A 576,716-nucleotide genomic window follows, 5' to 3' on the forward strand; every position below is an offset into this window, starting at 1 on the left:
CACTTTGCTTATTCCACTTTTTGCATGCCTTCTTAAAATCTAATCCTGTCTTCTTTTCAATGAGCTTCTAGGGGACCCTTTTTTTTCCCCACCAGTATGTGGAGCCTGGTGATCCTCCAAAAATAATCCTTCTAGCATTAGGTTTTTAGGACCTTTGGGGGACTGTTTGACTGGTTTGCTATTATTTTTTCCCATGGCGAACGGTGGGATATCAATGGAAAATGACTCGACCCCTGCTTAACCTCGTTCCACCTAACGTCCGCTCCTATTCCTGGATTACAGCTTCAGGTGACTTTGTGTTTTTTTTTTTTTCCACCTGAGCAACCTGTTGAAACAGGAGTATGACCAGACAGCCAGTGAGAAACTCACCCTCCCGGTACTTCTTAGGCACACAATCTCTAAATACGCCCTTTCACCCCCGTTCCTCTATTCATAGGAGCGTGCCACTCGCCCCTTTCTATGCCGCTTCACAAGGGGTGACTAGCTAACATTCACACTGTGCCGTATTCCAGAAGGTCCAAAAGTCACTATCCCTGAGTCCCTAGAACCCTGCCAGGAGCTTGATACAGTATTTTCTTATTCTTTCTTTTTCAAATGCTTTCTATTCTTTTTTATTTCTATATTCGTCTTACTTCCAGCACACCAGTCAAACTTTAACGGGAATCCCCCAATCTACTCACCACGACTTTCACTTGCCCTGAAAATCCCGTCCAGTCGCTTTTCGCTTCGGTCAGGAGGAGGTCAGGAGAACTCCCCATGCAGGAGACGCCCAGGACAGGCCAGTCCTAACTTTTGCCGGAGCTGGTCCTTTCTGACCCAGCCGGTGTCGGTCCGCTTGCGGTTCACTGGACGATTCCTGCCCAGGGAGTCGTCTGTCTGTCTCGAGCCCCACGTTGGGCGCCAGAAAACTGTGGGTGATTAAATGCAACTTGACAGCAAGCGAAAGTTATCTTTTCTTTCAGTACTTGATTTATTAAGAGTCGTGGAAAGCAGAGAGGTACAGACACTGCCACAGCCGGCTAATCTGCACTCTGATCTACAGATGGGGGGAGTTTTTATACCCCTTTATCTCATGATTTATAAGACAGGAAATATCCTAGCAGTCACATTTTAAAAGTTAAGCAATATCTAAGCTAAACAAATTTTATTTATATTCCCAAGTCAGACACCTTACGTCTATACATTGTAGCCATTATGACCTTTTCACCACAAGCCATTTACTTTGAGGAACTTAACAGAAAAACAGCTTAGGACATCATTATGTGGCACCATATTTTTGTTAGTTCATAAATCAAAATCTCTCTACTAGCAAAGTTAAAAGTATTGCTTATGAAACTCATTTAGGGCACAAGGCACCAAGGAGAACATTCTTCTTTTACACCCAGCAATTTTCACTCATGTAAACTGGTGAGATCAGCAACGGCAGTCCACAAGTCTGACAAACTCTACAACTAGAGCTTTACTTGCTTATCTGACCATTGAGAGATTGCTACTCTCTGGCACAATGATAAATGAGATTGCTTAAAAATGCATAACTTCATTGTCTGTAATAGAAAACACAAGTCGGTTGACCTGTTTCATTCCTTACCTGCTAGTTACAGTATGTTCCCAGTTTCTGAAATGTTTTAGGATAAAACCCCTAAGCAGTAAAACTACAGTAAGTAGATCATTGTGTAACAATTTTTAAATTTACCAGAATGGCTCGCTTCTTCTCTTGAATCTGTTCAATTGTTTAATTATCAATATTAGTATAGCCGTACATTAAATAAGAGGCACCGTGGTGAGTTCCATTTCTTTATCATTTGTCTTTGATAATATGGGCTGCTGTGAAGGTGAGGAAAAGGGAAGTGTATAGAGAGTCTTAAAAGTAAATATTACTAGCAAAAATTAATATTTTTTGGGTAATGCAATGGAGTGGTGGAGAGAACAAACTGAAATCAATATATATGAAATGCTTTAATTTTTCAATTTTTTGATTTGATATCGTAAACCAAACCAAAATCCATAAGATGTCAGAATTCATAAAAAAATTGTCACCTAATTAACCCTCATGTTTACTTTTTATAAGAGAAGTCTTAATAAGTCTTAGTTTGGAAGATCCAAAGTTAGAATAACTTTTAAAGTGCAACATAATGATATCATACTCTGTGTCATTGTCAAGTGACATGATGAGCAACAGGCATTGTTTCCAAAAACAATATGGTGACACCTGTGAAAGCAACACACAAAGTTGATATAACTGCCAAAAATCATTGAATCATTCTCTCTGTTTTGTGGTTTGAATGTGGTGACAGAATATATTTCAACGCATTTCAAAAACATGCTTGCTGTAATAAACTAAGTAAAAAAGTTTAGAGTTAGAGGAGTTGGATATTTGCTGGTACTGTAAATTCAGATGGGCGGCACGGTGGCTCAGTGGGTAGCGCTGCTGCCTCGCAGTTAGGAGGCCTGGGTTTGCTTCCCGGGTCCTCCCTGCGTGGAGTTTGCATGTTCTCCCCGTGTCTGCATGGGTGCTCCAGTTTCCTCCCACAGTCCAAAGATATGCAGGTTAGATGCATTGGTGATCCTAAATTGTCCCTAGTGTGTGTGTGTGTGCCCTGTGGTGGGCTGGCACCCTGCCCAGGGTTTGTTTCCTGCCTTGCGCCCTGTGTTGGCTGGGATTGGCTCCAGCAGACCCCTGTGACCCTGTAGTTAGGATATGGCAGGTTGGATAATGGATGGATGTACATTCAGACAAAGAACAATAGACAAGTAGTACAAATGTACATCTATGTTAGTATTGTGCTCTTTCTCTCCAAGAAAATACAATTCACTCATTACTGCCTTTTAATCACTTTTGTAAAATTTCTAGTCTGTTGGCTTGTTAAATAGCTAATTCTTTATCCAATTGCAAATGTATAAATGCCTGTTTCCTCTTTTAGCTGTTGATGATTCTCTTCTTTGCAGTTCACTATGAATATGTACTGTATCTGCATTATGTTTTGTAGCTGCTGCTGTGAATTAATGGATGGATTTTACTTTCACAAGTCTCACATTTTATGAAAATTTTCAAGAACTTATACAATATAGAGATTTATTTTTAACACAGATTATTACTTTCAGTTACAGTAATGCCGATAACAAGAAATACACATGCAAATATGTTTGTTTTGGATCTAAATCTATAAAGCAGCAATACTTATTGTTTGTCATGTTGTGGAAATAGAATGCAGAAACAGATTCAAGAGTTGGGTCATCCTGTTTTAGACTTTATAATAAACATTCAAGGATGCATTGGTGATCCTAAATTGTCCCTAGTGTGTGTGTGTGTGTGTGTGTGCCCTGTGGTGGGCTGGCACCCTTCCCAGGGTTTGTTTCCTGCCTTGTGCCCTGTGTTGGCTGGGATTGGCTCCAACAGACCCCTGTGACCCTGTGTTCGGATTCAGCAGGTTGGAAAATGAATGGATGGATGGTTGCCTCATAGATTGCACAACTTCTTTCTCCTCCGATTTATGATCATCATGTGACAAGCACTTCCTCTGTGTGGCCAGGATACTGCAAATGGCTGTTTGCCCAGAAGGGGCAGGTATATGAGAGAGAAGTGGGAGTCGGATTAAGTATCCTCCGAGTTGGATCCCTTGGGATTGTGGGTAGTTGGTGACATGAGGAGGCACTACTCTCCTTGACAGGACCCTGAAGGTGCCCCATAAGCATGCATGTGTGAGACTTGAATAATTGTTTCGCATACGTGGGAATAACAGTCTGATAACTGACATTTTTAATACATCAGGAACCGCATCATTCAATTATGAACTACCAGTAATGCTAAGAGTCGGTGCTACAAGCATATATATTGAGCTTTTCACTAGTTGTGATTGGGACTGTGTCTGGGGAACAAGTAGTAGATATCATTTTAGTAGTTAAAGTTATGACTTCCTGTTCTTTTATTAAATTACAATCACTAAAGTGGTGTGCACAAGAACAGACAAGGGTTTACAATGCCAAGTTTAGTTTATGAGGTGACACTGAAATTTGGGTTCTTATATAGTTGATTTTGTCCGTACAGAAGTTCTTAAAATCTGCATTGCTAATGGAATGGGTCAGCAATTCTCAGACTTTCATATCTCGTAAGATCCTTAACCCCACCCCACCCCACCCCCCTTTTCTACCTGGAATAATTCTGCGCCCCTGCTTAATATAAGATAGATGAGAATAACCTTTGATACAACTAACAGAGGTATGATACTCGTGCAGTGTCGCGGTATCCTATCGTTTTTACAAGATTTGCATGTGTTCGACTAACTACGATGAAATATTTGCATTTTTTTTAAAAGTGCTTTAATAACTGTTAAAATGCTTTGTATGGTTTTTGGTAGTAATTCTAATTCCAAACACAAAGAATAAATTATTTATTCCTATTTAATTATTTTTTTATCTAAAGAAAAGATTAAATATGTTTTAATTTTTAAAAATCTCGTAAACGAGGATATCAATGAAGTCAATCTGCGCGAGATGAACGTATTTTCGTCTGACAAATATGATACCACTGTTAGTTGTATCATGAAAATAACCCAATATGCAGTAAATTATTTAACTCAATTTGGCAATATTGGCTACGCTGCCAATGTGGTGCAGTCGCACCGCATTATCACCTGATCTACTGTTACCCGAATGTTCGCGACAGATACCGATATGTCTCAAATTTTCTGGATTGAAAATATGCGACTATAAAAGCAGCAGAAGCGGCGCCGCTCGTCATAGAAACAAACTTCAAATAGAAAAGGAGCTCAGAGTGTCAATCTCAAATATTAAACCAAACCTGGACAGGCTGTGTACTTTAAAGCAGGCACATATTAGTCATTAGATCTATGCCTTAGAAATGTTTTATTTTAATTTTAGTTATAATGCATTTGTTGTGATTATATGCTTGCAAATTTAAATTTGAAATAAAAATGTAAAAAATTAATTTTGATGTCTTGTTCATTTATTCGACACCCTCTTGTATAGCTTCAGCGCCCCTCCCAGGAGGGTGCGCCCCACGGTTTGAGAACCGCTGGTTTAGATATTTGGCATTGCAGTTCAGAATTCACATTTCTTAGATTAGCAACTGTTGTAAACACTTCAAAAATATTATTTTGATTGTCATCTGCTAATCTCTGTGGTGGGATTGCGGCCCTGTCCGGGGTTTGTTACTTGCCTTGAGCCCTGTATGGCTGGGATTGGCTCCAGCAGACCCCCATGACCCTGTAGTTAGGATATTGCAGGTTGGATAATGGATGGATCTACTAATCTAGAATAGTAGTTGGAGCAGGCCATAGAGAGAGAGACTTTTGTATAACTTTATACCAATGTCTATCAATGCAGCTCAGAGGACCTGTAGTTTTTCTGTTTTCTTTCTACACTCCACTTTTTGAATCTCTAATTTAAGGCCTGAAGTATTTTCATTAATCCAGGGTGAGTTTCCATGCACTTAAATCACTTTTGTTTTAAGATGAGCTACAGTATCCAAGGCCTCTTTCAAAGAAACATTAAAATTAGACGTTCCTGCAACAGGCAAATGAAAGCAGCAACAGGCAAATGAAAGGCTGCGACAGGAGCTGCAACTGGAGTTGCGACAGGTGCTGGGTAAAATTGAAGAGCACATTCAGGAAAACTCGATTAAACTGAGCACGCTTACTGATCTGATCAACTGGAGGATCTCAAGGAGACATTCACGACTCAGATTGAAATAGCCGAAAATTTAGCTGCCAGTGCCGAAGAAAAAGCAGTAAGTGTCAGCTCCGAATGCAAAAAACTCGGAGACAGACTGGCTGCTTTGGAAGATGGAAGCAGAAGGAATAATCTCAGAATTGAAGGTCTGCTTGAGAATAGAGAAAGTCCAAACCCTGTGAAATTCGCAGCGGAACTTTTTTCTAAAATAATCGGGGAGGACTTTAAAGCAGATTCTGGGATAGCAGCGGCTTACCGCATACGCGGATCAAATACCGTTCGACCTAGATCTTTTATTACTTGCTTTGAAATATTATCATTTAAGCTAGAGGTGATGGCACTCCTCAGAAACAAGCAAGAGATTATATATGAAAATAACCACATTTGTATCTTCCCTGACTTCTCTCCAGCAACAGCTACTAAACGCGCAGCCTTCTACAACATTAAACAGCGGTTACGGCAAGCCAACGTCAAATACAGCCTCTTGTATACAGCCAAACTGAAAGTGGAATTGCAGGGTCAATTCTATGTCTTCGCTAGCAAGGAAGAAGCAGAAAAGGAATTAAGAAAGCTGATCCCGGGACTATTCTGATACATAATAGCGAGTCATGGCCGTTAATGATATGGCAAGGATTAATAACCTACTGTCTGATCTATTTGTTTAAAATATGTTTTTTTTCATCATATATTCTCACTATTACTTATTATTACTAGGGCGGTATCTGTTTATGTTTTATTGTGCTTAATTACTTTTTCTTTTTTTTATTATTAACTAATTATTTTCTCTCTATCGTAAACGAGACTGTTCAACATCATACTCTTGGTTTATTGTTATTGCTATTATTGCATTAAGACTTATTATGCTTATTCTGGACAAACTTCTAACATCATTCCCCGGGTTTATTATCTGGGTGTATTATCTTAATGCACTAAGATTGCTGAAGATTATATATATTTTAAGTGCACAATTTTTTTAGACTATATTGGTAATAGATATCTCTATTTTTTAACCCTAAAACGCCGCTGCATGGGGGCTTGTTTTGCTTTGGACATGCTCTGTCTCTGGATATGTCAGAGGACCGGGACTGTGTGAGTGGGGTCTAGCCTCACGTGGGGAGGCTAAAAGGGAAGGTGGGGGGTTAAGGGGGGGGAGAGAAAGAGAGCAGGCTTGATCTATACCTAATCTATCCTTTTAATCTTTATAATTATAACCACCAACATGCAATTGTCATTGAACCACTGGCAATACATTGTTGAAATACTGATCAGATAAAGGGGATTATCAGAGAAGGACTGGAACAGAAAATCTCATTATATGCAGATGACATGGTACTGTATATTTCGGACCCAGAAAATTCTGTGCCTGCAGTCTTAACAGCACTCACAGAATTTCAAAAGATCTCTGGTCTCAGAATTAATCTGAATAAAAGTGTACTCTTTCCAGTGAACTCTCAAGCATATAATATTAGATTAGATACCCTACCTTTTATCATTGCAGAACAGTTTAAATACCTCGGGGTAAACATCACAAGTAAACATAAAGCTCTTTATCAACAAAATTTCGCCGTCTGCATGGAAAAAATTAAGCAAGACTTGCATAGATGGTCAACCCTTCATCTCACACTAGTTGGAAGAATTAACACTGTTAAGATGAATATTCTTCCTAAGCTCCTTTTTTATTTCAACACATTCCAATATATATTAATAAATCATTCTATAAGCAATTAGATTCAACAATAACCTCATTTATTTGGAATTCAAAACATCCACGCATCCAAAGAGCGACCCTACAAAGACAAAAGGCAGAAGGCTGCCTGGCTCTACCTAACTTCCAGTTTTATTACTGGGCGGCAAATATACAGGCGATAAGAACCTGGACACAAATAGAAGAACATACACAGGCATGGACCGCAATAGAAGTAAAATCCTGCAGTACTTCTTTGTATTCCTTGATCTCTGCTCCAATAAACACACGTTATCGGCAATATACTAATAACCCAATTGTGCTCCACTCACTTAGAATCTGGAACCAATGTAGAAAGCATTTTAAGACGGAGAAGCTTCTATCTGTGGCACCTCTGCAAGAGAACCACCTCTTTCAACCTTCACAAACATATGCAGTTTTAATATCTGGAAAAATTTGGAATTAGCTTGCTTAGAGATCTTTATATAGACAACGTCTTTGCATCCTATGAACAATTACATTCCAAATTTAACATTCCAGCTACACATTTCTTTCACTATCTTCAAATCAGGAACTTTGTTAAACAGAACCTTCCAGATTTTCCTCATCTTGCACCCTCATCCATGCTGGAAAAACTATTGCTCAATTCAAGGACTTAGACCATCTCTACAATATATAAAATCATTTTACAATCCCTCCCTTTCAAAGATCCAAGAGGACACTGGGAAAAAGATCTCTCAATTAATATATCAGAAAAGGAGTGGAAAGTAGCAATGCAGAGAATTCACTCGAGCTCCATATGCGCAAAGCATACAATTATACAACTCAAAATTATATATCGAGCACATCTGTCTCGACTAAAACTCTCCAAAATGTTTCCAGGGCATGATCCAACCTGCGAACGTTGCAACCAAGCCCCAGCCTCACTAGGTCACATGTTCTGGGCCTGCACCAAATTAACATTATTCTGGACAAACATTTTTAATTACCTTCAGACAGTCTTGGACTCACAATCCCTCCTAACCCATTAACAGCTGTGTTTGGGGTTCTTCCAGATGGGTTTAAAGTGGAGAAAGACAAACAAATTGTGATTGCATTCACTACACTGTTGGCACGCAGACTTATTCTGATAAACTGGAAGAACCCAAACTCTCCTCTTTTAAGTCAGTGGGAAACCGATGTGTTATACTATTTGAAATTGGAAAAATCAAATACTCAGTTAGAGGATCCGTACAGACTTTTTTCAAAACATGGCAGGATCTAATCAGTAATATTTTAAAATAAGCTCATAAAGCACAGAGAATGTATTCATTTAGGTATGTTTACAAGTCTTAAATTTCGATTTGTCCTTAACTCAATTTTTCTTTTTGTAAAAACTTGATTGATTTGTTTGTATTGCAATAAAATTAAGAAAAAAAAAATAAAAAAATTAGATGTTACTTAATTATGTTTGAGGTTTTCAAAATCAAATGTAATTGAGTAGTGATCAGAGAGAACTTTATTTAGTGGTGAAATGGTTACATTTTGAATCTCAGCTCTGTAAATAACAATTATAAATAATGTGTGATTATGACAGTGAGTTGGGCCATTTACCATCAGGCAAAAGCCTACTGTATTTAATAGATAGATAAGTAAAACCTTTGTTAAAAGTGTCCGTTTTTACATCAATGTACATATTATAATCCACAATACATGATCATAATTTATAGATAAATCAGATAAATCAGGTCAAATTCAGTCATGAACAATGAATATGCCTCCAGTGGTCTGCAGACTAACACTACAATTGAGCTGGAATCTTTAATCATTAATATCTAATAAATGTCTCAAAGGATCTAAATTTGACTATATTTGTGATAGTCAGTTAAAATATGGTAAAGCAAAGAGAGTATTGTTTTGATTAAAGATTTAATTTACAGGATATACTATTACAAGATAATGTAAATTAACCTGATAACTTTACTGGCTCTATTTAAAGTCTGTCTACTAAGAAATGTTTCTGTTTCAGGCTGAACCCTTGAGAATATATTTATTTATTCTGTGGTGGTTTCCTGATATTTTTAAATGTCCTTTCTTTTTCCAATGTGTTATCTAATTTTTCATTGTGCTCTTATTTTCACTACACCTTAAAATATGTGTGGGGTTTATAGATGTCAGACAAACAAAGCAAGGCCTATTGAGAAAGAAAAACCCACTAGAGAGTTGGAGTCTGAGGTGATCTTAAAATCTGCCATTCTTATGTGTGTTCTCTTTTGATGTGCTAATTCATCTAATGAGAAAGACAGGATGATGCATACATAGCAGCATCCACAAACATTTGAATTTGCTAATTTGTCTTTTATTCAATATATTAATTATGAATTTTAGAGCTTTAATTAAATTACTGCTAACTAAACAAATTAAACAAGGTTAGTAAAGCATCCATTTGTTCCCAGGGAAACAAGCATTAGTCAAAACCAATTTACAAAAATAAATTATTGTAGTTATTTTAGTCAGTGATGTAAAAATAGTAATGACAGTATTATATATGAATTATTATAAATTTAAAATAGTGATAATAATATGGTTTCTTGAAGCCAACATATATGAGCTTTGAATAAAATATTAATAACAACAATTACCGTATTTTTCGCTCCATGAGATGTACCTAGGTTTAGAGGAGGAAAACAAAAAAAATATTCTGAACCAAATGGTGTACTAATATATTTAATAAAATATAGCAGAATAATATTTCAACCATGTCAAATCAACAGCGGTATTAAGAACCATCATCACTGTCATTAACAAATGAGGAGAGGCTTTAAGGTTCAAGCACTCTTCTAGTTTTCTAGAAACCCCAAGAACTCCTCATCACTAGTGTCAGAATTTATGAAGCTCAGTTTCTCACAATCACTTTGCAGGAGCACGTACCTATCATGTGGCATAACCTGTGCAAAGCCACCAGGGGACAAAGCACATTTGGACCAATCCTCCCTGAAGTTATATCACCAGTCTAGTCCCATCTCTATTTGTAATGCCACAAAGCCCATTATCTCATCTTTTGTTGTGGGTTTCCACTTTGAAAAACGAGAATGCGGTGCAAGAGCAGCCCACGATTCAAAAAAATTGCTCTGCATACCTGTGTCTCGTCTGACAGTAACTGAAAGGCATCCTCAGGAAAGAACAGCCTGAAGTAGTCCAGCGGCTGGTAATCTATCGTGTCCAACAGCAAGCCATGCCGTCTTGCGAAGTCCGGTAGCCAGTTTGGCTCCCATGGATCAATGTCTGAGTATCCCTCCCACACAAACCTTGCTGTAGGTGCATCGGCTGCATGAATACGCTCAGCTGGGGTGGCATCGGCTAGTGTCCGATCAGCTGATGCCAGTTCCTCTCTCTCTCTTGCTTGATCCCCCGATCACTCTGAACAAAATCAGATTCTAAAAAGTCAGAGTCCGACTCAGCAATAATGTGCGAAACATTGTCTGTTGAGTATTTTGTTTTCTGCACTCCCTCGTGAGATGTCGATGCCATCTTGCCTTTGTTTACATTTATTTACATTTCGTAAGTCACACACACTCAAGGATTATATGCTGAGTCAATGAGTCTAACATTCCTTCAAGCAGAGAGTCGGAATGCCTGTAATATAACGGTGCGTTTTGTCACCATTAACAGCTGATTGTCGCCCTCTACCCCTGGATATCGACTTTTGTCAGGTAATACACATCACTGTCTGTGACACAATATTTGCTCCATAAGATGCACAGACATTTCAACCCACTTTTGGGGGGAAAAAAGTGTGTCTTATGGAGCAAAAAATACGGTATATGCTCAATTGCAAGCACCTTCAATAAATAATGTGTAGCCTGAATATTTGACCTCTCACCTTTTTCATATCATTTTAAGTGTCATTATTTAATTCCTAACTAGGTATAGATTAATCAAGAGCAAGATAATTTGATTCTCAATTCATCCTTTCATTTCCTAAGCTCAGTTTTTACATTAATGGACCACTTGTTGTTAGTGAACACCCCGGGACATTGAACATAAGGCAGAAGGAGACATTTCCGAAAAAGGTGACGACTCATTGCAGAGTACACTAAAGTCACACTCACTCATAACGGGCCAACATGGGTAGGCACTGACCCAGAAATGTTTAACATGGACAGAGAAAATTGTAAAGTAACAATAACAAAAACAGTACAATTAAACATGTGGAGAAAGTATAAACTCCACAAAGTCACTGATTGCTGTGAGCAATTTAAACATTTCTATTCCTCTAGTAGTGGTAGTAGAAGTAGTACTAGTATTGCCACAGATACAACTACCTACCCAACTCACTCTTCAGTGAATCTGTCCACATACAGAAATCTCCTAATTCATTTATATGGTCACTTTCAGCAAGAGTCTGAACCTGGATAAGCTATGAGCTCATCTAATGGACTCCCTCTCTCATATTTATTCAGCATTACTTTTTGGTTTCACCCCTTTGAAGAAACAAATCTAAACTAATTAGAGCATATCTGCTAAAAAGTGTGCCTAACTTCATCCTTTTTATGAATATATTTTTACTAGTGTAGAATCATAGACAGAAACGTTATAGGAAAGGCAGAACTAACATTGGAGCAACAGTATATTTGCAAATTATAATCAGTAATGACGCCATTCTCCATGGATTCGGTAAATGTAATTTTTTTCCTTGTTTTCCTCTCCACCATATTTAAATTCAATTCTATCAAGCATTTTCAATCTGTTACTTTCAAAGATGGATTTTGCATAAGCATGGTCATGGGTACGGAAAACTGGCATGTGGAAGCTGATGCCTAATGAATGCTGTTAGCCTCATTTTCCCGAGATCAGTGACTGGAGTGCTCACAAATAACTTGACAGACACAATTTTCTTTTTGAATGAACACCAATGATGACCATAAAGAAATGTGAGGTCACAAGAGTGGGCAGAGGCAACTTGGGCAGGGGTTTCAGCAGGTACAGTACAAGTAGATGTAGGTATATTTAAGTTTGGGATAGATGTTTCACACAAATGCAAAGCTGTTCTCAAATTCATTAATCAGATCAACTGGTAGAATTTTTAGAAAAATAGTACACTGAAATGGTCTGAATTGGCTGCAGCTATCTTGTCCCTCTTAAACCCAGGACAATCAATAGTCATGTACCAAAATGAGCAAGAGTAATGAGGACACATAACAGGCAAGAATATGGTGCAAATAGTGCTTTTATTTATTAAAACAGTGTCCATCAATAATTAAAGTGCAGTGCAAATCTTAATAAATAAATAATCCATGAAAAAACAGACATTCTTCAGTGGAGATTAAACCAATAATAAATAAGTTAAAATTCCAAGTATAAAACCGTCCAGACATTGGGTTCATATCTGTTCAGCTCAGCGTGCCTTTCTCTGCCCATCTACTTAGCTCACTCTACGGGTCCTGCAACCGGCGGAGATGTCAGCAGCTGTGGTTCCTCTCCCTGGCTCTCGTTATTCCTCCATCAGTGTCTGATGTGATGCTTGGAGAGGGACATTCATCTTCCTCTACACACCCTTGGCATGTACTGAATCCCTGGGAGGCTTCCCCAGGCTGTTTTAGCAGTGGACAATCCACCTCTCTTGGCTACTGACTGCTCTGCCTCCTCTCCACTGAACTGGCTCTCACTCCTGATTCTACCCTTCTTTTGGTTCATTTTCCGCTCTTCTCTCCACACTGTTCTGCACAGGCTCCTTTTAAACAAATAGAGATGCAGGTGCTCTAATCATTGATAACAGTGTGGCTGTCACACATAAATGCCTGGCCAGTCAACTGCCTAACACTACCCTGGAGCTGCTCCTCCACGCTACCAGTTGCACCTACAGCCCTCTGAGCCTGGGCACACTGTTCTTATTAAAAAAAAATAATAATAATAAAACACCACGGACCCTAACGTGCTTACTAGCAATTATAGAGCACAAGCCCTGAGTTATTGTGGATTACTAAAGCATGATCTGAAAGGCTTGGCCCTTTGCTATTGCCTTCAAGTGCTGAAATCCTGGTATGTATTTCTCATTTTACCAAACACATTTATGGCAATCAAAGTTTTAAAAATTAAAATGTGTATGCTTAGATTAATAAAAATCGCACAATGATCAAACTGTTTATTTTAAACCAAAAGAGCATGTCTTGTGTAAGAAAAGTTAGTGTTTATTTCACTGTGCTAAAGCTAGACAATATTTTACCAGCTTTTTAAATCAAATGTTATTTGAAATATTCAGTACAACAATTGATATTCACTTTATCATGGCACCAGGTAAAGTTGGCATACTGTATGTTGATTGGGCATGCATGTAAGAACTTTACTGTACTCGATACATGAGGCAATTCTACTGATGCCTTTATTGACAGGAGCATTTTAACAATCTTTTTAAGTGACTGGCAGAATAAGAGCCAGTGTCATTTTATATACTGGAGACAGATATGGGCAGATTTGTTGGTACGCTTCCACAATAAAAGAACACACAGTTGTCTCTGAAATGCCTTGTTTATTCCATATTTAACAAACATTTGGATTCAACAGAATATTTCAAGTAATAACACAAATGAAAATGGCATGGACAAATATGATGGGACCCTTAACCTAATACTTTGAAATCACTGCCAATGAGCGATTCCCTGAGCTGTCACTGAGACTTCTGCACCTATCCACGGGTAGTCTGGCCCTCTTATCCTAAGACTTGAAGTGCACATTTCAGTTCTTTCTGTAGATGTCTGATAGGATTCAAATCAGGGCTCATAGAAGACCACTTCAGAATTGCCCAATGTTTTATTGTTGCTTTTAGCTATGTGATTTGGGTCATTATCCTGTTGGAGGGTCCATGACCCGTGGCTGAAACAGAGCTTTCTGACACTGGGTAGTAAACTTCACTGAGCCCACTGTCATTCAGAAAGTGACAGATGGAGCAACCAGACACTGATGGACCGTGACCTTAAAGTTCAGCTTATACCTCTTTGGAAGCTGTCCTTGGATTTTAGTTTACCATTTTCATTATTCTTCTGCCCATTCTGTGGTTGATTATCCTCTAGCAGGAAGGTCCATGGAGGTTGGCTACTGTCCCATGGACCTTAAACATCTTAATATTTGAAACTGTTGTCACATGAACACCAAGCTGGTTGGACAAAAATTCTGTTGAATCAACACTCTAAAGCAAATCATGATTTTTGTTAAATACAGAATAAACTATGATGAATTCTAAATACTTTTATCGGTTTCAAATTATTTCATAGACAATAGTGGGTACCAACAAATGTATCCATGTCTGTAATATGAGTGAAATCTGCATGTAAATCATTGTCCAAGGATGTGGATATTCTCAAAACCTTGATTTACGGGCAACATTTCCTGACCTATTATTTATTTCATGTATTGGCTTAGACAAAAGATTGTCTTGATTGTTTCATTTTGACTCTTTGCTAGTTTACTGATTACGCTTCTTCTCCTAATCCATCCTGCTTTGCAGCAGTCTGCTTCAAAAATGTCTGTCTGAGACACCAACGTTGTTTAAGCTTAGAAGCCTTTATCTCAGATGCTGCACTGGATGCTGTGGGTGTTTAAAACACATAGCCTGGGTGATGTGGTATATAGCGCCTTCTTGGTGTAAAGCCCTAGCAACAGTGCATCACATCTTGACATACTGCCATTACACATCAAAGCTTCCAAAAAAACAGGGTCCACTGCAAATTAAATGCAATAATAGCATTCTATATACATTATGTTAAATTATTACAGCAAAACGCTCATATATTAACATTCTCTAATATTGAATGGCTCTGATGTAATGGACTGAAAAATAAAGTAAGCAAACTGATGTAATATGGGAGTTTTCCAAAAAATTTGTAGTTTCTATACTTCAGTCAAAACTACCATAAAATATCTGTAATTTTTTCTGCAGTTAATGTGAACAGTCCTACATGCTGATGCAGCGCAATCCAGGTGAGGTGATGCGTGTTTGAAAAATAAGGCTGTTATTGACTTTGTTGTGGCAAGAGGATCTGTAATGAGAATTTACAGGCAGTTAAAAAGAGCCCTTTTCTCCAAAATCGGACCCACAAAGATTCCATCTGTTGGATAAAGTTATTGAGCACTTGGTGCCACTGCTCTACTGCCTATGGAAAAGTCATCTAACTTAAAGGAAATCTGGAATCATCAGGGTAGAATGGTCTGATTGGCCAGCCCATTACTGACTCAGCTGTAGAATGGCGTGTTGGTCGAACTCTCCAGGACTCTGACTGGGTCCGACTTGTCTGACTACGTTTCTACATTCTGGACAGGGTTCTACAATTAATTGAGGGACAGATATTGTTGTTTTTCATTTAAGTTAATTATTTTCTTCTTTGATTTTGATGTATCAAGAATGAGAATTTGTATCCTCATATGTGATAGTTTTCTGTATTTAGTGAGTGGTGTAATCTATTCTTGCATTTTGCATTGAGAGTTGTCGCCACGCATACTGTTGTATTGTATTTCTGAGGTGGCCATGAGAGATTGGCCATCTAGCTCTGTGAAGAGGATTAATTGTGTTAAGTTTTGTGTGTTGTATTTACCCAGTTTTCTGATACCTTTTGCATGACCAACCCACCTGGGAAGGGGTCTCTCTCTGATGTGCCCTTCCCAAGATTTCTTCTGTTTTTTTTCAGTACAAGTTTTTTTTTTGGTCATTTTTTTTCTTGTCTTTTTGGAGAATAAAGGCTGGGGAGGCTGTAAAAAAACAGAGCATGTTAAACCACATTGAGGCCTTCCTTGTTTGATTTTGAGCTATACAAGAAATAAATTGTTGTTGTTGAAACCTCATGGGCAACTTTTCTTCACAGTATTAGGTTTCAGTTGAAGATGACACTCAGTATGAAAATTCTGAAATAATGTAGGAAAATCAGATCATCACAAATCTTTTTGACAGAAGACGTACCATTTAATTTCATATATAAAAATTTGCTTTATATTAATAATTTTACTCATTTGTTTATAGCAGTGCTTCTCAATTATTTTCTGTCATGCCCCCTCTAGGAAGAAGAAAACATCTCGCTCCCCCCGCGCGACTATTAATAGTATCATTTGTCTATAAAATTGTTATAAGTACACCTCTGCATAACACTGTATCCTTATTAACGTATAAGAGAATAAAAAAAGAAAGAAATATGGACCAATTTACAACAAAGAATAGCTTTATTAAATGTAACAGAAAAGATTTAAAGTGCATTCTAAATTCAAAAAAAATTTAAAAGAAAAATAAAAAAGCATGTTCCCCGAGGTCAAACGCGCCCCCCTTGACGGAGCCCCACTATTTGAGAAACGCTGGTTTATAGTACTCCACAATTTGCATTATATTGGGGGTGGCAAAAATGTATTACCAATTAAGAACACATCTTTCAGTGATTTTAAAAATTAGCTATATGGATCTTTTGATTAATAAAATGTGTTCTGCCCCACATGCTGTTAGCTGTTATTTGTAGAGCTGTGCTCCCCCTTTGTCTTGCCATTTATTACCACACCTGTCAGTCACGTCCCACACTCACAGTGGTGTCATGAATGTCTATGAAACTCACGTAAGGCATATAGGTCCCATAATAAACATTTAAATACAATACACCCCATGTGTCTCACGTAGCCACCCCTTTATCTCTTGTTTCGATCACGTCTGAAGCATATATTTAAGGTATATGAACCCCTGGGTCTGGTTAGTTGTGGTACGCAGAAATTTGAACCTCTGTCTACGCGCTTCTCTTTGTCTTGATCCAACCGTGGAAATCACTCACCTTGTAAGTGTCTTTTAAAGCTTTATTGTTTAATGTATACTGTATGCTATGTATTGCTTTGTAAATCATTATTGTCTTTGGTTGTACACCTGTTTAGACCTGTATATTTCTTTTGTATATATTTCAGTTAACAACGAGGTATGTCCAGTAAAATCCTTCAAGAAAGCTCACCCTTGTCATTTTTATGTGGAAGCTCTCTGTGGCCACGTTGCAAGGACAGCGCGGAGTGAGGCAGAAAACCATGTACAAGGTTAAAATGTTTTCTTGATTACCCATAACCAACACAGGAAAAATATGCATATATAGTAAATATTGAAGATTTAAAAATTATAGATATAATTATATTATGTTCTGTTTGGGTGTTTTATTGAAAGTATGCTTATGGTTTCCAATTTTGTTTCTTATGTGATATGGAAGATAAGAGAAAATCTGTATCGAAAAATTAATTTTTGTCTCTCTTGATAGGACAGAGCAATGATGAATTTTTCTCGATGAACAATAAATATAATCCCGTTACAAAAAAAAAAGCAAATTCTAACCCTAAGATGGAAACCTGATTAGCAGCTTACTGGTGTCATATGAAGTACCCAACGGCCATACCCCAGTAACGGTAGATATCTTCTTAGAAGGTGACTCAAGTAAAAGTCAATTATTTGCCCATGAAAAAACTACTCAGGGACAAGAGTTAAAGTATCTGATATTAAGTATCAAAAGGATAAATATAAAACCTCTCTCTATTTCATTTATAGTCAAAAACGTTCTTACAAACTTGAAATAATTCAGGCTACATTCATTTAATGAGTGAGCCACATTACAACCACTAAAGCAGGGGTTCTTAACCTGAGGTCCATGGACCCCTAGGGGGTCCATGAATGAGTTTCAGGGAGTCTGTGAGGGTCAGATAAAAATTAACATTTATATTTACTATGCAGCCCGGTACTATTGATTTAGAGTAGATGTAGTAGTAGTTGTAGTAATGGTAGTATATAATGTAGTAGTACTAGATCTGTTTTAATGTGCACAAGAGGATTATATTTCATAATTATAATGAGTGGTCATTACTTTTTGCATAAAAAAGGAGTGTTTTTTTAGATTGTTTACTTTAAAGTTGAATAATACTTTGTGTATGTCATATATGTATGAGACAATCAAATCTCGATAAATAAAGTACATTATATTCATTGCATGCAAAGTTGTGTTTATGTGAATATTTCTGGGGATGGGGGTCCATCGCTTACATCAGATTCTTAAAGGGGTCCGTAGCTCAAAAAAGGTTAGGAATCACTGCACTACAGTATTAGCATATACTAGCCAACCCGCGACGCAGCATATGCCGCATAATCAGGCCGCTTTTTAAATGATTTTTAAGCACAGAGGAAAAAATAAAATTTGAAAAATCTGTAATTTAATAAACCACCAAGTCACCCGACCATGGGGGGCTTTACAAAGGGCAGGGACATAATCAGTGCGAGCTTATGACCCGCACGTACTGGGAATTTCTCGTTCGTGGGGAACAATTGGAAGCCACGGTCTCCATCATGAATGGGGTTCAACGGCCTCCCCACACCGGGTAGACACACGTTGATCCATTCAGTGTAGCACGCATGCAGTACCGGACATACAAGTGCATCACAGACCTGTTAATGCTCAATCTCAAAGCCACTTGTCCCTCTAAGAATTTGGACGCCGACCGTTGTTGGGTTGTGTAACTATTTAGCAGGCGTAAGTCTCTTTCGTTTTCGGAAATAACCAGCCAAATCGCTCCACCAACTAAGAACTGCCATGCACCACCACCCACAGAATCGAGAAAGAGCTATCAATCTGTCAATCCTGTCCGTGTCCGGGCCGGGTGAGGTTTCCTGCGTTGAGTCAAATGAAGGGAAAGGCTCCACACCTGGTGGTGCCCTTCCGTCAATTCCTTTAAGTTTCAGCTTTGTAACCATACTCCCCCCTGAACCCAAAGACTTTGGTTACCCGGTTGGCTGCCCGGCGGGTCATGGGAATGAAACAGGTGAGACGGTAATGAAACAGAGGCACAGGGCTTATTGGTTTTTAAAGACTGCTTCCTTCATTGGGTTTTAACGAATGCACGGAACGAACCAACACACAATCGTGCGTGCGGCACTCAGGGTGGAATGGGAGGAGAGGAGAAGGACATCCACTCCGCTCCCTCCGTCATGCTAGTCTGCTGGTTTCTCGTTCAGTATACACTGCTTGGTCATGCTCATTGTCACTCGAGTTTTTGTACAGTCCAGATGCACCTGTGACTCACGTAGACTTTTCATTGCTCAGTGCGGTTTTGGCTGTCTTTCTATATATAATCCACCAAGACACCTGACCACGGTGGGAGGGGGGTGTGTACAAAGTGCAGGAGTATCTAAGAAGACGCATGTTTGTCGCGGATGCGAATTGCTGTATGTAGCGTGTAAAACAGTTTGCTATAATGCACGCGGTCGTGCGTCGTAACCAAAAACTCGTTTTTTAAAGACTTCATTGTGTTTTAACCTCAGTTGTAAAGGAACGTTTTAAGGATCCCATGGGATACCCCTCGCAAACAGCTTGACACGCCGCATATGGCGATTCACCTCCACGAGAAACATGCCTCTATTAACAGTCAACGTGGGTCGGAGCTGCATGTGACCTCTACGACAGACGAATATAAATGACGCCGGTTTTTCTGTGTCGTCGCGTCCGAGTTGGTGGGCGTGGCTCTGTGAGTTGTCGTCGTATCCAATGGTCTTGGAGTTGGTGGGCGTGGCTCCTTCCTGCGTGCGCCATAGGTGTCTCACTTGTCGGCGGTTTAGTGAATCCACACCCCTTTCGGCGTGCTTTCCATGGTTGTCTTGCCTTAGTGAATTATATATATAGATAAGTAAAGTATGAGATATAAGTAAGTGCAATCTGAAGTTGCTACATTTGGCAAGAGCAAACATCTCCATGATTTCATCCTAATTCTGTGAGGTAGGTGCAGATAAGAGAGCCATACAGGTTTTCCTCCACTTCAAGATGGACCTGATCCATTCCTGAAAACCTCTTTTTAGTGTTTTTGGTAACATGAACACCTGATTACAATTAATTTAAAATGGAAAACACTTTAAATGCATTCCATGGTCTCAAAAGTGACACTCATTTTTGTTCCTGTACAGTATAGCAAAAAGTCATTTAAGCATACTATAGAAATTCAATGTTTCTTTTTAACAATATTTATTGAAAATTCAACAACATGTATGTTATTAATAAGACTCTTCACATGTACATCAACAGTGTCACAAAGATTTTCATTTCATTACTTTCAGCAAGAAATGTAAGAAACACTAAAAAATGCATGAATGTGTCCACAATTACAATAGAAAGTGCACATTACTTGGTCACAATCATAGTCAGATATTGTTAAACAGAAACAATAATAACATATTAATTTATTCATATTTATATGAACTGCCTCACAACAGTTTGGAAAGAAAGCAAAACAAAAAACAAGGTTTTACTTGTCATAAGGCAGATTTCATATGCACACAGTTAGGCTCAATTACTGAAAAAGTAAAGGAATTCTATAGGTCAAATATTTGCCACAAAAGCCGAACAGAAGACATTATCACAACACTGTTATCAAACGTTTCTACAGAAAAATCAAACAAAACATCAATAATATATACTCACCAGTATAAAAATATGTTACAGCCCATTAAGTACAACTACAAAAACGGTGAGAACTGCATTCAGTTGCAACGGAATTGTACCGAAGTTCAGCATGGAAACTATATATAAATTACTCAAGAAGCATTTAACAGCCTCAATTCAATTGCAGTTTGAAATTGAAAAATATACAGGAGAGTGCAAAGATTTCAGATTGTCACTTGCAACCTTGCAACATTCAATAATTTACATCTCACAAAAAACAAAGGAAAAATGTACATATAAAAACTGAAAGCAAACTCCCTCTCCACCCCCTCCCCCTACAATATAATAACAGTTAAAAAAATAAAAATAAAAGCAGCAGCAATCACAGAGATACCGTACCTGTAGAATAGAGATGGCTTCACTGTGATATGTCTTGCATTTCCTGGATATGCGTCTAAAGCTGTCACAGTAAAGTTTATTCAGGGGCTCCAGAAGCCAGTGGTGGGTGCCTTGCTTACTTTAAGGTAGCACGTCTCTCTTAAATTCCATGTTCAGAGCATTGAGAGGCTGAAATCGAAATGCTTCAGCAAATTTAGACACTTTGGACCCTACAGAGAACTGATCATTTAAAGTTCGATGAACAAAATCGTATTTTTATACATTTTGTCATCCTTTATTCTGATATTTATTTGTCTTTGTGTGGATGGGTGTATGTATGTTATATACTTTATGAATCAAGAATAACAATATGTTTAGTAGGAATTAAATATCTGGGTAAACACAGTACAATTAGTAATGTATCTATCTACATGTAGGTATGTGTGTGTGTGTGTGTATATATGTGCAGCATATATACTGGGTATATATATATATAGTAATGGTAGGAAAGTTGAATTAAAACTTCAACAGCCGGGGGGGTTAATGGCAGCAGACTGGAGAAAGAGTAACAGTGAGGTGAATTAGAGAGGGATTTGGGCCACCTAACACTGTCTTTTGAAGGAGGATGTGTGGGACAGCCATCCCACCTGAGAGACAGGTAACCGTTTGTTTAGGAATCCTCTTGGGGTCAGGTCAACCGCTTGTTTAAGTTTGGGCAGTAAATATTTTGTTTGTCATTCTTGTAGTTCATACTGTAAAATATCATTATAGTAATCCATATCTTATACTTTTATTATTATTTTTAAATAGTGTGAACCTAAAGCATTTCAAATTAATACACATAAGCTAAAGACAATCAGTAAAAACTACAGGCAAGTGATTCCCTGCAGTGTAAAAATAAAAATAAATGAAAACAAAACTACCCAATGTATTTTAGGTGCCTGGACCCAAAACATGACCACCATCTCTTTCATTAATGCCCATTCAGTCACAACATGCTAAACAGACACCCCAAGGTACTCAGACTGCCTGTTCCTAAAAATGCATCCCCTTGTGCTGTTGTTCAGAATGTCTGCTACAGTGATGTTTTCTCAATTGTCTTAAAACTCACCTCGCTCTAAATACACAATGAAAAATTCCATGCTTTAACCCTTTAAGACCTACAGCCATATTTGTAACCCCAGCAATTATATAAATCCATCCATCCATCCATCCATTATCCAACCCGCTATATCCTAATTACAGGGTCACGGGGGTCTGCTGGAGCCAATCCCAGCCAACACAGGGCACAAGGCAGGAAACAAACCCCGGGCAGGGCGCCAGCCCACCGCAGTAAGTTATATAGAATATAAAACAAACTGTTGTGGATTATCTAAACTTGATGTCAATTGTGATTGGATTTCAGCTAGCATACACTAAGACCAAGCACTGGCATAAAAATGGACCAAGAACACCAAGGCAACTACAGTTCGATCCTGTCTCTGAGTGAATAGCCAGCCTGTTACTTTAGATATGGTAAGGTGCTCTACATAGAATACCTGCATGTTTCATCTTCTCGTAATATTTTGTGCATTTGCTAAAGATATTTATACCCTTTCAATTTAAACAAATAACATAAGAAAGAAAAACCTGCTTAATATAATTAAGGGTCGTGGGGCCAGAGTCTATTTAGCAGCATCAGGGCAGCAACCACCCACACTCATACTCATAAAGGGGAGATTTTCAATTTCCAATTCATCAAACATTCAGGCCTTTAGCATTTTTTAATATTCAGGAGATCTTCCTGTAAAATCTGCGAATAATGACTAAAATGTTATAAGTAGTTTTCCTTCAGATATGTACTTCTAAAAGAGAGATATAATATAATATATATTGATAAAAAAAAGACAAAACAGAGAAATATTATTATCAGAATACTTTGGTGTGGAATTCCCAAAACTGGTTTTAGCTATAATTCAGTATTCTGCACCCAGTGTAACAATGTTGTCATATTAATAAAACATATCAAGATTGTGGCAAAATTTATTTGATGTTTTATCATATATTTTGGAAATTACATTTCACTTAATAAAACTGTCCTTATTATTATAATAGAGGAAAAATATAAACTTTTCTATACCTCTCATATGGGTTTGTTTAGCCTTCTTCAATGTGTGTATAATTGGTAAGAATAACAAAACTCACAACTGCTAATGTGTTAGCACAGTGCCATATATTTAAAAGAGAGCTACACGACTGCAGATTTTTTCCCTAGGCCATGTCAAATTACACGACTGAACATCGCTGGGCATGACAAACTTAGCGACTGTGGGCTGACCTGCTACTCCCCTTTCCGCACAGTGCAGTATGAAGGGTTGACAGGTAAAGAGTTTTGCCACAGTCTCTGCCCTTTTTCTCTTGTTTCCATGCTATTGTTGTACATAAAACATTAGACATTAGACAGATGAGAGGCTTCTCTTCTCTTTGTAAGATCCAGAACAGGTCCAAAACACCTGTCCTTTATTCCTCATTGCTGCATTAAATGCAATTTACCTACAGATAAGCATTCATTGGTTGTCAGCCCTCATGCACATAAGGCCCAATCAAACGACTAAAGACAAAATCAAAATGTTGGGGCGACTTGTGAAGTAGTTGGAGTGAGTCATTAGGTATGTCAGAATACACGCTGCTGACTACCTCCGACTCACTAAAATTATGTAAATGACGTCTTATACTGTCTAATGTCACGTGGCCTTAAGAGAAACAAAAGCAGCAAAAGGAACAATAAGCACTGCAGCCATATCAGAAATATTTTTCATGGGGCAAACATGCAAATATAAGATGTTTCATATCACTGATGTACAAGCAATAGGGTCTGTGCTTAAAAGATACCTGGGACCAGTCTGGCCTTGGCTCCTGTTTCTAATTCCAAAGGGGTTCAAAATATTGGGAAAAAGAAGCATACGAGTAAGTAGTCAATTTAAATCACAGGCTTGTTGAAGAGGAGATGCTGCAAAAAAACTGAAAAGCGCCACAAGTAATATATATTTGGTACAAATTCTTACCATTTTGTGTCCATTTTCTACATACTAATTCAGTATTTCATAAGATTTGTAACCACTGTGCTCAATTACTTGCATATATAAACACTTTGCATATTGTGATTATCAAAACAGCTTTCCAAAAAGGCTTAGTCCTGTTATATGTTTAATATTCTAACCTTATAACCTCATGTTTAATATTCAACCTTCTAAAACCTACTCATCATTTAACTTATGGAAAATGCTAGTGATCTTTGAAATCTTCATATGAATAATTACATCCCAAATATAACTTTCCAGTAAGACATTTTTTTCCCCAATAAACTAATTATACATTTTGCTAAAAGAAATGTACCCAACTTTCCACATCTCATACACATACAGTATGTATTCCAGAGGCAATACATGGTTAATCTTGATGAAGACTCAGACTGCATTTCAACGATATACAATATATAAAAAAAAAATCAAAGAGTCTACCGTTCAATGATTCTGGAGAGGGGTGGGACCTTTCAACTAGCATCTCAGAAAAGGAGCCATACCCAGAATCCTCTGTAGAACTCTGTGTGCCAAACATTCCATAATTCAGCAAAAGATCTTTCTTATCTTGTATAAAACAGACCACAATGAACCCTGGGCAAGATCCAACCTGTACACAATGCCATCAAGCTGCAGCATCACTAGGCCGTATGATTTTGGTATTGCACTACATTAATATCATTTTGTACAAAACTCTACTCCTTGGTCAGCCTTGGCGTCACAATCACTCCTAATCCATGAACAGCGATATTTTGTGTAATCCCAGATGGCATTAAAGTGCATACTGTGAAATCGACTGCAACAGCCTATAGCACCCTGCTACCACGTGGGTAGGCGCCATGCTGTATGTTCTCAAACTAGAAAAAGTCAGTCTCTTTTTAAAGAATATGTCCAAACCTTTATTTAAAAAAATAGCAAGAATTCATTATTATTTTAGAATAAACAAGCCGGGCCTGTGATCGACTCTTTTATGCTATTAATTGTTCTGTTATATTTTAAAAAATTAGATGGTGTTTTTCTGCTTGTATCTCCCTTCTTTTTTCTCTTTCTTTATCTGCTTGTTTTTTTTTTTCTTTCTGTTTCTATGTTTTTCTGTATTGATTCTGAAGTAAACTGCTGTACCTGTTATGTTACTTTCATTTGTTCAATTGAGTATTATGCAACTGTAATGTTCTGCTTTTTGAAAATGAAATAAAGATTTATGTCAAAATAAATTCTAAACTTTACCATTTGAGTAAACTTACAAAGATGTCCACCTTTATATTTCAGTGGCCACAGTTTTGTGCGTCTTCACATTGCTCTGCCACTCCCCCACCTTGTAAGCCATTGTGCTGTGCAGGAAAGTGCAAAGAAGAACGATGTGGTCAAAAGACAATAATGGGTTGAATACCAGGAGAACAAGAATTACAGCAGTCAACACCAAAACATGAGAGCACTATCACAGTTGAAAAAAAAGAAAACTAAGGTATTGAGCCAGCAAAGCATTAACTGTGGTGAAAGGAAGAACTTGTTTTTCTGATTCTATGAACTCGGCTCTGGATATGACTTTGACGGTTCACAACTTCCGAGGACACGTCCCCAAAACAGGGGCTCAAAACACAACAGCGGAAACATTTCAGATCATTCCACAAAAATAAAAGCTAAGCCGGAAGGCAGAAAATACATGTCATCACCAAAATCTCTGGAATAAAAAAACCCAAAACTGATTGCAAATTTTTACGAGAAGTTCCAGGAAGGGTTGGAACAACTGAAGTAAGATAAAGTAGCCAACCTAACACCTAATAGATGGCAGAGTGACATGAGGATTAGTGCTGCTGCCGGATAGCTCCAGTAGAGGTTGAATCTCAGCCTGGTCAATGAGTGTGGAGTTGCTATAAGTTTATTCTCCAGTTATTCCAAAGATATTAATTTGCCTGACATGAACAAATGTTACAGTGGGCACTGCAATGGACTGCTCTACTTTTTAAGGATGGCTCTTGCCTTATGCCCAGCATTGCCACCACAGGTTTACTACAGAAGGTTCAGAAAGTAGATGGATTGGTGCAAGTTTGCATAATATTTCATTGCTAATCAAAATACAGGTTTCTTATTTTGAAGACTTTTAGGTTGGAGATGTTTGGTTAATTTGGGGGAATGAACTGTGGGAAAAAGTTATTAGACACCATTGCTGATAAGAGTTTAAAAAGACAGATGGTTTCATAATAGGAAACGATGGGTAGTGGGGGCATAGCTGCCTGAAGCCACAGCAAAGCTGTCCCTTTGGCCATTATAAGCTCTAAGAGACTCCCCCTTCCAACCAAAAAAGAATGACTGTAATTGTGATTAATTAGTTACGGGACCGAGAAGCAAACCCCTAACGTTGTGTTTCAGGATGATTCCCCTTTGTGGTGGTAAAATGTTTACAAGGACTTGTCTTTGACTTGGCTGGTTACTGCAAGAGTCTCTCCTGGGAAATGTGAGCCTCTCCTCAGACAGAATTATCAAAGATTATAATGAGACGTGCGACTTACAGACAGAGACAGCCACTGTTGACATCTGAGTACAAACCACGTTAAATATGTGTGACTTTTGCTATGGCTTTCACATTTTTTGAAATGGCACTTACACAGAAATACAAATTTAGAGAATTAAATAACAATACAATAGAGTTTAGGCTGAGGTGTCTGTTGTGCATGGTTTGCATGATTTTTTTCCAATGTTCAGATGAGTTTCCTCCATGTACCATGATTTGCTCCATCATTTTAAAGACGCCACTGAAAAAATAGACAGTTCTAAAGTTTAGTAATGGACATTTGGGTGTAGACCCTGTGATGATACAGACAACTTTGGTCTGTTGACTGTGGGAGAAAACCCAACATAGTGCGACTCTGAAACCGATAAGCAAGACAGAAAACTGCTGGATTTGACAACAGTCCTGATACTGACCGTACATGTGAAACGGCATTCAAATGTGTCTACACGCATCTCCTGAAATATATGCTGTACATACATCTTTAAATAAACAAGTATCACTGAACGTAATTAAACAATTCAAAGTTCTGGTATGCTGTCCGTAGTACAATGGTTAGTACCGAAAATGATCTCTCCTTCATGATGCTCACTCATTTTACCAACATATTTACTCCGGGACAAGGGTTAAATGTCATAAATGATATGTGTTTTTGAAATATTGCACTTTATTTGCCTCTGCTCACTTTCACCTCTCATATGCTTGTTGCTTTGCTTTTTTTTTATTACACTTTTCAGTATTTTCAAGGCACCACCTCAGTGTTTAAAATAAATGTGTCCATATTGGAAAACTCTGCTGAAATGTATTTCCAAAATATCACCATAATGTAAATGATTATGAAGAAAATGGACTATACCGTGAGAGTCAGAGTAAACATATCTTTAGCATTTATGAATGAAAAAAATCAGAGCTACTAATAATCACCATTCATTAACATGTCTGCCTTTGCTGCAGTATTATCACTAATTGATACAACATAAGTTCTATCAATGACCTTTAATTCAAACAAATTTTCTCCAAACCTCTTTAAAAACTGAGTGCTTCTTTCTTTCTTTCTTTCTTTCTTTCTTTCTTTCTTTCTTTCTTTCTTTCTTTCTTTCTTTCTTTCTAATATTGAATATTAAATTCAACAGTACATGTGCTGGAAAAGCTACCATATGAGAAATAGTGGCCCTTAAAGGGTTAAGTAAAAGATTGATTTTCACATAGTTGGTCCCACATTATCACTACTGTACAATAACGCAATAAAACACTGTTATATAAAAAGTTTCATTATCCAGTTAAAGGTCTAAGAAAACAGTCAGTAGCACCCTGCAATAATATTGCATGTCCATATCAGATCATTTCATAATTCACATTATCATTTAAATTCTTATCCCATTCACCTAAGACAAGAAAAAAATCAATCCGGACAATAGAACAAATAATAAAAAGTACAGCAATCAAAACAAAAGTCCATTGCATTTGTTAATTTTTTTTTTTTTTTGAATCAGTTTGATTTGCCGATAAATGATAGTTCAAGCAAGTAACTCCGTAAGCGGTGAGGTACCTTGAGAAATACCAGAGGTCAATGATTCAAAGCAGCCAGTGTTCTTCGACACTGCAGAGGAAGGGGGCGCTTGGGTGTAAGGTCAACATTATTTCTATGGCAGCCAAAAAAAGGGGTTTTCATAAGCAGATACAGTGCAATGAAGAGGCATCGAGAAAAATAAGCCAAATTCCCTTCACAGGAAGCCGTCTTTGCTTCATGTGGTGCTGTCCAGAGGTCATTGGGATCAGTTTTGCTGTAAGATCAGGTTTTCAAGTTCATCAGCGGAGCGAAGGAGAAATGCAGCTGACTCTCTGTAGCCAGCAATAAGCTGCCTGACTGCATTGATTTCAGTGACATTCAGCTGAGGTCTGGAACTTGAACTGCTGGAGGGGCCTGAATTCTGTGCCGTTGTTCTCTTCATACTTAGATCAGTAGGCCCTATGAGTAGCAAAAAAGAAAAAAAAACATGTCAAAAGGTACAAATTGAATCTAATTACTTCCACATAGTAACTGTATATCCATTAATCTAAGTTCTGAACCCACTTATTTCATTTCAGGAATGTTGAGAGCTTGAGTCTATCCTAGAAAACATGTGATGGTAATACATGGGGGATGCTCACACTCACTTATACCTGGTTAATTTAGATTTAACAATCAATTCAATCTGCACATCTCTGAATATCCAGATAATATGGAGAGAATATGAAAACTCAGACAGCGACCACAACAGAATTCCACCCATGGCCCCCGAAGCTGAGAGGTAGGCATGCCAATCGCTGTGCCAACCTGCTTCCCCACTGACTCACGCAGGGTTAATTTGCACTTGCTGCATGTCCTTCTCAGAGATGTGGAAGGAAATGAGAAAAAGAAACAGAGAAACCCCACATTATGGCATTGCACACTGAAGCCTCACTCCTACACTAACTAGAAAATAGAAAACATTTATGTTGCAAGGAAGGCAATGTCCTGAAGTTTTGTATCACCACATTTAATATCATCACAGAAAACACGGTGGAACTGGAGCATCCACATACCAGTCAATGTATCTTATTATTAAATATACTGGAATATAACATCTCAGGGTAAATACTATCCCAAATTGCTAAATGTTACTGGTGTCATGCATATTTCTGTGTTGGCATGTTACATGGCATAGACTACCAGTCAAAAGTCTAGGCACATCAAGAAAATTTCACGTTTTAGGTAGAAATTGATACCTTTTTCATTAAGATACCACTGATTTAAAAATATAGCCAAGATACTATTAGCATTGCTAATGTTACTGTTTGAACTGACTGATTTTTATTTTATTATTCATTTTCAGTGGCTATGCCATCAGTGTCCTAATGGTAAGCTCTCTTAGCCTATCCTTAATTAGCCGTTTTAAATCCTAATTTGTTATAGTGTAACCTTTGTCATTTACATTAGTATCACATCACTGAAACCTGTTATTCTGTTCACTTGAGTTGCAAGGTATTGGCATTCCTGAAGTTCAGTTCTGTGTTCAAAAATGACCAAATTTAAACAGCCTTCTAAAGAAACATGCCAGTCTATAGTTTTGCTTTTTTTTGCAGCATGAGAGAAAAGGGCAAAATGGCCAGGACAAAAATGCAGGGACGGCTCTGATGCACAACTGCACAAGAGGAAGAGGACATCAGAGTCTTTAGTGTGAGAAACAAACACCTTACAGCTATCTCAGTTGGCTTCTTTCTTAACTAAACACCAAATACCAGTGTTGTCTGCAACAGTTGAAAAAATGATTCCAGAATGCTGGCCTTAGACACAGAGTCTCAAAGAAAAAGCCATATAAGAAACTGGCACACAACAAGAAAATGGGAATGGGCAAAAGACATTGGATGCCTGGAAGGGTGTATTATGGTCAGCATCCTAGAGTCATCTGTTTATTTAAGGACAAAGCCATATGAGGAGCTGTAAGACATGTGTTTCTCAAACTCTGATGTCCTTCTCCTCTTATGCAGTTGTATATCTTGGCCTTCCCCTTCTTTTTCTTTCTTGGTTAGATTCAGTTTGCCCTCTTCACTCAATAATAGATTTATTCATTTTTTAATTAAATCTTCAGTTTGACCTTTGCAATAACCTTCATTTTGCAATAAAAAAAGACTTTTCTGTTTCCAGAGAAAGCTGTTTCACTTTGGGCATTTTTGATCCCAGAACTGACCTTTAGGAATGGCACTACCATGCAATCCAAGAAAACAGAATGGCAGGTTTCAGCAGTGCTAATGCAATTACACAGGTTTCTCTAATAACCAACTAGCATTTATGCATGAATAATTAAGGACAAGCTAAGGGGGTTGAGAATTAGGACACTGAAGGAATGGCTGCTGAAAATTGGAAATAAAAAATTAAAAACTGATAATTTTGAACAGTAACAGTCATTACCAACACTAGTAATGTCTTGGCTGCATTTTAAAATCAATTTAATTGTATTTTGTAAAAAATGTATAAACTTTTAAAGCATGAATATTTTCTGGGTATGTCCAGACATTTGACTGGTAATGTACATGGGTAGCTGTTTTGACCAATGACCATTTTCATGGGAACACAAGCTCCTAAACAATTCCACTTGACATGTGGAATACAAATCACTGGTTTTATGGCATGCTAACCAGTGCTTGATACCATACAGTTTGGTGCATTGTCCATAAGACAGACTGAAATTAAAATGTTCTATCTTCAGATTTAAAAAATAAGCAGGAATACACACATCATTTATATTCTTGACCATGCATACAATACTCTCAATACAGACAGGAAAAATCCACCAGGAACAAGATCAGAAAAACTAAAAGACTTGCATGAGCTGGTGCCATATTTTGTTCACAGACAGACAGAAGTGGACCTTTGCAGTACATGGATTCTTTTACTTTGTCATTCACTTGACTTCTGCATTGTTTGCTGTTGCATTATTGAAAAGTAACATTCTTTGTTTTAACGGCATAATTATCTATCCCTGTGAATTAGAATGAACATGGCCATGAAAAAAAATAAGCACTCTCTCAGCCAGTCTTTAATTCTTTAACTTCTGTAACCTGTTGGAAATCTGATGGTGTGCGCCTTTGTTAGCAGAGCTTATTATATAGCGATGAAAGTTGTGAGAAAAAAGGTTTACTTTAGCATATTTAAATAAATTATTCAGAACAAATTTTCAAAATAATTAATTTTAATTGCTTTTCTACTCACTGAAGCATTATGATATATTTTTGATTGTTGCTCTTTTGCCAAAAATACCTGTGAAAACTTTGAAGATGAGGTTTAAACATTTCAGGGCAGACTATTGTTCATTGACTTTCAAAAACTAAACAACAGCTTTTCATCTAGCATGGGCAAAGCAGAGAAGAGAGATTAAAAGTTATAAGTAGCAAAAATAACTAATCTTTCTTTCTTTCTTTCTTTCTTACACAATGAGAGTGATAACAATGTAGAACAAGTAATGAAGAACCAAATTCAAAGTTAAGCACACTAAATTGTGGTACCACAATTAGACCCTATGAAAGATAAAAAACTAGAATTCAAACAATAATAACGTTGCTTGATGAATACCTAAGTCCACATAAATTCATATATTCTGAAGGACAGCAGAGGAGAATAAAGTCTAAGCGGTCTAAGCTCTCCTACACGTTGTTCCTCAAAATCCAGACTACCTTGTAGCACAGATACAATCCTTACTATCTTGTTCCTGTCTTATTATCTCCAGAACCATACGTAACACTAGGCTATCATATCCAGCGCACCAAAGACTGCTGAGTAACACATACATGTGTGTTGTTAAATACAAAGGACAACACATTTATTCCTAAAAATCATTGGTGATTATGATAGAGAGTTTTAAGATGGACACCAATATAATTTCAGAATGACTATATCATGTAGGAATTTGGAGAAACATGAAATTCACTTTTACAGAATTCAGTGTATGTAATCGCTTAATGAAGCTCATACCTTGCATCAGTGCAGCTGAGCTAAAAATATTTGCTGCTGATTTTCATTTTTACTCTGCATCTGATGCTTCTTGTTTCAAGGAAGAAGTCCAAGTGTGAACATAGAAAATTAATCTTTAGTAACATGTTGCATTTCATGGTTTAGTATACTTGAAGCATGTTGTCCACCATCTGGATATAGTTTAGTGCTCTGTAGTTGCCAAGAAAATTCTTAACAACATCCTCTAATGCATTCTGTGAGATTTCCTCCAGCCCCACTAACAGATCTTTGAACCAGCTGACATTAATGACATGTCTGATTTGGGGACCAACAAAAAATCCTTCTCGAATTTTGTTAACAGTTATTAGTATAAATATCGGTCTCAAAAATTGAAACCCTTCACCTTCCTTATTAATCATTTTTGTGAAATTTTTCATTAGTCCAAATTTAACGTGAAGAAGAAAAAATATCTTTGTTGGGTGAATAGGTGGTTTTTGTGCCACACTTTTCTGCCCTAAATGTTTATGGAGCGGCCATTTCTTTTTAATTTAATGAGACGCTTTAGCATGACAGTCCCAATTACAAATGAAACAACAGGACTCAATATAATTGGGCTGTAGTCCTAGTACAAGTAGCTGTCACTACTTTGCGATCTCCACAGATATTCCAGTTATAATTGTTGTACTGTATATGTACAGTGTGCATATAATATGAAAGGAAATTACAAAAATAGGTGATTGCAATAAAACCGTATGGGATTGGAAAATGTAAAGGTGATTTTTGTGATTATCAGGCCAAAATCAATATGATACTTCCGAATGTGTTCAGAATGCAGGCTCTTTGATGTTCAGTGATACCAGACACAAAATACAAAAACAAAATAAAAGCAGGCAACAATGAGGGTACAAATATAAAGAAACTCTACTCTTATTTAATTGTCAGTTTCTGCACCAAGGTTATTTTAGTTTCATTTTATAAATGAGTTCTTGTTTATTATACTATTTTCACAATTCAGTTCATGTTCAATTTAGTTTCAGCTTAGTTGAAGAACTTTTGACCATTTCTATTTAAGTTTTATTTTTGGAAACTTACCTCAATTAGTTTTTACATTGTACAGTTTAAGGGGATTGTAGAAACATTCTGATATGGCTATGAATGACTCAAAGTTATCTTATGAACATTTTATAAAAATCTCACTCACATTGTTGCAACATTTGTCTGTTCAAGGAGCAAGCTGCTCCATACTTCTCATTACCTTGGGAAGCAAGGTAATTCACAAATGCTCTAATGACATTCAATTAATTTATGTACCTGTTTTGTGCCTCAGTCAACTGATGGTAGTTTGTTGACCAACATAACCTGTCAATTCATCTTCTTTGGTAGGTTTGTGTTTTTAATCAGCATGTCATGGACCTCAACCTTTTTATAGATGTCTTTATGAGTGCATTTTAAGGTGTTTTTAAGTCCACCTTTTTTACCCTTTAACTGAATTGTACAAACCTGCCCGCTGCATCATCAATTCCGCATTTGCTCTTGTTACTGTCTATGCCATTCTTGAAGTATTTCCACACAGGGCCTTTCCATTCAACAGCAATTGTTTTTCGTGTGTCTATGTTCAAATGCAAGCTCTGTCTAGGCATACGATTAATAGTATATAGCATACTGTACATCTGGATTATTAAAAGGTCATTCAAACCTGAATTAAAATTATTAAAAAATCACAACCGTGTGCATGCATCAGAGTCTAAAAGCAGAGTTTCATACTAAAAACATTATTTCATTTTTTAACAAATAATTTTTCCATTGATCCATTCATCCCTGAATGAAGTTGCCTCATTCACCAGGCTCTAATCCAACAACATCAGGTGCAAGGCAGAAATCAAAACGGATGGGGGTGTTTGAGAAATGGTACACCATCAAGCAAAAGCATTCATCCACCTTCAAATCAGCTAACGACTGACAGCAAGTATAAGAAAATGTGTAGAATTACAGTTAAAAGAACTTGATGAGTGAGCACTGAGTTAAACACACCGAAGTTTATCTCCATACCATAATCCAGTGAGCTCCACAGTTCACTTTTTGTAACACATCAGTATGTATTTTTGTTTGCATATTTTAAAGAAATTACTTTTCCTGCTATACTCTTATACTCCGAATATTTCTGCAAATACAAAACATGATTTTGTTTAAATATTCTAATTGTTATTAATTGTGTCAACGTGGTGGTTGACCTGATTCCTCCTAAACTGCCATTTTAAAGCCTCAGATCAGACATTACGGTTTGGTTGAAATATTTCGTGATTGAGCTTTGCTTCACTACGTTAAAGTTACTTCAAAGTGAATAACCACACAAAGTTTGCAGAAAGAAAGTTCACAATAGATCACTTTAATGACAACGTTTAAAGGATTTACCTAAAGGCTTTCCATGTTAAGTTCTAACCTGATTGCTGAGTGGAGTGTTGCTGCGCTGTTCCTCATTTGTCAACTTTTGTTGCAGGATTTCCTAATTCAAAGTGTTCTACTGGAAAACGTTGTGCGCTGAACCATAAATTAGGTGTGGCTGCAAATGCACACAAACACACACACACATGCACATGCATCAGAGAGAACACCATTCAGCAGTAGACTATCGACTATTTAAAAAAAAATCAAATTTAAAAAAATTTAAAAAAGACCTATTTCATTTGTATCCATTTTAATTTTATTTCAGTTAGCTTTCAAGTATGTGGTTTTAATTAAAGTTTAGTTTTTCATTTAACTTTTTATATTGTTTAACAGGGTCCTTTTTTAGTTGTTTTAGTTGCATATTTTGATAATGATAATAACATACATTACTCTGCACAGAATTATGAGGATGATCTCAACAGTATGAGGTACTCCGTTTTGTTCCTGAAGGGCCATGCATTGTTTTAATGATTGGCAGGTTTACAAGTTTCTGCACCTCCTTGTTTTATTACAAATAGTTGAAATGCCTGAAGAAAGCTAAGTTTAGGAACGTTAGTTATCTGCACATTAACACTTTGAATGCGATCTACGAGTTAACTCGTATCCCATTGTGCCTGTCAAGACGTGACAAACCAGAGAACTCTTACTTCAGTATACAACCACTATAGATGCAGCCACCATGCTGGTGAGCTTTGCTGCCATGTGACAGTTACCTATTATAGTGCGGCCATCTAGTGGATAGCCATAGAATGTTTGTTTTTTGTGTGGCAAAAGCTTGTGGTATAAAGCCGTTGAAGTTTTGAAACGACTAAATTTATTGCAAGTTGAGTATTTTGATGATAATGACTGTGATGGGGGTAACGACAATCAATTGCATGGTATGGAACCTATAGGATCCGATACTAATTTTCTTAATGATACTAAGTTTCTTAATGACAAGGCATGGAACTTGTCAAAAATGCCTGGACAGCACACAAGGTACTGCTGCCCACTGAATTCAAACTGTGCCAAATGTGTTGTGTGCAACAAGCACATGTTATATCTGTGGCATATGTGCTTCTAAGCCTATACTCTGCCAGGTGCCATGCTTCTAGGACTCTCATTCAAATGCAGACTTTTAGTCATGTTACTGGTGAAAATAAAGTAATACTTTCTTGACATGTTTGGCAGAGTTACTGTTGTTAATAAAACCATTGCTGTTAAATACATTACTTTATATTTTTATTAGTTTTGATAGTTTGTTATCTATCATATATGCATAGAACTGTACTGTAGTAATAAATGGTCCGCAGTCATTGAGTTAAGGATCCTACATGCATTTAAGTGGACCAGTGCCAGTTCAAACTACCACTTTTAGTCCTCTAAAGAATGTGTACAAATTATCAGTCACAGCTGCATATTGCTGAACAGTTCTATAAAGTAAAGTATTAATAAACAAGGACCCATCCTGGGCTTGTTCTTAGTATGGGCTTAATGCTTCCTAGACTGGCTCAACTTGCTACAACAATGTACATCACAATAACTGGATACTAAAAAAAAAGAATACAAATACTTAAAATGAAATGGCTGAGTACTAAGACTTAGCAAAAGGTAAAATTAACAAATTGCATTTTCACAGTCTGCAAAAAGAGGTGGTGGGTGTCTGCAGGAGCAAAGTATAATCACTGTATGACAATACTATCCTGTGCAAACCTGTCAACCACAGCAGCCATATGCAGATACACAGCAATAATATGGCCTTTTCATACTTCAGGATATGTCTGGTTGCATCGATCATCTGTTCTGGTTTCTCTTCGGCAGTCCTTTCTCTACCACTATGATAGCAGGTTCACGCAGTGGAATATGTTGGCTTATTTTACCACAAATAAGATGCTCTATAGCCACGACTAAATGTATAATGCTTGGAATTTCTATTCCGGGTAAACCTGGCATAGATTTTCCCAAGAAGACTAGTAGTGTAATGTAAGTAGTAAGATCACAGATACAAGGATCCTAAACAATGTTCTTGCACAGGACTTCCCATTATTCATGGTAGAATGAGGATTCCTTCACTACAAGAAGACTGCATGATAAAATTGATTCTTCAGATTGAGAGGAGTTAGTTGGGGTGCTTTGGGCATGAATAGGGCACCTCCTATAGGGGGTCTACAAGGTATACAAGGCCCCCTCATCTTAAAGCAGACATAAGGGCAAACCAAGAAGACTACGGAAAAACTGGGTCTCTTGGGTATTTTCATAGAAAGTTTTGTCAAAGACTTGCATTGCTATGTCATATTCAGTGTGTTGCCATCACAGTCTTAGCCAGGAAAAATGGATCACAAATGAAATGAAGTGTAGCATTGAGTCTAGGCTCAGCAATAAGGGGCAGTATATTGCTTTCCATTCCAATCTGATACAACATTTATCTGTTGTTCATCTTTGATTTTTTTCTTTTTAGTCTGGCTGTTAACCTGTAATAGTCTATGATATTCTTGTTTACTTTATTATCCATCCATTTTCCAACTCGTTGAATCCGAACACATAGTCACGGGGGTCTGGTGGAGCCAATCCCAGCCAACACAGGGCGCAGGGCAGGAAAAAAATCCCTGGGCAGGGCGCCAGCCAACCGCAAGGCACACACACCCACACACCAAGCACACACCAGGGACAATTTAGGATCGCCAATGCACCTAACCTGCATGTCTTTGGACTGAGGGAGTCCAGTTACATTACTACATTATTGTATGGACAGGAAATAAACTGTAAAATTAATCCTTAAATGACAGCTTAGCTGGTGGTTGCCATTACTGTGAACCCATGCAAGCTATGATGTCTTACAGTGAAACATCTTAGTCTAAAGTGTCTGAGGTGTCACCATAACATGCTAGTAATTAATGTTCTGAGTTTGATGATTATAGTTAATAAAGGAATGCCATTAAATATTGGCTCTAAAGCAATAATGGCAAATACTTTATATGAATTATTTTCTATTACTGTATATTTTATGGACATCTTTACCTAAGTACATTTTTACAGTTTATATATCATATTTTATACTTGCTGCCAATACAAGTTAAATGATCTACTTGGTGTTAAAATGAGACATAGTTCAAAACTGAACCAGTGATTGTATAATTTAATGTTTGGCCACTGTGCCACCTTCACTGCCTGTGACTATGAGACGCAGTTAAATATTGATTTTCTTTTAGGATGCAATGAGTTTGGTATTTATATCAATGATTTAGTAGAACAGACTTTCATTAACAATGGACTCTGCATCAATATTGTGATTGAATGAACAGAAGATAGTGACCATAAAATGAAAAGTCAAAAGAAGCAGGTGTTTTGAATTGAAGACACAAACATGGTGAAAAGAAGTTGGAGGCCTCCAAAACTTTCCAAAAAGCAGACCATGACCTTCACTGGCCAGAGCAGAACAAGCTTACTTGAGACCAGCTTGGTCCTGACAACTACAGATGTGTCCCAACCTAGCAGACCCCAAAATGGGAAGAAGGCTTTGAAAATTCAAAAAGACTTTACAGTTCTTGGAATATCAGAAAATGCCATAGAAACTCAGACTAGTAAAAACAAGAATATTTACAAAGGAAAATTTTGATGTATTACAAAAATACAATATAAAAAATGCTCAAAAGACTAGAAAGGAAATTTTAACGTAAACAAGTGCTGATATGAAATCCATGGGCGAAATCTAAAAACAGAAGCATAAATTCAGAACCGGAAAGTATCATAAGAAAATAATACTTACAGAACTCTAACAACTCTTAATGATCCACTGGCTGGGTCTCTCACTCTAACCTCTTGATAAAGGTAAAGGGAAGACCCAGCAGCAGTGGGGACATGACAGTGGCCCCACCCCCTGGGGTTCCACCCACAAAGTGCACAGAATGGGAGGAAGTTCAACAACATAGTACATAAATATTAAATAAACCAACACAATAGAAATTTCATAAAATATGAAAACAATTATTTAAAAATAAACAAAAAATCACATTGCAACTGCAGATAAATACAAGCCAGAGGATAAAACACTGGCTATAATACAACAGTAGGCAGACTTCTTGTAAAGATGTCTTCTTGTACGTGACAGACAACAGATGTAATGATTGCAAACAATATGGCCACAGACATGCAATGACACTCACAAAATTGCAGTGGCCACCAAAAAAAACACAAGACAAAATAACTCAAACAGAAACTCAGAATAATGATAAAATAATCTGAAAATTACAAAAACAAAGTGCAAGAGTACAGAAAAATTTTAAATTGAGAAAATAAAATTCCTAAACCAAACTTACAACACTCTGTTTGTATGGTTAAAAATACAGTACTTTCTGAATGTCATGTCCCAGGTTGAACTGTGCTTTTAATCATGCCTTCTATTTACAGTTGCTTACAGTTGCTAATAACAATTATTCACACATTGCAGGAACAGGTATCAGCTGTAATTATCCTTTTATGTAATGAGAATCCTTCAAATCTGGCAGACCTTGACTTTAAGACATGATCCTAGCTTCTTCTTGTCCTGTTTCATCTAGCGTTTCTCTCCTGGCTGGCATCCAAAGTCATTTTTTCTTGTCTATTCTGCCATTTATTTAAGTTAATGTTTCCTTATTTATTATGGGCATTACGGTTTATTTTTGCCTGTGACTATAAAATGCCTGGGTTATATCCCGTGTGCTTTGTGGGAATGGAATATTCCACATGCGGCCACCTGCAAATCACTGCTAGGAACTTCTCTCTTCCCTATGAATCCAGTCAGCTCATTCTGAATGTGCTAGGGAGTGGAGTGTTGTACTTGTGTTTCTATTGTGCTTATTGTGATTTCCTGGATTTCTGAACCTGTGCTCTGTTTTCGACTTCACCTTGGGATTCTGTATTGGGACTGTGTTTGCGGTGTATTGCCTTGTCTTCTTAGGGCATTTCCTTTTGTGCTTTAAGGAGCTTCTTGTGCTACAGAGCATTTTTGTGAAAAAAGAAAAAACATTTTATTTTAAAGAGATTCTTCAAGGCTGCTTTTGTATCTAGTCGGGGCTTTAATGGCAGTCCCCCCTAGAGGGCAATTTTGGAATTTGGGACTTATTTGCTTTTGGGACTCCCGGCTCACACCACTTGCATGCTTTGCATTATTGATCATGTCATAATTTGGACAATTTTTGGATGGAGTTCTGGACAGTGATTGTTACCTTCTTGCCTTTGCTCTACTTTAATGGGGTGCTCAGGCTACAACATAATCATCTCTCACAGTCAAGTGTTTTGAATCCCATTTCACCCAGTGGGAGAAGTAATTGGTTTTCACCAAAAAAATGTCTGCATTCTCCAGCTGTCCAATATTCCAACTTAAATCCAAAGTTAAATCGATACCATTGCTGCTCATCTTTATCTTAATATGGTTGTACAGTATGTCATACAGTGTCAGCCTCATAACAGGAGTTTTCTCCTGAGGACAATGGCAGAAGATTCTAGCTTTAATAACGTTTGCAATGTGACACACTAGAAACTGACCGTTGACTAATACGGTAAGTAATGCATTCTGCTGTCATTTCTTCAGGTGTAGATGGCATTAACACATAAAGAGAAGATGGAAATACAATCTCCTGGTGTGTATGTTTATATCAGTATAGATTTTTTAACTGCATAATATTGCTATCATCATTTAGGGTTGATCGGTCCCTCTGACATAAAAAAATGTGTTAATCAGGTTAATTAGCAGCTCTAAAATGGCATTCAGCATATTAGTGTGTATCTGTGCATATAAAGAACAAGCACCACTTCCACAAAATCACTCCCACCTTGCATCCAATGGGGCCAGGGTAGTATTTTATTTTTTTATAGATAGGCACCAGCTATTCACTGAAGAAATTAGTCTAACTGTCCTAATGAAAGCACTCACTGGGGCAAGTTCAAAGTCAAATTTTAAATTTTCATTTGCATTTTATTCATGGGTGTATTCTCCAAAAGAGACAAAAAAAAAGAGAAAAGCTTATAGCAAATGGTTTATTCATGAAAAGTTTGGCAAGGCACATTTATGGGGTTTGAACAGATATACTGAACAATCAAGTAGTCTCCGTCCAATATAGCATCCTTCATTAGAGAAGGGGGCTTCTACATGTGTAGTACTGGTTCACATTTATTAAGTTAGACGGAAGGCAAGCAAACCAGTGAAATTCTTAGAGATGCAGTAATTTGGGGAAAAAGAAATTGAACCTGCAGCCTTGTGTCTCTAATTCAAGTTCATTAGTCACTGCGCCACTTTGTCAAAGCCCGTCAGCAGTCCAAGCTGACATCTACTAGATCTCTACTTAAAGGAAGGCATTAGACTTTGAACTGAAACATGTTAGGATTTGTGGCTGCTCACTTATGATAATGCACTTTGAAATACATCAAATGATTTCAGTTGTATTTATCTTGAGAGTCAAAAAGACATGTATATTTCACATAAAAGGAACTTGTGTTACGCTCATTTACGGGTTAATACGCTGGTGACAATCTCCAAATCTTAGATCTATTTGATCTTAACAAAATAATTCGAGTGTTCATCTTTAACATGTCACGCTCTGCTTCTTTTTGTGCAGGCTGACTGTTTCAAAGCAGTTTATAGATGTCTGACAAAATGCTGAACTTGATACGGCACATATGACCTTAATGATTTTTTTTAAACTAAAACCTCAGACATTTAATTTTAAAACACGTGTTTAAAAAATCTGCTGAACAACGCTGCAAGTATTCAAAAATAAAGTGTCCCTGGGAATCTCTCCAAACACACATTAATGCTACGTAGTTGAAACATTTATCACTAGAACTGTTATTTAATAAAGTAAAAGCACAAGTAAGGGATGTTTACAGAGAGAACTCAAAGTAAAAAAGCAATGCTTTTCTCATGACAATCCAGTGGGGTGGCTTTCCCACTTCCTTACCTCCTAAGACTTTGTTAAATGGTGCGACTCAAACCACCTACATCTGAACACAAGCAAAACCAAGGAGCTGGTGGTGGATTTTAGGAGGACCAGGCCCCTCATGGACCCCGTAATCATTAGAGGTGACTGTGCAGAGGGTACAGACCTATAAATACCTGGGAGTGCAGCTGGATGATAAATTGGACTGGACTGCCAATACTGATGCTCTGTGTAAGAAAGGACAGAGCCAACTATACTTCCTTTGAAAGCTGGCATCCTTCAACATTTGCAATAAGATGCTGCAGATGTTCTATCAGATGGTTGTGGTGAGTGCCCTCTTCTATGCGGTGGTGTGCAGGGATGGCAGTATAAAGAAGAGGGACGCCTCATGCCTGGACAAACTGGTGAGGAAGGCAGGCTCTATTGTAGGCACGGAGCTGGACAGTTTGACATCCGTGGCAGAGCGACGGGCACTGAGCAGGCTCCTGTCAATCATGGAGAATCCACTGCATCCACTGAACAAGATCATCTCCAGACAGAGGAGCAGCTTCAGCAACAGACTGCTGTCACCATCCTGCTCCACTGACAGACTGAGGAGATCGTTCCTCTTCCACACTATTGCGACTCTTCAATTCCACCCCGGGGGGTTAACGTTAACATTATACAAAGTTATTGTCTGTTATACCTGCATTTTTATCACTCTTTAATTTAATATTGTTCTTATCAGTATGCTGCTGTTGCAGTATGTGAATTTCCCCTTGGGATTAATAAAGTATCTATCTATCTATCTATCTATCTATCTATCTATCTATCTAAAACACCACAAAGGAATCCTCATCGCCGCAAGTTATTTCCTGACTGGACTCCTGCATCTGTTCTCCATCTTCCTGCCAATAGGCCAAACTGTCCCTAGCACCAAATTCAGATGATTTATAAAATGCTTTCCAGGGTTATTTGCCATTTAGGCCACAGAATTCGAATAGAGTCCTGCTCTACTGTTGGACATCTTACTCACACCGGCGTCTAGTGTCCCCTGAGGCAAGTACACTCTGCTGCAGTCTTTAAAGCCTCCGGGTCAGCAAGACTGTTTAGAACTTCATGGTATCCCCTAACCTTATCAGGGCAAGTTGTCTGGCACAAGACAGCTTAATGGAGGTGCGCAGGTGTCCTGCCAGTCTTGTTACTCCCCTCTCTTAACTCTTAACTTTTCCGAGAGTTCACTTCCAGAACTCACCCTACTTCATGATCACATCTTAGTTCTCCCTGTGTTATGATTCTGTACATTGGCTCATTTTGTATGTTTACTTAAGGATGGTGACTTCCCAATAGGGGCTTTTAAGGTGCTGATTCTAATTTTTGTATTTTTTTATCATAGAAATTGTTATCAGTTATTAGAAATTATTTGGCTGCATTTTCGCCACCATTTTTTGTGTCACCATCATCAAGATGCGACACTGGTTGCTGTGATATGCGCTTCTATAAGTTACACAGTTGACATCATCAGTGTGCTGCGTCAAGAGCTGGTGGTTCAGACATTAGTTTGTGGATTTAAAGAAACACCTGTTTGTGCTTCTGTGACTTTTGCTTGGATTTCTCTAGGTGTAGATTTGGGTACTGACGCTCCATAGGACGGATCTTTGATTTTGATGTTTTGCTTATTTACATTGCCTGTCCTGGTCACCCCTTTAAACTTAGTAGCCCTTCCAGTGCAAGGATAACATCCTGGCAGTCTGTGCCTTCTAAACTGTAGTGCAAGGAATTCTACCCATCAGTGTGTTTATTACTTGGACCGTCCTCTGCCCTGTGCTATCCTGGTAGCTTTGCTAATATTAATACCTTACAGTGTTTTTAAATGTACCATCCATTGGTGCCACTTTGGATACATTATTAACACTCAAGTCTTGGAAGCAAATAACATTCGTGATTCATAGAACATGCATGTATGGAATACATAAAACGTAAAACAGAACTTGCTTAATACATACATTTACTTGACAAAAGTTTTCTGAGGTTTTTCGGGTAAGGAAGAAAGAAGGTTTGAAGTAAAGTAGTTCTACTTTCTAATCAAGGTGCCCGAGAGTGGTGACGTGTTAAAGTCTGTACATGTCAAAGTAATGATCCTATCATTGTAATAAGAATGAGTGGCTATCATCGATTTTATAGATTATTAACCACTGCCCATCAGAACATGTTCACTAGGCCTGCCATGTCTGCAACAATAATCATATTTGACCATCTGTCTGGAAAAGCCATGTAAGTGGGCAATGGAGCAGAAGGTGACTGTACTTTAATCTTACGTCTGAGTTTATGGCAAAACTTTTATATACTAAACCATGTACCTTGCAAATTATGTATGCATTTGGTGGCTTTCCTTATAGTTCAGACTCATCACCATCCTTTGCCTTGGTTGCACTTCTCTCTGTTTGGAAACGTGTGTCATTTATCTCTGCCCTCTGATCTGCTGTTGGTTTACCATTAATTGCCTTTTAAAGTCTCTTTCTTTGGATACTTATGTGATCAGAGGATAACTCAATGGTCCTGACAGCATTGGGGTATTAGTCTAGTTAGTCTGATGCCTTCTCACGGTTATCCCATTAATAACATTTGCTGGAGGAATTTTTTCTGAATTCTCTTCCTCCATGAGAGCAGGTAGATCTTATTTGGGATTTATCGTCAACGTTACATTAATCGGCTGTACCGCATATTATAGTTTTAACAGAATAATTCTGAAGAATGTCTATTTTTTGTTGTTCTTCAATTTATTCCACTTATTTTGATACTGCAATTAAATATAAATCAATTTCACCGTTTCTTTCCACAACAGTAGAGTATAGGAAGTAAAATCAAGAAACTGTCTATTAAACTTATGATCTGTGCAATGTGAATCCTCACAAGATTTTTTTCATCAATGAAGATGCCCAAATATGACAGTATTCTTTTATTAATCATTCATTCTAATAAACTGGAGCTAACAGATAATCTGAAAACTAAAATTGCTGTTTCAGTGAAGCTAAACATCTATCATTCCTAAAGCACAGTTCAGTCAGCATTGTTGATTGACTGGAATTATCCCTAACAATGGACTAAACAAACTTCCACCCACTTATTATCTTATCGTGACTAATACAATGCTATCCACTGCACCAAAAAGACAACTGACAATATAAACACTATAAGTCTACAGTATGTGTGTGTATGAACATGTTACTAGGAACATTATGTTAATGCTGGGTAGGCTCCCCTTTGCTCTCATAACAGCCTCAATTCTTCATGTCACGGATACCACAAAATGTTGGAAAGATTCCTTTGAGAGTCTAGTCGATGTGGACATGATTGCATCACATAGTTTCTGTAGATTTCTCAGCTACACATTCATGCCCATCCCATCCCAACCCATTCTTCCACATAACAAAGGTGTTCTACTGGATTCAGATCTGGTGATTAGGGAGACCACTGAAGAACACTGTACTCAGTGTCATGTTCATGAAACCAGTCTCAGATGGCTTTACTTTGTGACGTGATGCATTATCATGCTGGAAGCAGCCATTAGAAGACGGGCCAATTGTGGCCATGAAGGGATGCACATGGTCAGTAACAAACAGATTGTGGTATTCACGATGATTGATTGGTATTAATGGGACCAAAGTGTGCCAAGAAAACTTTCCACCTACCATTACACCACCACCACTAGCCTAGACGGTTGACAAAAGGCAGATTGGGTAGCAGGTCACATATTCAAAAATAACATGCCAAGTATTTGCATATGCTGTATTTGTTAAAAGCAGGGGTCCTCAATCATGGTCCTGAAGGGCCGCAGTGGCTACAGGTTTTCATTCCAGCCAGTTTCCTAATTAGGACTCGGTCCTTTCTGATAATGAAACTTGGTGTGTAACTCTATGTCTTGTTGGCCCTTTCATTCATCAAAGACAAACTTTAGTTACAGTGTAGATCAGAGGTCCTCAATTACAGTCCCATAGGTCCGCAGTGGCTGCCAGTTTTAAATTCAACCAATTCTTAATTAGAACATATTAATTTACTACTACAGCAATACATTTTGGGCTTAATTTACAATTCAGAACCCTTAATTGCCTATTTTAGTTTTTATTAGCTGCATTTAAGTTTTAATTGTTGCCGGTTTTCTTAACCAGACATCCATCCATCCACCCATTATCCAACCCGCTATATCCTAACTACAGGGTCACAGGGGTCTGCTGGAGCCAATCCCAGTCAATATAGGGCACAAGGCAGAAAACAAACCCCGGGCAGGGTGACAGCCCACCGCATTTAACGAGATATTGGTTAATAATACAATGCACATAACCAATAAACCAGCAGCTCTCCAGCTAACGTGCTTCCTTTTAAACCTTTGCGCAGGCACCATGAAGTATCTGTGTTAAAAAACATTCAGAAATAAATGAGAGGGGAATTGGAAGGACTGTTAAATGTAAATCTGTTCTGGTCCACAAAACATATGGATAATGTTCTCTGAGAAGGAAACTCTATATTTCAATCTTGAAGGAATGAAAGCACTAACAAGACAAACAGTTAAATACCAAGTTTCATTACCAGCAAGGACCGTCTTAATTATGAAACTAGTTGGAAGGAAAATCTGCAGCCACTGTGGCCCTCCAGGACTGTGATTGAGGACCCCTGATCTAAAGCATTCATAAAAGCAAATGAAGAATAATTTAAAGAGTCTGTTTAAGGCAAGTCACGACAGCAATCGTTCCCAAGGTCAGTCATGGGGGACCCCGGTGGTTGAAGGATTTTGCTTTTACTTCTGATTTTCACTGGAATACTAACTTAATCAAGCATGCTGTTATTTCCTAATAACTATATTTAACTGTCAATAAAGAAATTATGAAACTACACCAAATAAATAATAAACACTTCATCACGTCTCTGAAATATTAGGCAGAAATCCATACAACAAAGCAATGAACACCTTCCACTTTAAAGTGATACATTTAGGGTAATTTAGTAATTCAATGTCTTGATATTTCCACTCCCTCTGAGTTATGGTCGCTGCATTCATAGTGAACTTTCTCTGACTCACAATAGTTACTCTGAAATACGGCTGATGTCTCCTGAGGTTCGTAAAAACAGAAAATTTACAACAGCTACACATGCATTTTTTTCTCCTTTCCCAACTTTTATAGTCAGAGGTAGTTTAATATAGCACCTGCATATCCGCATACTGTAAAGGAGGTGATTTCCTAATGGACACAACTTTGAGTTTGAATTTATTTTTATTCTATTTGCCTTTCCCATTAGTAAAAGGTCCTCCATGCTCTACCCAATGTTGGAGCAGAAGCAAAGAAAACATCTGCAGCCGTCCATCAAGTTTCAGTACAATTGAGTTTGTAAGGTTGTGTTAACAGTGTGTGAGGCAGTTTTCCATCAAATTATCTTAAGCTTTTAAGGAGCTCATTATATTTTGAAAATGAATATACTTTTGTTCTAAGTACAAACTGTGAAAGTCTCTGGCTATTCAGAGTCAGTGCTAATTTCACTTCCTTTAACTTTTTAAGTTCATCTTTAAACCATTATCCAAGTTAGGTCTTGATGTATGACAGATATATTAGAGTTGAATCTGCACATATTTATTATTATTATTATGCTTGTATATCTGAACTATTTGAGTCAGGAATTACAGCAATTTCAGGCAGCAGAAAAGTGCAATAAAAGACTATGTAAGTGTGGAATATAACTCAAAAAAGGTTACTGCTCATATTCGACATTGCATTAGTGAAATGGCATTTATTCTGTGCAATCAAGGTTATTACCTTCCAAAAAAGATACACTGCAAAAGCACAAAAAAAAGCCTTAATAGAAACATTCAAAGAGGTATTCATTGCTCTGAGAGGTTTGGAAGCTTCATTTTTTCATTTAGGAACTTTTCTGAAATCTGCTAGAGGTGCTTAAAATGCCAGTTGGCTAGCAGTTTAGTCATGTGGCTATCTGGGTAGACTATAAAGGTTCAATGTTCCTCATTGTAACACTATGAAAGACACTTTACAACACAGGAATCATTTTATGATGATCTGGTATTCAGTCAACTGAATGGTCACTTGCCTTATTCTTCCAATTTCTCCAGAATAACATTACGTCAGGTTTTGAAGGTCTCTAAAGCCTCACTGTCTGCCACACTATTTGGTAACTTATTCCAAATATCCATAGTTGACCGTGTAAAAAAAAACTTTCAAGTGTTTGTATCAGTGCTTTACCTGCCAGTAGTTAAGTTTTATAAATCTACATTATAATACGTAGGCAGCTGCCCTCCAGGTATCAAACACAAAGCTTACACTGATCAGTTAAAATACTGATCATTAAAAACAAGTGGCTTCTAAGGTAAAGCAGGGATGTTAAATGCTGGTCTTACTGGATCAAAATGTTGGCAAGTTTCTGTTGGAACCAATTTCTTAATTGCAGCCTGGTGTGAGCCTTTTGTTAATTTTCAAATAGAATTCACTTTCCTATAACAAGTTTTTAGCAAAATGCTCCTGATATACAGGTGGATCTGCACAAAACCAGCCAGGTTTATGAGATTTTCTTAATAGAACTTTAAGGACTCTAACTGTATGTAGGCAGCTTCTAGAAAGTGGTCTAATTTCATATGACCAGCTCAGGTTTAGGGTACTGCGATTGGTTAGTCCTGGGTATGAGCCCTGGGGTCAGACATTGCCTGTGCTGAGTCTGCATTCTTGCCCGCTATCTCAATGGATTCTCCTCCTGGTATTCAGGCTTTCTGTCCACATCCCAAGTAAAAGTGAGGGCAGCTGCACCTTGTGTTGGAATGGTGCCATGTAAAGGGTCACCTCTCACCTTAGGCACTATGCAGCAAACATAGGTATTAGCTCTTGATGAGCACAACCTGAATAAGATGGTTAGGAAATAGATAACTGAACAGTGCACATGTAAATTACACTTTACTGTCCATTAGTGTTACAATTATGTTCTGTGATAATTGGGGCTGCTCTAGTTCATTAAAAATGCCTGCTCAGTTAATGGCACTCTGTAACAAATGTCCAAAAATGGGCCAGAAGCTTAAATTCAGAGAACAATTACTGGGTGAGTGAAGAAATACGTTATTGTTGCAAGTGTTATTACCCAAAGGGTCTTTAGAGGTGCGTCTGTCAAAATGAACACTACGTCTATCTTTTCTTTAAATCCAAAGTTTGGATGTCAGTTCACGTGCGCTGTCATCTTTTATAATGGTGGAGTCCTATTTTCAGTATCACTTTAGATTGGGTTTCCTTAATTATGCTCTACTTACTGTGGTATTACCTGTATAATTACAGTGTAACTAAGTGTTATTATCTTGTATTTACTATGTAATACAGTGTAATGCTATAAGTAAGTACCCAATAGTACCGGTAGTTGTTATTCCACAATTTTTATAAGAACATACAGTATGTATATAAATTGTGGAATAACAATCACAACTGAGTGGTTAACTATAGCATCACAGGTAATTACACGGTAAGTACAGCGTAATTAAGGACACCTAATCTAAAGTGATACCCATGTTTTTTGCCCAAAAGGCAGCAAAAGGGCAATGTTGCCAACAATGAAAGTAATACCTACAACAGAAAACACAAGTGATGATGTCATTAAAAAATAACAGTAAAAATAAATAACAATAAGAGCAGCAATAATAAAACATGCGAAACGAAAAGGATTCAAGACGATGCCAATTGAGGTCCTAATAAATTCTTTGTTGAGTTTCATATACGCCAAAATTGTCCAGAGTTCAAGTCAAGGGAGGCTATTCTTAAAATCCATAAAGCACCAGTGAAACCACATCTGCAATTAATGAAGGTTTTTTTTTTTTGCTTTACATGCTGCAAAAACAATACAGGAGTGTTAGCAGAAGTGTAAAGAAGGATGGCATGATACAAGCTTTGAGAAAAAAGCTGAAAGAATTGAATCCTTTCTTCTAAAATAACTATAACAAGATGTCATGACTATACATCACAAGTGAGTTGTGGTTTCTGATTTAGCAACTTATTAGGAGACTGTTGCCAGTTTAAGTTAAATCATCTTGACAAAGAAGATAGTAGTAGCCAGCAGGGCTGGATTAAGACCTTTAGAGGCCCTAAGCACTTAAAATATTTTGGTGCCCTCATATATATGAGCAATACTCACTCTCAGCGGATGACTGAGCGGAACAACCAAGACAAGAATGATCATGTGTGCTTTGGTGATCAGTGTAGCAGTTACCAGATTTTAATTTTGTTGTGTTCCCAATATTAATATATATACAGTATAATTAACCTCTATTATTATTATTATTATTATTATTGTATATACTGTATATCTATGTAATTTTTTTTATTTAAGTCGGGAGCCCCTTTTTGTGGAACCTGGTTCAGCTGTACCATTTGCAGTTTTGCACTATAAAGTTCATGATAAATCCGGCAATGGAAAATTTCTGTGGTGCCCCCCCTTCCCTTGATGCCCTAAACAGATTCTTATTTTGCTTAATGGTTATTCCAGCCCTGGTAGGCAGTTTGTGCTTGCTATTGGAGGACTCCACTACACATATTTGGAAAAGTGCATGAAACAATTTGGAATTCCTTCATGAGTGCAAAAGAAAAAATAATAAAGTAGGAGAATAAACAAAATGTTTAAAAAGTATGAGATATCATTCAACAATTTTGAATCAAGACTGAGTAAAATTCAAATGAATAACACTTCATAAAATAGTCATGTCATTTTCTAACCCGCTTATTACAAACACGGGTTGCATAGGCAGGGTTTTGTGCTGGAGCCTATCCCAGCTAGCATAGGGTGCAGGGCAGGAACAAACCCTGGACATGGCACTGGTTTGTCACAGTGTGAACACACACACACACACACTAGGGCCAATTTAGCATCACCAATCCACCTAACCTGAATGTCTTTAGAAAGTGGGAGGAAACCAGAGGACACGCAGGAAATCCACGCAGACATGGAGAGAACATGCAAACTCCACGCAGGGAGGACCTGGAACGCAAGCCTCTTTACTGCAAGGCAGCAGTGCTACCACTGCGCCACTGTGCCTTCCTTCAATTAGTGCCCTGATGTTAGGGCTGGGCGATATGACCTCAAATGAATATCATGATCATTTAAGCCATTTAAATCAATTATTATAAATTTTCAAACATTTTTAACAATCCTAGTTCTTAAATGTCACATTGTTAACAGTGTTTACTTGTAATAGTATCTACACTGGTGTATCACATTATAAGATTAAATATTAATGCTTTAAAATTATGCTTCGTTTCATTGTCATTTTATGGAAAATTGTAGCATTTTTCACAAAACATATTTAAACTTTTGAATATTTGTGAAATGCAAACCAGTTCAATGTTTATATGTTGTGAGGGATGACTAGGATGCCTCCATATTAGAAGGACTGGGTGAGAGAACATGCATACGGCATTGCCTCCCTTGGAGCACTAGATGGCAGCCCCATGGTTTCCCACTGGGCTTCATGGGAAATGGAGTTTTGTGATTCAGCCCTCTTGGGTGCCATGGGTGCTGCGGGGTCTTGGGAGCCCTATTTCGTGGGGCTCCAGCCTTACCTGGCAGTGCTGCCAGGCCAAGCCTTTGGGACTCCGGAAGGACAGTATTTCCGGGGATCACTTAAAAGGAGCTGCCTGCCAATACTCAGGGAGCCAGACCCAAGAGGAAGAGGGTCAAAGTTTGCTTGAGGAGGAGTGGAGGCGGAAGGAGACAGACACAGAAAAAGACAAAGAGAAGAAGTAGAAAGAAAGTGTTGTGTGCTTTATTATTGTACTGTGTTGTGAAGGTGGGAAATAGTTTGGAAAGAGTTTCCCACACCTGAATAAAAGCCTATGTGTTGCTTAACTTGTGTCTGCATCTGTCTGTGTCGGGTTTGGGGAGCTAGTCAAATTCTTACTTGTGTGTGTATGTTAAAAAAAAATAAAAATTAAATCTAAGCCTTTTCTTTTTACACTTTTTTACTTTCCTCTAAACCCTCCCAGGAGATCTCTTTAAAATATAAATCAATACAGAGCCAACCATTATAATTTGTATTTTTTTTATCCTATATTTCACATAACCTTGTTATGCATATATCCTTAAATTGTTCTGTATTAATTTGCTATTTTTTATGATACTAATCTCACATCTTTACATTTTTAACAAAACTATATTAGAAATAATACATATTTTGTAAAAAAGATAGTTTCAGAATTGTTTTACTGTTAAAGTAAACCTCAAGTTTACTGATTTACTATCAAAAAATGGAAAATTAAATGTTTTACTTCCCTTGTGAATTTTCTATTACTCAGTAAGTAATAGCTTTAGTTATGTCGTTCCATCTGCATGAATCTCCTGCATATTGATTTTTGTTAGCGAATGCTTGTATTAAAGACTGCTGCTTTGGGAAATCACTTCAGCCATGACTGAACTTATTAGTTTCTCTTTTTTTGCCATGCACTCTACATATTCCACATAACTATCGTACTGTTTTAAAACAAGCTGCTTGTGTTATTTATAGTCACAGCAATGGTTTTTTCATCAGGGTTTACATTTGACTTCAATGTCCTGTTTCATGAAGCCAAGATAACACCCAATGAAGGATACTCTTCTTATTCAGACAGAAGCTCTTCTTTCTTTCTATCCAACCCAACCCTGCCAGTGTGGGTTCAGCAAAAGCGCTCACGTTGTCTCAGGCCAGGTACAGTGCTTTAATTTTAAACTAGCTGTTGTTACCAGGCTTCACCCAGAAATTAATGAAGTCAATGGGCCTCAGTTACAGTGCCATTGGTTTATAAGATGTGTCAGAAGTATTCTGTAATTAAATAAGTATTTTCTGTATAGAATATTTGTATTTATTTTACCAGGGGCTAATATTATTAGTTATCTTGAGCTGCTTACTGTTAAACATGCAACACACAGTCCTTGGTGGTGTTGGTGTGAAAGAAACTGCAGAAGACCTCTGTATTAATGCGTCATTCTGTAATGTTATTACAAAGGTGATTTAAAAGTGATTCACATAAATCTAAAACTCCTAAACATCTTGACTTTCCATTAACAACAAATTCTAAATTAGTACTGCCTCAGTATAAAGTAGATTTGAATAAATGTCTACCAACAAAATATTATAAAAGTTACTAGTTACCTTAACTCACTTATTACATTCTGAAAAACAGCATCACCATCAGCTACAGAAAAAACTGCACTTCATTCTATTCAATTGTGGTTTGGTTCCACTGAATAAACTGCCATATTCTTGTTGTTGTTTTTTGTACATTGATTGGTATTGTAAACTTAATGGTGATATGCAGGTGGAAACGCTATGCACTGATAAAAAATTGACTGTAAATCTTGTTATCTCAGATTTATTGTCACATGTGATACACCCCGAGATCGAATGAGATGAATGGCAACACTGTGTGATATTTTTCTCATTTCTAACTGCATCTGTTTATTCACGGTGACACCCTGCCACTCTCTTCCAATTAGGGTTAGTTTGATTCATGAAGGGGTTTTACTCAAACTGTCTGTGGATTGTCAGGTAAAACTGTCAGGTAAAAGGTTGGAAAACACTATAATCCAACAAGCCAATGAAGTTTTTACCCAAAATTAGCTGAAGGAAAAAAAAAATGAAACGCTCCCTTTAATGAGATGGCACTTTTATCGATGCTCTTACTTAAACCTTGTTGCAGGTCTGCTTTAGGTTAGATTAGATAAAATTTATTGATCCCAGTTCTTTGAATATTAAAGAATAATAAAACCTGTTGGAAGACAAATGCTTAGCTTTCCAACACCCAGGCTCTGATGTAACTACCAATACTGTCCAAGTCCCATCGTTCTCCACATTTCAATCAAAATTAAAAGCTCAGTATTTTCGTACAGCATACACTTATTTTGATATTGTCAAGAGAGGATATTTTGCTTTGTCATATTGCCTTTGAATTAATTTTTACTTACTCTGTTACCCTTTCTTTCCTTTATTAAAAAGTCAATGCATTTATGGTGGCACTTGGTCTGCTATGGAGTGGACATGGACGTATTTTCAAATGTTGTGTTCTCAATTCTCATCACTAGTCTGCAGTCTGATGTGTTTCAAAATGTAGATGGCCTACAAGCACTATACTCTAACCAAAAACAAGACACACACACACACACACAAATTTTGTACCTACATGTAGGCATTGTATTTCCCCTTGTATTTACATTACATGATGGTTTACTGTGTTAAACATAAGCTTTTATTTTATATATTTAGAATCACATATTTGTAATAATTGTATAGAACACAAGGCTATAATAAGTGTTCCTAATAATCATAAATTAAATTGAATAAGAATTAAGGGTTTTAGTAGGAATTCAATGTTGCTTTCCAAAATGCACAATAATGTTGTAGGAGTGAGACAGTTACTGGCAGCCATATATTTAGCTTGTTCATTTACTGTACCTCACTGATGTAGCTCTAATATTTTCATTTTGCTTTACTTAGGTTCTAATATATTTTCTAATTTCACAAGAGCTTTGTAGTACTAAGATTAAAAATGCCCTTTTTAATTATAAATGCCCGCCACACGCAGATATCTCTTAGCATGCTAACATCCCCCCTCCCGTCTCCCCACAAACCACTACTGACCTGCCTGCTGTCCTCATGACAGATATTCCTGCACAAATAATGGTGATTAACATTTAATCTCCAATTAAAACTGAGTAGCGTGCATTAAAAAGTGATGATTTGCAAGATAAACTGTCATTTTAGCACTAGATTAGTTGCGTTGCTTGCAAAAGAGAAAAAAAAATCCCTGCAGTCCTCTGATCCATTTTAGCAAATTTAGCTTGGTTACTGATGCCTCAACACCTGAGGTGTAAAGTTCATGTGAGGCAGTCAGGTTCTGCATTGAGCTAAAATCGAACTCACCACTGCTAGATGCTTCATTGAGGTTCAGCAGTCCTCCCCCTAACCCGCCGTAACTATGGCAACTGTAGGTTCCATTACCATTGATGTACAACACCTCCTGCGCAGAAGAAACAGCTGATACCGGGAAAGTGACCTCGCCTGGTTCTTGTTTATACTGTTTCTCAGTAGAAGCAGATTCATCCTGAGGAGAGAGAATACAAACATTTTGTAAAAAGACGTGTTGCATGTTGAATAGCACATAAAAGTAAGAATTTCACTGTACTCTGTACCTGTGACAGTAATGAGCCTACAAACTATACAAATGCACTCTACTTTTACTGGTAACATTTTGTAGATCATTCACTTCCACACATAACGCTTTAATTGCTAGGTCACTATAAATTACTTTCCAAAACTAAGAACAAGTTGTGCAACTTCATGAAAGTCATCCTATTTCTGTGACAGCTTCTTATCTTATTATCAAGTGTTTCAACTCTTGTTGCAAGAAGATGGCTTAGTAAATCATGTGACAATTTTCTTTAGCATCTATAAATATTTAAGAATTTTGGGAATAAGAAGACATATGGCGATTGATTTTTACAGTTTGGATGTTGCCTGTTCAATTATGTTTTCTTCTAGTGTGTACTTCATTTTTGCCGCTTGAAGCCTAATATCTGTATCGATCTACAGATTGCATTTTTATTGCTCAATCTTTCTGGTCATGACAAGTTGAGACTATAAAATATATTTTTATAGTTAAGCAAGCATAAAGCTAAAAAATGAACAACATAAAATACTTACATTATGTTCTCAACAAAAATGATGATTACCAAAATACACTGATTGTCACGCTCAGGGTTATAACTCAACATAACGCAACTCATTCAACTGTTCACCTCATTCATACATTTTAGGCAATTGGGGCTTTGACCAACACTGAGCATGAATGTTGCAAAACGTCAGTCAAATCCAAATACAGAGTTGAATCCAGTGGACTATAAGCTTACAGGTTTACAGGAAAACTACAGTCATCTTAAGATTGACAACTGGATGACAATACAAATTGACTTTCCTAATTGTAATAGCTTGAAATAAATTTAATATAGGTTTGAGTTCCCACTTATGGAGCTAATAATAAAAGACAGAGGGAGAGTGAGGGGAAAAAAGCAACAGTTTGCTCCGACCTTACAACACACGGAGACTTATTTACATTATTAGGATAGGAGCAAAATATATGGTGGGTCATTCAAAAGCATATTGTGCCTATTCGAGCAATGCCCTTTCTCTTCTTCACTTGGACAAATAAATAAGCTTCCAAACCAAGACTATACAATAGGTACATATTCAGACTCCTGCACTTTTTTGATATTATACTTTGTTGCAACCTTGTGCTAAAATCATTTAAATTAATTTTTTCATCAAATCAAGCCTCAGTACCTCAGAATAACATATTAGTCAAATAGTAGTTTAGGAATTTTTGCAAATTTATTAAATATAAAAACACTTATCACATTGATACAAATATTGAGATGTTTTGCTGTGACCCTTGAAATCTGGCTTAAGTGTATCCCATTCTTTTGATCATCATCATTGAGATGTTCCTAAACCTTGATTGGAGTCCACCTATGGTCAATTCAACTGACCATAATTAGGAAAGGTGCTCACCTGTCTATAGAAGGTCTAACAGTTGTCAGAGCTGTCTGCAGAGCTTAGAGACAGCATAGATCTGGGGAAGGATACAAACAAATCCTTGCAGCACTGAAGGTTCCCAAGATCTCAATTAAACTCAAAGTTCTTAAAAGGAAGAAGTTTGAAATGACTATGACTGTTCCTAGAGCTGGCCACCTGGCCAAATTGAGCAACAGTGAGAGAAGGGTCTTGGTAAAAGAGATGACCAATAACCTGATGGTTACTCTAGATGAGCTCCAAAGAATCTGTTTTTGAAGTAGGAGAAACTTCCAGAAGGACAACCACCACTGCAACAATTTGGGCTTTATGATATGGGAGCCCATTTGGAGTTGGTAAAAAGGCACCTAAAGGACTCTCAGAGTGCGAGAAACAAGATTCTCTGGTCTGATGACACCAAGATTGGTGCAATGTCTGGAGGAAACCAGGCACCGTTCATCACCAGTACCATACCATTCCAACGGTGGAGCATGGTCATGGCAGCATCATGCTGTAGGGATGTGGGAATGCTAAACAGAGATATGCTTTTTATGAAAAACTGCTGCAGAACGCTCTGGTCCTTAGACTAGGCTGAAAGATTCACCTTCCAAAACAACAATGACACTAAGTACAAAGCAAGTAAACACAGGAGTGGCTAATGGACAACTCTGGAAGTATTCTTGAGTTGCTCAGCAAAACAAGACGTGAATCCAATCAAACATCTCTGCAGAGATCTGAAAATAGTAATGTAATAAATGCAAACCCACAGCCTAACACAGTTTGAGGAGACTTGCAGACAAGAATGGCAGAAAATCCCCAAATCCTGGTGTACAAAGCTTCTTGTGTTATACTCATGATGACTCCAGGCGATAAACGCTGCCAAAAGTACTTCAACAATGTACTCAGTAAAACATCTGAATACCTGTGTCAATGTCATATTTCAGTTTTTTCATTTTTAATAAATTTGCAATCATTTCTAATATCTTTTTTCACTTTTCCATTCTGGAGTATTGAGTGTTGCTTGATGAGGGAAAAATTAATTTAAACGATTTTAGTTCAAGGCTGCAATGTAACAAAATGTGAAAAAGTGAAGGGTCTGACTAATTTCCTGGTTCAATGAAATTAAATATTATACCCAAATTATGAGACATGCAAACAGGCCCCAGTCCTTACCCTTATTTTATATTCTATAGATGTCAGAATAGATCTGCATCCACTTACAGCCTATTCTGGAGTCATAGCAGATCAAATTCATTTATCCAAAGCTCAGTCTAACACAAGGATATTTCACACACTGATTGAACGGTGTCTAATTTTGTGTATTTCCATGCTGCTGAGATTAGACCGTAAAATTAAATTAAAAAGGTTTAGTAAATGGATGGATAGAAAAATGCTAATGTCACCTCTTATATCATATTGCCTTGGGGATATGCTCTCCAACTAAAAAATGGAAATGTGAAATTGATGAGAATGGGGTAACTCAGCTATTGTATCAAATTTGGCAAACATTGAGATGCAATTTTTACAATGGGAGTTTGAGTAAAGCTTCACTATTTTTTTAGGTTATTATATACGATTACAAGAGAGTAGTATGTTGAAAATTCAGGATTTGATTACATTTTAAGCATGTAATAATATTAAAATACGGTAATGTACAAGATAGAGGTGTTGTGCTTTACTATAATGGTATCATAACATTCTGTAAAGATATATGAAAACAGAAATACACCCTTTGAGTTTGGCTTGAAGAGTCCACATAAACAGAAACAACATCTATTATGGCAGTAATTTGCCAAGTCCATGATGGGTTCAACAGCTTGGATGAATTCTTTTATTCTGGGGACATCACTGTCCGTCAAAAGCAAGAAAGTAACCAAGCCCAAGGAATCATTGTTCCAATACTTTGAAATGGTACAAAAATTTTAGTAATGATGTGAAAATAATTATTTTCATTTGAATGATTCTGCACGAGAAATTCCATTTTCAGTTTTTATTAATCAAACTATTATATGCAAAAAAAAAAAAACCTTGGAAGTAGGTAACAAGTCATTCTCACTCAAAGGGGCATATTAACAGGGCTCTTTATAACAAGAATAGAAACTAATAATTATTGAAATTTTAAGAAAACAAACATATTACAATACTTTTATTTGACAAAGACAAAAATCCTAAAGGTAAAAAGGGAGAATCCTTTATCACCCAACCTCTCCAGTTCAAGGTTGTAAATTGCCTCTCCCAGCAACACAATGCACGGCTGGGAATCTACAGGGGATGTGGTATCAGACATGATCAGGGTAAAAAGTGAGGAGCAATTTATGTAAAATACTGAAAATGTAATATATATTTTTTTTAAATAGAGGATTTTTAAGGAAAACTATCTCAAGTTTTCCATACTATTTATCTTTCCTCCCTCCATTTTTTTAACCTGCTCAATCCAATTCTGGATTGTTGGAGATGGTGCCTACACCTAAAACTTTTAAAATAATTACAAGTTGAAGATATCTTTATGTAAACAATGCTTATAATATCTGGACCAATGATTTTTATATCAATGTGTGATTAGAAAAATAAACAATACAAATATGTCATACAGCAATAAGTTGCTATGTACTCTTATGCTGTTTTGGAATATCCCACCAATTGGAATGGAGAAGGCTTTAAAATTGACTTGCACAAAATGAGAAGATGGACATGGCGATACTTGCTGTAAATACATATTAATATGCAAATAAAAAACAAAAAAGGGCTCATTTATGAGAGGCCCTTTGCTATCACAGTTAGAAATTTAATTTATATTTATTTTAGTTAAGCTGTGCAAACTTCTTTCTCACACCTGAAAATCATGCAAATGTGCACAGTCCATAAAATGACATTCAAAGCTGCCTCCTGCCGTTTGGAAGACATCCCACTGAAATCGAGGATAACAGTTAATGAACACTCCAAATGCCCCTTCAAATAGCAGCGCTTCAAGCCTCGTAAAACACTAATGAGAATCCAGAGAACACTCACAGCGCATTTGTCCTAATGAACGCTAAAAGCACAGCAAGTGGGCTTGAGTCCTCATCCACACAGAGCTTCGGCCAGCTCATCTCAATAAACAACTGCTTTAGTCAAGGAGCACTAATGCCTGGTGTCTGGTGCTAGGAAACCTGCTGAAGACAATGCCAGACCAATAAATACAATACCTGAAGTTATCGTAATATTAAATAGTAAATAGTATTGCTCAAGAAAAAAAAAACATCTGAAGTACTTGTAGCAGTAGCATGCAACATGTCACCAGATTTATTTAATTTAATAGAAGACCAAGAACTCAAAATGCATGGTCTCATGTTAATGAATGTGCTTATCATACCTGGAACCACAGGATTGCAACGGCTAACCCTACAGGAGCAGGAACTAAAAAAGAATATGCACAAGCACCAATAAAATGAAGGAATTTCAGTTGATGGGCCAGCTGGTCCTCTAGCACAATGCTAAACAATGATGGAGAAAGTATGCAGGTATACTTAAAAGGCAGGATTTGAAACTGAGGAAACACAAATTAAGGGTCTGTTGTGATCAGGTCATTGCAACTATAGGCCAGACAAAATGACAAGCAGCTTCAAAGTGTAATTCTATGAAAGAATGTACAGTCTGCAGGTATGAGCTTTCTATTATATAATGCCTTACATTATCTATCAGAACTTTACATAAGCTCGAGAAACAGAAATATATAAATCTACTCTATATATATAAAATGCTAAGCCTGAAAGTGCAATGATTTTGTGCACCAATTTTATGTAATGTTTTTATGTCATGCTTTAAATTGGTCTTATTTTAAAACCTACATATACATGTTTGGTATCATTCTTTTTAGAATTTATCAAACTTTAATGTGATGTTGTTAGAACAACAGCCACAGTCCAATCACTTTTTATTCGTGTGAATGCTGTTGTCAGACAGTTCCTGCACTCTCAGATCCAAGCAGGGTCGAAAATAAAAGACAAAGAGTAGAAGACAAAGTGGAATGTCCTAAATGCAGAGCAGGTTAGAGATTATGAAAGTACTAAAATTCGAAAGTCTCAAAAAACTGATAGTAAAGATCACATTAGCGCTAACACATGGAAATAATGGAACAGCGAAAAGAGATTGAATATATGGACATAGGTGATATGACAGAAGTATGTAGATATTATTTGGCTTTAAGCTTTAAGTTGGAGATTTATAGAATGTCTAATTCGTGTTGAGATCATGTAAAAGTAGTGTTTCTTCCCAATGAATTAAAAGATTGGTCATTTGGTGAAAGTGAAATCCACATACGCGAGCAGCAGAGACACAAAGTGGCTGGCGCGAAGCACAGGCCAGGGAGGTTGGCGAATGAAGTAAGCAGGGGGTGAAGCCCCCTAGTAATATATGAATAATAAACAAACAACTCACTAAACACATATTAGAACTTCTGGATTGGAGACCGGAGAACTGCTGCAATCAATAACAGAACTATAGGTGGCAGTGAGATGGTCAGATGAGTCCAGATGTTTATTTGAAGACGTTAACATTTGAATAAAGAAGAGTCAGCTTGTTTTGTCTGAAAAAATAACATGCCATCAGATATTGGTTCAGAATTACTACAGGATGATGCAACCGCTCCTAGGCAGTAACATGGACAAATGTAGTCAGCTTTTATTGTGATGTGCTCACATCTACTTCATAAGACTCTGGACCACTTTGTCTGATCAAATTAGATGAAAGCTGTCCTGCATTAACTAGCATCCAAAATACGCCTAAGCTGGTTCTCCTCAATAACCAAACGTCACAGTATCAGGAACAGTCCGTGACTTGCCATAACACGTAAAAGCTCATCCAACTTATTTAAAAATGATTGAAAATTCCACATTTATGGAGACAGGCCAATTCTGAGTCCTTTCCACTTTACTTTTATCCTTGCTGTGTTTTCTTTCCATCTTTGGTGGAGCTGCTTCTGTGATATGGTGCAATACTCAGCAGTGATCGCAGAGCTACCAGATGAGTAGGGGAACATTTAATATTTCCTTCTTTACGTGCCCAGAGTCTCCTACATTCTCCAATGTTATAGACAATTGTTCAAAATAAACTAGATCCATTAGCATTAAAACTTAAGGAGGAAGTAAAGAATTTAGGTGTAATCATGGACTCTGACCTAAACGTTAAATTGCCCATAATACTAGGACTGTATTTTTATAGAGAGTTCATGATGAATACCCACAAGCTGGATAGGGAACTGATGATTTCTTTGTCACTTGCATCTTACTGCTGATAAGGAGCAATTAAAAACAGTAAATGCAGCTGTTCAAGACTAAAATAAGCAATTAAGGGTGGGAAATCTTCAGGATCAAGGCAACTAAAATGAAGTGTCATACTTTTCTGCTGTCTAATCAAATGCTTACAGAGTGCCCAGTTCTTTTTAACACAATGAAATCCTTAGCGCGGCTCTCCCAGTTACAAATAAAACAGCAGAACTCAGTATATCAGAGCTGAATTCCTAGTCACAGTGCCACTACCTTTGGATCAGGACAGATGTTCCAGTTGTAGTTGTTGGATTTTTTTATGTGTACTAATATGAGAGGAAATCACAAAAATAGGTGATTGCAATAAAGTAATACAAGGTAGGAAAATTTAAAAGTGATTACTGTGATGAGCAGGCCAAAATCCATAAGCTACACTGAAAAGTGTTCAGGAAACAAAATCTTCATTGTTCAAAGTCAAAAAATGCTGAATTTCCCTCAAATGGTGGGGACAAAATAACATGCAAATATTTTACTGTCTTTGCAACTTCCCAAATCTAGGATTTTAGGAGGGAAGGAAGAAATAACAAATCACAATTTAGTTAGATCAATGTGAAAAAAAAATGAATGAAATATTAATGAACAAATTCATATATGTTGTAAATGCTGACATTCATACCTCAGGGGTGCAAAAAACTACAAATGTTTCTTTGAAATTGCATAGATATTTCAAAGATTTTGAACTGAAAGGGTAAATATAAGAAAACTTCCACATATACAGTATAAGATAAAAATGAAAAAAAATAAAAGAGATTGAATTATGTATTTATCTTATGAGCTAACTTATTCCTGTTGGGTTTTATTCAATGTAGATGCTAGTTTCTTTTTTTGTTATTTACTTTTATTTTGTTTTGGGAGCTGGAGCTTATCCAAGCAGAAAATGGTCAAAGCAGAACAGAGAAAAAGAAAAAAAATACACACACTTGAGTAAAATAAACATCCAGAAGGGAACAGAAATAAATATACATCTCTGAATTGATGGATGAGTTTGGAGTATTCTGAACAGAGATTCAAAATCATTTATACTACCAGATTATTACAATGTTATGCTGTACCTGTACCTTCTGTGGACGCAACAAGCTGGACCTGCTGTATCCAAACGTTAATTCATTTAAATGCAAATCTGTGCTACAACTGGACAGGTCTGACCGTCTTACTGCCACGTACAAAGTCTGTTATCCAAGCCAGACATTCTAATGAGTTATATTATATTTTTTTCCTTTCCCTTGAGCTTTTGTAAAGCTGTAATTTCCCTTTGGGGACAAATAAAGTCAGTCAGTCAATCAGTCCGTCTGTACGTCTTTCTGTCTGTCTGTCTGTTCAGCACTACATCTGCTTCTTTAACATCTTCTGTTATTGGGACATGGCAATGATTTCAGTGATGTTTAAGATTAACAACTCCTTTTGTGATTTACTAAATTGATTGTATTTAGACTAAATTATTGCAGTGTGTGCTTGATTGTTGTATTTCTTGTAATTTCTGTTACAAAGGGCTGGGATTACTTTTTAGATCTATTTGGTACCTGTTATTCCTTTTCTGTACTATCCAATAACACATGTAATATTTTTAAACTTTAGCTTCCTTAAAGAGTTCAGGACAAATCCTAGTGTAGCTCTTAGCTTTGTATTTATTCATCATCTCTCTTAAATTGGCCATGATCCTTACTGCCATGGGAGTTCAACTTTAAGAAAACTATGAACCCAGTGAAAGAAAGGGATTGCTATAAAATACTTGGGAAGTGTGACGATGGAAAATAAAAAGTGTATTCTGACCTATCAGGGACATCTGTCCTTAAATTTGCAGGTGGATGAAGGAACACAATTCAAATGAATTAATATTCTGAGTGTGCAATCTATCGAAAATCATTGTACTGATTAGCTCTATGGATCATAATATGTTTTTTAAAAAAATAAAGTGTAGAAATCAAACTTGAGAGAATATTGATTTAGGTTGAGTTATACTAAATCAATTAAATGTACACTCTTAAGGTGTACACTGTGTTTAACTGGAAGTTCATTTGTAATGAAAAACTGGGCAGGTGGAGAAGCCATCTTATATATGAGAGATCAGTACCTGTCATGGACACCGACTTGTCATTAACAATGGGAGAACAAAACATCACAGAGTAGGCTACAACAGGATTAATAATAATGATATCTTGCTTCATTCAGTAGCCTAACCTTGACAATATGTATTACTTCAGTTTAAATGCTGATCATCCATCCATCCATCCATTATCCAACCTGCTATATCCTAACTACAGGATCACGGGGGTCCGCGGGAGCCAATCCCAGCCAAGTCAAGTCAGGAAACAAACCCTGGGCAGGGCGTCAGCCCACCGCAGATGCTGATCATTTATATTGAAAGATTCAGAGCAGAGGATTATAGTAATACCTTTATGAACATAATGCACCTTCTCTCTCGCTGTCATGATTTGGCTTTTTGTTCTTTATTTTTTTTAGCTTTTCTCTAATAATTGAAACTTTCTTCTGGCTGTTTTAGAGATCACATTTGTTTCTCAATTTGATGAAGTTTTAATATTGTTATATTTAAATCATACTTTTCCACAATGCCATTGGAAACATTTGTTTTAATAGTTGCTTGCCGTTGTTAGGCAGGACGGCCTCGAGTATGCGGTACGTGAAGTCATCACTGCGCCAGAATAAAAAGTTAAGATCATGCAGTTCCTAGTTAGTCCAAGTTTGTTTGGGTTCAACTTAGAAAAATCTTCAGTGCTATTTCTTGTGCATCATTTTGATCCCTGGTTACAAAATCTTTAAAGTCTTTCGGCTTTTGTTTTGCTTCAGTTTACGTGCAAATCCTAGTTTTCAACTCTTAGCAGGCTTTATTCTTTATAGAACTTAGTTTTACTATTTGTTACTCATTTTTGGACTTATTATTGAATCGCATGGCTGTGATTTACAATTTGTGTGACTTTTTTTTTCAGTGGAAGCCACCACTTTGAGTATCTGTTGCGACAGCTCGTTGTTAGGCCCCATCATTACTGCAACCATTTAAGCTGGCACCATGTAGGTAAGCTTTGTCTAAATTTGTTTCGTTTTGGCTTAGTTATATTTTTTGACTTCTGTTTCTAAGTGTGCCTTCTGTTTCAACTTTATTTTTTAAATCTGTCATCTCTTGGCCCTTTCTCTTTCCAAACATATCTGCCATTGTTTTAGCTGTGGCGAAGCACACGTTTGAGAAGCCTGGTCTTTAATATACAATGGAACGAAAGTTTGCAATACTTGCAGAAAGGCCTTATAGGCTGCTTTGGTGTTTTTAGTGACCCAGTGGTTCCCCATGGATAGCATATTATTTATCTTATCTGTTTATTTTATTATTTGTTCGTTCTTTTTGTTTGTCACTATTCATTTTCATGCCAGTAATAAATTCCCTTTTTTTATATAGTGTTGCTTCCTCTGCACTTGTCTGGATAGAAAAGTCGCTATGAGAGCACACTGTCTTCTTCACAGTCTCTTATCTTTTCATTTTTTGGCAATTTTCTTATATTACTTTACTTTTAGTGTTTATATGCTTTTAAGAGGTAAGATGCCAGTTTCACACAAAGCAAAAAAATACTTGTATCAGACCAAATTTAAAATCATCAATCAACATAGAAAAGATTCATTTTCCTTCAGACGTGACGCCCACTAAAGAGACAAACACTAGCAGATAGCTAATTTAAATCTTAATCTAAGGCTGAATAAAGCTCGAAAATGTAGCATTAAACTGAATAAATAGTATAGATAAAGTGTCTAATTAGACAAAAATGATGTTCCACTTTATTATAGGGCTAATTAGCTATTGAACCTACAGCATTAGACCTCCTGAATTAACTGATGACCTATGGAGCTACAGCCGAAAATGACAGATGGCAGCCACTGACTAATAGCACAGCCGACTTGGCAAATGCAAATGGCCGCTTTTTGGAGTACATCTACAGTGTTTTTGTGAAATCTATTAATTTAAACTGAGAGTTACCATTTTTAGTGATTACCAATAAAGCTTTTTGGTTTATTATAGTAATACTGTCATGTATCAAAATATTATACAGTATATGCAGATCAAAACTTTACATTATCTTCTATGGTTATACTGTTTGTAAATATTTTGATGTCTTGTACTTAGATATACAACAGTCTAGATTTAATTGTCCTAAATAATTTAACCAGCTATTATTTTTTAAAACTGCTTAATCTGATTTTAGTATTGCAGGGGGCTTATCCTGAAAGTGTGTACCAAAGTACATGCACACTAAACACAATATGCGTAACACAGCAAAGCTTTGAAATACAAAGGGAAACTGTACTGCCAGACATGCGAAATCCATTCAGGTGCCAACCAAACCAGATTTAATACTCCACAACCATGAGGCTGCTTCACTATACAGTAATACTCTGCCACTTCCAAATTTATTTTAGAATCTGTGTATGGCTCAGAAAAACAAATGGATGGGAGAATAACATAGGCAGTCAAAAACTGAGCAAGGCAGTATACCATCCAACAGTCTGCAGTGGGCCAAAACAGGACCCCCTAATGAACAGATGGGCCTGCTTTGCTGTTAACCACCAGATGCCTAAGTGTTGTCTTCCCTTTCACCTCAAATTATAAAGGTTTTTTTTTTTTTTCTGTGGCTGTTTCCTTTTTGTAAGGGAACATTTGCCTTTTACCTTGATGGCTATGAGGAATTCAATGTTTTAATTTCCTGCACAAAGTCTCGAGTTTGGGTGCTAAATTAGCCATATGATGTGCCCTTACAGTGGCCTCAGCCTAACATACTCACGCCACTTAATACAGTATTTACCTGAGCTTTTGAGCATTTCAGAAATAACTGTGCAGGTGGCAGGGTTGGCAAGTAGCTGCCCTAATAGTCTGGGGTAAAGGATCTCAATTTCATTAATTAGGTATCCACACTCACGAAACACTTAATCAGGAAAGCACATTGCCATTTATTCTATTTAAAAAGGGGTCTGCAGGTACTCTCTATCTATCTTTCTATCTATTTATCTATCGATCTATCATACAGTGCCTTTCACTCTATCTATCTATCTTTCATATAGTGCCTTTCACTCTATCTATCTATCTATCTATCTATCATTTAGTGCCTTTCACTCTATCTATCTATCTATCATATAGTGCCTTTCACTCTATCTATCTATCTATCTATCTATCATATAGTGCCTTTCACTCTATCTATCTATCTATCTATCTATCATATAGTGCCTTTCATTCTATCTATCTATCTATCTATCTATCTATCTATCAATCATATAGTGCCTTTCACTCACTCTATCTATCATATAGTGCCTTTCTATCTATCTATCTATCTATCTATCTATCTATCTATCTATCTATCTATCATATAGTGCCTTTCATTCTATCTATCTATCTATCTATCTATCTATCTATCTATCTATCTATCTATCTATCTATCTATCACTTTTATACTTTGTTTTAGTTAACTCACTTATTCATTTTTATTTTCTAAAGTATACAGTGATGACTACCACTGTTTGCATTTGCATTTCTGTCAATAGGAGCACCAAAAGGTCAAGTGAAGTGCACAAGCAGTCAATAGCACTTTCAATAGTCAAAGATCCACACTTATATAATTCTTTATTTAATGTATTTTTAGTTCTAACTAATTTGCCAGAGGAAACAACCGCTGTGCATATTGTTATGGGTATTGTGCAAAGTAAATGCCCCTAAACTTGACCTTTGCCTTGAGTGCATAATCGCCAGCTCATGGAGCTTGAACCCTCTTTCAGATCCCAGTTGTGCTTTATCTGTAGAGTTTGATATTCTGCTTATGTACTGTATGTGTGGCTTTCCTCCATTCCACAAGGTTTTTTTTGCCACAGTTTGAAGACATACAGTCTGCTACACAGCAAATCTACATTCACTCAGTGTGAATATGCATGAATGTCTGCTGGGACAAAACAGAGTTCCAGCCTAGAATAGTATGCCATTACTTCTGGGATATGCAGAGTGGCCGCTTCAATAGGTATCCCATAAATGCCAAAGGGCACTCTGCTCTGTTGGGCCCTTGAGCAAGGCCCTTAACCTGCAATTGCTGAGTGCATTGAGTAGTGGGAAAAGCGCTATATAAATGCAAAGAATTATTATTATTATTATTACATCTGCCCTTCCAATGTAAGTGACTGCTGAGTCAATGAGAAGTTGAAGGTGCAAAAAATGATTTATGAAAATTAGCCGGGTAAGTATCAAAAGAAAGTGCGTGTGTACACTTTAGAGGAAGAATATGCATGACTAAAGATTTAAATGGCTTCAAGAAAGGGAACCAATGGAGGGCAGGCATGTTAGCATGAATCCACCACAAACAGTCACCTTGTTGATATTTCAAGAATATAAAAAAATGGTAAATGGCCTGTATTTGATATAGCGCCTAACTAGAGTTCAAGAACCCCCCTAGGCGCTTTACAACACAACAGTCATTCACCCATTCACACACACATTCATACGCTGGTGATGATAAGCTACTATGTAGCCACAGCTGCCCTGGGGCACACTGACAGAAGTGAGGCTGCCGAACACTGGCGCCACCAATCCTTCCGACCACCACCAGCAGGCAAGGTAGGTTAAGTGTCTTACACCACTAAAAAAAAATATCCATCCAATGGCATCTGTGTGGTTGAAAACAAACTACTAGAAAAAAAGTTGCCCAAGGAGATTGGCACGATGAGTTACAGTCTCTCACCTTAGACTCGGGTACAATAGTTGGTGCAACTAGGGGTGCATCAGAACATTCAACTTGTCATGGATGCCAAAGTCCACATGCAGATGAAAAAAAAAATCAAGACACTCCAGTTACAGTGAACTATGGAACACAAACATTGGGCATTATAAGAGTGGATGAACCTCACTTTCAGCTAATTTAGATTGATGGGAGGACCCGAATCCATAGAAAAATCCATGAATCCATAATTGCATTCTGTAAAATATCAACAAAGAAGACTTAAGGTTGTGTAATGGTGTGGAGAGTACATTCATTACTCATTTTAGACTCCATGACACTAGCAAAACAATATCTGAATGCCTATCTGGCAGCAGTGAAGAAGATTTTTCAGTGGAATCATTTGCTGCGTTACAACTGTAGAAAAGTACTGGAATCAGTGACGAGTGAAGTGATCTGTGGATAATTGAATTCACAGTGAAACTCTGTGTTTTGCTTCCCAAAATAATTTGCAAAATAAATTGTGTTTCACTTCCAGTGAAATGTGTGCCATTCACACATTGAGAAAGATATTAAGTTCCTTTCTGGAAGCATTTCTATCCTTAATTTTGCTTCCATCTACTTGCAGGTTCATTTTTAAATGAAACTTTCCAGTAATAATATTAAACAAAAGGTTAAAGGAAGAGTGCATATCGTCAACTAGAATTAGGTACTTGTTAGGTTTTTGCAGTGGCGTCTTTCCGTGTAGTGAGTTTTCCAGTGGAGCAAACAGAATAATGTTCAAAGAGTGAATTTTGGTGTGTTTTTATGTGAACAATATGAAGACTCTCACATTTTAAAAAACACACTGCACTCCTCTAAAGTGATGTGAAGGACAGGCATAATTAGAAGTAATTTCAGCAGTCTGGTATGGATTACGTGCATTACACAGTTGCAGAAAGGAACACAGTTAAAGATGGAAATGGAAATGAGGCTTTAGGAAGTAGCATTCCTTGTTTTCACCAAAAAATAACCTTTAAACCCACTCAGAAATCTTTAGTGAGTTTCACTTTTCACAATAGCAAAATCATCTAAGAAACAAATTTTAGTGTCAGTTTCACAAAACTGTATGTAGGTCAAAACTCCCCTTTTCCCCCAACATTAAGTGGAATGTCCTTGAAATATGAGACTGAATTCAACTTAAAAATATTAATTTCCGATCACCAAATCTCCATCTAATCAAACATCTGTGAAACAGAATGAAATATGTGGAGTAAAGATCCACCACTACCTTATCTTATCTGCAACAAATATGGGATACACGGAAATTGACATGGATTCGCATTCTTCTGCTACACTGTCAACACCTTGTACAGTCCGTACCTTGATAAATGTAGGCCATTTTAAGGGCAAATGAAAGACCAACATGTCTTAGGTACAGGGTACCTAATAAATTGGCCACTCTGCTGCCCTAAAAGCCTGTCTGCAAGAATGTAGTTAAAAACAGAAAATATTATTATGACCCTTCAACTATAATAAAAGCATTTCAAACCTAATTCAGGGCGGCACAGTGACGCAGTGGGCAGCGTTGCTGCCTCACAGTTAGGAGACCCAGGTTCACGTCCCGGGTCCTCCCTGCGTGGAGTTTGCAAGTTCTCCCCGTGTCTGCCTGGGTTTCCTCCCACAGTCCAAAGACATGCAAGTTAGGTGTATTGGTGATCCTAAATTGTCTGTTTCTAATGTGTATAAATCATACATGTATCAGAAACCAAATATTGGCCAGCTGAAACTGGGAAAAAACAGTTAAATAATTAATGCATAGGTGAGAAAACATACAGTATATAAAACTGAGTTTAGTTGAATGCAAATGAAACACAAATCATAAATACGTATTACACCTTTAGAACTGTGAATTCATTGAATTTAAATAGAAATATTCTGGCATGATAGAACAGGCCTATCCCAAGGTGCGATTATGACTAAGTAGAGCTCCTTCTCTAGCTACTTCAAAAACCAAGGACAGAACCTGAAGAAACTCCTGCTTCACTGATCCATCAAGATACAAGCATAAGGAGGAGAGATCACAATCACCAGCAGGAGCACACACTTGCCTTGGGATGCCAAAAACCTTCCAATAAAACCATACTAGCCTACCCAGTGATTTATCATTGGAGACACAACACATGCAGAATAAGCAAATTGAACGTGTTTTTTTGTTACCACAAAGAATGAGAAGATCCAATAGCCAAGTGTTACAAGCTGTGTACTCTGTTAGAGTATGTTACATGGAAGGACACTGTGGCCCACCCTATTTAATCAAAGGCTACCCAATTTAAGAGTCCTGGTGCCACTACTGGTACACAACAAAACCATCTTTCCCTGACCTGAAACATGCCAACATAGAGTGCACCAACCAGCAACCGGCTCAATTAAGATACATATGTCATTTTGGTCTTTCTCTATGTTTTGTCCTTATCCTAATAAGAAGCCACATTTTAACTGTACAATGGGTGGGGACAATAAGGTCTGCTATGCAAAATTATCATTATAATCCCTGACCTTCCTGGTCCCCTCTGTACACTGTCAAAGTGCACGATGATGTAGTGTCAGTTTCACAGCAACATAATCCAATGTGCATATATAAAGATGACATGTGGTTAATGAGTTGGACATGATGGGTAAAGGCCCCACTGCTTATTTTCTCAGAATGTGGCCCTGACCAAGTCATTTCACCTGCATATGCTATCATTTTTATTTGATCTCCATAAAATATATGTTGCACTATCCCTATAAAGCACTTAGTAGTGCGGTGTACCTCGACAGGCACAATATAAAATAAAGATGGACTGCAAATCCATTTTGAATAGTTTCTGTTACATATCATTAAATTGGTAACAAATTCAGCTTGTCAGGACTGTGTCACCGGAGCTCATTTACAGTATGTGCAGTAAGAATTCAGAACAGAACACATTCATGAAATTCCAACTTTTATTAATATAATTTTATAGAAGCTACCCAAGTTCAATTGTCATTCACGCCAGACCAAGCATTTGGAAGCAGGCAGATTATTTTAACTTGATACTATTGTGAGTGACCTTTATGGTGGAGGAGTCCATGTTAACATGACAGTCCACTGACTACATAATACATTACTTTTCCCTGAGCTAAGCGGTGTCGACATAAGTGTCCATTAGATCATTAAGCAATATAGTATTTCTCCTCCGGAACTGAAGTTTTGCGTGTCAGAGTTGAATGTGGTTGGTGCCAAAAATAATTAAGTGAGCTGTGCAAAACGTCATAGTGACTGTGAATAGCTGAGAGACAAGGGTGCTGTCAATTAAGGCTTTAATGCTGGATTGCCACATTCACTCCTGAAAGCAGCCAAATCCTATTTGTCTGAACCGATTCACATCCTGCAGCCCACCACAGTTTTTTTCACACCAAGGAACGGAAACAGGTGCTTCTTATCAGTGTCAACAACACTCTGTTTGCAAGAGGTTCAAGAACAGGCGCACAGAGTTACCAGGTAACTGCAGGGCAAATGGACGTTAACACAGAACTGTGAGTTTATGCCACATCAAAAAACAAGCTCATAGAAATGACTTGCACAGGAAATCGTCAGACTATAGAAATGGACTCCTTTTAGTAAGTTAAGTTATTCAACATTGGACAAAAGCACTAAAGCTTCATTTTCTGTCAACAGGAGATACAAACATCACGTCTAGCCTTTTGAGGCTGCTGCTATGACAACTGAACAGAGGCAATTGTCAGGTCAGCTTTCACCATATATGTCTGGGACATAATTGCGTTGTCAAAGACCTAATAGCCTTTTACCTCTATGCCTTAAATCGCTAAAAGCAGATGTACTCAGCTTAATAAACACATTTCCACTTGTCTGGGAAAGAACTATTGTACAATGATTTCTTCTATTTGACCATATATGGCGTGTCATCCAAAACACAATTTTGTTAGTTGAAAGGACAAGTAATCTTCTGTAAAACATTTTGTAAAGACTCCTTAACAAATGAGTTTCATTTTTGTTTATGACAAACTGTATGTCATGCGTCATTCAATTATCTATCTACTGATTGTCAAAGAGTGATACTTCACATGTGCCTACCAGGACTAAGCACTGGGATTCACAAGAAAGGGATGTAGAAGATTTCAGAGAATTTACGTATCTGTCTATATTTTCCACAGCTTTGCATTTGGCCACCTGAAAAAATATCTATGAGCCATAGCAAATTCTATCTACCCCTATCGGAAAGTTCAAGTATCAGTTTACTTACAGGACCAATAGATTAAATGAAGATGCTATCATCCTTTCTCTCCACACTGCCTTGGAATATCAGGGTATGCCAAACATAAATGTCAGGGCACTTTTCGTTGTCTTCAGCTCAGCCTTTAATACAGCCATTCCCAATGCACTGCAGTCCAAATTTGATAGCTAGCCTGGGATTAAGCCCAACAATCTGTAGCTGGACATTCTGCCCCCAGAATGACAGGTTTGGAAAGTGTACATCATCCACTCTCATCCTGAACAGTGGTTTCCCACAGGATTGTGTACTGAGCCCTTTACTCCATGATCTCTACATCCATGACTGTCTGCCTCCTCACCCAACAAACACCACGGTGAGGTCTGCAGATGACACAATGGTAATTGTTTTGATTACCAATAACAATGAGCTGGCATACAAAGGTGAGGTAAGGAACTTGACAATCCGGTGCTCTGCCAACAATCCCATCCTTAACACCTAGAGAGACTGAGGTGAACTTCAAGAAGAAAAAAAGAACTGACACTGGTCCCCTGCTCATAAATGGTGAATTTGTTGAGTGGGTCTCCAGTTTCAAATTTCTGGGGCCCACAAATTACAGAGGACTTCTCTTGGGCCAAACACGCCACAATTACCATCAAGAAGGCACAGACCTTAGAAGACTGAAGAGAATGAGGCTCCACTAGGATCTTCTTGTGAACTTCAATTGATGTATAGTGGAAAGTGTACTGACACATTGCATCACAGCATGGTATGCTGGTTGCACGAAGGAAGAAAAGTAGTCTCTGCATGGGTCATCAGAACTTCCCAAAAAACATCGTTACACAGTTGCCAGCAGTCAAAGTGTCAAAGCATGTTCTCCAACATCATTGAAAGCCTCACCCACTCAGAACATCATATCTTTAAACTGCTCCCTTCTGGGAAAGAATACAGGAGTATCCATGTACGTACTGCAAGACTGAAAAACAGCTTCTTTCTCAGGGCTGTTAAACTACTGAATGCTGTGTCACACTAATTAACTTCCCTTATGTGCAATATTATATTGTATTATATGGGCAATATATTTTAAGTTGAATCGACCGTAGGGTGTTAGCCACTGATTATGCTACAACTCTTGTGCACTTTGTTTTTATTATACATAAAGTCACAAGATAACTTTTACCAGTCCAGGTTGAGAGGGGGCACTGGCACTATGTCCTCCTGTGTTCTTGCCGCAGTACCAAGAAGATGTTTGGTGAGGGCATTTGCCTCTTCCAGTCCCCCACCTATATATATCCCAAGGCAACCGGAAGGAGGCGTCAAACTGTGAAAATAACACACTGCAGGACAGAGCTCCTACCTATTGACTGACGACAAACCCTTTACAAAGTCCGATGGCTCTTTTGTTTAATTTTTTGGAGTATTCACGTTCCATTTTTGCACCCTGAGCACCAACTTTTATTTTCATTTGATTAAATGGGGATGATTGGGTTGGTGCACCAAACATTTCTTCATTGCTGTTTCATTCCTCAACCAAAATATATATATATTTTACCACTAAAAAATTTGTTTAGTTAAATATTTATTATGTATGGTTTTTAAAGAAAACTCAGGGAATCTTGTTGTTTGTTCTCCTTCAGTGATACAATGACAATAAAGTCTTCCTATCTTCTTATCTTATCTTATAGCCCTTCTAAGTAGTAGCTACCAATGGGTGAACCCGAAGATTACTTTTGCTACCTGAGCTGCCTGAGTTATAACATTACCCTTATCTCTCATTTCATGTAATTACACAAATTAAAAAAAAAATCAACTCAACCAGAAATTGAATTTTGTGTCAGTATTACTATTGGGAACATGTGATTTTCATCTCATGCATTTCATTTGCTTTCATTAAAAAATGAGACCAAATCTTGAATTACTTTTTGCATGAATTCAGCAGCAAATTAACAGCAATCTCACATTTCTTCCAAATTTGCAACTGGAAGCAAATATAAACAGAATAAAGTGGGAAGGTACAACTCCACAAATGATAACTCCAAATACTCTTGTAACTGAAGAATTCAGCATATATACCAACGTCATCTATTTTGTGAGTCAAATTTAATCAATTGTAACCTAGTTTTCTTTGCTTAGGTTGTGCTCCCCTTGCAGTGCATCCCAACTGGGCTAATGGCTTGTAAATGTAGCCCTTCACCCCACGGCGATTGTGGAAATAAAACCACTTCACCAGTCAAAATGATGGGTAACTGCTCATGCTTAACTGATTGATTGGGTTTCTGACTACTAGAATTTTTTTGGAAATGGGTTAATTCTAACTCAAACCTGTTACACTCCCCCTTGTCACGGCAATGTGTTTTTGTGACGCTGCATCCTCCGCCTTGGTGAATCTGGGCTATGGCACCAATGGAACCAGGTTCTCTTTGCTGGGATGGTGATCCGTTCACAGTACATTCCCACTAGGCTTGTTGAATGCCACAGTGGGTCACCTATCTGCATTGAGTTCTGTAAGCAACTACCTAAGCCAATTGAACCAAAAGAAAACTCTTCCTGTCCAAGTTACTAATTGGGCTTCTGACTGCAAGGGTGTGTCTTCTTGAAAGTGGGCTTGTCCAAGTCGAACCTATCTACAGAGTATATGGCCTCATGGAGCTACAGTAGAGCCTCTACAAACAGCACTGAAGGCAGCAGGCACTCTCAGCCACACCCACAATCACTCATGTACTGGGCCAGCTTCAAATCATTTGCTATTTTAGCATTCCCACTTTTGAGTGGAGGGAGGAAGGTGGAATACTCTAAAGAAACAGTTCAGGTGAGGTCGGGTTGGCAAGCATGCAATGAAACAGTGCACTGCCACACTCACAACACGACGAAACACCTCAGTATCCTAGTTGGCAACCTCCTCCAAACAGACACGTGGCCCAGTCCCACCCTCTGGAAATGACCCTCTATCTGTTGCAGCCAGGTGTTATATGGGTGTCCCCTTGGCCTGGTCCAGCCACTCGGATTCTCAACAGTGAGGATCCTGCAAGCTGGATCATCCTCGGTGAATTGTGCCACATGGCTGTAGTCCCGTATCTGACACTCTCTCACAATGCAGGTAATGTGCCTCATTCAGGACTCCATAAGCAACTGCTCGTTCGACACAAAGTCAAACCAGCCGTACCCAAGGATTCTCCAAAGAAACACAGAACCAAAGGAGTCCAGTGTTCATCTCAGGTCACTGGATAGCGTCCATGTCTCACAACCATATAGCAAAACAATAAGCACCAGGACTCTAAAGACTTGGACCTTTGTCCTTTTGCAGAAATATCAGGGGCGCCACACACTCTTTTGCAGTGACCTCATGACCCCCCATGCTCTTCCAATCCATCTACTGACTTCATAGGCTGAGTCACCAGAGACAAGAATGTCACTGCCAAGGTAAGGAAACCTCTCAACAAGGTCAACACTCTCTCCGCAAACAGACACACTGCTGATGGCTGCGCCCAAGAGATCATGAAAGGCCTGGATTTTCATTTTTATCCAGGACACACACAAGCCCAGACACTCAAGATTCCTCGCTCACTCTCTCAAAAGCCCCGATTAAAGCCTCCATTGACTTTGCGAAAATCACAGCATCGTCAGCAAAGTCAACATCAGTGAACCTTTCTTCACACACAGATGCCCCGCAGCCGCTGGACCCCATGACCTTGCCCAACACCCAATCCATGCACGCACTGAACAGAGTAGGAGAAAGCATACACCCCTGACGAACCCCAGAATCAACTGGGAAAAACGCAGAGGTCCTGCCTCCACCCTGCACAGCACTTACAGTACTAGTGTACAGGACAGCCATGATATCCAGCAACTTTGAAGGGATCCCGCAAAGTCTGAGGATGTCCCACAGGGCAGCTCAATCAACTGAGTCAAACACTTTATGAAAATTGGCAAAGGATGCAAAGAAACTGCTGATATTTGCGTTTGCGCTCCATGAGAACCCTCAGTGCCAGAATGCAGTTGATAGTAGACTTCTTAGGCATCAAGGCAGACTGCTCTGGTTGCTGGTAGGTGAGCAAGTGATCACAGATCCTATCGAAGATGACCCTAGCATGGATCTTACCCGGCACCAAGAGCAGTGTTATCCCCCTATAGTTGCCGCAATCCAGGTGATCACCGTTTCTTTTTGCAGATAGGGACGAGGAGTCCTGTTTTCCAGTGAGTTGGGATTGCAGACTCTGAAATAAAGTGTGATCCTCACAAAGATCATGACCAAGTCAGGAATGAGTGAAGATCTCTTAAGCTGTGAGTCAGAGGTACTAGACACCACACAAACCTGCAACTACATTTTATAATAATATGATAGACTATTTCATTTTATATTTAAACTACCATTTAGAGAGCAGGCATTTTCTTGAACTCTGCACTCTTTCAAAAGTTGGTGGAAAACTGCAGACTCTTCCAGGCTGTTTTCTAAAAACACTTTAAAGTGAGCTGAAGGGTAATCCCATTTGTTCATTTGAAACTAAATCAAACACATCATGGATTCTTGAGTTTTAACTGACTGAATAATACAAATATGACTCTTCTTCATTATGAAGAAAACACAGGATTCTCTGTTGCAAGTACCATAAATAATAAAGAAGCAGCAGACTTGTTTCTCATCCAGAAAAGTTGCCTTTTAGATTTTTTTGCACCGTCTTCTACAAATCAGAACTGTCTTGATTTTTTATGAGTGTAAGAAATTTCTGACAGAATCAAATATGTGATTTCAACAGATGTATTTTTCATTGCCCTCTGGTTTAATTCCCTCAGATCTGTTCCTTCTTTTAGAATAACACACTGTCAGCTCCATTCTGGTTTCTTCAGCATCTGACCAACACACTTACGGCATTGCTGTTTGCCTGCTTAGGTTAATCATATAAAATGCAAACACTTTCAAGAATAATGATATCACTGCTTCTCAAACACAAGGCTCTTATATAGTATGTGTGTGTGTGTGTGTAAAGTATATATATACCTCAAGACATTTATGAAATTGCAGTTGAACAGAATTATTAAAAGGATACAGTGGCAACCCTCCTTTCCAATGGCAAATACATCTTGCTTTTATGGGGTATGTACATATTTATTTTATTACAACAGACTACTGGCACCAGAACCAACCCTGCAGCCTGTGCCTGCTTGGGGCCTCGGCCTTCAGCTTGGGCTCTCAGCTGTCTGGTGCTCAGTCTGAGACTCTTTCTCAATGAATACAACCAGCTACTGTATAACGACCTCAAGAATGGTCCTTATCCTGACTTTTTAATTGCTTTCTACTCTCATGTGTAAGTGAGTGTAAGTGTGTCTAGTAAAGAACTTCAATACCTTGAAGGGTTAGAGCCTGAGGTCTACCCAAATCTGTCCAAATATTCTCAAAAGACCCTGAAATTGACAAATGAATGAAAAGTGTCATACAGAGCCTTCAAAAAGTATTCAGCTCCCTTTACTTTTTTATTTTTGTATGTTGTAGCAGTACAATTAAATTGTTTAAAGTAATTTTTCCTCCATCAAAGAACACTCAATACCCCAGAATAGCAAAGCAAAAACAAGAATTTAGGATTTCTTGCAAATTTATTAAAAATAAAAAAAATATCACATTGCCACAAGTGTTCAGGCCCTTGAATTTGACTCAGGTGCACTTGTTTATGGTCCACTTTTGGTAAATTTATTTAATTGCACATAATTAGGAAAGGTAATCGCCTGTCTATATAAGGCCGCACATTTCAGCAAAAACCAAGCCATGAGGTCAAATAAATTGTGTCGAGAGACAGGTCTGGGGAAGGCCACAAAAAAAACTGTGTGCCATTGAAGGACAGCCACAACTGTTCCTAGAGTTGGCTGCCTGGCCAAACTGAGCAATTAGGGGGTGGGGAAGGAGAGCCTCGGTAAAAGAGGTGACCAACAATCTGATGTGGTCACTCTGGCTAAGAACATGCGTGGAGATGGAAGAGGCCTTTACAAGAACAAACACCACTGCAACATTCCACTAAGCTGTGCTCTATGGACGAGTGGCCAAATGACACATGAAAGCCCATCAGGAGTTTGCACCTAAAGGACTCTCTGAATGTGAGAAATAAGACACTCTGGTCTGATGAAACCAAAATTGAACTGTGTAGTCTCAATTGTAAGGGTCGTGTCTAAAGTTCAATACCATTCCAATGGTAAAGCTTGATGGTGGCAGCTTTATGCTGTGGAGTGTTTTGTAAGCAGCAATGACTGCAAGACTAGACAGGGTTGAGTGAAAGATGAACAAATAAAAGTTTATACTTAGAAAGGAAAAAAGAACTGCTCCAGAGAGATCTGGACCTCATATTGTGCTGAAGGTTCACCTTCCAAAAGGACAAAGCTAAGGTGACAGGAGTGGCTTAAGGTCAACTCTGTGAATGTCCTTGGGTATCCCAGTTAGAGCCTGGACTTGAACCCAATCAAACAACTCTGAAGAAACCTGAAAATAACTATCCACTGATGATCTTCATCCAACCTGACAGAGCTTGAAAGGATCTGCAGAGAAGAATGGCGGAGAATCCCCAAATCTATGTGTGTGAAGCTTGTCGTATCAGATCCAAGAAGACCCTTTAATTGCTGTCAAAGGTGCTTCAATGGAGTACTGAGTAAAACATCTGAGTAATGGTGTCAATGTAATATTTAAGTTTATAGTGTGAATACATTTGCAAAAATTTCTAAAATCTTATTTCTGCTTTGTCATTCTGGAGTATTGAGTGCTGCTTGATGACAGAAACATGAATTTGCAACATAACCAATTGTGTGAAAAGTGAAGGGGTCGGAATACATTCTGAAGTTACCGTAAACAGTCTTTGAACCAAATGCTACATTTCTAATAGTAATAATCATCATAATACATTTTAATCACTGTGAACTTCTTAGATAAAATGGATTTTCAAACTACTGCAGTCTGTATAATGTAGATTATATTGTATGCACACCCACAATAACACCTCTGAAAAAATACAGACAGAAATATAATGGGGAAAATGAACAAAAATAATAATCAGCTTACCGGGACAGATACAGTACCTGTAAATTAGCATGAAGAATACAAGGCAGTCTGTTCCATTTCAAGATTCAAAGTTGAGTTACTTTATTTTTAGTTTTCAGGTAGCGGTTTGCCTGTCAGCTAGCTCACAGTTTAAAGTTGTACTGTCATCAGCACCTGATTTGTTGGTACCTGTCATTGTCATTTCATTGTGTCATGTTTATTTTTCACTACGCCTAGACATTATTATTTTTTTTAGTGATATTTCGGGTCCTATGTCTCATGCATAAATAAAAGACGCTTTTGGAGTCCAGAAGTGGAACTGCTATGATAACATATTACAATATAAGATCAAATAAGATCGGAAATCTTCAAACAGGCCTTGGCCTACAAATAAGGTAGAGGAGGACCATCAAACCCCTGAGCAAAAATGTCAAACCTTAATGATAAATTTCATTTAGTCTGATTAATTAATTAAATCCAGAAATCTCTGAGAAAACAAAAATAGTCAAAGCTATTCAATATTCAAAAGAAACCAAAAAAGAACTCCAAGAACTAAATATAAAAAGAATTTTGTATTGTCTCAGAAGAAAAAAGGTGAGAGCTTTTAAGCAAAGGAAATAAGACATTGGCAAAAACATGCTAAGATTGTAAGCAAAAATCAAAGTCAAAGTGGTACTAGCAGAAGTTGTTAACAAAATGGAGACCAGAAATTTAGAAAATGCTAAATAGTCTTAATGGATATATCAACAAGCTCAGAGAGAAAATGGCAAAAAAAATTACCCTTTTAATCGTTCTTTGTAATCAGCATTGAGGTTGTGACCTGTGTGGCCACTTCCACAACATAGCAATTAAGTCACAAAATGGTGTGAAAACATGCTATAAATATACACATTACAAAATAAATTTCAAAATGTTAAACAGAAGCCAAAAATAAATAATAACCACAGAAAAATACTCCTGGTAGTCTAAAACAGAAAAGAATGAAACCATCTCACAACAAAATAAATAAAAAATATAAACTCTCTAAGACCAAATGGGTCTAAAATGCAAAATTCAAAATCCTCGATATAAAAGCATCCATCCATCCATTATCCAACCCGTTATATCCTAACTACAGGTTCACGGGGGTCTTCTGGAGCCAATCCCAGCCAACACAGGGCGCAAGGCAGGAAACAAACCCCGGGCAGGGCGCCAGCCTACCGCAGGACACACACTAGGGACAATTTAGAATCGCCAATGCACCTAACCTGCATGTCTTTGGACTGTGGGAGGAAACCGGAGTACCGATACAAAAGCAATTAGATGAAAAAACAAAAAAAATTTTAAAAATCAAATATGAACACAAAACTGGAAAACAATGGAAGATACAAAGAAGGAAGTAATGAGTACAAGCAAAGAGCTGAGACAATTAAATGGTATATGTAGGGCTGGTTAGTTCACACCTGAAGGACATAAGCACCTTATTGTAGATGAAGGGCTGGGGCAAAATTACAAGAAATACAAAAAGTGAACAAAGAGAAAAATTACAGAGTTCACAAAAAGTGCAAAATCTCCCAAAGAAAGAAATACTTGGAACAGAAGCACAGTATTGAATTAAAATGAAAGAATTTCCCAGGAAAATTCCAGGATCATTTGATTGTTTAGGGAAACCCCTTTTTAAGTAAAATTTACTTCCTAGTTTGTCAGACCTCACTGTCTACAAGTATTCCTAGTCCAAGCTACAGTGCCAATTTGTGAGTCAACTCCCTGAAAAGAACACTTTTATTAAACTTATTTTGTGGCCTTTGAGGGTGCCTATACTGCCCTTATAGAATGTTTGTGATTATGCAATTAGTAAATTTGGCTACTTCAAACAAATTCTTGACATATTTGGATGTATTGTAATCTCCTTTGTCTATGCTCTCGATTGCCAAAGTGTTTGCCAAATCATATGCAGTTCAATTCTGATAATGACAACCTGTTTTGTGTTGAAAGGCAATAGGAAACACTCAGTGATCATGCAAGGTTTGCTTTAGTTAACTTAATTAGAACATTTCACCAGTAATGCAATGCTGATAGATTTATAAAAATTGTTGATTTTTTTTGTACTGCTATATATTATATAATCTTTAAGTTTGCTTTTGGTTTTGGTTTTATGTCATCTTTTTTGTCAGTTTTAACACTGCTTACTCCCTATTGGGATTGTTTCAGAAAAACACAAAATGATCTGAAACCGTACACCACAGATGCCCAGCACACATCATTTTTTTTCTAAATGCAGCTGCCCACCTTCTTCCCCAAACCGCTCATCCCTAGCTTTCTACTGATATGACGTTTTATGAAGTTGACTTGGAGATGCACATTCACTTCACAAACGGATTTAGAAATAAACTCCAACACAAAAGATGAACTTTTCAGAGTACAAAAGCAGCAAACTGATCATAGTCAGAATAGACTTGTAAATGTTGTTGTGACAGTGCGGGTCCTGCTCTATACTCCCTCTTCCAGATTTGGGAGCCCTCGAACCCAACACTGTCATAATGTAACTGGATGAACTGGTCTGACGGGTACAAATCAAACTGAACAAGGGGCTAGTGCAAAAGGTGCAATACTCAGACAAACAAAACTGTGTCCAAAGTGCAGTGCTTCAAAAACAGTACATAAATAAATAATCCGTAAAAACAGGGTGAATAAAAGTAGAAGTTAAAATAATCCAGATAAATAAATCCTGTAAAACGAGGTTAAAAACTACAGGCTGGAAACAGTCCCTTTTTAAAAACCTGGTGCCTTCTTCCTTCTACTTGGTGGCTTCCCTGCTTCTCCCATCAGGCTTTGCAACAAAGGAGTTGCCCTAAATAAAGCTGCAGCTGACGTTCTCTAACTGGTCCAGTAGCCTTCCGTCCCCTGGCTCCATACAGCTCCCACCGGACCGAGACTTTGGTTTCCCAGCAACCAGGTCGCACACACTGGGTCTCACTCTCCCAAGCCTTCCTCACTCCCACTGCCTTCTGTGGCGAGCTAATCACCTTCTGGGACACTCCAGCTCCCGAGATCGCTCAGCTGCAGCCACCACTTCGTACTGCCCCCACCGAGTGTCGGCCTAACACTCCTCTCCTCCCAGCTGCCTGCACTTATCAGCGAGTCTAATCGCTCGCTCACTCCTGCACCAGCTCTTACAACTTCCAGCCTTCCTCTTCTTTCCACCAACCTCAGTTCTCTTTCCTTCTTTCTCCCCTCCATACTCTCGCTCCTGATACTTATAATGGGGATGTGGCACAGGTGTGGCGATTAGCAGCTCCCGGCATCAATTACGGACACGGGTGATCCCACACCTGTACACTTCAGTGCGGAAATGCCCCACCCACATCGTGCTCTTGAACCGCTATGGCCACACAACCATGCCTCCTCCTTAAGCTGGGAGTGCGGCCATTTATTTATTTTAAAAACTTCCATTTCATTTAGAACCGTGGACCTGCTATACCACAGTTGTTCAGCAAGAAATATCAAAACCATGGAATACTAAACTTTCAAAGAGCACTAAGTTGAATCCATATCTCAGACAAAGCCTCCTAATTTATCAGCTCAGGAACAACTGTTTTGAAAATGTGATCATTTTTTTTTTACTTTATTTTTTATTTACTTTACAATGTAGTAACTTATCACATTTCTTGCAACAGTGATATTCAAAACTAAGAATGATAATATGATGTTAATTACATACATAATTTTTAACAAGCTTTTACAACATCATCTATTTTAAAGCTGATCCCAAAGAGCTTTGTGGTGTCTCAAATGGCTTTTATAAGCAGTAGATTCTGAATCAAGTGAAGTAAAAAACACATTTTCTTGCAGTATTATTAGTTGTTAGTTGTGGAAAATCTATTACTAACAGTAGTTCGAATCTTTGTAATCAAAACATTAAGAGCTACCCACCAGGAAGTTACTATGTTGAAGCTTTCTGCTAAAACTGTTGGCTGCTTTGGACTGTGAAGGATATTACGTGGTTGTGGCAGCTTGGCGCTAAACTACAGTGTAAGAAAAATCATCTTCTGCAGATTATGCAGCAGTGAGGTTGATTTATAGTATGTGTAACATAAATACTAAGTACTTGAATATAAACTATATGCAAAATCCAGCCATATTTCAGGTAAGTTCTGTTTTTTACTTGTTTTACTTTTATGGTCACAGAGATTTGTTTCATTTACTCGCTGTGATTTTAAGCAGCAGGAGAAGTGACCTGGTGTGAATGCGGTTCGCTCAAGTCACTTGTGCTGCTCCTACAGAGAGCACCAGGCTGCCACTGCCACTCATGCGACTCTGCTGGTGTTTTTTACGGTTTGCACTGAAGAGAGACAGTCAGATGAGTAAAAGATGAAAATATACAGAAGTTGAAGTTGCCTCTCTCATGATAATTTAAAACAGTAGACTAATCCATAATTAAAGTTGTTAAGAAATTTTCTCTGTTTTAAGATAGTCAAGTTAGAAAATTCACCAATGCTTTGCAATTTAAGTTTTCCAAATTTACAAATATCTGCACACTATACACTCTCTGAGATAACTCAAAAAACCAACAAATATCATTGAAAATACATGTAAAATTTCAATAAAAAAATCAGTCCCATTGAGCCAAGTTGTTTCAGACAGACAGACAAGACAGACATGACGATGTCAGAAGGTATTTTTCACATTAGATGCAAGCGTACCTAAAAAGAGCAGAAAAAAGGGGCCAGATGAATTTATATATAGAACAACTAAAGTGAGTCTGGACAGATTTTTAAATTCTTTATTCTAGACCACTATTTTTGGAGTTGGGGAGTCTTCCCTAAAACAAAGTTCAGACAAGTGGGCATTTGGCATAATCAGTGTTTAAGATCAAAGAAGTAAATATATAACTACAACTGCTGAAGTAATAGGGTTGGCAGAGTGGTAGCACTGCTACCTCACACCAAGGAGACCTGGGTTCATGTCTCAGGTTCTCCCTGCATGGAGTTTGCATGGTCTCCTCGTATCTGTGTGGGTTTCCTCCCACAGTCCAAAAACATGCAGGTTATGTGAATTGGTGATCCTAAATTGGCCCTTAGTGTGGTGTGTGTGTGTGTGTGTTTACCCTATGATGGACTGGCAGCCTGTCCAGGGTTTGTTACTGCCTTGCGCCCTAATGCTTGCTGGGATAGACTCCAATAGATCCCCAAAATTAAGCAGGTTAGAAAATGACTGACTGTACAAGTAATTAACAGAAGTAGAACTTATTTTAGACATATTCTGGAATATGACACTGAGAATCATGGTAAAAAAATATAAATAGATCTGATTTGAGATAAGGAATGAGGCATGAATAATAGAACTGAAGACAAAGCTAATGCTATTGATATTGCACCTCCTTGTGTCCTGATGCTGGACCGAAATCCACAACTCGTTATTGTCAAGCAGCAAAACTTACAGGGAGATTGAAGTGCACTAATTTGATAACAATGTCATATTTTCCACACATATTAGGATGGGACCCATCCAACTTCTGTTTTGACTTCCGACTTCTGACATCTATATCTGTTGCTCAACAATACTAATCATACTGAATGGGAGAGAAAAAGCGAACTAAAAAGGAAGCCTGGCTAGACCCGTTCACTCTGTCATTGTGTGTCATGTCACCGAGATAAGCCACAAGTCGAGTTTACTCCGCACTTCCTTGATTTAGCCTTTTGGCCTGGTCGCTTCCTTTATTCTAGCATTTTGATGCCTTTGGCTCCCTTATGACTTCTGGCCTCTGCTTGTTTTAACCTTGTGTTTGGATTTGCAGACATTAATACATTTTTCTTTGTTATATAATTGTATATCATGGCTTCTGTTCTGCTTGGTGACCAGGTATTGCTCATCTCTTTTGGTAGCTGCTCTTCACAGGTCATGCTGATTTAGTGACCATGGCTAAGCACTAACACTCTGCAGCTTTTGAAATTGCTTATTTAATGCTTTCATAAGACAACATACTATATGTATTAATGACAGAGCACAATGTTAACACCTGCAGTGTTACATTTCGTTCTTGTGTTTGGTTCACACTGTTTACAAAGAAGGTTTATAAAGACCTGGTCCATTATTACATTTTTTACATTACATTCTCTGATTTTTCATCTAGATAAGAATGTGCAGAATTTGGAAAATCATTTTAGGAACCATTGTGACAATCTCATTCATTCAAGCTCATTCTTTGTGTCAATACAAAAATTACCCAAACGCTAGAAACACTCCAGAGGTGTAGGAGAAGGTTCTCTTCTTTATCAAGTTATGATATACAAATGATGTACAGTATAATAAATACCAGCATAACTCTTCCAATTGTACGAAAAGGGGGAGAGTAGTTTTGCTTTCTTAGATGATCTCTGAAGTAGAAGAATCAGCAGTATATTTCTGTATGCTTTTGAGAAATATTTAAGTAACAAACTGTACATGAAACCTGTATCTGAGTTTCTTATGGAATACTCAATATATGACTTAAGGGTTAATTGCATATCTCAGTATTACCAATTTAAGTACGGTTAGAGTCGGAACAAAAGCTACAACACGGAAAACATTTTACCAGTGAGAAACCAGGATCAGACAGATACCTGTGGTCTTTCGAGACGCATCCTCTTTGCGGCATTTCTGCTTTCACTCTCGCAAGCTGAGGCCAAAATGTTCTCTGCTGCCGCTGAAGTGAGGTGTGAAGGAATAGGTCGGGACTAGGGTGGAAAACAACAATTTAAGATGGTTAATAATCAGTGCAGTCATTTTCTCATTACACTCATGCAAAAATATACACTAATGTACCACAAACTAAACATAAAGTGAGCATGCAATGAAATGATTTTTTCACTCCTGTCCATTTCAAATAGCAAAACACTATAATGGCAAACTCAAAATGAAGACTGACTTACCAAGGTAAATAAGGATAGATATGAAAAGAAAAATTTGAAATTTTACAGAACCCCCACCCCCAGCTCTATATGCAGCAATTAGTACTTACAGAGTCACTGGAAAAGACTCTTTTGCACCCTAAATTCATGACACTTTTCATTAATTTTCAGAAATGGTGTAAACTACTATTCAAACTGAGGCCCTACATATTGTTCACAACCAATTGATAGTCTAAAGTTTAGATTAAAAGGTTTCACAACATACTGTAAAGCTCCATTTATTCTAGATGACAATTCATCAAGTGTCATGCTGCCCATACTTTGCAGACACCCAACACAATTGAACCCTTGTTACATTATCCAACTTTATAGAGGCTTTAGACTGCCTCAATGCCATCATCTTTCTGAGTTATAACTATTTAACATTTAATATTCAACCAAGACAAAAGTATTCAGTATCCGGGGCTTCATGCAGCGCATATGACATCAAATTTGATGATATACTAGGATATTCCAAACAAAAGAAAAGAGGCAGGTAAAAAAACATACAAAACACTGAACATTGATTGTAATATGGTGTTCATCTCCCAGACTTTTCAAAAAGAAAAAATGATAAAAATATTCTGAACCGCATAATCTGCAGAGCACTCGAAGCGATTTCACATTACTGTATATCTGCCAGATGACAAGGCATCACAATTTAGAATTCAGTCTGCTACAAGAAACTGGAAGAAAAAGTAATACACATCATGGCCTCTTCAGGTCCCATAACTCACCAACAGCTGACTACACTTAACAAAGTTATCATTCAGAGAATGTCACTCATAAAACATGTTATTACTTCTCTACTTCGCTGTCTCGTTTACTGATGGCTCAGTTGTGGTAAACCTGATCTCTAACAACAATGAGCAGGCTTACCTGGATGAAGTGGATAGCCTGTCATACAGGTGTCAGGACAAGAGTCTTCTCCTGAATGACAGCAAGACAAAGGAGAGGAAACAGCAGAGGCACAATCACCTCCTTCAGAATTAACAGCACTCCGGTGGACAGTTTCAGATACCTCAGTGTCCACATCACATGGCTCCTGACCTGATACAAACATATTGGCACCTCGGTGGAGAAGGCACAGCAATGTCTTTATGACCACACGTATCCTCCCAGATACTAAAGAATTACTAGAAATCCATCGCTGAAAGTATCCTGACAGAAAGTATTACCCCCGGTTTGGAAACAGGACACAGCAGAGAGTGGCGCGGTCAGCTGAATGTGTGTTCTCTAACTTTCAAGGCATCTATACCAAGCAATGCTGGACCCTGGCAAAGAAAACAAAATCATCAGAGATACCAGCCAACCCAACAATGGCCTCTTCTCTGTGCTGCAGTCGACGAATGCTACCACTGCCTGAAGACCAGTTTGGAGAACCTGAGGAGGCGCTTCTTTCCATAGTCCAGTCAGTGCCAAGAACTTATCGTTAATTCTCTTATTTAGTTTCTAATATATTTTTATGATATATAAAATATATAGAATAATATAATATGTATATCATATATTTACTTGTTATCTATATCTAGTATTTATTATATTACATATTTATTGATTATATTGGTGTATCTAGATTGCATAATACCATACATTGCATCAATATTGATACTGCTTACTATACGTCAATATTGCTGCTACTTCCTTGTCTTGTCTTTGCACAATGTCTTGTCTTGTTTGTGTTTTAATTTTAAAATTAATTTTAACTTTAAATTTTAATTTTAATTCTAATTTTAATTTTATTTAAATTTTTTTATTTGCACTTCATGATGTTACACTGTGGACGCTGAGCTTTGCAATTTCTTCTATCTGTATATTTGTATATGGTTGAGATGACAATAAAGTTTGCTTTGACTTTGACTAATATTAATATAATGGTTTAATTGAACTTATTGATATTTACTGATAGTTATAGAGCTGAGAATTTATTGTGTTCTTCTTCTAATACACAGTCCTGGAATTCAGCAAGAAAGCATTTCACCACATATTGTACTGTGAATAATTGAATGTAACAAATAAAATTTGACTTGACTTGTTTTGTCCAACCAGTTTCCTAACCTGCTTTGTCTGCTTTTGTCTCAAGAAGTGCTGCAGCCTACATTGGCAACCGTGGCTGCCAGATGTCATTTCATTCAACAGCAACGTGCCTGAATAGAGCAAACTGCACAAAAAGTCGGGATCAGATCTTGGTCCTAGGAAATGTGAAGCGACTGCTCCACCATGCCATCTGGAGTAAATTAACACTGCATTCTGCACTTTGTTCAAGCCAATTTGACAATAATTATAAGGTGAGGTAATACAAAAATAACGAAATAACAGAAACACACGACAGAACATCCAAACATTTTAGCACCATTAGCCTCATAATTTAAAATTTAGAAATTAAATTCTCTTTAATCAGTACATCAATACATCAAGCACCTGCACGATTGTTTAAAAATTATATGAATTGTTAATAATTTAAAATATGTTTTTCTACTGAAACCTCATTGTGGTGTATGTCTGATTAAACTGAATTAAAGAGTTTATATACATAGAAGGAATCCGGGTTAAGTGTACATCTGCTGCATTGTCTGGGTGGCCTGCAGCCTCCTATTTAAAGCAGCCTGTACTGACCCACTGTTGAAGGGGCATACTATGGTTCAGTGAAATAATACAAATAATTTTAACAGTCAGTTCTGTAGGGGGCAGCCATGATTTCACAAAGAGGATTCTCAGACTTCGGAGCAAATATGGAGTAGTAAGCGAAACAAGTGTTTTCAAGAGTGTCAAATTTATCACATGATTGAAAGGGAAAATAATGGCTGCCAATTATTTCTGCACATCAAGCAAAATACAGTACAGTATATGCTCAACAAGAATCATTCTGTCATCATCCCAATGACTGGGTCGCAAAAAAAATACTTCAGGAATATTTCAGCAGGTCAAGAAAGTAATTTTTTCACATAAAATAATTGTTTCCCAGTGTAAGTAATTTGACAGCAGGCAACTTACTAAGCTCCTCTGGCTATAAGAAAAAATAACTACCTTCCTGCATTTCTAGAGATCTGCAAACAACTGCTCAAAAAAAAAGAGTAATAAATGGAATTAACTGTTTCTGTGACAAATGCCAAGTCCGCTGGAAAACCTGTCATGTGACAGAACTAATGACCAAGCAACAAAAAACTCCCTATATTTCCAGGTTTAACTTACAACTGGCAGCCAGTGTATAATTAAAAAGAGCCCATGCTTGCAGCGCCATTTATGTAAGTTGGATCAGAATGTAGACAGGCGGGCCAAGCCATTTCCTGTTAACTATGACTTAAATGGTGGGCGAACACTGAGGAAATGAAATGGCCAACATCTGCCGTTGGAGCCGGCTGCCATGAGACAAGGTCAACGTAACGTCTGCTAGATTGTTGCTTACCGCAGCAAATTGTGAAGCTCCTTCTGAAGACTCTGATTCCAGACATTGCAGGTGACCTTTCTCACTTAGCTTGGATCTGTCTAATCATTAATTGTCTTTCTTGTCTTTTCTGGAGCCCATAAATAAATTTGTTGTTTTTGAAAATCCTTTCTGATGTGCATTTCAGTTCTTTTCCATCATAGTCTTAAATAAAATGCATACTCAGTTACACATTTTTTAAGGCCAGTAAGGTTAAGGAGGCGAATCTTTCGCAAAATCATCCACCCATTCCGCAAATTTATGAGAATGTTTTCCTGTACAAGGTTAAGGAAAAATCAGAAGCTATTCTGACAGCAACATGAGCAAAGAAAGAACCAGCCCTGGACTAAACACCAGAATGGAAGACAACATTATATGAGACCAATGGAGATTTTGCCAATTGACCTAACTTTAGCTCTTTAAATTCTAAAAGGCAAGCAGGGTCTTTAAAGAAAAAATCATATGAACACAGATTGAACAAGGAGACAACACTCAGAAAGTACATAATCATTGAATGAAACAATGTCCCAAAAACCTTTCAATTCAGGGTAATGCAAATAAATAAAGACTGGGGTAGAGGCATTGGCAGAAAAAGATGTTTATTTGTCGCCACATTAACATATTTAATTATTTTACCATAGCATGTATGTGATATTGGAATACATGGGGAAGCAGTAGTTAGCTTTGTTGTTTCACAGCCCCAGAAATTACTAATTATGTGTCAGGGAACAGCAAGATAGATAGATAGATAGATAGATAGATAGATAGATAGATAGATAGATAGATAGATAGATAGAGTGAAAGGCACTATATAATAGATAGATAGATAGATAGATAGATAGATAGATAGATAGATAGATAGATAGATAGAGTGAAAGGCACTATATGAAAGATAGATAGAGTGAAAGGCACTATTTAATTTACAGATGAAGCTTGCTCCAGAATTTGTAGTACCCTTAGCAACAATGGTCTTTATTGTTCATTATTTTGATCATACTCTGAAATTATGAATGATAAACTTATTTAAATTAATAAATAGACCTTCAAAAATATACACTTTTTTCTCAAAATGCACATGGCCCTGAGCATTTTGTTTTTCAGGATCAAGGAGATGGAAGAACACATATATAGTCAACTGAGTCCATTCCTCCAAAATTCAGAATCTCTCAAGATCCTTTAGAGTCCTTGGACCTTTCTTGCAGAAAGCTTGCCTTTTGAGTTTGGGCTAGGCTGCCTGGTGTAAGGCCTACCTTGGAGTTCAGGCCTATAAAAAAGATAACTCTGTTCTTTGGTGTCTTTTTGACCTACCCCCATTTGTATAAGGCAGGGTCACTACAGTAGCCATCACTAATATTGTGATGGCTGCTTTTCAAAGCAACAGTCATATTATTTATAGCAACAGCCTGTGACATGTGAACTCATTGTGTCCCACCATTTAAGATGTAAACTGAGAACAGCACAACCAAAACTGTGTGGAAAAGAAAAAGAGAAGAAAATGGAGGCCTCAAGAAATGAAGGAAATGGGCTTTTAATATTCAATGGGAAGTCAATTTTATAGCTTATGTTTATTTTTGTGTGCACTGCATTGGTTGGCTATGAAAATGTGTCAGCTTAGTCATACTCTTGCTAAACTAGGACATCCGAAAGAGCTGAGAAGTTGTGAGGGAGTAGTGTAACCTGTCATCCCCTGTGATTCCTAGTTATGTAATCTGACATTAGAAAGGCAACAAGATCCAGTAACCTAAAGTCCTGTAGTGTGATTCTTAAAATTGGTCATTCAGCTCCGGGTTACGACGAACTGAAGCCAATCCACACAGCACTGGGTGCAAGACAGGAAAATAATAATGGACAAGGTGACATCCTATCACAGCATTGTATGCCAAATGTCACAAACCAGATTGATTTATTGTGACATAAAAATAGTTCTGCTCAAAATACCACTAACTGAGGGCAAACCCATGCACACTGAAGATTTTAATGTACTTCTGTTTCACATTATTTATTATTCGATTAGCTCTTTAAGTGGCACTTAGTTTAATTATCTTTGGTGTACCTTTTGGTTCTTTTCCCCCCACACCGCATGCAATTTTATTTAACAAATCACTGTGGTTTTATGAACTATATTTAGAACTACAATCCTGCAAAATGCCATGAGGTATCTTTAAGTGCAGAAAGTTAGATTGCTGGGTGATAATTGCACTTCCCACAGTTCACACTGAATGGATGATCATAGAGAAGTGTTCATCTTAGGGCTACACAGAAATATGTCATGAATCTTAGCCTGGCTTTCTCAACACTAACTCCTGAAATTCCTGGCTTTACAGAGATTTAAATTTCATTAGTTAATTATGTGTCTGCTATCTGCATGAGGTTAGAGTGTTTTATTTTATTTCATGCTAATGATCGGCTCATATTAAAAGCTGCCTGACATTAACAATACTGAAAAATCAGTGTCATGACTGCCTGATGGATTAAAAGGCAGTCGTATTTTTATTTTCTTCATCAGTCTGCTGATAACAGGATGCATTGAGTGCATAGCAGCTACTGTGTTTCACATCGAGTGTCTCTATAAAGGGCGGGATGGAAATGGTAATTATCAGACATGAAGGAAACAAGGCCTCAGGGTCTGCCTTAGCAACCATTTAGTTTGTTCATAAAAAACTCAAAGACAGAATAGACAGCATTCTATTGAAGATGAATTACAAAGTAAAAAGCCTTATTCAAGGTAAACTTAATAACGTGCATGCATGGAGATCCATTTAATTTACATTTGTAATTAAATTGTAACAATGAAAGCACTTCTAAGAGTAACATATACATGCAGTAAACTCACTTGCACATATATATGTTGTGACTGCTTACAAAAGCCCTGTGATACCCCAGTGCCCATAGCCATTGGCAGCAACCCCTGCCAGGACATTTTGTAATCATGAACTGAGATGGACCAGGGCAAGTGAGAAGACAGACAAGACTTTCTTTTCTCAAAAGTGCAGAAAAAGTTTACTGAAGTGACAAAGTGCAATGGTGCTTCAATTAAATTAATAAATTATTCTTAGGGCTGTGCGATATGGACGATTTTCGATTTTAATCATTTTTTTTTTTACAGAACTCAAAAATAGTTTCCTTTATTTTGAAACTATATGGAAACAACAATAACAAAAAAACTACACTAAAGGGGTGCTATAAAAATTAAATATAAAGTAAACATTAAATAATAAATATAAAAAAAAACAGAAAATGCAGAAAAATAATTTAACAAATAAACTGAAATACATTTACATAAAATAAGGCACCATGGGCAGGCAATAACAACATAAATTATAAATAACAAATTAGAAAGGTCTTCGGTGAGTTTTCCCCCCAACATCGTGTAGCAGTGCAACAATAACACAATGTGAAACACTCTTCAATCATTAAAGTGCAGAAGAAAAACAAGAACAGCACCAAATGACTAGCAAATGTCTGAGGCTGTGTTTGATTCAAACAAAATAATGCTATACAATATGTGAAACAGCGATACAATGAATTACCTGTTGTTTTTTGTCTCCGATTTATTTAATGTTTCAATTTTTTTGCCAGGAAGCCAGAGTCTATCTACAGACTCTGGCTTCAGGCATGCCCCTCTGGCATGTTACAATGTTGCCACCTGCACTAAAGACCCTCTCAGAAGGGACACTTGTTGCAGGGATCGATAAGGACTTCCTAGACAAATTACTGGGCCTTGCAGAGTAAAACAATGCTTTTTCCAAGTGCATGGTGATTTCCCCCCATGTTTCATTGTACAAACGGGGCAATGCCACCTCCGCAAGATATTTACGGCTCGGTATTCTATACTTGGGGTCCACTACATTTAGCATTCTAACAAACCCAGGTTTTTTTACCGTATAAACAGGCACCATGTCTTTACCAATATAAAATGCCACAGCATCTGTAATGTCCTTCCATCTCTGCCCAGTCTTGTCATACGGTGTGACACTGCCCAGTGTGATCAAACGATGTACACCACTGACAGAACACACTGAAGCTGGTTTAAGTTTTGGATCTGTGATCTTAGATGCTGCATTTAATGCAACGGAGGACTATGAAATGTAGCATCAGTGACGTGGCATACCATACCTTCTGGGAGTGACAAAGCTTAAAAAAAATAAAATGGTGGCACAGCAAACTCAAAAAATAATAATAATAAAACAATATTTACTTGTAGTTAAATAATGCGAAACACAAATTTAACAGTTTTCCTTGATGTTTAAAGTCTCTTCACAATACGGTAGCAAATAAAGATTTAGTTAAAGAAAAAAATAAGCTGGTCCAGTTCGTAGCACTATGGTGGACATGTGAGCTGCGGTTGTCCCAGCCCTTTAAAAGGGAGCTGGGAACCACAGGTGCATGGACAACTGGGGCTACTGGGGGGAGTGTCGAGACATTTTTCATCCCTGAAGTAGATATCAGGTCTTCCTCAGAAAGCATTCTTGCCTGTGGCCTTAAAGCCTTTTCCAATGGCAAGAGAGGTGGTCTTTGAACTGGGAGGATTCTCGCTCATATGGTTGGCGGAAGAGATGCCAGAATGAGAGGCAAAGACAAAGTGTGTGTGCCTAAGAAATAGACTGCGAAAGTGGACCAGTCAGCATACCAAGGAGATCATTTATAGTTTATATATCTCCATTAATGCTATGTCACATTATGCAAGTTTTTCAGTTATTTTCAGTTGCAGACTTCATTTACATACTCTTAGAGGCAGTTGACGGCATATTCCCAAGAAACCCGCCACATAATGTGACACACTCCAATAACATCATGCAGGTTTATTTTGTCTTATGTTTTAGGGGTGGGTTGTGTGTGAATGAGAGCTCACAACCAATGAATGCTCACTTGGAAGTACAATTTAAATAATGCAGTAATGGGGAACAAGGAATACAGGGGTTTTTGATATGACAAACAAAAGAGAAGCTCGTCTGTCTGATGTCTCACGTTTTACAGTCCACAACAGAATAGAAAAAGAGAAAAAAAGGGCTGAGACTGAAATTAAACTCCCTGTGCCTTTTAACTCTTTGTATAGCACTGGTTCTATCAGGCTACACGTTACTGGCTGTCACAAAACAGGGCAAGCATGACTGCACTGGACGGCGGCACTCTGCTGATAGAGTAGACATTCCCAGTGTTTTTCAGTTATTTAAACCGATATGGCCCAGCGACGAGAACAGCAACATGCGGACATACTCAACCACTAGAAATCGCATAATGTGACATTGTTTTTATGTAAGGACAGAGGGAATTTAGGCTCTGTTATGTTCGCTTTACTCTGATTTATAATAGCCCTGCACTCTGTTGATTTTTATTGTTTGTTATAATAAATCCTTTCTTTTATCATAATTTGGCCTCATTGGTATTATATAGGTTTGGGGTCTGCTCATAAATGCTTCTACTATTCCTTGATTCATTTCCTTAATTGAAAAATAGACTTCAGCCCAACTTCACCTGAGATCTTATAATTAGATGGCACCATTTCAGACAATTTAAAGAGTTAAAGGGAGCCACAGATGGAAATCCCAAACCGTACAGCCAAAGCATACATCCAAATATTTGAAAGTGTCAGTTCCATCTGCCAATCCTCGCTGTGTACCTAAGATAGTGATTTGTGGTGCTAGGAGCGATGTTCTTATTGAAAACAATTTTATAAACCAGTACCCACAGAATATTATTTAACATGCTATGCAAAATCAACAGATCTCCTCTGAGTGCAAAGCTTCCCTGTTGCCTTGAGGCGAACACCACTCAGTTACTCTGTTAGAAGAGTTACCAGGATTACACATGACAAATAACTGACAGCTGCGAGCCTCAGGCATGTTTCATATGCTTTAGCCCTGTGGATTTCACTCTCATTAAAGAATTCACGTACATATTCTCCCCTTCGTCGCACCACAGGGCACGTTTTATCAGTGTTGTTAAGTGAGCAAATGGAGGACTGATAATATCTCAATATCTATCACATTGAAACCTGATTGTTTTCAAATGAGCTTATATTTTTGGAGGCAGATTTCGTTACAATTAAGCTGAAGCATCCTTACCTAGACCCTTGACTTAATTGCATCTTACCCATGCGGCTGATTGAATGAGGCAGTCAGCACTGCTGACAAATCAGAGAGAACTAAAGATTGACCCATCTGACCTGCTATCGACCCAAGAGAATCTTTTCATCTCTGCCTGTCTGTCTGCCTGCTTGTCAGTCAGTCATTAACGACATTGCACAGTTTATGACTTTTAGTATAAGTCTGTAATCATTAATTCATGGGATATGTACCACAGAGCCAATGTTACATAATTATGTTAAAAGGAAACACAGAATTTTATAGTGGAAGATGGGCACCCCCCCCACACCTCAACTTCATTTAATAAAACAAATTACACCAGGAGAGATCATGCAGCATGTGCCTATGTTAAAATATTATTTGCACTATTTAAGTATACTTTTCACCCCTGTGTCCATTATTTGAGTTCTGTTATGAGTTCAAAAAAGGTAAACATGCAAACATGAATATCAAGATAGACAGATACTTTATTGATCCCAAGAGGAAATTCACAAGAATAAATGAATAGTCCTCCTGCTCATTTTAAGATCCACATAGTGGGTAGGTACAACAAGCACATATTCAAGACATATTTCACTTTTCTTATGATGACTGCCTCAGGGCTAGAACAGGCTGAATTACACTGGATATTCACTTCTCCTCTTACTCTCTATTTACAGGGGAAGTTCACCCTCTTTTGGGACAACAACAACAATTTCTTTCTTATGTAGTCCAAAATAACACAAGGAATGCCTGAATGGGATTTAAAGGGCCCTGTTTTTTTTTTTTGTTGACAAACCCCCAACCTTGATTGCCTAAGAAGACAAGAACAATTTCCCAAAAAAACCCTTGTAGGGATATAATTGAAAAGATCTTAGAAAGGCAATTCAGAGAGAGACATCCCCTTCCTGGTTGGTAAGGTGTGAAATGGGTGTCAAAAACTGCAGTAAATACATAACACAAAACAGGACACAGGCAGCCATCTTCACAGAGTTAAAGGCCAATCAAGCATTGCCACTTCAGAAATACAATACAACAGTACAAACTACAAGGCAAAATGCAAGAATAGATTACGCTACTCACTAAATACAGAACAGTCACATAGGAGGATGCAGATTTGTTCAAATTTGTCAAAACAAAGTAGAAACTAATTAACATAAATGAAAAACAACAATATCTGTCCGTCAACTAATGGCAGAACCACAGCCAAACTGTAGAAATGGAGTCAGACAAGACAGACAGCATTGGGGTCCTGGAGGTGTGGACCTCAAACTATTTTAATATCTGTTACTTCATAGCTTTTATATATGCTGCATGTTCTGCAGTGAATTAAGATATCTTTGTCAATCTTTTCATCTATACCAAGCACAAGCTTGGAGTTTCAATGGAAATTTAGGGATTTTTCAAATCCACCACTAATTCAAATGTAATATAATGCAAATTAAGTCTTTTGCAAAATCAATATGAAATTCCTTCTACAGATCAATATACGAATATCAGTGATACTTGTATGGGAACAACAAAAAGTACAATAACACATTCTGCATTTTTGAAAGCGAATGTATTTTGGCCATAAAAATATTATAGCTGGAAATGACACTACAAATTCTATGCTACAGTGACCTCCACCTAGTTTGATGGCAGTTCAAGATCATAAAACAACAAGAACAAGACATCACCTTGTGTTAAATGATGTTTGGAGGAAAATGAATCAGTCATGGGTGGCACAGTGGCGCAGTGGTAGCGTTGCTGCCTCGCAGTAAGAACGCCAGGGTTTGTGACTTGGGTCCTCCCTGAGTGGAGTTTGCATATTTGCCCCATGTCTGCATGGGTGCTCCTGTCTCCTCTCACAGTCCAAAAACATGCAGTTCAGGGGATCCTAAATTGGCCCTAGTGTGTGGCTGGACTGTGTTTGCTTGCCCTGCGACAAACTAGCACCCTGTCCAGGGTTTGTTTTTGTCTTGTGCCCTGTGTTAGCTAGGATGGGCTCAAGCAGACCCCTGAAACCTTGTTCAGGACTAAGTGGGTTGACTGATTGACTGAGTGAATGAATCAGTTACCTACACAACACTGACATATGGCCAAGAATAAATGTTCAGCCAGTCCCCAGTTATAATCACATGAATGCATCTCAAAAATGCAGGATAAAATGAGAATATAACTGTTCATTTCAAAGCTTTGTATTTTATTAACAGGACCTCACATTGGAAAATAAAGCAACATTATTGTAGCTGAGGAACTTCTAGAATCCTAACTGCCATCTACACCCTGAACGAATTTCCCCGACAATGATGTCATACCTGTGGTCTCTCGCTCCTCTCCACTCTCTGGACTTTGTGTGTCTGCTGATGATGCGAGGAGAGAGAGCTGAGAAAACTCTGCATAAACAAAGCTTCGGGGTCAGACAGAATCAGCCTCAGGGTGCTGAAAACATTTGTTAACCAGCTCTTTGTTGTCCTACAACACCTGGTCTCCATCCATCTATGCATCCATTATCCAACCCACTATATCCTAACTACAGAGTCACGGAGGTCTGCTGGAGCGAATCCCAGCCAACACAGGGTGCAAGGCAGGAAACAAACCCTGGGCTGGGCGACAGCCGACCGCAGGGCGTGCACACACACAAACACAGACACCCACACACCAAGAACAAACTAGGGACAATTTAGGATAGCCAATGCACCCATGCAGACACAGAGAGAACATGCAAACTCCACGCAGGTAGGATCCGGGAAGCGAACCTAGGTCTCCTAACTGCGAGGCAGCAGCACTACCCACTGCGTCACTGTGCCGCCCACACCTAGTCTCCCTTTCCCTGAAATTGCAGAAGGTTCCTCAGCTGTGGAAAACATCCAATGTGGTCCCAGTGCCAAAGAAAGGTCATTCCAGTGATCCCAAGGAATTCAGACCAGTTACTCTTACTTCATTCATCATGAAAACCTTTAAGAGGCTGGTCCTAAAACAGTTCTGACCCCTGGTCTCAGAACATCTGGATCCTCTGCAGTTTGCCTATCAGACAAATACAGATGTGGAAGATGCTCTTATCTATATTTGCCACAGAGCCTACACCCACTTGGACAAAGCTGGCACCACAATCAGGATCATTTTCTTTGACTTTGTCAGTGCTTTTAACACCATTCTGCCTCAGCGACTTTGAGGAAAGCTTAAGACTTTGCATCTCAATGCCCCAATAATCTCCTGTATCATGGATTACCTGATCAGCAGACAACAGTTTGTGAGGCTGAAGGACCGTGTGTCAGAGATGTGTATTACTGGAGCACCTCAGGGAACTGTCCTGTCTCTCTCCCTGCACACCCTCTACACAACAGATCTCCAGCATAATACAAGCACTGCAATCTAGAGAAATTTTCAAATGGCTTATTCATCATAGGCTACAATAATAATGGAGATGAGATAGAGTACAGGAAGGTTGTGGACTTTGTCTTGTGGTGCAGAGACAACAACTTGCAACACAACATCAGCAAGATAAAAGAGCTGGTGGCAGACTTTAGGTGTGCCAAGGAGCCTATGAGAACTCTCACCATCCAGGGTGAGGATGTAGAACTGGTTCTTAGCTACAAGTACCAGAGGTCCACATAAACAACATACTGGACTGCTCTGAAAACACATTGACATTATATAAGAAGGGCCAGAGCAGACTGCACAAGCTTAGGAGATTCAGGTCGTTTGATGTGTGCAGCAAACTGCTGAAAATGTTCTGTCAGTCCATAGTAGTTAATGTGATGTTCTATGCTGTGGTCTCCTGGGCAAACAACTTGAGCTCCAGAAGCACAATGCCTGAATAAACTTATCAGGAAATCTTGCTCCATCACAAGGTGAACCGTGGGCACACTGGAAGCTGTTGTAGAAAAGAGGATGGTGGCAAGGAGGGGCTCTCTTGTAGCCACAGGCTCCTCATTCCACCATGGTATGCTCAGAAGTGCCATTGGGGGGGTCTTTTCTGCCCACTGCTATCTGGCATTTCAATGCTTCCTCCCATGGCTCTTGTTGAGTTTATTTTAAAAGACCATTTTGAAATATCAGAACAATGAACATGTATTTATTTATTTATTATGACATATCAATGGATTGACTGGTTGTATTATGTGTGTTGTGGGTCTGTATCCTTGTTTTTATGTTTCTGCTGCTGTGTGCATGTGAGTTTCCCTATAGGATTAATAAAGCTTTACCTAATCTAATGCAGTAGCAATGGCATGGGGCAGTGGTAAGCACTGCAATGGACATTGTGAACTGAGTTCCACCTCAGCAAATTGTTATTTCAGTGTACTACCTGGCAGTCCTTGGTGGGTGGGAAATTGTTACTGTGAGAGCTTTGATGTCTTTTACATGAGCCACAATCTTCCCAATGGTCATCAGAGCTTTATGCTGCTACCATAGCTGCCAGTCATATCCATAAGCTAACATTTGCCATGATATATCAGGCTGATTTCATAAAGCGTAACCTTTTAACCCAACTAAGCCATTCACACAAATGATAAACTCATTACCTAATCATTCTGGCTATAGTGAAGTAGAAGTATCTGTCCACTTGTTTCCTTTTAATGTTATGTGTGATAAGTGACGCTCTAGCTGCCATAATAAATTCAAGATAAAGTTTAATGTGTGTACAATATAATCTAAGTATTACTTGCATGTCTTCTACACACTGGTGACTGCAGTATAGTACAATTATAATAACAGACAATAAAAAACTATATGAATGTATATATTTTTATATACATCGTAGTTCCAAGAAGGCAAGACAGGCATCCTGGTTGGGATAAAGGAAGGATACGTACCCGGCCATAATAGATGGACCGGATGAAAGGGTTTACCAGGAGCAGTTCATTCCCCCACACAACAGATGGCAGTGTTCCTCAAAGATGGAGATAATTAAGACACCTGCAGGGTTACATGGGAGTTGGGATCTAGAAACGCAGCCCTCGGGTTTTGACAGTAACTTCCCTGTCTTCTGCACAAACTGGAAATGCTATGACTTGGACAGGAGACCAGAGGTGGTTCCCAGGCATAGTTTAAAAGAAAGCTTGCTGCCTCATTTTAATTGAATCAGAGTCAGAGGGCGGTGGACAGCACTATTATGGAGGAGGAAGGAGAAATTGGTTTATATTGCTGATACTTGTATGAAGAAGGCATTTTCTCAAATTAAAAATCGTTTATTTGAATCTGGAATTGTGTTGGGCATTGCTGTGTCTGTGGTCTGGGGTGTAGTGGTGGCCCCCTAGTGGTTACAACAGGTATGTGTGCAGTTATCGAAACGAGTGGCTGTTGAGTAACCATAAGACTGTTGGATAAAAACTGTTCCTAAATCTATAAGACTGCTGATGATCGTGAACTGTTATTATGAGGGTAAGATAAAAGTGACTGTGAACGACTGCAGAGGTTCTTAATAATACTGTTTGCTTTACTAATGCAGGGTGTGTTGTAAATGTCTTGGATGGAAAGAAGCTGTGTGCCAGTAATATTAATCTTATGTCATGAGGTGAACAGGTGCTGCCAGTGAGAGCCTGCTCCATTGTGCACATGCACGTGTTGGAGAGAACAGATGGAAGCATCCAGGTTTATGTTAGAAATCTGATGAAGTAAATCGTTTGTCAAGACAAGTTTAAAACTGCTGACCATTTTCACACTATCTCCTCCAATGCAGCGATACAGTATGTGGTCTGCATCTGACGAAATCCATGGTTTTGCTGGCATTAAGGAAGAGACTGCTGTCCTAGAAACAGTGTGTTTTAAAGTCAAATCTCTCCTCTGTAACCCATCTCTTAACAACTGGTGATCAGGCCTGCCATCAAGTTGTAAATTAAATGATGGATTTGCAGCCGCATAGTGATAGGTCAACAAACAAAGGCAGCTGTGTTTAACACACATAGAAAATAAATTACTGGCACCTCACAATGCCGATTATCCACATGTGTTAAATGCAAGCCGGACCATTCCTTCCGGGTTTAGCCTTTTTTTGTCACAGAGTGTCAATCATTGCTTCCCAGCTTTCCCCTTAAGATTTTCCGAGAATAACCTCAAAATAAAGATTGATGCACTTATTCCTTCCTGATCAAAATTAGGATTACATGTAACTATTTTTTTTTACCTGATCCATGATTCTTTTTTCTATCACTCTCTAACACTCCACCTGGTCTTCATCTGTCCATCCAGTTATCTTCCTGCCCTTGGGTCCAATTTAGGATGGGCCTCAAATGTCTAAATCTTAACACCAACACTCTTATCACTCTTATAGACTGTAAGTGTATGTGCACACATGAACTAAAATGAGTTTAAAACATGTAGAAAATGGAAAAGGGATATCTGCAATCTGGAATACTATCAACCCATTCTGCATAAAACATGACATTAATTGCTTGTGATTCACAATGCTAATCTACCCAGTGAGCATCAGTTGCTGTGCAAGTGGCACTTGCAGTGTTGCAGTACTGATGGCAGAAAATGGTGCCACACATTTACTGTGAAAGAATTTATCAAGTGAGTCACATGCTGTTGAAATATGCAAGCCCCCATGGGAAAGCTTAGCACAAGCCGCATAAAAGGGAAACAATCTTGTATTTTATTCTTTATAGAAGACTATATTCTATAAAATACAAGTGTAGGCATTGTGGCCTGATACATACATTTTATTGTACACTAAAACTAAACTAATGGCAGTTCAGTCCCTTCCACTTACTCACTAAGGAACGATGGTCAACTCTATTAACATCTCAAGAAAATCATTATGTATGAAAATACACTTAAAACTTGGACCAATGCCCCCAACTAATTAAAAACAAAATACAATTTTCTTTAGTCCATTGAAAGAACATATCCACCCTATTGTGTCCATGCCTGATTAAACAGGTCCGGGTCATGGTGGGCAAACTCATCAGCGAAAAGCACAAATCAGACACCTGCCTCAGGAGAGTCACCCAACATTATGGAATGCAGAACATATTTAGTCAAAGAGAAGTTCTGTTGTGCTTCATCTGTTAGTTGCAGAAAACAGCTAGTAGGTCAGGGAGTCACAATTTAAAGTTGAGGCGTTAAATGCTACAACCCCATATGGTGTACTTTATATGGCTGAAACATCATTTTTGGCTGCCTAAGGCAAGAAGCGAAGAAGAGCCTCAAAGCTCCTTCTTATTCACAGTGAGCGAGTGCAGAATACAACATGTAGCATTTTTAAGCCCATTAGGGGACAATTTAAAAATAAGAAAATATTTTACAAAGTTTTCAAAAACTTAACTTTTTATTAATCTTTGAGTTGGCAGTTATATTTATATTACTTGACTTTCTAATAGTACATTGAAGTGAAAACCTTGACTAAAAACTTTCAACAAGTATCTGGATGAGTTAAAATTTAGAATTTACAGTAGCTAATAACAACAACAACATTTATTTATATAGCACATTTCATACAAAAAAATGTATGTTCAGTAATGGACTGAATGATCGCCTCTTGTTTTTCAAACTTCTTACAATGTAAAGCAAGTATCATTTACTGAACATAGGATACTATTCTGAAAACTACTTGAGCTCACTATTGCATATCGAAACATAAAATTAAGTTAGTCATCAGTAGTGATTAAATAATAGAAAAATGTGATGGGGTGTATAGCTGGCAGATATCTCCAGAGGCCTACATTAGGTTCCAGGCTTAGTTAATATCAACGTGAAGTTTGCATTCTTTCACTTTATTTGATTGGCTTTTTCTTCATGTTTTTCAGGCATAGCTTCTCCATTTAAAAAATTTCAAGATTAAGGCTGATTGGCAACTCAGAACTTGCATATTGTGAGTGAGTTGTGTGGCCCTGCAGAAGCCTTCTCCCTGATGCTACTGGACAGGATGTAACACTAAGTAATGTTGGTAAAACTAGACTTGGAAAATGATGGAGGTCATTGAATTCTTTGGTATAAAATGTGTGTCAGTAGTACCTGTTTCACATAGTAGTATGGCATCCATCTATGGTCCAGTTTAAAAAATTGCTTTTGATCACAATATTACATAGTATATTTGAACAAGGTCTGCTAGCAACTGAGAAAAGACTAAGAAGTATGTCAAAAACAAATACGTAATCAATTAACCATTCGTTCCATAGTGTTGCAGCAATAAACAAAGACATTTTCTATCTTAAATGTACTGTAATTAACAATAAACTAATTCATAAACGATAACTCCACTTTTCAAAGGTTTGATAAAAAATCCTGAAATAATCAAATGAGAATTGGGTATGTTACAAGGTTTTTGGTCCATCTAAAATACCTACAGGGAAGGTCTTGAGCTTAACACAAGCTGTAATGAAATTTTTGTTTATCCTAGAATGGAGAAGAATTGTCTTGGGGACTACTGAAGTCACTTCATGTCTCAGATTGTCATCCCCACCTCTTCCGCTTCCTCTAGTACAAAAATCAGTGGCACTAGAAATCCATTGTCACATTGATCCAGACCTCTGACCAGCAAGGATTCATTCTGGAATGAAGTCACCTCTAAAATGGCAGTGAAGAGCCATTACGTCACTGGCAATGGAATTTCTTTTTTCAAAGCTTTACCTGTTTCTGTTGTATTTTATATATATTTATAAATACATATATATATATTATATACTGTATATACATATATATATATATAAATAAATACATACATATATAAAGGAATGACAATCTAATGACTGTCTAGTTCTCATGAAATAACAGGCCAAAAAATACAACGAAAGGTAAAATTGTTGTTTTTTCACTTTAATACCTTAATGTAGGCATTACATAAATTCGGCATCTTGTTTTAACCCCATTTGCTGAGTTACTAGATGTGCCAGAGCTGCAGCCTCTTCTTTTGATGTCTGACTAGTGCGCTGTTTGCAATGAAGTTCTTTGTAAATGTTTCAGTTGTTCATCAACGCTGGCACATTGTTCTTGTCACTTGAGCTCGGGATGAGCTGGGACTTCTGGGCTGCACTCACTCTGATTGACCCTAATCCTCTGGTACTATTAGGTATTACTCTGATGTCAGTATTACAGCTTTGAACATCTCCAGCTATAACTGGTAAAAATCCAATGTCTGTATTACAGCTTTGAACATCTCCAGCTATAACTGATAAAAATCCTTTAACTTTCACCAAAGGTGGGTAACGCACAAACATAGCAAAGGAAATCATTTATCTTGACTTTGTTATTTTAAAAAGCCTATAAGATGTGTAAAGATAAATTCATGTTTTCCACATTTTTCATTGCTTATACTACTACTAGTGACGGTTTCTATCCAAGGTAACATACACATGACAAGTGCACAATACAATCGTTTCTAAATCTCTACACTACCTTAGAGTAGCCATAGTTAAATAGGCTGTACCCACAAAATGAATCTGTCTTGAGACCACATTGCTAATATTATAGAAGTTGCACTTACTTTGTTAATAGAAGTGAAAGTAAAATACCAAAAATTCCCTATAACCCCACAAACAAGTAAGTGAGAAAAGAAATCAACTTTTAAGCCTCAAGAGTTTCAATTGTCTACCATATCCAACCTACAACTCAACATGATGCCTATTCAAATTCATTGATGCAGAGATTTAAGGCTTTTATATGGCATAATTCTAATTTTATTCTCCATCTCATATTGCTAAAACTCATAATTTTAAATCTAAATGGCAAAAATCATACAGAAATTAACTATTCATCCTTATGGAAATAAACTGCTTCTGATTTAACTAGCATGTGGCAGCAGTCTAATTAGTTTCCTGCCACATCCTGCATTCTTATCTGTTGAAATATAAACTTTATCTTTGGAAAATTTTAGTGCACATGGTCTATAAAATGATCAAAGAAGAAAACAGATCAATTGTACCAACTCAGAGTGAGACAGCAAGTTTTAATGATTGTGATCAAAAGATGAAATGAGCCAAAGTCAAATGCAAAAGTCATCTGTCATCAAGCTTTAATCACTTACCAAAATTCAAGGCACCTAACAACAAGAGCAAAGTTTTAAAGCCAGGAAATAAATCACAAAAAAATTGCCATGCTAACACAGATATTTATCAGCAAACTCAGAAGAGAAATGTCCACCAGTGTCGACCTTCCAAGCTATTGCATTGATTGAGTCGGTTACCGTGACCTCCACAATCGTGCTACCCACTAACTGGGTGCCGTGTCTTAAAGATGAGACTCATGAAATAGCGGTACCCAAATAGAACATAAACATGGCGTCATGCATAACGATAAAATAATTCCAGATTTTCCGAAACATCTTGTAGGCAAAAATAAAAGTTTTTTTTTTATCAGATTCCAAAACCCCCATATAGAAGAATACTTTTAATAAAATCAGATCAGGGGAACCCACAAAAGAAAAACTCTGATTATAACAAATGTATTATAACTCCCAAGAGAGACAGTGTAGTATAAGGCAATAATTAATTAGTATAAAATACAGTGGAACCTCGGTTTGCGAGTAACTTGGTTTACGAGTGTTTTGCAAGACGAGCTAAATTTTTTAATAAATTTTGACTTGATAAACGATCGATGTCTTGCAATACGAGTAGTATGGATACACTTTGTCTGCTGAGCGTCATTTGATCACAACTGAGCTGATGGTTCTTCTCTCTCTCGCGCGTATCTCTCGCTCGCGCACGCACGCGTGTCTCTCTCTCTCTCTCCTTATCTCTCTCGCTCGTGCACGTGCATGTCTCTCTCTCTCTCTCTTCTCTTCTCTTGAGGGCAATCGTCTCCTATTCTCTGTCTGCATGTCTGCGATTATTTTTGGATACGCTTATACGGCGAACTGCTACAGCACTGGGAGACTGCGGTTGCTTCAGGGCGCTCTTCCGCGTGTCGTCCTGTTGGGTGGAATTCCACAAGAGTTTAGAAACTCACTCACACCAGCCATGATTCTTTTTAAAGGTAAAGTGCAGGTTAATTTGTTTTATGTATTTTTACTTTATATTTTGTATTACTCATTTTTATATGAATAGTTTTGGGTTGTGGCATGAATCATCTGAGTTTCCATTATTTCTTATGGGGAAATTCACTTTGATATACGAGTGCTTTGGACTGCGAGCATGTTTCCGGAACGAATTATGCTCGCAAACCGAGGTTCCACTGTATATACTAATTCTTTTTTCATTCTAAATAATTAATCTTGCATTTTACTTTCAGTGCAAGTGTCTCACTGCTCATGAATTTATTCAGGGTGCCGCCTCCCTTGTAAACCACACATCCCCTCTGAGACAGCGGGAGAAGACGCATGTCAGGCCACTGGGTCTTTTTCTGCCACTGTGCTGTACCCAATGGCCAATCAGGTTTTTGACTACGAGTGGCTTCCTACATAATAGCAGTCTCTGCTGTGCTTACCACCCCCAAACCCCTGCTTTCAGTCCCCTCTTCCTTCTCAGCTGCCCATCCTTCCTTAGAGGGCAGCAGCAGGATGTGAACTTGGTGTCTTTGCGTTAACCCAGCAGCCTGCTTTACCATTATGTCAAAGGAGTTCTCTCTGTGAGTGAATGTCCCTTGGGGTGGACTGGAATCCTGGCCAAAAATGAGTCCTGCCTTGCACGTTCTGTTGATGGAACAGATTCTAAAGCCTTGCAGCTCTGAAGGGGATTGAGTGGGTTCAGGTAAAGGATGGACTTGATTCACTTATTAAAAATGTCTCACAGTGTGGTGCAATTGTTATAATACCATCCATTTATTTTAAAATCTGCAATAGCTAACACTGTGGTCACAGGGGCTAAACGCAGCACACGGCAGGAATGAGCCACGACCGTAGCACCAGAAAGTTTATAATACCAAGATTTAATTTATATTTATAGCTAGTGAGCGCTAAGGGAATGTTCTGATTGCTCTGATGGGTAACAGACACAACGAATAAATAAAACTGCTTATTCATATAAGTTGTAAACTCATTTCCCTAATGAGCTAATATTACTAGGATGCACAAAAAAAAGGTGTTCAGAGCAGCGTGTTGTGTGAATTCTTTGCTCTTTTCAGTCTGGTGATAAAAAGAGAAAGCAAAATGAAACCAAAAACGAAAATAAACTTTCACAGATCTAACCGTACAGCTTCTTTTTTCAGCATAAAGCGATTTGCAAAACCAAAAAGAAAATAAAAAGTCTGTTCAGCATGAAAAAAGCCTGGCATGGATTTGCTTCTTAAAGGCTTTATTTACTTGTAATAATGGTTTCCCAGTGAAGTTTTCTTTCTTGTCATCTTGTTGTTATTCATGCCTTTCTCATAACTGTAGTCCTCAAATTTTTTAATAGTGTGGAGTCGCTTTCCTAAAAAAAGTAACCTCCATACTCTCTTTATTTCACAATGAAACACCTTGAGCTACACATTGTTAAACATAGAATTCAAAGACTTTAGGGCCCTTCAGCATTAAATTTATAAAGAAAATCCCACCTGGCAGTAGAAATTTAACCCCTGCTTCCTTCTCTGCAAGATCTAATAGCATTAATTAAAAAGGCCAGAAAGAAAAAGTGGGAGCAGGGGATGACAATAAAACCGATATCAAAAGTAAAACACTCAAGTAATATTGAATGATCACTAACTCTCAATGGAAGAGAAGTAGGAAAAACAGGATAAAAAAGAATAATGCAAGGGGAAACAAAACATTTATACCTTGAACAATAAAACAAATCATGAGGCTGCTTGAGCTTCACCCTGGATCAACACAATCGTCTACCCTTTTAACTTTTTAATTTACTGAGTTGCCTTCAGTATTACTCCTGTCAGTATCTTTGATCCCACAATTTTTACTATGTGTCTCTACTTATTTTTCATCTGCTCAATGGATTTAATTAGAACTCAAGTAGGATGTTACTGAGTTGATCTTCATTGTCTCATTGGACATTAACTAAACTTTACACAAGATTTACATACATTCAGTCTGGGTGTGTGCATGTGCTCTTTTACATAGAAGTATGCCGGCAGTAGCACAAGAACAACTGATGCCATATCATTCATTTCAGTTACTTAGTAAGGTTTTCCCTGGGCAACTAGCTTCGATTTTCTGAAAACTGAACCTGAGAGAAGGATGCTGGCTAACCTGTAGGATATCATGAATGGTGACTCCAGCATTATGGATGAAATCTTGGTCAACCTAAGGAGCACCTTCAACAAACGGTTGAGTCTAGAAGTGCCACAGAGATCCATCAGAAGTCGTTCTTCATTACCAGGCAGCTTGAGTCGGCTCCGTATTTGATTATTTGTAGTAGGCGTTAAAGGACAACTGGACTCACAGATTACTGTGTCCATAAAAGTTACTAAAACTAGTAAAAATGCAATGTTTGAATAACTGAAATGGTTTTCTTTTTAAAAAAAGCTGTGAATCTATCTATCTTATAAACTAACAAATTTTAATGAGCTCCAAATATACAGTACTGTATACATAAACAGATAAATTGACTTCATATAAAAAAATATGTGAAAGTTCAGAAGGTACATAATTATAATTACATATATTGTGCCATGAAAAAATATTGACTCTGTCACTGAAAATTTCTGACACTGAATGTTTTCAGGTCTTTGAACAAATCTAATATTAGGTAAAGCTTAGCCAAGAAAACAAAAGACACATTTTTCAAAATATTTTTTTCATTTATCCATTTAATGCAGTTACTCAACACTACCTGGAACAGTGTTAAAAAGATGTTTCCCCTTAGTTAAATCAACCCAGTTAAAGGGCTAATTAGAATCAGTGATTTGACACAAGCAGGCTTGATTATAGACAGACCTGCTTAATAAAAATGTCACTTATTTTGACCCTTACTGTCAAGCTACTAGCACAAACAATCGCCAAGAACATAATGGCAGAGTCAAAAATTCCTAACAGGATCATGGAAAAAAAAAAGTGCTCAACATTACTTAATCTGTAAAGGGCTACAAAGACAATTCTAAGGCTCTGGGTCTCCACAATAATATAGTGGGAGTTATAATCCCAGAATATAAAATTGAGTAAAAATGTGTTTCATTGTACACCATTAATGTGGAAATCTTTGTTAACAAAAATAATATAAATATTCATCTGGCACTTGCCAAAAATCATATGAATGATCCCCAAGACTTTTCAGAGAATGTTCTATAGACACAAAAGTGGGACAAAAGTGTGACTTTCTGAATATCATGGTTGCCATCATATCTGTTATAAAGCAAGCGTAACATACCACAGTAATAACATCAGGCCAACAGTCAGACATGGTGGTGACAGCATGATGGTGTAGGGACACCTTGCTGCCACAGGATCTGGGCTACTTGACATTAAAGGAACCATGAATTCTGCTCTACAGGAGTCCCTTCTTGATGACAGTCACAGAAGCTGAAGCCTAGTTGGAACACACAGCTAGAAAATGATACAAAACTTTAAAACAAGTCTATATGAGACTGGTTGGAAAGAAGAAAAAATGTTATTGTGACCTGGCCTAGTCAACGTCCAGACCTAAACCCTATAGACATCTGTGGAAGGACCTCATGATGAGAAACCTTAACATAAGTTCTATATTAAAGTGGTTCTTCCAGGAATAGTACTTCAAATTTCCCCCACAGCATTACAAAAGTCAGATGGTGAACTTTAATAAGTATTTTTGAAATAATTGCAGCTAAAGGTAAATTAATTATTAACTGTAACATTGAAATTACTTTTTCACATGGTGCCAGTTGGCCTTGGTTAGCTTTGGTCATTCAACAAAAAATACTTCTTCACTAAGGTGCTTTTTATTTAAATTTAGATTCTGGTTAAAGACCTAAAACATTTAGCATTAACATTTTGCAATAGCAGAGAATATTGAGAAGTGGGCAGATACGTGTATACATTTTACCTTAACCAAATTCAATTTATTCCACAATAACAAGGTCAGAATGCTTATATATCTAAAGTAAAATTCATAATGTGATAACAATAAATTGCTAAACCAAAATGCATTTATATACCTAAATTTACAAAGGAAATTAAATACAGTGTAAAAACAGCAGTGAATCTCAATAAAAACAATGATGACAATTTAATCATATTAATTACCATACAGACAGTTGACAACAGAAAAAATCAAAAGAAAAGCCCCAAGTAGCAGCTTTCCATGAGAAACTAAACGTCTGGGGCTCAGGGGTGGAGGAGAACGGGCCAAGCCACAGTTCTGCTGACCTTAAACTATTTGTGAGCAGACTGAGATAAGGCGTGTGCCACTTTAAGAGTTTTACATATCTAAAATATAATTGTTCAGCATATTATGTAATATACATGCTTAGTTAGATATCTGGGAGTCACGACAACTAAACACTACTTAAAAAGAATAAAGTGGCATTTGGGAATCTGGGTTGTTAAAAAATGTCCATTTATTTACCATTATCAATCTAAATGTGCTAAATTATTACAATATTAATATGATGTTATATGGCCCAGCCCTACGTCACTGCCACAAAAAGCAAGCTCAATATTGTGTCACACATGACAAAATTCAATAGAAAAATGTCACTGCAGTAATGTTACCAAAAGATTGCTAGAAATTCCTAACAAAGACAAAAAACATTCACCGAAAATAGAAAACAGATGTACCCAAACATGATCACAACATTTATAACTAACCAATATGGACTAAGATTTCTGGATCACCCGTTTTCCTGCTTGTTCACGTGATTATTTGACCCTTGACTTTAACAAGAATACAGTTTCTGTTAACTGTTTTCAAATCTTTGCCACCAGTAAAGCAAATAACTAGCAATTTAGTTATTTTTTTCTTCACTTTTTTCTTACACATTACATTACACATTACATTAATGTAATACAGCAAACTAACTATCAAATTTTTCACTGTCGGTGTCAAAGCACCATCCAAATTAGTAACCTTCAAACAATCACAGCTGTACACACTGCTTATTGTACTGCAGGTTTAATTGTATGCACTTTATGTTTCCAGTCAACCCCACAGGTATTTCTAAAAATAAAGGGACACACACAAACAATTTGCACAGGTGTCCCAACTTCTGTTGATTACTTAAAAACCTTCTTACTGCAGAGTTGGAACAGACTGTGTTACTACACACTCTGAAATACTACTTGGACAATATTCGAGTGATAATGGTAAGAAAATCGCAATTAACAAATGAAATAACACAGAGCATTATTAACCTTAAAAGTGCAGGCCTTTCATTTAGAGAAGCTGAGTCCAGTGGTGTCCTACACAATCCAAAGGCAATTGAGAACAGGGAAAAACTCTGACAGGAAGAGATCTGGCAGACCCAAAGTCACAACCCTATTAGAAGACAAGTTGCTGAGGGTCACCAGATTCAAAATATGAAATCTTCTAGGGTTCATCACACAAGGTGTTTGTATGCTGTTGAGTTGGTGAAATGATGGTTCCGTATTGTGTGACACCAACTGTCAAATATGGAGGAGGAAGTGTGATTGTCTGGGGTGATTTTGTTGGATTCTGAGTTGGTGATTCAATAGGCTTACCACAATTTGGCTGTTAAATCAGCAAAAGGTGCAGGCTACTTTGATGAATCAAAAATCTGAATATAATTTTGTATACTTAATGATTCCTTGACTTATTTTTTTATTTGCCATTGTTTATTTGTTCTGTGCCTTGATTTCATGAAACATTAAGACATTAAACATTTCCATAAAAAGTAAAAAAAACTAAGATGTTGCAAAACATTTGACCAGTAGTGTATATATACAATCGTAGGTCTGATCACAATCTGTTTATTTGAGGGGCTACCTACCAGGTAACGGTTGTGATTGGTCAGCCAGTCAGCAAACATCTGCCACACCCTCTCAGTTGCAAGAAGGTGATCATAGACATGTTATATACGTGTGTATATAGATATATACACACACACGCACACAGAAAAATACACCTAAATATTTCCAAAGCATTATATTTAAAGATTCTCACATTTTGGGTTTAATATATACAGTACATAATTTACACACACATAGAGCATATAGCAAGCATGAGAGGCTTAATTATTTTAGAAATAACATAAAAACAACTCCAATTAGTGATAATTAAAACTATTACTGGCAGAATTTCAAAGAAGCCAAGGGTTGCATTGGCATGGGGGTCACTGGAGGCGCATGTAAGTCTTTGTCAAATGTGCTTTGTATCTGAAAATGGGGCTTGCAAGGCTGTTAAATTATCAAGAGACAATACATATTTTCCTCACTGTTCTGAATTCAGAGTACTGTCTTTCCAGCCCACACTTTTGGTGCTCACGTGCGGACTACGCAAACACACCAAATTGCTTACTTAGGAAGTGAAGCCCAGAATGCAAAGAACCAACATGCCAATAAAAAGTAGTGATTAGCTTTGAATTGTGAGAAGCAAATAAAGAGATAAACATCAAACCCAATAAAATAATTACATTTTGACAAAACAGATAAAAGAAATCACTTCAAGCATCAGGCCTTTACACTCAGGTTTATTCTCTCCTAAACAGAGTGAAGCTTTACGATTTTTTAAGAGAAATAAAACCATATCCTTACAAGCTGGGACTCTTCAGTTTTTATTCCGGGATTGGATTTCCACCCGTTAAAAGCTCATAGCACTAACTTTGCATAGCTTCCAGTGAAAAGGTTAACAGAGCTTATTCCCGGATCATCCAGGACAGAACACAACATTGTTCAGCCCCTCCATTCACGCTATCAACCGTAAAAGTAAACCAAGGACAGAAAACAAGTCTTTAAAAGCCAAATATAACATGAATGCATTGCTCAGTTTCTATTGGTAGCAGCACCTCTCCTATAAGCATTTTGTGTGTAAACTCCTATGAATATAGGCATTGTGCACAAACTTTTTTCCTGGACATAGCAACAAGCACGTGAGACGATGCTTAAAAGTAGGTCTGTGCCACCAGATTCTGACACACTGTAGATAGCAGGAGAATCAAAGGCTTTCAAATTCTTTCAAAAATAAAGACACCGAGCAGCACAAGTTGTCGAGTTTCAAAGCACAATGGGCTCTGCAGACAGTTTCCTTTAGTGTCTCTGATCTCACGAAATGAATCACACAGAGATGACCTAGGATATCATTCACTTGATGTGTGATAAAAGCAATGAAAACATAGTTTGCCCTCTGAAGAATTTCAGATGAAATGTTAATGATCTTGCTAAATACAGCTTTCATTTTTACAGTAGATACAGTAGCAAAGGTCTGGCGCATCACTGCACTGTCACATAAGTGAACCATAAAAGAAACCAGAAGGAAACTATTCCACAACTGACACAGAAAGTTTCCTCAGTTATTAGTGTATTTTCTAATAAAATTATAAGACCGCCCACCTATTTATACCCCACAACATCCATGCTATTAATATATGGGGAAAAAAAATTAAAAATTAAAAAAAAAAAAAAACTACATGTATCATATTCAAAGTTTGCCCAGATCAAACTCAGCATGCACCAAAAAGCAGTGGCATTGAACTGAATCCTCATTCCAGTGGCAGGACAAAATGGCATGAATGGAAGGGTATATGTTGAAAAATAAATAAATAAATACATACATCAATAACATTGAAGACCATCAGGATAATCAAAAAAAAAAAAAAGGAAGTCATTGGTGCATGGCAGGATTTGGATGCAGGCTAGGGCTGGGTTCATATGCAAAAACTCACCGCGTCAAAACCATTTCTTTTCATCCTCCTGCAGGACTTCAGGTAAGTGCGAATACGTTTCCGGGCGCGTTCCTGATACTCAGGGAATTGTCGCCTACATGAGTCAATGATAGCCTGGATCTTTTCTTTGGGCTGCTTAGATATTGGGACCATGCGGTCCAAGTTTTCATCTACAAACAGCCTGACAAACATCTGTTGGCAAGAGGAAGACAGAGGAGAAGGAATTGGAGGGCTGCTTTCATCTACTGCCACTTTAATCGATTTAATAAGGCAGAAGCTGTCACTACGAAGGGAAAAGCCAAAAAACTCAGCTGAGGTACCCCAAAACTCTGCTGTTGTAATAAAGGCTGCATTTATAGGGATTAAAGAACCATACTTCAAGGCAGGGAGGCGAAACACAGATGCATAAAATGACCAAGGCGATTAACACAGAATTGAACACATTATTACCGTACAAAAGGGCATATTCTGTCAGCAAAAAAGATTAATAGAAGCAAATATTCACAGAAATATTAGAAATAGATGTGTCAATGAAGTTGAACAGACAAGAATAAACTTTGGATTGCGTTAGGGATTCCGTTTCTAATCATTGTGTTGACCAGACATTTAGTTGTTATTTGGTATTTCATTCCACAACCAAACATAATGCAAACCAATCAGATTATCAGGCTACAATTGTACTCGATTCTCGGGTGTGATGGCTGTCATGATGTCTAACTACCCAAGTACATTTTTTGAAGAATCTTATACTTAAAACAAGTGCTCACCCATAAAAAATATATATACTGTATACATATATATTAACATAGTCATAGTCATTTTTTTTAAATTAGAGGCAATAATAAATTCAGTAGGGCACTATAGAAACAATTAAAAAAAACACTTTCGCTAAAAGGAGAAAACAGGAATGGAGCACTTTAATCAGTCTGACAGAAAAAAGCAACAATGTTAAGTCTTCCTTTTATTTTCGGCACATTTTCAAACAAGTTGATTGTACTTAACTAGGTGCACACTGTCAGAAAGTCAATCATTGTCTAACACACTTATCCTGAACAGGGCCACAGGGGTCTGCTGGAGCCTATCCCAGCTAGCATAGGGCGCAAGGCAGGAGCAAACCCTGGACAGGGCATCAGTCCATCGTTACTACAAACTCACACACACACACACCCACCCCAAGCAGACACTAGGGCCAATTTAGAATCACCAATTCACCAAACCAGCATGTCTGTGGACATGTAGACACTGGGAGAACATGCAAACTCCACACAGAGAGGGTCTGGGACACAAACCCTGGTCTCCTTACTGCTAGGCAGCAGCACAAACACAGCGCCAGTGTGCCACCCTGTGTAACCATATATTACAGTTTGCATTCATCAAAGCACAGAATAAAAGTAAAGATCACCATCATTTGCTTGTTTCAGTTAAACAGAGACTCACTAGACTGCTCATATCTTGACTTGTTTGGTTAATCAATTTTAGATTTTTTAAAAATATTGATGAGAAAATAATGTTTTTAACACATGAAAAAAAATTCATAACACGCCTTCACATACAGGTTCTACCCTGGCTTTTTAAAAAGAATACAATGTTTTGTTATAATATTAGCACTGTAATAAACAGATAGTAAAATTATTTATAAATTCAAAGCAACCCTGATGTTCGCACTGTGCCTACATGGTGATAAAGTGTGTCCATCCAAAGGTCTGATCAGCACTGCCAATATTCAATAAATTCAGTCCACCTGAATCATTGCATACATTATTGAATTGTCTTTACCAATATGTAAATTATAATTTTAAACTGAGCTCCTTTGAAAATAATTATAAAACAGAAAATAACTGATTGCTTAAGTATTTATGAAATGCTAGAAATACTTTTTCAGGAATCTAAGCTTTTCATTTGTGATCTGATTTGGAGGGCATGTTTTTGTGCTCACTTTTTATTAAAGGGTTGTTTTGGCCTTCCTTGTTCATTTCATATTAAGCCAGTTAGTTCCATTTATGTGATAATAACAATGTGATGATGACAATATTTTATGAAGTAAATGTTACATTGTCATGAAACAAACATTTTCTTTAGGTGTGTGGTACACAATAACTATTTTCTATAAAGGTATGGGGTCGATAAGCCTGCTGGCAACAATTTATTCTACAGAAATTCAACTATGTTATCTTCTTCAGTCTTAACACATTTTTACGGTGATGATGCACAAAAGCATATCGATGGGATGATGGTGCTACTACCTTGCTAAATGGCATCAACTACACCAAACAGAGTTCTTAATACTCAGGTGAAAAAGGTCAGCTTTGGTCTTTTCAGATTTAGAATTTTATTGCTTTTCTCATTTTCTCATGAAACAATTGACTTTGTGTGCACCACTTCTCCTTTCTCACCAGAATCACAGTTACATTATATTTGCTCTGTTTCCTGTCAATGGACCTTACTGTGCTTTGTTAGATGTCATATGTTTAAGCATTTCTTTGACTCATGTTTTAAAAGCACTAAGTTTTAATTATTGGATTTTTAAGCAGCTCTATTAATAAACTGTTGTTACAATGCAGATGAAGTTAAGAACAATTTTCTATTTTGCATAACTTGTTTCTGGAATATCCATTTTTTAAAATTTAGAGTTTTGAAGTATCAGAAATCATTTTGGTATAATTACTTTGGCCACATAAGGTTTCTGAAGCTATGTAAATATTATTACTAATGTTATGTTTTTGTTTTACCATGACAGGATTGTGTATTTTTTTCATGGGCACCGCCATTTTGTAGAACCATTATCATAATGCATTGCTTAGTTTCTAGGGTCAGGTTCTGGAAGGCGCACTGCGTAATTTCACTGTCAGGTTGCTTTTAATAGAATAAGAATTCTTTGTAATCATTTAATGACTATGCACATTGTTTCGGTTTTTGGTGTCAAAGATTGTTTGATTTTGCAGTATTTACATTTCAGGGTTCATCTTCCGATCCATCTAATAAATAATACCCTTCCATGTGACAGGTGGAACAACTGTGAGTTTTATCAGAGAGGCTATCAAGATTTTTGGAGGAAATCAGTTTATTTTCAGGACATTTCCAATATATATTGCGATATATAAAGGTGGAATCCTGTTGTAACAAAATTCATGGGACCATAAAAATATTCTGAATATGCGTGATGTTTAGAACAATTAACACCGAGCTTTGACCTGTTCTTCCTTGCACTTTCCTTGTCTGCCACAGTGACGTTTCCGAGCTGCGGGTGTTGCAATGCATATCTTGCGTGCTTGAGCGCTGAAGCAACAGTGTAGGCACAGTATCAAGTATTTTTTGCATCGCATTATTATTTTTGGTGGCCATTTTTGGTTGATGAAATGTTTGTTGTACTGAAATTTACAATTCATTAAAACAAAATCCATTAAACATGATGTTGCATGAACGTTTGTCCGGGCCAACAAAAAGTATTCATTATTCTGAAAATGTTGCTACTTCGGTATTTGCTATAACAGGAAATGACTTCTATCTATCTATCTATCTATCTATCTATCTATCTATCTATCTATCTATCTATATGCCTTTCAGAATGTGAATGCATATGGGTAGCAATTTTATAAATTCAAGATCCAAGCACTGCACACTCACACAAAAATAAAATAAAGAAGAATTCACGTCAACTAAGTATGTGACTTCTGAAACTAAGCAGTTAGCCCAGAGCCTATTTAAATATGTCATAGCCATATACATACAAAACAAGGATTGCCAAGTTTCTGCTTTTTTTTTAACAATATATGAAGAAAGATTGGGAGGGCTTTCCTTTTGCTTTGGCATAACAATGTTTGTATGGTTAAATCAATAGCAGACTTAAGCATATAGAATAATATGTGAGAGTGGCAGAATGGAAACAAATACATTTTAGAATAAGGCCCTCTGTTAATAAAATCTTAATTTTATAGAGATCCCTTGCGGGACTTGTGTCCGCTCCAGCCTTCAGCCTCCCATTTCCGTAGAACTAGCTTGCCTTGGGTGAGATCTGTTCTGTGGGCCTTTTTGAGGTCTCACTCCTTCACTGTTTTGTGAAGACAGATTTATAACATCATTGTCTTGGAGGTATTCAGACATTTTTTGGTGTTATGTAGGCCTGAATCACAACAAAAATAGATGAAGTGTATTAAGAAAATAGTTGGAATGGATACATTTTGTTGTTGGAAACTGGAGATTATCCTGAGAGCAACTAATAAAACGGATATTAATAATGTACACACACACACAGATAAACACACACACAAAGCAAACTAATTTTCCATGCATAGCCTGTCTTTGTTTTCAATAACTTTTCGTTACACTGGTTACTTCCGCTGAAACATTCATTATTTTAAACATATTGCATACATTTATCACCTGACAAACATGAAATAACAAAAGAAGAAGCAGTTTAAGAGACTTAAGGAATACCAGAGACAAAATAAGAGCTCATCTAAAGTTCTTTAAAGTAAGAGTGTGGTGGTATTTAGAAGACCTCAAAAGAAAATCATGAAGTTTTGAAACAGGAAGGGTTTGTTATGTCAAAGCATGAGCACCTCAAGAGAAGACTAACTGCAGAGCATTTCATTTATTTTTCCTGATTATAACATAAACTTTCCTTGAGATATTTTTATTCATTGGTTTAGGAAAGAATGTCATACATAAAAAAACAGGGTTACTCTGAGATTATATATAATTTTGAAAATAATCATAGAATTAGGAGTTAACTCAACCACTTTTGCAATAACTGGTCAAATGGTTTGTTTCCTTGATTTATTCTCTTTGTTTAAATACTACTGCAAAAGATTACACAACCAACTTTAAAGTTTAAATATGATACCGTACAAACACTTATCTACATAAATTAATACACATGTACAGAAATAGCCATTCAAAATGTGAAAAGAATGAGGAGGCTTTTGCGGTGAATAGTCAAAAGCAGACTGCACAAGATCACATGATTTCAGAGATTTCCTGTAATGTGACTGCATTAGTCTGTAAAGTCACCAGGTGGAGCAGTGAAAGCTTGAAATGAGGTATGGAGCATTTGAACTACAACCAGTAAACATACGGGTTCTTTTTCAATTTCTAACTGCTTTATACTGAACAGGTCACAGTTTTTCTGACAAATTCTGACGGACTTCAAAATGCTCTCATTGATATTAGAAATGTAGAATAATGTGCACTGTGCTGGAAGAACAATTAACCATTGACCTTTCCACCTATGAAAACATTTGGATATGTAGTATGTTTTATTAAAGGTGAAAACAGAAAAACGAAGGTGATAGTTTTACAATTTTAAGAGAGGTTTTGACCAAACAGTGACAAAAAGCCCACATAAAATACAATTTCAAAATGCAAGCAGATTGAAATGAATAAATGTTATTAATATATGTATGTTATTACAAAATATCAAATTTGTTGTTAAAGTTCAGTTTTGTCAGTCTTTTAACATCCCTTTGTATTGTTAATATACTCAATAAAATTTTATTTTAAGGCTAAAAATTTTAAATGTAGTGTTCTTGTTATTAAAAAAACCCACTTTAATTAATAAATTAATTATTTTTTTTTATTTTTTTATTTATTTATTAATTTTATTACAATCAATACATAGCAATCAAGTTTTTACAAAAAAAGAATTATGCTAAGAACAGATCGATCCCCACCCTTGAGAGAGAGAGCAAGCCAAACGGTGTAAAATTTAAGGCTTTTAAAAATACCTAAATCAACAAATTCTCTGTGCTTTATAAAATCATTTCAAAATATTACTGATTAGATCCTGCCATGTTTTGAAAAAAGTCTGCACAGATCCTCTAACTGAGTATTTGATTTTTTCCAATTTCAAATAGTATAACACATCGGTTTCCCACTGACTTAAAAGAGGAGAGTTTGGGTTCTTCCAGTTTATCAGAATAAGTCTGCGTGCCAACAGTGTAGTGAATGCAATCACAATTTGTTTGTCTTTCTCCACCTTAAGACCCTCTGGAAGAACCCCAAACACAGCTGTTAATGGGTCAGGAGGGATTGTGAGTCCAAGGCTGTCTGACAGGTAATTAAAAAATTTTGTCCAGAATAATGTTAATTTGGTGCAGGCCCAGAACATGTGACCTAGTGAGGCTGGGGCTTGGTTGCAACGTTCGCAGGTTGGATCATGCCCTGGAAACATTTTGGAGAGTTTTAGTCGAGACAGATGTGCTCGATATATAATTTTGAGTTGTATAATTGTATGCTTTGCGCATATGGAGCTTGAGTGATTTTCCTGCTTTTTTATTAAAATATAACGCTTACTTGTTATGGAAAAATAAACACACTGCACTAGATTCAAACCCCATTTACTATTTGTGTTAGTTACCACTACGTCATCACCGCAGTTGCTTACTAAAACTCTAAAGTCAAAAGTGAACAAAAAAGTTTATGCAGATGTTCACAAAGTAGTAATAAGAATGTCTGTAAAAGCATTACATAAACATATTATTCACACTATTTAATTTTTTCTAGATGTGAATTTCTTTGTCTCATACAGCATTTTCTTTTAAGTAATTTCTAAAAATTATATATTTTCACTTTCGTAATAAGTACACGTATTTAGAGAAGAGTCTGAAAGACTAACTTCTTATTAAGTATATAAACGTATTATAGTCAAAATAAGGGTGGGACAACTTTTCCAAAATAATCACAGCAAACAGCAGAGTAGTTGTAAAATTCCACATTAAGTAGATTTAAATGTGCATAGTAAAGAGATTAAATGAAGCAATTGTAGCACTAGCAATTGATGCATCACAAGCTCCACCTGTTGGTCAATCTGGCTAGTCAAGCATGTAACACAGTAGCTCACTCATTAATTACTACATTTTAAATGGCTACATCTGTATATATTTTACAGTTAGAGATTTAAACATACATACAGTTTTTATATACATGCACGAGTCAACTGCACAACTATACCTGTATTTTTCAAATTATATTCATTATGCAGTTTTGCTGTGCTTTTCAGTCTGTAGGAGTGCCATTATACAGAGCCAAAACTGTTAAATTGTCACTTAATACTGCTTTTATACAGGGAAAGATTTACTTTAGCATTATAAGGGTTCATTTAATATTGTGATTTTGCTGTGTAGTAAAAATCTGAGCCTGGTTGGTCATGCATAAGATACATATTTGTCAGTTATACAACCCTATTATTCTTCTTTGCGACACTCCTAGAAAGTGTAATATTTTTATCACAAGTCATCATACTATTGTTTTAAAATACACACTGCTGTTCTGCGTAATTTAAACGGTGGTTTAACTGAAAATGTACAGTAAAAAATCAATGACTTTCCACCATATTCTTTTCCAGATAGCTTGGGGATTTGGTCTTACACACCACCTGTTGGGCGGCACAGTGGTGCAGTGGTAGTGCTGCTGCCTCACAGTAAGGAGGCCTGGGTTCACTTCCCGGGTCCTTCCTGCGTGGAGTTTGCATGTTCTCCCTGTGTCTACATGGGTTTCCTCCTGGTGCTCCGATTTCCTACCACAGTCCCAAGACATGCAGGTTAGGTGGACTGGTGATCCTAAACTGTCCTTAGCGTATGTGTGTGTCCTGTGGTGGGCTGGAGCCCTGCCTGGGGTTAGTTTCCTGCCTTGCTCCCTGTGTTGGCTGGGATTGGCTCCAGCAGACCCCTGTGACACTGTGTTAGGATATAGCGGGTTGGATAATGACTGACTGACACCACCTGTCTATGGCATGTTCAGATCTCTGGGCCTTTAGCTTTTTAAATAAATGTACAGTTCATCTTCTCAAACAATACATAAAATGTGTGTATACAGCTAGGAAAGTGGAAATACTATCTATGGCTTAGTGTATAATGTATTGAATGTTTATTGCTTTTATAAAGGTTGTGATATATGGCTGGCAGTTTATCCCGGTCAATACCCAAAAGCTGCCAGATGGAGCTGTCCCTGCCACATGGAGGTGGTCCGAATTCCAGCGGGATATCCTGGTCAATGAAGATCAACTTCACAGCCCTGCTGGATACCATGGGTGTCACCAGGGGATGTTGCAGGGAGACATGAAAGTTTTTATTATAGTCCAGAAGTACTCCCTAATCATGGGGACGGAAGGAATGAAGTACTTCCGGGCTGAAGAAAAGAACAAGATTTCATCTGACCCAAAGAGTCAAAGAGTATAAAAGGACTGTGGGAGATCCAGCAGAGGGCCGAGTTGAGAGGAAGGGTGACGGAGCTGCTGGGAGGAGAGGAGGATTTATTGTGATTGATTATTGTGATTTATTATTATTATTATTGTATTATTGAGTATAGTGGAGGTGAAGGTGCTTTGTGCACATTATTGAAATAATAAATTCATTATTGGGACTTTTTATCTGGTGTCTGAACGTGTTGTATGACAGTTCAGGGGTCAACAGCGCCCCATATCTGTCACAAAGTCTACCAAAAACGGCAACAGTTTAAAAGTACTACGCCATGTTTCTTAATGAAAGACCAACTGAAATGTGTTTATCATAGACTTTCAGAAAATTTTAGTATGTGTCTCATATAACCTGAAAAGCATTATGATATGAAAAATACAGCTACAGTTGCATAGTGAATACAGCAAATTCTTATCCATGTAACATAGCCTATTCACATTACAATATGAATACAAATTTGGATAAAATGTCTTTTTAGTACCCTTTGAGAATAATTAAAAGTATAAAGGAAGAAAAAAACTCACACTCAGTACAACAGTCATGAATAAATAGACCTGTTCACATTCACAGAGATGATATTCGTTTAACCATCATTTAGTATCAAAACCTAGGCTTTGACACAGCTAGAAAAATCCATTTGTGTAAAACTTGTGAGTTTTAATCATGGCTTGCAATTTCTCTACATACTTAGTTCCTGCTGTTTGTATCAAAAATAATTTCAGAACAAACTGCTGTATGTATTTTCACTGAAAAGGAAAGTATTAGTTTGGCAATACTCCAGAGCTGAAAAATAATTAAACTGGAAAATAACAAATATATGCACTCTGCCAAACCCCCAAGGATTCTGTTGGGCTGCTATTTAGCTTGTGAAAACATTTGACTGATGAACTTGGATTATTTGTTTTTTGTTTCAAATAACACGTTAAAAATTCCCATAGGGACCGTTCATAAAAAACTACTGCATATGAGTAGCGGTTTAGAGGGAAGTTCAGAATATTTTAAATGGTTACAACAATCCTCCTCTATGAAAAGCAAACTGTATTATCATCACTATTGCTAAAAAGTTATATTAATTATGCAAAACAACAAAATGCACTAGAATAATGTTATATATTTCTCAGCAGAGTTAATTATTTAACATTTTAAAGTTGATAAAAATGTATAAACATATATATTATGCACTGATGAGTTTAAATGGATGAATACATTGGTGGTAAGTTAAGAACAGCATTTATAAAATGTCAAGATGAGAATTAGTGATGATAAGGTTACGGCTGTATTCATTCTCAGTATAGTGATCAACTTCAATGATATCATATTTCTCATACAAGTGTAAAACAGTTTTGTTTGTAATCACTGCTGAGACTTTACATGTCGATGGAAGAGACTTTGACTGGTAATAGAGTAGGCAACGAAATGCACTTAAGACTGAGAAACTGGAGTGGAGACTGCGCTGCTCATGAGCGTGACATGTTGAGCCATTCAAACACTGCATATACTGTATGAAGTTTTATTCATTTTTAACGTGGAGATATCTTAGAATGACTAAAAAAGAAACTTATTTTTGACAACTGATGTTTCCTAAAGTTAGAACAAGCATGTAATATATTTCCTTAAAAAAAAACCTTGTTTAATTTAGTACATATAAATACTTTTAGCAGTATTAATTAATCCACCTAAAAAGACTACAAAAATAGCTGTCTGTGTGTCTGTATATGTGTGTCGGTCCAGTTGCAATGTCTCAGCAGAAATAAAAAGCATTGCATTTGTCATTCCAAAGATGGCACATCACAAACATTTGTACTAAAGCATTTTATTACTACAAAAGTTTCTGATGTGCCACCTGTTGGAATGAAAAATGCAATGCTTTTTATTACTACATGCATTACAAAATTCACTCCAATAGATGGTGCACTGCCAATGTTAATGCTGAGGTCTGGGTTGATTACTTAGATTTCAACCCATCTTAGAAGGGTAGTACAGCTAGTTTTGCAATAAAACCATAAAAATGGAAAGTACTAGATTTTAGGTTTTCAGCAACATTTTTAGTTGTACGCCTTGTGATCTGAGTCCAACTCATCTATTAAGAACATCTGATGTTTCAGACTTCTTATGGTGCCTGTTCAGTGCTTACTCACCCATTCATATGATGTTCAGTTTCACTGTTTATTGAATCATCTTTCAGTTGAGATTAAATATGTGTGGCATTTTCTTGTCTGACTTCCAGATACTTTTAGTAAAATGTGAGCATTTACTAAACATTGGCAGTGTGTCAGTTTTACCCTTGCTGTATAAAGCCTATAATATTTGATTGATTTTTGCACAAAATACTCCTTCAAAGAAATACAAAAATCCTTCCTTCAGTACAAATCTCATTCATAGACCCATGGAAACTCCTTAAGGACCGTACCTTTTTAACATCACCATCATCTGAAACTGTAGCAGTAAGTTAAATGGTGTCAAATATACTGTTACACAATACTCTTCCATATCAAGCTTCAGAGCACAAGACTGCTCTAAGGATGTTGTTTTTCATTCTTTACTAATGATTATTCTGAATGAATCAGAACAAGTAAAGACAATTTATTGTGTAAAACATTTCAAAAATATGGTGCTAAGGAGATCATGCCTATTATGCTGTTAATTAGGACTATCAGTGTCTCTCTAGTTGATTGTACTACGGAGAGGGGAGAGGTTGGGGGCATGTGCTGATAGCGTATTGTCGCACCCACCACACAATGAACCACCTGGATTGGGACCTGAGTGCAGCGGGTGACACCTCAGCACCCCACTGGAGAAGTGTGAGGGGTTTTACTGGGGTTGGAGTGCCAATCCTGCCACCAATCCCCAAGTTTTCCTGTACGTTGGAGGACCTGCTTGTACTAAGCCTATATTGTAAAGTCAAGGTGTATGAATGTCAGTGTCATGTCTAAGTTGCACTGTCAGTAAAAGGATGAAGGTATATCATTTTCATTTTTTTATTTGATATACTTTGTTATTTCCTAATGGGAAATCATCTTTTCACTTGACCTTGTGAGGTCAGCACAGGGCCGGACATTGTACTGTACACTGACCCTGGAGCAATCTTCACGTTAAGGGCCTTGTTCCTAGGATCCCTTCTGGCATTAACATGATTTGAACCGTCAATATTCCAGATACCAGCCACAGAGCCACAACTCCACCATAATTTCTGGAATAATCTTAACATGAAATGGAGAAAACTTTACTGGTCATTCAGATTTGTCTGTTAAGAATTAGACACAGAAGAACAAGTGAAGTAAGCAAAAACCATTCAGGACATGTAATAGCTTAGTAAAAGCATTCCCTGTAGATGACAGAAAGCTTGTGCAACAAAGTGTGATGTTTTTAGGGAGGGAAAGAAAGGGATTATACTAAATAATACTAGCCAAATTTTATTCTATACTTGTATCAAAATGTATTGTCTGTACTGTTTGGTTTATTTTAATAAATTAAATTCGTAGTCTTAGAAAGCATGTGACAGGGAATGCCATATACTACAGAAAAAAAGTCTTCTACATATTTATGATCGTATTGAAATTTCTAAAAGTAGCTACTTACATGTAATGTTAGCTAAGTTAAAATGAAGATAAAAAGTAAAATCTCCTGTATGTTCAGCATATTCACTACACCATAGTGAAACTATTATACCGAGTAAGTCTTAAATCACTGGAAAATGTTTTGCCACTGCTTACATGAATATTCTTTTTTTAAATTCTATTGATCTGTTCTTTTAAATGTGTTTTTTTTTGTCTTTTACATGTTCAGCGTGACTTCCTTTGCTAGTCATTGCAATCATTATGGTTAATGATTATACTTTTCTGAGGTTGAACAATTTTTTTTCTTAAATTTCACATCTGAAAGCAAATTTATCCTGATGACTCACATTAAACGCTTTAAGCCGTTCCGCCTCTACTCCCTCGACTTCCATTGCCTTCTCGGAGTCTTCGTCGTCATCATCGCCACGAGTCAGAGACAGGTCTTCTGCTCCACCCCCTACACTCTCGTTCTTGCCTGAGTCACAACTGGAGTAACTGTGTGCTGGTGACTAAAAGAAACAGAGAGAATTAAGGCTCAATACAAGTACAGCATAATCAAGCTTTTCATACCTGTTTGTGGAATACTACAATATAACATGAAAATTTTACGTCTTGACTAAATATTGTCTACAAAATACTACTCAGAGAAATTCACAAGTACTATTAGTGGTTGTTTGAAATTAGAGGAATTTTCAAATTTTATTTCATGCCAAACATGTATTAAAAATTATAGCAGTTTGAGGAAAACACTCATTTGCAATGCAGCCTGGTATAACAAATTAAAAAAAATAAAAACAAAAAGAGAAATCAAAAATAAAAATAATGACATTAATAACAACGAAACAAAGTATAAAACAATCTCAGACTTTAGAAACTGATTTGAAATAAAAAATTTAAGCAGTCCAATTAATATAAAAGAGCTGAGGTGTAAAGTAGATTTATCCAAGTCCAGTAATAATTTGTGGAACCTGAGGATAATCCGGTCTTTGGAGCGAGTGGCAAAGGACTAATAAATGTTTAATAAACCTCGACAATTCTCTTCCTAATATGTATAGGGAAGCAAGTTCTGTTTCTATTATGAAAACTGATAATTTGCTAACTAAACTACTTACATGACATTTAAAGGTAAATGGACGTTAAGGTTATTTTCGTGACCTTGGATAACTGGGAAATCCAAATTTTGAGCCACACTTCTGAAAGCAGAGCAGGGAGCAGGCGCTAAATATTACATACTAAGGTGACTAACAGCTTCAAGTCATCAAGGACTTGAAATATTTATATTCTGTAGCAGAGGATGAAGTTCCTTTAAAGGGCTAACCAAGAGAGTTGTGCAAGAATAGACAGACATCTGAAACACTAGTAAGATCTAACACATAGCAGATCAAAACAAAAAAACAAGAGTAGTAGTCCAAAATAACAAAGCTAAGGTTTAAAAACTAGAATTCCTAACAACTAGCCTGTAAATGATTTCTTTTGTTTAATAGTTACCCAAACCGTGACTATTTTCTAATGAGTGTTACTATCTTTTACAAGAATAATGTATTAAAAATAATGGGTGGAAAAGTACCAGATCATGTGGATTAGCATCTTGTTTTGTTTAGCACCATAATAAGAGCATCCATGAAATAAATAAACTGATGTTAAAAATAGAAATCATAATAAAAAGAAAAAAAACAAAAATACATCACAAATGAAGATATGAAATTACATTGCCTTGAATAGACAATTGTCACTTCCTCATGTTCTCGTCTTCAGTGCTAAACTTTATTTATAATGCTTTATTTTTTTGTTAATCATTTTCCTAGATGCTAATAATTTAATTCAAAGTCTGGGTTTGTGTTAATATGAAAAATATAAAGACCTTTTTATGCCTCCATAAAAATATATGAGACTATAAAATTATTTAACCTTCTGAAAGAGTGAACTCTCGGTTTCAACATATGCACCGTCCCCCAGCCATATGGTTTACTCTGCCTATATATAGAATCTACCCTCAACTAAACACAGACCTTTGTGTCCATATCTTAATTTATTCCCTAGGCAGAATGTCCCCTACTATAAATAAAAATAATGCACACTTATCACCAGCCTCTAATTGGCTTTCGAAAACTCTTATCAGGTCTGCTGCTCCTTATGCAAACCTCTAGTCTCAGCATTGTAAACCATAATGATGCTACAGATCTTACTTAATGTGAAAAGGGGAAATAATTCATAATAGCTTTCATATCTTGTTATTCTTGATGTCACCAAAATTTGCAATTTATAGGGCATGTCTATTTGTGTACCTAGTGGACTGTTTCTGTGTTTTAACTACACATATAACTCTAAGTGCACTGTACTCAGCACTTCAGTAGTTCAAAACTCTAAGCACCCAATTCTCCTCGAGACAGTATTTAACATATAGCAATTCTGTACATTCTGCATACAACTGTCAAAGACCAAGTGAACAACCCACTCTGATTTCAAATGAAGTATCGAAATTATACTATACAGGGTGGTCCAGATCTAATTATGCAGATCCAGATCGTCTGGATGACTTTGATTTATGCGGGGACGATTCCAGTTCGGCACGAAGACGATGTCGTCAGTTCGCACACTTCTCGATGGTCCGGGATTTTTCGGGTGATTTTCTATGTAATAAACTTAATAAGTTATAGCGTATTGTCAATTGCATAATTAGATCTGGACCACCCTATACAGTACTGAGCTTTATTCAACAGTTCCTCAAAGTTAACATTATGACATTATTTGAATTTTGGACAATGTGCAAAAGTATGCCACTCAAAGTTGCAGATCCAAGGTGAAAATCTGTAGATGCAATCAAGTTACGGTAATAAGTAAATTGGAATCGGCATACCAGACAAATCCATATGGGTCAAAGCACTGAACCTCCTAGTCATCACACTGACACAATGCTAAAGTCATGCGCTCAACATTTTGTGATGTCTCCTTCATTCCATTCTAAGCAGCTTGTCCTACCCCTAGTGAACCAGGGAAATTCAAGCAGGACACTGATGGCTAACACAGGCTAGTGCGTTCTGACCAGCTGAAGTTATCCAGGAGCATTGTTGCCCAGATGAGCTTCAAGTACCAAACCCAGGCAAACAAGGTGGCCATCCATGTCCCCAGAAAGTGTCTGGACTTCACTACCCAATTATCTAGTATGCCATATTAAAACACAAATGGACAGACAACCTTCAAACTGCTCTGGATTTCGCAAGTCAAGGACTGATGAGCAAACTGAAATATTTGCCTGTCGGATGTGCTTTGATTACCTGCCACAATTACATCCTCAACCTGGTCATTACAGTCACTTATACTTTAAAGAATTTTGCTTTATTACATATTACTTCAATTTCTCCATGACCTCAGTTAGGTGTGACATCTCAAGTTATTTTTGTTTCATGTAAATTATAGACATTTGTAAAGTGCTCTTAAAAATGACAAGAGTGACTTGTTAAACTCCACAATTTAATGTAGCTTTAAGCTGGTCAGTATGGAGGATATGAAGGCGCTTAGCAGCAGATGTGGTGATATTTATTTAAACTTAATAGTCTGTATTACAGTTTTATTAAAAACCTTTTGCAGCTTTGAGTCAAAATCTTGCAGATGTAGTTAATCATGGCTGAATTTTTAGTTTGAAATTCTTCAGTAAGAGGCATAGAATGCAGGCTCTGTTTATTCCTGTGAAACAAACATTTCTTGATAGTCCAGAATTAGTAACTGTTGGATCAGGACGGCATTGTTGTTGTGGTGAAGAGAATACAGCACAGTGCCACTGGGCACACCATGCTGGGTCCCCTCAGAGGTTTGGTGAAGAAAACTACCTTTAATATAGTAAGCCAAAATCTAAATCGAATTTTATTTTACACTGTAGTGCTTAGGTATGTGCCAATAGGTGATAGTAAATTTATGTTTCTTTAGCAGAAAGATACACATCTGATTATATTTACCCTCACAAAATATAAATTAGCAGTCTGCAATCCTCTTGTTGTATTCAGCTAGGTAGGTAGATTATTTCGTGTGCTCTACATTCTTCCTGAAAATATAGGGCAATAGCAGTAACCACTGACAACTTACTATTAAGAGAAGTGTGGCTCACCATTGTGACAAATTTGTGGGGTAAGCCCCCATACCTGAATGGATTTAGTAGAATTTCAGAATAGTATGTTATGCACTTACTGTATAACGTTAAACTCATTCAACATGAGGCTTTTTACTTATAAAGAAAATCAAGAATTGTCAAGTATCATAAGGCATCCATTCACACATTTTAAATGCACCAAAAGAAACATTTCTTCATTTTACGCTTTGCAGACTTCTAACAAAATTACAAGACTGAATCCGTTCCCACATTTTCAAGTCCACTTAATCTTCATCAAAGTATGCCCTTGCTATATTTGGTTTAACATAGAAATCAAACCTATAATGGGCACCAGGTCCAGCACATGGCACTCTGGGTCACTTTAGGGCAGCTAATTATTCTCATAAGTATGTCTTGGTGTGAATGTGCAAAGGCCACACTGTCAGTCAGTGAATGGGACGCAATTCTAACTGAGCCTCCACAGAAGTGCTAAGCAAGGCTCTGCTGTGCTCCAGGTAATTATTTCAACAACTTTTTTTTTGACATTATTTTCATTACCTGTGTTCTTTTAAATCTTACGGTGGATTTACAGCATTTTATTTTAGCCCCCAGGCAATGCCTAATAATTTCTAATTGTGGCCATTCACAACTTCCATCCCCTTTCAGACATATTTATTTCTATTGTCTCTCATTCACAAACGTGGAGTGTTCTACTTTTGTAAAACAACAGGTTACAATTAGAGGAAAAATACATCTGATCAGGACAAAATTGCTTCTGCTTTTGACTGCACTATTCTCCGTCTCAAAGAAGTATTCAGGGCAATTTATTACAGTCTGTAACTGAAATTGTGCACAGACGCTTCACCCTAGTTCATTGTGCATAATGTTTAGTAATTAGTTTTACAATTTTTAAATCAACAACATCTGTTATAGCTGTCAAATTATATGAGCTGATCTACAAACCATAATTGCTTTGCAGCATGTTTCTACGATTATTAGACAGTGAATTCTAAGCGATTTTCCTCTGTCAAAATATTGCTTTTATTCACACAAAATTGGGCATACTATCACAATGTTTAGTCTTTGAGGAAGAAATACAAAAAATTAGTTCAGGTTTCATTCACATTTGTTTAACAGCTCCCTGTAAACAGTTTAGGACATGGTGTATGAAGAAGAAAAAGATGATGAAGAAGAAATAAGTGACCTTTTTAAGTTCTAGTTGGCACAGACAATGTCACATTGTCTCAAAAGAAGTATATACCACTAGCAGCAGTAACTAACTGCTGTATACTGATGTTATTTCCATGAGGATTTTGGCTATGCAAGCATAAATGAACAATGACAAAGGAGTAAATCAGGTGAGCTGATTTGTGTTTTCTATTAAACCAGTAAACCCCCGATTCTCTAAAGAATCGCAAATCCAAGAATGGAAATCACTTTCTGTTTCCTCCGAACTTTGGAGGGATGGAAAATGATGGAGGGTGGGAGCGTCCTGGGAAAATTTTCATTTAATTAAATAAATATATTTGTACTAAAATTAACCAATTTATTAAAACTAAAATTGAAATGTAATTGTTATATCATTTAAGTCCAAAATGTCTTTGAGTTGCTACACTTATAAGTAAAACAAATATTGGAGTGCAAAGGTTTAAATGAAGTAAATTGGAAACAAAAAATTCATAAAATGGTAAATTCAAAATAGTTCATCAAAAATTTTCCTATAAACAACATTTTTGGTAAAGATGGTTTCCTGTCCTTGAATTAGCTCTCCCTGGTATGGAGTAGTTAAAACCTTCACTTTAACGACACACGAAGGCCGGACTCTTGAAAAGGCAACATAAAGTTGTCCATGTCCAAATACAGGCTCAGATAGGTAAATCCCTACTTTGTCCATGAGATTTGTTGATCGTCATGGCACATGCAGCCTTAATGGGAAATTGGCGTTGTTTAAGTTTAAAAGGTAATTTTGTCCCTACTTTAAGGTTAAGATTGTGTTGTGGTAATCTGGCCGGGCTAATTGTGTTTAAATATTCTAATGGGAAATTAAGACACTCAGTTTAGTGTTCAGAATCAACACTGTCAGTACTTAGAAAGACGTGGCTTTGTCCAGGAAGCAATCCAATCACTTGGTTATTTATCTGGTCAACGTCAATAGGTTGTATATGCGGTGGTGTGCGCGTTCGCGTTTGGGCAGCGGTTGTATTGTGCATGTCTTTCTTCTGGCCTCTGATTTCGGCTTGGAGATCTACATTACTAAACGAAGGTTGTATATGCGGTGGTGTGCACATTCGCGTTCGGGCGGTGGTTGTATTGTGACCTGAAGTTTAGTTTACAGGTTGTGTTGTTTGGGCGCCACCTACTGACTCTGGGAAGCCGCTGGGTTTGACTCTGGGACGCTGAGGCGGTGAGGTTCTGTGCGCGTGTGCTTTTGGGGCTGCTGGCCTCTGGCATCCGTGCATATATACAACTTTCATTTAGTAATATAGATAAAATAAAGCTATGCATTTAAACATTCTTGGTTCTTCTGGTGCCGCTGAACCTCTACGTGTTGCATGTTGGTCAGATGTAAAAGTAAGAATTTCACTGAACTCTTGGCACATGACAATACTACTACTATTAAAACATAGTCTCTAGGAAATTAAACAAAAGAAAGGGTGTAATTTGTATGTGTATAGAAATGCATCACAGAAACCAATTATTTATGCTCTACTGACAAAAAGAGGGGAGACATGGTGGCACAATTCACTCTGGACCTGTGAGGCACCAAGTACACCGTCCACCAAACATTCTTATACATTTAGTTTTCAAAAGTCTAAAAGTTGAAAGCACAGCAAAGGCAAGTGTGTGAAGCCTATGCTTATGTGTTTGGCAGTTTGTCGTTGTCTAGCACTTCAGCGTGCTTTCCACCCCCTACATTAGCTTTCTTTTCACATCCTAAAGATAAGCCAGTTAAGTTAATGGTGACTTGAAGCTGGCACAGAGTGAATTCACCGTATGCTTGAATGATACCCGGTCCAAGATTTGACCCTTCCTTATACTCGTTGCTAGGAAGACAGGTTCAAAAATGGCTGGATGGACGGTTTTCCTCATAGCACAGAAAGGTTTGGAAAGACAAAAAAACATTACATGGTACAGCTGCCAAGCTTCAAAATTATACGTTTAAAGCCAATATTTAGTACAAATAAAAGCATTACTTAGTGAGTAAAAAAAAAATTAATATAGCACCTATATGTAGAGTCATCTGTATGTGATTTTCAACTATGTAACTACATACAAAACAGTAACATTGAATGCTCTGATTGTTAATTGCTCTGTCTGACACGTTGTATGTTTATCTAGTATATTTTATTCTTTTCTATCTTGTTGCACATTATTAATATTTAATGATTTTTATGGCTGCGATTTTATTTATTGATTTGTGTAAGCTATGTTGTCCAATGGGACAAGCAACAAAAACAATAACAACAACAACATTTATTTCTATAGCACATTTTCACAAAACTAATAGCTCAAAGTGCTTTAACACACAAAATAAAACAACACATTATAAATAAATATGTATATGAAAGAATAAATGAAATACCCAAAACAGTAAATAACAATAAATCAATGCACGTTGAATTTCAAATAATTTTTTAAGTTTCTCACAATTATATTGGTAAGTGCAAAGCTATGGTCAGATGGTCAGGGAGGACAGATGCGTGGGGGTTGCAAAGCCAAAAGACCACCCAGCAGCCACCTAACATAAATATACAGTACTTAAGTTGTTCTTTTATTGTTTTTAGGCCGTATCCTAGGAGGTTTTATGCAATGGATATCTTCGATAGTTTGAGCAGCCGCATTCAGTACTTTGGTCAGATGGGTACTTTTTATTGCACTGTAAGATATTACAGGCACAGAATAACATCAGTATTGGATTTTAATTGATGTCAAAATTATTTTTGATATGTGAGATCAATATGATGACACATTGCGTAAAACGTTGGCCATACAGTGATTTTTCACCATGAATACCAGCAACAACAAAAGAGCGATAAACCACATTTATTGTGTTTGAATGGAATAAAATAAAAAATAAAATCTAAATTGAATCATTAATCCAAATGTGTCATATGCAGAGGAATGGACTGCATATCTCAAAGCTGAGGAGAAATCCTGCTTTTGGTGTGCCACAGACTGTGCCTGAAAATAAAACTCATTACTTTCTCAATAACACAGCAGTCCACTATGTCTACATATAAAACAACAAAGATGTCAGACAAAAAGAGTCAGAGTGTATGGTGCTTTCATTTATCTTACGCCTGAGGCCATTCTAAGTGTTAATGGTCAGACTTTTTAAAAATATTCACTTCATTCCACTAGTCTGTGCTCATTTACTTCAGTTTATACATAAACCTTTTTATATTTGTGTAAAAACAAAATGTAGAATTTGCATTTCAAAGCACATGAGATATGAAGATGATATTGGATTGATTCAGAAGCAGACAAAGAAAAGATTGTTTTTAATGAAATAATATGCAGTCAAAAATCCAGGCTAATGTCGTTACCAAAATCTAACCAATCTGCCCTCAAATTGAAAGCGCTAATCTAAAACCAAAGACCTTAAAGCCAAAACCAAGTTCCTTAACCAGGGGAAGTTTTTTTTAGCAAGGATCACCTACCATCACTGCTTTTGTCCGAATCTCAGATACCCAAAAAATGCTCAGGCTGACCCATATATCACTCCAATGATGTCTCACATTTCTGGTGTCATAATGTATATTTAACGCAAATTTTCCTGGATTCTTTGTGTGCTTTAAAATTATGTTATACATATTTAGGGGTTTCTATACACTGAGAATCTATTTCTGACCTTAATTTTTGGATCTAAAACAAATAACTTTCTTACATCAGTCTTTGCCAATGGCCATTGTTATGTTGTGGTTTTTTTGTGCTCATTTCCAAGGAAATCAATCCCATAATGTACTGGGACAACATTGCACTTATTTCACTGGCAGGCTGGTATAAAGTTCACCGAGCCGATCCTTGATGGGCAAAGTTAAATAAAAATTACTATTTCTTGCAGGCGATCTTTATGTCACGTTTATTACTCGACTTCTGCAATTTTCTTTTTTAACTTTCATTTCTGGTTTCTGTTTCTGACTTCCAGTTCTGACATGATTACCATCAGTCATTGCAACCAGAGTATTCTGGGTAGATTGCAATAGTAATTGATAATGTTAATGTCTAAAATGGCAGCACCCATAACTAAACAAAATGGCTTCATGGCAGAACAGTCAAATTACTCAACTTATTCAGGAACCCTGTAGCTGAAAACAATGGCAAGAACTGAATTCTTCAGGAAAAAAAACAGACACAGACTTTGCACAAAACACTTCATGAAATTCCATAACATTTTAATGGAAAACACCAATAACATATATATTAAACTCAATTGATATGCCATAGACACACATAAAAAGATACAGTCAGGTTCAGCATGCTTGGTGCCCCATACGCTAAAATACCACATCACTCCTCTCCTGTCCATATTAGTCTCTCTCCTCTCTCTCTCTCTCTCTCGGTGGCTCTGTTTCCAAATGTTAAACATGCAGTACTGTGAGTTCCATCTCCACTTTCTGTTAAGACAATAAGGACCATTCCTAAAAGACTTCCCATGCCATCATTCCTTTACTCAATGGAGTTTCTCGGTAATATCCCAATGTGCAGACACCCCTTCAATGTGAATTTACAAGGCAATCTACATCTCAAAGGTTCTTAGCAAAAATAATAATCCATGTCACAGTCATGTACTATGAAAATCACTAGTCATAAACGTCCTCTGCAAGCATTCCATGAAGTCCTGCATGCCAGAAGAACACAACTTAAAGACATAAGCAGAAACACGTTATTTATAAGAAAGTAACAGCCAATATAAATACAAAAATGATCTCTTTAGATCTTGGAGGAGTCTACCTGTGACTTACTCAAAACAAATACTATGCACACGCTCCTGGAAGTTTCAAAACACAAATGCACACCCATTGATACGTCTCCTGGGTGAATGCAGTTGTATCGGATGCAAGGTTCTGTGTGCTCAACATCAGATGCCATCAGGCTTACCTCTCAAATATTTAGTTTAGCTTGTGCATGGTGTGTAGTTGAGAATACAAAAGACCTCCCTTATAAGCAACTATTTCGTTTCTCAAAAAATCGCCATGTGTTCTTAAAATGACTGTGTGCTAATTTTAGTTTGAATTTATAGCCACCATTCTTCCTCCTCTCCAAGCTACGTTACTGTCATGTATTTTAAAAAACAAAAAGCCAGCTCTCACCATTTTGTTGGTTTAATACGCTTGGCAGTAGTAGAACTATTTAATCAGGTTTGCTTTTCATTCAGGTTATTTGATACTAACCAAGGCCTTTCAATGGTTAGGTTTGGTCTTCTGGGCTCCTACTGATAATTCTACCTGTCTACTTTTCTGAAAGTTCTTTTTAATCTCCTGTGTTGAATAGCTTCTACAGTAAATAGAAAGAATAACATATTGTTTATCACTTCTTTGCAACTGATGGTGTTTCAAAGTGCTCATGCCATATGATGAAACAGTTAGAATTTTTGCTAAATTTAGTAGTCACGAATAACTTTAATAAAATTCACAGTATATATGAGGGTTACTAGAGTATTAGAATTAGCTGCTGAAAGCGTTTGGCGGCTCAGCTGCCAGGTTAGGTCAAAGCTCGTGGAGCATCAGGCTAAAGGCCTCCCAGTTTCTACATTTACTCAAGTGCATTTTCCTTTCTTTGTTAATGTGCTAAATGAGGTACTATCATAAAATGTATCAGTTTTTATACCTTGGTAGTGAAGTTTCCATAGTAACACAAATTCAAATTTCATTTGTAAAATGTGTTTACCATCCTTTTCTATTAAGATTACTAAGATACCTTAAGGAAGAGAAAATGTACATTTAAAAAAAGATCTTAACTAAATTTCAACATTAAATGTTTGGAAGATTAAAACTGTTAGTATTATTAATACTAAAAAATGCTGTATGTTCCTATTGCAGTAGCTGTTAATAATGTACACCTGCTAAACATCCAATTCAATATTATTAAATAAAACTGAGGCAAAATTTGCTTGTAGGAATGTTAAGCACGTTGCTATTATTATATGCCATAAAATGCACTATTATTTTACTTATGCCAGCCCTGACTCGCTCTTCAGTGCCATATAGTCTGTCTCTTCTCTGTACTCCTATGGATTTTCAACTCTATGATTGTTTCTTGATGCCAGAACATTTACAGAATCTTACAAGTTTCTGTATGGTTCATTCATTTATTCGTTCATTTTAGGAAGCTTTGTCTTATAGATGCATCGCCTCTACAATTATAATATGAAAAGAGAAATTCTGAATTATTAAAAATAAGAAATAGGGGTATCCTGGATTGGGACTGCAAACTCACAACTAGTTTATACATTCTCAGGTGTTCATGTGGGTTGTCCTTCTGGGAGCAACTGAATGTTCTGAATCTAAGAGCAATGTCTGCCATTGTTGACTATTTGACAATAAATTGTTGATATGTTAAATTCTGGTTTTGACTACTCACAAATATACTACAGCGCCTATATCAAAATGGATTCTTTGGTCTTTACATGGCTCTTTTAGGTGGTTTGCTATCCTTAAAATGGCCGCTCCCCTGCAGCTGGCTCTGATTCCCCTTATTTACATGATGGAATGCCAGTTGATAGTGGTAGCAACTCAACCTCAGGTTGATGCAACTTGTCAGCACCATTACATAGGTCCTCAGAGACCACTTCCAACTTCTTGAAACACCACACAAACTGTTCGAAACAGCAGAGATTGTCTTTATGTCTGTTGAGGTTGTGTGGCTAGTGATAAGGATACCTCGGCAGGGGTCTTGTGCACATCATTGTCAGGTGGCACAGCAGGGATGTTGAGTGCTGTGCTGTCATGGAGTGCAGCAGAGGTGTTAAAACACTGAATTTCTATATAATGATCTGTCCTTTACATGTGGAGCTGCAGAGGTACCTGTGCCTTGCCTGTCTTGCTTCACTGAACTGATGCTGCAAATGACGTTCCAATTCTGGGTTTCCACTTTATGACATTATTTCTCAACAGTTGCTCTGTAACACCTCTACAATCAATCTTGTGCTTTCCCTGAGCAGTCTTACCAATGTCCCTGCTTTAAGACTGCTCATCCAGGGTCAATAGCAACTCAATCTGCCACCCTTTTTATTAGCTTTTTGAGTCCAAAGCTTCATCAGCGATCTTTCACCCAGCCAATGGAACTTGAGAGATGTAGAAGTCGTGGTGGAACTGCAGACGTTACACAGTCGTCTTCCTTCCTGTACAGATTATGCAAAAAGCATTCCAGATCCCAGATCTCAACTTTGAGACTCCATTTTGGGTCTCATGAGCACTAGATGCTTTACCAAATTGGAATGTAAGTCTTCTCCTAATGCCACAGCTAACACCAATTTAGCACTGGAGGCCGGATTTTTCACTCATTACATGGCTCTTTTAGGTGTCTCACTATCCTAAAAAGAGCCGCTCACTATTGTAGCACTACTTGGAATTCTTCTGTTACTTTCCACGTCTGCCTTTATTTTTAGGAACCTCTGCAGCTCATTTACATGATGAAATCCCAGTTCACTGTATTGACTCATTCTCAGGTCGATGCAGCTTGTCAGTGCTGTTACAATATTTTTGAAAGCTCAAATTCTGACAAATAAAACATTTACATTTAGGATCATCAGAAAATAATTACAACTGGTCAGAGTAGCCATATAATGTTTTAATTGCAAGCCATAGTATTTGGTCTGCAAATTATAAAAATGAAGGAACCTGATGGGCAAACATATTTTGGTCACATCATCTATGATCAATCTCTCAAGACCTGGTTTACAAGATCATTCAGACATTCATTTCCTCGAGTTGCAAAAGGAAACCTAGACAAGGAAGGGACATACACACCCACAATTCGGCAGAAAGCGACAGAATGTTTTTGGACTATAGGAAACACGCAAGCTCCACATTGAAGGCACACCAGGTGTAGTCCAGGCCCCAGTCAGCAACCAGCTGCATGATCTTCTAATTCTGCTTACAAGATCAAATATTGCAGTTGATCATTCATGGCAACTACAGGGAAACACAAATCTGCAACCCCTAGGCATTTTTGTATAACAGTGACAGATGCAGTGCCAATACTGGGCTTGGGTAGGCCCATATTCACCCTAATTTGTTATTTAGCTTTTTATTTCTTAATGAAAAATTAGCCTATATTGCATTTGCGTTTTTAATATAAATCTTCCAAGATCAAAAAAATCAATTAATTATATACCTACATAGGAGAATCGGCAGTGCTAATTTTAACTAGTATGGAAAGAGGTAACTTATGCCAGTAATCATATAGGTTAATAATTAATATTCATTATGCAATTTAGAATCAATTAACTGTGCCCCATGTGGGGACACCTTATGTACACTGTTGCCAAGATGGGCTTTGGCCCTTTGAACTTGAATTCGATTAAGATTTGATATATCAAGGGTTTTTAAATTCAGTCCTGGAGAGTAGTGCAGGTTTTTGTTCCAGCCCGGTTACATCATTTGAAGAAATTATGTTTGCTGCTGTAGCAGTTATGGCTCAAGCATCATTTTTACTTAACTTGCTTATTAAAATTTCCAACCCTCAATTGCTCTGCTTTAATTTTTTCTTGCTTTCCTAATCAGCTACCAATTAACAAAGAGATGCAGAAGAGAAAGGAACAAGCAGCATATTTACAGCTGTGAGTGCTCATTAAGCAGTTTTCATTCTAATAAAGTATATGAAAAAGCTGGAAGAAAAGCTGGAGAAAAAGATGAAGGACTGAGAACTGTCAACATGCTCTGGGCTACACATTATTTGGATGATATCTATTAAAAGGAAAAACCTACAATACAAAAATGACCTGGGGCCTCATTTTATCAAGCTTTGCATGGATTTGATCGAGAAAACATATGCAGGTCAAAAAAATATAGGAAAATGCGTATGCTGAGAAAAAAAATGTAATTTATAAAACCTGCCATTGTGACGGTAGTAGAACCGTCACCGGGTCTTTTGTTGGTCAGGGGAGCCGGAATAACCAGCAGCAGCTGCTATTTAGCCAAATATAACACAGCAAAGAGTTGACAGGTGCAGGGCTCAAAGATTTGTAAAGTTAAACAAATTCCCATAAGACACTTAATGTTAGCGCATCATTTTGGTAAATATCAGATTGTTGATTTTAGATAATGCCTTCATTTACCGGCTTGACAGAGTCCTCTTCTTGAGCAGACTAGTCGTGTTAGTGGTCAGTTGACAGGCAGATTTCATTCTACGCATGCGAGGACGCGTACTCCCTTTATGCTGCTAAAAGCCGGCAAGCAGCTGATTTCACAATAGTCAGGAGGAACGAAATGGGAAAGGAGGAAATCAGTCTCAGTGCGGGGATGGTAGTAGCTTTACTCCACTTGTTCATGTATTTTGTGTCTTGTTGTTGTGTAAGAGTTTAGATGTAATCTCCGGGGATGTGTGAGATGTAGGTAAGATAGTGCATGTTTAGGAATAAAGTGAGGATAAGGAGGAGTACCACCCCTCTGTCTGAATGGTAGGAGCCCATTGCCTTTAGGCGAGTGGGTACTTTAAGCGAGTGGGTAGGAAATACTTAAAAGGCCTCAGTGCCATTAGTAGGGAGGTGAGTGTTGAGGATAGATGTTGTTGTTGTGCGTATTGCAAAGGTTCATTTTTTCTTCATATTTTAGGATGTCTTAAAGGTATTTTTTCAACTTTTTTAAGCCACTGAGTCTCCTAGATTTCGGAGAGAGCCTCAGCACTTGCAGACAGCTAGGTTTTGGCTGCTACAGAGCCACTGGACTAGTTATTCAACTTTTTCTTTCTACCATTTTTCTTTTTGGCGGCTTTGGACTATGTGCATTGTATGAGCCCATGTCTATAATTACTATGCATGAATATTTTCAGTAATTTATTGAATTCGTCCTGTTTGTTGGATGTGATTACTTTGTTTCACTGGTTTGTTACATTTTTTTGTTTTGGATTGTTTATTCCTCTATGATTTTTTTTGTGGATTTGTGTCATTTATCTCACCCACAAATGCTGGTTTATGATTTTTCTTGCAATAAAGATTTGATTTCAAGAGACTTTGTACTTTATCCGGATTTTGGGGGACCTTGAGCGCCGTCCGACTATGAACTACTAGTGAACACTGACCAAAGACAGTGTATCTTGACAGCCATACACACATTTTAAGCAATATACCTTTATAAATCACAATCATCTTGTAATTGTGCTTCGTTAATGTGCCTCAAAGCTAACTGAGCATGCAAGATCATGTCTGGTATTACAGCGCTTCTCCTCTGTGTCCTGGGGGAGTAAGGTGCCAATGTCTGAGCAGATAGACATTATCACCTGACACACGTAATCATAAATGGCATGACTGCTGATACAATGAACAGTATAAAATATATGAAAACCTATTGGTTCAGATATTTTACCAACAATCCAGCCTCTGAGTAAAGTACTGTCACGTCTGCCAAAGCAGGTTTGCCTCAAAATAAATGAATGGTGGGTTGACCTACAGTAGGACACCGAGACATGTTGTTTGTCAGCCTCATCTTTTCATTACATATGACGTGAGTTAATGGAATGTAAAAGCTTACAGTGAACAAAAGAACCTCCACTCTCACTAGATGCCCTCATTGCAATATGAGTGCAATAAAGTGATCCAATCACATTAGGAGACCTGGACAATGTTGCAAATTACCTTTATATGTTCACAAAAATGTGTTATGTTTTATGAAAACAGAATGTAGCGCTTCCTCAGTCAGTGGTCATGATGAAGTGAAGCTTGGATGCGATATTCCTGACCTGTTGCTCAGTTCCATGAGAAGTGACAGTAGGTAGGCTACATAAACTGTCAAGTTTTTCAGTGCACTTACTCAGCATTGGCCCTCTTAAAAAAGAACTGAAATAGAGTCTGTACATCATATTCGACACTTTTGAGATTTAATATGTTTGTCATGTCAACACACATTATAATAACGACTCGGTGATTTAGCTGGTCTGGATGCATTTCTCTTCTTGATCAAGGGTGTCATGATTTCCCCGATGCTGCATATGAATGTGTCAGATTTGCTGAAAATATATGCAAGCTTTTGCATCAAGTTTTCTTTTATTAATCGAAAATATTGCTTTAATTTTATTAATAATGTTTGCGTAGGAAGTTTCCATACACACATTTCGAGCCTCTTTTTGTGCATACACAAGAATTTACAAATGAGGCCCCTGATGTGGGAGAATGAAAGTACAAACAAGATATAAATTTAGACAACAAGTTCCATTATCTGTAAGGGTAATTGGACAATTGGTCTGGAGCAAAAATCTGTAACCATTGAGGCCATTTTGATAGATGGATATTTAAAAGAAACAAGGAGCTGCTTCATTTATCATTATCTCTGCTGACCCAAAAAGAAAACAAAAATAAATGGCATACCAGAGAAGATGTAAAATTTTACATAACAAGTGTAAAATGTTATAATTGAATGACGTTTTATAAAACAATAAAGTCCACAGTCTGACCTAAGAAAATTCTGATGATGATGAAGTAATATAGGGCAGTCTGGTGGTTAAAATGATGAGAAGAAGCAGCAAGATATATAAATTCCATTCATTTATCTAAACACCACTTTAGTCCCTCATTCATTAATATAAGAGAATCCAATTTAGTATTGATTTTATGTGTTTTGAGTTAAAAAAATAAATAGATAAAGGAGTCCAAAGATGAAATGAAAATGAGTTAAAAGCATGAAAAATAACAGCCCACATCAAAAATAATAATTAATTTTGCACTTCTTAATTGGTGTCACGTGGAAGTGGCTGCTTTATGAAGTGTTCAGCTCCTTATTAAAAGATGAATAAAGGAAAAGGCTGTTTTTACTACAGAAAAAATTAACTAACGTTTGAGGTGGAAGCAATTCAGGAAATGATGCCTTAAAAAACGACAACTTGGGGGTTTGGAAATTACCAGAGTGCAAGCAAATTGGTAGCACTGACTGCTTATTGCTATTTGAGCAGCTTGAAAATTTGTATTGCCATAAAAGAATGATTTTTGCACAAGTAAGTTGTAAAACAATACTAAAGTGTTGTGTAATGTGAAGATTTTAGAGCTGAACGCTTTTGAAATCTGTATACAAAATGAAGAATGCACTATTACTGTAGCACCTAACAGAATGCCATGGACAACTGTTGCTATGACAAAAATGGTGTCAAACGAAGAAAAGAATATTCAAGTTTTTATCAGTTGTCTTACAAGATGATGCTGTTAGAGCTGTTAGTGTGAGAGACTGGCAACGTGAACTGGCAGCACATCCAAGAGTACAGAACTTGTGGTTTATTCCTTCTCCTATGAATAAACAAAACCAAGCTTTCCTGTGCAATGGCTGTTTCAAACTACGTTTTTAAATAGCTTGAGCAGTTTATGGTGCATGGATGCATATTCAGCGGTAAAAAAGCAGATGTCATCTTAGTATTGTTCAAGAGTCTATGCAAAATTGACTGCCACTACAAATACAAAGCTATTGTAGTTAATTTGTTAATAAAGTGTTAAAACTGTTCACACTCTATTACTATGTGCAGTATGTTAACTGTTAATATGTACAGTCTCAGGGCCTCAAGCTTACTATTCTCTATTTTTATATTTCTTCCACATCCAGAGAAACTAACAAATGAAAATGCAGAGTGAAATCACAATGAGATTAAATAGTTATGTGCCTGTAATTACAAAGCATCTCAGAGAAAGAAAATAATCTTAACTTCACTCAAAAATAAGACACAAATTTGGTCCCACTTTTAGGAATAGGAGTAAAAGACTTTTAGCAGTTTTTCTAATTTAGGAATCGACTTCTACCTTGGGCGGCACAGTGGCACAGTGGTTAGCGCTGCTGCCTCGCAGTTAGGAGACCCGGGTTCACTTCGTGGATCCTCCCTGCGTGGAGTTTGCATGTTCTCCCCGTGACTGTGTGGGTTTCCTCCGGGTGCTCCGGTTTCCTCCCACATGCAGGTTAGGTGCATTGGCGATTTTAAATTGTCCCTAGTGTGTGCTATGTGTGTGTGCGTTCCCTGCGGTGGACTGGTGCTTGGCTGGGATTGGCTCCAGCAGACCCCTGTGACCCTGTAGTTAGGATAGACTTCTACCTTCAACAGGGTTTAGGATTTCGTTCTTGAGCTTTGCTAGCTTGCTAAGGGCTGCCAGAAGATCAGCACACACATCCTAGGAAACGCTGGATAACAATGAACTTGTAACAAGATATCAACTTGACAGATAACAACTCTTGTGCATTACTTAATCGATAGATCTATGTGGAGAAACCATGAAATGAAAGTGTTGATAATGTTACTATTTTGGCCACAGGGAAAATGGAGGTTTGTAATAGAAATGATTTGGGTGTGTCATAACCAACCATTTTTTGTATCCCTTTCAACGCATGAGGCAATACACACTTTTAAACATTTCCTCATGACTACACAAGAGGTAATGTTACATCAAGCTGCATTAATACACATAAAGATCACTGCCCCAAGTGTGGATGAGCAGGCATATGTGAATTGTCCGAGATATCACAGCATCAACACACAGGTGGTCATGGATGCAAACTGAACTGTAGCAGCCAGCATATTACCCTGAAGACAAGAGGGCTGAATGGGTGATCAGCAGTGAAACTTCACACAGATACTATGCTGAGCTCTGTATTCCACAAACCCCTGCAACATTTGTGTTATACTTTACAAGTCCGGAAAAGTTCAAGAAGGCAGGCAGAGACTCTCAGGGCATTAGATATATAAAGCCTCATAGGGGGAATCACGGTTTAGCGAAAGAGCATATGACTCTGGAAGACAATTGGGAACACTGGAAGACTGAACGTAACTTATAGTTGTGGCTAGTTACAGTAGCTGTTACTTTACAATGGATTTCCCATGGCCAAAACAGCGGGAAAGAAAAAAAATGAAATGGACCAAGACAGTAAGAACCTCAAACGTAAAGATAAAACAATAAGCATAGTTAAAAAACAAAAAAAAAATCAAAACACCTGAAAGCCAGAGCCCCAAAATGTTTTTCTAAAATCAAAGTCAAAGATATGCAACGTTCTAACACCCTGAAAGGATTTCACTAGCTAGCGCCATAATAGTTTTTTTGTACATGAATCCAAAGCCTTGGACACTCACGGCAATACACCAATATGTTAAGTACTCTCTGGGTAATGTTGTCATATGACGTTACTTTCAGGTATCATGTGGCAGTAATGAGGAAGCGTTGTCATGTGGTAGCAGTATTATCCAGAAGACGGTACGGTTCTGCCGCTCGCATATGGGGATGCAGATGTACAATTTAAACAGATTGTTATTTTCATGGGAATTGTTACATATGCACAATAGAACTATTTTACATTACAGCGAGTAATTAACCATATCAAAAAATAGTAAAATGTAATAATTTGAAAGTAAAATATGTTTCATGATGCATTACAGTTATTTGTTGCATAATACGAGTTTGTTCTGTTTGGCTTTGAAATTAACGCGCAAATATTTTTTACTGTAAAACTAAGTAAAAACAATTTTTGAATTCAATTTTCGTCAATGTCGCATTGAATTTTGATTCTGTGTTTGGACTTTCATCGTGACAATGCAACACATAACTCCCCGTGATTGAATTTCGTTTCTTTCTCTCTAATAGATAAACTACTTTTTCAAATTTTTGGCTCTGAGACTTGTTAATTGTCTTTGCATAAGCTATCCTAACGGGAAACTGTTAACATTTAATACGAATGGCATATCAAGATCTCCTTTGTTGTCTAATGTGATCTGCAGAAGATGTACTACATTACCTTTCTTGGATACATCCTTCTTTCTACAGTAATTCGTGCAGTGGAAGACTGGACAGTGTTAACGGTTTCTTCGGGAAATTGTAAATTGATGTTTTCATCTTTCGCACGAACACCACCAATTGTTTCAGCATAGTCTATTGATACGCATTTAGCCAATTTGCTGTGTAACCTATCAACATTTTTGGCATTAATTTATTTGACTTCATCGTTTCTCTGTGCTAGGGTTTCCCGTGTACTCATTTTTTCTCTTGATAACCCTTCATGATGAAATTCTTCAATAAGATTTGGACATAATATGTCTTCTTTAATTGGGAACTTAAAGTAAGGAAAACGTTAAAATTTATAAGATTTGAGAGAACAGGAACTGTGTCTGTCAAAAGCATTCACACGAATCAGAGGCGAGAGAACCATGTACGTGGTTGAATATGGTTGAGAGGAGGGTGTAACTTGAAAAAATCTAATGGCCAAAGTCTCATATTGCGGGACGTGAAAAAATCTCTTGAAAAAAGTCTTGTCTCGTCCCAGGATATCAGGATATATTTATATAATAGAGAAATAAGAACAAAAATGATCTGCACACAATTCACTGATATGCAGTTCATTGATTGCTAGCTAGCTAGTTTGTTATTTGTCATAAGGGAAAAATTTCAAGCTCAAGAAATACAGGTTGCAGCAGAAATAACTCCCACATTTCGAAAAATGTGTGGTCTGTTCCGTTAGGTACGGTACATAATAAAGTTTTCAGTCGTCACCATACAGTGGTTGGGTGAGCATCGAGGCTTTGTAGTAGAGAGGTTTTTTTCAAAAATGGCGAATCTATAGCTGCAACGCAGAGGGTGTTTCGCACGCGGTTCGGTTAACGTGCTAATGAAAGTGTTCCAGACCTGAAAACAATCTTGCTGTGGGTTTAAAGAGTAAGGGCAACAGGAGGTTTTCAAACATCGTCCTCGGTCCTTGGACCAACTAAAGGAGACTATTCAAGAAGAAATTGAAGGAATTTCGCCCGACATGCTAGTGAGGGTGATGGAAAACTTCCAAGAACGGCTCCAAATGTGTATCAGCCGTCAAGGCCACCATTTGGAAGATATAATTTTTAAAACTTAAAGTAAAAAAACTTTTTTATATCTACATTTGGGAAATAAAAAGTTTTTGGTGATACCTCGCAGCATTTGTTTTCAATCCCCCTTTGAAATGTGGGAGTTATTTCTGCCGCAGCCTGGTATTATAATAAACAAGAAAAACCCATTCACAAACAAACAACAATTATAAAATGAAGAAAACATCTGACTTGACTAAAGATAAAAGAGCAGTCATAGTGAGGCATCATAAATGTGTATTGCTGGTGTAGCCTAAGTAGTACTTCTTGCTACACTTCTGCTGAATACATCGTTTTGCTGTAAATACTCAGTGTTAGTATGTCAGAGAGAGGATGTGCAGCATTGTTCATAATGCAGAGAATGGAGTTTTGTTTCCATTGTCCCATCCGTTCCCACCTCCAGTGGGTTAAAAGTGCATCCCGTAACTAAGCCTGCCCTTTTAATTAGTTTGTCAACTCAGTGGGCCCCCCTTGAAGCAGAAAGGAGACTTTGTGGTGCTACATCAGGGACATAGCCCTTGTACATGCCAGCCTGATAGTCCATTATCCAGCACACCAGAGGCTCATCCAACCACATATCTCTGGATTTACCTTTTAACAGGAATGGCTGAATGGTATTGAAGGCACTGGAGAAATCAAGAAATGCAATACTTTAGTGCAGTCAGATTTGTCCAGAAGGGAATAAGCCTTGGGGAGCAGATACATAATTGTGTAACCACTGAATCATAACAGTATGAACAACAAGACCAATTAATGTAAAGGGTAAAGAAAGAAGAACTCGAATGCTCAACGTAACACTGAGCAGCTAAGCAAGCATTCACTTCTATTCACATTGAGGTAGGCAAGCAAAGTAGGCCATTATGGGGCTTGCCCATAGAACCTTTGTCACTAGTTCTGTTCCCAGCTAGCTGTTATTGACCTTTTCTTTGGTTTGCTTGCCTGTCACTGTCAAAATTTTTTCCTGTCTTGGCGTATACTAAAATGTAATTTAATAAAGAGATACAAACATAAAAAACAGGGTAGCATGCAATGTAAAAATAATATCTTTCTGTGCTCGGACTGTCCCTGAATTGTCTTTAATGTCTACTTGTGAACACGTTTTCTTCAGAAATATATGCCGCCAGGCTGATTGGTAATAATAAAATAAGAGCAAAACAATGTCTGGTTAAAGCCTACATACTATCTTACATCTATTACTTAAATAAATCATAATAAATTGATATATTTTAGGGTTGCCTCAAACACATGCCTTCTCAAAAGTCAATGAATGAGCATTACATGTCAGGACACTGAAGGGAACAAACAAACTCAGCAAATCAGATTATTTTTGCAGCACATAAAACAACAAGTACAAATGCCTTGCATCTCATTTAACTGTATTATATGCTAACAAACTAAAATAAAACAGGGCATCACGAACATGGTAGAACAAATCCTTATTCTGAATGAATGGTTTTCAGTGCACAAGGAGAAACAGTGACAAAGTGTCACCAACAATGTGTCAAAGTGGCTAATCCCTACTTCCAAATCATCCAAACGAGACCAGAGCATGTCATGGAAACTGCCAAAGCTCAAACTGTAAAATGTTTTTGCAAATGATTGCACTTTGGAGTGTTTTGGAAACATGTTCCCTATAAAAAGATTACTTGATTTTTTAAAACTTGCTACTGGTGACGGTGAAATTAAACTCAAAAGGCATAAAGTGAGGAGTACCTCAAGCATGTAACACAAGTATACACACTCACTATGTAAATTAGCATTATAGCATTACTCCAAAATACAATGTCTGAATAGTACCTTACACGTATTGGCACATTCCGATTATTCTGTGAAAAATTATGTCAATCCGAGGCCTTGAACATAATCCTTGCAAGAGAGAACAGATAAAATACAAAATGAGAGACACTGTCCTATAGGAAGCAATCTCCGAAAAAGACTTAGGGGTTTACGTTGATACATCGTTCTCATCGTCCAAGCAATATGCTGAAGTGATTAAAAGGGAAAACAAAATGGTTATATTGTACAAACTGTTGAATATAATTTGAAGGTCATGATGTTCAGACTATATAATGCACTAGTGAAACCACAGCCGCACATATTGAGGTCTGTCTGTAAGATAGTCCACAATCCATGCCACCAGGTGTGAGTCTACTCCCATCTCAGTCAGCTTGTCTCTAAGGAGCAGAGGTTGGATGGTGTTGAAGGCGCTAGAGAAGTCCAAAAACATAATTCTTACAGCACCACTGCCTCTGTCCAGGTGGGAGAGGGATCGGTGAAGCATATAGATGATGGCATCCTCCGCTCCCACCTTCTCCTGGTATGCGAACTGCAGAGGGTCGAGGGCGTGGCGGACCTGTGGCCTCAGGTGGTGAAGCAGCAGCCGCTCCATGGTCTTCATCAGATGTGACGTTGATTCAGTACAAGTACAGTTTCCCAGGCTGGTTTTATGAGAGGATACACAGTCGCAAGTTCCATATGGTGCATTTGGTACACCTCGTGGGTAGTTACGTATGTATGACAATGATGAGATGTTCTTGCAACGACTTTGTCTGCAAAAAACATTCAACAACTGAAGTGAAATGTGATACATGTGCAAATTCTGCAGTGGATGAAAGTGTGAATGATGATGAATGAGCACTGGAAAAGTGGATCAGGTTTATTTTCAGATAGTCCTAGACTGTGTCATACTATTCAGTAAAATGGTATTAAATTACATTAAAAAGATGTACAATTTAAAATAATTTTAAATTTTATTTTGCAACCTCACAGCATGCACATCAAGAGCCATTTTTAACACTGGGACATAAAGTACACCATGCAAGTAATTGAAATGAGAAATGGTCCAAGTAGTTAAGGGTTAAAGACAGTTTTTTAAATTTTGTTTTTATGAATCTTCTACTTATTTGTTTTAACCTCCACTATGAACACTTCGTTTTATTGTATTATTTATTTATTATGAATTTTGCACTGCATAGGTTAATTTGCTTATTTTAAAATAAATTCATCTACCTGGCTCATCCGGTTATGTTATCGATGGCATCGGATTCAAGAGGCTCCCACAACAGAAGTGTCACAAATTTAAAGAATAATTTGAGTGTGTAATGAGTGTGCAATGCCTGTAGGGACATTTGTATGGTTGCCTTGTAAGGAAATGAGTGCAGAGGGCCTAATCAAAGCCCATGGGGTTGCCAAAAGATTTCTGGCAAAGGTAAAGAGACAGTCAAAAATAAAATGTGTGAAAACTCTTTGGACTTTTTGTCTTCTTCTATATCACTTACTACCAACTCCACTAAGAATTGAAAGGATTTGAAACGTTTCACAAAATAATGAAGAATGGTTTCTCTTCAAACTGTATTGAATTGCTGGAATGCAAACAGACAATGGAAAAAATTATATTTAGAGAACACCTAGCAGACTTATCTACTCTCTATATATAAAATCCGAAATTGTGCAACAATTTTTTGTGACTTTTTTGTCACGCTTTAAATCAACTTATTTTAAAACCTATATATGTTTGGTATCATTCTTGTCAGAATTTATTGAACTTTAATGTGATGTTGCTAGATTTTCAGATTCTTATTCCGTTTTTAAATTATAACCTAAAATATGGACCTCAGTTTAACGGGAATACTCCAGTCGGTAAGAGAGTAAATATTTTATTCTCATTTCATGATTTTTACTCTGTTAAATAATACTTCATTTTTCTTTTACATATTTATAGAATTTTGTGATTTTGACTCCAAAAAATAATCATTTTTCTTTTTGTACATTTACAGATTTTACTCAAATTCTGGCTGCAACTGGGGGTTAGGTGCCGATATAAAGGGAACATGTTATAAGGAAAAATGGATGGAAATGTAACTCATAGTGGCTGAATGGAGCCTTTACAAAAGTACTGGAGTGCACAGGAACATTTCATAACCAGTCAATTAACTACTTCGGCGCATAAATCCAGTTATAAAGTAAAAATGTAGGAGTCATTACTATAAACAATGCAAGATAGTGGTGTGCGTTAAATCTTTAGATCCACAGCATTAAAACGCTTGAATAACTCTTATTAAGGGAAAAGAAAACGGACTAGACTTAGGAACATTCTTTGTTTAATACTGATTGGATTTTGGTACTTGGCTTTACAGAATACACCACCGTCTGTTCTTTTTTAGCCAAGATCTCTGGATTTTTTTGAAAGAAATCTCAGCTTCCAGTAGACCGATTTTATTGAATTACAGTATGTTACACTTGTTCTTCTACGAAACTTGTCAGGAAAAGTTCAACTTTTGTTTAAATACCATAAATAAAGTGTGATGTAAAACAGGGGCTCCTAATTGGAGATATGCGGCAAAATGGGGCAAACATTAAATGGAGGGACAAAATCATAATATTGTATTTGTAAATATTAAGCTGTTTGTCTGGTTGACCTTGGATGTTTAGTAAAATTCTGATTACTCTCCTCACAATGTTTTGCCAGAGTGCTTTCCGCTTACACCTAGTAATAAAGAGGATTTTCAAATGTTAGACATATATTGGGTTAACATTGGCCACGTTAATGTGCATTGAACTGTGCAGGGATAATGCAGGTTACAGCAGGATAATGTAGTATGCAAAAAAAGACACAAAATTATGGATCATGTTTTAAAAAGGAAAAATTCTGAAAAACAACAAGGTTGTATTTCTGCTTTAAAGTGCATCTTCTAAAAGTAAACTCTCTTACAGATAGTTAAAACATTTCCAACGGCTTGGTGCAAACATCTAAAGACCCGAGTCTCCTTAGCAAGTCCAATCTGCTCTGGCCCTTCTTGTACAGCCCCACTGTGTTGTCAGACCAGTCCAGTGTGCTGTTTATGTGAACACAGGTACCTGTAGCTCTGCATCACTTCCACATCCTACCCTTGAATGATGGCTGCCCTCAGAGGCTCTATGGCACCCTGGAAGTTTACCACCAACTCTTTTGTCTTGCTGATGTTGAGCTGCAGGTAGTTCTCCCTGCAACACAACACAAAATCCACCACCAGCCTCATCTCCATTATGAATGCAGCTTATGATGGAGGAGTCATCTGAAAATATCTGTAAATGGGAAGCACTGGTGTTATACTGGAAGTCTACTGTGTAGAAGGTAAACAGGAAGTGAGACCGGACAGTTCCCTGAGGTATTCCAGTATTATGCTCCACCATTTCTGACACACAATTCTTGAGCCTCACAAATTGCTGTCTTTTGGTCGGGTAGTCCAGGAGATTGAGGAGGCATCAAGAGGCATACTCCTGAGCATTTCCCCCAGTCGATGAGGCAGAATGGTGTTAAAACAGAAGAAAAATCAAAGAACATGATCCTGATTGTGGTGCCAGCTTTGTCCAAGTGGGAGTAGGGTCTGTGGAAAATATAGATGAGAGCATCGTCCACATCTGTATGTGTCCATTAGGCAAACTGCAGAGAATCCAAATGTTGTGAGAATTGGGGGTCAGATCTGTTTTAGGACCAGCCTCTCAAAGGTTTTCATGATGAATAAAGTAACAGTAACTGGTCTAAAGCCTGGGATCACTGGAATGACCTTTTTTGGCACTGGGACCACAAAGGTTGTTTTCCACAGCTGAGGAACCTTAAGCAACTTCAGAGAAAAGGAGACCAGGTGTTGTAGGACCCCACAGAACTGGTTAGCAAATGTTTTCAGCACCCTGGGGCTGATTCTATCTGGCCCCAAAGCTTTGTTTATGCAGAGTTTTCTCAGCTCTCTCTCCTCATGTCATCAGCAGACACACAAAGTCCAGAGAGTGGAGAGGAGCGAGAGACCACAGGTATGACGTTATTGTCGGGGAAGGTCGTGCAGGATGCAGATGGCAGTTGTGATTCTAGAACTTCCTCAGCTACTACACTTTTGCTTTATTTTCCAGTTTTAGGTACTGTTAATGAAATGCAAACCTTTGGAATGAACAGTTATATTCCCATTTTATCCTGTATTTTTGAGATGCATTCATGTGATTATAACTGGGGACTGGATGAACGTTTATTCTTGGCCATACAGTATGTCAGTGTTGTGTAAGTATCTGATTCATTCACTCAGTCAGTCATTGTCTAGCCCACTTAGTCCTGAACAAGGTGGCATGGGTCTGGTGGAGCCCATCCCAAATAGCCATAGGACACAAGACAAAAACAAACCCTGGACATGGTGCCAGTTTGTCACAGGGCAAACACACACAGTCCAGCCACACACTAGGGCCAATTTAGGATCACCTGAACTGCATGTTTTTGGACCGTGAGAGGAGACCGGAGCACCCATGCAGGAAGGACCAGGTTCACAAACACTGGCGTTCTTACTGCGAGGCAGCAGGGCTACCACTGCACAACCATGCCACCCGTGACTGATTCATTTATCTCCAAACATCATTTAACACAAGCTGATGTCTTGTTCTTGTTGTTTTATGATCATAAACTACCATCAAACAAGGTGGAGGTCAATGTAGCATAGAATTTGTAGTGTCATTTCTAGCTATAATATTTTCATGGCCAAAATACATTAGTATTCAAAAATGCAGAATGTGTTATTGTCTTTTTTGTTGTTCCCATCAGAGCATCCTCCACACCTCTATGTGTCTGATAGGCAAACAGCAGAGGATCAGGATGTTCTGAAACCAGGGGTGAGAGCTGGTTTAAGACCAGACTCTTAAAGGTTTCAGCTAAGTGAACTAAGGAAAACTTCCTTAAAATTTAGTTACCCTACTTAAAATGTTCTTTTGCCATACATATTGCAAACAGGTAGATGGTGAGTAAAGTGAATAAAACATGAAGCTAGAAAACACAAGAAGCCCATCCAAGCATGACTTTACAGTTTGAAAAAAATCCTCTAACACCTTATTACCCTGCCCTTCTGCTGATAGTATTCCACAAAAAAAAAAAAAAACAAAAACAAGATAAAATTCAGAATTGACTTGAAAAAGGAGGGCAGTCATCAGGCCAATAAAGAAAAAAGCCATTTTAAAGAACACAGTATAACAAAATCCAGTAGGGTGGATAATTTGATTTTCGATTCAACCTAACAACAAAAAATCTTTTTATTGTTTGGTTTTATTCTCCTTGATAGTCCTCTGCATGTAAGTAAGTCACAGCAGAAAGTGAAATGAACTTTATCATTTGTTAACATTTTGTTACTGATTGAGATAAAACCTTGATAAACTGTACATTTATAATTCTGGAGCTCGTGTCTCTGTCTTTCCCTGCTTCTTATAACAAGGGTTGCAGGGACCTAACCTTCCAGTCCAGGTCTAAACTAAAATGGCCAAAACTATATCATGGCTTTGAAAACTGACTCCTATTAAAAACTCTTAAGATAAAAGACACAGCCAGCACGTCAATTACTCATCTGTTGATTCTTGTTAGACAAAGAAGGAAAACAAGTGATTCAGAATGAAAGAGTGAAGACCCAACAAGTCAGATGCAGCGTTGCTTTGGGTTGTCAGGGTAACCAGAATGCATCCTCATCTGGGGCTTGTTACCCAATTAAGAAGGAGTCTGTTAATGGGGGTAAAACACTCCCAGGGCAATGTAAGTGAGCTGGAGAGTTAACTGAGCAGTTGGCGCGTCTCAGGAGGCTAACTTATTTGTTTCTCATCAATTAAAATATCTATTGAATGCATATTTGTGTTTATTGTCTACTGGGTATATTATGTGTATCAGACCTGAGTAAAATCCCTTTGTATAAGCAGCATTATATTAAGAGATGCTGCACTGGAACAAAGAATTTAATGTGGATTAAAAAAAAAAAACAGTAAATCTGCTTTTGACTAGTTTCCCTCCTTAATAAACTTCTATCTATCTATCTATCTATCTATCTATCTATCTATCCAACACAGTCTCATATGAAAACAAAAGATACTAGTTACTGTGAGACAGCAGTCTGTACCATTCTTGGCCATGCACAGTAAATTAGCAGACAAAGACAGGCCATGAAGTCCCATTGAAGAGTTAAATTTTGACACACTTACAGAAGCATTACAAATGTTATCATAAGTCATATCATAAGTGGTCATTTTTTTTTTAACAGGAATCTTTATCATTTCAATGTTTGAGTGTATTTTGCCAGGTAAATCCAGCTTAGCCTGTTGTCCACAGATATGATCTTCAATTACCAAGCTGAAATGCATTGCTGAAGTTGAGTGCACACTCTGTGACGCAGTCATTTACTGTGATATTATCTGTCTTAACAGTTGTAGCTACTGAGTCACAATAAGCAAGTATAGAAACTGATGGATGCAATGAACACACACAAAATAACTAAATAAATAATAACACTGATCATAATAACATAGCTTTCTTAGAGTAGATTAATCCAAACCAAAGTTGTAGGGGTCTGTGTTTATCCTATCAGCACAGTGCACAAGGCAGGAATGAACCCTCAATGGAAAACCAGTTGGTCAACAGAAATTTAATTAAATACCATAATTCTCCTTAGCTATGTTAACAGCTCCCTGGATTATTGCTAAATTCAACGCGATGGTTAAAATCAATGTGCAAGTGGAATTGCTTTACAACTGATATAGCAAAACCAAGGCTGGCTTAATTGGTGTTTACATATTGAAGACATTGGCCATGGCCTCCACAAGCTTCTTCTCTTCCTTATATAGTTTATGGTAGATGCAGTCACAAAATCCACTGGCTCTTTCCAGCTTTATTAATATGTCTTTGAACCTTTTTTTACCTTTCATGCCCCTTTGAAAGCATAAAAGCTTTTGGTGTGTGTCACTTTGTGTGGAAAATTCCCCTGGCAGATTCATCTCCCAGCTTCAGCAAAGGCAGCTTCTGAATGGCCCATTCTCTGAAGACAAGTGAAATCAATGGGATACCAGAGTGGAGGCTGCTACTGACCTGCTCCCTGATGTGTGCTCCCCAGCAGCAAGCTGACCTTTACATTACCTTCAAAATCTTTTTGTAGAGTGTTCATGAAAGAGGCGAGGTGCATGATGACTTCTGACTGAATATATTTTAGTTCACTTATTTACATTTGTCTAAATAACTGGGATGATGTTCTTTACTAATCTATTTTATACTTCTTATGAACAACAATACTATTATGAAAATAACATTCTAAGTGGTAACTAGCATGGATTTAAGATGGAGAGATCCTATTAAACCAGCCTTTTAAATCGGCAGTATTACCAATAGGCAAAACAGGTAAAGCTAAGCATATGACCATTTCTTGAGATTTAATGTCATTCCTTATAAAATATTAATCCTGAAGCTATAAAACTTATAATAGGTGATCTAAATATTTTTATACTGTGATGAGTGTACTTAAATCACAGGAAGCAAAAAGAAAATCTCAGATGGACTGCTCTTCACCATTCACCCTGTAGATATATACTGTATATATATTGTCACATGTGTGTATGGGAGGCAGCCAAAAGGCTCAAATGAGAGTAATTCCACGCCAGACCAGGGGGTGGCAGAGTGCATTTAGCCTTTCTCTGTTTCCTCTGCAGACCAGTTATGGGAAATTCTGCCTGGCCCTGATGATGTCACTTCCGGTTCCGGGCCGGATGACCTCACTTCCTATGCCTAACCATAAAACCACCATATTGTTTCATCGAGTCAGTTCTGTTTTGGACTTGAATCTGTAAACAACTCGCACTTAATTGCCTACTTTCAGCCTGATTTCAAGTATGTGGGTGGCTGCCCCAAACTTTTTTTGTGGCATTTGTCTGTTTATTTCACAATATATATATATATATATATATATAGTCACGCACAAATGCATGGGGAGCAGCTGAAGGACCCGATGCGCATCGCAACAACCTGCGCCAGGGGACAAAGCCAGGGCACTAACCTCTCTCTCTCTTCTCCCATAGAAAGGACGAAACGCCACTGCCATGTTCCATCCCGCATACAGAAAAAACCAACGGCATCACTTCCAGGTTCCTTTCTCTCCTCTGATCCCTCGTTGATGACATCCACTAACCATCCACCACCACAACTTCCCAGCATTCCACATCGCTAATTTCCTGTCCGTCTCTTTATAATGTCCGTGTAACCATCCCCGATTGTCTGATGTAATTTTCTGTTTAGATATTCTGAAGACCTTTCATTTGTTACAGTATACGGGGCCTAAAAACCCCAAAACTTTATGATCTGTTTGTGTGCTTATTACAATATATATAATAATATATATATATATATATATATATATATATATATATATATATATATATATATATATATATATATATATATATATATAGGGAGTGAGACAATAGACCTATTCCATAATAAAATTTGTATTGCAATTCAGGCTTCCCAATACAATATGTCTATGATATGAAATCTTCATAAAATCTTCATAAAAGAAATGTACTGTAATATTTAGGGTTACTTATTATTAGACATTAATAAATCAAAAATTTAAAAATAAATAAAGTCAGTGTGCAAATACACAGATTTAATGTATGTTTTTGAAAATGATTCATGTTGTATTAAAATAAAATAATCTTAAATCTTGTAATGAACATCAAGACTGAGGCACACACCAAATGACAGTTAAGTCAAAGATCTGGTGCATTTAACAATGAAAGATAATGTTCTGAGAAGTATTACTTTCCTGATGATATGGCCAAAGGAACCACCTCAGAGAACAGCAAAAAAACAAGTGACAGCTGGGTACAGCTACTATTGTTATTATGTTGAGTTATTCCTTCAGCATGCCTGATTGTCTTCTACAGTAAAGAAAAATATCTATATATACTGTATATGTCAGTCAGTCATTCATTTTCCAACCCGCTATATCCTAACACCAGCCAATCCCAGCCAGCACAGGGTGTAAGGCAGGAACAAATCCTGGGAAGGGCACCAGCCCACCGCAGGGCACACACACACACACACACATACCAAGCACACACTAAGGTCAATTTAGGATCACCAATGCACCTAATCTGCATGTCTTTGGACTGTGGGAGGAAACCCATGGCAAGCAGACACAGGGAGAACATGCAGATTCCACGCAGGGAGGACCCAGGAAGCAAACCCAGGTCTCCTTACTGCAAGGCAGCAGAGCTACCCCTGCGCCGCTCCTATACTGTATATATACATATATATATATATATATATATATATATATATATATATATATATATTATTTTTATTGATTTTAATTAGAAACTGGAAGAAGTCTGACAACACTTCTAGATTAAGAGATTCAAACCCCACCTCTTCTGCCCATTCTCTCTGTATACTTCACAACCTACATGGAAGTCAGTGCTCAGTTTGGGACGAGCTTCTTAGGTACACAAAGCTCTCCCATCAAGAAGCCTAGAATAGCTTATGGAAAGCTGTGAAGAACTGGCAATGAGTGCCAGAACCACTGTACTTCTTTTGATTTCCTTTTTGTCATTTTATCCAGACAATAAATGGGGTGTCCTTTGGATCCTCAATCCTTCAACTGTTTATCTGGGTTTCCCTTTAATATATATTGTGATATAATCAGCTCGGACACAAACAGACTGACACCAGCAGTTCTCAAAAACACACAATTACAACTGTCCCTAAAGTCCAAATCCCACACACACACAGTTATTCCAGCATCAAACACCCTTACACGGGCCTTTTAATGTCTGTGGGCCGCCTTTCTTCATCTTGTTGCTGCTCCTGACTCTAGCTCCCCAACTGTATGAAGGCGGCCCCCTTTATAGTCACCCGAATGTTCTTCCGGTGGCACCTCCTGGTGTGGCGGAAGTGCTGCATGAGCACCCGGAAGCACAATGGGTGTCGCTGGAAGGTCCTTCCTCCACCTTCCCAGGTGTACCGGAAGTGTCTATCTCCCGGGCTTTATGAGGCTTGGGGCACCCCCTGGCAGTAGCCACAGGCCACAGGCCCCCACGGGTTTGAGCCTCCCTGCTGCTTCCCCGTGGTACCCTTGCTATCCAGGGTGGTTGCCCCCTTGTGGCCTGGGGACGTATCGATCTCCTTCCAGGCGTCCCAGCTGGGTCTGCCCCCCAGCCTCCTGCCACTATAAATATATATATATATACTGTATATATACAGTATATATATATATATATACTGTATCTATATATACAGGTATATATATATATATATATATATATATATATATATATATATATATATATATATATATATATATATATACACAGTATATATAAATCCTGCATTATAAATACATATGGAACACAATCAAGTTAAGTGACTGGCTCAGTGTGACACAGGTAGTGAATATGCAAAATTAGGGTTTAAGGTCTATACCAATAATCCAGGCAATAATTTCTCAAATATTTAAATTATATGCAAGAACTTTTAAATCTATCATTGACAACGTAATCAGTTTTAGAATAAAGTAAACATAGTATTAAATTAAAAGTCCAATACATTTTAACACAAATACCTAGGGAACTGTCCTGCTATTTTTCAATTTAAACTGAAGGGAAAAAAAACCTTTCTGAATATACAATCTGTAAACAAGCTGAACATTTAACTTAATTACATTTCCTACTGATGCAATTAAAAAACAGAAAGTAATGCCAACAGATTCATTCCTAATCAGGCACGGTTACTGTATTGATGTGATGAACGCCTGTGTGGATTCATCTATAAAACCATTCTGCACTTCTTGGTCATGTACATCTGTATGTACACTCAGTCTCCAAGATAAGCTACAGTGAACTCAAAAGCACTACACTCCGACTCATTACAATTAATAAACAACACTGTCGATAGTATTTTAATTGTTACTAGCGTTTCAATAAAAAAACTGCAAACAAGATGTGCTATCAGAACTGAGGTTGAAGGCCGCTGACACAGAATTCACACTTGATTAGTTTGTCCGATTTCCACTGAACTAAGCATAGCTCATTTAACTTTAAAAAAATACAACAGCTTATTGTAAATGTATCTGGTACTCTGTTTTAAACTGAAAAATCATAATAGCTACAAAAATGTAAGAAAACCAAAAATAAAAATGACAAAAGTGTCATCCATCGATCCATTATCCAACCCGCTATATCCTAACTACAGGGTCACGGGGGTCTGCTGAAGCCAATCCTGGCCAACACAGGGTGCAGGGCAGGAAACAAACCCCGGGCAGGGTGCCAGCCCACCGCAGACAAAGTGTCATTTTACATTTTTTTCTTTCAGCAATTTTCTGGTGAGAACAGTTTTGAAAAAGGTAGTTTGATTTGCCAGCAATGGATATTAGCAAATCTCAACACCAGAGATGTAGCAAGAAATATGTGGTTTCACAGATGAATTTCTTTAAAATGTTATAAACTAAAAAAAAAAATCTGAAGAAAACTATTTACTATGAAAAAAATAATAAAAAGACCCAAAATTAAAAAAAAAATCTCTACAAGTAACAAGATTCTTTACAAGGCATAAATGACATTCCTTATGATGTACCACAAATCAAATTACAGTGGGTACGGAAAGTATTCAGACCCCCTTCAATTTTTCACTCTTTGTTATATTGCAGCCATTTGCTAAAATAATTTAAATTAATTGTTTTCCTCATTAATGTACACACAGCACCCCATATTGAAAGACAAAAAAAAAGATTTTTTTAAATTGTTGCAGATTTATTAAAAAAAAAACTGAAATATCACCTGGTCCCAAGTATTCAGACCCTTTGCTCAGTATTTAGTAGAAGCACCCTTTTGAGCTAATACAGCCATGAGTCTTCTTGGATTTGGGGATCCTCTGCCATTCCTCCTTGCAGATCCTCTCCAGTTCTGTCAGGTTGGATGGTAAGCGTTGGTGGACAGCCATTTTTAGGTCTCTCCAGAGATGCTCAATTGGGTTTAAGTCAGGGCTCTGGCTGGGCCATTCAAGAACAGTCACAGAGTTGTTGTGAAGCCACTCCTTCGTTATTTTAGCTGTGTGCTTAGGGTCATTGTCTTGTTGGAAGGTAAACCTTCGGCCCAGTCTGAGGTCCTTAGTACTCTGGAGAAGGTTTTTGTCCAGGATATCCCTGTACTTGGCCGCATTCATCTTTCCCTCGATTGCAACCAGTCGTCCTGTCCCTGCAGCTTAAAAACACCCCCACAGCATGATGCTGCCACTGCCATGCTTCACTGTGGGGACTGTATTGGACAAGTGATGAGCAGTGCCTGGTTGTGTCCACACATACCGCTTAGAATTAAGGCCAAAAAGTTGTATCTTGGTCTCATCAGACCAGAGAATGTTATTTCTCACCATCTCAGAGTCCTTCAGGTGCCTTTTAGCAAACTCCAAGATAGAACCTTTTGGCCTTAATTCGGTGCTGTGTGTACATTAATGAGGGAAAAAATTAATTTAAATGATTTTAGCAAATGGCTGCAATATAAACAAAGAGTGAAAAATTGAAGGGGGTCTGAATACTTTCCGTACCCACTGTATAATAAATATGTTTAAAAGTTGGGCAGGTAGATGAATGAATGTACATTATTCAAATAAAAAAATGTTATGAACTGAACAAAATTAAAAGTTAATCAGTCAACATAAATTAATAAATACAACAAAACACATAATGCAATATGAGTGAGAGGATATGTTGCACTTTAAGGACCAGAGAGCTGCTGAATATGAAAATCTACTGGCTAACTGACAATGCTGCACTTGTCCATGGTGAGTGTAAATCGTATCAAAGTGAGTGTGCTCTGGTGTGCTCTAGAATCTGGCCCAAGACCCTGCCGCTGGTTGAGCAAGTCATGTAACATGAAAAACAAAAAAGTTAATGATTTCATTGGTTTTGTGCAGTGCTTTAGCACAGAGTTTACTATAGAAAGGTACTGTGCAAATTAACAAATGCTTTTAATTAATTATTGGAAACAACTAGGTCTCCTCCTTGAACCGTCACCTTATCGTGGTGGAGGGGATTGCGTGTCCCAATGATCCTAGGAGCTATGTTGTCCGGGGCTTTATGCCTGGTAGAACCACCAAGGCAAACTGGTCCTAGGTGAGGGATGAGACAAAGAGCGGTTCAATAAACCTCCAATGAAAATAAAAACTGGACAACGTTTTCCCTTGCCGGGCTGGTCACGGGCCCCCTCTGGAGCCAGGCCTGGAGGTGGGGCTCGATGGCGGCGCCTGGTGGCGGGCCTGCACCCATGGGGCTCGGCGGGCACAGCCGAAGAGGTAGCGTGGGTCCTCCTCCCCATGGGCTCACCACCTATGGGAGGGGCCAAGGAGGTTGGGTGCAATGTGAGTTGGGTGGTGGCCGAAGGCGGGAACCTTGGTGGTCTGATCCTCGGCTACAGAAACTGGCTCTTGGGGCGTGGAATGTCACCTCTCTGAAGGGAAGGAGCCTGAGCTAGTGCGAGGTCGAGAGGTTCGGCTAGATATAGTGGACTCACCTCGGCGCACAGCTTGGACTCTGGAACCAATCTCCTTGAGAGGGGCTGGACTCTCTACCACTCTGGAGTTGCCCCGGTGAGAGGCCGAGCAGGTGTGGGCATACTTGCCCCCGACTGGAGCCTGTGCATTGGGGTTTACCCGGTGGGCGAGAGGGTGGCCTCCCTCCGCCGGGTGGGGAAGGGTCCTGACTGTTGTTTGTGCGTATGCCCGAACAGCAGTTTGGAGTATCCACCCTTTTGGAGTCTCTGGAGGGTTGCTAGAGGGCATACCTTCTGGGGATTCCCTCGTTTTGCTGGGAGACTTCAATGCTCCGTGGGCAATGACAGTGAGACCTGGAAGGCGTGATTGGGAGGAATGGCCCCGATCTGAACCCGGCGGTGTTTTGTTATTGGACTTCTGTGCTCACGGATTGTCCATAACGAACACCATGTTCAAGCATAAGGGTGTTCATATGTGCACTTGGCACCAGGACACCCTAGGCCTCAGGTCGATGATCGACTTTGTGGTCGTGTCGTGGACTTGCGGCCGTATGTCTTGGACACTCGGGTGAAGAGAGGGGCGGAGCTGTCAACTGATCACCACCTGGTGGTGAGTTGGCTTCGATGGTGGGGAAGATGCGGTCAGACCTGGTAGGCCCAAGCGTGTTGTGAGGGTCTGCTGGGAGCGGCTGGCAGAGTCCCCTGTCAGAAGTAGCTTCAACTCCCACCTCCGGCAGAACTTCAACCCGTCCCGAGGGAGGTGGGGACATTGAGTCGAATGGGCCATGTTCCGTGCCTCTATTGTTGAGGCGGCTGACGGAGCTGTGGCGCAAGGTGGTGGTGCCTGTCGTGGCGGCAATCCCGAACCCGTTGGTGGACACGGCGGTGAGGGATGCCGTCAAGCTGAAGAAGGAGTCCTATAGGACTTTTTTGTCCTGTGGGTCTCTGGAGGCAGCTGATAGGTACCGGCAGGCCAAGCGAACGCGGCGGTTGTTGCTGAGGCAAAACTTCGGGCATGGGAGGAGTTTGGAGAGCCATGGAGAGCGACTTTGGACGGCCGAGGAGATTCTGGTCCACCGTCCGGCGTCTCAGGAGGGAAGCAGTGCAGTGTCAACACCGTATATGGTGGGGATGGTGCGCTGCTGACCTCGACTTCGGGCGTTGTGGTGGTGGGAGGAGTACTTGAAGACCTCCTCAATCCCACTAACATGCCTTCCAATGAGGAAGCAGAGCCTGGGGACTCTGAGGTGGGCTCTCCCATCTCTGGGACTGAAGTCACCGAGGTGGTCAAAAACTCCTTGGTGGCAGGGCCCGGGGTGGATGAGATCGCCGGAGTTCCTTAAGGCTCTGGATGTTGTAGGACTGTCTTGGTTGACCGTCTCTGCAACATCGCATGGACATCGAGGACAGTGCCTCTGGATTGGCAGACCGGGGTGGTGGTCCCCTCTTTAAAAGGGGACGGAGGGTGTGTTCCAACTATAGAGGGATCACACTCCTCAGCCTCCCTGGAAAAGTCTATTGGGGTTCTGGAGAGGAGGGTCCGTCGGATAGTGAACCTCGGATTCAGGAGGAACAGTGTGGTTTTCGTCCTGGTCGCGGAACAGTGGACCAGCTCTTCACCCTTAGCAGAGTCCTGGAGGGTGCATGGGAGTTTGCCCGACCGGTCTACATGTGTTTTGTGGACTTGGAAAGGCATTCGACCGTGTCCCTCGGGAATCCTGTGGGGGTGCTCGGGAGTATGGGGTACGGACCCCTGATAAGAGCTGTTGGTCTCTGTACAACGGTGTCAGAGCTTGGTCCGCATTGCGGCAGTAAGTCGAGCCCGTTTCCAGTGAGAGTTGGACTCCGCCAGGGCTGCCCTTTGTCACCGATTCTGTTCATAACTTTTATGGACAGAATTTCTAAGCGCAACCAGGGTGTTGAAGGGGTCGGTTTGGTGGACTCAGGATTGGGTCACTGCTTTTGCAGATGATGTTGTCCTGTTTGCTTCATCAGGCCGTGATCTTCAGCTCTCTCTGGATCGGTTCGCAGCTGAGTGTGAAGCGGCTGGGATGAGAATCAGCACCTCCAAATCCGAGAGCATGGTCCTCAGCCGGAAAAGGGTGGAGTGCCCTCTCAGGGTTGGGGGAGAGATCCTGCCCCAAGTGGAGGAGTTCAAGTATCTCGGGGTCTTGTTCACGAGTGAGGGAAGAATGGAGCGTGAGATCGACAGGCGGATCGGTGCGGCATCTGCAGTGATGCGGGCTCTGCATCGGTCTGTCGTGGTGAAAAAGGAGCTGAGCCGTAAGGCAAAGCTCTCAATTTACCAGTCGATCTACGCTCCTACCCTCACCTATGGTCATGAGCTATGGGTAGTGACCGAAAGAACGAGATCGCGAATACAAGCGGCTGAAATGAGTTTCCTCCGCAGGGTGTCTGGGCTTTCCCTTAAAGATAGGGTGAGAAGCTCAGTCATCCGGGAGGGCTCAGAGTAGAGCCGCTGCTCCTCCGCGAGAGGAGTCAGATGAGGTGGCTCGGGCATCTGATCAGGATGCCTCCTGGGCGCCTCCCTGGTGAGGTGTTCGGGCACGTCCAACGGGAGGAGGCCCCGGGGAAGACCCAGGACACGCTGGAGGGACTATGTCTCCCGGCTGGCCTGGGAGCATGGGATTCTCCGGAAGAGCTGGAAGAAGTGGCGGGAGAGGGAAGTCTGGGCCTCTCTGCTTAAGCTGCTGCCCCCGCAACCCGACCTCGGATAAGCGGAAGAGAATGGATGGATGGATGGAAAGAACTATACACATTAACAATAAAGGTAAAGAGAATGGCGGTAACCAAGCTCAATGGCCTGAGGTTTGAGTAAGTAGAGTAAGGTCACTGTCCATGGTGCAAGTCACACAAACTAAATAAAGGAGTGTGGATTCATGGTGAGCATCTGGTGGTTAAAATGTCTGCTCAAATACCCTTAAGATTTCAGGGCAAACAGCTAACCTCGGTGGTCCAGAAAAAAACAGACATTAAACTGTCAGACCTAAACTAAAAAAGAACACAATCAGCTGTAGGAAAAATGTGTTGCCCTCAGAAATCAAACCAAATAATCAGCTGGAACTTTTACACAGCAATGCTGCTTGGGGACACAAAAACTGTTTTTCTGGTGCAGAGAAATTAAGGATACAAATGGCATAGGATTATAAGAAACTACTAAAAAGTAAAGAGAAAAGTGCAAAATAATCAGGCTAAACTTTAGTTAAAAACAAACAAACAAAGCAAAAAAACAACTAAGAGTGACCCTCCAGAAAGATAAAAACAAAAGGTGGGTTTGAATTATTGAGAGATCAATCATTAATTGATGGAACCTGTTAAACAGAAAATTCTACTGCAATTGTTCTGAGATGTGTTGTTTTTGCACTTTCTGTCAGGTTAGCATGGTAAAGCTCCTCATTCTCTTTTAATCTATCGGCCAAACCTGCATTTTACAAAAAGAACTGACATTCATCTACTCGATTTACCACGTGTGGATGTTATGACACACAACCTCTAGGGATTATTGTGAGAAGACACAAAGGAAAGAGAGTAAACGTGAACCAGAAATTGCAGAGATTAAGCCAAAAACCAGGAGATCACAAGAGAGCAGAGGAAACCAAACAACAATGATGAGCCAAAAATCAAAGGAATGGCAAAAATGGATTAAAAAACCATACAACAAACCTATTATCATAATCATCACTAAGTGATTGGTTTATTTTTGTTATCCAATCAAGGGATTTGGCCATATTTATACCAGATGTCCGACGAAGTCAGAAGCGCAACAACCTCAGTCAACGGACATGCAACACCCAATCACAAGTTGCGTCACTCACAGTCACGTCATGAGCTGATTGCATAACAAAAATAAATACAACAAAAACTTCCAAACATAACAATTCAATTCCAAACTGCTGAAAACCTTAAAAAACAAACAAAGAAATAAATAATAACTATGTAGTTATAACAGTGGAAAGCATCAAATAATCGATTTCTAACATTAGTGTTACATGTATCCTTAATAAAATCCATTCAAAAACAAAAGAAAAATCAGAACACGAGATTAGAAAAACGAACACAGGAGAACAGCAACAGCCTTTGGCAAAAAAGTGGAAATCCTTCCTTGAAGGGAAAGGATCAAGAAAGAAAGTTGCAAGTAAAATCATCATCACAAAAGATAATTGTGAAATTTTCTACCTTGGAAATACAAATATTTTAAAACTGACACAGCCTTCTGCTCAATTAAGTTGTGCGTTTTAAAGCATAGTATGCCCCTATTTGATTTCTTGCATTATTGCATGTTTTTTGCATTGAACGTTATAAGTTCTTCAATTAAAAGCAAATACTAGATAAAAGTGGTCCTTAAAATAATAAAAACAGTGTTGATTATTTATTTAAAAAAAATATGTAATATTTAACACACAATATAACACTTTGGACTAAATGTTAGTACAGCTACACATTTCTTGTAGTTATCGATCGTCTCTCACAGCTCCATGGAGGAATTTCAGTCACCTTCTCTTACAGGTAAACTTTTGTCAACTTTTGTGTTTTTTTCAAACGATGAAGAACTGAGTTGGATTTACCTCAGGCATTTGTCAAGAATAACACAAAACTCAAAATGTTATTTTATACCATGCTACAATTTCAGGCGAGATTCACCCACGTGTTGGTGTGTGATGTCACTGGTTCTGTATAAAACTCCTTGATCTCATCAGTTCTCTCTCTCAGCTTTGTATTAACTAAGTGTAAGGAAATCTCTGCCACCTTTCAGAGATGAATGACAAAAAAAAATTTTGCTAGAATTTTATTAAACCCTTTTGACTTTTTATATGAAATTTAAAAAGTTTTCAGTTCTTAAATTCAGAATGTCCCTTGATGTTTGGACTGTATAGAAACAATCTGTAAATCTGTAAATGTAAATTTAGATAAGTTCTGTATGACAGTTCACTCCAGCTCCAGCTTGCTTTTTGTCTTTCTCACGAGGGGACTGAAAGTCAGCCCAGGAAGACCACAGCCTCAGAGGGTTGAGAAAACAACTGGCACGCTCTGTGAAATTTGGGAAAGAAGTTTCTGGAATATTCCAGGCATATTATCAGGAAAACTAAGATAAAAGTGGGGATGTAAAGAGGCCCACACAGTCCACATATAAAATCTGATATTGCTGATGCCACTAGAATTTAACCATTCTGTCACTTATAATATATAAGAATTTCTTTTTACAAGTTGAAGATACAGGTAAAATTCCATTACAACGAATATCTTTACAGTGAAATTTTCATTACAACAAAGTATTTTTATGGTCCCGACAGCTTCCCCATATGACACGAGTCTATAGAAATCTCATTACTACGAAGTACATTCAGCAGATACTTTCATTACAACGAAGTACACAAAAGACCTTGAAAAGCCTGAATGAATCATCCGCAGAGCAGTTAGTTCTGTGTCCTCAGCTCATTTGTGCACAACGATCCCCAAACAGAAACACTGTCATTTTTTTTCTTTCTTCGAACTTTCCTTGTACTGTTTTTTTTTTTGCCTTTTTTGTTTCCTGCGGTTTTCAGTGATACCCTTTGCTTATTGCTCATCAACATTTGAAAAACGTCCATTGGAATTTAACTCATTGTCACCCTCCTATAGAAACGGCAGACACAAAAAAAACTTTACATTTTTATAGCTCTCGATTGCGGCAAAAAGAAAAAACACGTTGCCAGTGAATTCGGAATATCGCCATCGACACTGTCAACTTTCTTGAAAGATTGAGCAAAAAAAGAAGAAAAATCTCGGGTTGTAAGCGTATGTGAACAGCTGCATTTGAAGACATTGAAAAAAAACATTTTTATGTGGTTCAGTGATGCTCGTTCAAGAAACATTCCTATTAATGCGGCACTCATTCAAGAAAATGTGAGGTTTGTAAACTCTCTTGGGACCTCCCCTAACTAGATAGCACACCGAAGAGCATCCCGAATTGCGATCACCGTGTCTTTGGAAGACAGTTTATCAGTTGCCAAGGCAACAGCAGGCACACAGCTATGCTGCATCTCTCCAGCAAAGCAAACAGAAAAGATCTCGATGGGTGGTGCAAATAATATTGTAAATGCAGGGAACAGGATCACTCTACAATAAATAACTATGCCATTCCTATTTCAAGCTGAATAAAAATGGTTTTGCTAAAGTACTGAGACTCAGCCTTATGTTTTGGGGTGCAAGACAGGGACTTATAGAGCGATCCCGATCTTTTATGATTTGCTTCTGTTGTTCACTGAAGCACTGTAAGCATTCTGTTGCCCTGCCCAAGCAACTGCCAAAAAATCTTCCACAGACGCTGCAATCACGTTTCGGGATGCACTTCAGCGTGTCGTTCCCATTGGGTGGGGAGTGGGGGAGATCCCAAAAGTGTTCAGAAACCTCGCAATATGAAGAAGAAGAAAAGAATGATTCGGCTTCTGATTAATAACTGTGATGCACACAACATGCTTCCACATTTAGATAATGTTTGCGTTGAATTCCTCCCATCCAATTGCACAGCAGTGCTTCAGCCATTGGATTTGGACATCATTCACACCCTGAAATTGTATTATCGCAAGGAAATGCTGAAAAAAATTCTCGTCAGCATAACTTGTAGACAGGAGAAGATTAAAATTAGCTTAAAAGAAGCTACTGAAATGATTGCAAACGACTGGATACAAGTTAAAGAAAGCACTATAGTAGCAAATACAGAATCTCATTACAACAAAATATTTTTTAGGTCCCTGAGAGTTCGTTATAACAAAATTTTACCTGAATATATATATAAAGTAATTACGCTCATAGACAACACAGAGATTTTGATTACTGTTTGTTCTGTATTTCTAGCTGCATTACCCTGCATGCATACGTCATTGAACCCTGCACTTTCATCACCCTGGCCATCGGACCTTACTCTTATTCTATGTTAATTAATGTTGACTTATGTTTATCTTTTATTGTGTCTTCTATTTCTCTATTCATTTTGTAAAGCACTTTGAGCTACATTTTTTTGTATGAATATGTGCTATATAAATAAATGTTGATTGATTGATTGATTGATTGATTGATTGATTACTTTAAAATATTTTAAAGCAATTAAAAGTAAAATATAGCTATTTATTCACCCAAGTCATTTAATAACTACACAGCAGCAACCACCACAAGGGGAGTGCTCCACTACACACTATTCATGTGTCATATTATTTACTGTATGAGAAAACACAAAGTACATATTTTAATAAAGATATTTCAAAAAACCTGTGTCAGCAATTTTGCACTTTAGTTTTGACATTCTTCTGCTGACATAGATAGCATGTTGATATAAACATTTCCTGACTTCATTTTACCATGCAATATGTTTATGATTTTTGTGACATGTGGATTAGAAACTGAGTAATCTTTGCTCCAAGCGTATTTCATGGTAAATACCAGCAGGTCGTGTCCTGATGAAGGAGATATAGCCAAAGCTCTAGCAATTAGCTCAAGCGGCACTGTTCATTTTCTTTTTTGCTTTGTGTGTCACTTCACATATGACTTTAGAAAAACGCAGGCACATGGTTCTACTGAATATACAAGGATAATTCGCACAAATATATAATACTAGCTAGTTTAAGTACCTGGTATGGCCTTGCTATATTTGTACAAAGAGTTAAGATAAGAAAACAAACAATTATTCACTTTAAATGTTGACTCTTATGTTATTGCTGGCTGTCCTATCCACAATCTGCGTTACCTCTTTATGAATTTCTCTGCTCTCATTAGTCAAGAATTTGTTATTTTGCTGTATGATTGGATCCGACAATTGCGGTAAGTTCTTGCTAGGTTGGAATCATGAACACTTCTTCTTTGCATTTCCTGGTTTAGTGTGGTTTCACAAAAAGATGTTTAATCACACATTAATAAACTGGATGGCTTGTTGAATGATTGCACCACTAACGCAGCAAAAAGGTTGAGCACACCTACTGCCTCTTGTGGTGTTCTCACTATTGATGATTAAACTTTTAAACTTCATACGTACTTTAAGTTGGGTTAACGCAGTTGGTTTTGACTAATGTGTTGTTTTTGTGGTGTTGGCCCTCCCAATACAACTCACCAATGAAATTCTTGAAGCTCCCATATTTTTAACTGCATTAACTACACTGTAAATACAGATGAAATTCCATTACAACGAATATTGTTACAATTAAATTTTCATTACAGCAAAGTATTTTTACGGCCCCAAAAGTTTCTCCATATGATACGAGTCTATAGAAATCTTGTTACTACGAAATACATTCAGCAAATACTTTCATTACAGCGAAATGCCCAAAAGACCTTGATATGTCTGAATGAATCATCCACAGAGCAGTTAGTTCTGTGGTCACAGCTCAGTTGTGCACAACGATCCCCGAACACAAACATTGTACATTTTTCTCTTTCTTCAAACTGTTCTCAAACTGTTTTTTTGCTGTGTTTGTTTTCTGTGGTTTTCAGTGATATCTTCTGCTTCTTGCTCATCAACATTTGAAAAACATCCATTAGAATTTAATTAATTGTCACCCTCCCATAGAATGGCAGATGCTCGTTCAAGAAGCATTCCTATTAGTGCGCCACTCATTCAAGAAAAAGCAATGTCATTGTTGTGAGGTTTCTAAACTCTTTTTGGACATCCCTCAATGGGACGCCAAGCCGAAGAGCATCCCAAAGTGCGATCACCGCGTCTGGGGAAGACTGTTTATCTGTTCCCAGGGCAACAACAGGCTCACAGCGCTGCAGCGCTCACCACCGATGCAACTCGATGGTTGATGCAAGGAACATTATAAATGCAGGGAACAGGATTACTTGGCCACTAACTTGGCTTAGTGCGTGACTGCAATGTTTTTGGGTTTTCTTCCGCGGTGCTCTGCTGCAGCACTGTCAGCCTGCGGTTGCTCTGCCCCAGCAACAGACAAACAATCTTCCACAGATGCAGCAATCGCGCTTCAGAAACTTCACAATATGAAGAAAAAGAAAAGAAAGATTCTGCTTCTGATTGATAACTGTGCTGCCCGCAACATGCTTCCACATTTAGACAATGTTCGCGTTGAAGTCCCCCCACCAATTGCACCGCAGTGCTTCAGCAGTTGGATTTGGGCATCATTCGCACTCTGAAAGTGTGTTATCTCAAAGAAATGCTGAGAAAAATTCTCACCTGCATAACTTGTTGACAGGAGGAGTTAAAAACTAATGTGAAAGAAGCTATTGAAATGATTGCAAACGCCTGGACACAAGTTAAATCAAGCACTATAGCGACAAATACAGAATCCATACATCCATCCATTATCCAACTCGCTATATTCTAACTACAGGGTCACGGGGGTCTGCTGGAGCCATTACAATGAATTTTTTTAGGTCCCTGGCACTTCATTGTAACAGAATTTGACTTGTACAACACTTCATAAAAGCAGACATAGCTATTTTTGAGTGATATAAGACTTTTGTGTTCGTTCTCCATCACACTACACCCACCTTCCGCCTTTGTTTCCATTGCATCACTGACACGAAATGAAGCCTTCACTGTAAGTTGGACCAAACCTCAATAACATGCTAAATTCATTAAGAAAAGTCATTAACTTCAGCTCAGCTGTTTTGGAGTGATGTACTTCTTGTCCCCTCCATTACAAGCACCCTTCCCAATTAAATTTTTTAATTGCCATGTAGCCTGAATTATAATTAAGTTCAGCTTTATTACACATGCAATATTTCATAAAGATTATCTCATCTGTTTAGAATAATGCACAGTTTTGGGGTTGCCAACCCCCATTAAAGCCCTAACTGTGATTCAATTTTTAAACCACCATCTAGGCAACTTACATGCAAAATTTTGTGAAAATTTGTTTAGTGCAAAGAAACGGACAAAGATGCGATTTGAGGATTGAAATGAGGTCCTTAGTGTGCAAATTAGTTAAATAACATTAAGCTAAGACAAAAAATTCAAAAGACGGGCCAAAGGTATTAAGATTTTACTCACATAGATCGCAGTCATTGTATACATAAGCATTATATAATCTTTAATATACAACATGTTATAAAACAATCAAAGCTGAATTTCCAATTGTGGTCACACATGCAGTTCATGTGTGTTTTTGCTATTTGGTTTTTAATCCTTCATCTTTTTTTGTTAACTCATTCATTTTCAATTATTCCCCTCTAATTTCCAAGTTTACACAGATAAGTTATGACATATGTAAAACCAGAACTTCTTCTTGAAACCACAGTTTCGTTGTCAGTAACGGATGTAGCAATTTCTGCCTCTACTTTTCTGCTGCCTGTCATTTGTTTCTCATTCATAAGCTACTGTGAGCAGTATGGTGACATTGTGGTTAGTAAAATGAAGACCAGGTCAGAATCAATTTGACAAGTAATTTCTAATGTGCCAGGCATCCATTGACAAAAGATCATCATTTTCATCCTTTATTTGGCCATTCATAGCAACCAGTGTGTAAGGTGAAGAATTCATCTTTGCAAGTGAATAAGAAATGCAACCCGTGGCCGTATTTAACATTGCTTTTATTATATCCATTGTGGCCTGCTGGGACTGCAAAGCTCCCCAAACTCAACACATACAGACGCAGGACACAAGTTCAGCACACACATTTTTTTTTTTTTTTGGGAAACGCTTAGCACAGCTCAGAAAAACAATACACAGAACTCTTTTCCTTCTTTCAACCGCTACTTCTCCCGGCAAGCTTCATTTCTCTTCCTCCCGGCTCTGGTTCCCTGAATGGTGAGGTGGATCCTTTTATAGAGCACCTAGTAGTGATCCAGGTGTCCCGTGTTCTCCTTTCAGCAGCACTTCTTGGTGTGGTGGCATTCCAGCCATGAAGGGCCCTACCGTTCTCCATGCACCCCTTGGCAGTGACCACAGGTCCCCAACCAGGCTAAGCTTCTGAGCTCCAAACCCATGGCACCATCCTAAGCCAGGAGGACTGCCAACCAATGTTCCTGTGCAGGCCATCTACCCCTGTCCTTGCCGATTGAGGGCGTCCCAGCCGGGCCAGACTCCTGGCCCGTCCCTCACACCATTTTGCTGTGGTTTTCCCAAACAATTTAATACAATACAAGGCTGTGAAGTGCCAGAGATTTTCTCAGCAACACTGGACATGACACAAGAAATTATCCTGGAAGGACTGCTAGTAGATTTCTGGGCTCACTTATTCTTCCCCTGCAGCAGTCAACCTCAACTCTCTGTCTTTTGGTTGTTGGGGTAACCCAGAGTACCCATAAACATAAGTGAGCACAACCAGAACAACAAAAGCTCACACAGACAGTGCTCAGATTGTGACTAAAGCACATAACCTCTGGAGCTATAAAGCTGCACTGTGTTGCCTTAGCCTAAAGAAAGCACATTGTTATATAAAATGGCATCACGCAAATTTACTTGGAATTTTCTAGCTAGGTCTGATACTTCTCGGAAGACAGCACTTCCACTCTGTGAATAAAACAGCATGTGCATGGAGAGATCTGGCCAAATGTAGCTCTAATTAAGTGAACTGTAATAAAGAATGTCATACAGTATGTGTGCATCCAGCTCAATGAGCCATATTTGCTGTTTGTCACGTGATACTCCTATCCTTATAAGTAAGTAGGAAATCTGTAACTGTGCTCTGTTCTTCAACTGTATTAATGGCAATTTTGGCAGAACCCATGAGGCTAGTTTAAAAAAAAAGCAAATATAATTAAAAGATACCTGACTTATCACCTGCACTTCAAAACCCACATCTGCCTTCTTGCAGGTCTTCATTAAACTTGGGAATGTTGTGGGTTTTCCTCCAATTCAGACACATTTGAAAGTTGGATTCATGACAACAATAAATGCTGACACCATTAACTGAGGTAAAGAAAGAACAAGGTATAGAAATGTGACCAGCGCTGAGTATTCTATGCATGATCTTGAATTAAATTATTATTACTGTATCTGCACCAATATATATATATATATATATATATATATATAAATAATTATAAGATGTTATGTGAGATTGTTACTGCAGTCTGTGGAGTTGCATCTTACATAAATAATTGCCTATAGATCAATAGTGAAATTTTAAGGTCTCAAAGTGGCTACTTTCAGCAAAACTGTAAATACACTATCAATGTCAGCTTTCTATTGTGCTTTTATTTTCTTGCTGAAGATCTTACTTCAAAGTAACAGTTTGCCTCCAAGATATTGTTTCTTTTCATAATTTGAAATAAATAAGAAAAAGGGCAGAATCGTGGCACAATAACAGGTACTGCTGATTCATAGACTACTACACTCAGTCATTGTCTAGGTAGAGTTTGAACATTGCACGGGTTCTAAAGTTTCCTCCAAAAATACATACAGTTTAGTTTAACTGGCATTTCTAAACTGGCCCTGTGTGGGCGCAGGCATGAGTGGGCACTGTGACCAAGTGGTGCTCCTTCTAGAGATTGTTCATGCCTTGCATTTAATGCTGTGATATCTCAAGGCCCTGAATGGGATTGAGTGGGCTGGAAATGGCAAAAAGGTTTGAAAATGCTGTATTATCTAGGGAAGAGAAAAAGAAGAACATTTTGTACAAGAACAACCTAGACTATCCATCATTGCTGTTGAAGGCTGTCAAATGTCTGTGTCTGAAAAATATTATAAACGAAAGGTGCCCATTGTGTGGCTTTAACCGCACCAGTAAAAATTTTCTACAAAGTGGTCCCAGCTCTTAAAGTCCACCAGAAAATGTGTCATTGCATCTAATACTTTACCTTTTAATGTATAAAGCATTATTTTTCAAAATTAAGGTAAAGTTACTACTACTGTCCGTTGTAAGAACATGTGAGCTAACGTAAAAGACAGCAGGGGAACACCAAATGCTAACCATCTCTCTTTGTCCTCTCAAGTTGGGAAGCATTCACTGGTACAGTGCATTGGCACACCCACTACACGGCGAAACAACCCAGGCAAACACGCGGTCCAGTCCCATCCTCTGGAAATGACCCTCTATCTGCCGCAGCCAGGTGTTACATGGCCGACCCCTTGGCCTGGTTCAGCCACTCGGGTCCCCAACAATGAGGATCTTATGAGCCGGATCACCATCGGGGAAACACACCACATGGCCATAGTGCCGTAACTGACACTCCCTCATAATGCAGGTAGTGTGCCTCATTCTAGACTCCATAAGCAACCGCTCATTCGACACAAAGTCAAACCAATGGTACCCAAGGATTTTCCGGAGTGACACAGTATCGAAGGAGTCCAGTCTTCATCTCAGGTCACTGGATAGCGTCTATGTCTTGCAACCATATAGCAAGACAGGAAGCACCAGGACTCTATAAGACTTGGACCTTCGTCCTTTTGCATAGATATCGGGAGCACCACACACACCTTTCCAGCGACCTCATGACCCCCATGCTCTCCCAATCCGTCTACTGACTTCACAGGAAGAGTCACCAGAGACATGAATGTCACTGCCAAGGTAAGTAAACCTCTCAACAAGGTCAACACTCTCTGACACACTGCTAATGGCTGTGCCAAAGAGATCATTAAAGGCCTGGATCTTGGTTTTTATCCAGGACACTCGCAAGCCCAGACACTCAGACTCCTCACTCAGTCTCTCGAGCGCCCCAATCAGAGCCTCCATTGACTCCGCGAAGCATCATCAGCAAAGTCAAGATCCGTGAATCTTTCTTCACCAACAGATGCCCCACAGCCGCTGGACCCCACGACCTTGCCCAACACCCAGTCCATACAAGCATTGAACAGAGTAGGAGCAAAAACACACCCGTGAAGAACCCCAGAATCAACTGGGAAAAACACAGAGGTCCTACCTCCACTCTGCACAGCACTGCAGTGTACAGGCCAGCCATGATATCCAGCAACCTCGAGGGGAACCCGCGAACCCTCAGGATGTCCTACAGGGCAGTTCGATCAACTGAGTTGAATGCTTTGCGAAAATCGACAAAGGCTGCATAGAAACTCTGCCAATACACGAGTTTGTGCTCCATGTGAACCCTCAGTGCCAGGATGCGGTCGATAGTAGACTTCTTAGGCATAAAACCAGACTGTTCTGGTCACTGGTAGGTGAGCAAATGATCACGGATCCTATTGAGGATGACCCTAGCAAGGACCTCACCCAGCACCGAGAGTAGTGTTATCCCCATGTAGTTGCTGCAATCCAGGCGATCACCCTTCCCTTTCCAGATAGGGACGACAAATCCCGTTTTCCAGTCAGTTGGGATGATGCCAGTCTCCCAAATGGAAGCAAAGATTGCTTGCAATGCCAGGAGGACAGCCTTACCACCAGCCTGGAGAAGTTCACCCCGGATACCACAGATCCCTGCAGCCTTACTCCCCCTCAGCTGGTTCACCACCTGTGCAATCTTAATAAGATTGGATGGTTCACAGCTAATTGGAGGATCAGCATCAAGAACTGTGGACCCAGAGATATCCAACGTCCTAGCCGGAGGATCAGCTTTGAACAACTACTCAAAGTAGCCAGCCTAGTGGGTCACAACTGCAGTGTCATCCGTAAGGACCGTTCCATCGGCCGCCCTGACTGTGACTCTCTGAGGAACAGATTCAGATGTGCGTAATGCTTTGATTCCTCTGTAACCAGGATGTGGGGCGCTAGACCACAGATGGTGTGCCACTTGCTCACAGATTCCTCTAACAAACGCCTCTTTATCTGCCCTCATAGCCCTCGTAGCCGTCCCTCTCAGTTCCTTGAGCCATGTGCTGCGACTCGTCTCGATGATATCCAGGGTGCCCTGCGAGATGAAACACCTCCTTCTGGGAACACCGGTAACACCAACACAATCCTCAGCAACCTTTAGGGTCTTGTCAAGGAAGGTCTCTCACATCACATTATGGATCGGCAGTCGTACCTAAATCTGAAAGTTCCTCACACAAAATGTGTGCAAACGCATTAGAAACATTAGAAAGCATTCCTATTTGTGATGACCCAGGAGAATTTCTCTGAGCCCTGTTCATGCACCCTGGTAACTTCACCTCTTCCACAGACAATAACACCCTGGAGAATTTCCACCACAGTAAGTGACAGAGGCACAGAGATGTAGCTGAAGCACAAGCTCATCAATGTACTTTTAGTTTCCTTTTCTTTCTTGTTTTTCTCAATCAGTTTTGAGAATTGGGCGGCCTGACTATCAACATTTTATGTTGCCCTCTGAATAATTTGTTTAGTTTTATAGTTTTTTTTTTAATTACATGTATTAGATTTAATTGTATTTCTTTGTTTGAAAGGCTTTTTAATGAATTTTTAGTTTAGTTCTAACTGTCACATCCTCATACTGAAAAGCACTGCAAGAAACCTATGAGTTGCTATGGAACCTTGTCTGGTTTTATTGGAACCACCATCCTGATGGGAGTTGATAAATTACAATCCAGTGGCATCAGCAGCTTTGACTGAGGTACACATTCAACCAGTGAAATAGTTCTTAAGGAAAAATAAGTCTTTGATATTCTGGTTTTAACTCTTGTTTCTCAACTCAATTTGCATCTTAGTGTTTTGGGTGTCGTTATTAAACAGGATTTTCTTATTGAATGACCTTTGCAATTCTTTTGTGACTACAATCGTGGTTATGCTCTATGGCTAGAAAAAAAATAGTTTTGCATTTTACAAAGCGTATCTTTTGTTTTGGAGTTAAATTTTGTTTCAGAAGTAGATGCACATTGCCCAGCTAGCTTCATAAAATATTGTGCCAATGGAAAACTTAAGAGTGTTAATTCTGGGAAACAAGATGTGTGTCCATGGTGCATGCTTTTTAATCATGTCATGCTTCTCACAACTGGTGTTACAAACAGTGCTTGTCTAATTTAGACCACCAACCCTCATAACTTGTGTGCTTGATAAACACACCACAAATTTAAATCTGTTACTTCCATCTATAGCAACTTGGCTGACTCAAGTTACCTGCGGAGCCACTTAAATAGAATATAATCAAATTAAATCAGCCCAGTGGTCAACACTGTTGCTTCATTTCTGTAAGGATGAAGTTCAAACTCAGGCCCAGCTCATGCCCTTTAAGGAGTTTGGATGTTCTCACCATGCGCATTCTCTCGCATTAAGGCAAAGTAGTTCTAGCTTTTTTATCATATGGAACTCTGTAACTGGAATATTTTAATTTACCCAGCTAAGAAAATAAAATATATATTACATTTTTTTTAATTAAAATAATTTTATTTACTTTAAAATGCAAAAAATACATTTTTCTTTAACCACCATTTTTGTGGTTATATGTGGCTAAATAAAATCATATTACAATATACACCAACAATAGATACTGATACAAGACAACCTATGTTGGCGACCTATTCAAATGCAAATACAAGGTGCCTTTTAACTTGCTTAATAACTATATTTACCTTAATGCATGAACATAAACATAAACCATCAATCTGTGCCCCAACACTCATACTATTAGCTCTACCATTATTTACCATGCATAAAAACACCCTCAGGGTCTGGAATGAAGCAGAAATCAAACTGTAGGAATAAATGATGAATGAAACAACGTCCGCGTCATCAAAAACAGATGTAATCCATAGTCTAAAAGTTGAAATGTCAAGATCAGCATATGTTCCCATGTTCTCAGTAATCAACAGGAAAGCCCACACTGGCGTTTTCCTGCTCCAAAAGCCAGATGAGTAACGTATCTTCATTGGGTGCTGCTTTACTTGTAACTGTTTACTCCTTTGATTACTCCTATACTCACTTTACTCCTGGTCGAGGATTATCTGTTTTAGCCCGGTGCATTTGGCACCAAGCTTTATTCTTCTCTTGGTCTGTACCTGCCACTTTCACTTGCCTGTTACTCCAATCGTACTGTTCAATATGTGCATATAAACCTAATTTATGGAAATGAATTTGGTCCCCTAATGGTAAAATTATTAGCAGACCCTTGATTCTCTAACTTTTCTCCACAATCCATTTCAGACTTTTTTTTAAAAGAAATGGCAATCAAAGATATCATGGTGACCAAACCAGAACAACAGATGCCACTACAGGGAAATTGAGGATAACATTAGCTCTTGAAAGGGTGGAGCTATGAATCCCTTAACTAGTAACATTTATCTATCTATCTATCTATATATATATATATATATATATATATATATATATATATATATATATATATAACCTCGAGTCACAACCGTAATTCGTTCCAAAACGTTTTGGTTGTGACCTGAACTAATTTTCCCCATAGGATTGTATATAAATACAATTAATCCGTTCCGGACCGTATGAGCTGTATGCAAAACTATTTTTTTCTAGCTGTAGTTAATTATACCATAGAACGCACAGTGTAATAGTAAACAAAATGTAAAAACATTGAATAACACTGAGAAAACCTTGAACAGAGAAAACTAACCTTGCAGTCTCTTTAAAAACAAGCCCAGTACATTCTTTAACTGACTTCTTGCGCTCTCTCTCTCTCTCTCTCTCTCTTTCTCTCGCTCTCTCTCTCTCACTCGCTCGCTCGCTCTCTCACTGCACACGGAATGCACGGGGGGAGACTGAACACATACGGAAATCATCGGTGCATACGAACCGGAAGGGAAACTGGCTTGTTCATCACCTGAGTGTGTGGTTGTGAACAGATGCAAAAGTTTGGCAAACTTTTTGGTCATAACCCGATTTGTACGTGTTCAGAGACGTTCATGACCCAAGGTTCTGCTGTATACATAAAATCCAGCGTATGTCTGTCTGTCTGTATGTCTGTCCGCTTTTCATGAGAGAACTATGTAATGGATTTATATGTTTTTTTCTATCATTTGTTTGAACATTCCTGTTGATTTTGTGACTTCATAGTATCATAGTTCTTGTAGGGCACCGATTTATTTGCGTGAATCTGAGAGAGCAGCTGCGGAAAGAGGGGGCAGGGGCCTCCTCACTCATGCGCCAGCCTCCGTTCGAGTCAGTCTACCTCTCGCCACGTGTTGGAGCATACCTTGCCTCCGCTTATCTAGCGATACCTGTTTGTTCAATAGAAATTATCATATACACATTGTTAAGGAGCAACATTTGACATTATTGAGAGATAGATCAGAGCTATGTGTGTTATAGAGGGTAGCTGCTCATTTGCAAGCACGGCCATGTGCTTATGTCTCCATACGGGTGACGCTCTCCCGTCAGAGCTGAAAACGATCAGATACAGTGCCAACGTTTGATGTTGCAGCGTACCTACCTTCTTTTTGGTCAGAATTACTGTTTTTTTGTTTCACTACTACATGTGCAGAATCGCGGGAGACAGCTAGTACAATATTAAAAATAAACCACTAAATAAAATAAAATAAAACAAAATTCTAAATGGCAATTATATGTAGCACTGTTGCATGTTATGAGTGAAATCATAATTAATGAAGTCAAATCTGTATTATCTGCCCATCTCTGTTACTATAGATATAGAGTAATGTGGACTGTGAAGGCCAAAACTATAAGACTATGAGAGGTACTGTATATTAAATGGAAGGTTGAACACAATAGAGTTTATATTTTCTCGCCATTGGAGCTATTACATCCTGACTATAAGCTCAACACTGTACTGGGTGGACGAGCCTGTAGGCCCCAGGAGTCCTGTGGGTATCGAAAATAGCAAAGGAATTAGATGGCAGGGGAGTCAGTTGGTGGACTGCATACACTGAGGTCTCAGCCTTGCTGAGCAGACCAGTGGGTGAGCAGGAGATACTACAGCAAGAAAGAGAGTGGAAGCACTGGGGAACATAAGTGAAGAGCTGATTCTGACTGTGATTTCACCCTCGACTTTAACTGTTTTTTTTTAATTAACTTAATTTTTGAATTTCAACTTTCTCACTATGGGTTTTATGGATTATTTATTGAAGATTTTTGAACACATTGCACTTTTTTTGGAAGCTGTTTTGTTGACCTGAATAAAATGCACATTGCACTCTAAACCTTACAACTTTTTGTTGTGTCCTAACTTGCCCTAGTCCATCCTCAGGTATGACTATCGATATCCCGGGCTATAGGCACATGAAGCATCACAGAAATATAGAAAAGAAATCCACCCCAAGACTCTCACATACTGCAATGAGACTCAATTCTTGCCCTTAGAGACCTGGAGACCTCCTAACACATAAGCTGGAGCTCCCTCATGCCCCTGCTTATTTAAATTCAAGCCTTGCACAGTCCCGGATTAGTATCTCACCTCTCTGGTTGGCTACAAGGTTGTTGCTTGCCATTTCATCACACTATTGACAGAACAAACTTCAAAAATTCGCACTGAGAAACAACCCCTCAGTACTTGAGATACAGATAGGGGACATAAATTGCTAAATAAATATATAACTAATGCCACATTTCGGGTTGGTTCCTGCCTTGCTCTTGATGTGCCCTGCAAGCCTACAAAAGTTAGACTAATGTTAGAAAAAACATTGCACACATCTATAAGACTGACAATGTGCTCGGAGGTGGAGGGCACTGATTGTACTCACATTATACACAAGGATGCAGGATGTCCTTAGCTTGACAAAGACCTCTGTAGAATTTTTTTTTTCTAATAATGTATTGTTAACTCTACATATTCTCATTATTGCATATAAAAATGTAGAATATGTAACCTCTGTATAAAATGGGAAATAATGCTTCAGGGTTATAGCAAGAAAAATAAAGGATATAAATGTTAACGGTTATACAATCTCTCTCTGGGACAAAATAAATATTTCCCAAGGTCTCAGCCATGCTTCAAAGCACCCCTGAAAGATATTTTACACAAGGCCATTTTGCTCAATGGTCACAGCACACTGGCTCACTTGTAGTGAATGAAGCAAAATGACTCAATTTTAATTGGTGTCTTCTGTGTTTGACATAAGAAAATAACTGCAGGTTTGGAGAGTTCAAAGGATGTTTGAATCAGACTGACGTGCCTGTCAAGATTATTTCACAAGAAGACACCAAAACAACATTTGCAAAAAATGTATAAAATTGTTCAACAAAATGTATAAAATGTGGTAAAAAGTACAATTATTTAATGATACAATGGAACTTTTAGAAATACTGCACATTCAGGCATAAATCTAACAAGTATTGGGGAAATCTTACATGAAACACAATTCTTGGAGTTGTCGAGGTTAGGGAATCCATTCCCGGGCACCCGATTACCGGAAGCCCAGGATTCCCCGACATTTTCATTCCCGCATTCTCGGGAATGAATTTGCTGTAATTCCAGGGAAACCGGGAACAGCCAAGCTTGCATATATACCGTGTAAAAGTGTAAAAATCAATCAAGAAATAACAGAGTTATAGTTGAAAATAATTAAGTGGCACGGTTTTTTGGCCCACAGTGTAGTGTGTTGCAGATTGATTCAGTCAACCAGCAGCAGTTGTCAGTCTCCTGGCTCCGACTAAGATTGAGTATGGTGGACTGGGAAGAGTCTGCACTCTGCAGCTCACGAATGCCGGGACAGGGCAGACTTCATTGACGTCTGTCAGACAACAGCTTTGAACAGCAACTTGAAGTTGCAATGCTTCAGTCTGTTGCATCCGCATTATCTGTGCCAAGAAACTTGCCATCACAGAATGATGACAAGAAACTGGATGCATCAGTAAAAGCTGAAATGGAGGTGTTTCAGAGCAATGGCAAGCGCGGGCGTTGTTTAGAACAAGTCTGATCAGGTAGATCGCGTTGCATTCCAAAAAAATTTTTTTTTAAACATTAGTCCATCATATATCCTCCCTATGGCATTTGCCACTTGATTGACATACAGGGCGGCCAGTCTAAGATCTCTTTTCTTCTAATACACTGATTATCCCACATGCACCCATACAATCAGATTGTGATTCAGACTACGAATGCCATGAATGTAATTACCCCGATCTACATGCTGTCAAATAAACGAACCACACGCCGTGGCTTCACCTCTGATGCTGACGTCCGAGGTTTGATTCCCGAGAGAGGGTGCAGTGAGTGTGTACGCCTCATGAGCCCAGAATTAGGGCGAAACACGAGTCGCATACTCTTTGCATTATTTGACAGTAAAACTATGCAACATTCTATGATCTGCTTCTCACAACTGAAGAGGGCACCATGACAGATGTTTGCCGACACAAGCGTTACCTGATAGGTAACAACCCATACAATCAGATTGTGATTCAGACTACAAATGCCATGAATGTAATTACCCCGATCTACATGCTGTCAAATAAACGAACCACACGCCGTGGCGCAACGTAAAGGGCGAAACACGTGTCGCGTATTCTTTGCATTATTTGACAGTAAAACTATGCAATATATATATATATATATATATATATATATATACATATATATGTTTTATTGCAGGTAGATCATTTCAACCTGGTCATTTTAAAAGCAGCGCGCAAGCCGAAAAAGTGTGGGCACCCCTCAACTAGATACATGTACTTATATGACAGCATGAACTGCTTGTAGATAAGGTTAGTCTTTTATTGGTGTCAACATATTGCAGTAGTTTTATTAAAAATAAGTGCTGGTCGTTCTAAAACTGTTCAGTGCCCGTGCACTATGTCATCCCTGGGAGCCCGGGATTCTCGGGAATGACATGTGGGATTCCCAAATTCCCGGGAATGGATAAACTCGTCCGGGAATGGATTCCCTAGTCGAGGTATTCAATTGATCTGGTTATACCAGAATACATTCTTCCAGAATGAGATAAAAAATACTTTTGCAAGTTTGCTAAAATTTGTGGAAATTTTGCAAAAACAATTAGTAGAAAATACAAAATTTGCAGATCCATGCATCTGAAAGGAAACAAGAACTGTGATTTTTATGTCAATCTGTATGTAACCCCGCCTTCAGCCACCACCCAACTCACACTGCACCTGACCTCCTTGGCCCCTCCCATAGGTGGTGAGCCCATGGGAAGGGGGACCCACATTGCCTCTTCGGGCTGTGCCCGGCTGAGCCCCATTGGTGCAGGCCCGGCCACCATTGAGCCCCACCTCCAGGCCTGGCTCCAGAGGGGGGCCCCAGTGTCCCGCATCCGGGCGACATTTTTTATTCTTAATAGGAGGTCTGGTTGAACCGCTCTTTATCTCATCCCTCACCTAGGACCAGTTTGCCTTGGGTGGCCCTACCAGGGGCATAAAGCCCCGGACAACAGTGCTCCTAGGATCAATGGGACACGCAAACCCCTCCACCACGATATGGTGGCAGTTCTAGGAGGGGTGTATATAATATAGTATAGTATATGTAAGTAGGCCAACCTCTTTAAGAATATTACCCAGAGTACTGTGTGGCTCAACCTGATTGGTGAGTCGATGCAAACAGGAAGGTAGGACAGGAAGGTAGGACTGCTTGGCATGCAGTGTGAAAAAGCGAGAGAGTGAGAGAGAGAGAAAATGTACTGTCATTGGTTCAAGACAGGTGAATACCTACTGCTAAATTTCATTTGAATAACTGAGCATTAATACGTAATTTGACGCATAGAAGTTGTGTTTGTGTGCACAATTAATCAGTAGTTTTAATTGTTATTTGTTAAATAATATGTTTAAGTCTGAAAAATACATGCAAATAGATTATAATAGTACTGAAGCCTTAGGAATTTTCAGGTATATCATGATATGGATTTATGACCATATTGCCCACTCCTCTACTAAACACTGCTGCTCATAACAGTTGCTTATGTGATAGGCTCAACTTATTTTTTAATTATGAATATCTATGAAACCAATGGCTGCTATACATTCACTTCTATTTTGTGTCTCAAAACACTATGTTCAGAACATATAAATAAAAGGAAAATATAAATAATAGATCCGCTAAATGAAAACAATATGCAGTGTGCACATGTGGACCTTTTACATTCTGCTCAACGGTCGGTTTAAGGGTTAGGGATTTAACTTAAAGACAGAGGCAATCAGTCCAACAGATGGAAACAGAAGGTCAAACCACCTACGTGAATCCTTAGGCAGAAGCTTGGATTTAAAACAATTTTCAGCTAAGCACCTCAACTTTATCTTTAATACTATACAGATTTGTTGAGCCTGTATAATTCAATTTTAGGGTTTCCAGATTTCAGTGCTTATTCTGGTGACATCAGGTGCAAAGAAGAATTCAGTCCTGGATAAGGCATCAACCACAAAGTACACTTGCAAATACTCTTAAGACCCAAATTCACAAAGGTAAATAAATATTCTAGAAATAAAGGTTTGTAGGTGACTCAGGAAGACAAAGGATATTGTAATGCCATGATTTAAAATGGTAAGGCAAAAGGTGAAATATCTCCAGCAGCAGGAGATGAAGACCAAAAAATCATTAAGCCAGAAAAGTCAAGAATAATACGAAACTATCAGATCCAAACCACAAACTAAAAACTCAAAGTAGAAGGAAACAGGCAAAGATCCTAAATCCCTAAAGTGATTTGAATCCCTCAGTAATGCACTGTAATTATTCCCCAAAATCCAGAACTTGGACATTGGTCAGCCCAATGATGTCACATATCAGAACTTCCAGTTTTCACGTGTCGGCAATGGAAAATCATTGCTAAAAACAGCATGGTTATTCAAGAAAAATACACAAAAACGGAGCACCCCGGATCTGTGGAAATAAATAACAGCATACAGCATTACAAATACAATGATGCAATCTGCTGAATTCTCCCTTAGAACAATTAGAGTACTGTCTGTTTATCCTCTATCTATCTATCACATAGTGTCTTATCTATTATTTATTGCTCTATCTAACAATTAATAACACTCTTAAAATGAACTTAAAAATGCAGAAAGTGTACCGCACCCTCCAAAATGTTTACATCACAACAGAAATGAACTTCAACAAGAAAAACATCTTCCTCTTTACCACATATAAACAAATTATTCAGACACGTTTTTGGTTAAAACCTTGCACTTGGATATGTGATGGTGTATACAGTAGGCATTTCAAGAAAGCCTAAATTTCTTATTTGTGTAAGAAAGTATAAAAAATAATGTAAAGAAAATATGTACATTCAGCCATAGTCAACATTTCATTTATATAAACAACTGAGATCTTACAGACTTGTGGCTTACAGACTTTACAAAGCATAACAATTACAATGAGAATTTTAAAGTATAGCTTCTAGCCTACTTAACAAAAAATATCCTGTGAGATTCAAGCTCAGGTTAACTGCCATATGTACACAATATCATGATACAGTAAACCCTCGTTTGTCGCGGTTAATCTGTTCCAGACTCTACCGCGATAAATGAATTTCCGCGAAGTAGGATTCTTTATTTATAAATCTAATATTTTCGCAGTTAGAGCATAGAAAACCTGTTTACGACCTTCTAAATATGTTTTTTAACATTATTAGAGCCCTCTAGACATGAAATAACACCCTTTAGTCAAAAGTTTAAACTGTGCTCCATGACAAGACAGAGATGGCAGTTCTTTCTCACAATTTAAAGAATGCAAACATATCTTCCTCTTCAAAGAAGTGCGCGTCAGGAGCAGAGAATGTCAGAGAGAGAGAGAAAACTAAACAATCAAAAATCAATACGTCTGTTGAAGCACTGCGACAACGCGGCCGCAACGAAGTGCGCAATGTGAAGGTAGTCTTTCAGCATTTTAAAGAGGAGTTTCTGTATCTTCTAAGCAAACAGCCTCTGTGCAAACAGCCCCTCTGCTCACACCCCCTCCGTCAGGAGCAGAGAATGTCAGAGAGAGAGAGAGAGGCAGAGAAAAGCAAACAATCAAAAATCAATACGTGCTGTTAGAGCTTTTAAGCATATCGTATATCATTGAGGAGTTTTATTTAATACGTAATACGTGCTCTGATTGGGTAGCTTCTCAGCCATCCGCCAATAGCGCCTCTTGTATGAAATCAACTGGGCAAACAAACTGAGGAAGCATGTACCATAAATTAAAAGACACAGTGTCCGCAGAAATCCATGAACCAGCGAAAAATCCGTGATATATATTTACATTTACAATCCGCGATGGAGTGAAGCCGTGAAAGTTGAAGCGCGATATAGCGAGGGATCACTGTATTCTTAGTTGCATGTCTCCCTCATACTAGTGACAGTAATGCAACACCAACAGCAGACCGAAAGAAAAAAATGACAACAAATGAATGGTTGTTGAGACATTTCATGCCAAAAGCCAGATAGCTAGCCTAATAATATACTGTGATTACAGTAATACACAGTATATAGAATAATATATAGTACTATGGCTTGTCTAGTGCTGGGCCAGGGCAGCTTTAAGCTATTTGGTCCTCTAAAACCCATTCATATTACAATATGCATTGTCTATCAATACTGACACACATATTTATTGTATATACTACAATAAATATGAATATCCCCAAAATCTGGAATAAAGCACACCTAAACCTATTGGAATTAAACATGAATTGATTAGAGTCCATGCCAACAAAAACAGATGTAATCCACAGTCAGAAAAAGTGAAATGTGAAGAACAGCATATGCTTCTGTAAAAATTAACAGGAAGGGCCTCACTGCTTTTTTCCTGCTTCACGAGCCACAGTGTTGTTGCGCCATTATCCACATAAGCAAAGTAATCTCATTGTGTACTGCAATTTCTTCTAACAGTTTGCTCATTAGATTACAGCTTTACTCACTTTATTGGCAGCCAAGGATTTACAGTATTGTACAGATGCATTTTCTATCAAGCTCTATTGTATGTGCCGTATGGCCTAGGCCTACTACTCCTTACTCCCATGCTACTGTTTTAATAGGGTATGTTCACATAAACTTGATTTATGGAAATCTATTTAGGGACTTGAGCGAGAAGATTAGTAACAGGTTCTCCTTTCTAGCAATTACTTGGTTTCTCCCTATATATTTTGCCGTGTGGTCTTAAAAGGATGGCAGTCAAAAACATCCCAGGTTCCCAAAAAGGACATAATCACAAGCAATGAAGCACAGGCAATTCTAATTGGTGTTGGGATTTCCAGTTTTCATTTAAGCATGACGACACTTATCTCAATGCCTTGTCCTGCATGATATTAAATAGAGACAATTAATTATTTAAGCATGTTAACATTTAAAAGATATAAAACTTTAGTTTCAAAATCAAAAAATATATGTCAACCTGTTTCTTTTTTTTTTTTTATAATTAGCAGTGGCATTATATTTCTATAAATAAATAAGCAATAAACATAACAAAATGTTTCTTATAGCCTTCCAAAATTTGCTTCTAGGTTTATGTTCATCAGTTCCTATGGTCTTCCTAGCCTTGCTTCACTCAATGATGTCCTATTGTCAACTTCCATTTTCCCTACACTTTTTCCTAAAGTATGAGTGTTGATGAAGTTTGTTCCTCCACAATGAATTCCTTTTTTGTTACAAGGAACCTGCAAATTATAGAAGGTGAATGACATTTTATTAATTAAAACTCTTTCATTTAAATGAAATTCTTTCTAATCCATTGTCAGACCTCAAGATTATCTTGTGCTTTCTTTTCAGTCGGAGGCTCACAGCTCAGTGGAGCTCTGACTTGTGCCTGAATGGGCCAAAGGAAAAATGGAGTCCTGATCTCCTGACAGTTCATGTATATCAGTTGTGTGAGAGTCAAGTTGAATAGTTGCAGATATTGGAGTTATTGTAAGGCTGCATCAGTGTACATCTGCAAAGGATTAAAAGATGAAAGGTTATTTCAACACTAAAAATGTAAGAAGGTTAATGATACTTGATGAAGGTTATACAGCCAAAACGTGACTTTAACCTTCTTTTTTTAGTGCAGAAATAAGCTTCAATTTTTCGTTACAGATATTGCTTAACTACAAATTATAGTACTGAAAAGTCAGACAAGCAATTAGGTCATCCACCCGAATTTTTACAAAAAGGTTTGATTTATTTTTTATTTTTTGGAAATGTAATTAGTAATTGCATGAAGAAGTCAACATTAAGGTTGTGACTGCCCAGGGTGGTAGTATGTTAAAATCTCATCTCATCTGATTCTCAAACCTCCTTTGGTTGGGGACAGGGCTGAAGACTATACTGGCAGCACTGGGCATAAGGCAGGAAACAGCCCTGTCCAGAGCACTGGTCCATCACAAAGCCCAGACAAGTGCACACCACACTGTGGTGCTCATACAAATGCCAAATTGGAGTCACCAATTAATCGTAAACTAAATTATGCAGACACTGGTAGAACATGAGAACACCACAGGGACAATATATGGGACGGAAACTGGACCCAGAATCCATAAGGCAGTGGTGCTACCCACCTCAAGTTGACTGCTGACTGGCTAAAGACATACAAATATGAACAATTTATTTTAAAAATTCAAACTGTTCTATTAAGTACAACAATACACAAGATCTATACATCAATTTTCTGTGTATTTTATGTGTTACTTGGTTATTTTGGCATGTACACCACCACCTGAAATTGCCAACCCCAATGTTTCAGTGTTTAAGCATATGTTTTTTTAGGATGTGCGGTATTATATGTGATGATGCGGGTCCACTCTAGACTCCCTCTTCACATATGGGAGCCTATAGAACCCAACACCGTCGATAGTTATGAGCGAATTGAGTTGACTAATTGGGACAAATCACACATGGAGCAAGGGGATGGTGGAAAAATGCAAAGGTGCTTTTATTAAAAGAATCAAAACAAACCAAAAAAACAGTGTCCACAGTGCAGTGTTCCAAAGGTCCATTAAATAATCCATAAAAACCAAGTGAAGATAATAGATAAATAAATCCAATAAAAGCAGAGGTTAAAAAACAGTCAGTGACTCCTTCCGATCTCAGCCCACCTCCTTCTTCAGCTCCCTCAGCTCACCTATCACTAGCACCGCCGGCGGACTCTCAGCAGCCACGAATGCCCCCATCTTGGCTGCCTTCAAACCGCACAGCCAGACCGTCTGAGGTCAGCTCTCCTGCCATCTTCCTTCACACTCCTGCAGTCGAACCTCGGATACCATGCTTGTCCAACTCGACACCATTATTCAGTGGGGCGAACCAGCCCCTAGAGCGCCACAGCTTACACTTCATCGCAGGGCCTAAGTTCGTGCTTCCGTCCTCTTCTAGGTAGCAAGATCATCCTCCCAAGACTGCCCTTTAGTCATCTTTTCCTCCTTTCTCCTGTTGTGCTGGCCCGTCCTTATACAGCTCTGTGGGTGCAGCATCTTAATCACGTATTGCATGAAGCCGATGAAGCAATTCAGAATGATTGCACCCTCACTTACAGTTACGACTCACCCCAATTACTTCATTAACTCCCCATGGTCGTGCAATCGTGCCCACATGACATGGCTATTTGGATTATTTAAAACTGGCCATTCTTTTGAAGTCATGAAACTGTTATACCAAGTAATTTAGATTACAATAATTTAGATTACAATCGTGTCATTCTAAACAGTAGCCTACAGAATTTGTTAGATATCCAACTCCAAAACCATGGGCATTAACATGGAGTTTGCATACCTCCCTCCCAAAGATCACTATAGCAACCTCCATTCTTCTTGGAAGATGTTCCATAAAATTTTGGAGGCTGTCTGAGAACATTTGTGTTCATTCAGTCAAAAGAGCATTTGTGAGCTCAGGAATTGATGTTGGATAAGAAGATTTGGCTCACAATCAGCATTCCAATTCATCCCAAAGGAGTTCAACAGGTATGAGGACATTGTTCTCTGCAGGCAACTTGAGTTCCTCCACACCAATCTCATAAAACCATGTGTTTTCAGGCCTGGCTTTGTGCACTGGGGTACAGTCATGTCGGAACAGAAAACAGTCTTCTACAAACTATTACCACAATGTTGGAGAGGCACAATCACCTAAGACGCCATTGCATTAACACTACCCTGTATTGGAAACAAAAGGGGCATAGCCCAAACCCTGAAAAACACCCCAGGCCATTACCACTACACCAAGAACTATCAGTATACACTATGCTTTCCAGAAGGTAGCATTCTCCTGGCATCCAACAAACCCAGATTTGCCCATCAAATTGCCAGATAGGGAAGCGTGATTCATCACTCTAGAGAACACATTTCCTCAGCTCCAGATTTCAATGGTGGCAAGCCTTAAGCCACTCCAGTCAACACGTAGCATTGCACACAGTGATCTTGGGCTTGTGTACAGATGCTCGGCCATAGAAACTTATTTCATGAAGCTCCTGATACACAGTTCTTGTGCTGATGTTGCTTCTAGCAGCAATTTGGAATTCTGTTGTGAGTGATGCCACAGAGCAGAGGAGATTTTTACATGCCATGTGCTTCAGTGTTTGCCGGCCACACTCTAAAGTTTGTGTGATTTACCACTTTGTGGCTAAACTGTTGTTGCTCCCACTTCATGATAATATCAGTTACAGGTGACTGAAGCAGATCTAGCAGAGCAGAAATTTTACATAGTGACTTGTGGCAAAGGTCACATCCTATGACATGTTTAAAGTTGCCAATCTCTTCAATATGACACATCCTACTACCAGTGTCTGTCAATGGAGACTACATGGCTATGTGCTTTTTTCATTTTATGTACCTGTTAACAATGCGTGTGGCTGAAACACCTGAACCCAATAATCTGGAGGGTTTTCCACACACCATGTAGTGTATCATGCTTGGTTTAGGCTGGCCACACACTCTCTAGCCAACACTAACAAAGCTAGAATCTTCATTATGTCCTTTCTCCATCAAAATGTGAGATAAAAATTTTTCTCTACAACCACTGCAAACTACACAGGGAACGTAACTTATACAGTCACATGAAAAACTTTGGGGACCCCCTCTTAATTCTTTGGATTTTCGTTTATCATTGGCTGAGCTTTCAAAGTAGCAACTTCCTTTTAATATATGACATGCCTTATGGAAACAGTAGTATTTCAGCAGTGACATTAAGTTTATTGGATTAACAGAAAACATGTAATATGCATCATAACAAAATTAGACAGTTGCATAAATTTGGGCACCCCAACAGAGATAATACATCAATACTTAGATGAGCCTCCTTTTACAAATATAACGGCCTCTAGACGCCTCCTATAGCCTTTGATGAGTGTCTGGATTCTGGATGGAGGTATTTTTGACCATTCCTCCATACAAAATCTCTCCAATTCAGTTAAATTTGATGGCTCCCAAGCATGGACAGCCTGCTTCAAATCATCCCATAGATTTTCGATGATATTCAAGTCAGGGGACTGTGACGACCACTCCAGAACATTGCACTTCTCCCTCTGCATGAATGCCTTTGTAGATTTCAAACTGTGTTTTGGGTCATTGCCTTGTTGGCATATCCAGCCCCTGTGTAACTTCAACTTTGTGACTGATGCTTGAACATTATCCTGAAGAATTTATTGATATTCGGTTGAAATCATATGACCCTCGACTTTAACAAGGGCCCCAGTCCCTGAACTAGCCACACAGCCCCACAGCATGATGGAACCTCCATCAAATCTGACAGTAGGTAGCAGGTGTTTTTCTTGGAATGCGGTGTACTTCTTCTGCCATGCAAAGCATTTTTTGTTATGACCAAATAACTCATCAGTCCAAAGCACTTTGTTCCAAAATGAATCTGGCTTGTTTAAATGAGCATTTGCATACAACAAGGGACTCTGTTTGTGGCGTGAGTGCAGAAATGGCTTCTTTTTCATCACCCTGCCATACAGATGTTCTTTGTGCAAATTGAGCTGAATTGTAGAACGATGTACAGATACACCATCTGCAGCAAGATGTTCTTGCAGGTCTTTGAAGGTGATCTGTGGGTTGTCTGTAACCATTCTCACAATCCTGCACATATGCCGCTCCTGTATTTTTCTTGGTCTGCCAGACCTGGGTGGGTTTAGCTGCAACTGTGCCTGTGGCCTTCCATTTCCTGATTACATTCCTTACAGTTGTAACTGACAGTTTAAACCTCTGAGGCAGCTTTTTGTAGCCTTCCCCTAAACCATGATACTGAACAATCTTTGTTTGCAGATCTTTTGAGAGTTGGTTTGAGGATCCCATGCTGTCACTCTTCAGAGGATAGATAGATAGATAGATAGATAGATAGATAGATAGATAGATAGATAGATAGATAGATAGATAGATAGATAGATAGATAGATAGATAGATAGATAGATAGATAGATAGATAGATAGATAGATACTTTATTAATCCCCAAGGGGAAATTCACATAATCCAGCAGCAGCATACTGATACAAAAAACAACATTAAAGAGTAATAAAAATACAGGTAAAAACAGACAATAATTTGGAATAATGTTAATGTTTACCCCCCGGGTGGAATTGAAGAGTCGCATAGTGTCAGTCTGTCAGTGGAGCAGGACGGTGACAGCAGTCTGTTGCTGAAGCTGCTCCTCTGTCTGGAGATGATACTGTTCAGTGGATGCAGTGGATTCTCCATGATTGACAAGAGCCTGTTCTGCACCCGTCGCTCTGCCACAGATGTTAAACTGTCCAGCTTCATTCCTACAATAGCGTCTACCTTCCTCACAACTTTGTCCAGGCATGAGGCGTCCTTCTTCTTTATGCTGCCTCCCCAGCACACCACCTCGTAGAAGAGGGCACTTGCCACAACCGTCTGGTAGAACATCTGCAGCATCTTATTGCATATGTTGAAGGATGTCAACCTTCTAAGGAAGTATAATCGGCTCTGACCTTTCTTGCACAGAGCATCAGTATTGGCAGTCCAGTCCAATTTATCATCCAGCTGCACTCCCAGGTATTTATAGGTCTGCACCCTCTGCACACAGTCTCCTCTGATGATCACGGGGTCCATGAGGGTCCTGGGCCTCCTAAAGTCCACCACCAGTTCCTTGGTCTTGCTGTCTTGCTGGTGTTCAGGTGTAAGTGGTTTGAGTCGCACCATTTAACAAAGTCCTTGATTAGCTTCCTATACTCCTCTTCCTGCCCACTCCTGATGCAGCCCACGATAGCAGTGTCATCAGCGAACTTTTGCACGTGGCAGGACTCTGAGTTGTACTGGAAGTCTGATGTATATAGGCTGAACAGGACCAGACAAAGTACAGTCCTTTGCGGCGCTCATGTGCTGCTGACCAGAATGTCAGACCTGCAGTTCCAAAGACGCACATACTAAGGTCTGTCTGTAAGATAGTCCAAGATCCATGCCACGAGGTATGAATCTACTCCCATCTCTGTCAGCTTGTCCCTAAGGAGCAGAGTTTGGATGGTGCTGAAGGCACTAGAGAAGTCCAAAAACATAATTCTTACTGCACCACTGCCTCTGTCCAAGTGGGAGAGGGATCGGTGTAGCATATAGATGATGGCATCCTCCGCTCCCCTTTGGCCTCAGGTGGTGAAGCAGCAGCCGCTCCATGGTCTTCATCACATGTGACGTGAGAGCAACAATCTGGAAGTCATTCAGATCACTAGGACGTGATACCTTTGGGACTGGGGTGATACAAGATGTTTTCCAAAGCCTTGGGACTCTCCCTTGTTCCAGGCTCAGGTTGAAGATGCGCTGTAGAGGACTCCCCAGCTCCAGCGCACAGGCCTTCAGCAGTAGTAGCGATACTCCATCTGAATCCGCTGCTTTGCTGCCACAAAGTCTCCTCAGCTCTCTGCTCACCTGCGCTGCTGTAATTGTGGGTGGGGATGTCTCTCCTATGCTGGTATCAGCAGAAGGATGGTTGGAGGATGCAGTACTCCGAGGTGAGAGTGGGTTAGGGTGGTCAAACCCGTTGAAGAAGTTGTTTATCTGGTTTGCTCTCTCCACGTCTCTCTCGAGGAGAGTGAAAGGTAGGCACAACTTGCAACTGACCACTTTAAATACCTTTTCTCATGATTGGACACACCTGTCTATGAAGTTCCAGGCTTAACGAGCTAATCCAACCAATTTGGTGTTGCAAGTAATCAGTATTGAGCAGTGACAGGCATTCAAATCAGCAAAATGACAAGGGGACCCACATTTTTACACAGCCAGTTTTTCACATTTGATTTAATTTCATACAACTAAATAATGCTTCAATAAAAATCTTTGTCTGCGGTGGGTTGGCACCCTGCCCGGGATTGGTTCCTGCCTTGTGCCCTGTGTTGGCTGGGATTGGCTCCAGCAGACCCCCGTGACCCTGTGTTCGGATTCAGCGGGTTGGAAAATGGATGGATGGATGGATAAAAATCTTTGCTCGAAAAACACGCCAATACTCAAATGCTCCTAGGAAATTAAAAACATACCACTGTTATCTTTTTTGTTGAAAAAAAATTATTATGCAGGCTGAGAGGGGTTCCCAAACTTTTTCATATCAGTGTAAAAAATATAATTTTTGAGTGAAGTTCTCCTTTAAATCATCTTGTTGAACTATTACATAAGCACTGTTCACATTTATACACGTCTACAATATGTTAGTGAAGGACAATTTAACTTTACTTGAAATGTTGCTCACCAGCATCCTTTAGTTGATTACACTTTTAACATCCTATTGTAGATATTAAGCACATTATTATTTAACAGAATGATTTTCAATTAAACATACGCAAGTGTTTATTAAATGCTTGTTAAAACCTGTAATTTGTTTTGTTTATAATAGGCCACATCATGTAGAGGAACACAAAAAAGGTATTTTCTACTAATTTGTCATTAAATGCAAAGCCAATTAAAATATATGTGTGCATATAGATGGAAATGTGATGAAAAAATTTAATTAGTACATATTAATCACTTACACTCACTTTGGATATGTTAATTATTCAAGTTTTGTCAAGCTCCGCAGCCATATTCAGTTTCTAATTATTACTGTTATTATTACATTTTGTTGTATTAAATTCTTGTTATATAAAGTAAATCAACCGTTATTAAATATCTTTCAAAATTATATATTAAAATGTCGCCATTGTACACCATTTAAAATTTCAAGAAAAGGAAAACAAATCACAAAAAAGAAAAAATTGCCTACATTTCAGTGTTTTGGATTATTCAATATTGTGCACACTAATGAAAGCTGCTGCATTATCAAGAGCTGAATGTCGACCATACTCTACTAAGTGGCTCCAAAAGTGATGCCATCCACCCAGTCAGAATGAGGTGCTTTTCGGTTTAGTGATGTTGTCTTTTAATGGGAGAATGTCTGAGTGGTATTGCTGTGAGTTGAAGTCCAAGCCAGCGGTTGCACATTACAGAAGAAACTCATGCTTATTACAATCGAGGAATACCAAGATAGGAACCATGAAACATTTAATCAAGTGAGCTGAACTCTCACAAAATAGGTGAAAGGGGAAGATTCATTCCATTTTAGCACATAAAAGCCTACTTCTTCATAATACACGCGATAAAGAGACATAGCGTATTCTGTGTGAAAAGAGAGCAACAACATCACCAGACCATCTACAGTGATCCCTCGACTTTCGCGGCTTCACTCCATCACAGATATTAAATGTAAGCATATCTAAATATATATCACCGATTTTTCGCTGGTTCACGGATTTCTGCGGACAATGGGTCTTTTAATTTATGGTACATGCTTCCTCAGTTTGTTTGCCCAGTTGATTTGATACAAGAGACGCTATTGGCGGATGGCTTAGAAGCAACCCAATCAGAGCAAGTATTACGTTTTAAATAAAACTCCTCAATGATATACGATATGCTTCTCGACGGTGCTTGATTGTTTGCTTTTCTCTGTCTCTCTCACTCTCTGACATTCTCTGCGCCTGACAGAGGGGGTGTGAGCAGAGGGGCTGTTTGCACAGAGGCTGTTTGCCTAAAGGATACGGACACTCATCTAAAAAATGCCGCTTTATCGCGGTGCTTCGGCATACTTAAAAGCCCAAAAGCACGTTTTGATTTTTTGATTGTTTGCTTTTCTCTCACGCTCTCTCTCTCTCTGATATTCTCTGCTGCTGACACGCATTCTTTGAAAAGGAAGATATGTTTGCATTCTTTTAATTGTGAGAAAGAACTGTCATGTCTGTCTTGTCATGGAGCACAGTTTAAACTTTTGACTAAAGGGTGTTATTTCATGTCTAGAGGGCTCTAATAATGTTAACAGTGTGGGAGAGTTTATAAGGGCTTAAAATATATCAAAATAACCATACAAACATATGGTTTCTACTTTGCGGATTTTCATCTATCGCGGGAGGTTCTGGAACGCAACCCCCACGATCGAGGAGGGATTACTGTACTTCAATAAAAATTAGGCCACTAAAACAATATAAGTTTAAAGATACGTAGCATTACTATTTGACCACTCTTGATGCTGGTGTATTCCATTTCCTGACCACCAAAGACCTGTTAAATGGCTACTTTTTCATCTTCCTTCTCCTTATAACATATGTGTAAAGGAACCAAAAGTCACTTTGGCCTTACACCTGACAGGAAAATCGAAAACTTACCTTGCTTCCATTTTCCTTGGGGTCAGTTTTCATGTCAGGGAGTAGAAGGTTTTTGTATTTGCTTCTGCCATTGGCAGTGTGGTTTTCTGTGTGGGATTCAGAAGTCAACAAGCCGTCACTCAGGTTCAAAGGCTGCTGGTCTTGCTCCGATGTCCCTTTGCAGTTGCTATTAACATCCGCCATCTCTCTCCCATTGCTGCTTCTTGTAAGGCTGGAGTTATACGCCATAGTTTCATTTCCATTTATGCTGTCTGCAGCTGAATCATCTGTTAAAGAAAAAAGAAACACTCTTTATGTCCTTCGCCTTTCTTATTTTTCTTTAGGATACTGCGAGAAGCTATTTCAGACCTACTGTAGACAGATCTTGACATAAGCCTTTGTTTCATTTTCAAGGATGCAAAACAAAAGGACTGGATATTTTTTATATAACTACCCTGTTTAAATTGGTTCATTCACATGACAATATTTCAATATACGTTTTAGAAAGACCTTGAGTAGAAGCAAACTCAAGAGTTTGGTACAGAATTGCTTTGAAAAGTATTCACTGCAAATTGATAAGTAATGCAACTCCAGGATAGTAATAATAAAAAATATTCACAGACACAGACTATGCTGAAATTAGCTGTATAGAATTTCCAATAAATGCATTTTCGAAGCCCATTTTGTCAAATTCAGGATAGCAGGGGAGTCTAAGAGTATAATAAAGGACACCAGGCTGGAATCAACTCAACAATACATTTATTTACATTTATTACTCTAGATTACATTTAGAATGACCTACTAATCTAGTGGGATGTAAAAGAAAACCGCAGTATCAAAAGAAAAACCACATAGTTATTTAGGGAATTTTAAAAATCCATGCAGACAGTAACCAGAATGAATTTAGAGGTTCCTGGAGCTGCAAAGTAGCTATGCTAACATCTGTGTCCAGGTAGTGTGAAAGCCTTTTGAGGACTGAATGCTTTCTTGATGTCAAAAGAAAACCTTTCAATGTAGTTGATTTGAACTAGAATCAGCCGTAAGCACAATGGGCATGGGGCTGGCCTGAAAACCACAAGAATGTCAATTCGCTTCCTGTCATGTAGTTACTGAAGGACTCGGAACAAGATGCCTAATTTGGCAAACACATTCAAAAGCGCTGTCTTTGAATTTGGGGAAAAATTGTTAAGTAAGTAAATGTTATTTTTGAATAAAAAATAAATGTGTCTCATCGGACTTTTGCAGATTAAAATCAACCTCTCCGCTTAGTCAGCAGATCCAGTTGCACATTTATAGTTACTGACACATAAAGGAGAGCACCACTAACAAAGTACTCCACTAAGCGCATAACTTTGAAAAGTACTTATTTCAAATAGATAAGTAGATGGGTTGAGCAGATCTCTAACAGACATGAAGAATTTTTTGTCAACCTTTGTGCATGTGTAGGTTCAAGTTGGCTTTAGAGTGTTGATGTAGCTGTATAGTAGAGCTGTAGCTGTAGAGTGTTTACTAGCTGTATAGCTGGTCAGCCTTGATGCTGATTCTGCTGTCCAGTACTGGAAAGAGGGTGCAAAATCATTCAAAGAGGGATCCAAAGTACTGGGAAAAAATCTGCAATTCTTCAAAGATTATCTTTAAACTTTAAAGTAAATTTTAAATTAAAGAAAAAACTATTTTGAAACACAACCTATAAATTAGATGGATGACAAATGCATAGAAATGATTAATAAATGAACTTGGGTGACGGTGGTGTAATTACAGTTGTCTGGTAATGACAGATGTGATCAGTGGTTAGAAATGTGCCAGAGGTTGTGGCTGAATGTGTGAAGGGAAATAGTCCTCAGCTTAAACCAACCTAAATTTTGAATAATAACAGAATAAAAAAAAAATTCACATGTACCTGTCAATAATACACATGTTACAATTGTTATGAACTCATGACATGAAATACTGAAATAAGGATTTAAATAGAAGTGATAAAAATAAATTAACAAAATTACTAACTTAAGGATCAATTAATGGTAGCTTTTATAGTATCTACTGACTTGTGGCAGAGTTCAAAGGAATCGAAAGAGGTATTATTAATCCTCACTGTGGACAGCTTCAAGAGGATTAAATGATGCTAGGAGCCAGGACCGAAGATTAAGTCAGTTACCAACTACTGAATTCATTAGCAGCATGTGCCTGTGTTGAAAACACAGTGAGCTTAGAGAAAACAAACAGGTCGAATTAAAAATAAGAAAAAGAAAACAACAGATTACTTTTCTTCAGCTTCTTTTGCAGTTACAGTGCTTGAATATTTGAAGACACTGCAGCGTGACAAAAGAGATGATACTGCAGACAAGTCCAGAATGTACTACAGCAATTAGCTAGACCCATGAGCTCCAGGAAGCAAAGGAGAGAAAACTGGAACATGTCAAAAATAATCAGAATTATTTTAGGAATGAAAAAGCATATGTAAGAGAAAATCAAATAAATAAATCTTATAACGGCATGTGGGTAATGCAGCATTCCAAGGATTTCAGGTTGTTAAAATCCCCAAGGAAACAAAAAACCCCAAATTTCTCAAAAAGTCATAGCTGTTTTAAAATGAAAAAGAAATTGCATAAAGGATACAAACTATAGCTATATGTCAATGGTTGGCAAGCACTTTAAGCCCGGGCCCTGCACAAATTTAAACAAAACTTCTGGAGCCAAACATCTTAATTTCTACTCAATAATGCCACTTTGATTTTTTCATCTGTACAGGATTTCCACATCCTAGGTTTTGGGAAGAAAATAAGGGTGAAAATAAATGTGACATTTACACGGCTATATGTATATTGAAAAACAGCAGTACCGCTCTCTTGTCACATTAAGTTAGCCTGATATCCTTGACAAAGGATAAGACACATGTTTTGGAAAATAAACAGTGAGCCAGAATGAAAAGATCCACAATTCTGATTGCCACATATGTGTTATTTAGAAAGGCATTATGTTATAATAAGAAGTTTTGCTACCCCAATGTGGAACCTTTCTGCAAAAAAAGGATCTTTTTTAATAAAATGGGTAACTTTGCATGCTTTTTGTACACTTCCTGGTGTGTGATGTCAGAGGCATGGCTTAAAGTTGATTGGCTGAAGGTGAGTAATGGTCCTGGAACAACAGAAACCTGATAATAGCACATCACCTGCAGGGCCTCTGCTTGTTTTAAGATAATTCTTTTTGAAGCATAATATTAACACGCTTTCCTACTGTGGCTGGAACAATTATTAATTTTTCTTTTTTGTTTAAGTACTTGGACAAGCAGAAATTCTTCCCACTTTTTAATTCATCAATGTTATTTGAATTTATTTTAATGTTGTATAGTGTTTTCACAAGCAAATTGACTCTTTTTGCCCAGGTAACTAGCTTTAAAAATATATTTCTTGGGTGAATGACTCAAATCAGACTTGAGTCTTAATTTTACTGACTTGTAACTTGCTTGACAATATTTAAAAAAAATTGGACATGAGCGTCAGTAGGCTCTGCGCCCTATGGAACCAGGTTACCTAAACTATTTGTCAGGGATGCCAGGGGCCATGACCCGGCCAGGACATCATGAGGGGCCGCATGTGGGTCTGCGCCCACCCTGGATCACGTGCGGGTCGCCTTCCTGGTTGCTCTGTGGGCCACGGGTACAGGGCATGGAAGCTCCACCCTGTAGGGGCCCGTGGTCACAGCCAGGAGGCGCCCCAATGCCTTGGGGACCTGTTACCCCAGCACTTCCGCCACACCAGGAAGTACTGGGGGGAGGAATTAGGACGGCGCCCAGAGAGCTGCCAGGAGGACAGCCGGCACTTCTGCCACGCTGGGGCGTGGCCAGAAGAAGAATGCTGGGAACACCTGGGGCTCATCCGGGAACCATATAAAAGGGGCCGTCTCCCTTCATTCGAGGCTAGAGTCGGGTGGAAGAAGGACAAGGCAGAGAGGAGTGTGGAGGCGGCCCGAAGAAAGGCATTGTGGCCAGGACTGTGACTTTGGGGTTTGTTTTGTGCACTAATTTGGGTCTTAGTGACCATTATTTGGGTCTGTGTGACCATTGAGTTATTATAAATATTGTAAATAAACGTGTGGTGGTTTGAAAACAACATGTCCGCCTGTCTGTGTCCGGGTCAACTTCCACATATTCTATACCATTTCAGTAATTATTTAGCACTTTGATCTTTCTGATCATGAAACAGGTCATCAAGATAGCAATCAATGAAAATAATTCATAATTAATTGCAGAATTTCGGTATTTGAGGGTTCCTCTAGAGTGCCTCTTTCTCTTGCATGATTTGGCTCAAAAACTAATCAGCACATCGTCATCTCACAACAGGCTTAAGTAACCAGTTTGGTATTTTTATGTCCAACTGTTTTAGCTCTAGACTGTCGTCAAGAAACTGTGGCACACAGAGAGACACACACCCATCCTCAAGATATTAATTTTTTCGGTATCGAGGGACCTTAAAACATTGAGATCCATCAAAAACCAGTGATCAAAATTTTTGGAAAATCTAAAGCTTTCATTCTTCCCTCATAGATGACAGGTTATGGTGAGGGAAGGCACAAAGCAAAAAAACAAAAAATAAAAGACTTGACTTAGATTTGCCTACTGTAGACTTATGACTAGAGATATAATTAATGATATATGACTTATAAAGATTCATGTTATATCACTATAGTTATACTTTTTCAAATTGCATTTCTTTAATTTGCATTCCATTAATGTACATGTTGTGCTCCATACTTGAATAACTCATCACGAATAATCCAATAACGAATAACTCCAATCTCTGCCACACAAATTCGACTCCCCACATGGTTTGCTAGCAAGGGGCACAGTTCACTTTTTTACCCATCTCTGTGATCTGCAAATCCAACCGAGGACCTAATCCACCGCCAAGAAACACAAAAAGATTCTACAGAGAGTATTGTTAGTGTTTTATTATACAGTGATATCCCATAAGTGTTGTTTTCTAAGTGCTGCGCAAAAATGTTGTTATGGCCAACGTTGCAGCCCTCTTCTGCAGATCACAGATTTTTCCGGAAGGGTTAAAACATTACAGTATGCTACAGCAACATGTATTAGATAATGTTTAGATGGCTAATATTAGATATTTAAACAGAAGAATGCATGATGTCTCATAGTAAGATCAAATGGAAAAGATTCCAGTTTCTTTAGGAACTTCATGGCGTCAGTTGAAGATCAAACCAGAAACAAAAGAGCATTGGTGTGACTAAAATCTAACATTTTTCCACCTTTCTTTCTGCCTATAAAAAGCAACTTAAAAGGGACCACTATTGTTATAAACCCCAAACATATAGAAAAAAAACAGCCCAAAACACAAAAACTATTAATAATTAATGTAGTAAAATAAAGGAAATCCAAAAGAACTCCTGACACCTCATTGGCCGATTAGATAAATGCATGGATTAGCAGGTGTACAGGTGTTCCTAATATTTTGAGTGCATAGGTAATCAAGGAGTGAATTAAAAGAATAGCCACAAAAAGCTTTGCTCTCTTCTACTCTACCTTATAGAAAATGAACATCCTGTCAGTAGGGTAACTTACTAAATAATGCCAGTAGCACAATTTAGGTAAAAAAAAAAATAAAAATTAGCTAATAATTTCAAATCTTTCAAACGGCATAAGAAACTCTTTAAATCATCTGTGAATATTATTTTCATCACAAACATTTAGGAACAGATACCTCACTGAATATTGGTCATCTTCTTTATGCACTCAAAGCTGCAAATCCATTGCAATCCCTTAACATCCAGCAGAGGCTGCTGGTGCACCAAATGTGTGCTGCTCAGGAGAAAAGAATCAGTAAATATTAGCCCAAAAAGGAAGTGTGCATCTTCCTGAATACTGGACAACCATTATGTAGTCCACGGGCCATCCCTACGTAAAACAGGTGTGAGAGCAAAGCCAAGGCTAATTATTCAGAGACAGGGGCTAACGACAGCACATCCTGAGCTCTCTGATCCGGATAGACTTGGTGGATCTCCTTGATTTGAAAGTGTGTGCTGTCGGTGTGAGAGCCTATCATTATTACGGAAAGAAAAACTACAGGATGGTCAGCAGATGATAAAATGGTGTTGATGGAATGAGAAGCAAGGAGATCTGCTGGGTTCTGGGGTAGAATTTATTGATATAGGATAAGACGTTCACATGCATGGGTGTGTGAGTGTGCATTTAACACAGAAGATTGACTAACTGCCTTGATCTGGTGTCTCTTATATTTGCAATTAAAAATCCCCTCGCGATAGACATTTCTCTTCTGGTCTCCTGTCCTTCGACCACTGCTTCTGCTAAACTGCTGGACTGGGACAAGATTCAGGATAGGGGGAGGTAAGAAAGAAAGGAATCCTCATTCTATATTCCACTCCAGAGGAGCTGCTACTTATTGTGAATTCTGCTCTTCAACTTAAATACCAATGGCTGTGGCAGGCCAATTCTATCGCTGCAGCTACAGCATCCCTCAGGCGAGGTCCAACCTTTCTCTCACAGTGCACCCAGGGATTAGCCTGACTTCCCTGAAATTCTCCTCGTTGCACAGTAAGAGCTAATCTTCGCTATATGAAGCGGGGATGGGGTTGCTATGGAAACAGAGCCCATTCTGGCGAAGGCACTAGTGAGATGAGCCACAGAAACGACAGTGAAACATGTACTCGGCCTTCCTCCAGGGTGATGGACTCCTTCCTCTATGATTAAATTCTCCGACAAGTTTACAGATGGGCCAGTGTGTTTTGTTTTGCCAGAGGAATGTCACTGGTAAAGAGGAAGGTTCAAGATGGAAACCTCGGCCCGCGAGAAGACATGTACTTTATGCTAATTTAAAGAAACATCAGCTGCATCGCTTTGATTTCATGCTTTCTTCCCTTTTGTCCTAAAAAGCATCCGGCAAAGACATTAGCTTGGAATGTATGTGTGCGTGTGTGTGTGTGTTGCTTCAGCTCTCCAGCTTTTGCCTTTTATTTATCTTTTTTGGTTCCAGCAGCCAACAGCCCAAAGACTCCAGATCTGCAAATACAGAGCATCTCAGAAACAAAACAGTGGAGGAAATATAACAAAACAAAAAAAAAAAGAAGTGTGCCAAGTTTGGATTAGCTGCCATGTTCCCTAGAATTAAATGAAACACAGATACCCACTTCAGAATCCTTTCAGCATGCTCTTCATCTTCCCAAATGTCCTATGTCAATGATACTGGAGCCATTAGGAAGACAAAAGACACGGAGGAAAAAAATAAACCTTTTGGATCTAGCTGGCATCCTCAGTGGAACCAATGCCACCTAATAAGTGTGATGATGATGATGATGATGATGATGATGATAATAATAATAATAATAATAATAATAATAATAATAATAATAATAATAATAATAATGCTTGCTGAGATAAGTTTCAGCTTCCCTGCAACCCTGTCCTGGATAAGTGAGTTAGGAAGATAGATGGCTGGATGGATAATAAAACTGTGGTGCTGTTTGCTGTGAAAGGCAGTATATACATGAATTGTTTTGAAAGGAGTCTACTGGAGTTTCTAGAGTAGGAAACAGATACAAAACAAAGTATTATGAATTACTCAAATGGCATATGGTGCCTCACGTAGCAGGAACATTTTTTACAGAGCCCACAGGCAGCTCAGTAAAGGCCAGAAAGTCCAGAACAGTATTTTTCCAGTTCAGTCCTGGTGGGCCCAGTGCTGCAGATTTTGTTCCCACCAGTTTAACAATCAGTCAGTCAAGTCTAATTAAGAGATGTAAAATATTGTTCTTTTTGGTGTGTTTGAAGTTCCTAACTCTCTTTGATAGTGTTTACCTTTTTTCTGTGGGGTTTCATCCCTTAATTGTATCATAACAATGACAATTAACAATGAATGCAGCATACACTGGTTCTCCTAAATTTTATTGGCATGTATCAGGTATTTACACCTGCTAAATGAAGATAGTTTTGTGTTTTTCGTCTAGGTTTTTTAAGATTTTTATCATCATCATCATAATTACGATTTTCATTCTGCTTTTCCAAGTCGTCATTAACTAGCGACTATACTTGTGGGTGTGACACTGAAGTAGGTGCAGCCCTTTAGCATTCTGAGATTAACTAGAGATAGACAGACTGATTCTGAAACAGGCAGGAATAAAAACCTGCAGTGATGGGGTCCTCCAGGACCAAACCTGGAAACCGCTGCTCTAAAGCAGCCTTCAGGCCCAACATTTCGGTCTTGGCTCACAATCAGGCCAGGTACACACTGTGCAGTTTCTAAAAATTATTGTCAAGGAACTACTCACACTGCATGATACAGTCACCAATGTTTGAGCATGTTTGGTCCAACTGACATGCCAGGCTACACATGTACGGTACACGGCTCCAAATGACAGTTTTACCCACTGAAATTTTGGAAAAAAGCTTTACTCATTCAAAAAATAATATGGCCACAGGCTTCTAAAAATGTCAACAGTTATGGTGCTGACTCTCGCTGTACTGTAATCTGAAACTACAAAAACAGAAAAAAGCATAAGTGGACATGTGGATGATTGGGAAGGCATGGATAATACGGTCTGTATATTTTACAGACAGAAGTTGAGGTATGTGATTATGTAATTACAAAATTTAACAATGTGTTTGTTTATTTCAATTTTTTCCAGGAAATATCTCCTAAGATACTTTTGTCATTGAGCTTTATGCAGCCAACCCTTTTCCCATTACTGATGGTTATGGTACAATGAAGAAGACACGTCACATAGATGAGTTTTGCTGTCATGGCGCGGTTAATCTGGACTCTGTGTTCTCGATCCACACAATGCGTTCTCATTGTGCCATGTCTACTGTTATTATTACCACGTGCACACTCACTGAGATTGCTGCACAATGCATTTTGTGAAATTTAATGGCAACATCAAAATTGACTTGTGAGACTTCAGAATCTATACGAGAGCTAACTGAAATTTTCAACATGACAGATAATTCTTCCAAAAATATGATTCAATCAGGAATCACAACCCTTTTCATACGGCACATGATATGATGGCAGATTAAGCTGAAATTCAGGCTGACGGAGAACATCATTCAATACTTGCAAATCGGGCTTAAAATCATGATAGTATTGCCAATTGTATACCACACTTTAAAGATAGCAGTGTGGTTTAGTGGTCAAGGTATTTAGAATGTAAATCACAAAGTTTCTGGTTAAATCACTATCACTGACTCACTATATGACCATAAGCTGGTCACTTAACCTATCAGGGTAACTGGTACAGAAAAATAGGGATGACTGCATTAAACCACCAGCCCTTGTGAGAGTTAAGTCACTCAAGTTAAAAAGTTTGTTAAAAATAAAAATAAAATTGTGTCAGGAGAGACTCCAAGAAGCCAGGTTTGTTTTAGCTATGGGTGATTTTTTGTTTTTGTAGTAGTCTGCCTTTCACGTGCATTGACTTTGTAATGTATATATACAGGGTGAGGCAGAAAGGACGGACGTCTTTGAAATGGCTAGAACTCACCACTAGGTGGAGTGACAGATGTGCGGTAGGTGGCATTAGGTTCGCGAAGTCAGCATTTTTTTATTTTCTTTTTAGTTGAAGCCATGGAGCCGTGGACGACAGAACACCGCGTTTTTGCGTACGACTGTTTTGTCAAGAACAACCAATCTATTACCGCAGTTCAGTGTGAGTTTCGCTGCCATTTCAATATCCACAGAAGTAAAGCTGTTCCCGCTCGTAACACTATCCTACGTTGGGTTAAAGCACTTTGTACACGAGGTACACTAATGAATAAAAGACCACCGGGGGCTAAACGGACGGCACGTACCCCTGAAAATGTGGAAAGCGTACGACTAGCCCTTCTGCGCAGTCCAAGTCAATCTGCTCGGAAGCATTCTTCTGAACTTGGCCTCAGTAATCATTCAGTAAGGCGTATTTTGCATTTAGACCTGCAATTCCATCCCTACAAATTGTCAAATGCTATTTCAATATGAACTCAAATCTTTCAATAAATTTCTTTGTAAGAAAAAATTAACAATTCTGTGATTTTCTAAAAAACGTCCGTCCATTCTGCCTCACCCTGATATATATATATAAATATATATATATATATATTATATATATATATATAATATATATATATATATTGACTTTATTGAAAAATGTATTTTCCCCTTGTAATGTAAAAGAAACTACTTAATATTCTGGTTTGTGGAAGATGCTACAGATAGATAGATAGATAGATAGATAGATAGATAGATAGATAGATAGATAGATAGATAGATAGATAGATAGATAGATAGATAGATAGATAGATAGTGAAAGCACCATATAATTGATAGGTACATACAGGAGATAGATCACACAGGCACTATAAAATAGCTGCTGTAGACAGACAGATAGATAGGTGGCACTTTTTGTGCTCAGACAGAATTTCTGTCATCTGCCAATTGATGGCATTTCCAGCTTTGGACTGCCATAAGGTGTAAGACAGCTATTGCCTCCCTCTCTCACTCTCTCACTCCCTCTCTCTCTGCCCTCGGGGAGGATCTCTGGGACCAAGTGCCTAGCTCCAGTCTCCATGGCGATTTCACTGTCTTCCCAAGAGGGATTTGTCTGCCCACTTAACAGGCAGCAGGAGCCAAGCTCGCCCCTGAATCAGATCAGATCGTCAGAGCTGCTGTGCAATGCCTGCTGGAAGCGTTCTCCAGGCCGAGGTGGGGGGATAAATTAGCCTCAGACAATCGTTGTGCTTGACCTGCTTGCACTGTCTCATTTTGCACTTGCCCTTAGTTTTCTTTTTAATAGAGGCTTCACCTTTATCTGCCAATTTTTGTCTGTTTTTTTTCAGTGCTACAAATATAAGCAAGCAGCCAATTCTCTCATTAAAGTTACTAAATGGAACAGTGTAAAACTAAAATAAAGTGTTAGATACAAAATTACACATTTTCCTACTATATGAGCTACAATTCAGATTCTGGCCACAGTTTTTGCTCTTCAGACTAATCGACCTGCTGTTCTGAGGTCATGTACAGTTGCTTACACTGTGTACCATACTGTAACTTCCTCCAATAATAATAACAGCTCAAGAAGCTCCTTTATTGTTATAATTAAACCTGTGTGGTTTAATTATACTTTTTTTGTATAGTGCCTTTCAAACAGAAATTTACCGAGCACAGATGAATGTAATGTGAAAAAGCACAAGGTAAAAATGTAGACATAATTAACAGGGCCGTCTTAACAGCATCATTGGATCCTGGGCAAAGTAGCGCACTGGGGCCACTGCTTTGATACCAAAACAGAAACATACACAGGCATCAGAAACATCGTGGGCCCCTATGCTTGTGGGGCCCCCGGCCAGTGTCCATTGTGCCCATACGGCCCTGATAATTAAACACTAACAAAAGATTACAAAAGTGCTGGCACTAATAGTAGGAATGACTATTTAACCAATAAAAATGGGGAGAGGTGGTCTAATTTAATACAAGAAAGAAGAAGTGGCCATTTGTACTTTAACACCAATGTAGCCTGACCTAGGCAGACAGAGTATGGCAACCGCATGCTCTCCCTGGGTAATCCCTGCTGCATTCAATAGCAGAGTAACTAATGCTGAGTCTATAAGCACCCCTCCATCCAATCCCCCCCACCTCCCCGCTCCGAAAGGTGATAGGCTAGTTCTGCCCCCTCCACAACTCACACATCCAAATTCAGAGCCCCTAGTGAATTCAACGGCATCATAGTAGAAAGCCATCCACACTGGCTCCCGGAGGGACTCCATCTCTCACCATGGAGGCACTCTGTAAACATTTAGCCCGTCACGAGCTCCTGACTCAGCAATCCACACTCACAAGGCGCGTTTTTCTCCTGGGCGCAATTCAGACAATCAAGTGCCTCCTCACACAATGTTCTGGAGGTGTGCCAGTCTGATCAAACGATTTCTTTAGAAACTAAATTTACTGTGTTTAGAAAATTGACTGTCTGGAAGCATTTCACTCTTGTCTGGTGGAGTTTGTAATCAGAAATAAAAATAAAGACATCGGTACAGGAGTACAAATGCGTGTGCGTGTGTGCATATTTTCCAGACACTGCATAATATTACATTAAATAAGAACATGCTATGCAAGCATTATTACAAATACAGTAAATTGAACACATTCAAACTTTATTATAAGAAAGGATTTTTAAAGGAAGAAAACTTAAAGATGTTAGAACTGGGAGGTAAGATATTTATTTGGAGCTTCACATTTATTTTTGCTATCCCAGCAAGATTCTTATTCTGAATCGCTTCTGTGTCTTTGTTATAGTGCAATGGAGCCTCATGACTGGAAAAGCCAAAATGAAAGAAAATTTAGGTGCCATTCTTTCCAACTGTACTAAAAAAACACTTTGCACCTGATTTTGCAATAAAAGCAATAATAATCAAAATTTCACTTTTAACAGCACTGTGCTCAGTGTTGAAAAAGACACAGAACAAAATAATAATTTCAAAATTCTCCTTAAAATGGTAAAGCAAAGAAACTGCTACTAGGAAATAGCTATCTGCCTTTTTTAATACTCTGTGTATATAAAATCCTGAGCCTAAAAGTGCAACGATTTGGTGCAACGATTTTATGTGATGTTTTTATGTTACATTTTTTGTCATGCTTTAAATCCGACTTATTTTAAAACCTACGTATATATATGTTTGGTATCATTCTTTTCAGAATTTATCAGACTTTAACGTGATGTTGTTAGATCTTCAGATTCTTATTCTGTTTTTTAAATTATAGTCTAAAAAATATCAAGAACTCACGTACCGCAAGATGAGACTTTGCGCCAAGAGATTTAACCACACCCGGGGCCTGAAATAAAAGATAGAGAAGGACAGCTGCTGTCCAGGCTTTTAAATGTTCGAAGCGCCACGCGAGATGCAGATCATGCAGCACAACAGCAACAGCAATCCAGCTCCAATCGAGCAAAGAGGAGGTAAAAAAATACTGTATTTGTTTCCCATTGTATCACCGTTTAAGAGGGGGTTTCAGAGGAGCGACCTCATCTCCTTGGGGTGCGTTCAGCCCCCCTCTTTACAACGCCAGCGGCAGAGACACGAAGTGGCTGGCGCGTAGCGCAGGCCGGCAGGGCTGGTGAGGGAAGCAAGCAGGGGGAAACCCCCTAGTAATTTATAACATTATAACATGTTCTATAACATAATTATAAACACACTCAACAGTGTGTTGGCTGAAAAAGTAATTTTCCTGATTTTTGTCATTAAAAATTACCTAAATGGCTTCAGTAAATGACCAGATATGTCACCTTCTGTGTGATCCTTGTTTGATTAGTTTTCCTGTGGTGTCTAAACTTGCCTCATCAAATCTAAAAGACAAAAGTTAAGCTGATGTAACATTACGTGACTTGCTGTCTGCAGTTGTCGATCTCATCATTGGACCTTGTCATCTTACATGACATTTAGTGACTATGTGCTGACTTTCCAGAAACGCCATGAGCGTGCTGACTGAGGAAGCTGGTGCTGTACGAGGGGATAACAGCTACGCCGAGTTCTGCCACGATCCCAAGTATTTAAGCTTATCCACCTTCACTAACTCTACTTCCTGTACCCTCACCATTCCTCTGACCTCCCTCTCATTCACACACATACAGTATATTCTGTTTTGTTCCTAGTTATCTTCATTAGGTTGGCGCTTAACGCGATTAATGCTATTGTATTTCACTCTCAGTTTTCATTTGTCTGGTTTCTCTCTCTTTATTTACTGATTTTTAGGGTTCACCCAGATTGGCCTGTTTCCCCTCCTCTACGGGGATATTGGAGCAGGCTGTTTTAAGGCTAGAAGCCCTTCCTGACACCATCCTCCTTTAGTGACCTTTCGCAAAGTACAATAGGGACAATAACCTTTTGTGAACATTCTCATTATGCACCCAAACTCCTATATTTTTTGTTTTTAACTAATTAGGGAAGTGATTCCATTTGACAGCATTTGCATTTTTTAAATAAAATTGTGCATCATTTATTCCTAATCTTATAACATTTTGCTTATGCTTTCATCCATTTACTCTCACCCCTCCGAGAACTTTGGAAACACACCCAAGTCACTTACCCCAACAGACATGATATTATTTTTAACTTCATGTGCTCAAATAAGAGATTCATATTTCTAGAAAACCATCTCAAAGTGAGTTTCATTTTTGAGCCACTCTTGAAAGTGTAATGTAATGGATTTTTGATTGTTATCATTATCATTGTATAGCATTGCATTCTCAAATCCATCTCATACAAATGAAGGTCATGGGAGGTCAGAGTCTATCCCAAAATAATTGGGCACATTACTGGGCACACTCACACTGCAGCCAATGTACTGTATAATTGCCAATTCACCTAACCTGCTCATATTTGGGATTGGCAAGAAAAATCAGAGAGCCATGGATCCATGAGCCATTGGTGCTACATACTGTTCCTACTACTTCTACCATTTCCTAATTCTAAATATTGAGGTCAAGCTTCCTTGGATGATGTATATTCTGAGTAGCCTATGGAAGGCCCCAGTCTTATTTTTTGGGTCGCTTTTGAAGGTGTCACATTCTTTTCACTGTGTTTTGGTCTGTGGATCATAACCCTGAGAACTTCTCAATTAATAATCATTAATCAAAAATGTATTCAGATCCAAAGCAGATATCACTAAAAAGGCCCATTTTTCTATGCTCTTCATATTCCAGAGATCTCTATAAGGTTATCGCAGGATATCCCCCGCTGGGCCTGCTGGTTGCCATTGTACCATTACACCACACAGTCACTGTTGGGTCATAGCCGATGAGCATTTCATGACTTTTTAATGGCGTCTAGTGCTTCACAGTGAAGTGTTATTTTGAGAGGCTGGTAAGAGTTGCCTGTTCACTTAAATGATTCATGTACAAAGAAAGCAACACTGGTGATGGAACAGGCAAGAGGTAAAGAAAGCAGACTTTGTTATGAATGATTTGTGTTTTTCAAAGCATTTTGGATTTTTTCTTTAACAATTTGGCATCATCAATTTATATATGGAATTATAACACTAAGTTATGAATAACAAAACACAGCGTTTGAAATCTGTCACCAGTGGGTCTTTTTACCAACTTTGTACACTACATTAGCATTTACTGTGGTAAAGATTACAATTGCATTCTATATTTTTAGGTGCAATTACTATAATATTCATATAATAACAGAATCAGCTTGGGGTGTACAGGGTTATTTACTGACGCTAATAGGAGTTAATGGCCATATTATGTTTTACTCAAAGATTGGTCAATACAGGTACACACCAACCCAATGAATTGTGGCTGGCACTGAAAAGTAGAAAGTCTATAAAATGAGCCTCCAAGCAAAGGTTTAGAATGTTGTCTATATGTTAGATATCCATTATTTCCTATAGAAAGAGCTTAGTGCCAATCACCATCATTTATATCATGCTCAGTTAAACCATTGAGGAGCCACTTAAATTCATTATAAGAATTCAGGAAGGTCAAAGATGGGGAGATTAGCTAGTGGACTGTAAGGATTACATGTTGTTTAATTAATTAAACAGTGATGTAATGATCTGTAATGACCTCAATAATCCAGCCACGGCGTTTAAATTTCATGTTCGGCCACAGTCTATATGGAGTCTGTACACTCTGGCCGTGTCTGTATGGATTTTTCTCTTGGATACTCCCCATAACAAATTCTAAAGACATTCACACTGGAATTACCAGAACCTACGAAAAAACTCGTAGATCCGGCCCACCTTAAATCCCATCACACCTCTTACATTGTTCAATAGAGCTAATTAGAATAAAACTAAAATAAATTTTGACTTATAGACAAGAATATTGCACAAACTCCAAATTGAAATAATGAAAAATATGTTTGAGGTCTTTTCCCAGTGTAACAGAAATGACAAATTGTTGGTAAGGTGTATTCTGGTTCAAATGCTACTGATCATAATGAGAAATTATAGGCTAGGAAGTGGATGCATAAAAGGATGTTTATTTATTTATTTGTTTGTTTGCTGTCAGTTGCTATATTATCATTTGTAATTATATGCTGTGAAGCCAACCTGGACACAGACAGGCAGGAGACACTACACACATTTATTTACAATCTAAAGTGCCAAAATACCAGTCAACACAACACCATTCAGTCCCTTCTTGCCACCAGTCCTTCTCCATCCACATCCAGCTCCAGAATGGTGGGGAATGACCCTCTTTTTATAGGGCACCCAGAAGGACTCCAGGGGCCCAACAAGCTTCTTCCGGCCACACTTCCGGGTGTGACTGAACTTTGGCCAAATAAGGCCCTAGAAAGGTCCATGCGCCCCCTGGCAGTGGTCACAACTCCCATGCTTATGACCTGTGGCCCTGCTGGAAACCAAGAGGACTTCCCTCTATCGGCCCAGGGCAGAGTCCTGAAAATACTCTCTCCCCCGGTCCTTCCACACTCTGGGTGTCCCGGATGGGTAAGTTTCCTGCCATCCATCACAATGCATTTTTCAAGTAAAAGCATTAATATTTATCTGGCCTGTCCTAGCAGTCCTGGGTCCTATCCTGGGTCAGCAACGCCATAATGTCATTATGATATGAAAATATGAAAAGGAAGTGGCTTTGATTCAAAGTGATCATAATGAGGCATGCACAGCACGGAGGTATTTAAACTTTTGGATTTAAAAAAGCTAAACTTATTTAACTTGACTTAAGGATGAGATTGAACACAGATGGTCCAGGCAATTGAGATGGGCCTGGTCAGCCATTAGATCTTTCACTAGTGGTGGCTGAAGTGGCTCCCCACTTTTTGATTCAGGAATTTGTTTTAATGAGCAAGTGCAATACTTGAAACGGAAAGTTTCACATAATGCAGAGAGCCTTTTTGGTCAAAGTGATATAGAAAATAATTCAGTAAATTAAAATATACACTATACTGTATATAAAGGTTGAGCCTGACAATGTTAGTGGGATGCTTCTGAAATTTTGTGCAGAACAGTTTAGTTCCATGTTTTATGTTATATTCAGGTTGACATTAGAACAACAGACGGTCCAAAAGCACAGTCTGTGGACACAGATTATAATAATCTGTAATTGAGATTGGTATAGATGCATTCTCAAAGAAACCTTTGTGCTTGACACATCTCTTTGGGACAGTCTCAAATAAGAAGCGTACCTAAAGAATGCAACTTATCAGTAGTGTTTATGTAGCATTCTCATAATGGGCTTTAGTACTAGGGTGTTGTACCATGTTAGCCATTATGAATGTAGAGAAAAGCCAAGCAAAATGACACCTTTTATTGGCTAACTAAAAAGATTACAATATGCAAGCTTTCGAGGCAACTCAGGCCCCTTCTTCAGGCATATCGTAATACAGAAACTGGCGTTCCCTGTGTTTTTATACACACTGGGACAAATAACATTGGAAAACCTTCAAGTGAGACATCTTAGATGTAAAAAATTAATAGTTTCTGTATTACATCTTGCCTGAAGAAGTGGCCTGAGTTGCCTCGAAAGCTTGCATATTGTAATCTTTTTAGTTAGCCAATAAAAGGTGTCATTTTGCTTGGCTTTTCTCTACATTCATAATGGGCTTCAGAGCATTGGGGGATGATGTGGTCAAGGCAAGTCTGGAAAGTTAAAAATTTATAACACTGGTATTTTCTGTTTTGGTGGGCAGAACTTCTACTTCATTGAATTTACTTTTTCCCCTTATAAACAATAAAATAAAAGTCTGATTTATTAAGAACTACTGTATCAATGCCTACCTGTCAAAAATGGGTAATAGAATAAATCTAAAAATCACACCTGCACCTCTGCTCAGTATCTTCATGCATCTCGTTCTCTCTTGCCTGGCACATCATCTCTCAATCATGTCAGCTCTGACTTGCCATCTATCCACTTTTTCATCATCGCCAATAGTAGATGGGTCCCCTCTTGTCTTTCAAGGCAACTCAGGTTGTGCCTTCTTACTGTTTAGTGAAACACTGTCGCTCAGTACGTTACTCACTTTGTTGTCATTGAAATGCTCCGCTTGTCACAATCAGGAATTGAACTTTGCACCTCTAAAGTACTTTGTCATCATCCCTGCCATTAAGCTACCACAGCCATACTGACCAATGAGATTGTTTGGAGGGACCAGACACATGCACTTACATTTTATTATATATTATACTAGGGGGCTTTGCCCCCTGCTTGCTTTGCTCGCCAACCATCCCGAAGGCCTGTGATATGCGCCAGCCACTTTATGTCTCTGCCACCCACATATGTGGATTTCACCAATTCGACCAATATATTTGATCTCTTTTCACTGTTCCATTATTTCACCGAGTGATATTTTCCATTTGTTTGTGCTAATGCGATCGTTACAATAATTTTTTTGAGACTTTTAAATTTTAGTACTTTTATTATCTTTAACCTGCTCTGCATGTGTATCGCGCCAATGTTTTTTAATTCTTTACGACATTCTACTTTGTCATCTACTCTTTGTCTTTTATTTCCGGCCCCAGGCATGGTTAAATCTCTTGGCACAAAGTCTCGTTTTGTGGGACGTGAAAGTATCTCTCTGAAAAAGTCACGTCTTCTCCCAGGCTAAAAAGTCTCGTCTTGTCCCTTGATTTTTTTATTATAATATAGACACATATTTTATTTTATTACATAAGAGATAGACAGATAATGCATACAACAGAAGTAAAGTCCACTTCTTTAGTGTTACATTCATACCAGGCCAAGTGATATTTTAAAATATTATTTGAGAGAAATTCTAAATTATGTCTGATCAAGGATGAAGAAAATTGCTAATCATAAATTGGCAAAGTGAACAAAATGAAATATGTCTTTGACAGCTAGTCAACCACTGTGGTACATAACATATGCTAATACCCAATTATTATTCTGATTAATGAAACTTTTCTTCACAGTGCCTTGGCCTTCCACCGTGGAGAGAACATGTTGTTTAGCAGATGCAATTCACTTTTGCTTAATGCAAAACAGAGATTTTGCCATCAGAATAAAAATGCAAATTAATAAATTGGATTTTTTTTTTCCTTACATTTAAGAAAGGAGCCATGAGTAATAATCACTGATAGAATCTGCAAAAAAATGTCATTATTTTTGCATTAACCAGTGGGCACCCATTGCAAACCACTAAGTTTCAACAATATGTCAAATGGCAAAAAATGAAGGTCAGCAATTCTAGGCAGGCAATATGGCATGGTGGTTAAGACATTTGGACTTCACGCCCTGAGGTTGTAGGTTCAGATCCCAATAATGACACTGACCATGAGCAAGTCACTTCACATGCCTGTGCTCTGACTGGAAAAACAAAGGAAATGTAACCAATTGTATCTTAAATGTAAGCCACCTTGGATAAAGGTGCAACCCAAACAATAATGGTTGGCTGGTTGGGTGAATGCACTGACAAAATGTATTGCCGCATCCCAATAATAGGCTGTGATTAATACCAAAAGGTGGGTGTAAAGCCCCAAAAGAGTAAAGTGACAGGTTTGTGAAAGTTTTGGTACTGCCATGCATCCAAGGTCATGGAAACGCGTGATCTAACTGGGCCAAAGGCTGATTGTGTGTGGCAAGTAGTGTTGATCGGTAAAATTCACCAAAGCATTTTTTTTGAGTGAGTATGCTACATTCGGCAGTGACTTTGTTTGCTGAATATTTTCCTATAAAATTTGCCCTGAGCTGGGCACAAGGCAAACATTTTTTTTCACTGCACCCCATCCCATGATGCCTTGTGTGGCTAGCGTGACATCATAGAGCTGTAGCAGCCATGTGTAGAACGTTCATGTCTGAATACTGATAGATCATTGTGGTCAATACGCCTGCGAAATAACACAGTAATTAATTAATTTATTTATCTGTGTGATGGGAATAATCTCTGTAACAACAAAGTAACACATATCTATTTTTTTAAAGTAACAAAGGTATTTTTACTTCAAAAAATTGTATTTTATTTATTAAAAGATTTTATTGCTTTAAATCTCACTACATAACACATGCTACTCTTAATGCTTTACGCCCATCACTGGTTGGAATTTATAGTTTTGACCCCCTAGTATTCTATTTTGTACATTTTTTTTATTATTAAACTTGTTTTTCTCCCACTTGTTATTTTTCTTTTTACAATGGTGACATCATAGCATCGCCGATTTTTCTGTAGGTTGTCCACAAACAACGCCTGCCAAACATGTGACCACTACAAATGACATCATCATGCAGCATCTTTAAAACAGACTGGTGCTGTCCTCAGATTCAGCTGACAGATACAAATTTAATTCATAAAAGTTGGTACTCCAGGCTGTCTACAAATGTTTAGTGAGCCTCTTTAACTAGATAGTCAATATAAAACTTTACTTAAGTTTTTTTTTCTACATACAATTTTTGTTCAATCAGGATTTCAGAGGCATTGCGGGACTTGGGATTTGTCTGTTGAAATTAGGTCAGTCTCGCTCAAATCAGGACGTCTGGCACCCCTGGTTACTTTGCACAGATAACCGAAAGCGCATGACACATGACATCACTGTCACAACAGTATGAAGGTCGGTGTGGTGCACTTTCTGGTTATCTGAGATTGTGGATAGAAACTCAAAAACATACGGTATATGTGTTTGGTAAAAAAAGTATATATGCTTTAAAATTTTGACTAGGATTTAGGTTTTTATTTTTGGGCTTGATGCCAGATAGATCAAAATTCCAAAATATACAAAAGGCAAAATAGAAATAGACCCTGACTACAGAATGCATTACAGTAAACCAACAGGAGCTGTGAAAGACCCTCCAGATTTATAAGGTAGAGGGCAGCTCCTGGCAGTGATTGGAGGTGACCACGCCTCTTGGGGGACCACCTACAAAACACATGGAACATAACAAAGGCAGCTTATATACATAGAAATAAAGAAAAATAAAGAATGATGCACAGAAATAAAAGAATAAAAAATTAACAAAAGAAACATTAGGTGTCCGCAGTGATGCGGGCTCTGCATCGGTCTGTCGTGGTGAAAAAGGAGTTGAGCCGTAAGGCAAAGCTCTCAATTTACCAGTCGATCTACGTTCCTACCCTTACCAATGGTCATGAGCTATGGGTAGTGACCGAAAGAACGAGATCGCGAATACAAGCGGCTGAAATGAGTTTCCTCCGCAGGGTGTCTGGGCCTTCCCTTAAAGATAGGGTGAGAAGCTCAGTCATCCGGGAGGGGCTCAGAGTAGAGCCGCTGCTCCTCAGAATCGAGAGGAGTCAGATGAGGTGGCTCGGGCTTCTGATCAGGATGCCTCCTGGACGTCTCCCTGGTGAGGTGTTCCGGGTACGTCCAAGTGGGAGGAGGCCCCGGGGAAGACCCAGGACACGCTGGAGGGACTATGTCCCCCGTCTGGCCTGGGAATGCCTCGGGATTCCCCCGGAAGAGCTAGAAGAAGTGGCTGGGGAGTGGGAAGTCTGGGCATCTCCGCTCAAGCTGCTGCCCCCACGACCCGACCTCAGATAAGCAGAAGAGGATGGATGGATGGAAAAGACACATTAAACATGAATGTGAACCCAAGCCAGTGGAGGAATTCTGGCTGAGACATGACATAAATGCTGCTAACAAGGCTGTTAAAATGATTTTGTTAAGATTCCACCCCTAACTTCAATTTTTCACTTTGTGGATTGTTATTTTCTTATTTTTCTGTAAATTGTTTTGTTATTTTAGTTAATGACAATGTTTTTTTGTGTTGAATTGATTCCCATTAGCTTTCTCCTCTCTCCTTTTTTCTAATTATTCTGTTGATGTTTTACTGTGTTAATCTAGTTTGCGATTGTTCTGTTCCTCTTTATGTTGAGCTCATGGTGGTTGGGGAGGAGAAGTTTATTTGGATCCTCCAGCACTGCAGGAGAACAGCTAACAGGTCTGCTACCTAAGAGCTTATTTAGGGGCTTAGCAGGCCACAGGCAGACCACTGGGGCACTAAGTGAGATCATCACTGCTTCTTATCTTGCCTTTTGAGAGTTTTTGATTTTCTATGATTTTTATTTTCTTATTTACCATTAAATATTTTTGTCTTTGTGCATTTTAGATTGAAAGTCTTTTGGATATTTTATAAGTTTGGTTTAGTCTTAAAAATGTTTGGCTTTCAATAACGTTTGTATTTTTTGGACTCCTTAATAACTTTCCTCTTTGTACATTTTTAATATTTTAGGCTTTTAAAAATAATTTTGTAACTTTGTCTTTTCTTCGTTGCATATTCTTTACACCTATGTACTGGCAGGTGGTCCATTATTTAGATCAGGGGTCTTCAATCCCAGTCCTGGAGGGCAGCAGTGGCTGCAGGTTTTTGTTCTAACCCGGTTGCTTAATTAGAAAGCAATTTTTGCCAATAATTTAATTTCATTGCTTGTTAGTGCTTTAACTCTGGTGGCTCTGAGGCTAGGGATCTGCACTGGCAATCGGAAGGTTACCGATACGAATCCCATAAATGCCAAATGGGACTCTGCTCTGTTGGGCCCTTGAGCGAGGCCCTTAACCTCCAATTGCTGAGTGCTTTTAGTAGTGAGAAAAGCGGCATATAAATGCAAAGAATTATTATTATGTCCAGGAATTCTCATATCCTAGATTTTCTTCCCCTTTCTAAGGATATCATCCAAATGATTGGAAGACTAAAATGGAGGAGTAATTCTCAGTCCTTCACTTTTTTCTCTTCACTTTCCTTCAAAGTATTTAATTAAAGCCAATAGTGCATGATAAATACACATGGGTGTAAATGGTTAACAAGCTAAATGGAGAAATGCTGCTCTCTTTTGTCATTTGCATGTTATTGCTAATTAAGAGCAATTAAAAACCAACAATACAGCTGTTTAAGACTAAAATAAGCAATAAGGTTCAAAAGCTTAACGAGCGAGACAACTCAAGTGAAGCAAAAGTGTTACTTGAGGAATAAGTGCTTCTTATTAAGTAACTGGGTTTGGCAAAAACCAGCAGCCACTGCGGCCCTCCAGGACCGTGATTGAGGACTCCGGATTTAGATGGGGTAATCAAACACAATTCACGAGTCTAAAGCCAAAAGGACAAAAATATTAACCATCGGAACTGAAGATGTAAACCAAAAACAAGCAAAATGTTCTAACACACCAATCAGATTTTTTTGACTTATCCAGAAATTATGTCAACAGTAAGTAAACGACATCGCACATTGGTAGGTACAACACAGACATGACTGTCTAAAAAACCACGCAAATTGGCAACCAAGAGTAAGCTCCATACAAAATGGTATTGCAAAACCTAAACAATATGATGTTAAAAGTTTATAGTTACAAACTGGTAGGAAATAGTAAAAAAAACTGCATGTTGAAATATTCCAAAACAATAACATTCCTGACCTAGTCTCTTTATGAAATCTGTAATTATTGCTTATTTCATAGTTGTTTAAAAATACATTAAATTAAAGTAAATTGGGATCCTTGGTTTCTCTTTCCAGTTCCTTCTTTGTATGTACAAAATGATAACAAGATTAAGAGTATGGTCATTTTTATTACTCAGGATGAAAACTAGCATTAATTTTTTTGTTGAAGTATCTTAATCATATTGCAAATGCCAATGACTCTCTATTGGACTAAACAAGTCTGAAAGAATGACTATTATAACTATGCTGAATGAAGATGGAGACTGTACAGTAATCACTCGCTATATCGTGCTTTGACTTTCGCGGCTTCACTCTATCACAGAATTTTCGCTGATTCACGGGTTTATGCGGACAATGGGTCTTTTTATTTCTGGTACATGCTTCCTCGGTTGGTCCCAGTTGATTTCTTACAAGGGACGCTATTGGCAGATGGCTGAGAAGCTACCCAATCAGAGCACACGGTTAAGTTCCTGGGTGCTGATTGGCTCAGTGACGGAGCGCAGAATTCAAATCCGCTTTGTGTTAACCAGGAAATCTCGTCTCGCTCATTCAGCATCAACATGTTTCGCTGTGTAAAGAGTTAACTTGTGCGCTCTTTTGTGTTTATCTTTGTGCATAGTCAAGCCCTTAGTTATGGCTCCAAAATGATCTGCTTCTGCTACTGCGTCAAGGGCCGTGATTGCCTAAAAGGTAAAAGTTTTGGATATGTTGAAGGAAGGGAACAGCTACGCTGCTGTAGGATGCCATTACGGCATCAATGAGTCCACGGTTCGTTATATTAAAAAGGAGGAAAAGAATATAAGCTCTACGGCCACAGTGTCCTTTAACCAGGGTGTGAAACGAGTTGTAAGTGGAAGTAATAAGAAGGTAGTCCGGATGGAATCTGCTTTAGGGATTTGGATTGAAGACTACTGGAAGAAGAACATCTTCTTGGAGCTGTAACGCTCTGCTTTGTTAAAATTAAACTCATTGTTATTGGACAAGTCATCGTGACATTGTTGGTGAGTACCCATAACTAATTTTCTACGTACTTAGTACATGTACGTATGTTTAGTGTAACTGTACATACATTTTACTATATACAATTTTTCTTGCACTGTACATATTTATTGCTGGTGGCCTGTCTATCATAATGGCTGTAACATATGTAAAATAACATTTAGGCTTTACTGTATATAAACTGTGTGTTTACATACATAATTTCAACGAATCTTACCTAATATCTAAGAGAATATAAAAGGTTTATGCTGTATAACTGTGCAGGAAATTTTTATAAGAGTGTGGGAGAGTTTATAAGGGTTTTTACATATGGTTTATACTTCGCGGATTTTCACCTTTCGCAGGGGGTTCTGGAACGCAACCCCCGCGATCAAGGAGGGATCACTGTAGTTCATTGCTACCATCTGGAATTTATTGGCACAACAGTAAATGAATTTATATATGGAGAGACAAAAGGATTCCCAAAAGACCCCTGCATTGTTGTTGTCCACTAGTGCTGATCGACAAAGTTCGCCAGAGCTTTTTTCACAGTAAATTTGCTGGTTTGTGTTTTTCCCTAACAATTTGCAGTGTGGCAGGCTTAGATGAATTTTTGATAGGCGAGTCTGCAGTGATGCTTTACAAGGCCAGCATGACATAATCAAACTATAGCAGCCATGTTCATGGGGATGTCACTACCTGATCTTCGCTACCTGCCCACTTTGCGTCACATATGCATAGAACTTTCACGCATTGGCCACTGTAAGCCTACCCCAACTTAACACTTTAGAGCGCTGCCTGATCTGCTTCATACAAACATGAATAATTTATTGCGTGTACATGCATGTGTGATGTCAATATCTGATCAGTACTCCTGATAGATTTATAACCTTCATGCACTAAAAAATAAAAATAAAAATGAAAAACGTACAGTGAATGAAAACAGTATTTTCATTTAAGGGGTACATTAGCGTACCATAATGAGGAGGATGAGGAGGAGGAAGTTGGGAGCATGCGCTGATAGCACGTTGCCGCACCCACCACATGACGAATCACCTGGATTGGGACCCGAGTGCAGCGGGTGACACATCAGCACCTCACTGGAACAGTGTGAAGTTTTTTAGGGTGGCTAACATTACTTACATAATGAGAATTTTATGAAAATACTTTATTGTTCTGCATAGATCCACTGTACATTTTGTCTTCATTGCTAGATTAAACATGTTATGATCCTCGTCATGTAGTGCAGATTAAGGTGGTAGCAGGGACAGCCCCCGACGATTAGTATATAATTCTGATCCCCTGCATCACATAACTATTGGAGTTAGTTAGTCATAGTAATTAGGTGCTCAGGAGACAAAGACAGGGATAAAGGTCTTGGAGTATAATTTTATCTCAAGGAGGCACGGTGGTGCAGTGGTCAGAACTGCTGCCTCACAGCTCAGGTCACATTTCTGGCCACAATAATCAGTGCAGCATAGTTGGCAGGTACTTCCTTAGTCTTTAGGGCCACTTAAAAAACCACCGCACAATTATAATAACTCAAAATGATTTCAGTTTCAGTTTCTTCATTAACATCAATGCATTTTGTGGGGTTCCCTGAAATTTCCACATTTTCACCGTACTCGAGGCAAGGTGAATTCAACAGGGTTCAGCCTGCAGCATAGATATGCCATGTTTGTCTAATACTAATGAAAATTGTTAAAACTAAAAATGTATTTTTCTTTAATGGCCACCATGGCTTGACTCTAATGGGAACTGAACTCAGGCTCCTGTATTCTTAAGAAGAACGTGTTTAGCCTCGCAGCTAACATCACTGTTTTTGGCAGCAAACAGTCAGAACATGGTAAATACTGTTAAAACATAAAGGTGAATAACTACGGGAAGGGTTTAATGTGTATAAGGTATAATGGGTGTGGTAGAGTATGGATCACACAAATCAAAATTGTGCAATAACTCAAGAGAAGGTAATTAAAATGCTACCCAGTGATCGCAAAATCGAAAAAATCAGTTCTGCATAGACGTATACACCACAGTTGCATGTCATTCAAATTTCTCAATTTATTAATGAGTTATTACCTATTCGAGAGCCAACACTCAATTCTTAACAAGGTCAAAAATTTAGCCTGGCTGTCAGTCTTCATTTCAGTTCATGCCACCTAATAGGGCTGTTCAGTGAAATAATTATATCAAACCAAGTAACAGAAAGTTGTTGAAAGGACAATTCCAATAACGGTGTTCGGCAGCGTACCAAAGATGCATTATTGACATTGTATCAAAATACCTAAAAACAAAAGTTCAGATAGAAATATTCTGAAAACAACGATTCAGTACCCCAGGTACTCTCCAACTCTGCACGTGGTCTTTATGTTGGAAATCATTTTCATTGTCATTGCTTACAACAAGTTTGAACTCCACATCAGATGCAGCTTACTTGCAAAGCAGCCTCCTCCTCCTCTATTCTCATGCAGCGTATGGATGTCACATTCAGCGGAGGCAAACAAATGTGGTTTTGATGATAAATAAAGGCTGGATACAAATGAAATTTCTGTCTGCTTGCAGACCTCCAGTGTGTACAGATGACAAATGTTTGAGCTTGTGCCTGTTTATATTGAATAAGGCAGATGTCAGGACGCTTATTTGTTCCGTTTTCTGAATTATGCCCTGTGTGCTGCCAGTTAAGTAAGTGACTGCACTGTGAAATGTGTCCTAAAATGACAATACTACAAAAAATATAAAGCAAATCCAGTTGTGAAATACAGTGATAAAGAGTGTAGATCCAGGGGCTCTTCCATATCAACTCTCACGCCCCATGGAATCAATTTACCCCTTCTGCTCATTTTGCAGTAGCCTTAGACCAGCTTTCATCTGGAATTAGTGTTACCATACCTAAATCACGGCAATCACAGACAATGTTTCACATAAAAAAAGAAAAATTACACAGCAGGGAAATAAGAGGTAGAAGGGAAATCTTGTCAGACATGTTAAGCATAAAGAAAAACAAGGATATTGCTTCAAACATTTTAGAAAGAACAAGTATTTACAGTAAGTAGGTGTGCTTATTTCTCTGCTGCTACAGTGGAACTCTTTAAATTGCAGTGATAAGATTTTTTCTTTTGTGCTCCCCATAAAACGTAGTGTGAGGTGGTTGCCTTATTAGAATGATTTAATGGGTGGCACTGCTAACTAACAGCCCAGTGAGATGGCATTAGAATTCCAGTCTGGTCACTGTCTGTTTAGAGTTTACAAGGTACCCCCATGTCAGTATGGAATTTCCTCTGGGTACTCCATGTCCCTTCCTCAAGACCAAATGAGTCACAATGGACTGAGAAAGTATTCAGACCCCTTCACTTTTCTCACTTTTTGTTGTGTTGCACCCTTGTGATAAAATCATTTAGTTTTTTTTTTCCATACATCAAGCAATACTTTGCAAAAATTCCTAAAATTCTGCTTTTGCTAACTTACTAAAAATAAAAAACTGAGATATCCCATTGACACAAGTATTCAAACCCTTTACTCAGTACTTAATTGAAGGATCTTTGCCAGCAATTACAGTTTGGAGTCATCATGGGTCTGACGTGTTCAGCTTTTTCTAATCCCTGTCTAGTCTCCCAGTCCCTACCGCCGAAAAACAACTTCACAGCTTGATGCTGTCACCATCAGGCTTCACCGGTGGAATGATATTGCAAAGTTGATGAACGGTGACTAAATTTCCTCAAGACATGAAGCTTTTTGCCCAAGTTGAGCTCTATCAAGGCGGGGGATGGGACAGCAGGTTGTTTGCTGCTTGTGCTGATCGACAAATTTACAAAACAAAAGACGCTGATAGAGAGGTGGTGAAGGGAATTAAGGTGGCCTGAGGTTTTTCATAGGCTTCAGGGATTCTAGCGTTAAGAATTACGAAGGTAACTGTTTTCTTGGTACCCTACAAAGCTAAAGGAACGTTTTTGTAGACTTCCACAGATCTGTACCTCAACAAAACCCTGTCTCTAAGCTCTGGCAGACAATTCCTTTGACCTCAAGACTTTGTTTTTGCTCTGATTCACATTGTCAGCTGTGAAACATCCTATAGGCAGGTGTGTGTCTTTTCATAATCAGTTCAATGACTTGAATTGACCACAGAAGGATTCCAAACTAGGTGTAGAAATATTTCATTGAAAATAAACAGAATTGGATGCACCTGAGCCAGATTTCAAGTGTCATAGGAAAGGATCTGAAGGTATTTCTGTTTTTTTATTATTTTTAATAAATTTTCTAAAATCCAGTTTTCACTTTGTCATTCTGGGCTATTGAGTGTTGCTTGATGGTTGTATTAAAACATTTTGCTTCAGTTTGGCATTCTGTGGAAGGTCACACACAATACTGGGTTTTAAAAACAAAAGAAAATTTTGTTACTTTGATTATTTGTGCTTATCCATCCATCCATCCATTATCCAACCTGCTATATCCTAACTACAGGGTCACGGGGGTCTGCTGGAGCCAATACCAGCCAAGACAGGGCACAAGGCAGGAAACAAACTCCAGGCAGGGCACCAGCCCACCGCAGTTTTTGTGCATATTCTAAGCTTATCTTTAATAATTAAATAAATGCCTGTTACTCTGATATCTAGCTTTAAAAATAATTTTCTTGAGTGGCCTAAGACAATACTATATAATCATGAACATCTTTTTTCAGCCCATTTTAATCCAGTTGAGGGGCAGAGCCTATCCCAAAAACATCAGGTACAAAGCAGGTACCACACTTGGACTGGGCACTAGTGAATTACAGGGACCACTTACACAGTCAGGTGGGACCCTAAAGCACATACAGATATCAGAGGAAGCACAAAAGCCACACAGAAATCAGCCCAACAAAGAAGTTGAACACAGGACACTGAAGCTTTGAGACAGCCGTGCAAAATACTACACCACTTGATTTGAAATTCATTTGACCTTATTAATATGCCCATAAAAGTTGAAGTAATACTTAAATATATGCATTGACATGCATTTTTATATTTTATGGGTATTTGTTGTGAATTTGGATGGACTGGCATCCGGTCATGCCTTTCCTTGTGTTCAATGCTGCTGGCATAGGCGCTGGCACCCTGTGACCCCGTACTGGAAAAAGCAAATTTGGAGAATGGATAGGTGAATGGTTAAATACACAGCTTAGATTTCAAAGCACACCCTTAAATGCTATAAGAATTCAAAGTAGAAATTTGTATTGCTGTATCTTTGCAATTAATCAGCTACTGCGTGAATATCATTGTTCTGTGCTCCATGGCGCTGCTCTTGTGAAGCACGTCACTAGAATAACAACTGAATGAATAATTGAAAAGCATGGAAGCATGGTATCAGCAGGACCTTGCGGTTATTTAACTTGTTGAAAGTGTTTCATGCAAATGGAATCATTGAGTAACATAGCAGGGAAAGGATTGGCGGAATACTATCAGGGCTGCTAGGAGACTTTGTCCTATGGTGACACATTTTGATACAGTAGCACTTCACAAGTGGCAGCTTAAATGCCTAATAATCAGTTTATGCTGATCATTAAAGCTCTAAATTTAAGATTTTCCTTTTACAATTTGATACATTCATAAGTGATATTATAAATTTAAGTTGTATCTTTCATATATTTAAACATACTAGAAATAGCAATGTTTCACTATTTTTCAAACTTTCCCACTTTAGCTCCAATAATTGTGCCCATCAATCAACTTTATAAACCTGTTAATTCCATATAGGAAACATTGTAGGAAAAGAGATTGAATTTTAACATGCCCACCCTGAGAACGTCATAATAATGTGGGAAAGGAGGAAAGATTTAACGTGGTTAATCTACTATCTGTCGTGGCTTCAGCAAAGTCAGTAATTGATTAAATAATTTGGTAAGGCTCCTGTTTTATTTACCTTACATTCCCCTGACCAGGAGGTGGTCTCCATTAGATTTATATCAAGGTAACTTAAGCACGCTCGTTTTAAGAAACAGAATATAGAAATATGATAACTTTATATATATGTTGACATATAAGATAAGACACAAACAGGCTAGACAGACAAACAAACATATAACACAGACAAGCTGGCTGTTTACTTGCTATTTAAAGTTTATTTTATCTTGACACATAAATAGTTTTACTATACCAAGCCTTTTAAGATGATGTCTGATGTCCTGTGGAGCTGTTGCTCCGGGTTCAAGTGGAGAATATTTCTTATTGGATTAAAGCCACTTCCAGTTGCAAAATCAATGTCTCCTCACAGGCAAGTTCTTTTGTCCGTCAGAGTTGTTATTTTTTAACTTACAGCTCTTTGTTCTAACTTTAATCCATTTCGCACCTTCTGGCTCAAGATGTCTGCAGAGATTGTCCTCTACAAAGATGTCAGTTCAACTCTGTTACACACATTTGTTACCAGGTGAAGTGCAGGCAATGTAAGTTGGGGGTTCGGTGCAACTGAATTTCTGTTAAATCTGCTGCCTTACAGACCTTTTGTTATATTAAAGCTTAGCAGAATGGACAATGCCCACTTTGCCCTACAGTATCAGGTACAAGTCAGGAAAAAATTCTGGGTGTGAAACTAGTTGCTTAAACAGCTTGGGTTTGAGATATCGGATTAAACTGGAGTACATGAAAACAAAAATAATGTGGACACAGGAAAATCTCGCATACTCCACACAGATGATGACCCGGATGAGATATGACCCCAAGACTACTACTGGGTGTATGCCAACCAAGAGATAAATAATTGTGCTTATTCTGTTCTACATGGTGCTGCACTGTTAGGATCCTGCATGTAAAAATTCACTTTCCCCAGTTGTATTACTACTTTTTAACACTTATCTTTTCAAACTACAGTATTTTTGTATAAATTCTTTGCACATATGTTATAACATAATACAAGACTTTAAGCTTTCTGTTGAAACAAGCTGCACTGTCATTTTAGTTAAGACCAACAGTTGGGGAGTTGTGTTCAGTTCTGTCAGCCCCCAGTGCACGTAATGAATGGCTGGATTTTAAAAGTGTGGATCACTGAGTCTAACCTATGGGCTTTCAAACTCCCCAGATGGCCAGTAAATAGCCTCCTGCTGAACAGATTGAACCCATCTATTTCACTAAAAAAAGCTTCTAATTGTCTGGTACAATAAGCTATTCAAAGTGTTTTTAACAAGATCTATTAGAACTGACTGTGGACTCGAATTCTACCCAGAATGTAATATTGTCTTTCACCCATTTTTTATATAAATGGTTTTTCGCTCTCTATAACCATGTCCAGGATGAAACGATTTTGAATAATATACAGCTTTGATTTACTTTATAGAATGCTTTCCTCGCTGCAGAAATAGACAGGACATACAGCAGCTATCACTTGCACAAATTAACACAAATAACCATCTATAAACTTATCATTTAACAAGTCAAAGGAAATCAATATGAATAAAAGCAAAACAGGATAAAAACACAGTTTAATAAAAACTAAGTAGCTGGGATAGACTTCAATTCCCCTGCAATCTAGAATACCATTCAGTTGGTCCAAAAATGATAGGAGGTTTGAATGCAGTATTTATGTGTACTCTCCAAGTAGCTCAGAATAAACTCTATTGCTGAATTAAATGTTAAAAACAGTAAACAAAATCATGCCAATGTGTAGCAGCAGAGTATGTGGCATTGTTGTTATCTGCTAGAATGGTTTCAACAACAACATTTATTTATATAGCACATTTTCATACAAATAATGTAGCTCAAAGTGCTTTACATGATGAAGAAAGAGAAAAAAGACATAGTAAGAACTAAAATAAGACAACATTACTTAGCATAGAATAAAAGTAAGGTCCGATGGCCAGGGAGGACAGAAAAAACAAAAAAAAAAAACTCCAGACGGCTGGAGAAAAAATAAAATCTGCAGGGTTTCCAGGCCATGAGACCTCCCAGCCCCCTCTAAGCATTCTACCTAACATAAATGATCAGTCCTCATTGTATTCAGGGTTCTCACGAAAGGACTTTATGATGATGGTTTCATTACTTTATATCCTAACACCAAGCTCCATTAGGCTCTCCACCATTTAAATTTGCATTTCTCAGTGAATGGTGCCCCATGGCTGATACCACAGTAACTGAGAAACAGCAATGGGACGGTTCATTCCTGACCTGGGATCAAAGCCATTCATTGCTCTCACAACCTGACAGCAGAGCAAGGGCCTCATTTATAAAGCTTAGACTGTATGAGCACTGTGTGTGCAAATATGCATACTCCTAAAACAGGAAAATGAGTATGCTAGCTCTAATAAATCATTTTTATTTTTTTCATATGCAATTTTAGCTTTATAAAACACAATCATCTTGTAAATGTCTCTTGAACCCTGCAAGGTTGCCACTCTGAAACAATCATGGACCATGCTATTCAACTTCAAACATATGCAATCGTGATGCTGCAGAACTTCATGGATTGATAGAACAGCAAGCATCACATCAAACACATCCAGCCATCATACAGTAAATGGATCATAGGTTGATCCATGCCATCAAGCCGTCACTTTTGTCAGTCTCATCTTGGCATCACAGATGACTTCTGTGTTAATGGAATGTCACTGTTTACAAGTACATTTGGCTGACTCCTCTATCCAAGGCAATTTACAATATTTATGATACAATTGGCTACATTTCTTTTGGTTTTTCAATTGGAGAACAGGTAGGTCAAGTGACTTGCTCATTGTCACACAGTGTCAGTTGGGAGATTTGAACCCACAACCTCAGGGTTTGAAGTCCAAAGCCTTAACCACTACACCACACTTTCTTTTTACGGTTAACATAAGCAGCTACATTCTCACTAGGTGCCCTTATTGTAATACGAGTGCAGTCAATTGCACCTCTGCTGAAAATTGTGTTGTTATGTTGACCTGTACACTCATACCATAAGGAAATTTAATATAACACCTCATCAGTCAGACTAAGGCTTCCAGCACAGCGAGCAAGATGGATATGAAGCCTGGCCGAGATATTTCTGACCTGTCAGCCAGTTAACTCTGGCAAGTGCCTATTGCCAGAAATCCATCTGTTCTTAAAAGCCACATTTGAACAGGTATAGCCAGAATACGGGCACTCTATCTTTCTAATGCCACTCCCAATTCACACATCGTTACAAGAGAATGGCTCTTCGAAACCTAAATCGGCTTTTGTACCAGTCGTCATCATGGGTAAACAAATATCCTGTCAGAGCCTAAAACCATGTTCCTTTTGAATATAACCATTTGCATAGTATTTAATAATACAATAATAATACATTTTATTTATATAGCACCTTTACCATGCTCAAGGCACTTTTTAAGTAGTCTTTAAGTGGCGCCAAAAAAGCCACAATGTGTCAAACCATTAGGGTATGAATAGGCAGTAGGGCACGATGTTTACAGCTTTCCATACACAGGGAGTGACTCACGCATGTGATTTTACTTAATGCAATTTTTGTTTGTATTGATTTCTAATACTGAGAAGTCACTACAGGTAGCCAATATAAGCTGAGGAAAACCCAAGTAAGCTCTTCAGTGCAGATATGCAGCATTGGTCCTCTTCTATTACAACCACCTTTGAGTCAATACATCATATTCATCACTTCTGAGGTTTAATATACTTGCCACGTCAACACACATTACAATAATGGCTCATTGATATGAACTATTAGACGATAGATAGATAGATAGATAGATAGATAGATAGATAGATAGATAGATAGATAGATAGATAGATAGATAGATAGATAGATAGATAGGCTGCATTTCCCTACTTTATCAAAAGCATCATTTCTCACCTTCTACAAAATGTTGTGTAGAAATGGATCAGAGTTGCAGTAAATATATATATATATATATATAAGTTCTCCTGATTAAGTTCCATTCATCCATCATCCAGCCCACTATATTGTAACTACAGGGTCACAGGGGTCTGCTAGAGCCAATCCCAGCCAACACTGGCCGCAAGGCGGGAAACAAACCCTGGGCAGGGCACCAGCCCACCACAGCTGATTAAGTTTTGCTTTACAAATATCATACGTTGCCTTGAAAGATGTGTATGTACATTTAGGGCCATTTTATATGCACATGCAAGTTTTATAAACCTGAATCCAGATGTATAAAAGGCATAACTGACTTTGCTAACCTGTGTTTGCAGCAAACTTTCTGACCAACATATATATCAGTGTCATATATCAAAAGAACCATGTTGTACAGGGCTAGAATTCAAGAACTGAATGATCATCCTGAAAGCGAAGCCATAAAATACCATACCAACCCTTTAAACCTTTCCAAATTATTCCATATTCACACAGAATATTAGTAATATGCAGTGCATTTGACCTCATCCTGAACCCTACCTCCAGCACCACCCCTCATTTGTTATTGCCAGGCAACAGTAATTACTTCTGTCAACACTTTAGCCTGTTTGAACTTTTGAAGAGTATTAAGCAGCTGCTTAGCATTCAGTGGTTTCTTGTCTTGTCTAGTCACTGGATCCACCCAGGCCTGGTCCATTTAGATCTGAAAACTGGTGTGAGCTCCACCCCTTCATGATAATTTGTTTTTGTTATATTAAGCTCTTAAGACAGCTCAGACCTGATGTCCATTATGCCCAGGCAGGCAGAAGGTGAGTACATTAAATGAATTATAAGCAGGGGCCTGAATAGTAAAACGAGGAGAAAAGTTCAAACATTTACTCAAGTGGCTCCAGGTTCAAAAACAAGTCTCCTGGGGCCTCATGTATAAACGGTGCGTACGCACAGAAATGTTGCGTAAGAACTTTTCCACGTTCAAATTGCGATGTATAAAACCTACACTTGGCGTAAAGCCACGCACTTTTCCACGGTACCTCATGCCTTGTCGTACGCAAGTTCTCCGCTCGGTTTTGCAAACTGGCGGCACCCAGCGTCAAAGCAATGGTACTGTTCTTGTGTGATTACTCATTATTTTCATGACGCGGCTTTATAAATACACAGAAACTAACCGCATATTGTTTATTAGTGTAATGCATCTGATTGTAATTAACTCGTAACAATATAATGGTCCAGGGAACAGCCATAGTATTCCAAATACCATAACTGCTTTAGCATTGTTACTCTCACTTCTTCTTCTTCTTCTTCTTTCAGCTCCTCCCGTTAGGAGTTGCCACAGCGGATCATCTTTTTCCATATTGCTCTCACTGCACGACTCGGAGTATTTATATCACTGTATCTGAGTGTGAATCACAGCAGCAGCTGATCAGAAAGAGAATTATCGGTATACGCTTTAAGGACACGCTGTCTCAGCCACTACAAAACGTTTTAAAGCCTTTCCTGTATGGACCTCGCGGTTCAGAAACAGTTTAATCCCAAGAACTTTAAATGCACTCAATCAATTGCTCCTTGTAGAACGGTTTGTACTTATAAGTACAATCATCCCACTGTAAACTTGCACTACAGTTATAATATCTCACAACCTGGGCCACTTTATAAAGCGCGTATTTACATATGATGACGATATCATTTTTAAGGTGAAATGCAGCAAAATATGTTTGTTAAATTATACACATAAAACTTTAACTTCATTTAAATAATCTATATTCTTCACTGGGAGTGTCGTGAAGGATAGAATAATTAAACATGTACTACGAAGATATTTCAATGTTCTTTAAACGTTTTGAAGAATCGGCTAAGCTTACAGATGGCTTAACTTCTATTACAGAGCTGATTGTGTGGCGATCGGTTACTTGGGGAAAGAAAAGCAAGGACTCTTGGGGCGGCCACGCCAATATATATTGAATATAAAACAGAAAGAGAAAATAACAACACAGCTAAAAACACAGCGACAAATTTCGACAAAAGATAAATGCTTGTCATGAGCACGAGGCTCATGAAACACATGTTTAATAATGTGCTTTAGCTCCTATCATCATGAAAATGACATCACGTATACATCTCAGTATTTTAGTTATTCAGAGAGCTGTAATATCACAAATGTAATGGACTCTGTGTCCAGTTGGAGGAAGAGAGCCAGTTTAAGAAGCAAGTAGTGATTCACACATAGATCACATACAGTAGAAAATCAAATACAAAACAAAGCATTTAACGTGCTACTTTAATTACGATGTAATTTTGAGAAACTGGTTAATTAAACGATTTTAAGATGAAGTTTATAATGTTCTACTAAATGACAAAATAAACTACGTGATTAAAGTGGAAAATTCGAGATTAAAGTTGACATTTCGTGCTTTTTCCCCACCGTGTGCCTTTTTTCTCTGTACCCTAATAAACTTTCATATGACACTCAGACAGTGGGCTTACAACTCTTCTTTTCACGGCAACTATGATATGTGACTTCTTTTTTATTTCCGGCACTGTGCGATTTTGTGAACGTGAGCTTTCAAGTTTCTCCAACACGCTATGTCACTCGATCAACTTAATTTTGTTGATTATACCACGGTTTATTTGAACAAATAGTATGTTTTTCCTTTGCCTCCACTTGGTATTCGCTGAAATTCTTATATTTTCCCCGTGCTTTTCCCATTGTCTTTTCACAGAAGGCTGCGCTTAAGGGCGATTTATATTGATTTGCATATTCAAATAGGCGTAATTCTGGGAGGATTTGGGGCGTTACAAAATGCGCGTGCACGAGCGTTAGTATTCACGCTGATCGGGATTTATGTAGCAGAAGAACGTGGAAGTTGGAGTACGCACAGATTCCTGCATCTGGATTTTTCTGTGCGTAAGCACATTTCGGCTTTTGTGCTTACGCCATGTTATAGTGCGAGTTCTACGCACGGCGTTATACATGAGGCCCCTGGTGTATTCTGTTTGAATTTTAGTAATACTGCTGATACAGGTCCTTAGAAGAAGTTTTGATTCATTCGTAGAGTTCAAAAGGTTCAGAGTGTAGGTTCAGTCTTTCCAAACTTATGAATTTACTGCATTAATTGTCATATTGTAAGGATTTGCTACTTGTCTCATTTCTTGTTTGTTCATTCTGTGATTTAGGCAGTCTTCTCTCTTGTACCTAGTTAGACTTTCATTAAGAAGACAGTGTGCTTGCACTTTTATTATTATTATTATTATTATTATTATTATTATTATTATTTATGCTATGTTTACCTTAAATTTAACTTATCTTTAATAATTGTATTTGGACACTAGCTTCAGAGTTCTCTGTTATTGTTTTTTAAGTAACTGGCCACAGCTGTGTCATGACAAACAACCAATTTTGGTTTGTTTTCCTTTTGTAAAGCTTTGTAATTTGCATTTAGTATAGCACAAAAATAATTAACAGTAAAAAGCATTGAAACAATAAATGTGACCATTTGATTCCTGGGTCCAAAAAACAAAAACAATACTGTAGGTATACAGGTTAGAAACGGTTCCATGAAGTTAAATCATGACATTTTCCAATATGCAAATCCACACTGTTTTAGCATTTCTTTATCAAATTTTACAAGGATTCCTATTTTTTCAGGAGATCGCTATAGGCTAATCCAACACCGAGCAGTGCTGGGAACTCCTTCTAGTGTAAGAATATTTAGTTCATCCTTACATGATATCACCAATACAGCAACTCAGTGTTGAAATTCATTATAGAAAGACAAAAATGTATCAGGAAATGTACCAGGTATTTCTGAGCATCTTCTTCACCTGCTCCTCTTTAAAGTGCTGCTTTTGTCTTCTTTGTGTTCTTTTCATTATTGTTCAATGTTTTCCATATTTTTTTAATATTGTTATTTTCATTTATTAGTTGTCTAATTACATAATGTCTGATAAATGTATTCTATTTAGTTATTATATAATATTTTAAAGTATGTGTGTTTTCCACTTCTTTTATGTTCTTTGTATTTTGTGGTTGGCTCCCCAAGAGGTGGGCACTCCCCTTAAATCGCTGTCCCCATAGAAGGAAGCTGGGAATTAAAGTCCTGATGGTTCATTCTGAATGCTGTCCAGTGGAGTTGGTTTCTAATTGTGAGTATTGTTGTCCTCGTCGTATTCCTGACTAATGTTGACCTTTCGCTTCTGAAGTATAGACTTTGTTTATGGATTTGGTGTTTATTGGATTGCCTGTTTGGCGCCTCCTTTCTTTCCTTCTTGTTTATTCTTTGAATTCATTTTGTTCAATAAAAACTTGCATATTGTCACACACATGCACATAGGAAATGAGATCACAGGTTCAAATAGTGTAACTTCTCAGCCGGACCAGGGGTTGGCGCTGTCACCTAATAATCTCTCCTTTTGTCTTTCTGCAGTGTGAGAGAATTAATTTAGAGGTAATATAATTTAGATCTAACGTAATATAATTCAGATATAACAGTATTTTTGTTTGCAGTGTGTATATTGAAATATAAGAATCGGTTTAGGAAAAATACTGAGATGGTCAAGTAAAGAATGTACCAGAAGAAATGTTGATGTAATATACAAAATGTACTGAAGGATGACAAAGGGATGACTAAGAACTCAGCAGATGTCCTACACAATCAGAATGGACAGTTGTTATATGCACAGAAAAGTCAAGGGTGGTAGCTCAACTCAAAGGTGTAAGAAGAACCAGAAAATTCATAAGATTGACTTTTATTTTATACGTCATTTGGGTATAAGATGATGAACCAACCAGAGTAAATGCATGTAGTGATTGACACAGTTATGTACATTAATTGGCTTATAAAACAGACCCTCTACCCTTTAATATTTTGACCATTCTGACCATGCTATAATAGACTGCTTGTGAAAATGCTCCCTCTTCATGAAGTGACATTAAAAGACATATAGAACGGTTCTTCTCCTGTCTGCTTTCTAATAGTAACAGGTTCTACATATAAATTTTTTAAAAAATTATTTTTTCCACAGCAGACCGAGTGAAGACAGTACCTCCCAGTAGCACCACCCCTGATCCACCCACTGATGGTCTCCGGCACCCTCTAACAATGTCCTACCTGTTCTCCAGAACCCACCTCTACAGACATCACTTCCTTTCCTGGCCTCCCTGACTTCACCTCTTCCTGCTTTTGCAATATATACATATACAGTATATATATATATATATATATATATATATACACTAGCAGAATACCCACGCTTCGCAGCAGAGAAGTAGTGTGTTAAAGAGGGTATGAAAAAGAAAAGGAAACATTTTGAAAATAACGTAACATGATTGTCAATGTAATTGTTTTGTCACTGTTATATAATGTAATTGTTTTGTCATTGATATGAGTGTTGTTCTCATATCTATATATATATATATATATATATACACATATCTATCTATCTATCTATCTATCTATATCTATATATATATAAAATACCCGCGCTTGGCAGCAGAGAAGTAGTGTGTTAAAGAAGGAAAGAGAAACAAAAGGAAACATTTTGAAAATAACGTAACATGACATGACTGTTAATGTAATTGTTTTGTCACTGTTATATAGATCCATCCATCCATTTCCAACCCACTGAATCCGAACACAGGGTCACGGGGGTCTGCTGGAGCCAATCCCAGCCAACACAGGGCACAAGGGAGGAACCAATCCTGGGCAGGGCGCCAACCCACTGCAGGACACACACAAACACACACCCACACACCAAGCACACACTAGGGCCAATTTAGAATCGCCAATCCACCTAACTGGCATGTCTTTGGACTGTGGGAGGAAACCGGAGCGCCCGGAGAAAACCCACGCAGACACGGGGAGAACATGCAAACTCCACGCAGGGAAGACCCGGGAAGAGAACCCAGGTCCCCTAACTGCGAAGCAGTAGCATTACCACTGCGCCGCCGTGCCGCCCTGTGATATATATATATAGCAAAATACCCGCGCTTCGCAGCGATGTCGTGTGTTAAAGAAGTTATGAAAAAGAAAAGAAAATATTTTAAAAATAATGTAACATGATTGTCAAAGTAATTGTTTTGTGTATTTGGCAGCAGCGTCACGAAGTTGTTTTTGTCTAGCTGATTCAGAAAATGTACCACGACATTTGACATGCCTCCTTTTTACTGTTTTCTCACAGCTTGGATTGCTGCTGTCATAATGGGTTTGAGTCTACATATATACATATATACATATACAGTACATATCTTCATATCTATATACATATATACATATCTATATACAGTACATATCTACATATACATATATATATACATACCTATCTACATCATATATACACAAACATACATACATACACACACACAAATTATATATATGTGTGTGTGTGTATGTATGTGTGTGTGTGTGTATATATATATATATATATATATAATGTAGATAGGTGTGTGTGTGTGTATATATATATAATAAAATATAGTCTATAAGTTATTAAACAGTAAAACATTAACGTTTTAAGAAGTACAGGTACATTGAGCACTACTGGAGTGGTTATGGTAAACTACATTTTAAAGACTGTGTAACACAACAGGTAAGTAGTACTAACAGCAGCTAAAATGTATATGGATCATCCCTCGGTAGGGTGAACTATATGAACTAATTCATATATATATATATATATATATATATATATATATATATAGCAAAATACCCGCGCCTCGCATCGGAGAAGTAGTGTGTTAAAGAAGTAATGAAGAAGAAAAGGAAACATTTTAATAATAACGTTACATGATTGACATTGTCATGAGTGTTTCTGTCATATACTGTCGCCTGCCTGCCTGAATAAGTCACCCTCGCTTCGCTCTTACTTTTTTACCGTTCATTTAATCATGGTTAGTGGCGGAAAAATTATAAAATGGAAGGAGGATTACACTGAGTATGGCTTTACCAATACAATTATTGATGGCGAATCGATTATTCATAAAGCTTGAATTGGTGATCTGTTTTTCTGTGTTAACCTCATATTTTTTCATACTTCTCAAACCAAGGGTGTGCAAGGGTAAAATGAATAAGGATGCGCTATTCAATGTAATCGGTGTACCAGGAAATCATGCATTGACAAAAGTTCCCCTTTGCTTGTAATGCAAAGTGTGATTAAATACATTATTTTTTAACGCGTTATGGAGCACATGCATCGAAGCTTCTCAGCTGTGCTTGTGCTAAGAAAAGGAAAGATTTTAAAAATAACGTAACACGATTGTCAATGTAACCTTTTGTAAGTAGTGCCTGGAGGATTCAGTGTGGAGAAACTCTAGAGACAGCGTGTGTATTAACTTGTGGATTTTTCTGTGAGTAGTTGGTGGCAGTCTGACGGTTGCTTGAAGACGGCGTTAGCCGTGGAGCTCAGCTCAGAGCGAAATTAGGTAAATGGGAGGGGAGATGATGACGTGACCACCCACCTTAACTGTCAATCCCCCACAAACACAGTATCTCGGAATTTGCATAAGCACACCCCTTCACCTGTAATTTTAACTTAGTTACAAAGTGATCAAAACTCTCATTTATATCCTGCGTCCTCTCATTAAACTTGTATCCCGCATTACCCGTGGGCATGAGAAATGCCAGCGGCAGCCTGTCTATGAATAATTTCAACTTTAGGTTTACACCTTGCTTTCTTTCCGAAGTAGCAGCACTCATGAATATGGTTGTATATGTCACTCGCTCGCTTCTTATTGTTTCGCTGCCTTGTCAATTATATAATGCATGTTTTCTTCAGCGCTTTTTGGAGCTCTTCCTGGTTTTCTACGCACTGCGTTGACAGTCAGTTCACGTGATTACGTGAGAGGCGTGATGATGTCACACGAAACTCCGTCCTCCCACGGCTTTCGAGCTCAACTCCATTACAGTAAATGGAGAAAAATAGCTTCCAGTTCTGACTATTATGCGTGGAATTTTGAAATGAAACCTGCCCAACTTTTGTAAGGAAGCTGTAAGGAATGAGCCTGCCAAATTTCAGCCTTCCACCCACACGGGAAGTTGGAGAATTAGTGATGAGTGAGTGAGTGAGTGAGTCAGTCAGTCAGTCAGTCAGTCAGTCAGTCAGTCAGTCAGTCAGTCAGTCAGTCAGTCAGTCAGTCAGTGAGGGCTTTGCCTTTTATTAGTATATATATATATATATATATACTACAGAACATCCTTGTTAGTCAGTTCCACTTCAACTTACTACTCCGAATGTAAAGATGTATTTTCTTTATTTTTTAGTATACAGGGTGGCCATCCCCAAACCATCACCAAACCTCTAACTAATGTATTACAATATATAAAGATTGCTTGTAGGTCTATTTTTGTGTTCAAACCAAAGATTTTTCATTTTTCTCTTTTCTCTTGAAACATTTTGTGTCACTGAGATTTCTTAATGTATTGTTGAACTTTGCAGTTAAAATCACATTTGGCTCACTCTAGGCTGAAGGGAGCTAATTTGGTGCAAGCTAAGCAGTCTTCTTGTGTACTTCCTCTGGTCAGGCTGGTGGGATTCAGGCCTGCTTCCTTGGCTATTTTTTGAGGCTTTACCCAACTTTGGTCAATTTATGAGAAATGATCATAACAGACTGAGCTAAAATAAGAAGATGGGACACCAAGTGTGGAGAAAGAAAATCTACCAGACCTGTTTAAATTTCACCATATTGTTAAATCATTAAGGCAGTATTGTCTATTTGTTTGTTTGTTTGTTTGTTTACAGTCTATGAATTCTTGACAGCTTTCCAATTAATAGCTATTTGAAAACAAAAAAAAAAAACATTTTGCTATTAATAACAAGAATGATTAATACTGTATGTGTTTGCTAATGCCAGCATTAAACTACGAGACTTTTCCAGGAATTTTTCAGTTGTAGCTTTAACTCATGTAATGATAGCCAGTAGTAGTCAGTCATGGCCACACCTCTGCCAGTCATGTATTGTATTGTGACATTCTCAGAGACTCAGTCATAGCGGTCTGGGACATTCCACAACATTGTCTCAAGTCTCATGGTAGGCTCCTGTGTGTACGAGAGCTGACAACCAATGAAGTGTCAGATGGAAGTACAATACATGCAATACAACCACAACCACAAGGATAGAAGAATTACATCAACAGAAGAGAAGATCATCTGTCCAATGACTCGTATTTTTCTAATATGACAGAATGGAAAAAGGAAAAAAAGATGGGCTGGGATTGATGCTGATCTCACCAAACCGTGATAACATTCGTATAGCCAAGGACGCTCTCAGGCAGCACATTAATTGGCTGTCAAAAGGTAAAGAGCTTGTGATACTTTGGAATTCTGAAATTGTGCTGAAAAGCCATGAGGCAGTTATTTAATCTGTCTTGCACTAATAATTAATAGTCATGTAATCTGACATCCTCACAATAATAAGATCTAGCAACTAGAGTCATTCACTCTCTTTGACTTGAAGTCATGTAGTGTGCTGCTGGCCAAGGTGTGTATAGTTTCATATTCCTGAATTAGTGCTTTATGTTCATTTGCAGACCTCCAGACTAATTACCCATAACCCCCAGGCCTTTGAACACAACTCCCTGCTCTTGAATTACTGTACAGTATATAGTTGTGTATGTCAGGTGTTGAAACCCAAACAATCGATCATAAAATCAGACCCTGACTTATGCACCCGTTCAAAAATACGACACTTAAAAAAAAAGTTTTTTAACATCTTCTTGCTTTCTCCAGTCTCGCACCAGTTTCTCAGACACATCGAATTTTGTTACAGCAGCGCAGTTACCAATTTCTTTCGCCATTTCAACGACTTTGAATGTAAAACCAGCTTCTTATTTTCTTCTGAATGAACGCTCCATTGTAGATAAGGGATGCTCTTACGATAAAAGGTGTATGAGGGTGTGAGATAAAAAAACACAAAATAGTGCAAATGTCGCTTTGTAATAGTTCAGGTATTACCGTGTGGTCACGTAGGCACAATACATAGAAATAAAAGGCAGTGTGTTCCATGGTTACTTTCTCAGGTGGACATTAGCACATCATAATGTCTTGGACCAATAGTGTGAGTTTTCCACATTCGACTTATATGACTGACATTACAAAATACCGGAAATGATACAGTAAAATCAAGCCCTGACTTATCCGTGGGAGAATTTAAATGCAAGTATATGTATTTTAGATATTCAAATTGAATACAATTAAATTTTAAAATCCAACAGGACTGACAATAACTATCCATTACTAGTCTTATCAAAGTGAAAAACATTGCGCAAATTCAAACTGAAACAAAACGCTCACGAAACTATGTAGACACAAAGACATAACAATAGGACATTACGGAATGGCTGGAAAAGCAGCAGTAATAAATCTGGAGTGTATGCCAGTATTTAAGTCACATTTGTTTGTATGATTTTATATTTAAAATCAAGAAAAGTGATTGATTGCCAGTTAATTTAATTTTATAAATGATTTTACCCACTGTTCAGACCCTGCCAGTACATTTTCTTTATTCATTTTCTGAAGACAACTCACACAGTGACACAGTGGTTGGTGTTGCCACCTTACAGATTCAGTGTTTCTGGGTTTAAATCCCAAGGCCATTGTGCGAATATGTGAAGTTTGCAGATTCCTCATATCTGTTTTCTCTAGGTACCCTAGCTCCCCCCTTCCCCACATCTTTAAAGGCATTCATGTCAAATTAAATCAGTGGTGGGCCGAATTTGCAACAATGATTCCCACACCAGGCTATATAAAGTGTAGGTGTGCCTATGAACTCAGTGAATAACATTTTGCCTAGTAGGGGCTGGGTGGTCTCGTGGCCTCGGAACCCCGGCAGATTTTGTTTTATTTCTCCAGCCCTCTGGAGTTTTGTTTTTTTGTTTTTTCTGTCCTCCTGGCCATCGGACCTTACTTTATGCTTTGTTACTTAGTATTGACTAATCTTATTTTTATATTTTTCTTTTTTCTTTCTTCATCTTGTAAAACACTTTGAGCTACATCATTTGTATGAAAATGTGCTAAATAAATAAATGCTGTTGTTGTAAATCTGGTACATATTTTTATGACAAGCACAAACTTTAAAAATGCATACTTCAAGAAAATGTTTAATTATAAAACGTTTTATTAAAATCTAGTAAGAGCAATGCTGAAATACCAGTAAAAGCAAATTTAAAGTAATATGATTTCACTGTGATACTTTTCTGGTCATGACATAAAACTGCTTGCTTCTACACTGTTAATATGAACTGAGATACTAGATGTCAAAACATAAAATTAATTGCAAAAACCTTTATCTGTTACTAAATTGTATTAAAATGTGTGTTACTCAGATAAAAAGTATGTGACTTTCCCCTTGGGATTAATACAGTATCTATCTATCTATCTATCTATCTATCTATCTATCTATCTATATTTGCCTTTATTACTTTTAGTATGTGAAAAACTTGCTTGCAACTAAATGGACTACTAAACAGTGATGCCCTGCACAGAGCTTGCTTGCAAAAACCAACCCAGACTAAAGTACAGCCAGTAGAAATCCAGCAAAGAAACTCTGGTAAAGTAGGGGGCTTTGCTTGCCAATCCCCAAAGCCTGCGCTACACGCCAGCCATTTTGTATCTCTGCCGCTCACTCGCGTATGTGGATTTCACTTTCACCAAACAACACATCTTTTAGTTCTCGTGAAAAGGCCTTCTTCATTGGGAAGAAACACTACTTTTCCCTGATGGCAACACGAATTAGATAATCTTCAAGTCTCTGACTTAAAGATTAAATCCGAACAATATATTCAATCTCTTTTCACTGTTCTGTTATTTCACCGAGTAATAATTTCCGTTTGTTTGCGCTAATGCGATCTTTGCTATCATTTTTTCAGACTTTCAAATTAAAAAAAAAAATCACATATAGGCTGCTGGGTGCTGGGAGTGAAGTTCTCAGTAACAGGAAAGACATTTTTTTTACCTGTTTCATAAATATTAGTTAACAAAGTATAAGGGATTTGTGTGAATGAACACACATGGTGACTTAAATGTTAGAAATAACTTGAATGTATTTAAAACTCAAAAGAGAAAACTACCGTATTTACGTGTGTACCACATGCAAATTTTTTCCCGAAAATTAGCATTAGAAAATCATGTGCAAGTCATACACGAGGAAATGTAATTCTGTAATGTTCACTTCTTCTGCTTGGGCTCGCTTGCTCGCGCTCTCTCTCTCTCTCTCTCTCTCTCTCTAGCTCGCTTGCTTGCATTCTCTCTCTCTCCCTCTCTAAACGCTTCCTATACAATCACAACGCACGTCGTACACGGGGCAAAGCGATTTTTGCGATTTTCTTTATAAAAATTAGTCTTACACGAGGGTGTGTGGTACATAAGTAAATATGGTATTACTATTATTTACTTATTTGGCTGACATCAAAGGAGACTTACAACACAGGAGATCCAGTTGAATACATTTCTTTTGTATTTTTTTTGTTTCCAGTTGGAGTACAGGCAATGTCACACAGCATTGAGATTTGAGGCCCACAACCTCAGGGTTTCAGGGTTACAAGTCTAAAGTCTTAACCACTACGCCATACTTGGAAAACAACAATAAATAAAGTGTTCAACTTTAAACAATTTAAAACAACACCAACCAAGAAGAATGTCAATACACCATGTAATGTGCAGCTCATACAGTACAGGACTAGAGTGTTCATAACAATCATGAAAATTAGAAAGAAATACAAGCTTATGTCTCATTTATTTTTATCAGGAACACTGGCCACACAATAAAGAGTATAATATTACAGAGCCATAAATGAAAATTGTTGAAATGGGTGAAACACACCATCCATCCATCCATTATCCAACCCGTTATATCCTAACACATAATAATTTCCTTTTCATAATTTCACTTTAACTTAATCCTGATACTCCGTATGTTCAATTCATCATAATAACTATTCATGGTGGCTCTAAAATCCGTACTGACCTCTGCTCTCTCTTCTGTTTCTTTTTCCGTTTTTTTTTTGTGGTGGCTTCCTGCGCCACCACCACCTACTCAAAGCATCATGACGCTCCAACATTGATGGACAAAAAGCCAGAAGTCTACGTGACCATCATCACCAAGTCCTTCTGTGAGAACCCTAAATACAAAGAGGACTGTTTCATTTATGCTAAGTAGAATGCCCAGAGGGGACTGGGCAGTCTCATGGTCTGGAATCCCTGCAGATTTTATTTTTTTTTTCTCCAGCCATCTGGAGTTTTTTTTTTTTTGTTTTTTCTGTCCACCCTGGCCATCGGACTTTACTCTTTATTTTCTGTGTCTTTTACTCTTCTATTCTTCATTATGTAAAGCACTTTGAGCTTCATTTTTTTGTATGAAAATGTGCTATATAAATAAATGTTGTTGTAACACAGGGTCAAGGGGGTCTGCTGGAGCCAATCTCAGCACGCAAGGCAGGGCGCCAGCCCACCGCAAGGCACACACACACCCTAAGCACACACTACGGACAATTTAGGATCGCCACTGCACCTAACCTGCATGTCTTTGGACTGTGGGAGGAAATCCACGCAGACACGGGGAGAACATGCAAACACCACGCAGGGAGGACCCGGGGAACTAATTACAAATTTACCATTTTTACATGACAGCGTGAAAATGTGCGTTACTCAGATAAAAACAAGCAGAAAATAAAACTCGATAATCATGACAAAGCATCCTGGGCACAGAAATATGTCATCTCTGATTAATATCAATGGTAGCTCGTCTGCATTTTTCTAATCAAGATGCCAAAAGCAGATGTTGCCTTCCACTGCATTAATTACTCCTTCTTGTTTGCAAACTTTATCTTTTTTCAAATGTTAAATAAATCACGTACATGGAACTTAACTTTCTTTCATTTTCAGCATAAATGCCTAACCAGGACTGAAAGTGTCATGGCAGCATATAAGGTATAGAAGGCATAGTGGTCATCTTGCGTCGCTTGTAGATTGCTTCAGTTCCCATCTTTGTGGAATTTGCATGATTCCCCTTGTTCATGTGGGCTTCCTAAAGTGAAGTTTTGTTTCCTTGTAGCATTTTTTTAACATTAATAAAAACACTTTGACTTTCAAGGGATCCAACACCAAAGTGTTCTGCAGTATCCAAAACCTCAGACAAAAGCCATATTGGATGTGCAAAACATAAAGATCATTATAGAAAAAATAAAAATGAACACAGATCTAAACATAAACATTTAATTTTAGAAATCTTTCCATCAAGCTTTCTTCCTTTGCTAATAATGTTACAAGCACCTCCTTACATCTATGGAAACATATTTCAGGCAAAATTCAATAAATAAGCCAATAAAAAAATGTTTTGTGAAATATTACAATAAATACATAAAAACACAATAATATCCATCCATTGTCTAATCCGCTGAATCCGAATACAGGGTCACGGGGGTCTGCTGGAGCCAATCCCAGCCAACACAGGGCACAAGGCAGGAACCAATCCTGGGCAGGGTGCCAACCACCGCAGGACACACACACCCACACCCACACACACAAAGCACACACTAGGGCCAATTTAGAATCGCCAATCCACCTAACCTGCATGTCTTTGGATTGTGGGAGGAAACCGGAGCGCCCGGAGGAAACCCACGCAGACACGGGAGAACATGCAAACTCCACGCAGGGAGGACCCGGGAAGCGAACCCGGGTCTCCTAACTGCGAGGCAGCAGCGCTACCACTGTGCCACCCACACAATAATATGTGAACCTAAATAATTTTTAATAATTTTTGTTGCATTTTTCTTTATGTACGCATTTATTTATTTCAGTAACATGACAGCAACGTGAAATAAGCCTCAAAATGAAAACTGTCATTTTTGCCAGTCAAAGTTGAGAGGGTGGGCTCTAGCGAGTATCTCTATGCAAATCTGTTCACTCCCTCACCAGCCCTCAAAGATGGGGGTTTGCTACAAATTTATGTTCTCATCAAATGTGGTATCTCACCCACCAGCTTGTGACGCACCGGCCTTGCAGACAGGGAGGGTATAAACAGCATCAGTGATCTTGTGTTCCTTCAGCTTAACAGTGAATCACCAGTGGATATTAAGGGACAGAAGCCAGGAAGCACTTCTGTAAGTGAAGCGTTTGTGGGAATCTGCGGCAAACTGCTGAGACATGTAGTTGAAGCAGAAACCTTGACAACCTTTAAGAAGTGTCTTGATGGGATATTGGGGCAGCTTAGCTATTAGCTTACCTACGCAGCTTGATGGACTGAATATTTTACTTTCATTTGTCAAGTTTCTTATTTTCTTGTTTGTAAAGTGTGGAAACTAAAATGTGTTCATTATTTGTCACAGCCTTGGCCTGCATATTGTGTAGAGTTTCTATTAACTACCCATGCCTAAGTGTATTTTGCTTGAAGACATTTTCCTTACTTTCCTCATCCTAAAATTTTCCACATTAAGTTAACTGTTGACTTCAAATTGGCATCATATAAGAAAGTGTGGGAATGTTCATTAACGTGCCCTGCATTGGTTCTTGCCATACATCTGATGCTGCTCCAAAGGCCGCAATCCTAAATTAAATTAATCAGGTGCAAAATTGATAGATTTTACTTAAGCAAGGTCCAAAGCAACACTGATTTCCGGGTCCACCATGTGTGGAATCTCAAGGTAGCCAAATTCCAAGTGCTGCTTTGGAGGGTTCACATACCAGGGCCACATCAAGAGTCCTGAATCTTGATCTCCTGAAATGACTTATGGGAAATAAATCAAAAAAAGAAAGGTGTGTGGCCTTCTGTCAAATGGGTTGTCTTGCAATGAATCTTCTTTTTAACGACTATTATCACTTTCAAGTAATTAACTCCATGTCTGTGTGCCCCTCACCTCCTCTTCATCCTCAAAGACATGTGTGTTAGGTTAGTGAGATTAGAATGTCTAGCGGGTCTTGTGATGGATTTGCATCCTGTACACCGCTGGTTTCTCTCTTGTGCCTGAAGTTGCAGGGAATGGCGTCAGACCACTACAACCCTGAACTGATTTAAGCTAATTTGAGAATGCTATATTTTTTCCTTTTTTTTCAGCAATTTGAGCATCACTTTACTTCTCTTACTTTTCCAGTACAGGGTCGCAGGATGCAGCTATAACAAGTGTAAAGTAGGCATACATCTCCAGTGCTTATGGCCACTTGCACCCATAAACCTTTGGTTAGGGAGGGTATGGGGGAGGTTAGAGCATCACCAATCAGTCTTGACTGCATGTCCTTGAGTTGTGAAGATCGCTTCCCATAGTACACTGCAGTCTCTTTTGGAATGTCAATCATATACTGAAACATCTCTTGCTGGATTATTGAGTTTAGCAACTGTCAAACATTTTTTCACAGATTACTGGGAATCTATCAGTTCTTTGGTAAATCTGATCACACTGGTTTTAAAATACTCATTTGTGCATGCAGTTGTTTTCAGCAATATTAGTCTGACTAACTTCCATGTAATGTAAGCAGTGGCATGGGAGTACAACTATATGATGACATGACACTTGGCTTGCTATTTCCCAAAACTGCAAAAACATGGAAATAGTTGTGAATGTGACAGACAGACAGACAGACAGATAGACAGATAGACAGATAGATAGATAGATAGATAGATAGATAGATAGATAGATAGATAGATAGATAGATAGATAGATAGATTTAGTTTATTAATGTGCAATTAAACCTTTATTTGTGAAACCACACTAAACTAGGAAATACAAAGTAGCAGCGTTTATGGTTCCAACCCAGCAAGGAATTACCATAAAAGAACACAAAATTAAAAAATTCTTGACTCATGTGTGCAGAAAAATTAATAGTGTAGATGATGGATGGGACAGTTGCATTTCACCCAGCAATGACAACATTTTAAAAATACAGAAATAGACAGACAGACAGACAGACAGATAGATAGATAGATAGATAGATAGATAGATAGATAGATAGATAGATAGATAGATAGATAGATAGATAGATAGATAAATAGATAAGTGGCAATGTACAAAATATAGTATTTGCAGACAAGCACAGAGAGGTGAGTGCTGGTACAGAATGCTGCTAAAGAAGACAAATATGCTGATGAGTGATGTAATGACAAAAGAGGAAACAAGCAGTAATGACTGCTTTCCCTTATGTAACATGAATGAACCGCAAACTAGGAGCTAAAGGGGAGAAAAGCATACAAGAGAAAGCCAGAGGTCCCTTTTATATTTTGGTAACCAGAGTATGTAAGGGAACACAGCAAAGGGGTGAACCTGCTGCAATGTGTGGTGTAGTGACCTTAACAACTTCACGCTGAAGAACAGTGACTTTTTTCACTTTCTCTTTTTGGTCCACAAAAGCCTTAAAAAGCATAAGGTTGTGGGTTTTTATATAAAAGTGACCAGCGTCTACTGAGCATGACACAAGTCTTTCACAATATATATAACAGTATAGGTGCAACCAACCACAAAAATTAGAAAAGCAGCACATTAAAAGAGTGACATGTGCTTGTTTGCACTAAATCTAACGGGTGAAGGCTGTCTCCTCATATAAGAGTTAAAACATCTATCTACTCTCTAATATGCCTCTCTGGTTTCAGGTTATAAAAAGCGCCTTGTATCCTAGTAGTACTCTGGATGGACTACCAGATTATTGCAAGCTCACTGACATCAGGTGTATGGGAAATGCTTCACGGTTTTCAGCTATTAGATTTCAGGTAACAGGCCGCAGCCTGAAAGTCTTGTCATGCTGAGAAGAACTGCAGTTCATTCTGGGAAGGCTGAAAGACAAAGCAGGATTCAGAGTATTTTGCTTAGTTAAAAAGTGCAGCTTTTTATTCCTGTGAGAATCAGCCTTGACTGACTGATAATAAATTATTATCATTTTCTGTGTTCTAAAAAACTGTCTGCTCTGCTAGTAGAAAGAAAGCCAGGTGATCACTTTGGACAAGAAGGGTTAGGCCGGGTAACAGTCTTGTATTACACTAATTTCAAAAAAAGACTTCTCTCTGTCAATTTCATTCTGTTGACACTTGTTGCAAAAATGAAGTCTTCAGTTGCTTTTCTGACTTTCGTAATGAGCTCAGCTCAGTTTTATGAAAATGGAGCCTCTTAGCTGAATATGGACACTTAAATGAAGCTTGCTATCTGCTGCTGCTTACTGTAACTGCTGGACAACTAGAAAAGGAGCTCTCTCTCTGACAAGAAATATTTCTAAAGACATATAAAAAATTTGTAACTAGGGGACTGGACCATCTTGGAAATGTCATCTAGGGCTGAATGAAGGCTGCATGAACCTGCTCAGGTTGTATACTTCTTTTTAGTGCCTATAATTAATATTGTTACATATTATGCAAATACATAATAGTGAAAGTTTAAATCAACGCCTCTGTCCAATTTCTATTAGCAATCTAAGAAGCTACGATTGTTCCTTCCTTATCTTGCTAAGAGCACTGAGGATGCTCTTTTGAAGCTGGTAGTAAACTGGGTTAAAATAAAAGTTTGGAATTAAAGACAATCCCAGGGCCATAGATGTCTGTAGGGATGAATACAATATGGACTTGAGAGATTACAGGTAACAGGTATGTTGATTTTTTTACACATTTCTTTTTAACCCCCCATTAAGAACAGAATCTAAGAGGTTAGTTGGTACCTTTTGTGTTAAGTGCAGTCTAACATGCACATCTTCATGATGTGGCAGGGCTACTTACAGAAAGCCATACAAACACAAAGAGAACATGCAAACTCCACATGGCATGCCCAGACTATAAATTGAACCCAGAATTCTGAAGTTACGAGCCACTCACTATCATTGAACAGTACATTATCCAAGTTAAAATATAATAAAAATATTAAAAGCGGTGTTAAATTTGAGATTTCCCTAATGAAGTGATAAATGCTTAGTTGTACACTTGTTGACTTAAAATCCTTTTTGACAATAACGGGTGGCATGAATGCACTCTTCGTAAATACTGTATCCAGCCTGGCACCCTGTGTTGGCTGAAATTGGCTCCAGCAGACCCCCGTGACCCTGTAGTTAGGATATAGCGGGTTGGATAATGGATGGATGGATGGATGATTTAGAAGCACTTGAAAATGTATTTACTAATTAATCCCTGATAATGTAGCCCCGTTTCTCTTAAGTTCATCACCACTGTTTGTGTCATCTTACTTTACTTTAACTAATCTGAACCCCTTTGAAATTTACTTGAAATATTCTTAGCACTTTTGTCTACATCTCCTTATCAGCAACTTGAATTCAAGGACAACAATTTATAAACAAGTGCTCTCACGGAGGTCCTTGCCCGAAAAGCTTATCTGTATTCAGCTAGGGTTTGATGCCCTTCAAAGCACCAAGGCCATTACTCATAAGGCTTCCTTGGTAATGTGATGTCTTTGACATGCTCTACTCCTGTTCAGTCAATAGAAGTTAATGGGTGTTGTGGGTGTGCTGCTGTATTTATGCAGCTGGTGGTTTTATTCAAAATGAATTTGAAGTAATAGTGTTATATCTAACAATTTCAAGTACAATGACTCACTCAGGGTAACACAGTGAGTCAGTGGTTGGGGTCTGACCCATCAGCCACTCAGTTTAAAATTTCGTGCCTTGGCCACCTGGCTGCATTGTCTGAAGAGGCTAACGGAGATTCATTTCTGCTGTCTGCTCTGATTCACTTCCAGAGATATTGTTGTCTAATGAGATAAAGTCAGTGCAAAGAATATTTCAAGTGAATTTCAAAGGAATTCAGATTATGCACAGTAGTAGTGCCAGTATAGTGAACAGCATGCAACAAGTCGCCACTCTCCAGCATTATGATAAACTTCATTTTATTGAGTAGAAAATACAAATCTATCAGGCTGAGCTCTCTCGCAGCTCCCCACTCCTATGTGCACTGCCCGGCAGCTGCAAACAACTGTCCTTAATTAACATGTAACGAGTAACATTAGTAGAAACCAGTACAGTTTAATAAATTACGATGGCTCTAGATAGTGAGAAAAAAGGACAAGAGACACTGGGAAGGCTTCCAGACTGCCAGACTGGGCATAGTACAACAGGATGGCAAATTTCTTTCCTGTCTAAATGCTATGGGATAGGCTGTGTCTTCATGAACTTCTGGCACAAAACTAAACATACAATTTCCACTAATGAACAATCCATATATATAAGAAATAACAAGGTTCATGCATTTTCTCATAGTTGGGAGTAGCCAAATCATATTGCTGAAGCAACATGCTAAAAACAGAAGTCTGCCTTCAGAAGAAGGCCAACACACACGCGGTCTTACTCACACAAATCAGGCGAATTTTGAACTGCCAAGCATGTCTCTGGACAGTCTGCACAAACATGAGGCTGACATGCAAACTTCACAGAGAAGTAAATCAAATCAAATAGCCTTTTATTGTCAATTCACTATATGTACAATAAAATATAAAATAAGTATTTAAGTATAACATATAAGATAAATAAAATTAGAACTTGTAAAGTAAACCTAAGTACAATGTGCAATAATCAGTAGTGCAAAAGCCACTTACAGTAAAAAGTGAGAAGGTGCATTATAGAGTAGCTTATGAGATGTACAAGAAGACAGACAGTTAGCAGCAGATGTAATGTTGAGTCTTTATATAATACCAGCTGAAGTAGGGTGCTTGGTAGATAATGACTCGGTCCAGTGGCAGGGGGCAAGGGTGGAAGATAGTGGACAGAGTTCAGCATGCTGACAGCTTGGTGTATGAAGCTGTTTGACAGTCTCGTGGAGCGGGTCCGGAGGCTCCGGTACCTTTTCCCTGAGGGGAGGGGACTGAAGTGGGAATGTAAGGGGTGGGTGGGTCCCCGGTCCCCAGCTTGGACAAAAATGTGGCGTATAAAATGTGCAGAATCAAAGTAAAAAGATATAGGCAAATATGAAATTTCTTAGATTGAGTGACCAACCGCTAGAGCATGAACACCAGGCAGCTTACTTTCATTTTCAAAAGGTACCCACCTTTTGCATGTACACTGTACTGTACAACCATTTGCTGTCATCACCAGATAAACTATTTATTTAGTTTTCACAAATCATGGTGAAAGTATAAAAATTGCATTTTTCCTTGTAAACCATCACAGATTTACCAAACCTATTGAATCCAATCTTTGTGCCAAATTGAGTGAGGGTCTACTGCAGCAACAAGAAGCACAGGGCATAAACCTCGGGGTGCCAATCAACTACAAAATATGAAATTCATCAAGCAATGCTCTGTGCACCATCTCTGTGTGCGCGCATTTCTTAGCAGTACTGCAGAGTAAAAGAATTGTTTGGGTTTTTAATGGAATAAATTAGGTAGGGTGCCACATCTAGACAGCTCACATGCGGTGGCATTGGAGCACAACTTGCTCTTGCACTTAGGATTCATAATTGGCAGTCTCATTATTATATTACTGGCAAAAAAATAATAATAAATAATAGCTAGTTAGCTCATTAGTTAATAGGTTAGTGAGTTAGAACCTGTTAAATGTGAGTCCTTAATATACACTGCGTTGGTGCTATCACGTATATCAGGTTCACCAGACGCGTGATACTTTTTTATTAATTGCTTCTGTTGATTGTATCTCTTCTTTTATCATTCCTAGTGTTTGCGTAATTGAGTCTCTAGTGCAGCTATTCCATGGCTTGTTGGATCACAGCTGGTGACCATTTCCTCAGTGCCCACTGCTGTGCACACCTCCATGTGCTCCCAGGAGGGCACAGGTGCTGGCGTGTTTGGTAGCAGGTGGTGTTTGGATAAACAATATCTTTTCATGAGGTAAGCTGTCAAGACTTCAGCAGTTCTAGAAAGAAAACGGCACTGCTGCTTGCGACTCTTTACCAGAATGTTGATTTTGTGAGCTTCTGTTCATGACTTCATTTCATTATTTACCTGTTCTGCTTGTGATGTTGTTTTTGTTAGCGAGAGTCACATGTCTTGTGAAGGAGTCTAATTCTACCTTCTGCAGGGCTGTATTGGTGACAGAAAGTCGTGTGAGTTTGCGTAAAGGTTGCAAACTTGGTTCCTGTTTTTTGTTTGTATACAAGGAGATCTACCAGCGGGTATCACCACGTTTTTTCCTTTTATAATTCTTGATTGAGTGGTTTCTTTTGCTCTACTCAGAATGATCCTACCAGAAATTGCATCTGCTAGGGAGTGTTACGCCTTTTATGAGGACACAAAATGGGCCCGACAACACTGAAGCATGGATGCCCCCCAGCCATCTTTTCCCCAAACCTACCATTGGGCAATGACTGTTTAAGAGCAACTGATACACAGAAGGAAGTCTTTTCTAAAGGTTGTGATTTGTTTCTCATGTCATAGGGTTTAACCATAATTGCAGCTGGGCGAAAATTGAAGTTGTTCACCAAAATTCTACTGTTCAATCCGAGCCAAACATTACAATGAAAACTGTGTTGAGATAAAAGAGATGCGAGTCCAAACTAGAGTATCAAAATCAAACCTCACTAATCAAATCTGTTTTTCAAGCAAAGAGGCTCCTGCATTGCACTGATATTTCTTGGAGAGTCTTCAACCCATAAACACCAGAAGAGACTCAACATGGTTGGGCCCCTGAGGAAGGCCCTTAACCTGCTGTTGCTTTGTCCTGGGTATGACATTAACCTGCATCCAGCCCTGTAAGCAGTTCCTCCAACTTGCAGGGAAAACTTTGAGGTTGGTGGCAGGATTGGCACTCCAGCCAACATAAAAAACCTCACGCGGTTCAGTGTGGTGCTGAGGTGTCACTCGTTGCACAGCTGCACTCAGATCTCAATCTAGGTGGTTCATCGTGTGGTGGGTGCAGCAACGCAAGGTAATCATCGCATGCTCCCAACCTCTCTCTCTCTCTTCGTGATCTTACTAGCAACTGGGTAAGATCCCCTAGCACACCATTTCCTGTCCATAGTGGATTCTAAAACGGTCATGTAAAGTTTTCTCAAAACAAAACAAAATTCAAACTCGTATATTAAAAAAAACTCTTCATTAATATTATATAATATTATTATATAATATTGTATATTATATAAAATCAATACCAGAAAATTACCCTTCCCAAATTAAAAAAAACGAATTCTTTTTTTTAATTCCTATCTGGTGCATCGGGCTGCATATCATCTGAGGGGCATTAATCTTACAAAGTTTGCTGGTCATAGCTTCAAGTTATGAGAATGCTTCTGTTTCGGAGATTGGCTAAGATAACAAAAGTGAATACAAAAATGTATACAATCATGAAAGAAAAATTAATCTTGGGAGAAAATTTGCTTTTAAAAGTAAAATAACATAAAAACACACAATTGGTGTTCTTGAGTTACAGTCAAACTCTGGGTGTCAATCCTGTTTGAAATATGCCGCTGTGGTGCCCACCTAATCTGAGCAAAAGTGCAAATCAGAACTGGTACCAAGTTCAGTGTTGATAGACTTAAAGCTGGATGTTGTACCAAAATTACTTCAATGAAATATTAACAGAGCAGGGTAAAAAAAGGGGTTTGGGAATACGCGGTAATTTGTGTTTCATTATAATAAACAGGAGAAAGACCTACAGAGTTTTGATTTAACTTTGGCATCGAGGTTTTATTTCCATTGCTGTGATGATCAATGACAGAAATTACAAATTAATTACTGTACAATCAAAAGCCACATAATTATTTTAATAAAGTTTTCTAAGGCAGAGGGATGTATTATTTTCTCCAGTATTTGTTATCTATATTTTGACTGTTGTTTGTGGAACGTGTTTAAAGAAAAGCCTTAGCGCTAATTCAGAATCTCCTCTGAACAGTATATTCTACTGTACATAATAAACACCATCTCCTTTACTGTGTACAACACTGAAATTCAAACTGTAATGCTAGTCAGTCACTCCAAAAGTACGCACGACACTCAACTTTCATTTCTCCCACAGCTCGCCTACTTTTAAGTTTTAACGTTAATGGGATTTGTTACTTATGCTAAATGAACAGTTTCTATTCACTTCAGACAATAATGGTTCAAATCAAATTCCCCTAAAATGTCCTTTAATTTGACTGCCTCCATATTTCAAGCCACTGCTTACATCTTACTGATGAAGCTTCACAATGACTGCTATAGAGTGTTACGGGTTGGTAACTTTTATGGAAATAATTCCAGAAAAAAATTGAAAAACACGTTAGATTCAGATGAATTAAAAAACAGTCAACATGGCTTAAGAGGTCAGGAGGCCATATTTCACTAATATGATTTAGCAACAAAAGCATTTGATCATATAGTTTTATGTGTTTACGCTAGATGAACACGGGGAAGGAAAAGAGTGTGACACTCCACTAACATTTGTTTCATCCATTTCCCTAGACTGGGGGAAGTGGAACTTCCTGAGAACCATTGATGTTACCTCCTCTCCTGCACCTTCTGTTCTCCACCATATTTAACCAAAGTCTCCAATGGAAAGTGGTGCTCACAATTGGACCAGGAAGTCAGAGTTCCATGCCTCTAAGTGTTTTTCTTTGTTTTTTTTGTGGCAGATTGTTAATGTATATCATCAACACAAGTGTGCTTTCTTCTTTTTCCAGCCTTTGGATCAGAGTCTCTCAACCTTTTTGGTGTTACAGCCACTTTTTTCCATGTTAAGTATTTTTGTGACCCAGCAAGGGCAGGGTCCCCCTTGGAAGGGGGTCAATCTACTGTGACCCACTGCACGACCCTCGACCATTATGAACAATAGCAACTCACAACTCACTGGTGGCAGTCCGTGACCCAGTGGTACAGGAGCTCTGCTTTGGATCATACAGTGTAACGGGGGCAATGTTTGGGACCCCAATACAAACTTCGTGTTTTGTTTCTTCCGTTTTATAATATGCTCATCTTGAGTTTTAAAAACCTTTTGATAAAGCAAAATATATTAAAAACTCATGATCAAGGAGATTCAAGGTGTTATATGCATTTGGGGGCAAAGTTAACAAACACAGAACGAAATGTGTTACACTGTGAGGACCCATTTCCTAATTGGTCAAAAGTGTAACCCCACAGGTGTCAGTTTTGAGGCAACTGTTCTTATAAAATAAAAAATGTTATCAAGATAAGAATGTAACTAACAAGCTGGCTAAGTTTTCAGTTGAAACTTAAGGAGAAATGGCAGAAAAACTAGAGTCAGCAAAATTATAGCGGTTGAACCAGAAAATACGATTAAAGCCAATATGTGGCAGATCAGGTTTAATATAAATAAACGTAAAGTTTTATTTCACACAGGAAATAAAACACCTTATGAAATATTTTACACCCTACACCCAGACAGTGCACAAAAGCAAATAAAAAGGTTAACAAGATGCAGTATACTGGTGAGACATCAGCCGGGAAGTTGTGCTGCAGGTTTAGTCTCTATGTGTATCATTTATGATTTATTTATTTAAAAGACATTTCTTACAAAATTATTACAAAAGACTATGGTATACTCTAATATATGTAAATTCAAAATAACGTTTGTATAACCATGTTATTCAAATAATTTAAAAAACATGAAGTGCGTTAAGTTTGTCTGATTTTAGGTTGTTGTTCCATGACGGTGTGAGACAGAATGCAATACATTTACTGACCAAAAATAAAAGAAAACTTTAAAAGGGTGCAAGTAAAAGAGCTGTAGGGTTAAGGCAGAATAACGGTGTGAAGATCAGTACTAATACGTTAAAACTGTGCCCTTATTCATGACACAAGCAGCATTTAAGTTAATCACGGTGCTGCAGAGTGCTGCGGAGTGCTGCAGAGTGACAGCATGTTGATTAGCACGTGCTAGTAAGAATGACACTGTACTAATGACCCTATAAACCTTGAAACCTATAAAAAAGACAAAATATTAATGCTGCTGGTGTATCTGCCACTTGTTATATTCTAGTTAGAATTGAATGGTTTTTCCAAGCTATGCAAATTCTTTGTAAGAGTTTGAAAACTGTCCTCCAAGGGAAAAGAATATTATTGGTGTTGCTCTTTAGACGAAAAACAAGTTAACAACATTTAGACCAATGGCAGCCACTAACCATCCTGTTGATTGTGAAGATTCTGAGGGCTATTCATTCTCTCCTCAAGGTTAGAACTAAGGTCAGAGTTCACTGCTGACATCCGCGTCGAGTCACTCATATCAAACTCATCACTATCCAAAGAGCTGTCTTCCTGTAAAATATAAAATAAAAGAAAGTTAAATGTTAAATCACTGTGTGTAAAATGCTCAAATATGAACTTTTGCAATAGACAGAGAGAGTATAGAGAAAGACTCTGGTCTAATTTAAATAAAGATGTGAAAGGAGAGTCAGATTCAGTACAAATCAGACTAACAAGGCCAATGGACAAGACAAGTCATTAGTTGTTATTCAGCAAAAGTATTCAAACTAAACTCAACATTGATAAGTTAAAAAAGCAAAACTTTAATACACTGCAAAAAATAAAATCTAAACAAGTGAAAAGTATTTATATCATGACATTAAATCGCGTTTTCCTTATTGTAAGAATTATTGACTTATCAAAACATTTGTATTTAACTTATGTACTTTAGCTTACTTTAAGGAAATTTGTCAAGTAAAAAATTTTACCTACCCATTGGCAGATTATTTGCTAAATAAAAGCAAAACAACTCCCATTTAAAGTCTAGTTTTTGCATATGCATTTTTGCAGGGTGGAGACTTAACTTTGAAAAAGAACAAAGAACAAATGGTAATCAGACCACAAACATGGCCGGGTTCTGTTACATTTCACATCTTGGATTTAAGCACATTTGCCATAGCAACGTATGGCATTGCAACAATGGGTTCTCAAAATGTCTTCAATGATGACAAGTGTACTGATCACCTAGGAAGACGGGGTGAACACTAAATGGGATTTTGTGAGAAAAGACTAGGGGATGAACTGGAAATTAAAGAGGAACCAAATTCTTACCAATTGTCATGCGGGACTTCAATAGTACCAGAAAGGTCAAAATATAGAATAAAGAGAGACAAAATCTGAACACAGTTCAAAATTAAGAAATCAAAAATGAAGTAACAACCAGGGTGGGGTGAGAAGGCAGGGACAATCACGCTTGGGCACAGCATGGAAAAAACGGGCCTAGTGTGAGTACACCCTTATATACATTTACAGTAGAACCCCGCAAAGTCGCGGTTCAGAGTTTGCAGCCTCAGTCATTTGCAGATTTTTCTTTGGAACCTAACAAATAATTGTTAGTGGAAACCTCAAATATCCTCCTCAATTTTTTATGGCTTTTTTCTGGCAATACTGAACTGTAGAGAGAACACAAAGGAGGAAAAGGCGGCTTGTGATGGTAAAAGTAGCCAATCCAAGAGCGTTATTCATTTCTTCTTGCTGCTGATTGGCTGCTGCTCTGTGATGCATCTCCAGCAGATGCACCCCAGCATTCCCGTATCATAACAGTTTACCGTGTGTAGCTATCTTGAGTGTTTCGCTGAGCGTTCTCGTGTTTTCCATTTTGTTCTTCTTAAAGCCCTAAGATGCCGCCAAAATGCTCTGCACCTTCTAAGGCTTCTGGCAATGAACCTAAGCACCACAAAAAGTTTAAGACACTCCAGGAGAAGGTTGAACTACTGGATTTGATCTCGGAACTAAAATGTTATGCCGCAGTAGCCACCCGAGAAGCCTTAAATCCTCTGCTTTGCTGTGCAGTCATTATCTTCATTACATACTTTCATCATACTGCACAGCTAATTCATCATCATCATCATTTTCAATCAGTATCATTCATTATTGGTGAGTAATCGTACATTTTACTGTATTTTCATTAAATTAAATTATTACGTATTTACCCTACTTATACCAAAGAAAATGACAGCACATACCAAAGAAAATGCGCTTGCATGAACTACAGTACATATAGGGATAACATCGGCATTGTACATTCTAGCACTGCGGGAGACATAGCAGTATAGTACTATACAGTATACGGGTTTACTTTTACATTCCTTTTTTAGGGTAATGTATTAAGCTGAGTTTTAAATGAAATTAAAGTGCTTTGGGGCATATTTAGGGTATAAACTATTAAAATAGGCATTTATAGACATTTTTTAACCACATCCAAAATTTGCAGTTTTTCACAATTCGCAGGTGCTCTAGGAACGTAACTCCCACAAATTTTAGGGATCATCTGTACTGCAATTTTTTACTAAGTGTACTCAAGGAAAGCACAATGGACCAAATTCTCAAAGAGCTCATAACCTATATATATGAACTTCATACACCGTATGATTATATCCAGTACCATATCATTACATATTTATTAATATTTGCTTGATGATACAGTGTAAACAAATCTTATTCTCTCAGGTTTCAGATTTACATGTTCACATTTTAACTGCTTCACATATAGTGTTATCCCAGAAGGTTGTGGCAACACCAGCTTCAAGAAGCAAAAAATTAAACATTAGCTATCCAGAAACCTACAAAAACACTGTGAAACATATGCAGCAGAATCAGAAAATGGCATGTCATTACATTATTTTTTATTTCTAGATGGATGTTAGGAACTGCATTGTTTTATTTAACATGTTATCCTTTCTAACCCATCTATTCATTATCCAACCCACTATATCCTAACTACAGGGTCACGGGGGTCTGCTGGAGCCAATCCCAGCCAACACAGGCCACAAGGCAGGAAACAAACTCCGGGCAGGGCTTCAGCTCACTGCAGGGCACACACACCCACACACCAAGCACAATTTAGGATCACCAATGCATCTAACCTGCATGTCTTTGGCCTGTGGGAGGAAACTGGAGTACCCAGAGGAAATGCACGCAGACACGGGGAGAACATGCAAACTCCACGCATGAAGGACCCGGGAAGCGAACCCAGGTCTCCTAACTGCGAGGCAGCAGCGCTACCCACTGCGCCACCGTGCCACCCTCTTTAACAACTACCTTTGATATTCCTATATACTTTTGTTTACTTGAGTTAAATGTGGAATAGGCAAGCCAGGCTGAGCAGACCTAAATGCAACCAACTTTAAATGAACTACTTCTTTAAGGGTGAAAGTCGCAGTGCTCAAGTTCAGCCGGTCCACTTCTCTTCCTCATTGTTCAAAGGAAGGCAGTGAGAATGCCAGCAGTGCCTGCGTCCGGTCACCCTAGTGAGCAGGTGTTTAGTCATGAGGAGGGATAATGCGCCCACATTGTTCACAAATAAGTGATACAAACCTATCAAACTTAATTTTCTGCAAGTGCAATGCATCATAAATGATGGGGAATTGTAAAAATAATTTGTTAATTTCTAAATATGCAAAATTATGTGAAGAAATTATTTTAAAATTAGAGTAGATTACATAGCTGCATTACTCTGAAGTGGCATAGCCTTTCAAAATGTATTTTTTATATATAGTGTGTTTTAAACACCGCGGAATTATGAGGAACTGCAGAAAGCTCATACAGTAGTGTAAATTCTAATTACTTTAAAGTAAACCAGTTCATTATATACCAATCACTGTCACTTCTTACTAAAATAGTTTTCTCTGAGAAAGTCTATTCTCTGCTTGTATGTTAGTATACTTTAGACATTATCATAATTGGATGAACTGCAGATAGTGGTGGAAGTGTAAGCACAGTTTTACTGATGTCTTCTCACAATCACTCAACTTGACCTGCTTGATTAACACCAGTGGCTTGACTTGACTTGCTTGAATGAAATTATTCTAACTTAAGACTTGACTTGACTAAGAACTTGAAGGTCACGACTTGAAGCTTACTTGAGACGTGCACACATAAGACTGTGTCCAATCTCTGCTAATACGATAGATGAAGAACAAGAATTCTTCCTGCACCGCCCTCTGCTCATCATTTCTTTCCGTTCTTCAAAGTCTTTATCTTTTTGTATTACTGATGTCTGAAACACAGCATTTATTTTTCCAGTCTGTGAGTTTTTCTATTTAACACGGTGTTTCCTTCTTTGCCTTTGCTGATCAAGCCTCTAATCGGTGCATTTAAATTATCAGCATCATCCCTCCTATCGTTAGTATGAATAATTGACATTCGCCTTAATTGTTTTTGAGAAAAAAATGCACAATAAAATTAATTTGTTGATTACACCAGAAAGTAATATACGCTTTAATGATCTTCATCTGTTTTTTTCTTTGACTGTATAATTAGGAAAACCATATTCTTCAAATTGTGATTTCAGAACAAAAGCACTTCATTTATACAGTTCCTGAATACAGAATGGCGTAAAACATTTTACCTCATCGTTGCGAGAGTTCAGCAACTGCAGCTTCATGTGCTTCATATAGGCCATTGTAATGGGCATGTTGTAATCAATCATGCTGGTCACCAAAGTGGGCGGTTTGCCATTCTCTGTAAGCAAAAGAAGAAATATTTACAAAATATTTTTAAATCCATGGTTTAGAACTGCTGACAGTGACACAAGAAATACTGTATATCATTTGTAAAAGTAAACCTAACCCGCATTATCGTTAGGATGTGCATGGAAAACGAGTTTATTAAATAGAGAAGACACCCAGACACCCACAAACAGAATGCACAAACTTCACACCAACAGTGACCAGCTGTGAGGCAGTCACGTCAACCACTGTGCCATCCTACCTCCAAAAGATGCAAAGTGAAAATGTAATGCTTTGGTGAAAATAAACGATTGGATGTGTCCTCCTGACTCATATGAGCGAAGTGCTATAAATAGTTCCACATAGAAAACACCACAAGGGAAATTAAAATTAATAAATAAAACAAACTGCCAATTACAATAAGTGAGTGGCTTCACCTTTCATAATGACAAAGATTAAGAATTACTGAAGAACATCCACATTTGAGAAAGCTGCCGTCAGAGCTACAGTATACGCGTGTGTAGGCGAGAAATCATCTGAAGGAATTAAAGATTAGCTTGCATTCAAAGTAATGATACACATAAAAGTAGATGTAATAACCAAAAATAAACCATGCGTATCAATTGATACTGTGCCTATAATCACTTAATTGTTGTTACTAATTATGTCCCACTTCATTACAGTTTTAAAGAAAACCGCTTATCTAAGGAGATATTGTGGACTATACTCAGCATTCAAGAATGTCCCACACATTCAGCCACAGAGCAGTCTGGGTGTAAGTTTAGTCAGATTGAAATGGCAGCTGTGTCGGTTTCTATGTTATAATGTTGAAAAAATAAAACTGGGTAGGTATTCCACAAACGTTTATAAGACGGGTGACAGGATCTCCTGAATGGATTCAGTGCATTGCCATATCTGTCGTGCGAATGTATTTGTTTTTAACATGGAGAGATGTTAATTCTAATGTACAACCAGAGAGGGTGTTTTAGAAAACTACATGCAACATCCCACTCATTATTTTCTATACAAGTAAAATTGGAATGTGTTGGTTAATTTGTTTGCCAATCACACTAAAATGGCTAAACTGTTTTTCACAAGATTTTGCCTGTACAATGCTGTTGGTCCAACTAAAAAATATAGGCTATATGGCATATCAGAAAAGAAGGCTGTAATTCCAAAACCCAGGGCTGACCCTGGTGCTATAGTTCCCATCAGACTGCACGACTGTGCTGGGGCTGATGGGAGGACCCCTTTACCAGCACACAGAGAATTTGCGCCTGCCAAAAAGGCATCTGATATAAGACTGTGGGTACAGGGCTTTCATCTCAACTAATCTAGATAACAATTTCATTGAATTTCTACATTACAGCACATCACTTTGTCACAATTTCCTGTTCATTTTCATCTAGACCCTGTTCGGAAGAATATATGGATTCAAAACTCATTTACGGTGTTTCCAAACCTGTAAGAACCATTGTTCCTTTCTTTTCAACACTCCAAATAAATTTTAAAATCTCAAAAAAATCTATTTAGTCAGTGTTGCTGTTTTGAAATCAAATATAAAATGACATTTAGTGTCAATTTTGCAAAACTGTATGTAAAAGGAAACTCAGCTGTTTTGCTCATCACTACCGATTAGTTTGTGAAGTTATATTTTACATAACGTATGGCATAAGAGTTACTGTATGCTGCCAGTCAAGGTCTGTGGCAGACTGGTGCGTGTTCACCTAGCGTGCATCGAGGAATTTCATTGCAATGTGTACATGTGACACTCTTAACTAAATAGATGACATTGTATTTTTACCAAAGCAAAGCCTTATTTTTTATTTAAAAGCCCACACAATTGCACACCTGCATATTGTTATTAAGTACAATAGAGATAAGCCAAGATAAAAACTGAATAAAACATGATTTTTCTTAGCGCATGTCAAGTTGCAGTTCAGGATATGGTTGAAAGAAAACAACTGAGGATGGCATATGTTTACTGTTTCTTGTTGGGAGATATTCATTCACGGTCACTTTATGATGAAGGAGTTATAATTTTAGGCTTTGATGGCAATAGAGCATTGTGATTTTTAGCAATTTTAAATCAATGTCAAATTATCTTTATAAGATTATCGAATATCGCCACAGGTGTTGTCTCCTGTAATATCATAGAGACCTGCACCAATGTCTGTGCACTCCAAATTCTCCTTTCCCTCCCTACTGTAGATGTTTTCTGCAGTCCATAGATTGAATTATTTAACAAGCCATCCAGTTTATTAAGGTGTGATTAAACATTTATTTGTGAAACCACACTAAACTAGGAAACACAAAGAAGTAGCGTTTATGGTTCCAACCCAGCAAAGAGTTACCATAAAAGAACACAAAAATAACAAATTCTTGACTCATGGGAGCAGAAAAATTTATAGTATAGATCAGCGTTTCTCAACCTTCAAGTATTTGCGACCCAAGTTTTCATAACAGTTTTAATCGTGCCCCCAACATTTTTTTGAAATGTGATGCATATTTTATTACACCTACTTAACTTTGATCGACATTTATCTAACTCTATATTTATGGTTCTAGTATCAGAATGTGGTTTAAGTTAATTTGTCTGGGTTTCAACATGATGTTTTTTTTCATATTATTGATTCTTGTTTTCTTTTTGACATCTTCCCTTTTTGTTACTTGACTCTAGGAGGGCCCGCCCCACAGGTTGAGAACCACTGGTATAGATGATGGATGGGACAGTTTCATTTCAACCAGCAATGACAACATTTAAAAAATACAGAAATATTTGCTTTTCATAAAACATATGACATTAAATGGCAGTGTCTCCATTTAGCCAGGAATTCGATAAAATTATGAAGTTTTCCAACTATGAATAATGACTGATAAACTCTACAGTATCTTTTTTTACTTTAGTCAATTATAACAGTTACAGGTTTGTTGTTAAATGAGCTACTATAAACATATGTTAGCAATTTTAAAAGAAACGATAATTATGAAAGTCATTATGAATCAAATAACAGCATAACTTGAATAAAAGACATATTTAAGGAATAATTATAGCATATGCAATTAGCTATATATAATATACAGTACTGTAAGTAAACAAATTGTAAATAAAAAGTACAAATTTACATCCAATCATTTTCTCATTTCCCCTCTTTAACTGTATTATGCCTATAATATGTGTTAACTAAAGATATCACTGTATCACTTGTAAACTAATTTAAATCTACATAGCAAGATGTGTGAGCCCCCACTCCAATTTAAACCCAATCTTCTACCCATTGCAGGCCTGAATTGGAGCTTGTGAGCATACAGACCTAAAGGCGTAGTGCGCACTTGACTTTTTTACCACAAGTAGTAAACAAAACATGCATGTGCAGCTTAGACGTTACTCATGGAATAATGTACATTCCTGAAACGAGTGGCATTTCTGAACAGCAAAATAAAAAACAGACAGCGGCAACAGGTCAGAGCTCCTACATACTGAAACAGCATTAAGCGGGATACGCCATGGTGAAGAAAAACTACTTCCAAGAGCTTTACCAATCCACTTTAAAGTTACCAGGCAAGGAAGTCTGTCTTCTGAATCAGATAATTCAGCTAAGTATCCAGTCCAAATGATACACTGTATAATAAAATTACAATTAGTATTTTGATTCTTAACTAAGATCAGAGCACCATTACAGTAATTCACGTGACTTTTCTAATGTCCAAATCGAGATAGTCCAAATTAACTACTCTTTCTTTTTTTATACTGTATTAGTACAATTTAATGTGTTTAACCAGATAATTAATTTACCTAATGGTGAACAAAGACAGGTCTCAACAACGGACAAAACTCTTCATCGACTGATATTATTAACCTAAGCTTTCGCTGCCAAAATTGAAGTTCACTCCAAATAATTATCGTAGGTGCTACCATTATACCCCTCAGTTCACAGCGCTCCAAAACATGTTACCAGGGAGGGTGATTACCTTAAAATGTAATGATGAACCAGTAGTCTAGCTCTGGGCCTGGTGGAAAACCCAGGTTATCCATCACTCCAGTCCAGGCTTATGAGGTGAGAGATGTGTAGGAAGTAGTGACCATAGGGCTCTTAAGGTTTCCATTATAGTTTCAAATCTCTGGTCCTAGCACCAGGTATTGTTGATTTAACTGGTTTAACTGATCACCTGTTGTAGTCTATTGTCTCACAGACCTACCCTTCAACAAAACCACTAATTTGACACTCTCTTGCTTGAACCTTTGAGACCTGTAAAATGTAAGAATCTAAGCCAAATTGAAAGAGTGTGTTTTACTTAATAAATCACAAAAATAAAACACAAAGTTAAGAGATCAAATGCAAAATATAAATAATAAAGAAAATAATATTCTCAGAAAGAAAGGTCTGAAACTGTTTCTGTCTTCAAGATGGTCTCCCTTTCCTTCAAACCTCATTGGGTTTTTACATAAACGTTTTGCTCCAAGGTGTCTGAAAACTCCTACTTCTTACTTAACTTTTGATCCACCCAATACTTTCCTGTTGAGATGGTGTAATGCTTTTTTGACTTAGACAGTTTGTTTTTATGTCTAATAATCCTTAACCCACATAATTAAAATATAGATTTCTTTGAATTCACACTAGAATCACCAGAGCCTATGAGAAAACTCGTAAATCTGTTCGCATCTCTCTGTCAGTGTCTTTGTCTTGTAAATGTGCCGATTAAGAAAAGCAGCAAGCAGCCTACTATTCCATCCTTCACCGTCGCAGAATGTTCACTAAGTTATCCTAGCTCGTGCCTTGTTTGATTATCTGGGAGTGAGTGAACTGCTGGAGTTTTAGAGTGGAAATAATAGGTCATTATTTGGAATACATGCATTTCATGTGTGTTCCGTTTCTACAGTAATCTGTGTAAACACATTGTTAAAACAGAAACTTTTCATATTTTAGTAATAAATGTTACAAAATGTAGGCATAAACTATAGAATGTGTGAAGCCTGAAGTCCAAAGATCAAATAAACACTTTACAAAAGGTTCAAGGACGATACAAAAACTTCCGTGGGTTATCGGTAAAATTTGCTGACTTATAATCAAGGGGCCACCAATATGATCCCCACTGCCTCCTATATTTGTCGTTTTCAGTAGTGAGCTGCTCTTATTGTTAATACATTTGGTTTGCGTCTGTAACAGACCGTGTACATTTATAGTACTGTACTTGTAAAAGTTACCGTTTTTTTTTTTTTCAATTTTATTCTCTCACTCACGATCACGATACATACTACTGCCCTAGGGATTTGACGCTGTTAGTTTTTATTTGAAACTGGGAATAACTGTAGATGTGAGTAGTGTTTTGAGGCAATGGAACTGGACAGTCTCTGATCTGGAGGGATAAAAGCTGACACACAAACGCTGGTGAATCTGCCTTCTTCGTATCTCACTGTAACTTTATTTTTTTTTATTCAGGTTTATTGAGTGTTCCTTCTCACGCAGAATTAGTATGCACCTTATGGTGTATGATGTCAAAATAAAAAAAAAAAACACAGACGTAGGTATATATTATATTTTGAAGAAATCATTTTATGACATGAATAGTACCAATCAGAAAACATCATTGCACTAAGGCAATATTATTTGAAAACGAACAGCGTCAGATCAGATGTGAATTTATGCTGGCGCTGTTACTTAGAGTCAGATCGGAGGGTGGGGTTGCATTGGTGTTACAGCGTGATCGTCATTGAGAGAATAAAAATGAAATACATTTATACCCAATGTCCCATATATTTGTCTCTTTCTTTTTTTTCTCTGTGCTGTGTCGTCAGGATCAACGCACATGTACCGTGCAAGGCATGCACGGGGGCCACTGTGAAAAGAAGAGTATTCCTGGCTCATATTGCAGAGGAACTTCGTCATCGCATCTTACTAGAAAAGGCGACGTGTGTGCCTGTTGCAATACGCACACTTTTCTCTATGCTGTGGTTTCTATTACATTGAAAGGGCACTTGACACTGACTCAGTTCACATTCCTGGGGAAGCGGCTGTCTTGGAACAGAAGCTTGTCGATGTTGCATCCTCCTTTTCTTTTTCCATCGCCTTTTCTAGTAAGATACAGGAACACATTTTTGTGCTTCAAACTGACATTTTTACCCATTCATTGGTTAATTTTCAGATTTTCCAACATAACAGACACATTGTTGTCAGGTCTCAGCCTGGGTTCCATCAGCTGATTTTGAAATTCATGTTTTATATCACTTTTGTTTATTTATGATTTTTTAATTTAAGTTGATTGTGTTACTTTTGTTGGTTATGTACACTATTTTTTGTTTTTTATTTTGTTAATGTATGTAAGCTGTCTTAATTATGCTCCATGTATTTTGTGGGTGGTCCCCCAATAACCCAGGCCACCTACCAATCACTATCAGGACCGGCCCACCACTCTATAAAACCACAGTGTATCCCACAGTTCCTGGCGGTGTGCCTAAGAGTAGCAAGTTAACTAGTGTATTGCTGTACTTATTGTAATTAAAGATTTTTTAATTCTTACTATGTTCCGCTTCTTCCGTTATCCAGGATTTATGAACCTTGGAAACGATCAACATGTTGTCAGTTGATCAGACTATCACACTGAAGGAGACACTGTTGGTTTTTGAAAGTAACTTTTTGTTTGTAGTAGCTTTAATTTGTACCAAAAAAAAACATGTTCAGTAGTAGCATTTCATTATTTGAAATATTTAAATGGCAAAAAAGAATTTACTTTGCCTAAACTATAACAGGAATAACACAATGCCTCAACAGAACTACCCAGGCCTCTTCCTGTGTACAAAAGATTCGCTATACAGCTACAACCATTTCCTGATTTCATCTCGTATGTTGTCTTTAGTTAATCATTCCTTTTATTGGCTAACTAAAAAGATTACAATATGCAAGCTTTCGAAGGCAACTGAGTTGACTCGAAAGCTTGCATATTGTAATCTTTTAGTTAGCCAATAAAAGGTGTCATTTTTCTTGGCTCTTCTCTGCATTCATAATGGCTAACACAGTACAACACCCTAGTACTACATTAATAATTCCGTTAGACTTCTCAAACAGCTTCTCATCTGCAGCAGGCTTCACATCACATTCTTCACATCCAAGAACATCTCTGAAACGTAATCATCATGTGACCTTAAGAAGTGGGTCTGAATAGTACGGCTTCATTGTTGTGTAAAAGTAATGTCTGTATACATACCATAAATATGTAAGTAACTTAATTGTTAACAGAATTTCCTCTATAATATTTAATATTTATTTATTTATTATTTATTGTTTAGGTAGTTGTAGTTTAAAATTTACTGTTATTTGCAGCCAGTAATACCTATACTTAACTATTTCAGTTCAAGAATAGCACATCTAACAATATTTTTTAAACAAGCCAGGAACCCTATACCAATCATGAAACATGGTACTGGACGGCCATCATGGGGCCATTTTGCAGGTCACACGGTTTGTTTTTAAGATCAGCAATCTAGAGCTCTACTTACTGTTAACTCATCCTGACCAAAAATTCAGATGCCGCTCCAAAAAGTTTTGATGTCTAGCATGACAAAAAGTCAGAAATGTGAAAAATAAAATATACATAGCTTACTGAGAATGAGAACAATGTACAGTATTTTTCTAGCTGTAACCTTTGGATTCTTTTTGTCTACCTCATCGTCTTCTTCGCTTTTAAGTTAGAACATCATGCCCTTGCATTCTTTTTACTTGTAAGAGAAACTCTGCTTTAGTAGTTTTAGTAGTGCTATTTTTACTTTTTCTGTATTTTGTATCCATTGCTTGATTTCTAAAGATGAACAAACATTTTTTGTCTCTTGTTAGTTCTTGACCTTCTGAATGAATGACACAAAAATCTTTCCTCTTCAGGGTTGTCTCTTTCTTAAGTGAAAACATAAGTCTAACTGTATTTAAATTAACATAATGTCATTGCACAATTCATTTTGATTTTATTTAAAAAAAATAAACTGACATCCTATAAATCTAAGTAAGCACAGTCATCAAGCTTTTAAGTACATTATTTCAATGCTTCATAAAAAGGTTTAAGCCACTGTCCTTAAAAACTGCCTTCACCATACAGTGTATTCTGCTGCGCCACGTCTGTGACACAGGAGCAACAAGGACACTGTGAAATGTACTTAGCAGTGTAAAATAAAACGGTTATATTTCAATGCTAATTAGCAGGAGAATTACCTTTATGATCTGCCCCATCTGGATTTAAATGCATTCTCTTCTGGCATTCAGAGCAGCTCATTAGGAAACGTGTCACTGCTTCTCTTGGTAGGAAGGCATAGGTCTCAGAAATCTGAAAGAAACAATATGTCATGTTGCTGCTGTCCAGTAACAATGGGCACAATGGATCGCTGTCTACAATGCTCACACTTGTAGTAAGAGTGCACAGTCGGGGGACAACACAAAATATAAGGACTCAGCAGACCACAGCTAAAACAGTCCAGGGTAAAACCACATCTTCATTAGAATACTAAACATCTGAGAATTACTAGTATTAGATAGATAGATAGATAGATAGATAGATAGATAGATAGATAGATAGATAGATAGATAGATAGATAGATAAGAAATGTCAGGGTTACAGCAGTAGGCAAAAATTAGAAATATACATAAAACAAGAATTATAATAATCTTAAGTATACTAACAAAGAACAAATAATAACATAAGAAGAGTTACATATAAATAAATTAACAAAGCATAGGTATTTACTATGTGTAAATAGATTAGAATTGCACATACCTATAAGAGACAATTTTACAGAACTGAATGTCATTGGCACAGTATTCTGGGACAGCGCATTACAAATTGTGCCATTGTCTGTCATAAATGTTTGATAGGCCAGCTCAGTACCATTCTGCACACAAGGAACAAGACCACCTTGGCCGAGCAGAGACTCACTATAGAGCCTTATGGCTGTAGGTAGAAATGACCTCACACAGCATTCCTTCAGTTACTGAATGTGCGCCTCTGTTTAGCCAAGACCTCATACAAGGCTGAGAGTTGTTGTCCATAATACTAAGCAACTTCTTGTATGACCTCTTATCAACCACTTCTCAAGTGAGTCCAGCCTAACTTCCAGTATTGAACCAACCTTTTTATTCAGTGTATTTAGTTTGTTGGCATCACCTGTTCTAGTGCCATTTAACCAGCACACCATCACATAAAAAATACACTAGCTGCTACAGACTGGTAGAAAAACTATACAGTGTCCTGCAAACATTAAATGACCTCCACTGCCTCAGGAAATAGAAGTGACTCTGACCCTTCTTGTAAAAAAAAAAATCTGGGTTAGTACTCCACTCAAGACTTTCATTCAGATGAACCCCCAGTTACTTATTTGCCCTCACCACCACCACATCTTCACCATTAATAAGAAACGAGGACAGAGTTTGTTTGACCATCCAAAAGTCTATGATTATCTCCTTTCTCTTCTTGATGCTGAGCTGTTCGCTGTTCCACAAAGATCTTTGCTAGTGTCCTGTATTCATTTTCCTCCCCACCAGTGATACATACGATTATGGATGTCTTCAAAAAATGTCTGAAGATGACATGATTCAATATTGTACCAAACCTCTACGTTTTTACAGAGTAAGCAGAAAGGGATCCTGTACAGTTCCCTGTGGACCCTACCTGTGTTACTTATTATTATCAGTATTATAAATAATTACATTTATATAGCTCTTTTCTCGCTACTCAAACGCTTAGACAGAGGTCAACCACTTCCACCACCACCTATGTGTAGCACCCACCTTGATGATGTAACAGCAGCCATTTGTGCGACAGTGCACTCACCACACATTAGCCAATTAGAGATAGGGGATGATCAGGGGGCCAGAATGGACAGGGCCATGTGTCCTCATCACTGAGCTGGGCATTGGGATCCATACACAGCCCACTGCTTGCCTCACCAACACCTCTTCCAGCAGCAACCCAAGCTTTTACAAGATAGGCTCCTATCCAAGTACTGGCCAGGCTTATGTAATCTAACCTAGTCTAATAAATAGTTCTTAAGGCACACAACATATGGTCTACTAATTCGGTGGTTTATTATCAAGGATGCTATTGTAGCATCAACCTGCATTGACCAGAGCAGTTTGGGCTGTAAGGTGTTAAATGCACTTATGAAGTCAAAAAACAATATCCTCACCCTGCTGCAGCTATGGATCTCCAGATGGGAGTAGGCTCCATTCAGTAGAGGGAGCATTTGTGTCCAAAAATGAATTATAAAATAAAATTCAAAATCTTTTCAATCAATATTTAAATGTCCAATATTAAAAAAGAAATAATAATTTTTTTTATGATTTTTAAGATTATAAAGTAAACACAAGTGTACACCTGACATAAGCATCAACCTAATTCTTTAAGAGAGAGATCTTGAGGACAAAACAACTTTAAAATATGTACACTTGACTTTCTCACAAATGAGTTTTTTCAGGCTTCAGAGATCAGCATGAACTAAATCATGTCTGCTATATAAAGGTCTTATCCCATGCTGATTAGGCAGAGGAGGCCGTAGCCTCATTCACAGTTGTACTGCTGGAGAAGACTTTGAGATTAATGACCCTTCTCAGAGCCTAAATGCTGCAAGCTTGTGTCTGGAAAGCAGGATTCAGTTCTGTGTTCTGTCTGTCCAACAAGATGGTGAGTCACTGATGCTTACAGTATATGTAAAGTCTGATTGCATATGGAATGAATAATACACATTAACAAACACACAACTGTGAATAGAGTTATCTATTTCAACAATGTGATTGTTTTAATAATTAAAAATATCTCAATTCTTTCAACATACTACACAAAAGCTTACGTGCGTTATTTAAACTATCTCAGGATTAACCTTAACATAGGAACCCACGTGGCACAAGTTCGTCACAGGTTACACAAACAAACGTACCAATAGTTACTCACACTTTCTCATGGTCACACAGTGTCTGTAGTGGAATTTCAACCCACAACCTCAGAGTTTGAAACCCAAGGTCCAAAGCCTTAAGCATACTGCCTGCCTAATTTGATATCTAAATGTTGATTATAAATATGTACAATAAATATAATATACATGGACAACCTGGTTAAAAATTCAGGTTCCATATATAGATCTATCCAAATATACTTTACATGAGTTTCTCCATCCACCCATTTTCAAATCTTTTAAATTCACTTTAGAGTCACCATGGTTCAGGAGGTTATCTGAGCTGCACTGGGTACAAATTCAGTTAAGTTCCTTAAAATAGAAAAAGAGGTTTTAGAAGAAATCTATACAGTACAGAAAAACATACTGCAATGTAAATTTTAATCTTCAACTCTATCACCAACTGATTGCCAACTCCCTCCTCTTGCATTCTCTCATTGCCACTCACCTCTTTTTTCAAAACTATTTCTACAAACAGTAAGGCTGGGGATACACTTAACGATACGTGACGCATGCACTTGAGGACGCTGCTACTACACCAGCGGTGTACTGGCTATACGCACACATGTACTTTAAGTAAATCTGGAGGAGTCCACCAGGTGGCAGTGTGAGACATCATCACAGTAAGAAAACAATATCTGGTTTTGCTGTGTTGTAGTGAGGGACGAAGATGTTAAAAATAAAAGTTATTTGAAATCTGATGCTGTTGCGAAGGTGCAAAAAAAAAAAATAAATGGCAACAGCAATACAGTGATATGTGAGCTCTTTAAATGTATTACGTCATTACGATGGGGAATATGCGACGCTTGTATTGCATATGCGAAAAACGGATGAAGAAAATCGCATTTGCATGTCAGCATTTAAGTTTGATTGATTCATCAAACATCAAAGTACGCAGATTGATCCAGTTGGAGCTGCAATACGGCTTGCCAACCAATGTTTATAGTAAACAACGATGTTGACGTCACGTACCAAAACTTGAACACACACGCCACCCATATTTTTGCTGGTAACGCAATTTGCACACATGTCGTGTTAATTTCTGATGGCACGCTCAGAGGACGCATCAAAACAACCCTGGGAATGTGTGGCAGCCATGATACATACTAAGCATAAAGTATAAACTGTCCCTAAGTGTGCTGTTTAATGGTTAGATTTACTTTGTTGTGTAATTTTTTTTTTTTTTTTACAACATCTATAACATAAATAAGGTGTAAGAACAAAATATTTTGCAATTTCGATAATACTTTTTACACAGGTAGTATTTCCTTCCTCATTAAGCTTCGAGTTTTACTCCTTATGTTAATATTCAGGTGATTCTGAGTTAACTTAAATTTGGTTCTGAATAGGTTTAAATTTTTCACATATGCAGGAAAACAGCTTTATGATATCTAAACTCTCACCATCTAAAAGGATTTCCAAGAACATATTGAAAGGGCATAAATCCATGTGAGGTCTATTTATAAGTCTATTTAGCATAGTATAATGGGATGAGATTCTCAGTGGACAAAGAGATCCCAGGGAGGAAAGTGTGACAAGAAAGGTGTTGAAAGGTACACTCCCCAACCCAAAATGATATATTTTATTTAACTGTTATCAACACACCCAAAAAGCTTTGTAACTCCAAAACAGCCCTGAAACTAACACTAAACTGAGCCCTGTAACTCTAATTAATTAGATTAATTAATTAATCTAAATTGGGAGAGGGGAACTGTAAAAAAAAAATAAACCTGGTCTGAAGAACAAAACCAAAAACAAGAAGTGATTTCAAAACTTGTCTAGGGGATTACAAAGTTTTGCTTTCAAAACAAGTAGGAGCGGAAGATGGCTGCATTATTATTGACTTGGCAGAGCATCACCAGAGAAGTTACTCAGCACCTGGTGATGTCTATGAATCGCAGACTTCAAGCAGTCATTGCATGCAAGGGATATGAGACAAAAGACTAAATATGAAAAATGACTTTAATAGACCTGCCATTGCTGTGTCCCAAACATTATGGTCCCCTGAAATGGGGAACCATGCATCAATTCTACAATGTGTGACTGAAATGCATGCAAATCCCCTTAAATGAAAGTCTACAATGTGCACTTTAATCACATCTGAATTGTTTATTTGTAATTTTAAACTGTTGCACAGAGGGGGGAATCAATAAAAAATATGTCTTTGTCCCAAACATTATTACAGAGCACACAATTAAATATGCTTTACAAAAAGGCAATTCAAAGATAAAAATAAATAAATAAAGATAAACAAGTCTTTCAAGGAATTCCAATTACTTTTCACTTCTCAGGACATCAATTCAGACCCCTTGTGGCACAGCCCACCGCATTTTGTTCTGCAAACCTTAGCCAGTCACTACAGACTTGTACTGCCACCTCAGTTGTTCACCACAGCTCACCCTGGTGCTTTGTCCTCACACAGATATTGTTATGCTCCGAACATTCCCATTTCTCTTTAGTTCCAGCAGCCTCTGCTCCACTGTACAGCAAACACAAACATAACCGCACATTGGAACCTCAACACCAGCCATCGATCCTCCTCCCTTAGATAGATCGAAAGGCCCAACACTGTCTGTCCTGTCACCCTTGAATATTTCTTATGCCAAACTGACCTTCTAATTAGCGAGCACTCTTTCTTTCTCATTCTCATTTTTGCCTCCACCTAAATACTAAACCACTTCTCTTATATTGTGGTCACCCCAGCCGACTCCAGTTAATTACGCCAACCCTCTCATCCTGGAATTATCTAGACACATGTGATTATACACACTCACGTGTGACCCACTAGCCTGAGGTGGCTTAGCCACCAAAGATGTGCACTAAAACTCAAAAAAAAAATCTATACTAATAAAAGGCAAAGCCCTCACTGACTGACTGACTGACTAACTGACTCACTCACTGACTCATCACTAATTCTCCAACTTCCCGTGTAGGTAGAAGGCTGAAATTTGGCAGGCTCATTCCTTACAGCTTACTTGCAAAGGTTGAGCAGGTTTCATTTATGGCACTTTTCCACTGCATAGTACGGCACAGCACGGTTCAGTACAGCTCACCTTGGTTCGGCTCAGTTCGGCTCGGTTTGCGTTTCGACTGCAGTTTAGTACCGCTTTAGAGTGGGTGGGATTATTCACGTGTCGTTATAGTTGCGCCGCCTCTACTGCCGTGACACCGTGGAACTTTTACAACAACACGCAGACAATGACAACACTTTAGCTCGACGACGCGCAAGGGTAAGCATCTAAAAAAAGCTCATCACTAGCTAACTTTTATCACTGATGCAAAGCATAAAATGAACTTAACTGCCAGTGTAAAATTAAAATGCTGATTCTGTATATTACAGATCTTCCACATTTTGCAAAAAAGTCGCCGCAACAGACCATCTGTTTGGACATTTAACCATGCTTCAGAGTGGTGGGATGTGATTGTTCCCGGTTTTACAAACACTCAGTGGCTGGAGAACTTTCGAATGTCTGAAGAAACATTCATCCACTTATGCAACAAACTGCGTCCAGCGATGGAGAGACGGGACACAAACTTCCGCGTGTGTGTACCTTTAAAGAAAAGAATAGCCAGTGACGCAGTAATGACGATTTTCTCCGCCAATCAGTGACCAGCAGAGTTTACACGTCACGTTTTGGTAACGGTTGGGCGCGCTTGGAACCTCGGCTGAGGTGGTACTAAAAAAAGGACCAGGTACCAGGAAGAAAGGTAATGGTCATAACTGGAACCTATTTTTATCCATATACTGTAACGGACTGCAGCTCAATGGCCGTGGGGGGGCGGAGTTGTGTGTCACATCATCATGCCTCCCACGTAATCACGTGAACTGACTGTGAACGCAGTACGTAGAAAACAAGGAAGAGCTCCAAAGAGCGTTGAAGAAAAAACGCATACAAGCATATTCATAAGTGCAGCTACTGCGGAAACAAAGCACAGTGTAAACCATAAGTTTAAATTAAGTCTATAGACACGCTCCCGCTGCCATTTGTCATGCCTTCGACGAATACTTTATTCGCGAGATACAAGTTTAATGAGAAGACACAAGGTATAAACGAGACTTTGGATCACTTTGTAATGGAGTTAAAATTGCTGTAGCGAGAAACTTTTAAGTGCCGGGTCTTAGCTAACATTAAATAAAGCCATGGACATCGCAACATCACACAATAGAGCAGCTCACGTGAATTGACTGAACGCAGTACGAGTGATCACTTCCATGCATCAAACCCGTTCAAAAAACGTATTACACAATTGACAAGGTAGGAAAAGAATATGCTCCGAGCTGAGCTCCACAGCTAACGCGGTCTTGTGGAAGCAACTTCGTCACGCTGCCACCAAATACTCACAGAAAAATCCAAAAGTTAATACACACGCTGTCTCTAGAGTTTCTCCACACTCAATGTATTCCTCGCATCCCCTTTATACCCTCTGATCTCCCATTTCAATTCAGATGCCTCCAATCTACAGTAAGGCTCTGCTGCGCGATGACAAGTAATAAGTCTCAGGGACAGACCCTACAAAAGGTTGCCATTGATTTGAGGCAAGATTGATTTTCTCCTGGACAACTATACGTTGCATTCTCAACAGTAAGCTAGCACAGCTTCGTCATATTACAACCAGAGTGCTGAACTGACAACGTGCTATACAAAGAGAACTATAACAATCGTAATAAACGAACAATAAAACAGCAGAGAACCCATGGATTAAATAAAAAGACAGTTTTCTTGGCGAAGCAAGGAAAAGGGATGGCCTTATATGTCGTTCGTTTATAAAACAGCGGAGAAGCTGTGTAAAGGCTGCTTCACAAAAAACCAGCCGAGTGCCTTATATGAGCAGGTAGTCAGCTAAAGAAGGGAATCAATAAATATCTATAATCGTAATAAACGAACAAAAAATAGCGTACAAGCCGCGGATTAAATAAAGGAAATGGGTACCTGAACTGTAAAGTAAGTCTCAAATAGCTACACAATAACTATAGCAATCGTAATAAACGAACAATAAAACAGTACAGAACCGCGAAGCAAGGAGAAACGACGGCCTTATATGGCGTTTGTTTATAAAGCAGTGGAGTAGCTGTGTGAAGGCAGCTACACAAAAAAACAGCAGAGCGCCACACTCTGAATGTATTCCTCGCATCACCGTTATACCCTCTGATCTCCCATTTTAATTCAAATGCCTCCAATTTCCAGTAAGGCTCTGCTTCACGATGACAATTAATTCATTTTAATTAAGTCTCAGGGACAGACCCTACAAAAGATTGCCATTGATTTGAGGCAACATTGCTTTTCTCCTGGACAACTATACGTTGCATTCTCAACAGTAAGCTAGCACAGCTTCGTCATATTACAACCGGAGTGCTGAACTGACAACGTGGTATACAAAGAGATCCTTAACAGATAGTTATTGGTTTATTTTCCCTCAGTTTAAAAAGGTTTTCTTTTCTTCTTAATAAAAATTTAAAAACAGTACTTTGTCGCTGCAAAGCGCAGGGATTTTGCTATATACAGTATATATATATGTAGATATATATGTATGTATGTATGTGTGCATATATATGTATATTTATGTGTATGTATGTGTATATGTATATATGTATATGTGTGTGTGTATGTATGTGTGTATATGTATTTGTATATATATGTTGATATGTGTATATATATGTATATATGTGTATATGTAGATATTTTTATATGTGTGTGTGTGTGTGTGTGTGTATATATATATATATATATATATATATGACAGCAACACTCATAACAGTGACAAAACTATTACATTGACACTCACGTTATTTTTTAAATGTTTCCTTTTCTTTTTCATAACTTCTTTAACACACTACTTCTCCGCTGCGAAGCGCTGGTATTTTTCTAGTCACTAATAAAATGCAATAAAGCCCTCACAGACACGACTTACCACTCCATTGCCGGTGTTCCTCTTGCACATTTTCCTGTGTTTCTCTCATTCTGTTCCACTTGCAAATTAGTTTGAATGGCTAGTCCAGTGAGTGTAAGGCTGAGTCACTGTGCATATGGTTTGTGTTTGAGAATGTGCCCTACGATGGACTGGTATCCCTTCCAGTGTTGGTTCCTTACTCTCACCCATTCCCAGCTTTTCTCCAGCAGCTACTGTTCATCACTAAAGCCCAAAGACCAGCTGGTAAGATGTGTAGTGACTTCAATGTTCAGGGTATGTACAGGTGTGAGAATTTGTCCTGTGGTGGTTTGGTGTCCCATTCACGATGTGTTTTTGATTTACATTTATCCAGGTGCTGCCTGGATAGGATTGATGGAGCCGTCTGCAATGACAAACTAAAGAGCAATATTCCAAAGCACCTGTTGTCATTGTTGTTGCTAGCACTACTGGGTCACAATGCTTTCCAGCTTATCATTCAATGATTATCTCCTTGTCATCCATACTCAACATGTAGTTATGCCAGAAAGGACACTGAAAGCAATTCACTTCCTCCAGTTCTCTGTGCTGACATGTTTTGCTTGAGACCTACCTACCAATCTGTTTATATCACCATCACAGTATTCTTGGTGTTATGTTTCAGCCAGGCAGAGCTCCCTACCTGTGCTTATTTTCATTTCTTTTGTCATTTGTGTAATTGCTGATGTATTATTTATATAAATTTTGTTATTCTGCTTATTTGTCATTTAGCATCACTGTATGATATGTTCTCCTATGTTCCTTGTGTTTTATGGGTGAAACCCCAAGAGGCGGGGCCACTGATGTCACTGCCCTCAACCTGTATACAGTATGTGAAGCCAGGGAGTGGGCCCTTCAGTGATTCATTGTGGTTAATTGTCATTGATTGGCATTCAAAGAGTGCATTCTTGTAAGCATTGTATTTTCTGGATTATGTTTTTCTTTATTGCTTGTGGTTTCTGGATTTTAGGTTGGAATTACAGATTTGAACTGTTTGCTTTGCATTGCATTTTAGTTAAATCCTTTTGACCTTATTTTGCCTTTTTACTATTACTGTTCTTTGTAAATTACAAATAAATTCCTGCATGTATAAAGATTTGTATAAAGATTTAGTTGTTGGACTTGTCACTTGAGCCAGAGGCTTTGATGGGCCCTCTTCCTTGATAGGGTATAGTTATAGACATTTTGTTCTACATTTATAATCTTTAAAAACCTGTTCTCCATTTTGGGAGCCAGGATAGGCCAAAACCTGCCTGTAAGGTTCAGAGTCAGGGTGCTTGGCATGAAACGCACTTCTAGACAAGTGAGTGAAGACTTAGGCCAGGTATGGGGTTCATTGAGGGGTAATTTTGACTGTACTCAACCCTAACATTTAATTTCTTTTGTGGTTCCTCTCCTTTTAAATTTCACTCAAATTTTCAAAAACACCCAAGGCATTTGTTGTTTCACTCTTAAATCATATTCAACAACGTTTACTGCCCCCATATGTAATATGGTTGTGTTTTATATTGTTACACACGTGCGAATGGGAGGCAGCTAACAGGCCTGAATAGTGGTAATCCAACACCAGACCAGGGGCTTTGGGGGGTGAGGTGCACTGACTTTCTCTCTCAGTCCTCTGCAGACCATTCACGGGAAATCCCACCGGGATTCGGTGCCTATGATGACATCACTTCCGGTTCTTTCAGTGTCTAAGATGACGGTGTCACTTCCAGTTCTGGTGTCTATGTTGATGTCACTTCCGGCTCTGGTGCCTAAGATGACGTCACTTCTGGTCCTGGGCTTTAAAGCCGCCATCTTTGCATCTCAGAATCAGTTCTGTCTTGGACTTTGTACCAGTCACAGCTCTTGAAAATGCACCCATTTGCAGCCAGGGCATATTACACAGGTGGCTGCCCTAAACCTTTGATGTCTCCTGTGTATTCTTGTCACAATATGTATATTTACATATTTTTTATATGTATAGATTCTAATTCTGAAGTTAGTTTAACATTTTGTTTTGAAAATCAAGAGTTAATTTTTGTTACTGCTCGATTACATTATTTACCACACAAAACAGCATTTTGAATTGTGACAACGTTTATCATCACACTTGTCTGTATACCTTTGGTGGATACTCCAACTTTTGAACTTTTGGTTTTGTTTTCGAGTAGGTCCTAGTAGTAGGGATTTTGCTTGAAATTTTGTTATAATGTCCTTTTGACACTGAACTACAGTTCTGTGTTGTTATTTAGATTCCTGTCCACTAGATTCACTTTGTCTCCTGTCTGTTCTATCTGACCTCATCTTGTGGCTCTTTTCTTGCTCACAATTATCCTTTGACAGCTTGTGTGTCTACCATATCACTAAATATTCAATCTGTGACTGGTCTTGTCAACTAAGTCACTTAGGAATTCAAATACCTCTAATATTCCTTTTTCTTTCTTCATAAACAATATCTTTTTGAACCTGTGACACACTACACTCTACCTTAAGTGTCCTAATGGTTTTCATTAAGATGACTTTGTTTTCAAATTTCATTCAGAGTTCGGTTCTTTTGCTGAATGCTTTGCTGGTTAAGATAGGTCTGGCCAAAATCTCCACAAGTCAGCAGGAGAACATTTGTCATGAAATTGTCACACTTGTTTAATCTTCATTTCTTCCTTACAGTTCTAAAGCCAACTGAATGTTTTTTTACTGTGGTTCTAAGGATTTATTTCACTTATTTCTTTATTTTTACATGTTTTTTTTATTAGTGGTTTCACATAGCCTTTCATGATCCAAGGTAGATAATACACTGCGAAGTGAAGTAGTAAATGTTGGACACTCAGTGACTAGGGTTGTCAAAGTATCAAAATATTGCTAAGCTACATTTTTAAAATACAGGTAAAATTCTGTTACAATGAATATCTTTACAACGAAAGTTTCATTACAACAAAGTATTTTTATGGTCCCAACAGCTTCCCCATATGACACAAGTCTATAGAAATCTTGTTACTACGAAGTGCATTCAGCAGATACTTTCATTACAACGAACTGCACAAAAGACCTTGAAATGCCTGAATGAATCATCCGCAGAGCAGGTATTTCTGTGGCCGCAGCTCAGTTGTGCACAACGATCCCCAAACAGAAACACTGTATTTTTTTTTCTTTCTTCGAACTTTCCTCGTACTGTTTTGTTTTTTTTTGCCTTTTTTGTTTTATGTGGTTTTCAGTAATACCTTTTGCTTATTTCTCGTCAACATTTGAAAAACATCCATTGGAAATTAACTCATTGTCACCCTCCTATAGAAACAGCAGACACAAAAAAATGATAACAGTTTATATTATAAAAAAACTTTAATTTTTTGCAGCTCTTAATTGCGGCAAAAAGAAAAAAGACGTTGCCAGTGAATTTGGAATTTCGCCATCGATGCTGTCAACTTTCTTGAAAGGCTGAGCAAAAAAAGAAGAAAAATATCGGGTTTCAAACGTATGTGAATTGCTGCATTTGAAGTCGTCGAAAAAACAGTTTTTATGTGGTTCAGTGATGCTCGTTCAAGAAACATTCCTATTATTCATTCAAGAATCATTCAAGAAAATGTAAGGTTTGCCAACTCTCTTGGGACCTTCCCCAACTAGACAGCATGCCGAAGAGTATCCGGAAGGGGTAACAGCAGGTTTACAGCTATGCTGCGTCTCTCCGCCAAAGTAAACAGGAAAGATCTCAATGGGTGTTGCAAGTTTAGGAGCACGTACATTGTAAATGCAGATTACAGGATTACTTGGTCACTGACCTGGCCACGACCCTGCCTGATTGCTGTGTCTGTGTATAGAGTGGCAGATCACGCTACAATAAATAAGTGTGCCATTCCTGTTTCAAGCTGAATAAAGCAGAAAAATCCATAGTCCCTTTAGGTTCATGTGATGGTGAATGTTTCTTATGATTACTGAGCTTATTGCTCCTATTGCTCAGTTTTTTGACTACTCTTCGAATTTTATATTTTGGGACTGTGTTTGATATTGGGATTGCCTATTTTGAATTAATTTCCTTCTGTGCCTTTGTGCTACTCTGAGCTTCCTGATACAGAGCTGTTTTTGTAAAATAAATCTTTTTATTTATAAATATTTTTCATTACCTTTTGTGTGACTTGCCAGGCTTTGACAGTTTTGCTCCCCTTTAATGGATGTTTTGTGTATTTCATAACAGTGATAACTTGAAGTTCTAGAAGTCACATCATCGAGCAACACTATTTAAGATGGTGGCATGCTTTCCTTAGCATTCAAGTTTTTGGATATGAAAGAAAACCTTAGGAGCTTTTAGATATTACAAATATCATTTTAATGGAATTAGGACTTTTATTTAATTATCTATTTATTATTGGCAATGAATTCTTGATGGCGTTTTGGTTTTGGTTTTTGACTTATTTGGATCATTACCCTTTTAAGATTTGAACCATGATTGTTGTAGATTTCACTGTTTCCCATCTCTACGTCTTTTTTTCTGAGTATCTTAGGGCGTGGCTGTAAAGCCCGCTGTCAGTGTCAGAAAGGTAAAGGACCAGGAAAAGGAAAAAGAAACCACATAGTCAGGAAAACAGGCACAAGTCAGAAACCAGAAAGATCTAAATGAGACACCAAAGCCAAATCATCAACTGAGGATGGCAAGTCAAAAGGATATCAGGTAATAAACAGAGAAATTCAAGGAAGCAAAATACTGAAAGATCTTTGTTTTCAGAAGACGTACCAAGGGATTTAAATACTGTTGTGGTTAGAGAAATGAGAACTGCATTACTTCTTGCAAATTTCCCATAGCAACCTGAGATTGCATCTAGATAACAAGAGATCAAAATGGCATTGTGACAAAATGACAAATAATACATTAATCTTCTTCGTCTTCTTTCGGCTGCTCCCGTTATGGATTGCCACAGCAGATCATCTTCTTCCATATCTTTCTGTCCTCTGTATCGTGTTCTGTAACACCCATCACCTGCATGTCCTCTCTCAGCACATCCATAAACCTTCGCTTAGGCCTTCCTCTTTCCCTCTTCCCTGGCAGCACTCTCCTTAGCATCCTTCTGCCAATATACCAAGCATCTCTCCTCTGCACATGTCCAAACCAATGCAATCTCGCCTTGCTGACTTTGTCTCCCAATCGTCCAACTTGAGCTGACCCTCTAATGTACTCATTTCTAATCCTGTCCATCCTCGTCACACCCAATACAAATCTTAACATCTTTAACTTTGCCACCTCCAGCTCTGTCTCCTGCTTTCTGGTCAGTGCCATTGTCTCCAACCCATGTAACATAGCTGGTCTCACTACCATCCTGTAGACCTTCCCTTTCAATCTTGCTGATACCCGTCTGTCACAAATCACCCCTGACACTCTTCTCCACTCACTCCACCTTGCCTTCACACTCTTTTTCACCTCTCTTCCACAATCCCCATTACTCTGTACTGTTGATCTCAAGTATTTAAACTCATCCACCTTCGCCAACTCTACTCCCTGCATCCTCACTATTCCACTGACCTCCCTCACATTCACACACATGTATTCTTTCTTGCTCCTACTGACTTTCATTCCTCTCCTCTCTAGAGCTTATCTCCATCTCTTCAGGGTCTCTTCAACCTACTCCCTGCTATCGCTACAGATCACAATGTCATCAGCAAACATCATAATCCATGGGGACTCCTGTCTAATCTCGTATGTCAACCTGTCCATCACCACTGCAAATAAGAAAGGGCTCAGAGCCAATCCCTGATGTAATCCAACCTCCAACTTGAATGCACCCGTCACTCCTACCGACTGCAGACCTCACCACGGTCACACTTCCCTCGTACATATCCTGTACAACTCTTACATACTTCTCTGCCACTCCCGACTTCCTCATACAATACCACAAATCCTCTCGAGGCACCATGTCATATGCTTTCTCCAAATCCACAAAGATGCAATGCAACTCCTTCTGGCCTTCTCTAAACTTCTCTATTAACATCCTCAGAGCAAACGTTGTATCTGTGGTACTCTTTCTTGACATGAAACCATACTGATGCTCTCTAATCATCACCTCACTTCTTAACCTAGCTTCCACTACTCTTTCCCATAACTTCATGCTGTGGCTCATCAATTTTATTCCCCTGTAGTTACTGCAGTCCTGCACATCACCCTTATTCTTAAATATCGGCACCAGTACACTTCTCCACTCCTCAGGCATCCTTCTCACTTTCCAATATTCCATTAAACAATCTGGTTAAAAACATCACTGCCATCTCTCCTAAACACCTCCATGCTTTCATAGGTATGTCATCTGGACCAACGACCTTTCCATTCTTCATCCTCTTCATAGCTGTCCTTACTTCCTCCTTGCTAATCCATTGCACTTCCTGATTTACTATCTCCACATCATCCAACCTCTTCTCTCTCTCGTTCTCTTCATTCATCAGCCTCTCAAAGTACTGTTTTCATTTGCTCAACACATTCTCCTCACTTGTATGTAAGTTTCCATCTTTATCCTTTATCACCCTAACCTGCTGCACATCTTTTCCAGCTCGGTCCCTCTGTCTAGCCAAACGGTACAGGTCCTTTTCTCCCTCCTTAGTGTCCAACCTGTCATACAACTCATCATACACCTATTCTTTAGCCTTCGCCACTTCTCTCTTCACCGTGCGCCTTATCTCCTTGTACTCCTGTCTACTTTCTGCATCTCTCTGGCTATCCCACTTCTTCTTTGCCATCCTCTTCCTCTGTATACTCTCCTGTATTTCCTCATTCCACCACCAGGTTTCCTTTTCCTCCTTCCTCTTTCCAGATGTCACGCCAAGCACCCTTCTTGTTGTCACCCTTACTACATCTGCTGTAGTTTCCCAGCTGTCTGGTAACTCTTCACTGCCACCCAGTGCCTGTCTCACCTCCTCCCTAAACTCAACCTTGCAGTCTTCCTTTTTCAACTTTCACCATTTGATATTTGGCTCTGCCCTCACTCTCTTCCTCTTCTTGATCTCCAATGTCATTCTACAGACCACCATCCTATGCTGCTTAACTACACTTTCCCCTGCCACCACTTTGCAGTCTTCAATCTCCTTCAGATCAACTCTTCTGTATAGGATGTAATCTACCTGTGTGCATCTTCCTCCACTCTTGTATGTAATCCTATGTTCCTCCCTCTTCTTAAAATACGTATTCACCACAGCCTTGCCCATCCTTTTGGCAAAATCCAGTATCCTCTGAACTTCTTCATTCCTCTCCTTGACACCATACCTACCCATCACCTTCTCTTCTCCACTGTTCCATTTACCAACATGCTCATTGAAATCCGCTCCAATCACCACTTTCTGTCCCTTGGGTATACTGTTCAACACTTCATCCAACTCACTCCAAAATCTTCTTTCTCATCCATTGCACACCAAACTTGCGGTGCATATGCACTAACAACATTCATCATCACACCTGCAATTTCCAGCTTCATAATAATTGTTAGAAATTATGTAGCTTTATAAAGAAATGAGAATGAAGTAACAATTTTGAGGAAAGAATAACCTGGGAAGCTTCAAATTTAATATGAGAAAAAGTTCTTGAAGGAATTTATAAGTTTTAGTTATCGTTATGAGATACTATGGTAAAACACTAACAAACCTTAGCAATTCTTCTATTTTGCTTATAAAAAGACCTCATCAAATCACTGCTGTTCATAAAAAACAATGATGGATTAGGCAATTGATCCACCCACCTAAACATGATAAGGTACATCTGATTAAACAAGAGTGAGACAACTGTACTGTGGCACGGCAGCAAAATGAAGTAGGCTGGAAGGACTGCAAATGGAAAAGAAATTACTGGGTGCAAAGGGACATTAGAGTCTCTTCAGCATGCTAACAGGCACAAGTAAAGAAGTTATATATATATATATATATATATATATATATATATATATATATATATATATACAGTATGTATATATTAACTCTTAAGCTATTGATTGCACAAAATATTCAACACATGGTATTCACAATGGCCAAATGCATAAAACCACATAGCTATCCCAGTTAGAATTTACATTCAACAAATGTTAGCTTAGCTCTTTGAATTCTACTACACTTTTTCTTCAAATAAAATGGGATCATATTAAAATTAACCAAATCATGTACTAGCAAAATTATTCAATCCATTTGCCAAGCTCAACTGATAACATATAAGAGGCGTTAAGACAGTACTACTGTCTTCGTACAAGTCTACAGCCATGTTGCAGAAGTTGCCTTAGGCAATGGGGATAGTGAACATTTTAATGAAAAGCTCTGTGAAAGCCAAAGTTGATTGGAGAGTCACCAGGCTGATTACCAAGCTGTGCATGAAGAAAGAGTCCGTGATCCGAGCAGCAAAAATCAGTCCTGCACAGACACATGAGAGAAACAAGAACGGGCTTATCACAAGTCCCACTTGCAGCTTTACAGTGATTAGGAATCTACAGAAACGGTTCTGCATCAAATCAGAGTGTAAACGGGAAACAATTATGCAAATTACAGAAGACACGATAAATGACATGATAAAGGTGCAATTGGATAATTAGAGAGTGTGGCAGTGTGGCTTTACATATGTATATGTTATTCGCATGTCTTTTTATTACGTACCAGTTTCTGTTTAGAGAAAATAAAAATGGAATGCAGTGGCTCTGTACACTCACCCCTGCCATGTTCAGTTTCTCTGTCAAAGTCATCATTACCACAGGCAGCTCAAACACTAAAGAGGAGACTTTGATGCTGCATTGTCTTTGAGGTTTAGAGATTAGACGAGGTGACAGATTTTGAGAAACCCTCATCCTAAATGACAGACAGAAAGTTGAGCACAGATCTTTTATGGTCTGAAGCAGCACAATAGGCAAAAGGCAATCAGTTGTAACTTAAAACAACATACAAAGGATAAAAAAAATGCAAGTGGGCACAGCACACAATAAGAGAGTCCTGGATCCCCAGAGGATGCCCAGTGTCAGACATGGCACACGTTCACAAAGGAAGGCCTAGCAGTAGGTAAAAACTAAGTTCTTCACTTTAAAATGCACTTAATACACACTCTCAGGGAGGAGTATAATCAAGGGAAGAAAACAAAAGGACAAATGAAATCCTATCTGTCCCACTGGGCTTCATTAAATGCAATGACTGGGGCCTAGTCTGTCTGAGAGCTGCATATGGTGGTCCACTCACTTCCCCCAAGAGGGGCAGATCATCTCACCTTGATGACAAACACACAAGGTCTCCTAAGAATAAAAATTAGGTACCTGGGTTGGTATCTGAACTGCCTTCTTTTTCCATGTGTGTTAAGAAATATTCCACCTAAAAACTATTATTCTGTCTTCTCTTAAATATACCTTGGATTGTTTGTAATGATTGATGAGAAAAATTTTCATCTTCATATATTTCATTCTCATACTTTTGTAGAAAACGAAGAAAACAAAAGTCCTGAGATAAGTGACTGAAACGGGAAATGGGCAGTTTGAACAACAGGCAATAATATCAAAACTTTCATGAAAAACATTTCAAATTACTCATGTCATATAATCTAAATATAAGATATCTACTCATATCACTACTTCAAAAAATGAATTTTTAATATAATCTTGTTAAACAAAACATTTCCATAAAATCCTTGCATGCACTACAGTGAAGGGGGCTCAAACAAGATTGTGCTTTTGAAGACCCGTCTCCCCAGTAATACATCACAATTGGCTCTCCCAATGCTTTACACGCTCCTTAATCACAATACTTTGCGTTTATTCAATGGCATTTTGTAAAACTACACTGGCGCCTGACCCCCCGGCTCATTCAAGCATTTCAAACATACATGCTTTCCTCTTGATAATGTTTCTACTCATTTTTGTTTAACTTTCTATCTAGAGTTGTACATGTCTCTCACAAAACGCTCTGCAGTGTTGATATCAAGTGAAGCAGCACACAAAGAAATAAAAAAAAACCACTTTGAATAAAATTCATTTGAAATCTCCTGATTCAAATATTTACAATTTACATACCAAATACTGTACTGAAAACAGACCTGTTATGATTGGTACATTTTATTCATTTGTTGTGCCTTTCCTTACCTTTGTTTTTTTTTTTAGATCTACTCATATATAGCTAAACTGGGATTTTTATACTCAGCCAATCTGATTTTGAATCTCACTACAATATCTGCCTTCCTGTAAAACATAATCATTTTTATCGTCTTCCAAAGCTGCCATTTTGGATTGCTCATAGGTGCCACTATTACGTGGTAGAGGAATCATCCATTGCCTCTCCCAGAGTTCCACAGGAATGCGTGATGTGTGTTGTCATCACCATGACCTATAAGTTCCATTGTGTGTGATTCTAAGTGATACTCTCTTTGTCTTTCTGATCTCAGTATTCTGACTTCCTTTTCGTTCCATGGCTCATGATTCTTGTTTTGTGTTTCTGACATGATGAAAGAACACCTTGTCTTTTTAGTATCTGCCCCATGATTTATCTCCTGTTCCTATAATTAAACCCTTTTTCACTCTGTCTTTTTGAGAAAGGACAGGGACATTACAGGTTACAGCCTTACAACTTCTTCTTATATAATATGCTACCATGGCTGTCCGTTTGTCTGTCCAGGATTTTAAATCTCCTGTAGCTCACAAACTGTTTGAAGTATTGACCTGAAGGTACACATATACTACGTGACGTCTACTATCCACTTTCAGGGTGAGGATTGACCTCCAAGGTTATTCCTTTTTTATTTTTATTTTATTTTATTGTAGAATCAACTCTTGGCAGTGGCCAGCAGGGTGGCTATGCGGCACATGTGTACGGACGCCATTATCATCCCTACCACCTTTTCCGTCACTTCCCCTACCTCTTCGTATCTTAAAACTTTCTTGAGGCAGATTGAAGACTTAAGTGCCAGCTTAAGTGAGAAATTAAGGAAAACGTACTACTGACTGACTTAATCAGTTTTAACGTGAAAAGATGGCGACGGAAGAAGAGAAAAAGCGGACCACTAGGGTGGAGAAAAGAAGACCTGCTCAGGAAGCAGCAAGCGCATCAACCTCTGAGCAAACGAATGGGAAACGTACAGAGAAAGAGGATGAAAACTAGGAATGCTCAAGTCAAGTGAATTGACTGCACGTTATCGTGAAGTGTGCCATTACTGGTAGGTTTATAATTTGTGTTGTGCTACAATGTGATTGGGTCTCAGATATTTCTCAGTATTCAAAAAAAAAGCAAATTAATGAGATATCTATTGGATTATATTTTCAAGACTAGGTTAATATACTTTTAATATATCCTGCAATATATAAGAATAACAACTATATATTAAAATATAATTGAAATATATTTCACAGTATATCAAAATATACTGTAATATACTTTTAGTAATATTTTTACATTTTTAATATATAAAATATACTGTAATATACGTTTTAATTTTACAATATATTTCAGTATATTTCAAAATAATTTAATATATTTATCCTTGATGTTTACAGTATTATAAAGTATTTTAGATATATTTAAATTGGCAACAATATATTTAAAAACATTTATTTTACATGTGTGTCTTTTTCACAAGGGAAGAAAAAAGCATTTCATATAACAGTAGAAGCAGTAGAAGAAAATGTAAAAATCTACAAATTTAGTTAGAAACACTTTTTGAAATTTCCAACGATTTACAATCTACATTTATTTTACATTTACCACAGAGAAAGACTGAGCTTTTTTTTTTTCCAACGTGAATTTTTTTGTACTAACTGCACAGGCCAGTAGCCATTTTGCATACAAGTATATCAAAGTATGGATCGTAAACAGTAACTAGCCAAGGTCAAAACTGGGGGGTATTCCATAAAGCACACTTATAAAATCGAGACTTAGTTCAGTAAGCCTTGCTTGAATCGGCCTTGTTTTCCAATTGAGGCTCAGTCAGTTCCATAAAGGCCAAGTGTTTGCCATTAATTGCAGGCGGCATCGGCAAACCACGATAATGCACACACTTGTGAGATTTGAGAGGCCCCAAGAACCCGATCATCGCTAACATCAATCAGGACTCAAAAAGAATTCAAGAGGATGCAATATCGACAGATGGAGTACCTGTGACTTTAGAAAGTGAAACTGTTCTGATGTATGTTGTATTAAGGGACAAGTTTAATTTAATTGTCAAAAATAGAAGAACAGTGGCAGTCTTTTCAAACGTTGATCAAGCAATAATAGTTCATCAATAATAACGCAAAAACTTCTATTAAGAAAGCTAGAGAGGCTGTGAGGCAATCTTTAGCAGACCAATGACAAAGCACGTTAAAAAATGACATGTATTAGTTTGCATTAGCTTGTGAACATCATACCCAAAATGCTTAAACAAGTAGCAAATATTTAGTAGCAATATGAGGTGCATTTGGGATCAACTGAAAATTCTAAGAACATACTTCAGAACTCCCAAATATACATTTATAAGCAAACATATACTGTGCATTTAGCAGTCAAAGAAAGTAACAACGTCTGTCACAGGTGCGAGGCCCCAATGCCACTCCTGCTTAAAGTGTTTGCCCCCATCAGAATGTCTGAATGCACAGCTGGACATTCACGTCAAAGTCATTTAAAAGGGCTGACTTGTGCATTGATGCTATGATTTGTATTTTACATATTCAGGCTTTAATTAGCTTGGCAGTTTCGTTATTCATTTACTTCTACTTATTTGGCTGATACCTTTTTCCATGACAACTTACAACATTTCTGATACAATTGGTTGCATTTCATTTTCTTGGTTTGCCAATTGGAGCACAGGCAGGTCAAGTGACTTGCTTATAGTCACACTACGTCAGCAACGGGATTTGAACCAATAACTGCAGAGTTTGATGTACAAACCCTTAACCACTATACCACACTGCCTGCCTGTTCACATATGTGTGGAGCCTACTGTGCCTATAATATTTGAGAAGCTTAAATAACATTCTTTACTGTCATTGATACAACTTTCAATGAATACATTTTACACGACTCACCAAAAAAAAAAAAAACTGATACAAATAGTTTGTCCCCTCTAAGCTTAAGCCTAGAATTTGGAACAACCAATAATTTCTGGTCAGGGGACCTCAGTGATCATAAAGGAGAGTAAAGGTGTAAGGGTGGAAGATAATTGGGGGCTAAACCCTTTAGGAACTTAAAAACAAACAATAAAATGTTATACTCAATCTTGTAGCGAACAGGAAGCCATTGAACAGAAGCTAAGACTGGTGTGATGTGATTCTGTTCTTGAGTGCCCATTACAAGCCTGGCAGCAGCGTTCTGGACTAACTGAAGACGAGCATGGGATGACTGAAGAACTCCAGTGAGTTGCAATAGTCAAGCCAAGGAGAGGCAAACACATGAATTAGTGTTTCAAAATCATGTACAGAAAGAAAGGGCTTGACCTTCGGCAATACCCTGAGCTGAAAGAAACAGGCTTTAACAATGGAGTTCATTTGTTTATCAAATTTGAGGGCATCATCAAAAATCAAACCAAGCTTTTTTGCCAAGGGCATACAGTAGGTTGTCAAGGGGCCAGGTATGATCAGAAAGTCCAAGACACACAATCTCTGTATTCTGTCATTTAATTTCTGAGAAAACGTTGTGACATCCATGTCTTAATGCCTTCTAGACATTCCAATAAATGTTTAAGATAATTTGGTTTGATCTGTTTCAGTGGAAAATATATCTAACTTCAACTAATTGCACATAAAGGTCTTTTTTCAATTCTGTACTCGCCAGAAAATGCCAAGACATCTGTGCAGTTCTTTAACTTTTTGTTACAGACAATCCAAGCTTCCACACTCATTGGATTTTCAAGGAATAGAGACGCAATGGATGATCCCACAGGGTTGTTGAAAATAAACAGATTTTTGAGGCATTGAATGTAACAGCAAACAATGTATGATTGTATGTATGATACACAATGATGATTGTGTATGACAATCATCATCACAGACTTGACAAATTTTATGAGTGTTTCTGTTTTACTGACATATCCTCAATTACAAAATATCTTCTATTTTTAATATTATACTAGTGGAGAAAACACACACAGACACACACAATATGTACTATTCTAAAATAGGTTGAAAGCATGTATTAATATATGTTACTCTTTATTATTTTCCATGTACAGTACATATAAATAATGTCATAACTTGTATCAAAAATGACAATGGACTTTCTTTCTAGTCCTTATTTGTGCTGGTGGTTTAAAAGCTCTGTGCAGTACGTGATCACACGAGCGCACTGGGGTTGAGCCTAGAAGGTCTTCAATTCGCATTTCTTCTTCCACATTACACATGTCTGCGCTGCTTTGGTGCTACAGGTTTACTAACTCAGAATTGCAACTTTTTAAAACTGAGAATTTTAACATTACGTGACACACCTTCTTTAACTCTATTTTTTACTAGCAGGATTGGCTGGATTTTGTTTGCTCTATTTATTTCAGTAGGACTCCAGCTCTATATTTTCCAAGGTTTTGGGAACCTTATTCTCGCTTGTAGCTTTTGTATATTTTATCATATGTACAGATCTCATTCTTTCGACATTGCAATTTATTTCAGGTTTGCTCTATAAACAAACAATGAACTTGGATGATGAATCGCATATTCCCAGTAGGTAAGATTAATGCCTTTTTGCAGTTTCGGTGTTGATGACAAACTTTTAGAAACTGATTTCATGGAAAACCTTTTAAATGAAACACAATGTTTTCAAATGTATTTGTGCTAGTATGGACTAAGCCTCAGAAATCAAAATAGTGGGTAAAGCTTAAGCCAAATTGTCAGACATTAATCTTAGTTGGGGGATAAAAAAAAGAGTTCAAAACCAGAGATTTTTTTTTTTTAATGCTCAACTAAAACAATATTGCTGGGTGTTTAGGTAGTATCCACAACAAGGAAATGTACAACAACTGACCTTTATATTGTAACTGTAATGACATTGCATGTCACACATGTCTGATCGTCTTACCAAGAAATCTTCTGGCAATCCAAGCAAACACAAGGCACAAAATGGCAGCACCCATAATAAAAACTAGATGGAGCAATGGGAGAACAGGATTACATTTGTTATCACCATTAAAAATACATCTAATTCAAATACCAATGTGACGACGAGATTCTTCACATCTAAATTCCACAGAATTACTTTCAATTATTTTTTGAGGGAAAGGAGAAACTGTAGAAGTTTAAAAATAAAAGCAGAACACAACAATATTTTTAGAAAACATTCTCAAATTAATTTGGGAATATAAATATGAACAGTATTTGAAAGTGACAAAGGACAATCTGATTCATCCACTCAGCAGCAGTACATTCACATTTAGTCTAATGCACTTAACAGATGTTTCTTATTTCAGTCACGTGGGCACTGATGGAGGCTGAGCAGCATAGATGTGCTACTAACTATAGTGGTGAGAGTATGGAGAAGGTTGTTAAAACCCCCTAGACTATTATATGCCACATTGGCTACTCATCAATATACGTATCCCTTATCACTTATTTATTATTATATGTAGCTACTCCTACCACCAATATGACATCCTGTACAGTCCTAAACAGGTTTAATTTCAACTGCAGACTGTAGTCAATTGCCTGAGTCAATGCGGTGTATTCTACGCAAGGAGCAGTCTAAAAGTTCAACTAATGAACATATACTGTATTGTAGTAGCACAATCTGTGAAGACCCAAAGGATGTAATGCTGTTCTGTCATGTTACGCTAAACTAGTTGGTATACTACTCGACTTTAATGATCTTTTCATGGAATACATTTGATTCTCAGACTGATATACACATTCCAACACTTTAAAAAGATGTGAATTGTGGGGACAAGTCTTGGTGGAAATTAACACAAATGCTTGAAGATTATGCAGACTCCACATAGAAGGCACTCCATTCTCTATTCAACAGCACTCTTTGCCATCACAAATAACCCTAATCTTACAGACAGCAGCTTTCTTTTCACTTGTAGACCCCACTTGCTCCCATGAGACAGCAAAGAGTATAATGGCTTTTGAAAAAACAAAATGTGATGAGGCCTTCACCGCCTCCTTTCTCAGTCTAAGACACATAACATTTGGGGCTCTTCAGAGTTCAGTACTATTAGCAATTGCTGAAGTGTATTGTTACACGTACAACTTCTTAACACTTCTAAATAAAGTATCTGTTCCATCTATCAGTTTCTGAAATCTGCTTATCCTAGTCACGGTGGTGAGAAGCAAAAACCTATCCTGAAAGCTTTGGTGTAAAAGAGAAAGCAGGCTAAATTGAATCTATCCATTGTCCAATGTGCTATTCCAGTTCAGGTTCATGAGGACGTAGTGCCTAACCCAGCAGCACTGGACACAAGGGAGAAATCATCCCTGTATGAGAAACCAGTAACAAAAATCTAAACCTGCTCCTTATGTTATCTGAGGTCACACAAATCTCTGCCTCAACTTTGGGTTCCTGATATTAATATTATTTTTATCAGACATACGTGTCTTGGGACCACCTTCCTGGCTCTATCAAGGTAAGCAATACAACCCTGAAACAAGATGAGGCACTGACATTAACGTTATCTTCACCTTCCTTCCTTCACAACCATGAAAATGTACCGAAGAGGGATAACCAACCCATCCACCAACTTAGAAAATCTTCACCCCTTCCGGTCCCAGGCATATAAAGCGGGCCTGCCCCTATAAGATGGCAACAGACGTTAGGCTGACTAACCCAGAGTACAGAGCTCCTTCTGTCAGTCACAATATTTGCCATTGAGCGATTCTATTTCTTCCTCGCCATTATCGGCTATCTTTTGAATTTAAAATAGAATGGGGTAACTTTCTTGGTTTCTCTGAGTTGTCTGACTGCCTGGTCACCTCTTACACTTTAATCTTCCCTTATTAATCAGCTGTACCTTTTATTTCACACTGCACACACTTTTGTTCAGTTTTGTCTCTTTGCCCACCGTTTTATTTCATTCTCTTTTTAATTAAATCATACACTTTTCCAATCTTTGGTGTTGTGGTGCCCACAAGGCTGTTGGATTTCATTCCAACTGATTTCTTAAATTGAGGCCAGTCTCTCACCATTAATCCGATGGCCCAATAAATTTCTTAGTCTGGGCTCAATGAAGATGTCAGTGTGATATGACCTGTCCCTGAACTTGAGAAAGAAGCTCATGGCTGTCAAGAAGCTGACTCAATCTTCTCTTTTTAGGCTTCGTTTCAGTTACATAATTGGTTCTTTTTTTCCCTTAACCAGCTGCCAATTAACAAATGACTTTCACATCACCAGGCAGCCAAGAATGAAGATGCTACGTTGGTACATTTTACAGCTGTGTGTGTTATCATAAAGTGGCTTACTGAATAAAATCTTTACAAGTAAATAGGAAAGAGAAAAAAGTAGATGATTAAGGGGTACTTATGCAGCCCAGACCACAAAGCATTTTCTTCATTTTTTAGAAAAGCTAAATATGCACAGGTAGCAATTTCTGAAGTAGCAGCATGAGAATAGGAACAAACTATATTAAGTAAATGAATGCTAAATGAATATATATTACAGAATAATTAAATGAGAAATGGACATCACTGCAGGTCAGTGTCCAACACTGCATCCTCATGGCTCCAGTACCCTACATTTGAATCCCACATCCAGTTTTTGTCCACAAAGAGCTGGCACATTGTCTGTTTCGCAAAGATGTGCAGGTCATGTTAACTGGCAACTCTAAACTGGCACTGCATGGATGTGCACAAAAGTGGGCTCTGTGCTGCTCTGGCACTGGCCAGGGTTGGTCCTTACCTTGCACTTCATGCAGCTGGTGTAGGCCCCAGCCTTCTGCAATCCTCAACTGAAATAAGTCAAAAGTTATTAATTCACACTAATGGTATTTACTATTTTGCCACATACAATTGTGTTCTGAAGAAGTGAAGTATTCTTTATAAATTTAAAAATAACTTGACTATTTCTGCAGTTTACAATTGGACTGAAGAAAAATAGGTTCCAAATATTAAAAAGGTTTAAACAAAAATATGTACTTTTTTCAAGTTGTGAGTTTAAAACAGTATATCCAAATCGCGTTAGAAAGGAATAAACAAAAGTAAGCAAGCTATTTGTGAGATATGGCTATTTAAACAGAAAACCAGCTCTACACTGCGTGAAAGGCAAGAACTGGGTGCCAGCCCACCACACTTACAACTGATACACATGCACCCATGAACAATCCCATTCATGATCTAACCTGGGATGTTTATGGCTTTGTATATGCTATGAGCACCATAGTGGAAGACAGGCGTCCCAAAGGGGATGGAGGACGATTCCTTACCCGTCAGGGATGCCATAAGAAAAGGAATAAGGACAGATGGGATTTCCATCAAGGAAGCCAATTTAATGGAAGGACTGGGGAAGACAACAAGGTTTGGATCCCTTATCCCCCATATGCTAGATGGTATGCCCTCAAGGCATGCTGGGACCTGTAGTTCCGTTTAGCAGCCCTTTTGAGTTCCGTTGGGGCCACCAGAGGGAGATGCCAGAATTATTCATCCCTGCTTCTAGAAACTTCTGTTTGACCCTGAAATTCTTCCAGCGGGCTAGGCCCTGGCAATGGAAGTGTTCCTGAGTCACAGATAAAAAAAAAGAAACTGCTCAAACTCATCCAAGTAAGTCAGAGTTAGGAGGCAGAGGACAAGATTTGCTTGGAGGAAGAGGAGCAGGTTAGAGGAGGAGGAAAAACCTTTATTGTGAGCTGTGCTATGTTATAGAGAAGATTCTAGAAGTGCCTGTAAGGTACAGGAAAGAATAAGAATTGACTGTGTCTGTGGTAGTTGTGCCCAGGGTTTGGGCCTCAGTGATGCCCTCAATCTTTCACAATGCATTGGAGAGAACACTATGCTACATCTGGAAGAACATACAAACTCCACACAGACAACAAACAGACACACAATGTTCTGTGAAGCAGCACCAGCAACAATTGTCCAACCATGCCGCCCTATGCCAGAGCAGCTCCTCTATACAGTATTCAGTTTGCTAGTAACCAACATTTCTGTTGTTAAACTTCTATGGCTCTACATTTCATTCCACTTCACTTGCAACTGCAGTGAAATGACTCAGCAAACAAACACCACAAACTCACAGGTCCACTTTCAGTAAATCGTCCAGTCAACAGTTTATATCCAACCTAAGAGCTTAAAGCTGTAACTTTAAGGTATTGTGACTACCAAATGAACTTGATAGAAACAATACACATTTTGATTTTGTGAGCATTTTTGGGCCATGTTCTTAAAAGACAAAATTGCTCTTAACAGCTCGAGTCAAAGGTATGATTTTGTGCTGATCAACGTCCTCATTTAAGTTTAAACTCCACCTATGACGGCAGCCATGAGGAGACAAGCAAATAGGAAATGTATCCTTTCCTCAAGTAAAACAGTTTCAAGAATCTGTGATAAAATAATGAATTCTAGTTTCCTTTCATTATCACAAGGATGCTTCATAAATGCAAAGGGTATGTTTTCTTAAACTGAAACCTTGGCTGCTTCAAAGTGGTATATTTAGTGAGTTTTAAGGCTTTTTCACTCCCCTATGGACCCTGGTACTCTTCATCCCCATAAAACTTATACAAAATGCTTCACATTAGAATGCAACTTTATGTGGCTAATTAAAATATACCATGACTGTGAAAAAATAACTTTAACTTGAAAAATACCAAACTAATTCTGCGTTCCACTTACCTCAGATGTCGGATATTTGAACAGGGAATGACATTACACCTGAGTTGATCACATTCCAATAAAATATTTGGAAAACCAATATGGACGCATCCAGGAAAACCTTTGTTGGCTGCGCTCCATTGATATAAACAGCACTTGATAACAACCCATTATGTGGTATTTTGCGTATCCAAACACTGTAGAAGTTGGCCAGTACTGTATGTATGACTGATTTAATTAAACAAAATGGACAGAAGTGCTAACACTACAGCTTTCACTTAAATTTGCATTGTATGTCACCATATTTTATTGACATTGTGATCTGAAATCGGAGAAACTTGGACTTGACAGACCAGCCCTGACATGCAAATCTGATTTAAGGGGGGCATTCCAGCTGAAAATTCTGACTAAAGACTAGGCAATTGTGACTTTCCATTTTAAATGAAATGCAGCATTATTCTTTAACTGCAAAACATGGCTTGTAATTTAGGAATGTGATCCCTTCTCCCCACCCTTTTATTTTTAGCCAATACATTCATTTACAGTTATCCCTGCTTAAACCAATTCAGGTTTACATGGGTTGGATCTAATCTTGGCAGTGCTGTCCACCCGGCGGCAACTAACCCTGGATAGGGGGCACCTGTCCATCACAAGGCACAATCACACGCACGTCCGTACTTACTCAGACGAGCAATGCAAAGTTGTTAATTACCCTGACCATACTAAATTGATCTCTTTTTTACTTGCAGGTTATCATTATTTTGGGTTCAGTCTCCATTTTAGTCTTCTTTCTGACAGAAGAGTATGTGATACAAGCTAATTTAACCTTGAGTAATGAATTGCGGGAGTTAGACAGTTCAATAACACTTACTGTTCCTTGGCAGTCGCTGATAAGTTTGCAGAAAGCAACCTTGTCCTCATCCTCAGCATTTTTGAAGGTTGTTATTACACAGCCAAGAAATGTTAGTCTTCAAGTGGGACAGAAAGGTATTTTTTTCACATTCACTTATATATTAAGTAGACCCACTTAAAACAAAAACTACTCAGTAGCTGGATAAGAATAACTGATATTTGATCAAGTACCGACTGTGCATATTCATCAATGTCATATTCATCATCTGGAAAGTGTCAGAGGCAGTGAAATTTCAAATGGCATTAGCATAAACTCCTAGCTGCCCCATGTTAAACTACATCATGCTACAGAACACTGGTTGAAAAATCATGAACATTTAATCATCCCCTTCTGGGCAGCATGGTGGTGCAGTGGGTAGAACTCCTGCCCAAAGGGTCCAGTGTCCTGAGCTGATTCACATAACCGGTCATTGCCTATGTGGGTGTTCCTCTGGATATTCCAGATTTCCTTCCCCTCACCTAAAGATGCACAGGTTCGTTTAACTTGTAATTGCCCATGTATGACTGGTGGGGTGTGTGTCTGATTGGGTCCTGTAATGGACTGGCACCCTGTTAAGGGTTGCAGTCTGCCTTGAGCGAAGAGGTTCCACGATAGGCCGTTGTGACCCTAAATTGGATTAAGCTGGTTTGTGATTATTATGCTATATCGTATTCGATCTATCTTCTAACAATTTTTGTTCATGTGGTGCAAGATTTGAGTTATGCTTTCTATTATCCAACCCGCTGTATCCTAACTACAGGGTCACGGGGGTCTGCTGGAGCCAATCCCAGCCAACACAGGGTGCAAGGCAGGAAACAAACCCTGGGCTAGGCGCCAGCCCACAGCAGTATTAATGTAAAGTCTCTCTAACTCTGTAAGTAATAATAATCATTTACATTTATATATCGCTTTTCCCACTTCTCAAAATGCTCCATGTACGGAGGACCCGGAATGTGCACCCATCATCTCCTTACTGCAAGGTAATAGCGCTACCACTGCTTCAACTGTTCCTTGATTTGCTGTTATTTTTAATATTTATTTTTATATTTAATTTACCTGTATGTGTACTGAGAAGACTATCTGGAGCTCATATGTTCATATAATTTTATCTCAAGATTCTGTTATTCCCTCACATTCTAAACACCTCCAGACAGAGGAGCAGCTTCGGCGACAGACTGCTGTCACCGTCCTGCTCCACTGACAGACTGAGGAGATCGTTCCTCCCCCACACTATGTGACTCTTCAGTTCCACCTGGGGGGGGGGGAAACGTTAACATTATTCAAAATTATTGTCTGTCTGTTATCACTCTTTAATTTAATATTGTTCTTTATCAAGTATGCTGCTGCTGGAGTATGTGAATTTCCCCTTGGGATTAATAAAGTATCTATCTATCTATCTATCTATCTATCTATCTATCTATCTATCTATCTATCTATCTATCTATCAAATAGAAAAGGTTAAGTGTCACATCTAAATATACGTCAGTGGTGGACAAATTATAAATGCATATGGTAGTCTGCTGAGCTACCAGCCTTGCAAACCTGGTAGTCCAGGTTCAATTTTTGGACCCCCAGCTTTAAAAACGGAGTAGAGGGTTACCTGTAAATTTTTACAGCAACGTTTTTTATATAAAGTTTTGTTGTACATGAGTGCAGAGTACTCTTCTACCACAATATAAACACAATTAGCACCTTGGAAGAGAATATTTAAAAAAAATTGATGATTTTTAAATAATTATGTTATGTTGATGCATGGACCAATATGAATACATAAAACATATTTTCAAAAATGAACTGACATACTGCATTAATATTGCATTCTCAAATTTTGCTTTTATGTTTAATTTAGACCCTACCAATTGGCTCCTCTGTCAAAAGCATCATCCGTTTGACCTCCAGGGTTATTCTGAAATGCAATTTGTCCTTTCCAGTGTTGTACACCTTTAGTTGACCACAGCCAGTGATCTCTGTACATGGCTATGTTAAACTTTGTCACTCTTGAACTATTAAACAGGTTCTCGTGTTAGTAAAGATGGGGCTTAGGACAGAAAAAGCACATGTACACTGTACAATGTTTGGGCTTACATTAAGGAGCCGTTTCACAACCTCCAGTGTACCAGAGAGGAAGGTTATTGCCTGTTAGAAGCCTTATCACTTAATAGTGAGCATCACTTCATGAGGTGAGATCTGTGTATAATGGTGTGTGGCCCTCTGATTTTGAAAGGTTAATGTCCAAACCTTAATGCTAAAACATCGAAAATCTGTGGCAGGAGAATTGTTGGAACATTCAGTCCATGAAATGTGATCAACAAGCAGCTGAATATTTTACGTCATTTTGTCAGATGTAGTAAGCCCTGTTAGTTGAAAAGAGTTACCTGCTGCATCAATGAACATTTTTGTTTCTATGACGTACATTTCATGAAATGACTCGGCACTACATCAGCATTTTCTACATCTTTCAGACTGACTGGCATAGTATACAGTCATTTGTTACTGTGCTTTCTCACTATGAAGCCTCCTTAGCGTTAGACAAGAACATTACTCAGGCTGTGAAAATTGTGCTAAAAGAATTAGTTCCGAGTGTCAGTTAGGCAACGGTACAGATGCGTCAGATCACTCGGGCTGTAAAAGTGCTGTCAGCGCTGCCGTTCTTTGGAGAAATTATGTCTGAGTGTAAGTTTTCACTAATTATGAAATATCTGTACTTTACAACAATGAAGACTTTGATGAGATTACCCATCCAGCACCCAAATTGAAGAAAATTTCGGAAATATACCAGGCCATTGTAGCAAAATTTCAGAGCGTTTACATTCCAGACTGTGATGTCAGCTTCTATGAAAGTCTCATGGCTTATAAGGGCAGACTGTCATGGATACAATACATCACGTCAAAAAGAGCAAGATTTGGCATAAAGTTTTATGTCCTTAGATTTAATGGGATGCATTTGGTTCTGTACAGCGAAAAAGGGACAATTTTTTATTCGAAATACAATCAGTACATTCATCGATGCTGACTTTGATAGATGCTCTGCTGGATCAAAATTACTGTGTAACCATGGACAATTTTTATACTTCGCCAGAGCTATTTGACATCTTGTTGCAAAGAAAGACTGACACATATGGAACAGTGTGTCCTAAACGTCGTGGTATGCCTGAAGACTTTGGCAAAGCTAAATGACAGCGAGGTGTGCTAGTAGCTTGGCAAAATAGTAAAGTGATTGTGCTGAAATGGAAGGCCAAGAAAGATGGTTGTCTTATTAGCATTGTATATAATGCAGCTACAGTCACTGCACAGGCAAAAGGCAAAAAGCAGGTTACAAAGCCTTGTGCTGTGATCAACTACAATTGCACGATGGGCGACGTAGATCGTGCGGATCAAGAATTGACTTTCTACCCCATTATGTGGAGGAAACAAAATAATGTTGCTTTACAGCTAACATTATTGTTTTTCTTGCTTGCTTTACCTACTTCCTGCACAATTACACTTTATTGCTCACTAGTTGGTGCGTGCGTGTGTGGTAACCCTGGTTAATATATGACGCATTGCGACACTGTGATGTCCACTGTGTTTTTATGTTTGTGTTTCAGAAGGAGGTACAAGGGTCTGAATATGATGCAACAGATCATCAAAGTGCTCGGAAGACTTGCAGAAACATCTGTAGTGCATCTCTTCATCATGTACGTCACCCACTTACAAGACAATTATATTCTCCATCCCTTCACCACTTTTGGTTAACGGACTGACACACCACCTTCTCCTTTGTTTTCCACTTAAAGCCAGCAATAACCAGCACAACTCTTCATCCATTTATCCATCCTCTGTTATGAAATTGTTAGGCATGCAACATTGACCAAACACTGTAATATACTGACTAGGAATGATAAAATATCAAACAATCTCTTTATTTAATAGTCCTAGGTTATGTTAATTATTTGTCTAAAATCTCAGCAAAAAAAACGTACAATGTCTAGTTTTGCCAGGTTATGGTGCAATAGCTGGTTATGAAACTTTGCCCATTTGTTTCACTAGTGCTGACTTCAGTGTTTGTGCCTAAACGTCTATTAGCCATGAATAACTAAATAAAATCAGCAGCAATACTTGGTTTTCATGAAAGGTTTAGAACCAAAACCAGAGAATTCCAACTGAAATTGGGATCAGGTTCCTTAACTGGCTGGAGTTCAAATTCTTGTTTTATGTGTTTTTTGTTCGTTTTTGAGTCTTTTATTTATGTTAGTGTTACTTTTGTTTACTATTTGCTATATTCCCTGTTTTATGCTCCTTGTGTTTTATAGTTGGATTCCTCTTGAGGCGGGGACACCTGCCCTTCACTGTAAGGGACTGCCCTCAGCCCTTAAAAGGCAACCCATGGTCCCTTGCAATTCATCTAAATACACTTGGGAGTTGTGAGTTCTTGGTATTGTGCTCACCTTAAATTGCAACTTCTTTTTGACTTTGTGCTACTTGCAGCTGATTTTTGTACTACAGTACATTTTCTATTAATAAACCTTTGTATTTATAAAGATTCTACATGATCCTGTGTGTTACTACCTGGGTATTTTGACAGTTTTCCCCCTCTAGTGGCATTTTATGAACTGTCTGGGACTTAGGTGCTTGGGAACTCTCAAGCTCAAATTATTGGTGAGTTAAAAACAGCTTTAATAAATACTACTCTAGCAAAAAATGATTATGCCCACTGAAACAGGGGAGTACCAGGATTACCATCCATTAGTGGATGCAAATGGGCATGTCTATGTGATACAGATGAAGTTGGGGACTTGACTAAGATTGTCACCTCTTCATATCTTTTTCCGTACTAAACCCTACTCTCTCTACTGTTTCTTTTTCCGGTCTTCTGTGGTGGCGATCTGCGTCGTCACCACCTAATCAAAGCACCATGATGTTCCTACATTGATGGATTAAAAGACAGAAGTTTACATGACCATCATCATCAAGTCCTTCCAAGAGAACCCTAAATACAAAGAAGACTGTTTCATTTATGTCAGGTAGAATGTCAAGAGGGGGCTGGGACCCCTGTAGATTTTATTTTTTCTCTCCAGCCGTCTGGAGTTTTTTTTGTTTTTTCTGTCCTTCCTGGCCATCAGACCTTACTCTTATTCTATGTTAATTAGTGTTGTCTTGTTCTAATTCTTACTTTGTCTTTGCATAATTTATCTTTTTCTTCAACATGTAAACCACTTTGAGCTACATTATTTGTAGAAATAAATGTTGTTGTTGTTGTTGTTTTGAGGATTACTTTTCAATACTGACTTTTGCTTATTTGTGAAGCAATTTTAGATGAGTGTCAAGAATTGTGTAATACATTTCCCTTTTTTGAAGAATGTTCAGCTGTATGTGCTCCGAGTTTTTTGTTATGGCTATGCCTGTGTTGTCTGTTCCTTCTATTTCTGTTTAATTGCATTTTTGTTTTTTGCTCCTTAGGAGCTAGCTTGTGTATGCAGGCACTAATGCTGCCACACAGGTTTGCATGAGTAAGGCCTTCTTAATTAGGCTACTTTTTGACAACCTTGTTAATTAAGCTACTTTTAAGCACCTACGCGCTGAGCTCTTGCTAATTCCCTCATGATTACCAAAACCTTGGTGATCCAGGGGCTTATTTTGTGCTTTTCTACAGCACATGTTTATAATGTTATTTTGCACCAGGTGAGTTCCAGAAGTGAGTGCATAGAGATGCCCATATTTCAAACTGAACAGTGATGCAGTGCAATGCCAGGCTTCAACAGTTACATCTCAACCCTTTCGGCAGAAGAATTCCATTTGCAGGGGTTCTGTCTGTGCGAAAATTACAATAAAGTAAAAACATAAAATATCAGGAATAGGGAAAAGCAAAAAATATCTTGTTAGGGATAATCTAACTGCACCTCAAATAAAGTTCAAATCTTGAATAACCCCTTATAAGCACACTACCAATCAAACCAATCCCCTTCATCCTTCACACAAACACATCTTTTCTGTGCACATCAAATTACAATCAGTGTTCTTTCAATCTACAAAAAACTTTGCACGAAAAAATCACTACATGAATAGACTCAATCACCAAATCAAATACAAAGTTCAGGAATTTGTTTTTAAATAAGGAAAACAACAGTTTAGGTAACGTCCAAAAAACTGATGTGGCTATACAACTGAAACTAAAAGTTGCGGTTAGAGGCCTACTTGCATGTATTGTGTGCAAATGGCCAAATCCTAGGGTATGAAATGACACAAGCTAAGTCGCAAGCTGCTGCTAGCTTTGTCGTGCTTTTGGATATACTTTAATGACTTCACCCTTTTAATTGGTCCCTTGGCCGTTGTTTAATTGTTTAAAATGTTTGTCGGCCTCTAATTCTCATACCTCTTTCATTGTCATTCTCATTTCCACACTAATGTCCACACATTATGACAATGCCTCCTCATTCGCATACAGTATGTCTTGGAATTGATGCATGGATTGGGCAAAATGATTGTAATATACTGTAGAAGTATTTAAAATTATAGTTATTGGTAATAGCTCAATATGGCAAATTATTTATTACAAGTATTTTACACTGTATCAGTATAACAAAATTTGTGGTGATTTTACAAGACCAAGAAATAAATGCAATATTTATACTTAACAGCATCAGCAGGACAGATTCTACATGTTTACTTACTGCCTTATATGTTCTCTTTTGTCCGGCGTGTTTCCTCGTCTTTTCTCCATTTGTTCCATTTTCCACATGCATGGAATAAATTATGTCAAAGAAGTCTTCAACTACGGCAACTTGCCTCAAGGAGACCTTTTCATCAATTCCAACACCATCCTGTAAAAAGATACCAGTATGGCAGATTTTAATAAAAAGTTGAATGTTTCAGTCAAACAGATGATTTAAAACATTGTTAACAATGACAAAGGCTAAAAGAATGATCATTCTGCAAATTACAAGCATACGTTACTAATAACAAAAATGTATCGCCTTATTAAGTAAAGAGTGATCTGATGGCCTTCCATATATAAAATTTAAAGGATGCTTTATTGTTTTCTTTTTGGCACACATTTGTGATCACTTTTTTTTATTGATTCTAATGCTAAAACACAGTATTGTGGAAAAGTTTATTAGCTTAAGCAGAGGTTAAGAGAAGACAAGATTAAACTATTCAAAATTATAAAAGGATTTAGTACAGTGTATTCCAGTCATTAATTTAAAATAAGGTCTTTAAAAACAACATGGGGCACAGATGGCAGCTGCGTAAGGGTCAATTTCCTGCCTTCAATTGCTCCATATTAAAAGTGCTTGGAGAAGTTCCTATAGTTTACATTTTCTTAGATTCACTGGGATTGCTTGTTTTTTTTCTTCTTTATTTTTGAAATGGGTGTTTATTTTGATTATAAATATTTACCAAAGTAAAGCAGAGTAGTTTATATATTGTGTATCTCCCTATTTCTGCCTTAATATAGTCATTGATGTTACTATTTCGGTTACATTTTCCTTTTTAATTTCACAAAAAACATCACTTTCACGCAAAATTTGTAGGTTAGAAATTATCTTTGTCAAATATATGTAAGTCACCTCCTTTTATCATGAAACTGAATATATGACCACTGCAATTCATATTTTAGTAGTGTGCAATGGCTACATTTATTTGTCTTTCTTTGAGTACCTTAAGCTTTTAAGAACAGCTATACTCAAAACTCTTTGGCAGACTGAAGACTTCCATTGATGTCCTGTTCCTGTGGTGTGTGAAGACCAATATTGGTTTAAAAGGACCTTAAAGCTGCACGTGAACATATGCATGTCTTCAGTCTCTCCTCCATTACTGTCTCCAGGGGGTCAAATGAGTGCTTCCCCTAACTAAGCCTGCTTTTTTAGCCAACTTGTTGATTCGCTGGGCCTGGGTCTTTCCAAAGAGGACTCATATAACCTAATGAGGCCTTCATGAAATGGGCTGCTTTGTTGTGTTGGATGTGTTGCATTTTGGTTATTACTTTTGGTTTTGTGAAGCATACAAATACTTTCTCAGCTATTATTATAATAGATTCACTAATAATAAATGTGGTTATTACATTTAGTTATTTTTCTTAGATTTTTTTTTCATTTGAGATTGTAACTATAATTCGATAACTTGATACTATAGTGCAAGTCTTTGAAATAGACAATACTTTCTCGTTAATTAGGCCTAATTTCTGCTAAGGGTTAATTTTATGTGGATGACAGACAATTTCTCTTCTTGCAGACAGATACAGATATCCCTAAAAAATTACAACCAGGGTCATTGGTAGCAGTACTTTAGGAACATTCAAAATGCGACTGGATGATGTTTTGCTAGAGTTAGGTGAATAAGGACTAATGGACTCTACTGGTTAAACTGCCTGTGCACATCAGAATTGTTATGTTCTTGTATTGTCTTTACGCATCAGGGCATAACAAAAACATCTTTCAACAAGAATTTTAACTTATTACATTTAAACTTTTATTTGTTCTTAGCAAATACAACTGGCACAATTAAAGGTATGACAAGTTCACTTTCAAGTTTATGGTCGTTGAGTACCTTGAGATGTTTCCCACAGGCTACTGACCATCAATACAATAACATATAAATATCACCAAATAGCTTGTCCACACAGTGAAGAGAAAGATGTGTAGACTTTATGTAACAATCGAGGATCGTCGATGATAATGGAAAAAGAGGCTGCTTTCATAGTATTACAGATCTTTAAACTTTCTTTTTGTCTCTATTCCCCCTACCTCATTTTCTCTGATCACAGATTCTGATTTCACTTTGTTCTACATTGCAAGACATTTAATTAAAGATCTGTAGCATATTCTCCAAAATATTTCTGTAATATAACATTAAATGAAATAAATACATGAGTTCATTTTTAAGTCAGATCAATACCAGCACATAAATTTAATTATTAATGCATCGCTGGTAGCAGGCTCCCTCGTTTGATCTGTTGCATTCTCTCCTGCATACATTGCTGCCTACAACAAAAAAAGTTTCCATCTCAGGAAACAATGAACGAGGCCTGTGCTATGCTAAACTCCAACTCCAAAGAAAAGTGTGGCTTTGTGCCCTTTGGACCTACCAGTGACAACAGTGGTAAGAAAAAGTATGTGAACCCTTAGAAAAATAACACAATTTCTATAAAAAAAATTGTCTTAAAAAGTCATCTAATTTTCAGAGTGATGGAGCTGTGGTTAAGGATCTGTGCTGAATCAAATTCTGTTACTGCCAGAAAGGGGGTCCTACTCTGATGCACCCTTGAGGAAGGCCCTTAACCTTAAAATCACTCCAGAGGTGCTGTACAATTGCTGACCCTGCACTCAGAGTCCCAAAGGTCAGGTGAAAAAGACAGTTTTCCTTCTGGGTTTAACAAAGAATATCAAAATCCAAATCTAAGTTAAAATAATGAATAAACACAGTCTGGTTTAACTAGCTATTAATGTAAAAATGATTGTATTGTGCTTCTACATATTGAATTCATCCTTTAAACATTCACATTGTAGGGTTGGAGAAAGCATGTGAACCCCTAGGCTGATAACTTCAGCAAAAGATAAAAGATGATATATATGAATTTGACACTCAAAATTGTGTTCAAAAATTACGCAAAAAGATATCTTGCCCACACTGCTGCTTTACAATGCATGGTATGGAGCATTGGGGAAAACCTTAAAAACTTACCAAATGCCTCCATTTTTCAAGCCAAAGCAGCTGTCGAGTATTGATCTGTATGTTCCGTATTTCCCACATGTTTGTGACAGCAAAAGGGATCTGGAAATAATCATTTCATCGCATATTCCTGGTACTATTTTTCTTGAGATAAGGATACATTTTCTATTTGCTTATGTGAGTTCTCACATAAATACAGAAATAAATTAAAACAAAACCAACCACATGAGACAAAAAGTTTACTGTGATTTGGTCTTTTGAGAGGACACCATTACTCAGGTGGGTAAATGTTTGTTATGCTAGAATACTAAATGCTGAGCTACCATGTACAGCTGTTCTTCTTTTTCAATAGCTGACTCTCATAATATTGGTGTTTTTTTGTTCAAAAATTACATGTATAAATTATTTTACAATGTATATGTAATCGCACAATGCAGATCGATAATTGAAAACGGTCTTGGCATGCCAAATTGACATATTTGGTAAGTTTTTAAGCTTTTCCCCCCATGCCCCATAGACTACAATATAAAGCACCAGTGTGGGCAAGATTTTTTTTTTTTTATTTAAATAAAGCACTTAACTTTAGAACACAATTTTTCATGGCAAATACCTATATAGAATATTTGTGAAAAAATAACTTTGACTTGAAAAATACCAAACTTATCCTGCAACTGGAATCAGGAATTAGCAAACCTGGAGTCCAACCAATGAAACGAGATTGGAGGAGTGGTTTAGAGATTCCTTGACCTATAAAAAATATACAGTCTGAGTTTATTATTTACAAGAGGCATGCCTTGCAAAAAATAGATCTCAGAAGATCTACAAACATGAAGCTGCAAAGGATCACAAATTCATTTCAAAGAGAGTAGATACTCATTAGTCCACAGTTAGACAAACTGCGCATAAATGAAGATAATTTAGTATTGTGGCCTTTTCTTCTTTAAAGTAGACGCATACCTAAGGCTTGAAAGGCACAATTCAGAATGCTCAATGAGGTGTAAAAGAACGCTAGAGTAACAGCTAAAGGCTTGAAGGAATTATTGGAACAGGTTAACTTCCCTTTCCTACCATGTACAAGACATTGCAGGACACCAAGCATGAAGCCACTTCTCTCTAAAACAAAAGCATCACTTAACACCTGAAGTTTGTGGACTGATGAAACGAAGGCTGAATTGTACAGGAAGAATATTCTTCTGTGTGTATGATGCAAAGAGTGCAGTGCATATTAGCATGAAAACATCATCCCAATGATAACATAAGGCGGAGGGAGTGACATACTTTGGTGCTGCTGTACTGCCTCGGGGCCTTGAAAGTTTGTCATCATTGAGGAGCAAATGATGCAGCAGGACAATGACCCTAAACTACTAAGTAAATCTACTAGCTCTAAAAATACAAAGCCCACCTTTCGAAGTGGCCAAGTCAGAACTTTGACTTTAACCAGGTCAAGATACTGTTAAATTACCTCAAGAGACCTGTTCACGACAGAACCAAAGAATATGACTGAGCAGAAACAGTTCTATAATAAAAACAAATGTCCACAAGTCCACCCTTCTGGCAAAAATCTATCAGGGATTGTCTATGTTAAGACTCACTATGAGATATGCTCACTTCAACAGACATTTCAGACTGCTGAAGCAGAATAAATTCTTTGAAAATGAAGCACGCTAAACATAGCTCATTTTGGGGCATTTCAAGTGAAAACGGAATGAACTTTGTCACAAATTGTGCATTAACATATGCTAATCCTTGTGGTAATTAATAAATATAACCTTTTCTAAGTTGTCTTTTTTTAATGGTTGTTAAAGGAAAATGCTCTGCCCAAAAATGATACTTTGTTTAAATGTTACTTACCCCATGTGCTTTATAGTGATGGTAGAGAGAATTTTTAAATCTCTTTTTTACATGCAGAACAAGAGAAAATAGTTAATCATATAATTGAGCTTGACGATCACCCATTTCGTACAAAACATCCATCCATCCATTTTCTAACCCGCTGAATCCGAATACAGGGTCACGGGGGTCTGCTGGAGCCAATCCCAGCCAACACAGGGCACAAGGCAGGAACCAATCCTGGGCAGGGTGCCAACCCACCACAGGACACACAACAAACACACCCACACACCAAGCACACACTAGGGCCAATTTAGAATCGCCAATCCACCTAAACATCCGTGGAAAAAAGAAAAAAATTCTCACGTTACAAGTGTCACATAATCCAGTGTTCCTCAACCTTTATGGGTGTTTTTAAAATTTTATTACAGATACATTCCTGTTCGCTTGTTTACTGTTCATATTTTTATTTAAATAAAGAAGTAAGATGGCATGAAACCAGACGGATGTGCAAAGTTGAAAATGCATGACATTGCTCTCTACTTCATAGTTAGGCATATTCCTATTAGAAAATTGATAACTTATTTGTCTAAATCCCAAAGAACATTTTACTTTAAGCCTTCAAATTGCTCTCAAAAGGACAACGCCAAATGCCACATTCAGGAAACAATCTACAGAAAACAATGGCCCACATAGAAAGACAGGCAATGAGATGAAGAGCACACCTGGATATCTGTTAAAATGGCTGAACCTTACAAAAAAATTTACTTCCCAAAAATAATACAGTATGCTATGTCATATGTGCACGCACACTCCCTGGCCACTTATTTTGAACACACTCATGGTGTGGCGGGTTTCCTCTCGTGTTTACTCTGTGCTTTTGTGACTACCTGGGTTTTTCAACCTGTACTCTGTTTTATGACTTTGCCTCTGGATTTTGTTTTGGGACTGTGTTCGCTTTTGGGATTATCTATTTTGAAGGCATTGCCATATGTGTCTTTATCTCTTGTTCTCTTCCATGCTTATTTTTGTGTTACTGACCATTTTGCAAAATAAATATTTGAATTTATGCATTTTTTTGTGTGACTAGCCAGGATTGACAGTTTCCCCCTCTAAGGGATCCTCAAGCACTTTCATGCTTGGAAACTCTCAAGTTCGTAACAGTTTTCATGTTTGGACTGGGGCAATTTTAAACCACAATAACAGTCACGGTAAAATTTTAAATTTAAAATAATTGCTTCACACAATTCCCATAAAGTAATGTATATCACAACTGTGAAGAAATAATGTTGACTTTTAAAAAAAACAAACTTATCCTTTTAGTGATTTTCTTACAGTAACATTCTGAAAAATGAAAAAATAAACAAACTTTGGTATGAACGGAACATTTAGTATAGGAATCTCAACAGTAGTGCAAATATATGTGGTGTGATATTTGTTAGAAAGTAGGAGCAATGCTTTTAGCTAAACAATTATCAATAAATGTATTGATCGACACTCTGACAGAGGCACAATGCAACTATTACCTTTGGTGCAGACTTCCATACCCATTCATGATGCATAAGATGCAAAAATAAAAAACTCTCATACTTGAATACTTGTCCTTGGATTAAGTGATGCATCATAACAAAACATACTGCAATATTCTCCTATATCAGTTTTTTTCCACCAGTAATATCCACCATTCACACTCTCATGTGTAAGTCCTGCACAGGAATGGCCTTCATGACAGCAGGAACGCAAAATCGTGGCAACAAAGGAAAACAAAATGGTGATGCACACAAAAACAAGTTTTCTTATAAAAATAAAAATAACAATTGATTGAGTGCCTCAAAAATATAATGGGTATAAACTGTTGGAAAAAAATAAAAAGCCTCAAGTCTCAAACAAGTGTAAACAAATTTGGCAACTTACAGAATCGTCACAACATGGGATCAATTTTGAATCACCAGTTAGCCTGATACACAAAAATAAATGCCCAGATATTTGCTCCCTTTATATACCGTATATTGAATTTTACAAAAGATTATTAAAATGAGCATTAAAAATTGTACAGAATAGTAAATCACAATGAAGTCCCCTCCACTCACTCATAGGGTGACCCTCAACAGGTCGTCTAACCTGCCAATGCTTTGATTAAAAAAATATGGTAGCAGTGGTGCTTATTTCTAATTTACTTAACATAAAACAATCAGCTGAACAAATAATGTCAAACTAATTAGGAGTGTTCAAGACATGGGGGAGCCATTCCAGTCCCGCTCATAATGAGGAAAATGTGCCTTCTGGTTCCATTTCAATGGAGTACTGAACTACAGGGCAGTTTCCCTTATTGCTAATTGAAATCACGTAATTCAAAACAGTCAGCTGTTTTCACGTATTCTCACAGGGCGTGGCTTCCCACCAGACACCCATTTTGAATAACTGGTGTGGTCAGCGTTCTTAACTAAAGACATTTACTTACAAATTAATATCACACTGAGTGAAGGGAACAAGAGAAGTTAACACAGAATAGGACAACGAAGAAAACACCTGTCAGTCTTCTAGTGGTACAAGATCCTTGGACACTTGGCCTGATTTCTTTTTGACTGCCCAATATTTTAACCTTAAAAACAGTGTTACCAGGTCCATGGTTTTTTAGCCCATTTGGGCTATTATTGATAGTTGCTGGTGAAAATTCGCAGATTGTAGTTTTTTGCGCTACTTTTTAAAACAAAGTACAGTATTTTGGGCTATTTGCAACCCTTCATAAATTAATATTTACCATGTTTTACATCCATTTGGCACTCCTTTGGCTATTTGCACTTATATATGTTCCTTACCGTTGTAAAATAAGGGCACACTCCTCCATTGTGTGATGGTATATACTCCTTCTGTAACTTAAAAATATCTCAGAAAGGACACATAACACTGGCTTTGATTGTATGTACCTAACCCTCTCAATCTGATACCGCCACTAGCTATGTGGTGTGTCATTTTGTCTTCCTCATGCATTGGGCTATTTTTTGGGGCAAATTCGCTATTTTTAAAGTGACATTGCGGTATAATTTTTTTAGAAACCTGCCAACCCTGCATACAAACCCTGCAGAGATGATGTGTTTCCCTCTCACTGAATCTACACTGCTTCTCTTTCCTTCAAACTAGTGGTCATCCATAAATTCTGAGCTTGACTCTTGTCTGTGGGCAGAAGTTTAAACCTCAGCTACTGGCTTAATTTAAGCTTTCAGCTCGGATTTTCATTTAAAGGTACAGATATATTCATGTGCGGTTTGTTCTTACCAATAACAGGAGGGTCCCAGTGCTTGAGTAATGTGCTCTCTGCAGCTCCCATTAGGACGTACTCCCTAAACCCGCACGTGCTGGGACTACTGACTAAATATGTAATGACTAACGCCCACCTTGGTGTACTCTACCCAGGTCACTATGCAGGGACTGTCTTCAACAGAGTGAGCCACTTTACTAATGAGTGCACCCCCTTGTGGTAGATCTCGATTCAGGTCACTTAATAGAGGGGGCTCTCTGCATTGGCATGAACACTCTGCTGAAAATAGCAGCAGAGAATTTAACACTGCAAAGAAAAGGCATCACTTCCCTGATAGCCAATAAGAACCTTTTTTTTTTTTTTAGAACACAAGATCTGCAGAATAACATGTTGTTAATATACTATATAATGAATCTGGATTACCAGTCGAAACAATTTAACATATGAAACTATTTCTTTTATATTGTTTTGAACATTACTTTTCCACATAAAACTAAAAATGATGTTCTCCGCCCACAGATTTGAAATATCCTCAGCCACAGCTGGATACCATAATCTAGAAATTACTTCTTCATTTGAGAGTAGTTCTCGCCTGAGTGCATACAGTATTTCCATTCATTCACAGAGGAAACCACAAGCAGCTAGTCTGTTGCAAGACTGTGCTAGCTGGAATAAGTACGATTTGCCGCATGAACCCCCCTCTGCATGTTACGCATTAGCAGCTGAGGACTCCCCGGCAACCTGTCATTGGATTAAATGGGTCTGAAAGTGAATGGCAGGACTTCTAGTGAGCAGACCCCTGCAATTCATCCTCACGACAAATGAACCTCCTTTCAGTATAAATATGCAGTCAATTCCAAAACTGCCCTATCATTTTAAAGGAAAGCCAAAATTCTTCATGCCGTGTTTTTTATATGTTGGTAAACATGGAGTGGAATCAGGCAGCAGGTTCCACCACAGGCTGATGATTTTCAGATAGGTAGCCAGCAGCAATGTTGGCCACCTATGGTAAGGAAATACAAGAACACGTTTCAGCCAAAGTACACCACCTTCCAAGAAATGCTGCCATTTAACCATTATTTTGGATGCACCAATGACTTACAACTAGAAACACATTCCTTCAGTCTAAGAACTAAAATATCATTTGTGTGTCACAGAATCATAGATGCCAACAAGTAAATACAGACGTATGTTAGCTAAGCAGGCTTTAGATATTAGAAGAAATAATCCAAAGAGACGAATGGCCTAATTATCCTAATGTCAATCCCCAAAGATGTTCCGTTTGCCTTGCCTGTTGCATTCAATTACAGCTCCATTTCAAAGCGTCTGACTCTTTCACAATGGCAGCATGAATGCCAGCCCTGCAAGTTTTTAGGTTTGCCATTCAACGTTACATTTTCAACTCTTCTGATGTAAACATTTACCCCAGTCTACTGCGCAGAGTTCAAAAACTGGGTGAAGCCAACTCCTTAATGCTGGGTTGAAGAGACGCACTTCATTAGCTTGACTTGTAGCTGTTCATAGAAATGTGATACTCATTATGTTTTTGTCAGTTATCTTTACAAAAGTTGTCTACTGAATTGCAAAAAGAGAACAATGAGAAGGCAAGCTTATGAAAATGAAGTGTCCACATCCTGCTTACTGGCTCTGTTACTCTTGGATGGAATGGCATTTGGTGGGGGGCTGATGAGACCTGGGATCCCAAACACAGTGGAATCTCTCAAAAGCTACAATGCTATCACTGTAAAAAATGGCCGTTAATTTTACTGTGTACAGCTGTTAATTATTATTATTAATAAATAATGAAGGTAAACAACTGTGAAATGTAAAACAGTAAAGCGCTGTTTCAGTAACACTGAAGCAGTGGAATGAAGCATACAGACCAATATAACATTTTTTACATCGTTAACCCTTAAAAAATAAATTCTTCTTCTCTGAAAAAGAAATTAGATAATGAAGTCAGAAAGGAAATCGTCTTATACTCCCATTTCATTGCACCAAGCCATTTAAAGAAACGCTGCAGTTTGTTGACTGTGTCCAGTTTGCTCTAATCCACTGTCTCATGGGCACCAAGAATATATATTCTGAAAATTTAAACAGCTACCTTACATTCATTTAACTTAAAATGATCATATGTACTGGCTTAGCGCTTTTTTCAATATTGCATTCAATTAATGTGCACCCAATGTATAGTAAGTTTATTTCATGGCTATATAAAGTATACTATATAAAGAACTACAAAGTTATTTTTCTTGACACCGATTTCTAAATTTGCATACAGTCACTATATTTGCATAAAGTAACACAGCCCTTTTACCATATTGCTCCTGATAATCCACAGTCCTTTGTACAGCATGAGAAAATAACTTAAACAGAGTTACCAAACTTATTTTTCCTCCAAGTGCGGAAGGTTTTTGAGGTTATGGAAGCGGATTTAAGGTGGCTTGTTTTCGATAAACTGACAAACGTGTAGCACACCATACACCACAAAGTTTTCTTCTCCACCAGACAAACAGTCAAAACTTCAATAAACATTAAATTCTTTTCAATGTATGAATTGAAATGGCCCAACATGTTCGTTACTAATTGTTTTTTTTTACTGAGTCAAACTGTACATTGGTCTGTGTTTCTGCCAGCTTTTGATGACTTAATGACTGGTGAAATTTTTACAGTGTGAATTTCATTTTACAGAAAAACCTTAATGGGCACCATAATGTTTGAGAAATACCAATGGTAGGTACAGTATATTAAAGCAGTTGCTGCTTGAAGTCTGCGATTCATAGACCTTACCAAATGCTGAATATCTTCTCTGGTGATGTTCTGCCAAGCCTCTTAATGCAGCCATCTACACATCCTGTTTGTTTCGAGGGGCTTGTCCCCATAAGTTTTCTCTTCAGCATAATGAAGGCCTGTTCAATTGGATTTAAATCAGGTGACTGGCTTGGCCATTCAAGAATTTTTTCATTTTTTAGCTTTGATAAATTCCTGTGTTGCCTTAGCAGTATGTCTGGTGTCATTATCTTGTTGTAGGATAAAGCGCTGTCCAATGAGTTAGGAGGCATTTACTGGAACTTGAGTAGATGAGAAGTTTCTATTCACCTCAAAATTCATTGTGTGACTGCCATCAGCAGTTCCATCATCAATGAAGAGAAGTGTGCCAGTATCTGTGGCAGCCAAACATGCCAAAGCCGTAACACCCCCACTTTGTTTAACAGATGTGGCGGTCTACTTTGGATCTTGAGCAGTTCCTTTTCATCTCCACACTTTGCACTTGCCAAAGAGGTTCATCTTTGTCTTGTCTGTCTACAAGAACCTTTTTCCAGAATTCTGCAGACTCTTTTAAGTATTTTTTCACACGCCGTAAGCTGGCCATCCTGTTTTTGGTTTGCATCTTGTATTGTGGCCTCTGTATTTCTGTTCATGAAGTCTTCTGCAGACAGTCACTTCTGACACATCCACATCTGCCTCCTGAAGACTGTTTCTGATCTGGTGAACAGGTGTTGGCCACTTTTTCTTTACTATAGTGAGGATATGTCTGTCATCAGCAATGGAGGTCTTCCTTGGCCTACCAGTCCCTTTGCGATTACTGAACTCATCAGTGTGATCTTTTCACTTCTTAGCGATATTCCAGACAGTTGATTTAGGTCATCCTAAGGTTCTGCCAATGTCTCTAATGGTTTTATTCTTGTTTTTCTGCCTTATAATTGCAACTTTAACATTCATCGGCACAGCTCTTCTCCTGAAGTTGAACAACGGCAACAGTAGACTCCAAAGGGAAGAAGCAAGCCGAAGTATCTTATGAAGCAATGAAACACACACATTATGATGTCCTGAAATGTCATTTCTACATGCAGTGACTGAAATGTAAGCAAAAGCCCTTAACTTAAAGCCCACAGTGTGAACTTTACTCACATCTGAATTGTTTGATTACGCTCTGAATTGATTCTGAGCTCTTTAATTAAGGATCTATGCTGGTATCTGGAAGCTTACTGGTTCAAATCTCATTACTACCAGTAGGGATCCCACACCATAGGTCCATTGAGCAAGGCCGTTAACCTGAAATATGTTCCGGGGCGCTGTACACTCTTAAAAATACTGGTTTTGTAATAGCACTATATATTTCATTACTATGTTGTGTGGTTCCTCGTAGCTCCATTGCCTGATCAAGTGCCATTTCATTCTTGGGAAGGGTTCTTTGCATGTGCACTTGGTTCTTTGTGCTTTGAAAAACACCCTAGTATGTAGAAAAAGCCGAAAATCTTGAATGTAGGGTGGGGTGCGGGACACTAACAGATTCAGAAGATTTGGACTTAGCCAGTGTCACTAGACGTACAGTGGTGCTTGAAAGTTTGTGAACCCTTTAGAATTTTCTATATTTCTGCATAAATATGACCTAAACTATCATCAGATTTTTCACTCAAGTCCTAAAGTAGATAAAGAGAAACCAGTTAAACAAATGAGACAAAAATATTATACTTGGTCATTTATTTATTGAGGAAAATGATCAAATATTACATATTTGTGAGTGGCAAAAGTATGTGAACCTCTAGGATGATCAGTTAGTTTGAAGGTGAAATTCGAGTCAGGTGTTTTCATTCAATGGGATGACAATCTGGTGTGAGTGGGCACCCTGTGTTATTTAAAGAACAGGGATCTATCAAAATCTGCTCTTCACAACACGTTTGTGGAAGTGTATCATGGCACGAACAAAAGAGATTGCTGAGGACCTCAGAAAAAGAGTTGTTGATGCTCATCAGGCTGGAAAAGGTTACAAAACCATCTCTAAAGAGTTTGGACTCCACCAATCCACAGTCAGACAGATTGTGTACAAATGGAGGAAATTCAAGACCATTGTTACCCTCCACAGGAGTGGTCAACCAACAAAGATCACTCCAAGAGCAAGGCGTGTAATAGTCGGCGAGGTCACAAAGGACCCCAGGTTAACTTCTAAGCAACTGAAGGCCTCTCTCACATTGGCTAATGTTCATGTTCATGAGTCCACCATCAGGAGAACACTGAACAACAATGGTGTGCATGCCAGGGTTGCAAGGAGAAAGCCACTGCTCTCCAAAAAAAACATTGCTGCTCGTCTGCAGTTTGCTAAAGATCACGTGGACAAACCAGAAGGCTATTGGAAGAATGTTTTGTGGACGGATGAGACCAAAATAGAACTTTTTGGTTTAAATGAAAAGCGTTCTGTTTGGAGAAAGGAAAACACTGCATTCCAGCATAAGAACCTTATCTCATCTGTGAAACATGGTGGTGGTAGTATCATGGTTTGGGCCTGTTTTGCTGCATCTGGGCCTGGACGGCTTGCCTTCATTGATGGAACAATGAATTCTGAATTATATCATAGAATTTTAAAGGAAAATGTCAGGACATCTGTCCATGAACTGAATCTCAAGAGAACGTGGGCCATGCAGCAAGACAACTACCCTAAGCACACAAGTCATTCTACCAAAGAATGCTTAAAGAAGAATAAAGTTAATGTTTTGGAATGGCCAAGTCAAAATCCTGACCTTAATCCAATCGAAATGTTGTGGAAGGACCTGAAGCGAGCAGTTCATGTGAGGAAACCCACCAACATCTCAGAGTTGAAGCTGTTTTGTATGGAGGAATGGGCTAAAATTCCTCCAAGCCGGTCTGCAGGAATGAGCAAAAGTTACCGGAAACGTTTAGTTGCAGTTATCGCTGCAAAGGGGGGTCACACCAGATACTGAAAGCAAAGGTTCACATACTTTTGCCATTCACAAATATGTAATATTTGATCATTTTCCTTAATAAATAAATGACCAAGTATAATATTTTTGTCTCATTTGTTTAACTGGTTTCTCTTTATCTACTTTTAGGACTTGAGTGAAAATCTGATGATGTTTTAGGTCATATTTATGCAGAAATATAGAAAATTCTAAAGGGTTCACAAAATTTCAAGCACCACTGTATGCAGCAAGAGTCCTTGTAAAATCAGGAACCACTGGTATTTCATAAATCTGTTACCATGTAATTGTAGTTATTCATGGTATGGCGCTTGTTACAGCTATAAATAAATGAAGTTTCTTTCTGGAACCTTCATGTGGATGCCTCTTTTGGGAACCAAAAATGGTTCCCCTGTGGCATCACTCTGAAGAACCACATTGTCACCTTTATTTTTAAGAGTGTACAATGGCTGACCCTGCAACCTGACCCCCAAAGGTCATGCGAAAAGACAGTTTCCCCTTGGGGATTAATAAAGTATATCCGGAAAAAAAAACTTGTCATTTTAAACGGAGGAGGAGGAGGAGGAGAGTGGTGAAATCAAGGAAAATTGTGTATCTGTCCAAAACATTTGGCTTGATTTTTATTTGTTTCTTAGCCTTTGATTCTTTACTCTTCTCTACTGCTGACTCGCCTCTGCTTCAGCTTCTTTTATTTATCTTTTCCTGTTACAGCACAACTAGTCAAAATGGTTCTACCGATTATGTGCTGTTTAAATGACACTTAATTGAGGAAACCTCAATTCAAAATGGAAAAAGGCAGGAGGGAATAAGGGGAATTTTAAAGAAATCATTAATGTATCTAATGTGAATTACTCACTATAATTAACAACCCAAGGTTTCTGTTGCCCTTGATAATATGCATCAGCAAAGAAGATGAAAAAACCTGCTTCTGCCAATGTCCTGATTTTATAATATTTGATTTCTGAAATTTGTTGTGCAGTGGACCAGCACTCTTTCTAAGGTTGGTTCAAGTCCTGTGTCTTATTTTCCCAGAAAAGGCCCCGGCCCGCTGCAACCCTGCATTGGAATAAGCATGTTGACAAAATCAATAAATGACTGAATGAATGAATTTTGCTCACATATTGACATTAAAGAGTTTTTTTGTGCTGATGAATGGCAAAATAATGACATCCCACACTACAACACAAGGCGGCACGCTGTCACACCGATTAGTGCTGCTGCCTCACCGCTCAACGGCTTTGATTTCTGGCATGGCCACTGTCTGTATGAAGCTTGGACCTTCTTTTTTCTGTGTATTGCTGTTTCCTCCCACATTTCCCCTCTCATGTTAGGTTAACTGACCCACAAAGAAGGAGTATGCCCTGCAACAGACTTTATTGTGTGGCAGAGGATAGCATAGTGGTTAGGGATTTGAAAGGTTGTGGGTTCAAACCCCACTACTGACACTGTGTGACAGCTGCATGTGCTCCAATTAGAAAAACAACTGAAATGCAACCAAATAAATCCCAAATATTGCAAGTCGCCTTGTGTAAAGGCAAAAGACAAATAAGTAAATGCATGGAAATGTAAAACTGTGCCCTGTCCAGGATGACCCCTGTGTTGCACTTGATGCTGCCCATCTGCTGACTTAGAAATGGACACACTAAATTTGCAAAAGGAAATTCCAAACAAAAAGGACTTTTATAAGCAGTGAGGCTAGTAACAGGGTTTATGGGTTTTCCTGAATAAACCTCAGTGGCTGTACAGAAAAGTTTAAAGCAAAACTTAGCTTGAGCTCAAACTCACATTGCAACTTTTTTTCAATGCAGTGACTCTGGAATGTGTTTCTTTTCAGACTACATTTTCTAAAAGCAGCTTGACTATTTTGATTAAGCAATAAGAACACGCTGAGCAGGCTCCAAAAGACACACTGCAGGCAGAATATATTCGTGAAGTGCTACAGACAACAGATGATATAATAAAAATCTGTCAACTATTATCATCAAATGTTCAATAGGTCTTCTTGCTACGCACTGGCAGAAATTGCTAAAATTAAACTTTGGACAATAAGCAGAGGTAAAAACATTCATACTATGCAGTTTTAGGTTTAAAGTGATTTTTCGGTCGTTTAATTGTGCCTTCATTATTGTTCTTGTCACATATTTAAGTTAATACTTAGTGTCTCAGTTTAAGAATCAGCTCTAAGCTATCACGGCTAAGTGCGGCCAGTCAGTTACTAATCTGACACCTTGGGGTTACAAAGGCGCTGTCCCTTCTCATTGAGAAATAAAGGGAGGACTCCCCCTTTATTGTGTGGGACATCAGGCTGGCTCTCACTCAGCCCCCTGCTCCCACGTGACCCAGGCTGTTGCACCAGGCTACTGTACCTTAAAAATGTTAGTTTGTGCAAGTTCATTGGTTCCTTCAGGTCTCCCACAATCTATTGAGTTAGCAAAAAGATTGATGTGTGCATTTATTATGGTTGACTGACCAATGCATCCAAATTTAAGTCAAGCAGGGCAAATGTACATAAATACAAAGGATTAAAGGTAACGAATTTCTATAAACAGAAGCATACAGTATTTAGGGAATATGATACACAATAATAGGGACAAAATAATAATCCTTAAAACCTTCTAGGATTAAACTAATCAGAGGTCACTCCCTGTGTACCAGGTAAGATGACTGGCCCACTTGCCATATCACTGTTACTCCATTCTCCTCAGGCCTAGTTTCTGCCCTAAAATGCTTCCAGGGTAAACCCAGCTGCAACAATTGGCATAAGAAAATGGCTAGGGGAGTGGCAGAGTTAGGTATGGGCAACATGGGTAGCCGCCAGGGACAGCATCTTGCACAGGGTGCCCACAAAACAATTTGGAATGGTGAAGACTAGCTTGAGCTAGTCAATCCATTAGGGGTGCCATTTTTGAAAGTTAAGGGGCATATGATGTATACATAACACAGAATTTATGGAGCACGCACCCCTTAACTTTCATAGACAGTGCCTCTCAGGTGATGGCGTGCAAAAAGTATTACCAGACTTCAATGATCCCACTCCTTGGTGTCTGGAGTGTGTGCCCCTTTGGATACATAATTGCCGCTGCACTGTGTACATAACACAGAATATACAAAGAGGGACAATCATTCCCCCTGTCCCATCTATCTATCTACCTATCTATCTATCAATCTATCTATCTGTTCATGATGAACAAAGTATCTATCTATCTATGATGAATGAAGTATCCATCTATCTATGATGAATGAAGTATCCATCTATCTATCTATTAATCATATTGTGTTATTCCTATCTATCTATCTATCTATCTATTGTGATGGACGACCGGTGTTTCACTCTGGCTGGGATGTTCCTCAACAGAGAAAATCAGCCTTTTCAGGGCACTACATCCCCCAGGACGCTAGATGGCAGCTCCCCTGGACGGAAATGGTTCCCCGGATTCCCTCAGGGCAGCATAGGACATGGAGTCTGTTTCTTCATCCCTGTTGAATGCTGCCAGGGAGAGCTCATCAAGAACCTGGGGACTATTACCGATTACGCTAACCCGAAAGTACTTCGGAGTCACAAGCACGGAAATCCGCAGTACTTCTGAGATACTTGAAGAAGGCGTTTGACCTGGAGAAGGAATACTTCTGGGTCATGGACTTTAAAAGGACTGTGGAAAACCCAGCAGGTGGAGCCAGAGTTGGGAGGGAGTGTGACAGAGCTGCTGGGAGTGGAGAATTGGTTATTGTTTATTATTATTGTGATTATTGATTTATTGGAAAATTGTGGAGTGTGCGGTACTTTGTGCACGTTATTGTAAGAGAATATTAAAAGAATTATTCTTGGTGTTTTAAAAATGTTTTCTGGACGTCTGTCTAGTGGGTTAAACGGGGCAACAGTGACCCCTAGCGTCCACACTATCTATGATGAGCAAAGTATCTATCTATCTATGATGAATAAAGTATCTATCTATCTATCAATCATATTGTGTTATTCCTATGTATCTATGTATCCATGATGAACAAAGTATCTATCTACAGTATATATGATGAATAAAGTATCTATCTATCTATCTATCTATCTACCTGTCTATCATATTGTGTTATTCCTATCTATCTATCTATCCCAGAGTTCTAAATATTCACAGGTTCTGTAGCTGTAGAGTTCTACACACAACATCGGAGTATTGTCCTCCCTATCGATGGTGCTCTGTTGTCACTGATAATGGTAGTATTAAGAATGTACCTGCCACCTTTGCATCTTAAGGTTACGTCACATTACACAATGTACAGGTAGTCCCCAGGTTACGGACATCCGTCCTACGAATTACGAACGGGGCCGCAGCTGCGACCCATGTGCCTCAGCAACTGCCGCTCCATCATCTTCGGCCTGGGGACGCTGCAAGCGGTGGCTGGACGGAGACTGGAGGGGGGCAATTTCGCTGCTCGTGCAGTGTAGTGTCCCTCAGGCAGCTCCCGGCGGCAAGCGGTTTCACTGCTTGCCCACCACACATGGCTGCCCCGTTCGTTCTTGGTGGGCAGCTGGTAGTGCTGCAAGTGGTGATCTGGTTGTGGCTGAATGGAGGTCATTGAGGGTGAACAGGGCGGCAGGGGGTAGCATTGTAGTGTGCCTCACATGGCTGCCTATTGAATGGGGGCGGTGGTGGGTGATTCACTACACACCTTTGGCCGCACTGTTTTCGTACTTGGTGGGCAGACGCTGCAGGCAGCATACTGTAGTGGAGGTGACTGTGAGGTGGACTGGTGATGAACCGCCCCTCGCCACCCCCATTCATTCTCAATAGCAAGCCTGCTTGTACTGTTACGAACATAGCAGGAAGTTGTCGCTTGTCAGTACATGAGACGTGTTGACGACGGGTGCCTTCCTGCTGTGATAATGTGTACAGTGCTGTGCAAAAAAGCTCATCTTAAACTTTTGTCTTCACCCTTCAAGAATGTCTCTGAAACACAAATCTGATGCAAGTGCTGGTGATACAGTAAAGATGAGAAAAACCATCACCATTGAAAATAAAGTAGAAATAATAAAAAGGTCAGAGAGAGGTGAAACAGCATCATTCATTGGCAGAGCACTTGGTTACAGTCGGTCAACAATAGCATTTATTAAAATAATGTACCTGTTCTGACTTACATACAAATTCAACTTAAGTACAAACCTACAGTCCCTATCTCGTACGTAACCCGAGGACTGCCTGTATCCAGTGCTTTTCAGTTGCAGACTTCATTCACATTATCTTAGTGAGTCAGAAGCCATTACAGCGCGCTCCTGTTTTTTCAGTCATGTAGTCTAACATATTCAGTGACTCAGTCCAACCAGTCTGCAAGTCGCCCTGACAAAATGAAACAGGTTGGGTTTTATCTAAAGTCCCAATGGCTGGATTGTGTGTATGTGAGAGCTGACAATCATTGAGCACTCACCCAGAAGTGCAATGCATAGAATGTACCCAAGTGGAACAAGGAACACGGGTGTTTTGGACCTCACAGACAGAAGAGAAGCTTGATTCATTGTTGCTATGTGTTTTACTATCACAGCAGAATGAAAAAAAAAGAATGAAAAGGGCGAAGAATATGTGTAAAGCCTTTGCAAGGTAACCGTCTTTGCTTTTCAGCACATTACTGATGGTGAGAGCAACAAGTGTAGTTGTCAATTCTGATCGTGTAAAGTGACTGGGCTTTAGCGATATCATGACCATTGTAATCCCTGTCAAGACTCTTTTTACACCACCTATAATACAAATGTCTGTCTGCCTGTTAGTCAATAATGCTACACATTCACTGACAGCATACAGAGGAAATTAAAGGGTACAGTTGCTAAAAGACTCTACTATACGGGTCTGAAATAAAAGTCATTGTTTCCTAAGAGTGATGCTGCCATAACAGGAGTTGTGCTCCTCATAGCAGGATCGAGCCAGGTGAACAGACACACAGTATATAAGAAATACTGATGCATTTGTTAATACATATATAATATATATTAGTATACTGAATAATATATTTGTTAATATATGTTTGTATATATACAAACATGGTATGCCCTCTATCAACATAGGAAATACAAAAATTTGTAAAAATAACATGCACAAAATAATAATGTAGTTAAGAAAGGGACTCGGATGGCTTAGTACTTCATACTACCACAATGCCATCTTGAGTCCATTACAACAACTAATTATCTCATCAATTTATTTACAGCAACAATAATGTCTAGGAGAAAAGAAAAAAGACATTAATAAACGCTAGCATAATTTGTTTTTAATTTGCCCCAAATCATCTCCTATAGTCTATATTTTATATTACAAAGCTATTGCATCCACTAACCACCAAGCTTGCTTAATTGAGGTCAGGTTTAGGGGAACTGGAGTAGATCTCAGCATCACAGGGCACGAGGCCTAAACCAGCAGTGGACAGATCACAATCTCACTGCAGGATACACCGAGTCATAAGGCCAAATTAGAATTGCCAATTAACGAAATGTAACACACACATATCTTTGGGATGAAGAAGTGTGATGCTCAGGTTTCTTGCAGTTGGCATTACCCCTTCTTGCACCTGGACATCAGTAGTCATGACCCGGATGGCTAGTGAAATGAAGACATATAACAAACACTGTTAGTGCAAAACAACTGCATTGTACAAGAGTGTCCAACAAAATGCTGTACAGTCAATTCAAATTTCTTCAAAAACTGAATAATATATAAACATCAGAGCATCCATGATGATAAAAAACGTAAATATATAGTTTCTTAAATAAGTCATAAACCAAGAATAAAACCAGTCAGACATCGGGTTCTCTTTCATTTTATCCTCGAAGACCAGCACATCTTTTCCACTGTCTCCCCTGCTCACCCCACTGGTCTCCTCAGCCAGGCTGTGACAGCAGCAACAGGGGTCCCATCTCCACCTCATTCAGTCACCTTGGGATGGTCAGAGCCAGACCTCCGTCATCCTGTTACTTATCTTTAGTCCAGCATGACCCCCTGGGACACTCGGATACTCCCGCTCCTCTGTATTAACCAGCGGAAGTAACCCATCCCTGCAGCACATTCCTCTCACTCCCTCGTTGAACGCCAACCACTCAAACTTCCTTTGAGCATGCTGGTTTGATCTCCCTATTCTTTCTTAACTTCTCAGGCTCCTTTTATACTCTGTGGGTGTAGATGTCTTGATTACGACCCATGCAGCATCAATGAGGTAACTGGCTGGCTGACAGTGTATTCACGTACAAACACAATTAGCCAATTTTCTCAGTAAACATTCCAGGGCTGTACGACTATGCCACCACACTGCCCAATCTCCCTGTGCTGTGTCCTGCATTTGAATCCCATGCCAACACATTCTCCCCATGTCAGGCATATTCTGAATATTTGGCCATAGCCCCAAAGATACTCAGGTTACTTTAACCGATGTCCAAGTGTGGATGTGTGATTGATTGTGGACCCTGTCTAGTAGAGCTTTCAGATCAAAAGTCACTATTTGAACATAACTCAAATTTGATTGAAAAAGATCTTAATCACAGGCAAAAGTTGACGTTCAATTGTAAAATAATGGTTGTTTTACATCACACTATTTTTGGGCATCATGTTATTCCAGACACACTTTTTGCATGTCACTTCCACTATCAGTGTATTCGTAATTTTGAATAGTTAACATGTTATCTTGCTTGGTAAAACGTACAGCTATAATCCTTCCCAGTGTAGCTTGGGAGAGTTTTTTGCATTCCACTGGTCTGTTATCTACTCTATATATATAAAATCCTAAGCCTTGATTTGGTGAAACGACTCTATGTCACATTTTTATGTCACGTTTTTTGTCACACTTTAAATCGGGGTTATTTTAAATCCTATATATATATATATATATATATATATGTTTGGTATCATTATTTTCAGAATTTATCGAACTTTAATGTGATGTTGTTAGATTTTCAGATTCTTATTCCATTTTTAAATTATAAACTAAAAAATATCAAGAACTCCCGCGAGTTGAGACTTAACCAAGAGTGCCAGGGGATTTAACCACACCCGGGGTCGTAAATAAAAGACAAAGAGTAGAACAGCTGCTGTGCAATCTTTTAAATGTTCAATGCGCCAGGCAAGATGCAGATCACGCAGTACGGCAGCAGCAGCAGCAAGCCAGCAGCTTATTGAGCAAAGAGGAGTTAAAAAAATAACTGTATTTGTTTCCCATTGTATTACCGTTTAAGAGGGGTTTTGGAAGAGTAACCGCATCTCCTTGGGATGCGTTCAAGCCCCCCTCTTCACAACACAAGCAGCAGACTGGCCACAACTGGGGGCTGGGCGCCAAAGGTGCCAGGGGAGGCTTGCCCCCCTAGTTTTTTATCCAAAAATGTACTCACAACTGATATTTAAACAATTCCTTGGTACATTAAAAGTATCGTTCTGCACTTGATACTGTCCATTTCACTCTTAAACCTGAGATGCTTGCCTGTTTTATGCTAAGATGTTCTTATTAATGTCTAGGGAAATTAATAATCACAATTCTGATTGTCCCGACTTTAAGAGCCTTTTCAATGTCAGCGATGCACATTTAGCTACCGCAGCCAACACGTTGTGTCACAAAATTAGTCTCCATCTTACATGGCTTCTGGCTTGATCCATAATACCTAAAACAATGAAGCATACTTGAAAATATTCTGCCCACTTTTATTACACCTTTGCAGTATCTGTAAAGAAGAAAAATTACCCCATTTTAGTTTAGTCTCGTGCGTTATTCCTTTGATGGCTGGGTCAACTAATCAAACCAGTCTGCACACTGTGTCTGCTTTGCCCCAGCTGTGTTTTTATGTGTGTTTTATTTTATTTCATCACCTTTTGCAATTTGCTTTTCAGTTTTTCTCTTTACTGTGAAACTAAGAGGACAGCTAAGGATAAACACCTGACCTCATTTTACAGAATTTTAAATTGCTGTGAATAAAAACTTTTGCAAAATAAAAATTATAGTGAGACTAAATAATTCAAAATCATTGCAATGCAACATTTAGTACAGTCAGTTAACTTCATTTGTGACACAAGAACAGACACAGTGACCTCACATCTCTGGCCTCTAGGACCAAAACCTGGCTTATCTGGGAAAAAATAAAATAATGACTGTGTTTAGCATGTTTAAGCAATCACCTGCAGTTTTGTCTGGGCTTCATATGCCATAAGGCCAAAAGAGTTTGTGGACACCCGTCTAAATCACAGTTCAGATATTTCAGCTTCACGCATTGTTAACAAATGCATAAAATCAAGAACACAGCCATTCAGTCACCATTGAAAATCACTGGCAGCAGAATGGGTCGTACTGAAGAGCTCTGTGATTTTAAACTTTGCTCTGTCATAGAGGGCCATCTTTCGCTCAAGTCAGTATCTGAAATTTCTGCTCTGCTAGATCATCCTTGGACATCTTTTAGGTGATATTATTGTGAAGTAGAAACATCTAGGAGGCAAGCAGTGATAGACCACGCAAACTCACAGAGCGGGGCCACCAAGTGCTGAATTGCATGGCACGTAAAAATCATCTTTCCTCTGTGGCACAGCTCACAACTGAGTTCAGAACTACCTTTGGAAGCAACATTTGCACACATCTGTGGGTAGGTGTGAAGAGTGGTCTGTGGCACTGTGCCAATTTTAAATAATCACACCCCATAAAATATAGGCTCTATTCAGACGTGGGCAGGTAAGCAAACATGCTTTATCTACTGTAAGGACAGTCATAGTGCTTGGCTAATTCCTGGGCCTGCATGGGACGTAAAAGGAAAAAAAAGATGGAAAGAAGAAAGGAGGTTAAAGAAAAAACGAAAGGAAAGTAAGGATGGGCAGAGAATGAGAGTCGGTGCAGGGGAGTAAAGCACGTGGACAGGTTTGAAGAGGGTCGATCCTGCAGAGTGACCAGGTAGCAGGAGCGGCCATAATGCTCAGGAAGTGCTCTCGCCGGGAGAAGCCAGGGATTGGCAGTGGTGGGAGGACTGCATGCTTTCGCCGGGTGGAGGCTTTCGGCAGCAGTGAAAGTGGACCAAGGCTCGAAGTGGGGGCCTCGTGGCTGCAGTGAGGACCCGAGTCTGGAAAGGCTTAATGGGAGCCTCCGTCTTGGGAAGGAAGATGGAGGCTAGAGCGATACTCGGAGGGGGAACCTAACAGGGACAGTTGAGGACCCATGCCAGATAAAGGTAATCTGTGTCTGTTGGTGTTAACGCCAACTTGTGCTGCAAGACCCCATTAGCGTAAGCCAAGGAGGTGTTTGTTTGACAGGGGCACTGCAGCTCAAAGGTTTTCAAAAAGAGGTATGCCAGCTGGTGTTTTGACCTAATTTTTAATGGATTATTTCTTTGATGGATTTTAACCTCCACATGTTAATTTTTGCACTGAACTTTAATTTGGACACTGTTTTGTACCATGTTTTAATAAAAGCACTTTCCACCTTGGCACCTACCCCTTGCAATGCACTATGTGTTTGTCCTCATCTGCCTGGCTCATCCAATTACATAATTGACAGTGTCGGGTTCAAGAGGCTCCCAAAACAGAAGTGGGAGTGTGGAGCCGACCCACACCATCACCATCAAGACTTTCATTCAATTGTTTTCAATGGCTAACCAGCTGCACACAAGCTTGAAATCACTAAGTGCAACGCCAAGAGTGTTGTAAAACGCAACACCATCAGACTCGGGAGCAGTGGAAACGTGTTCTCTAGAGTGATAAATCACACTTCACTTACTGACAGGCTGAGGGACAAATCTGGTTTTGGTGAATGCCAGGAGAATGCTGCCTTCCGGACTGCACAGTGTCTACTGTAAAGTTTGATGGAGGAGGGATAATGGTTTGGGGCTGTTTTTAAGGGTTTGGGCCAGGTCCCTCGGTTCCAATGAATGGTACCGTTAATGCTACAGCACAGAATGACATTTGAGATAATTGTGCACTACTAAGCTTGCGACAACAGTGCAGAGAAGGCCCTCTTCTGTTCCAGCTTGACTACACCCATGTGCTCAAAGCCAGATCCATAAAGACATGAAGTTAGTTGAGGGGCCTGTACAGAACCCTGACCTCAACCTTACTGAACACGTTTGGGATGAACTGGAATGCTGACTGTGAGGCAGGTCTTTTCATCCAACATCAGTATCTGACCTCACAAATGCTTTTTTGACTGAATGGACACAAAGACCCCCATACACACTTCAAAGTCTTGTGAAAAGCCTGCCCCGAAGGGTGGAGACTGTTATTGCTGGAAAAGGTGTAAAGGTCAGATGTTCACTAACTTTTGACCATATAGTGTATGTGCATAACAGGGAGTGCTAAGTGTGTTTGTAAAAAATAGAGATAATGATGTAGCAAAGCCAGCGCGTGTGGCTCGTAAGGATTTAATTTCTTTTCATGGTTGAGTTTATGGCTTGCTATCCTACCAAGGACTTCCACACCTAGCAGTCACCAGCACCCAGTAGGCTCAGACAAGACAAGATGGCCGTGCAGATCCTTTCTTTTTATAGGGCACACTTGGGCAGGATTTTGATAGTTCTTATGTTTACATAATGGTTACCAAGTACCACTAGGATTTTTTCTTGCTTAGATGTGCTGGCTTTTGTTGTTGCTGTTGCTGCCACTGCCATCATTGCTAAATTAATTTAAAAAATACAGTACAGAAATACATGTAACACCCAGAATTGTTTGAATATCTTTGAACATTTGTTTATTTTTAATTTGAATATTCAAACCTTTTTTTTGGCATCCTTAAAGTTTAGTGTTGCTACTCCACTTTGGGTCGAGTGTGGCCAGGATGGGCTACAGCACCCTTAGACCCTAAACTGAATGGAGTAGTTTGAGAATGTATGTATGTTCCATGTGATGAAGTGGAGATGTCCCCTATTCTGAGCGTCATGTTGACTCAGTCCACCCCTGTTAGTTGGCCCAGTTATGGAAACGTGAATTCAAGAAATTAACTACTTCAGGAACTAAGCACTTTACTACAGAATATTCTACCACATTTGCACAGATTAGGAACTGTATTTTGCCATTAGATATCAGGCAGCCTCTGCTACTTTTCTTACACCAGCAACAACTTATTTCTTGTACAGCCCAAAATCACACAAGGAATGCCTCAATGGGTTTTAACAGGCCAGCTTTGACTTCCTTAAGAAGACAAGAAGAAACTCCCCAAAACAAATCTTGTAGGGAAAAAAAGGGAAGAAATCTTGAGAAAGGAAAATTACACAGAGACCCCCTTCCAGGTAGGTTGGGCATTCAATGGGTGTCAAAATATAAAGATAATACCCAAAACACATTACACTGTTTTTACTCTCCTGCATCTGCCTCACACTAGAAAAAACAAAAAAATCATTATCACTTATAGAAAACAATTACCGTGTGCTGTACACCACCTCTTTACAAATCTGAACTGCTTTTACATTAATATTAAACACAACAATTGAAATCAATGCTCCAAAAGAGTCATTTTTGTATAAATTCTTGGCACTTTGAATCAATTTCTCAGTCATTATGGCAACCAATGGCAGGTGACATTAAATAACCAGAATTCCAGCAAATAAGAAAGACATAATTACATTTTCACAAGGAGTCTATCTGCATCAATCACTTTTGATTCCATGCATTAAAACTATCTTGCAAGTGAGTCTCGACAGTAGGATGCACACTACCGCCCGTTTTGTCTTGCATAGCCTTGAAAGGCATTTAGAACCTTGTCAGTTATAAGCATTTGAATGCAACCAAAAGTGCAAAATAAAAAGCCAGGCCTGGTCAGCCAGCTGTTTCCAAATCATCCTGCCAATAGATGGAGCATCATCTACGCTAAAAGAAAATACGCACAGTTAATAGACTGATTTAAAACTAAACATCTGTATTTATTTACAATACAGGCAGTCCTCAGGTTACGTACGAGATAGGGACTGTAGGTTTGTACTTAAGTTGAATTTGTATGTAAGTCAGAACAGGTACATTATTTTAATAAATGCTATTGTTGACCAACTGTAACCAAGTGCTCTGCCAGTGAATGATAGCGTTTCACCTCTCTCTGACCTTTTTATTATTTCTACTTTATTTTCAATGGTGATGGTTTTTCTCTTCTTTACTGTATCACCAGCACTTGCATCAGATTTGTGTTTCAGAGACATTCTTGAAGGGTGACGACAAAAGGCTAAGATGAGCTCCTCTGCACAGCACTGTACACGCTATCACAGCAGGTAGGCATCCCTCCTCAGCACGTCTGATGTACTGACAGGAGACAACTTACTGCTATGTACGTAACAGTACAAGCAGGCTTGCTATTGAGAATGAATGGGAGTAGCGAGGGGCTGTTCACCACCCACCCACCACACAGTCACCTCCACTACAGTATGCAGCCTGCAGCGTGCGTGCGCCCACCGAGAACAAACACGGTGCGGGCAAAGGCGTTTAGTGAATCGCCCACCACCGCCCCCATTCAACAGGCAGCCACCCGATGCACACTACAATGTTACCCCCCGCCGCCCCGTTCACCCACAACCAGGTCACCGCTGGCAGCATTACCAGCTGCCTACCGAAAACGATTCAGGGGGGAGCTGTGTGTAGTGGATGGGCAGTGAAACGCCCTCCACCGCTCCATCTAGCCTGCGTCCAGTCAGGAGCAGTAGCTGTGGCGGCGTAGTGGGCGGATAGCGAACTGCCCCATTAAGCCTCTGTCCTGCACACAAGTGATAGCTGTGGCCCCGGTGACTATGGACCACTGGCCACCGCTCGCTTGCTGCTTGGGGCTGCCCAAGAGACACTACACTGTGTGAGCAGCGAAAGCGCACCCCTCCAGCCACTACTTGCAGCGTCTTCCAGTCAAAGATGACAGATCGGCAGTTAATGAGGTGCATGTGTCACAGCTGCGGCCTCGTTCGTAAGTCGTAGGTCGGATGTCCATAACCTGGGGACTACCTGTATATAGAAAAACTTCAAAAAGCTGACATTCTGCATTCACTAACTTGTCCACAAAGCTAAGCACAGAGCTAAATCAGTATTTTGAGAATGGTTTAGTATATATGGTGTTGTGTATATGGTGTAAACAGAATTAGGTGGTACAGGACAGAACCACAAGATTAAGAAAAAGCAACCACTGTCAGTGGCCCTTGGGCTGTACAACTTACACACAGCATGCGCCTCGGAAGGGCTACAGCCAAGGCCACTAGATACACAGGGGAAAAGTGTGGCCTAGAAGAGAATGGTTTATGTTCACGCTGAATTCTAGGGAGTAACCCAGCAGTTGTCACAGTTGCCTGTTCATCATTGAAACAAAGGGGAAAATCAATGAAGGTACGCAGAGGTTTTCTATAGAAGGCACCTTCTCACAAGAAGCTTACAGTATATGCCCCTATTAGAAGTCAGACAGAATGGCAATTGCTATGGAGACCTGTTCCCTTTTTGCAGTAAGAATGTGAACAGATACGGGGGCACCAGATGCCACAACTGGTAATGTATGTGGAGGATAACCAAATGTTTTGTGAGCAACAAAAATTGTATAGGGCAGAAAAATATTCTGGGTTGTTAGCAGAGTGAGAACATGCAGTTTGCTGTCGATTACAAAGACTGAACCAGAATCAGAGCGGCCACTAAACCAAACAGAAGATTTTTGACAGAATTTTAATAAAGATTCAGGGAAACAAAAAGTCATACATTAGAAAAAGCAAAGGAAGGATTAAAGTGTAAAACGGTAAGGCAGATACATAACAAAAAAGCAGGAATCCAAAGAAAAAGACAAAAGCAATTCTAAAAGCCAACACTCAAACCAAAAGCCAGGTCAAAATAAAGTTGTGCAAAGTCCTACTGCTAACTTGGTTTTCTTGCTTCTACTAGAAAAATCATGAGGTGTTTACTATTGCTACTTACTACAGATCAAAACTTGGGAGTCTGTGAACTGGGAGCCGCCATCTTATATAGGAAAATAAACTGAATCTCAAGTTAGTTAACCAGCAAGAGACAGAGTACAAATAAAAGGAAAATGCTCCGGGTAGAGTGACAATATCAGTGCAGTCTCCTAGGAGTCTTTCCCAGGACTGTTGCTTTTCTTATATTACAGATAGAAATGTCAATATAGCTAGTAAGCTTGTAAAATTTGCAGATAATATTCAAATTGGCGCAATAGCAGACAATGAGACAACAGGAAAAATAATTTAAAAAGATCAGCATCAGAACTGGACGAAACTGTCCTACAGGAAGCAACTTTTGAAAATAATTCAGATTTTGATGACTCAGCATTTTCTTTGTCTAAGAAACGTGCAGAAGCTATCAAAAAAGCAAATAAAATATTAGGTTACATTATATAAACTGTGGAATTCAATTCAAGGGACGTTATGCATGAACTACTGTATATAATGAATTAGTGGGACCGCATGTCGAGTGTTGTATGCAGATGGTATTAACACAAGACAAGAAAGACATAGCAACACTTGAAACTGTGAAGAGGAGAGCAGCCGGGTGCATCCCAGGACTAAAAGACATGGCTTACTGTGGCAAACACAGAGAACAAAACCTGTTTAAATTCAATCGAGGAAAATGTGTGGGGACCTAATCCAGGCCTTCAAAATTTGACCTTTTCTGTCATTAATTGCATCATTTATTGTTTAATTGTTTCTAATGATGGTGGGGCGCAGGTCCTAATTGGACAGCAGGTTCCAGGTGCTGTAATTGGTCATCTTTGCAGGTACTAGAAAAAAGTTAATCAGTCTCTCTAATGGTGGACTGACATTAGTTTAATTTAGTGTCATTAACCCCACCACTCCATAAGTTTGTGATTGTTGGTTCTTTGAGATTGGGTCTAGTTGGTGTCCTTGCATTTTGGCTCTGATTTATAAACCTACTTAGGAAATATCTTTTGTGGTATTGGTTTTATGAATGAAATTGCTAATGAAGTAATTTTCAAGTTTGTGTTTTAAATCATAGTTTTTGAAGTTTCCTTTTCATCAAATTGCCTCTAATAAGAATTATTTTTGTGTGGCCGGTTTTTTGATGGCTTTTCCTTCCCCCTGTTTCTATCAGTACATAAACACTCTCTTTTAATTGCTTTCAGAGAACATATTATACTACAAAGATTTATACGTTTCTTTAAATCTAACAAAAATCAACAAAGCAAACAATCCAAATTAACACCATAGTTTACCAAGTATTTATTGCAGATGGACAAAAAAAATTCTTTTAATTGTTGTAGCAAAAATCTAGCAGTTCAGCTATGAGGCAACATAGGCAAAGCCCACATGTATTTCCAAACCCAAAGTTTCCTGCTACAAAAACATGCTGACAAAAATGGATCAGGAGATGGACTGCAAACTTAAACAAAAAAAATAAAAATCAGGAGATCAAGAAAAGAAGAGACCAAAACTAAAACCGTAGGCAAAAAAGTAGTTAGTAGTAGACACAAAAATAACGGGACTGGGCTTGGGGCTTTCCTGGAAAACCGTCTGGACGTGAATCATAGAACTATATCCCCTCCTACACACCCTCTCAAAATGGTGACCGGCTAGGTATATCCTGTGAATAGCCCAGTCAGTATTTGCACAACAATTGCTACACGAGTTGCTACGATAATGTCAGATGAAAAAAATCGAACAGCAAATCAACATCAAATTTCTCGCGAAATTGAACAAAACAGCCACAGAAATTTCTGAAATGATAAAAACAGTGTACGGTGATAACAGTTTGTCTCACACACAAGTTTTTGATTGGCACAAACGTTTCAAGGAAGGACAAGAAAATGTGGAAGACGTTCAACGCCCAGGTCGAGAGGGGGTGGGTGCTTCACCAAGACAATGCTCCAGCACACAATCCTTTCTCCTTAAAGAAGTTTTTGACTGACAAAAACATTCCTGTCCTCGATTATCCTCCCTATTCGCCTGATTTAGCTCCCTGTGATTTTTACTTGTTCCCGAAAATCAAAATTGACCTGAATCGAACACCATTTTTTCAATGGATGAAGTGCAGACAGAAACGGCAAGCCTGGTGAAGAGCCTCAAGCAAGAAGACTTCCAGCACTATTTCAATCAATGGTAGATACATATGGAACGGTGTAGAGATCAGGAGGGGGAGTATATAGAAGGTGACAGTGCTTAGAATGCTGTAATTCATCAATAAATATATATATTTTTATCAATCCAGTTATTCTTGTAATTCTTAACCATAAATCATAAAGAAGAGCCAAACAAAGTGAAATTAGCCAACACAAGTCTTAGATGTCAATTTGCATACAGCATCGGCTTTTAAAGCGTCATTTTAATGATGTTATATGATGCAACTGCAACCGGGACCCACACCAAGCAACAGCTCCTTCTCTCTATCAGTGAAACAGGGAAAACAGGGAGACGTCTAGCAGATCATTTCAGGGGGCATAATAAAGCTGTTAAAATTAAAGATCTTACAAAGCCTTTTAGTACACGGGTGTCGAACTCTGGGCCTGGAGGGCCACAGTGGCTGCAGGTTTTCCTTCTAACCTCCTTCTTCATTAGTGATCAGTTTTTGCTGCAAATTAACTAGTTTTACTTTAATTTTAATTAACTTGACTCAGGCCCCTTAGTTGTTTCTTTTTTCCTTAATTAGCAGCCAAACACTAATGAGACACGAAACAAGCTGCCACATGACCAGCTCATCTTTGCCCATCACAGAATATCTGAAAATAAAGAAACGTGATGGTCTCGGTAAGGCTGATCTCTCAGGTCACCAAAGCGTTTTGATGGTGTTCTTAGAAAAAACAGATAAATCAGCAGTTTTGGAAATGTCTGCTGTGGCAGAATGAGAGCAGCAATAAGCCATGGAATTAAATAACGAGTTTAATTAACAGCAAAAATAACTGACTTCTCATTAAGAGAATGGTTGGAGTGAAATTGGTTGGAGTATGAAATCCTAATATAGTCGGTCATCTGTTGGCTCGTTTCACATCTCATTTCTGTTTGGCTGCCATTTAATGAAGAAAGGAATACATTCATAGGACTGACTCCTTAAAACCTGGGCTATTAAAATGAAGGGAAAAGAAGTTAATTAGCAATGAAAACTGGTCACTGATTAGGAAAAGGGTTAGAATGAAAACCTGCAGCCACTGCGACCCTCCAGGCCTGGAGTCTGACACCCCTGCTTTAGTAGAACACTTTACATCCATTGATCCTAGCCACACTGAGCTCTCTGTTAGTATTCTTTCATGGTGTTTTAAAGACACTTTTCAAAGAAAAAACAGAAGAAGCTAAGCTAATTCTCAGTCTGATATCACATATTTGTGTAGGTCTTAAAAAAAACAAGCAACTTTAAATTCTCTCCCTTCACCTTCTCTAAAGGCAGCATTTTCACATCTACTCTCGCCTTTTGTTTTTTCAACTGTCCTGGTTTTGTTCTCCCATTCCCCTGCTATATACTGCAGCCTCCCCAGCCAGGATGGCATCTGGGAGAGATGTGGAGAGCAGCTCAGAGGACTGTCCATCAGAGGAGGGATTGACACTGGGAGGCAGAGAAGAAGCAGTGATTTGAATGGGTGAGGTAAAAAGAGAGCTTCTCATGGCCATAGCAATGACAGGTTTATAGTTAGCTGTAAATAATTTGTGTTTAATTTAGTTGTTTTGCATTTTCTTATTTTGAAGCGTTAAGAAATAAACCCTTCTAACAATCACTTCTTTGTTTTGCTGTGCCTTCCTTTCAGGGAGTCCGTAAAAATGCTACCTGCACTGTCCTTTTTCAGTTGCACACCTGATGAAGGCTACACAGCCAAAATGTTGCATCTTCCAGCTTCTTTCTGCTTCGTTATGGAAATAACCTTTATCCTTTCTTTCCTTTGCAGATTCACACTAACGCTGTCCTACACTAACTTCTAATAATAGCAATTACTGATATATGCTTAGAGACAATAACTTAAAAAAAATAACCACACAAGGCGATCCCCTTACATCTAAACTGCCACAGTTACCTCGAAACATACTTTATACGGAGCATAACAATATTTTAGTCTGAATCATAACACAGGAGTGTCACCAAATACTACAAATTTCTCCAGGAAGTACAAGGATGGCAACGTGTGTAGTGCTGTCTCACAAATCCTTGTTTCTGTCTGAATAGCTTTTCTTTCATTTCTCTAATTTCCTTACACATTTAACCCTAAACATACAGATTATGTTAATGGTTAAACCAAAATATGTCGCAGGTGTAGGCTGTGTGTGATAGTACCATGTGATGAAGTGGTGTTCTATCTAGGAATGGTTGTGAGGATGTTAGAACAGACTGAAGCCCCTCATGACCTTGTAGTAGAAAAGCAGGTTTAAGATATAGCTAAACAGATGCAGGTTTTTTTGTGAACAGCCTGGTTTAATTACAGATTTATAATAATTTCTAATCCCCACTGAGATGATAAAAGTCTACACCTAAAACAATACCTAAATTTACAACTACAGCATAACAAGTCACCACAGAGAAACAGTATCAGATAAATTTATGTAAAATCATTTAACCATGTCTGCTTTTTAAATATTTTGATTTTTATGGACGATGTAATGATGACCTCTCTTTCTAGTAAGGAGTAGGATGCATGTGATGAGTCAATTATTCTTTCTTATTATAAGAGGGCAGGTATACTTCGTACAACACAATAAACCTATGTCTGGTCTTCTTCAGAGATCCCCACCTACAGTTAGAGTCCCCTAGGTACTAAATAACTTATCTAGTATAATGAATGGCACCCCCCTACTCTAGCTAAAGGACAGTCCCAACTTGAAACCCTGTGAAGCCGGGGCTCATAAAGCATTTTTAGGCTGGCAGCATGGAGTAGAGGCTAAGTCAACAGAATGTAAATCTCAGGGCTCAGTTCCCTGCCTTTGACTCATTTAAGCAAATCAGCTCATTTTAATTGTGAAGAGCACATTTAAATAGTGGTAACGTGTCCTGATCCCACAAATCTCTCTGCGTAAAGGCGTCAGCCTCTCCCTCGACTTGTCTATGGCCACTGTCGCACTCGCCATCTCGAACTTCACTCACCCATAATTCTTGCTTCTACTGTTTCCTTTTTCAACTTTCCCTGGCGCCTGCTTTCAAAATTGCAGCTTCCCCTGAGAGCCCTTAGTAGCCCTTAATTAATCCCACTTGTTAACTTGCTTGCTCCTACATGTGGCTATTTATGGGCTTAGAAACAGGTTTACAAAAATGTTTTATTATCTTTACACCACAATTACTTTCAATAAATTCTATTTTTATCTGTATAATATGTACACCATTAGATATAAAATGGGTAAAAATCAAACCATTTTTCAATGTACAAAAACAAAGAAAAAAGATTCAATTCAGTCTTGTTACTGGTATGCTATGGTTGAGGATCTTTCACTAACAAATTATGACGCCTTTACTCAGATCTATCACTGTTTTAAACATATCAGTGTTTATAATTAGTCTCTATTTAGCATCTGCAATATCAATATTTCTACATATCCCATCTCCGCAGTCCTGGAGTAAGTCAAGTAAGACTCTGCTGCACTATCATCTTATTTTTCATAACACGAGTACCAGCCTAACAATATTTCAGGTTTGACCTCACCTAACCACAACCTCTCCTGACTTGAGCCGCACAATATAACTCAACATTCTGTAAGACTTTCTAATCAACAGGAGTGGTGGTGAATGATGTGTTATTTAGGCCGGCTGAATCTCCTTCATAACACATTACATGACTTCAACAGCAAATTTCTGTCACAGACTTTACAATCATGGTGTGCTCATGTGACCACCAGTCATGACATACCCAACAACTCAGATCCAACCAGTTTGCGAATCGCACTGACAAAATCAAATATACTAAGTTTTATTCACGAGCTTTTGGGTGTGTGAAAGATAAGAACCAATGACTGCTCAGCCGGAAGTATAATGCATATCATGCTGCTACAACTATTAAGTGATGCTGTTGTTTTGGATTCGCAAACAGACAAGAGACTCATTTGTCTGATGTCTTGTGGTTTACGCAAAATGAGTGCAGATTGCACTACTGAACTCGTAGTGTCTGAAAAGTAATTGTATAGTACCGGTTCTGTCGGGAAGCATGTTATTGGTTGTGAGAACGAAAGGAGAGCTCAGAATACTTTGAAAATGTAAAACTATGCTGGATAGTCATCATGTAGTCACATAATTTGACATCCCTAGCAATTTCTAATCATATAATTGAACATCCCCCTGTAGGTGGGACCAGCATATAAAATAAATAAGTTATAAAATATGACATCCCCTCCAATTAGACATTCTGTAATGTGCCACCAGCTACAATCATCGCATTGAGTAAATTGTATGTAGTTTTTTACCAGCTGCAAATACATAAATCAAGAGGAAAAATAAGGAATATGACGTCAAAAAAGTATTTCGGAAACTAGGAAAACTAACTCAGTGATAAAAGTGATCATAGTAAAAATTAGGTCTGAAAAAAAAGCTTTTAATAACAAGAAGAGGTGTAACATATTGCAGTCTACTCCCAGACCTGACACAGCTTAAATACATGCTGCCCTCTTCAGGTGTTACCTCACGTTACAATTCAGTCCAGTCATTGCGAGACGGTGTTTTTACCTCCAGCTATCCAGACACCTCCTCGCAATATGAAGAAGATAAAGTCTGGTGTTGTGGTTGTTATGTGTGCTTGAAAGCTGGTGCATGCAATCAGCCGGCGACATTCTGTACTTAATAATAATTGTTGTTCAATCAAGAAGATCTATTCTGTCTAACTTCCTACACTTGTGACAGCAGGTTCTTTATTTAGAATGAAATAAAATAAAAAATAAAACAAAATGGAGCAGACTCTGTTATTACTTTGGCCTGTGTACAAATCCACAATTTGAAAATTAATCTTAACTATTCAAATATACGACATATGTGCTTTGCAATGTTCATCGTAGTTTAGGGGTCTATACTCCTGAACATTAGTTGGCCTTCAAAAATGAAATGAATAATACAAATTTAGCGTTTACAAATTCATATTCAGCAATCAAATCTCCTTTTTTGCTGGTCTCCGGTATCTTGCGTTTCTGTTGACACAGTACACGTCATATTAATACATATATGTGCTTTGTATTTTGAAGCATTTGTGATAGAAGTCCGGGGACCTTGCCCCACTGGGACGCCTGGAGAAGGGAATGACTGGGAGAGGGACAGTATCTTCTCCAGGACTCAAAGGGGCAGCCCTATTGGACTGCATGGGGACCATGGAACTTGGAAGCGCAACCCTGTGGAGGGCCGTGGTCACCGCCAGAGGGCGCCTGGATGGTTCCAGAGCCATGGAGTGCAGCACTTCCGCCACATCAGGGAGCACCATTCAGGGTGCCAGGAAGACTAAGCGTACTGAGGAGGAGTGAAGAAGAAAGAAGGACTGAGAGAAAAGAAAGAGTAAGAGACAAAGAGAGAAGGAAAAGAAAGTAAAGAAAGTGTGTTGTTGGGACACTGTAAATAAAACACGTGTGCTAGTGTCTGTCTGTGATCAGGGCCGGAATGTTCAGACATTGAAACGCTAAATGAATTTTATTTTTGATATTAACAAATGGAGCAGTTTAATTCATCACCATAATAGTCAAATAACAACTTTGATTGATTTTTACTTTCTATAACTTCAGTCAGCATTGGGGCTGCGTATCTGCACTGATGTCCCAATTCGATTCAATTTCGATTCACAATGCCCCGATTTGATTCAACATTAATTTTACCTTGACTGAATTACCGTTCACTGATATATTTGAAGTGCTGGCTTTTTTAGCAATTACTTAACCATGCAAAGAGAACATTAATATAATGTGACAATTTTTCGAAGGGTATCGACATAGTGACTTCATAACATATGCATAAGCATGGAATGACATGTAAGAAGAAACACTTGATTAGTAATGAATGGTTAAAATCAGTATTTGGATGATACTGAACAAAATATCATTGTTCTTTTTTAAAGAAAACGGAAAAAAAAACTTTTTCACAGCACTGTACTAAGTCAAAATTCACCTCACTTAATCTTCTCTTACAAATTCATGACAATACAAGTTAAACGATTGCAATTCATATCTGATCGGACACATCATTGCGCTCTCAAGACATGCACAAATCTATTTCTGAATTAACTCCACCATTACATAAAAGTGGCAATAATGAATGTGTGTGTGTGTATTTAGGCATTTTAGGCAGTTCCAGCAAGCACACGTTGAAATTCTCCTGCCGCAAGCTCAAAGGACTTCCAGGCAAGTCTTTTGCTGTTTTTCTTTTCAACGTGTTGTTGTGATTCTGTAACAACACCACAGCGATTAACTTTTATATGTAGTTTATACTTGGGTTTTTCTCACGTATTATTGTGCCTTTCAAAGTAATTTGTCTATTTGTAGTCACGCGCCACTGCAGTACTTACTTTCACTCGGTTCTTCTAATACCGTAGAAAGGCTTGTACCGTTAGTTTTTAGAGACCAAAGTATCAACTCTTGTGACATCCCTAATACATACAATGTTAACATAATACAACATTACAAAATTATTAATAAATACAATATCAAATAAATAAATCACAGAAAGAACACAACCAAAAAAGAATTCATTAAAATATGAAAAAGTATGTCTAAACAGCAAAAAGACCAAATAAAAAAGAAATCATCTTCAAGCAGGCCACAGCCCAGGCTGTGCTGTAACAGACACAGAAATTCAAGAACCAGACAAGTTCTAGAAATGCACTATCAACTTTATCGTCTTATTAGTTTCTATCCGCAAGCTTGAACAACAAGTCTTATTTATACCCTCGTTTACGTGACATCACATGTTGTGCATCTCAGGCAATCCCGCCTTAGCAAAGTAGTAATTACTGCTAATAAAAATACCTACATAACGGTGGTACTCATCAAAATCCAAGGTGGCATCAGGGGAATAAGTGAAAACATTTTAACATCCTCAAAATGATGTCGAATTAACAAATATAAGTACAATTTGAATTTAACATCCTAAAAAGCATTACAGAAAATAAAACATATTTACTTTAAATGCAAATGAAAAGGAGCAAACTAACCATTTATAACCAGAATGTTACTGCAGTTTTTTATTTTTCCATTTGTAACATACGCAGCTTAAGTGTCTTGGTCAGGGTCACACACACTAAACTAACAAATCTGTGATATAGTCTCCATTGTCCAGCATATTTAAGAAGCCACTCTTACTTTTTTACACGTTTCTATTCCCTGACTGTGGAAAAAAAAATCACTTAATCACATTGTGAAAGGCGGCAGATTTATCATGATACCACGAGAAAGCTACTCTTGTGTCACTTAAATAATGGATTAGACTTGATAACAAAATACGTGTGGAGGGCAATGATTTTCGAAATGTCAAGACATGCTATCAAGAAACCTTATGGGAAAAAAACTGGCTTCAATCAACACTCACACGCACAAGTGACAGAGCTGAACGGTACGATTAGGACTTTTTTTAATTCGTAAATGTTCTTTTTGAAATGACTGCGGTGAAGTTCATTTTAAATACATCCACCAGCATCAGGATTCAGCATGGTGTGTATTATATTTGTCATGAGGGGATCAGAAAAATGAATAATAAATAAGCAATTATAAAACAGAGGATGTACTGTCTAACAGCAGAACAGCTATGACTGGCTACATGTGGTATTTTGATTGATCCACTATACTGTATTTCCAATAATCAAGCATAATAAGATACACCATGCTAAAAGGATCACATGTCACATTTAACCCTACAGGGAAAATGAATCCAAACTTACTAGACAGTCTTCTTACCTTGACAGTGAAGCTAATACAACTCATCAAAACAGAAGGAAAGAAGCCACTCTGTGTCAGTCAAAAGAATACACGACACGGCTAAAGAAGCTTGAGGACAGATTGCAAACTGATATATAGAGAAGCATTACAAATCACTCAAAATGTAAAATTCTTCGCTTTGGCTGGACATGAACGTGTGCTACACATCAAATAAGAGAAATGAAGAAAATAATTGCAGAATCGGACATGTAAAGTAAAACGACGATAATCTATGCATAAAATACTGATGGTTGGCGAAGGAAAACATTGCAGCAGACCACAGGGTTGAGACCGAGAAGAGCAACAATGAAACAGGACACCATAACAATAATACAACAATAGGCCAAAAGAAAGGGAAAAACACAGGAGTGGAATACGTACTGCATGTATTAAAAAAAGCACAGACAGCCTGATCAGAGCATAATATACTTGTAGAATCTAGCATAGTGAAACAAATCAACGTTTGTAGTTTCTCCATATTTAGCATGAGTGAATGTACTTAAACGCAACCAAAATTTTAACTTTTTACTGTTGGGTGGATTTACATGTTTTAGACACCCGTGAACATGCCTTGACCTTTTCCTACCTGACATCTGTTCATGCACGTGTATATCTATGCATTTTTTTTATGTGTTTGTGGATCACATACCTAGCAAAGAAAGATTATGAAAAAATCTGGCACTCATTACACGGATAAAAAATAAATTCTCAGAAACCTCTGGCTTGTTGATAAAAAAGCCTAAAAGTTCCCTTTTCGAAAAAATATTCCTATTAAAAGTTTTTGATGCTATCACTACATTTATCATGAAAAAAAGTTTTGTCATATGCGATACGTGACATTGCTACAGAGAGAAGAAAGCTACTAGCAGTTCAAATAACTGTATGAACAGTATTTGCCTTGAGGGTTTTTTTGAAGTTATCAAGTATATCTCAGCAATGAAAGAAACCACCACATCACTAACAAGAGTCCCTTAAGTCTACTTGGAGATTAATGTATACGTTTTGTGGGATAAGAACGGGCATCCCGGCCAGGGAGGAGCATGGGTTATCACCTGGACGGGAGGCCTGAGAGGGGCAATGGGTGGATTGGCTGGCTGGGCAGAAAGATAACTCTGTGCCCATCTGGTATAAAATAAAAGATGGACCACCGGAAGCTGGAAACTGGGAGTGGTTTCATCCCTCAATTGTTCGGTATCAGTGGTCCTTGGATGAGAACCCAGTTGAGACATCTGCAGGGGTGCTAGGAAGAGGAAGTCTGGAAGTGCCGATGGAGTCTGGAAGTGTTTTAGTCGACTAGATCACTTTCTTTTGGTCATCTTGTAAAGCACTTTGGGCTACACTGCTGTATGAAAATACACTATATAAATAAATGTTGGTGTTGTTTCTAATAAGAAATTCTATATTTATTGTTTAAAGGTTATTTATTTTTCTTCTTTAAGAAACGTTGTGGATACACTTTGCAGTGATAACCTGGGTGTAGAAAATATGGCACCTGCTTAGGGGCAATTTCAAAAAAATGATTTACAGCGGAGGATATTACACTGTATTACCGCTATTAATTATTTTCTAAAAATAATGCAAAAAACTAATGAAGGCAAGTGTGTGTTTTATGGCCAAAAGAAATATTCCAATTATTCTTATACAACTTTAGACACAGCTTTTTTGTGATTTTTATTCAAAAGTAGTAATAAGATTTAATAATGTTATGTTCAGTTTTGGTGTTAAATGTAAAGGGATAAATAAGTATAATAGATATTATGGATAATGGATAATACCATGGATAAAGTCGGAATTTTCTTTTTAAAAAATTATGAAATTGAAGAATTGGTGAGTTTTGTGCTCTGTTGATAAAGGATTGAAAATTTACTTATAATAATGCTTAAATATTATTTTCAAAAGTGTAACAGAAGTATTAAGGACAAGGATTTATTATGTACTAGCCGGGCTAGCGATCTAAGACAGGTTGAAGGCAAAGTAATCAACAAAGCACATTCTTTTGGAATATATTTTGTAATGCATGTAGTAATAAATGCAATTCATTTCTCATTCTAACAAATATTTGTAGCAATAACATGCATTACTACAATTGTTTGTGATGTGCCACCTGTTGGAATGACAAATGCAATGCATATGTCTCCGTTATATGTCATTTGGTATGGCATTTGTAAAAGCAGTGGTAATGTTTGCGCTCCATCTGTTGGAATGACAAATGCAATACATTTTATTACTAAAACGTTTGTGATGTGCTATCTGTTGGGATGACAGAGACAACCGGACAGACATGCAGATACGCAGACACACAGACACACATACACCCTTTAATTAAGGTTGACGAAGAAAAAAGGAGGATTCCAGGTGATGTTTTAGGTTTTTTTGACAGTCTTGGAAAATACAAGAAGTGTGTAGTGCTGGAAGAGGGTTGAATTTGTTCTTAAATAATTGTTTTAAAATATGTATGAAATAAATTGATTTTGTGTAAGGTGGGTAGGAGGCGAAAAGTGCTAATTTTATTTAAATCAAAGCACTGTGATGTCCTACATTGATGGATTAAAGGCCAGAAGTCCACAAGACCGTCATCATTAAGTTCTTCCATGTGAACCCTGAATACCATGAGGACTGATGGAGGTCATTTATGTTAGGTAGAATGCCTACTTGGGCCTGGGTGGTCTCGTGGCCTCAGGACCCCTGCAGATTTTATTTTTTTCTCCAGCTGTCTGGAGTTTTTTAGTTTTTTCTGTTCTCCCTGGCCATCGGACCTTACTTTTATTCTATGTTAATTAGTGTTCCCTTATTTTAACTCTTATTTATTTTGTGTTTTTTTTCTTTCTTCATCATGTAAAGCACTTTGAGCTGCATTATTTTTATGAAAATGTGCTATAGAAATAAATGTTGTTGTTGTTGTTAACACTGTGTGAGGTGGGTGGAAAGTTTTGTAAAAAAAAAAAATAATATACGTTCATGAAAATATTGTTTTTTAATGTAGTTATTTTGCAAAACAGGTTAAAATGTGTTTACTTTACACAATATGCTTGATCTTGTATATTAATATGCTTTTGAGCTAGTAAAAGTTTTTTTTAGAAAAAATATCTATCTATCTATCTATCTATCTATCTATCTATCTATCTATCTATCTATCTATCTATCTATCTATCTATCGGATGTGGCAAGACAGTGAAAAGACCTGGGAAAAGATGTTATACCAAATACCTACAAAGCTGCAAAACGTGTAATGGGGCAAATGTAGCCAAAGATATACAAAATGTAGGTTGTCCCAAAGGGGAAAGTTAGCATTTGGAAGCTTAGCCAACCATAGGCTACTAAGAAAAAGTTGAAGGCAATTACTGGCCATTTCATTATGAATTATTCTGCTTTAACAGACACACACACAATTCACAAGGTCCATACATCAGTCCATCTAGAAATTTCTTGAAACATACACAATGCAGTTTAGGGTATTTGAGAGAGAAGAACTTACCTGGGCAGCATCAAGAACAATGCAAATACCATCCGTGGATGGAAAGAAATGTTCCCATGATGCAGTGATGAATGGAGAATACCAATGCACCAAGGATCCAATAAATGTATCCAACCTGAATCCTTCATCATCTACTTAGGAACAGGTGCACTTGCAAAACAAGTATGTCACTGGCAAAGGTAAGTTTATTTGCTTGCTCTGATGTACTTGTTGCACTTATTCTCAGTTCAGCTGTGTGTAATCTGTACTTTTATAGATCTGTCTGCAGCCTGTTGTAATGTTGCTTTAGCATTGTGTCCTGTCATATGTGCCGTACACCCGGAGATCCCCAGAGCACTGACTTCCTGCTAGCAGTTAGCAAACGCAGTAGACAAAGTTCAGCACCAGACTCCTGAGCTTGCAGCTTGAAGCAGGCCATACATTTGGTTTTAATAGCACTGACTGCTGGTTGAATTGTTGTAACCATGATTATTAACACCTAGAAATGAACAAACTGAATACAATGACATTTATGGCTGCTTTAAATAGTACATGCTATGTTAGAAATCATGAAAAAGAAAATAGTTTACAGAACGGCACAAAGGAAATTAACTCAAGACATTTTTTTAAATAATTAAAAAGATTTACTCAATTTATTCTGTCACCAGTAAATCAATGCATAATTTTGTAGCTGAACGGATATATTGGCACACTTGAAGATAAATGGTGATATTAGAATTAGAAAATGACAGGTTCATTACTCTCATGTTATAGTTTGGGTTTATTCCCTGGCTTGTGTGTATTTGCATTTTAATTGTTATTTATGATGTTTTTAAAATTATTTTTCATGTGATTTTTTTGGTAAGCTTTAGTAATATTGTTTAAAGTAAATATAGTTTAGTTCTTATGTACTGTGTACTGCGGCATCTTCTGTTTTGTGGGTGGAACCCCCAAAGAGGCGGGGCCAGCATGATGTCACTACTGTGAGACCGCCCTCAGACTGTATATTGAGGTTCAGGAGATATTTCAAGCAGAGCCTCATTGACAGTTGTAGAGTTCTTTGAGTGGACTGGACTGTGAAAATGTGAATTTTGTCTAACATTTGCTTTAGCTCTGGTTACACGTACCACTTTTTGGCTTATGATTTACTGCCCTCTTTTTCATAATGATTCTGGCTACACATCTTGATCTTTGTTTATTTAAATTTAGTCTTCCTAGTTACAACCCCTACTTGAACTCTGATCTGTCCATGCCATCCCATAATTCCAACCTCCTTCTCCAACTACTGTTGCCTTTTACAAGCAATACATAGAGGGCCATTACTATCTGTGTGGAGTTAGATAGCACAAACAATAAGACACATGGAATAAGTTACCAAGTAGTGTGATTGACAGCAGGACTTTATAGACCTTCAAAACCTGACTTGATATTATTTTAGAGGAATTAAGTGGATAGGACTGGCAAGCTTTGTTGGGCTGAATGGCCTGTTCTCGTCTAAATCTTTCAAATGTTGTAATGTTCTAATTCTCCCCGTATCTATGGAGATTTTTCCCCCAGTACACGAGTTGTTCTCTCAAATTACAACTTCATGTGTTAAATTAATTGTCAACTCAACTAAATTAGCCCTGTGAGAGTGAATGTGAATCGTGATGGTAATGGGCTTTGTACCTGATGCTCCCAAAACAGGCTCTGGACCCTGTAGGTAGGTAGTTTTACGTATTAATGTGCATATCTCTCTATTATAAAAAAAATCTTGCGACGAGACGACACATTTTTTTTGCGACGAGACGATCTTTTGAAGAGAGATACAGAGACACTTTCACGTCCCGCGAGACGGTTAAGTCACATCATACTTACAACCTTTGGAAGCAAGACCCGTGATACACATGCAGAGCAGGTTAGAGATAATGGAAGTAGGAAAATTCGAAAGTCTCAAAAAAATGAGAGTAAAGATCGCATTAGCGCAAACAAATGGAAAATATTACTCAGTGAAATAACGGAACAGTGAAAAGAGATTGGGTACTGTTTGAGGATGTCTGGGGGAGAAGAGAGACAAGACAGTGAGACAAAAGAACAGGTGCTGCACAGGCTTTTAAACGTTTGTAGTGTCGCACATAATGCAGAACATGCGGCACGGCAGCAACAGCAATCCAGCAGCTGATCGAGCAAAGAGGAGGTAAAAAAACAACTATATTTGCTTCCCATTGTATCACCGTTTAAGAGGGGGTGTTGGAGGAGTGGCCGTGTCTCCTTAGGGTGAGTTCAGCCCCCCTCGTCCTGCTCGCCCCTTTTTTGACAGGCAATAGCATGCTCCCTGACTGAAGGGATAGCACGTATGGCGAGTTCAACCACAATCTCTGCCCTTTATTTTTTTTTCCAATACAGTCGTGGTATGCAAAACATGAGACGTCAGACAGGCAGGCTATTCTTCTGTTTGTAAGATCCAAAAAAATCCATGTTCCCTAATTTCTCATCATCGTATTCTATGCATTGTACTTCCAGATAAGCATTCATTGCTTTTCAGCTCTTATGCACACACAGCACACCCCTATGACTAAAGAAAAAAATCGAACCTATTTCATATTATTAGCCTAAGTCACAGACTAGTTGGAGTGAGTCACTGAGTATGTCACATTAGGTGGCCAGCTTCAAGGGAGCACACCCCCGGCAGTCTCCATCTTGCAAAGATTATGTAAATGAAGGCAACAACAGAAAATTACTGGAAAAGTCACATCATGTGACGTGGCCTTAAGGAGCTCAAAATGTAGAAAGAGAGAAAATTCCCACTCCTAACTCAAACATCTTTAAGTTCACAAAGCATATTTTATATCTTTACCATGTACCTTAGGAAATGGCTTGCAAAGAACCATTTTAGGACTAAATAATCTAACTGAAAAAACAAATAAAACAAGCTCCTCAAATATAATAATAGTTCACATTTTGAATCCCAATAAGCTTGCCTTTAAGTGAAAGTAAACAAATGTTGATGGAAATAGGATGAAATATTTAGAGTGGAAAGAATTGCCTGTTTGTAGCCATTCATATAAACTATCATCAAGCATTGCTGGCCCTGAGATAAACTGGCACTTTCTTCACGATTCGTTCCTGCCTTGTGCCCTCTGCTGCATGGACAGGTTGCAGGTCCCTGTAAGCCCTGAATGAGGCTGGAATGGACTGGAGATTATCTTAGCAAGCATTACTTGTTGTAATTCAAATAAATATAGTGGAGGAAAATGTTTTGATAAAACATTACTTTTTTGCAAACAATATAAGAATTTTTCAATTACCAATATTCATGCTAAGTCCCTAAATCACACACAAGCACATAAGTACAGAAGGTGGCACTGCCCACAAAGAGCAGACTGTCCTTTAAAAGCTGTGATGCCACAAAATGCTGTGTGTAGTTTTCCCCGTAGAACAAAGTTGACTGACAGGTTTTTCTGCACTGTTGTTTTTAAGCATTACTCTGCCCTGTCTTTACTGCATACCTCACTTTTTCCTCTGACAGCACTGCTTCATACATGACATTCAACTCTACTTGCTCTTACATAGCACTTTCCTCAGCACATGCCTCAAAGCACAACTCAGATTGTCAGTCATCGCATAGAACCACACAAATGTCATGCCATGGTATTTTCTCTTCACTAATTTCAAATGTTAAACTAAGTATTAATATCCCTTTCTGGATGCGGTAACTGATTACAGGATAAGCTTTCTTCTGCCACCATTGATGCTAAGGTAACGTTCTGTCAGACCAAAATTAACAGCACTGCCGACACACGCTCTCTGTTCTCCGACTTCACCTCCCTTCTTAATCCTCCTCCACCTCCTCCCCCAACATCCTTGTCAGTTGATGACTTTGCCACCTCTTTTCACGATAGGGAGGCTGTCATCAGCTGTCAGTTCTTGCCCTCACTGCCACTCATTATGCCTCCTTCCAAGCATCACCCAAAATTCTCCACATTCTCTCCACTCTCTACCACTGATGTTTCCGACCTCCTCTCCAATCACCCCACTACCTGTCCACTTGACCCTATCCCCTCACATTTCCATTAGGCCATTCCTGCAATTACACACATTATTAACACCTCACTCTGCTCAGGCACATTTCCTATCATCAAACAAGCTCTGATAACCCCACTTCTCAAAAAACCAACATTCAAATCCATCCCAAATTAACAATCACAGGCCTGTCTCTCTCCTTGCTTACTTTCAAAAACACTTGACTGTGCTGTTTCTAACCAGGTCTCTTCCTTTCTTGTACAGAATGGATTCCTCAATACCAACCAGTCTGGCTTCATGAGAAACCACTCGACTGATATGTCTCTACTAACAGTGCTCGACCAGCTATGACTTGCTAGAGCTACCAAAATGTCATTGGTCCTGGTCCATCTAAAGCTCTCCTCTGCTTTTAACATGGTAAACCATGACATCCTTTTTGCCACCCTCTCTGACCTTAGCATCACTGGGACTGCTCTCAGATGGTTTGAGTCCTACATCGTGGGCAGATCATATAGCGTGTCCTGACGAGGAGAGTTGTCAAGGGTGCACTGGACATGCACAGGTGTGCCCCATCTCTGTACAGCTTGGCTCACTGTCGCTAACACCTGCCAAGTCCGTATACAACCTTGGGGTGGTGACTGATGAGCAGCTATCTTTTTCTGAGCACATTTCTACTGTTTCATGCTCATGCAGGTTCACACTGTACAACATCTGCAAGATTAGACATCTGACAGAGTATGAAGCACAACTTCTGGTCCAGGCTCTGGTCTTGTTACATCTGGACTACTGCAACTTGCTTCTGTCCAGAATGCAGTGATCCATCTTGTATTTAACTAGCTGAGATGGGCAGTCATCACTCCTTTCTTCTGGTCTCTACACTGACTCCCTGCAGAAGCACACATTAAGTTCAAATCTCTGATGTTTGCCTGCAGAGTAGTCAATGAGTCAGCACTTATGTATATGGAGACACCAGTGAGGTGTGATGCTCCTTCTCGCCCACTCAGGTCTGCCAAGGAACAGCGTCTGGTGATGCCACCTCTGCGTGGTATCAAGTCTCAGTCCAGACTCTTTTCCTGTGTAGTTCCTAGTTGGTGGAACGAGCTGCTGACTCCCTTGATGTATTTAAGAAGCAAATGAAAACCCATCTCTTCTGTGAAAATCTGACTAAATGCTTGGAAAAAATGCTTTGCTCTGTGATATTTTATATTGTTGGTTAATTTGTTCTATAGATTATGTTTAATTGCTTTATTGACTTTTAATCTATGATTGTACATTTATTAGTTATTACATCTCTTCACTTATGACTATCAACTTTAGTCTTATTACACTCGCTGAACAAACAGGCTCCAGCTTAATATTACATGATTATACTTAACTGTTTTGTAAGTTGCTTTGGATAAAAGCATTTGCCAGGTAAATAAATGTAAATAAGTCACAACCCCTTTGTGAGGTCTTCAAAGATGTACTGTATGCAAGTTAGAAAATGGATAAAATGTAATAATAGTAGTAATTTTCAGGTTTGTTTGTGGACTTAGTTAACTGTTTTGAAAATTGAAGCATCTTTTTTACTTCATCAAAGAGGCAGCACTGTTTTCTTTATTGAATATTTTATATTAAATATTTGTATAACAATATGTTGTATATAAAAATATTAGTGATATTAAATATTATTACACCTATTAATGGAGTACTTAAAACACTTTTTTACAGTATTGTGTCGTTAAATCGAAACACAAATTGGTTTGTAGTAGCTGAAACAGATTTCCAATCAAGTAATGTATAAATTGCATTTGTTTTCTTAAAGAAGTGCTGAAATCTCAGGCTAACATTATTGGCTGTAACAAATCATAATGAATAATAGGCCACAGATAACTTAGATATACTGCAGTGAAATGTTGAATTATTATAATGTGCAGATAACACAGCCAAGAGACTGTGTTTAGTATTACATTAATAATGAGTCCATGTTTATTCACTGTACGCATATCGAGTTACTGAGCCACACTTAAGTAGCTCCTCTCATCATCCATTCATTTCTTGATAATTTAAGTGACCCTTTGCTTTCTTTGCTTGCATTTGTTACTTTTACAGTTATCAAGATTAGTAAACTTATCTTGTACAACTTCAAGCAGCAGGAAAATTGCAAGGATTCACAATGTGACTGTGTGCTCCTTGCCCTGTGCACCTCTGTACCTCCGTTTCAGTGACTTTTATTTGTTAAGAATTGGGAAACCCATTGTGGCATTTTCATGTTTCTCAAAATTTATTTGGCTCAGAGATATCTATATTTTGAAAACAGAATTTTTGAGCTTTGTTGTTTCGTATAATCTTGAATTTTATTTCTTGGTTTGAGAAACATTTGAATGAATTTAATATCAACTTTAAGTCTATCACATCACCATTTTACAAGGCAGTATGAAAGGATAATGGTTTGCCAAAGAATCTTGTCTGGTTGTTACGGGCCTCCTTCCTTACTCGCATCACTATGACTCGCATGAACTCCTTTTGAGATGCAGATTTGATTAGTGACCAAGTGCAGTGAAATAGTGTTGATTTTGATACTCTAGCTTTGACTCGGAGCTCTGTTGTCGGGAGTCTGTGTTCATGTTAGTATTCTAGTAAAATAATAGAATTTTGGTGAACACTTCTTTGCAATTCTTTTTCATCTACAATTATAGTTAAATCCTCTAGCTTGAAAATTAAAACACAACCCTTAAAACTGGCTTCCTTCTGTTTTCAACTCTATTTTCAATCTTTGGGGTTTTTGACTTTAAAAAAAAATGTATTCCCTGGTTAGCTGCTTTAAACATTATAGCAGTTGCTTTTAAACACTCATTACCTGAATATTACCTGGGGTAATATGTTTAGAAAAGAGATGGGTGGAGAGCATCCATGCTGTGCTGCCACTTCATATTCTCGTAACTGGCATAACAATATTGGGGATCTGTTTGCCATCAGGACCAACTATTTGACTATTTAAAAAGGAAATAATTAAAAGTATACAATAAAAAAAGAGTAAACGAATTAGTGATTGAAATCACACAGAATTTGTATCTGTTTTCAAACAGGCAATTTTAAATATTTGCCAATTCTTTTAAAATGGCAGATTTTTGAATTTCAAAAATTTGCAATGAAACCGGAACTTTCCAAGCAAATGTCCTAGAAAACTAAGTTTACTAAATTTCAGCCAAGTTATTTCATGTGGACAAACATACAAACATGACATTGACCACAGGTGTTTTCTAGTTTTTTACAAACACACCTATAATTCAGTATTCTATATATTGTTTGCATAAAACTTGTTTTTGGTAATCATATAGTGGCATTTTTGTCTTTTGGATTCATCTAAATGTTTAATCGTTTGACTCTCGAGTTAACTTTGAAATGGGTTTACTTCTCTGTTATCATCCTTCAGCTGTATCAACCTTCCCTTTCATTTTTTCTCTACTTTGACCCACTATCTTCCAGATGGACTTAATTAGCATGGTGGAACCTCAAAGCAGTCTTGTGCACTACTCCCAAGCGTTTGTACTTTTTTGCTTGTTAATGATGAAGTACACTTCTGTTAGGATTAAGTTCCTATCATTACAACAAAAAAACAAAGTATAGCATTTTATTGTAAGTGAAACTACTTTTTCTTACTAATCAGAGGTGTCACTAAAATATCAGATTTTGGTCCCTGTGTAGCCTTCTGTGCTAAAGCCTAAAGAGGTTTAAATTGCATAGCCTGTAAGAGTAGGACAAACCCACTAGCCACATCTGCACTTGGTTGTTCCTTCCACACAATGTCTAGAGCCGATATGACTTTATTGTGGTTGTGACCAGAGGTCCACAGAGGGCACCAGATGTGTTCTCGCTACCACATTATACAGTCTGGGCTTGGTGCTTCTTAATTATTACTGAACCCATTTAAGGTGCCTGCCCAGAGTTTAGATTAGATACATTTATCTTTGGTAAGTCCCACATTTAAGCAATATAGTTCCTTACAAAAGCTCCCTCATGAAGGCAAAAAAAACAATTAAAGTTCAATGGGAGGAGAAGAAATTAGGACCTTTCGGAGAAATGAACGTGAATTAAAGTTCAATAAAGCTTGTTATGAAGAAAAAATTTAAAAGGAGCCTGTGTATTGGATGTAGATCTGGGTAACCTCCTAAAATGACCATCCAGGCTGGGAGTTATTCACAGAGTCCATCAAAAGGCCTAAGGTTGTGTTAAATGAGCAGTTGCATTCGTAACTGGAGAACTACAGTTTTAAACAAACCTGAGCTCATGGGAGAGTGGCAAAATCAATGCTATTGATGAATATCATTACACTTTCACTCCCACTTGATCCAATCCAGAGTTATGGGATGCTGAAACCTATCTTGGCAGCATCAGGTGTAAAGCAGAAAACAACCCTGGACAGGCTGCTCGTCCATTACAGTTATCGAAAAATAATTATAGAATACGACACAGCATCTGAGCTACTCTGAATCAAAACAGAAGAAGATACCAAAAACTAATGATAGCAAAAAATCAACATTTCTGGTCTCAACCCCAAGCTCTTAAACATTATACACCATTCTAAGAACTGCTACTTATTATTTGTCTGACGTCTTTATCCAAGGCAACTTACAGCAACTGAAATATAACTGATTACGTTTCCTTTTGTTTTTCCAATTGGCACACAGACAGGTGAAGGCTCATGGTCACACACAGCCAGTAACAGAGTTTGAACCCACAACCTCAGGGTTTGCAGTCCAAAGTGCTAACCACTACACTACTCTAACTGCCCACTATTCACATTCTAAAATATTTTGGTGCCAGCATTATGGAAGGCCAACGTGTCTCGGAGGCACAGTGGGAACACAAAATGTAATGAAATAGAAAGGAAAGTCTGTTGGAATTGCAAGACACAAGCAGTTTGGGAGAGAATTCCTCTTTCAACAGAACGATAATTTAACTAATGAAGAGGATTAGAATAAAAAAAGTTAATGTTCTATAGACAACCCACCAGTGCAGTGGAAGTTGAAAATCACCATTTCTCAAGTGTGCCCTTCCATCCTGAACAATTTTGTACAGAAGCATGCCTGAAATGGTTAAAAAAGCTTTAAATTAATGTACCTACTGTTTTATTTATTTATTTATTTTTGTTCATCTGCAAAATAAAATCTAAACAGAGTTGATGGCAAGAGAAGGCACATTTTTTGAAAAAAGTCAAAACTTTAAATTACAATTTCCACTTCCTTTAAATGCTGAAACCTCTATGTCATTTTTAAACAATTAAATTAATAAAATTAAGAATATCAGATGCACACGAGTTGATACCTCTTCATAAAAAAGAGAAACATAGTGTAGATAAACTCATTACAGGCTTTTCCCGAGATTTCCTTTTTTTTTTTTTCCTATGAGTGTTTTTTGCCTTCTTAGGGAGTCAAGGCCTTGGGGGGCTGTTGAAAAACAAGGCCTGTTAAAGGTCATGGAGGCAAACATTGTGTGATTATGGACTATATAAGAAATAAATTGTTGTTGTTGTTGCTTGTGGGTAAGAGCGCACACTAAATACGAAAAGTAAAATAGGAGATACTGTATGTGAGTGTTTGTATTTCTATTTGATGAAGTTGGATCTGCTGCTCTACATCTGCAGCAAACTCAAATGCAATGTGCAGGCACTAAACATCTTCATGGTGCAGGATGCTAGCTTTAATGCATCACTAGTCACATGCAACAGCAGATCAATACACCATACTGTGTGATAGTCCCCAAACCAGCAACATCAGATCTGTTAATCGATGGGTGACTTCTTTCAAGAATGCAGAACTAGATTATTATTTTTCTTTTGTTGTAAAGAAAGATGGAGGTGCTGACAGAAATATCAATACATTGTTATTTTATGTAGCACTTTACTGGTAAACACCATTTCAAAGCGTTCTGCATGAACCCAAATGAGGTCACTCGTGTATTCAAGTTTTCAGGACTGGCATGTTTTTAGTATTTGTCTGCACCATTCCTTAGAATGATGCTATTTTCCCCTTTAGGTTTAGTGCAGCCTGCACACTTGTCTGGGATGGTGCCCTTTCAAATGACAAATTAAACTCATTATTGTTTACGTTACTCCATCCAAGTATTGTATATTGCTATTTTATTCTTTTTTGTATTCATAGTGCATAATCACTAAAAAGACAAGCTAGTTTTTTGAACAACATGGACATTCAGAACTCGTAATAATATCTGAAAGTATTGTAAAAGACTTGTGAATTTCCCCTTGGGATTAATAAAGTATCTATCTATCTATCTATCTATCTATCTATCTATCTATCTATCTATCTATCTATCTATCTAATGACATAGGCAATATATATGAATAATGTATTTTAATATGATCTCACTTATCATGATGCTGGAGAATGGGGATGTGCTGCACATTAGTTGTAGAGTCAATATCACAACACAACATCTAGTCATAGGGTATGCTAGATTTGCCGACTTGTCTCCGTAACCATGTTAATTTACATGGCTGAAAATCGCTGGGCACGTCACATTTACTGTTTAGTCCTCTCCTTTTTTGTGACAGGCCATAGCATGCCTTCTGACAGAGCCAGCACTATACACTGGGTTAACAGCCTTGGCAAATTCAGCTGTAATCTCGGCCCTTGTTTCTTTTTACCATTCTTTTGTGGTATGTTAAACACAAAGCATCAGCCAGATAAACTTCTCTCCTGTTTGTGAGGTCCAAAACACTTGTGTTTCTTCATTCCTTGTCACTAGTCTGTATTGGTGACTGTATTTCCGGATGAGCATTCATTGGTTATCAGCTGTCATCCACTCAAGTCTGCCCTTACAACTAAAGACAAAAATCAAACCTGTTTAATTGTATCAGAGCAAGTCGCTGACTAGTTGAAGTGAACTGCTGGGTATGTCACATTATGTGACCGCCCTCACAGGAGCACACTGCTGACTGCCTCCAACTTGATAAGAATATGTAAATGAAGGCAATAATTGAAAAATTCATGGAAAAGTTGTGTAATATGAATGAATAAAATAAAGAATTTCACTGTACTCTATACATAAAACAATACTACTACTACTACAACTACGACTACTACGACTACTGCAACTACTACTACTGTGACTACAACTACTACTACTACTGTGACATACTACTACTACTGCGACATACTACTACTACTACTGCGACTACAACTACTAGTACTACTGCAACTACAACTACTACTGCAACTACTATTACTACTACTACTATTACTGCAACTACTACCACTACTACTGCGTCTCCTTAATTTTCTTGTTGGTATGGCACTCCTTCTTTACAAATGTGACCCCTCTAGCTATAAAACAGCACCTCACAGCTAACTGCACTGACCTACACAAAAAGAATCAAAATTGGACAAAGGATGTAAAATTTTCATTCAGGAATTTCTTCATAACTTTTGCTTGCCAGTACGCTAACAGTTTCATCCAACCGCAATTCAATATTAAATGTTAGCTCACTCACATTTTATTGTCAGCATGTTATAATTTAAAGTAAATAAAGTAAATCTTAGAAATGAACTGTTTTTAATCTGTTTTCTGAGCAACTGTTTATTTGTATGGTTTTGAAACATTTTTCAAGTATGTAATTAAGTGTCAAACATATTTAATGTACGCTTTTAGGGGTTATTACGTTTCTGCCATTAAATGTTCAAACAGAGTTAGAGGTGTTTTAAAATTTACAGTTGATACAGTTAGTTAGAATTGTGAACACAAACCAAGAGCAGGTGCTGTTGCGTAGACATGTTTCATTAGGGACAAAAGTCCTGTGCTGGTTTCCATCACACATTTCGGTAACTCCAAGACAAGCATTTTCCCTTTCAAAAGTTGATTCCCACAGTTTTATTTTAGAAAAAAGGCTTGGAGGCATGTAAGGTGGCAAGAAGACTTTGGTCATTCGTCTCTTTTGATGGACTGTAGCTATATTTCCCTTGGTGTTTCATCAGGGGGAAAGCTGTGAAAACTCGGGTAAGGATGTTTCTGTTCATAATTTGAACACTGAGGGACACTACAAAAGCTCTTGTTCCTGGAAGACAGTTTACCTATTGGCAACGTCTCCTAGAAAAAAAAAACTACTAAAGTGTGAAAAGGGCCTAGTCCAGGGGTGCCCAATGCGTCGATCGTGATTGACCGGTAGATCGCAAAGGTAGTGCAGGATGATTGCGTTGCATTCAAAAAATATTTTTTTTAAACGTTAGTCTATCACATATCCTCCCTATGGCATTTTCCACTTGATTGACATACAGGGCGGCCAGTCTGAGATCTCTCTTCTTCTAACACACTGGTCATCCCGTACGCACGATCAAACGCGGGAGCTACTGCAAAACTCCGGCTGTGATCTAGTTAGCCTTCCAAAGTTATATCGACTAAAGAAGGGATTTAAAAAAAAATTGTTTGAGGAGGATGTGGAATTGGAAGAGGATTTTTTTTCTCACAATGTCACAATCGAAGTGCGTTTGTCAATCTATCATTGCTATTCCAAAGAAGGAAAATGTGGAATGGCACTTTCGAACTGTTCATAAAAACTTCGAAACTGACGTCCTTCCAAAAAGTGATCTGAGAAAGAGAAAGGAGAGGGAACTAAAATCGCAGTTAATCGGACAGCCGTCATTTTTCACTCAGCTGAATTCAAAAGCTCCTTGACTGCATTATTCAGCTCTACTTATTTATGCGAGTCAGCCTTTTCTCACATGACGATTATTAAATCCAAATACTGTAGTGACCATAAATGTTTTGAATTGTTATTGTGCCATAAAGGTTATTCAGTTATACAAGGTATGACAACATACATTTTATGTATAAAGTAGTATACTCAGTATATATTGTGGACCCGGCCCGGAAACAGACAGGCGGACATGTTGTTCAAATACCACCATACGTTTATTTTACAATTATTATTTACAATAATGGTCACTCAGACCCAGTCAAATGTGCACAATACCCCAACAATCTCAGTCCTGGCCACAATGCCTTCTTCTCGGGCCGCCTCCACTCTCCTCTCTTGCTTCGTCCTTCTGCCTCCCGACTCCAGCCTCGAATGAAGGGAGATGGCCTCTTTTATACAGGACCCAGATGAGCCCCAGGTGTTTCCGGCATTCCTCCTCTAGCCACGCCCCAGCGTGGCGGAAGTGCTGGCTGTCCTCCTGGAAGCTCTCCGGGTATCATCCAAAGTCTTCCCCCCAGCACTTCCTGGTGTGGCGGAAGTGCTGGGGCAACAGGTTCCCAAGGCATTGGGGCGCCTCCTGGCGGTGACCACGGGTCCCTACAGGGTAGGGCTTCCATGCCCTCGACCCATGGCCCCTAGAACAACCCGGAAGGCAGCTCCCACGTGATCCAGGGTGGGCTCAGACCCACATCCGGTCCCTCATGGCGTCCCTGACAATATATATATATATATATATATATATATATATATATATATATATATATATATATATATATATATAATTTTTAATGTAGGTAGATCACTTCGACCTGGTCATTTTAAAAGTCGCTCGCAACCCGAAAAAGTGTGGGCACCCCGGCCTAGTCTGTATTTCAATGATGACCATGGGCTGTTCTTTAAATATCGCTTCACACTGGACTTTTGCTTTACTTTCTGTATATTAAGTGTATCAGTATTGCTACAGTATACTGCTCTATAGAGGTTAATCAATTTGTATTAACTGCTAATAAATAAAATGAGGAGCTTTGCATTTCATAATCTGTGCAGCAGTTAGAAACAACTATCACCAAAGAGAGAGAAATATGCAGTCTGGCCTAATATATAGCAAAGGGATGACAGTTCAACTCCGTCACTGACTCTTAGAGTGACCCCAAGCAAGAAACTAAACAGAAGTTGATTGTCAATTATAAAATTATGGAAAACACTGTACAGTACAAGTTACATGTCATACATGGTGGTGAAGTGGTAGCGTGGTTCAAGCCCTGAGTGCACCCTGTGTGGAATTTGCATGCTCTCCCCATATCCACATGGGTTTCCTCCGGGTGTTCCAGATTCATCCCACAATCCAGAGATGTACAGGTTAGGTGGATTGGCAATGCTACTATAAATTGGCCGCTGATTTGCATGTCTATGTGATTTCTTCCGTCCAGGGTTCCATAACCATCCGGGCGCTCCCTGGAGGTGGCCACATCCTCCCATAGGGATGAGCTTCCCAGCTCTGTTCTAGTGACCCCCAAGCAGACCAGGGAGGCTGCCCTCTTGTGGCCCAGGGAAGGTATCGTCCCTCTCGTGGACTGTATGAATGTATGTATGTATGTAGAGTTCGGCTCATAGAAATGTCACAAGTCACCAGCAGTCTGTAATGCAGGTAGCTCCAGAATTCATGTGCCATTATGCTTATTAATTTAAAAAAATAATATTTCTAGAAGTAAATGATAGCAATTGAATTATATAGTCAGGATTCTAGCTTGAGAAAACCTATGCTGTGAGAATTTTTTGGGGTTACCATATTCTGGTCAGCATTGTAGGAGAAATGAATGGTTGGTAATGATTTACTGCTCAATCTGCAGAACAATCACATACAGATTAGCTCTAATGTTTGGTGAAAATAAAAAAAACCTAACTGAACTCACTACGTGTTTCCATTGCTGCAAATACAATGTAATCCTAAAAATGCTTAAATTGTCCTTAATTTCTTTTAACTGTAGCACAAAAGTACAATCTTCGCGGCGAATGCAGTGTGGGGAAAACAAAATGTGCCTATTATGGTAACTTCAGCTAAGGCACTGTGAACTCAAAAAAATAAAGTTTTGCTTTAAAGTGAAAAGTGGCCAGTGCCATTTTCTGTGTTATGGTGTGCAAGGCGATTAACATCACTTCAAGAGAACCAACAAACTAATTAAAAAGTTAGGTCTGGATAAGGGACACGCTCTCGACCTCCTGGAGGTAGCAGTGGAGGAAGCAGTGGAGGAGAGAATAAAGACAAAACTGACTGCCATTATGAACAATCCTTCACATCTTCTCTCTGACACACTAACACTGAGGACTATCAGATGGCAAATTGTTTAGCAGAAGTGTGACTAGAAACACTACTGGGGCTCCTTTATACCAAAGGAAATACTGTTGCATAATGTCTTACTGTGACTGGGACCGCCAAGTCAGAAGTTTTCTTTCTTTTTTACTTTTCTTCCTTTTTTGTCATTCTGGTATATATTTGAGAGGGGGTTGTTTTTTGTCATAATATAATAATATTATGTATTTATGGAGATTCTGTAAAAAAAGCCACATTTCACCCTTGAGACAAATAAAGCTTCATCTATCTATCCATCTATCTATGTGTCTATCCATTTAAATGCAGGTTTGTATTCAGACGACCATGTTTTCAGAAATGGTTTATTGAACAATATTTTAATAATAAAACGTGTTTGTGAAGGTTTGAGCATACAACTAGACACCTTGACATATGGGCTACGTACAACAAGTAACAGAAGATTTTTTCATGGATGTTTTTGATATTGTTTGCTATTGTCCAATGATGGTCACCATAAATGCCTATTCTATGTTGTTATCTCTGTTCTATATGAAGACCTGACATTAAAATGTCTTCTCAGCCATCACTGTAATCCACATGGGGTAACTAACAGTAAATATATTTTTTTTTGGGGTGGTGTATGTCTTTAATCTTGAGAGTGATCAACTGACACTGCACACAGGCTTGTTTTCTGCTTTGTGCACTATGCTTCCAGGATAAGCTAAGGCTCCTTCACAATCCTGAATGAATCAAGTTTAAAAATTGGTGGCTACATATTCTCTTAAATTCATTTTCCATTTCATTATACTTTGAGGGGACACCTCAAAGGCTCTCATGCGAGGTCATCATGCCACTGACTGCCTCTTCTTTTGTATCTGCAGCTTCACGTAGAATAGGCCTGAAGATGTCAGTCCTCACTACCGGTGTAGTTCTGGAAGTGGCACCTCATTCTGAGATCAACAATGGACACGGACAGAGCTTGCATAAAACAGCCAAGAAGGTGCACTTGGACCACAGTTTGTTTGTTTTACTTGTTTACTTTTTGTTTGTGAATTAAATGAGATTTGCCTGAAGCTACCCCAATCTTTGGACTCTTGCCCAAAAAGTAACTGACAGTTGTTACTCAGATAGTTTATGTGATTAGGAAATCCAAAGTAATAGATAGGTATGTCAATTGAAATGAACTTGATATGGTCAAACCAGGGCATTTGTGATTCAGAAAGAAAAATTACCTTTCATAACCTTGAGTATCCTGCATTAAGATATTGAGCAATTTGTAATTGTTGTACCAGTCCTTTGCAATACTTTATTTCTATTTTTATCACACAGCTTTATGATATTAGTTGCTTAATCCAAATGTATTAATAAAGTAATTTTGTGCACAATTTTCAAAAATGAGGATGAAGTATTAACATTCTCTGTTCAGTGTAATTCATTTCCTGAAAGGAAGGACTTTGTTGGACAGTTATCTTATCCAAAGATCTTGACCATACATTGTTCTTCTCTCTCTTTTTAAATTAATCTTAGCCTGAGTGCACCTATTAATTTTTTACATTTAAGATTTTTCATTTAAAGATTTACCAGTGTTGTTTCTTGTCCTAGTGTGTGGATATAAACACAGGGAACTTCAGTTTCTGTATTACATCTTGCCTGAAGAAGGGGCCTGAGTTGCCTCAAAAGCTTGCATATTGCAATCTTTTTTAGTTAGCCAATAAAAGTGTCATTTTGCTTGGCTTTTCTCTACATTATTAATGGCTAACAAGGTACAACACCCTAGTACTACTGAATAAGTTAGAAAATATACACATGGTATTATTCAGGGGTGTTCATTAACTAATATGAGGAGTATTTTATATCTGGGTATTTGATCAAAAAGTTAGCTATCGCATTTTTGTTTAATAGATACATGCTTTTTCGCAGCACCTTACAATGTCATGTAGTTAAAAACGGAGTGCAAATAGGCTTACGGCGGCTCAATAGCTTTCAAACACATTAGATTCCAATTCAAATGATGGGCAATGGCATCAATTAATGTGCTGTTAAAAACGGTGGAAGGTCTGTGACTAATAGTAGTTAACAAAAGGGATCTCAGAAACATAAAAACCCCAATAACAACCAAACAAGTATTTAGTGCAGTAAATACAAACTTAGTAATAACATCAAACCACTCAGTTATCCATTAAAGGTCAATGCATACTGTATGAATAATAAAGTAAAATTTACCAAATGAGATATAACTATAAAAAGAAAATGAACAATACTAGCATAAAATCACAATCACAATTACTCTACAAAAGAAGAAAAGCAACTGAAATAAGTTCTACCTAGCAATATCTCTCTATTATAAAAAAAAAATCCTGTGGAATGAATGACTAGGAGATGATATGTGATCTTCACGTTAAGATCACGAAAGACAAATAAAAGAACCGCGAGACGAAAAAGAATGGGCAAAAAAAACCAAAACAGTCTTTGTACAGCTCTGATCTTCTCCCCGAATATAAACTGCAATTCATTTTCTAACCCCATGCTATCTTTATATCACTTAGGGGAGCTGCACCTTTATTTGTGATTAATAAGTTTAATCACCTTTTAGCTGCAGGTTGGCAACGTCTGATCACGGTAATTAATAATGTGCAGATAATGCAACCGTGGGGTAGTTTATACTGTAACGTAAATGCTGAGGACATGTTAAGTTCAGTCTATGCTTACTGAGCAGTGCTTACAAAATGTCTTTTCTTTTCCATTCATTTCTAAATAAGTGATGTTTTTGTGAGCATGTTTCTATGCAAGCAGCTTGATAGAAGGGGAAAATCGTCAAACCCTGGCTAGTAATAAGAGTGCAAACATGGGACCTTTATAAATAAAAACATTTACTATTTAAAATTCTCTGTAAATAGTTAAGCTCTGAAGCTGACAAAAACCACAGCATGGGGTGCCAGAAAAGGCAAAAGCAATATGAGGCAAGCAAGTTCTAATACACAAATCCAGAATACAATCTCAAAAACAGAGCATGAGGTCAAAAATTCAGTAATAAATCAAAAGACACTCAAACTCACCAACACCCCAAGCACATTCAATGAACCACAAGAGACTGTATGCTTTCCTCGGCCTTTATAGGGCAGAGGGCATTCTTTTCATTGTGATGAGCAGGTGGTCATGCCTCTGGAAGACACCCCCAAAAAACAAGGTACATAGAAAAGGACACTTTGACATGAATAAACTAAATGAACAACAATGTTAACATAAAAAAACAAAAGAGCCATAAAAGAGACACATGAACCCCAGCCGCAGGAGAAACACTGGCTGAAACATAATACTGAGCAAATGTCGGACGAATAAAAGAGGAAAATATACAAAATGTACAAGCTGAAGTATCTGTTCTCAAAGTAAATTGAAATAGTAAGCGAATGCACAGTTGGATTCACACAGAATGTTTCTCTGTTTTCAGAAAGACAAGTTTGCCAATTCGGCAATGCTTTCATTGGGAGATTTTGAAATTACAAATCTTTCCACTGCACAATCCATTCAAGACATTTCAACAAAAAATGAACTCAAATCACGACAGACTTCCTTCAAGAATATTTGTGCCACATTTCAACAAAATTGGTCCACTGGATGCTGAGGTGTTTCATGTGTATAGACAAATAGACAGACATGGCTTTCGCAACAGGCGCTTTACGCATTATATGTAACTAAAAATGATACTTCTTTATGAGTTCTGAAAAAATACACACAATCAGTCTGCTTTGAAACCGGCCTCTAAGACCATACAACTAGAAACAAGTAGAATGGCACTGAATTAGTTTTAAATATTGTGATATATGGCCGGCTGTTCATCCCGGCCAATACCCCCAGGCCGCCAGATGGAGACCTCCCTGCAGCATGGAGGTGCCCCGAAGGCCAGCAGGGAATCCTGGACAATGGATTTTTAATCCACAGCCCTGCTGGATACCATGGGGCTGCTAGAGGACGCTGCAGGGAGGAACAAGGAGTATTTTCCCTACAACCCGGAAGTGCGTCCTAGTCACGTGGACAGAGGAAATAACGTGTTTCTAGGTTGAAGAAAAAGGAGTTTTTATCTGACCCGGAAGTGTTCCAAGTCACATGGACAGAGAGAGTGAAACACTTCCGGTTCAAGGACTATAAAGGATTGTGGGAAACCCAGAGCTGGGTGGAAGGGTGGCAACGTGTCTGGGAGTAGTGGAGGATTGTAATATTGTGATTATTAATTATTTGTATGAGTATTGTAGAGAGGAGGGTGCTTTGTGCACTGTTAATTAACTCTTTGAGGGCTGAATATTTTTTCCAAAAAACTCAGTTTTCTGAAAAGCACACAAAGCAATGGATTTCACACATGAATCAACATGAAACGTCTGTTGCTACGGGCCATGGCTGCTATTGGCTTATGTTTGGCATCTCTGGTGGCAGTGGCTGTGAGGGGGCACCTCGATGGACAGCAGGAATGCACAGTGGGCCTGCTGCCTGGCTGTCTTCACACAGCAGGTGGTTTGTAGTGGCGGTTGCAGTGTAACACGATATGTGGTGGCCCTCCCAGGTGAACACTGCTCTAGGTGTATCAGCTACGTGAAAGTGTTCACAATCAGCTGGGGGCCAATCAGATGATGCTGGTACCTCACTTTCATTTTCGATATCCATCTCCAGATCACTTGCATCAGACTCGGAGTCTGACAAGTCAGAGTTCTATTCAACGAAATTGCGTAAAATGTCTATGGAGTATTTTGCTTTGCACATTCGCTTTTGTCTCTCGCCAGATGTCGGTGCCATTTTAGAGGTTGTTTGCTCTTTGCTATTCCTTCACCCGTAGGGAATCGAGGTTAAATTAACAAAGCTGTGTAACTTTCCTTCTAGCAAAGAGAGTTGAACTAAAACATAAGGGTGATTTTTGTTGCAGTTTACTGGTGATCCCCGTCCTCTACCCCTGAATTTTGACAAAAGTTGACATCAGCCCTAAAAGAGTTAATAAAAAGTCATATTATTGGACTTTTACCTGGTATCTGGCGTATAGTCTGAGGGTTGAAGAGGACGATAGCGCCCTCTATCTGTCACAATATATATACATGGGGAAAAAACAGGTTATTTTTTCTCCTGGTCAAAGTCCTCCGCAGTTTACAACTATTGAAATTACATTATTGAGTGATAACACTGTATATGCATACAACTAAATACATCTAAAATGACTACAGGTTAGAGATTACTTTCATTATGAAAACAGATATAAACTGTGAGCTATTCTGTGGAAAACAGTCAGTGGAAGCCTTTACTGCTGCACATTTTTAAAAAGGTATCTTGATCATCAAACAAAGGGTGATCATCGATCACCAGGCCTGCATGTTTACTGAATGAAAATGACTAATTGGTTTGGACACAACATGCACTGTGCCTCCATTGTTTGCTATAAAGTAGACCATAACATGAAGAACAGCTAAAACATGGGAATGTGGATACAAAGACAGTACTTTAAATATTAATTTGATAGGAATGGGCTCTTCTAAAAGGATTGGGAAAAATTGAAATCTGCACTTAAAATCACTGTTAAAGTTAATTCTGAATGCTATTGGAGATATTTTATGTTTGACAACATTTTGAAACTTCAGTTAGTAGATGAGTAGTCTATGACAGTTCTCTTTGTGGTCCTATGTTATTCTCGCAATGACTCTGGACTTTATTGTAAAGTGTATTTTTATCCTTCATACTGAATTCTCATAACATGAAGTGAAAGATTGTTTTTTGTTTTAGAAAGCAATACAAAAATTTAAAAAATGATTAGGTACAACCACCTGAGACTTACAGATTCTGTATATTGAAGCTGCCATTACAAGTTCCTCACCTAGCTTCAATGGCCCCTACATGTAAGACTAAAAATGAGAAGTCTAAACGGTAATGCAGATGAAATAACGACAGGTATATCACAGCAAAAGGTGCCTCCTTTTGGATGGCAATGGGAAAAAATCCCAGTCAGTATGGGAATAATGATTAGAAGGCATTTTCCTTTTTAAAACCTCTAAACACAAGAAGTTAATCTTTTACCATATATAAGGAGCACAGAGTGCCCAAGCAGCAAAGAAAAGATTTTGTGCCACAAGCTTCATGGAGAACACACAAAATAAACAAAAGGCTGATTTAAAAAGGAATGAAAGTGATTCAGGTCAGAAGGATGCCATCTCACTCTGGGTGTATATCTGCTAGCAAACCTGCAGCTATCCTTTATGTTCATTTCTGTACAGATTTCCTATTTGCTGACCATAATATAAAAAGTATTTGCTGGAGATTATGAAGACCACATGCTGCTTTCTAAGGCCAGGATGGTTTCTTTTGCGGCACATTTAAAGAGTGTGGTAATACCCTTTCTTCTTCTCCTACTAAACAGTTTCTTATTTAATAACAGGTAAACCTGGGACCAGGCCAGCAGTGCTTAGACTAAGGCGAGAGCAGCTCAAAACGTCTCATCCTCCCCTTCCAGGTAGTGACAGCTGTACAGTTTATATGCTAAATAATCAAAATATAACAAATGTTTTCAAGATTGCTGATTACAAGTACACAGATGTGCTGACTCTGTCAGGGAGCACACGGAGTTAAATAAAGACTATAAGTTGGAGGTAACCATGGCTTAGTTTGCTGGTGGAGAAGCAGTAAGACTCTAGTTTGGTGAATACAAGTAAGAGCAGCTTTGAATGCAAACAGAGGAAAAAAACAATTTAGTCATTAATTTGCAATGTGAAAGTTTATAATGGTATCACTAAATCAAATTAAATTAACTAGTGAATTTGAAGGGAATACTGTACTTCAAAAAGCATACATGGAGTTAATAAAATAGATAATGGACAATAACAAATGCATGCCATGAACTGTAGACATGTCACCTGATACCACACTACTACAATACCACACTAATACAATAATTCTGTATGCTGAAATCTAATATTTATATAAGTATTTTAGAATTAGACATACAAAAATAATAATGTCATTTTGTTTTACAGAGAGGTAGCTGTAGCTGATCTGTCAAGAAAAGGAAAACAGCAGGCCACAGAGAAAAATATGACAACAGGTCAGAAGATGAACCATAAGTAAATAAATGAGCATTGTCATAACCAGGAAAGACTTTTAAGAAATGCTTAAACCCAAAACGTGCACCAAAATCAAAGTCAAGAAACTGTTTTATGATTGTAGTCAAAGAATTTGAAACCTGAAACATTTTAAATAGCACGAGTACTAGCAGTCAAACTCGGACAGTGAATGTACTAAAAAGCCAGTTTGGGTATAGTTGCTTCAATAACGTTATTAAATGTGACCTCTGGTTGTCACTACCTAGCAAACTGGACCATGCACAACATGGCGATGCCCATAACAAAAAACAGACGTAGTTCGCAGTAAAATAAAAATAATTAGTAATTAATTTGCATGCATACACAAATTCATAACAGTAGAATTGCCAACCCACACTGCTTACTTTCCAGTAGCTGTCCAAAGATGTGACAGGCTTAGTGTGTGGAAGGAAGCGTCCCACTCTAGTAAGCCCTTTGAGCACGGGAAAGGTGCTATATATGTAAAATGCGTTATTATTATCCATCCATTATCCAACCCGCTATAACCAAATTACAGGGTCATGGGGGTCTGCTGGAGCCAATCCCAGCCAACACAGGGCGCAAGGCAGGAAACAAACCCCGGGCAGGGCGCGCACACCCACACACCAGGGACAATTTAGAATCACCATCCATCCATCCATCCATTGTCTAACCCGCTGAATCCGAATAGGGTCACGGGGGTCTGCTGGAGCCAATCCCAGCCAACACAGGGCACAAGGCAGGAACCAATCCTGGGCAGGTTGCCAACCCACCGCAGGACACACACAAACATACCCACACACCAAGCACACACTAGGGCCAATTTAGAATCACCAATCCACCTAACATGCATGTCTTTGGATTGTGGGAGGAAACCCACGCAGACACGGGGAGAACATGCAAACTCCATGCAGGGAGGACCCGGGAAGCAAACCCGGGTCTCCTAACTGCGAGGCAGCAGCGCTACCCACTGCACCACCATGCCACCCCATTATTATTATTATTATTATTTGGAGCTCCTATAGCACTAGACTGGAATAACAAGATTCAGACAGTGAATCAATATATTTTTGGTTTTTCATAGTACATGGCAATATTTGTCTGTCTCCTGTGTACAAAAAAGTTACTATATTTTTCACTTATTTATATGCAATGACACTCAAATTTAATTATCAATTGAATAGAATATTCCTTCAACTACCTCATTAATTAAATGCTTTAGTGAGGTGGAACAGTCAGTGAATGAAAATTATACGATATGCATTTAAGTTGCATATAGCACGTGTTCTTTTACCAGGTAGAAATTCTGTAAACGATATGAAAATAAAGATGATTCTCAATTCAAAGGGCTTGGGGTTTAGTCTGGGTGGATCCACCTAAATTTGGGTATTACGCATGACATGCTGCGGTGGGCTAGCGTCCCGCCCAGGGTTTGTTTCCTGCCTTGCGCCCTGTGTTGGCTGGGATTGGCTCCAGCAGACCCCCGTGACCCTGTAGTTAGGATATAGCGGGCTGGATAATGGATGGATGGATGTATAACATGGATTTAACCTTCAGTTAAAATCTGCTATCTCCATCTTTAAAATATTTCAGAATTAATAGCTTTCTAAATATATGATTAGCTAGTTCTTCATGGGTATCAAGTAGAACGGATTATTGTAATGTTTATGGTCAGGCTGTTAATTCTAAATTTGGATGCACAGATCATAACTAGAACTAAAAAGCATCACCATATAATTCCAGTACTTTCATCGATACACCTGCCTCCAGTTATGTTTAGAGCTGATTTTAAAATCATTCTTTTGACATATAAGGTAGTAATTGGCTTAGCCTTCCCTTACATTTCAGAATATATTAAAGGACAAGTTCAGCATTTTTTTTAAGGCAAAGTTATTTCTTTACAATATATATATATACATTTGCCAAGCAAAATTGTAAAAGTTAAGTTAAGCATTCTCTATAAATTTAAAAAAATACAGAGCCAGCCCTAGCATTTTATAATGGAACCAATGGGGCATGAGGAACTACTGGGAAAAAAAAACAAAAAGCTGACAAATATGCCATTTCATTGTAAGAAAATGTCTTCCATGTTTCTGGCACATGTTTGTGACCAAAAAAGGGATCTGGAGAATTCATTAATCACATATTCCTGGTAGTTCTTCCCACTGTAAGGGTACATTTTCTATGTTTTCTATTTGTCTTGTTTTTAAGAACAGACTTTTCAAATTATTACTACAGTTATTGTGGTGAATATGCATAGCGGCGTTTAAACACAGATTCAAAGTAGTAATTATTGGTTGGATTACTGCTTTATTTCCTTTTTTCCCCTTGTAGATTCTGGCATTTTAAGAATCCATTTAGGATATCTGCAAAATTCATGCACCATTTAGAGGGGAAAAGGGTAATGCAATTGGGAGCAAAACAAAACTTTTGCAGGAGCAGAAGAAAGCAAAAAAAAAAAAAGAAATAGGATGTAATTTTGATGGGAGCAGCTGGGAAAGAGATGGAGCAGTCACGAGCAGAATCAAAAATCAATGTCGGGAAGACCTCTACTTGGAGTCCCTGTCACTTACTGTATCCTACCTGATCTTTGAATGGAAGCTTGAAGAGGATGTGTTGTCACCTGTGACTGAATCATTGTCAGACCTACATGGCCTTTGGCACCTGCACTGCAATACATCATCCATTGACTGGCTAATTCTCAGACACTTGAAATCTGAGACTACAATTTTTGATGCTTTGAAACACTAATTTCTGTATTTACATTGCATGATGTGTTTGTATCCAGCAAAATGTGAGTATTTTTTATGTCAATTTTTGATGCCTTTTTATGGTTTCGTTTAACTATTTTCGATTTGTAAATATGTATAGCGTCCCTGTGAATTTTATAAGAATATACTGGAATGAATTAGGCAAGTCTTGTGTGGTTCTAGATGCTATATGTGGAAATTGGAGAAAGAGAGTTTAGAAATTTGTGCTTTTATTAGACCTAATTAATTCAGTATAAGGTGACAGGGCAAAGTCCATTATAGGCAGTGTCAGGTATAAGGCTGGAATTATTCTTGTATAGGGTGCCAGTCCACTGCAGAGTCTACTCATGAATTAATGAATATTTAAACACAATTTAAAAAGATTTAAACCATAGCCAAGTCCACATAAATATGTGTATATATTGTGGGCGATAAGAAAAGCTCTTATGCCAATCTGGACTCAAATAATAAAAAAAAAATACTCAGGAGTTCAAAGTAATATTAAAAGTGTTCGGACCATAATAGCAGAAAATCACAAAATAATACAAAAAGGATATGCCTAAAAAAAAGGCAACCCATAGAAAACTCAAAAAGCCAAAATTTGAAGCAAACAGTACAAAAATTCAGAAAACCAGTACTTATTATGATATGCATTCTGTGAATGACAAAGAACAACTAAAGAATCTGCTCCTCAACCTCACATTATATTAGCACAGGGCGGTCCTTCAGCCATGATGATGTCAGAGTGGCCCCGCCTCTTAGGGTTCCACCCATAAAACACAAGGCACAGAAGGGAACAAAAAAGTGCAATAATTACAAATGTAATTAAATAATTAAAGCATAATCAAATAAATACATGATTTCACATAAATTAAAAAGACAAATCAGAACCATTAACATAATCAACAACATAAAAAGGCAAATAATATTTGAAAAATAACAAATCCATTAAATAAAGAATAAACTAGGGCCAGGGCTATAACGCAAGCTAGCCATAACAATTTGTCACGGTACTCTGGCCATTCAACCTCTAGTCAGTTGAGCCTCTTCCCTATCTCACCTCCCAACTCCATTCCCTGAATGAGTGGCCAAAAGGATCTTCTAATCTCCAGCCAGTGAGTATATCTGGAGTTAGGATTACCCCCAGGAACTCCATGAACCATACTCCTTGATCTTCTCATACTGCCCAAAAGGTGTCCCAGCACTCACATCTCAGTTCACACTTAAAAGATTAGGTAACCCCAAGCAGGTCCGTCTTAACATCATCTTATCCACCCTTACCCCCCCACCCCCCACCCAAGCAAAGTAGTCCACCAGCGCCCCTGTTTAGTAGAAAAGCAGAAACATACATAGATATCAGAAATATTGTGGGCCCCTATGCTCCTGGGACCCCTGGCCACTGCCCATTTTACCCATACGTTAAGACACCCCTAACCCCAAGGTAGCCTACCAACGATAATACACAGCAGGAGTAACATACCATTCCAAGCAAAGGTTTGGGCACACATGGCCAAATTACAAATTTTGTTGAAATTTGTATTTCAACAAATTCTTTTTTATCTTTTTTACGAAAATGTTAATGTATAGTTACAATTTATTTAAGGAACTGAAAAAATGGAAAAAGAATAAAAGAGTAAAGGAGGCAGTTGCAAAAGTTTGGGCACCTATTCAGTTGTGGGATCTCAGAACTTGTTAGGTCATTAGTTTGGTCTACACATCTGGAAAGTGATTGGAGGGGAGGAATCACTGGGGTAAGGAGCTGCTAATCAACTGGCTCAGGAATCCAAGGAGACAGCCCTGTCCCTAAATATCCCATGCCAGTTTCAAGCTGCCATCTGTCTTCACAATCTAATATTTCATGCCTAATCAATTTACTTCCTTCTCTATGCCATGTTTGCCAGAGCACCTTACATTGTTCTTTTTAAGTACAAAACCAGATTTGCTTTGACAAACCAAAACTCAAAATGCAGGACACTTCATGTAGACAAAACAGGCACAATACTGACCTAAACTGCAGACAACCAGTTCAAAAAAACTGTAACGGAGCACCAATGCTTCTGACACTCAATGGCTATGATGACTAGCACAGACAAAGCTTAGAACAAATCAGTTATGCAGCAAACAAAAGGAAAAAGTGCTAACTTAAAAAAAAAAAGTAATGAAATTAATTTCCAAACAATGACACATAGAAACAGGGTATCACTACCCTAAGATTTACCATTGTGGTGAATTGCATTTTATCTTCATAGTATGCTCAGTCACTAAAGTGGTGGAGTCTGCACATTCTCCTTATGTCTTGGTGAGTTTTTTTTTTTTTATTTGTACCCCTGTTTCCTTTCATATTCTAAAGATGTGCAGGTTTAGATGTTTGCAAACTCTAAAGTACATAATATAGTATGGATATAATTTATGTATCCCAAGCTGGACTGAAGCCCTCACACACACTCATGTATTTGCAATATGAATGAGTGAGTGTGTCTATGCATGGGTATGCCCTACAATGAACTGAGACCCACTCCCAGACTGGTTTCTGTGTAGCAGCCAAAGCACAATAAGATTTATAAAACTGAACGAATGTTATGGCCGTCCAAGTCACTGTACCTGTAGAGTTGGCATGTTCTCCCTATGTTCTCATTCCTCTGACATTGCAAAGACACGTGCATTAGATATGACCAAGTATGGTGATGTGTTCATGAGTGCACTCTCCAATTACCTCACCTCACATGCAGGATTGCTCTTTGTCTTAGGGCTGATACTGCCAGCATGCGTTTTGGCTCTCCATGGCCCAACCAAGGATGAGAGTTCTAGAAACATTTGGATGGATCACTTAATAATGGCTTTATTCAAAATCTAAACTGCAGGCAAATGAAAATAATAAAGTAAACAGCTCAAGTGGCATTAAAATCAAGACTGAATAATTCCATCAATTGTTTTAGAGTAGTGGCCCAAACAGGAGCTCACTAGCTGGACAGCGGTTTGGTTTTAATGAAACAAATACTCAGAAATAAAGGAATGACTAAATTGCCAAATCTGTATTCTGTCGCTATTCCAATTTCAGTGCTTGTTACAATATTTGACAGAGACAGGAAACATAAATAAGAAACAGTAAAGATAAAAACAGAAATATTTAGCAGTCGTAGTGGCCTTGTCACTATCAACTTCCAGACAGTGTTCAGAAGCCATTAAGAAGGCTAACAGAACGTTAAGTTCTATAGCGCCTTGATGTGTGAAGTACGAGTCCAAGGAGGTTCTGCTCAACCTTTAGAAATCACTGGTGAGGCCTCATCTGGAGTACTGGGTGCAGTTTTAGTCTCCAAGTTCCTTAAAGGACATAGCAGTGTTAGGAAAAGTCCAGAGAAGAGCGACTAGGCTCATTTCAGGACTACAGGGGGTGAGTTATGAGGAAAGATTAAAAGACCCGAGCCTTTACAGTTTAAGAAAAAGGAGATAAAGAGGAGAATTGATTAGAAGTGTTTACAATTATGAAGGGAATTAGTACAGTGGATTGAAACTTTATTTTAAAATGAGTTCATCAAGAACACAGGGACACTGTTGGAAAATTACTGTATTAAGGGTAAATTTCACACAAATATTAGGAAGTTTTTCTTTACACAAAAAAACACAGACCCATGGAATAAGCTAGACAGTAGGACTTTAGGGACTTTTTAAAACTATTTTGGAGAAATTGTGTGAATAGGACTAGTAAGCTTTGTTGTGCTGATTGGTCCTGTTCTTACAGTATCTAGATTGTTCTCATATTCTAAAGTTCTAAAGAATAAGGTAGATCAATGACATGTGAGCTAATAGCAGGCATGTTTAAATTTTGAAATTGTGTACACAAGACAGTAACACACCTGAACAATTTTAACATTGCTTTGCTTTGTGGTAGCTCTGTGGAAAAAGGATCTGGACTGGTAACTTGAAGGTTGCCATTTCGAATCCCAGAAGGGACAGAAGGAATGCTACTCTTTTGGAGCCTTGAGCAAGGCCTTTAGCCTGTAATTGCTCCAGGGAGCTGTACAAATAGTTGACCCTGTGCTCTGACTCCAAAACTCTCTGGAGAGTAAGTTGGAGTATGTGAAAAATGACTAATTTGTAATTCAAGAAATAGTATGCAGCAATTAAAGGATTAAACATCACAAAATGCCTGTCACCTTGTGGACCATGAGACTCGCATCTGTAGTCCATACTTTGTGAATCATTTTCTGAAGTGTAATTGAGCAAAACATACTGTCACGCACGTGCGTTTCAGGCAGTCAACAAACCTGCGGGTGTGTAAAAAATTGCGAGACGAAGGGCTACCGAAGGGTACTAACCTCTTTCTCTCTCTTCCTGCAGAAACAAAGACGTGAAGTAAATGTCCATACCGTGGAGCCAAATGGCCGACTTGTCCTTCTGTCCCTCCCAGAAGACGTCACGTTGAAGTCGAAGCCATGATGTCACTTCCCCTTCTTAATTTCCTGTAGCCATCTTTAGCTCTATATAAATACCCCTGTGTTTGCACTGTTATTTGGTCAAATGTTTTGGTTGATCCCTATTTTGAGGCGACTTTATTTTAACCTGTCCACTGGACATTATATGGGGCAGTTCCCAAAAACTTTGTGTGACTGGCTGTCGTATGTATTTATTTTACAATACTCATTTCCTTAGAGAATTTTTTATGCACTGTGAAATCCCGTTAATATCCTTCATTACATGTACAGTATCTTACCTCAGAGTGTCCTAAAAGACATGGAGTCATACATACAGACAACTCTAGGATTTTTGTCCCCTCACATTGTGTGTTGCATATTCATAAATAACAAATATAGCCATAAAATGTGATATTTAATAACTCCACGATTAATCATTTTAATGATAGATCCTACCAATGGCAATAAATCTGATCATCTATGTGTTTGGATTCTCTAGTTTATTAAAACTGTGTATTTCAGAAGACTGACTACCCCTAGATGACTAGATATCTCCATCAACTAGAAGTCCACCCTTTGGCTCCTGTAACTACCGTGTCACACGCATTGTTTTAGTCCTCAAAAAACGAACAGAACTCAAAATAAGCCTCTGTTCTAGTGGAACAACCCTTGCGGTCACCACAGTCAGTAACTTCTAAAAATGAATTTGGGACAAGCCAAGCAAAACACTGGGGGGTCAATGATTGAGTGGAGGCATACAGTGCTCAGTTATTGATCTGACAAACAGGAGGTAATGAAGCTCACATTATTATTATACACCAAATAATAGACTTAGCTGACATCTCTCCTTCTAAAAATGTGTCACAAACAAAATTCATAACATGCCCTCCATTATATATGCCCTTTGTCATTTTTGGTCCCCCATTATCAAACCTTCTTAATCCATTTTTGGGTTGCAGTGGTCAGAACTTATCTCATCAGCATCAGGTACAAAGTAGGACCGAATTCTGAAAGAGGAATTACCAAACCTGAGGACACAAACACCCATAAACAAACAGGGTCATCTTAAGGGTGTACTCACACTAGGCACATGTGTTTTGTACCGTACCCAAGCGCAATTGCCCCCACTTCCTACTCCCCCACTGGCCTGTGCTCACACTTTCATCAGGACTATGCGACTTTGTGTGAAGCCAAAACAAGATCCCAACACGGAGAGACAGCATGCATGCCAAAATGATTTTACTTATTTTTGTGGTTGTTTTGGAGACGTGTAGGGCAGGATAACACTCTATCCTCTTACGGATTTATTGAGTGTGCAATGCAGTGTTTTGCTGTTAATAGAGCTGCATGTATGAGAAGGTTTATCACAGAGACAAATGAAATTAAGGGAGGAATCTGCAGCTTTTCTTGCTAGCTACAATTCACATTCATGTGTAAGGTGAGAATAAAACCTGTTTTTAACTCAAATAGTATTGAATGAAATGAGAATCGCATCATTGACGTCAGGTCTGTTTTCCATGTTCGGGCACGTTTAGTGATCACACTGTTTCTGAATGCTACTGAACCGTGCTCGGGTCCACCTCTTCCAAGTAGGCCAGGGCACGGTATGATTGGTCTGGCATGGAACGATCAAACATGTCAAACAAACTAGACTTTGTATGATTACATGAAGACAAACATGCCTGGGTATGGAACAAACTATCACTGTGCGTATACTCATATAGTCACCAATTAACCTGAAATTAACCAATTAACATGTTTAGAATTTGGGTAGAAAACTAGAGTGCTCTGAGAAAAAAGCCACACAGATGGTGACTAGACTGGGATTTGAACTCCACTGCTATTAGATTTACAAATGGCAAAAATATCCATCACCAATTTAGCACTGCAGTGAGATGAAATCGAGAGACAAAAACTGGATGGGATGTCAGTCTATCACTGGGCACACTCACTAATATTGTAATGATATGATGACCTCAATCAAACAACTACTGTACATTACTCTTTGGGACATGCGAGCAAACTGAATTACACAGAGGCAGTCTATGGGACATGCAAGGAGTGACCATGCCAGGAATTCTTAGTATTTTTGTATATTTAGATTATGCCATCATCTAAGGTAGCATACAAGACAAGAATCCATTACAATAGTTTACATCCTTTTTTTACAGTCAAAGGAAAGAATTAAACAGAAACCTTGCGGTTTCAAGTGCAGTGATTTAGCCTCTCCTGAATACTGCCTGCCTGCCTACTGAATTGAACACATGTCTCTGAAATTGTGAAGCAGCAACACTAATCACTGTACCACCCTAAAAATATACATTTAAGTATAGAGAAGTTGATAACTATGACCTATCAGCAAACAAAACTCTGCTTATTTTATCTACCTTTTCCTTGTTAAGTTCTTGGACTTCAGGGATATTCAGTTTTCCTGCCTGTACATTTCTTAAGCCAAGGCAGTACAGTAATTAAACCAGTAGTGATTGCATTTCCAGATTCACCATCATGTCTAGCATCTAAAGAACCTGTGAATTTGTTTTGGATGTGGAGAGATGCACTAACACTAACTTTTCTAGTTAGCAGAGGTCGAAGACCATTTGGAGCCCTAGATGGGCCCCTGATTGTCCATACCAGTTGCTGATCTGAAGGGGGCAGGATTGGAAGGGGTGGGGGATCCCCTGTTCCCCCTCAGTGTCCAGAGTGCATACCCCTTCAATAGCACACAGTGCACCTTTGTGTATATACCAAAGAGTTTAAGGAGTGTGCGTCCCTTGGAATACGGAGGTGTGAACTTTTACTTTCATAAATGCCATCTATTCAGTATCATTAGACTTGGTGTTCAGAGCGCATGCACCATTTTTGTACATATTGCATATATCATTATCATACTTCTAAAAACTATTCAAAACTTTCACAAATATTGTCCCTTAAATGACAGCGCCCTAGGTGGCCTACTATGTCACCTAATAGATTGACCAGGTCTGATTACGGTTCTTGCAATAGCGCTTTTTTCAATTAAATTCAATAAACAACACATATTCTCTAGTTAGTCATAGTCAAAGCCACCATCCACAGCAGATATTCTCAACAAAGCACAGGATATTTACATGCAGTTCATCACAGACCTGTACATGAATGGACATTTGCAGAGCACACAACTAAACGATAGCACACACTGAGCTCAGGAGGTCATTTCTTCATACGTGAGAAGGCCTACTGGTGAAAAGACGGAGCTTTCTTAGGATGACTATAATGCAGCATCTCAGTTTTGCCCTGACCTTGAAGATCTTGGAAGAAACTGGAACACAAGGTAACCTTAATTGCTGTTGTCACTTTGTGCTCCTCATTAGAAAAACGTGACAAATTACCATGAACTTCTATCCCTTTAATATAAACATCCATACATTCCTCTACTATCAAAGCTACATATGCAAGTCGTGAGTTTGGAGCATATCCTGGCAGCATTGCACTCACGGCACAAACTAAAACTGGATGGGGTGCCACATTATCAAAGATTTAATTGTATATCCATTGTTGACACTTTTTCTATAGTGTTGTTTCTTGTGACTGAACCAGATTGATCAAACTGTTTATTATTTTTCCACACCATCCATTAAGTGAACCCACCTATCATCTGAATCTATTTATTAGGTTTAGGGTCATGAACCACAAAGACTGCGAGGTGCAAACCAGAAAAGCGCATCAAATGAGATATCAGGCCATTGCAAGGCACTTTCAGGCACACATCTACCTACACTCAGCCATAACTGGCCAATTAACTTCAAAATAACTTCTGAGGGAGGAAAACTGAAAGATTCTTTGAAAAGAGAAAACAAAATAAAAAGGCCAAGACTCAGACCCTAGCACTGAGAGGCACCAGTGCCAACCATCATGCCACCTTCTTTTTTACATATTGTAAACTGCATAGAGATTAATTTATAATTGTCAAGTTAAAATTATTAACACATTTTAGCTGAAACAGTCATTATTTTCAGAAAGCTTGTAGCAGGCTGGTACTTAATCCGGTCAAAAAAAAAAGACTGCATTTGATTCGCTTGATTTTTCTGAAGACACCATTATAATTCTGTGAAAACGTATAGTCACTCAGAAAGTAAACCTGGGTGATAAAGTCTCATTTCAAGTTGATTCAAATCAGCACAATAAGAGTGTCATGCACCCTATCTGAGGTTGAACCCTAAACTGTTGGAGTAGACCCCCAGGGGGTTATATTTCAACCAAGGTTCTTTCCTTGGGTAGGGTTCAAGTTCTTATTTAATGACTTTGTTGCACACCTTTGATCTATTTATAAAGATTTATTAGTCACTCTGCTTTATTTTTCTGTTCTTATGCCTTTGTTATGTGTTTTGTGGGTGGTTCCCCAAGAGGCGGGGCCACCTGCCCATCACTGCAAGGATCTGCCCTCAGCCCTAAAAGGATTGGGAAACCCACAGTTCCTTGCAGTTCAATCTAATGCACTTGGGAGTTGTGAGTTTCTTGTGCTTTGCAATTTATTTATGTTATTTACCGCTTTATTCTGACTAATCTTTGGATTTGGTATTAGAACCTTGTTCACCTTAGATTGCCTAATGCTGGCTACTCCTTTTTGCCGTTTTGTGCTCCATGAAGCTTCACTGTTTAGCAGAGACTTTTTGAAAATAAATCTTTTATTTTATAAAGATCAATTATTTTAAGTGGTCTGGTAGTCACTGATACTCCATACTGACAGTTTTAGATTTCTCCCAATCTGAAGTACCAGGAGTTGTGTTTGCAGTCAGCCAGTACTCAACATGCAGTACCGGCACTTTCTACATCCTCTTGGCACTATAATGCCACTGTTGTTAATGGGGTGTTACCTACTTGGAAATGTAGCAAGAAGGAATCAATACATACAACCCTATCCTATAGGATGGTCCTCACACCTGAACTTTATCCACTGCACAGGGGCAAACAGCACTGGCTGCTGAAATGCAGCAGCTCAATCAAAGTTAGACCTTCATTAGCCAACACTGGCGTAAAAGGAATACTCAACCTAAAAGTGACAGTTACTTACCCCACGTGGGTTGCTGAGAATAATTTTTAATCTCATATTTTCATGGAGAACAGATAAAGTAGACTTTCTGATCGAAAACAGGAATCTAAGAAGACCAATGCTGGACTACAGCAAACAATATAGAAACTCCATGAAAAAATGTCATGGCACTTGAGTCACATAATTCACATGCCAAGTCATCCAGTTGTATGCTAATAACATGTAAAACACACACATGCCCAACACCATCTGAAATTCTGACTGTGTTTGAAAACTCTCTTGCTGGAATTTCCATCTAATATTAACGATTAGGCTGTTGTAACCTCGGAAATGTAACTAGTTTGTATTTTGTTTTGAGCTCTTCACTTATAGTGATCAATTTTGTGACCTTGCCCTGAAACAATTTTTCCTAAACTGACCCCAGGCTGATGTTTACTCGATTGTGTTGACCTCTTTTGTTGGCCGCTTTGGGTAAAAGCATCTGCTAAGCAAATAAATGTAAATGTGTGGGATATTGATGTAACCAGTCAGGAGGTAGAAGAACTGACAAGATTGTGTAGTCCATTTATTTCAGCAATATATAACACAATGTAAATAGCAACTCACTTCATTCAGGTGGTAGTCCAAATTAAAAGCAGAATTTGTCTGGGATGAAAATGAGCAGCCACAGGGGTCCCCCAGGAGTGACCCTGGAAACTGCTGCAGTGGGTCGTAACCCGGGCTTGTGTCCAGTGTTGCCGGGATCATTCCAGTCCCCTGTCATCCTAAATTGGATTAAGTGAATTTGAGAACTTTGTAATATTTCACTATTAAGTTACTTGCTACTTTTGTCAGTCATTACAAATTTCTACAAAACTCGTGGCTTAAGTTGTTGAAATACGGAAACAACTGAAGTACGGCGTTATGATTTGTAAGTCGCTTTGCAAAAGTGTTAGGTAAATCAGTAAATGTATTAATAAGCTGCAAATTAGTACCAAGATACAAAGGGACAGAGTCTGTAATTACACTACTAGATCACACATATTTACTGTATTTCACTGAGCCTTTGGCACAATGTGACTTAGAAATGATGGGCTCACAAATAACAGCTCAAGAGAAAAGTACATGTGCTAAACCGTAGGAGGAAATGCTAGCATTTCAGGTAAAACAGCAGATCAAACAATAACTTGCATATACAATATACAAAAAGTACAAGACATTACTTTGTAAGTTTCACAATGTTGTGATACGCAGGATTCTGAGAAGTACCAAGACTGCAGAGTATAAAAAAATGACCAGGAGATGAGAAAATTATGGTCACTATCCAAGATCAGAATAAAGAATTAAAAAATTATACAAAGTAACAGAATTAAAGGGGGCAAAACAAAGTCATAGGTAAAAAATACTGGAAGAAGAATACCAAAAGTTACCATTAGAGCCTACTGGAAAATAAAGCTAACTAGTGATAAAGAGCACAATCCTGCAATGTCGCGATTGCAACAATCACAGCCATTGGCATCACGTAATCAAAGGAAGTCAAATTAAGACAAATTTCTACACTAACATCAAAATTAGAATCTAAACATACAAAAACCCCAAAACACACACAAATACACGTATAAAAGGATGAAAATTACTACATCCAACAGGATAAATTCAAACAAACAAGTTGCTACTTCTTCTCAAGAAATCAGAGTGTCAATATGGCACCTGGGATCCGCCCTTAGCCCCTCCTTTTGGGTGCCACTTGCTCAAGGCCACGCCCATCAGCAGTCACATGATGAGCGTGGAATGTAAAATAAGACAGAAGATATCTGTTGCAGTGTTTTTCCTCTAGCATTATTTATTCTTGTCCCTGAGTCTTTTGTTTGGTTAGTGTTTCTTGATCTTTGACCTCTCTCTTCGATTCCATCTCTGTCTTTCATTTGTAGTTAACATTAGTTGCCTGTTTTCGTGTTGCCTTTTTGAATCACAACTTTTTTTTTTAATTCCTTCTGCTTTACCTTCTTATCCGGGGCTTGTTTCATGCCACCTGTTTATTTGTGTCTTCAACTGAGACCCTTAAAAATGAGATTCTGTTCTAGCACCAAGATGGTGATAGAGAATTTTTAAATAAAGGACCAGAAGGAGAGACGAGAGTCAAATGAACAAGCAAAGCATCGTAACTGGAAAGTCAATAAAGCATAATCGAAAGTTGTGCTTGCCCCCAAAATCATAGAACAGAACTTATTACCAACAGTACTAACTAAACGATCACACTCTATTCTTTTATTATACTCTTGCAATCTTGGATACAAATGGCCATCGAGACGACCTTTTAACCTTTCACCAATTGATTTTTAAGGTTGTGACCCCTAAGGCCACACCCCTGGCAAATGGGACCTGTGTCATGACAACAACTCACAAAATGACACCACCCAAAGAAAAAATATATAAAAATTTTTTTTAAGTAAAATGATTTTATTTACTTTAGTTATAAATGCACTTAAAAGCAAAAAATAAAATTTTCTTTAACCACAATTTTCATGGTTATCTGTGACTAAATAAAATCGTGGGGCTCACATAAATTAATTGATTCAAATAATTTTTGAAACTTGCTTTAGTATGGTGGGGAATTATAGTGTTGTTGGGTTTTTTTAATGTATTTTATGATGAAAGCTATTCTATTAATTGAATATACTTCTAATTGTCAAGCTCCATCACTTTATCTCCATGGGGTCACAAGGGGCAAATAGTAGACCTTCCTCTGCAACAAGCACATCATCAGTCAGCCTATGGAGTCCGCCTGTAGAGATCTACAGGTACACAAATGAGTGCCAGTGGTGAATTACAAAATACCAAATTGTTGGTGAAAGCTGTTGGATAAGATGTCACACACAAGATATACACCCTGATGATTCATAACCTCACAACCATAAAGCAAAAAGTTAAACCTACTTTTCTGAGAGATATTAAAATAACCCATAGCAAGACTCCTTCTACAGCACACATGATGACAGTCTTGCTGAAGACCTGCCTGTAAATTCAACCATTATTTTCATCTAGAAGAGATTAACACACATTAGTGCCAATTGCTCACAGTAGATGTCTGGTAATCTAAAAGCTCTTCTGAAGAGAAAAAAGAAAAAATAGAACTAAGAATGCCAGGGGTGCCATTAAGTGGCATGTCAAGGTTTCAGATGTCTAGTATAAAGTGATGGCAGTTAATTCTAAGATGTACTGGGCATTAAGTTCAGAGTTTGTAGCACAAGTGCAATGCTGCACCTTAAACAGTAGTAAATGCTGTCATCACCACTCAAAATTTGCTGAACCTCTGGCCGCAGGGAACAAGCAGTTTATAAGCTGTAATGTCATTACCTCATATATACAACTCATTGGGCATTTATCTTCCACCAATGCAGTGTCCTGAGACTTGGAGTTTGCATGGTAACCGACAAAAACCGTCATGGAGCCTCAAGACAATCATTTCTTGAAAAGGTGCTGTGCAAAGACCGTATTGAGCATTGCAGGAATCTGCCCCCTGCTGCCCCTACTCCTACTAGCTAACAAATGACATGTAACTCTTACCAGTATTTACAACCACAACATGCTCAATGCCTTTTGTTTTAACATTAGTTTTCCATCCTGAATGTTTTAATATTTAATGAAAATTACTGCAAAAGTAGTACATTACTAATTGGAAGCTACGCATATCTCCTAATCCGGTGCTGCATCTACATTTCTATATCCAAACCACATCTACTATATATATATATATATATATATAGATACAGTAATCACTCGTTTATTGCGTGAGATAGGTTCCAAGGCCGGCCGCAATAACTGAATTTCCGAGAAGTAGGGACACCATATTTATTTAATTATTTAACGTGTATTTGGACGTTTTTAAACCCTCCCTGTACTGTTTACAACCAACCCTTTACTCTATTAATAACAGGGACAACTGTTAAGCAATATGAAATCGGTAGATAAGTTTACAGTTACTGTATAGTGAAGTACACGTAGCTATATATGACGTGATGATGGTGATGAATATGCTGTGCAGTAAAAATGATGACGATGAAGGTGATGATGACTTTTACTGCGCAGCCGATGACTGTACTTTACGTCTCTTCAGACGGCTCAGCACCAGCCTTGGAAGAAATAGCACGTTTGGGAGCCATTGCAGGGGGTGAAAATTGAAGCGAAGTTCAACACAAAGAAACCACAAAAAAATCACACACAGTACAGTGTAAAGTAAACCGCTCAGCAAGAAAGCTTGAAGCAAAATGGCCGCGACAGAGAGACAAGGGGAGATGCTGTGGGATCTGGGCATCAGTCAAAGCACCAATCACAAGCCCGATTACAAAGCGGGAAGCTGTGATTTGTCGTCTCCCTCCCATGTACCAATCACAGCCCGTGTTACAACGCACTTAGTTACCGAACTTGTTTTGTTGTTCTTAGACTAGGAAATACTACTACTATATTTAAAAACCCGCGGAGTCGTGAATCCACGAAAAGTGAACCGTGAAGTAGCGAGGGATTACTGTATATAAATATATATATATAAATTGTTGCGGATGCCAGGGGCGACGACCCGGCCGGGACACCTTGGAGGACCAGGAGTGGACGTGTGCCCATCTGGGATCATGTGGGGGCCGCCTTCCTGGTTGCTTTGGGGGCCACGGGTTCAGGGCATGGAAGACCCACCCGGTAGGGGCCCGTGGTCACCGCCAGGAGGCGCCCCAATGCCTTGGGACTTGTGACCTCAGCACTTCCGCCACACCAGGAAGTGCTGGGGGGAAGATTTAGACGGACACCCGGAGAGCTGCCGGGAGAATAGCCGGCACTTCCGCCATGCTGGGGCGTGGCCAAGAGGGGAATGCCGGGAACCACCTGGAGCTCGTCCGGGAGTATATAAAAGGGGCCATCTCCCTTCATTCGAGGCTGGAGTCGGGTGGAAGAAGGACGAGGCAAGAGAGGTGTGTGGAGGCGGCCCGAAGAAAGGCATTGTGAGGCCAGGACTGTGTGTTAGGGTTTGTTTGTGCCTGAGTGACACTGGACTTTTGTAAATATTGTAAATAATAAAGGTGTGGTGGTGATTAAGAACATGTCTGCCTGTCTGGGTCGGTTCCACAATATATACAGTGAACCCTCGTTTATCACGGTTAATCCGTTCCAGACTCTACCGTGATAAATGAATTTTCGCGAAGTAGGATTCTTTATTTATAAATCGAATATTTTCGCAGTTAGAGTATAGAAAACCTGTTTACGACCTTCTAAATACATTTTTTTAGCATTAGTAGAGCCCTCTAGACATGAAATAACACCCTTTAGTCACCATTACACTCGTATTACCCAATATATTAGACAAAATAAGAGAAAATAAGACATATAAGACGTTACAAATATCATATTATTACTAGGCGCACTCGCCTTTTAAGGCGACCGACTTTTATCCTCAATTTTTGTGCGCTCCATGTGTACATCAGGCTTGTAAGTGTAGGGAATGAGAACATCAAAGTGCCCATTCATAAAATCTCCCGAAAACCTACGTTTTTTTTTATCCCCTAAAGTGCCTGTCCAAAGTCATACAATGTCAGCCCGAATCTGTACCGCTAAAGACGGAGTTTCATGCACTAAATAAGCCATAGATTAGAATAAGCAAGCACCGTCTCCCCTGATATTTAATACGTGGTGAGGCATTTATACTCCATCAACATTAATTATTTCCACAGACATAATTTTATCTATTTTTCCAGCACATCGCGCACAAAAGCAAGGGAACGGTGACAGCACCAGAACTCTGCTCACATCGCGTCGCTTCGTACCTAGAGCCGCAAGTCATAAGTCTGTAATAAGCGGAATACCGCTACGCTTTGCACTCACGGGACGGAAGGACAATCCCGAATGCTTTTATCTAGTAGATTATTGTACTGTACATTTAATTGCACACAACCACTAACCTATGAAGGCACGACCTCAGTAGGAGAGTCTTCAGAGGTGGTGCAGTATCTTCAGCAGGTGCGTTGTTGTCTTCAGTGAAGAAGTACTAGGAGTAGGCAGTGGGTGTCTGGGTGCGCGGCTGAAGAACATCTTGATAGGCAGTTGCTGGCGCATGAGGAGGCTTTTGTAGGGTATTGCCATCTTTAATCATATCCAAGAGTTTCACCTTCTCCTGGATAGTAAGCATCTTCCTCCGGCGCTTAGTTTTATTGTCAGAAGGCTTAGAAAAAGCAGCACGTTTAGGAGCCATCGTTGGCTTAGATAAAAGTTCTCAGAAAGCATGCATAGTGACGTAAGCGTGTATGAGAAAAAAATGCGATAGAGTGAAGCCGAAAGTCGAGCGTGATATAGCGAGGATCACTATATATATATATATATATATATATATATATATATATATATATATATATATATATATATATACTGTATATAAAATCCTAAGCCTAAAAGTGCAACAATTTTATGGGACATTTTTATGTCATGTTTTTTGTCTCGCTTTAAATTAGGCTTATTTTAAAACCTACCTATACAGTATATGTTTTGTATCATTCTTTTCAGAATTTATCGAACTTTAATGTGATGTTAGATTTTCAGATTCTTATTCCGTTTTTAAATTATAAACTAAAAAATATCAAGAACTCACATCCCGCGAGACGAGACTTTGCGCCAAAAGATTTAACCACGCCCGGGACAGGAAATAAAAGACAAAGAGTAGGACAGCTGCTGTACAGACTTTTAAATGTCTGAAGCACCATGCAAGATGCAGATCATGTGGCACAGTAGCAGCAGGAAGCCAGCAGCTGATTGAGCAAAGAGGAGTTTAAAAAAAAACTATTTGTTTCCCATTGTACCACCGTTTAAGAGGGGTTTTGGAGGAGCAAACGCGTCTCCTTGGGGTTTGTTCAGCCCCCCTCTTCACAACGCCAGCGGCAGAGACGCGAAGTGGCTGGTGCGTAGTGCAGGCTGGGGGGGCGGGGTTGGTGAGCGAGTGGGGGGGACTCCCTAGTTTTAATATATTTGAAAAAATATACATTTTAATGAACTTGATAACACTTGCAACCTTGTGGTGGTACAGTAATGCAGTGGTTAGCATTGCTGCTTCACATTTATAGTGGTCAGCGCTGAAGTGTTGGAGTGAGGCAACAACGTGATCACCTCGGGCAGCCTCAGCGCAGCAATTTTTTACAGTACAAGTATATATTTTTTTTCAAATCACTAAATAAAAGTACAAAAAATAAGAGTTATGCATGAACTATATTGTTCATTCCTAAAGAGTTTTCCATAACTTATCCATAACTTCCATAACTTCAGTGCACTGCGAGGTTCCAGGCATCAGAACGGCAAATGCACATTTCAAAGCCACACCTCAGTACCTTGTTGTTTATTTTCCAGATTTTTCAAATATGGTATTGTGTACATAGATATCGTCATTTTACAAAATTGTGTTAATTTCTGCAATGTTATTAAGGAGTCATTCACAGGTGAACATCTGCTAAAAGCCTCTTAAGTTTTCACTATGCATGTTTAGGCAGAAATGGATGAGGTATTTAGAGTCGTGTGTAAAATGAATAACATAGGTGATTTTCACTTTGCTTTCAATTTTGCAATTGCAAAACTCAATCAAAATATATAATTTGGGTCAAAGAGTAGCAAGAGAAGAATTTATGCATTTATATTAATTCTAATGCCAATTCTGTGTGTTTTATTGATTTTTAAGCTAACCCCTTTGATTTGTTTTCACATTTTTTCCATTTTTGTGTCCGTTGTTCTACAGTATGTGATGCACTGTATTGTGGGAGTATTTTTTATGGACGCTGTATCACAATACAAATTGTATGTGGGTTAAGTGTATTACCTCATGCCTAGTCTACGATGAGATTTCCTGGAGATGCAATCTGCGCTCAAAAAAAAAGCACAATGCCTGAATAAACTTATCTAGACAGCCTGCGCCATCACAGGACACAATGGAAGTGGGAAAGAGGATGGTGGTAAAATTGGATGCCATCATGAAAAATCCCCTCCCTATCCCCTCCAGGAGGTGCTCTCTTGGAGCACTTTTAGCAAGAGGCTCATTCCACCATACTGTGATAAGAAGTGCCTCTTGGGGGGTCTTTTGTGCCCACTGCTATCAGGGATATCAATGCTTCCTCCCGGGGCACTCATTAAGTTTATTTTGAAATACCATTTTGAAATATCTGAACAATATTTATTTATTATTATATATTGATTGATTGATTTGATTGGTTTTTATGTTTCTCTTGCTGCATGCATGTGAATTTCCCCTTGGGATTAATAAAATTTATCTAATCTAATGTATTAAGGATTTCTATAGGGAGAGGGTGCTGTAAAAATGTGCCTCACCTCAGACACCATTGTTTAACGCACCAGCCCTGCTTGTGGCCCATGTTCGTGCCCCACGCTTGAATGTTGTCTGTGTGGAGTTTGCACATTGTTAAGGTGAGGTTTACTCCGTTTATAGTCCATTTTTCTTCCCAGCATTCCCTAAGGCATCAGTCAAGTGGTCTATAAACAAGGAGAAGAAGTATGCTGATTTATGTTTCATATTTCCGAAAATGGAGGGTTCTATTATCTGTTTTATGTTTCTTTTGTTGATTTTTGATTCTTTTATTTATGGTGACTATGTGCATTATTATTTATTTTTGGTTTTTTCTATGTACACAAGCTGCCTTTGTTATGTTTCATGTGATTTATGGGCGGTCCCACAAGAGGCCAAACACCACCAGGTACTGCCCTCTGCCCTATAAATCTGAAGGGGATTCCTGGTGGTTTATTATGAATTCTAGTGTCTGCGGTGGGCTGGTTCCCTGCCCAGGATTTGTTCCTGCCTTGCGCTCCGTGTTGGCTGGGATTGGCTCCAGCAGACCCCCGTGACCCTGTGTTAGGATATAGCGGGTCGGATAATGGATGGATGGATGAATTATTGTGTTTTGTTTGTGATTAATGATTAACTGGATTTTTTGACCTATTGCTCTGTTTTTCGAGCTCTCTTGGGATTTTGTAGTGGGACTCTGCTTGATTTTTGGATGTGCCTTTAACAGCATAAAACAACACTTCATGTGTCTATATTATCAATCCCCATTTTTCTGAATTTTTGTGAAAAAAAGTAACTTTAAACCCTGTTATCCCATTAGCGGGTGAACTCTCTTGGTTGGTTGATGTGTCATGCACAACTTCAAATCCTCCTGATCATTTTTGCTGAGGACGCCTATTGGTTTGCTCTTTATTCTAAGAGTGTACTTTCCTGCACAAAATATGGCCGTGGTTCAGAAGGTGCCAGACAAAAAAAAAAACTGAAGTGATTTCAAAGCGTTCATCAGTAATTCTTATAAACACAATACAGCATTTTGCATTTTGGCTGCACACAGTTCTTGTGATTCCTTTCATTTGCTGGTAACCACCATGCAGTTAAGGTGTATTTAAATATTACATTACGATAAGCTTGGACTGATAAATGAGTACAAAATAATGGCATCAAATTAAAACTGGCTTCACACCAGAGTGTCACTTGTACATATGAGGTCCATACAAATTATGCAAACTGTTGTTAACTGGACAAAAAGTACTGGGAGAGCAGTCCCACAATTCAGATCTTCCATGATGCATCAACAATGTTATTTACATCTGCACAGTCGTCAGCTTTCAAATCTAGCCTATAGTTATTGCCTACATGTAAAGTCACCGCCAATCCATGGATCTTTGTATGTTACACAAATGTTAGAACTAAATAATGTAATTCACCACATTTGATTTATAGTACCCTCTGTTGGACTAAAATGAAAGCTTCTTATTTGTGGAAATGGTGCTCTCAGCCGACTTTCAAATTATTGTAAAGTATGATTCTGTTTTTTTCTGAAGTTTATGCTCACTACATGCTTTTCAAGACAAAATTGCAATGAGACTAATTCCACCAATCTGCAAAATGTACAGGAGGAAATGACATTTCACATCCTGGCATCAACAAGTCACTTCATAAAATAATGAACTCATCATTACCCACAAGACTAGATGCAGAGCAATCCAAGATCATCATCTCATCAGATGCCCCAACTTAGGTACCCCCCTGTGCTAAGTATAAGGACAGGAGGCTTATATCCTAAATATAAGACCAGTTTCTATTCCTTGCCTACCATAAATATTCTTCTTGGGCTGCAGGAACTCCTAAAATGTCTACCAACTAGAGGTTAACAGTTCTTAAGTCCGAACATAGGGAGCTTTCTGCCGTTGCCTGACAGAGAGAACTTTAATGATGCTCTTATATCTTATTTGGAGCCTGAAATGCCACCTTAGGTGGTTAAGTGGGAAAGAGAAAGTTGGCAAAAGAAAAAATTTGGACGTGAGCGTCAGTAGGCTTTGCGCCCTAGGAACCAAGTAACCCAAACTATTCTATAAGATTTCAGTAATTATTTACCTCTCTGATGTAAATCTGATCTTTCTGATCATAAAATACGTAGGTCATTACAATAGCTATTGACGAGAAGAATTCATAATTAATTCGAATTACGGTATTTGAGGGTTCCTCTAGAGTGCCTCTTTCTCTTGCACAATTTGGCTCAAAAACTAATCAGCACATCGTCTTCTCATAACAGGCTTAAGTTCCAAGTCTGGTATTTTTCCGTCCAGCCATTTTAGCTCTTGACCGTCCTCAAGAAGCTATGACACACAGACACACACACCCCCATCATTGAAATATCAATGTTTTCAGTATCAGGGGACCCTAAAACGTTGAGATCCGTCGAAAACCGAAGATCAGAATTTTTGACCAATCTAAAGCTTTCGTTCCTCTCCCGTAGACAATAGGCTATGGTAGGGGGGAAGCACAAAGCAAAAAAGGTGGTGTTTTGAAAGTACCAATGCTGCAACTCCCTGTGATCATTCCTTGTAAGTTTGAATTTGAATTTCTCCATAGGATTAATAAAGTTTATCTAATCTAATCTAATGGGTGGAGTGGTGGCTCTCTGGCTCAAGGATCTGGGCTGGCAAGTCGAACATTACTGGTTCGAATCCCAGCAGGAACAGAAGGAAAGCTACTCCATTGGACCCTTGAGCAAGGCCCTTATCCTGCAATTGCTCCATGGGCGCTATACAGGATAGCTGACCTTGCACTCCAACCCCACAAACTGTCTCTGGAGAGTAAACTGGGGTAGGTGAAAAATGACAAATTCCTAATACAAGAAACTGTATATGGCAAATAAAGGATTTTAAAAAAATAAACATAATGCTTTTTACATTATGTGGAAATTGGAAGTAAGACTCATGATATTTAAATTTGTATGGAGTGTTAATAGAGGTAAGATGCAGATTTAAGTGCATAAAATATGTAAACAATAACGTTAAGTTCTTAATAGAAAGGTGAACATTGCAACTGATGCTAAATTTGACAGTAGTTTGACATAACTGAGCTGGGCAAGTATTTTTGGGCAGGATGATAGCAGCGTGAATATTCGAGGCAGTTCGAGGGCTGATGAGAGTTAGGCAGTTGCAAACGTAAATGCTTATTCAGTACCATCACTACTTATTGCACAAGCTTTATGCTCAGATTAAAGAAAAAAAACACTGTGTGCTTATAAGGAGATATAAAACAAGTGCTTGGGACTTTTTCTGGTTAGAATGACTATACTCTTCATTGTTATGTAGTGGTAATGAGCAGAGTGGTGTCACTAACAAGACCATTGACAAGTTATTAGTTGTCCTATTTTAGCACGACATCACTCTTACTTTAAGGACGTGCGCTATGTGACCCATTTTTAATAGTACTCTTCCAACATAATTCCGTCATCAAGGCACTATATAAAAGACAGGATTTGAGAGCACTTTTTTTTTTTTACTTTGTTGTTGAGCTTGCCACTTATAACAACATCCCAAAAATCACAAGCAACTCAGCGAGTTTAAGAAGAAAAGACTGCAAACTTTGTAACTGTGAACCACCTGACGTGAAGCTTGCTGTGTGGACATTGATTTCAATCGTTCAGGTTCTATGATTTCATTTATTTAACTCCTGCTGTCTGATATGTCTGGTTTCTCTGCAAAATAAACATATAATTGTTAGGTAAAACAGAGTTTTGTTTTTACCACGCTGAAATAATTTTGTGTTCATTGACAATAACAGTCACCAAGAGGTTCGTGGTCATTTTCCTATCTAATCTCGGTCCTGTAGAGATGCAAGTGGAGGCCTTTGTGCTTCCCTCACAGTAGCAGAACACTGGGTGAAGCCAAAGGAAAGGTGAATGAGGGTGAGCCGTAGCCCCAGAAGTGTGCAGCGTATCACTGCTGACAACTGCGGGGTGAGCATGTAACACAAGGTTCATAGGCTAAGGTACTGCTGTTTACTGGCATTTCTTGCTCACCAATTGCAAAAAGAACCTAAAAAAGTTATACAATGCCTATCATGCAAAAAAAAAATTAAAATTAAAATTAAATCACAATTTACACTATGTCACTGATGGCCAGGATCCTTACCCGGTCGGGACACCTCTTCACTGGTAGAATCTGGGGAGCAAACCTGGTCAGGGCGTTATCTCCCCCAGGATGTTAGATGGCAACCCCCATGGGTTTTGGCGGTGCCTCTGACTCTCGCAGGGCTTCATAGAAGTTGGAATTTGGTGCAGCCCTGTTGAGATTCGTAGGTGCCACCAGGGGGTGCTGCAGCAGGAGCTGTTGAGCCTTTATGGGCAGTTTTTCCACCACACCCAGAAGTGGTGCCGGAAATGAGTCATCAAGCACCTGGAGCACTTCCGGGTGCCTGATAAAAGGAGCCAGTGGCCACTACTCGGACAGGCAGAGTTGGAAGGAGGAGCGATGAAGCTTGCTGAGAGGAGTGGAAGAGACAAAAGAGAAGAAGAGTATTGTGTGTTGTGATAGTGCTTGTTGAGACTGTGTTGTGCCTGTGGGAAACGGGGAAGACGTTGCCCACAGGCGAAGGAAAGAAAAAATAAAACTTTTCTGTCTTAATAGTGTGCCTCCTGCGTCTGTCTGTGTCGGGTTAAGCGCTGGTATAGCGCCATCTACTGTTACAACTATTAACACATCTCTCCTTGATAAAACTCTGAGGCCCCCTTTTGCTCATTTTCTGAGATCTATAGATATATGGCCCCAGACTTTTATTCCAAGCAATTTCTTAACTTAATGCCAAATTATTTGTTATATGAAAGCATGGCTTAATAAGACAGCTCTCTCCCTCTAGTTCTTAAAGAGAAGAGTCCACCCCTGGTTTACAAATCAGGCTGGAGAATAAAGCCAGAAGCAGAATTTGAAGGGCTGAATAACACTTGTAATATGGGTGCTTGAAACTCAAAAACATTTGTTTTCGATGACGTCAAAAGCAGGTGGTTTGCTAACACAATGCTCAGCACTGCTGCCTCATAACACAATTCCTGGCCGGCTCGCTGTCTCAGTGGAGTTTGCATGGTTTCCCATGTCTGTATTCTGGACCTTGAAACATCACCTTTTCTGATTTATATCACACTGATTCTGGTAGAGAATCTTGTCAAATTTGCAAATGACACTGAGGATCCGGCAAAAAGAATTCAAAAAGACCTGGACAACCTTCAGAACTCAGCGAACACTTAGAAAATGTAGAAAAGTGCAAAGTGCTACACGTGGAGAAAAAGGAACGCCGATTATAAATAAAGTATGGGAGACACGATCTTACAGGAAGTAAACTCTGAAAAGGATTTAGGGATTTATGTTGATGCAACATTTTCATTGACTAAGCAATGAACAGAAGCAATTAAAAAGGCAAATAAAATGTTAGGTTATATCATAAAACTGTGGAATTTAAGTCAAGCATGGCTTTCCTTTTTGTTTTTACATTCTATTTCCTCAGTTGGTTGTTGTAGCAGCACAGTGGTCAGCAATGACATCTCACAGTGCTTGGATCCCTGATCAGTTCCAGACTGGGGAGTCTTCTGTGCAGACGTTTTATGTTCTGCTCATGTTCACACACACACACACACACACTGTTCATTTAGCTCCACAGTATGAATTGTCCCCGTTTGGATCAGTAAGAAAGCATTCCTTGTGAGGATCTGATGTTCTTTCATGGTTAGTCCTCTCTTTGCTCCAGTTGCTGCTGAATCAAAACAAGAGACAAGTGGATGGATCTATTTCAATTGGGAGTACTGATGATTGCAAACATTCAGTCAACTGAAACAAGCTTTGTTGGGCTGAAAGGCCTGTTCTCATCGAGATGTTCTAATGTTCTAACAGGTTATTGTGAATTGTATCTTAGCAGTCAGAAAGCACATCGACTACAAATCTTTGTCAAGATTTCATGCACAGATTAAACTCTAAATAAAATGAATGGATAAAATCACTACTGTACTGCTTCATTCAACACAAGTGCCATCAGTGCTCAAGAGGCTACACAGGAGGCAACATGCCCAAGTGTATAAAATAAGACCTAAAGATATAGATAGCAAAACAGAAATATGACCAGAAAGCAACATTTAATGTGACTTTCATTCTTACATTATATCTAGGGTTCAATCTAATGTCTAAGGTCTTGCCAGGAGAAGGAGACAAATGGCACACAATAGAGGACTGGTCTGATATGGTACTTTTAAACTTTAAAACACATGTAGCACCCCCTTTATCATCAAATTTCACAAATAGGACTGCCAAGTGGAAGTTCAGTATACAATAAAGTGGTACCTCGGTATACGTCCTTAATCCATTCCTAACCCTTTAACTAATACCAAACAGAACGTATACCAAATTAATTTTTTCCATAAGAAATAAAGGAAAAATGATTAATCCGTTCCCATGAAAAAAAATCCTGTTGTTATTGGCATATTATACATTGATGGGGTTGATGGGGTTGTATAAAATAATTTAAACACTAATACTAAAATACATAAATACAAAAGCAATTAGATGAAATAAATGAAAATTTAACCTCTTTTTAATAACGTCTTTGTTTTTCATAATCGTAGATACCGTCGTTCTCGCCATACGGTATGCAGTAGCCATGTCCCGGATACGCATGCTACCTTTATACTTTTCAACAATCAATTCAAATTTACGCAAAAAAACACAAAATCATGTGAAAATTCACAGTGAGTTATAGCGTGGGTTGTTCACTGAATGCTAGCAACTGGCGTACTGACGCTCGTGGGCAGTCGTGGCCTTGTCTTGAGAGAGGTAAACAAGGGTAGTGTAGTGTTCTCTAGACTGAAGTAGCGACACACTCAGAATAACGTTTCGAATGCTGTTTATTTTGAGCCATGTTTAACCAACTCTCCATATAGCGTGCCTTCTAAACCACAGCCCTCCCTCCGGCAGTCATACGTCTCAAAAGACGCAGACCATAGCAATCAACACCCAAACATAAAGCAATGGACAAAAGCATCATTGAACAATCATATACAACAGATAGCACGCGGGTTGTTCACTGAATGCTAGCAACTGCCATACTGACGCTTGTGGGAAGTCATGGCTTTGTCTCGAGAGAGAGGTAAACAAAGGTAGCACGCGAGTCATATTCCAAACAAAGATCGTATACCAAGCAAAATTTTTCATGTCCAAACAGGACGTATACCAAGTTGGACTTATTCCAAAGCGGACATATACCAAGATATCACTGTATTTGTAAAAGGGGATCCCCTAGAAGTAAGTAATCAAACTGTGGGCTCTGAAGCTTGGAGGAGGACACAAGACAATGGACACAGGGTTGGTATAATGGCAGTAGGCTGCTGCTGAGCTACATAATGCAGAAGACATGTGTTTTAATGGCATGTATTACTGTCATGTGTACACAGTGGACCTTATAATGAAATTCTTACTTTCAGGTCTCCTTACAAAAATTGACAATAACAAAATATCAACAAAGACAAACACACAAAAAGAGTATGCATATCATGCAACATATACACTCGCCAGCCACTTTATTAGGTATACCTGTTCAACTGCTTGTTAATGCAAATATCTTATCAACCAATCACATGGCAGCAACTCAGTGCATTTAGGCATGTAGACATTGTCAACATGACCCACTGAAGTTCAAACTGAGCATCAGAATGGGAAAGAAAGGTGATTTAAGGGACTTGTTGTTGGTGCCCCCATGGGCTGGACTGAGTATTTGAGAAACTGGAATTTTCACATACAACCATCTCTGGGGTTTACAGAGAATGACCCAAAAAAGGGAAAATATCCAGTAAGCAGCAGTAAGTATTTGGTAAAAACGTTGCCTGGTCTGATGAGTCTTGATTTCTGTTGCAAAATTTGGATGGTAGGGTCAGAATATGGTGTTATCAACATGAAAGCATGGATCCATCCTGCCTTATATCAACGGTTCAGACTGGTGGTAGTGGTGTAATGGTGTGGGGGATATTTTCTTAGCACACTTTGTGCCCCTTAGTACAAACTGAGCACCGTTTAAATGCCAGAGACTACCCAAGTATTGTTGCTGACCATGTCCATTCCTTTTACGACTGCAGTGTACCCATTTTCTGATGGCTACTTCAAGCAGGATAACATGCCATGTCACAAAGCTCAGAAAATCTCAAATTGGTTTCTTGAACTTGACAATGAGTTCACTGCACTCAAATGGCCTCCACAGTCACCAGATCTCAATTCAGTAGAGCACTTTTGGGATGCGGTGGAACGGCAGATTCGCATCATGGCTCCGCAGCCAACAAATCTGCAGCAACAGTGCGATGCTATCAATTCAATATGGACCAAAGCTCCTGTTGAATCTATGAAACAAAGAATTACAGCAGTTCTGAAGGAAAAGGGGGGTCTAACCCAGTACTAGCAAGACGTACCTAATAAAGTGGCCAGTGAATGTATACTGTATATACAATATTTATATGCAAGCATTTGTATATACAGTTTGTTATGTTACAGTAATTATTGGTATGATTGACTGTTCAATAATTTTACAATCCTTGGATAGAAACTGTCCCTGAATCTATTGGTGTGAGTGTCAATGGTCCCGTACTGTTTGCCAGAATTAAGAGATGAGAAAAGTGAAGTGTGCGGAATGGCTAAGGTCTTTAATTATACTGTTAATTGAAGTGTTTAAAATTATGAAAGGAATTAGTACAGTAGATCCCAGCTGTTACTTTAAAATAAATTCTACAATAAGAGCACAGGGACATGACAGAAGACTTATTAAGGGCAGATTTTGCATAAAATGTAAAAAGTTTTTCTTCAAGAAGTGAACCTCAGACACATAATAAATTCCCAAGTAGCATGGTGGAGAAAAGACTTTAGGGACCTTCAAATCTCGACATGATGTAACCTTAGACAAACTGGGTGAAGAGGATAGACAAGTTTGTTAAGCTGAATGGCCTATTTCCATCCCAGTTGTTCTAATGTTTGCCTTCCAAATGCAGCAAGTGTTGTATGTATCCTGAATAGAAGGAATCTGGGTGTCAGTAATATTCTATTCTGCCTTCATCACCCCTGCAGTCCTGAGCAGAGCAGGTACCATACCTGGACGTAATGCAGCCAGTGAGGATGGACTCCAACACTCCACCAAATGGAGAAATTCAAGCTGTCTTCAAACATCTGAGGAAGTAGAGGCATATGTGAGCCTTCTTGACAAGAGACACAATGTGTTATGTCCACTTTAGTGACCCAAAAAATTGAAAGCTGCTCCCCTTTTCAACGAGATCTTCTCTGATGTAAATATTGAGTGTGGCTTGCCTTCTCCTCTCTGAAGTCTATGACCAGCTCATTGGTTTTGCTGACATTAGGCGTAAGATTTCTCCTGGCACCACTGAGTCAGCAGGTAGGCCTCTTCGTCGTAAGCCATCTGATCAGGGTTGGTGTTCAGGCCTATGATGGTAGCGTCTTTGCCAAATTTAATGAGAAGAATTGGAGATAGTTAGGATGTGCAAAATCCAGCTGCACAGGAACTACTAAGGATGCTTGGACCTATAATCTTTAAATGGAAGAGCAGTGATGCAGAAATAACTGAAATCACCATAGGAAGCTCTGATGGGATTTTCATTGGGCAATTCTAACCCTGAAAGTAACTAAGAAGTGGATTATTAAGTGATTATTATTACAAAGTGGCTCATTAGCTGGGCTTTGCAAACCCCACGTCAAAAATCTTGGGGTTATCCTTGAATTCCGATCTTAATTTTAATAAATAGATTTCGTCCATTGTCAAGAGCTGCTTTTTTCAGCTTAGACTGCTTGCTAGAGTCAAACCGCTTCTGGGGCACTCTGATCTGAAGAAGGTATGCCATGCTTTTATTATATCGCACCTCAATTGTTGTAATTCACTTTATTCTGGAATCAGTAAATTTCATCTTTCTCGGCTACAGATGGTTCAGAATGCTGTTTCTCGTTTTCTTACCGGGTCTCAGAAAGTTGTGTCCATTACTCAAATTCTGGCCTCACTTCATTGGCTACCAGTTGAATTTAGGATTCATTTTAAAATTTTACTTTTGGTTTATAAGTTACTAAATGGTGCCGCCCTATCCTATCTGGCTGAGTTGCTGGTTCGTTATATATTAGTCCGCTCTTTATGTTCCTCTCAACAGCAATTGTCTAAGTCTAAGATGAAGATAAGGGGTGATTGTGCCTTTGTAGCTGTAGCACCAAAGTTATGGAATGCTCTGCCAATTGAAGTTAGGTTAGCACCATCAACTCAAATGTTTAAATCAAGACTTAAAGCACACTTGTTTTCGATTGATTTTAACTGTATTTGAGTAACTTTGGTATCAATTTTATTAGTAATTTATTAATTTTTTCATATCCATTGTTTGTCTGTAATTTGTTTATCTTCTAATCAGTTCCTTTAACTTGTTTGTTTTAGTATTTATGTAATTTTTGTCTTTCGTTTCTTTACTGATTTATTATTGATATTTTTTGATATTATTGCACAACATCTGCGGTGGGCTGGTTCCCTGCCCGGGGTTTGTTTCCTGCCTTGCGCCCTGTGTTGGCTGGAATTGGCTCCGGTAGACTCCTGTGGCCCTGTAGTTAGGATATAGCGGGTTGGATAATGGATGGATGGATTTTTAAATTTTTTTATTTATAAAGACAGCTCTCTGACAGTGGTCCTGTGACCTAAGACTATCAAGGCAAGTTATGGCAAAGACTTACCTGGAAGCAAGGTAGTCCATTCAAAGACAAAAAATGAAAGACAAGAGCAAGAGATGAATTGGGAACACTACAGGCACTGAGCGTGGCAAATGAGCAAAACACCCCACCTGACCCTGGACAAATATTTATTTCCTTTCCTATGTGATTTGATACTTTGCATTCTTCATCTTTTCTTTGTGTGTTATCTTTACTAAATCAACTTCTTCTTGCTCCAGGTCAGTGTGACACAGTGAGGTGCCTCCCAGGAATATTTTCTCTTCTTTTTAAGCAGTTATGGAAACTAATGGAAGCCAGCCAATGGGCTTTACTTCCCTCATTACCAGATCCCAATGGATTTGCTTTATTCGTTCCAAGACCAATAACAAGTGAGGGATCGACAACTGTTGCAAACACCTAATACAGTATCTGGAGCACAAAGCAGCACATTAGTAAGCCATTGCCCCGCTTATTGCTCAAGTTTAACAGGTACGCCAATATCGATGCACATTATGAAAGCATACTTCAAAATACAGAAGAAGCAGGCAGTGCATTGGCTGTAATGACTGTGTTAACAGCTAATCCTCTTTGGTTTCTCCCTTCCCTTGTGGAGCTGCTGGTTTGGAACAGTAGACTGCAGGCAGGTATAATAGACTGTCGCCATAGCAACCCGGAATGAATTCTCAGCCCCTTCTCCAGAGCGAGCGCTGGTCCCATCCAGAACGAGAGCACAAGCCTGAAGCATGGCCTGGTCTGTCACTTACACTTCCCACTGCTGTATTGCTACACTCAATCTGGATGGCATTTGCTTCACAGAGTGGGGGTTGTTTGCGTTTTACTAATCATGTGCTCAAAACTGAGGCTCCTAAGCAACTGCCTCACAATCACTCCTTTGCAATTTTAACTTTAAAGAAATAGCTGTTATACAATTTTGTGCTGTTTTCTTTATGCTTGCCTGTCTAATAAAGTAGCATTTTATGTGATGTTTTTTGCATTTTCCCACAAAATTAATCCTGTCATTGGAAATGGAAAATCTGCATCCACAGGTGGTTGCAGAAGGAAAACAGCAAAGAGGTATTGTGCAGGAACCGCATAAAGACAGCGCACAGATTTTTCAGAGCAAGCTGAACAGCCAGCCAGTGGGGACAGATGGAGTTGAAAATGCTTACAAAAATATGGAAAGCAAGTCAACACTCTGCCGTCCTTCAGGGAAAAAATGACCACCAAGCTTGTGACATCATTCTTGCCGGGAGGCATTGCAGGGTGAGGTCAGTGGAGCTCAGGAGAGAAGATGAACACTGCAGCAAAACCCAAAACTAAAGGCAGAAAACCCAGCTTTGAAGTGGAAAGCAGTGGGCGCTTCATAAGGAATAGGGAGCGATGGCTTGAATTTTTACACCATCTGTGCCATCCACTTTCTAGATGGATTATCCGAACCACAATGCCTGAAAAGTGAAGTTTACGACAACAGCAAGGAATATAAAATAGAAAAGAGCCTTGTACGGGACCCAGCAGGGCACATAATCTCAGCCACATGCTCAAACTCTTTTCTCTGGGTAGTCTGAATTTATCAGACAGGCCAGTGATAAAGCATGTTACATTAACCAGTGGCTAAACTGGCCTTGTGTCAGTCAGCGTGCCCTGCAAAGGCACACCATCCCATCGAGAGTTGATTCTCGAGAGCAGAAACAAAAATGCCACTACATCAACCTTCAAAGACTACAACTGCCCACTGTATGTTAAGGGCTGGGATCCCAATTTGTCCTCCTCATAAGTGTCACATACTTTCACTCACTCCTGCCTTCTTGATCTTTCTCCCTCACTCTCAGGTGCAGGTTTTTCTCCTCCCACAAATTTTCGTAATTTAAATTAATATGTAATGCACAAGACGTCTTCAATGGTTTCTTACACGGACCAAACAGAAGGTTACACAAAACCCTTGCCGTCTCTCTCTACCACCTCCCTCTTATGTACTCAACCAACAAGAAGACGCATGACAATAGTACATGTCCCACCTCCAATCCTGCCGTGTCCACAGCCCTGTGTGTACTGGGGCTTTCCTTAGACCAATGACAGTTTTACTCTTTCCTGCAGCCCCAAATGACCCAACCGTTATACTTTGGCACCTTGGTGCCCTCTGTATCCTTGGCAACACTTTGACATTAAGGTAAGCCCTAGATAGATAGATAGATAGATAGATAGATAGATAGATAGATAGATAGATAGATAGATAGATAGATAGATAGTGTGGTCCCCAGCCGGGGCTGGAGCCCGGCCGGGACGCCCAGGAGGACGAGAGGAGGGCTTGTGCCTCCTCCAGACCGCGAGGGGGCGTCCGTCCTGGTTATGTTGGGGGCCTCGGGTAAAGGGCTTGGAAGCCCAGCCCTGTAGAGACCCGTGGCCACCGCCAGGCGGCGCCCCGATGCCGGTATATCCCGTGTGGTCCCCGGCCAGGACACCCAGGAGGACCAGAGGAGGGCTTGTGCCTCCTCCAGACCGAAAGGGGGCGTCCGTCCTGGTTATACTGGAGGCCTCGGGTAGAGGGCTTGGAAGCCCAGCCCTGTAGGGGCCCGTGGCCACCGCCAGGCAGCACCCCAGTGCCTTATTATCCCGGGAGCCCAGCACTTCCGCCACACCAGGAAGTGCCGGGGGGAAGACGACAGGGGACACCCGGACGGCTTCCGGGTGCGCAGCCGGCACTTCCGCCACACGGGGGTGTGTCCGCGGGAGATTGCTGGGAAGCAGCTGGAGCCCATCCGGGTTCCTATAAAAGGGCCGCCTCCCTCCAGTCATTGGCAGAAGTCGGGTGGAAGAGGACGGAGCTGGAGTGAGGATTGAAGGCGGCCAGGAGAGGAAGGCACAGATACTGTGTGGCCTGGACTTTGAGGGATCGGTGCTGGAGGCACTGGGGTTGTGAGTGCACGGTAGACTTTGTAAATAATAGTGTAAATAAACGGTGTGTGGTGAAATTATGATGTCCGTCTGCCTGTGTCCGGGCCAGCGTTCACAATAGATAGATAGATAGATAGATAGATAGATAGATAGATAGATAGATAGATAGATAGATAGATAGATAGATAGATAGATAGATAGATAGATAGTAAAAGGCATTACATTATAAGATAATGAATAATTACATTTAAATAGTGCTTTTCTAACCTACTCAAAGTGCTTGACGTAGCCAGTGGTACGATTCAACGGCAGCCATTCCTGCACCAGTATGCTAACCACACACTAGCTCATAGGTAGGAAATGGGTGAGAGAGACAGTGAGCCAATAATGGACAGGGAGGGAGACCAGAATGCACAAGCATTTGATGGGTAATTTAGCCAGGATGTCTAGAAATGCTTTACTCTTTTCAAAAGATGCCTAGAGATCTTTTATGACCACAGAGAGTCAGGACCTCAGTTTTACATCTGATCTGTAGGATGGCACCAGTTTTTTTTCAGTATTGTGCCCTTATCACTGCATATGGGCATTGGGATACACAAACAGATCACAGGATGAGGGTCCCCTGATGGCTTCACCATAGATAGATAGATAGATAGATAGATAGATAGATAGATAGATAGATAGATAGATAGATAGATAGATAGATAGATAGATAGATAGATAGATAGATAGATAGATCTCAAAAGCGAATTGACTCATTATGAAATTTTGTGAACAACTTGCACTCATTACTCGTGGGACTTAATCAAGTAACTGGAATGATGCCCCACTTTACAACCTGAGTACAGCCGGCACTTCCACCACACTGGGGCGTGTCGGCGGGAGATTGCCGGGAAGCACCTGGAGCACATCCGGGTGTGAATAAAAGGGGCTGCCTCCCTTCATTTGAGGCTGGAGTCGGGTGGAAGAAGGACAAAGCAAGAGGAGCGAGAGTGGAGGCGGCCCGAAGAAAGGCAAGAGTGAGAGAGGCCTGGACTTTGGGGACTTTGGGGTTTGTGTGCACTGACTTTTGACTTTGTATATAGTGTAAATAAACATGTGGTGGTGGAAAACAACATGTCTGCCTGTCTGTGCCCGGGTTCCATTCACAACATACAGGATTGGGATCAAGCATCTGCATGGGCATAAACTTGCTCTGGGGACAGTGGCAAGTGGCAAATGGACAGTACACCTGTCACACCATAATGCAGGAGTCCTAAGGTGCCAGAAATCTCCTGTGGTGCAAAATGGCAAAAAGGCTCACTTGAATTTGATTTTCAGTGATGTCTACAGTCTGTGAAATCAGGCCTTGATGATCCTTTTGACACTCTGGGTGCAAATTAGGAAATGACAGAAAACAGATAACTGGCTTGTTCAGATAAATAAGGTCTTCCATTGTGGTGAATCACAAATCACCAAGTGCTGGACTCTTCACCCTGTAATAAGGATTATGAGCTTACATTAGACCACTGTTTTAATTTCGTCTGACGATGTGACCCACTTAACCAAGCCTGCTTCTATCCAGTATAAACATCGACTCCATCCCATATTGGGCCTGGGAGATTTTTGGCACAGACCACACCTCTAGAAATATTATGTGATTTTAAAAGTGATACATAATTAAGAGCTCACCCATGACACTACACACGCATGCTCTTGAAATATCAAATAATTCCACTTCTATAGGTTTGCTATTCTTTGCGGAATTCAGCAGCAGGTGTAATGCAATACAACAAAAAGCACCAACATCTCTTTGGGGAGAAAAAAGAAAGTCTGAATTACATCGACTGTCCAACTGTTGAATATTTAAGAGGCAATCCAACAAAGGAAGCGCTGGAAGTGTCAAACTAAGAGGATTTCGAAACAAATTGGTTACTTTTTATTCATGTTTGCATATAAAAAGACAGTATACAGCTCTAGAGGCATGGAAATACACAGTATAGGTTCAGATTTAAATTATTAAATGTGCTAAGCTCCTCTGTGGAGTACCCAGAAACACAGAGGATACCTCGGGGAAGTTGTGTAAGAGCTACTGATGCCACAAAGAATGATGCTCCTCTTTACAACCAGCTTCCAATGCAGAATCATCTTGTGGGCTTGAATTCTTCATAAACTTTGAAAAATCCAAAATAAACGCCAAAAGCCTTTAAGTCTTACATTCCTTTAGCAGTTCATTCTGCCTTATTATTGCATTTGTGTCTGTAATTTATATATACTGTACTTGATGCTCAACAAGCCAAATGGCAGGACACCAGGGGTTACCAGTTTATTTGAGTCACGTTGAATGTATTCACAGTATTTTAGTTGGTTTCTAAGTCACTAATGGACCTAAGCTCAACATCAGTCTCTATTCTCTTTTTGGTTTACCCATTCAGCTGCTGTCTTTTGAGTTAACAATGAACTGCCTGATCCATTTGTGTCTACCATTACATGACCCAATCAAGGGGAATAACCAAATTGGCTTTTCTTATGGTCTTGTTCTTATGGTTTGTTGAGCACCATCTAATGGTCATTTATATATATATATATATATATATATATATATAGTGGAACCTCTAGATACGATCACCTCTGTATACGAGAAATTCAAGATAAGAGCAAAGTATGAGCAAAAAATTCGGAGTCAGATCTAAATACGAGCATTGGCTCGTAACGAGCCACGAGCCAGGCTGTGGTTATGCGTGGCGTGTTTCCCGATCCGCCTCGACTCGGGGATTCACCCAAGCTGACACTGCCAGCCCGTCAGCTCACTCAGTGTTCCTTTTCTCCCGTGGCGTGAGGATCTAGCGTTTGCGCTTGTGATTTCATTGTTTCGCTGTAGCAGTTCGCTGTATAAGCGTATACAAAAATATCGCGGACATGCAGACGGAGAATAGGAGACAACTGCCCTCAAGAGGAGAGAGAGAGAGAGAGAGGCGCGTGAGCGAGCAAGATAAGGAGAGAGAGAGGCGCGCGCAAGCGAGCGAGAGAGATAAGGAGAGAGAGAGGCGCGCGCGAGCGAGAGAGATAAGGAGAGAGAGAGAGAGAGATACGCGTGCGTGAGCGAGAGAGATAAGGAGAGAGAGAGGTGCACGCGAGAGAGAGAGATAAGGAGAGAGAGATGCGCACGAGAGAGAAGAACCATCAGCTCAGTTATGCTCACATGACGCTCAGCAGACAAAGCGTATCCATACTACTTGTATTGCAAGACATCGCTCGTTTTATCAAGTCAAAATTAATTTTAAAATTTAGCTTGTTTTGCAAAACACTCGTAAACCAAGTTACTTGCAAATCGAGGTTCCACTTGAAGATTGGTTTGGTAAGCTCAGTGACCCCTGACCTACATACACAGGTGAATCCTATAATGAGAAAGAGTATTTAAGGGGGTCAATTGTAAGTTTCCCTCCTCCTTTCATTTTCTCTGAAGAGTAGCAACATGGGGGTCACAAAACAACTCTCAAATGACCTGAAGACAAAGATTGTTCACCATCATGGTTTAGAGGAAGGATACAGAAAGGTGTCCCAGAGATTTAAGCTGTCTGTTTTCACAGTTAGGAACATATTGAGGAAATGGAAGACCACAGGCTCAGTTCAAGTTAAGGCTCGAAGTGGCAGACCAAGAAAGATTTCGGATAGACAGAAGCGACGAATGGTGAGAACAGTCAGAGTCAACCCACAGACCAGCACCAAAGACCTACAACATCATCCTGCAGCAGATGGAGTCACTGTGCATCGTTCAACCATTCGGTGCACTTTATACAAGGAGATGCTGTATGCGAGAGTGATGCAGAGGAAGCCTTTTCTCCGCCCACAGCACAAACAGAGCCACTTGAGGTCTGCTCAAGCACATTTGGACAAGCCAGCTTCATTTTGGAATAAGGTGCTGTGGACTGATGAAACTAAAATTGAGTTATTTGGGCATAACAAGGGGCGTTATGCATGGAGGAAAAAGAACACAGCATTCCAAGAAAAACACCTGCTACCTACAGTAAAATATGGTGGTGGTTCCATCATGCTGTGGGGCTGTGTGGCCAGTGCAGGGACTGGGAATCTTGTCAAAGTTGAGGGACGCATGGATTCCACTCAGTATGAGCAGATTCTGGAGACTAATGTCCAGGAATCAGTGACAAAGCTGAAGCTGCACCGGGGCTGGATCTTTCAATAAGACAACGACCCGAAACACTGCTCAAAATCCACTAAGGCATTCATGCAGAGGAACAAGTACAACGTTCTGGAATAGCCATCTCAGTCCCCAGACCTGAATATAATTGAAAATCTGTGGTGTAAGTTAAAGAGAGCTGTCCATGCTCGGAAGCCATCAAACCTGAATGAACTAGAGATGTTTTGTAAAGAGGAATGGTCCAAAATACCTTCAACCACAATCCAGACTCTCATTGGAACCTACAGGAAGCGTTTAGAGGCTGTAATTTCTGCAAATTTCTGTAATTTCTACTAAATATTGATTTCATTTCTTTTTTGTGGTGCCCAAATTTATGCACCTGCCTGATTTTGTTTGAACAATTATTGCACACTTTCTGTAAATCCAATAAACTTCATTTCACTTCTCAAATATCACTGTGTGTGTCTCCTATATGATATATTTAACTGACATTTTTTATCGTAACAACCAACGATTTATACAGGAAAATAATGACTATTAAGAAGGTTGCCCAAACTTTTGCATCCCACTGTATATATATATATATATATATATATATATATATATATATATATATATATATATATATATATATATATATATATATATATATATATATATATATATATATATATATATATATATATGGGATTAATAAAGTATCTATCTATCTATCTATATATATACACTGTGTGCACAATTATTAGGCAAGTTGTATTTTTGAGGATTAATTTTAATATGGAACAAACACAGTGCTATCAGTCAATCCAAAATGTTAATAAACCTGAAACCTGAATGTTTCACAACGGAAATGTGAGTGTGAACATCATCAGGGGAATACATATGTGCACAATTATTAGGCAACTATTAGTGTGCAGATTTATTATGCAACTAAAGGAAAAATGAAAATTTTCCCATCTCACTTGTTTATTTTCATCTGTTATAGTGAGAATAATAAACAAACACCTCAAAATTTACAAATAAACATCTCTGACATTTAAAAAAATAAATCAATCAATCAATGACCAATATAGCCACCCTTCTTTCCAATAACAGTCATAAGCCTTTCCATTCATGGAGTCTGTCAGTTTCTTGATCTGTTGACGATCAGCTTTTGTGGAGCAGTGACTACAGCCTCCCAGACACTCTTCAGAGAGGTGTATTGTTTTTCTCCCCGTAAATCTAGCGTTTAAGAAGTGCCCACAAGTTCTCGATAGGGTTTAGGTCAGATGAGGAAGGGGCCATGTCATTATTCCTTCATCTTTAAGGCCTTTACTGGCTGGCCACGCAGTGGAGAACTTCGATGCAAGTGATGGAGCATTGGCCTGCATAAAAATCATGGTCTTTTTCCTGTATCACTGTTTGAAGAAAGTGTCTTCGAAAAACTGGCAGTAGGTTTGGGAGTTGATTTTGAGTTCATCTTCAATGCAAAAGGTCCAACTAGCTCATCTTTAAAAATACCAGCTCATACCAGTACCCCACCTCCACGTTGGAGTGGAGCTCTGTGCCCATTACTGATCCACAGGTCCATCCATCTGGTCCATCAAGAGTCACTCTCATCTCATCGGTCCATAAAACCTTTGAAAAAAATCTGTCTTCAGATATTTCTTGGCCCAGTTTTGACGTTTCAACTTATGTTTCTTGTTCAGTGGTGGTTGGGTTTCAGCCCTCCTTACCTTGGCCATGTCTTTGAGCACTGAACACCTTGTACTTCTGGGCACTCCAGGTAGGTTGCAGCTCTGGAATATGAAAGTACTGGAGGATAATGGGTTCCTGGTAGCTTCACGTTTGATTCTTCTCAAATCTTTGGCAGCTAATTTGCGTCTTTTGTTCTCAACACGTTTCTTGCGACCCTGTTGACTATTTGCTACAAAATGTTTGATGGTTCTGTGATCACACACCAATATCTTAGCAATTCCAAAAGTGCTGCATCCCTCTGAAAGACTTTTTACAATTTTTGACTTTTCAGAGTCAGTTAAATCTCTTTTTTGGCCCATTTTGCCTGAGGAAAACTAGCTGCCTAATAATTCTGCACACCTTAATATAGGGTGTTGATCTCCTTAGGCCACACCCTCCCTCATTACACAAATACACATCACCTGACGTGCTTAAATCCAATAAGCATTCAAGTTAATACAGCTTGGAGTTGGAATATACGCATTAAAAATGATGATATGGTCAAAATACTCACTTGCCTAATAATTGTGCACATAGTGTATATATGCCAGCAACACTCATGACAATGACAAAACAATTACATTATCAATCATGTTACGTTATTATTAAAATGTTTCATTTTCTTTTTCATTACTTCTTTAACACACTACTTCTCCGCTGCGAGGCGTGGGTATTTTGCTATATATGTATATATGTGTATATATATATATGTATATGTATATATATATGTGTGTGTGTTTGTGTGTGTGTGTGTGTGTGTCTGTGTGTGTGTCTATATATATGATAGCAACACTCATAACAGTGACAAAACAATTACATTAACAATCATCTTACGTTATTTTTAAAACGTTTCCTTTTCTTTTTCATAACTTCTTTAACACACTACTTCTCTCATCTGGCTGGTATTTGGCTAGTATATATATATATATAGTGAACTATGGCCGGCTGTTCATCCCGGCCAATACCCCCACGCCGCTAGATGGAGCCCTTCCGGAAGCATGGAGGTGCCCCGAATTCCAGCACGGCATCATGGATATTGGAATTTTCCTTCACAGCCCTGCTGGATACCTTGGGGGCAAAAAAAACTCAGGCTGTGGATGAAATTCTGGTGCTTGGCCTAGAAATATAAAGCTGCCATAAATCAAAGTGAAAATGGGTATGGAAGTGGGTCAGAGGTTTGGTAGTTAGAGGAAGAGAGGCCAGCATTAAGAATGGCACTGAACATGAATGGTAGAGCACTCTGTTGCAGTGCTTGATAGTAAGGAAAATGAGCAAACCCCAGCGGGCCAAAGCACCAATTGGAAAGGAAGCAGGACTTTGTTTTTATTATGTACCATCATCTGAGTTCCGCCTTGTTTTGTAGGTTCTGTGTGTGTGTTTTATTTTGTTATATACGTCTCCGTGGTGTGAAGAAATGCCGGGACAGCACTTTTCATTTAACAAATTATATATACAGTATACATAAGAACACAGAGGATGCCTCGGAGAAGCACAAGAATGAAGTCATATTAGCCAGCACCCAAACTGACCCTCCTCCCTCAGGTTTGCTTGTCCACTAGGCTAGTCCAGACAAAGTCATTTGACTCCAAGGCACACTTCACAAGGTCCCTGCTGGGTGATACCTGTAAGTGAAAGCCCCAAGTACATCTTCACTTTTCCTAATTAACTAAAACTGGAGGAACTGTGACAGAACATTTGAATAAGAGATATATTAAGTACTAGCCATCCACCCATGGATCAGCCCATGTAGTAGTGAAACAAGAGAATGAGAAGGGCCCTGCCCGGCTCCCATTCCTGATGTCACGTTTCCTCTTCCCCTCAGCCCGCAGTCTCTGTCTCAGATAAGCGCGAATATATCGCTCCTGCAAGCGAACTATGATACTTAGTGCGATGACAGAAGTCACAAAATCAACTGGAATGTTCAAGCAAATTATAAAAAAAAACCCGATTTAAATCCGTTAAGTAGTTCTCTCTTCGCTAGTTAAGCGGAGGTAAGGTACACGCCCCGAGGCTGGCGCGTGACTGAGGAGGGTCCCTTCCCACTCCCCTCGGCCCGCTGCATGTCTCTCGTATTCGTGCAAATAAATCAGTACCACAAGCGAACTATTATACTTAGCGTGATGAGAGAGGTCGCCAAATCAACCAGAATGTTCAAGCAAAATTATAGAAAAAGCATGATCTAAATCCATTCAGTAGTTCTCTCGTGAAAAAACGGACAGACATACAGGCAGACAGACATTGAATTTTATATACAGTATATAGATATGTTTTGTGTTCAATGCTGTGTATAATAAGGCTATCCAGAAAGCCATCTTAATTGGCCCAAAAGATTTTAAAATTTGCTATTGAAATACCAACTAGCTGTCACATCACAATCATGTGAAAAAGTAAAGGCACCCCTAGAAATGTTATTTTTTATTTTAAGATGTGGACATATCAAGGTTTCAGCTTCATTTAAATAGTGTCTATTGATAAATGTGATATAATATAACAAACATCACGCCACATTTACATTTTGTAGTCCATTGCATAATTTAAATAAATATGAGTGCAAGTTTGTTATGTGGAAACAGTAAGTGATCCCCTACATGTTTCACTACCTCAAATAACAAAATCTAGATTGAATCAGTTGCACAAGGTCTTAACCCTATTTAATCCTAAGGTGCGTCAGCAGCCCATACCTATCTCAGCCTTTACACGGCCAAGTGAGGGTCAGTGGCCAAGTCCTATCCAGGCTTTTTTCTATACTCACTCTATGTAATTCAGAACAAAAGGCTGGTGACCATTATTCTAAATTAAAGTTAAATGTTAAAATATTGTAACAATTCTAACATGCTGAATAGAAATACATAAAGGTGCACAATCACTTTTTTAGTCTTTTCAGGTAGACACCACAATAGAAAGTAAATTGACAGTACAGGTTTTAAACAAAATAAAGTGTATAAATAAGAGGGTGTCATTCTGTTGATCTTCCACAATGGATGAGCTGATAGTAAACATCTGTCAGAGTATTAATGGAGACGTTAAGGTAATGTTCCAAAAATACCGTTACAATTAATGCAGTAGTCTACAGTTGCAGTTCACAAAGAATTTATTCAGTGTAAATGAACTTTCAAAGAACTTCTAATAGGAATGAATTTAAAATGTACTGCTGTCTTCTGTATTGAACACTACACAAAGGCTTATATAATACATAGACAATAACTGGTCAGTTCTTCAGTTCAAATGCAGTGTGCTCCAGTGACTAAATCACAGGCTCCTAGCAAATATACTATAGAACCAAATCCACAATTAACTCAAAATAAAAAATAAATCAAACTGCACCTGTTTGGATGAAGCAGTGATAAAAGGACTTTAAAATAAATTCAAATATTGGAAACATCAAACATACATTGAAAGAATAATCTCAAATGCCTGGGACTTGCATGTAAAATAGGCTTAAAAAAATAAGATCCTTTCAAAACACCACCAAGAAATCTTAAGATTCATCAAGGCTTTAAGACACCACTGTCACCCTTAAACAAAAAGTTGATGGTTAACGTAACAAGAAGACTACATGCTTAGCAATCAGCAGGGACTGAGAGTATTAAACAGTATAAGAAAGCCCTCTCTCTACAAATCCCGTTCTAATTTCTAATCCAAATTAATAAATGCAAATATTAAAAAACTGCTAGCTTTACTTAGAACAAGAGTTAAGTTGAGAAATAACAAATTTTAACTGATACAATTAAATTTAATATAAGCAGCAATGGGTTTATTAACAAATCACATTAGGTTTGAAGGCTGACAGCTCAAGCTTGCAGATGTAGAAATACTGCATTACAACACATTACCCTTTGTGCTTATCACATTAATAAATGATGATTAATAACAGAACAGAAATTTTTCAGTTTCTTGCATTGTCACATGTAGCCACTGTGACTTTGATGTGGGTATCCCACCTTTTTTTGGAATTAAAATTTAGGCTATATCCACAACCACATTACTCCATTTTCATTTCAAAACACTGACATTAGTGTCCGTTTTCATCTTTCATTCACACTAGCCTGATGTTTTTAATCCCTCAAAAAAGAGACTTTTGAAAATGCTCTCCAGAACTGTATTTTTCTGAAAATGCTGACTCAACATTGCAATATGAACAAGTGAAAAACGTAAATGCAAACACTAACCGCACTCCGATTTGTTTAGGCACATTATGCAGCTATTCCCTGATTAGATCCTGCTTATGACAATGTCTCATTTCCTGACAGGTCACAGTTCAGGGTAGAAAGTTATATTCCAACACAGCTGACAAAGAGAAGTGTCTTTCCATGGCACTTGTTTTGTTGTTTACCTGTATGCATTTAAATTACATTTTGTACTGCTTGACAAGTAATTTTGCTATGGTTTTGTGATAAATTCAGTGGCCTAACCATTCCTTTAAAAAGGACATTTCCTCTACCTGTTTGTGCTGACGTGTGCCTGCCCAGTATAGGTACATTATATTGATTTAGTGTGGGCAGAGATGCTTTCATACACAATGTGAAAACACGACTGTGGTCGTAGATTGCTATCATTTAAAAGTACCATTTTCAAATAAAAACAGAGTAGAGAGGGCATAGCTTAAGAGTGGATGTGTCATTACTACTGAATAACCCAACATTCGTACCTTCATTAAATTCTGAGTCATGAGCGTTTGTTTGTGGATTTGCACATACAAGGGATAACCTGCAGGCTAAATACTGATGATTTCTATAAAAACTGGATTTGTTTTGCTTTGTTTTTTCATATTTACCATTGTTTATTACACTCTGTATCATGAATGGAATGGGACTCCTATAAATCATTTGCCCCTGGCCTCTGGCTGATATTACAGCAGGCAATGCTAGAGCAAATTAAATTAATTTATTTAATCTTTGTGGATTTTTCAATGGATTCACACTATGACTGAGTTGTCTACGGTGTTTGTTTTACCCTTCATGGTGCTCCTCTTCTTATTCCAGCATTCTTCATGTCATTTATCTACCAACAAGACCCTTGCATTGCGTGAAAACATTGGTCACAAATTGTGATTCACTTATCCGCTGAAGAAAGCTGCAGTCCTTAAATTTGTCATGCTCTCCTTCTAAAACTCGTGGTGAGTTGTTTTGAGACATAAATCTGACACTGCTTTTAGGCAATAACACACTCTGCCCTCAACCCCAAATGTCAATGCTCGCTCATAATTCTCATCTCCTTTCAACAAGTTAATTAATAATGCAAAGTAAATATCATTGTTCTGACAACTCACTTACTACAACACGTAAGAAAATGTAATTTAATTAAAAATAATGCCATTTTAGTGGGCTTGCCTTTTGTAAATGTGACTCAATTCACAATTTTTATGCATACCTACTTTGTGAGCATGTTTTTTGTATTTCAATAAAAAAAACTGCATGTTTTCATTTTTCATTTTAAAATTATACAGTAGTAGTTTATATGATGTATTTTATATTCAGTCGTTATAGAATTAAATTATTTATTGCTACTATTATTTAACTGTGTATTATAAAAACTAGGGGTCTCTTCCCCCTCCTCGCTTTGCTCGCCAACCCCCTGGCGGGTACTATGTGCTAGGCACTTCACGGCTCTGCCGCTTGCGTATGGAGAGGTGGATGTACAATTTAAACAGATTATTATTTTCATGGGAATTGTTATATATGCATAATAGACCTAACTATTTTACATTAAAGCAAGTAATTAACCATAGTAAAAAATAGTAAAACGTAATACATTGAAAGAAGATTATGTTTCATGTTGCGTTAGAGGTATTCGTTGCGTTATACATTTTCGTTCTGTTTGGCTATGAAATTAACACGCAAATACTTCTTAAACTTACACTTTTACTGTAAAACTTCAGTAAAAACAATATTTGAATTAACTTATCATTAATATCGCATTGAACATCGTAACAGCACAACGTATAACAGCACGTGAGTGAATATTGTTTCTTTCTCTCAAATAAATAAATGGACTTTTTCAAATGATTGTCCCTGTGATTTGTTAATTGTCAAAGGAAAAGCTGTTCTAGAGGGAAACTGTTAACGTTTTAATACGAATGGCATATGAAGATCTCCTTTGGTGTCTAATGTTATCTGCGGAAGATGTACTACTGTACATTACCTTTCTTAGCACCTGTTCAAATTTTACATGTCAGAATTGTTTGACCAATTTTCAATACAACTAATCTTGTTCTATTGCATAGCGCATCACTCAGACATAAATAACATTACGATACATCTTTCTTTCAACAGTACTTCGGCTGGTGGAAGACCAGACAGTGTTAACGGTTGTAAATATTCTATGGGATATTGTAAGTTGATGTTTTTGTCTTCCACAACATCATCACCAACTGCTTCAGCATAGTCTATTGATATGCATTTAACTAATTTGCTCTGTAATCAATTGACAATTTTCACGTTAAATCGTTTGACTTCAGTGTTTCTTGGTGTTAGGATTGCCCGTGTACTCATTTCTTCTGTTGATAACCCTTCGGGATGAAATTCTCCAATAAGACTTGGACATAATACATCTTCTTTAATTGAGAACTTAAAGTGAGGAAAACGTAAAAATGTATAAGAGCCGAGAGCCCAGGAACTGTGTCAGACAAAGGCATTCACACGAATGAGAGGTAAGAGGACCACGGGCATATTTGAAAATGGTTGAGAGGAGAGCAGGACTTGAAAAAAATCTCTTGCCAATAGTCTTGTCTCAAGATTTTCCTTTATAATAAAGAGATTTGTCTAGGGAATACTGAAATAGAAATGTGTTCTTCACAGTTAAACTGAAAAACTAAATTGGTTAATGATACTTCTTCATTAATCCTTGCCTGTGTGGAGTTTCTGTGTTCTCTTCATGTCAATTTAATTCAATAGCGTGCTCTTCACTGAGTGCAGGTTCAGAGCATTGTGACAAGTTCACAGGTAAAATACAATTACAGACCTTACAAATTACTGATTACATAATGAATACACATAAAGACACAGTTAGTTGGTTGTAGTTCAGAGATGAAAATGTATATTCATGCATCTTTCTGCATGTTTTTTGTGCATTTTATTTCATGTATCTTGTGTTTTATTTGACCTACAACATATATTTATATAAAGGTACAACTATCTAGTGTTCTCCCCGTGTCTGCGTGGGTTTCCTCTGTGTGCTCCAGTTTCCTCCCACCGTCCAAAGACATGCAGGTTAGCTGCATTGGCGATCCTAAATTGTCCCTAGTGTGTGCTTGGTGTGTGGGTGTGGGTGTGTGTGTGTGTGCCCTGTGGTGGGCTGGCACCCTGCTCAGGGATTTGTTCCTGCCTTGCGCCCTGTGTAGGCTGGGATTGCCTCCAGCAGACCCTCGCGACCCTGTAGTTAGGATATAGCGGGTTGGATAATGGATGGATGGACAATTATCTAGGGTTTGTAAATGAACGTGTGTTACATATACAGTAATAAGCCCAGATGAATTAAACTGAGAACAGGCAACATGGCAGTGCAGTGGTTAGCACTGCCGACTCACAACTCCAGAACCCCAGGCGGAGTTTGTATGTCCTGCAAGTGTGATTTTGACCCTAATGGACTGGTTCCTCATCAAGGGTTGTTCCCTGATTGCCACCCAATATATTCAATACAGACACAGTGTTGTTGTGAACATCCAAATAGGTGTTGATGTTCATGGTGGTTTTTCAAATGAGATGGAAAAGTACCATAAAGGAGAGCGATAAGATCATTGCCCAATAAACGGGAATGCCTGAGGCCGAATCAACCATCAAAATTGATCATCAAACCCAGGGTTGCCTGACAAAAATAGAAGTCAAAAAAAAATGTTTCAGGAAAGGCATTTGGCCATAAAAATCTAAAACCTATAACATATCGACTCCACATAGAAGGGAGAAAAGATGAAGAGGAGGAACTAGAATATTACAGTTACACTGCCTGAGGATTATTGTAAGCAAAGAGACCAGGAGATGAACGAAAGATGGAATCAAAAGGTGCAGCGAGCAATCAGAACCAAATGAACAAAACCAAGGGACCGGAGAGTGCAAATCCGGAACAATTCTGAAACACAATCATAACAATAGGGTCTACCTGGAATGAAGCAAACTACCGATAAGAAATTCAAACATCTTTGCATCCATAAGCCTTTGGATAAGGCAGTGGGGATAAGGCACACGGATAAGGCAGTGTGCAGTTACCATTATATTCAACCTGTCACTTCCTGTGATGCCATGAGCAGAACACTAGAGCTCATATGACCAATTCAAAGAAGTCACATAAATAAAAATACTACAGTAGTCTAAAACAATTGTGTGGATTCACATTAAAATAAAAAATAAACCTTAGAAATCAAATCTTCATGTGTAAAAACCCAAAATTTAGGGAAAGTGATGCATATAAAAATGTCTCAGTGCCCCGGGTATGGTAATTGATTCAAAAAACTTCTGCTAAACCAACCGATATGTAAATATAAACAGTTGTACCCTATTTAGCACTCCACGTTAGTACAACTTGGACAATCAAATGCATTTTGTATTTTCAAGAGTTACCCAAACTGTCAAACTATGGACCCACAACCAATCAGATGGAAGATGACTTCTCGACAGTATATAGAATACACTAAATCCATATACAGTGGAACCTTGGTTTGCGAGAACTTGGTTTATGAGTGTTTTGCAAGACGAGCTAAATTGTTTAATACATTTTGACTTGATAAACGAGCAATGTCTTGCAATACGAGTATGTCTGCTGAGCATCACGTGATCACAACTGAGCTGATGGTTTTCGCTCGCGCGTGTCTGTCTGTCTGTCTGTCTGTCTGTCTGTCTGTCTGTCTGTCTGTCTCTGTCTCTGTCTCTCTCTCTCTCTCCTTATCTTGCGTGTGCATGTGTGTGTGTGTGTGTGTGTGTCTCTGTCTCTGTCTCTCTCTCTCTCGAGAGGGCAATCGTCTCCTATTCTCCGTCTGAGTCTGCGTGCCTCACTCATATAGTCAACATCCTTACGAGTGTATACTGGTTACTACAGCATTGTGACTGTGTGTGTGTGTGCTGTGAAGCGCGAGTCCCCGTCTTGTGCCCCAAAATACAAAGCTTAGTCTCAGTACTTTAACAACACCAGCTTTATTCAGCTTGAAACAGCAACAGCACGGTTATCTATTGTAGCAGGATCTTTATAATGTTCCTTGTATCACCCATCGACGGCAGGCGCTTATAGCATGTCTGCAATCTTTTTGGATACGCTTATACGGCGAACTGCTACAGTGCTGGGAGACTGCGATTGCTTTGGGACACTCTTCCGCGTGTCGTCCCATTGGGTGGAATGAAACTCACTCACACCAGCCATGATTCTTTTTAAAGGTAAAGTGCAGGTTAATTTGTTTTATGTATTTATATGAATAGTTTTGGGTTGTAGAACGAATCATCTGAGTTTCCATTATTTCTTATGTGGAAATTCACTTTGATATACAAGTGCTTTGGACTGCGAGCACGTTTCCGGTATGAATTATGCTCGTAAACCGAGGTTCCACTGCATATAAAATCGAATGTCCATCTATCTGTCTGTTTGAACCCTGTACAATCCTACACCCGTTGACAAATTTGGACCAAATTTTGCATAGTTGCTCTCTTGGACCATATGAACAAGAGTTTGCCTTATGTAATATTTACAAAGTTGATTATGATAATGTCTTACCGCAATATCATATTGTTTATAGTAAAGCGTTGCCAGTTTTTATGGAGTGTATTGTCATAGAGATCTTTCCCAGAATCACCCAGGAGTGCATGTCATGTGATTCAGAGCGTCGGCATAAGACAGGTGCATTCTTTTCTAGAGTATCTGATATTGGGATTCCCATGTTGGTGTGGGTTTGTTATTTTAATTTCTCTATTCCTGGTTATGAATTAATACTTTTCTGGTTTAAAGACTTTGATTTTTGGTTAACATTTTCAACTTCACAACTGGTAGGCGGTCTTTTCTAGTTTCGACTCTTGACGGTTCTGAGCCTTTTTTCATCGAAATCTTTTCACGTTCGCCTTGAGTCAATATAAAGATGTGGTAAAGCATGCAAAAATTTAATAAATACACTCAGTCTTTACAATTTAAAAGTTGACACCCAAAAAAAAGTCTGCATTAGTGTAAGCTGCTCTAATCCGGTATGTTCATAAATAAATATAATTACTTGCTTCATGAGTGCATAATAAACAAGAAATGTTGTGTCAAGTATTTGAAATATTAAAGTGTATGCTTTAATTTAAATATTCAAAATCGTTTGTTACAGAAATTTGACACTTTTCACCCTCTGACAGAGGTCCGTAGAGAGGGTCTCAGTTTGCACACCAGTTCTAGCAGCTGACTCAGAGCAAGTGAAACATCTGAACAGACTGAAAAAAGATAAAATGACCAGAGCATAACCTCACTGACCCGCATGGCCGCATGCTGCTTCAAAAGTATCTACAATAATGTAAAAATCTTGTACTTTTGCACAGGGGTGTTGGGTGAGGCTTGATCAAGAGTGGAAGTGCAGCACAACACAAGGGAGCATCAAAGGGTTGTTGTTTAACTCCTGCTTTGTTGGCTTTTGTTCACAGGTTAAGCACTAGGAACTGTCCACCTTGAACTAAGATGATGAATCAAACATGGCAATGTTTATGGTTACAAGCCAGCAATGAGTTACTGCAATTCTGGAATCAAATCGAAGACATTGATGGAAAGGTAGTGTAGATGACAGACATAACACAAGGGTCACCATTAAAAAACACCTAAACCATTGCTTTCTTTCCTTAACCCATTCTACAAATATACCCGGGTCACAGTGGGTACTTCAGCTAGTCAATACAATAACACATTTAATAATAATGATTCCTTAACAATTAAGTGTTAAATAAAGGATATTGGGTGGCACGGTGGCGCAGTGGGTAGCACTGCTACCTCGTAGTTAGGAGACCCGGGTTCACTTCCCGGGTCCACCCTGCATGGAGTTTGCATGTTCTCCCCGTATCTGTGTGGGTTTCCTCCGGGCACTCCGGTTTCCTCCCACAGTCCAAAGACGTGCAGGTTAGGTGCATTGGCGATTCTAAATTGTCCATAGTGTGTGCTCGGTGTGTGTGTGCGCAGTCTGCGGTGGGCTGGCACCCTGCCTGGGGTTTGTTTCCTGCCTTGCGCCCTGTTTTGATTAGGATTGGCTCCAGCAGACCCCCCATGACCCTGTAGTTAGGATATAGTGAGATGGATGGATGGATAAAGGATATTAGGAATAACAACAACATCATCCATATACAGTAGTAGTCACAGCATATTCATATCAACTAATATATGCAAGATTTATTATATTACCAGTGCCAGCATAGAATTAAATGATGCTTAGTGAAGAAGATGTAGCCTTACGCAATGTAATAATTATAGTACATAAAACAGAGTTGTGACAAACAACACAGGAGTAGGACCTTAGGGACCTTCAAATTTTGTCTTGATATTATTTTGGACCATCTAGATGAGCAGGATGGATGAGCTTGCTGGGCTGGATGGCCAGTTTTCAACACCGTTTTTATAATGTTCTCATGGGCATGCAGAGGTACTTAGAAAATGAACCTGAATAATAAAAATAATGCCCCACCAATTACTTCATTCAAACACTAATAAACTAAATAAACAACCTGAAAATGCTTTGTGAACACACAGAAATATAACTAACACCTGCTACAGAGGAAAAATGAAGATTAGTCACAACCGTGACAGTGAATTGGATCAAGGAGGTACAGGAAATTGATGGATGGATGGATGGATGGACTGAACTGAATGCAGGCAGCTTAGCGGTGCACAGCTCAGGGAGTCCAAGTAGGGTCTGCAGGTTCTCCCTGGGTCTGCATGGTTTTTTTTTTTCCCTCTGTGTACTCCAATTGTTCTTCCAAATACTAAAAACAAGTATTTTAGGTTAACTGCCATCTTCAAAGCTTGGCATGAATAAGCACACGAGTGTATCCAGAAATCTATGACTCCTTGCACCTAATGAACATCTCCAGTCTCCCGTGACTCTAAACTGGAGAAAGGAGATGAATGACTTGAATGTGTTGTACTACATGCACAAAATGGTTTGGCATTGTACGTATCAGGAAAGAGGCTATATTTGATTAAGCAGATTGGCCCAGTGAATAATGAGTTGAGGTGGACTTCACGCTTAATGCTTACCACTAACTGACACCAAAGCTGTGATTTTAACTTAGTCACCGTTTGGAATTCCTGGATTGTGGAAATAAAAGAAGACACTGGTAACTGAAAAAAGAAGACCATCTAAAACCAGGAACTGGAAGGAATGAATACTTTATCCAATGTGGCCATCCAGAGGAGGAACTAATCATCCCTGTAAAAGGCACAAAAATCCATGATCATACCATTATTTCTTAAACTTCCAGTACAGAGTAGTAGGTGCCAAAGCATATCCTGGAAAGAACAGATGGAACGCAAAAACCAGAGCTGGATGGGAGGCCAGTTACAACCACACTTTCTCACTCCAGGTCAGTATAGCTGGCAGTCATCCAAATAGTATTTCTTTAGTGTGTGGGAGGTAACTACACTCGCACAAACATGGCAACAGCATGCAAACTCTCTACACAGAAGGTCCCCGGGTACAAACATCTCCATCAGAAACGTTGTTTGAACGTGACAGATGGCATTCTCCTGGCTATGAGACAGAAGCTTATTGTCTGTGGTCGACCCCTAGAAACCGGCAATCAGTTCACCGCTTAATTTAAAAGGTACAAGAGACCCACCCCAGCACCTGGTGCTGCCGTATGAGCTTGAAAAGCCTTCCAACCGGCACTCGCTGCCCACGGAGGAAGTGAGACTGCAGAACCAGGCAGATGCTGTCTGACGCATGTGAGTCACAGGCTCAACTGCACCGAAGAAAGGGCTGCCTCCTCTAAGCACGTGACATTCTGACAACTTCATTGGTTTTTATAGTCCATATTAATAATTAAGTTCACTTGATAAAAAAATCAACAAGTTATGCCCTCATATTCTTCTGATAATTACATATTTATTCATGGCATTTGCAGTATATATACAAGTGCAAATCTAAGATCTGGACTGAGCTTTTAAAAATTGCTCCAGCAAAACACTGCAAGTCGTTCTTCTCCCATGTAAGTAAACATGGTTTCTCACTAGGATTTGTGAATTCTGAACATGGAACCAGTTGCCTAGCAGTGTGGTACAAAGCAGCACCCCGGGGACCTTTACACTACATCTCAACTCGATAGTGTCTAAGCTACATGAAGTAAATAGAAACAGATGGAATGCACTGGGCTAATCAGCCTCGTCTGATCGAAACGTGCCCTTATTCAAATGAATAAAAAAACGGAGCACTGATTCTAACCGCAAAGCAGCCTGTGAAAGTCTCTACTCACATTAGGCAAGATCCCAATAATCTGAACGTGTGGGAATAAGGGGATCCGGAAACATGGGACATTTGCAGCCTACTCTCGACTTCAACAGTCGTCATAGCGTTTCACGCTTTCTTCAAATCCAACATCATTGCATCTTGCTGTCAAATTTATTTTCCAATACAATTCAGCACAAGCAGGACAAAGAAAGTAATCAGTGTTTCTAGCTGAAATAGAGAGCATCGCTGAAAAGCATCTGCATGTCTGACTCACCACTTTCTACAAAATTAAACTATTCACATGCTACTCCACCAAAGCTATGTGCTATAACGATTCAGTTTTATTTAAAACTTTTTATTTGCACATAAAATAAGAAGCAATTATACGAAATAATGAAGTAGTTATGCTCCTTCATTACGGTCCATCCTAGTAATTCTGTATAATAAAATGGGTGGATTAATTAATATTGTACACATAAATGCACACAATGTAATTAGAAGGAATTGCAGCAGAATGGCTATGGAAGCTGTCTCCCTGCTCCATTGATCTGGGTTCGAACCCCAGCCACTTTGCTGTCTGCGTGGTGTTTGCATGTTCTTCTTATGTTTCCATTGATTTTCTCCACATGTTCTGATTGATCTCCCACATTTTAAGCCTATTTAGTTTGAAGCAGAATGTGATGTCCCTCGGTTATGCATGAGTTAACTTGGGCAGCTTTGAGAATGAGACACGGACACTTAATTGTAAAAGTGAAAAAGCTGCTTCATTAGTTACAGTGATAAGTAACAAAAATAAGTATTCAAAAAAAGAAACAAGCAACAAAATATTCACAATGATTCTTAAAATGAAAAGCAAACTAGGAAAAACAAAACAAATATTTACACAAAAATAAAAACCTTTCTGTCTTTCAGTGTGTTCAAGAAAAACTGGATTCTCCAACGCTACATTCAATGGGAAACAGCACACTGCTTACCTGATCAGCCCCTCTCTTACAATCAATGGCCAAGTCCTAAAATTGCTCCTCCATTTAGGGTTACTTATACTGGTCGAACATGGAAGAAAAGCAAACATTGGCTCCCAACCTCCTGGCTTTATACAGCTGCCAGTGTGCCACGGCCAATCTCACTTGGTGCCACAAAAGTCCCCTCCAATGGGGCACCATGTTATGATATTGGCCGCATGCCACACTCCCACATCTTGAACACCCTCACTCACACATCCGCAGATGGACGAGTTCCCCTTCACCTTCCACTTCTATTCCTCGCTTTTTCTTTCCTCCTCTGGTAAGTATTTTCGTTATCTTTCTAACCCAGGCCTTTCTCTTTGGTCTGAACCGGCACTCCACTCATCATGTTCTTTCACCTGCAACATTTCACACAAAAGGGTGCATCTCATTCCATCTGCCCATGGCACATGAGGTCATGTAGTGCTCCATGCCCTGAGAACCTGGGGCAGCAAACCGACGACGCTGTGCCTCACCTGAGCTCTTCCTCTGTACTACCTTCTCTGCCCAATAGTAACAGTCATTTCAGTCACTGTCTACACAATAAGAAAGGTGGCTATGAATAGTTATCTCTTTGCACAAAATTCAACTTTTTTTGCATCTGCCCGAGTGTGTTCCCTGCCCTCTGTTAATGTCCTTTTTTGTGTGTGTTTGTAATTATATATGTTAATAGGCCTCTGTTTATCTATTAGTTTATTGCTATGTGTAAAATCATATTCTCTTACAGTATTTTGAGGGTGGCACCCCAGGAGGCGGGGCCACCCCAATGTTTCTACTCCTGAGCCCTCTTTCTGGCTATTTAATTTAGCTAAGAAGGTTCAGGAGCCAGAGATCATGCATTTATTGTGGAGTTCTGTGAGTATTGCTATTGTGTTCATAAGACTTACTCAGAAATACTTTGAAATTACTTGTTATTTTTGTTTGGCTCCTGACTCACCAATATGAGAACACCCTCACATATGATATACCATTCGACTCATCTTGATATCTAGTTATGCAAGACATAAAGCTTTTGGGGTACCCCCTATGGCCTTACGGACCACATTTTGTGATGGAAATTATACCCATATGATAAAGAGCAATCCAACAGGTATCTTCAGCAAAAATAAATGGAAGGACTTGAAGCTGTGCATGCTACACCAATCAACTCATAGGTTCACCCTCTAATTGTATATGAGGGGTCAAAGTTACACCTTTTCACAAAACTTCAAAAAAATGTGAACTGGTAATATAGACAAGTGGAGTGTCTTTTTATGCTTGTTCTAGGTTGTTCATCATGAGCATGATACTATTTTGCTATATGATTCTTTAACAGTGGTCCTTCTTAACTTTTTGTTTTCAAAATAACAGTTGACTTTGAGGGAAAGGCATTCACTCCCCACAACTCTGAGCTACCTGAAGAGCTAAGACATTAGACGAGAGTACACCTTATGAGAAGGATTTAGGAGTCATAGTGGACTCTAAGCTATCGACTTCCCAACAGTGTTCAGAAGCCATTAAGAAGGCAAACAGAATGTTAGGTTATACAGCATGATGTGTGGAGTACAAGTCACAGGAGGTTAAGCTCAACTTTTATAATGTACTGGTGAGGCCTTATCTTGACTACTGTGTGCAGTTTTGGTCTCCAGGCTACAAAAAGGACATAGCAGCACTAGAAAAGGTCCAGAGAAGAGCGACTAAGCTGATTCCAGGACTACAAGGGATGAGTTATGAGGAAAGATTAAAAGAGCTGAGCCTTTACAGTTTGAGCAAAAGAAGATTAAGAGGTGACATGATTGAAGTGTTTAAAATTATGAAGGGAATTAGTACAGTGGATCGAGACTGTTATTTTAAAATGAGTTCATCAAGAACACGTGGACACAGTTAGAAACTTGTGAAGGGTAAATTTCACACAAACATTAGGAAGTTTCTCTTTACACAAAGAACTATAGACACTTGGAAAAACCTACCAAGTAGTGTGGTAGGCAGTAAGACTTTAGGGTCTTTCAAAACTCGACTTGATGTTTTTTTGGAAGAAATAAGTGTATAGGACTGGCGAGCTTTGTTGGGCTGAATGGCCTGTTTTTGTCTAGATTGTTCTAATTTTAGATATATGAGTGGTGAACCTGAAGTGTGGATGTGTACATGAGTGTCTTATGGTAATCCATCTTCCTGTTCAGAATGGGGTTCTGCTTTCTATCTAAAAATGATAAGACAAGATCTGACTTCCTGCAACATGCTACTTCAAAATTCAGGTTCAAAAATGTATAGATGGATAAATCCATTTATCACTCCATTATCAGGGTCATGGCGGGTCACAGTCTCTCTCAAGTTTATCCGACACAAAGCAGGAACCAACTCAAGACAAGGTCACTTTTATGGATAGCCAGACTAATTCAATACTTCCCACATGCCAAAGGTCTGCATGTTATTTGAATAGGTGGTCCACTATGACTGATGATGACTGTAATCTCATTCTGTGGGGGTCCCTCCCTTCCAAACATCCATCCATCCACCCATCTTCTTGACCCACTTATCCAAGGTAGGGTCGTGGGGGAGCTGGTACACACCTCAGCAAGAAACAGTCACAAGGCCTGGCCTGGTCCCTGCCTTATATTTAAAAATGCTGATATAGGCTCTGGGGCTTCACAACAATGTTCTGGAATTTGTTGGTACAGAAAATGAATGATATAAATTACTCTCACAAACACAAAGAAAAAGACAAGCAAAAAACATTTCATTGGCAGTAATTTATGACAACAAGAAATGAAATAAATTAGCAGCTACGGCTGTGTTAGTCAAAGTGGTTATGTAATTGTACTGACTGAAGTCATGTCTCAGGGTGTAGACAGCTATTGGCATACCACATTGCATATAAGCTCGAGGAAACAGGTGGTCTTGAAAGTCCTGTTTCTATGCCTATCCTGAAGTATAAAATTTTCATGTTTTGAAACTGCAAACTGATTATAATAAGTTTTACATTTTCTCAAAAGAACTAGGATGAACTGTAAAAGAACTCATTTACAAAGAAAATTTACAGGACCCTTAAGGCATTTTAACAACAGGGGCAATTTACATAGAAATCACCCTCTCTTATACATTCTTGCTGTATTGTGCATCTGTTTTAGCAGAGTATTCAATCACCAGGACAAATAGCCAGTCAGATATGTGCAATGTCACATGTCCCAGAGCTCTGTGTGGGATTTCCACATAAATAATGTCCCATCTGAAAGACCGCAAGGAGAGACGACATAGGCAGTGACGTCAGAGACCAGAACACATCAGAAAGAAAGTGAACATTTCAATTGGGCAACAGAGAACACACACTTAGCATTATGCTGGTTTCTAAATAAAAAAAGTCGACCAGGACAACATCTGCCCTTACACTGCTAATTTTAATTTAAATTTTTAATTTTAAATTTAATCTCTTATTGGTATTATTATACTTTAATAAATACACCTTGCTTTTACATTTCTATACTTTGCCTTTATATATTGATAGACTAAAGTAATAAAGTATGAGCACCTGGTGCAAAAGAAATCAATAGGAGGAACACTTGCGGTAAAAGTAACATCCCATGATAACCAAAGGGTGGTGAGCCTTCGTTTGTCCCGAGGACACCCGTACATTTGTTAGTGCTAATATTATTAATAATAATAATACCTTTAATTTATTTAGCACCTTTCCCATGCTCAAGGCACTTCACAGAGTCTCAGAAAGAACTGCAGGGTATATATAACATTGGATACAAATAATATCTGCTGTGATGGGCGGCCACAGCCACTACCTGGCCAGGACGCCAGCAGAGTGGAAGGACCAGGGGAGAGGGCATTGGTGAAGCAATACCTCTCCTGGGACACTAAAGGGCAGCCCTCCTGGGCGGCTGTGGCACCATGGATCCCCGCAGGGCATGTCAGGAGCTGGAGTTTGGTGAAGCCCTGTTGGGTTCTGTGGGGGTCACCAGGGGTGCTGCAGAGCCCTAAAGAGGACCTCCAGCACACCTGGGAGTGATTCCAGGTAATACAGATGAGCCACCTGGAACACTCCCAGGACCTGATTAAGAGGAGCCGCCTCACTCCATTGAATGGCCAGAGTCGGGAGGAAGAAGACAAAGCCTGAGGAGGAGTGGAGGCAGATGGACTGGCGGTAAGAAGGGACTGTCTATAGATGTGTTGCAGTGTCGGTAATGTGTGCACATGTTGCTGTACATACATATGGGTGTTGAGTTGAACCTGTGTCCTGCCTCTGTGTGTCTGGGTTATGGTGGCTGTACACCCCCATGGTGGCTTGTTACACCGCACAGAACACTAACAACAGATAAATACAGGATATACAAAGCATCAAATAGAATAAAAGAAGGAATAAACCTGAGTATAATCCTAAATTCAATTCTAAAAGAAATGCCTGAACAAATCACATAATTTGTGATATAACACACACACAAACTGACCTGAGCATCTGGCCAGAGAGGTTACCCAAAAGAAGGGGCAGAATGTTAGGTTAAATTCAAAGCCTTCCTGAACAGATGAGTTTTAAGTTGTTTTTTAAAGGAATGACTGGAGTCAGCTGATCTAATTAATTTTAGGAGGTCATTCCAAAGTCTGGGTGCTATACAGCTGAAGGCCCGATCACCCACAGAGTGCAGGGTAGTGTGGATCACAACAAGATTGCGAGAATCAGAAGAACTTAGTGGGTGAACAGGAGCAGTGATGGAGAAGATCAGTGATGTAGTCCGGTGCAAGGCCATTTAAAGCTTTGTAGGTTAATAATAGAATTTTATATTCAATCCTGTAAGACACAGGGAGCCAGTGAAGGTGAAGCAGGATGGGTGTTATGTGCTTGCTGTTGCTTATCCATGTAAGGACTCTTTAAGCAGAGTTTTAAATCAACTGGAGATGTTATATAAGATTTGAAGGGCCACCTAACAGTAGGGAGTTACAATAATCGATGTGGGATGTGATAAAAGCATGGACAAGTTTCTCAGCATTAGAATAGGAGAGGGAAGAGCAAACATGGGATATGTTATGGAGGTGAAAGTACGAAAGTTTCTTAATGTGGTTTATGTGGTTAGAATAAGAAAGAGAGGAATCAAAAATGACACCAAGATTCCTTGTATTAGAAGAAGGTCTAATGAGATTGCCATCAAGAGAAATGAAAAGGAGCTCATTGTCTTAAGTTGTGCTTTAGTGGTAATTTGCAGGAGTTCAGTTTTGTTGCAATTTAATTTTAAAGAGTTCAGCTGTGTGCTGAGAAAGCCCTGATGAAGTTTCACTTTCGACACTGAAATAGAGTGGAGCATCATCTGCTGGAGATAGAGAGTCCCAGTGCGGAGTTCTGAAGGGCAACAGGCATGAGACATCACTGTTATATACCCGTCTAAAATTGAGTCCTATGTGGAATACTACAGCATGAATGGCAGTAGGGCATCGCTCAGACGTAGTTGTGTGAATAGGGCCCGTATATATGTGTGTGTTTAAGTGTATATGTTAATCTTAAGGTGGGAGAGTTGACCAATTTAGGAAACAAACTTTGTAAGTCTCACAAATCCCTCCATATTACCTCACTCTTCACCAATTATATTTTGAATGGGTATACTAGTCACATTATTAGGTACACCTACTCATTAAAGCCCATAGCCTGCAAACAGCTGATTATGTGGCCAAATATAGAAAATCAAACAAAAAATTCATTCAATACAGCATGCAGACATGGTCAAGAAACGTGGTTGTTTTTCGGACAAACATCAGAATGGGCAAAGTGTGAGCTTTAAGTGACTTTGACTGTGTTGTTATTGTTGGTGCCAGATGTGGCAATTCACCATTTCAGAAACAACTGTTATGCTGTGATTCTCACACACTGCCATCTTTAGAGCTTACAGAGAAGGGTGCCATACACAAAAAAGATCCACAGTTCTATGGGTGAGAATGCTATGTGAAAGAATAAGGTCAGAGGAGAATGGGCAGACATATTTAAACTAACAAAAAATGCCAGCAATGCTCAGATAACAAGAATTCACAACAGGGGTGTGCAGATGGGCAACTCTGTAGGTAAAGTGCGACGGACCTTGAAACATATGGGTAAAAGACAGTATTGGGCACCGCTTGGTTCACCAAAGAAGAGGAGCATGAAGCTACTTGGGCAAGTGATTAGCTTTTGTAAGGATGAGTGAAACGTCTTCTGGTCTGAAGGGTCTCAATTTCTGCTGTGATGTGTAGATGGTGGGCCATGAATGTGGAGTGAGTACCCTGAAACTATTGGTCCACATTCTGGTGATGTTAGTGTGAGGATGTGGGGAATGTTTTCTCCACACATCCTGGGCCTCTTCATATCACCTGAGCAACATTTGAATTTCACAGTGTATCTAAGCACTGTTGATGACCATGTGCCTCCTTTTATGAACACAGTGTACCCTCTAAAACATAAATATATTTCTTTAGAGCATCCCTGGGCTGTAGTTTTGAGCAGGAAACAAAATCAGCAGGAATGAATGATGGTTTCAAGTCAGGGTGGATGAAAATCTCTAATAAATACATCTGGCACCTTGTTGAATCCATGTCTGCACAGGTCATTCTGAAGAAAATGGGAGGCCTTACCTGGTAGGAACTACATGGACATACCTAATAAAAGCACTCCGGTATAGACTGTCTGGTTAACACTACTGTCTTAGAACTCCAAGGTTCCAGGTTTACATATTGTAACTAAGTGTGTGGTGTTAGCATATGGTCACTGTGTCTCTGGACTTTAACTGGGTTCTCCCACAAGCATTAGACATGCCCATTGAGTTGCTTGGCCAGTGTGTGTGTGCAACTAGAGATGCTTTACTGGAACACATGGGTTCTAAAAACTAACACATTAAAGTCAAAATGATTTTGCAAACAAAATTAAAATTTGGAGGTCACAATAAATTAACAGTGGAGTCCAAACCATATATACGACTACATTTCATAACTAGATTTGACTTGCAAAGACTCACCACAGACCATTAATTTATCCAGGACCATTTTAAATACTAGTGATGTTATGCCATCACACACAATGCAGCTTGACATCAAATGACCAGCAACCACAGACACTGCCATAAAATGACGTACAAAATGGCATTGGGGAAAAACATAAAAGATAATAAAAATATATAAACATTATTCACAAGATTTTCAACTCTTAACACAGGTGTAGAAGTTCTCTCCTGCTTCTGGTTTAGTCTAAAGCACCACTGCTACCTGTTGTGAGATAGTGACACAAAACTGTGAAAAGGGTGTTAAGCCTTCGAAAACAAACGAGCGAGAGCAGGACCTCACTGAATTACCTGCCCAAAATAAGCCTCACCCCAGGCAGCCAGACCCCAAAGCTCTATGCCCAATATGTTAAACAAATACTTGGTATATTTAAACACTCAACGACATCCTTCAAGGGAACAGTAAAAATGTTTGGTGTGAAAGACAAATCCATTAAATAATATTTATAATTGGAGAAGGTTTATATATAAACAAATGGAGCACAAAAAATGGCAAATACTGGAATATTTACAAGATAACCTAAAAGAGAATGCCTGAAAAGATCAACTTAAGGTAAGCAAGACCTGTCCACAACCCAAAGAATCAGAGTCCAAAAACAAAGCAAAGAAATCCACAAACTAGTAAATCAGAAGAGTACTTACTCAATGCTCTCTCCACAATTGTCAATGACACACTGCTGGGACCATCTCATCCAGCAGAATATAAAGGCAAAGGAAGGTCCAGCAGTAGTGATGACACGGAACACAAGGAGTATTTAAACATTTTAAATACACAATAAATAATAAATAAACAACAAATAATACTTAAAAAACTGTAGAAAACATAAGCTAGGTAACAATCCCAGGCCGTAACATAGATAGATAGATAGATGATAGATAGATAGATAGATAGATAGATAGATAGATAGATAGATAGATAGATAGATAGATAGATAGAGTGCTGTCATCCTAAACAATATGCTGCTATGACATCATACATCGTGATTCCAATGATTAAGTGACTAGCATACTAGCAGCAGTGGAGTTACAGCAGTAATCAAAGTCACAAAATGGTAAGACCCACGAGAAAGCTAAACATAAAATGGCATTTTGATGACTTCAATATAATAATTTTAAAACTTATTAACAAAACTAAAAATGATACTAAAAATGTAACAACTGATATAGAAATAATCTTCATGTTCCACAAATATGATTATGATCACACAAACTTCGCAAACTCCACAGAGGAGTTGGCCAGGCCAATAAACCCAGTCTACCAGAACTATGAAGTGTCTATCTATCAGTCTATCTACTTTCAGTATCCATGCTTTGGATTCACATCATTTATCACAACAGTTTGCATTAAAGTAGATTGGAAAATGTTTCAAATTAATGTCCTTCTGCCTTTGTATATTTTGTCTTTTAACGTTGGGTTATGTTTTGGGTTTGATGCTTATTCCATCCTTGGGTTTTTTTTTAGTTTATTTTTTGTTTTTTTGTGTTCTGACCTCTGCCTTTTATAGATTTCACCTTTGGAAAGACCTTAATTTTCCAGCGTAGTGTTTTAATTTAATGAGCCTCTGTCTTACTATTCTGCATTCAGGCATTACATGTGCGAATTCATCTCTACTTACTCCCATTTTCCCATCGTGACAAGAACACACATCCGAAGTTAACTGGTGATTTTAAATTGGCCCTGTGTTTTTGAATGTGCTCTTGTGGACTGGCACCTTGCCTAGCCTGGTTACATTTTTGCACACAATGATGTTGGATCAGCTCTGGCTCTCTCTAACCAGTAGGTCTGATAATAAATGAAATAATGGTAGCTCTACAGATCTGTGCTTACATAGCATTAAGTGAATTAAAGTTCAACAAAAAAAAGCTGGTCATTTTCTTATGCTCCTATTGATCGTGTGTTTGCTTACAGTGAGAGTCACTCACTTTAGTGGCTCTAATTGTGCCTTGAAAACCAATCCAATCCTCTCCTGTTCCAACTATTTCGTTAGCTTATATTTGATCTCTGATATGAATTATACAGTTGAGAAGGATACAGACCCCTTAAGTCTTCTGAATAAATATTCACTAGTAAATAGCTTTTTAAATTGATTTTTGTTTGAGCCATTTCTACGAAGTGTGATTTCCATTAAGGACTATCACAGATCACATGAATATCATCATAGTGGCCTTTCCACGTGTGCTACTATGGGGTAAGTGCAGGCACATGAAGAGAAAACACATAGTAACTGACTTTTAGTATAAAATACAAAGAATAAAAAACTTTTTCAAATTGTTTAACTTTGTTTATTTAGATAGTTTTTTTCAGAAAACATCAGAAAAACAGGATGGAATAGTCCACTTTACAAACAGGATGAATTATATTTAAGAAAACTATGTACATTAGGTTATTATTAATAATAAATAAAAATGGATCTAACTCACATTTTTATATATTTAATTAAATATTCCAAACTGGCATTTCTATATCAAAACTAAGCAAATAAAGTATATATGAAATCACAAAAATAACATTAATATTACTCTTTCTACAAATAGATGCTACCATTACAGTAGACCCTCAATTTAATGGACCCTGACTTTGGATTTGCTTGACAAAAATATTTCTGTCCTGAAAGAAAAATTCTGCATTTAAGTGATATAAAGTTTGTTTTCAAGCTCGTTTTTTCACACTAGCTGTGTTGCCTATCTAAGACGAATTGAAATCTATGTAATCAATGGAGACTTCAACTTTAATGCTAGAAGTACAACAGTTATTGGAAAGAATTTTGTAATGAAAAACACATCAAATTTGTCATTTCAACAGAATCACAAACATCTGTTGCCATGCATATGTCTCTGTCATATACCATTTGATAAGGGATTCAGAAAAGAAGCACGGATTTAGATGTTTGTAATGCACCATCTGTTGGAATGGTTGAGACACAGCAACTGGACAGACACACAGACATGGAGACACCTAGGCCCTATATATATATATATATATATATATATATATATATATATATATATATAATATATATATCTACACACATACATCCATATATACAGTATATATATATCTACATATATACACACATACATATATACACATATATATGTGTGTGTGTATATATATATGTGTATGTGTGTGTATATATATATATATATATATATATATATATATAGAGAGAGAGGGAGAGAGAGAGAATAGTTTTACTGTCAAATAATGCAAAGAGTATGGGCTCATCAGGCGTACACACTCACTGCATCCTCTCTCGAGAATCGAACCTCGGACGTCAGCGCTAGAGGCAAAGCCTCTTGCGTTGCGCCACGGCGTGTGGTTTGTTTGTTTGACAGTATGTAGATCAGGGTATAATATATATATATATACCTGTATACAGTATATATATATATATATATATATATATATATATATATATATATATATATATATATATATATATATATATATATATATATAGTACAGGCCAAAAGTTTGGACACACCTCCTCATTCAATGTGTTTTCTTTATTTTCATGACCATTTACATTGGTAGATTCTCACTGAAGGCATCAAAACTATGAATGAACACATGTGGAGTTATGTACTTAACTAAAAAAGGTGAAATAACTGAAAACATGTTTTATATTCTAGTTTCTTCAAAATAGCCACCCTTTGCTCTGATTACTGCTTTGCACACTCTTGGCATTCTCTCGATGAGCTTCAACAGGTAGTCACCTGAAATTTCTCTCGCAGTTTCGCTGAGTTTGTGCCAAACACCACCCTGACCATCTCATCTTCGTCTGCATAAGCACAGTCCTTCACCCGCGAATATTTAGCGGCAGAGTGTTTCTATTGGATTGCTGCTGATGGACGGCCTTATATGGGCAGGCACTCAATTACGTGGGAGGCATGACGATGAGGGACGCAATTCCGCCTCACGCGGCGACCGAGCTGCAGGCTATGGCCGGTATATATGTACAAAAGTAGGTTCCAGTTATGACAGTTATGACAGTTATGCGTAGAATTTCGAAATGAAACCTGCCTAACTTTTGTAAGTAAGCTGTAAGGAATGAGCCTGCCAAATTTCAGCCTTCTACCTGCACGAGAAGTTGGAGAATTAGTGATGAGTGAGTCAGTCAGTCAGTGAGGGTTTTGCTTTTTATTAGTATAGTGAACGCATGGCCATTGTAGAACTCCTCCTCCTTGGTAAAGGTATGCAATAACCTGCCAAGAGGGGGGTCAACTGCTAACTTTGTCCTTTTTTCCTTCTTTCCTCAAAGCTCCAAGAAACCACCAATAAGGGCACCCCTTCTGGTCCATTTGCCATAAAGGACGGGCAGCCTAAAGCAGGGTGGTCTTTTGAAGGCCAAAGCAAGCCTTTTTCATTTCCTTGTTTTCGTTCAGTTTACTTCATCTGCCGACGAATAAAAGGGATGGCCCAGTTGCCGTCCCAAACATCTTTCTAATTCCACTTTGTCCTTCCACCACCCAGCCACAATATATATATATTATAAGCCTCCCGGTTTCCAAGGGTCTCTCTACCTTCCGGGGTGAGGCTTGTTATTAGGATAGCCAGTTGGGTTTCTGGCCTGTGCTTTAGGCTTAATTTTGGAGGTCTTATAGCTTTGCCATTTTTAAGAGTGCCTGTGTGCCAGTCAGTGGGCTCCAAGAAAATGAGTACTCTCTCCGTCAGACTTTCCTCGTATCATTTTTTTCTATGCAAAATTTCCTTTATTAGGTTATATTGATGGTTGTATAAGCCATCTGTTGGAATGAAAAACATAATGTATTTTATTAGCTCACATGACATAGCACCCTGGAATGGGTATGTTGAGAATGAGTTGAGAATGAGTGTGTGTATGACAAGTGACATTGTAGGTCTGTTCAATTCAATTATTTAGATAAGACGTCTACACTTTGATTTAAGTGCTAGAGCAATAGGACTGGGCCAGCTAATAATTAAGTAATAACCAGCAAAGTAACACATGAAATCAACCATCTAAAGACTGTTTCTTTTTTGTCAATTGTCAAACTATAAAATAAGTTATGTCAAATTTTGACATTAAATTCTTACTACAAATGCAAAGCAGTGGCATACATTTTTATAGACAAACAGGAATAAGCAGAATGTTTTTATATTTGCAACTCTTCAGTCACACTTCATTAAAATGTTCATAAGAAAAGTAAGGAGCCTCCCAGTTGAAACCCAGTATCTTTTATAACCGCCTTTAAGCTTTATTGAAAAACAAAACATTGTTGCACTCAAATTTCCTGACTCACAGATCCAATAATTTGAATATTGCTATCTACAAACTGAGTACTGTTTTGTGTTTTATGTCATTTTTTGTTAAATTACTCAATAGGTGTAAATATAGCACTCAGACTTGGCAAATGGAGCAGTGTTATAAACCCTGAAGGTGGCATAGTGGAAGAGTGACTAGCTTGGCTACCTCCTAGATCTACAGGTCTGGGTTCATTACCCAGCCCGGTCACTTTCTCTGTGGTGTTTTATGCATTCTCTTTAAATCTGTGTGCTTTGTTCTGTCATTTTTTCCTTCATCCCAGAGATGCAGAGGGTAGGAAGAATGAAAACATTCAATGAGCCTGATGTCAGAATGTCGTTAAGTGGGCCATGCAATAGAATGCCACCTTATCCAGTAACAGAGGCCCAGATACCTACATGCTTACAGCAGAACTTGTGGCAGTTAGGACACATGCATGACCAAAGAAAGCCAGTATCCAATGGAGGACATATTACACAACACAGGCTAAATCAAACATTGTAATATGCCTACATTACCCACCCAATATTGTTATATTTTTCCAATTTCCAACTATTGAGCATGCTCAATAAATCACAGAAACTATGGGTTTACAGTGCTTAAAGAAAGTATTCAGAGCCTTACAGATTTTGCACACTTTATTGTGTTATTGATTTAATCTTAAATGGATAATAACCTATAATGACAAAATGAAAACATTTGCAGAAAGGTCTGCGCATTTATTAAATATGAAAAACCTGAAATCTGTCATTCCTATAAGAATTCAGACCATTAATGCAGCATTTTAAAAAAGCACTTTTGGCAGCAATGACAGCTTCAAGTCTTCTTAGGTAAGAGTCTACAAGCTTTGCACACCTGGATTTGAGCAATTTATCCCATTCTTCCTAGCAGATCCTCTCAAGCTCTATTACAGGCGTCGACAACCAGTGGCACACATGCCAAGCATGGCATGCAGAGCGATTTTCAATGGCACTCTGACTGAATTACATATTTTAACTACAGCGCATGCATTCGTGCCGTCACCTACGTTTTGCAAACGCGACTCACATGTAAATGGAGACCATGTGTTCAGTGCAAGCCGTTAAAACAAACCTCCACGTCCCCACCTAAGTTTTGCATATACAACTTAAACGTAAAGGGAAAGCATGTGTTCAGTGCAGGCTGTGGTATGTTAAAACAAACTTCTTGTTATTATTAAGTAATATACTGCTGTACAATTACTCATAAAAGACAAAAACTTGATGTTCGCTCTTTTAAAGGCTCTCAGACGAATGAATATGGATTTGTACAACAAAAGGATTGTGCGGTGTGTGGGTTATGCTGTGAAAGTGTCATGTGTCATATGTCAAGTATACAAAGACATTATTAAACTAAACATCAGTCCACATTTAAAAACTCTAATGAGAAAAGTGAGGCTATAAAAAGGGCAGTTTCTGTCTTTAAGAAGCAAACTATTTTTGGTTTCAATTATTTGACTAAAATAAGTAAAGCCAGGCGGCACAGTGGCGCAGTGGTAGCGCTGCTGCCTCGCAGTTAGGGGACCTGGGTTCGCTTCCCGGGTCTTCCCTGCGTGGAGTTTGCATGTTCTCCCCGTGTCTGCATGGGTTTCCTCCCACAGTCCAAAGACATGCTGGTTAGGTGGATTGGCAATTCTAAATTGGCCCTAGTGTGTGCTTGGTGTGTGGGTGTGTTTGTGTGTGTCCTGCGGTGGGTTGGCACCCTGCCCAGGATTGGTTCCTGCCTTGTGCCCTGGGATTGGCTCCAGCGGACCCCTGTGTTCGGATTCAGCGGGTTAGACAATGGATGGATAAGTAAAGCTACCGAATGTAATTATACAATTATTTCGCATTAATGGATTAATATCTCTGATTAATAAAGAATGATTAATCATGTTAGAATTCTTGATTTGTTCTTATTCAAACTATGTATTTTGCATTGAAAAAAATTGTAATTTATAATTTGTAATACAATTTTTAATAAATGTGTTGAAAATTAAAATTTGACAAAACATTCCTTTCACATATGATCAATACTGAATGATCAATAATAAAAGATCAGGGGCCTTATGTATAAATGGTGCGTATGCACAGAAATGTTGCGTAAGAACTTTTCCACGTTCAAATCGCGATGTATAAAACCTACACTTGGCGTAAAGCCACGCACTATTCCACGGTACCTCATACCTTGTCATACGCAAGTTCTCTGCTCGGTTTTGTAGACTGGCGGCACCCAGCATCAAAGCAATGGTACTGTTCCTGTGTGGTTACTCTTTATTTTCCGGCTTTATAAATACACTGAAACTGACCGCATATTGTTTATTAGTGTAACGCATCTGATTGTAATTAACTTGTAACAATAGCCATAGTATTCCAAATACCATAACTGCTTTAGCGTTGTTACTCTCACTGCACCTTCTTCTTCTTATTTTTCTTCTTCTTCTTTCAGCTCCTCCCATTAGGAGTTGCCACAGCGGATCATCTTTTTCCATATTACTCTCACTGCACCACTCGGAGTATTAATATCACTATATCTGAGTGTGAATCACAGCAGCAGCTGATCGGAAAGAGAATTATCGGTATACAGCTTCAAGCACACGCTACCTCATCCACGGCAAAACGTTTCAAAGCCTTTCCTGTACGGACCTCGCAGTTCAGAAACAGTTTCATCCCAAGAACTATAAACGCACTCAATCAATTGCTCCTTGTAGAACAGTTTGTACTTATAAGTACAATCACCTCACTGTAAACTTGCACTACAGTTATAATATCGCACAACCTGAGCCACTCATCATTTTTAAGATGAAAGGCAGCAAAATATGTTTATTATATTATACAGATAAAACTTTAACTTCATTTAAATAATCTGTATTGTTAATAATTAAACATGTACTACAAAGATATTTCAAAGTTCCTTAAACGTTTTGAAGAATCGGCGCTCTAAGCTTACAGATGGCTTAACGTCTATTACAGAGCTGATTGTGTGGTGATCGGTTACTTGGGTAAAGAAAAGCACTGACTGCAGTGATGGCTACGCCAATATATATTGAATATAACACAGAAAGAGAAAATAACACAGCTAAAAACGCAGCGACAAATTTCGGCAAAAGTTAAACGCTTGTGTCATGAGCACGAGGCGGCTATGCAGTGTCTGCAATGGACGTGGCCATCCACCGTGCATAAGATACCATATTGACATTGGCGGGCAAAGGGGCCACCGATCTGCCCAGGGCCGCCACAAGCCTAGAGCTGCCCATGAGTACTGCTGCAATAAATAATTTTATCGATGGTCGCGCACAATCACTGCGCCGTGAAACCCATGTTTAATAACGTGCTTTAACTCCTATTATCATGAAAATGATATCACATATACATCTCAGTATTTTAGTTATTCAGAGCTGTAATATCACAAATGTAATGGATTCTGTGTCCTGTCAGAGGAAAAGAGCCGGTTTAAGAAGCAAGTAATGATTCACACACAAACAGCACTTGGAAGATCACATACAAAACAAAGCATTTAACGTGCTATACTTTAATTACGATGTGATTTGAGAAACTGGTTAATTAAACGATTTTAAGATGAAGTTTATGATGTTCTACTTTAATGACAAAATAAACTACGTGATTAAAGTGGAAATGTTGAGATTGAAGTTGACATTTCGTGCTTTTTCCCCACCGTGTGCCTTTTTTTTTCTCTGTACCCTAATAAGCGTTCATATGACACTCAGTGGGCTACGACTCGCCTTTTCACTGCGACTTTGATATGTGACTTTTTTTTTATTTCGACTTGTGCGACTTTGTGAACGTGAGCTTTCAAGTTTCTCCAACACGCTATGTCACTCGATCAACTTCCTTTTGTTGATTATACCACGGTTTAAATAAACAAATAGTATGTTTTTTCTTTGCCTCCACTTGGTATTCGCTGAAATTCTTATATTTTCCCTCGTGCTTTTCCCATTGTCTTTTCACAGAAGGCTGAGCTTAAGGGAGATTTATATTGATTTGCATATTCAAAGTGGCGTAATTCTGGGAGGAGTTGGGGCGTTACATGAAGCGCGTGCACGAGCGTTACTTTTCACGCTGACCGGGATTTATGTAGTGGAAGAACGTGGAAGTTGGAGTACGCACAGATTCCTGCATCTGGATTTTTCTGTGCGTAAGCACATTTCGGCTTTTGAATTTTTTGAATTCTACGCACGGCGTTATACATGAGGCCCCTGGTTACAATGAGCTACAAAAGTATGCCCATTACAAACGGATCAATTTTTGATACTATATATATCAAAATTGGTAGAATTATGTCGGCACGCAGAATAACATTGTAACATAGGTTCGGCATGACACTGCTGAAAGGTTTCCAACCCCTGCTCCATTAGATTGGATGAGAAGTGCCTGTCAGCTGCCATCTTCCAATCCCTCCATAGATGTTCTATAGGGTTTACCTGTGGTCTTTAGCAGCACTGCTACAGGACAATCAGAGAGTTGTCGTGAAGCCAATCCAGCGTTGTCTTGATTGCATACTTTGGCACACTGTCATACTGAAAGCTGAACAGTCACCCCAGTCTGAGGTCACATACAAGGCATCTTTATCTGTATGCTCTGAAAGTATTTTAAAGTGTCATATGTGTTTAACACACGAGTAGCTCCCATCTAGCCACTCTACCTTAAAGGCCTTATTGATGGAGTGCAGTGGAGAGGGTTCTCAGCAAAGGACTTCTGAAGCTCTCTTAGAGTGACCTATGAATTCTTGATTACCTCCCTGACCAAGGCCCTTCTTGCCCAGTTACTCAGTTTGGCAAGATCGCCAACTCTGTGATGAGTCCTGGTGGTTCTAAACTTCTTCCATTTTACAGTTATTGAGGCCACTATGCTCCTGGGCTTTAGAAGCTTTAGAAATGGTTTTATAGCCATGCCTTACTCTATGCCTCACCAAAGTTTTATTGCATAGGTCTACAGAGAGTTTCTTGGACATGCATATTATATATATATATATATATATATATATATATATATATATATATAGTGGGTAAACAGCCCGGACACAGACAGGTAGACATGATCTTATAGCACCACACACATTTATTTACACTAATATTTACAACACATAACCCAGTGCTGCAGTACCAATCACCCCAAAGTCCAGGCCCTTACACAATGCCTCTTCTCTCTTCTGGTCCGCCTCCACTCCTTTCCTCCAAGCTCTGTCCTCTTCCACCCGACTCCAGCCATCAAATGGAGGGAAGTGGCACCTTTTATAATCACCCGGATGTGCTCCAGGTGCCTCCCGGCAGTCTTCCACCGGCACTCCCCAGTGTGGCGGAAGTAACGGCTCTGCATCCGGAAGCACGGATATCCCTGATCCTCTTCCTCCCAGCACTTCCGGGTGTGGCGGAAGTGCTGAGGTCCAGGGATCCATAGGCATCGGGGCGCCCCCTGGCAGTGACCATGGGCCCCTACAGGACTAAGCTTCAAAGCTCTGTACCCATAGTCCCCAAAGCCACCAAGGCAGTCGCCCCCTCGTGGTCTGGAGGAGGCGCAAGCCCTCCTCCGGTCCTCCTGGGCGTCCCGGCTGGGTACCACCCCCAGCCGCATGCCACAATATATAGGTACATTTGTGTACTTCTAAACGATGTCTAGACAATTACATTTGCCACACGTGGATTCCAATCAGGTGCCAGACACATGTCAAGGAGAATTAAAGCAAACAGGATGCACCTGACCACAATTTGGAAGGCCACAACAAAGGGTCTGAATACTTACATGAATGAGAAATGTCAGTTTTTGAGTTTTAATAAATATATAAACTTTTTGAAAACATGTTTTCACTTTGTCATTTTGGGTTACTGAGGGTACTGTAGATTGATGGTCAAACATGCCACACTTATCCACTTGGAATTAAATCTAAAACACAGTTAATTGCAGAAAGTGAAGGGGTCTGAATACTTTCTGACATCACTGTGTATCTACCACATCCATTGACCAGACTTTAGATTCCTCATTAATCATTGCAGTGGCAAGATGGCTGAATTCAAAAGGCATGTTTGGTAAGAAGGATCATAATCTGTAATATGAGAACATATATTTTCAAAGGTTTGTCTGGTAAGCTTGCTTATTCTTTATGCATCTGGACGCCATTCAAGGAACTTGGCAGTGGATGTGTTCCCCTTCACTGGTAGGCTTTTGTGTAATTTTTGACCCAAAACATCCCATTTTCTCTGAGCCTGAGGCCTCAATATGATCTTGAAATTAAAGCAGCCCTTGCCCAGGAATGTGTCTTCACTGTTTAGAAGTGTATCTTCTCAAATTTACTTTTTTGTGATGTAGTAAATAAATGCTCTATGTGAAATATTGTAAATTGATAATCAATTGAACCTGTGTTTAAACTATGTGTCGCAATGTGATGGCTAAACTTGGGTTGCGCTGGGTCATGAATCACAATAGTAATGGTTGGCTAAGGGTCACGTACAGTGTGTGCAATGCCTTGCAATGGGTCGCTTGAGCAAACATTATTGCTCCGGTATGACCCAAGGACATCAATCATGGCGATTACGGGTCAAGAAGACACAAGAAAGGCAAAATTGAGTTGAAAGGAAAAAAAACAAGTTTAAGAACCACTGGATTAAAGGGTTAGATGTAGCATTCTGAACAAAACTTTAAAAGTTTGCCTTGAGCGATGTCTTCTGAAAAGACATGTTGGAAGTCACCACCAGGTAGTCACCAGGTTCTGCTTGCAGGCACTTGCTTTTCAGCCACCTCGAACCCTGTCATCCAGCCCAGACATATTAAAGGAAGAAATCTCTACCAGTTTGTGATGGACATTTAAATTTTTTCAAACTACCTGATTAAGGAAATCAATTCATTTGACTGGTTCGATTCATCAATAATGAAAAGCAAGACTTTTCTTCTCTTTGAATGGATCTAAAATTAATTATTATTTAAAAATAGTACAAATTTAAATGTATTACATTATACAGTATATATATATATATATATATCAAACATACTGGTAATTCATATTATATCATATCATATGACCTACTCCAGATCTATTATTTGGTTAACTAAGTTTGTTTTCTTTAATTTGGTGCAGATGACTGAATTGAGTCCTGTCCTAATTACCCACCTATTGAGTTGCCAACTGTTATTAATTCACCTGGGTTTGTGGGTGGGGTGTAAGTTATAAAAAGAAGCTTGTTTGGGTTTGAGTATGAGAGGAGAAGGATTTGGGTTTAACAGAGCAAGGTATGGAGAGTTAGGGTTGGATGCTCTGGCTTTTTTTTCTTTCCCCCGTTGCTTGTTCAAAGAAATGTACCGTATATATTCGTGGATACGTTCTCCCGCAAATAAGTCGGGACTTGATTTTACCATATAATTTCTGGTTCGAATGCGGAAAACTCACACTATTGGTCCAAGAGATTATGATATGCTAAAGCCCGCCTGAGAGGGTAACCACGGAGCACACTGCCTTTTATTTCTATGTATTGTGCCTACGTGACCACACGGTAATACCCAAACTATTCCGAAGTGATGTTTGCACTGTTTTGTGTCTCACACTCTAATACACCTTTATCGTAAGAGCATCCCTTATCTATCCTTTATTTTAGCTGGTTTAGTTTTTATTTTTGTGTGTGTGTGTGTTTTGTCTCCCTCTCCCACTTGCGTGTGGCCTATTTATATACCCCTAGGCCTTTAGTAGGCCATAACACATAATATTAACAACTTTGAAAGTATGACACATGACAATGTATTGAAAATTCATAGTTAAAATAAGACACCAGGTTCAAGGATAATATGTGAATAAGAATTGTGAGATTCATTCTCAGATAATGATGCAGCAAATGAATGAGAATTGTGGGGCTCATTCTCGGGTAATGAAGCAGTGATTTAATTCTCAGATCAGATGAATGAGAATTGCGTAACTCATTCTCAGGCAATGATTCAGTTACTCACGTTACAAATCAATGAACAAGAATTGTGGAACTCGTTCTCAGGTAATGAGGTTCATGCAATTTATTCTTGGGTAATGACTCAGTTCAGACTCACAGACTCAAAAGAATAAGTAAATGATATATGCTTAGTGTATGCTAAAGTTGAAAGTAAAATAATATTTTTATAAGATTTAGTTTTATGGGACTAATTTGCTTAATCTACAAAGGGTCATAATTGTGTTAATATATAAACATAATTTTAAGCTATGTTTGAAACAATTCCAATAATGAAATACTAGGGGGCTCCGCCCACCCCCGGGTTTGGTTACCAGATATACAATTTAAAGAGATTGTTATTTTCATGGGAATTGTTACATATGCATTATTTTCACTTTTACTTTAAAACTTTTGTAAAAACAATACTTGTCCTTTATTTCTGGCCCCGGGCGTGGTTAAATCTTTCTCACAGGACATATAACACTGCTCGCGTTGTGAAGGTGGGGCGGCTGAATGCACGCTAAGGAGAAGCAGTCGGATCATTTGCCGGCTTGTTGTTGCTGCTGCTGGCGCGCCGAGTGTTCTGCTTGTCGTGCTGCACGTCGATCATTTCAAAGCCTGTACAGCACCTGTCCTTTTGCCATCTTCGCATCCCTGTCACTAGCGTTGTAAAGGGGGGTGGGGGGCCTGATCGCACAATAAGGAGAAGTGGTCGGATCATCTGCTGGCTTAATGCTGCTGCTCCTGGCGAGCTGTGTTCTGCTTGTTGCTTTTCGTTTTTTTAAGAGCTGGGAGCACATGAAGTGTGTCTGCCAAAAGCAATCTAACAACTGCTAGGTTAGATGTCTGTGAACGTCTTTTAAATGTTGTCTCACTGCCTTGTGTCACATGACGTTAAAGTGTCTCTCGTGGGACGTCAAATTGTCTTCCAAGAAGATCTCGTCTCCTCTCCCTAGTCTCCCTCCCAACATTTTTTCTATAATAGAGAGATACAAAACATTCTAATATAAATGTGTTATTACTGTATTGTGCTTGTATGATAAGCTAGAGAATGATCAATGACAGAGTTCTTGTTTGCCAATAATCTTCTGTCTAGAAAGAATCGCAAGTAAAATGATTAAGAATTATGAATCTGATGGGTGATAATTGCACATGATCTTTAATCATCTAAATGGCATCACACATACACTTTAGCACTCCTGTTGAGCTCTACTAAATTGATCTGTTCATGCTCATGAATCGATTCCCGTGATCCACTGAGAACAGTCGTTCATAAAATACCAAACTGTTTGCAAATCACCCATCACTACTTCCAATGCTGATTCATCCAATCAAACTGAACTTTGTGTAGTGTATGTTGTAACATGTTGCATTTCTGTTCACCAATTGGCAGTCCGTGTTCACTGAAAGGTTTTCACAGCCTGCGATGCTCCTTTTCCCAAAAAAACTCAGAATGGAGAAGGGTGATTTGTTTGACCCAACACTACCTATACAGATCATTCTCCCTAATTGTACATTGCACTTCAACTAAAAAGCAAACAGTAAGCATGCATTAAAAGTGTCTAAAACTCTCACACACATTTCATGCTAAAAAATGTTTTTTGGGGGTAACGTTTGGCCTACCATTAATTTTACAATAAGGAAAAACATGATTTATCAATCCTTTAGATGTGCACAGCAATGATTAGTCTGTTTCTAAAAATGTATAGGAATCCTAAATACAATAACCCTGCAGGAAATTACACTTTCCAAGATCATGTACTTTTGTATAAGCCAAAACATCAAGTGTTTCCCAAGCTAGTGGTTTCTTTATGACTCTATTTAAATAAAGCGGGTAAATCTACATCCTTTTTCAAAATAGTGCCAATTCATTAGAGTGCCTGAACTGCATGAGATGGCATTTTTAAGGAGTTAAAGTTGGAAGAGAGAACGAGGTCAGAATGAACAAGCCAAGGTTGAAACCAGGAGTGAAAGCATCGAATAATCAAGGCCTAGGACGTGAAACAATAATCGCGGTCCAGAATCAGTAATCAAAGGTTTACCTAACCAGAGACAGAACAAAAAAAGATTTATGTAATCAGAGACCTTCTAACAAACAATAATATCACTAGTGTTTTAGGTTATGTTCACAAACCAATGGAATGACATCTACGTATTCCACTAGACCACTGATGTTACGTTGCCAGTGACCTTGATGTCACTGCTAATAATCATGTAGGAGGCATCAACACCAAAGTGCCAAAATAGTGGTGACTACAGAAAAAACAAGATAGGACCACACAATAATGCGAAAAAATAGACATGTTGAAACACAAAAATAAATATCATGAAACCCCAAAAAATGATATATAAGTTACTTTTAGAGACCCAAGAACTGTTTAACAAAGTTATAAAGGAGAGTCAAATCACAAAAATTATCTCCAAATACAAAAATTCGTCAAACACTCACACAGTTCGTCTCTAACAGAATGGTGCAAATGGCATATGGGAACAAGAATCTGTGTGTGCTACACCATGAAAACCTCCTTCCCATCATTAATATCAAACAACAAAAACTCAAGAGAAGATAATAAATGACAAAATACATATATGTGACATGCGTAATCTTGTACTTACGTAAATTGTTACATTTTTTACCAAGTGTTGTGATTGACATTCTCAAGTTATTTTTCTTGGGTTCTCCTTAACATTTGAAATGAACTTATATGCATCTTTTCTAGTGTTTTCTGACCCAAACAGTCCACTTCTGAAGTCTGCTTTCTAACTGAAAATTATTTTGAACTTTATATTTTTTTCATCTTATCTTTGACGGAATTTTATTTTAGCAATGGTAATTGCCATATCAAGTGTTTTGTGTTGCTCGATGCCTTGGTGATTTATCCCACAATGCACCAGGTCGGTATGACAATGATGCCATTAGATTATATAAAGTTCACATCTCACAGTTCTAATATATCCAAGATTGCATAAAAACCCTTAACGATTGTGTACAACTGTCTTTCTACACATTTGGCACCAGATTCTCTGCTTATTTTTTTTTTTTAACTCTGATTTTTTAGTTAGCATAATTGGCTTAAAAGAAGTGGTGAGGCGGCCTTCGGCTGTTATGCACCTAAAATCTGAAATAGCTTACCAATAGAAATTTGCCTGGCAAATGCCAGAGACTGGCATCATCCTATCTGACTGGAAAACGGGACTTATCGTCCCTATCTGGAAAGGGAAGGTTGATCACCTGGATTGCAGCAACTACAGGGGGATAACACTGCTCTCGGTGCCGGGGAAGGTCCTTGCTAGGATCGTCCTCAATAGGATCTGTGATCACTTGCTCACCTACCAGCGACCGGAACAGTCTGGTCTTACGCCTAAGAAGTCTACCATCGACCACATCCTGGCACGGACAGTTCTCATGGAGCGCAAACGCAAATATCGGCAGAGTTTCTTTGTAGCATTTGTCGATTTTCGCAAAGCGTTCAACTCAGTTGATCGAGCTTCCCTGTGGGACATCCTGAGGATTCGCGGGATCCCCTCACGGTTGCTGGTTATCATGGCCGGCCTGTATACTGGTACAGTGAGGGCTGTGCAGAGTGAAGGCAGAACCTCTGTGTTTTTCCCCAGTTGATTCTGGGGTTCGTTAGGGGTGTGTTCTTGCTCTTACTCTGTTCAGTGCTTGCATGGATTGGGTGATGAGCAAGGATGTGAGGTCCAGTGGCTGTGGGGCATCTGTTGGTGAAGAAAGATTCACGGATCTTCACTTCACTGACGATGCTGTGATCTTCACGGAGTCAATGGAGGCTCTAAATTGGGGCGTTCGAGAGACTGAGTGAGGAGTCTGAGTGTCTGGGCTTGCGAGTGTCCTGGATAAAAACCAAGAGCCAGGCCTTTAATGACCTCTTGGGCACAGCCATCAGCAATGTGTCTGTCTATGGAGAGAGTGTCAACCTTTTTGAGAGGTTTACTTACCTTGGCAGTGACATTTATGTCTCTGGTGATTCTTCCAATGAGTCAGTAGACGGATTGGGAGAGCATGGGGGGTCATGAGGTCGCTGGAAAGGGGTATGTGACACTCCCGATATCTATGCAAAAGGATGAAGGTCCAAGTCTTTAGAGTCCTGGTGCTTCCTGCCTTGCTATATGGTTGCGAGACATTGACCCTATCCAGTGACCTGAGACGAAGACTGGACTCCTTTAGTACTGTGTCTCTCCGGGAAATCCTTGGGTATTGTTGGTTTGACTTTGTGTTGAATGAGCAGTTGCTCATGGAGTCCCAAATGAGACACATTACCTGCATTGTAAGGGAGTGTCAGTTATGGCACTATGGCCATGTGGCGCGTTTCCCCGAGGATGATCCGGCTCATAAGACCTTCATTGTTGGGGACCCAAGTGGCTGGACTAGGCCAAGGGTTCACCCACGTAGCAGATAGAGGGTGGAACTGGACCACGTGTCTGCCTGGGGGGGTTGCATACCGGGATCCCGAGTTGTTTCATTGTGTAGTGGGTGCGGGAAAGCACTGTACCAGTGCATGCTCCCCAACTTGGCTTGACTTGACTTTAAAATTCTACTAAAACACATTATTTTAACGTGGCTTCCTCATAGCTTTATCTTAGTTTAATCCTAATACTCTGTATATGCATTTAATTAGCATTACCATTCATGGTGGTTCTGAAATCCATACTAACCCCTACTTTCTCTGCTGTTCTTTTTCCCGTTTTCTGTGGTGGTGATCTGCGCCACCACCACCTGATCAGGGCACCATGCATTCCTTACATTGATGGGTTAAAGGTCAGGGGTCCACATGCCCATCATCGGCTAATTCTTCCATGTGAAGCCTGAAAACCATGAGGACTGATTTATATCATTGATATTAGGTAGAATACCTTGTGTGGGCTGGGAGGTCTCGTGGCCTTGGAACCCCTGCAGATTTTGTTTTGTTTTTTTGTTTTTTTTCCAGCCCTCTGAAGCTTTTATTTCTGTCCTCATTGGCTATCGGGCCTTACTTTTATACTGTATTATGTTAATTAGTATTGCCTAATATTATTTTTATAAATTTTCTTTTTGTCTTTCTTCATCCTGTAAAACACCTTGAGCTACATCATTTGTATGAAAATCTCCTATAGAAATAAAGGTTGTTGTTGCTGTTGTTTGACAATCGTACTTTTGACTTCTGTATTTGAGCTACGCTTTGTCTTTTTTCCTGATCTTTTCCTTTAAAATTTTTGGTAATGATGCTGTTCCTATTAGTACAACATATCCGTAAGCTCCTTCCACAAGATACGGAGCAGCGCACTACATCTCTCTCCCGCGGCCTTAAAACTTGTTTTGTCCTTGCAACTGATCAGATGCTATACAAAATGTTCACATTCTGTGCTGCCTCTTCCAAAATCTTCTACTTCATCTAGCAACTAAGTCCTTTGCTACCCAACACTAAAAAGCAGAGTAAAGTAAGCTACAGTGATGCTGGGAATAATGCAGGTGCAACTGGAATAAATTGAATACTTTTAATTATTTTTTTTCCCATTTGCATTAAAATGTACACTGAGATATGGATGTACTATACAGGACTGCACATTCGTATGAATGGCCTTGAGGGTATGATTAATGGCTGGGGGTTATGTCAATTTTGACTTACATAAATTTCACTTTATGCTTGGGCTACCAGAACCATTATTACATAACTCAAGGTGTGTCTGTACTCTGAGAAAGCTGAGGAATATAAATAGGACAGTAAAGGTCAGCAGCAGCTTGGTGACAAAGAAATGAAGGATCTTGAGAGCTGAAGAGCATTTTGGTAATGTGGAATAATTACTTATTAATGCATCTTTCAGCTCTTTATCCAAAAACATTTACAAACTATATATGTTCAGTCCATTGTTTTACTTCTATAATCAGAGGAATGGCCAGATACATGAACTTCCCAGGCTCATCCAAAAAGTCAGGGGTGAGAGTTGAACCAACAACTTTACATTTTTCACTGCAACACCTTAGCTGCTACTCTGTCTTAACTACTTGCAGAATCTGCAGAACTGAGTGGAATTCTCAGGACATTCATCTTTAAGAGACAATGAACCCTGAAGAGCATTTTGGTTATAAGGAACCTGCAAGAGCCTGGGATCTAAGGCATATTTAAAAGGAGAGGATCCTATAGGTATTGGCTCCAGCAGACCACCGTGACCCTGTAGTTAGGATATAGCGGGTTGGCTAATAAATGTCTGGTTGGATGCATCCTATAGGTAACCGGTGAAGTAAAATATGCAATGACAGGAAAGATAAGGATGCACAACATACTATAATAAGAACATCATGGAGGCATTTGGATCACCTAGAGTGTTCAAAGTCAGCAGAGTTTAAAAGTATTTTAACGGGTTGTAACCAGGAGGAACAGCGAAACTGAAAACTGCGCTTGTGACCACAACCGCACAGACAGAATTGTTAAGCACTGCGTGGTGATTCAAAGGACTTGGAAACAGAACATGAAGAGGACAAGGTTAGTGAGGGAGAATCTGCAGAAATGGAGGAGTTGAAAAGTGTGATGGCAGAGTGACAAACCTAGGAAGACAGAATACAATAATTTCATTTCTGCTTCTGAAACTACTTCTCCAGGTGAGGGGTGCAATCAAAGCTAATGGTGTTTTGTTGTGGACTTAAATAAATAATTCTAGGACAAGATATTTAAATGCACACCTCCTTAGTTTACCAATAAATTTTTACTTCCATGTTATTCGGTAATCTATACTCTCTTGATTGAGTTACCAAGCTTAGCACATATGCATAACATTGCTGGTGTTCTGATTGATTGTCTACAGCACCTTGCCATCAGTCTCCCTTTCTCTTTTTCCTTTGTCCCCTTTCAGAATTAGGTAGATAATTAGCATCAGGCTAAGCCCCCCCCCTTCCCTTTCTCTGAGCAGTGATGATAGTTAATTACCAGTAGTAACGGATTACAGCCCCTTCAGCAGCAGCAATGGAGTATGGCTGGGATGAGTAGCACAAGATGAGTGATTCAAGCCGGCCCCTAGTGCCTTTCCCTATGATGCCCACTTTTCTTTTTCTACAATGTTTTAAATTGGGAAAAATAGCAACAATTTGTTCTGTGTTGTAGTATGTATAATACAGCCTAAGGTTTACTTTCATTGGAAAATGTATAAACCCTTATGACCAAGTCCATTATTTCTTAACATATTGCGCTTCTCTTGTCCATCTCCCTGAGGGCGCCTTAAAAACAAGTCGAACCATCGACCTTAAAACTAACCATTAGATTAGGAGCTCTTCACAAGCTCAAAATGATCAAGATGTCATTGCACCTCATAAATATTCTACTTAGAAATATAAACATATATGTATATCTGCAATACAAGAAGGAAAGCTTTAGTTAAATGTAAGATAGAAATATAAGAATCTGATTAAGAAGTTGGTGCACTCTCACACAAATTACGCAGATTACTAAGGTCACAACTAAATCAAAATGAAAAAAAACAATACATTGGTCTGAACGTCAGGCAATTCTATCATAAGAAAACTAAATATCACAGCTTTGTGTTTTCAGAGAACCACATGCAATGACATTTTGACAAAAGAGGTTCAACAACAACAACCTGCTGACGACAAACTGTACATCCTGCACATTGTTACATTGCTGTGTGCGGAGTGAACATGTGTGCAGTACAGAGTCTGTTATGTGTATTTGGTTCTGTATGGCACAAGGCGACATATGATACATCATTAGGAAACCTGCTGGATCCAGTTTAGGATTGTGGGGGTCAGCAATGCATGCAAGGTGGGAACCAGAGTTAGGCAGGGTAAGGGCCCGACACAAAGAACATTCGCACAGGCACTTACAGCATATGGGGCCAAGATGGAGTCAACAGATCAATTTATGGAACATTTTCACTTTTAGTTATGTATTTAACAAGTTTCATAGATAGATAGATAGATAGATAGATAGATAGATAGATAGATAGATAGATAGATAGATAGATAGATAGATAGATAGATAGATAGATAGATGTTTATACAGTATACAGTATATATGGATAAATGTCAATTCATTGTAACATCCATCCATCCATCCATTTTCCAAGCCGCTGAATCCGAACACAGGGCCACGGGGGTCTGCTGGAGCCAATCCCAGCCAACACAGGGCGCAAGGGAGGAACCAATCCTGGGCAGGGCACCAGCAAACCGCAGTGCATTGTAACATAGATAATTTACATTTTGCTAACAAGATAGGTGTTTGTATTCTTCTTCATCTTTCTGCTGTTCATGTTAGGGGTCACCACAGCAGATCATTCCTTTCCATATCTTCCTGTCCTCTGCATCTTACCCTGTCACACCCACCAGCTGCATGTCCTCTCTCGCCACATCCTAAAAGCCTCCTTTTTGGTCTTTTTCTTTTCCTCTTGCCTTGCAGCTCAAGCCCTAGTATTCTTCTCCCAATAGAAGGTGTTTGTATTATTTATGTATTATCTATAGATCTATCTATCCATCCGTCTTTTTTCTGGGCCAACGTAAACTACTGAATTGCAAGAACTCATCTTGGAAGCTGTTGGACCATGGCAGCGACTAACTGTGAATGGGATCCCAGTCAGTCCACACACTGACATTCACTCTTACCTAGAGTTTGCCGGATACCAGAGTCGCCAAATGTAGGAAAGAAGAACAAAGGAGGATGCCTGGAAAGTTTCACTCATGAGAGAGCTAACAGAACACAAAGTGACAGTACAAAACATTTTATTGTCAGCCGTTGAGTCCCTTTAACAGACTGGTACAAAAGCCGAACAGAGCACGTGAGGCTAAAAAGCAGGACATGGTCACTTAACTTCCATATCTTTGAAATGATGAAGGAATCCAGAGTACACCAGAAAACGCCACACAAACTGGCCATAGAAGGAACTGAGGGTCGTTGAGTTGTTACCACTGCACATAACTTTATCAGTCACTTGTGACAGCAAGCACACAAATAAATCAGCAGCATTGGCAGGATAAGGATATACGTTATATAATCATTCTGACTGTAGTCATATCTCAGGTCTTATGTAGTTGCTGGCCTGCTATTCAGTGAAATATGGCTGACTCAGGTTGTCTTTGAATGATTTTTATAATTAATTTACTACACCATTAACTAGCTGCTGTGTATTTATGCATATCTATGTGTATATTTATTTATTTATTTATTTATTTATTTATTTATTTATTTATGTGTGTGTGTGTGTATAAATACTGTATGCGCATGTGTGTAATATATATATATATATATACGTATATATGTGGGGTGGGCAAAAGTAGGTTTACAATTGTAAGTAACACAGAGTTTACTTTTCTATTTTTATTTATTAATTACTATATTATTTGTTCATATTATTTGCCTTCTTATTATTGTTATTATTAAAGTTAATTTGAGTGCAGCAATCATAACCTGCAGGTCCTTTTATATATATATATATATATATATATAATCTTCCTAAATACTATATACTTTATACCTGGCCTTCAAATTTCTGTGTGTGTATGTGTATTGAGTATTACATGGATAAATTATACCTTACAAAAAAAAATATGATGTATATATATGATTCAGTAACTTAAAATATGCTGATTTTAGTACATGATCTCTATAACTAATTATAGAGTTTTGCAATGATTTCTGTGTCTATCCAAAATAATCACTTTTATTAGTTTTTATTTATATTAGATATTATAGTGCAGCATGCTGAATTATGTTAAAGAAAATGAAGAGATACACATGCCTTATTATTTACATTATAGACCAACGTAGCCTAACTTGATTAAAATCAAGGTGGAGGTGGACCCCTTATTAAAGATAAAACTGTCACTGCTTTTACATATGTGTTTTCTAACTAAAATAGTGGCCCAGGGTTCCAATCCCACTACTGCCACTGTGTGACCCTGAACAAATCACTTCACCTGCGTGTACTCCAGTCAGAAAAACAAAAGAAATGTAAGCAATTACATCTCAAGTTTCGGAAGTCACCTTGGATAGAAGTGTCAGCCAAATAATGATTAGTAACAATAATGAACTCTCTCAGTCAAACGTGTAGTAGCCCCTTTACAGCCCACCCCGCTATGCTCCAGCCACACATAAACTCTTCCTAATCTTTCTCAATGCTCCTACCACTTTTTTCCATTTGGCTGCCACCTATGCTTAGTAACTACATAATGATGAGGCTGGGCGGGTGAAGGTCTTGCAACTGGATGGGGGTGCTAAAAACCTGCAAGCCTTCTTGCACTATGATGCTGCCACCGGATTACAACGAGTCGGCTCTGGGCTTTTCTAATGGTGTCTGGTTTATAACACCATGTCAGTTCAAGAGTTGCCCGATAAATGCATCAACAAAGGGACAAACTGAATGGAGCATCATACTGGCCGGTGCTGAAATAAGGCCGACCCTTATCCCGATTGAGCCTTGGATGGCACAGCAGCGCTCTCAAGAACACACTGATGTATGTGTGTGGGCGGAAGGGGGATAACGGGGGGCTGTCAAATACTGTAAGCTTCATCAGCGGGCAATATTGTGTTGCCGACTTTCTAAAGCAGTTGGATCTCTCATTTTAGTGACGAGACAAACAACACAGGGGCTCTCTGTGCCCAGCGCAAGTCGGGCGGCTGCTTGTCTGGCATTTTGCTGAAGCTCGGTAACGGCGGATATGATGCTCAGAGATTATACTGCCTCCTTGTTCAGATCGTGGAGCCCCAGCCTAAAAAAAAAGCAGCGTAGCTTGGCCTCCCTGCCTGCCCGAGCCCGCATTGTTGCGCCTTGTCAGCTGGCACTGCGCTTCGGTAAAGTGCCCGGGACAGCTGCCGGAGACTAAAAGAGGTTACACATCGGTTAAATCAAGCAAAATTGCGAATGTACTTTGTCTTAATTCATTGAGCCCTTCGCCTATCACCTAAACGGGATCGAGCAAACTTAAGATTGGATATGGATGTCTGCCTGTCCTGGACACAAAATATGAGCCGCTACCGTCGCCACTTTTTACATTAAAAATACCAAATCGCAACTAATAGACGCGAAGCTGCTTCCAGGTCCCTGAACCACTGCGCACATGTTGCTACGATGCAAGCGAGGAGGAAGATGCCGTTTCACCCAACATGGGCACTGCAGCTTTAGAGACACGGGTGCGCCGAGAACATGCCAGGCTGCGCACTGGCTGCCCACCCGTTAATGAACTGGTCCTGGGGAAATGCTACGTGTATAATCTAGAACCCTATACAAAGAAGCGTCGATCCAATCTCTTATTAAAATAATAAACATGTGTTACTAACCGTGGTTTTAACGGGCACGTACAGCACTTGCTTCTCCCCTCCGCTGATATCCTCTGGAAGCCCAAGCTGGAAACCTTTAGACTTGACCCAGAATTTAAACTTGGCGTTGTCCGTGGAGCTGGATTCCGACCCGTTGAGCAGTTGCACGATCCGGTCGTATTTTTTACGGGTCACTGTCTTCGTCTTCCCCGAATCGCCGTATGTCCTGAGACACCAGTCTTGAAACTGCCGATACATGTCCCGATCGCCCTCCATGATCCCAAACGGGGGCCCGAAACGTTCTTCCTCGTGCTTCCTTTTCGTGCTTGTGCTACACTTTGCACCTGTTCGCCTATTATTGGTCATACAATAAAATTTACACCAGAGGTATCACCTATTAGCCACTGGAGCAGGATAAAAAAAGAAGGGGATATAGGGGGTGTGATCGGATCAGCGGGTACCGCTTTAATAAATCTCTCCGCACTTAATGCCGTACCCCCTTATTAACATTCAGTTCATCCGGAATCCCACCAAGTGAGAGAATCGGGTGCAGCTTGCTCTTTTTTATATCAGCCCCTCATCCGACGTGCGTGACCAGTCTGAGGATTTTACACTGAGGACTGTCCCAATGTATTCCACTTGAAAGGCACTCGAATCAAAACGTGCTTCTTTATGCCTTTTCTTTGATCCGTCCCGGATTTCGTTCCCTGGACCCCCTCTCTCTCTCTCTCTCTCTCTCTCCCTCTGTCTCTCTCTCTCTGCTCTCGGCTGAATTCAACAGACGAAAGGGGGGTGGGGGTTGGGGGGGTAGTTCTCCGCTGCCTTGTTACGAGCACCGTTTTGTCCTAGACCGTGCCTCTCTCCGTGTAGGATGAAATATGAACCAGGACGCGAGAGATGGGTACACTTGTATTTTTCTGTTGATTGGATGCGTAATGTTTTTCTTATTAAAATATATTTTTCAAATTTGCAGGCCTTCCCCTAATGTATTACACCCCCTGGCCAGCTGCACATTTCCAATTGCATTCGGTAATGCTCGGCTGCTTAATGACTAACCCGCTAATATTTCCACTTCCTCAATTTGAGATAGCAGGGCAGCGCCTGACTATTTAGTTTGTGCAACGGGGTAATCTCGAGGGGTGGGGTGTCGAGGGGTGGGGGTCTAGAGAAACAAAGACCCTGCGTATATTTTATATCCTTTATTTTTGCGGCGTGTCTGTATTCCTAGGCAGTGGCGTCGGATGAGCGCGTGGCATCCCAGTTGGCTGCGCTTCTCTACGCAAAGTGCATCTATCCCGTCTTCTGATGGAGACAATGCTTTGGCCCTCGTCCCTCTCCGCTTCGCCAGCGATCAATCTCATCCGAATTAAAACGCGCCTCGCAGTCCGTGCCCGCCGTGTCCATAAATAAATTCGATCGCGGCTGCTGCACCCCTCCTTTGTCACTGGGAGAAATGATACGAGCCGCCTTCCCAAAGCGGCCGCTGAAAACTGTTCCCCTTTTGTTTTGTGTTTTAGAATGTCGCTGCTGTCTTTTAAGGAAATGAAAATTCGGCTGTCAGCCTTTTTTTTTCCTCTTCAGTCGGTGCGTGTCCCGACTTTTAGTTTCCTACGCTTATATATCCCATCGCTTCACCGCCCTTGTAAAACCAGACGAAATGCTAGCCATCCGCTGCCGCGAGAGAATCCCGGCTCAGAATTTGACTTAAGTAATAATGAAGATCCGTCCTTAACGTGTGACAGCGAGTGTCATCCTCCGGTAGAGCCGATGTAGCAGGAGGACCGCCTCTGCTCCTATTCGGTCTGGCAGCGGCTGGAACCGGGACTGACAGCACGGGCTGAGTGGGAGCTCCGCGCAGAAACCTCTCTCTCCCGAGTTCACCGCCATCTGATTGGCTGCCGGGACAAAAGTTTCTGTGGAGACGGCCGAGCCGTGACGTCACAGAAAGAATTGTCCCATTTAGGGATCCGACGAACGGCGCATGCTCCTCCTGTGGCAGGTTGTTCGCTGGTGCGGTAGTGTGCAGGCAGAGCTGCAAGGTGGCGGAGCGGAGCAAGGTTCAGGTGATCCGTTCTACTCCGTTTCCATGGAGATTGCTTTGCATGAGTTGAAAAATAATCCGGTAGAAGGTGGTGCTGACGCTACACCGAGCGTGAATTAAATTGACAATTGATTTAAATGTAAAGGCTACTCGTAGGGGGGCATTTGAGGTGATTATCTAGCCTGTAATTTGTGCAATTGAAGATGGGCTGCCTTCATCTGCGAATCTGCCTCGCCAATCCCAGGCCATCGAGAAAAGAGTATTTACCAGTTCGGTGCAAAAAGGCCGGGGCAGAGCAGTAGTCTCACGTCTTGGATGTGTTTCACGTTTTGAATGGCATCAGAGCAGGGGTACAGAATTGGGCAATGAATAAAGGACCACAATAGCTGGAAACAAACGCATCAGCAGGCTAAAGTCAGTTAAATTTACTTTGTATTTATAGCGTACCCAGGTGACAAGCAGGTTAACATGGAACGGGTTAGATTTGCCTGACACGCCTGCCGTTAGTTCACTGAAGTCAATTCAGTTCACTCTTGGAGTGACAAAGAACCAAAGGGTCATTCAGCGGGACTAAGCCCAAACCCCCAATTACCATATCAAGCCCATAACCCAGACCCCCATTCCCATCAATACTGTCACTTTGATTTTTGGGAGTTTATCACTCACAGGCTCTCTTTAGTATTTCTGTGACCCCCCCTTCCCATTTTGGTCTGGAGAGGAGTTGCAGGAGCAAGGAGGTTGTGTGCTGCCACTGCATTATTGCATTGAAGCCACCTCCATTTAATCTCAAAGTGCTGAGTATCAAAGGCAGACAAAACAGAACTCACCAAATTTTCTGTCCTTCACTACATTAGAATGCTGAAGTCTTTTTTTCTTATGTAATAATACCTGAGTGGAGACTGTATATATTCTACTGTAAGATTTCTTCACAGAACAAAGCCGCTGCTGTGGTTTCACACCAAGAGCAACTAACCTAAAGGTGTTGACAAGAGAATAGTAATAATAATATATAATAATTAATTCAATTTATACAGTGCTTTTCTAACCTACTCAAAGCACTTCACAAAGACAGTGGGGATCCACCAATCACCACCACCTCCAATGACTAGCATCCACTTGGATGATGGGATGGCAGCCATTCTTTCGCCGGTAAGCTCACCATACATTAGCTATTAGGTAGTGAAGGGGTGAGAGAGATAGTCAATAAGGGACAGGGAATGATCTGGGGGCCAGAATGACCAGGCCGTGGTGGGCAATTTAGCCAGGATACTGGGAAGCATCCTACTTTTTTTGAAAGATGTCCAGGAATCTTCCATGACCTCAGAGAGTCACATCTTTGGTTTTACATCTGATCCAAAGACAGGCACAATATTTCCACCACATCTAACTGCAGAGCCGCAGATCAGTAGAGGCATACGTCACCGCTGTTTTTGACCGCAGTTTATTGGGAGAAGTCAGCACCGGTCGAGGGCAGAAAATAAAGAGCAGTAGTTTTAGGAGGGTAGTTAAGGTTAGGGGTTAATGTGGTTAGTGTTTAGTATGCACAATGGAGTTTAGGGGTAAATTAAGGTTAGGGACTAGTGCTGTTGTTAAGGTTGTTATACATGCTTAAGATTAGTGGTTAGTATTGTTGAGGTTAGGGGTTTGTGTGGTTAATATGGAGCACAGGCATGAGCTAACATGACTTCTACTGTGAAACTGCTGCTGTAGACCTGTGGAGACATCTCGTTCTTCAGCTCTGCAGTTGAATGCTTCTCAAATTTTTCAGCACGGTGTCTCCATCGATGCCCTTAGGTTTTGGGATCCACACACAGACCACAGGTTAAGCACCCCCTGCTGGCTTCACCATCATTTCTTACAGCAGCTAGCCAAGCTTTTCTTTGATGGTCTCCCATCCTTGTACAGGCCGGGCCTAAACTTGCTCAGTTTCAGGTGGATTACCTGTCCTGAAGTGCAGATGGTATGGCTGCTGACTCAATATTTCTGCTGCATATGCATCATCCATCCATAGGTCTTTTCTGTTCATTATGGAAGGAGACCATGTCTGCAGAATTTCACATAAACTGGCAGACATAACAGGCTGTATCGTGCCTTTTCTTAAATTCTTGCTTCAAATGGCATCTTGCTTTTGTCTTTTGTACTCTGTACCTGGAATTATGCAGCTAGAACTTTAGAAAATGCATATACATATTGTTGTTGTGATTTTTAGTTTGCAAATGTGTATTTACTCTTTAAGACATGCCCTGAAATCTTGAGTAATTCAGGAACTTCCTCAATGAGTTCCCCTTACACTACTTTCATGCATGAGGCCTTTACACAGTCTGACGGTGTCATCCCTTCGCTGAAGCATTAAGAAGAATACATTTTTATTGCTTTCTTATTGTTCTGCTGCTATTTTACTGTTCCACAGACTGTGATAATAATCTCTCTATTTACTAGATACTTTATTAAGTTTGTCGGTTTCTCTGAGGTGAAAACAAAAAGGGCTGTTAGCAAGTGCAGTTATACTGCACAAAATACTTGAATACTTGAGTGGTCTTAGGTATAAATCTGAATATTGAGGCTTAAGATATTTTACTAATCATGTTATAACTCACTATTTGTCATCACTGCATTAGCACCTGGACATCAATTCATCCATCCATCCCGCTATATCCTAACTACAGGGTCACGGGGGTCTGCTGGAGCCAATCCCAGCCAACACAGGGCGCAAGGCAGGAAACAAACCCCGGGCAGGGCGCCAGTCTACTGCAGGGCACACACACACCAAGCTCAATTTAGGATGGCCAATGCACCTAACCTGCATGTCTTTGGACTGTGGGAGGAAACCCACACAGACACAGGGAGAACATGCAAACTCCACACAGGGAGGACCCGGGAAGTGAACCCAGGTCTCTTTACTGTGAGGCAGCAGCGCTAACACTGCACCATCCATGACATCAATTCAGTTAAATGTATTTTTAATGTACAATGCCTATAAAAAGTACAAACCCCCATAGAAGTGTTCATATTTTATTATTATACAGCATTGAATCACAGTGGTTTTTTTTTAACATAAATCAATAGAAAAAGGCACTCTAATGTCAAAGTCAAAACAGATCTCTAAAAAGTGATCTAAATTAATTACAAATGTTAAACAAAAAATAACTGAGTAAATATTCACTTCCTTTAATATGGCACCACTAAAAGATCGCTGGTTCAGCCAGTTGGTTTTAGAAGACACATAATTAGTTCAATAGAGACCACCTGCCTGTTGTCAAGGGGTTTCGATTGACTGTCGTCTAAATGCGCCTTATCTGGAAGGTCCAACTTGTGCTGAATCAGTGTGAACAATGAAGACAAAAGGCTTGAAAAGCACAAGTCAGGGGATGGAGACAAGAAAATCTCCAAGTCACTGAATATCCCCTGGAGTCCTGTCAAATCAACGATCATGAAATGGAAAGAGTATGGCACAGCTGTAAATACACCTAGAAATGGTTGTCCATAAAAACTCACTGATTGTGCAAAAAGAAGATGAATGAGAGAGGCCACCAAGAGACCCATGAGAACTCTGGAGGACTTACAGTGGCCAAGATTGAGGAAACTGTGCAGACAACAACTGTTGCCCAGGTCTTTCAACAGTCACCGTTTTAGAGAAGAGTGGCAAAGAGAAAGCCACTGTGGAAAACACACAAACACCCACACACTCACACACGTGCATCCTTAAAGGGCTTAAACAGCTCAGTAAATAAGAATGGAGAAAAATGACAGTATCCAGACTGCAAAGCTGACAGAGACCTATGCATACAGACTCATGGCTGCCATGGCTGAAGAAGGAACATCTTGATCATGGTGGATTGATGGAGGTGAATACTTATATAATCGTTTAGTTTAGATGACTTTGCAGAGATTTACTTTCACTTAGAAATATAAAGGATTGGCTCCAGCAGACCCCCATGACCCTGTAGTTAGGATATAGCAGGTTGGATAATGGATTGATGGAATATAAAGGGTTTTTTTATAGTCACTGTAAAAGGTGTTTGAGTAAAAGAATGGATGCATCCGAGCAGACTGCTTGTCACAGTTATATTATTCATTCAAAGTCAATTTTGATTAGTCAGTCAGTCATTGTCCAACCTACTATATCCTACCTACAGGGTCACGGGAGTCTGCTGGAGCTAATCCCAGCCAACACAGGGTTCAAGGCAGCAACAAACCCCAGGGAGGGCGCCAGCCCACCGCAGGACACACACACACACACACACTAGGTACAATTCAGGATCACCAATCCATTTAACCTGCATGTCTTTGGACTGTGGAAGGAAACCAGAGCACCCAGAGGAAACCCCCAGAGACACGGGGAGAACATGCAAACTCCACACAGGGAGGACCTGGGAAGCAAACGCAGGTCTCCTTACTGCAAGGCAGCAACACCACCATGGCGCCCCTCATTTTGATTATATATTTTATTTTATATAATTTAGCTATTTTAAAAAGGTTGTTCATTTATTGTAGCACCCAAGTGAGAGAGGGGCTCACTCTAACCAGGCAGAATTCAAACTCAAGATGCTGGATCCATGACACAGCTGCTTTAGTTACAGTACACAATGACACCCAAGCCATTAAAGATGGTCCACCACCATTTAGAAAGTGCACCAAATTTCATTCAATTCACTTTCTCCTCATCTGCCTCTCCTGACTCATCTGGAATACCAAGTGGATTTCATTTAATTTCACTTCACTCTTTGTATTGTTATTATTTCCATTGTTACTCCGGAAAAATTAATTAAAACTTTACCTTCCACTGCTATGTGTGGACACATAAGAATAAATTAAGCAATTTAGCCTAACCATGTAATGCTGTCCATTGATTTTAAAGGGACATACTTCAGCCAGAGCCCTGCAGAATGCATACGAGGAGTGGGGATGATAAACTCCTTCACTTGGCCCTGCAGTGTCTTTGTGCTCTGTGAGCTGTCCCTGGTATTTTCTTAACGTTTTAGTCTCAGCACTGGCCTCACTTCCTCCCGCAGATCAAGAGCTTCTCAGCTGCTTTCCTTCTGTCTCCATTCTTCCACTAAGGCTATATGTGTGTTTCCTTCCAGTATCATGGAGGCTTTGTGAATACCTGTAGATGTGCAGCTAAAGCCCTCTCTGGCATTCCCAGGTGCTGCTGCTGCAATTCTGAGTCTCGCTGGTCTGCTAAAGGGTCAGAAAAATGCCCAGAGGCCCAACCAGTCCAGTGGGCTACAGGGAGTATGTGCAGCATACAGTGTCCACCTATTGGACTGGAAAACTATACCAGCCTTTAAATAATTGTGTATAGCGTCCATTATCTTTCTTCCTTTCCTGCAGCCCCTGGTCTTGTAATTTGCATTCATTCAATTTTTTTACTGAAGTTTTCTCCTGATGTTAACTCATTTATAATGTGACTAGCTATGCTACCTGTATAAGACGTGTTGAAATCTAAGTAATCAACGTAGACCTCAGTGTTAATGTTCCCAGTGCTCCATGCAGTGCATATGTCTCTTGTTTTGTGCCATTTGTGATTAAATTTGTGAAAGTACTGTTAATGTTTCTAATGCACCATCTGTTGGAATGACAAATGCAATGCATTTTATGATTCATATTTGTTTGTGGTTTGCTGTACTCTGGAATAACACATATAGCAACTGGATGGACACACAGATGCTTACGCTTTTCTTATGGTGGATTTGTAAAAATGCTCATTATGATAGTGTGACCACTAAGGGGGCATGTCACATCCCCAGACCATTGGCTCAGCTACAAATACACAGCCCCAGATTCAAATACAGTAATCTATTTTTATTTTACAAAATTCCTTTCCACTGGCTTTTCAAATAAACAGTTCTCCTTCTTCTTTATTATTTTCTTTCCTTCTTTTCTTTCTCCTCCAGACTTTCCAGGTGATCTTTGCACAACTTCACTCACTGACACACTTGCAGGAGTCATAGCAGCTCCTTTTTAATTTGGACCCAGGAGTACATCTGGTGCAACGACATTACCGTCAAGAAGCAGTTTAGGGAGAACTTCCCGAGAATGGGGTGAGGGGAGTCCTTTTGACTGCTCCCGTAATGACATCCAAGTACCCCAACAAGGCTTTCCATTCAGACTACAACTCCCATGTTGCTCTGCAGGGGGCACAAATGGGAGCTCCACCAGAAGGATGCTGCCACCCAGCATACTTTGGGGGACACCTGACTTTAGGAGGCCATCTTCCACTGTCCTTCCATTACAAAGGTTTTCAGAATATGAGCCTAACCTTGCCTTCTATGGTAATAGGAGGTATATGAAAATAAATTGCAACATTTGTTCTATTCAGAATAGCATTGATTTCAACATAAATTATTTTTAAAATCTTTCAATCCAATTCAGAATCACAGGGGCCAGGATTAGGGCTTGAGTTGCAAGGCAAGTACCAACCTTGGATTGGGCACCAAAGCACTGCAGGCCCCACTCATACACAATAACTCTCCCACTCACAAGGGGACAATTTGGACTTCACAGTTAAAAGGTTCTATGAGAAATAATAATTCAAATATGTGTCTTCCGTGGGTTTCCAGGGGTTTCCTCTCACTCTATAATGACGACCTGCTTTGACTCAACTGCACCTGAGTAGATGTATGCAGTCAGTCATTAAGTGTGTTTTTGCCGAGTCCTACAAGCTTCACGCAGCCGAGGATATTTTTCATTACTGAAAGTAGGATTCCCCTGACGGACACATACACACATTGCTGCTCATATTTACTGTTTTTCAGTAATTCAAAGTACTTATTCCTTGGAGGATGAAACGGATCACGTTGATTTGGATAAGAACTAAATGTTAACATACAGTTTACCTCTAAAAAAGTCCATCCCTTGACATCCTCAAGCAGTGATATGTCAATATGATGCAAAAGTGTGAATTATATAAATAGAGATCATACATATGAGGTATATACAGGGCTAATGAAAGAGCAGATTTCAAAAATGTATTTCAAACAAACTGTATAAGACAAAAAGACATTCTGCACATCACTGGATAGAGGAAAGTTCAAAGTTTGGTCCTATGGTCCTTGAGGTTGCATGCACTCAATATGAGCACCATGTGTAGCGCGACAAACATCAAAACGGTAGACCATTTCTTGCCACACACGAGTCAATTGGTCCCTAGTTACTGAATTCACAGCTTCCTCAGTTCAATAATCTTCATGATTTGAGGGCATAGGTGGAACAAACACTCTTTCTTTAATGTACTCCCATAGATAAAAATTGGAGAGGGTAAGGTCTGCAGACCTGGGAGGCAATAGACGGTGAGCAAGATCTTGTTGTCCACCTCTTCCAATCCATCGTCCTGAAATTGAGTCGTTCAGGTAACACCGGGCCTCCAAGTGGAAATGAGGCGGGACATCATCTTACATTAAAATGAAGTCAGCGCTCGGTGGCATTCACTGGTACTGTTAGGCGGGCTTTTAAATTTGAACTTTCCTCTATCCAGTGATGTGTAGAATGTGTTTCTGTCTTATACAGTTTGTTTGAAATACATTTTTGAAATCTTTCATTTTGTATAGCCCTGTATATACAGTGTACAGTATATATATATATATATATATGTATATATATATATATATATATATATATATATATATATACTGCTCAAAAGAATTAAAGGAACACTTTTAATCAGAGTATAGCATAAAGTCAATGAAACTTATGGGATATTAATCTGGTCAGTTAAGTAGCAGAGGGGTTGTTAATCAGTTTCAGCTGCTGTGGTGTTAATGAAATTAACAACAGATGCACTAGAGGGGCAACAATGAGATGACCCCCAAAACAGGAATGGTTTAACAGGTGGAGGCCACTGACATTTTTCCCTCCTCATCTTTTCTGACTGTTTCTTCACTAGTTTTGCATTTGGCTACAGTCAGTGTCACTACTGGTAGCATGAGGCGATACCTGGACCCTACAGAGGTTGCACAGGTAGTCCAACTTCTCCAGGATGGCACATCAATACGTGTCATTGCCAGAAGGTTTGCTGTGTCTCCCTGCACAGTCTCAAGGGCATGGAGGAGATTCTAGGAGACAAGCAGTTACTCTAGGAGAGCTGGAGAGGGCCATAGAAGGTCCATAACCCATCAGCAGGACCAGTATCTACTCCTTTGGGCAAGGAGGAACAGGATGAGCACTGCCAGAGCCCTACAAAATGACCTCCAGCAGGCCACTGGTGTGAATGTCTCTGACCAAACAACCAGAAAGACTTCATGAGGGTGACCCAAGGGCCCCATGTCCTCTAATGGGCCCTGAGCTCACTGCCCAGCAGCATGCAGCTCGATTGGCATTCGCCATAGAATACCAGAATTGGCAGATGCACCACTGGTGCCCTGTGCTTTTACAGATGAGAGCAGGTTCACCCTGAGCACGTGACAGAAGTGAAAGGGTCTGGAGAAGCCATGGAGAACATTATGCTGCCTGTAACATCATTCAGCATGAGCAGTTTGGTGGTGGGTTAATGATTGTCTGGGGAGGCATATCCATGGAGGGTCACACAGACCGCTACAGGCTTGACAAAGGCACCTTGGCTGCCATTAGGTATCAGGATGAAATCCTTGGACCCATTGTCAGACCCTATGCTGGTACAGTGGCTCCTGGTGCACAACAATTCCTGGCCTCATGTGGTGAGAGTATGCAGGCAGTTCCTGGAGGATGAAGGAATTGATACCATTGACTGGCCACCACACTTTCCTGACCTAAATCCAATAGAACACCTCTGGGACATTATGTTTTGGTCCATCCAATGCCACCAGGTTGCACCTCAGACTGTCCAGGAGCTCAGTGATGCCCTGGTCCAGATCTGGGAGGAGATCCCCACAACACCATCTGTCATCTCATTAGAAGCATGCACCGATGTTGTCAGGCATGTATACAAGAACACAGGGGCCATACAAAGTGCTGCATACAATTTTGAGTTGCTGCAATTAAATTTTGGCAAAATGGACTAGCCTGCCACATAATTTTTTCACTCTGATTTTTGGGCGTCTTTGAATTCAGGGCTCTGTAGGTTGATCATTTTCATTTCCATCAAACGATGTGGCATCCTTTCCTTCCTAACACATTACCCAGTCTATATCAGTATAGATATCCAGGAGGATTTCTTTTTCCCATTGAGATCTGATGTGTTTTCAAAGTGTTCCTTTAATTTTTGAGCAGTTTATATATATATATATATATATATACAGTATATATATATATATATATATATACTAGGCTGACCCGCCTTTTAAGGCAACCGACTTTTAAGTTGACCACTTCTTAAGGCAATTCAATATGTAGATCAATTTGATATTTTATACAAACTCTTTAATTTGGTTATATTGCATTTGAGTGGTATTACTTTAATACTCGTAGTTTCTGTTATTTTTGTGATGAAATGTAAACTTTTTTTCTATATTGAGGTCGCCCTTTGGAACCCCCCTGATATTTACTACGCGGTGAGGCATTTGTACTCCATCAACATTAATTATTTCCAGAGACATAATTTTGCCTATTTTCCAGCGCATCGCGCACAAAAGCAAGGAAACGATGGGAGCACCAGAACTCTGCTCACATCATGTCGCTTCGTACTGCAAGCTGCAAGTAGTAAGTCTGTGATAAGCGGAGTACCGCTACGCTTTCCACTCACGGGACGGAAGGACAATCCTGACCGCTTTTATATAGAAGGATACTGTATATTTTTTTTTTTCCACTTTGCTTATTCACTGTTTACAAACTTTTCCCAATCTCTGCAGAAACCTGAAGAGAATTTTTTTTTTTTGCATTTGAAACCACTGACTTTTTAAATTTAATAGTAAATTTCCATTTCTACTTTTATGGAAGCTATGGCTGGCTGCTACAGTCCAGGTATTATTGACACAATTGCATTAAATATTTAAAGGAAATGGATGCATGGATGGACTAATCTTTTTTGTCACATGGTTATATATCTGTGCCAGAGACCCTTATGTTGGAATCCTACATTTTTGCTACCATAATATCTTGCTCTATCCATCTAAGTCTGATATTTTGCCATAATTGTATCACAGCTTGATTGGACTTCAGTAATTCCCTTGTTAATAGTCTTCCTAATAAAAATATTCACAGTTTACAACAGATTATGAATGTTATTGCCAGATTCTTGTGCTCATGACAATTAACTCAGATCATTACCACTTGGTTGGCTTAACTACATTGGCTTCCTATTAAACATTGAATACTTTTAAAATCTATTTTACTTATAGATTTTATAAGATTTTCTGATGTCTCCGTTTTGACCTTTACGTCTCATCTGTCTCATAACACAGCTCAATAGTTACTGCCAGGGCTTATTCTCTTGCTTATATTTATTTTCCACTCCTTGGGTATTTTTGTTGGCCGGGTGCGGCGATGCCCTCTCAGTGCATGCTTGATTGATTATTTTTCATATGTTTTGCTATTATGTAAATTTTGTTATTGCTATATTCATTTATTATTTATTGTTTGTATGTTTGTTAATGACGGCACAATGGCGCAGTGGTTAGGAGACCCGGGTTCGCTTCCCGGGTCCTCCCTGCGTGGAGTTTGCATGTTCTCCCCATGTCTGCGTGGGTTTTCTCCCACAGTCCAAAGACATCCCGGTTAGGTGGATTGGCGATTCTAAGTTGGCTGTAGTGTGTGTGTTCTGAGGCGGGTTGGCACCCTACCTGGGATTGGCTCCAGCAGACTCCTGTGACCCTGTGTTCAGATTCAGCAGGTTGGAAGATGGATGGATGTTTATTATATTCCTTGTGGTTTTTGTGTGGAACACCGAAAGGCAGGGCTACCCTAGCATCACTGCTGCTGGGACTCATTGCTGCCCTCCTCCTTCATTGTTTGCTTTGTCTCACAAGCCAGAGGTTTTATAGTTTACCTTCTCCCTTGAGTTGAAGTTGAAAAACCTGTGCCCCATTCAGGCTGCTTGGGGTGAGGCCTATCTCTAAGCAGCCCATTGAAGATCCTGCTCTGGTTTCTGGGTCTTGTTGGATACTTTGTGTCCTTTTCACTATATTTGTGTCAACAATTTACTATAATAATATGGCTGGCATAGTATTCGTCTACATTGCTTATGCTGTTTATACCAATCATAGAGTGGATATCTCCTAAAAAAGCATTTCTTACTGTTTTAGAATTCCACTATGCAACTCTCAGCAGCCATTCATTCAACTATGTGGCTCTCTGAAACCACCTTTCTGTTCCTTGTGCTTTTTTAGTTGGTTTGTCTTCATCCAAAAATTAGAATATTGCTGCCTACTCAAATTGACTATGTTGCTACCATTTTACTTTATGATGTTCACGTAGCCTGATCGTTTTACGTAGAATTCTTTCTGCTCTGCTACTTTTTGGCCCATTTTATGCTTTCATTCTGTACTTTGATTGTTGTGTACATCTTCTTTCACTACTCACTGTTTACTTTGTCAACCACTACTGCTATATACCCTGCTTTGTAGATTTAGAGTGTAGCTGTTCCAGATTTGTAGAGCTCTTTTTCACACTTGCTGTTTAAAAATTCTTAACACAACATATGGCTTTCAGGCAGTTGCTTGAGTTTTTTTTGTGACGAGGTACAAATAAGGACAAATAAAGTTCTGCTCTAAGTTGTTGAAATAATAAAAGTTACAGAAACAGTGAATTAAAGTAAGTCTTCTACATAGAAATGAGCAACTTTCAAAGCAAGTCATCATCATTCATTCTAAGAAAAGATCAAATGTATACATGGACCCTGAAAATGTGTAGCTAAGCTGCTTTCTAATGCAGCAAAGTGCAAAGGCAGTTAGCTCTGACATATTATACAGAAGTTTTTTTGTTTGTTTGTTTTTTTAAATAATTTCTGACCTCAGTGGCAGGGCTAAATTGGACCAATCAGGTCTTGATTCCCCACCAGACGATTTCACAAATGATACTGCTGCAGTAGAACAAGCTAGAGACTGACAATTACCGCATATAACAAAGATGATTACACCCCAGTCAGTATCACTAAAATGTTAAGTAATTACAAATCCTGTCCATTTAATGCATTTTTATGTGTTTGTAGCCAAAGCCCAAGAAGAATGAAGCCAATTAATTTGAAAAACAGAAATGTTTGACTAATTAAACAGTAATGAAAGGTCCATATTTAAGAGCCAACTACAACAAAAGTCAGTACCCCCTTCATTAGCGAGATTCCATTTTTTTCTTTTTTTATATTGTGTATGCCTGCGTTTATTTTTGATAATAGGTTCAATCCTCCTGGGCATGGTTGATAGCAGTTGTCAAAAACTCGACAAAGAGCCATAGCAAGATTTAGGGCAGCCACCCAGATATTATTTCCAGGCTGCAAAACTGAATAAAGTGGTAGCACTGATGTGCACAAATTGCAGTCCAAAACTGAACTGAGGGCATAGGGGAAAGATGGTGGCTTTTAGAGGCCAGTCTAGGAAGTGACCTTAAAAGGGCCGGAACTGAAAGGGTCATCATACATATCAATCAATCAATCAACATTTATTTATATAGCACATATTCATACAAAAAATGTAGCTCAAAGTGCTTTACAAAATGAATACAAAAATAGAAGACACAATAAAAAATAAACATAAGTCAACATTAATTAACATAGAATAAGTAAGGTCCGATGACCAGGGTGGACAGAAAAAAAAAAAAACCTCCAAAAGCTGGAGAAAAAAAATAAAATCTGTAGGGGTTCAAGACCAAGAGACCGCCCAGTCCCCTCTGGGCAATCTACCTAACATAAGTCAAACAGTCCCCTTTGGATTTAAGGTTTTCATGGAAGGACCTGATGATGACGGTAACGTAGACTTCTGGCTTTCAGCCCATCAATGTTGGTGCATCATGATGCTTTGAGTAGGTGGTGGTGGCGCAGGCCGCCACCACAAAGAAACCGGAAAAAGAAACAGAAGAGAGAGTTGGGGTTGAGGCTCAGGTCCGGAAATGACAACAGAGGGGCTGGAACCGGAAGGGTCTTCATCCATAGGCTCGGACCCAGAAGTGACGTCAAAGGGGTCGGAACCAGAATTGAAGTCATCAGGGCCAGGTGGAATCTCCTATGAATGATCTGCAGAAAAGCGAGAAAAAGAGTCAGTGCACTCTGCCACATCCCTGTCTGGCTCAGAATTACTCTCATTCAAGCCCTTTAGCTGCCTTCCATGTGCATGTATTGGACACGTTCTTGTACAAATCTATGGAGATATTCCCTGCCATTCTTCACAGAAGATTCTTTTCAGCTGCTCCTTACTGGAGGGGTTTTATTGCCCTTCTACATTAAAATACACCAAAGGTGTTCTATTGGATTCATGTCAGGAGACTTATTTGGCCAGGTCATAGTTTTCATTTTATCTTCTTTAAAACTACTTATGTGATTTTTGTAGTGTGTTTGAGATCATTGTCTTGTTGGAAAATTCTCTGGGCAAGCTTCTTGAGATTGGAAGTCAGTTTGTTTTCAGTAGCTTGGGTATACACACTGGTGTTCATAGTGCCATGTATAAATGTCACATCCCACACACCTTTCACACATTTCACTACTGGTACTATGCAGTCACTGTGGTGGTCCTGGCCAGGTCCATAATAAACATGCTGGACCTTTATCTGATCAAAACAAGTTTATTTTGGTTTCATCATACCAATGGAAGTGCTGCCAATATTCTTCAGGTTTGCTTTCCTGTTCTTTGGCAGTTTTATGTTGTTTTGTGAGCAATGGCAATTCATTAGAGGTTAACTTCATGTAACTGTCTGAGCAGTCACTCAGACACCAATTTCCACAGATAATCCTTGTGCCAAGTTAGAAGCACTTGCTTGTCCATTTTCTAGGAGGGAATGCTGTTCAAGTAGGGAATCATGCGTGGTGTAGTTTTTTGAGGACGGCCACTGCACCTTCTGTTATTAGTAGTATGGCTCTACCACCACTACAACTGTGTTTCAGCTTACGTTAAGTAGCCTACTGATGTTCCTGTACCCTCTCTAATCTGGTTTCTTAGTTGTTCAGGCAATTTCTTACCACGTAGAGCCATTCTGACACAACCTAGGCTAAGAGTGAGAAAGCCCTGGTGTTCACAGATTATTTTGTAGCTGAACCCTTGCACCCCTTTATAGATACATAAGGCCATGAGTCCTTTAATATGGTGTCTCCACCTCCAGTGTTCACAGTGACAGTAACTTTATCATTTACTTTCTTATCCTCCCATACTTTATGGCATTTGACCTTTTGCTACCCAACATAATAACAATGTACTCAAAGTTTAAAAACAAAAAAACTTTTATCTTTACATAAATGCTCAAAATAATGGAAGAATTGGAGCCAAATGTTGCAAGAGTGCAGTTATGTACAGAATTTAGTAAAACCCGTGAGCAACAAAATGTTTCAATGGTATACAATGTCCCACTCAAATACCACCAGTGAGCTCAATCACAGTTATTATACACTTTCTTTTGGGGGCCTCAGTCATGGCTTATGAGCATGATGACTAAGAAAAGGAAACAGAACTGACTCCTTCATTTCACAAGCCAAATAACACAAGAGAAGTCAAAGAAATGTAAACAGACCTTTTTTCGTTTAATTGATTTCTTACTTTCATGCCTTCCCCCAGCTCAGTTTGCTCATCTCTCATTTCATCACTAGTGTTATTAGCAGCAAATCCCCATAATGTTTTGCAAGGCCAGCATGACATCCCCCAAAGTGGTAAATGCCAACATTAGATGAGACCAGCCCCTGGGTATATAATGCTGATCATTTCCATTGCATGCTCTGGGACTTGGTTAGTGGTAGAACAGAAGTAAATAATCCAGGTTCTCAACATTTTATTTTTATGAAACATATGCATAAATAATGAGTTATCTCTGCTAGTCACCAAATGTGCAGGTCAATCTTCGAGTTCCACGTCAGTATAAGAGAAGGAGGCCTGTGCTCTATGCATGCATAATTAGCCACGTGGAGAGTAAAAACAAATCTTGAAGGAGCCTGACACTCCCCCCAGACAAGCACTGGAGACTCTGTGAAATAATAATAATATTGAAAGATTTATTATTATTTTTAACTTTTTGTTAGAAGAAAAAGTGCAAAGCATCAGTACAGACAGTCTGGAGAGCCTTCAGCATGACTTCGAAAAACAGAACGAGCCAGAAGCTTCAAGCAGGATATGCCCCTTTGAATTTTCTGCCTTTAAAAGATCTACGTGTTTTTTCTGACTTTTGACCGTGATTTTGGCATTTCCACTTTGTTTTGACAAAATTTGTGATTGTACGTCTCTGACTGCATTCTTTCTTCTTTAATCTCAGGGAGGGACGATGGTGCAGCACAGCTCAGGTCACCTTTTGGGCCATAATAATTGGTCTAGTATAGTTATCAGTCATTTTCCTAGCTCTCAGAGATACTTTAAAGATGATTGTACCATTATAATCCAGTCAAATGTAGTTCAGTTAGTCCTTCCCTATTGACTTCAATGCATTTTGCTGAGTTCAGTGATATTTGCGAACACTTCTGTGATTTCTCCAAACTCGAGCCGAAGCGAACACTGTGGAGTTTGCTCATCACTATTCATCACATGTAGCTCCTCCAAACTCCACATCTCATACCGTCAGAACACAACACACTCCCCAATGGTTGCCGAAGCTAACCTGCTGTCTTCAAGCCTTCCGTGTCATAACCCACCGATACACTTATACACATCTTATCCTCTCTAGGGCTCACCTAGACAGTCAAGTTGCTGGTTGTTTTACCCTTGGTGCATGTGCATTCAACACTCACCGTACATGTGTACTCAGACTGACCAAGGAGCCTTAATTGCTTGCTTAATAGCTTTACAAATAACCATATAAACAGCCATCGATTTTTAATGTACAACTAACTTTCAAGGTGAAAAATTTGCTACGTGGCACTTACCGAACAATAATAAAGTGGCAAGAATCCCCAAGATATTGCAAAAATGCAGCTAAATTAATAAGTAAACTGTTTAACGTAAAATTGATAGCATTAACTTGAAATCTTCGGTTAACAATAAACACAACGAAGTTATAGTTACGTCACAGCGCAAAGAATAATAATAACTGAATAATAAGTAACACTGTGTCTAGGCATTCTAAGAATTATTTTGAGGTTAATATAGCTAAAGAAAACTGTTCAGCTTCCGGAAAATTCTCATCTGTTTTCATCTGGGCCTATTTCAGGAATGGGCCTAATGCTGCAGCATCAATAGCACCCACCTTAATCCGGCCCTGACGGGCGAACATTTAAAGATTATCTGTAATTCATTTAAAGATATCTGGAAATCATTTAAATATTTATTTATATACAAAAGCACTCATTTAAAGATGTCTTGAAGTGCATTAAAGATACATTAATTAGAGATGTATTTCAAGATACCTTGAAATCATTTACAGATATCTGCAAACGATTAAGAGACATCTCTAAATGATTTAAAGATATATGGAAATGTTTAAAGATATCTTGAAATATTCAGATATCAGATATAATGCTGGAATGACGGGGGATGCCATCCTATCCAGAGTGTTACCTCCCTTGGAGTGCTAGATGGCAGTGGTGCCTTGCACTCTCGCAGGGCTTCATGAGAGTTGGAGTTGGACACAGCCCTTTTGGGATTACAGGGGTGGTACAATGGCTGCTGAGCCCTGGAAGACAGCTCTTCCGCCACACTCGGAAGTGCCGCCGGAAGTAGGGCAATGAGCACCTGGAGCACTTATGGGTGCCTTATAAAAGGAGCCAGCAGACACTACTCCGGGAGACAGAGTTGGGAGGAGGGAGACAAAGCTTGTCTGGAGGAGTGGAGGAGAAAAAAAGAGAAAGAAGAAAATAATTGTGCTGTGCTGTGTTCTGGGGACTGTGTTTGGCTTGTGGGAAACGGGGGGAGGCGTTTCCCACAAGAGAAAAAATAAATTAAATATTGTGTGTGCTTTGAAGTTGTCGGGGTTAACTTTTACACTATGTATCAAGTTGCCATAACTGCATTATGAGTTCCACACAAGGTACACAATCTTTATGATTTTGAAAATGACTTCAGTAAATCTTTCAAACACTAAGTGAATATTAAATAAATGTATATATGACTATATATGACAGTGACTAAGAAGCATTGAAGATATGAAAAATAAAAATGGCTAATGTGAAGCAAAAAGTCATCTGAAACAAATTTGTATTTAAATGTATATGTAGTCTTGAACCATGCGAAAATGAAAAAAGGCGAGATATTTCAGTTTTACTAACACAAAACAGACTAGCTCTTTGATCTAATGGTGTAAGAGCTGCATTTGACCGTCACGGTTTTAGATTCATATTTGCATTCTATCCATTATGCTTTGTGTCAATTTCTCCTGCATGAGTATATCTTTCTGCATTTACATTTATTCCTTTAGCGAATTGTTTAACCAAAGCAGCTTAAAAATTACAAGTGCTTGAAAACAAATACCAGGACATCCATCCATCAGTTTTTTGAACCAATTTATCCAGGAAAGGGATCTGACAAATATGGCAAAAATACAGGATGGTCTTTGGTTAAGATGGGCATTTGCTCCTTTTCAAAAATGAAAACAAATTCAGGTTATTCTTGACAAGATGGAGAAGTTATTTTACCAACATGATGCAAGGGGTTGAACTACACCCTATAATGGCATGCAGACAACCAGTTAAGGTCAACCATAGGTGGCGTGAAGTGGGCCCTGAATCACACATACAGAGTACTGGCACTTCTACATTTTTTGGTGTTCCGTACCAGCTGCATTCTCCAGTGTACCAGGTCATCTCACACATATCTTAGCCACCCCAACAACAAGTTCTACGATAGACACCATCCCTTTCTTAGATTGATAGTGAGTGTGTCAATCCATGCCGTCTTAAACATAGGGAATCAGCACTTGTGTATCCACATCAAACATTGACCTTAGGTACATAGGTGCATGATTGTAATAACGTTAAAAATTTATTGAAGTAATACATTTTTTTCTAAACTTTCCAGTTACAGGTTTCATGTCTTTGATCATCACAGAATATTTTTGTATAATAATTTCATAATCATTAGTGACTATAAATTTATTCCTTTATTTCTTTTATTACTATGTGCTTAGGTTCCATTTTGTTTTGTTTATGGGCACCACCATTTTGAGTGTGTTATTAAGATGCAACATTTGGTTGCTGGGGGACATGACTCTGGACGTCACAGGTGATGACACACTGTATAATCCGACACCACAGATGGAGAATGATCCATGACTGTGGATAACGTAAAGAGCCTTGTGTGTGTGCTATTAAAGTAAACTCTGATAATGAAAAACTTTAGAGATTCCTTTTGAGGTTGGTTAGAGATTTTTTGGTAATTGTTATCTGTCTTCCTGGTTTACGGCTTGTTTCTGGCTAAATGTTTTAAGCATCTCCTAGTCGATTCCAAAATAAAACACATATCTAGAATATATGGTGTGAAAATGCTCTTGAGTTATGCAGAGCTTAATCCCTTAGTAAGGCAACACAAGGGAATTAAATCTGATGTACATGGCAGTTGGTAACCAAGTTGGTCATTAGATCTTAATAGGACCCTTGTAGACCTAGTCAGATGACACTATCTGGGATTCCTGCCTTGAAAGAAGCTGTGTAGATGATATCGTCAGCCAAAGTCTTGTCCTCTAGATTTTTAGTAGAAAAATTTGTAGAAAGCAGCCACTGAGGCTAGACTAGGCATTTTCCCTGAAAATAAAAAACATATTTTTAACAGGCTAGATACTCTTCAATGTTTTATATTCAAGGTAATTGAGTGGTTACACTTCAGTGAAGATTTCACTTGGACATGGAGCAGTCTAGTCTTAGAGAGTCTGATCTGCTGGTGTTGTGCGGTCATCCATGCAGAGATGTCAGCCAGACAGGCACACATCCTCAAGAAGATCTGCTTATAATAGGGAAAGGCCACAAATATCATTGCCATGACCGTCATAGTGATAGGAATACTCATGTAAAAACACAGTATGGCCTAGGGAATTGATCTATAAGGAGAACGGGAGAGTCCTGAGCGGCTCCCATAAATATGTAGTTGAAACAACCACTCTTGATGATATATTTCTGCCAAAAACTTAAGAATTGAGCAAAAGTTAATCTCAATTGTGTCACACAAAGATTCCTCAGTGTAGTCAGGATGATCTGGTGGTTCACTCTGCCAAAGAGCCCTGGCAGGTTTAGGTTTTAGGTTTTATTTATTTGTATAGCACATTAACAACAACCAGAAGTTGACCAAATTGCTTTACATAGGATAAAAGGTAACGGTATGAAATCAAAGCCAGATAAGGAATTATTAACAAGAAAAACAAAAGGAAACATTATACATACATGAACACATGTGTACCAATGCACAAACATAAATGGCAACATAAAATTGTGCAAAATAAATATACACACATAAGATGAACTCTGTAGTAAATAAATAAGAAAGATTTAACCACTGAAATTCACAAGCTAAAAAGCAAGTGAATAAAAGTGCTTAAAACTTCAAACTATAAAGTGTGGGAGCCAACCTTATTATGAGGGGTAGACTGTTCCACAATTTAGGATCAGCCACCGCAAAAGCTCGATCGCACCTCAGGTTCAACCGTGCGTGTGGGACAGTGAGCAATAGCGTATATGAAGACCTCAGTTACCTGGTTGATGAATATGGGACAATAAGATCAGCCAAATACAGTGGAGCCAACCCATGAAGGGCTTTAAAAACAAATAATAAAATCTTAAAATTCACGAGCCAACTAAGACAGGCCAACACCGGAGATATGTGCCATTTTTTTTCTGCTGGTTAAAACTCTAGCAGCTGCATTCTGCACCATTTGCAGGTGAGACAGTGTCGTATGGGATAAGCCAACATACAGGACATTACAGTAATCCAAACGAGGCATAACGAAACCATGAATGAGCTCTTGTAGGCCGTTGAGCAACAAAAACAGCTTGGCTTTATTGATCGCCCTGAGGTAGAAAAAATTGCTCCTTACCAAAGTTTGTCAAATTTCAAATCTGAATCCAAGATCACCCCGAGATTTTGGCTTTAAGTGCCGGACAAGTGGACCCAATGTGCTAACAATGTTTCGGGTAACAGTAGGTTGACCAAATAGAAAGACTTCAATCTTTGACTTATTGAACTTCAGCAAGTTAAGTGCCATCCAGTGTTTTATATCACCTAAGCAGTTAAAAAGCTTTGTCACATGCTCCTTTCACCCGATTACAACGAGAAGTAAATTTGGGTATCATCAGTGTAACAATGATACGGGATGTTATACTTCATTAGTACAGAGCACAACTGTAACAAATATAAAGAGAAGAGGACTGGACCTAAAAAAGAACAGACCCCTGCGGTACTCCACAGGTTACCGAAGCAGTAGGAGACGCTGAACTACCGACCTGTACGGAAACTGTCCTGCCTTTGAGGTAATCCTCACACCACTTAAGAGAAGTACCCCGAATACCAACCCACCGCTCAAGCCTGTTAATCAGAATGTCATGATCAACTGTGTCAAACGCAGCGCTCAAATCCAATAAAATTAGCAATGAGGAGCACTTCCCCGAATCAGCTGCCAGCAGCAGATCATTCGTTACTCGTAGCAGCGCCGATTCAGTGCTGTGAAATGTTCTGAATCTTGACTGAAACTTATCAAGAATATTGTTGTGCTCCAAAAAAAAAAAATAGGTAGGCAGGTAGAGGAACGTGAGAATGATGTAGCTTGGGCCAACAGTGGGCTTATGTTGACAAAAGCAATGGCGTACAGTCCTTTCCATTTAGGAGACTGACAGACCCAGGCCCAACTTTTAAGACACACTTTGTATTCTCATGGATAAATCATACATCCTTAATCCTGAATGAAATATAATGTAAAATGAAAGGTCCATAAGAAATGAATAGAACTAAAATGCATCCAGTACAATGACAGTTTATTTGAAGATTTGTTGATTCCAATTTAAAGTCACTGAGCATGCTCCTTGTTGTAAACATATTGCAATAATAAATATAACATCAGGCAATAAAAATATTACGCCATCTCGAGCCTCTCCTTCTGTTTCCACTGGAAAAACAAACAATAGAATTGTTAATATTACATGGTCAAAGGTATCGAAAAATACATATTGAAAGACAACAAAGAGAATGTGCCCACTGTCAATCTGTCTGTATATATTTTTTGAATGGCTAATATTTATTTTAGAAAAAAGAAAAATTTAAATATCATTTTTACATTAAGTAAAAACTTTTTTTCTCAGTGTTGGAACCTACGGTACAAAATACAATTATTCTTTATTTCATTCTGTAACTGATACTCTTTCATGTTATCTCCTTTTTTAACTTCTCAGTTTCTTTTCCTAGCTCATTACTTTTGAAGTCTGTTGTATTTATCTGCATTTTTTTAAGTTTTAGTATTATTTTGTATTTTATTGTTGCAGTTTATTCTCTGATCATCCATATTGGTTGCTCTTCCATTCATGGACTGTGCTTTCCCATTCAAATTGATTTAGAACTTTGGACTGCAAGGGGAAGAGCTGACATTTACTCCAGCAACACGCTTGCCCTCACCTCAAGTGCAGACACCTACATTTGTCTCAAAAAACATGGTGTGACTTTGGAACATTAAGGTGTATATGTGCAGCATTATCTAGAAACGGAAGGCAGCATTTGGTACTTTGTACCTTGCTACTCATTGTTTAATCTCAAATTTGAATTTGCTAGGTGTATTGTGCAGCACAAATAGCCTTCTTGCTTTACTACACAGTACCAATAGAGGGCAGACTAGGCCACACCAACAGAACACACAAATGGGTGACTCTGTCATTGCTGCCCCCTGAATGAGCCTTTTAAAATGTTCCTTTAGTTGAAGATGTCGTTTGAAGTTAGGGGAGGATTAAGGAGTCGTGGAAGTGTGCTTTATCGTGTTATCAGATCACCTATGATGTGCACCTCACTCAAAAGGTGCCAACTAATCTTTAAGGTTCTTTACTTTATGAGGGATAGGAAGAAATATCAAACCAATTGTGTAAGTTGTATCTGTAACCTCTTACTTGTCTCTCTGTCCTTAGTGTAGCTTGTGTATTCACCCCTAGGGACCTCCAATGGTGGGCTGCTTACTGACTATCTTTTTCTTTCTCTGCTTTACTTCACCCCATTTTACCATTATTAGAAGGCTCCTCAAAGGGGTCCGCTTAAGCAATTAATGGACCACAGTTATCGAACGAATGAACAATCTTAAGAGACATTCATGTAAGCTTTCATTTAAAAATATTTATCTTCATCAAAACTAATTGCAACAAATATAACAATAGAAAGAATTGAACAACCTGGGTGGGTCCATGTAGTTCCAGATAACGATTCCCAGATGTTTTTTTCTTTTACTTTAGGTGCAAATTTTATATCCATAATCATTATTTTTATCATTATGACAGTGATGGCATCGACACACTAACTGGTGTTACTGTTTCTAGCATGGGGCGGCACGGTCCTCCCTGCGTGAAGTTTGCATGTTCTCCCCGTGTCTGCATGGGTTTCCTCCCACAGTCCAAAGAGATGCAGGTTAGGTGGATTGGCGATTCTAAATTGGCCTAGTGTGTGCTTGGTGTGTGGGTGGGTTTGTGTGTGTCCTGCGATGGGTTGGCACCCTACCCGGGACTGATTCCAGTGTTGGCTGAGATTGGCTCCAGCAGACCCCCGTGACCCTGTGTTTGGCTTCAGCAGGTTGGAAAATGGATGGATGGATGTTTCAGGCATGGACACCCCAATATTGTTTAAGGAACTGGGTTGTGTTGCTACTCACATGATGTTTGATATCATGATGGGATGTTTTAAAAGATGGTGGCACCTGTTCACCAGTGTTCAAGCTTTGGCCTGTTTTCTTGACAATGATCTTTCTGCATTTACTAATTACAGTCATGGGCAAAAGTTTGGTGAATAACACAAGTATTGGTTTTCACAAAGTTTGCTGCTTCAGTGTTTTTAGAACTTTTACCAGATGTTTCTGTGGTGTACTGAAGTATAATTACAAGCATTTCATAATTTCAAAGGCTTCTATTGACAATTACATTAAGTTTATACAAAGAATCAATATTTGCAGTGTCGGCCCTTCATTTTCAAGACCTCTACAATTCACCCTGGCTTGCTGTCCATCAACTTCTGGGCCAAATCCGGAGTGATGGCAGCCCATTCTTGCATAATCAATGCTTGATGTTTGTCAGAATTTCTAGGTTTTTGTTTGTCCACCCGCCTCTTGAGTATTGACCTCAAGTTCTCAATGGGATTAAGGTCTGGGGAGTTTCCTGGCCATGGACCCAAAATTTCGATGTTTTATTCCCCGAGCCACTTATCACTTTTGCCTTATGGCCCGGTGCTCCATCATGTTGGAGAAGGCATTGTTGGTCACCAAACTGTTCTTGGATGGTTGGGAGAAGTTGCTCTCAGAGGATGTTTGCTTGTAATTAGACTCCAGTATACCATAGAAACATCTGACAAAAAGACACTGAAGCCGCAAACTTTGTGAAAACCAATACTTGCATCATTCTCAAAACCTTTGGCCACGACTGTGCATCTTTCTGTCGCTGGATTTGTTTGCCACATTTTTTTCCAGAATCTTTGTGGGTCAGACAAACATAATGTGTTCTGTATGTGTGTGCTGGTAACGTGTCATCTGAGGTCAGTCTTCTTAACCCCATCTGCTCATCTAATATAACGTGATAAAGGAGAGCACTTTATGTGCTTTGTTGCAAACTGTACAATACAACTTGCCTCACTCCAAGGTTTAGTCCAGGTGAAAATGTCGTTTTGCCTCCATGAATAATGTTGAGTGGCCAGTTCTACTATATATGATTTCTAGTTACTTAGTAAAGTCTGTATTCCCCAAGGATTATAATATAACAAATGAAACACTCAGAGATTGATGCTTTCTTAAATATGCCATAAAGGCTAAGCACGTGATTATTACCACCATTTTTTGAGATGTGTCTAACACATACCCACTGAATATATTTTGGCTAACCCTTTTTATTTTTTATGTACTAAAAACTATTGCAAACCTGTAATTTGTTCTTCATTTCAGACTAGATTGATCATTTGTAGGCAGGTTGCCAGCACTAGTAAGGCATTACACTGCCGTGCTATCCTGAGCTGTCACCACTGCTGGAGCAGAGGTGAAAAATGTCAAACTCATTTATTATGTGTCAAATGCTGGGGGGACAGATTTTTTATTAAAGGCCTTTAAATGTCCATGCATTTGTCTAATTCATCCCAACATATTTTGCAAGAATAGGATACTGTATTTGATTTTTTTTAGGACAGCAGGAAGAAAAATGGTCCTTTTCACCTTTCTGTTTGATATCTTACCATGTGGAAAAGCATGCTAGTGGTTGTTCCTGGTAAACACACTCAAAACCAACCTGCAGACTCTGAAAATCTCCTTCTAAATCAGTTCAGGTGGCCAAACACTGAACTCCATGCTGGAAGTCTGCCATTTTATTGCGTTTTTAAAACTATTCTTAATGTATAATGATCGGTTTTCACACCCATGTTTTTGTGGCCTTGATGGCAGAGAGCTTGGTGCCTATAACGTTTAAGGGTGGTAAGATGGTTGTTCATGTACATGACTATTTCATTTATTTTAGATTTTGTTTTATTTGTAAGTTCTGTATTTTTAAAAATACTTTATTGTTATTTCCTTGTATAGCATAGTGGTAACTGCTGGTGCCTCACAGATACCAGCCTGATTGGTGTCCTTGTGCAGTTTGCACATTCTCCCCATAACTGTGGGAGCTTTCCTCCAGGCACTCTGGAGATCTTCCACATTCCAAAGATCATTTTGTTACTTTAACTGTTGTTTCCAAGGCCCTGGTGGGTCTGTGCATGAGTGGTCCCCGAGTTCCACTGCTGTCCCGCCCAAGGATAACAGCCTTTTGTGTCAGATAAATAGAACTTTATTTGTCCCCTGGGGGAAATTTTGCTTTTTACAGAAGCTTTTTAAATAAAGTAATACATAAATGGGTAGATAAGTAAATAAATAAATTATACACACACTTTGTTTTGAACACACACCAGAATGACTATAAAGCAAGAAAATTAAAGAAAAGAAAGAAAAAGTTCTGACTTCGCAGTCCCAGTCCCAGTGAGGCATTATGCAGACATATTACTGTGGTATCAAGAAGCCCCAGCCGCATTTCTTGACACACTTCTGCTGAATCATTCATTGACTGAAAGTCCTCAGTGTTAGTGTGACAGAGAGAGGACATGCAGCATTGTTCATAATGGCACTCAGTTTTGTTTAAATTCTCTCCTTCGCTACGACCTCAAGGGGGTTCAAATTTGTGTCCTATAACTGAGCTTGCCCTTTTAATTACCTCCCACATTAAATGAACAGTCTCCTAAGGAAAAAGAGCCTGCTCTGCCCTGCCTTATATAGTTCCTCTGTGTTCCGAGACTAGTCCAACCTGCCATTAATGTGGACCTCCAAGTACTTGAAGGAGTGGACCACCTCTGCATCCACTCCTTGAATTGTGACCAGACATAGAAGCTCTTTGGTTCAGTGAAAGTCAATAAGCAGTTCCTTGGTTTAGTTGATGTTTAGCTGTAGACAATTCTCTTTGCATCAAGAAACAAAGTTCTCCTCCTGACTCCACTCCTATGTCTCATCCCCCTAATCAATACACCCCATTAGTGCAGAATCATCTGAGAATTTCTGATGTCGGGAGCACCACACAACCCTTTCCAACAACCTCATGACCCCTCATGTTCTCCTAATCCATCTACTGACTTCATAGGAAGAGTCACCAGAGACATGAATGTCACTGCTGAGGTAAGTAAACCTCTCAACAAGGTCAACACTCTCTCCGCAGACAGACATGCTTCTGATGGCTGTGCCCAAGAGGGTCATTAAAGGCCTGGATCTTGGTTTTTATTTAGGACACTCACAAGCCCAGACACTCAGACTCCACCGATATTGGAGTACCAAGTCCAATGATGCAGCTCAGGGTGCTGGAACCAGGATCCAACGATTCACAGCCTCCGACCTTTTCCAAAATCAAGGAACACGGAGCCACTTTCACCACTGTCACCAGACCCATGGGGACTGAGACAATCCTCATATTCAGACGTTTCAGTGCCAGTGGCTGCATTGAAGTCACAGATGACCAGAGGAGTGTCACCTCATGAGCACCCATCAAGCATCGAACAAAGTTGCAAGTAAAAAACAGAATCCTCACAGTGTTCGCGTGAGAATAAGCCTTGTGAAGGAGACAGATGATTGCATCCTCCACTGAAATCTTTGTTTGATAGGTAAACTATGGTGGGTCCAGCTGGTCTACAGCAAGAGGATTCCTTTAGTCCATGACCAGTCCCTCAAAGGGTCTATAGTTATTAGTTGAAAAGGCACCTGCTTTCTTTGCAACAGGAACAATGCAGGATGTTTTCCACAGCAGTGGGACTTTCTGAAGCCTTAGGGACAAACTGGAGAGGTGACAGAGGATTCCACAAAGTTGGTCAGTCCAGGTCTTAAGAACTATAGGAATGATTCCATCTGGTTCCACAGCTTTTCCTGTGTGTAGCATTATCACGTATCTCCTTACTTGGTCTTCAGTTATGACATTCCACACTGATGTTCAGTGGTGGACTTGTCACTGGCCAGTTGGTGTGGCAGGAGTTGTTGATGTAGTAGGGATGGTGCAGAGAGACTGGTCATTGCAAGAAGGTGACAGTGGGAGGGAAAATCTATTAAAAATTGGTTCAGCGCATTAGCTTTGTCCACATCCACTTCTTGCATCTGAGCCCTGGATTGCTTGAGGCCTGTAATTATACCCAGTTTGTTGCAGACATCCTTCGTGTTATTCTGAATGAGTTTGTTTTCTATTTTAGCTTTGTAGGCTGCCCTTCTTTCACTCCCACATGCTGTACATGATGTCTAATAACAAGCTTGTAGCTGGGAATAAGATGAATCAGGTTGTGGTCAAATTTGCCTAAAGGAGCCCGTAGATTACATTTATAAGGTCTCTTTAACATTTGAATGCAGTAGATTCAGCTGTTATTGCCTTGAATGGAACTGGCCACAAATTGTTAGAAATATGTCATAGTTCCTTCCAAGGATACATGGATGAAATCACAACATATTATAACAGCAGGGTTGGAGTGAGTCATCATTAAAGTGCTGGTGACAGAATAAATAATTTCCTTTGCTAGGTCTCCATTTGCAGAGGGAGGAATATAAATTAATATTGATAATAAACATTGCACAATGTTTATTGCAATACAATAATAAACATTAATAAGGAAAATGTAATTCATCTTCCTGGGCAAAAAATGTGAATGAATTCCAACAGTCAGAATTTTAATGTCTGAATTTTATTATTTCAGTTACAAAAACACAAAGGGGTCCAACAGCTCTGCATCTTGGATGCCCACCACTTGACTTTCCCCTAAACTGACTGTTCCAGGTAATCTTCAGGCAACAAGTGTTTAAGAGTAACTATTGTGGTGTTTAAAGTTTCAGTTATCAAACCATTACTTAAAAAGTAAAACCTTGACCCATATACACTTAATAATTATATACCATTTCAAATTTACCTTTCTCTCTAAAAAAAACTTAAAACAGTGCTCACCAATCAGCTTCAGTCTCACCTGACATACCACAATTTATTTGAGAAATTGTAGTCTGGCTTCCGCACCGGTCACAGTATAAAAACACGTGTTGTAAACGATATTCTGAAATCTTCTGATGAAGGAAATTCAACAGTAATTATATTGTTAGATTTAAACACAGGGTTTGATACTATTGACCATTCCATTTTGCTACACAGGATGGAAACTGACTTGGGGCTCACATGCACTGCCTTTGCCTAGTTTAGTTCTTATTTATCAAATCAATTCCAGTATATACAGAAATGTGCTATCATTATACACAGAAGTGAAATATGGTGTCCCGCAAGGCTCAGTACTGGGACCTTTACTGTTTTCACTTTACATGCTTCCACTGGGATCATACACAGATGACACCCAGTTATACCTTTCTTTTAGTCCAAATGAAGCCTCTCTGATGTTGTCCTTAATGGATGAATGAGAACAGCCAAAACAGAATTGTTAATTATTTTAGGGAATGACGCTAATAGCAGTGATATTTTGTCGTTATTTAACCTCAGTTGGAATCACCATCAGCCTTAAATCTAGATGTTATCTTTGACAGTATTATGTCATTTAGAGTGCACATTACGAAAATATTTAAAGCATTTTCTAAATTTACAGGATACTGAGAAATAATTTATTCATTTATTTCTAGCTGGATTAAATTCTGCAATGTGGTATTCAGCGGCTGTTCAAACCATTCTTTATACAGCTTTCAGTTAATTCAAAATGTTACTGTAAGAATTATTACAAGAGCAAGAAAATACGAACACATAACTCCAGTTCTTAAATCCTTACACTGGCTTCCAGTTAAGTTTAGGGCAGATTTCAAAATCCTCCTTTTAACATACAAAGCCTTAAATGGCCAAGGTCTGGCTTACTTATCTGAACTTAACATGACTTACAAATCAGAACACACATTAAGATCTCAAGATGCCGGTCTGCTTATGATTCCAAGGATTAATAAAATAACAGCGTGAGGTTGAACTTTTAGTTACAGGGCCCCTAAACTGTGGAATGGTCTTCCTGCTTCTATAAGAGATGCCCCTTCAGTCTCAGCTTTTAAATCCCGGCTGAAGACTCACTGCTTCAGTTTAGCATATCCTGACTAGAGCTGCTGATTAACTGTACAGACTGCATTTCTGTGGCTAGTCATTAGTACTAAAACATAAGTAATAGGATATTTATAAACTATTAATCACCTTCGCCTATTCTTTTTCTCTTCCCTGTATCCTCTACTGCCATGTTATTTGCCTGCCTATGGAAATTCATCTCAGATAAAGGAGCACCCATTGCACACTCAACCTACCTGGAAGAAGATCTCTCTCTGAATTGCCTTTCCCAAGATTTCTTCCATTTTTTTCCCCTATAAGAGTCTTTTTTGGGGAGTCAAGGTGTTGGTGCTGTCTATAAACAGGGGATATTAAAGCCCATTGTGTCATTCTTTTTGTGATATTGGGCTATACAAAAAAATACATTGTTGTTGTTGTTTAAGGCAGCTAACTAAGACATGAATGTTTCTTACAAGAATAAAATAAAAAACAAATGGAAGTATTTCCCATCAACTTAAAATGAAAATAAAAAGCCTTTCTAAGGAGTTGTTTTTCAAGCCAAAGTGTATTAAAGACTGGAAGAGTACTCAGAAAAAGACACAACACTTATTTTTAAAGTCCAAAAAAGAGAACTGAAAATGACACCCATAGGCACAAGTACAGAAAAAAGGAGCCAACACTGGCTCACTTACCTATTTGGCTTCTCTAAGGTGATTGCTCTATTGAGCTGATCAGGTTTGAGGACGTCTGATATGCGGGGACACTACTCCTATTCTGATGGCATTCTTTCTGGGGACATCAATATTTATAGTGTGGGATGGGAAGGAGCAGAGCTTCATGGTGGGATACAGTTCCCCACAGTGTACAGTTTCTCGCCACTGCAAAGTAAGAAAGAGAAAATACCAATAGTGTGGTTGCCCCCTCTCACCCAGGAGTGGTATTTCCAGCATCAGCAGAGTCCAATGGTGTTTAACAATACTTGTAATCGGCCAAGAGTTGCAAAGAGGTGTTCACCACAATTCTATTATTTTACCAGAGCCAAAATACAAAGACGACACGAGTCAACACAAAAGAGCTGCAAGTTGACACAAGGATATCAGATTCAAATGTATCTAACCACACTTGTTCACTGACCAAATCCATATCTTGGGCAAAATGGTTCTTGTGCGGCACTGTAATTTATTGGAAAGTAATTGTGACGCGGCCCCTAGCAACAAGGCAACATCCCTTAGCAACCCATTTTGTGTCTGCAGCGGCTTATAAAGTGACAATGTAACACACTTCAGATTTAAGCAAAAAAATATATTTATGTTACTAAAACAAAGGAATAAATTCTAACTCTAAGCTAAAAATGTAGCATTCAAATTATAAAATTTGCATGAACCAAAAAATTATCTGACTTTTTTCTAACCTGCCAAAATGGGTTTTCCCACTTTTTAGAATCTGTGCCTGATGCTTTCAGGACCATCTCTTACCTCCTAAACCTTAAATCAGATTGAACAAGCCTAGGCATTTTATTTTATTTTTAATGTGGATTATGATGGGGCTTACAGTGGAGAGAACTCTAAAAATTAGGTTTGATGGATTGAATACTTGATTTATTGATTGAATGAACACTTTTTTAGGCCATTTATTTAACATTTCACACTGAGTGAGTACATTTGGTGGTCTTCCTGTCCTTCCAAAGCAAGTGAATACAGAGTTGTGCTTAAAGAAGGACGACATATATCAAATAAGTGAGTGTAAGTAAAAGTCGGTGAAAAATAGGCAAGACTAAATAGTTGAGTGATTCTGAGAGTAGAATAAAAGCAAGGGTAAAGCATACGTAATGATGAGCTCTGTGGAGTTTGTTCCGCCATGAGTTTGGTGAAACCAAGGAAATTTTTGGGAGCTTCGCCAAAATACGAGAAATTAGATTTAGAATTAGAATAAGAATAAGAAAGCTTCTATTGTTACTGTACCAGTGCAATTAAATTGCTAAAGCTTCATCTGTAAATGATGCAAATACAACAACGACAAACAAATAATATTCTAAGCATAACCAAATAAAGGATGGAAATTATTATCAACTGAAGCATATGTATTAAAGTCAACAGGGAAGAAGGAACTGGACTAGTGTTGAGTGACTTATAATCGTGCAGTTCCTGGGGGCTAGCAAAGTATCTGCCAGCTATCCTGGACTGATTATTGTGGACAAAACTGTGACCTGAGCTGTGAAGCAGCACTGTTAACCACCATCTCTCGCATAACAAAAGACGTAGACAGAATGCTAACTACTAACAAAATATAGCAAATGAGCACAAATGAGAAATAAGTTTAAAAAGAAACCATTACTCTCACAGAATTACAGTCTCGAGGGGCACACATTACCAATATGACGCATGAGATTGGCTCATTCCATTGGACCTCTTTTTAGTTTCCAATTTTTGTGCAGGTTATTTGCATATTTTTCTTCCATGAAGAAAGCAGTAATTAATCTTTTGTTATTATTATTTCACAGGGTCACTTGGGGAGTGGAAGGGCTCTTTTAGGGCTTGTTTTTGATCATAGCTCCAGCATATGGCTAATTGTATATGCAAATTAGTCATGCAGTGCTGCACTGCAAGGGCACAGGGATCAGTGTTATATATCTGGTGGTAGTACTCATAATATTATCATTATAATCAGCTAATCTGTCCCTCACATGCAGGGTGAGAGCCTGGAGCGCTGATCCAGTGGTGACATCACACAATATGGAGCAGCTCGGTAACGATTTTGCACGTGCACATGCGTGAAAGTTCTGCACATGGCAGCTACAGCTCTATGATGTCATGCTGGAATCACAAAGTATCATGGGGCATAAAGAAAAACATTTTCATCAAGGTGAAGATATACTGTATATAAATATTCGTCGAACAAGGTCACCAGCTAATACAGCATATTAATTGTGAAAAACAATCCTGTAAATTTTGCCGATCCACACTACATGCCATCTCGAAATTATCAGAAATAGCAGCCTGCTCTGTCACAGGTGTATATGTATATACTGTATATATAGGTGAATATGGGCTTCTATTAAAAAAACTTCCAGTAAATATTGAAATAGTCTGCTGATGAAAAGGGCCAATGCAGCCAGTGTGATGAGAGGTTCGTCAGAAACTTCTATTTTAAATAATCATATCCTGGGAGGTGTAGGGTGCATTCGGGTGCAGATGTGCACAAGCTCACTTCACCATGGGGATTTTTGGGGTGCTTGGCTGTTTGCGTTTTCACATGAAAAATTGAGCAGATCAGTCAAGTGCCTCATTCATACTTCGGAGGTAATGGCGTATTACACCTGCACCCAATCAGCCCATATACAAGGGGCCTGCACAGGAGACAGGGGGACAGAAACAGAAACAGAACAAAAGAGAGAGAGCAATGAGAGACTGAGATTAAAGGAAATGAAGGTCGAACGAAGGCAGGGTCAGGAGACACTTGGGTGCGGAGTAGAGGAGGCAGGTACCCTGAAAAAATCCATTTATATTAGAGTAGCTGGAGTGATCCAGTGCTCATAGTGGGCTCCCACATAAGTCACAGGAGTGGCAGCTGGAGGTGCTGTGCTGGGGGATCTCAGACAGCAGCAGGGACCCAAGCCTGGTTTTAATGATTGGCTAGGTCTGTCGGTTGGCCATCTGCTCTGCAGCAAGATTCCATGCAGGGAAAGCAGAGGAGACATCGGTTTTAGAAGATTGCTCCCATGCTTGTCAGTGTTTTAAAAAACAGATTCCTACCTGCGATTTTAACCTTATTTTAATGGATTATTTATTGACTTGTTTTCAACCTCCACATTTTTTCATTGGTATTTATGAATTATTTGTTTATGGGTTTGCTGCACTGCACTTTTTGAATACTGTATTTGGATTGATTTTAATAAAAGCACTTGACACCTTTGCACCAACCCCTTGCTGAAAGAGTGTGTCCCCATTTGCCTGGCTCATCTCAGTTTATGACTATCAACGGTTCCAGGCTGAAGAGGCTCCTGGCAATGACAAGGACGTGTGGAACTGACCTGGACCATCACAGCTGGGTACACCATAATTTAGAAGGAGACATTTAAGAACACACAATTTCCCAAATCTTGTCTTGTATAAAGTGTGGTAGCAAATGGCCAAATGTCATTGAACACCTGGTGTGATGAATCATGATCCCTACTCATTCAAACTGAGAACAGGATATAGTGAAACTTGAATGACTCCATGGATCAATCCTGCCTGATGTTATTGGTGAAGATTAGTGGTGGTATTACAGTGGTATGCTTTTTGCTACATCCCTTAACATGAACACAGCAATATATTAATACAATGTCAGTTTTGAACATGATTACCAATATAGTGCAATCTTTAATGGTAGTGTACAAATCTGCAAAAGGGCTTTTAGTAAGAAGTTCCGTGTCATAATGCTTAAAAAGTCCTGCAAGGTTTAAGAAATGTGACAATGAATTCATGTTAATGCAGTGGCTTTCTCAAAGATCATGCTGAAAACTATTTAGAGTAGAAAATGCATAAATGGCTAATTTACTAAAATCTGGCTAACACTATAGTAAGTATAAGCCAGAACCCCTGGGTAGTATTTACAGCATGTTGCTGAGAAGATTAGAACCTCGTGACGAGAACTGGCCTTTCAGCCCATCAACCTTGTCCATCCTATTCACTTGGATTCTCCAAAATAATATCAAGTCGCAGTCTAAAGGTCCATAAAGTCCTACTCTCCACTACCCCGTTGTAATTTATCCCATCTGTCTGTGGTTCATTACATGTAGAAAAACATTCTAATACTTGTATGTAATCTGCCCTAAATACATTTCCAAACTTGTTGAAGAATTTATTTTAACGTAACAGCTGGGAATCACTGTAATAATACCTTTCATACATTTAAAAGGATCAGTCACATCACCTCTTAACCTTCAATTGTTGAAACTGTGAATACTCAACTTATTTGATCTCTTCTCATAGCTCAGACCTCTCAGTCCTGAAATCAGACCAGTGGCTCTCTTCTGGATTCTCTCCAGTGCGGTTATTTGATTTTTGTATTTTGGAGACCAGAATGTAAGACTGTACTCTAGATGAGGCCTCACTAGTGTGTTATACAACTCACACATAACCTCCACTGACTTGTACTTCGCATACTGTATCATGCTACTGTATATAACTGAACTTCCTATTAGCCTTTCTGATCATTTCTTTACACTATCTTGATGTAGATAATGATGAGCCCATTACAACTCCCAGTGCCTTCTCATAAACTGTACTTTCAAGTTTCAGACCACCCACTGTGAAATCAAATTTAACATTTTACTTCTTACATGTAATACTTTACATTAATTTAGGACAAATGTCATCTGTCACAAATTTGCCCAAGCCGGTATGCTGTCCAGGTCCTTCTGTGTCAGTTTAGCTGATTGGACATTATCTGCTCTTCCACCTTTGTGACATCCAGGCCACTCTCAAAGAAACTCCTGCTCATTGTAGTACTTATTATATTGACAGTTTTCAAAAGTTTTATTCATTTTACAGATTATGAAGTTATTCATACCAAAAGTGAAGGAAATCTCCTTTTGATTTTTGGTTTGTTTGTGGCAGGCTGAGATGTAGTCGTCACAAAGTGCTTTACCGTCTACCACAGGGTATGCTTAATCACTTTATCTATAAAACGCAGTCTCAGTTTGTTTGTTCTTTATGCACAGCATTGTTTTTCAAGCCACAGACTTGTAATTTGGCACACTGGCCGGCATGAAACACTACAGCATTTTATCAACAGAGAAACAGCACAAGATGCAAGGGCAGTGTAATGGATGGCACAAACATTTCTGGGTAGAGAATTTGGGGCTGATCCTGGCTGACTGCATTCATTTTTTTCTTTATTTCCATCACTATTTTTTCTTGACTTCAAGCTGCCCTTATCGTGTCTGGAGGTATCAATTGAAATTTGAGGCCATAAACATGATCACGTACCCCTACAACCTGCCTGGCACTGTTTCTCTGTTGTATTTGAATCTGTACTCTGCAAATAGTAGTACAAATATTTCATAAAAATTGAAGGATAACTCAGGGATAATCCAACTTAAAATACTGAGTGTATGGTATGTTGAATCTGATATCATTGGGCTTAGGATGTGGAGCATTAAGTCCCTCCTTATGATGTCGCAGGCTGCCTTAAAAGCTGATTGGTTAAAGGAGAATGAGAGTCAAACCAGTTAGTGGCAGAACAAGTGGCGATGATCTCAATGAGAAGTGATAAAGGAGACTCATGGGTTCTTCTCATTCCCTCAGATCATCCCTTCCATTTCAAACAACTGAATCTTTGCAGCCAGACATCTCCAATCAAACTTATTCTTTCATGGACAACTGTGTGTAGCTTAGCAAGTTTAAGGTAAATTTTACAGCAATGTGTTGAAATTAAACCAGGACAATGGCAGTTATTTTTTTTTTTTTTATAAAACGTTGTCACTCAGTTCAATTCAATTCAATTGTATCGTCCCAAGAGGGACATTCGGTTTGTCATCAGGTTTTACAAAGAGACCACAGCATAACATTAAAAACACATCAGTGAATAACACAGCCATCAAAACATAAACTTAGTACAAATAAATATAATACTAGATAGCCGACGCCGTAGCATACGGCGGTGTAAGAATAGGAAAATGGTGCATTGCCTTCGTCAACCATTTGTGTCAAGAAATAAACCACTGATAGGATCCGGCAGTTGCCGGATCCCAGAACAGAGATGACGTTGCACAAAAACCCGTCGACAGAGAAGATACCGTTGTTCATTTTATAACAAAGGCTTAGGAAACAACCATCGCAGTATAACGAAAATAGCAAGGTGTATGGGAGGTCGCAGGCAGTGTGGGGAAGGGTTTGGAAGAGGACGAATAGGAATCAAGAAATGCTGTGTCGGCTGCGTGGACCGGTTTTGAAGTGGAAGCAGCACGAACCAGAAGAGAAATATATATAAGAGATAGCAGTGAGCATAATATGTATGGTGAAAGATGGACAAAATACAGGAAAGTGAGGTCTTAGGGAACAGAAAAATAAATTCTGTCTGAGATAAGCAGGAGGGGTGCAGAGAGCCCTCACTGCCATGATGACGGACACAGTAACTGCAAGAAGAGGAGCACATTAGTCTGTTGGTGATTTAATTAAACGTTCAAATATTCCATGAATCTAATTGGATTAAGAAGGTTTAGACTATGGATGGACGGGTAAATGTTCAAATAGCAACACAACTCAGAAACAAATGAAAACTTCAGATGCAATATACAGTAAAGAAGACCTAAGGTCCATCCTGATAATCGGGACCCAGGAGCCAACATGTCTAATCAGTACTCCAAAGTCTGTGTGTTTGTAAGTTGTCATGTGTTTAAAGAAGTAAGTCAAAATAAAAAATAAAAAAGCATAAAATATTGAAAAGGAATGGAGTCATGTTCCCGTGCTGAATGTTTATTTGAAAAAGTAACTATTATAACTTAAATTCCTGCTGAAGAGAAGCGGTGTGTTTCTATTGAATCCTTGCCGTTCAGTATTCCACACACGTGTTACAGTATTGGGAGTTGTTTATTATTTATGGGGGTCACTCAGTATGCTCTTCTCCACATTTTTGAAGCTAAATTGTATTGTAAAAAAGCAGAATTTTTGCCCGAGCAGTGGTATACTGTCTTTGCAGATATTACCTTTCCTTCTAGTCTTTGACTTTCTCACTCGCTCTCTATGGCTTCCCTTCAGCTTGAAATAAAAGTCATCTTGCAAATAAAAGAGTTCTGGAGACACCTTCTTCCCTCCTCATCATTACAGCTAACTTTTTGCACGTACAGATGATGCTGGTTGTTATTTTAGAGTTTTACAAACATTCACATACTGCTGTGTGGCGGTGGAGTGTTGTACAAGACGAGGACATGTCTTAAATTTTACATTTTTCTTCCCTGTGGTCAAACTCATTTGTATACTGAAATCTTTTTTATTATTATTACCACGCTTTATACAATACAATAAGATACAGTTTATTTTTATATAGCCCAAAATCACACAAGAAGTGCCACAATGGGCTTTAATAGACCCTGCCTCTTGACAGCCCCCAGCCTTGACTCTCTAAGAAGACAAGGAACAACTCCCAAAAAAAAAACCTTGTAGGAAAAAAAATGGAAGAAACCTTGGGAAAGGCAGTTCAAGGAGAGACCCTTTTCCAGGTAGGTTGGGCATGCAATGGGTGTCAAAAAGAAGGGGGTCAATACAATACAATACAATACACAGAACAGAACAAATCCTCAATACAGTATAAGAATAAAAATTTTACAATTACGGAGCAGAATTTAACAGTAGATGGTATCACATAATATGATTTGGATTTGTTTAGAGTCCTAAAGATCCATCAAGCTGCCTCCCCCAACTGGCCACTCCACAGCTGAAACAGCGCTGGGCCAGCCAATCCAATGAAAGGACCCCTCTACCCCACAATTTCTGCGATCCTCCATCAGGGATGACTTTACTTTAGGCAGGCAAAATAACTTGGCAGGTGGGCCGTGGCACCGAGTGCCACATTTGAGTATCGAGAAGAAAAACAAAATAAGTGAGGGTTAGTAACAAATTACAATCATATTACCTATGTTTTAGTGCTAATGACTAACAACAGAGATGCAGTCTGTACAGTTAATCAGCAGCTCTAGTCAGGATATGCTAAACTGAAGTAGCATATCTCAAATTTTGCAAGTCAGCCATATAATGGCAACATTTTACATATCATTTCAAAACATATTACTTCATTAACTGCTATAAATAAGTGAAAAAAGCACACAACACAACACAAAAAATACCAAAAGTATAATTTCCTGAACTTCACCTGTTCGTTGTCTGCTACAAATCTTGCAACCGATATTTGACCCACTTCCTATTGTACAAATATCTTGAAATTTAAGACACTTACTCACTTCCAATGACAATACATGAATCAATAATCAGTTTCACTAATTGATCAATTAGTCCATGTTAATTAAGAAATGAAATATTCATATGAAGAATAGTTTAAGATTTCACCAATAGATGGCGCTAGTAAAGGATAAAACTAAAACAAACCCAAGACTAAACAATTGAAAATAATATATATATAAAAAATACATTTTTAAAAACCTTGCTTATATTAAGTTAAAAAGTGTACTAAAAAAGAAAACATAAGTCTTTCATACATCACTCGTAAAAAAAATGCGTGGGCGCTTTTCATCAATCAACATTTAAAAAACACTTCTTAAAATCTTAGCAAAAGCGCCCACGTTTTATTTTATGAGGGATGTATGAGAGACTTATTTTTTACTTTTTAGTTCACATTTTAACTTAATATAAGTGTGGTTTTTAAAAAGTATTTCTATATATATATACTTGTGTATATATATATATATATATATATATATATATATATATATATATATATACTTGTATATATATATATATATATATATATATATACATATACTTGTATATATATATATATATACTGCAGTGGGTTGGCACCCTGCCCAGGATTGGTTCCTGCCTTGTGCCCTGTGTTGGCTGGGATTGGCTCCGGCAGACCCCGTGACCCTGTGTTCGGATTCAGCGGGTTAGAACATGGATGGATGGATGGATATATATATATATATATATATATATATATATATATACTTGTGTATATATATATATATATATATATATATATATATATATATATATATTAGACTAAGTTCAGATGCACTTATGAAATATTCCAACCAACTCTGGAGCAAAATGTATTAAGTGACTTTTATCAGGCAATGTAGTGTAGTGGTTTAGACTGTGGACTTCAACCTCTGAGGCTGTGGGTTCACATCCCACCACTATGGTGCGACCATGAGCAAGTCACTTCAGCTAGCTGTGCTCCAATTGGAAAAAAACAGAAGAAATATAACCAACTGGATCTCAGATTTTGTAAGTTAGCCATATAGTATCTATCTATCTATCTATCTAAAAGACAACATTTTCCATATCATTTCAAAACATATTTTTTAATTAACGTACAAATATGATGAAAATCGCACACAACTAAAGCCTAAAAATACCAAAAGTATAATTTCTTGAATTAATTAATAGGGAAGGGATGATTACAGGAAGAACACAAATCATAAATGAGCAAAACTTGTCAAAACAGAAGACGTGCTGCCCTGAGGGTTCGTCCATATTAGGGATGAGCTCAGTATTAGTTTTTTGTAACCGATTTGCTGATACTCTTCAGAGACTCTACACTGTATTCAGAGTTGAAACCGTCTTACTTAAAGGTGTGTCATGGTGAATCTTGATGGAAGTGTCATGGCGGGTGAGGAGAGTCGACACAGAGCTTTTCAGACCTCATTACCTGCATGGTGGAAACTGGAGGAACAATGCACTGCAAAAGGAACCAAATACAGACTTACTTTTGAGTTAGTCACTGCAGTTTCAAACTGATAAAAATTATTTCATTTATTGACACTTTAATTGTATCCTTAAAGGAATACATCATCAAAAAAATTTGATTTTTTTAATATGTCACTTTCACTTCATACCGAGAGAGCCGAGAGAGGACGGGCAATATCGTTATTTTTTTAAATTGTCTCCCCGAGATAACAGACTAATTTTATCGTGATCTTGAGAAAACAAAACTTAACCTTTGCTCCTGGTATCACTTACATTGGGACGTCTATACAGCTGAAGCCTTGCTAACCATCTTTTTAAATGACAGACACTAACGTTATTAGTTTCTAAACTAAGGCATAAGCATATTTCAGCCTGCGTCAGCCCTTGATTGAAGAAAAATGCGACGACGCGCTGATCAATACAGTTCTGCTCTTCTGCCATTTCAAACAGGACGTGGCTTCAATAAGCTAAACATTAAACGTTAGATACAACTATTTCATAATTTCGAGAAAACAAGATCTTTTGTTTTATCGGGATCTCGATAAAATTATTCCATTAGCTCGAGAAAACAAAGTTCATTTTCTCGAGATCTCGATAAAATTAGTCCGTTATATTGAGGAAACAATTTAAAAAAATAACGATATTGTACATCCTCTCTCGGCTTCCGTAGTAGTCTGTAGTGACAGCCAAGAAAATTTTTTCAGTTCAAGTTTTCATGGAGATGGCTATGGTGACCAACATTGGACAACAGCAAACAATATAAAAATGGCAACCAATCTCACGTTACTCATGTCACAAAATCCACATCTAAAGTCAGCCAGTTGTAAGCTCACAACATCCCAAACACATGTAGTTTTATTAAAATATTGTTAGATAAACCACTTCCAGAAAACTGTCTCATGAAAAAAAGCTGAAACAGATATGCTTGAGCAACAGAGCTGAAGACCCGCCTCTCCCCCTCATTCATTGGTCCGGAGTCCGGCCCAGCAACAGCTGATCCTTTGGCCGACATCAAGCTCCATGTGATATCAACATTGTGAAGTGCACTGAGAGATGAGAGAGAGGCAGTGGTAGCCCTGCTACCTTGCAGTAAGGAGACCAGGGTTGGTGTCCAGGGTCCTCCTAACGTGAAGTTTGCTTGTTATCTCTTGTAAACACTAGGGGTCGCTGTTATCTCGTTAACCCCAACAGACAGATGCTCTGGGCATGGAGTAAAAGTCTCAAGAAGTATTTATGCTTTTTCTTCTCAGCGACAGTACCTTAAGCACCACAGCCACAGTAAACAGGCAAATAAATAAGTTCAATTCTAAATATTAATAATAATAATAATTATCTCCTCCACACCTCCCAGTAAGCTCTGTCCTACACCTCTCGCCTCTGGCTTGCTTGCTGGGCTCACAGCAGTCCTTTATATAGGCCTTGACCTGGAAGTGCTTCCGTTCTTCCTCCCATGTAACTTGCCAGCAAATCCGGATCAGATGGAGGATTTGAGTTTTCTTCAGTACTTCGGAGCTTCTGTCCTCGTGGCTTGGGGGTGCTTCGGGGCTATGGATGAAATACAACTCCTCCGGTCCTTTTGCAGCATCCCCTGGCAGCACCCATGATACCCAGCAGGGTTGTGGTATTGTAGCGGTGCCACATAGTGTTTAAATGTCAGTGCTGTGTGTGTGTCTCGTTTCATTGTCCCATTGACTGCGTGTATGTGTATCAGTTAATGTTGTCCCCGTAAAGGAGGATGGATGATGGGAGGAGTTCACAACCACTAATCTGGAAAGCACCTGTGTATATCAATTAATCAATTACTACTGTCACGGACTATTTAAGGAGAAGAGGAGGAGACGAAGGAGGACTAGCACGAGAGAGAGAGAGAGAGAGAGAGAAAAAGAGGAGAACAATATCGCATTCACGATCACAACTTGCCTGCCGAATCATTCCATTGCGCTTTCATCCAGTTTGTTTTTCATTCATCCGGACTGCCTTTCAACCTGCTTGCCGCTAAAGACCCCGGGGTCGAATCATCATTCACCACACGCCGAGGAATCACGGTGAGGTTGTTCCAAACGCCGGGAAATACAAACATTACAATCGCCACTAATCAGTACCCGTATTCAGGACATTTATTCACGTATCGGACTCAAGTTCACACTCATTCTGTTTGCTAGCCATTTGTCGTTTGTGTGGTGTGTGTTATATGTTACGTGGACAAGGGAGGGGATTTGTATATATATATTGTCAGTGTTGCTTTGGGATTGTTGGGGTGGAGGAATATTTGGGTGTACATTTGTCTTGTGGCGTGTCTTGTGTCATTTAATACATTTATTCTTGTTTAATTTTACATTCTGCTTATTGTCTTTGCATTTCAAACCGTCGATTGGGGGGGAAAGTTTATCTGTGTAAGAGTACGGCTTGGCAGGAAAGGTTCTCAGTTAATTATCCAGGCCACAGGTCTTGGAGGTGTAGCTGCCGGCTGGGAATAAGGGGTCGGCCGTTACAGTATTACACTACATGTCCCATAGTTCCCTGTGGGAATCTTGAACACCGCTGCTGTCCAGAGGAGCTGCCATCTAGTGTCTTGGAGGAGGCAGTGTCCTACAAAAGCTGCCTTGCCTTGTCCTTCCAACTTAGGGGTGCCCCGGCCGTTTCCCACACTCTATATCTGCATGGGTTTTTCCCCAGTGCCCTAAAACATGCAGATTAGGTTAACTGGTGACTCTAAATTGGCCAGATTGTGGCTGGTTTGTGGATGCGTGTGTATATGTGGGTGATGGACTGGTGCTCTGTCCTGGCTTTGTTCTTGCCTTGTACTCCATCTTACTGGGAGAGAGGCTCCAGCCTCCCCATGATGCTTGACTGCATTAAACAGTTTTGAAATGACATGACTGAGAGATCAGTACAATTAATGTTTAAGAGTTTATAAAGATGAGAGAAAATATTATCAGGAAGGAGCTGGTGCATATCCGAGATGCTTCAATAAGCTGAAGGTCAGTTCACCCACATAGATTCACAGTTCATCATGGCCTAAGCTACACAATGAAGACAAAAGAACACGTCAAGCAACACAGCAAAAAGAAGATTGAAAAAGCACAAGTCTAGAGATGGAGAGACAAAAATATCCATGTCACTGAATATCCCTGTCATTAAGAAATGGAAAGAGTATGACGCAGTGGTCATAATCAAAAACAACAAAACATTTATTTCTATAGCATGTTCTCATACAAATGATGTAGCTTAAATTGCTTTACAAGATGAAGTAAGAAAAAAAATATAAACATTGGGCAATAGTAATTAATAAACAATAAAGTAAGGTCCGATGGCCAGTTAGGACAGAAAAAACGAAACAAAAAAACTCCAGAGGGTTGGAGAAAAAAAAATCTGCAGGGGTTCCAAGGCCATGAGACCACCCAGCTCCTACTGGGCATTCAGCCTAACATGACTGATCTCAATCAGTCCTCATGGCTTTCAGGCTTCATGTGGAAGAATTAAACGATAATGGTCATGTGGACGTCTGGCCTTCAATCCATCAATGCAGGGACAGCACGGTGCTTTGATCAGGTGGTGGTGGCGCAGAACGTCAGCTGGAAATAGAGCAGCAGAGAAAGTAGGGGTTAGTACGGCTACTAGTTCTTAAATGCATATAAAGTCATTAAAAAACACACATGAGATCCTGGCTGGTTGGCCAGAAGGCACATTTGAGACAAACAAAACTGAGTGTTCTAGGGATCAGACTAAACAAAATGTTTGAACACACATTCCCAGCATGAAGAATGGTGGCGGCAGCATCAGGCTGTGGGGATGTTTCTCTGCAGCAGGCCCTGGAAGGATTGTGAAGGTAAGGTGAATGCAGCAAAATATCAGGGAAATCCTAGAGGAAAACCAGCTCAAGTCTATAAAAAAGCAGAACCTTGGGAGAAGATTTGTTTACTAACAAAAAAAAGTCAAAGCTACACAGGAATAGCTTTAAACAACAATGTCAATGTCCCAGAGTGGCCAAGTCAGAGTCCAGACCTCAATCCAAATGAGAATTTGTGCCTGGACTTGAAGAAGGCTGTTCACTTATGATCCCCATGACACCTGACAGAACTTGAGTAGTTTTGCTGTGTTTTGATGTGCAAAGCTGATAGAGATCTCCGCATTCAGATTCAAGGCTCTCAAGGCTGCCAAACGTTCACTAAATACTGATTTGAAGAGGATACATACTTCTATGATTGATTACCTTATGTTTTATATTAGTAACTGATTTATACTTCATTTCAGAGATCTTTCACTTTAATATTAATGGGTCATTTTTCTGTTGATCCGTGTCAAAAAAGCCAAATAAAACTCATTGCGCTTCAATGTATCGGAAAACTTCCAAGGTTATGAATACATTTTTAGGTACAATTGAATATAATTTGTCAGCCAAACCATCGTCAACTCCGCTTATATGTTAGACTCCATGTTAAAAGCAGTTAAAGCGGGTGCGGCTTTATTCATTCATTGCGCTCAATGGCGCAGCGATGATCAGGTGCGCTTCGTGCTTTTTTCATTATTACGGCTGTACCTGGGCGGGGTGTTAGGGTGCATTTTTACAAAGAAGGAGAGGGGGCGGAGCAGTGGATTTCACTCCCAAATCATTGACTTATGAGTCTGTGTCTCACGATGCTAACCTACAATTTAAAAACCTGGCCACGATTCCCGACCACCGTCTGTCCAGAGTCTGAAGTTCCCCTCGAGGTCGCATGTTAGCTGGGTTGAATGGCGACTCTAACTGGTCTAGCAGGTGTACCCGCGTCCAGTCAACAGCTGCTTTCTGACTTTCTGTCGCTTTAAGCTCCGCCATCCCTTGACACCCACTAAACGGATTTTGAACATGACCAGGCGTAAGGAATATAGTATGGAAAGTTGTTATCACAGCACGAATACTGTCAGCAGTAGGCTACGTAAAGGGTTTCTTTTTTAATTAGATTGAAAGTCGCATATATTGTTAGTACAAATTAACTCTTGATTGTCCAAATTGTGAAACTCCGAATCAGAATGTCTTTTAATCGCTGTGGTAGAATTCCAGATAATAAACGGTTACACGGCGTCGCTGTCGGATTCCAGTGCAAACCGGAGATCACCCTGCTATACTGAAGACTTTGAAAAAGTTAATGTGGAATGAAATTCAAAGTGCCAATAAAATTGAATTCACGACTTAAGTAATTAGTTAAGGTTCAAAAGATGTGTGTAGGCGTTGATGTATAGAGAGGCGCAGGTTGTCTTCGCACACGGGGTTATATTTCAGTGAAGTGCATGCCTAAAACAGACATACGTCTGATTAGTAATCACACTGGGGAAAACAAAGAAGGAAAATCTTAAGTATTTGGCTGCTTCAATTCACATTACAACTTGTGCTTCATGCTGCAGTCCACTGAACGGCTGCGCTAAAAATGATGGGTGCATGGTGGCGCAGTGCGTAGTGCTACTTCCTCCTGCTGGTTGAATTTCGGGTTTTTATCTAGTCGTTGCGTTTGTGGAGTTTCTATCCCAAAGATGTGCACGTTAGAATATTTGGCGATTCTAGTTTTGACCCTGTGTGAATGAGCAAACTCTGTTCTTGCGTCTCACTGCCTAGAATTGAATTGAGCTGCTTTGAGAATGTCATTGTAAATATTTGTTTTCTATAGAAATGCACAGGCGCGTAACACCTCTCATTGGTTAAACGTCTCACAGAAACCCTTCACATCTTATAAAATGTACCTGAATGAGGTATTGTGGCAACTTTGTCATTTGCTATCTAAATGAGTTTCATGGACTGAATGGAAAAGATTACAAAATTGATCATCACAAATGAAGAACTCAGAACAAAATACCTAGCAGGTAATATCAATTAGACAGAAATTCACCAAACAAGCGAGTCTTCATACACATCTTAACCAGAATTTCAGATGGTGGGGGAGAAGATCATTCCATCAGCCAGGAGCTGCAAATGAAAGGAGCCCAGACTGAGATTTGATGGCACAGAGATGTGACATCATCAGACTTAATATGCCAGACTCGATATATATATATATATTGTAGCAGTAGGGGGCGCTATTGCTCCCTTGAACCCTCAGGTACCACGCCAAACATCAGGTAAAAGTACAATACTTATTATTTTTATTATAATAATGTGCACTAAGCACCCTCCACTCCACAATACTCATACAATGCACAACAACTAATATAATACTCTCCTCCTCTCCCAGACATTTAGCCACCCTCAGTGTCTGGGATTTCCCATGGTCCTTTTATATCTCCTGACCCGGAAGTGAATCCACCATACAGTCCATGAGATTCCTTATCACTTCCGGGTCAGATACAAAGTCCTTTTCTTCACCCCGGAAACACGTTGTTCCTACTGTTCTTGTGACCAGGACATACTTATATAGGTTATAGGGCACGTAGCACTCCCCAAGCCTCCCTACAGCAGCTGCTGGTGGTCTCCATGGTATCCAGCAGGGTTGTTTATAAAAACTACAAGGTCCATGAGGCCCTGCTGGAATTCAGAGAACCTCCATGCTGCTGGGAGGGCTCCATCTGGCGGCATGGAGGTGTGGGCCGGAATATATGGCCGGCCATCCTTCACAATATATATACTGCAGGTGCTGACCCATTGGCTACCCAGCATCATGGATCTATACTTAACATGTAAGAAGCCAGTGCAATGATCTAAAAAGAGGAATGACATGTGCCCACCTTGGCTGGTTGAACATGAATGATCTGCAGTGACTTGGTGACTCCTGCCAGCAGAGTAACAAGATCAAAGCCTGGATCCAAGGTTGTGCTTTCAGATATGGTCTCATCTTGTGGATGTTGTATAAACTGAATCTAAAAGAGCAAGAAATCATTTCACAATGTCCTGTGAAGGACAATTGGTCATCTGTTACCACCCCAAGGTTGTGAAATGAGCTATGGAAATAAATGTTGTTGAATAGATGTGGTGAGTGTTAGCGATAATGAGCCGAGCTGAACAGAGATGGGCCGTTGAATAGATGAATGAGCTGGGATAACAAGAAGGTGTGTCTTTGCCAGGCTGAGTTGGAGAAGGTGTTTCTTCATCCAGGTCGCAATATCAGTGAGACATGCAGAGATTCTAGCTGATAGAGACCTTTGGAGGGAATGGCAGATACAGCTGCATATCAATAGCATACCATTGACATTAGAAACCATTGCACTCGATGATGGGCCTAGTGAAGGAGGAGAGGACCCTGCACCAATTCTTGGGGCTCCCTCGTGCTTATTTAGGGCACCCTTGACCCCTCTCCTCGCCAGGACACTTCTGCCCAAGTAGTAGGACCCAAACCACCTGAGGGCAGTCCCAGTGCTGCCATGGTCAGAGAGGGTGGCAAGGAGGATCACTATTCCTACATAAGAGACCATTTAATCTGAGTCCTAAATAACTGATGCAATAATTATCAGACTAGTCTTAATTGTGTATAATGACTTCATCAATCAATCAATCAATCAATCAATCAACATTTATTTATATAGCACATATTCATACAAAAAATGTAGCAAAAGGGGCTTTACAAAATGAATAGAAAAATAGAAGACTCAATAAAAAATAAACATAAGTCAACATTAATTAACATAGAATAAGTAAGGTCTGATGGCCAGGGTGGACAGGAAAAAAAAAAAAAAACTCCAAATGCTGGAGAAGAAAAATAAAATCTGTAGGGGTTCCAGACCACGAGACCGCCCAGTCCCCTCTGGGCAATCTACCTAACATAAGTCAAGCAGTCCTCTTTGTATTTAGGGTTTTCATGGAAGGACTTGATGATGATGGTCACGTAGACTTCTGGCTTTCAGCCCATCAATGTTGGTGCATCATGATGCTTTGAGTAGGTGGTGGTGGCGCAGGCTGCCACCACAAAGAAACCAAAAAAAGAAACAGAAGAGAGAGTCGGGGTCAGTATGGATTTTAGAGCCACTGTGAATAGTTATTATGAAGAATTGAACATACAGAGTATCAGGATTAAGTTAAAGTGAAGTTATGAGAAGGCCATGTTAAAGTAATGTGTTTTCAGCAGTTTTTTAAAGTGCTCTACTGTATCAGCCCGGCGAATTCCTATTGGCAGGCTATTCCAGATTTTAGGTGCATAACAGCAGAAGGCCGCCTCACCACTTCTTTTAAGTTTAGCTTTTGGAATTCTAAGGAGACACTCATTTGAAGATCTAAGGTTACGGCAGGCATTTGGCAAGCCTGGGAAACACCTAACATCAGGGATGGAGAGTACCTGCTATGGTGGTGTGTTTGACAGATGCCTTCACCCAAAGAGACCAACAAGACGAGGAGATGTTGCAATTATTAACACCCACTGGTTGTAAAAGAGTATTTTTATTAAAAGTTTGTTTAACGGTGATATGAAACTGTGGCTCCTTTGCTGGCTACACAGCGTGGTGAGCAGGTATGTTTAATTGTATATGCTTTTCAAATGTTCTACATTTAAAGTTGCTATATTTTAAGGAATCTATAAGAAAAATAACGACAAACTGCAATCAGTACTGTTCATAAGATTATGATATCTTTGTGTAACTGTTTACAGTATAATGATCTGTATTTTATACTGATTGTTCCTCATATGTATATTTATAAGTAGTGATGAGCGAAAATTGCGGATTTCTATTTGCCATCAGTTCAGTAAAATTACGAAAAATACTGAGGAAATTCATTAAAGTCGATGAGTAAGGACGAACTGAACTAATTTTAAGTAGATCATAATGGTGTAGTGGTCTTTTAAGTGTCCGTCGGGAAAGGGGAAAAAACTGCCAACTATGCTGGATTGATTATTGAGGCCAAAGATGTAATAAGAGCTGTGTGGCAGCATTGATCAAAAAATGAAAGGAAGGCGTAATCATCACAGTCTCACTCCAGGTCAGTTAGCCTTCAGGGATACCACTCTGTCCACTTAGGAAGCATAAGCGATTGTGAATCAACTTCACCTGCTTTGGTGCAAAAGAAAGTGACAACAGGTGCACTGGAGAGGCAACCGCAAGACGCCCCCCCAAAAGGGAATGGTTTTGCAGGTGGGGGTCACTGACAGCTACTCTCTCCTTATCCTTCCTGACTGGTTCTTCTTTAGTTTTGCTATTGTCCTTGTCGAGGCGGTACCTGCAGCCGATTCATGTTGTACAGGTAGTTACTCAAAGACTGCATATCCATAAGTGCCATCGCAAGAAGGTTTGCTGTGCCTCAAAAGCATGAAGATGATACCAGGAGACATGCCATTACACGAGGAGAGCTGGACAGGGATGTAGAAGGGCACCGGTTCAGCAGCAGGACCAGAGAATTGGCAGCTCTGCCATTGGCACCCCTTTCTTTTCACAGATGAAAGCAGGCTCACATTGAGCACATTTGACAGATGACACGATCATAACTGGTCTGGCATGGGTCAGTGATGGTCTGGGCAGGGATACCTGGGCGGAGTGGTGGCTCTGAGGCTGGGGCTCTGTACTGGCAATCGGAAAGTTGCTGGTTCAAATCCCGTAAATGCCGAAGGGGACTCTGCTCTGTTGGGCCCTTCAGCAAGGTCCTTAACTTGCAATTGCTGAGTGCTTTGAGTAGTGAGAAAAGCGCTATATAAATGCAAAGAATTATTATTACCTTTCAAGAGCATGCTTGGAAATGGTACCCTAACTGCTGATGAAATCCTCTGGGCCATTGTCAGACCTTACGCTGGTGCAGTGGGCCCTGAGTTCCTCCTGCTGCAGGACAATGATCGGCCTCATGTGGCCAGAGTGTCTAGACAGTTCCTGGATGATGAAGGCATTGATGTCATTGACTGGCCCGCATTTTCACCAGACATGAATCGAGTCGAGAATGTCTGGGAGTTTATGTATCAGTGCATCCGACACCGGCAAGTAGTGCTTGAGACTGACCAGGTGCTCACTGATGCCCTGATCCAGGTGTGGGAGGAGATCCTCCAGGACACCATCTGTCGTCTCATCAGGAGCATACCCAGACATATTCAGGAGTGGCACGTGGGGGCGATACAGACTACTGAGACACATGGAGTTGCTGTTAAGAAATTCACCCAAGTTGGATCAGCCTGTGATTTTAATTCTTGACTTTGATTTTCATTGTGAGGTTGAATCAGCCCTCAATGAATTGCTGATTTTGGTTTCCATTGACCATTATTACATCATTTTGTTCTCAATAAATGACACAGTATTACTCAGTAAAGATTTTCCACTTGAATATTTTGTTCATTAGGATCCAATGTGTGATTTAAGTCTTTCCTTAATTTTTTTGAGCAGCATACAACAAACAGCCACAAACTAGCAATGAATATTGTAAATAAAATACAGATCATTGCGTTCACAAAGTTCCATTCTTTGGGCACACATTGGCCATGCCCTGAAGCTGCTGTGTGGGACTGTCTCCTTCTACTGTTTAGCAGTGGGAAAGTCTTTTTTATTACCATCTGTGCAAATGGTTGGCACCATCAACAGGAAAGTAATGCCTTGTAAATAGTAACAAAAAAGTTTTTATTATTTCTCAGTGTGTCTTGTGTTTTCTGACTAGTGGAGGGGAGAGCAGGGAGTGCAGCTGTGCAAATGGCTAATTTGCATACATGGCGGGATGAAAATTCAGCAGTGTTTCTCAGCCTTTGTAGCTTCTGGACCGATTTTGATCCTTTTAAGTTTATTGATGACCTAAATACAGCAATCGAAATCTAAAAGCAAGTTTGGGGGTTTGAAACGACAGCGAATGGAAGAGCAAGGCTTCTCTTTGGTGAAACGATTGCAGTTAGAGATAAGAAAAATATCAAGCAGTACTATCAAAAACTTTGGTAGAGTGGGGAGGGGGTGGTGGTTTCTGCGCATCTCAGAAGCTAAAACGACATTTTTTCTGCTTGTGACAGTGACGGCCACATCGGCAACTAGCGATTTTCTAATGTGGCGGTAAAATTTCATTGTACATCGATCACAGTACATTGGGTATTGCCATTGTCATGCTCATTTTTACATTTTTTATTTAAAAGATCTAAATATCATTTAGCAATACACATAGAATTAAAGGGACAATGACAAAGTCATCTTAGGGAACCTTTACTGGAAGAACCCAAAATAAATACATGCAACATTAAATTACATTCATTACAAATCTCCAGTTCGCTCTGTACAATAGGCTGTATTGTCCACACCTCAACCATCCCTACTTTCAGGTGCGTCTTTTTCTTTTCTTTGTTCATCAGAATACACTACAGCAAGTGACATATATATATATATATATATATATATATATATATATATATATATATATATATATATATATATATATATATATATATATATATATATTTATATATATATATAAATATATATATATAAATCCTAATCTATACTAAGAAAAGGCAAAGCCCTCACTGACTGACTCACTCACTCACTGTGGGTCATATCGTTTTGCTTGTGCACAGTGCAAATAAAAAAAAGTCAAAGTTAAACAAAGGGCGCAAGTTCCAAGTTGTAGCAGAAGTCGTAAAGTATATCGGCTTTTAATTTTAATGAATGGGAATACATCTCCGGGTGTGGAGCGACGCACTTAGGGTTAGGGTTAGGGTTAAGGACCAAGCACCACATTTACCATCCACCCACCGGAGCCTTCTGATTTCTCTAAACCCCAAGAATGGCCCAAATGGATTTCAGATGTTTCCATTTATCCAGTAACCTGTATTCGTCCACGGAGGATAACCAGGTTAGCACGCTGATTTATTGCATGGGAGAGATGAGGCAGAAGACATTTTCAGAGGAGTGAATCGGAGTGATGCACAGAGGCACACTTATCAAACTGTAAGAGATTGTTTTAATTCTGTCTTTACTGTCAAGTGAAATATGAATTATGAACGGGACAGATTTAACAAGAGAAAATGGGAGGAAAATGAGTCAGTGGATTTAGTTGTTATTGAGCGATATGCAATAGCAGAACACTATAATTACGGACTGCTTCATGATGAGCTTCTACGGGAGAGGCTAGTCGTTGGACTATCTGATGTAGGGTTGTCAGGCCCAAATGCACCTGCTTATGGAACCTGCACCATGGATAGAGTTATTAAGAGCAAGTGTCCTCAAAGGAAGGAAAACCAGTACAACAACGACATAATAAAGTGAAGCAGGAAAACTTCAAGTGTCACAAATGTAAGAAAATCCTCTCCCATCCCAAACATTTGTGCCCTGCAGATGATGTTAACTGTCACCCATGAAGTAAAAAGGGACATTTCAGAGTGTGTGCTTGCAGGCTAAAATGGTGGGTGAGGCTTATAGAGGACAGCAGTATATTTCTTGGAACTGTGTCAGCCACTGATGACCCTTGGATGGTGGACACTGACATTGTAGGCTCAAGTGTAAAGTTTAAAATTGAGATCTGACTGCTATAACAGAAGAGATGTCCGTTGATATTTTTAGACCTGCTTCTAAGCCACCCCTGAAAATTGTGACCAAACCTCATAAAACCCTGTTTAAAAAGATACGCCTTTAAATTAATTTTAAAAGCAGCAAGGGTAGAACATTAATTAACTTAAATCTCAATTACTCGGTGACTTGCATTTAGTGACTTGTATCTCCATTGAATGGCAACAAATTGCAGCAGGGTGTGTAATATTGTAATACACCAGAAATAAAGATAGAACTATTGTCATGAAGAGCAAAATATGTTAGCAAAAGGAACTTAACAGATTAGCATAATTATGGTGGTCTGCTAGTTATAAGATGCATGTTAATCAAGCAAATACTGATAAGGAGAATAGCTGCGTTTAGCATGCTGTAAAAACAGGTACAGTGAAATATCAACTCAGTTATCGCCATGTCAAACTGCCCATGTGCCATGAGATCTGCCCAACTATACTTCCCTAGAAGGCTGGTGTCCTTCAACATCTGCAATAAGATGCTGCAGATGTTCTATCAGACGGTTGTGGCGAGCGCCCTCTTCTATGCGGTGGTGTGCTGGGGAGGCAGCATAAAGAAGAGGGACGCCTCATGCCTGGACAAACTGGTGAGGAAGGCAGGCTGTATTGTAGGCACAGAGCTGGACAGTTTGACATCCGTGGCAGAGCAACGGGCGCTGAGCAGGCTTCTGTCAATCATGAGAATCCACTGCATCTGCTGAACAGGATCATCTCCAGACAGAGGAGCAGCTTCAGTGACAAGAGTGCTGTCACCATCCTGCTCCACTGACAGACTAAGGAGACCCCACACTATGCGACTCTTCAATTCCACCCGGGGGGGTAAACGTTAATATTATACAAAATTATTGTTTGTTATACCTGCATTGTTATCACTCTTTAATTTAATATTGTTTTTTATCAGTATGCTGCTGCTGGAGTATGTGAATTTCCCCTTGGGGATTAGTAAAGTATCTATCTATTGTGGACTTGAACCCGGACACAGACAGACAGACAGACATCGTTATTCCACCACACATTGTTTATTATACAATACTATTTACAATTAGTCACGTGCACTCCCCAGTGCCTCCTGCACCGTTCCCCCAATGTCCAGGCCTCACAGTCTTTGTGCCTCTCTCTTGGCCGCCTCCAGTCCTCTCTCCAGCTCCATACTCTTCCACCCGACTTCCGCTCTCGACTGAAGGGAGGCGGCCCCTTAAATAGGAACCCGGATGGGCTCCAGCTGCTTCCCCGCACTCCTCCGCAGACACGCCCCAGTGTGGCGGAAGTGCCGGCTGCGCACCCGGAAGCCGTCCGGGTGTCCCCTGCTGTCTTCCCCCAAGCACTTCCTGGTGTGGCGGAAGTGCTGGGCTCCAGGGATATTCAGGCACCGGGGTGCCGCCAGGCGGTGGCCACGGGTCCCTACAGGGTTGGGCTTCCAAGCCCCTTACCCGTGGCCCACAACATAACCAGGGTGGACGCCCCCTCGTGGTCCGGAGGAGGTACAAGCCCACTATTTATCTATCTATCTATCTATCTATCTATCTATCTATCTATCTATCTATCTATCTATCTATCTATCTATCTATCTATCTATCTATCAATGGTCTCACCATGCAGTCTCACGTGAAATTGTTCTAAAATGCTATCAGTACATTAAGAGCTTATTTTATGTAATTATTTTTTTATTTTTAATATTTATTTTATAATATACATTTCCACCATTTTACCCATCTGGAGAAAAGAGACACTTTTAGAATGCTGTTGTTTACCTTCAGTTCAGTATTCAACACCATCATCCCTCAGAAGCTCATATGAAAGTCGAGTCTGCTAGGCTACAACACATCCCTAATTAACTGAATCTTGGACCTCCTGACAGAGAGACCCCAGACAGTTGGTGCTGGAAACATCATCTCCAGCTACATCATGCTGAGCACTGGCACCCCCAGGGCTGTATACTCGGCCAACCTCTGTTCACTCTGCTGACTCACAACTGCATGGCTGCCTACATCTCTAACATCATTAAATTTGCCGATGACAGAACGGTGGTGGGTCTAATCAGCAATGGCGATGAAGTTAGCTTACAGAATGGAGACACAATGACTGGAGGACTGACGCAAGTGAAACAATCTGCCTCTTAACGTGGACTAAACAAAAGAGATGATTGTTGACTTTAGAAAGGCTCATGCTATCCACACCACGCTGCACATCGAGTGCTCTATGATGGAGCTGATCAACAGCTGACCTTATCTGGTCAATTAACATCACCTCCATGGCCAAGAACATGCAGCAGCCTCTCCACTTCCTTCGGAGACTGAGGAAGGCAAGTCTACCTCCCACTATTCTCACCACATTCTACAGGGGCAGCACAGAGAGTCTTCTGCTTTAGGAACTGCAGCATCTATAGTACGCACAGCAGAAAAGATCGATGGGACCTCTCTGCTCTCCAATAAAGACTTCTGCAAAGCTTACAACACTCCAGCCATTCCCATAGTCTCTTTGTCCCACTTCTGTCTGGCAGAAGGTGCCATAGCTTCCAGACAATTCTGCCACTTTCTGCTGCAGCTTCTATTCCATGACTGTCTAGAGCCTGAATTCTGTGCAACCTGATTTCCTCAGATCTGTTCCTATTTCTTTGTTAATATGCAGTGCATTTGTTACACTTGTTACTACTTTTGTTTTTATCATTAGTTGTTATTTTTATGTTTCTGTTTCAATGTAATTACGTTATGTATTTATTTACCTATCATCCATTTATAGTATAGCACAGTATAGTATTGTTCCTCACCTGTTTTGCACTTGACCCGTGTTTATGTAAATGTTGCACAGCGGGCCTGGGAAATCTTATTTTGTGCCACTGTATGTTGCAATTCTGCATAGTATGAATATAATGCCATTTGACTTGACCTGACTTGATATTCTTCAATTCATGGGCAATGTCATTTTGTGTGATGTTCCTAAGGGCACAGTCATTTTGTTTTTGTTACTAGGTCTTTTGCCATTCATGTGATCAACAACGTGACATCTTCATGCCATTTCCATCTAATATTATTGCACACAGTGGTTTTCACGGTATCTTTGAATTATTCACAATTAAACAAATATCGTGGTGTTAGTTTAGGGAAAGGATTTGTAGCCTAGGGATTATCTTTTGGCTCTTCATCCTGACTACAGCTTTTGATTCATGTTTTGCACTTTGACAATTCATTTTCTCATGTAACTCTTTGTTTTTGGCTCCAGCCTGGCTTCTGACTGCTCTCCTGTTTGCCTCTCATAGAAAGGCTTTTTCCCAAGTCAGAAATGATAAAAAAGCCTTTTGGCAGACTGTGGCAGCTACAACAATATGGAGCCTTGGCAGGTTAAGTGACTTGCTCAGTGTCACACATTGAGTCAATGGTAAGGCTTGAATCCACATCATTCAAATTACTCAACAACTTAGCCCCACTACTTACTTAGATATTTTCCTTTGCTTTATTAACCTAATGTATTCATCTAAAGTGACTTATACGTAACATGCTTGTATTACAGTTACTGTAATTCATATTTCTGCAGATGAAGGATTTGCAGGCCAAGTGTCTATGGTAGGACAGTGAGCCACCAATGAAGACTGACTTTAAACTCTAACAGGTTCCAATTCCACATATTAGTCAGTAGGCAGCAATGCCTAGGCATGTAACCAGCAAAAGGAAGAGACCAACTACTGTACTCTTACTCCATTGCAGCTTTCAGGGGTACCACTTGTGACGACTCATGTTCTCAGTTAGTTGAGTTCACTTACATTTCTGGTTGGCATTTTGGAAAAATTAAAGTCTCTTTTCCTCACAAAAACACTGAGAAACTTGTTCTAATTTTTTATCTATAGATAAAGGTGAGTTTTTCTACTGCATTGTATAATTTAAAACAAACATAAATGCAAATTTCATGTGTGAAAAAACTAAATACACCCTTGATTTATCACTACCTCAAATAGCTAAAATTATAATAAGGGACACCAGGTCAGGTGCAAATGATCAGAACATCATTAGAGACGATCTTGTCTTGTTTAAACATCAGACATTTTGTTTGATTTGCGCTTTGCTGTTGAAATGTGCCCTTATCACCATGCTGTGATCAAAAACGCTTTTGGAGTTCTTCAGAAAGAGAGTTATAGATGCCTATGAGTCTGGGGAGGTAATTCAAAAAGATGTCCAAACCATCGAAATCAACCTTTCTACCATCCAGAATATTACTATTAAATGGAGAAGATGTCAAACAACTGCTACCTTGTATAGGTCAGGCCACCCAAGCAAGTTCAGCTGAAGAGCCAAATGCAAGATGCTGAAAGAAGTGTCTCAGAATCCCAAGAAATACAGGTAGCTCTTGACCTTCTTGATGTCAAAGTGAGCATGTCTGTCATTAGAAGTGGCTACACAAATGAGATCTACATGGGAGATGTGCTAGGAGGAAGTGTTTGCAGTCCAGAAAGAACATCAGTGCAAGAATAATGTTTGCCCAAGAGCACCTAACCAAAGACCGGGAAATCAGGGACAAAGCGATCTGGACAGACAGGGCGAAGAGTTAGAAGACAATAGTATCAGAAGACAGCATTTGACCAGAAGAACCTGATACCAGCTGTAAAGCATGGTTGTGGAAATGTTATGATGGGTTTGCTTTGCTGTATCAGGACCTGGGCAGGTCACAATCGTAGAATTCACTATAAATTCTTAATTATTTCATGGGGTGCTTAAGGGTAATATGAGACCATCTTGTAGAAAATTGAAACTCGGCCAAAAGTGGATCTTATAACATGACAATGAATTTATACATTCCAGAAAATCCACCAAGAAATTGCTGAAAAAAAAAGAAATGAAGAGTTCTGGAATGGCCCAGTTAAAGCTCAGATCTGAATCCCACCAAGATGCTGTAAGGGGTTATCCGCACCTCAAACATCACACGGCTCAGCTAAAAGAATTCTGCACTTTCTCAGTCGGAGTCAGAAACACCTTCATGATGGGGCAGTACCACCAATTAGAGCCAAGGGAGGACTTACTTTTTCCACAGAGGAGTGGCATTCTGTTCATTTTTTATTGCATAAATTATTTAAAAGCCACATTTTAATTTGTTTGTTTTCCCAATTACATCACCTTTGTCTAAAAATATTGTTAAATAAAGAACAAATCTTAATATGTCCACATATGTTAAAAAAGGACAAACACTTCTTGGGGTGCACATATTTTTCACATGTATAGTCTGAATTCTGTCTGCCCGGCAGGTAAAATTAAATAATTGCATTTGCTGTTTGTGATGCAGGGTTGCCAGCCTGGTGCTAGGAGAGCGTGAAGCATAGCATCTTTAACACAAAGGTATAAAGGTCATATGCTTCCCAATTGTCCAAGTTTGTGGACAAATTCTAACAAGCAGAAATAAAACACATTATTATGTTTAAGACCTTTCCATATACAGTATAGATTCTTTTCCTTTCTTTGAGTTTGATTTACATCTTGTGTTTTGGCTTAGGCTACATGGAATAAACTGGTTTTTGACTCTCTCTCTATGTTTCTTGTCTACGATTTTGTCTAACTCCTGGCCTTTGTTTATTCAATTCCTGCCCTCCAGGGAATGACGTTGGCCTCTTCCATTCCATTCACGATCCATCTTCCGATTCCATCTTACTTTAAACTGCTGTGCTATCAGTACATCACTTTGGAGGACTGATGCATGAGATGGTGCACTAACGTAGCCCAACTGCTAATTCAACGTTTTGCGAAAAACACCAACTACAATTAAATAGCGTTGTACCTGGTGGTACTATAGAATTTTAATTAAATATTTTTTTATATATATATATATATATATATATATATATATATATATATATACACACACAGACACACACATATATAAACATATATATACACATCATATATATATATATACATTGTCAGGGATGCCAGGGGCCATGACCCGGCCGGGACGCCAGGAGGGACCGGAAGAGGGTCAGAGCCCTGCCTGGATCACGGGGTTTGCCTTCCGGGTTGCTTTGGGGCCACGGGTCAAGGGCATGGAAGCCCTTCCCTGTAGGGGCCCGTGGTCACCGCCAGGAGGCGCCCCAATGCCTTGGGACTTGTTTCCCCAGCACTCCCGCCACACCAGGAAGTGCTGGGGAAGACTTGGAGGATACCCGAGAGCTGCCGGAGAACAGCCGGCACTTCCGCCACGCTGGGCGTGGCTAGAGGAGGAATGCCGGGAACACCTGGGGCTCATCCGGTCCTGTATAAAGGGCCGTCTCCCTTCATTCGAGGCTGGAGTCGGGTGGAAGTAGGACGGCAAGAGGAGTGTGGAGGCGGCCCAAGAAAGGCATTGTGGCCAGGAGTTTGAGGACTATTTGGGGTTTGTGCACGTGACTGGGTCTTTGTGACCACTATTATTGTAAATATTCTGTAAATAAACGTGTGGTGGTTTTACAACAACATGTCCGCCTGTCTGTGCCCGGGTGCCGTTCACATCTGGCGCAGTCGGCAGGATGCTCCGCCTGTTTCAAGGCGGAGACCTGATCAAAAACATATTGTTGTGGACGGCCCGGTGCAGCAGGGGACCCCACCCACGTACCGCGGGTGCTGCGTGCACACAGCCCCGCGGGTAAGGAACCCCACGGACCGCCAGGGGTCCGCAGGAAGGCCATGTTTCCCTGATGCGGGCAGGTGGCGTGCCTACAACGAAAGTGCAGCGGTCTCCTACAAGCAGGCCGCTGCTGAAGGCGCCGGGACCGCATGGCGCCAAGAAAGGCCACGCCGAGGAAGTGTCCTCGGTTTGACGAGTCCGGAAGGTGAGTTCCCTGCCTAGCGCAGCCGCCCATGGGGTCCGGGCGTGTTTTCTTTTGCAGGCAGGGACCTCCCGGATCCACGCCGGTGGCAGGCGATGCTGGTCTGCGGGCTCCGCAGCGTGGCGGCAGCCGCGAGGGCTGTGGAGGAGGAGACGCTGCAGCTCGAAAGGCGCTGGCAACAGCAGGGCTGCCGGCAGGCACGCCGCCACCGCAGAAGGGGAGGCAAGATGGCCGCGACCAGAAGTCCTCCCCTGACAGGCACGCCATTGGGCGGTGTGTCTTGCGGGCCCGCCGATGACTGCAGAGAGGCGGGACCAAGGAATGTCCATCACGGGCATGGGGGAGACCCGATTGGGCCGGAGGAGAAGGCCCACAGGAAGTGGCCGGCGCTGGAGGCTGACAGAAAGGTAGGCTCCGCGTCGCTTCACTTCCCGTCTTTGCCGGCTGCTTTGGCGGAGCTGGGGGTGTCCCTTCAGCCCGCCGGGCAGCGTGTTGCAGGTGCTATGTGCCTCCGGCTGAGGTGCTGGAACTGGAGAGGAAGGCGCCGCGCGCTGAGAACGCTTCAATCAACAACGGACGGCGCGACGCTGGAATCTCCAGCCGGAGAGGTACAGCGGAGACGGTGAGTACAGCCGACTCCGTAAAGCATACGGGAGGGTCTGCTGAAAAGGCTGTGATGACAACGATCAGTTCCGAGTAAGCAGCCCTCCGACAGGAGGCGGCGCCGCTGGCTGTATGCGCGGGCGAGGGGAGTCCGTGAGGACACTGAATGGACACGGGCTGCTAAGTGCCCGGGTCCTAGCGCCCGCCGCCGAAGTCGGCTGCGGTCTTGCGCCGCACTATAGGGACGCAGACGGACAGAGGCGCTTTTATTCCATAAGGAGTCTCAAACCGTCATGGCGTCCCAGAGTGAACGGAGGAATAAATGGCTGGGTGCCGATTCCTCCGATATGAAGGGGACGCAGACGGGACAGGGGCTCGCGTTGGTTATACGGAGTCGCACACCGCCAAGGCGCCCGAGAGTGAAGGGAGGATTAAGCGGCTGGGTGCCGCTTCTCCAATATGGTGAGACGCTGCTGGGTGCATGCGTGCGGCTGGCTGCCCTCTGGGAGAGCAGAGGGAATCCCTGAGGCAGGCAGAGAGAGAGCAGGCGGTGCCGGCGACTCCATCATCGAGAGGGACACGGAAGCCGCGGAGAGGGTGCCGATCAGGCAAGTGCCGGGTGATTGAGGGGGAACGCCGTGCATGGCACGAGCTGGGTGCTTTGGCAGCGGTTCTGCCCCTGTGTTCTCTTTGTAGGGACGGACCCGGGCGGCTGAAGGAACCCTTCGGGCGGAACAGCCCTCTGATGTCGGGCCATCAGCGAATGTTCTCTGCCGTGCGCAGCTGCGCCACAGCTGGAGGAGCCTACGGGGAACGAGTGGCTCGGACCAAAGGGGCGCTGGAGGTCTCGGAGGGGGTGCCGATCGAGGAGGCCCCGGGTGTCGGTAAAGGGGAGCACAACCTGTGCGAGGCACAGGATGCACCAAGGGCTGGTGCTCGGATTGTGTCTCCGCCCCTGTCCCTGCTAGGAGTGCGGGGCCGGACCCCGGCTATCCTCGAGTGGGGCCCGCTTGGGCTCTGCTGCCCTCGCGGACAGGTCGCTCTTGCCCACGAGTGGTCTTCGCTGGCTGTGGGCACTGTCAGGGATGCCAGGGGCCATGACCCGCCGGACGCCAGGAGGGACCGGAAGAGGGTCAGAGCCCTGCCTGGATCACGGGGTTTGCCTTCCGGTTGCTTTGGGGCCACGGGTCAAGGGCATGGAAGCCCTTCCCTGTAGGGCCCGTGGTCACCGCCAGGAGGCCCCAATGCCTTGGGACTTGTTTCCCCAGCACTCCCGCCACACCAGGAAGTGCTGGGGGGAAGACTTTGGAGGATACCCGGAGAGCTGCCGGGAGAACAGCCGGCACTTCCGCCACGCTGGGGCGTGGCTAGAGGAGGAACGCCGGGAACACCTGGGGCTCATCCGGTCCTGTATAAAGGGGCCGTCTCCCTTCATTCGAGGCTGGAGTCGGGTGGAAGTAGGACGAAGCAAGAGGAGTGTGGAGGCGGCCCGAAGAAAGGCATTGTGGCCAGGAGTTTGAGGACTATTTGGGGTTTGTGCACGTGACTGGGTCTTTGTGACCACTATTATTGTAAATATTCTGTAAATAAACGTGTGGTGGTTTTACAACAACATGTCCGCCTGTCTGTGCCCGGGTGCCGTTCACAACATATACATACATATATACATATACACGTACAAATATAGACATATATACATATATATATACTGTACACAGTTATATATATATACATATATATATATATATATATATACACACATACATATATATATATATATAGCAAAATACCTGCGCTTCGCAGTGAAGTAGTGTGTTAAAGAAGCAATGAAAAAGAAAAGGAAACTTTTTGAAAATAACGTAACATGATTGACAATGTAATTGTTTTGTCATTGTTGTGAGTGATGAGTGTTGCACACACACACATATAAACATATATATATATACATATTCATACATATATACATAGTGTGAACGCTGGCCCCGGCACAGACAGACGGACATCATATTTTGCACCCAACACACTTTATTTACACTATTTACAACACTACAAACAGTCACGTGCACTCACACAAACCCCAGTGCCTCTGCACTGATTTCCCCCAAGTCCAGGGCCCACAGTTCTGTGCCTTGCTTCCTGGCCGCCTCCTGTCCTCGCTCTCCAGCTCAGTCCGCTTCCTCCCGACTTCCTCCAATGACTGGAGGGAGGCGGCCCCTTAAATAAGGCTCCCGGATGAGCCCCAGGTGCTTCCGCCATCTGTTCCTTGCCACGCCCAGCGTGGCGGAAGTGTCGGCTGCCTTCCTGGCAGCTCTCCGGCGCCACACAAAGTCTCCGCACTTCCTGGTGTGGCGGAAGTGCCGGGCTCCCGGGATAATTAGGCACCGGGGCGCCGCCTGGCGGTGGCCACGGGTCCCTACAGGGCTGGGCTTCAAAGCCCTGTACCCGAGGCCCCTTGCCTAACCAGGACGGACGCCCCCACTCTGTCTGGAGGAGGCACTCGCCTCCTCCGTCCCTCCAAGCGCCCCGCCGGGCTCCTGCCCCGACCGGCAACCGCACGGGATAAACCGGCATCGGGGCGCCGCCTGGCGGTGACCACGGGCCCCTACAGGAAGGGCTTCATGCCCTCAACCCGTGGCCCCCAACAGAACCAGGACGGACGCCTCAGGTCTGGAGGAGGCTCAAGCCCTCCTCACGTCCCTCCTAGCGAGGACACGTGGGTCCGAACGGCACAACCCGAAGGGCAGCACGGCCCCAGCGAGGGTCCTACTATGTCCCCAGGGTCCAACACGCACCCTGGGACATCTGTCTTCGCACCCTCGCGCGCAAACGCCCCTGTGGTCTGCGCCGCCGCCCCGCTGTTCCCCAGCGGGTCACTGTAGGCCTCCCGGCGTGGAGCACTCCTGAGCGCCCGCTCCAGGCGGGCAGGTCCCTGTCGACGCCGGCCTCAGCGCCGCCGGGCTTCGGGCCTGTAAAATAAAGGAAAAGAGGGCCAGAAGCACAGCCAGGACACTCATCCCGAGCGCCCCGTCGGTCTCCGTATCGACCGTGCTCCTGCCCCCCTCCGACAGCCCCCAACTTGCCTGCTGAAGTCCTCCGCCGAGGTTCCATGCCCGCCCGCTGCCGGCCTCGCACCGCCTCGCAGGCAGCTCGCCCATCCGCCCAGGGATCTCCTCTGCCCGCACAGAGGACGGCCCTTCTCCGACGCCAGCACCCAGCGCCGCGTCCTCTCCTATCGGAGGAACCGCATTCACCCTTCGGTTCCTCCTTCTTTCTTGGACGCTGACAGTCTGGGTCTGAGCACAGCTTAAAGCTCAAATCCAGCCCCGTCTGCGTCCAGGCAGAGCGACAGGAGACAGTTGCAGGCTTGGAGCGCAGGGCGCTAGGACCCAGGGCACTCAGCAGCCCCGATCCTACCAGCCCCTGCATATTCGAAGCTCCTCGCCGCTAGCCGCCTGCACCGCTGCGTCTGCTGTCGGGAGGTTGCTTACTTGAGCTGATCGCCCGTGAACGGTCACAGCCATGTTCGCAACCTCCCCTTGCTCTACGGGAACGGCAACACTCACCACTCCCGCCGTGTTCTGCCTGCCTCCGGTTCCAGCCCGCCGATCCTCCGCCTCACTCGGTGTCTTTCTCGACGCGACCGCCATCTCCATCAGCTGCTCACACTGAGCGGCGAGAACACGTAGCAGCTCCTCTAAGGACGGCTTGGCGGGCCGAAGGACTCCTCCGACGCTCGCCGAGCCGCTGGTGGAGAGAGAGAGACAGACGTCGGTGGGCTTACCTGTCCATCAGCTCCACGCGACGCCTGCCTCCTCTGGGCCACTCCTCTGGCCCAATCGGTCTCGGTTTGGCACGAGACTGGCATTCCTTGGGCCCGCCTCTATCCAATCATCGGCGGGCACGCAAGACACACCGCCAATCCCGTGCCTGTCAGCGGGCGGGACATCCGCCCGCGCCATCTTGCCTCCCCTGCTCCGGAGTGCGGAGACGTGCCTCTTCGCCGCGTAGACTGCGCGGCGATTCCTTGAGCCGCAGCGGCTCAATCCGCTGCCCTCTTCGCTGCCTCCGCCGCCGCTGCTGCCGACAGCCCGTGGCCCGGCGTGCCTCGCCACGACGCGGATCCGCTCGTCCCTCCCTGTCAAACAAAGGTAAGTCCGACCGGGCGGGCCGATGTTTGCAGGGCAGGGCACTCACCTCCCGAATCCCGCCATGCCTCGGCGTGGCCTTCAGCGGCAACGCCGCCTGGCTGTCCGTCCCTGACAGCGCGACTTTCGAGCCCGCTGCGCCCGGCGATGTCGGGTCCTCCTCCACACCCGGGAAAGCCATTCCGCTGTCCGTGGCGGTTTCTGGGCGAAACGCCCCGCTGGTTGTGCACGGCGCCCCGCTGCCAGTGTGTGGGGTCCGCTGCGCGCCGGGCCGCTCACAGAAATTGATTGTTTGAACTCAGGTCCCCGCCTTGTCCCAGGCGGAGCATCCTGCCGGCTACGCCACTGTGAACGCTGGCCCCGGCACAGACAGACGGACATCATATTTTGCACCCAACACACTTTATTTACACTATTTACAACACTACAAACAGTCACGTGCACTCACACAAACCCCAGTGCCTCTGCACTGATTTCCCCCAAGTCCAGGGCCCACAGTTCTGTGCCTTGCTTCCTGGCCGCCTCCTGTCCTCGCTCTCCAGCTCAGTCCGCTTCCTCCCGACTTCCACCAATGACTGGAGGGAGGCGGCCCCTTAAATAAGGCTCCCGGATGAGCCCCAGGTGCTTCCGCCATCTGTTCCTTGGCCACGCCCCAGCGTGGCGGAAGTGTCGGCTGCCTTCCTGGCAGCTCTCCGGCGCCACACAAAGTCTTCCCCCCGGCACTTCCTGGTGTGGCGGAAGTGCCGGGCTCCCGGGATAATTAGGCACCGGGCGCCGCCTGGCGGTGGCCACGGGTCCCTACAGGGCTGGGCTTCAAAGCCCTGTACCCGAGGCCCCTTGCCTAACCAGGACGGACGCCCCCACTCTGTCTGGAGGAGGCACTCGCCCTCCTCCGGTCCTCCAAGGCGTCCCGGCCGGGCTCCTGCCCCGACCGCAACCGCACGGGATAAACCGGCATCGGGCGCCGCCTGGCGGTGACCACGGGCCCCTACAGGAAGGGCTTCCATGCCCTCAACCCGTGGCCCCCAACAGAACCAGGACGGACGCCTCGGGTCTGGAGGAGGCACAAGCCCTCCTCACGCCCCTCCTAGCGTCGGCCGCTGGCTCCGCCGCCGGGCCACAATAGACACATATACACATACACAGACACAGACATATATACACACACACATATATACATACATATATACACATACATCCACATATATATACATATATATATATACATATATGCATATACACACACACACACACCTATCATATATGTTCTAGTTCTATTTAAATTTTAAATAGAAGGAATTTTTATTTAGTTGACAGAATATTATTCCGGAATAAATCAACTCAAACTTTAAATAACTACAGTGGAACCTCAGTTTGCGAGCATAATTCGTTCCGGAAACGTGCTCGCAATCCAAAACACTCGTATATCAAAGCAAATTTCCCCATAAGAAATAATGGAAACTCAGATGATTCGTTCCACAACCCAAAACTATTCATATAAAAATGATTAATACAAAATATAAAGTAAAAATACATAAAACAAATTAACCTGCACTTTACCTTTAAAAAGAATCATGGCTGGTGTGAGTGAGTTTCTAAACTCATTGGAATTCCACCCAACGGGATGACATGCGGAAGAGTGTCCCAAAGCAATTGCAGTCTCCCAGCGCTGTAGCAGTTCGCCATATAAGCGCATCCAAAAAGATCACAGACATGCTATAAGCGCCTGTCATCAATGGGTCATACAAGGAACATTATAAAGATCCCGCTGCAATAAATAACAGAGCTGTTGCTGTTTCAAGCTGAATAAAACTAGTGTTAAAGTACTGAGACTCAGCTTCGTGTTTTGTGGAGCAAGATGGGGACTCGCACTTCACAGCGCACACACACACAGTCACAATGCTGTAGTAAACAGAGAGACGCGCTGGGCGAGCAAGCGAGATAAGGAGAGAGAGAGGTGCTGGGCAAGCGAGCGAGATAAGGAGAGAGAGAGAAGAACCATCAGCTCAGTTGTGATCACATGACTCTCGGCAGACAAAGTGTATCCATACTGCTCGTATTGCAAGACATTGCTCGTTTATCAAGTCAAAATTTATTAAAAATTTTTGCTCGTCTTGCAAAACACTCGTAAACCGAGGTTCCACTGTATATAACTATAATATTTTGCTCTCCATAAAAATATATCCTGTCTAAATTATACAAGTTAGAAATAAAGTAAACGTTAAAAGAACAAACATTCAAATTTCTTTACTCTTATGTAATTTTATATAAAAAATAAACTTAAATTCTAAATATCCCAAAAGATTTTGCTCTCCATAAAAATATATCCTGTCAAAATTATACAAATTCAAATATGAACATGGTGCATAACAAAACCTGGAAATATAAATAAAATTTGTTCTTTTCAGCAATAACAAATCAAATCATTCAGTTGTCTTTGCTCTTATGTCATTTAATCAGAGCTGGACGCCTGGCATCTTTTTGGCAATAAGTTCGTTTATGTTTGGTGTGAGGTTCTGTGTTGTGGAGATTGTCAGGATGGACTGCAGGTACTCATCAGTGAGGCGACTCCTGTGTGCTGTTTTGTTAGTCTTCATCACAGAGAAGAGCTTCTCACACAGATATGTGCTACCAAACATGCACAAGGTTCGAGCCGCATGTAGACGTAGCTGGAGCATTTGTTTGGGAAAGGAGTGAATAATCTGCGGGCCCTGCAGTATCGTACTTTGCCTTCAGTGTGCCATTACACTGCAGCTCAATCACCTCCATCTGAATCTGCACAGGTGCAGTTTCCACATCGACGGCAAATGGGTTGCGAAACAACTCAAAATTCTTTTTTTGTTCTTCAAAGTCACCAAAGCGCCGTGTGAACTCAGTTTATCAGCAAAGTGCGATTTGGGAACACCGTAGTGCCGACTTGGTTCAACATTACTTGGCAACAGGGAAAGTGGGGCAAGTTGCACTGGTGCATTTGTGTCTCCCATAAAAGTAGCTTCACTTGAAATCACTTTGTGATTTTTCACGGGTAAAAACGTCTGCTGAAGTGTCAGATTCTTCTTTAACTCTTCTGCTTTCTGTATCTTGTGCATTGCATTCAGGTCTTTCAGGTTATCTTGATGTTTTGTCTCATAGTGCCGTCTTAGATTAAATTCTGTAATTACAGCCACATTAGCTCCACAAATGAGACACACGGGTTTACCGCAATGTCAGTAAACATATACTCAGCCTCCCATCGGTTTTAAAGGCTCTATGTTCAGAATCACCTTTTCTCTTGGCATCATGTGGGCTAGCTTCGCAATAACTTGCAGCATCATAAGCTAGACTTGATTAACGCGGTAAGTGTTCGGCAAGGCAGCTGAAGCGCTGCATTATGGGATCTGTAGTTTATTGTGTTACCAGCGCTTCATATCCCGGGCCATTAATAACAATAATATATAAAATGATCTTGCGGGCCGGATATAATTACACGCCGGGCGGATGTGGCCTGCGGGCCTTGAGTTTGACACATATGGACTAAATAGAACTTGAAAAGATATATTTTTCGAATGTGATAGCGCAATTCAGATCGAGTTGACGCACACTACAGTACATCGAGCCCGCGTGCTATTGTGGTTTTGCCTGCGTGCCTCAATAAGTATCCTCCCCTTGCTCTTACTTTTTTACCGTTCATCTAATGAATACACTGAGTATGGCTTTACCAAAACAATCATTGATGGCGAATAAAGTATCCATTATTCATAAAGCTTCAATTGGTGATCTGTCTTTCTGCTTAACCGCATATTTTTCATATGTCTCAAACCAAGGGGATGCAGGCTAAAATGTATCAGGAAGCCGCGTACATACTTAGTGCATCCTCTCTCAGGAATCGAACCTTGGAAGCCGGCGATAAAGGCGAAGCCTCTACTATTGCGCCACGGTGTGTGGTTTGTCTATTTGAGCGTAGCAGTGTAATTCAGTTTTTGTTCAGCACTCTTTGGAACTGTTGCTTTTGTCTGCTGCGTCAGTTCACGTGAGCCGCTGAATATGGTTTTATATGTCACTCGCTCGCTTCTAATTGTTTCGCTGCCTTCTTAATTATATAATGTATGTTTTCTTCAGCGGTTTTTGGAGCTCTTCCTGGTTTTCTACGTACTGCGTGATTACGTGAGAGGCGTGATGATGTCACACGAAACTCCGCCCCACGACTTTCGAGCTCAACTCCATTACAGTAAATGGAGAAAAATAGCTTCTAGTTATGACCATTACGCGTAGAATTTCTAAATGAAACCTGCCCAACTTTTGTAAGTAAGCTGTAAGGAATGAGCCTAACAAATTTCAGCCTTCTACCTATACGGGAAGTTGGAGAATTAGTGATGAGTCAGTGAGTCAGTCAGTCAGTCAGTCAGTGAGTGAATGAGTCAGTGAGGGCTTTGCCTTTTATTAGTATAGATATACTTAAATGACTGCGGTGGGCTGGCGCCCTGCCCAGGGTTTGTTTCCTGCCTTGCGCCATGTGTTGGTTGGGATTGGCTCCAGCAGAACCCCGTGACCCTGTAGGTAGGATATAGCAGGTTGGATAATGGATGGATGGATATACTTAAATGAAGTTCTAACAAGAGATTATTAAAAGCATATGGAAAAGGTCTAAAGGTAACTAAAGGGTTAACTAAACATGGCTTAAAGCTTGGGCACATGAAGCTTTAGAGGAGCCACCAAGATAGTTGCTAAGGTTAAAATGAAGTAGATTTGTAATGAACACCCCCTGAAAAAGGGAGAAGAAACTAGTGAGAAAGCCCAAGTGCCCCTATTATGAAGCGTGGTAAGATCAATGGGAAAATCCATAGGACACCCCTATTAACAAAGCCATGTTTAGAATAATAGAAGAATTGACGTGTATATGAAGTGTGACCACAAGATGGCGCCAGAGAGTCTTAACCACTGTCCCAGCAATACACCACATGTTTAATAGAATAAATAAAAGACAAGTTCTTTTCTCAGGCACCTTCTTGCAATCCTCTTGTCCAATCACAATAGTAATAATAATCCTCCAATTATGGAGACAATGATCTAATGGGTGATCTTATTCCTCCTCCTTTTTCGCCTCCGCTGAGTGTTGCCCGCTGCCTCCCGACTCCGACTCACCCATCTGTGGCAGCGGGCTTTCTTTTATATCAGACCCGAATGCGTCCCCTCTAGGCAGTACTATCGGCTCATAGACAAAGTAGAGAGGACCTCCCCTGACAGTGCCCTCTACTGATCCCAAAGGACCTCTACAGGGCTGCACTTCCGGACTCCATTTCCCTAGCACCCCTGCAGATGTCCCATCTGGGCTCTTAAACGAGGACCACTGCCACCTAGCGTATGGGGAATGATTCACTCCCAAGCTCCAGCTTTCTCTGTTCCCTCAATTATTTTATGCTGCCCAGCTGGCCAATGACGTTTCTCTCAGACCTCCGGTCCAGATAATGATCCATGCTGTTCCCTGGCTGTGATGCCCGTTCGTATGCCACAGAAGTTACTGGTGGCTGTAGTCAATTGGCTAAGGTGATAGAATTCTTCATATTAAGAGTCAGATGACGTGATGTATTAGATGAGATAATGGTAATAGGAATGTATAAAAGGGAATGAATTGTTTTCTTGATTGCTCACTCCATGGAGAGAGACATTTGTGCACATCTATGTTCAAATAAAGAACCTTTCTGCATTTCCTCTGGTCTCTGTGAATGACTTTATTGATAACAGAGTAAAGTTTTTTTTCCACAATGGTACTCTAAACCTTTTTATGTGTCTCTGGTTTGTCTACTCAGGGCTACATACTGAAACTGTGGGGGGGCTACACTAGCATCCTAGGGGTTTACAGTCTAATCCCTTAGCCACTCGCAGAGCAACACAAAACATAATGATTTAAAGAATTTAAAGTCATCAGGTTGTGATGTATAGCCACTTGAAAAAGCACTGTAGCAAGAAAATAAAATCAGGTGGCTTGGACAAAAAGGAAATCTCTGAAAACAGAGTAGGAGGCCAGGGCTTGGCACATCAGCTCAGACTCAAATTTAAATTAAAAAAAAAAAAAAACACCAGCAGCTTCACAAATGTTAAATATCGAGCCCTTTACTCCCGTGGCTTTAATGTGAAATTGGTGGAGCTGGAGCCCAGCAAAATTTGGAAGCAAATTACTTCTTTCTCAAGGTAACCATCGTAATTTTATTTGGTTGCTAAGCACTAATCGGTTCAGCATGAGATCATGGTGCCAACTGCTAAATGCACAGATACCAGAAAATGCAGTTCACTTGTCCGGAAGGCCAAAACGTTATCAAGCTGAGAGTGTAATGCTTGTTTACTTCCGCCATGGAGTATCAGGGTGATAAGAGAGGTGAATAAGAGGATGTGGAGTGAGGAAGACGAGAAGCATACTGAATCCAGAGATAGCCTGTGTTTGCCAGAGCGAGAAGAAACTGAAATGGAGGAGACAGCCTCTCAAATTAAACCGAATGGTAAATATTTGTCCATTATAAGGGGCCTGGTGAAAGTTTAAATGTGAAAAGGGACTAAGAGGGCCATTTTTCCCATTGCAAAGGCCTGAAACAGAATGAAAGTGTTGTGTGCTTACAAAATGTTTTCTGGATCTGTTGTTTGAAAAATGATGCCCAAATGTAGCAGTCTCCCTGAACTGTGGTCATCACCAATCAGCCAGAAATATAAGCAATTTAAACTGAATGTGAACTTGACATTAGCGTTTACTAGATGTGGCACCGTATTGTCTGTGTATTTTTTTGATCAAACAGTGTTAATGACTGTTCTTTTCCAATTTGCGTGTAACATCACTGACTCTCACACTACACCTCAGATTGCCATAGTATGTGCCAGTGTATCCAAGCCTGTTAGACTAAAGCTGCTTATAATATAAACCCGTACCTCCATGTTATCAGTCCGTTATCTGTTCCTCTGCTCTCCAGGCCTGCTTTATGCAGTTATGCAGTCGGTGGACCGCCAAAGGTATAAGGGTTATGTGGCAAGATGAATGAGTATTGCTTTTATTTATTATTAATGCTTTATACAAACCTTTAAACTCTCAGGTTTTTAATAATCCACCCCTCCTCTCTTTACCCCTAATCATGATTATGATTATTCAATGGAGTTTCCATAGATGAGTTTAAAAGGTGCAGAGGAAGCCACAAGAATAAAGTACAGAGCCTACAAAAAGTATTCTCTACCTTGGGAGTTTTCACATTTTATTATCATATGACATTGAATCACAATGGATGTAGTAAGCCTTTTTTGACACGAGGAGCAGGAAAAGACTCTTTAATGTTGTGATGGATGGCCGGCATTTCAGTCTGACTGGGACGTCCCTTAACAGAAAGAAGGAGGAAGAGCAGCCTTTTCAGGGCACCACATCCCCCGGGATGCTAGATGGCAGCTCCCCTGGATGGAAATGGTTCCTCGGATTCCCTCAGAGCATCATGGGACATGGAGTCCGGTTCTTCAGCCGTGCTGAGTGCTGTGGGTGCCGCCAGGGGAAGCTCACAAGGAACCTGGGGACTCCTACTGTTATTACGACCCAGAAGTACTTCGGAGGCACGAGGACAGAAGCCCGCAGTACTTCCGGGCTACTTGAGGAAGGAGGATGTGGTGTTTGACCTAGAGAAGGAACACTTCCGGGTCAAGGACAATTTACAGGACTGGTTGAAACCCAGCAAGCTGAGCCGGAGTTGGAAGGGAGTGTGACAGAGCTGCTGGGTGGACAGGAGAATTGATTTATTGTTCTTGTATTTTTATTGATTTATTGTTCATGGTGGTGAAGGTACTTTGGGGCACTTTTTTGAAGAAAATAATTAAAAATCAACTTCTAGGTGATTTTACCCCGTGTACTGCGTACTGTCTGCTGGGAAAAAAGCTGGGCAATAGCGCCACCAAGCATCCACGTATTCACAATGTCAAAGTGAAAACCAATCCACACAAAGTGGTCCATATAATTACAAAAGTAAAAATAAAAAATCATAAATTGCATAAGTATTCATTTAATAGGATACACTTAAATTGTCACTAGTATGTAATTGATTTTAAAGTCAGAAGATTAGTTACCATTGTGATGAAAAGTAAGTACACCCCATGAAATATTTTTCTCTTTTTTCACGTACAGTATATGGGCATAACTTGGTCACTACAGAGCCCTGTTTTTCTTTCTTTTCAGCAATTCCTTGGTGGATTTACAAGTGTGTTTAGGTCACTGTCATGTTAGAACATCAGAAAACATTAAACAAGAACAGGGCATCCAGCCCCAAAAAAGTGTGCAGTACCACACTACCTGGTGCTTATTCCATGTTACAAATACAACCAAGACAACCTTCAGCAATCCTCACTTGAGGGAGCAAAGGAGAGACACTGCATTTCAGAATGTTCCAGCACCAACAAATGTCAGCTAAATAATGACATTAAAAAATAACACAAAATGAAGATCTATCCACATATTATTTTATCATACAGTACTATCACCAAAGGATAGTTCAGTATAAGATATATAAACATCAATATTGAACTTTCAACTGTTGTGGATGGGACCCTCAATCAAGGCAGGAGTAGACCTCGTAGCATCCACTTTCAGATAAATCCCAGTAATGAAACCTGCAGGTCCTTCCATTCCACCATACCACTCTGTCTCTGTCACAGGTAATTAAACAAGATACAGACCGATTCTCCTACAAGAGCCTTTTCTCTTAACCCTCCCTTAATCTTGTTCCATCGATCACCTAGCCTTCCTTCAAATCCTGAATATACAAATCAGAAATTCTAATGAATATTAATAAATTTCTAGTTTTTGTTCAGCGTGAAAAGTGCTAAATCTTATTATAAGTAATAGACATGGTTTATACACCCTATAAATTGCATTACAAAAATCAATCAATGGATCACTTTAAAGGGGGTCTAAGCCTTCAGGCCCCAAGGTGGACCTGAAGCATTCAGGCAGCAGTTGCACACTCAAGCAAAGGTGGACAAAAACACTCCAGTGTTGAATAACCTGCCCAAATAACCTGGAAACTGGGTACCGATGCCAGGCATAAGGAACATTTCATATACTTGAAAAGATATATTTGTCTAGATAAGAAATTGGATTGACCATATAATAGAAAATAGGAAATGTTTGATTATGATGACTAAGTTGAGTTTACTATGAACATTTTAATAATACATTAGATTATTTGGGCAAGTTTACTACTCATTTTTGCACAACACCACCACTTGCCTTAAATTATGCAGAGGCACCACTGCACTAAATAATGTGTACTGCCATCTTTTATAGGCAAAGCAAGATGCAATATAATCTATCTGCAGACCTCCACTGAGGAGCCCATCAAATTGCGCACATCCATACATACATATGCGATACACCTACTCATTTAAGTCTTTATCTACGTAACCTTTTGTGACACTAGAGGGCACTGTCACTCCTCTAACCTGACAAACAGACGCTTAAGACACCAGGTAAAAGTACTACGAAGTATTTTAATTCTTTTTCTTCCTTTATAAATAGTGCCCCTAAGCACCACAGCCGCCATACACAGGCAAGTAAATACACTAATGATACACACACATTCTTTTTCTATCTCCTCCACACCTCCCAGCAAGCACTGCCTACTACTCCCAACTCTGGCTCACTTGCTGGGTTCACAGTAGTCCTTCATATAGTGCTTGACCCGGAAGTGCTTCTGTCCTTCCGACCATGTGACTTGCCAGCACTTCCAGGTCAGATGGAGAACTTGACTTTTCTTCAAGTCCCTGTGACTTGGGAGTACTTAATAATAGTAATATATTTTATTTATATAGCGCCTTTCCCATGCTCCAGGCACTTACAGAATATAAGAAAGAACGGCAGGGTATACAGTATATAGCATTGTACAAACCAAATAAATAAATAAAGAAGATTAAGACAGTAAATTCAGAGAAAGCCTAACAGACAACATAATTGATGGTCTAGCACACACACATACAGGTTACATGAGCATCTTGACAGAGATGTAAACTGAGAGAAGGGTAATTAAGTCAAGTAGAGCTAAAAGCCTTCCTGAACAGATGAGTTTTAAGTTGTTTTTTAAAAGAATTCATGGAGTCAGCTGACCTGATTAATTTCGTAGGTCATTCCAGAGTCTTGGAGCTATACAGCTGAAGGCCCTGTCACCCATGGAGTGTAGATTAGTGTGGGGCACAACAAGATTGCCAGAATCAGAGGACCTTAGTGGGCAGGCAGGCACATAGTGATGGAGAAGGTCACTGATGTAGTTTGGCGCAAGGTTATTTAAGGCTTTGTAGGTTATTAGTAGGATTTTATATTCGATTCTGTAAGACACAGGGAGCCAGTGAAGACGGAGCAGGATGGGTGTGATGTGCTCGCTGCTGCTGGTTCGAGTAAGGACTCTTGCAGCTGAGTTTTGAATAAGCTGGAGCTGTGATATAAGATTAGAAGGGCACCTGCCAGCAGCGAGTTACAATAATCGATGCGGGATGTGATAAAAGCATGGACAAGTTTCTCAGCATTAGAAAAAGAGGAAGGAGCGAACACGGATATGTTACGGAGGTGAAAGTAAGAAAGTTTCTTAATGTGATTTATGTGGGGAATAAGAAAGGGAGGAATCAAAAATGACACCAAGATTCTTTGCAGTAGAGGCAGGTCTGATGAGATCACCACCAAGATGGACTGGGAAGGAGCTCATTTTATTAAGTTGCATTTTAGTCCCAATTTGCAGGAGTTCAGTTTTGTTGCAATTTAATTTTAAAGAGTTCTGCTCCATCCAGGTTTTAATTTCACTAAGGCAGGTTGTGAGCTGAGAAAGCTCTGATGAAGTTCCACTTTTAACATTGAAGTAGAGTTGAGTATCATCTGCATAAAATGATAGCCCAGTCCATAGCTAGAATAATATGGCCAAAGGGAAGCATATAAATACAGAAGAGAAGAGGGCCGAGGACAGAGCCCTGAGGAACTCCTTGTGTGACTGGCGCCAAGCTGGATCTGCTGTTGCCAAGACTAACAAACTCTTGCCTATCAGTCAGATAGGACTTGAACCACTGGAGGGCAGTGCCAGAGATACCCAGCATGTTCTCCATTCTGGACAGTAGAATGTCATGTCTGACAGTGTCAAATGCTGCACTGAGGTCTAATAGAATTAATATGCTGGTTTGTCCAGAGTCTGCTGCCATAAGCAAATCATTGGTTACCCGTAGCAGAGCAGTTTCACAGCTGTGCTGCCCTGAAACCAGACTGAAAGGGTTCCATCAAATTATTAGAGTTAAGTAGTTGGTGAGTTGGGAAGCTACAACACACTCAAGAGCTTTTGACAGGAAAGGTAAGTGGGAAATAGATGGAAATTGTTAAGATTGTCAGCATCAAGACCAGACTTTTTTAACATTGGGGTTACAGAAGCGATTTTAAAAGTGAGCGCACAGAGCCAGTGTCAAGGGATGAGTTTATTATTGTTGTAACAGTCTGGATTATGGCATGAAGGCAGGATTTAAGTAGTGTGCTGGGGATGGGGTCCAGTACACAAGTAGTCGGCCTCATCTTACAAAGCAGGTCATTAACAAAGTCAGATGTGACTGGTGAGAACTTAGAGAAGGAGCTGGATGGAGTGGGAAAACAGGGAGAGATATAAACAGATGATGTATTTATGTTAGTTGAATTATTTAGATCTTTAATTTTGTTACGGAAAAACTGGATCCTCACAGACTTCAGAAGAGAGGTAGTTGGGCCAGATGCAGGTTGAGTAGTTTATTAACTACAGAAACAAAACCCTTGGGTTATCGTGGCCACTTTCTATTATTCTGCCATAGTGGGTGTTCTTAGCAGCAGTTAGTGCTTCTCTGTAAGCTCTTTGGTGGTCAGAGAAAGCCTGGATGTGCACGTGAGGCCAGTCTTACGTGACATTCTCTCAAGGCGTCGCCAGCTGTTTTCATAGATCGCAATTCTGAGTTATACCAAGGAGCTGAACGTTTAAAGGAAACCTCCTTATGTTTTAAAGGAGCTGTTTTATCTAATGCTGAATGAAGGGCTGAGTTATAGTGGTCAACAAGACTATCTAGTGTTGACGGAATAGGTGCAGACAGTAAAAGATCAGAAATGGATCCAGAAAGGATAGAGGGACAGATATTTTTAAGGTTTCTGTAAGAAATTTGTCGTTTACAGGTAAGACAATGGAGAGGTAATGAGACAGTGGAAAGTACTGCTTTATGGTCAGAGAGTCCCAAATCAGTGCTGTAAATGTTGGCAACAGATAGTCCAGATGTGCAGATCAGATCCAGTATATGACCCCCAGAGTGGGTGGGAAAATCAACATGTTGTGTCAAGTCAAAACAGTCCAGTAAGGATAGGAATTCATTTCTCAGTTTAGATGTAGTAGTGTCAATATGGATGTTGAAATCACCAAGAAGGATAATTCTCTGAGAATAAGAGCTTAGGTGGGTTAAAAGTTCAATCAGATCAGATAAGAAGGATGCATTGTATTTTGGGGGACGATAAAGAACAATGAGTGAGAAAGGACCTGATTCCGTTATTAGTTTAAGAGCCAGGCACTCAAAAGACAGTGGACAGTCAATTGGGATTCGTTTGATGTTTAAGTCTGCTCTGATAATTACTGCTAGCCCACCTCCTTGTCTAGAGCTGCGAGGTTCTGTATGGAAAGTGAAACCAGGTGGAGTCGCCTCCATGAGAGACGTAAATTCGTTTGAATTTTGCCGGGCTATGCAGAAAGTAGAAATTCAAAGGTCCTCCTGCAGCTTCTCCTGGCGGCACACACAGCACCCAGCAGGGCTGTGCAACCAAACTCCAGATCCCATGGTGCCCTGCCGGAATCCAGGGTGCAGGTATGCTGCAGGGAAATCACCATCTAGCGTCTTGGGTTAGGCAGCTGCCTTCCCCCATCCTTCCATTCGTTGGGCGTCCCAGCCAGGTTGAGCATACATTGTGTTTCTTTCTCATATAATAACATCCTTACACGATGGTTAGGATTAGGGCTCAGTAAGGGTTATCAGAGTCATGAATAAGGACGCCTCTTAAATAGGCGTGTCTTGCACCGGGTGTGTGATGTAGTAAGACTGTCTCTCAGGTAGAAGAATGTCAGGTGGTGTTGCGGGCTGCTCAGATTGTTTAAACCATGTGACATAAACATACAGTCTAATTGGCTGTCCAACAGAGCTCCTGAATCGCAGTGCTGTGTAGCCCAGTCTCACAAAATGACGCACACTGTCATGTGACCTCCACATCGCAAAACGAGAATACAGACCTTAAACAAAATAAGCACAGATATACAAAATAGTTACAAAACTACAGCAACTGTTTAGAAAATGGTATTATTTACTGTCTAAATAATAAACAATAACAACAATAAACCAATTGAAAAAATTGAAAAATCTGAAAGGACATGTCAAAATATTGGTATCCCTGACAGGTGTTTAAAACGGGTTAGTGAACAGTGCGATTAGTTTACAACTATTTTTGTCTTCATTTTTGGGGGCTTCCTTTTTAGAGTTACAGCATTAGAATGGTAACATTTGGCTCTAGGCTTCATAACAATTTAGTTTTGTTGTTAATTGGATCTCATTTCGGGTTTTGGTATTCTAGTTAACCTAGTGTAGTTTATTGTTTAGTTAATTGGTATTTTTCTCTAGAAGTAGTTTGGTTTTGTGTATTGTATTTACCCCATTTTTTGACATCCATTGCACATCTCTAAATTGCCCTTCCCAAGTTTTCTTCCATCTGTTTTTTCCCTACAAATTTTTTTTCTAGTTTTCTTAGAGAGTCAAGGCTGGAGGGCTGTCAAAAAATGGGGCTTGTTAAAGGCCTTTGAGGCATTCCTTGTGTTATTTTGGGCTGTACAAGAAACACATTGTTGTTGGTGGTGTTGTTGTTGTTTGGTATGGTTTTGCTTTTGTTTGGTATAGATCTGTAGACTTTAATTAATTATTTCTGTTTGACGTTTATCTATTACTTTGTTATTTTATTTAATAAAATTTATCAAATCCAACATCTATCTGTCTGTCTGTACATATGTCCGCTTTTCACAAGAGAACTACTTAACAGATTTAGATCGGATTTTATGTATAATTTGCCTGAACATGCTGGTTGATTTTGTGACTTCTCTCATCGCTCTAAGAATCATAGTTCACTTGCAGGAGCGATATATTTGCGTTAATCCAAGAGAGGCGCTACAGGCTGAGGAGAGGGGGAAGCGTGACGTTTGGAGTGGGGAGCCAGGCGGGACCCTCCTCACTGCCTTTTTTCACCAATAAGCAGGCGGAGCCGCAGGGCATGGCTAGTATCTCAAGTGTTTTGGGGATATTTCACTGGTTTAACTTTTTTTTTGCCTACAGTCTTAATAGATGTCTGTATAATGCTTTTTTTACAATGAACTTTAAATATAATCTGCATGATATGAGTGGCTGTGTAGGACCTTGCCATACTTCTTTGGAGCTCTCACATATGAGCAGTGTTAACGTGAAGAAAAGATAGGAATGTACATTCTAAATCTGGCATTACAGAAGGGGACTTGTAAACATATATATAAAACCTAGGGGGCTTACTCCCTGCTTGCTGGGAATTTAATAAATTTGCAAAAACCTCAAGTAAACTTCTTTCACGTTGTCATTATGGGGTGGTGTGTGTAGAATTCTGAGGAGAAAAATGAATTGAATCCATTGTGGAATAAGGCTGTAACATAACAAAATGTGGAAAAAGTGATGCGCTGTGAATACTTTCCGGATGCACTGTACACATCCATCCATCCATCCTCTTCCGCTTATCCGAGGTCGGGTCGCGGGGGCAGCAGCTTAAGCAGAGAAGCCCAGACTTCCCTCTCCCCGGCCACTTCTTCCAGCTCTTCCGGAGAATCCCAAGCTCCCAGGCCAGTCGGGAGACATAGTCCCTCCAGCGTGTCCTGGGTCTTCCCCGGGGCCTCCTCCCGGTTGGACGTGCCCAGAACACCTCACCAGGGAGGCGTCCAGGAGGCATCCTGATCAGATGCCTGAGCCACCTCGTCTGACTCCTCTCGATGCGGAGGAGCAGCGGCTCTACTCTGAGCCCCTCTCAGATGACTGAGCTTCTCACTCTATCTTTAAGGGAAAGCCCAGAATCCCTGTGAAGGAAACTCATTTCAGCCGCTTGTATTTGTGATCTCGTTCTTTCGGTCACTACCCATAGCTCATGACCATAGGTGAGGGTAGGAGCGTAGATTGACTGGTAAATTGAGAGCTTTGCCTTACGGCTCAGCAGTGACCCAATCCTGAGTCCACCAAACCGGACCCCTTCAACACCCTGGCTGCCCTAGAAATTCTGTCCATAAAAGTTATGGGTGGTGGCACTGTACACACCCCATGTAAAATTAAACTTACAAGGAATAGAACAGCAAAAAAGATAAAAGTGTTAAGCAAATAGGGGTACTCAATGACTATGGGTGACTTGCTTCTAACATTACGATCTGTAAAAGTGCATATAGTGTTACCTACTCACGAACATGGAGAGTGATACAAATGTTTGAGCACTCATATATCCAATACATTTTCATTTGGTAGTATGAATTATGAGTGCAACATAACAATCTGGATGACTAGGGTTTTTAGGATTGTCCATGTCCTGTCAGTCACAAAAGTTAGCAAGATGTACAGTCATTCTCCATTATATTGACTTTCTTATTATTAGGATATTAGGATGTTACAATGGGTGGCACAGTGGCGCTGTGGGTGGCACTGCTGCCTCACATTTAGGAGACCCAGGTTCGCTTCCCGGGTCCTCCCTACGTGGAGTTTGCATGTTCTCCCCGTGTCTGCATGGATTTCCTCAGGGTGCTTCAGTTTCCTCCTGCAGTCCAAAGACATGCAGGTTAGGGGCATTGGCGATCCTAAATTGTGCTTGGTGTGTGGGTGCGTGTGGGTGCCCTGCGGTGTGCTGATGCCCTGCCTGGGGTTTGTTTCCTGCCTTGTGCCCTGTGTTGGCCGGGTTTGGCTCGCCAGCATACCCCCGTGACCCTGTAGCTAGGATATAGCAGGTTGGATAATGGATGGATGGATGGATGTTACGATTATCTACATCCTACCACTTATCAGGGTGACCAAGACATATGATTATTTTCCACTGAATTTTCTTATCAGTGTTGTATCAATCATTTAAGTGAGTAAAGACCATCATTAGCTTTCTTTGCATTCTCTCTCTTTTTTAATAATTGCCTATGCTCTGTTACTACATAAGAAAGCAATAGATTTGACAAATGGGCAGTGCCACCCCTAGCCAAACTGGGGCCCGAAGCAAAATCTTCTCCTTGGGTACACCCACCCCTCAAAACTCCCCAAGCTGCCCTTCTCCAAATGGTATTTTATTGCAATGATATACTAATTTATTTGTTTCCTTTATAAATGAAGGCCTAATTAGTAATAATAATGATGGTCCAGGGTTTCAATGTGCTGTTACTCTTTGTTACTTGATATAGGCACCAGTATCATTTGTGGCACGTGATATAGCAACAACAAAAACAACAATTTTAATACTACTACTACAACTACTACTATTACTACTAATAATAATAATAATCAGACATACTGTACATGAACAAAAAACCTGTGTGTGTGTGTGTGTATGGAGCAGTCTTCTCTGTTCATGCTCAACTACAGCCACTAGATGGCGTATGCATGCACCTTTAAATTATTTCAGCACTTGCATACTCCTCACTACAAAAGACCCGTGTGTAGCAAATGCCACTGCGCGAAGACAATGTCGTGTTAATGACACCGACGAAGGGTCACAATGTCAAAAGGAAGCAAATGCCTCGGCTCAACAACGTCCAAGTGAAACACCTCAGCAACGGAGGGCAAGGCTTGAAGTTTTCACTAAAAACATGGTCTATCTGGAGGTATTTTCTTAAGAAAAAGGTAATAGGACTCATTACCAGCTATACGGCTAAGATATGGTATCACCAGTGTCTTCTTACGAAAGCCAGTGGGGCAGTAAGCATGGGTCATTGTCCACTGGCTTGGGTATATTCTCCAAGTTCACAAATATAGTAAAACTTCTTGGGAGTCTTTGGGTTGTATTTTGTCACGAAGACCACATGCAGCTAGCAATATATGAAACCCCATTACTTAATTCTAATAGCAGTAATCTATATAATAATATGCTAATGTCTGTGTGTGTGTGTGTGTGTATGTGTCTGGTCCTTCCTAGCAATCTGATTGGTTAGTTTAGCTTTGATCTGATTGGTAAGTTTCACTGTGATTGATCAGTCAAACATGATCAAGACAGGACGCACCAGACAAGAGAGGCTGATGCACAGGTGCATACCGAGGAAGGGCATAGGAGGAATGATAAGAGTTTCTCTCAGACACGGATAGTAGGCAGTCAAATCAGGTCTTCAACAAGTAACTTAGCTAGTAATAAATATAATACAACAACTACTCCTACTAATAATAATAATAAGAAGAAGAAGAATATATTAAAATACTACTGATACTATTATTGAACATGTTTGAGAAATGTTCTGAAAAATAAGCACAGAGACAAAGAAAAAAGGTTTGGGGCTTCGTCCTGTATACTTGAAAGAGGTTGGTGCGAATGACAGGTCTTTACAGACATAAGCTCCAAACAGAACTGAAGTTGATTACAAATTGGTTGCTAAGCACTGTATATGTGACAGACAGGAAATGATGTCAGAGATGGGTGTCATCTTAGAAGCAGACGTGATGTCATGAGGAGATGGGATCTGGTGCCACAGAACAGGAAAAGGTAGGTGAAGACTTCTGGGGACCAGAAGAGGGCTTAGGAAGCTGGTTCTTCAGTAGGTCTGCAGGGGAAAAGGAGAAATAGTTAGAGGCAGTGCCAATCCTCAGTCCGGCATGGAAATTCAAGCATGTAGATGTCTCCCTTGTGCACATGTGTGGCAGCACTTAATGCAGTAAATAGAGGGTCAAAATGAAGGTGAATATTTAGATATTCATAAATTGAACATGTGAATATATCGTCTACACTTTAGAATTCATCTACACTTCATTTTGTCCTTCCAGTGACAGCAGATAGAAATAAGGCATTGACCAAATCAATAATGTTAACTACTAATAAAATGAATCAACCACCAAAATTAAACTGAGCTAATCACTCTTTTTCATGTTAAAGTTACTTGTGTGGTGCTTTTCCACATTTCAACCAATAACTAACTACTAAGCAAGAGAGCCTGCATGTTGGTGAAATTTACAAATGTATCCTCAATGTAACAACACTCAGAGCACTTGATACGTCCACAAATCTTTGCAGCCTTTAACAGCGCCAATAGGTCTTGAGTAGGGATGCTCCAGTTTTAAGGCCCAATCACCGATTTCATTCTACTTGATCAGCCGATCCCAATGCCTATTCTGATTCTTTTCACCTTTATCCCTTTAAAAGACTTTTTACACTAAACCTCTGCATAAACAGACGCATAGAAGCCTTATGCTTTATATTAAAGTGTATTTTTATAATTAAACTATAGACCACAGGTGTTAACTGTTCATTTTTTATTAACAAAATGAAATCCTTTATGCATATTTTCAGTGACCAAAAATACTAAAATAAATACAATTTCCTTAAAATGTACACTAACAAAATATGTACAAAAATATTTATCCATAATACATATGATATAAAAGAAAGTAAAATGCTTCTCACAATTATACACACACTCACATAATCACTTAATTGGTTTTGGCATTTAAGCACTGCTTAAATGTAAATATACCTCTACTTATAGGTTTTAACCAATTAATTGCTCTACAGCTTTTTTGCTGTTAAAATATACTTTTACTGTAATTATACAGGTGTTTTTTTCTTCAGTGTATCAGCTAGACATTCATAATTCTTCCGGTGTAAATATAAATATGAATTACAATTTTAATAATGCAGTACTTTTTCTTACCAAAATTGTATGACACACAGCAACAAATAATAAACACGGTACAAATTTAAAAAAAAACCTGCAAATGTATCAAATGTTCATAAGTTCTTCGTCAAGAAGATACAAGACTAACATGCTTAACAAAATTAAAAGTAAAATACACATTTTTCTGTTAAGCTAAAAAGCCTATTGTTTATCTTCCATTCTTCTGATTAAAAATATAAACTGCTGCATTTAAAACAAGCTTGCTGTCCAAACTCAAACTGTGTCCGTTTTAATTTAAAGGACAAAATAAAAGATCTGAGTTCATTAAAGTAGCTTTTCTTGCCTATTGTTAAATTGCACAGGAAGAGTTCATTGATTCCTTTTTTCTCAGACTAATATTCCCATCGTTTCTCGGTCTCTTATAAAACAAGCCTTGACTTGCTGCTCTTTGTGTACACTACTATGGATGAATGTCTGATCAGTGGCAAACATGATACTTTCTTATCTACCAAGTCTCAGATCTCTATTCTTACATCTCGGATGGCAAGTTAGACGCCATTATCTCTAACATTCATAAGAAACCCCCCAAACATGGGATATAAGATGATACACAGCCATCTAAAAACACAAGTACAGGTATATATATGGTAGATAAGAAAGCATCACGTTTTCCTCTGATCAGAGTTGTAAAGTTGTTTGAAAAAGTATAGCTGCGGATATGCACCTGAGTTTAGACTCGTAAAACAAGGGTCAAATATCTTAGTTCAAAATATTAGTTGCTGCTGCTTTGGGCTTTTCATGTCAGATTGTCTAAACTGATACAGTATACGTGCAGCTCACCATATCTCATACTGCCTCATTCGCCTTCTTCTCTCATGCACTTATAGATCAGCAATCTGTCATACTTTCAAACTGAATAAAAGAAAGTGTTCTATTGACTCAGATGGAATGTCAAATGATGGGCGACCAGGGCAGGTTACTTCGTCACACGAACTGGAGTGTAGCCTAGTCTGTTGCACCAGTTTTTTGATGTTTTCAAAAATAGTTTAATCGATATCGTAATCTGAAAGGGCCACCAACATTGTAATTTCTTCTGATAAATCTTCAATTGTCTCTCTGTGAATTGTATAATAACTCTGCCAGAATCCATTCCATTTAATTGGCAATAGTAAACATTTTTCTAATTAATTCTTGTGTTGTTTCATTAACCTCTATCTCCTGCACATACACAATGAATTAGGCATGAGCAATCTGCAGAAGACGATTCACCAATCAAAACACAGTATGTGCTAGAGCCCACCCTCTGTACTCTGACGAGTGAAAGTGACAGTTTCACTTCAAGCTCTATTTCATGATGCATTTGGAGGAATATCACGAGTAAAATGAAATAAATAAATAATCGAGAAAAAACATATTTCATGAAACATTTATTTATTTATGTTTGCATTTCATGACACATTTACTCACATTTCACAGTACATTTATTTATTTTTGCATTTATTTACTTGTTTATTTGTTTTTTTCCATAATATTTCTCCATACACTACAGGAAGGTTGCTGCAAAAAATACATTGAATAAATGAACAATGCAACTGAATTTCCATAAAACCTAGAAAAGCTGGGGCTGAAAAGATCATTTCTCGTGATCGTCCAATTTACCGATCATCGATTAAGTCTTTTTTATTGAAAATCAGCCAATTTGGATTGGCGGCCAATTGATCAGAGCATCTCTAGTCTTGAGGTCTATGTGGCAGCAATAAATAATCCACAATCATGTGTCAGCTGGGTACTGTAACATCAGATAATGTCTGTTAAACACTCAATATAAAAACTATTACACATAATGCTATTGTTACTCCAGAAAGCCGGTACCTTTACTGTAGTGGAGATTGAAGTAACTTAGCTAGCTTACTCAGTATACTCAGCTTACTCAGATTTCTATGCACTCCTGAAAGGGCAACATGAACTGCTTCTTCATTCTTTTGTTTTTTTCTTTTCTGTGCTCCTGACTGGTGTTGAAGCCATCTTTCTGCTCTTTAATTGTAAATGATAAACACATGATCAAATGATTATTCATCCATCCCTCCATTATCCACCCTGCTATATCTTAAGTATAGGTTTACAGGGGTCTGCTGGAGCCAATCCCAGACAACACAGGGCACAAGGCAGGAAACAAACCCCGGGCAGGACACCAGCCCATCATAGATCAAATTATTAATGATGTTAATTTAATGATTCAGCAGCAATAACTCCATTTAATGTCCCCAAATCCAGTCCACCCCATCAGTCTTTCAGTCAAGGGCCCTGTGCGCAGAGCTTGATGTACAGTTCATCCAGAAAGTATTCACAGCGCATCACTTTTTCCACATTTTGTTATGTTACAGCCTTATTCCAAAATGGATTAAATTCATTTTTTTCCTCAGAATTCTACACACAACACCCCATAATGACAATGTGAAAAAAGTTTACCTGAGATTTTTGCAAATTTATTAAAAATAAAAAACTGAGAAATCACATGTACATAAGTATTCACAGCCTTTTCTCAATACTTTGTCGATGCACCTTTGGCAGCAATTACAGCCTCAAGTCTTTTTGAATATGATGCCACAAGCTTGGCACACCAATCCAATGGCCCATTCCTCTTTGCAGCACCTCTCAAGCTCCATCAGGTTGGATGGGAAGCGTCGGTGCACAGCCATTTTAAGATCTCTCCAGAGATGTTCAATCGGATTCAAGTCTTGACTCTGGCTGGGCCACTCAAGGACATTCACAGAGGTGTCCTGAAGACACTCCTTTGATATCTTGGCTGTGTGCTTAGGGTCGTTGTCCTGCTGAAAGATGAACTGTCGCCCCAGTCTGAGGTCAAGAGCGCTCTGGAGCAGGTTTTCATCCAGGATGTCTCTGTACATTGCTGCAGTCATCTTTCCCTTTATCCTGACTAGTCTCCCAGTTCCTGCCGCTGAAAAACATCCCCACAGCATGATGCTGCCACCACCATACTTCACTGTAGGGATGGTATTGACCTGGTGATGAGCGGTGCCTAATTTCCTCCAAACGCGACGCCTGGCATTCACACCAAAGAGTTCAATCTTTGTCTCATCAGACCAGAGAATTTTGTTTCTAATGGTCTGAGAGTCCTTCAGGTGCCTTTTGGCAAACTCCAGGTGGGCTGCCATGTGCCTTTTACTAAGGAGTGGCTTCCGTCTGGCCACTCTACCATACAGGCCTGATTGGTGGATTGCTGCAGAGATGGTTTTCCTTCTGGAAGGTTCTCCTCTCTCCACAGAGGACCTCTGGAGCTCTGACAGAGTGACCATCGGGTTCTTGGTCACCTCCCTGACTATGGCCCTTCTCCCCTGATCGCTCAGTTTAGATGGCCGGCTAGCTTTAGGAAGAGTCCTGCTGGTTTCAAACTTCTTCTACTTACGGATGATGGAGGCCACTGTGCTCATTGGGACCTTCAAAGCAGCAGAAATTTTTCTGTAACCTTCACCAGATTTGTGCCTCGAGACAATTCTGTCTCGGAGGTCTATAGACAATTCTTTTGACTTCATGCTTGGTTTGTGCTCTGACATGAACTGTCAACTGTGGGACCTTCTATAGACAGGTGTGTGCCTTTCCAAATCATGTCCAATCAACTGAATTTACCACAGGTGGACTCCAATTAAGCTGCAGAAACATCTCAAGGATGATCAGGGGACACAGGATGCACCTGAGCTCAATTTGGAGCTTCATGGCAAAGGCTGTGAATACTTATGTACATGTGATTTCTCAATTTTTTTATTTTCAATAAATTTGCAAAAATCTCAAGTAAACTTTTTACACGTTGTCATTATGGGGTGTTGTGTGTAGGATTCTATGAATGGATATGGATATTATGGATTAATGAATTTAATCCATTTTGGAATAAGGCTGAAACATAACAAAATGTGGAAAAAGTGATGCGCTGTGAATACTTTCCGGATGAACTGTATGTAATGGAAGAGACGGCACAGTAAATGAGAGCTTATATGTTGTCCAAGAAGTGTATTTGGTTAACTGTTAGTTAAGTTGTGATAATATCTCAAGCAGATATAATTTAGATGTTATCAAGGTGTTCATTTTGCCCTGTGTGATGCCCTTACCCTTTATACATGTTTATGTTCTCATTATAACCATCTCAAGGCTGATCTATAATATGACTGTTCTTGCAAGAGTTAAACATTTGGTATTGGAATGGCAGCCGTGTGATTTAAAGGTCAATGCTTTATCCACCATTTCTTTCATTTACACAACTTTTATTGTTTTTTGGGTACCCCAAAGTTACTAAATCATCCTGTTAATGCAGACTCAACAATTTTATTGTTTATTTAACTTATTATTTTTTTTTTAGGTGTGGGAGGGGAAATTTTGATGTTTATGTAATTCACAGCCACTCTGTCCCCATAATAGTCCTCTCAACATTATTTCTTCCTATAAAAAAATTGGTCCACCACCCCGCTAGTCCTTATTTATAAATTATGTGAGGACAATACATAACTCACAGATTTGTGTTATACATTTTTATGAGATATTTTATTTAAATTATGTCCTGATAAATACAAAAATATGGTTAAATACAGAGGCAATTAAATTGAAGGTATGTCACATAGGGAGTACATTGCAATATTAAAGACAGCAATTCAATAAAGAGTTATAGTGAACAACCGGCATCATGTTGGTTTTTAATGCATGCAGTAGGCTTGATCTACAGCTCCAGATTTACAACTGTTATTATTGATCTTTGACACTGGTGACCGCTGGCAATTAAAAAAAAAAATGGGAAGTTGAGGGCCACAGAAAGACATTAAATAGTTCAACAGATTGCTACCTCAAGGCTAATTGGGATTTGGCCACAGAAGAGCTTCATAGAAATGCTCTTCTCTGATTTGTAAGGAAAGAGAGACAAATGAGTTCTTCAGCAGTCAGGGAAAAAGAAACTAAGGATAGAAGATTGAAAGAAATGCTTGGAGAGTCTTGTGTTCCCTTGTAAACACACCGTCTTGTGTAAGACTCTTTGAAGAACATGCGAGCAGAATCAGGAAAATGGCTGTCCTCCAAGAAAAGTATGCTGTCATTTTGGAATGCAAAACTTGCACAATACCCTGTTTGTGGTGCAGTTTCAGATATTCTAAACAAATATGCTCCATCCATCTATTTTTTTAAACATCTAATTTTCAATAATGTGTTCTTGGTATCTGGAGTCTATCCCAGCAGCATTTATGGCAAGGCAGCAAATTTGGGATCATCAGGTTTGCTATCTGCACATCTGAGGGAGAACACAATCAGATACAGGAAGAATGGAAATCTCCACATCTCCACTCCACGGGCCAGACTTTGAACGCCGATTCTAAGAGCTTTGGTGAAGCAGTTCACACCACTCAGAAACCCAAAAATGATGCTAAAAGTGTTTAATCTCATTGAGTGATTTAAAGGTGCATTCCATGGAAGGAATACTGTCATGTGATTCCTAGACATTTCCACCTTCATTCTTGAAGGATTTGTTGAGTGGTGAAAACTAAATTTGGTTAATACTGTAGAAGGAACAAGGCATGTAATCAGAGGTTTGTGCTGACTAGTAACTTTCAGAGAAAACTGGACATTGTCTCCAGAGCAGTAAAAAATATTGCACTTAACCGCAGGCAAGAATTCAGCCCCTTGTTTATAAGCCTGGAATTTGAAATATCATGTGCAACAAAGAGACTATCGCAATGCACTCTCGAATTTTCCACTTTTTTGGAAAGGCAGTCCCACAGACCAGTCTGTCAATCCATAGGTGCTTTACTCCCTTCTGTACAATAATAAATAAGAACAAACTTTATACTGTGAAGCTGCAGGGAAACTACCCAACCACCGTCATGACTACAGCCACTAAAGTGGATCTAGCTCCATCCATTTTTGCTCTTTTCAGGAGTTCCTGAAAATTTGCCTTCCATCGTCCAATTATATGTTCAGTTGAAGATAATCTAAATCAGCTCTTGCTCTGAACAGTCTGATCAAATTAAATGTCGTTCTGTGTTGCCTGATGTTAGGGAACACATAGAATGCCCAAGAATTATTGTGAGCAAGAGACAACTTGGAGATAACAAGGAAGGCGAGAAACCGTGATGAGAAGAATATAAAAATTGAAGAGACAAAGGGAGATTTGAGCAGCAAGGTTCAAGGGGCAAATCAAAGTTGCTAATTGATGTTGGAAATTGGTCAAAGGTATAAAAGATCACATTGCACACTTTCTGCTTTGTCCAAGCTCATGGATATGACCCTGAGTTGTAGTGTTAATTTGATTTCTGGTGTCAAACTTTTTTCTGTTCTTTAACTAAGATTTTGGAATTAAGTTTTGTTCCAGTTTATTGCACTATTCCTCGTTTTGGCCTTCTCATTTCAAAATTTGAGTACAATTTTTGTTTCATACTCTGTTTTCTCAATTTCGCGATTCACCGGGTTTTACCTTTGGCTAGTATATTTTACCACAACCTATCTCCTGATTCCATTTCTGTTTCTAAACTGCTGCTTCCCCGTGCAGTCAGTACAGATTTTAGCCATTTTAGTCCTAACTGCACTTCTCTCTCTGTTGTTTCCAAACCACAGAGAGTCCCTACTTAATGGTTCTTGTACTGTAGCTACTGGGAGGTTATTGGCTCCCTTAGATATAAAAATGTCAGAGCTGTATCTATATAAAAACATTTGCTATTTTAGTTTCAGTATATTTAATTTACTGTTTATTTTAATTAATACACTTCACCTCCTCTTTGACCATTCTTTCCAAAATATTCCAAAAAGAATCTTTTCAGGTAGTCTTTTGAACTTTCCACAGTTTTTCCATCCATCCATTTTAAAACACACCATATCCTAACTGCAGGGTCACACTGGAGACCATCCCAGCCAACACAGGAATCAAACTCCAGGCAGGGCATCAGCCCACCGCAGGGCACACACACCAAGCACAATTTAAAATCACCAATGCCCCTAACCTGCATGTCTTTGGACTGTGGGAGGAAACCCACGCAGACTCGGGGAGAACATGCAGAAGTGAACTCGGGTCTCCTAACTGTGAGGCAGCAGCGCTACCCAATGCGCCACTGTGCCGCCCTTCCACAGTATTTCTCTCTTTGTATTTAGCTTCCCTAATGACCTTTTTAACCATTGTCATCATGTCCTCATACACTCTATGGTTAATAATAAACTTCACTGCCTTGTACATATTATACAACTTCTTTTTGCAATTTCCTTCTTAGCTCCTTATTCATTATCTTAAATCTCCTCTTAAATTTTCAAAACTTGTCCTGCATTGTATATATTATACTCTTTAATGCTCTCTGCAACTCCTCTGCCATGTTCATACTAAGAAGAATTTTCCAGTTCTCTTAGATTTTGTGGCATTTGCTCAAAATTTGACTGACTAAAATTAAATTTAGCAGTCTTCATTTTTTGTATACATTCTCTGGCAGACACTGTGAAACGTTACGATCAATAGCATCTAATGGTTTGATTACCTCTGCCTGATTATTACGTATACTGTAGAATGATAACTCTAGACAGGCTTTTCCCCTACTTTAGTATACTGAGTTATAAACAGTCAGTGATTGAAGATGTAAAGTCCTCTTCCTGTTTTCTGTTATTTATATGGCTTTCACCGTTAATACTCTATCTGGGTAATTTAAGTCCACAATTACTATCACATCCAGATGTGAACTTTCTTTATGATACTATGAAAAAGTTGCATATAGATAGTACCAAAGTGCCTTCAGAAAAATTTCAAACCCCTTCACTTTTTACACATTCTGGTATGTTGCAGCATTATCCTAAAATTATTTACATTCATTTTTCCCACAAACAACAACGCTCAATACTCCAGAATGACAAGGTGAAAACAGGATTATTTTGCAAATTTAATAAAAATAAAAAAACTGAAATAGCAAACTGACACAAGTATTCAGATACTTTCCTCAGTACTTCATTGAATCAACCTTGGCAGCAATTATGGCCTGGAGTCTTTCTGGGTAAGGCATGCTTCACGCACTTCAGTTTGATGTTTTCTCCAATTCTTCTCTGCTGATCCTCTCAAGCTGTGTCATGCTGGATGGAGATTTTCAATGGACAGCTATTTTCATGTCTCTCAAATTATTTTGACTGGATGTAAGTCTGGTCTCTGGCTGGCCAACTCAAGAACTTTGTAGGAGTTGTGCCTAAGCCACTCCTGTATTGTGTTTGCTTTGTGCTTAGGGTCATTGTGCTGTTGGAAGGTAAACCCTTGGCCCAGTCTGAGGTCCAGAGTGTTCTGGAGCAGGTTTTCATTAAGAATACTGTATCTTTATACTTTTCCTCCATTCAGCTTTCCCTTGACCTTGACAAGTCTACCAGTCCCTGCTGCTGAAGAACAAAATGACAGAATGATGCTCCCACCACCATGATTTACAGTTGGAATGGTATTGCACAGGTGTTGAACCGTGCCTGGTTTCCTCCAGACATGACTCTTAGAATTGACATTTTAATCTTAGTTTCATCAGATTAGAGAATCTTGTTTCTCATTAGTCTGAGAGTCCCTCAGGTGCTTTTTTGCAAACTCTAAGCAAGCATTCGAATGCCATCTGGACACTCAGTCGTAATACTCAGATCAGTGTTGCAGTGGTGGTTGTCTTTCTAGATGTTTCTCCAATGTCCACACAGGTCCTCTGGAGTTCAGTCAGAGTGACCACCAGGATCTTGGTCGCATCTCTTTCCAAGGCCCTTCTCCCCCTGATATGTTAAGTGAGCTATAACACATTTCCAATGTTCGGCCTCTGTCCTTGCTGCTTTTAGTCTGATCCACATATCCTAACTAAGATTTTGATCATCTCAAGTCTATTATTTTTTAAATCATCTCATACTCTTTAGAGGACAGAAAATGCAATGAAATGACCTGGTACTGGTGGTCCTGTTCATTGTTCCTTCACTTTCTGTTTCTCTTATAAAGGTTACATCATGCCACAAACTTTCAGGCTACACATCTTCTTCTTCTTCCGGCTGCTCCTGTTAGGAGTTGCCACAGCAGATCATCTTCTTCCACATCTTCCTGTCCTCTGCATCTTGCTCTTTTACACCCATCACCTTCATGTCCTCTCTCACCACATCCATAAACCTTCTCTTAGGCCTTCCTCTTTTCTTCATGCCTGGCAGCACTATCCTTAAAATCCTTCTCCCAATATACCTAACATACCCAGCATCTCTCATCTTTACATGTCTAAACCAATGCAATCTCACCTCTCTGACTGTCTCCCAACATCGTTTCTAATCCTATCCATCCTCATCACACCCAATGCAAATCTTAGCATCATTAACTGTGCCACCTTCAGCTCTGTCTCCTGTTTTATGGTCAGTGCCACCGTCTCCAACCCATATAATATAGCTGGTCTCACTACCATCCTATAGATCTTCCCTTTCACTTTTGCTAATATCCATTTGTCACAAATTATTCCTGAAACTCTTTTCCCCCCATTCCATCCTGCCTGCAGTTTTTTTCACCTCTCTTCCACAATCCCCATTACTCTGTACTGTTAATCCCAAATATTTAATTAAACTCGTCCACCTTTGCCAACTCTACTCCTTGTATCCTCACCATTCCACTGACCTCCCTCTCATTTACACACATGTATTCTGTTTTGTTCCTACTGACCTTCATTCCTCTCCTCACTAGAGCATATCTCCACCTCTCCAGGGTCTCCTCAACCTGCTCTCTACTATCGCTAGAGATCAGCAAACATCATAGTCCACAGGGACTCCTGTCTAATCTCGTCTGTCAATCTGTCCATCACCATTGCAAATAAGAAAGGGCTCAGAGCTGATCCCTGATGTAATCCCGCCCCCACATTGAATGCATCCATCACTTCTACCGCAGACCTCACTACTGTCACACTTTCCTCATACGTACATATCCTTTACAACTCTTACGTACTTCTCTGCCACTCCCGACTTCCTCATACAGTACCACAGCTCCTCTCAAGGCACCCTGTCATATGCTCTCTCCAGGTCCACAAAGACACAATGCAACTCCTTCTGGCCTTCTCTAAACTTCTCCATCAACACCCTCAGAGAAAACATTGCATCTGTGGTGCTCTTTCTTGGCATGAAACCATACTGCTGCTTACTAATCATCACCTCCCTTCTTTACCTAGCTTCTACTACTCTTTCCCTTAACTTCATGCTGTGGCTCATCAGTTTTATCCCCCTGTAGTTATTACAGTCCTGCACATCCCCATTTAAGCAGGTGAGGGGACGCTGGCACACGCATGTTGCTGCCGCTCCTCCCTGTTAACAGCACTTTTCACAAAATTCACCTTAATTCTACACTTTCTTACACTTGTTTTATTTCTTTTATTGTATGTATAGTTTGCGGACACAGCCAACTTGAATTGCACAGATTTGGCTTAATATTTACAGATTTTTTGGACTCTACTTAGACTAGGAACAGCTGAGTCTATGGATCTCAGGACGAGACCTACGAACATTTCTTTGTACCGGGTGATCTAGGACCTCAGGATGATCTGTGTCCATGATTATATTCGCTATGCTGATCTGCTCCCGTTTCATCTTACAGTACTCTACGACTGGGAACTGATCTGATGTTCAAATTAACCTGGCTTATGTCTCCGGGGCAATCACGCCTGAAATTACCAAGCGTTACTGTTTGTGTCTGTGTACTGGAACCTTCATATCCTGCTACCTTCTCCTGCTATGCTTTCTGCTGCTTTGCTATTGCTGATCTTCTCATCTATGCTACCACACCAGCCTGTCCTACCAGTTCCGCTGTGCTGTGCTGCTTCTCCACTGCTATCAGATAAGTATTGCTCAGTATCATGCTAAAATACTCTCATGACAAACTCTTTCTTATTAAACAGTTTGTCCAGAGCAAATGGTCTGAATGGAACCTCCTAAAAGATGCCAATATTTTGCAGCACCCGAAATATGTACAGTACATCGTGGATAAGGTTGCCGCCACCGCCGGGCTGCAAGTGAAAAGACAACCGGCAGCATTTGCTCAGGAATAAGCTGTCCTTCTCATGGCCCTGGAAATAGAAATGTCAGTGTGCCAAATTTACATTATGTGGAAATAAACCCTGTCATGGCTATGTGCAAAAAGAAGCCTCATTAACAAATATTGAACTGTTTAACTAGAGATCTCTTAATGGCAAGGCATTGGTGCTGTCAGAACTCATCACTGACACCAAACTTGATATACTGTGTCTAACGGAGACTTGGCAAAAACCAAACAAATTTACATCTCTCATGGAGGCGACTCCACTTGGTTTCACTTTCCATACAGAACCTCGCAGCTCTAGACAAGGCGGTGGGTTAGCAGTAATTATCAGAGCAGACTTAAACATCAAACGAATCCCAATTGACTGTCCACTGTCTTTTGAGTGCCTGGCTCTTAAACTAATAACGGAATCAGGTCCTGTCTCACTCATTGTTCTTTATCGTGCCCCAAAATACAATGCATCCTACTTATCTGATCTGATTGAACTTTTAACCCACCTAGGCTCTTTTTCTCAGAGAATTATCCTTCTCGGTGATTTCAACATCCATATTGACACTACTACATCGAAACTGAGAAATGAATTCCTATCCTTACTGGACTGTTTTGACTTGACACAACATGTTGATTTTCCCACCCACTCTGGTGGTCATGCTGTATATTGGATCTGATCTACACATCTGGACTATCTGTTGCCAACATTTACAGCACTGATTTGGGACTCTTTGACTATAAAGCAGTACTTTTCACTGTCTCACTGCTTTTCAATCCTCTTACCCTGTAAATGACAAATTTCTTACAGAAACCTTAAAAATATCTGTCCCTCTATCCTTTCTGGATCCATTTCTGACCTTTTACTGTCTGCACCTATTCCATCAACACTGGTCTTGTTGACCACTATGACTCTGCCCTTCATTCAGCATTAGATAAAACAGCTCCTTTTAAACATAAGGAGGTTTCCTTTAAGCGTTCAGCTCCTTGGTATAATTCAGAATTGCGATCTATGAAAGCAGCTGGCCAACGCCTTGAGAGAATGTCACGTAAGACTGGCCTCATCATGCACATCCAGGCTTTCTCTGACCACCAACAATTCTTAACAATTTCTGGCCTATTTCCCGCTTACCTTTCCTGTCAAAAGTTCTTGAGCGTGTTGTAGCTTCCCAACTCACCAACTACTTAACTTCTAATAATTTGATGGAACCCTTTTAGTCTGGTTTCAGGGTGCAGCACAGCTGTGAAACTGCTCTGCCTCGGGCAACCAATGATTTGCTTATGGCAGCAGACTCTGGACAAACCAGCATATTTATTCTATTAGACCCCAGTGCAGTATTTGACACTCAGGTCAGACATGACATTCTACTGTCCAGAATGAAGAACATGCTGGGTATCTCTGGCACTGCCCTCCAGTGGTTCAAGTCCTATCTGAGTAATAGGCAAGAGTTTGTTAGTCTTGGCAACAGCAGATCCAGCTCGGCGCCAGTCACACAAGGAGTTCCTCAGGGCTCTGTCCTCGGCCCTCTTCTCTTCTGTATTTATATGCTTCCCCTTAGCCATATTATTTGTAGCTATGGACTGGGCTCTCATTTTTACGCTGATGACACTCAACTCTACTTCAATGTTAAAAGTGGAACTTCATCAGAGCTTTCTCAGCTCACAACCTGCCTTAGTGAAATTAAAACCTGGATGGAGCAGAACTCTTTAAAATTAAATTGCAACAAAACTGAACTCCTGCAAATTGGGACTAAAATGCAACTTAATAAAATGAGCTCTTTCCCAGTCCATCTTGGCGGTGATCTCATCAGACCTGCCTCTACTGCAAAGAATCTTGGTGTCATTTTTGATTCCTTCCACTCTTATTCCGCCCACATAAATCACATTAAGAAACTTTCTTACTTTCACCCAGGGCCGGATTTAGATGAAAAGAGGCCCTAGGCTATTCCACTTATGAGGCCCTTTCACGTCCCATTTTTAAGTTTGTTCAAATTGCTAACAATTTGAATGTAGGCCCCTCTTGATCTTGAGGCCCTAGGCTGAAGCCTAGTTAGCCTATAGGAAAATCCGGCCCTGCTTTCACCTCTGTAACATATCCTGTGTTCGCTCCTTCCTCTCCTTTTCTAATGCTGAGAAACTTCTCCATACTTTAATCATATCCCGCATAGATTATTGTAACTCGCTGTTGGCAGGTGCCTCTTCAAATCTTACAGTATATCACAGCTCCAGCTTATTCAAAACTCGGCTGCAAGAGTCCTTACTCGAACCAGCAGCAGTGAGCACATCACACCCATCCTGCTCCGTCTTCACTGGCTCCCTGTGTCTTACAGAATTGAATATAAAATCCTACTAATAACCTAAAAAGCCTTAAATAACCTCACGCCAAACTACATCAGTGACCTTCTCCATCACTATGTGCCTGCCCGCCCACTAAGGTCCTCTGATTCTGGCAATCTTGTTGTACCCCACACTAATCTTCACTCCATGGGTGACAGGGCCTTCAGCTGTATAGCGCCCAGACTCTGGAATGACCTACCAAAATTAATCAGGTCAGCTGACTCCATGAATTCTTTTAAAAAACAACTTAAAACTCATCTGTTCAGGAAGGCTTTTAGCTCTACTTGACTTTATTACCCTTCTCTCAGTTTACATCTCTGTCAAGATGCTCATATAACCTGTATGTGTGTGTGCTAGACCATCAATTATGTTGTCTGTTAGACTTTTCTCTGAATTTACTGTCTTAATCTTCTTTATTTATTTATTTGATTTGTACAATGCTATATACTGTATACCCTGCTGTTCTTTCTGATATTCTGTAAGTGCCTTGAGCATGGGAAAGGCGCTATATAAATAAAATGTATTATTATTATTATTATTATTATTATTATTATTATTATTATTAAATATCAGTACCGATACACTTCTTCTCCACTCCTCAGACATCCTTTCACTTTCCAAGATTCCATTAAACAATCTGGTTAAAAATCCCACTGCCATCTCTCCTAAACAGCTCCATGCTTCCACTGGTATGTCATCTGGACCAATAGACTTTCCATTCTTCATCCTCTTCATAGCTGTCCTTACTTACTTTCTCCTTGCTAAACCGTTACACTTTCTGATTCACTATCTCCACATCATCCAACCTTCTATCTCTCTCATTCTCTTCATCCATTAGCCTCTCAAAATACTCTTTCCATCTGATCAATGCCCTATCCTCACTTGTGAGTACGTTTCCATCTTTACCCTTTATCACTCTAACCTGCCTCACATCTTTCCCAGCTTGGTCCCTCTGTCTAGCCAATCGGTATTCCAAGCCACACATGATAACAAAAAAATGTCTGCGACCTGTATTTTTATGTAACACATGGGGCGTCAACACCCCACTGAGGCTGGGACTTTACTAAGGAGGCCATAACAGAACAGTTTAGCCTATTTTATGACCCATTTACACTGTAAATGTGTCCCCCTAACATAGCTATTTTGTTCACATTAGAATATTAGAACAATGCTGAGAACAGGCCATTTAGAACAAAAAGCTCACCAATTCCATCCAACTAATTTCACCAAAATAACATCAAGTCAAGTTTTTAAAGCACCTAAAGTGCTGCTGTTCACCACAATACTTGATAACTTATTCCATGTATCTATACAGTAGTTCTTTGTATGAAGAAAAACATTCTGATGTTTCTGTGAAATTTACCCTTAACAAGTTTCCAACTGTGTCCCTGTGTCCTTGATGAACTCATTTTAAAATAACAGTCTTGATCCACTGTCCTAATTCCCTTCATAATTTTAAACACTTCAATCAATCATGTCACCTCTTAATGTTCATTTACTTAAACTGAAAAGGCTTAACTCCTTCAGTCCTTCCTCATAACTCATGCCCCATAGTCCCAGAATCAGCCTACTCTTTCTTCTCTGGAATTTATCTAGTACTGCTATGTCCTTTTTGTAATATGGAGTCCAAAATTTCACACAGTACTCCAGGTAAGGCCTCACGAGTGTGTTACATAACTTACTTTTGATTTTGACCTGTACTCTACATTACTGACTACAGTGTATTTTCAGATACAAAATTTAATGAATAGAAATGGACAGATTACGGTGATAGAAAAATGCAATAATTTTGAACTGCAGCCTAGGTAAAATCCAGGATATAAACCAAGACATTAAATGCACAAAGAACATTTTTAAACAGGAAACATTATAAATTTCACAGTGTCAGTTGCTGCGAGTATTGTGGTCTGTCATTCAGTCAGCAGAGCAAATCGATCCCCTTATCATGCCTGTGATAGTGTGTATCAGCACAAGGTGTTTTACAAAACATTTATACAGATCATTCAAGATTGCACATACTTGACGGAAACATTATGTGAAATTCAAAATTGTTGTGCATTGAAAAATCCATCCGTTTTCTAAATTTGTTCTTTCCATTGCAGGGATGTGGATAAACACAATCACTCAGAACTACTGTGCTGTGCCTTTACTGCATTAATATTTATCTTTACTCCTACAGAATCATTGAAAACAAATGAGGTCAGGAAATCTGACACAGGACAAACAAAGAAAATGAAGGTGCAACAAATTGAACACACCCTGTTAAAAGGAGAGATCAAATGAGAATTGTTATAGTCATTCAAGTAAATATAAAGACCCAAAGTACTTGAGTACCAGCTCATTCAAAGAGTAGTGGGCAAAATGACATCTATGAATATACAACATGTCGGACCCTAAAGCTCATGGGCTGCAGCAACAGAACACCATGCCATATTTCACTCCTCTCAGCTAAGAACAGGGCGGAGAGGCTACGGTTGGAGAGTTTACCACCAAAAAGGGATGAACAAACATTAGGGTGATGTCATGTTTTGGATGTGGTATATGGCCGGCCGTTCATCCCAGATGGAACCCACTTGGCAACATGGTTGTGCCCCGAATTCCAGCAGGGCATCATGGACCTTGGAGTTTTTCTTCACAGCCCTGCTGGATACCGTGGGGGCCTCCAGGAAACGCTGCAGGGAGGCCCAGGGAACGGAAGAGATAATATACTTCTGGGCTGAAGAAAAGAGGAGTTTTGATCTGACCCGGAAGTGCTAAGAATCACATGGACTGGGGGGATCAGAAGCACTTCCGGGTCATGGACGTTAAAAGGACTGTGGGAGATCCTAGCAGCGGGCTGAGTTGGGAGGAAGGGTAACTGAACTGCTGGGAGGAGTGGAGGATTATTGTGTTATTGATTTATTATTGTGTTTATTGAAAGTATAGTGGAGGTGGAGGTGCTTTGTGCACGTTATTGTCCAAATAAAATTATTTCTTGGACTTTTATCTGGTGTCTGGCGTCTGGTCTGAGGGTTCAAGGGGACGACAGCGCCCCCTATCCGTCACATGGACAAATCTCGATTTCTGCTGTGACATGCAGGTAGTAGGGTCAGAATTTGATGTCATCAATAGTAATCCATGAACCATCTTGCCTTGTGTGTTGATGTAAACGTGTGGGGAATGTGTTCATGGCACAGAATAGGCATCTTACAACAACTGAGTGTCATTTGAAAATCACAGCTTGTCTAAGCACTTTGCTGATCACGTGTACCCTGTTATATCTCCCTTCCCAGTGCCGTAATGGGGTCACTGTGCTGTAAAAATGGAGTGTGGCCTTTGGATGACATGTAAAACTGAGGTTGTGACTCTGTGTGGTCAGAAAGATCCCTGGGCATCCTTAGTAAAGAGTAGGGCATTTCCTGATGTCCAGGCTAAATTGCTCACCATGGCCTAGTCATTCTGGCCCCCTAATCATCCCCTCTCACTACCTAACAGCTAATGTGTGGTGAGCTTACTGACACAAAAATGGCCAGTAGGTGGATGCTACACATTAGTGGTGTTTGAAGTGGCTCCATCCATCCATCCATCCATTTTCCAACCCGCTGAATCCAAACACAGGGTCACGGGGGTCTGCTGGAGCCAATCCCAGCCAACACAGGGCACATGGCAGGAATCCAATCCCAGGCAGGGTGCCAACCTACCACAGGACACACACAAACACACTGAAGTGGCTCCCCGCTTACTAAAGCACTTTGAATAGTGAAAAAAAATGCTTTATAAATTCAAATGGACACCTCAGAATAAGAACTACGGTATGTAACGATGCATGTAACATCATTTGAAGCTGCTTTTAAACAGCAGCCAGTGATTCAGGTCCTCTCCAATGGTCTAAGTAGTCCCAAAGTCTGACTCAAATAGACTTTCTGCAGTATAAGGTGGAATGTGGAATTCTCAGATGAATTTGCGGCTGAAAAATCTGCAGAAACTTCATGATGCTAACAAATCTGCATGGTACAAAAATCTCTAAAGAATGTTTAAATCAACTTGTTTAATCTTTGGCTCATTGTGTTTTCAGCCTGTTCTGGAGGTGAGTTAAATAGGTGCACCAAATACGATGGGGACTGTAAAGTGTATATGTAAGTGACAAGTGACGTGTAAAGGGCCATTGCAGCTTTATGTTCCTTTGTGCTGTCTGAACGACTCACTGGGTTTATTCTTTGAGTGAACAGATGCACCGCCAAACCAAAAGAGGTCAAAAATTATATTCTAAAATCCTGCAATATGTTGTAGTATATTTTAACATTTCTAAATACTTTTTTCAGATTATTATACTCAAAACACATCAATACATTTTGATACAGTATCTCAATAGTGTCATTGCTGTCCCATGTAAGAGTACAGTGAAATTCCTCTTTACAGAAGTGCTCCAAATTCAACACATTGCCACTTTCGAGTGCCAGGATTAGCAAGGAGAGCAACATTATTGCAAAAAGTCTGCCATCCCGGCACAAAAAAAATGTTCATAGAAGTACATTTTAGCATAGAGGAGATAGCAAACATTTCCACACATTTATTGAAATTTTAGTACTTGTTGATAAAGTCTGAAATGAAGATAAATCCTGTCAGAACGTTCCTAAGATCTAAGAGTAGCAATATGTGTGTCTAATCGATAAACTGTGCTTGATGAATTGGTTATTCTAAACACACAATGACCTTAAGAGATACCTTTGAGACTGTAAATCATGTAACAAAGTAACATTTTAAAGCTAACATGTAACATGTTGAGGGCTTTCTTGCCAAGGCATTTAATAGTAAACAAGAATGGTAATGTTGAAATGAGACATCAAATATGAAAACATCTAGAAATGCATCTTTATTTTATGTGTTTTAACTTCTGTTTAACAGTTCAAATGACACAAGTACACACAAGAAAGTATCAGATAAAAGGACATTGATTTGCTGATTACACTATCCAAAATTTTTCCTAACCCACTTAAAACAATTCAAAGCCTAACCTGGCAACACTGGGCACAAGGCAGGAAGCTTTGTGATCAGACACCAGTCCCATTACATTTCCCACTCACACACATACTGTACACAGCACACTCACACTGGGTCAGTTTGAACTTGGCAATGCCAGTAGCGCACTTATGGAAATTTTAGCATTTGTTGGTGTACAGTGGATAAATGATGACATTTTTTAAGAGACAAGAAATGAAAACTGAAATACTTAGAGAACCCATGTAGACACAGAGAGTGAAACAGACAACCAGAAGTGGAGTAGGATGCTGGATCTACAAGGCAGTCATGCCAACCACTCCATCATTCCCATTAAAAAAATGGTGTACAGAAACCCCAAACACAACTTCATCCAGGGTTCAGATAAACACTTGTATTAAACAAAAAAGAACTTTTACAGGCTTCTCCTTCGAAAGTAAGCACAAACACAATCCTTTGTCCGTTTCCTTCCTCCTCTCTATCCAGACTCCGTGAGTGAGGTGAAGTGGGTCCCTTTATGCCAGACCTGGGAGAACTTCCAGTGCTACATCACTGCACGGGTCGGGTGGAAGCCTCTAAAAGTAGGGATACCTGCTCTCAGCACTTCCCTCTGGCAGCAGGGCTGTCCAACGAGACTACAATTCACAGGTTCTCCTGCAGATATGAGCATGGTCATTCCAACAAAGGGATGACACTGCTTAGCAATTTGGAGAGTCCATAGCCTCATTAGGTGGTCTTCCCTGTCCTTTATTTATTTGGGTCTATAAGCACATCTTAACTTGGCTGCTATTACTAAACATATATATAGAATATGTTGCAATGACAAGACGAAACCAAGAAAAAGGTTTGGGGTAGACACCCCATATACATGAACAGCAAATGCAGCAAAAACAAGGTAATGAGTAGTATTAAGAGACGGAGTCCACAACAGAACTGAAACAATAGAGAGGGTATGGCAGTTTTACTGGGGAGAGACAGGAAGAGGAATGGCGGTTAGGCTACGTCAGGTCCCCCTGTAGTTGACCCTGCACAAGAACTGGAAGTGGAGTTACGTTGTTTTTCCTACTGAAGATCTGCAGAGGAAGGAGAAAAAGTGTTAGTGTGCACTGCCAACCCTTGAGCCGGTGTAACAACACATTTAGTCAAGCCAATAGACTGCCTCTGATGTGCACACGTGTCACAATGTGTAGTGACCAATCACTCTGCACTGTCATTCTCTGGGGCTGGTTCAGAAGACACACTTTCAAAGAGCAATCAGATACAAAACAAATGTGTTTTTAAACAACTTCAAAGTTTACCAGTGCAGGATCAGCTGCAGAAAACAGTGTAGAACTCATATAACTCCTGACATAGCGTTACAAGGCTTTAAAAATCAGCTTACATACATGGTAATTTGTTCTTTTTGCTGTCCGACCCATCTACGGCTCTGCTTGTACCTCCACTCCTGCCTCTTTTCAATGAAACACTCCCAAGGAAGACGCCTTTGAATTCTTTTAATGTGAAGGAACTGCCACTGGAGCAAGACAATTAAGAAATTGTCAGGTTTGCTATGTGTTTGAATAAAGCTCCAGTACTGCTCCTATATATATTGTGACAGATAGGGGGCGCTGTTGTCCCCTTGAACCCTTGGACTAGATGCCAGACACCAGATAAAAGTCCAAATTTTGGGTTTATTACAATAATAAAGTGCACAAAGCACCCTCCACTCCGCAATACTCATAAATCTATAACAATACAATTCACAATACAATTCCTCCACTCCCAGATGCGTTGTCACCCTGCCACCCGACTCAGCTTGCCTGTCTGGGATCTCCCACAGTCCTTTATAGTCCATGACCCGGACTCATCACCCAGTCAGGTGAAAAACTCCTTTTCTTTAACCCAGAAGTACGTCATCTGTACAATCTGTGCCTGCAGCGTCCCCTGGTGGCCCCGATGTTATCTAGCAGGGCTGTGCATTAAAACGCCATAGTTCATGATGCCCTGCTGGAATTCGGGCCATCTCCACGTCACAGGGAGGGCTCCCTCTGGTGGCTTGGGGGTACTGGCCAGGATAAGCTGCCGGCCATAGTCCACTATATATATATATATATATATATATATATATATATATATATATATATATATATATATATATATATATATATATATATATATATATATAGAAACAGCAGTGTATCACACACTGCATCTAGAGCCCAGCTGCTTCCAGTACACAAGTAAGAGAAGCTGAAAGAAAGCACTAGGCTTCCTAATAGAAAACATTTAGAACCAAATCTCTAAAATACTTGAACATTAAATTAACCAGTTAAGACACATGACACAAGTAGCAAACAAGTGAGACACAAGAAGAATAATGCTGAAACAATTAGTGCTGGAGGGAGACTGAGGATCTGTGAAATGCTGGGAGGCTACAGCAGGCTCTGCCATTGTCTACATATCACTTCATTTGCATTCATTCAGCATAGTGCTTGGCAAAGGCCAAATTCAATTTCACTTTTTCAAACTTTCTGCAAATTTTTTTAAAATACTTTCACTCTGTGGATACAGAGATGCATTTATTAAGTATGCAGTATTTAATTTCATAAAGTAAGTGTATTCTTCAATACAAATGTACCACAGCTGAATCCAGAATGCTTTGATTTGTTTTCTGAATACGTAATGCCCTTACTTGTATTCCAGTAAAGCCCAACCCAATAAATAAATATTATAATATTATTAAATATTATAAATATTACAACCCGGACACAGACAGGCGGACATGTTGTTTCTCAGCCACCACACGTTTATTTACAATTATTTACACGGTCACACAGACCCAAGTTAGTGCACAATACACCCCAATACTCTCAGTCCTGTCCACAATGCCTCTCTTCGGGCCGCCTCCACACCTCCTCTGTGCTTCGTCCAGCCTCCTCCCGACTCCAGCGCTGAATAAATGGAGACGGCCCCTTTTATGCAGTCCCTGGATGAGCCCCAGGTGTTCCCGGCATTCCTCCCTTGGCCATGCCCCAGCGTGGCGGAAGTGCCGGCTGTCCTCCCGGCAGCTCTCCGGGTGCCATCCTAAATCTTTCCCCCAGCACTTCCTGGTGTGGCGGAAGTGCTGGGGTAACAGGTCCCCAAGGCATTGGGGCGCCTCCTGGCGGCGGCCACGGGCCCCTACAGGGTGGAGCTTCCATGCCCTGTACACGTGGCCCCCAGAGCAACCAGGAAGGCGGCCCCCACGTGATCCAGGGTGGGCTTTGACCCTCTTCCGGTCCCTCATGGCGTCCCGGCCGGGTCATTGCCTCTGGCATCCCTGACAATATATATACACTCACATAGTCCCGCATGTGTGTCAGTGGCTTATCCTCCGCACTCTTCTGAGGTATGTACTTTACCCCGCCAGCCTAGAGGGGGCACTGGCACTAAACCAATCCTTCCTTTTTCCCTCCACTGTGCTGCTCTGCCACTTCCAGTCCCACTGCTACATATCCCACAGCTCCTGGAAGGAGGCATAACTGTTTACGAGAGTATACCATAGGATGGAGCTCCTTCATGTAAAGTCTTTGAAAGGCTTTATCAGCTGTGAAAGGTTCCTCAAGCTATGGCCCTGATTTTTCATTTGTTTTTCCTTCCAATGACCACAATACAGGGTGGTCCAGATCCAATAATGCAGATCCAGATCGTCTGGATGACTTTGATTTATGCTGTGATGATTCCAGTTCGGCGTGAAGACAATTCTTCATGTCGTCAGTTTGCACACTTCTCAATGGTCCGGGATTTTTCAGGTGATTTTCTATGTAATAAACTTAATAAGTTATAGCGTAATGAAAATTGCATAATTAGATCTGGACCATCCTATATATAGGCAGTTTATTAGCAGTAACTAGATTTTACAAAAAAATTACAAATCTTTGAACAAATGTTTTGTTATACTGCAACCTATTTATTTTCCATTGCCAAAAACAGGGTCATATCTATCACATTCATGCAAATATAGGAAAAAAGAGGTTTTAAAGATTCACTTTATCTGAGTCCACCACCTGCTCCCACCTGCAGCAGTAAAATGTTGTTCTGCACAACAGGCCATTTATTCGGATCCTGCAAGTGCTGTGAGAATGCAGGCCTCTACTCAAGTGTATCAATTCAAATAAAAGTATGGAGTGCTTTTCATTTTACATCCAGAGATTCTTAGAAAGCAGTTGCTGTTGTTTGGAACAACTGATCTAGCATCCCTATAGTAAAAAATGAAACAGATTTCTATTACAAAAATATTAGACATCAACAAGTACCTTAGATGCCACGCTGCACATCAGACATGTGCAAGTCATCAACCTCTTCATCCGTTTTCCCCTGAGTGAAAGTTTTCTTTTTCAATGTGGCCTAATAGCTAGCAGCTTCATTTAAAATTAATTAAGTAAATTAAAATGATAAGGTGTGGAAACAAGAAGGGAATACATGAAGAAGGATTGGGGTGCCAGCCTGATAAAGCCCATTTAATAGCTGCAGTTGAGATAGGAAAAAACTAAAAGGAACAAAAGTTTGGACCATCTGTCCAAAGTCAATAGCCAAAAACATGGCTTATGCTTTTAGACAGCAGATAGCTGTCCACACAGGAGAACTTCTCTTGTCGGGAGTTGGGTCCCGAATGAACTCTGACTCCAGCTTGTTTGTCAAGTTTGTCAACTTCCAGAAGCCACATCCCTTCCAGTGTGTTCTCTATTTAAGCTGGCAGTTGGACAGAAGTGACTTTATGTGTCATTGGTTTTCTCCTCAACAAAGAGAAACAAAGTTACATTCAACCCTCTCCCTGTCACACGTCTTTTACCTGCTCGGGAGGCTTGCACATGTAACAGAGGCCATAAGTTTGTATCGCACCACTTGATAACAAGCTATGCAATCTGTAAATTGTCAGCGGACCATACATTGAGAGTAATGTCAGTAAGAAGCTATTAGATAACTAAATACCTGCTAAAGTTTTGGTATTAGAGCAAGTTGTGTAAATTAGTTAGTTGTGTAAATTTTAAATTCATGGAGTAACTACACTGAAGGTTTACTGACTTGAAGAGAAATTGTATGTTTTTATGAATAGGAACAGGAAATACACAAAGATAAAAAACTAGCAGAAGTTAAAACCACAAGTCACCAGACTGATCAACAAAGTCAAAACAAGAACAAAAATCAAAGGTCTGGGACAATGGCATAAAATCTGAGAACCAGAAAATCAAAAATAAAGATCTTGAAAGTTACAAATGATGATAGGTTTGTTCTCCGCAAACTTGCATACAAAATGGCTGTCAAGACCACCTTCTAATTTCTTACCATCTCAAAGTAATGATCTTAGAGGTCATTCCTCCAGCAAACAGGCTCCACATCATGATGATGGAATCCACAAAAAGGCAATGCCCAAGGACAAACAACATGGAATTGTGGCAAACGCATTAAACCTGAAATCTGACTTCAACAATTAGAATTCCAGAGTTCCAAAACCTCATAAAGAACAAAGCATAAAAATGTATAAAATATATGTTAATATATCAATCATAACAGAAGATTAGATTACCAGGAAGATGATGGGGCCTGGGCAGAAGGTCAGGACAGTTTTCCCAGGGCATTAGGTGGCAGCACATGGCTACTACATGTGATAGATGAGACTGCAGATACTTGCGATGAAGAATAGATAGTGGCAAAGACAGAGGGAGCTTTTGGTGTTGTGGTAGTGCTCATGGATGCAGAAATATCTGGGGGTCTTCAAATGGAGTTGTAGTAAGATGATGTCAGGACTTTAAGAGCACAGTCCTGACCCCAGAAGTTTTTTTGGGGATTGACCTGGAGGTGGCTCTACAAAGGAGTGTAATGGTACCTCTTCTTCAGTAGTGATTTGAGGTAAAGCTGGTAAGGGATGGCGTATTCACAATTACATGTACTTACAGTTAGCATGGTGGTTTTATAACAGTAATGTAATTCAAAAAGAGATAAACATAATCAAGTAACCATCAGTCTGGGGATACGTGATGTCACTGTGCTGACACTTTAAAAGAGGCTGACGCTTGTTTACTAGTGTATAAGCTTCAGAATAACATACAAAATTCTCCGTTTTGGCTTAACCTTGCATTTTCACATTTATTTTTGACCAACATATTGGTACATGGCAATGTTACAACCTTTCTGGTATTGGCCTTGGTCTGTTTATTTCAGTTATAATATTTCTGCACCTACTTGAAGCATGTCTTTGTCCCTGCCTCTTTAGTCATTACTTCTCTTTGCCTAAAAACAATTGTGATTATAACATAGTGAGGTCAATGAGAAAGTCTCCACTTCTTCCAATGACTCTCCAAACTGATTCCCCTTTAAAAAGTACTGTACAGAGCTATTGAGTTGGCACGCCACACAGGCAGAAGATAAGGGACCAGGAGATGAAACAGAGTCACTAAACAAGGAGGAGGTTAGAAACATGTGCTGATACAAGCTGAGGTCAAAACTGAAATCAATAACATGAACAAAATCACTAACCCATAAATTGTTATTAGCAAGAATTGAATAGCCAGAAAACTATTCACAATAATGCACACGGATTTGTTTATTATCCGGAATGTTGGACATTTTTCTGTAGAGAATTATTGGGTTAAATATTGTCACCCGTTTGACATAATCATAGTGTGACTTTCGGAAAATGCCATCCAACAATGCAATGTCTCAACATGGCAACCCATGCTAAAATAATGGTGCTTTTCACCATGGTGTTGCGATTACTCTAAAACGTACCAATGAAATAACTTAGAAAACAAAATACAAGAAAGAAATAATAACAGTACTGAGTTCTCCATCTCCATTCTTCTAAGCCTTTAAGAAAATACTGAAGACCGGGAAAAAAAAAAATAATGCAAAGCAACGCCCAACAGACAGCTTCATAACTTGCACACACAGACTCTACTTTGGCAAAACAATTGTTTTGTTTTTTAGACACAGGGCATAATTGAAACACTTTGGGAATTCGCAGCACATGCTGAGGTTGTGATTCGGTCAACCATTTACGCTGCAATCTCAGATGGATCCCAGGCTACTTCGTTGCACTTATCCCAATCTGTCAAAAAGGTGCCTGTCCTGTTTGTTTTATGTATTTATTTGTTTGTTTGTTTGTTTTTGCTTCATGGAGATTTTTTATTTCACTAATAGAACTATTTTTATAATTTTTTAAAGAGCTTAAAGTGGGCTGGAATTCACCAGTACTTCATATCTGCACTTTAACATTTTGTAGTGATGGGCGACTCACAAATAATTTGTTCTTTCTGAACGACTCTTTCAGGTGAATCATACAAATTGACTTGTGTGCACTGCGGTGGGTTGGCACCCTGCCCAGGATTGGTCCCTGCCTTGTGCCCTGTGTTGGCTGGGATTGGCTCCAGCAGACCCCCGTGACCCTGTGTTCGGATTCAGCGGGTTGGAAAATGGATGGAGGGATGGACTTGTGTGCATGAACTGATTGACTGGGCGCCCTTGCACTTGGGTGTCCTGCGTGACGTCATCTGCGTCTTTCACTTCATTGACGCTGTTAGATGTTTACAGATGTTTAAAGCTCAACTCAGCAAGTTTCCTCTCATTTCACTTATGATTCAAACTATAACAGTATCGGCAGTACAGCAGTACTTGATTAGACCTCTTTTTGTACAGTAAATGTGGCTAAACATGGCTTTTAACATCAATTGAAATATTGTGGTTTACTTGGTGAACTCTGTATCGGCATATTCTTTGTTGGGCAGATCAATATTTCATAAAGTTAGCAATCACTAACTGTGGTACTAGAACACTGGAGCATATGCCAAGCTCACACAATCTAGCCATTTTTTAATTAGGCCAAATCCATTTCTGTATTTATTTTTACCTATATTTATGGATGTTTATTACTTTTATCACTATCGTTATCGTTTAAGCACCACCATTTTGTTTTTTTCGAGTGACTGCATCCATATTGTTGATGGTGCCATGTTGCTGCCACTTGACCATTGGAAGTTCTCATGCATGATGTCACCAGCAGATAACTATTTAAAATGGTGGTATTTTACTGTTGTTGTCTATATTTGTTTTTGAGGTTTGTTTAGCTATTACTAAATCAAAGCAGGATGTTAGTAGTTGTATGTATTTTTTTACTTTGATTTTTATTTTGCATAAATATCACTTATTGTGAGGAGTAAAACAACCTCAAGGTGCAAAGTGTACTCAGAATCATAGTCAAAAAGGCAGACAATGGTCATAAATATAAAGACAAAGGAATCAAAAGGGCAAAGCAAAAATCAAAGTCGAGGACAAAAAGAAGTTCAAACTCAGACACAAGGGCCTGCTTGAAACGAATCTAAAAATCGCTAAAATTCTTGAGAGTTTAGTTACGTGAATCTGACAAGGGAAAGTGATTGTGTATTATTCGATCACTAGTGTGACTAAATCGGTCACTTAACACCATTCGAAGTGTCCTGTAAACAATGAAAACAAGATATTAATTAAATAAAACTTTTCCAGTTCAAGTTGGAACTAAAAACAAATCATAAAAATAGAATCATCAATATAAAAACATAATCTGACTAAAATTATATATATATATATAATTATGAAAAACCCAAATAATACTTCAGTAATGAGTTTGGTGTTTTTTGGCCTCATTATAATTTTCCGCTTTCAACCTTGATACAATCCGAACAGAATTGTTTCTGGCTTTATGTATCAGTCTTCATTTTTGGACATTATTGGTCTTCCATAAGGCAGAACAATAGCCACCTTTCTTTCCTCACATTAAACTTTACTTTCACCCTTTCTTTTTGCTTAGATTCTATTGTGCCTTCATTTAATCATTTGGTACTCTTGACACTTTGCTCGAACCTTTCTTGTTTGCTCCCAGGCCATTGCCACGATGCTCTTTATTGTGCCGACTCTTCTCAGAATCAGAATATAACTTTGAACATCCATCCATTATCCTACCCAGGGACACGGGGGGTCTGCTGGAGAAATCCCAGCCAACACAGGGCACAAGGCAGGAAACAAACCCTGGGCAGGGTGCCAGCCCACCGCAGGGCACACACACACACACACAACAGGGATAATTTAGAATCGCCAATGCACCAAACTTGCATGTCTTTGGACTGTGGGAGGAAACCCACGCAGACATGGGGAGAACATGCAAACTCCACACAGGGAGGACCCGGGAGTGAACCCAGGTCTCCTAGCTGCAAGGCGCTACCCACTGCGCCACCGTGCCACCCAACTTTGAACATACACTACTGAATTCCTCTCACAAGTTTCTGCTTTAACAGTTTAGTAGCAGCAGCAGATTTCAATGCTGCCCTCCATTACAGTGCTTAATAGCATTTATAAAATGAAAGAGATAAACATATAAAGGCTTGGAGTAACTCCATTTATTGTCGAGTGATTAAAATGAATGTCCGAGAAAAGAGAAAAAGTAGAGAAACAAGTCAATAAAGACATAATGGCACTTTAGTGAAAAGCCTTCCTTCTGAAGTGGGATGTTACTTGGTCAAAGGTCTGGTCCAGTGTAACAATAGACTTCCTGCAGCGCTATACTTTGTAGTCAAGGAAACAGAAGTGTCGGTGTTGTTCAATCACAATAATAAGTAATGACATTAGTCCTCCGGAGAGTTCTTCTTCCATCAAGGGCAAATGGAAATTCAGTAACTGATTGTGCCACATCCAATCCACCCCAGAACTATTTTTGATAGACCCAAGACCAAGTAACACTCTTGACATTAAAACATTCTTAAAGAGAACAGCCTATCAGCCCAACACACCTCACCCATCCTATCCACTATGTAACCTAACATTTTAACCTTCTTGATGGCTTGTGATCGCTGTCTGGAGGTTGATAATGTCAATCCCACTATGACTCCCAAATCCTTCTCATAAGGTGTGCTTTCTTTTTTCTGACCACCCATTGTGTATTCAAACCTAACATTTTTACTTCCTATATGTAATACTTTAAATTTACTGACATTAAATTTCATCTGCCACAAATCTGCCCAAGCCTGTATGTTATCCAAGTCCTTCTGTAATGATATAACAGATTCTAGATTATCTGCCCATCCACCTGGCTTGGTATTGTCTGTAAACTTAACTAGCTTGTTATTTATATTCCTATCCAAATCATTAATATATTGTGATAAACCAGCCCAGCCACTGACAGAGAGACACCGAATGTCCCGAGTACACACGCTTTTATTTATCTCGTTCCAATACACAGTACCACAATACCTAAACTGGACAACTCAGTCTCTTTCTCTCTCTATCGCCTCTCTTTCTTTCTTTCACCTCTTTGGCCACCTTCACTTCCTGACTCAGGCTCCCATCTTCTCCCTCCCAACTCTAGCCTTGAGTGGAGTATGGTGGCCTCCTTTATACAAAGTGTTTCTTCATTAACATCCAGCAGCACTTCCGCCACACCCGGATTCAGCTCCTCTTCTCGCAGCATTCCTGTTGTGGCAGAAGTGCTGTCGACCACCATTCTGGAGCTGTCCAGGCGCCCCCTGGTGGTGTCCACATCCTCCCACAGTGTTGAGCATCCCGGCTCCGTGGTCCCCAGGCAACCCAGGAAGTCTGCCCTCTCATGTTCCACGGAAAATCCTGCGTCTCTCCTGGTCCTTCCCCTCTCTCAGCGTCCCGGTGGGGCAATGACCACGGACATCTGTCACAATATATTAAAAATAGCAGCAGCCCTAATAATGACCCTTGTGGGACACCACTCCTAACATCAACCAGTGCTGATAAGGTTCCTCACACCATAAACCTCTGCCTTTTGTGTCATGTTACAATTACCAGTTCAAAGGGAGTCATTTTGCCAGTCTGCTGCACCTGGCCTAATTACTGGGATGCACTATTAGCTCCTGCCCTGCAGAACACAAGCCTATTGCTCGGTCAAGCTTAAGGTTCCTCTGTGTCTAAAAACACTATACTTCTCCTTGCGATACCTTGAATTCCAACATGATGGGCACACAGGATCACCAATCTGGCAAATTCTGTTTTGGGTACTTGGGTATCAGGACTGATTTTACACAATTGGCACCCTTATCTTGTGTCACATCCTTTGTAGGATGTTATCATATGTCCTTTGTCAGGGATGCCAGGGGCCATGACCCGGCCGGGACGACATGAAGGACCGGATGTGGGTCTGCACCCACCCTGGATCACGTGGGGGTCACCTTCCTGGTTGCTCTGGGGGCCACGGGTACAGGGCATGGAAGCCCTACCCTGTAGGGGCCCGTGGTCACCGCCAGGAGGCGCCCCAATGCCTTGGGGACCTGTTACCCCAGCACTTCAGGAAGTGCTGGGGGGAAGAGTTAGGACGGCGCCCGGAGAGCTGCCGGGAGGACAGCCGGCACTTCCGCCACGCTGGGGCGTGGCCAGAGGAGGCATGCCAGGAACACCTGGAGCTCATCCGGGGACCGTTTAAAAGGGGCTGTCTCCATTCATTCAGGGCTAGAGTCGGGAGGCGGAAGGACAAAGCTCAGGAGAGCTGTAGAGGCGGCCTGAAGACAAGGCATTGAGTGGCCAGGACTTTGTTTGGGGTTTATGTGCACGTGACTGGGTCTGTGTGACCAATTAGTGTTGTATATATTGTAAATAAACGTGTTTGTGGGTGACATGAACGTGTCTGCCTGTCTGTGTCCGGGTCAACTTCCACACCTTCCTACCATGCAAAGCAAGAAGATCAATACTCTGTTCCAATGCTGCTGAAGGAACATCCACTCTCTAGATTCTAGAAAATCTTTGGGCTTTTTGTTTCTGGATCTTAGCTTCTCACAGGGTCCATCACTTCAGACCTGTAATAGTCTCACAGTCACCCTTGAAACTAAACAACAAAGTCCACTGTGCCGCTAACATTTCAAATTGGGGTCACAGCACAGTACTGGGGCTTGTTATGCATGGCTGGCACTTTCTTCCTAACTCTCGCCTTCTATGTAATGGACCTTTGAACCCAGCCATCAACAACTCCTCTCTCGGTAGAGACTATAGATGCTAACTTGGTAACATGTTTTCTCACTTCAGTCTTCCTACATTGGCAGACAAATTTATTTCTAGGTATTTTGCAGGAGGTTTTTAATTTTGCTGCTGGAGGAGAAAAAAAATTGAAGAGCATAAGTAGAGGGTAGAAAATGTTAGAGGACTGAATTCTTTACCATTTTATCTGATGCTGCAAAGAAGCCTCACCATGGCAGTTCTCAGAAAATTTTAACAGCTGTTCCTGTGAAAGCCTGCTTTCCTGGGAAGCAAACAATACTTTGTTCAGGCCGCATGCCTCCCAGACCACATAATGGTAGTATACATCACATCTAAGTTACATTTAAAAGGGATCCTGCAGATTAGTGAGTCCATTAACAGGTCTGCTATAAGCTTTTTCCTTTTCAAAGACAATTAATAAACACATAATGCCATTCTTTTTTATCTTTAGCCCTTATTTATAATTATCCATCCATTGTCTGGCCTTCTTTTGCAATACAAGTTAAAACCAATCAGAAGCCTATCCCTGCAGCAATGGGTATACGGGAAGGAACCTGCCTTAGATGGGATGCCATCTTTACACAGGGTGTGCCCAGACAAAGCCACATATTCAATACATAAAGAATTTTGAACTATTGTGTAGCAGATAGCACCAGAAACTGTGGATCACAGCAAGAATTCCTTTTGTGGGGACTGTGACGAGTTGCATCATAAGACAAAATATATAACTACTTATAGCCTGGCGTTTACTATGTAAATAGTTATAGAAAAGGCTCTTACCATTTGGGCAGAGGGGCAGGTGCAGAGAGATGAAATCAGCTCTGGTAAGCCAGCAGTGCAGCCACTGTGCAGGATCACGCTTCGAGGTAGATTAGATGCCAGCAGCCCATAAAATTGTGGACTGCAAATGAATGAAGGTTCATTAATTAGAAAGAGAGCTTAGAGTATTTGACTGAAGAGAAAGAGTGAGAGAGTATGGCCATCTATGTGTTAATAGTAGAATTTCAGGTGGGGGAATGTGGTGCATTACACACGTCACGGCATAAGCCTGTGGTATAGCAGGTCCACAGCTCAGATCAAAAAGGCCAGTTTTTTTTAAATAGATAATCACTGCACTCGTCGCTTAAAGATGGGGCGTAGTAGTGTGGCCGGAGTGGTTCCCAGGCGCAACTGTAATTGAAGCCAGGAGCTGCTAATCGCCACACCTGAGCCACGTCCCCAAAATAAATAGGAGAAGTGCGAAGTGGAAAAAAAAAATAAAGGAGGAGAACAGTAAAAGACCGGAAAGCTAGCAAAATTAGGGTAGTGCAAAAGAATGGACTAGCCAGCTAAGTAAAAGGAAGGTCAGCGCAGGATAAAGCAAGCAATTGGCGCTCAAATGACAGATCGTGCCCACTGCATGGGAGAGTGGGTACGATCAAGGAGTCCGGACTAGGGATCTGAGGGATGACCACATGTGTGAGAAAGAAGACGGAAGGACCACTGACCCACAGCGGTCTAGCAGACGCCAGCGGAGGCAGCTAAGACAGGGGTCAGTAGAAAGAGGAAGTGTCGTTGGCTGAGCAAACCATGGGTGAGCTGAAGAGACTGGAAAGGAGCCGTGCTTGGCTGGTGTAGCCCCAATGTCTGCTGCTGTTTTAGCCTTCTTTTAACCTTTTGGGATTTCACTGTTTTTATGGATTATTTATTTATGGCACTGTGAAGCACTGTACTTTCTTTTTGGACACAAACTGTTTTGATTTTGTTGTTTATAATAAAAGCACTTTTGCACCATCCCCTTGCTTCATTGTGTCTAACTGTCCAGCTCATCCGGTGACAATACCCGACGGTGTTGGGTTCAAGAGCTCCCAAAATGGAGACGGGAGCCTGGAGCAGAACCAGCATCGTCCCAGCCCTTATTGAAAGGAATGGGTGGTGCAGGGGGATTGGCCATGGTAGTTCCTTAGCTTATAAACCTGGAATGTTAGGTGCTAGAGTTTGTCTTTCTGCCTTCATCAACCCACAAAGAAGAACAGAAGTGAAGAAAAGCTCTAGACGAAATAGTGGGGTTACTCAGTACTGTGTGTCTGTAGATACGATAACCTTTTATTGTTTTCTTGACTGTCATACAAAGGAAGAAGAAGAAGAAGTAGAAGAAGAAGAAGTAGAAGAAGAAAAAGAAAAAAAAGAATTTGTAAATATTTGTTCCTGATTGGTTTTGGTATTTATTTGGAGCATGCGCTCCGAACGTTGTGTTTTATTTTATTCTTATTTTTTTGATGACACAGCACTGAGTTTCTTTTGTTCTTTTTTTGTCATGGTAAATAAAGGAGCACTGTTTTACGCTTTTACATTTTGTGATATCTCACTGAGTCTCAACCACTGAGGCGCGGTCGTGAACTACTAGATGCCCATGGTGAATCGTGCTGGACTGAGAGCATGGGGCATCACAGGGATAAGCTGTACAAAAGCATTAATCCCTTGGCCACTTGTGGGCAGCAATATAATCCCATTACAGTGGTTGAGTTTCCCACTGTTGTGATCTACCTGCTGACAAATCTCAAAAAAGATGACAGGCTTCAAAAATAAAAGCCAGACTTGTGCTCCACCACAAGTCTGCATCAAAAGAACTGGTGTCACTATGCAGCCTATTCCTAAATTTTGCTCCCAATAGAGGTGCAAATGAACAACCCGCGTGCTATCTGTTGTATATGATTGTTCAATGATGCTTTTGTCCATTGCTTTATGTTTGGGTGTTGATTGCTATGGTCTGCGGCTTTTGAGACGTATGACTGCCGGAGGGAGGGCTGTCGTTTAGAAGGCACGCTGTATGGAGAGTTAGTTAAACATGGCTCAAAATAAACAGCATTCGAAACGTTATTCTGAGTGTGTCGCTACTTCAGTCTAGAGAACACTACACTACCCTTGTTTACCTCTCTCAAGACAAAGCCACGACTGCCCACAAGCATCATTACGCCAGTTGCTAGCATTCAGTGAACAACCCACGCTATAACTCTCTGTGAATTTTCACATGATTTTGTGTTTTTTCGCGTAAATTTGAATTGATTGTTGAAAAGTATGAAGGTGGCATGCATATCTGGGACTTGGCTGCTGCATACCGTATGGCGAGAACGACGATATCTACCAATTGTGAAAAACAAAGACGTTATTAAAAATTAAAGTGAGGTTAAATTTTCATTTACTTCATCTAATTGCTTTTGTATTTATGTATTTTAGTATTAAGAAGTGTTTAAATTATTTTATACAACTCCATCAATGTATAATATGCTAATAACAGTAGGATTTTTTTCATGGGAATGGATTAACCATTTTCCCTTTATTTCTTATGGAAAAAATTCATTTGGTATACGTTCTGTTTGGTATAAGTCAAAGGATCTGGAACGGATTAAGGACATATACCGAGGTAACACTGTATATTTAAAGGGAAAGAGAAAAAATGTAAAATTGAGGTCAGGATAACTAAACAAAGTTACTTTAATATTTTAGAACATATTATAAGAATTTAAAATCTAACCAATAAAACTGGACTTTAAGTTGGCTAACCAACAGGAAGCAAAGAGTACAGTTAAGAGGATAATGTGAAGTGAAGTCATCAGATCATCAGTGGAGTACCTCAGGGGTCTGTCCTGGAGCTGTTGCTCTTTCTGAATTAACTTAATGACATCCGGTGTAGTTAGTAAACTTGTGAAATTCGCAGATGACACTCAGATTGGAGGAATGGCAGACACAGAAAAGGCAGGAAAACAATTCAAGAAGTTTCAGAGCTGAGCAAATTCCTGGAAAATACAGTTTAATGTAGAAATGTGCAAAGTGCTCTACCTCGATGTAAGGAAAGTCAATTATAAATACAAGATGGGAGACACTGTCCTACAGGAAGCAAATGGAAATCTGGAAAGGATTCAGAGGTTTATTATGACACAAAGTTTTCTCCTTTTAAACAACGTGCAGAAGCTATTAAAAAATCAAATAAAATGTTAGGTTATGTTGTACAAACAGTTGAACATAAATCAAGGGATGTTATGCTCAGGCTGTATAATGCACTTGCGAGACTGAATCTGGTGTATTGTGTGCAGTTCTGGACAGACTCAGAGAAATAAACCTGTTTAGTCTCAAGCCGAAGATATTGCACGGAGACCTAATCAAGGTCTTCAAAATCCTCAAAGGCTTTGATAAAACAGATCCATCAGAATTCTTTTTAATTTAATTCAAGGACACCTGTGGAAAAAAAGGAGAAGTGCATTTAAGACTGAAGCCAGGAAGCACCACTTGGCGTAAAGAGTTGTCAGAATCTGGAAGACGCATCATGGGAAGTGTCTGTACCTGCACAGGTTCTTGGCATGCATGATGAAAGCAGTAGGCCTTCCTGGATGGTCATCCATACCAGGTCTTTGTGTCTGTTGGTGAACTTGCAGGAGGTCAAACTTCCCCAAACCACCTCTGTAGGGGTGGCAAGAAGAGTCCCAGATAGTTCTGTACCCCTCTGAGCTCTGATCAGAATCACATTTATACACCAAGTACAAACATGGAGTTGGAATTTTATTTCGTACATAAAGTGTATACATAAAGTCAATAAACACGGCTATGCCAGACCAAACCTAAGTATGATTAGATGAAAATACAGTGGTCACTGTAACACCCAGACATGAATAGGATAAAATATAAGACAATCAGCCAAAATTCTTCTCTGCTGATCTGACAATACTCTGCAGATATGATAATGAACTTGGAGATTGTCTTCAGCTTACTCCTGTCCAGTTTATTTCACCCCAGTTGGTGTTCCTTCACGAAGTGGGTAACGTCCAGGTAGAACCACAGGGTGTCCCAGTCATAAGGATAAGAGTTGTCCCATTTTCCCCAAAGGAGTCACTTTCAGATACGCATGAGGAACAAGCAGAAGATGAAGTTTAAACCTAAGCTGATACTGTAGCCTGTCAGGGTTTTGCCGATGAAGTTGCAGGCAAACAGCAAGGTGGGCATGATGATCCACATGTGCTTCCCGCTCACCTGGCACTGAAAGATCTCCCAGAACTAACCTTATAAAGACTTACATCTCCTTAGTCAGATGTGCTACAGGTTGGCTAGGGCTCAGTGAGGAAGACAAGGCCAGTAAAGTGAAGAAGGAGACGCAAACTCTCTTAAATAGTTGAGTGGTTAGCCCAAGTCTGTTCAGATGTGCCCAGAGAGACATAGTGTTTTAGTGTTTACTATTTTGGTTGCACTTTGTGTTATATTTTGAACCCTCCATTTTACTCTCCTTTATGTTTTTTTGATTTTTTTAGTATTATAAATGGTTCTTTTAACTAAAGACTGAACTGGCCAGTTGTCTTAATGGGATTGGACAGTGGTTCACAGTGCCTCCATTTGATCACAACTGTCAAAAAATGTACATGGAGAGAACAGGCCAGCTCTAAACAAAAAGCCATCTCAGTGGGCATCCAAACCATATTGTAAAGCGTGAGCTCTACCCTCCATGCTACTGCACAGTGCTGATCTTATATTCCTTCGCTTATCAAGGACGAGGGCTGCTTTTATCAGTTAAAAACATTTACATTATTTTTGTATATCAGCAGCCGGGATAAGATCCCTGTATTATGTGGGTCTCCTGCTTATTCTGTCCACAAAGTCATATACATTGTATTAATTACATGACATCTTTTGTCTTTTGAGAAAAATCTATAAATACTGGTAAAGTAGCAGCTACAAAGTAATGTGTGTAACAGTTAAACAGCTTTAGCCACGCAGTTTGCATCCTAACCATTGCCTTCTTTGATATAACATAGGAGGATAAAAAGAGTTCTTTTATGTGTTTAGGAAAGTATTTGTAATTCAGATCTATTTATGGCCATTGTCAGAATACCACACAATTATTTCAAGAAATGTCTAAAAAATTGCTTTTATCTTACATATAATTGCAAATTTGTGCTACACGATAGGAATGAATACATTTGAATGAATTTAAACAGAAGACTAATTGTGACTCAGCCTACACACAACCCAATCAAGATGAAAACTTTGTGCTGGTGACAAGCAGAACTTTAGAATTTTGGTGGAAAATAAAAAAAAAAAAAAAAAAAAAAAGGATTTCATTTCATGATTGTTTGTACAACACCTGCAGTAAATGGCAAATTACTGACCACCTTCTCTGGGCAATTCAAGGATGCTTAGCCATATGTGGTAAAACACCCAACCAAAATCTGAGAGGTCTCATGAGTAAGGAAAACTGTGGCAATGCGTTATTATAAAGAGCATTTTAGTTCTGTTTACTTCTGACAATTAAATAAAACAAACACAACCTACACACTAATTCTTTGTGTTTAAAAAAATAAATTAGTGTCTCATAGCTTGCAAAAATGAAATAACCCATCAGAGATAATATTTTTAACTCAACCTTAATAAGCAATCACAGTCAGAGACAAAGAATCGGCCACCCATTTCCTGCACTTGTATAACCATTTAAGAGTTGCATTTGACCAGAATCTATTGTTATAGCGAAAAACTTTATACAAATTGCCAATGCATGATGGGGC

At 39.3% G+C, this 576,716-nt stretch overlaps 1 protein-coding gene across 3 annotated transcripts; it reads right to left on the minus strand.

Moving 5' to 3' along the window:
• Nucleotides 1-25,699: 25,699 nt before the first annotated feature.
• Nucleotides 25,700-457,834, minus strand: LOC120530198 (nucleolar protein 4-like). 3 transcript variants are annotated; one of them, XM_039754462.1, is made up of 11 exons: nt 455,977-457,834; nt 306,092-306,241; nt 270,250-270,361; nt 261,952-262,064; nt 257,762-257,894; nt 197,680-197,945; nt 126,407-126,568; nt 114,311-114,502; nt 85,895-86,008; nt 54,503-54,605; nt 25,700-28,684 (listed from the first exon to the last, which is right to left on the minus strand). In XM_039754462.1, the coding sequence occupies exons 1-11, from the start codon at nt 456,319-456,321 to the stop codon at nt 28,491-28,493; spliced, it is 1,884 nt and encodes a 627-aa protein (XP_039610396.1). In that variant the 5' UTR covers nt 456,322-457,834; the 3' UTR covers nt 25,700-28,490. The 3 variants fall into 3 exon arrangements, with proteins under 3 accessions (XP_039610396.1, XP_039610395.1, XP_039610397.1); XM_039754461.1 differs by having other exon boundaries at nt 54,425-54,605; XM_039754463.1 differs by lacking the exon at nt 114,311-114,502 and having other exon boundaries at nt 28,491-28,684; nt 54,425-54,605.
• Nucleotides 457,835-576,716: the final 118,882 nt, after the last annotated feature.

The sequence above is a fragment of the Polypterus senegalus genome, chromosome 5 (assembly GCF_016835505.1).
Source record: "Polypterus senegalus isolate Bchr_013 chromosome 5, ASM1683550v1, whole genome shotgun sequence".
Taxonomy (NCBI): domain Eukaryota; kingdom Metazoa; phylum Chordata; class Cladistia; order Polypteriformes; family Polypteridae; genus Polypterus; species Polypterus senegalus.

What these genes read in the sequence shown, in the direction of transcription:
- LOC120530198 (XM_039754461.1), bottom strand. Translation starts at nt 456,321, where the DNA reads ATGACCAATAATAGGCGAACAGGTGCAAAGTGTAGCACAAGCACGAAA. An exon ending in ACGTGCCCGTTAAAACCACG is followed by an intron (nt 306,242 to 455,976) that starts GTTAGTAACACA and finishes ATCTTTTTACAG; the next exon opens with GATGGTGTTGGAATTGATGA. An exon ending in AAAGAAATGGTTTTGACGCG is followed by an intron (nt 86,009 to 114,310) that starts GTGAGTTTTTGC and finishes TTTCCACCCTAG; the next exon opens with TCCCGACCTATTCCTTCACA.